Source organism: Sus scrofa, chromosome 12, assembly GCF_000003025.6.
Source record: "Sus scrofa isolate TJ Tabasco breed Duroc chromosome 12, Sscrofa11.1, whole genome shotgun sequence".
Classification (NCBI taxonomy): Eukaryota; Metazoa; Chordata; class Mammalia; order Artiodactyla; family Suidae; genus Sus; species Sus scrofa.
Window position 1 is genome coordinate 51,417,878 of NC_010454.4, and position 471,989 is coordinate 51,889,866.

General features: G+C 45.7%; 12 protein-coding genes and 1 long non-coding RNA gene across 40 annotated transcripts; 9 read left to right on the forward strand and 4 right to left on the reverse strand.

Moving 5' to 3' along the window:
* Positions 9,840-13,043, reverse strand: LOC110256097. Its single transcript, XR_002337333.1, has 2 exons — positions 12,590-13,043; positions 9,840-11,860 (listed from the first exon to the last, which is right to left on the reverse strand). It is a non-coding gene; the product is annotated as an uncharacterized LOC110256097 (long non-coding RNA).
* On the forward strand, positions 62,091-77,663 carry NLRP1 (NLR family pyrin domain containing 1). 3 transcript variants are annotated; one of them, XM_021067720.1, is made up of 8 exons: positions 62,091-62,709; positions 63,581-63,743; positions 65,974-66,197; positions 71,118-71,401; positions 71,942-72,067; positions 73,624-73,765; positions 76,075-76,119; positions 76,662-77,663. In XM_021067720.1, the coding sequence occupies exons 1-8, from the start codon at positions 62,664-62,666 to the stop codon at positions 77,009-77,011; spliced, it is 1,380 nt and encodes a 459-aa protein (XP_020923379.1). In that variant the 5' UTR covers positions 62,091-62,663; the 3' UTR covers positions 77,012-77,663. The 3 variants fall into 3 exon arrangements, with proteins under 3 accessions (XP_020923379.1, XP_020923380.1, XP_020923381.1); XM_021067721.1 differs by having other exon boundaries at positions 62,092-62,709; positions 71,118-71,380; XM_021067722.1 differs by lacking the exons at positions 62,091-62,709; positions 63,581-63,743 and adding an exon at positions 64,230-64,286.
* LOC110256101 lies at positions 83,295-85,706 on the forward strand. The gene is made up of 2 exons (XM_021067728.1): positions 83,295-84,892; positions 84,974-85,706. The coding sequence occupies exon 1, from the start codon at positions 83,940-83,942 to the stop codon at positions 84,306-84,308; it is 369 nt and encodes a 122-aa protein (XP_020923387.1). The 5' UTR covers positions 83,295-83,939; the 3' UTR covers positions 84,309-84,892; positions 84,974-85,706.
* On the reverse strand, positions 87,499-90,460 carry MIS12 (MIS12, kinetochore complex component). 3 transcript variants are annotated; one of them, XM_021067725.1, is made up of 2 exons: positions 90,261-90,460; positions 87,499-89,470 (listed from the first exon to the last, which is right to left on the reverse strand). In XM_021067725.1, the coding sequence occupies exon 2, from the start codon at positions 89,429-89,431 to the stop codon at positions 88,811-88,813; it is 621 nt and encodes a 206-aa protein (XP_020923384.1). In that variant the 5' UTR covers positions 89,432-89,470; positions 90,261-90,460; the 3' UTR covers positions 87,499-88,810. The 3 variants fall into 3 exon arrangements, with proteins under 3 accessions (XP_020923384.1, XP_020923386.1, XP_020923385.1); XM_021067727.1 differs by lacking the exon at positions 90,261-90,460 and adding an exon at positions 89,915-90,071; XM_021067726.1 differs by lacking the exon at positions 90,261-90,460 and adding an exon at positions 89,887-90,071.
* Positions 90,261-106,922, forward strand: DERL2 (derlin 2). The gene is made up of 7 exons (XM_021067723.1): positions 90,261-90,847; positions 91,672-91,737; positions 94,088-94,161; positions 95,255-95,348; positions 96,117-96,312; positions 96,576-96,666; positions 103,718-106,922. Exons 1-7 carry the CDS (start codon positions 90,755-90,757, stop codon positions 103,821-103,823), a joined length of 720 nt encoding a protein of 239 aa, XP_020923382.1. The 5' UTR covers positions 90,261-90,754; the 3' UTR covers positions 103,824-106,922.
* DHX33 (DEAH-box helicase 33) lies at positions 109,194-129,457 on the forward strand. Its single transcript, XM_021067729.1, is given in 13 exon segments — positions 109,194-109,625; positions 112,359-112,385; positions 112,388-112,518; positions 113,138-113,365; positions 113,496-113,666; positions 115,354-115,539; positions 116,560-116,671; positions 117,749-117,908; positions 118,065-118,153; positions 120,210-120,337; positions 120,972-121,175; positions 123,231-123,317; positions 126,532-129,457. Coding segments are annotated over 13 exon segments (2,109 nt in total). The 5' UTR covers positions 109,194-109,348; the 3' UTR covers positions 126,841-129,457.
* Positions 130,484-135,199, forward strand: C1QBP (complement C1q binding protein). Its single transcript, XM_021067745.1, has 6 exons — positions 130,484-130,820; positions 131,386-131,536; positions 133,042-133,135; positions 134,253-134,348; positions 134,580-134,702; positions 134,814-135,199. The coding sequence occupies exons 1-6, from the start codon at positions 130,589-130,591 to the stop codon at positions 134,961-134,963; spliced, it is 846 nt and encodes a 281-aa protein (XP_020923404.1). The 5' UTR covers positions 130,484-130,588; the 3' UTR covers positions 134,964-135,199.
* On the reverse strand, positions 135,253-144,542 carry RPAIN (RPA interacting protein). 3 transcript variants are annotated; one of them, XM_021067747.1, is made up of 7 exons: positions 144,381-144,541; positions 142,788-142,958; positions 141,444-141,504; positions 138,940-139,051; positions 138,726-138,789; positions 136,944-137,084; positions 135,253-135,388 (listed from the first exon to the last, which is right to left on the reverse strand). In XM_021067747.1, exons 1-7 carry the CDS (start codon positions 144,459-144,461, stop codon positions 135,359-135,361), a joined length of 660 nt encoding a protein of 219 aa, XP_020923406.1. In that variant the 5' UTR covers positions 144,462-144,541; the 3' UTR covers positions 135,253-135,358. The 3 variants fall into 3 exon arrangements, 1 of the variants encoding a protein (XP_020923406.1); XR_002337336.1 differs by having other exon boundaries at positions 138,886-141,504; positions 144,381-144,537; XR_002337335.1 differs by lacking the exons at positions 135,253-135,388; positions 136,944-137,084 and having other exon boundaries at positions 138,728-138,789; positions 138,886-139,051; positions 144,381-144,542.
* NUP88 (nucleoporin 88) lies at positions 144,578-185,218 on the forward strand. Of its 3 annotated transcripts, none has more exons than XM_021067743.1 (17): positions 144,578-145,357; positions 149,069-149,238; positions 150,273-150,398; positions 154,071-154,157; positions 164,839-165,015; positions 167,617-167,803; positions 168,840-168,987; positions 170,544-170,642; positions 177,113-177,203; positions 180,419-180,520; positions 181,857-182,015; positions 182,283-182,408; positions 182,512-182,577; positions 182,690-182,770; positions 183,021-183,147; positions 183,310-183,428; positions 183,857-185,218. In XM_021067743.1, exons 1-17 carry the CDS (start codon positions 145,067-145,069, stop codon positions 183,918-183,920), a joined length of 2,220 nt encoding a protein of 739 aa, XP_020923402.1. In that variant the 5' UTR covers positions 144,578-145,066; the 3' UTR covers positions 183,921-185,218. The 3 variants fall into 3 exon arrangements, 2 of the variants coding, with proteins under 2 accessions (XP_020923402.1, XP_020923403.1); XM_021067744.1 differs by having other exon boundaries at positions 145,017-145,357; positions 164,842-165,015; XR_002337334.1 differs by lacking the exon at positions 183,857-185,218 and having other exon boundaries at positions 145,015-145,357; positions 182,690-182,816.
* Positions 184,351-450,303, reverse strand: RABEP1 (rabaptin, RAB GTPase binding effector protein 1). 12 transcript variants are annotated; one of them, XM_021067733.1, is made up of 21 exons: positions 426,497-426,618; positions 426,107-426,202; positions 312,773-312,869; positions 262,591-262,719; positions 243,891-243,989; positions 240,066-240,269; positions 236,925-237,085; positions 233,568-233,687; positions 224,674-224,809; positions 222,894-223,072; positions 218,836-218,967; positions 211,544-212,011; positions 210,183-210,287; positions 208,053-208,169; positions 201,242-201,340; positions 196,401-196,541; positions 192,718-192,907; positions 192,130-192,185; positions 188,925-189,023; positions 187,913-188,029; positions 184,351-187,195 (listed from the first exon to the last, which is right to left on the reverse strand). In XM_021067733.1, exons 3-21 carry the CDS (start codon positions 312,828-312,830, stop codon positions 187,094-187,096), a joined length of 2,712 nt encoding a protein of 903 aa, XP_020923392.1. In that variant the 5' UTR covers positions 312,831-312,869; positions 426,107-426,202; positions 426,497-426,618; the 3' UTR covers positions 184,351-187,093. The 12 variants fall into 12 exon arrangements, with proteins under 12 accessions (XP_020923392.1, XP_020923391.1, XP_020923389.1 ...); XM_021067732.1 differs by lacking the exons at positions 312,773-312,869; positions 426,497-426,618 and adding an exon at positions 440,224-440,371 and having other exon boundaries at positions 224,674-224,710; XM_021067730.1 differs by lacking the exons at positions 312,773-312,869; positions 426,497-426,618 and adding an exon at positions 440,224-440,371.
* Positions 354,758-376,230, forward strand: SCIMP (SLP adaptor and CSK interacting membrane protein). Its single transcript, XM_003358218.4, has 5 exons — positions 354,758-355,846; positions 365,919-366,042; positions 368,193-368,256; positions 371,823-371,896; positions 374,460-376,230. The coding sequence occupies exons 2-5, from the start codon at positions 365,925-365,927 to the stop codon at positions 374,666-374,668; spliced, it is 465 nt and encodes a 154-aa protein (XP_003358266.1). The 5' UTR covers positions 354,758-355,846; positions 365,919-365,924; the 3' UTR covers positions 374,669-376,230.
* On the forward strand, positions 387,746-401,738 carry ZNF594 (zinc finger protein 594). The gene is given in 4 exon segments (XM_021067742.1): positions 387,746-389,433; positions 392,154-392,280; positions 397,013-397,159; positions 397,162-401,738. Coding segments are annotated over 4 exon segments (2,496 nt in total). The 5' UTR covers positions 387,746-389,091; the 3' UTR covers positions 399,042-401,738.
* On the forward strand, positions 414,147-419,967 carry ZNF232 (zinc finger protein 232). 9 transcript variants are annotated; one of them, XM_021066110.1, is made up of 4 exons: positions 414,147-414,868; positions 415,938-416,423; positions 416,587-416,713; positions 419,165-419,967. In XM_021066110.1, the coding sequence occupies exons 1-4, from the start codon at positions 414,512-414,514 to the stop codon at positions 419,932-419,934; spliced, it is 1,740 nt and encodes a 579-aa protein (XP_020921769.1). In that variant the 5' UTR covers positions 414,147-414,511; the 3' UTR covers positions 419,935-419,967.

Sequence of the window (471,989 nt, forward strand, 5' to 3'; positions counted from 1 at the left end):
GTCAGAGAAGAGAATACGTGTGTATTTATTCTGAAATAGGAACAGACTTCATCGAAGAGTCCACCAGAGCCAGTAAAGAAGAGCGATGTGTTTGGTATTTGGAAGAAGAGAAGAAAGGAAGCCAGAGATTAAATGCAGCAAGAGGCGTTTTAATGTTCCTGGTAACTGATTTATAAATTCCGTGGAAGGCTCTGCACATTTGATTCTTTGCCGTGAATGCAGCCTCTCCATTTTTTTAGTTTATAGTCTTGGCGGGAAATGGCCTTTTTCAGAGCTGCCACTTAAAGCACTTAACTGGGCCGTGGGGCAGCTTGGGAGGAGGCGGTGAGCAGAGTTGGAACTCTGATTTCATCCCCAAATCCTGCACACAAACCAGGACACTGTCAGAAAGTTTGCTGGTGATGGAGAGCTTTGGTGTTCCTGAAGCCACGTAGTATCAATGCTGTGCCTCCCCTTGTCATTGGCAATGGGAACATGAAATGCCCAGCTACTGTACGAACAGTATGACAGACAGGGCCTCTAAGAATTAAAATAGAATTACCAGTGTTCCATGGTGGTGCAATGGGGTAAGGATCCGGCATTGTCACTGCAGTGGCCCAGGTCACTGCTGTGGTATGGGTTTGATCCCTGGCCCCAGGAATGTCCACATGCTGTGGGCATGGCCAACAACAAAAAAAATGGAGTGACCAAATTATCCAGCAATTCCACTTCTGTTATACACCCGAGTATGAAAAAAAAAAAAAAAAAGTCTCCTATATCTGTTTCTCCTTTTCAATCACACAACTACCACACTCATAGCATTTTTTTTTTTTTGCTTTCTCTGAAAAATATTTTAATAAAACAAGATTCAACTGCTTTGATGGGTTAAGTATAATCCTCTATTACTGTAGGAGAATTCATAAAATATCTTGTCCAAGACACTGTTATCTGTCTCAGAAAGTGTGGGCTTTTTTCTCTCCGCAGCACACCAGCTGGGGTCCTACAATTCAGTTAGATTCTGACACTATTATCGCAGACCCCACAGGTTAAGGACTCAGTCCCAGGAGACTGTCCCCCACTTCAGATGCCAACCACAGGGAGTACGTCCCCCCGGGCCACCCACAACTTCTGTCCAGCTTGGCTACAAACCAGAGGTTCCCATGATACCACCCCACCTTGGATTCAATGGTTTGCTTAAACAGCTTACGGAACTCGGGGAAACACATTTTACTAGTTTATAATAAATGATGTGATAGAGGATGTGGATGAAGATAAACATAAGGTGAGGTCTGGAAGATTCTGGATCACATGCATTTCTATCCTTGTGGAGTTGGGGTGCACAACCCTCCTATTCACCAATCCAGAAGCTCTCTGAACCCCGTACTATTGGGAATTTTATGGAGCTTTATTACATAGATACCACCAATGAGGATCTCTGTTTCCAGCCTCTCCCTTCTCTGGAGAATGAGAGGGTAGAGCTGAAAATTCTAAGGTTCTAATCATGGCTTGGTCTTTCTGGTGACCAGCCCCCATCCAGGAACCCACCAAGCATCATCTCAATAGAACAAGAGACACTGCTGTCATTCAGGAAGTTCCCAGGGTTTTAGGAGCTCAGGAACTGGCTCAAAATAGAACAAAAGATTCTCCTAGTGTTCTTATCACTTAAGAAATTTCAAGAATTTGAGTAGCTGTGGACTAGGGACCAGGACAGAGACCAATGTATGCATTTTCTATACTTCATGATACCCAAAAGAATTGACAGCAGAGACACAAAGAGGTATTCCTACACCCAATGTTTATAGCAGCATTATTTGCAACCGCCAAAAGAGAGAAGGAACCCATCAACAGATGAATGGATGACTAAAGCATGGAATATGCATACAATGGAATGTTATTCGGTCTTAAAGAAGGAAAGGCTGACACAAGCTACAACATGCATAAAACTTGTAGGACATGACGCTAAAGAAGTCAAACACAAAAGGACAAATACTGTACGATTCCACTTACATATAAAAGGTCCCTAGAAGAGTCAAATCCACAGAGACAGGAAGTAGAAGTGTGGTTGTCAGCAGCTGGGGGAGGGGAGGACAGGGAGTTACTGTTTAATGGGTGCTGAGTTTCCATTTTACAAGATGCAGAGAGTCCTGGAAATGGGCTATACACCAGTGTGAATGAATTTGACACCACTGACCTGGACACTTAAAGATGGCTACGCGGTACATGTTAGATGATGTGTATTTTATCACAATTTTTAAAAATGTCATCATTGCCCTCTGCAGCCTGTGGTTAGCCTTCTCCCCCTGAACCCCCGACTCAGCAAACCTCTTCTCTCCTCGGGTTATGCAGGGCATCCAGCCCCATCCCCATCTGGATCCTGACCCTGACCTCCAGTCCAAAGTCCAAAAGCGGGTTCTGTGGGTGTCCTCTGCTAACACAAGGCCCAGAAGAGACCTTGATATCTCACTCTTCTCCTCCCGGACCATCTCTCTAAAGGGAAGCCCCAGGATTTATTTTCCTGCTGACATTGACTGGGCCAAGCCCCGTTCCATGGTCCTGGGGGACCATCTCTCCTGGACCATCCAATCAGGGGCTCCTCCCAGAGTCAGGTCATATCCTGGAAACTCACACATCCATTGCACCCCACACTCAGTGAGTGGGGCTCAGAGCATCAAGTGCTTACCCTGACATTTGGGCCCTTGATTGCCTTTTGCCAACTCCTCTTCCTCTATCCACTCGAGCTCCTTATAGCAGGAATAACGGGTCATGGCTGTGAACATTTCCTGCAAACCAGGCACTGCTCCAGCTCCTTACATGAACCAGCACTTTGAATCTTCACTGCACGCCAGTGTGGGACTTCGAGACCTCTCCAAAAAGATTAAACTCAAAGCCTCTGGCCAAGACAAGAATTACCAGACCCTTATTGAAATTGTCAGCACTAACAGCTTGAACCCAGCCAAAACCCAAACTGGGACTTGAACCCACGTGCTGGGACTCAAACCCAGCCTAAATCCAGATTGGGACTTGAACCCTGCCTGGCAGGACTCGAACTCACCCAAAACCCAGCCTGGGACTTGAACGCATAGTTTTCACTTTTTAAATTTGTCTTTTTAGAGCCGTACCCACGGCATATGGAGGTTCCCAGGATAGGGGTTCAATCGGAGCTGTAGCTGCTGCCCTACGCCACAGCCATAACAACACCAGATTTGAGTCACATCTGCAACCTACACCATAGCTCACAGCAACGCCAGATCCTTAACCCACTGAGCAAGGACAAGGATCAAACCTGGGTCCTCATGGATGCTAGGCAGATTCTTGGCTGAGCCATGATGGGAACTCCAACCCACAGTTTTCGAATTAGAGTCACTCACCTGCTGTCTGGACTTATCAAGGTTCAGGTTCTTTTTGCCTCAGCCCAGAAGGAATTCAGTTAGAGACAAGGGGATAGGCAAGAAATAGGTTTATTAAAATCAGATGCTTGTGAGAGCCAGCAGGCAAGGAGGTTCTGTCCTGAGGATTAGGTGCGCTACAGTTTTATTATCCAAGGGGAGCGGGGGTGGGAAAAGACCACCTCTTCCTCTTTCTTAGAGTAGTAGCTCCTCCTTGGTGTCTGGTAAGAGTATTTGACCCTGTCAGGTCAAACTAGGAAGGTCATGGCACTTATTCACATCAGCAGAAGTGTGGTCCTCAAACTCCTGCCTTTAGTCTGAACCTGAATGCAGGCCTCGCCCCCTCCCCCACCTGATGACCTGAGGCATATCTTGCACCTCCACTGACAGCACTTCTGACCTGAACACAGTCAGAAGCCAGATTGGGACTTGAATCCATGGGGTTTTTTTGTGTTTTTTTTTTTTTTTTTTTTTTTTGGTCTTTTTGTCTTTTGTTGTTGTTGTTGTTGCTATTTCTTGGGCCGCTCCCGCGGCATATGGAGGTTCCCAGGCTAGGGGTTGAATCGGAGCTGTAGCCACCGGCCTACGCCAGAGCCACAGCAAGGCAGGATCCGAGCCGCATCTGCAACCTACACCACAGCTCATGGCAACGCCGGATCGTTAACCCACTGAGCAAGGGCAGGGACCGAACCTGCAACCTCCTGATTCCTAGTCGGATTCGTTAACCACTGCGCCACGACGGGAACTCCCCCATGGGTTTTTTTTATTTAGAATCACTCACCTGGTGTCTGGACTCACTGAGGTTCAGGGTCTTTGTGTCTCAGTGCAGAAGGAATTCAGCAAGAGACAGAGTGATAGGCAAGAAAGAGATTTATTAACATAGGACACTTGTGAGAGATGCAACCAGGCAGGCAAGGAAGCTCTGCCCTGAGGATCAGGTGGGCTACAGCTTTATCATCCAAGAGGAGTGCGGGTCGGAAAAGACCACCTCTTCCTTTCCGGGGTAGCAGTTCCTCCTTGGTATCTGGTAAGGTGTGTATTCAGATCAGCAGAACTCCTGCCCTAGGTCTGAACCTGAATGCAGGTCTCACCCCATCCCCCACCCAATGACCTGAGGCAATTCTCACGCCTCCACTAATCAAGCAAGCCTGCCTTGTGCTGATGGCTTTCTTGAGCAGTTATTAATTTACAGTGATCTCCCCATGTCCCCTAAGTTTCCCTCTTTATCTATGATCCTTTATTGGGACTTCTACAACTACCTGTGCCTACTCCGTCCTTATCCGTTTTATAGTTAGGCAAGCCTGCTTCATTCCATGGATGTTCTGATGGCTTTCTTAAGCAATTAACAACTTACAGTGGCCTCCCAAAGTCCCCTAGGTTTCCCTATCTCTGGACCCCTACTGGGACTTCTACAACTTCCTGTGTAACTATCTTGCTCTATCCCTATCAATTTGAACCCAGAGACAAGGCATTTTACCCTCCAAAGTGAAATCAAGCAGGACCTTCTGGGGCTCCTGGGCACAAGACTTCCTGTGTCCTCCATTTCTTGTTTTTAGGAAATAAGCTTCAGCCTCCCTGACCTTCCCGAGGTCCCAAAAGGCAGGTTCAAATAGTTGCTAATCCAGGAAGGGAGGGGATGCAGCAGTCAAGAGACAATAGTGCAGCCTTGGGGCAGGATCCCGGTTCCTGCTCAAGGAATATACACAACAATGCCTTTGCATTCTTCCGCAGAACTAAAGCCCCCTACAAAAGAAAGTCAAAGAGAAGGACCACCTGAACCAGTCCTGACGCACTAAACACCAGCTTTGAAGAAAGAATACGAGCTTGCCTCTACCCTGATCCTTCTCTGTGGCCCTATTTTCTACTCCCAAACTATAAAACCACCTCCTAATCTTTCCCCAGGGAGGGCACAGTCTTCAGAGCATTCGCCTGCCATGGCCTTCTTTGCCTGGCAAAGCAATAAAGCAGTTTTTTTCCTCCTTCATCCAAAACCCTGTCTCTGCATTTCTATCATTTCTATTCAGCACCGGGGGACAGAGTATCAGCAGCAACAACCGGGGGACAGAGTATCAGCAGCAACACTGCCTACCTGGTGGAGTCCTCGCCTACCTCCTCCCCTCTCCCCACTCTGCTCCTTCTGCCAAGATCGCCCTTCTCCACCCTCCCACCATCCTCCTTGATGAAGCCTCCCCCACCTTCCTGCTGGGTTTGGCAACCCCACACCCTGTATATTTGGCACCTGCCCTGTGGATTGCAAACCTGGCCAGAGTGGCCAGAGCAGGCACCTCATCCTCTTAACATGTGCTCTGAGCCCCCAGCCCCTGAGCCCAGACCCAGGGCAATAGGTGCTCAGTAACCCTTTTATTTTTTGTCTTTTTACCATTTCTAGGACCGCTCCGGCAGCATATGGAGGTTCCCAGGCTATGGGGGTCTAATTGGAGCTGTAGCCACCGGCCTACACCACAGCCACAGCAACTCGGGATCCGAGCCACATCTGCAACCTACACCACAGCTCACGGCAACACCAGATCCTTAACCCACTGAGCAAGGGCAGGGATCGAACCTGCAACCTCATGGTTCCTAGTCAGATTCGTTAACCACTGAGCCACGACAGGGAACTCCCTCAGTAACCCTTTAATGAATTAGCCGCTAAGTGCATGTGCGAAAGGGCCCGACTCTTTCCTGATCTGGAAGCCGTCTCCCCTCCCCAAGACAAAGACTCCCACATGATTCATGGGTATCAGTCAACAGTTTCAAAGGCTTAATCCTTCCACACTTACTGCAAAGCCATACACACACAGAAATAAATAAGTTTCTTTTTTTAGAGGGAAAAAGAGGGATTTTCACAGCATCATAAAAACAACGCTGTGCTTTTCATCTCACAGAGCTTGTCTGGGCTTAGTTATGCTTGGGAGCCAGAGAAAGACTCCAAGCTAACACTCACATGAAAAATTGCCATCTCCACAGCTGCCTGAGGCTCGTGGAAGAAGTAGAAATTTCTTTTTGTGTCTGTGTGTGTCCAGCAGTCATCCATCACCCCCCGGAATGGGGCCTGTGTGGGGAGGGTGGGTGCACGGGCCATGGTCAATGGCAAAGAGATTTGGTGAAGGAAAGAACATGCAGCATGGAGGCCTATAAACAAGGGAGAGGGACAGAAAAATAGCACATTTTTAAGCCTATTATTTGGACCAAAAGAGCCCCAGTGCCCCTATGCTGGGCTAGTTTCAAGTATATATTTGTTCTTTCCCAGGCCCATCAATAGCCACCAACCTTAGATGGGGTTTCTAATTGCATGTGTGCCTTCATTCATTCATGCATTCATTCTGTGCTGTATGTATCCCCTCTCTGTCTTCTGGGCTCAAGTAGGATGAACGCCTTGGCTTTGCACTTGGTTGGGCCTACGTGGCTACTTTTGGCCAAGGAGTCTGAGCAGAAATGACGAAGGTTGCTTTGAGACTGGAGCATTTAATTGCTGGTGTGAGACCCTCCAGAATTCCAGCAATATTGGAGACTAGTGGCTGCTCTGCCCGCCTGGATTCAGAGTGAAGGGGCAGGACCAGCATTGCTGGGCAGCCATGAGGAACACATAGGGTGAGCAAGAAAAACACTCCTGTTGCTGCGGGCCACTGAGATCTGGCTTTCATGTATTCCCACAGCCCAACCTGGCCCATCCAGACTGACACAATATGGTCAACAGAGCCCAGGCCAGAGGCCTTCTGTTTTAGTTCTGGGTCCTACAACTTGCTGGTTAAGCAACTCTGGGCATGTCTCTGAGCTTGAGTTTCCTGCCCCTCTGAGCATCTTCATAAAATGGAAAAAGTTTTGCTGTCCCTCTCCTTCACCCATAGCCCTGTCTTTCCTTACCTTTCTTTTCTTGACTCTCTAGGACAAGAGTGGCCCACAGTCCTGGGTCGTGAGACAAATGAGGAAAAGAAACTCTGGCCTCCTCTCAAGCGCCAGCCCCAAAGCATACACACTGGTACTCCACACTTTCCACTGGAGGAGGCTGCCACCTAGCCTAGCCTGGGAACTTGAGCTTGCCAAGGAGTGAGTCTTCTAGGAATTACCTTTAGAGGGTGGGAGTGGATAGGGATCAAAAAGGGACAATGTAGGGGGGCTTCCAGGTGCTAGAAATGTTCCACATCTTGATCTGGGGGCTGGCTATACCTACATGCTGTGCATTAAATTGTGTAACCCCTCCCCATCCCACATTCATATGTTGAAGGCCTAACCCCCCAGTGTGATGATATTTGGAGATGCAGCCTTTGGGAGGTAATTAGGTTTAGGTGAGGTCCTAGGGGTGGGGCCCTCATAATGGAATTAGTGCTGTTATAAGAAGACATAGTCGGTCTCTCTCTGCCACGTAAGGACTCGGTGAGAAGGTGGCCATCTCCAAGCCAGGAAGACGTCCTCACCAGCTTCTGACAATGCAACACGGCCCCCCAGCTCAGATTTCCAGGCTGTAAGTCACCCAGTCAGGGGTATTTTGTTACAGCAGCCTGAGCTGGCTAAGGCATTGTGCAGATTCTGTGGAGCACTACACTAATGGTTTGTGCAACTCTCTAGAAGTTACACTGCAGTTAAAAGTTTTCAGGGAGTGAGAGGGAGGAAAGTAATTCCTTCTGGAGGAAAAATGTCTTCTTCAACCAACCTACAGAAAATCAGTGGCTCTTGCCCTCTGCTTTCTGACAGCCCCGCCCCAGCTTCGGCTCTGCCTCCCCTCCACCCCCAGCAGGGCTGCCCTCAGCCCCCACCACGGAGCAACCTCCGCTGCCCCCGGTTTGCAAACACCCTGGCTCCCGGCTCAGCCCTCTCACCTGTTCTCAATAAGAGTTCACCTGCTTGACCTGCACAGGTTCTGAACAGGAGGTCTTTTCAGCCCTAAGCCAGGAGGCAGATGGTGTGTCTCGGCCCTTCCTGACCTCCTTTCTAATTTGCCAGCCTGACACCTGCTCCTTGACCCTACTCCTTGGGAACAAAAGCACAGTTTCTGCTGACCCAGATTCTGTGCCTTTGATGGTGAATAAGAAGTTTGACTTTACCCCCAGAGATTGAAACTCTGCAAAAGGCTCGCTCAGATCCAATGAGAAAAAGAAAACAGGTCATCTCAGGGTCTGGGGCCTCTCTTTGTGGGAAGAACACTGACCAGGGAGTCTGAAGGGACAGGGGAAACTCAGCCAGTGGGAACTGGAAGGGCCCGTGAGCTCACCTTGTCCAGAAGTTTCAAAGTATTTTTCTCTTTCGTTTTTTAAGCTTTATGGAGGTATAACTTACAGCAAAATTCACCTTTCTAAGGGTACAATTCAATGACCATTAGTTTATTTAGAGTTTTGCAGCCATTGCCAAAATCTCATTTTTTTTTTTTCTTTTCAGGGCTGCACCTGCCGCACATGGCAGCTCCCAGGGTAAGGGTCCGATCAGAGCTGCAACAGCCAGCCTGTGACACAATCATGGCAATACTGGATCCGAGGGACATCTGTGACCTAAGCTGCAGATTGTAGCAATGCCTGATCCTTAACCCCACTGAGCAAGACCAGGAATTGAACCTGCTTCCTCACAGAGGCAACATCAGGTCTTTAACCTGCTGAGCCATAATGGGAACTCCCCAAGTTCAAATCCTTGCTCTGCTGCTCACTGGTCTTTTGATTTTGACCCAGTTGCTAATTTATCCAGCCTCCATTTCCTCATCTGCAAAATATTGATAGTAATGATGTCAAGATTAAGAGAGATTTTGTCTAAGTGTCCAGCAAGAAGTTCTGTACACACTGGTAGGAGAGGGTGGGGCAAGAGCTGGCTCCTCAGGCATCCCATTGCACCCACATCCCCAAAGGTCTGTGAGGGTCATCTGGTATTTCTGCAGCAGCAGTGGCCTGCCACGTGGCCACTGGGACAGGACAGGGCAGGTATGCCCTTCCCTGAGCCACATGCTGGGCAGACATCACAGTTTTCTCCGCTGTCCTCTCATGGTGACTAAGCCAGAGCTTCTGGGTCTTCCCTCCATCTTCAACCAATATGGCAGCACAGCCCATATGGATATAATGTGCCCAGCTGGCACCAGGCTGATAGGTCCATAGGAGGGGTGTAAAGCCAGGCTTGAGACTCTCAATGGCCTGTTGCTCTTGGCATAATGTGCCCCTAAGGGAAAAAAAGCTATACGGCCCATTACACCAATCCCCAAGAATAGGTTAGGTCTGCCTATGGTGAAAGATGGTGGTTATAAGCAGTGACCTTGAACCAACTGTAGAATTCGCCAAGGTTTAATTTTCTCATCTATATGAATGACAGAGGGCAACTATTGAAACCAACGACACTTCTGACTTGAACACAGCCAGAAGCCAGATTGGGACTTGAACCCACGTTTTTTTTTCTTTTTTTTTTTTTTAATTAGAATCATTCACCTGGTGTCTGGACTCATTGAGGTTCAGGGTCTTTGTGTCTCAGAGCAGAAGGAATTCAGCAAGAGACAAAGTGATAGGCAAGAAGGATTTATTAAGATAGGATACTTGTGAGAGATACAAGTGAGCAGGCAAAGATGCTCAGCCTCGAACATTAGGTGGGCTACATTTTTATAATCCAAGGAAAGTGGAAGGGGAATATACCACCTTCCTCCTCTTTCGTCTAGTAGACGTCAGGCTTACAGCATTAGCTCCTCCTTCAAGTCCAATAAGAGAGTATTTGACCCTCTGAGGTCAAACTAAGACCTTCATGGTTGTTATTCAAATCAGCAAAGGGGTGGTAACCTATGCTAAAATATGTTGGATCATCTCAGCTTTCCCTATCATGAGGGTCTCCGCCTTTGGAAGGTCATCTGTCCCTTAAATGCCTGTCCTTGGTCCCAAGGATCATTATCTTGCTGAACTTGAATGCAGGCTTCATTTCATCTTTCACTTAATGACCTGAGGCATATCTTGTGCTTTTATTTATGGTTTTACAGGTGAGCAAGCCTGCTTCATTCCATGGATGTTCTGATGGCTTTTCTTGAGCAATTAACAACTTACAGTGGTCTCCCAAAGTTCCCTAGGTTTCCTTCTCTAGCTGTGGTCCCCTACTGGGACTCCTACAACTACCTGTGTAAGGCTCCTACTCCTTCCCTATCACTATGGTTAAACAAATGGACTTATTTAAAAGCATGCAGCACAGAGCTTGGTCCAGAGGAGGAGCCGAGTAAATGCCACCTAAAGATTCCATTGTCCCCTTTTGGACTGCAGCCTCCATGAAAGCAGCGTCTGTAGCAGCTTTGCTGACCCTGGCATCCTAGTACCCGGCAAAGCCCGGCACATATAGGCACTCAAATAAATGCGAGCGAGTGAATGAAGGTGATCCCAGAGCCCTCTGCCCCTGCTCAGAGAACAAATCACCTTGGGCTAAAACTGAACATTGAGATCTCAGCCCCAAGAAAGCCAAGACCAGCTGTGATGCTCAAAGCATATCTGAGGGCTACAGTTCAAGACTAGACCCAACACTAATCATTCAGGGGTTGGCTGAATGAACAGGCTTGGGGTCAGATATGGGGGTTTTGGTAGGGGACCTTAGGCAAGTTATTTCTTCTCCCTGAGCCCCAGTTTCTCACGCCATGGGGAGTGATGGACTAAATGAGACTGCAGGTGTAAAATCCTTAACACAATGCCAGGCACAAAGTAATTGCTCCGCAGATAGCTAGTTCTTATTATTAGGATCATTAAGAATCATCAAGAGAGTTCTCCTGTGGCGCAGTGGGTTAAGGATCTGGCATCGTCACTGCAAAGCTTAGGTTGCTGCAGTGGCGCAGGTTCTATCCCTGGCCCACAACTTTCACATGCCACAGGTGCGGCCAAAAAAAGAAAGAAAAAAAAGAATCACCAAAAACAGGTGCTCAGGACGGGTTTGCATCCCGTTAAGCCATGAGGAGCATTGGCCTCTTGTCTCCATTCCCATGGGAGCACAAGACTGCCTTCCTGCCCTTTATGCAAAAAGACAAAGGCACGTATGAGGCAGGCTGGAGCAAAGAGCTCTGTAGGAGACAGGGAAGGTGAAAGCGACTTCATTTTCATTCATCTTCCTTGGGCTCTTTCATCTGACACTGGCAACAGAGCTTTAAGCATTTGATATTGGCTTGTCCTGATTCATTACCCAGCCTCTCCCCATACACCCACCTCTGCTGGCTGACTGGCAACGCTTGGCTCCAGATGGACCTGATCAGAACTTAAGGGCTCAGCGCCGCCTGGAAAGCACCTGGGTTGCCGCTCTGCCGCTGCGTGCCTCGCCTTGCCGAGCTGTTTCCTCCCCTGATTCCCTCTTTCCTCCCAACCCTCCAGCCCTTCACTGTCCTGTGGCAAGGACCGACGGGTAATGGCTTTTAAAACACCAAACTGCATCAAGTACAAGGGCTGCTGCTGCGAGTCCCATCTTCAGCAAGGAATTTTCCCCTGTTTGGTTTGGATGTCCAGTGGAGCATTAGACAGCAGTTTAATCATTATTACCGGTGCTGCACTGCGACTCTCAGGAGAAGCACTAAACTAGAATGAAAAGGAACTGACATAATTAGTCTGACACAGTTCAATAGGGAACTATTACACCAAAGGTAATGAGCTCCAATGATATGTTAATGTTATTGTAAGAAATTATGCCCGTGCAACAAAGTGGCTTTCAGGTGGGGGGGGGGGCGGAGGGGGGAGAATTTTCCCAGGCAATAGGCTAAGGGACAAAGAAAGGAAAAGGCTCACAAAAGCCCCTTTTCTTTCTCCCCGACTTTTCTCTGGTCCCTGGGGACAGAGGATCCGTTATGGGCCCTGCAGGATGCGGCAGGGGCCACAGAGGCAGTGCTGCTGGTGCTGTCGATATGCACAAGTGGCTGGATATTTGTGCAACTAGGAAAATAAAAAGCTCAAGAAAATTACTCTGAGCACTAAAAATCGATGGCGGGATAATGTAAGAACAGTCCCTTAGAGTTGTTCAACGCTACACGGTTTACCACGTAGTTTCACGGCCCTCAGGAGAAGTAAGGGTACAGTCAGAAGACAAGGACTCTGCCATGTACTAAATCACAGCCCTTGTCAATTAACTTAGCATCTGTGGGCCTCAGTCTCCTCGCCTCCAACATGGGAACAAGGATGCCTACATTCCAAGTTCCCTGGTGGCCTAGTGGTTAAGGATCCAGCATCGTCCCTGATGTGGCTCAGGTTTGATCCCTGGCCGGGGAATTTCCACATGCCACGGGCACAGCCAAAAAAAAAAAGGATACCTACCTTCAAAGTTGAAATACTGGCATTCCTGTTGAGGTTCAGTGTGTTAAGAACCCGACTAGTATCCGTGAGGGTGCAGGTTCAATCCCTGGCCTTGCTCCGTGGGTTAAGGATCCAGCGTTGCCACAAGCTGTAGTGTAGGTTGCAGATGCAGTTCAAATCCTGTATTGCTGTGGCTGCGATATAGGCCATCAGCTGCTCCAATTCAACCCCTAATCTGGCAATTTCCATATGCCGCAGGTGTGGCCCTAAAAAGAAAAAAAAGAAAAAAAGTTGAAATCCTGCTTGTGAAGCTCCCATTACACAGCAGGCACATGATAAAATGAAGTTAATACTGTGCCCATGAGTTGTCTGTATATCTGGGCAAGGTTTACAAAGCCCAACTCTTGATGAGTATAAAACATTCACTAGAAATTACGGATTAACATTCAGCCTCAGAAGAGGGAACATAAACAGCCTTGTCCCAAACCAGCAAATGCCGACATTTCCAAAACCTAAAATAGTGAATTAACCCCCATCTTTCGTGTTGACTGGCATCTTGGCTAAAGTTGGTGTGACACCTGTTAGGATGGCTCTTATCCTAAAGACAAAAGAAGCAAGCGTTGGCCAGGATGTGGAAGAGGGACTCCTTATGCACTGTGGGAGGGAATGTAAATTGGTACAGTCTTTATGGAAAACAGCATGGGGACTCCTCAAAAAATTAAAAATAGAACTATCGTATGATCCAGAAATTCCACATCTGAGTATAGAACCAAAGGAAATAAAACCCCTATCTCAAAAAAGATAACTGTACTCCCACGTTCACTACAGTATTACTCATAATAGCCAAAACATAGAGACAACCTGTGTCCATCAACAGATAAAGAAAATGTGGGAGTTCCCTCTGTGGTTGAGCGGCTTAAGAACCCTACACAGTTTCTAAGAGGATTCGAGTTCCATGCCTGGCCTCACTCAGTGGGTTGCCACAAACTGCAGTGCAGGTCACAGATGCAGCTTGGATCTGGCAATGCTGTGGCTGTGGGAGAGGCTGGCAGCTGCAGTTCTGGTTTGACCCCTGGCCAGAGACGGAACCCGCAACGTCACGGACACTAGTTGGATTCTTAACCCGCTGAGCCACAGTGGAAACTCCCAGGGCACCTGCTATTAAGTTTCCTCTTTGCCCCTCAACTACCTGGGGGTCCCTACAGATGCCTTCCCTTCTCTGGGCCTCAGTCTCTGCACCTGTAGTGAGGGTGCTGAACTGTGCACACACTGAGATCCCTTCCAGCTCTGACACTCGGAGACCCTAAGGAGCTGGGAGGACAGGGAGAAGGGACAACAGAGGCCCAGGGTATGTGGCCTTTGTCCATCCTGCCTTCCCTCCTCTCTGGCTCTGGCTGGGGAGGTGGAGCCCCAGCTGCTCCAGGGAGACCAGCGTCCATTTGTTCCCTGCAGATCCCCCAGCCAGGTCGAGCTGCTGATAGAATTTCAGATGCTTAGTCATACTTTTTTGAGTAAATATCATGGTAAAAAGACATGACATTTCCGGGGCCGGTCTTCGGCATTAATAAAAGATTCCAAGAACAGGGTGACCTTTTCACAAAGGATTTGTAAATGCCAAAAACTACATAAAACCTCTCTTTCTGAAGCAGACAGGATTGTCACAGCTCAGCATTTATTCCTCACATGTGAGGCCAGCTCCTTTTTTCTCCCAGATCCGTGTGCTGGCTGATGAGAAGCTGTGAGAGGAGGGGAGGGGGGGGGGAGGAGGAGGAGGGAGGAGAGGACAAAGAGGTGAGAATGGAAAAGGAGAAGAGAGAAGAGGAAGAGCAGAGAGCAGGGCAGGACCCACCCTGGATCAGTGTGGGCCCTTGTGGGACCTCTAGGACACTTTGTCCCATTGGGAGGGAAGCACCTAAACTGCCATCCTGGGAGTTCCCTGGTGGCCAAGTGGTTAAGGGTCTGGTGTGGTCACTGCAGTGGCGCAGGTTCAGACCCTGGCCCAGGAATTTCCGCATGCCCTGGGTGTGGCCAAAAATAAAAATAAATACAAATTTTAAAAACAAAATAAACTGCTGGAATTCCCATAGGGGTGCAGCAGAAACGAATCCTTCTAGGAACCAAGAGGTTGTGGGTTCAATCCCTGGACTTGCTCAGTGGGCTAAGGATCTGGCATTGCTGTGAGCTGTGGTGTAGGTTGCATACATGGCTCGGATCCCGTGTTGCTGTGGCTGTGGTGTAGGCCAGCAGCTGTAACTCTGATTTGACCCCTAGCCTGGGAATCTCCATATGCTTTGGGTACAGCCCTAAAAAAACAAAAAGACAAAAAAAAAAAAAAAAAAAAAAGAAAAGAAATAAACTGCCATTCTTTATCCACCACCAGAGGACTGTCCTATGTCACATCCATTCAGGCCAAGGAAAGGGTGGCTCCTGCCAGCCACCAGCCAGCACCATGAGAAATCAAACATGTGTCTGAGTGGCTGGCCAATCCCAGGGGAGTCCTAGGCCAATCTCCACCCAATGTAGATAAAAGCCCAAATACCCTCTGGGTCACTGTCCTTCCCCACCCATATTTCCCAGACCCTCAAAAGGCAGGCAGGCAACACGACCTATGAAGCTTTGAGGTCAGACTCACCAGTTCCAGGCTGGACTCTTTCCAAGCCTCAGTGTCTTCATCTCGGAAAGGGGCTTCCCTCTTAAAGGTCAAGGGCAGAGGTCATAACATCACCGGGCACAAAACCACAGGACCACTAGAAGGAGCCATTCCCAGCACAGTCGGTGCCCACCTGTTCTCCCATCTTTCTCATCTGCTGTTGTTCCTGCAGCTGTGGGGCAGGCAGGGGCTTCTGAGCTCTTGCAGAAGTGGATCTGGCTGAGTGTTGTCTCAACTCCTTCCCACGCCACAGACTGGGACAGCTGCCAGCCCCACCCTCCCGCTGTGGGGGGAGGGAGACACCCCAGAGAGAGGGAACCTCGGCTTGGGGCTGCCCCCCAGAGCATCTGTGATGACCTGCCCACTGCTGCCTCTGCTGGGACCAATGCTTGATGTGCGGCTATTGGCTGCCCCTTTGCCGGGTTCACTGTGTAATGAGGCTTGACAGATCCTAATTTTCTTTTTAAAAAGACATGCATGATAGCAGAGGAAATAATAATACACATCGGTGACATGAGGCAATTGTCCAGTTAGTGAGGATAAAGTGGATTCCACTGCCCTGCTCAAGGGTTTTAGAAGGTCTGGAGTCTGGGAGGGTCTGCAAAGATCTTTTCAATTCAATGATCACACTTTTAGGGCTATTAGGGCCAGGCCAGGCCAGCACTGAGCAGCCGCAACCCCCGTGGAGGAGGCAGGCCCCTGACCCCTACAAGCCTCAAAGAAATGAGAGATGTGTCCTTACAATAGCCCTGGGGATTAGGTAACATGAAAGGAAAGATCAGAGAGGGTCAGAAATGTGCGCCAAGTCACACAGCTGAATGTGGTAGAGCTCAGATCTTGCCTATTCCTACACTGCTCTTTGGCCCATCCTGCAGGAAGTGAGCCCCAGCCTGATTTTTTTTTTTAATTTTTTAAAATTTATTTTTCTTTTCTTTTTTCTTTTTTATGGCGTCAGCCACAGCATATGGAATTTCCTAGGCCATGGACTGAATCTGAGCCACAGCTGTGGCTCAGATCCTTTGACAAGGACAGATCCTTTGACCCACTGTACCCCGGCAGGGGATCCAACTCAAACATCCGCAGCCACCTGAGCTGCTATAGTCCGATTCTTAACCCACTCCACCCCAGCAGGATCTCCCCAGCCTGATTTCGGGTAGGGTGGCACAGTGATTAAGGAAGCTGAGCTCTGGGAGTTCCCATTGTGGCGTAGTGGAAATGAATCCAACTAGGAACCATGAGGTTGTGGGTTCGATCCCTGGCCTTGCTCAGTGGGCTAAGGATCCGGCGTTGCCATGAGCTGTGGTGTAGTTTGCACACGTGGCTCGGATGTGGTGTTGCTGTGGCTCTGGCATAGGACTATAGCTGTAGCTCTAATTAGATCCCTAGCCTGGGAACCTCCATTCTCCATGGGTGCAGCCCCCCAAAAAGGGGAAAAAAACAAAAAGAAAGAAAGTTGAGCTCTGGAGTTTCTGTTGTGGCCCATCGGGTTCGATCCCTGGCCTCACTCAGTGGGTTAAGAATCCAGCATTGCTGCAAGGAGGAAGGTCTCCATTCACCCACATGGCTTTTCCCTGCTCTTGGCTTTGTCCTCATGATCATCCATTCATTCCTTCATTCAACATACACACGTCAAGCATCTGCCGTGCCTCTTGCCTATGTAACATGCTGGAAATATCATGGGGGCCACGGCAGATGTGGCCCCAACTTGATGGAGTTCACAGCCTGGTGGGAGAGGCAGACAACTTGGGAAGCAATAACCATTGAGGGTGGCATGTGCCATCAGGGGAAGGTAAGATTTCATAACAGCACTGGGTTGAGGAGGCAAGGAGCATTGGTAGGGGTGAAACGTGAGGAACCCAGGTGAATGGGTGGGGTAGAAGCAGGTTCCAGCCCAAAAAGCATAACACGCATAAGAGCCCAAATTTCAGAGAGAGAAGATGGGATCCTGCAAATAGACCATTTTACCTAGAACATGGACTGTGGGGAGGGGGCGAGTGGTGCTGCTGAACCACAAGACTGGCAGAGGGGACAGCCACCAAATTGTGAAGTGCCTGGTACCCAGGCTTTAATCCTGAAATCAGGGTGATGCATTGAAGAATTCTGAACAGTCACTATGGTCTATTCACTTAAAGAAGGTCTCTAGTTGCTGTTGGAGAACGGGTTGAAAGAGCAAAGCCTGGAAGCAGAGAGCCCAGGTAAGGGGCTCAGGTTAACTTTCCAGGTGAGAGAAGGTGATGGTTTGGACCAGAGTAGTGATACTGGGATGAGAGAAATAAACAAACTCAAGAGATATCAGGGAAGCAGAACAGACAGACCTTGGTGATGAGGGAGGGTACTAGTGGGGCTGGGGAGGAGTCGGACCCCATATAATGCAAGAACAAAGGGGTGGCTTTTAGCTCCAGTCTAGGTGCATAGATCCAAATGTTAGAACCAAAATCAAGTCCATTTGAGTGAGTCTGAGGAGGGCAAATCAGGAAGACATCCAAACTGCATCATGGTGGGGGCCCAGCGTTTGCGGTCCCCAGAAGGGTCAGGAAACCAGTGGAGTGAGCGTGGGTGGGGAGGTGGTGGTGGTGGCAGGTGGGCGGGGTGCCGGCAGGTAGCAGGCTCTCAGCCCACGTCCTGGGGTCCTGCCGCCCTTTGCTGTGGGAGTTTAGTCCAGTGCAGGGGCGACAGCAGGCAGCTCATGTGACAGCCTGCACTGACAGGGTCAGCTGCAAAGCCAGCTGGAAGGTTTAACACCCAGGCAGGGGGGTCCCTGGTTCACAGCTGCTCATGCAGGCGGCCGTGTGTCTCCGCCTGACTCTAAGGTCTGTGGGAGCCGTCAGCCGAGTGTGGCTGCCAAGAAAGCAATTGCCTTCTCTGACTACATTAATAGGAGTTTAGTGTCCAGATCGATGCGGCTAAGAGTCCCCCTGCAGTCGGCACTTGTCAAGCTGGATCTGGAGCCCCGGTGCTGTGAGGAGCTGACTCAGGCACTTCCCTGGGGGCTCCCCTCAGCCTGGGTTGGAAAAGCCTCTGCTCCCTTTTTGGATGACTGTGGCCCCGCCTCCACAGCGGTAAGCCCCGCCTCTCCAGGAATGTCCCACAGCCAGCCACAAATGGCTGGGAGACTCTGCAGGGGCAGGGGTGCAGGTCTAATGTCAGATCACCTCAGATATTCAGAGAATTCAGAACTTCAGATTTATAGGTGAAATCTAATGATTTTTAAATATTGGTCCCAGAGTTCCCCTCTGGCACAGCGGGTTAAGGATCCAGGATTGTCACTTCAGCAGCTTGGGTCTGTTGCTATGGTGCCGGTTCCATCCCTGACCTGGGAACTTCCACATGCCAAGGGCACAGCCAAAAGAAAGAATTAATTAATTAACACAGTTAATACCTGCCCAGTTTTGTAAATAAATAAATATTAGCCCAAATGTTCTTAAAAACCCAGTCTAGGAGTTCCCACCGTGGTGCAGTGGTTAACGAATCTGATTAGGAACCATAAGGTCTCGATCAGTCGGTTAAGGATCTGGCGTTGCCATGAGCTGTGGTGTAGGTCGCAGACGCGGCTTGGATCTGGTGTTGCTGTGGCTCTGGTGTAGGCCGGCAGCTGCAGCTCTGATTAGACCTCTAGCCTGGGAACCTCCATATGCTGCGGGTGGGGCCCTAGAAAAGAAAAAAGGACAAAAACAAAACAAAACAAAACAATAGCAACAAAAACCCAGTCTAGGTTGAATGCGTCTACGGGCTGATCAAGCCTGCAGCCCCACTCTGTGATTTCTATCTAAGCAAGACCTCTGTGAAGGTCAATGTCATGTGTCACCTTGACTGGCCACAGTCACCCAGATTAAACATTATTTCTGAGGGTGTCTGTGAGGGGGTTTCCGGATGAGATCAGCATTTGAATCCATGGACTGGGTAATGCAGATGCCGCCACCCCCTACCCCTGGCCCAGTGTGGGTGGGCCTTGTCTAATCTGTTGAAGGCCTGAAAAAAAGAAAAAGGCAGAGGAAGGAGGAAATTGCCCTTTTTCCTGACTCCCTTGCTTGAGCTGGGACGTCTCATCCCGTCCTCCCCTCCCTTGGACCGGGATTTATACACAGGCTCCCCTGGTTCTCAGCCCTCATTCTCAGACTGAACTACACCTGTCTACATGCCTGTACACTTGTGGGTACGTGTGTGTGTACGTGTGTGGTCCAGGGTCTCCAGCTTAAAGACAGCAGATCGTGGGACTTAGCCTCCAAAACCACATGAACCATTTCCTCTATTCTAAATAGACTGATAGATAAATAGATCAATTGATGAATTGATCATCTGTTTCTCTGGAAAACGCTGTTTTGCAGGTGAGGAGTGGCAGTTAGAGCACACAGCTCAGGACCAAGGTAACCTTGTCGGTACTGGTCCATCCTTTGTTCCTTTGTCCAGCCACACGCTGTGCCCAGCCCCCAAGTGTCTATCTTGATCCCTAGCACTGGAAGCCCTATCTCTGTGCCGAGGGTGTTAGCACCTCCAAATGCTATTGAGCTCTGTCTTCCAAGGATGCCCAGCCTGGCCCTGACCCCAGTCCCATGGGAGGCCTTTTCCCACTGCTGGATCTGCCTCCTCATTCTGCTGCTACGTGGGCCTGTCAGTAACCCTGGAGCGCCCAGGTGTCCACCTGCCCCCAGAGTGGGCATCCCTGACTCCTTGGGCTATTTCTCTCTCCATTGCTGCTGTAACAAGTTATCCTGAACTTAGTGGCTTAAAACCACACAAATATATTATCTTTCAGTGCCAAGGTCATTAGATCCATTAACGGATCTTAATGGGCTGATATCAGAATGTCTGCAGAGCTGCATTCTGTCTGAAGGTTCTGGAGGAGAACCTTCCTTGACTTGACCATCTTCCAGAGGCTGCCTGCTTATCTTGGTTCCTGGCCGCCTCCCTGCATCTTCAAAGCCACTCACTTAGCCACTTCCTCCCACATGATCTCCTTTCTCACCCTTACCCTCCTGTCTCCTTCTTATAGCAACACTTGTGATTACATTGGGCCCATCTGGATAACCTCATGTGGAGATCCTTAACTCAATCACACTGAAAAAATTTCCTTTGGAGTTCCTGCCATGGCTCAGCAGAAACAAATCTGACTAGTATCCATGAGGACGCAGGTTCAATTCCTGGCCTCGCTCAGTGGGTTAAGGATCTGATGTTGCTGTGAGCTGTGGTGTAGGCCGGCAGCTGCAGCTCCAATTCACCCCATAGCCTGAGAATCTCCAATGGTAAAAAAAAGAAAAGAAAAGAAAAGAAAAGAAAAGAAAAGGAAAGAAAGAGAGAGAGAGAGAGAGAGAAAGAAAGAAAGAAAGAAAAAGCTTCCTTTGTCCCATCCCCAGGTCCCAGATTTAGGAGATAGACATTTGCTGGGGGGAGCCATTATTCTGGCTACCACACTCAGCATCCTTCAATCTGATTGCCCACCTCTCCCAACCTTCTCCTAATTTATCCACCATGGCATGTAGGTCTGGCCTCTGCATCCACTACAGCTGTGGTTCCAGCAGGCTGATGGACAGGTGGAAAGACCTGGAAGAGAAATTCAGATCAAAAGCCCGAAGGGAAAGACAGCATGGCACTAACACCTCAAGTGTGTGTTGTATGTGTGTGTGTGTGCTCACCCCACATGTAGGTCTCCGCCCCTTCTCTTGCTTCCAGTCCCCTGGGCATTGCTGCCTAAGCCTCTTACTCTGAGTCCACTCTCTGAAGTGTCAGGTCAGCATCTTTCCCCACCCCGGAGTCACTTACCAAATTGGATTAGCTGTGGACAGAGCACATTAAACAAATGCACCTCCCAGCCTTGATTTACTGGAAGAAAACAAGAGCTGTTTTCCCTTCTGGGAAGGTATCGTTCTTAATGTGCTAACACGCAGAGACTCCCCTCCAGCAAGCTCTCTGTGTAACCCGTCTAGTTGGGCCAGGGCACTCGGCTACTCTGAACCTTCAAGTCAGAGCATGAGTGCTGAGAAGGGGCCGGGAGTTCATTCAACCCGCGGAGGACCAAGGATTTGAACAGGCAATATCATCTTTCAGGAGACAAATTGGTACCAAAACCCTGGATCCCAACTCCAGGGAACAAAGAGTCAGGGGATGCTTGGAGGTTGAGATTGTTGGGAGCATGAAAATTGCATCAACAGGTGACATCCCATCCCCCATGGGACCAGTAGCTCCAGGTGGGGCCGTTTTGGCCAAGGAGCTGCCACAGAGCTGCAGCTGAGGAAGTGAACGGAACCCAGTGAATAAGGCAGCATGTGCCTGGTTCCGAGAACAGGTTCTATTTCAGACCAACCAGCCTCAATTCCCGGCTTCAAAAACGTGCACCAGTTTGGGGTCTCAAGCAGGCCGTTTGGCCTCTCTGTCCCTCAGTTTACTCATCCGTAAAATAAAACCTATTTCTTATAGTTAGTAGAGAAATGAACGTGACATTGCATACAAAGCAGTGAGCACAATGCTTGGTCTATGCTTGTTCTCGTTAATAGTTGTCACATTTAGGACATGAGGGCAGGACCAGAGAACTGACCTGGAAGATTTACCACGGATTCCTCAGCCTCAACCCCTCCTGCCTGTGTTGGGGGCGGGGGGTGCCTGAGACCTGGGCTGGGACTGAACCTGAGCTGGGGCTCAAAAAGCCCTACCTGTGGGGAGCTGAGCCCAAGCGGGAATCCAGCATATCACTCTCATGGCAAAATGAAGGTCTAGGTCAGCCAGGACCAAGAGGTCCTGTCCAAAATATCAGCAGGGCCTCTGTCTCTAAGCAAGAGCTGTGTCCAGGCTAGAACACCTCAGCTTAGTCCCCAGCCTCCTTCAGGCCTGAGTGGACACGGGACACTGGACCCCAGACCGCAAGGCGCAGGGAGGTCAGTGTGGCCTTGTGCACATGCCAGCCTCCCCTCTGGGCCACTGCTTCCTCATCTGTAAAGGGAGGGTTGGACCCACTGATCCTTTGGGCTTCTTCAGTCGGTCGCAAACAATGGAATCTGCTGTCTAGATAGTTTAAGCCGAGAAGGGATTTAATAGCATGGAGAAAAATCTCCCCCTTGTTCCTGCCACCATATTGAATAAGTGAGCTTACCATGTCTCCCAACCAGGAAAAAAAAAACCCAAAATAAGGGGAGCACCCCCTCTAGTTCTGGCCCCCCCAAACAAACAGAATCTCAAGCCTTTCCCATAATTGGCTAACCCCATAACGAAAAACTTTATCCCTGACTTTTGCAAAGCCGACATCTGAACACTGGTCACCATCTTTGAGGTTACTGTGGGCATGGCTGCTTCCACCACAGACTCACCCTGATTCAGCAGCCTTGGTAGGTTTGCCCTGGGTTTCTTCCTTCAGTTCCTGTTGTGTTTTTCCCTTGATGAAGTCTGACTCCCTTGAACTTCTTTACAAGGCAGCTTTTCCTTTTCTCACTGCTTTGTCTTGGAATTTTCCTTTCATGCTAAGACTGCACAGAATGACTGAGCAGGACAGAGAAACAGATTCAAGGTTAAGCTTCAATAAGAAACATATAAAACTTGGTCACAGAGCTGGCCTGAAGTGGATGCACGTGGCTGATGCTGCTGTGCATACGTGTCAGGATCTCAGGGAGACGGCGTGAATGGGAGATGGGCAGGATCAGACCACCCCCGGGCGATGAGGGCAGGTTGGTGAATCCACGAAGACACAGCCTGGCCTTTGGAGCCCTCTGATGTGAATTGGAATCTTGTCTCCAGAGGGGACATTCACGTCATTCTGGATAATCACTTAAACTTTCAGAGCCTCATTTTCCTCTTCTGTAAAATGGGGATAATTAGAACCCACTTCATCGATGTGTTGTGAGGTTTAAAGGGTCAGGAGCAAAACAGGCCCTCAATGCCCGTGACTTTGTGTCCTGTCTCTAGGCCTATAGGCACCAACAAGGATGGAGGCAGCCAGCAAGGGCAAGGGGCTTGGTTTCAGACCGCAGAGGGAAACAGGCCTAGATTGGCCAAAGAGGAAGAGATGGAAATGGCCCCAGGTGTTAGAAATGGGAACAATGGGAGTTGTCTTGTGACACAGTGGATTAAGGATCCAGTGATGGCACGGCTGCACTTGGGGTGCAGATTCAATCCCTGGCCCAGGACATTCCCTATGCCTCAGGTGCAGCCAAAAAGGAAAAAAAAAAAAAAAAAAGGAAAAGAAAGAAATAAGAAGAATGGCAGCTAGGGGGAGGGAGGGGGTTTTGGATGGAGGCCGAGGTCTGGTTAGCATAACTCAGCCCCAGCTTCAGGGTCTGATAAGTGGATGGCAAGATCAATTCTGAGCCCACAGTAGGAGGCTGGAACTTTAGGAGTCAGGTTTGATCCTCACACCTGGCCTCCAGCCAAGCTTACTGCTGAGTCTAAAGGCCCCAGTGAGGGGAGAAGAGGGTTGAGCAGGGAGGGGAACGGGGTAAGCATGGGGTCCTACTCCCCGTTCCCACTTTTTTTCTTTTTCTTTTTAAGAGCAGCACCTGCAGCATATGGAAGTTCCCAGACTGAGGGTCAAATCAGAGCTGCAGCCAGCCTATGCCATAGCCATGGCAACACCAAATCCAAGCCACATCTGCAACCTATGTCGCAGCTTGTGGCAGCGCCAGAACCTTAATCCACTGAATGAGACCAGGGATCAAACCCACATCCTCAAGTAGACAATGTCAGATCCTTAACCCTCTGAACCACAGTGGGCACTTCCCTGGTTCCCACTTCTGCCCATGATAGATGGGGCTGTGACTCTCCAAACTCGGTCACCTTTGTCACCACCTAGTCCTGCTCACCAAGCAGCTATCACCCGGAGGTCCTACCCAATTCTGAAAGCACACAAGCTCAGCCGTGGCCAAAGAGAGAAGTCAAGATGCATTTTAGCTACAGCTGCAGTGAGCATCTTTGTCCCCTCCCTTGGTGCCCACACCCTGTGGGTCTACTGTGTCACAGCGGCTCATATCCCCTGCCATTCGGCAGACAGCAGGTCTGATGGCTGAGAGACATCAGCAGCCACAAAGCCCTAATCCCTGACTGACCCCATGGACCAGTGGCCTCCCTAAAGGAAGCATAACCAGCATGGCTTCTGAATGGCCGCAGACCCTGAGGCTGCACCCTCTCCCCAGTCCCAAGACCCTGGCCTTGAGGGAGCCTTGTCTCTGGGCCTGGAACTGGAGAACCTCAGAGCCTCGTTGCTCTCATATAGACCCTTGTGTAGCCCTAGAGGCTTCCAAAGCACACCCATGTTTCCCACCCTGTTAAAGCTTCCCAACAGCCGTGATGAGCAGGCAGAGTGACAGCGATCCTCTGCGTTGCACAAACAGGGCAGCTCAAGTTCAGAGAGGCTTGGCAACACAGCAGAAGGTCACACAGCAGGAAGTGACAGAGTGAGACAGGAACCTGAGCTTCCCAGCCTCGGGGAACGTGCCCTCGCCTCTCAGCCTCAGCTGCACTGTTCAAGGAGTGAGCTCCCCGTCAGTCAGGTGAGCAAGCTGAATCTGTGGGGGGGCCTTCTCGGGAGGCTGCATACGGGGAGGGCCCAAAGTCCTGGGTGGAGTCATATGCAGACTTGTCATGGGTTCTCTTGAGGAAAAAAAAATCCCACTTGGTTCTTTGGGCAACATCAGCTGCAGACCTGCGACATTAGCTGCTTTTCCTTCCCCACTGCAACAAGAGAAAAAACACCCCAAACTGGGCAAAGGCTACTTTCATTTCTCCCTTGACCTAAGCAGCAGAAAGAAGCACCGTGCTCAAATCCAAGCCTTCAAACAGTGTCCTGGTTCTGCCACTTAAGTTGTGTGGCTTTGGGCAAAGCAGCTCAGCACCCTGACCTCTGCGACTCAGCTGTAAAATTGGGGTGATGCCACCACCCGCCCCTCCTTCTCAGCATACCTCAAACTCCCCACTTCAGACCTGGGAGGTCAGATTCTCACCTTTTCTTCTCAGCCCCTCCTAGAAAAGAGAAGGCCCACTGGGGAGCCCCTCCCTGGCCTTCCTGATCCCCCAACCTCCAGCTCCCAGCCCTAGCCCAAACCCAGGTTGCCAGGAGCCCATGTAAGGAGCTCTGCTCAACAGGAAAACATCCCAGCAACTGTCTGACCGAATTGACTTGTCAGTCACCCTGCCAGACAGGGCCCAGGAGAATCACCTGATCTGCGCACAGGATAGAATGATTTGTAAGCTTTGAGGCCAGGAGGGAAAACATCCAGGGAAGGCTGAACACGGAGACATCGGCTCGGTCCAGGTTTCCATAGCAATCCCGGGAGAAGCAGGAGGAGCGTGTGCAGCAGAATTCAAGGATGGCAGCCGGCAATCACCTCCCTCCCTAGGGCCATGGGCCCCCCCATCACTGAGGGAAACCAACTCCCGGTCCAAAGCCACCCATCCCCAGACCCTGAATCCAAGCAAACATCCCTCACAGATTCTCTCGAATCCTTTCTCAGGGTCTGTGATGGTTTGGGAGAGGAATGCTAAAATCTTGTTTACACACTACATCAAAAAACTATATCTATATAAATGTATATATAAAGTGTGTGTATATACATATATAAATATAATTGTCTCATTGAGCCACCATTTTTTCCTAAGACTCTTGTGAAGAAAAAAGAATAAGTAGAGTTCTATGGTGCAATGTAGTGAGAGTTAAATAATGTGATGCAATGTTTAATAAATGTGAACATAATTCTTTTTCCTCAAATTTGCACAGCATTTCACAGTTTGCAAAGAGCTTCACCTCCATTATCTCAGGGAAATCTCACACTGAACCGTAATCACCCCCATTTGGCTGTGAGGGAACTGGGTCTTAGAGATGAGCCATTTCCTCCAAGATCCTGCCACTAATGGCCTGGGTGGGACTTAAACCAGTGACTTGGGAGGCTTAGTAGTTTTTCCAAACTGTCGTTTAGAAATTGGGGGAGATTTTAATTTTGAAGGAGCAAACATGAAATATCTTAAAAGAAAATATATATATATTATTGGACATATCTTATTGGTGTTCCAGTTGTGGTACAGCAGATTAAGGATCTGGAATTGTCTGCAGCAGTGCAGGTTTGATCCCCAGCCCCGGGCAGTGAGTTGAGGATCTGCTTTGCCACAGCCATGGTATAGGTCACAGGTGCAGCTCAGATTCTATCTCTGGCCCAGGAATTTCCATATGCCACAGGGGTGGCCCTCAAAATAAATAAATAAAATATAATGTCTTATTAAGGAGAATGGAAGAGATAGCAAGAAAACAAGGTTGGTTTTGGTTTTGATTTTTTGTTTTTTTTGTTTTTGTCTTTTTGTCTTTTAGGGCCACACTCACAGCATATGGAGCTTCCCAGGCTAGGGGTCTAATCGGAGCTACAGCTGCTGGCCTACACCACAGCCACAGCAACACAGAATCTGAGCCACATCTGTGACCTACACCACAGCTCAGGGCAATGCCAGATCCTAACCTATTGATCCAGGCCAGCGATCGAACCTGCGTCCTCATGGATGCTAGTTGGGTTCATTAACTGCTGAGTCACAATGGGAACTCTGAAAACCAGTTATGTTTGATGGAGGAAGAGTATACTTACGACCAAGGGTGGATACGGCCCAGCAGACACCCTCCTTCCTGACAAGCTCTGTTGGGCTGAACCCAGAGTGAGCAGAAACATTGGGGGAAAGGCAGACAATAAAACAATAAAAGTAATAGCTAATTTTTATTGAGCTCTTCTCTATGTTGGACACTGTATAGAGGGTTTATATTGGAAAATCTCATGCAACCTTCAAAACAATCTTACAAGATAGGTGCTTCTATCAGTTAGGAAATTTTAGGTTGCAAGTAATAACATTTTGTTAAAAACAACAACAACAACAAACTAAAAGTGGTTTCATTTTTTTCAACACTAAAGGAGCCTGAAAACCAAGATGGCACTCAAAGTTCATGCTGTGAGATCTCCTTCTGATCCCAACACATGGCACTCATAGATAAAATAGAAATAGTGAGAACTAAAGAGCCATAGCCACTTTCAAAAGCAAGATAAATATCTTTCTGGACTAGATATGGTAGAAAAGAACAAAGAGGAAAGCTGGGTAAGTTGCAGATCCGCTGCGACTGGGGCCAAGAGGCAGGCAGAGGCAGCTGGGAGCCACATCTTTTTGGGTATAAGAGACTAAAAATGCTGCACAGGAGGTAGGGATTCTGATCCAGACTCACTGGCCTGGCATGGGGTTTTCCTACCAGAGAAAGGAGTTAAGAACAAGCTGCAATGTGCTCCAGCCCAGGGTTGGGGTTGGTAGGAAGCACTGTGATTAAGAAGATGGGAGTACGGAGGTGCAGCCTTCTAGCCAGGACCTGGGCAAACCAGCCAGACTCTTTGATCTGCAGCCTCCCCCATTTCCTCAAAGACCTGGAGCCTCAACTACCCAAATGGGACCAGGCTCTTGGATGGGGACCTCAGTGATTGTGTTAGAGATAAAAGATGAATGTGGCATTGGAGGAGGGGAGAGGATTCCCATTCAAGATATTCCTACAAACCTAATGTTCCAAAACACTTGAGGAAGTCTAGCACTAAGAAAGACAGTAAAACAAACATACAAGAGGCTAATTTGCCCCAGATCAAAGTAGAATAAAAGAGCAACCAGAATATCATTGTTCTGATTATTCAGGACCCACAATGGCTAAAGGAAGAAATAGCATGAATCATAGCTTTAAGGAATTGTGAAACAAGGAAAAGCAGAAATGTAACAAGATCAGAGGTTTTTTGGTTTTTTTTTTTTTTTTTGTCTTTTGTCTTTTTTTAGGGCCACACCCATGGCATATAAAGGTTCCCAGGCTAGGGGTCTAGTCAGAGCTGTATGCAGGGCTACACCAGAGCCACAGCAATGCCAGATCCAAGCCACATCTGTGACCTACACCACAGCTCACAGCCATGCTGGATCCTTAATCCTTACTGAGCAAGGTCAGGGATCTAACCTGCAACCTCATGGTTCCTAGTTGGATTCATTTCCACTGTGCCATGACGGGAACTCCAGAGGCATTTTAAAAAGAAGAAGAATCTGTTAGAAGTTCTGGACACAAAATAGATAGGTGCTGAAATTTTTTTCAGTAGAAGTGATCAATACTAGAGGATAAAGTTTAAGAGAGAATGAATACATTGGATGATGGTGCTGTTATAATAACTCAGGACACAACTCAGAGAAATAAAGACATAGAAATATTAAAGAGCTATTTTTTAAAAACTCTGGCTAAAACATGTGTCTAATGGGAGTTCCAGTAGAAAACAGAGGGGATAGTGAGAGAGTAATTTTCAAAGAAATATGGGTTAAGGATTTTTCAGAATTAAAGAAAAATGGCTCCTCAAAGTGATCATATATAGCGAAGGTTAAATAGAATAAATATTTTAGACCTATTTAATAATATATGATTGTGAAACTAAAGAACATCAAGGAGAAAGAAAAAGTTATTTTTAAAAAATTATCAGATGGAAAAAAGCAGATAGTTAATCTATAAAAATGAAACAATATAAAGACTTCAGGCTTCTCATCACAAGAGAGAACAGAAGGCAATGGAGTTAAATCTTCAAAGAGCTGAGCAAAAATAAGAGGTAGTCTAGAATTATATCCCCAGCTAAAAACTATCAGTAGAGACCAAAAATGAAATCAAGACATTTTCATACATAAAAGACTAAATGTTTGTCACCCAAGGAAACTAACTGAATAAAGTAACAGGAGTTCCCGTCGTGGCGCAGTGGTTAACGAATCCGACTAGGAACCATGAAGTTGCAGGTTCGGTCCCTGCCCTTGCTCAGTGGGTTAACGATCTGGCGTTGCCGTGAGCTGTGGTGTAGGTTGCAGACGCGGCTCGGATCCCGTGTTGCTGTGGCTCTGGCGTAGGCTGGCAGCTACAGCTCCGATTGGACCCCTAACCTGGGAACCTCCATATGCCGCGGGAGCAGCCCAAGAAATAGCAACAGCAACAACAACAACAACAAAAGACAAAAAGACAAAAATAAATAAATAAATAAATAAATACATAAATAAATAAATAAAGTAACAAACACCGTACTTCTTTTCAAGAAGAGAAATAAAAGGTGAAGCATGTCATGCAAGAAACAAAGATGGGGAGTTCCCTGGTGGTCTAGTGGTTAGGACCCAATGCTTTAACCTCTGAGGCCTGGATTTAATTTCTGGTCTGGGAACTGAGATCCCACATCAACCTGCTGCATGCTGTGACCAAAGAAAGAAACAAAGGTGAACTTGAAAATTGGTAAAATATGTTCACCAATTTAACTAATTGCTAAATAATGCTGTTTAACTACAGCATAATTACTGAATATTAATAACATCTAGATCAAAAGATTTAGAGGTTCCGTGGGTAAAGAATGCTAAGGTCTTATCTCAAGGAGCATAGAGATAATCAACAACTGACTTTGTTAGAAAAATTAATAGCAAAAGAGAAATGCTAAAATATATAAAGATCATTGCTAAAAGAGAATTTACAGTTTCCAGGTCAAGAGGAGAAGGAAAAAAGAAAACTTTGTCAATCCAATAATTGCTTAAAAGTAAAATAGACATAAAGAAAAATATAAAACATGGCATTTTCCGTCATGGCTCAGTGGTTAACGAATCCAACTAGAAACCATGAGGTTGTGGGTTCGATCCCTAGCCTCATTCAGCGGTTAATGATCCGGTGTTGCCATGAGCTCTGGTGTAGGTTGCAGACGTGGCTCAGATCTGGTGTTGCTGTATGGCTCTCGTGCAGGCTGGCGGCTACAGCTCTGCTTAGACCCTTAGCCTGGGAACCTCCATATGCCGCAGGTGCAGCCCTAGAAAAGGCAAAAAGACAAAAATAAATAAATGAATATAAAATAAAAAATAAAGGACTGATGGCACCATTTAAAAAAAAGAAAGAAAGAAAAATATAAAATAGGATGGTAGGCATAATAAACAAGTAATCACCAAAAAAAGTTAATAGCTCAAACTCATCTTTTAAAGAACAGACCATCAGATTGAATTTTTAAAAATCTAACTACACGATGCATACCAGTGACAGAGAAAATTTGAAATAAAGGGAAAAAATATGCCAAGCAACAAGTAAAAGAAAGCTAATACAGCAATACTAACATGGGATAAAATTTGAAGCAAAAAGCCGTAAGAGGAATGAAGAAGGCCAATACATAAGGATAAAAGAGAACACACTTCATCAAAGAGATATAGCTAACAACAATGAACTTCTATGCAGCTAAGCATCCTGTCTCAAATACATAAAGTAGAAACTCAAAGAGTTTCTAGGTGACATTGACCCAGTCACAAAAGCAGAGTTTAGTGACCCTCCCCAGAAAAAAAATAGGTCGCACAGTAAGGATATCGATTATTTGAACCACATAATGAAAAGAATGATCCAATAGATAAATCTGGAAATCTGCTCTTACTAAACATGGAATATTAATTCTTTTCAGGGGCACAAAGCACGTTGTAAGAATGGACTATGCATTAGGTGACAAAGACAGTAATGACAAATTGGAGAGAATCCATGTCACACAGACTGTGTTCTCCAACCAATCCAATTATATTAGAATTTAACTATGGAGTATTTTTTTTTACAATTTTTCTTGGGGGGTTGTTTGTTTGTTTTTTATTTGTCTTTTCTAGGGCTGCTCCCACGGCACATGGAGGTTCCCAGAATAGGGGTCTAATCGGAGCCGGATCTGGAGCCACCAGCCTACTTCAGAGCCACAGCAACGTGGGATCTGAGCCACGTCTGTGACCTACATCACAGCTCATGGCAACACCGGATCCTTAACCCACTGAGAAAGGCCAGGGATCGAACCCACAACCTCATGGTTCCCAGTCAGATTCGTTAACCACTGAGCCACGACGGGAACTCCAACAGTGGAGTAGTTTTAAAATGTATTGAGAACAGAAAAAAAAAAAAAAAATCCTGAATGACACAGATTAAAAAGAAATTCACAATAGAAACTTATGAAATATTTAGAAGCAAATGACAATGATTATACTTCATGTAAAATTTGTGGGACATGATTAAAGTCATATCAAGAGGAAAAATGTAGGCTTCAATGTATTTATTAAAAACCAAGAAACAGTAAATGAGTTCCTTGTCTAACGGAAGATGCTGGGAAAGGAAAACCAGGCTAGAATAAAGGAAATAATAAAGATGACAGCAGAGACTAATGAAATGGAAAAAGTATAGGGATGATCAAACCAAAACTTGAACCTTTCAAATGTTAACAAAACAGACAAACCTCAAAGTAAAAAGGATGCAATCAAGATTTGAATGAGGAAGTTCCCTTCATGGCTCAGTGGTTAGCAAACCAGACTAGGAACCATGAGGTTGCAGCTTCAATCCCAGGCCTCGATCAGCGGGTTAAGGATCTGGCATTGCCATGAGCTGTGGTTTAGGTCATAGACCTGGCTCGGATCCCGCATTGCTGGCTGTGGCATAGGCCAGCAGCTACAGCTCCGATTCAACCCCTAGCCTGGGAACCTCCATATGTGTTGGTTTTCGCCCTAAAAAGACAAAAAAAAAAAAAAAAAAAAAAGATTTGAAATCATAAAAAAAGAAAATGTACTACTTCAAGACAATGATGATATGGATAATTTTTTATAAAAACACATCATGAAAAAGGACTGTAAAAGAAATAGAAAAAATTGAATAAATGAATAACATTATATATATATAGTCAAAAACTATATACCTATATATAATACATGTACACACACACACACACACACACACACACCTATATATAACAAGTAATCAAAAACTTCTCTCTCTTCCCAGACACCAAGCTCAGTTACAGAAGTAAATTTTGGAAAACCCTCTAGAGACAGGAAACTCCCATTTTGCACAAACCATTTCAGACAATTGGGGGAGGGGTTGGGACTGACATTTTTATTTCATGAGGCTTTTGTGATCTTACTACCAAAACCAAACAAGAAAAATCACACTTCAAATGTAGTTGCTATTTGTTTGTTTTCTTTGTTGTTGTTTGTTTTGCTTTTTAGGGTTGCACCCACTGCGTGTGGAAGTTCCCAGGCTAGGGGTCAAATTGGAGCTGCACCTGCCAGCCTACACCACAGCCACAGCAACGTGGGATCCCCAACTCACTGAAGGAGGCCAGGGATCAAACCTGTATCCTCATGGATACTAGTCAGATTCATTTCTACTGTGCCACAGCGGGAACTCCCTCAAATGTAGTTGTTAATATAGGTTTTAAAAATCCTAAATGAAGCAGTGACAAATCCATTCCAGCAGCATATAAAATATAATGTGACACAAGGGAGCTATCCCAGGAAGACAAAGGCAGCTCAATATTAGGAAATCTGTTGATATAACTCAACATATTAGCAGATTAAAGAGAAAATATTATGTGATCATATCACAAGATACACAAAAAGCATTCAATAACATTCAACACCCCCATGTGATTTTTTAAAAAAAGAAAACCCTTGGCAAAATTCAAACTGAATATAATTTCCACCACCTAATAAAACGTACAATTCAGAAACTTCCAGTAAACGTTAGCTTTCGTGATGAAATTTTAGGTTCTTTCCCAATGAAATCAGGAAAAAGACAAGAGTGCTTGCTACTGGCAGCACTGTTCAAAATTGTGCTGGAATGGAGTTCCCGTGGGGGCTCAGTGGGTTAAGAACCCAACGTAATGTCCATGAGGATCCAGGTTTGATCCCGGGACTTGCTCAGTGGGTTAAGGATCCACCATTGCCACGAGCTGCTGCACAGGTTGCAGAGGCAGCTCAGATCCCAAGTTGCTGTGTCTTATGGCTGTGATATGGGCCAGGAGCTTCAGCTCCGACTTGACCCCTAGCCTGGGAACTTCCATATGCCTTGGGTGCAGCCCTAAAAAGGAAAAAAAGAAAGAAAATTAAAAAAAAAATTGTACTGGAAGTCTAGCTAATACTAGAGAGATAGAGATAAATAGACAGAGATAGATAGAACTAGAAAGGAAGCTACAAACATAAATTTGTCATTATTTGCAAATGACATGCTTATCTGCATAGCAAAATACTCCATAGATGCTCACTGAGTGAGGGAGTGAAAGAATGAATGCAATTTGGTTCCACTGGAGCAGAAACAGCCCAACTTCAGATCCCTGGAAACTCAGAGCCGGGGGAGGCCAGCTGGCCTGCTCATTAGACCACACAGCTGTGCCTCTTAGAAGTCAGGAAAAGCCTCTCCCTCACAGATATTTTGCATTAATTTTGGTTTCCAAATTTTGCATTGAAATATCATTTATCTTGGTGACCGATTTTTTGGTGCCTCCCTTAAATTCTGGGAGCGCCTCCCTCTCTTCCCCCTGATCCAGGCAGAGGCTGAGGGGCCCTCCTGCCTTAGCGCTGCCCCATCCCACCGCCACCCCGGTCCCCTCCCCAGGTGGTGGATGTCAAGCCTTGGGGCTGAGAAGCACCAGATCTATTAAGGGATCCCCTGCTTCAGTGCCTCCCACACACGTGTCACTGCTGTCATTCAGTCAGTCAGACGTGACAAGAAGAGGCTGACAGCCTTCCTGTCTGAGTCTGAGGAGGTGGGAGGCGGAGTTGTGCCTGGGAGCCATTTTCACACCCAATGCGAGGGGGCTGGTGTCTTTCACCAGCTGGGCAGGTGCATCTTGCTGTTCTCAGAAGCACCCAGCTCCCTCCAGGGGGTGGCCAGAGGTGGCCACAGCCCACAGGGCTCCCATCCCACCACCTTCTGAAAAACAGCCATCCTCACACAGACCCAGAGTCCCCTAAGCTCCTACCTCCTCTCAGTCTTACCGCTGGGAACTGACATTCAGGGAGCCCTCACTTATGCTAAAGAGGCAGGCAGTATATCTTAGGTGACAAGCAGCCGCCTTCGAATTCCAGCTCTGCCACTTACTAGCTGTGTGACCCTGGGAACATTCTGCTGAACTTTTCTGAGCTTCCGTTTCCTCATTTGGGAAAAAGAGATCAGAACACCTGCTTCCAAGGTTCATGAAAGGATTAAATTAAATGGAGATAATACCCACAGAGTGCCTGGCGCGGCGCCAGCCCCATGCTGCGCTCTCTCCAACCGGTGGCTATTGCCATCCACAAACATGTCATTAACAGTATTAGATAAAGATCCAAGCCACCAGATGGGGGAGGGAAATAAAAGGGACCATTATTTTGGTACCAGGGGTTTCTATGGAGGAGGCGGTACTGGAATGGGGTCTGGGAAATGAGGGGACCTCAATAGGCAGAGAGGGGCTGAAAGGACATTCCGGGCTGAGGGAGCATGGAGACTGATGGCCCTCAGAGAGCAGACCTGGGCTAGGGGAGCCCAGGAAAGTGGAGGGACACTGGTGAGTGTCTAGACAAGTGGCCGGGGTCGAGTGAGGGGCTCATGATGCCATACCAAGGAGCTGGATGTGCAGTGGGCAGCCACAGCCATGCTAGAGGGATTTCCTTCCTTCAGACCCAAACTGAAATGCTGGCTCTTCCCGAGTCTCAGGCCTTCATACCCAAACAAGGACTAAACCATCAGGCTCCCAGGGGGTCTTTGGCTTCCTGACCCACCCTCAGACTTTGGGACTGTGTCAGCCTCCAGGATCACATGACTTCAGGAGTCCCCTGGTGGCTCAAAGGGTTAAGGATCCAGCATTGCCACTGTTGTGGCTCGGGTTCAACTTGAGGCCACAGAACTTCCACATGCCACAGACACAGCCAAAATAACAACAAAAAAAGCAATGTGACTTCAACAGTCTTCCTGCTGACAGGAGGGATCTCTGTTCCCTATCCTTGAAACTGGTCAGGCTTGGGAACAGCTCCAACTAAGAGGTCAGAGGAAGTGATGCTGCGTGACTTCTGAGGCTGGGTCACAGGGAGGATAGACCTACCACCACGCTGGCGTTCTCTTGGGACCACTGGCTCTGGAGAAGCCAGCTGCCATTCTATGAGGAAGCTCAAACTAGCCCAGAGAGAGAGACCCCATAGAGAGGGACTGAGTCCCCTAGCCAACAGCCAGTGCCAACCATCTGACATGTGGCTGAATGAGCCTTTGGATGACCTTGGGAATCTTAAGGACAGGATGGAGTCCCTGGGTCCTCTGATCATCGTCCCATCTTGTGGCATTCCCATCTCAGCATCTTTGCATCAGGAGGAGAGGAGAGGTGACAGGAGGAAGGAAGGGAGCAGACAGGATTGCAGCCCAAAGCAGCGGTGGATAAAAGAGACTGTTCTCTGGAGTTCCCTTGTGGTGCAGTGGGTTAAGGATCTGGCATTGTCACTGCAGCAGCTCAGGTCACTGCTGTGGTGAGGGTTCCATCCCTAGTCTGGGAACTTCCACATGCCACGAATGCAGCCAAAAAAATAAAAAGAGTGAGACCGTTCTTTGCCTTCCTAAAGAGAACTTACCCCATCCTAGTGTCACAAATGGTCTCCACCTGCCCTAAGGACAAGGTCAGCTTGGTCTAACAGCAGCACCGGAATGGTCAAGAAAGTCTGTGTGTTCTAATGACCGTCCTCCAGCGGCAAAGCCAAACAGGCCTGAGTGTGCTGGCAGCCTGGTCCACAGTGCTCAGCTGGGGTTCTGTGCCCAGAGAGAGCATCACACACCCAGGGCCCATGTGGGAAAGAAAATGATTGCTGGAGCCCTGAAGCAAGGGGCAGGACAAGAGGATTACAATGGGTTGGACGCCAAGCCATGCAGAGACGTGGGTTGTGAGCAGGTGGCAGGGGCAGGAGTGCTGGGTCTGAGAGGAGCGGGCTTGGAGGGCGGCAGGCAGTGCCTCTGCTCTCTCCCACCCAGCAGCCCTGCTTTGACTGGCTCACATGGCCGTGGTGGTGAAGAATCCCCGGACATGGGGCAAGTGGCAAGGGCCCCGTGTTACCCACATCACCACCAGGTGTGACTCAGGGGTTTCAGGAAGCTCCAGGGGTGAGTTCCAGTTCAACTCAACGAGGAAAAAAGTGGCATGATCATGGTCATTGGCTGAACCAACCCTTCCTGTCCCCTTCTCAGCCCTTTTTGGGGCCCCTCCCCCTAGGAAGTATGTTACCCACCCATGACTTGGCACCTGCAAGGAGACCAGCTGGCTGAGGTCATGCTTCACTGAAGCCTCCCAGTTCCGCCCCCGACTCAGATGCCAGAGCCGACATTGGCCCATCTGACTGCGCTTGCAGCCAAGCAAATGAAGGCCTGGCCCTTGACAGCCCTGAATTAGACACTCTCCTGCTTTTGGCAAAGCAGGCGGGGCCGAGGAAGCCTTGGCAGATGCTGACGGGCAGCCTGGAAGCCAGCATGGAGAGGATTCAGGGCATCTGCTCACAAGGCCAGGGTGTAGGTGAACTGCCGTGAGCCCCGCCCCTCCTCTGATGAATGGTACGCAGCTGGCCCGAGGGGGCAGGGGGCGCCTCCCTCATCACAGCACTCTCCACTAAAGGAAGTTCTTCGTGGTGTCTCCTTCCTACCCCCAAGCTTTGTCATACCTACCACGATCATTAACACAGGTGCCCCCCCACCCAAGACTGTTTAGATGCCCTTTAATAGGGGTCATTCCATTTGTTCCTACAGAAGCCTGATTCCCAGAATAGCCCAGCCCCAGGTTCTGGATTGAGGATAAAGGCAGAGAGTTGGCACAGCTGGTCCATTCCCTACAGCCCTGATCCCGGTGTTGGATGTGTGCAGGCACCCTCATGCATGCCAACAACAGCCACACTGGAACCCGCCAGGCCCAGGACATCTGTGTCACCCAGTGAAGTCCCCACCCCAGCCTCATATCATGTCTCGGAGACAGGGAAGATGTGGAGCTCCATCAGCTTAGTGGACCCGGGACTGCAGTTTTCAGAGTTCCCTTTCCTGCGTGCTTCCAAGTTCAGGGTGGCCTCTCAAGAAGTATGCATAAGATTTGGAGAGAAAGACTCCAGGCAGTTTGCCACTCACACACAACATCTCTCAGCTGCTGGCTCACTTGCTGATGGGGCGGGGGAACACCTGCTTACCTCCTCCAGCTCCTACTGGGTCTCTTCCTTCCATTTTTCCATGTCTTGGGCCAGGTGTACATTCAACTCAGCAACAAAAGGATGCCAGCTTCTCCTCCCAGGCACCTGTGTCATCAAGATTGGAGGCCGTGAGAAACAGACACAGTCAACACTGTGCTGGTAAGTGCCTGACAACCAGCTCCTCAGGTGCAAGTCCAATGTGAATCTTCATTGATATTCTTGTTTATGATAACAAGTCAGACAAAAGTGAGACAAGGAAGATGTGTGGAAGATTTCACCTGGTCATCAATGCTGTAAGCTACCTCTTTGCTAAGGTGGAAAGTAGGTTTGACTACCAAAAGAGTATTTCCTTTATCCTCAGTGGTAAAAGCGTCAAGGCCTAACCATGAGGCCACCAGGGAACTCCCTAGACATTTTTCTGTTTAAGTTGCTTTACGAACGTTCTGTCCATCACTTTCTTAAGTCTAGATAACGAACAACATAAATTAATCCAGGCCTGATTTGAGCATTTGCCAATTTCAATGGTGAAAATACTCCCACAGGGGCTAATTGCAAGCTACCAGCATGACATCACTCAACATGGAGTTGGGAAGAGGGGTGGGTAGCATACTACTATGTGGTATTTCCAACACACAGATAAAGTCCATATTAATAACCCCAAGAGTTTAGGTAACAAGGACATGGCAGAATGATTAGAAAGTAATGAGTCTTTTTTTTTAATGCAATATGTTTAATTATAAGTTTATATATATATATATTTGGCAGCACTCTTGGCATATGGAAGCTCTCAGGCAAAGAATTGAATCCAAGCTGCAACTGCGACCTACACCACAGCTGCAGCAACACCAGATCCTTAACCCGTTGTGCCAAGCCAGGGATTGAACCCACATCACCACAGAGACAATGCCAGATCCTGAACCTGCTGTGCCACAGCAGGAATTCCTATACAATTTAATTTTTTATAATGACGGTGTTTAACAACAGGATAACAGAATTCCAAAAAAAAAAATTAATAACCACAAGACAGTCTCAGCCAGCTATAACACATCATTGATTCTTGTCATCTTCGTGGTTTCCAGCTTGTCTTTGTTTTCCCCAAATTCACATCCAGCTTTCCTTTCCGCCAATCAGCTCTGCTGAATTCAAGTGACTCTGGACCCAACACCAGACACAGAAGCACCAGTCATGAGTGGAGGCCTTAACTAGTTCCCACCATTGCATAAAGCCCGCTTCCTATCATATATTCCTTATTCTAGAAAACTCAACATGTTTCTGCTTCTGTGATTGAACCTTTATTGATACAGAAATAAGGGGAATTCATGAGGCCAAAGAGGATGCTAGCCACCCCTGTAGCAAGCTCCTGGGGTCTGTGACTATTTCTCAACACTGCAAGGATGCACACATCCTCCAAGCAGCTCCTATACCAGACACACCCACACAGCCACAAGAATGCACATACTCTCCCTGCAGGCAACAGATGGAAAGATGCAGAATCAGAGCTTGGACCATTATTCTCAGCCTGGCGGAGCAGCCAGAGCAATGGGGACAAGATGATCTAAGACAAGCCCTGAGCAGCAGAGTTGATCAGGCCTCCAGTGGCTGGGCCTCAGGGAACCAGTGGGGTCTCCCAGGATGTATGGTAACAACTAATCAGGGTGGAAGGGCTGTCCCTTGGTTAGCACTTGTTTGCTCATTCATTCATTTGCATGCTGCCCATTTGATGCCAAGCCTTGGGCTGGATGGACGCTGGCGACACAGTGATAAAAAACAGATGCTTTTTCTAAATACAATGTGGTACCCTGAAAAGGATTCTGGAACAGAAAAACAGCATTAGGAGAAAAGCTGGTGAAATCCGAATAAAGTCTATTGTTCAATTAATAGCATTGTACCAACAGTAATGTCTTAGTTTTGACAAAAAGTACCTAGTTAGGTAACATACTAGCATGAGAAGAAGTAGGTAAAGAAGATGCAGAAACTCTGTACTCTCTTTGCAACTTTTACGTAAACTTAGAATTACTCCAAAATAAAAGTTTTATTTTAAAAGGTGAGGAGGAGTTCCCATTGTGGCTCAGTGGGTTAACTAGTATCCATGAGGATGCGGGTTTGATCCTTGGCCTCACTCAGTGGGTTAAGGATCAAGCGTTGCTGCAAGCTGCAGTGGAGGTTGCAGATGCAGCTTGGATTCTATGTTGCTGTGGCTGTGTTGTAGGCTGACAGCTGTAGCTCTGATTCTACCCCTAGCCTGGGAACTTCCATATGCTGTGGGTGTAGCCCTAAAAAGAAAAAAACAAAAAACAAAAAACCAAACCAAAAAAATTAAAATGTGAGGAGTTCTCTGGTGGCTCAGTGGGTTAAGGATCTGGCATTGCCATTGCTGTGACATGGGTTCGATCCCTGGCCCAGGAATTTCTGCATGCAGTGGGTTCAGCCAAATAAATTAAATAAATAAGTAAATAAGTAAATACCTAAATAAAAACATGGGGAAAAAATGGACACTCACCCACGAAGGCCGGAGACAATCAGATGGAAAATGGGCCGGAGCAAGTTGAGGCTCCCCTTCTAGGAAGTGGGCGGAGAACGAGGCTAACCATAACTTGGAGCAGGAACAAAGCCCAAAGCTTGAACAAAGGCTCAAGCACCAGGCTCAGGAACCTGTCAGAGCAGGAAAATGGAGACTTGCAGGGTGGGAGCCTCTTCTTGGTTTCTCATAAGTGCAATAGGATACCTGGTTATGCAGAATTGAAACATTGCTAGTGAGTGAAATTTAAACATCGCAGCTACTTCTCTATGTAGGTGAATTGTTCTGGGAAACTCCCCTGGCCCCTGTATAAAACCCATTGCCTTTCAAGGAAGGGATGCAACTGGACATTTTTCTGGCTAAAGAGTTAGCAGCTCCTGCCAACACGCCTTGGCAAGCGGAAGGGGTCTTGGAGATGGACTCCTCGGGTAGCGTCTCAGGAAATATGCCAATGTTACCCTCTTCCATTGTGAAGTTCAAACCTTTTGGCATCTCTGAGGGACTTTGATGATTCTAACTGAGATCAATCAGCAGGAAATGACACTGTGGGGCTGAGAGCCACCCTGAGGGAATGGGGCAGCCCAGAGAGGCGACCCAGGCTAATGTAAGAGAGTATTGGTCTTGGCACCATGCTTGGCTGGGGCTGCCAGAACCCCCATTGCTGGCTTTCAATGTGACAAGGATGTGGCTGAGAACACAAGGGTGAACCGGAGAACTATTGGCCCAGGAGTCCTAGCGTGGAGCGCCTTGTACCATGAGAAACATAAAGGAAAGAGGGCACCATCCCTAAGAAGGGCCTGATCAGTGCTGGGATCCAGACCAGGAAGTGCAGCATCACAAGTGTGGATGGGAGAACACTGCATTATGCTGGACCAGTTTCCAACAGCCACTCTGTGTTGCAGCAGCATCGATGGCAGCTGAAACCAGCCTGTCTGCTGGTGGACAGGTCATATTCCCCAGTGCTACCCGCACAAGCATATGGAAGCTGGACTGACCATGTTGGACAGAGCGTACTCTGAGATTTCTATTATAACCCCAAAGCCCTGAGAGACTTGCTATATGTTTCTTTAAAATATGGCAAGCAGTGGGCTCAACTCATTTTTAGTTAAAAATATGAAATGTGACCAAATTCACACCCACACTTATGAAGCTGAGCATCTCAATTGTAGAAACTCATCTCAACTCACTTCAGAATCCTTCCTTTCCTAGCCTTCCCTCGGTCCAACATATTTGTCTATCCCAGAAGGGCTTGATTGGAGTTCTGAACCCAAGGCTTTAAAAGCATATTTGGTTTCTTCAAAATAGAAACAAGGGCCATCAGATGATGACTGTGGCTTGGAGTGAGAAGGTGAGAAAATGGAAAAAGAGCTCCAGCCATTTGTAGAATCCTCAGGCTGGATCTTTGTTGCCACAGAGAGGTTTCTCCTGAACTTTCAGAAATTTTTTTTTCAGGCACAGCTCTGTTCTTTCTCTGCAAATAAGGCAGCAGACACCTGGTCTCCTTAACCTCTGTTGCCCAAAACTGTTGGAGAAAGTCACAGATTCTGAAGGAAATTGGTCTGGAAGAGGACAGAGCAGATGGTGGCCTCCCTGAGGCAAGGAACTCCAAACCCTCTTCCTCCAAGTGCCCTCTGGTGCATTCAAGGTCAGCCTCTTGGACATCCCAGAATGGATCTGCCAGCTCAAGCCCTGCCATCTGCCTGGGTCTCAGTTAATCCATCAGGACCACGGGACTGCAGGGACATCAGCCACAGCTTATCCTCTAAGACAGGGACAGGGAAGGACACAAGAAAAGAGGCAAGAACTTTGGAGTCAAACAGACCTGAATTCATTTCCCAACTCTCTCTCTCTAGTTCAGTGCCTTTGGGCAGGACACATAATTCCTCGGGGGCCTCAGGTTCCTCATCCACTAAATGGGACCATAATAATAACTATCTCATTAGAGTGTGAAGGATTACACATGATAATGCACGTAAAAGTGTTTAGCAGAGTGTGACCTCAGAAAGGTCAAAAATGGTGAGCTACTGGAATGGGCACAATGCTTAGCTTCTGAATTCTCTCATCCCATTTTCTGTTTGATCCTCATAATTATTCTACAGGGAAGCTGAAATATATGTGCGTGTGTGTATTTGTGGGTATGTATAAATATATGTGTATATATATATATAGTATATATATGTGTGTGTGTGGATATATACATATATATCCCAGTTTCAGATGGGGAAACTGATCAATTCTGTGCCCGAGATCACACAGAGTTAGTGATGGAACCAGGACTGAAATCTACCCGTGGCTGCTTTAACTTCTGTGATTATATTTCCCCTCTCAAAGCACTCCCTCCATCCCTCCAAGCCCTGAGCCCTCCCTCCACCCATCACCTGATGAAAGGGATCGGGAGAGATGAAATCCCAAGGCTCTCATCATTTAATTCACATTAGGTGCTATGAAAGAAAGCTTTGAGGAATAGTGGCACAGCTTGTTACCACCATTTTCCTTGAGAAGGGTTTCCATGGAGAAAGCGCCTATGTTTCCGTAGGGCTGGCCCCCAGCTCCCTCACCAGGGAGCTGCTATGCGCCACTAGAGCAAGAGAAATAAATCCGCTTCCAATCTGCTTCACTGCAGTCCAGAGACCAGGAAGGACCTGCTGTTCCAGCCCCCCGTGGAGGCTGTATGAGCATGTACAAGGCAGGATTAAACATGTTTGTGGGAAGGAGGCAGAAAGGCAGCTACTCTTATGAACAAAGGGGGTCTTGTGTGTGCTCTAGGGAAGCTGGTGCCATTAAAGGAAGCTCCTCTACCTGCACCAGCAGCTGGAGAGTCCCTGCTGAGTGACTGCTCAAGGAAAACCACTGCCATCCATCTCTGTTCCCAAGTGAGGGATGGAGACCTGAACCTACCATTCTGGTCAGCACCATGGAGAGCTGCTACTCCTGGGTCTGTAGGAGAGCTGCTGGGCTCTTGTTCTGGCAGAAGGAAGGCAAGAGACAGAGAGATAGAGAAAGAAAGAAAAAAGAGCGAAAGACAGAGAAAGAGAGCTAGAAAGGAAAACTGAAAGACAGAGTGAGGGACAGAGACAGACAGACAAGCAGCAGAGATGGAGTACAAGAGTCATAAAGACAAACCAAGAGACATACACAGAGACAGAGATAGAGACCAAGAGAGACAAAAATTAAGACTGGTTGAGAGGGAAAGGGATAGAGATGAAGATGGAGATGGAGGGTGGTCATGCGGAGAAAGGACTTGGATAGAATTTTAAATCTTAGGTTTAAGCCTCAGCTCTTAATTAAACAGCACAAATAAGAGCTAACATTTATTGATGATAACTTACTGTGAGCCAGGCACTAAGTTAAGCACTTCCATGCATTGCAGCCATTGATCCTCACCACAACCCTGCAAAGTGAGTACTGCAATTATCCCAACTTTTCAGATGAGGAAACAAACCATGCCAACTGGGATTCCACTTGCAAGGTATCCCGTGTCAACACTCTGCAACAGAACTGAGGTCTTCTCTCATGAGGGTCATGTATGGTGTTTGACAACTACCTCACTGAAAACGCCTTCTACGTCCTTAAACGCGTCTGTGAAGCAGCTGGCTCGCAGAAAACTCAGATTCATCCTCCCCTACTCTACTTGGCTAAACAAGTCTTGAAAACTACCGAAGTTGTTCCCGCCTCAGGACATTTTCACTTGCTATTCTTCCTGCCTAGAGCTTTGTTCCCCAGCTCTTCACAAAAATAAAAAAATAACGTAAAATAACCCCCCCCCATAGCTTTCAGATTGTTCCACTATCACTACTCAAAGTTCCAGCATCATCACTTCACTCTTTGAGCACCTGTACACAGTTATTCCATATCCCTCGCCAGGATTATTTCACTGGTTTGTTGTTTTCTGTCTTTCCCATGTAATCCCATTAGGGGAGGGTCTCTTCAGACTTGTGTTTCTAGCTCCTAGAGGAAGATACTCAATTAATACTGTTTTAATGAAAGTTGAATGAATGAACTGTTCTTTCTGGAACCAAAGACTACCAATCAGATGCTGCCTAGGAGCTGGCAGCTGCCTGTGAGTGCATAGGAGCTGAGAGTTTTAAGCCAGAAGCTAAGCAAGTGGTACTTCTGATTTCATCCAGGACTCACCCTTGTGGCCACACAGGGAACAAATGGGATCTTCTACAGATCTTATACTATTTTGTTACAGAATGTGAATATTGAAAAGATCTTTAGAAGTCACATGCTGGAGAAATCACAGCATCTCCATCAAGTGGCCATCTCTAGTGGATGGCATGGTAAATCCATTATATCTCCCTAGTGGTTGCCACTGGGCATTGCCCAGATCCCCCTTCAAGCCCAAGGCATTCATTTCCTCAGCTTCCAGGAATATTGGTGGTTGATGACTCTCAGAAGAGTTGTTCTGGAATTTCCCTTGGCTGAAGAGAGCAGCCTTGTACAAGGTCACCCCTGCCTCTCCAGGGAATACATGCATCCAATGATGGGTCAGTGTAAGCTCCCTTGCCTCAATCCAGGACAGTGCTAAAGGGCCATCCCCACGCCAAGACTCCCTATGGGATCAGCTGAAACCTCATCACGGCTCATCACATTTCAACTCTCTCTGCCCAGACAGGCTTCCTTTGCCCCTCGCCCTCTGACAGCAATTACAAGAACACTCCCTTATAAACATCCAACATTGGTGAATATGCCTCAGAGCCATGACCCAGGGAGTCCACCTCAAGGTGCCACAGCTGCTCACACATCCATGCCCTCTCTCGGCAACAACAGGGAGAAAGCTCTTCCTCAGACCAACCAATCTTCCCTTTGGTGTCGTCTCACCCCGAGGCACCATGTCCTTCTCTCAGGGCCACACAGAACAAGTTAAATCCCTCTTCCCCCAAATAGCCACTCAGGTATTTGAAACTGGACGTCTTCATTGACTCACTTGATGGGAGGAAGCTTTCACAGTGTATACATGTATTGAACCATCACAGCACACATTTTAATTTTTTTTTTTTGTCTTTTTGCTTTTTCTAGGGCTGCTCCTGCAGCATATGGAGGTTCCCATGCTAGGGGTCTAATCAGAGCTGTAGCCACCGGCCTACACCAGAGCCACAGTAATGCGGGATCCGAGCCGCATCTGCAACCTACACCATAGCTCATGGCAACGCCAGATCCTCAACCCACCGAGCAAGGCCAGGGATCGAACCTGCAACCTCATGGTTCCTAGTCGGATTCGTTAACCACTGCGCCACGATGGGAACTCCATACATTTTAAATATCTTACCTACATTGCTGTGGCTCTGGCGTAGGCCGGGAGCTACAGCTCCGATTGGACCCCTAGCCTGGGAACCTCCATATGCTGTGGAAGCGGCCCAAGAAATAGCAAAAAGACAAAATAAATAAATAAATAAATATCTTACCATTTTAATCATCAATTGCATCTCAATAAAGCTGATGAAATGGAAGCAATTGCCCATCCTTCCCCTGAAAGTCTCCAGCTGCCCTCTCCAGGCTCATCGACCCCACTTCCTTCAACAGTCCCGACCTAGAGGAACCACAGCTTCCTGCCTGCTCTTACAGACTCCCCATCCCCCAGTGGAGGAGTGTCAACTACACAAAGAGAAACCCTGCTCCCAGAACCCCCCTTTCCTCCCTCCACTATCACACAGCAGGGCCACCTTGCTCCTAGAAGCAAGGACAACCTGCAGCTTGGATACCCATGGAGTTTCTCCTCCATTTTGGTCCCTTCTCCTAAAACCGACTTATTCCCTTGGGAAAATGACCAGGGTAGGCAGACCGCCCCTCCCAAGTTGTATACAAACACTGTGGAGTCTTTCCATCAGAGACTTTTGTCTTTTATTCTAAACTACAAATTTTAGCCAAAAAGAATCTGGTTTGTATGTCACCCTACAGGGGTAAGAGCCAAGAATCTCACCAGTAGCAAAGACAATCTTTTTTTTTTTCTTCTATCTTGACCTCAGTTGAGACACAAACCTAATGGGTATTGCACTATTGGGGGCATAAGACCACACAGTAAAACAGGCTATTGTCTTTCCGAGGGGGAAAAAACAGCTCATATTAACAGGCAAAACACATGTTACTATGACTACAGTTTTTAAAAGATTATGAGCAAGCCAAACGTCTTCTATTATTCATAAAGAAAAGATAACGTTTAGCCATCACTGCATGATGTGCCCCGCACCAAGACACGGTGCTTTTTATCTGGATGTGTGAAAGGGATGCAGCTCGATGTATCTTGTCAGCATCGTTAGCTCCTCTGGAGAGAATATTGAAACACTGTTGATTATGGAGCATCCATAATGCTGCAGACAACTTCTTCCGAAGCGCTAATTTTCTCAGTGTTGTGCCATCTAACTCAGGGATCCGTGCTGTACATCAGCACCACGGTAATGCGGTAATCAGCTCTAAGTGTCCTGCTTCAGCTAAGACAACAGGCTTGGAGAGGCACCCGTCTCCAAGAAGATTTGCACACTGAAGCCTTAAGGGCTTTTGACTATCTTGGGCTCAAGATACCAAACAGGAGTGTGTGTGTGGGGGGGGGGGCGCAGTGAAGGGGAAGAAAGGGAGCTTTCAGAGTATTGGAGAGCTGCTTCAGAGGAGTGTGGCCTGCGAAGGAAATGAGAGGAGGGACGTAATCAAAAAGGACTCAGGGAGTTCCCGTCGTGGCGCAGTGGTTAACGAATCCGACTAGGAACCATGAGGTTGTGGGTTCGGTCCCTGCCCTTGCTCAGTGGGTTAATGATCCGGCGTTGCCGTGAGCTGTGGTGTAGGTTGCAGATGCGGCTCGGATCCTGTGTTGCTGTGGCTCTGGTGTAGGCCAGTGCTACAGCTCCGATTCGACCCCTAGCCTGGGAACCTCCATATGCCACAGGAGTGGCCCAAAGAAATAGCAAAAAGACAAAAAAAAAAAAAAAAAAAAAAAAAAAAAGGACTCAGGGAGTTCCCATCGTGGTACAGCGGAAAAAAATCCAACTAGGAACCATGAGGTTGCAGGTTCGATCCCTGGCCTCTCACTCAGTGGGTTAAGGATCTGGCATTGCCGTGAGCTGTGGTGTAGTTTGCAAATGTGGCTTGGATCTGGCGTTGCTGTGGCTGTGGTGTAGGCTGGCAACTGTAGCTCCGATTAGACTCCTAGCCTGGGACTGTCCATGTGCCATGGGTGTGGCCCTAAAAAGCAAAAAAAAAAAAAAAAAAAAGGGACTCAGGACTCAGAGCCTGTTGGGGCTGCCGCCATGTGGGAAGGCCGTAGAGATCAGCATCCAAACCCTCGTTTCAGAAAGCAGGGCTGCAAGACCAAGGTGCCGACAAACAAATAGCCTCTAATCCTGCTATGCATCAGGTCCTGGGCTAAGCATTGGGGTTGCAGAGGTGATGACCACAGGGTCAATATTGCCCACAGGAAGTTCACAGCTACCTGGTCATTATTCTAAAACGTTCTCTGCAGAGGAGTTCCTGCTTCGGCACAACAGGATCGGCTACATGTCTGCAGCAGAACATGGGTTGGATCCTCAGCCCCGGGCAGTGGGTTAAGAGAACTCCACATGCCACGGGATGGCCAAAAAAAAAAGTGAAGAGAAGGAGGAGGGTGAGGGAGTGGGATGACTGGGAGTTTGAGGCTGGTAGATGCAAACTATTGCCTTTGGAATGGATAAGCAATAAGATCCTGCTGTATGGCCCTGGGAACTGTATCTAGTCACTTATGAGGGAGCACAATAGTGTAAGAAGAGAATGTATACATGTATGTGTGACTAAGTCACCTTGCTATACAGTAGAAAATTGACAGAACACAGTAAACTAGCTATGATGGAAAAAATAAAATCTTTTTTTTTTAAAAAAAAAAGAAAATAAGTAAAGAAAAAATAAATTAAAAAAATAAAATTTTCTCTGCAGAGTCCAGAAAGCTCTCTAAAAACACTATGTGGAATGTAACCCAGGCAGGAGGGAGCTAATCTTTTAGGGCAAAGATTGCAAACCTGTGGCCCCCAGGCCAGAGGCCATTCAGCTTGTTTGGTCTGTTCAAAGATTTTAAAATCAGGAGACTGTATGTAAAAATTCAGATTTGTCTTGGAAAATCAGAAGGTCTAGTCCGACTGAGTCCACAGTCCAAGGAGCAAAAATTACCTGACACCAGACAGACATGGGGTCTCCAGCACCCACCACACCCCAGCTTGATTTCCCTGCATGGAGTCCTGAACCCGGAGTCTTCTTTTTTTCTTTCTTTTTTCTTTTTTTAGCCACCCCATGGCATATGGAGTTCCCAGGCCAGGGAAATAGTAGGGATTGAGTAACCCACACACCATTGCTGTGGACATAGTGACATCATATACGCACTTCCTAATGAGTAACCCTAGGAGGATGCTGGAGGTACAAAGCACTGTTTAATAAATAAAAACAGTTTTTTAAAAGGGCCCTGGCAACTTCTTTACTGCCTCTATTTGGCCCCAATTTATTCTTGATAAGGATTCTCAGCACTACTTTGTATATTTGTCAAAAGCCTTTTAAAAAATAATAAATGGTAGACCCAGCACTCCCACTCCTGGGCATCTATCCAGAGAAAACCATGACTCGAAAAGACACATGTACTCCAATGTTCATTGCAGCACTATTTGCAACAGCCAAGACATGGAAACGACCTAAATGTCCATCGACAGAAGAGTAGATCAAGAAGATGTGGTACATATACACAGTGGAATATTACTCAGTCATTAAAAGGAATGAAATAATGGCATTTTTAGCACATGGATGGACCTAGAAATTATCATGCTAAGTGAAGTCAGTCAGACAATGAGACACCAACATCAAATGCTATCACTGACATGTGGAATCTGAAAAAAGGACAGAATGAACTTCTTTGCAGAACAGATACTAACTTGGGACTTTGAAAAACTTACGGCTTCCAAAGGAGAGAGGTTCAGGGGTGGGGGGATGCGCTGGGGACGTGGGATGGAGATCCTATAAAACTGGACTGTGATGATAAGTGTACAACTGTAAATGTAATAAAATCATCGAGTAATTAAATAATAATAATAATAATAAATGGTAAAGCCTATGGGCTGGCTTCTGTGCTGAATCCCCTGAAAGAAGAGTTCGATGTTCCGAGACCTCTGAGGGGTGTTTTCTTGGCTCCTCCAGCTTGGCTTTTGTACAGTGCTCCCTGCAAGGCCCTGCTCCATTTTTGCTCCCTTCTCTTACTTCTTGTAACTGGTCTAGTTCTCGCAGTGTCTGCTCTGTGACCTGTGAGGCAAACATGGTCTCCTGAACAGACAAGCTGGGGATTTCACTGCTGCGTGTCCCTTGGAAATGTAGTTTTAAGGCATTTGTTCAAGCACCCGCCAGGGGGACATCCGTGTCCAGGCGTAGTGCAGGTGCAGTCTACTGGTTGCATTGGCTGATGTCCAAACCTTCATCTGGGAGTTTGCACTGCAATGGACTGAACCTGTGTCCACTCCAAATTCACTAGTTAACATCCTAATCCCCAGTGTGAAGCACTAAGGAGCGGGCCCTTTGGGGCGTGATTAGGTAGAAGCTTCATGAATGGGATTCAGGCCCATAGAAAAGGGGCTCCAAAGAGCCCTCTCATCCTCTTTCTACCTTGTGAGGTTACAAGAAGCTGCAGTCTGAAATCAGAAAAGGGTCTTTGCCAAGTTGGCCTCCTGACTTCTCACTTTCAGCCTCCAGAACAGAAAGAAGTAAATTTCCAGAGTTCCCGTTGTGGCTCAGCGGATTAAGAACCTGCCTAGTATCCAGGAGGATGCAGGTGTGATCCCTGGCCTTGCTCAGTGGGTTAAGGATCCGGTGTTGCTGTTGCTGTGGGGTAGGCCAGCACAGCAGCTGCAGCTCCGATTCGACCCCTAGCCTGGGAAATTTCATATACTGCAGGTGTGGCACTAAAAAGACATAAAGAAAGGAATTTCTATCGTTTATAATCCACCCAGTCTATGGGACCTCGTTATAACAGGACAAACGGACTAACACAGGCATCATAGAGATCATCGGGGTGGTTTAGACACTGAGGATTCAGTGTTTCCAATGTTGAGCGGTGAGTCCTGATTGAATCAGCTTCTTGGCAGCCTACTTGTGCATCTACATGTGTGACTAACACACACGTTGCTCTTTCTCTGCGAGGGCTCTTCTCTCTCAGCCTGTGACACAGGATGGCCTTGGGACCAGGGCTCTGCCACTGACTAGCCCCCAGGAGCCCATCTGTCAGATGAGAGCAATTGTCATTACATCTTTTTAGAGAGAATGGAACTAAGAACCAGAGAAGTTAGGCAAGCTGCCCCAAATCACATAGATAGGAAGTGGTGGTACAAGGATATGGAACTGAGGTAGCCTGGAGTTCCCTGGTGGCTCAAGGGGTTAAGGATCTGATGTTGTCACTGCTGTGGCTTGGGTTACTGCTATTTCGCAGGTTCAATCCCTGGCCCAGGAACTTTCATCTGCCAAAGGCGCAGCCAAGGACAAAGAAAAGAACTGAGGTAGCCCTGTTTCAAGGCCTTGCTCTTAACCACCTAGACAGGAGAAGGGGGTCAGTCAGATAAAGAGAACAAACATCTTCCTGTCAGTGTGGAGCCGCAGTGGAGCCCGATGCAAACCATCTACTCTTTTCCATGACCACCTCTTGAAAATAGTACTGATGTATTTGCTTCTGTGAAAGCCCAAAAAGTGAAACTATAATACATTCTGGTTTGAGCAAAAATAAAATATTTAAACTTATAACAGTGTTGTCAGTGTTAATACACCTACTTCTCTATTTTTCGATATTTAAATGAACCCTTTAAAAGCACACATAAAAACACACAGATCAGAATGCACACTTCTGCGTTGCCTTGGTTCCAGGATGGCACAGCACCAGGCTGCCAGTGCCTGTCTCTATGTAAAATGCTGATATTTTGTTCATCCTGGATCCTTTTTTTGCCTTAACTTTGATTTTTTTTTAATGTTATTTATCTTGGTTCCTGGGTTTGGGGGCACCCCTTAAATTCTGCCCCTCTGGCAAGTGCATGACCTGCCTTGTCCTGGTGCTGGCCCTGTGTTTCATAAGCAAAGAGCCAGAAGAGCCCTCTGGGGTGTGGGTGGGTGTGGATGAGTCAGAAGAAAGGGCGCTGGAAAAATCAGAGGGCTTGCTAGGCAGCGACTAGGAGTTTAGACTTATCCTGTGGGCAACAGGGAGCCAACCAAGTGTTTTAAAGACAAAAGGGACAGGGCCAGGCTTGTGTCTCAGAAAGATCACTCTGTCTGCCAACCTGGAGGCAAGAAGAGCTCCGAGCAGACTCATGCTTGGGTAAGAAGGGCCAGACCTGGCTTAGGGCAGGGGCCTGAGGGCTGGGCTCACGGGATGAGTGGCCCGTACCTGGCACCATCAGAAGCTGGGTGCCCCTGGGGAGACAGGGGTCATGACGGCAGCTGAGTTAACCTGCACAGAAAAAAAAAATGCTCATACCATGAAGTCATGACACCGTCTTCCTCACGCCCTGTCACCCAGAGTGGCGTTCAGCAGCTGCGATAGAGAGCAGCACCTGAGAACAAACAGGAAGTCTTCCGCACTGGGTGGGTCCCCTGACATCAGTGGGGGCTGATGAGGGCCAGAGGGCATCAGGGGCAAGTATACAGCAGACCCTTCACGTTCTGTCTCCTGTCACTGGCATCCAGAGACACATGCTTCACCCCCAAGGACCTCGAGGGCCCTGAGGCTCCCCCGCCCTCTGCCTGGCTCTTATGAAAGCCCATGATTCCACAGTGAAACCCTAATAAATAAATCATGTCGCCAAAGGCAACACCCAAGGCGTCGACCCATCTTTCAGCCTTGGATGAATCTGCTCCAAATGCCTTTCTTTGTCTTCCTCTTGGCTAAATATTATACCTGCCATCCTCCTTCCTCATCCTGGAAGACAGAGGTGTGGCTAAGATTTTCCTTCCTGTGGTGGCTCAGCGGTTATTGAACTGCTAATATCCATGAGGACGTAGGTTCGAGCCCTGGCCTTGCTCAGTGGGGTTAAGGAGCCAGCGTTGCTGTGAGCTGTGGTGTAGGTCGAAAATGCAGCTTGGATCCCGCATTGCTGTGACTGTGGCGTCGGCCCGCAGCAACAGCTCTGATTTGACCCCTAGCCTGGGAACTTCTATATGCCTTGGGTGCAGCCTTAAAAAGACAAAAAAAAAAAAAATAAAATAAATAAATAAATAAATAAATAAAATTGCAATTCCTCAACCTCTGCAATCTCTAGCCCTTCCCCACTTTTAAACATAAATAAAAAATAAAAATAGAAATTCTGACCTGGGAAACTCCAGCCCAGGTCAGTTCTGCAGTCATGGGATGATGCCGGTGAAAATCCGAGCTAGAAAATTCCTGAAGATCCTCTTAGAGGGGGAGCTCTATACCCCAAAAAGTGGAGAACAAATGTTCATAGGATCTTCATTTTTACAGTCAAAACCTGGAAACAATCCAAATGCCTATCAATAGGTGGACAGATAAATGAACCGTGGTCTGTCTATATAGCGGAGCGTGATTCAGCAACAAAATAGGAAAAACTACCAATATGTGCACAACGTGAAGGAGTCTCAAAAACATCATCTTGCCAAAGACCGCACGTTGTATGAGCCCATTTTCTGAGTTCGAGATCAGGCAACACTGATCTATGGCAGAAGATTTCAGAGCAGTAGTTACCTGGGAAAGCAGTAAGGAGGTAAGACAGGGTCTTGATTGTGAAGGGGCGTGAAGGAACCTTCCGGAGTGAAGGAAACATTGCACACATTGAAGTGGTAGCTCACAGTAGTATATGTATATTAACAATTCATCAAGCTGTGGAGTTAAGATTTGTGCATGTTACTGTGCATAAATTACACCTCGAATTTAAAATATATAAAAATAAATAATTTAAAAAGGAAATGACTGATGTGTGTCTGTGCGCATGCATGTGAATCTGTGTAATGATACTAAAATGCAAGCTTCAGCTGAAGCCTAATGTTATGGATCAACTCTGTCCAATGGACTTTTCCTCGTTTGGAGAATGACCCATAACCTGCACTGTCCAATATGGCAGTCGCTCGCCACACGCGGCTATTGGGCCCTGGAAGTGTGGCTAGTTCAACCGAGGGCTGAATTTTTAATTTTGCTTGGTTTTCCTTTAAATTTAAGTGTAAATAGGAGTTCCCGTCGTGGCTCAGCAGAAAGGAAGCTGACTAGCAACCATGAGGATGCAGGTTTGATCCCTGGCCTTGCTCAATGGTTTAAGGATCCAGCATTGCTGTGAGCTGTGGTGTAGGTCGCAAACGCAGCTCAGATCTGGCGTTGCGATTCGACCCCCAGCCCAGGAACTTCCATATGCCGTGGGAGAGGCCCTAAAAAGACAAAAAATGAAAATTTTAAGTGTAAATAGACACATGTGGCAAACGGCTACCATTTTGGAATTGCAACATAGATTTCAGACACCCAAAGGACATGTCAAGCCAAGGCGTATAGATTTCTTACACGAAGCCACGAGAGAATTTTTTCGGCAGGGCCACTCAGGGAGTCTGACAAGTCTAAGGTGAATGGTGGGGTGGGGAGGTGGGTTGTCAGTTGAGTTCTCTTCAATTCCCTAATCACCTCTGCTCCTCTGAACTCAGCTTCTCTGTGACCCTCCCTCCAATTCCTGATTAATGCAGATTCTCCTCAAATGTTTGGGGATCCTTGGTCATCCATTCACTATTACAAATGAAAGGATGAAAAGCCTGACCGGGAGCTCTGTACCCCAGGGCAGGGCCACCACTCAATAGGCTTCGTGCCACGTGAATGATCAAGAAGCTGCAATTGTCCCAAGTGCCCCCGCCCTCCCCCACCACAAATGCCAGTAGGACCTTCCTTTGGGGCCCCAGCTCACACTCACTGCCCTAATGCTTCCTAGACACATCAAGAAATTTCTTAAGAAATAATTCCTGTTTTGTCCTGGAAGTAAATTCCAGATTGTCATCTAGTGTCCATACAGGGGGACTGAGAAAGGGTGGTGAGCGTTAACTCCTTCTGCACCAATCTTCAAGTATTCCTGTTTACAGCCTCACTCTATCATGTCTTGGATGGCCTTAAGTGCCGCTTGTCATCTCTAAGTCTGAGGCCTTCTCTGGGTTCCATTAAGCACGTCCCTCTGTCCCCTCTGACCCCTCTTTACATGTGTTCTGAGATGGGAGGTAGCAGTCTGACAAAGGCCCAGGGGCTGACAATTGCACATGCTGAGTGGATGTCTATTTCAGAAGGCAGAACACTGTCTGAAGGACCTGCCACCGTACGATAGATGGCTGTCTCTGTTTGAAGGGAAAGAGCTCACCATTTTTGCAGAGGAAAAAGATGGAGGTATAGGTGGGATATCATTAATGCCCAACCAAAGCGTAGCTGTAACTGATCAAAAGATAGCCAACTAGGGAATTAAAGACACCAACAGAAAGCGAGAAAGATACACGTGGAGCAAGGGCCTCTGTGGCTCTTTAATATACCACCTGAGCCATAACCCTCCTCTCAATACTGTGCAGAGAGGCACAAGTATAGAATAAATCAGGAACATAAGGTTTGAACTCTGGTGGATGCCATGGTTCAGGATGGACATGGGGCTAGAGCCGGCAGGCTCAAACGCCTTGTGCTATGCTGGCGTGATGTTCAAAATAGCTAACTAGCATGGCACAGGCACCGTGCCAGTGCTGGCCTAAATAACCCATCCAGGGCAACAGGTGCTGATTGTCAGCCCTGTACACATTCAGGGACGGCCTGGGCTCCACTGCACCCAACCTGGCCCCTTGGCACTCCTGGCACCTTTAGCCCATGTGAGTTGCTACTTTACTCTGAAGACCCCTAATCCCCTCGGGGTCTTGGTTCCCCTGCATCTGCCAGTTTTATAACAACCCTTTCTCTCTTTGGGCTCCTGACTCTCCCCAAGGTAGTGAGATGCCTGTAGACCTTACATTAAGAGCAGACAGTTGCAACATCATTGCAATGCACCAGTCTAAATTGAGACCCCATGCTTTGCAGGAAATGAAAGAGCATGTTTGGGTTTTAGTAATAGAATTTTAAAAGATTGGTCAATTACACATGCATGGCCACCCAGCCCCTGAATACCTGGCTCTTCCCAATAAGAGCTACCACGGTATATAGCCTCGTACATCAGGAGCTGCATTCAGAAACTAGCAACAGAAACTGGAAATAACCATTTATTTTCCTCTCATAGAAAAGAAGCCCCAAGGGAGTTCCCATGGTGGCTCAGCAGTGACAAACCCAACTAGTATCCATGAGGACACAGGTTCAATCCCTGGCTTTGCTCAGTGGCTTAAGGATCTGGCATTGCTGTGGCTGTAGTGTAGGCTGACAGCTACAGCTCCAAACAGACCCCTAGCCTGGAAACTTCCATATGCTGAGGCTGTGGCCCCGAAAAGCAATGAATGAATGAATGAATGAATCAATCAATCAATCAATAAGTAAATAAAGCCCCAAGACAGACAGTAGAAAGTTCTCCATAGTAATTAGGAGTCAAGATCTTCAATTTCTCTGCTCCATCATCCTTAGAACGTGACTTCTATCCTCAAGGCCCCTGATGATCCAAGATGTGTGCTGGAGCTTTAGCCATATAGAGTTGCAGGCAGAAGTCGGGAGAGTTCCCTGGTGGCACAGTGAGTTAAGGATCTGGCATTGTCACTGTTGTGTCTCAGGTCGCTGTTGTAGCAGGGGTTTAATCTCTGGCCTGGGAACTTCTGCCTGCCTCAGGTGCAGCCAGAAAGAAAAGAAGAAAAAAGAAATCAGGAAGAAGGAGAGGAAAAAGGAAAGAGTCACATGCTCCAGTCTTTCCTTCTTTTAAAGCACTTTCTCAGAAGCCCCACTCGCCCACTTCTGTTCCCAAAAACCTGGCCACTTCTAGCTGCACGAAAACTGAGTCCTTTAGTTAGGCACATTGCATGTGGAATAGAATTAGGGTTCTGCTTTGAAGGACAAAGAGGGGAATGGATATTGGGGAGGCAACAAGCATTCCTTGCTTTGCCCCATATAAGAAACTTCCATGAGGAGTTCCCGTCGTGGCACAGTGGAAAAAAAATTCAACTAGGAACCATGAGGTTGCGGGTTCGGTCCTGGCCTCACTCAGTGGGTTAAGGATCTGGTATTGCCATGAGCTGTAGTGTAGGTCGAAGATGCAGCTCGGATCCTGCATTGCTGTGGCTGTGGTGGAGGCCAACAGGTGTAGCTCCAATTTGACCCCTAGCCTGGGAACCTCCATATGCCATGGGTGCAGCCCTAAAAAAAAAAAAGAAAGTTCCACGACTCCCTCCCTGCAGCCATCTGAGATGACAGGAAATGCACCCTCCCCACCCCAACTCCTCCCACTACTGTGCAGGGCTGAGGTTTTTCCAATCCTCCCCTGAGGACACCAGGGCCCCCAGTTCCTCCAGGGCCCACAGGCTGTCAGAAAGAGGCCTGCCACTCTGGGGGGTGGTGAAAAGCTCTAATCCTTTATTGCCTTTGAACCTCATCTGCCCTTCTCCCTGTTATCTCCTCGGTGGGGTGGGGGAGGACCAGCGCTAGGTGACTACTCAAACATCAGCATCATCTGGAAGTGGCAGCTGCCATTTTCCACCTCAGGTAGCTCCCAGGAGTTACACAAAGAATGAGGGTGGACCCAGCTCACGGATGGTGGCGTTAGGAGTCTCTCTTAGGGAAGCTGGAGACAAAGAATCACGGGCGGTTCCTGCCATCAAAGAAATTATATCACAAGGGATTTTTTAAAATCATCCAGTAATTAAATAATAATAATAATAATAAATGGTAAAGCCTATGGGCTGGCTTCTGTGCTGAATCCCCTGAAAGAAGAGTTCGATGTTCCGAGACCTCTGAGGGTGTTTTCTTGGCTCCTCCAGCTTGGCTTTTGTACAGTGCTCCCTGCAAGGCCCTGCTCCATTTTTGCCTCCTTCTCTTACTTCTTGTAACTGGTCTAGTTCTCGCAGTGTCTGCTCTGTGACCTGTGAGGCAAACATGGTCTCCTGAACAGACAAGCTGGGGATTTCACTGCTGCGTGTCCCTTGGAAATGTAGTTTTAAGGCATTTGTTCAAGCACCGCCGGGGGACATCCGTGTCCAGGCGTAGTGCAGGTGCAGTCTACTGGTTGCATTGGCTGATGTCCAAACCTTCATCTGGGAGTTTGCACTGCAATGGACTGAACCTGTGTCCACTCCAAATTCACTAGTTAACATCCTAATCCCCAGTGTGAAGCACTAAGGAGCGGGCCCTTTGGGGCGTGATTAGGTAGAAGCTTCATGAATGGGATTCAGGCCCATAGAAAAGGGGCTCCAAAGAGCCCTCTCATCCTCTTTCTACCTTGTGAGGTTACAAGAAGCTGCAGTCTGAAATCAGAAAAGGGTCTTTGCCAAGTTGGCCTCCTGACTTCTCACTTTCAGCCTCCAGAACGAAAAGAAGTAAATTTCCAGAGTTCCCGTTGTGGCTCAGCGGATTAAGAACCTGCCTAGTATCCAGGAGGATGCAGGTGTGATCCCTGGCCTTGCTCAGTGGGTTAAGGATCCGGTGTTGCTGTTGCTGTGGGGTAGGCCAGCACAGCAGCTGCAGCTCCGATTCGACCCTAGCCTGGGAAATTTCATATACTGCAGGTGTGGCACTAAAAAGACATAAAGAAAGGAATTTCTATCGTTTATAATCCACCCAGTCTATGGGACCTCGTTATAACAGGACAAACGGACTAACACAGGCATCATAGAGATCATCGGGGTGGTTTAGACACTGAGGATTCAGTGTTTCCAATGTTGAGCGGTGAGTCCTGATTGAATCAGCTTCTTGGCACCTACTTGTGCATCTACATGTGTGACTAACACACACGTTGCTCTTCTCTGCGAGGCTCTTCCTCTCAGCCTGTGACACAGGATGGCTCTGAGCTTGCACGAGCCCGCCCTCGACAGAGCCTGCCACGACAGCCAGCATCATGTGAGAGCAATTGTATAATTTTTAGAGAGAATGGAACTAAGAACCAGAGAAGTTAGGCAAGCTGCCCCAAATCACATAGATAGGAAGTGGTGGTACAAGGATATGGAACTGAGGTAGCCTGGAGTTCCCTGGTGGCTCAAGGGGTTAAGGATCTATGTTGTCACTGTGTGGCTTGGGTTACTGCTATTCGCAGGTCATCCTGGCCCAGGAACTTTCATCTGCCAAAGGCGCAGCCAAGGACAAAAAAAGAACTGAGGTAGCCCTGTTTCAAGGCCTTGCCCTAACCACCTATAGACAGGGAAGGGGTCAGTCAGATAAGAGAACAAACATCTTCCTGTCAGTGTGGAGCCGCAGTGAGCCGATGCAAACATCTACTACTCTTTCATGACCACCTCTTGAAAATAGTATGATGTATTTGCTTCTGTGAAAGGCCAAAAAGTGAAACTATAATACATTCTGGTTTGAGCAAAAATAAAATATTTAAACTTATAACAGTGTTGTCAGTGTTAATACACCTACTTCTCTATTTTCGATATTTAAATGAACCCTTAAAAGCACACATAAAAACACACAGATCAGAATGCACACTTCTGCGTTGCGTTGGTTCCAGGATTGGCACAGCACCAGGCTGCCAGTGCCTTGTCTCTATGTATATGCTGATATTTTGTTCATCCTGGATCCTTTTTTTGCCTTAACTTTGATTTTTTTTATGTTATTTATCTTGGTTCCTGGGTTTGGGGGCACCCCTTAATCTGCCCCTCTGGCGTAGTGCATGACCTGCCTGTCCTGGTGCTGGCCTGTGTTTCATAGCAAAGAGCCAGAAGAGCCCTCTGGGGTGTGGTGGTGGGTGGATGGATCAGAGAGAAGGCGCTGGAAAAATCAGAGGGCTTGCTAGGCAGCGACTAGGAGTTTAGACTTATCCTGTGGGCAACAGGGAGCCAACCAAGTGTTTTAAAGACAAAAGGGACAGGGCCAGGCTTGTGTCTCAGAAAGATCACTCTGTCTGCCAACCTGGAGGCAAGAAGAGCTCCGAGCAGACTCATGCTTGGGTAAGAAGGGCCAGACCTGGCTTAGGGCAGGGCCTGGGGCTGGGCTCACGGGATGAGTGCCCGTACCTGGCACCTCAGAGAGGGTCCCCTGGGGAGACAGGGGTCATGACGGCAGCTGAGTAACCTGCACAGAAAAAAAAATGCTCATACCAGTCATGACACCGTCTTCCTCACGCCCTGTCACCCAGAGTGGCGTTCAGCAGCTGCGATAGAGAGCAGCACCTGAGAACAAACAGGAAGTCTTCCGCACTGGTGGGTCCCCCATGCATCAGTGGGGGCTGATGAGGGCCAGAGGCATCAGGGGCAAGTATACAGCAGACCCTTCACGTTCTGTCTCCTGTCACTGGCATCCAGAGACACATGCTTCACCCCCAGAACCTCGAGGGCCCTGAGGCTCCCCCGCCCTCTGCCTGGCTCTTATGAAAGCCCATGATTCCACAGTGAAACCCTAATAAATAAATCATGTCGCCAAAGGCAACACCCAAGGCGTCGACCCATCTTTCAGCCTTGGATGAATCTGCTCCAAATGCCTTTCTTTGTCTTCCTCTTGGCTAAATATTATACCTGCCATCCTCCTTCCTCATCCTGGAAGACAGAGGTGTGGCTAAGATTTTCCTTCCTGTGGTGGCTCAGCGGTTATGAACTGCTAATATCCATGAGGACGTAGGTTCGAGCCCTGGCCTTGCTCAGTGGGGTTAAGGAGCCAGCGTTGCTGTGAGCTGTGTGTAGGTCGAAAATGCAGCTTGGATCCCGCATTGCTGTGACTGTGGCGTCGGCCCGCAGCACAGCTCTGATTTGACCCCTAGCCTGGGAACTTCTATATGCCTTGGGTGCAGCCTTAAAAAAAGACAAAAAAAAAAAAAAAATAAAATAAATAAATAAATAATAAATAAAATTGCAATTCCTCAACCTCTGCAATCTCTAGCCCTTCCCCACTTTTAAACATAAATAAAAATAAAAATAGAAATTCTGACCTGGGAAACTCCAGCCCAGGTCAGTTCTGCAGTCATGGGATGATGCCGGTGAAAATCCGAGCTAGAAAATTCCTGAAGATCCTCTTAGAGGGGGAGCTCTATACCAAAAAGTGGAGAAACAATGTTCATAGGATCTTCATTTTTACAGTCAAAACCTGGAAACAATCCAAATGCCTATCAATAGGTGGACAGATAAATGAACCGTGGTCTGTCTATATAGCGGAGCGTGATTCAGCAACAAAATAGGAAAAACTACCAATATGTGCACAACGTGAAGGAGTCTCAAAAACATCATCTTGCCAAAGACCGCACGTTGTATGAGCCCATTTTCTGAGTTCGAGATCAGGCAACACTGATCTATGGCAGAAGATTTCAGAGCAGTAGTTACCTGGGAAAGCAGTAAGGAGGTAAGACAGGGTCTTGATTGTGAAGGGGCGTGAAGGAACCTTCCGGAGTGAAGGAAACATTGCACACATTGAAGTGGTAGCTCACAGTAGTATATGTATATTAACAATTCATCAAGCTGTGGAGTTAAGATTTGTGCATGTTACTGTGCATAAATTACACCTCGAATTTAAAATATATAAAAATAAATAATTTAAAAAGGAAATGACTGATGTGTGTCTGTGCGCATGCATGTGAATCTGTGTAATGATACTAAAATGCAAGCTTCAGCTGAAGCCTAATGTTATGGATCAACTCTGTCCAATGGACTTTTCCTCGTTTGGAGAATGACCCATAACCTGCACTGTCCAATATGGCAGTCGCTCGCCACACGCGGCTATTGGGCCCTGGAAGTGTGGCTAGTTCAACCGAGGGCTGAATTTTTAATTTTGCTTGGTTTTCCTTTAAATTTAAGTGTAAATAGGAGTTCCCGTCGTGGCTCAGCAGAAAGGAAGCTGACTAGCAACCATGAGGATGCAGGTTTGATCCCTGGCCTTGCTCAATGGTTTAAGGATCCAGCATTGCTGTGAGCTGTGGTGTAGGTCGCAAACGCAGCTCAGATCTGGCGTTGCGATTCGACCCCCAGCCCAGGAACTTCCATATGCCGTGGGAGAGGCCCTAAAAAGACAAAAAATGAAAATTTTAAGTGTAAATAGACACATGTGGCAAACGGCTACCATTTTGGAATTGCAACATAGATTTCAGACACCCAAAGGACATGTCAAGCCAAGGCGTATAGATTTCTTACACGAAGCCACGAGAGAATTTTTTCGGCAGGGCCACTCAGGGAGTCTGACAAGTCTAAGGTGAATGGTGGGGTGGGGAGGTGGGTTGTCAGTTGAGTTCTCTTCAATTCCCTAATCACCTCTGCTCCTCTGAACTCAGCTTCTCTGTGACCCTCTCTCCAATTCCTGATTAATGCAGATTCTCCTCAAATGTTTGGGGATCCTTGGTCATCCATTCACTATTACAAATGAAAGGATGAAAAGCCTGACCGGGAGCTCTGTACCCAGGCGCGGCCACCACTCAATAGGCTTCGTGCCACGTGAATGATCAAGAAGCTGCAATTGTTCCAAGTGCCCCCGCCCTCCCCCACCACAAATGCCAGTAGGACCTTCCTTTGGGGCCCCAGCTCACACTCACTGCCCTAATGCTTCCTAGACACATCAAGAAATTTCTTAAGAAATAATTCCTGTTTTGTCCTGGAAGTAAATTCCAGATTGTCATCTAGTGTCCATACAGGGGGACTGAGAAAGGGTGGTGAGCGTTAACTCCTTCTGCACCAATCTTCAAGTATTCCTGTTTACAGCCTCACTCTATCATGTCTTGGATGGCCTTAAGTGCCGCTTGTCATCTCTAAGTCTGAGGCCTTCTCTGGGTTCCATTAAGCACGTCCCTCTGTCCCCTCTGACCCCTCTTTACATGTGTTCTGAGATGGGAGGTAGCAGTCTGACAAAGGCCCAGGGGCTGACAATTGCACATGCTGAGTGGAGTCTATTTCAGAAGGCAGAACACTGTCATTTTAGCAACATGGTTGGACCTAGAAATTATCACGCTGAGTAAAGTCAGTCAGACAGTGAGACACCAACATCAAATGCTTTCACTGACATGTGGAATCTGAAAAAAGGATACAATGAACTTTGCAGAGCAGATACTGACTCACAGACTTTGAAAAACATGGTTTCCAAAGGAGACAGTTCGGGGGGTGGGGGGATGCGCTGCGGGTGTGGGATGGAAATCCTATAAAATTGGATCGTGATGATCACTGTACAACTATAAATGTAACGAATTCATTGAGTAACCACAACAACAACAACAAAACTTTCCATTTTAGGAGTACTCTTTGGGGCTCAGTGGGTTAAAAACCTGACATAGTGTCCATAAGGATGAGGGTTCGATTCCCAGCCTCACTCACTGGGTTAAGGATCTGTGGAATGAGCCAGCAGCTGCAGCTCCAATTCAATCCCTAGGAAGTTCCATATGCTGCAGGTGCAGTCGTAAAAAGAAAGAAATAACTTTCCATTTCACCCTTTCAAAAAGCAACTGAGAAAAAAAAAAAAAAGCAACTGAGAGATATTTCAGGGCTTCAACAGCAAAGTGCTGCACCAGACTCATACTTTCAGAGCAGCTGCTGTGGGAGAAATGGTCCAAAGAAGGTCAAGAGCAAAAGCAGGGAAACCTTAGGATGATGCAGTGGTTCTAGGTACAGATGCCAAGGCCTGGGATGAGGATGGAGGCTGTGGAGGAGGTGGGTGAAAGAAAACAGAAAAGAAAGCTGTTTGGGAGGTCGTGTCAAGATAATTAAGGTGATCCGTCAGCTCTCAGTGGGGGAGGGAGAAGTCAGGATGATGCCCCAGTTCTGGCAGAAATGCCAAGATGGATGGGGGCCATTCTCGGAGACAGGGACTACGTTCGGGGAAGGCCTGATGGGGACCGCAAGTTCAAATTCAGATGAGTTGAATTCAAGTGGGGATGTCATGTACACCACCCCCAGCATTCTCCAAGATTCAAGGAAATTGAACTCTGTCTAGGAAGCCAAGTCTGACCATCTCCAATGAGGGCCCAGACGGAGAAAAGATGAGTGGTGACGGATCTTCACCTAAGCAGCAGAGACAAGAATCAGGTAATTTGAAGGGGCCGGGCTGGGAGTATTATGATGCAGGGTTGGGGGTCTGGGAGCAGCTGTGAAAAGTCATTCCCTGCATCCCTCTGCCTCTGGAGTGAAACAGGGTGAGGTGCGCCCATAGGAGAGCCCCCACCCCTTGAGCTATCTTCCACTCCCAGAACCTTGCAGGATTTCTGCTTCCCTCCCTCCCAGCCTTGGGGGCTGGGGCTGCCCCTCTCCCAAATATCTACCCCTGTCTCAGACTCTGAACCAGAGTCCAGTCTCCCAAGGCCCACCCTGGGCCTCTGAGGCCTGGGAAGCACCAACGCATCCCTGCCCATCCTTTTTTTTTTTTTTTTTTCTTTTTCTTTTTCTTTTTTTTTTGGGCCGTGCGTGCAACACATGTAAGTTCCCGGGGTAGGGGTCAAATCAGAGCTGTAGCCGTGGGCCTACACCACAGTCACAGCAATGCGGGATCGGAGCCGCGTCTGTGACCTACACCACAGCTCAGGGCAACGCAGGATCCTTAGGCCACCGAGCGCGGCCACAGAACGAACCCGCGTCCTCATGGATGCTGGGCGGGTTGTTAACCGCGGAACCCCAACGAGAACCCCGCTGGCCATTTTGGGGGGCGTGTCCCTCCGCAAGCTGCGCCCCGGGGCATGCTGGGAAGAGCGGCACTTCCGGGAAGTGGGAAAAGGGAGGAAGGAGGCTTTGCGTCACGGGGCAGCAGGGGTGAGCCGCCTCTGGGGGCAGGCACGCGGCGCGGGGAGCGGGGCTAGAGGCGGCCCCAGCCTCGGGAAGCGCCCCTCCGTGGTCCAGCCCCAGGGGGCTGGGGAAGCCAAGCGGGAGAACCTCAAGCTGGTTCTCTTCTCCCTGTCCGTTCCAGAGGGAAGCTCCCCTCAGGTAGCACAGGAGAAACCCCTCTGCCTGTCTTCTCCGGCCGCTCCCGACGACCTGCACGCGGAATCTCTGAGGCCCGAAGATGACTTCTGGGGCCCCACAGGGCCTGTGGCTATCAAGGTGGTTGACCAAGAGAGGAGCCTTTACCGGTTTGTGAGCGGAGTCTGCCTGTATCCCTCCACCCCCCGACCCCCCGACCCCCATCCCACACCGGTCTCTGCAGACAGTTGCACCCCATTCGAGGCCTCCTGGGTCTCCCTCTTGCCAATCCACCAGGCAGGGAGAGGGCTGAGACACCAAGTCAGTGCTTTCATTAGGGAAAAGGAGGTTTCACTATGAAATTTTTCAAATATACTCAAACGTAGAGTCCAGGAAACCTCCAGGTTCCTGTCACCCATCCTCAACAACCATGTTGCCAAATTTGTTTCAACTATTCACTTTCCTCCTCTTTTGTTGTTACATTATTTTATTTTATTTATTTTAGTCTTTAGGGCCACACCCATGGCACACGGAAGTTTCCAGGCTAGGGGTTGAATCGGAGCTACAGCTGCCAGCCTACACCACAGCCACAAGAAATGCCAGATCTGAGCCACACCTGAAACCTACACCACAGCTCGTGGCAACGCTGGATCCTTAACCTACTGAGCGAGGGCCAGGGATATTACTCACGCATCCTCATGGATACGAGTCAGGTTTGTTACTGCTGAGCGACAGTGGGAACTCCTGTTGTTACAGTATTTTATTTTATTATTATTTTTTTTTTTTTGTCTTTTGTTGTTGTTGTTGTTGTTGCCATTTCTTGGGCCGCTCCCATGGCATATGGAGGTTCCCAGGCCAGGGGTCCAATCGGAGCTGTAGCCACCAGCATATGCCAGAGCCACAGCAACGCGGGATCCGAGCCGCGTCTGCAACCTACACCACAGCTCACGGCAACGCCGGATCGTTAACCCACTGAGCAAGGGCAGGGACCGAACCCGCAACCTCATGGTTCCTAGTCGGATTCGTTAACCACTGCGCCACGACGGGAACTCCCCTGTTACAGTATTTTAAATCCAAGGTATTGGGTGATTTTATCTATAAATATTTTGTGTTACATTTCAAAAAGTACACATACCTCTTCTTCCATAACCACAGTGGCACTTTCACATCTGACAATGTCTTTCATATCATCTAATATCCAATCCATACTAAAATGTACTTAAGTTGTCTGAAGTGTATCCTGAGAGATGGTTTGTTCTAATCAGAATCTGAAATCCACTCATTGTATTTGGCTTATTATGTCTCTTAAATCTTAGCAACATCTCTTTTTATCTATATGCTCCTCTTTAATTAGTATCTACTATGTATTGAGTACTAGTGACAGGAGACCCTGAGATGAATATGGCAGCCCTGCCACCCAAGTGTTTATAGTCATAAATAGTAAATATATATAACTATAATCCTGATCTCTCACACAACACATTGCAATTAACTGTCACAGACATTATCTCAGCTGAAAGATAACATCCTCCCAACCCAACACCTACAGAGGCTGATCTCCAGGACCCCACCATTTACTTGATGGGGAACCTTGGGAAAGTCACTTAAGAACTCTGTAGTGTTGTTTTCAGCTTCAAGTGTTTATCACTAACGTTACCATGTAGATTGACATTCCTGTTGTGACGCAGTGGGTTAAGAATCCAACTGCAGCAGCTTGGGTTCATGCAGAGATGTGGGTTTGATCCACAGCCCGGTGCAGCCGGTGTTGCTGCAGCTTCAGTGTAGGTCACAGCTGCAGTTCAAATTCAATACCTGTCCTGGGAACTTCCATGTGCTGTGGATCTTGATATATATATATGTGTATATATATATATATATATCCATGTACATTGTTATTGCTTATTGGCAAATAGGCCCTTTAAAAACAAGAATACTTGGAGTTCCTGTCATGGCTCAGCAGAAATGAATCGGACTAGCATCCGTGAGGACACAGGTTCGATCCCTGGCCTCACTCAGTGGGTTAAGGATCTGGCATTGCGTGACCTCTGGTGTAGGTCGCAGAAATAGATCCTGCATTGCTGTGGCTGCAGCATAGGCCAGCGGCTACGTCTCCGACTGGACCTCTAGCCTGGGAACCTCCATATGCCACAGGCACGGCCCTAGAAAAGGCAAAAGAGAGAGAGAGAGAGAGTAAAAACAAAGACACTCTCCTATTTCATCATCATCATTGTAGAAACAGCCAACTGTATTCGCTATATTAGGCTATCAGGGATGTGCTCCAGTGTCTGGGTTTATAGCCAGTCTGCTGGATCCAGAGTGCCCAGCATAGCATCTGGCATCCAATGGGTGCTCAGTGAGTTGGAGTAGCATCACTCAGTGTCTACTTGTTGTTTTCGCCAGAGTTCACTTCCCCATGGCCGGCTCCTACCACTGGCCCCACACAGGTCTCCACTTTGTGGTGAGAGGGCCCGTGACCATTGAAATTGAATTCTGTGCCTGGGACCAGTTCCTGAACAAGACCATCCCACGTCCCAACTGGAGAGTTGCAGGACCTCTCTTTGACATCAAGGCCGAGCCAGGAGTCGTGGCAGCTGTGTACCTCCCCTACTTTGTGGCCCTCCAAGGTAAGCAAGAGGGGGAGTGGTAAGCATGGGCCTGAAAGGGGCTTCAGATGGTGTTAAGATGTGTAATTAGAGCTGGGATTCTAACCCAGGTCCAGTTAACCCACGATAAGAGCTGCACTCCCACCCAGGCCTGCCCAAGCCCTTGTCCCACCAGCCTTCTCAAGACTACATTTTCGACCTTGCCCTCTGGCCAGACAGGATTTCTTCCCTTTGGGTTCTGCATACAGAGCCAGAAGCAAAACGCACAAAGGCCGCATGTAGTTTGCCTCTGCTCATGCTGGGCCAGGAAACCAAGCCCCTTCCCAGAATCCCTGCTGCCTGTTATCTGCACTGCAGCTGTTTGTTGTCCTGGTAACGATGACCTCACTGCCTGATGCAGGCCTAATTTAGGACTTGGGCACTAGCTGTTTCTTCAGCATCATTGGTGAGGTCCTGCATCAAGTGATTGACTTTCCATGGTGACTTTTCTCCTACTGTTACCCCGAAACCGGGTTTGCCTCTTGGTGGGTGTTGAGCCAAATGACACAACCAAGCCAAAGCACTGAAGAAGGATGTGTTAATTCGCAGCAAGTAAGGAGAACACTGGAGATCTTTCCCAAAGCAGTGTCTCCCCAAACAGCAACACTGGGGAAGTTTTAAGCTACAGGTACATTCATGATTATGAGGGGCTTTAGTTGATTGAAGTCACAAGGGTCAGAAAATGTCAACATGGTCACCCCTTAGGTTCCAGTTGATCTGGTGATTGATGGGGGTTTAAATTCTGCAAAACAGCTTGAGAAAGTGCTTCAGGATAGTCTTTACCACTGAAATAGAACTGGGAGGCTTTACAACTGATTTGTCGTTTTTGCTACTGGGTTTTTTTGTTTTTGTTTTTGTCTTTTTAGGGCTGCACCAATGGCATACAGAGGTTCCCAGGCTCAGGGTCAAATCAGAGCTACCACTGCCAGCCTAAACCACAGCCACAGCAATGTGATATCTGAGCCATGTCTGTGACCTACACCACAGCTCAGGGTAACACCAGATCCTTAACCCACTGAGCAAGGTCAGGGACTGAACCTGTGTCCTCATGGATACTAGTCAGGTTCGTTAACCACTGAGCCATGATGGGAACTACTATTGTTACCTCTCTTGTTTGATGACAGTTTGTTTTTTTGTTCCCTTAAGATCATTATTACAAGGCCTGTTCAAGGGTAAGCTTTGCAGCCAGGCTTAGATCATAAAGTGGCTTCAGCCAAAAATGGCTTCTCTTGTGTCAAGAAGGCCATACCTGGTTCTCTTTTTCTGGGGACCCCCATCCTATCTGCTTACACCCCATCTCCTCCCACCACCCATCCCAGGAATACACCTCTTCTGGTTTGCTAGGTACCACCGTGATACTCCATATGCCTCAAAACTGTAGCTTCCAGATTGACCATTGTGGCTCAGCGGATTAAGAACCTAACTAAGAGTTCCCGTCATGGCACAGTGGTTGACGAATCTGACTAGAACCCATGAGGTTGCAGGTTCGATCCCTGGCCTTGCTCAGTGGGTTGGGGATCCCGCGTTGCCGTGGCCCTGGCATAGGCCGGCAGCTACAGCTCTGATTCGACCCCTAGCCTGGGAACCTCCATATGCCACGGGAGTGGCCTTAGAAAAGGCAAAAAGCCAAAAAAAAAAAAAAAAAAAAAGAACCTAACTAATATTCATGAGGGTGTGGGTTTGATCCCTGGCCTCACTCTGTGGGTTAAGGATCCAGCACTGTAGAAAACTGTAGTATAGGTCACAGGTGTGGCTCAGAGTGAGCATTGCCATGGCTGTGGTGTAGACCTGCAGCTGCAGTTCTGATTCCACCCTCGTCCCGGAACTTCCATATGCCACGGGTTCGGCCCTAAAAAGACCAAAAACAAAAAAATTGCTACTTCTCTGAAACCAGTGCCTTCTGAATTATACAGCAATACAGTCAAAAGTACTTGGGCTCAGCAACACGCATCTTCAGAAGATCTTAGCACCTTTTCCTTCCCAGAGCCTAAGTTGTTTTTTTTTTTATGATTTTTATTTTTTCCATTATGGCTGGTTTACAGTGCTCTGTCAGTTTTCTACTGTACAGCAAGGTGACCCAGTCACACATACATAGATATATTCTTTTTTCTCACATTATCATGCTCCATCATAAGTGACTAGATATAGTTCCCCATGCTATATAGTAGGATCTCATTGCTTATCCATTCCAAAGGCAATGGTTTGCAAGACCCCAAGTTGTTGGAGGAAGAAACATAAAGAACCATGACAGCCAGGCTATGTGATTATTTTGCCCATGATCATGGCAGATGGTCATGTGCTTTATAGACACAAACTCATTTCATCATCACACTCCCACTAGGGGGGCCCTGTTGTCGGCTGCACTTTGCAGATGATGCACCAAGAGGTTAGGTAGCATGCTTGGCCTCTCAGAGCTGGTTAGGTGCTTTTGCAGCCCACAACATTGAGACTCTGCCAGACAGCTCTCTACACCCCAACTTTTGCTTGATGCCAATTGAGCATCCTTCCTTGAGCAGGAAAGTCTCAGTCTTGACCCCTCAGCATCTCACCTGGAACTGGAAGGCAGTGATGACACAGTCATCAGGGAGGACAGGCTGTGGAATCAGGCTACAAGGCCAAAGGCAAAGTCTAAAGGAGAGGAAGCCCTGGCCATGGCCTGAGGCCAGGAAAAGGAGGAGGGCAGCGTTGTGATGCCTTGGCAGTATTGACAGTAGCAGTGTCGTTGTTCTGTTTGTCTTCCCTGTTGGGCCATGAGTAATGGGATTGCAGGGCTTGTGTTTCCCCTGTTCACAGCTGTACACACAAGATCTGGATTTACTGAGCACAAATAAACAGAAGTTCACAGAGCACTTTTGTTTAATAAAGGGATATGAGGCCCTAGTCCCCAGACTCTGACACAGAACCACTCCTACTGTAAGCAGATGGAGTAGGGTGGGGTAGGGGGGGTCCCTGGAGCAAGAGAACCAGGCATGGCTTTCTTTTTTTGCCTTTTTTTTTTTTTTTTTTTTTTTGGTTTTTTTAGGGCACACCTGCCAGGCTAGGGGTCAAATCGGAGCTACAGCTGCCGGCCTACTGTAACTATAGATCCGAGCCGTGTCTGCCACCCACACCACAGCTCATGGCAACGCTGGATCCTTAACCCACTGAGCGAGGCCAGGTATCGAACCCAAATCCTCATGGATTCTAGTCGAGTTTGTTACCACTAAGCTGCAATAGGAATTCCCCAGGCATGGCCTTCTGGACATAAGAGAAGCCATTTTTGGCCCAAGTCCTTTTGTGAGCAAACCCTAGCCACAATGATTGTCCTTGAACAGGTCTTAGTAATTAATGATCTTAAGGGAACAAAAGAATGCAGAAATAAAGGATTGTTATCAGACCAGAGAAGTAACAATAGCAAAGATAACTTATAAAATTGTAAAGGCTCCCAGTTCTCTTTCAGTGGTAAAGAGTAGGAGTTCCTGCTCTGGCACAGAGGGTTAGTGATCCTGCTTGTCTCTGTAGGGGTGGACTGGTTCAATCCCTGGCCCTGGTGCAGTGGGTTGGGAATCCAGCATTGGGAGTTCCCATCGTGGCTCAGGGAAAACAAAGCTGACTGGTATCCGTGAGGACACAGGTTCAGTCCCTGGCCTCAGTGGGTTAAGGATCCAGCTTTGCCATGAGCTGTGGTATAGGTCATAGACGTGGCTCAGATCCTGAATTATTGTGGCTGTGGCGTAGGCCGACAGCTATAGCTCCGATTTGACCCTTCACCTGAGAACTTCCATATACCACAAGTATGGCCGTAAAAAGAGGGGCAGGGGTGGAGTCCAGCATTGCTACAGCTGTGGTGTAGGTCACAGCTCCAGCCCACATTCAATATCTGGTCCGGGACCTTCCATATGCCTCAGGGGGCAGCAGGAAAAAAAAAAAATCAATGGTAAAGAGTAGCCTGAAGAGCTCAACCACCATATCAACTGGAATCTAAGGGATGATAACCTTTTCTGGCCCTCACGAGGGTCAGAAACTAAACTAAAATCCAAAACTAAAGCTTGGACTCTGTCAACAGCCCCAGCCCCTTCATGAATATGCCTGTACCCTTACCTTAAAACGTTAAGTTTGGGGTTGCCGTGAGCTGTGGTGTAGGTTGCAGACGCGGCTCGGATCCCGCATTACTGTGGCTCTGGCGTAGGCAGGTGGCTACAGCTCCGATTCAACCCCTAGCCTGGGAACCTCCATATGCCGCGGGAGCAGCCCAAGAAATGGCAAAAAGACAAAAAAAAAAAAAAACAAAAAACAAAAAACAAAAACTTTGTTAAGTTTAATTGTTTAAAGTTTAAACTTTGTTCATTTAAATTGTCAGTATTAACAATATGTTAGAATTTATATCCCTTGAATCTTTTTAAATTTAAAATTAAAACCTTGTAGGAGTTCTCTTGTGGCACAGCAACTGAGACCCACACGGCAGTGGGGGGGGATTCTTCCCCCAAAGAAAATTAGGAATGGTGGGTGAACAAATACTTGACAGGTGTGTTCTACACTCGGTCACTCCACTTCCTCACTGCCCCTTCCTCCTCCTTGTCCTCCACCTGCCAGCCTCACTCAACGTCCTCCATAGTTACAGAATCCACATCAGCATGGGTATCCATGGGGTCAGTAAGTTTCCCAGCTCCAGGGCCTGAGGCAGGGCCCATGTATGGATTTGGTGCCCACCCTAGAGACAGTATTGCCCACAACCCCCAAAAGGCCCCAGGCCCAGGCATGCCGCCTTCCCTGGCTGGGTCCCCAGGAAGGCCCCTGACCCAGGCCCATGCATGCCGCCTTCCCTTGCTCCCCTGACCCTGCACCCAGGGGCGTCACTCCCCCAGCCAAGCCTGACTTGGTGAGGGCACCGAGTCTTTGACTCCCAAATCCATTCTTTTACAGAGAGCTGTGTGGACATCTCCTGGTTCCAAGTTGCCCACTTCAAAGAGGAGGGGATGGTCTTGGAGAAGCCAGCCATGGTGGCGCCATCTTACGCCGTCCTGGAGAACCCCAGCTTCTCCCCCATGGGAGTGCTGCTGAGAATGGTCCACACTGCCCTGCGCTTCATTCCCGTCATCTCCACAGTGATGCTCTACCATCACCCCCATCCTGAGGAGGTCACCTTCCACCTCTACCTGGTCCCCAGCGACTGCTCCATTCAGAAGGTGCCCCTGAGAGCCAGAAAGGTCAGGCCAGGGTGGGCTGGCAGCAAGCAGGAAGTGCCACCAGAGAGTGCCCCAAAAGGGTCAGCTTGGAATAAAGGTGGGCCTCTGCTAAGCAGGAGCCTTGAAGTGGGTGAATGAATAATCCTGCCCCTGCTCAGCCAGGGTCTGCTCTGGCTCCCTGAGGTCTCCCCCCCCCCCCCCCCGCCCAGGGGCTTTGCTGCTCCATCACTCATCTCTGGACAAACCTCTTCCCGGAAGTCACAAAGAGGGGCAGTCTCCATGCTCAGAACTGTCTCCTTTCCCCCATTCCCTGTCTTCTCCATCTCATTGTCAACGATCCACTTTCCTCCCCAAATATACCAGAGGCCAAGTGTGGGGCTGTCTCTGGAGCAGGGTGGGGGTGCGGTGGTGAGAGGCCATCGGGGCCCATATTGCCCTCTCCACCCACCCAAAGGCACAGAAGCGCCACCCCTTTTGTTTAGACCAGATGCCATGGGCGGAATCTCTGAGCAGACGCCAGATACACTTCCTCCCCTGATCGTTGCTCTGTGCACTCCTCAGGCCATAGATGATGAAGAAAGGAAGTTCCAATTTGTGCGAATTCACAAGCCACCCCCACTGAACCCGCTGTACTTGGGCAGCCGCTACATTGTGTCTGGTTCCGAGAATCTGGAAATTATTCCAGAGGTGAGCAGCCCAGATGTTTGGTCCTCACAGGGTCAGAGGTCATGCCTGGGGTGACCCATGGGCAGGTCTCAGAGCTTTCCCAGGGTTGGAGTGAATTGGGGTTGGGCAGGCAGGGAGTGTGATCTAGGGCAAGCAGGATGCTTCAGAGATGGAGAGGAAGGAGGTTGCAGGGGAGGGTCGCAGGATGGGGGTGACACTCGATTTGACCTGGGGACACTGAGAAGAGTTGGACTATAAAGTGTCAATGCCTTCCAGTCACAACCATCATGAGGAGTTCCCGCCGTGGCTCAGTGGGTTAAGAATCCAACTACAGCAGCTTGGGTCAGTGCAGAGGCATGGGTTCAGTCCCTGGCTCAGTGCAGTGTGTTAAAGGATCCAGTGTTGTAGCAGCTGTGGCGTAGGTTGCAGCTGTGGCTCAGATTCAATCCCCAGCCTGGAACTTTCATGTGCCACAGGTACAGCCATTTGAAAAAAAAAAAAAAATGTGTTCCCATTGTGGCTCAGTGAGTTAAGAACCAATTAGTATCCATGAGGATGTGAGTTCAAGTCCTGGCCTCACTCAGTGGGTTAAGGAGCACTGCTGCCATCTTCAGTGTAGGTTGCAGATGCAACTTGGATCCTGCGTTACTATGGCTATGGCATAGGCTGGCAGCTGCAGCTCCAATTCAAACCCTAGCCTGGGAACTTCCATACTGCAGATGTGTCCTTAAGAAGAAAAAAAAAAAAAAAACCACCATGAACACACCCGTAGCTGAACACACTAGGTTTGGTGCTCATCACAGCAGGAGATGACACACCGTGCAGGAACCAGAGGGCCTCTCAGTGCAAAGGAGTTGGGAAGAATCTAGTATAGGATAGGGGCATTGGTTGGGTGATTTGGGGGAAGGTCTAAGGAAATGGAGATTTGCCTTCGAATGGCTGTTGTCAGAAGGTTGGGGCAACTCTATGACTGGGAACCTCAACAAATCTTATCTCGAGGCAGGGCAGACTGACAAGGATAAAGCTGTAATTGCTTAAATAGCACTCCCTCGTTTAGGCAGAGAGGAGGGGAGCTAGGGGAAGAAGGATCTGGGTGGGTTAGGATGTCTGAACACTATGTTTAAGGATAAGTCCTCTTGGAGTTCCCATCATGGCTCAGCAGAAACGAATCCAGCTGGTATCTATGAGGACACAGGTTCAATCCCTGGCCTTGCTCAGTGGGTTAAGGATCCAGCATTGCCGTGAGCTATGGTGTAGACCAGCGGCTATGGCTCTGATTTGACCCCTAGCCTGGGAACCTCCATATGTTGCGGGTGTGGCCCTAAAAAGATTTAAAAACAAACAAACAAACAAACAAAAACTACGAGCCTCTTTCACTGGGCACCCAGTCGTGCTCATCCTTCCGAGTCACGATTTGTGGAAAATTCCGAAAAGAGCAGTGTCTAAAGGTGACGATTGATTTCAGTACAGGAGATGGTCAGAGTGTGCCTGTGAGGTTGAGCAGAGCCAAGAAGGTGCCAGACCTTACATGTAGGATGCATGGGGACTTCTCTCGCAGCGATTCTTTCTACCTGCAGGAGCTGGAACTCTGCTATCGGAGTCCCAGAGAACCCCAGCTATTCTCTGAATTCTACGTTGGTCATTGGAGGTCAGGGATCAAGCTGCAAGTGACCAACAAGAAAGATGGGATTGTGGTATGGGAAGCCTTGGTGAAACCAGGTAAAGTCAAGTCCAGGGAGCACAGGGGTGGGAGAAAGTTAACGTGTGTTTGTGTGTGCGCTCATGTGCCCCTGTATGTGTGTGGCAGTTTGTATTATCACAACTTGCTTCTGAGAAAACATAGTCCAGGGGAGTTCTGTGGCTTTTCCTAGTTACCTAAGAGTTGATATGACCAGAATTTGAAGTCAAGTTAATCTCACTCTAAGGCCCCCTGCTCGCACTCTTGCACTGAGGGGTCTCCATGCTGCCCTTGAATTCGTAGACTTTGACACTCACAAGGTTTTGGGCAAAGTTTCTCATCATAGCCCGGACATTAGATGAAAGGGTAAGGGCAGATGTGCCCCTTAAAAAAAAAAAAAAAAAAAAAAAAAAAGATGGCTGTATGATTGTGTGGATGACGTCAGTTTGGCCAATACCAGATATTCCAGCCTGGGTCATTCAGATATTTTCAAGGTGGTCAAGAGGGCGTCAACGAATGAACTTGCAGGAAGGGAAGGAACTTTGCAGTCTCTAATGCCAACACCCCCAAGAACCAAAATCTCCTGGACAGCCCTTCCTGGGACCACCAGTCCTCGGCAGTTGTTGAAATGTGGTCACACTGCCTCCTGAGCTGCGACAAACAGGCATCAGCATGCGCTAGAAAGAGAAGTTTTAGTCAGTCGATTTGGGTACAGAGGCAGAGGGAGAACTCAGCAGCCCCACCTGGGCCCTTCCTTGCTGGTTGATCTCGAGAAAATTACTTAACTCATTTGAACCTCAGTTTCCTCGTCTGTGAAAGGAGGACACAACACCAAACTTGTGGGGTTGGTGGAGAGATTAAACAATGTTCATTTCTCGTGCAGGGGTCCCGGATAAATACTAGCAACATAATCCTTTTTTCTCATAGAAAGCCAACCTCTTCCTTGCCTCGTCTTAATTTCGTCCCTTGGAGCTGATGGAGCCTCTGTCTCCTTCCCCACAGGAGAGCCCTTCGGACGCTCCAAGACTGTGATCAAGACCTCCCTTAAGTCTCTCTTCCACTTTTTTTTTTCTTTTAATTTTTTGAGCTTTTTAAAAAAAAATTACAGTTAAGCATCTGTACTTTTTCCCCATCATTCCTCATATATTTGGGCTTCCAACTTCTTTGCATTCTGGTAACCTTCCTCGGTAGATGCCCCCATTCACAGATGAGCCAGGGTGGACTCCCAGACTGTCCAGTCAGCATGGAGGACATGGAACACCTTCCTCCCTCCGTCCAAGTGAACCCTGCGCCCCCAGTACCACAGTCGGAGCTCCCCTCTCCCATGCCCACCTCCCCAAACTGTTGGGTCATGCTGAACTAGAGTCGGCTCACACTCCAGTCCCCAGGAGCTGCTGTGACAGCCCCTTCCTCTCCTTTGGTAACTAATTGTTCCAGCTCTTTCATTCATCACTGTTGTTTTCCTATTGAAATGCACCTAATACTCCCAAGGGCTAGGATTTTCTTGATCTTGATTCTTTTAGGGCCGCACCCTTGGCATATGTAAGTTCCCAGGCTAGGGGTCAAATCCAAGCTGCACCTGCCAGCCGCCCCGTAGCCACAACAATGCCAGATCCTTAACTCACTGAGTGAGGCCAGGGATCAGAACCCACATCCTCATGGATACTAGTTGGGTTTGTTACCACTGAGCCACAATGGAACTCCTTGATCTTGATTCTGACACCAAAATCCAGAATAGACTTGATCTGTGTGAATACAGAAGGTCAAATAAGGACAAAGAGATAGTTTTTTTTTTTTTTTTTTGGAAGTTGTGGGTTGGCGGGGAGGGCCCGAGACTGGGCATGTGGAAGTTCCCGGGCCAAGGATCAAAGTCGCAGCACAGTGATCTGAGCTGCTGCAGTGACAATGCCAGATCCTTAACAAGATAGATGTCTGCTCAGAATAAGGACATCTTAAATAATTTAAGATATCTAAACCATGGTTAGTTCTCCACCAGGATTCCTTTCAGGCCATGACTGGATTCAGCCATGCTTGGGATGTTGAAGGAGAAACCAATCATTTGGATGTTCTCATTCTCCTTCTTCCTCCCTCTCCCTCTCTCTCTCTCTTCCCCCCGACCCTGCCCCTGTCTATGATCATGGCCTCTGGGCCTCAGTTTCCCCATATGCATAAGGAAGGGACTCCCAATTTCTAAAGGCCCTTCCAGGCCTTACTCCAAATTTTATCAGAATTTATCCATAGCTTGTTCTCAGAATCAAAGAATCTCCAAAGTGGGTAGGCGTTTCGAGGACGATCATATGTGTTACAGCCAGCATGTTATAGATGCTTCTTCATCTCTGTTTTCCTCCAGGAGACCTCAGACGTGCAGCTGCTCAAGTCCCTACAGGCCCCATAGGTCAGTAACTGCTGGTAGAGAGCACAGGAGCTAGTGGCAGTGCTGGGGTGTTCTGTCTGGTCCAGGAGGGGAGGGGAGAGAGAAAGGAAGGGACTCACTCATTGCCACCCTCCCAGGGGATCAGGCCCTCCCCGTGCCCCTTACTCCTGTCCATTGGGGCCCTGACAACTCCGACTGGACCACCTCAGATGCCTCCAACAAGAACCCCATGCCCTGGGGGTTCCCACTGTGGCAGAATGGGTTAAGAATCCAACTGCAACAACTCAGGTCACTGCAGAGGCGCAGGTTCAGCCCCTGGCCCAGGAACTTCCATGTGCCATGGGTGCGGGGGCAGGGAGGAAGAACCCGACCCTACTGCCAGCTCAAGCAGAATGTGAGGCTGGGTGCTGTGGTGAGGGAGGGCAGAGGTGTCTTCCTGGTGGTCAGTCACCTCTCCAGGAGGAGAAGGAAGCCAAGGATACAGACAAGGTAAGTAAAGAGCAGCAGAGATGGGATATCAGAGGTAGAGGCTGTGATGGGAGCCCTCCTTTGTTTGTTTCCAGCCTCACCTTCACCCTCAAAAGCCCCGGGCTCACTTCACTTCGTGGACCGGTACCGGGAGCAGCTGGTGGCTCGAGTGACATCAGTGGACCCCATCCTGGACAAGCTGCATGGACAGGTACTGAGTGAGGAGCAGTATGAGGGGGTGCGGGCTGAGGTCACCAAGCCAGACCAGATGCGGAAGCTGTTCGGCTTCAGCCGGTCCTGGGACTGGGCCTGTAAGGACCGCCTCTATCAAGCCCTGAAGGAGACCCACCCTCACCTCATTGTGGAGCTCTGGGAGAGGTGGGGGTTGGAGAAGACCACTGGGGCTTCCTGCCAAACTCAGAAGCTGTCTGAACACCTGCTCTGATCCCGGCTGGCTCATGGGCCTGTTTCTTTATCTGTGAACAATTGCCACCTGAGTTGCCTTCTCAGCCTAAAGTTATGAAACTTTGACGATGGCTTTGCCAGGTGTATGTCCATGCCCGGGGATGCCACCCAGGCCCCTAGACTGCCTTCCATGGCTTTCATGGGCCAGCCATCCAGGTAGGATGATAGCATCTCAGGGAGTGTCCACTGGGAGCTGGAAGGACTTCTGCAGGCTTATAGAAGCCTAATCCAAGAACCTGGTTTGGGGGCCACTGCAGCCAAGCTTAGAGCCCCCTCTGGACCATCCTCGTGACGAGGAGTAAGGAAGACATGGGACCAGCCACCCCTGGCTGGAGACAGACAATGGAAATGGACACCTGGTTGGGGGGGTTGTTGACTGGCTTGTGAACAGGGGCAAAGGCAGATTGGCTTTTCACTTGCCCACACTGAGCTTGGTTTTTGTATTAGTCCCAACTGTGCTTCATTGTTTCTGAAGTCGAGATGGATCCCGAGAGCCAGGAGACGGTGAAGAAGGAGGGGGGATGAAGGCCTAGTGGCAGCCCAGATGTCCCCTCCTGTGGTGCCAACCCTAGAGAAATAAAAGCAGAGGTCCATATAGTTTTATACACTAAATAAATTTTTTAAAAGATTTATATGCAGATGTTCACAGAAGGTTTATGTGTAATAGCCCAAAGCTGGAATAAACCCAAATACTCATTATCAGATACATGGATACAGAACCTGTACTACATCAGTATGATGAAATAATACCCAACAATAAAAGAACTGGAGTTCTCTTGTGGCGCAGCCAGTTCAGGATCTTGTCTTGTCACTGCAGCAGCTTGGGTTGCTCCTGTGGCGCAGGTTCGATCCCTGGCCTGGGAACTTCCACGTGCGGCAGGCGAGACCAAAAAATTAAAAAATAAAAGGAACTAACTAATACACACAACAATGTGGAAGAGTCTCCAAATAATGATGGACAGTGAATGAAACCAGACAAAATAGAGTACCCACTGCGATTCCATTTCTGTAAAACTGTAGCAAGAGAAAGCAGTTGCTGGGGGGTGGGGGCTGAGGAGAGATAGAAGAAGGGATTCCCAAGAGACACAGAAATCTTGGAAGAATGATGGGCGTGTTCTCCATCAGGATACGCCTATGGCCAGTTCATACATTAAATATGTATAGTTTGGGAGTTCCCTTGTGGCTCAGTGGATTAAGGATCCAGTGTAGTCACTGCTGTGATGTGGGTTCAGTCCCTGGACTGGGAACTTCTTCATGCCCCAGGATAGTTCATTGTATGTCAATTACGCTTTAGTAAAGCTATAAAATGCTACCACATATAGGCACCGTCTCCCATCCTTCAACATTTCAAATGATGGGGGTTTACTACCTCTGAGGCAGCTCCTCCCACTTCTGGGCAGCTTTGACTTTGAATGTTCTCTCTAGGCGGAGCTCTGTCCCCTTTTTGTGGGCAGGATAGTTTTGAGCCACATACACAATGATACCTTTTTGCCGGCTCAGCCAAGCCCTGGGTATTATGAAGAAGGAACACCAAATGTGGTGACTCACATGTTCTCAGAAGTCAGACTCAGCATCAACAGACAGAGCTTCCTTGGAGCCAAAAACCAGTCTACAGGGGACAGGAGAGCCTCAAGTGCACTGGAGGGCTTTGTCCTTTAGTTGGGGTGGCCATCCTGCCAAACTTCCCTGGGCTCAGGTCGCCTCCCATAGTGACTCGTCTCCATTTCCAACTGTCTCCTGCCTAGTTAGCCATGTAACCATGCTCTGTCTTTGTTTTAGCTGCCCACTTATTAGGGCTGCCTAACAAACCATCCTAATCCTCAGTGGCTTAAATATTAAAAAAAATTAATTTTGTTCAAGATATTAAAATTGGGAAGGGCTTGTCTCTGTTCTACTCAGCATCATTTGGAAGGGCTTGAAAGCCAAGGACTGGCATTATCCAAAGCCTTGCTCACTTGCATGTCTAGTGGTTGGTGCCGGCTGGCAGCCGAGACCTTACCTGGGACTGAACATCTGGATGGCTTCCTCAGGGCATGCGGGATAGATTCCAAGAGGGGGTGTTGAGAGAGAGAAAGCAAAAGCTGTGTCTTTTTTTTTTTTTTTTTTTCTTCCCCATTTTCGGCCACACGCCCAGCATATGGAAGTTCCTGGCCAGGGATCGAACCTGAGCAGCATCTGCAACCCACGCCACAGCTACGGCAAAGTCAGATCCTTAACCCACTGCACCAGGCTGGGGATCAAACCAGCAATGCCACAGAGAGAAGCTGGATCAATGACCCACTGAGCCACTGTAGGAACTCCAGAAGTTGTATCCTTTTATGACCTAGCCTTGGAAGTCACATAGCATTGCTTCCACCAGAGTCTGATGGTCAGAACAACCATGACCCCTGCACCCAGATTCAAGGGAGGGAACTAGACTTCACCTCTCAGTCAGTGACATGTTAAGAAGGCACATGAAATGGGAGATTATATATATAAACCATCTTCAAGCCACTCACTCTTTTTTCCCCCCCTTTTCAGCCACAGCCACAGCATATGGAAGTTCCCAAGCCGGGGATCGAACCGGGCATGCCACATGACAAGCTGGATTATTAACCCATTGCGCCACAGTGGGAACTCCAAGCCTCTTACTCTTGCACATCAGACACCCTTTACTTTAGGGTTTTTTTGGCCAAAAATCAGGTGTGCCATCATCCCAACCTGGAAGAGAGGGCCTGACCTTTCTCTAGTTGTCTCCTCAACTTTGTTGGTTCTCAGCAAACATGTACAATGCTTCAGAATCTCAGATCACAGACACAGGAAATATCACTGATCCTTTTGGTTTGTGGTTAGGTCAGCAAAATGTAATCTAGGCCCCGGTGATGAAGCCAGGACCCATCCCCAGAAGGCCTCTGTGAGCCCAGGAACTGTCCACTGCTGAGCACAGGGAAGGTACACTGTCACACCAACATTCCCACTTATAAGAGGCCCATCCAGAGTATGGCGGTGGCCTAGTGGTTAAAGATCCAGTGTTGTCCCTGCTGTGGTGCAGGTTTGGTCGCTGGCCTGGACCGTCCACATGACAAAAAAATAAATAAATAATAAGATGAACTCCAACATCTCTTAAATTAAGATGCATTTTTCAATTGGGACAAAAAAGAGGCCCATCCCTCTGGGTGAATTTCATGTCTGTCATCAGCTCACCCTGGACCGGCTTCCTATTGGAGCAGTCTCTGGGGATTGGGTGGAGGGGAAAGTGGCTTCCTCAGGATGGAGGGGATGGAACGAAGCACAGAGCAGCCTGAATCGTTCTCAATGATGATAGAAGATTGAGGGGTTTGCAGGATCATTGTGTTGAGATGAATCCACTCTAGATGAGGGTTTTTTTTTTTTTTTTTTTTTGTCTTTTTAGAGCCCCAACTGGGCGGCATATGGAGGTTCCCAGGCTAGGGTCGGTCGAATCAGAGCTACAGCTGCCAGCCTACACCACAACCACAGCAACGCAGGATCCAAGCCGCATCTGTGACCAACACCACAGCTCACGGCAACACCAGATTCTTAACCCACTGGGCGAGGCCAGGGATGGAACCCGCAATCTCATGGTTCCTAGTCGGATTCGTTAACCACTGAGCCATGATGGGAACTCCTAGATGAGTTTCCTTTTTCTTTAAAGTCGACTACTTAGAATGAGGAAATGTTCACGTGACCCACATCAAAGGATCTGGTCAAAGGTCATTAATGTACAGCTTCCCTTCTGTCAGACACTTGGCTGGAGTGGTGGAGCCCTAGGCTGGTCTCAGTGCCCCTCCCGAGAGAATCACTCCCCGTGGGCAGAAGGGTTTGCTAGGGCTAGGGCCCCAGAGAGGCTGCAGGCAATACCTGTCTCAGTGATGAGGTAACCACAGACTTCAGCTTCAAGCCAGGCACATAGACTCTGGTCCAGGCCCTCATCTGTCTGTATCCTGTAATCACCCGTGCTGGGGTGGGCTCCGTAATTATGGAGACCCATTGAGTGCTGGTGACCCATTAGCCCCAGGGAGATAGGGAACCTGGAGGGGAAAGCAAGAGAGGAAGAGGAATGGCTAGACGGGAGCATGGCACCGTGAGTGAACTTGAGGGGAAGACTGACAGTAGCATGGACTCTGGATATTAGTCAGGAGTCCTGGCTCTCTGTCCCTGGTTTCCTAGCAACCACTGTTGAGCAGGTGGTTGCTAGGCAATGAGGGACCATGAAGACATTTGGGTAAGGTCCTTAGCCTGCGTGGGCAGCAATCAGAACATTGCAGGGTATTGTTAATCCTGCAAGTGGCCACTGGGTCCATTACTTATAATTTCTCATCTATTAATTGATTTTGTTGCACAAAAAAAGATAACAATGGTACACAAAATCTGGAAAAATGAGAAGTTGCCCCATGATCTCACCATCCAAACAATGCAAAATGACCATCTTTACTCTTCCCACTCCATCCTTTACCTGCAGGAATACAGTTTCATCTCCTTGTCATCTCAACACATGTGGTTTTAAATCTTGTTTTTTGTCTTTGATTCAGATTGTCAAAAGCATCCCTCAAGCTACTTGAGAGTTTTCAGAATAATCTTTCTTTTCTTTTTTTTTTTTTTTTGTCTTTTTGCTATTTCTTGGGCCGCTCCCGCAGCATATGGAGGTTCCCAGGCTAGGGGTCTAATCGGAGCTGTAGCCACAGGCCTACGCCAGAGCCACAGCAACGCAGGATCCGACCTACAACGCGTCTGCAACCTACACCACAGCTCACGGCAACGCCGGATCGTTAACCCACTGAGCAAGGGCAAGGACCGAACCCGCAACCTCATGGTTCCTAGTCGGATTCGTTAACCACTGCGCCACAACAGAAACCCCTATTTGTAGACTTTTTGATGATAGCCATTCTGACAGGTGTGAGGTGATAGAGTGCATTGTTTTTTCTGGACATTTCATTTAAATGGAATCATACAATCTGTGTCTATGTTCATCTTGCTTTTCTGCTTTCGTATGATTTTCTGAGGTTCATCCATGTCATAGCAGGTTTCAGTAGTTCACTCCTCTTTATTGCTGAATATCATCCGAGTGCATGGATAAGCCACATTTTGTTTATTCATTCACTATTTGGTGGACTTTTGAATTATTTCCAGTTTCTGGCTATTACCAATAACACTGCTATGGACATTTGTGTACAAGTCTCTAGGTAGACATATGTTTTCATTTCTCTTGGATAGAAACTCCAGGAGGGTGGAATTCCTGGGTCATAGGGTAAGTGCATGTTTAACTTTGTGAAGTTGACCAGACCTTGTCAAAGTAGCTGCACCATTTTACATTCCCAACAACAGTGTATGTGGGTTCCATATTCTCCACCTCTAGCCAGCTAGGAGCTTTCATATAAATCTGCTGCTGTCAACAGCCATTCATTCATTATGATTCATTCAACAGATTTTATGTGAGTACCCACCACTAAGTGTAGGCTCTGGCCCTGCAAGAAGTCCCTGACAACTCTGTAAGATGGAGAAAGACAGCACCCTGGTGACATTCTTTCAGTAAGCTGGTCCTGGTAACCCCTGGGCCTTTCAGTTGTAGGAGGGGGTGAGTGCCCTGATGACAGTTTGAGTTGGGTCCGCTGTAACCAGCAGGGCCTGGCAGTGTACCCACCCCCAAACCCCTGAGACCCAAATAAGCCCCACATTTCAGAGTGGCTCCTCCCCCCACATTTCACAAAAGAACACCAACCAGCCTTGGCTCAGGTCAGGTGCCTTTGAAAGTGCTTGTTCCTATTCTTCAAATCCTACCTGAGACAGCCGAAAGCTGGGGATACTATGTTTATTTGGGAGGAGCAGGAAGAGAAAACCCAGGATCTGTATATAGAGATGCAGATGTAGGGTGAAAGGAAAAAAGAGGAAGGGAAGAAAAGCATCAACGATTAACCTAACCGAACTACCTCTGGCCTTGGGATTGTGGGAGCCTTTGTTACTCCTTTTGCTTATGGTGCTTTCTAACTTTCACGTTTTCTACAAACATTATGTATTAGTTTTTTTCGTGTATTAAATTTTAAAATTAAAAAGATCCCACATGGAGTTCCCACTGTGGCAAGGTGGGTTAAAAATTTGACTTGAGTCGCTGTGGAGGCTCGGGCTCAAGCCCCAGCCTGGCACAGTGGGTTGAGGATCCTGTGTTGCCACAGCTGTGACCTAGGTCGCAGCTGCGTCTTGGATTCAACCCCTGGCCTGGGGACTGCCTTATGCTGGGAATGTGGCTATTAAAAAAAAAAAAAAAAAAAAAAAAAAGACGCCACAGGAGTTCCCTGGTGGTGCAGTCAGTTAAGGATCCTCTTCTCACTGCTGTGGCTCCGGTTACTGTGGTGGCGCAGATTGTATTCCTGGCTCCGGAACTTCGGGCATGCCACCAACGTGGCAAAAAAAAAAAAAAAAAAAAAAAAAAAAAAACCACAATATTTCTTTTAAAAGGAGAAATAAATCCCTGGGGAAGCTCCGCACATAGCTTGGATCTCGGTCACCTGCATTTCCACTTCTTTCGCCCCAAGCCCCTTTTCGGGCCCCTGGGTCCCAGCGAGCCTCTTGCATCCCGTCCTTCCCGCGCTCCTCCACCCACAGGTTGCCTTGGAAACAAGCCAGGTTGCGCAGAGACTCCTGTGACGCGGGCCCCGGAGCGTCCCGGAGATCAAACCTGGACAGCCAACCTCAGCAACAGGCTGGGGGTCCGAAGGAGGGGCCGGGAGCAAGAGGCGCCAATACTGTGACGCCCAGCAGATCCCGCAGACCCTGGCCCCGCCCGCTGGCTCCGCCCCCCGCCGCCCCCTCCCAGGTGGTAGATATAAAGTCACAGCCCCGACCGCGGCTCACTACGCCCTGACCCGGCCCGACTACCTGGAGTCGGGAGACCCTGCTCCTCGTGCCTCTCCCCAATGGCTGACCAGCTCTTTCAGCGCAAACCCTGGGACCCCGAGCAGCTTCGCCCGGACCCCGACGCTGACTCCGAGGAAGGCCTGTTTGACAAACCTCCCCCGGAAGAGCCCCCAGCTGTCCGCGGGCCCAAGTCGGCATGGGCTGCGGGCCGGAAGGCCAGTCGTCGTAGCGGCTGGAGGGCGCAGGGGGCCCGCTCCGGGCAGCACCCCAAGGCCGCAGCGCGTCCCCCGCCCCAAGAGGAGGCGTCTCCACTGGACGAGGGCTGCTATCTCGACCATTTTCCGCATCTCTCCATCTTTATTTACGCGGCCATTGCCTTCTCCATCACCTCCTGCATTTTTACCTATATCCATTTACAGCTTGTCTGAGTTGCCAGGGCAGGACGGGGTGGGCGCAAGGCCGAGAGAGGAAGCAAGGGGAAAAAGGGGGCTCAGCGTTTTGTGCCTGGAGACGCGCTGCACGCACTCCATCTAGCTTTTGATGCTTGTTTTTTCTCTGCTTGTTACCGCCTTTGTCTAACTACCCATCAGTAGGAACGTCCAAAGCAGCTGCTGCTAACGAAATAAGCGCCTGGGGACCAGGGGAGGAGACACAGACCCCAACATTTAGAATCTTTGGTTGCGATATAATTCCGCTTATAATGAGGATAATATCCCTGGAATCTACCGCTTTGTGAAATGGGGGTGGGGGGGACGCACAGAGAGCATCATTTTGTGTCTGAGGCGGGCACAGCCAGCACAACCTACTGTTCTTTAAGGGATAATGAGCCAGACCTGGGCCCGTGGAGGAGGGTTGGCGCACTGGCCCGGGCTGGATCCTTGTGATGCAGCACCGCCCCCGAGAGGAGCCAGCTGTGCCCCCACCTCCCCCCGAACTGGCACAGACAAGAGCCCTAAGCGCGGGAGCCGGTGGACATGAACGCGCAGCAGACGCCGCAGGAGCGCAGGACACGGTGAGTGGCGCTTGTCGGGGTAGCCCGCCACCTTCCTAGGCGCTTGAACTGACCCAGACTGTGCGTTTTCCCTATCCTTAGGCTTTGATGCCGCTACCGATGTCGCGGCGGAACGGAGACACATAGCCGAAAGAGCTGTTCTGCCAGGAAGCCATGCTCTGGTCGTGTCCTGGACGGCGTGGGACCAGCGGCTGCAAACATTAAAGGGAAGCAGGCCCGCACGCTGCTGGGATGAGGCTCTAGGGCCCAGGCTGGGGTCCATGGGAGGGCTGTCATTGAGTCTTTGGGGACTTGGGGGAGGCAAATCCTTGGCTATGGGACCCAAGACGAATCGGGTGAGGGGATCTCTCATTGATAAGAATTCGTGCTGGGAAGCTACAGGACCTTTAGAGGTTTGTCCTCTAAGATCCAGAAGACCAAATACCAAAATCCAGCTTGGCAGGTTACCCACCCACCATGTTTACTCATGAATGTCAAATGTCATAATGTGTGGCTCTAATATTGCATATACTTGACTTGGAAATGTCTGTAACTATGGTAATTAGTCCAATGTAATAAATCCTTTTTCAGTCAAATTCTTAAAAAATACTATAGTCATCTTAGTGAATGTTAATTCATATCTCATTGTGGTTTTGATTTGCATTTCCCTGATGGTTAATGATGTTGAGTATCTTTTCATGTGCTTTAGCCAAGCGTCTGTCTGTCTCTGAAGAAATACCTATTCAGATCGTTTATCCCCTTTAAAACTGGGCTGTTTGTCTTGAATTCTATGGATTCTTTATGTATTCTAAATATAAGTCAATGATCAGATATGATTTGTCAAGTTCTCCAATTCTGTGGTTTGTCTTTGCAGTTTCATGACTTTTTTTTTTTTTTTTTTTTTTTTTTTAATTTTTGGCTGTGGAGTTCCCAGGCCAGGGATTGAATCCAGACCACAGCTGTGACCCACGCCGTAGCTGCAGCAACACCAGATCCTCTAACCCACCGCGCCAGGCCAGGGATCAAATCCGCACCTGGACGGCACCCTGAGCCACTGCAAGTTAAGATTCTTCACCCACCACGCTAGGAACTCCGTAATTCTTTTTATATCTGTAAGGTTGGTAGTAACATCCACTTTATTTCCTACTACTACTATCCCAAATTGTCTCCCTAATTGGCTGCCTGTCACTGCAGTAGAAGGATGAGAAAACTGAGAGTATACAGTGGGGTATAGGCAGGACAATAATGGAGAATGGAGAAATACAAGAGAAAGATTGGGAGCTGCCATCTGAGAAACTGAAGGTTTGATATTACAAAATCATAGGATCTAACATAGAGGGAATTAAGAAACTGGGTGGGATGATGCAAGATGGGAGATGAGGCAATGAAGCAAAGTGGGTAACCAAATTCTTGTTATCCTGATTTCTAAATTTCTGAGGGAAGAATTTAATAATAGAGGACAATAGGGCTAAGTATATTAATTTGTTCTGCAGAGACACTATAACAGTTACAGTATTAATATCCAATTATTAAAAGTATTTACTCAACATGAAATACACCTGTTTTTTGGCCACACGCACAGCACTTGGCAGTTCCTGGGCCAGGGAGCAAACCCGTGCCACAGCAGTGACAGAGCCACTACAGTGACAATTCCTGATCCTGAACCTGCTGTGCCACAAGGGGATCTGACTCAAGTTCTAACTACTGTGGATTCACGTTTTTATCCATCCAAGTCATTTCCTTAATAAGGTATAAGGATGTTGGCTGCTTAATATTCTCATTTCACTAGGTATATTAGTTTCCTGCAGCTACTGTAACAAACTCAGTAACTTAAAACAGCAGAAACAGGAGTTCCTGTTGTGGTGCAGCAGCAACAAATCCGACTAGGAGCCATGAGGTTGTGGGTTCGATCCCTGGCCTCCCTCAGTGGGTTAAGGACCCGGAATTGTCGTGAGCTGTGGTGTAGGTCACAGACGAGGCTCGGATCTGGCATTGTTGTGACTCTGGCGTAGGCCAGCAGCTACAGCTCCGATTAGATCCCTAGCCTGGAACCTCCATATGCCATGGGTGCAGCCCTAAAGTGACAGACAAAAAAAAAAAAAAACCAAAAGACAAAAACAGCAGAAACAGGGAGTTCCCATTGTGACTGTGGTGCAGTGGAAATGAATCCGACTAGGAACCATGAGGTTGTGGGTTCGATCCCTGCCCTCGATCAGTGGGTTAAGGATCCAGCGTTGCCATGAGCTGTGGTGTAGGTCGCAGACGTGGCTCAGGTCCCATGTTGCTGTGGCTGTGGTGTAGGCCACAAGACCTCCTCCTCATCTGTCTCAAATAATCCCTCTATAAAGTCACTTGTTATTGGATTTAGGGCCTACCCAGATAATTCAGGATGATCTCCTTATCTCGAGATCCTTACGTTAATTATAACTGAAAAGACCATTTTCTGAATAAGACACAATCACAGGTTCCAGGCATCGGGACATGGATATACCTGTTGGGGGATCACCATTCAATCCACTAAGAGATTTTAAATAAGCTCCAAATGTATTATCGTTTGAGTAAAAAGTCATACTGAAAAAGGAAGCATAATGTGACATTACATATAGCAGAAAATCACAAATCAAAGCTTTAAATATATACACATTTAATGTAGAAGGCTAGAAAAAAAAGGACTCTTTCATAATAAACATATTCCAGGTAAACACAGGTTTCCTAAACTGATATTTAATTGAAAAAAAAAATTTTTTTTGCTTTTTACGGCTGCACTTGAGACATACAGAGGTTCCCAGGATAGAGGTCAAATCGGAGCTGTAGCCACCAGCCTACACGACAGCCACAGCAACACCAGATTGTTAACCTACTGAGCGAGGCCAGGGATCAAACCTGCGTCCTCATGGATCCTAGTCAGGTCTGTTTCCGCTGTGCCACAAAGGGAACTCCACAAATATTAATGCCTGAAGTTACACTTCTACATAAAGGAGAAACTCCAAATTCTGTTCTTTAGGAAGATGTGGAAGGCAACCATTGCTATTTTTCCCTCTTCCTTGAAGGATCTAACATTTTACATGGATTAGCTACAAAAGGAAATATTAGACTCCACTGAATTTAAGCAAAAGACACAGCTAAAATTTATCACTGAGTATTAAATACTTGACGCTTATGAGTGTGAATAAATAAGTTCATTAAATATTAGGTACAGGACAGATTCCAAAACTAACTGAAGTATGAAAAAAAAATGGTATAAATAACTAATAGTTAATATAAACTTTGCTACTGGGTGTGTTCAAGGCTTTTTCCATGCCAGTGAGACTGCTTCCTTTCTGTTCAGTGTCTTCCACAGCTGGGCTCCAATACAGTAAGCTACCATCACCAAGGCCTTGGTCATGGAAAGAATTTATTTTAGAAACAAAGCAACTTTTTTCTTCTTTCTAAAGGTCATGGTTGTTTTTTTTCTGCTACTTGCTTCAACTAGTGAGAAGAGTTATTGGGCAGGAATAAGCAGTCCATGTTGGCTGTACCAAGTATAGTGGCTGGCTAATAAGGTACCCACTTAACCTTTTTTCATTTGGTCTCATCCAAAGAATAAGTCAAAAAGATCAAGATTATAAAGACTCATGACCAAGGCACAACTTTTACAAGTGTCTCTGAATGGCCAGGGATGGCTTTGCTTCTTCGATCATGCCACCAAATGAGTTTTTTATTGAACTAAGAATCCCTTCCCACCATTTAGAGGCCTCTCTGCACAGATGCTTCAAAGATTAGTTCAGGGTGGTGCACAGATGCCTCAGGAGAGTGAACCAAAAAAGAGGAGGATGTGAAATACAAGAAAGAGTGAAGGAAAATCCCCCCCAAATAAACAGTTCACTATGATAAGAATAGTTATTGATATAAATCCCTTAACATTCCACTTTCTGACAAGCTCCTTTTACTATTGAGAAATTAAGTTATTTTCAGTCTTTTGCCTTCCTTTTCCACATTGTCTCTAATATTCTGTAGTTTTCTGGAGTTCTGGACCAGGAATACCAAGCTTTCCCTAAAATCACTAGTCCCATGGTCTCTGCCAATATTTTCAAGCTCATCAAACAAAGACAATGTTTGTTTGAGTTTGGCCTGAACAATTTTTTGCTCTTCTAGTTCTGCAAGAAGGGCCTGCTTGGTGCATAATTCAGTCTTATACTTCTCCTGTAACTGTTCAATTTCTTTTTGGAGAAGGTGGAATTCTTCCTCACTACAAGGATGCAGCTCCTGAGATTTATCTTCCGGAAGCAAGATGTTTGGGGGAATACGCAAAATCAACTGTAAAAACAGCTGCTCCATCTTGCCAAAAAGGTTATCAAAACGTCCTTTCATGAAGCAAAGAAACTTTTCCGTGCACTTACGAATCTGGACTGGGCTAACTGCACAGTCTGGGATGCCATCCAGCTTCTTCAGAACAACCTGTTCAACAGCCTGCATCACTTCAAACAGGTAGTCTTGAAATGCAATGTAGATCCTAAGCATGCAAGTTTGCGGTGTGAAGCCAAAGAACTGGGCCTCATAGGTCATTGGATCAACAGACATCTTGGCTTATTCTGCTGGTTAATTTTGATTGTGAAAAACCTACAAATGTAAAAAGGAAAAATTTCATTTGTGTTAAAAAAAAAATCATCTGATGAAAGAACAAACCACAGGAGTTCCCGCTGAGCTTTTTTTTTTTTTTTTTCCCCTGCACCGGTGGCTTGCGGAAGTTCCCTAGTTCCCTGGCCAGGAATCGAATCTGCACCACAGCAAAAACCTGAGCCACAGTAGTGACAGGGCCGGATTCTTAACCCGCTAGGCCACCAGAAGTTCCTAAAGTATAATATTCTTATATTTGCCCGCCATCTGACAGTAGCCAGTCTGACTACTATTTGTTCCAACCAAGCCCAGCTTTATCCTTTCCCTCAAGAAAAGATGCCTGGCCAAATATCTTTCGAGGGTCTTTTTAAAGACACTTCCCTGGGGACCCACCCCCTCCACTGAATTCCCATCAGAACCTCTCTTTGGGCACTGAGCAAGTCCTACTCTAGGATATTATTATCACGGCCTATCTTCTCTGCAAGCCTGAGATTTCCTGAGGACCGCATGCGTGGGGCTTAACATCTGCAGGCGAACTCAGAAGGTGTCTAGGACACCTCCGTGAGCAGTTGACGGAACTCCAGAAACTGCGGGGCAGGAACTACTTCCGGCCGGAAGACGGGCTCCCGGCAGGCCCCGCGTCCCCGATGCATGCCGGAACCTTCAGGGTGGAGGTTCGCGGCCCGTGGCGACGCTGCTCCATCAGGCCGCTCTAGCGCCTGGCGATGAGGCCCTACTCAGGGCCGCGCCTTGCCGTTCCTCCTCAGAGAAAACGCAGCTCCCCGGCACTTACCTAGCGACCATGAGGGTGACGACTTCGACCAAATACCGGCTTCCCGCCACCTCCCTTAATCCACCATTTGCTTCCAGAGACAGGTGGTACCGCTAGCTTCCCCAAATTCCGACCGCCGTCTGTCTTGGCGAACCAGAGCAAGGGCAGGATGCCACTTCGGCCTGATTGGCTGGCTGTCGGAGGGGGCCACCTAGACGGGTGACGGAAGAGGGCGGGGCGGGAAAGCTAGCTGTGGCCTGCGGGGATTGGCGGAAGGAACCAATACTCGCTCTCTGCCCCGCGACGTTGATGGGTGGAGAAGCGAGGCGGGGCCGCCGCGGAGATGCAACTCGTGGTTGGCGAATGTGCTGTCCTTCAGGCTCTTGCGATTGGTGACTGGCCGACTGAGTGGCGCTGATTGGACAGCAGTTTAACGGGGCGGGCCCCCCATCCCACCCCGCGGCTGGGACTGACTGGCGGAAGGGGAAGTGGGGGGGCAGGCGGCGGTGGGGAAGATGGCGTACCAGAGCCTCCGGCTGGAGTACCTGCAGATCCCACCGGTCAGCCGCGCCTACACCACCGCCTGTGTTCTCACCACCGCCGCCGTGGTGAGCAGCTGCAGCGCCAGTTTCTCATATTCTGGGCTGGGTGTAACAGGGTCCTTGGGAAACTGGGGTTTGGGCCTCGGGAAAGCTTAGAGGGGCTGGGCTCAAGGGTGGGTGGGAGCTTACAGGGCTCACTCTGGGGCTCGGAATTAGCTTATCCGGGTGCTTATCCAGAGACCCGAGAAGAGTGCTGGTCCATGAGAGGTGAAGGAACAGGACTGCGGATCAGTATCTGAGAGAAAAAGACAGGACCTATAGCAAGTCAGGACTGCGGGAGCCGCCCACCCAGGAAACGTGTCTGAGCACTCTGGCGGTGGCCAGGTAATATTGTGGTGACCAAAGGGAGGAAGGTCCGTTTAGTGGAGAAACATAGACATTGAGAATAGAAAGGTAGAAGTCACTGAGCGGGAAAAGTCTTGAAATAAAGAGAATCTGTAACAGAGGTTGGCTGGAAGCACCCAGCCCTGATGGTGGCAGGGTATTGGTTCTTTTGAGTGAATTTTGTTGCTTCACACAGCTGTTTCAGTTGGTGCCCCTGTGTTGGGCAGATTCGTAGCACCTGGTCTTTCTTGCTCTCAATCTAAGATATCACCACCTACCTCCCATAATTGAAACATCAAACTTTTGTTTTGTGTTAGGTATCGGGGAATTGAAAGAATTGTACCAGTTGTAGAGAATTCTATACCAACTTTGTCCTCCAGCCTCAAATGATTCAGTCTAAGTGACTGAGAGTGGGAAATTGCTAGGCCTACTAAGCTTTTGCTGTAAATGATATTATATGTTGTTTCTGGATTGACTTGCTTGAAGAAGCTCTTTTTCTATTTCAGCAGTTGGAATTGATCACACCTTTTCAGTTGTACTTCAATCCTGAATTAATCTTTAAACACTTTCAGGTATGTAGTTCACTACAACCGTCATTAATATTTCAGTTTTTAAGCTTATTTTCCTTACTTTTTAGTAGTAAATCCTGCTGTACACTTTCTCAAAAAAGAATTCAGTGGAATATTCGATTATAAGTATTGGGTGGGGGAGGCAGCGTTACAAAAAGCAGTGATTCTGCAGCCTGGAACTTTTAATAAAGTCTCAAGCCTCTCATCATGTACCAAATCAGAATCACTAAGGGTAAGAATTAAGAATCTATGTAAGTTCCATGCATGTTTTTTTTTATTTGTTTGTTTGTTTTTGTCTTTTGTCGTTTTAGGGCTGCACCCGTGGCATATGAAGGTTCCCAGGCTAGGGGTCCAGTCGGAGCTGTTGCTGCCAGCCTATACCAGAGCCACAGCAACGCCAGATCTGAGCCGCGTCTGTGACCCACACCACAGGTCACGGCAATTCCGGACCCTTAACCCACTGAGTGAGGCCAGGGATCAAACCCATAACCTCATGGTTCCTTTTGGATTCGTTTCTGCTGCGGCACGACGGGAATTCCCTGTGCATGATTTTGATTTGATGTGTCTAGTCCTTGTATTCAGGAATCACTGATTCGCAGTTAATATTATAGATTGAGAGGAGACTGTCCAGGGCGAGTCTCAGGATGCCTTTACTCATCCACTCACCTGCATGTGGCACACCAATTCAGAAACTCAGTTTTTTTAGTGCCCTGATCCATCTTCCAGGGGTCAGACCATCCTAGCAGAACTCCAGAAGGCCGACATCTAAAACAACATAGCAGTGTATTAGATTACAGTGAGAGAGAGTCCTTTCAAATAATTAGAATGCGGAAAGATGTTTTCCTGTTCGAGGGTGATCGTGTAGGCTAGAGTTGGAGTAAGAGAGACCCAGGCTTAGTAGTTCTGCTTCTATACCTGCTATTGCCTGTCTCACATGAGTTTTGTTCACTTTATACCTGTTGAACTCTAGCTGCCTTTTAAGATGGGCAGCTCTTGTGTAGCCTTCTCAAATGTGTCCTCTCCTTTGTGTCTCTGGAGTATCTATAAATACATTTTTGTATCTCTCCTCTCTTGCACTTACTTATATGCTTGCTTCCTCATTAGGTTAGTATGTAGTCAACAGTCCTGAATTCTTTCAATATTAATAGTTACTAATCCTTGAGAATTTAATGACGCATAAAGCAGTCCTGTGGGGCCTCATCACTGCCTTCTTCCTTCTTTACTCACATGGCCTTCGCTGGGAGCTCTAGCTCCCTCCAGGCATCCAGGGCTCAGTGTTTGCCTGAGGTTAAACTCTTTGTGACAGCATGCATCTGCATTTGGAATGAAGAGTTGTAGGTATGTGTTTCGGCATCTCCCTGTACAAGCTGTGTGTCCTTGGGCAAGTCATTTTAAAATCATCCAGGTCTCTTAGTTTCTGCTTATATGACATGGAGATGGTGGTGCCAGCCTGCTCAGCTCACAGGATAATTAAGATCACGTGAGGTAACAGACTATGGTGAAACACTTTAAACGTTGTGTTCCACCATTGTGAGGAGTATTAGAGTATTCTGTCTTGTTGGGACTTGGCTCTTTGTTCAGACTAGAACTTGAGTATTTGCTTTAGAATTCCTCTTTACTCGGGATGTTTCTGATGGCTAACATAAAAGCATTTCTTAGCAATTGATGTTAGATCCTGCAGCTTTTCTCTGGTATCTTGAGACTACTCATTAAACTGTGATACTGCATACATGAAAGCACTGTTTCCTGTTCTGCAAGTTAACCTAGTCTTTCCATCAAACTCTTTCCATAATTTGTCTTGACCTTATGGTATGGTTTAAAAAAAAAAAAAATTAGGAGTTCCCCTTGTGACTCAGTGGAAACGAATCTGACTAGCATCAGTGAGGATGCTGGTTCGATCCCTGGCCTCACTCAATAAGTTAAGGATCCAGTGTGGCCATGAGCTGTGGTGTAGGTCACAGACACAGCTGGGATCTGATGTTGCTGTGGCTGTGGCGTAGGTCAGCAGCTATAGCTCCAGTTCGACCCCTAGCCTGGGAGCCTCCATATGCTGCAGGTAGCCCTAAAAAGCAAAAAAATAAAAAATAAAATTAAAAATCACAATTTTAAGTTTTCTGTCCTTTTATCCTTTGAAATATCCGAGGGGGTGGTAAAATCCTTCAGATTTTACCTAGAAGCAGCATAAAAATCCACTGTTAGATTGTTCACCTCACTTTTGAGTTCAGAACATAGTATCAGCTACCCATGGCCTTTCAACCATTGTAGTCCTTAGGATGTTTCTGTGTCTTGATATGGAAATGTTTCGTAGTATATTTTACTTATTCTTTCTCTTGACTTTTTTTTCTCTTAACAGATATGGAGGCTAATCACCAATTTTTTATTTTTTGGGCCAGTTGGATTCAATTTTTTATTTAATATGATTTTTCTGTATCCTTTTCTAAGTGGGCTTAGCATAAAAACTTTAGGTTTACTTAGGAAATACAATATTAATTTGAAGCTATAACCCTGTTAATTTTGTTACCATCTTAGTTATAACTTCCTGGGGGTACTGGCTCAGTGATCCACAGAATAATTGGCCAGATAGTAATGTTTTGAGGGTGTTTGTAGGTCACTATTTATTCAAGTGGGAGGTATTTAACCATAAAACATTTACGTTTCTGCCCATAAGCCACTTGCAAATCTGATCAGGGGAGAGCAGAAGTGATTTGAGCCGTACTTAAAAAGTAACACCAGCAGGTACCAAGTGATAAAACACAGCCTGGGAATGGGTTCATGGGGGATGGAGAACATGAGATCTCCTTGGATCTCGGTTGCTGGTTCTACTGGCTGAAAAGGCAGTGTCTGTTGGGCTCGCCATGTTCCAGTTTGTTGCAAGAAGGGAAGAGTTGTGCTCTGGTCAGATGTGATTGGGGCCGCTGAGCAGTGCATTTCTCCTGTACCCTGACCCTCCAGATTAAGAGGGGAGTTGGAGCTCAGCTCATTGGCAGTAGACAGAGGGCCTTGTAGGGTGACAGGCTTCCTGGCCTAGGATGGATTCCTGTGTCTTCTCTATGGTATATCGTTCTGGTAAGTTTCTTATTAAATGTTTTCATTGTCATGCCACCTTATTGACTGAGGTATGGAAATGCTTATCCACTTGGCCTGAAAAAGGGGATTATTACATGAGCCTCCTTGATGGGCATTTCCTCCCAGTTAGGTTGTGGAAAAGCAAGGATGCTGTGGATTATGCTATGGCTGAACATGGGAAGGACAGTACAGCCATGAGAAGGTGTCGTAGGTCATGGGAAGCATGTCTCTGTGGTGCCTGGCTCAGGTCCCCAACCAGGAAGAGTTTCTATAAAATAAGGAGGTAGTCTCCTCTTCACCGTGCCTAAAGCGCCCGGCCAAAGAGAAGGAGCCGTACCACCACTCATGAAGATTCTTACAGACAACGCGGAGTCCAAGTGCATTTGAGGGATCCCTTAAATTTTACTTTCTTCCTATTTGTGTGCTTAAACATTTTCTTAACTTGGAACTTAAGGTATCGGTACTGTCGAATGCTAGAAGAAGGCTCTTTCCGAGGTCGGACAGCAGACTTTGTATTTATGTTCCTTTTTGGTGGATTCTTAATGACTGTATCCTTCAACAAATAGAACAAATGCAGGAAAAGATTAAAGAATACCCTCTCTCTTCCTAGAGCTTTTCATCTGTCTCCCGGAACTCACTAGATACTCGGAATGAAGAGATAAAAGTAGACACCCCAGAGTTTAGCTTCAGGCTCCTACCGTTTATTTTGCAGCACACTTTATGTGACAGCTTTCTAAGCCTAGAGGTTGGACAGGGAAACTTTTCTACTGTGAGCAAGTCAGAGAACATTTAACCCAGGTGGGTTACTCTTAAGTATCTTAGATGTATTCTGGTCAATGGGTGTACATCATTTATTTTTAAACTCGAGTTGGTCAGACATTTATGTGGTCATTCATCAAAACAGGTAAATTATTTTTTAAAAAAAAAAAAAAGAATTATCATCTAAGCACGAGACTTGACTGTAGCACTACCTGACAAGATGGTTTTGCTCCAGCTGGCTTTATTCAGCTCTGGAAAGGTCCTCGTGGTGAAAGTATTACTGACCAAGGAATTAACACATGTTCCAAAGAGGCAAGGGCTTCATGAAGGCAGACACTTAATTTGAAGTAGCAACAGTCCCAGTGATGTGACCTAAACAGGTTTTTGCCTGACGGCTCTGGGTAATTACTTTCGGGCTTTTTTTTCTCTCCTAAATTTGTAACCACTGCTCGCCTTTCCCAATTCAGACTTCTGTTAGAACACAATCCTTAGTTCTCTTGCCCAGTCTTCCCTATTATCCTTTTAATATTGCTGTTTTCCTTAATGCCAACTGCTAGCTTTTTGGTTTGTTTGTGAGCTTAGTGTTCTTGGGCCAGGCCTTTACAATCATGCTTGTCTACGTGTGGAGCCGAAGGAACCCATATGTCCGCATGAACTTCTTCGGCCTTCTCAATTTCCAGGCCCCCTTTCTACCCTGGGTGCTCATGGGCTTTTCCTTGTTGTTGGGGAACTCAATCATTGTGGACCTCTTGGGTAAGAGTCTTAGCACTACTTTTCCTATTATTTATTTGGCAAATGTATTATGTCACTATTTTTCATGTTTATTCTGTCTGGCCTTCCTACATAGCCATTATAGGATTATTTGCTAGTTATAATCAAGACTATAATATTTGTTTTCAAACTTTTAATAAGTATATTGACATTTCTTCCTAAATAGAGGCTATTTATGTTCGTAGAGCCACCTGCAATCGAACTTCTAATCCTCTCCATCATCCTTTATTTCTGGTTGACCGTAGGTATTGCAGTTGGACACATATATTTTTTCTTGGAAGATGTATTTCCCAATCAGCCTGGCGGAATACGAATTCTGAAAACACCATCTATTCTGTGAGTAGTTAACACCAGGTCACGTGTTCCTTAACAGATTAAACCGGGGCAGGGTCCATGATATGTTTTCTCGGGGCTCCCACAGCTGCTGGCACACATAGTTCAGGCCGGTAAATATTTGCAGATTGAGCAGTCTGGAGGAGCTTTTGGATTGTGTGGGAGCACAGGGTGCCAGAGTTGTGGCAGGAGGCCCAGGGTGTCCTGAGGGTGACTTGTAATTGCCGTCCCAGGTGGCCACCAGCCCCTCCTGTCCACGGAGGATCCTGCTGGCTTCATGAAGGCTGCTGTCTGAGCTTGGAGAGGAGGCTTTCTGCAGGTGGCAGGTCTCGGCTTCCCAGCAGGTGGTAGAGATAAGCCGTGGAGTGGAGTGGCAATACTTCGGGGCTGGAAACCAGACCTAGGCTGTGTGTTCTGTCAACCGGCCACGTGATTTTAAGCAAGGCCCTTCTCCTTTTTCTGCACCTCAGTTTCCTGAGGGACAGTACCCGGACTTAGATGACCTCCTTCTATGCCAGGATTTTGTGTCCGTGGGATATACTACATTAAAAAGGGCTCACGTGAGGAATAAAATGTGAGTTTTTGTTCTAAAATGTTGGTTGCAGTGTAGCAAAGCCAACAGGTGAAAGTAAAATCCTCCGTAATCCCACCCCTTAGATATAACACGGCTGCCATTGTTAGGTCTTTTATGCGTATTTGTCAGTCTTTCACTGTCTGTGTACTTCTTCTCCCCCCTTTTTGGCGGTCTCGCGGCATGTGGAGCTCCCGGCCAGCGATCAGATCCCAGCCACAGTTGTGATCTAGGTCACAGCTGCGGCATTGCTGGATCCTTAACACCTGGCACTGGGCTGGGGGTCAAACCTGCATCCCGGTGGTCCAGAGACACTGCCTGCTTCTCGAGTCCCTTCCTGATGGACATGGTCAGCCTTCTTGCTCTTCCTCCCGTGATTGGAGTGGTGAACATCGTGTAGTTGTGAACCTCCTTGTCGTTACACATTTGTACAGCACGTGTAACACGTCCTTCGCACACAGCTGTGATGTTTTTTCAAAGGACAAATACCTACAAGTGAAATTGCCATTGGGTTTATTACCACATAGCCATTCGGCATGGGTGTGGAGCTTTTCATTTCCACCAGCAACGTCTGAGTGTCCGTTTCCCCACATCTTTGTCAAGTGTGGGAGGTGAAGCATTTAACCTTTCCTGGTTTGATAAATGTAAGGTGATGTCCCATTGTTCTCTATGAATTTTCTTTTTCTAAGATTCTGAAACAGTTTCACATTTGCAGAAAATTACAAATCAGTTCAAAGGACTTTTTTTCCCCTTAACTATGCAAAAGTGAATTTTCATTCTAATGCCCCATGACCCTCTGTAATGTGTATTTTTTATAAATAAGGACATTCTTCTACATAGTCAATAAACTGGAAATAAACATGAATCCTCAGACCCAATTCCCCTGATAATGTTCTTTTTATTTTTTTAATTGTGTGGCCAGACTTGCAACATATGACAGTTCCCAGGCCAAGCCGAATCCATGCCACAGCTGCGACCTATATCGCTGCTGTGGCGACACCGGATTCTTTAACCCACTGCACTGGGCGGGGATTGAACCCGCACCTCTGCAGCAACCCGAGCTGCTGAAGTCAGAGTCTTAACCTACTGTGCCATGGTGGGAACTCCTGATAATGTTCTTTATGTGGAAGAATCCGCTCCGATTCCGGTGTTGCTCTTTGTTTTTTTTTGTTGTTGTTGTTGTTTTTTTTTTTTTTGTCTTTTTTTTTTTGCCTTTTCTAAGGCTGCTCCTGTGACATATGGAGGTTCCCAGGTTAGGGGTTGAATCTGAGCTATGGCCGCTGGCCTACGCCAGAGCCAGAGCAACGCAGGATCCGAGCTACGTCTGCAGCCTACACCACAGCTCACAGCAACACCAGATCCTTAACCCACCGAGCAAGGCCAGGGATGGAACCCACAACCTCATGGTTCCTAGTCAGATTCATTAACCACTGCGCCACGACGGGAACTCCCGGTGTTGCTCTTTGTTATCACATCTCTTTAGCCTCCTTCAGTTTGGAGCAGCTCCTCAGCTTTACCTTGACTTTGGTGACATTGACGTTTTTGAAGATTATGAGTCCATTTTGTAGAATCCCTCTCAGTTTGGGTTTGCCTAGTGTTCCCTCACATTTAGGTGGCAGGTTTTGCATCTGTGGCCGGACCAGCAGAAGTGTACTGTGCTCTTCCAATTGCAGCTTACCAGCACAGGATTTCAATTTGCCGAATTTGCCAAAGTGGTGGTAATCACCTTGATTACTGGATTAAGTTCTCCACGGGCCTTCTCCACCATTTACATTTTTCCATGTGTAATTGTTTTGTGGGGAGGTACTTTGAGACGACGTAAAAACATCCTTTTTCTTATCAAATTTGAATTCATTTATATCTGCATAAATCCGTGCTTTCGTATTTTATTCGTAGACTATAATCTCTTCTTATCATTACATAGTTTGATGTCTGTATTGTCCCAGATTTGGCCAAGGGGAACCCCATCAAACTAGCCTCAAGGTACTTTTTGTTTCTTTTTCTTTTTTTTTTTTTTTTTTTGTCTTTTTGCCATTTCTTGGGCCGCTCCCTCGGCATATGGAGGCTCCCAGGCTAGGGATTGAATCAGAGCTGTACGCCAGAGCCACAGCAACACTGGATCTGAGCTGCATCTGCAACCTACACCACAGCTCACGGCAACGCCGGATCCTTAACCCACTGAACAAGGCCAGGGATTGAACCCGCAACCTCATGGTTCTTAGTCGGATTCGTTAACCACTGAGCCATGATGGGAACTCCTCAAAGTACTTTTCAACATATGCCCACTTTGTTTGTTTTTAAACTAATATATTACTCTTTGGCCCAACAAGATATTCCAGGCCTACCTTGTGCTCTCCTTGACCCAGTCCTAGAATCAGCTATTTCTTCAAGGAACTGTAGTTCATTTTTAGTGGAGAATGGTATTTGGAAGCCAAGGTTTGGGTGCCCGATGAGCTCCTTGCTTTTGGAGTTTTACCACTCCCAGCTCCAGAGCCATGGGAGTTTTATGTACATACATGAGTGTGTACACATCTATGTTTTCAGATCTTTGTAGTTTTATTTTTTTATTTTTTCATTTTTTGATGCAAGAAGTAACTATTTTTTTTTCTTTTTCTAGGACCGCTTCTGGCGGCATATGGAGGTTCCCAGGCTAGGGGTCTAATCAGAGCTGTAGCCAGAGCCGTAGCAATGCGGGATCCAAGCTGCAACCTATACCACAGCTCATGGCAATGTCAGATCCTTAACCCACTGAGCAAGGTCAGGGATCGAACCTGCAACCTCATGGTTCCTAGTCGGATTCATTAACCACTGAGCCACTACGGGAACTCCTATTTTTTATTTTTTTATTACTCAGTGAATTTATTAAATTTATAGTTGTACAGTGATCATCACAATCCAATTTCACAGGATTTCCATCCCACACCCCCAGCGCATCCCCCCACCCCCCAAACTGTCTCCTTTGGAGACCATAAGTTTTTCAAAGTCTGTGAGTCAGTATCTATTCTGCTAAGAAGTTCATTCTGTCCTTTTTTCAGATTCCACATGTCAGTGATAGCATTTGATGTTGGTGTCTCATTGTCTGACTGACTTCACTTAACATGGTAATTTCTAGGTCCATCCATGTTGCTAAAAATGCCAGTATTTCATTCCTTTTAGTGGCTGAGTAATATTCCACTGTGTATATGTACCACATCTTCTTGATCCATTCTTCTGTCAATGGACATTTAGGTTGTTTCCATGTCTTGGCTATTGTAAATAGTGCTACAATGAACATTGGAGTACATGTGTCTTTGCGAGTCATGGTTTTCTCTGGAGAGATGCCCAGGAGTGGGATTGCTGGATCAAATGGGAGTTCTATTTTCAGTTTTCTGAGGCATCTCCATACTGCTTTCCACAGTGGTTGCACCAATTTACAATCCCACCAACAGTGTAATAGGGTTCCTTTTCCTCCACACCCTCTCCAGCACTTACTGTTGGTAGACTTTTGGATGATGGCCCTTCTGGCTGGTGTAAGGTGGTACCTCAGAGTGGTTTTGATTTGCATCTCTCTAATAATGAGTGATGTTGAACATCTTTTCACGTGTTTTTTGGCCATCTGTATGTCTTCTCTGGAGCATTGTCTGTTTAGATAGATCTTTGTAGTTTTAAAACATGGGTTTACACTGATATTTCCACCTCTTTTATAACTCCACATGACTCATTCTAGTTTTTTTCCTTTCTGTATTTTTCCTCCGATATTTAATTATGAAAATTTCCAGGAGTTCCCCCTGTGGCTCAGAGGGTTACTAGCCCAACTAGTATCCGTGAGGACTCGGGTTCAATCCCCATCCCCTGCTCAGTAGGTTAAGGATCTGGCGTTGCTGTGAGCTGTGGTGTAGGCCGACAGCTGTAGCTCCAATTTGACCCCTAGCCTGGGAACTTCCCTGTGCTGCAGGTGTGGCCCTAAAAGGCCAAAAAAAAAAAAAAAAAAAAATTCCAAACTTACAGAAAAGTAGAAAAAATTATGCAGTCACAATTACCCACTACATTTTACAATTAATATTTTACTCTGCTTGCTTTTTGTATGTCCATCTTTCCCTCCATCCATCTTTCCATTCCAGTATACTCAATTCTCGTAACTATTTTAGAATGTGTATCACTAACTAGAGCTCTTTGTATGCAACAAAATACACAGATCTCAAGTGTGTCAACTAACAGGTGTTCATAAGTGCACGTCTCTGTAAGCCAAACCCTGTGGAGATGAGGAAATTGCCGTTAGCCAGACAGTTCCCTCAAGTCCCTTCCCTGTCAGTCTTGCCCCCATCCCCCAGGAAACAGTCACTACCCGACTTTGTCCCTCCGCAGAGTAGCTCCACGCGTTCTACAGCTTCACAAGTGGAATCGTACGGGGTGTATGTGTACTCCTCTGGATAAGGCCTCTTTCATTCAACATTATGTATTTCTGAAACTCATCTACATTGTGGCACGTGTCAGGAATTTTTTCCCTTTTTTTGTTTGTTTCGGGTTTTTTTGTTCTCGTTGGCTGCCCTGCACATACGGAGTTCTTGGACCAGGGATCAGATCTGAGCCGCAGTTGTGTTAACCCCTTGTGCCGGGCCAGGGATTGAGAGGACACTTCTTCAATGGTTAATTCTTTAAGGAGATGTTGAGTGACCATATAGTGGTATTTTAAAAGTCTTCCGGACATTGCTGTCCCTTCCTATGCTCTGCCTAATTTTTCTTGGAATAACTCGTTGATTTTTTTAAAATTTTAATTGTAGTAAGATACACATAAAATGTATCATCTTAGACATTTTGAGCATACCTTTCAGTGGCGGTCAGTCCATTCACATTGTGCTTCTCTCACCACCGTCCATCCGTAGAACGCTGCGTATTACAAAACCCAAAGTCCATACCCATTAAATGATGACTTCCTATTCCTTCCCACCCCCCGCACCCCAGCCCCTGTCGACCCCCATTTCTACCACCGTTCTTCTTTCTTTCTCCATGAAGTCTGGGTATCTCAAATAATTGGACACATGCAGTACTTGCCCTTTTCTGACTGGCTGATTTCACTAAGCACAGTGTCTTCAAGTTTCATCCATGTATGTATATGTAATATACAGGATTTACTTACTTTTTTTGTAATATGTGTCAGGATTTACTTACTTTTTTTCTTTTTGTCTTTTTAGGGCTGCACCTGCAGCATATGCAAGTTCCCAGGCTAGGGGTCAAATCGGAGCTGCAGCTGCCGGCCTACACCACAGGCACAGCAACACCAGATCCAAGCCGTGTCTGCGACCTACACCACAGCTCACGGCAACACCGGATCCTTAACCCACTGAGGGAAGCCAGGGATTGAGCCTGAATCCTCATGGATACTAGTCGGGTTTGTTACTGCTGAGCCACCACAGTAACTCCAGGATTTACTTTGTTTTTAAGGCTGAATAATCCTCCATTGTATATATATACCATTTTACTTATCCATTCATCTCTCCGTGGCTGTTTGGGTGGAACTTGTTTGCAGAGAGACATTCTTGATAGAGTTAATGGAAGTCAGGTTACAAAACAGGTGGTGTGAGCTCACTGTATAAAAGGTCTGGAAGAATATTGAAAATATCAACATAATTATCTTGGATTTAGCATGTTTTACTCATATATATTTTCTGTTTTCTCTACAATTAATGTGTATTGCCTTTTTTTTTTTTTTTTTTTGCCTTTTCTTGAGCCACTCCAGCGGCGTATGGAGGTTCCCAGGCTAGGGGTCTAATCAGAGCTGAAGCCACTAGCCTATGCCAGAGCCACAGCGACATGGGATCATACGCAAGTTCCCAGGCTAGGGGTCAAATCGGAGCTGCAGCTGCCGGCCTACACCACAGCCACAGCAACACCAGATCCAAGCCGTGTCTGTGACCCACACCACAGCTCACAGCAACACTGGATCCTTAACCCACTGAGCAAGGCCAGGGATTGAACCCGAAACCTCATGGTTCCTAGTCGGATTCATTAACCACTGTGCCACAATAGGAACTCCAGATGTGTGTTGCTTTTATAGGAAAAATTAGTAAAGGAGGTAAATGTGAAATAATTACAGAGACATTAAAGATATGATAACTGGGAGTTCCCCTTGTGGTGCAGCAGAAACGAATACGACTAGGAACCATGAGATTGTGGGTTCTACCCCTGGCCTCGCTCAGCAGGGTAAGGATCCGGCATTGCCGTGAGCTGCAGTATAGGTTGCAGACGCAGCTTGGATCTGGCATTGCTGTGGCTGTGGTGTAGGCCAGCAGCTGTAGCTCCAATTCGACCCCTAGCCTGGGAATCTCCATGTGCCTCGAGTGCGGCCCTAAAAAGCAAAAAAAAAGACAAAATATGATAACTGTTTCATTGGTAGGCAGGTAATGCTTGTGCATTGGTGGAAACCCCAGGGCCTCTTTTTGATCTTAGGGTATTTGGGGCCTAAGATGTCTCCGGGTGTAAATTTATCTGTCGCCTGTCTTTTAGGAAGGCTATTTTTGATACACCAGATGAAGATCCAAATTACAATCCACTACCTGAAGAGCGGCCGGGAGGCTTCGCCTGGGGCGAGGGCCAGCGCCTCGGCGGTTAAAGTGGCAGTGCCAATGACGAGACCCAGCTGGGAAGGACTCAGAGACGTACCCACTGGGATTCTTTTATCCTTTGTGTTGCAAAAGCGTGGACATTTTTGACAGCTTGACAAGATTTTAACTCCAGAAGCACTTTATGAAATGACACACTGATTCATCCAGAAGACATTTCCAGCATTTTGCCAGTGGTTCCTCACTACCCTGGCCCTGAAAGTGTAATCTCTTGGAGCCAAAAAACTGGAGAAACAAATACCCTGCCGCCTCTAAGGAACAGGTACTCGAGTCCTTGAGTTCAGCGGTAATGGGCAGAGGTCTTTTCTTCCTCCTCCTCCTCGTTGATAGACGAGGCCATGGTGTAAATGGAAGTTTCAGAGAGGACAAAATAAAACTGAATTCCATCTCTCTCTCACTGAATTAAAGCTTTTGTGTGTGATCTTTTAAATTACCACCGTGTCTTCTAGCTCTCCTGCGTAGGTCTGAGCTGAGAGCAGTTTCCATGTCCACTCCTCCGGTGGCTTCACAGCTTACGACTGGATTTCAAGATCAGAAGCACGTGGCTGAGACGCTGTGGCTACAGACACCTCTTACCAACTCAGAATGCCAGCTCCAGTAGGAAGAAGATTGGTTATGGTGGTCCAGATAGTTTGCTCTCCGGCTGGGCTTTACAAAAACTTCAAGTTGTCAGACAACGTGAGAAAAAAAGGGTCGGGTGGCTCTCAGAGCAGGAATTGAGCTGTAGGAGAGTCAGGTGGGCGTGAAGCAAAGGCAGCGTCTCATTTATTGACCCTGCTTGAATTTCTCCACTCGAAAGTATCGAGGGAAAGGCAGGTCGTTTCGGAAAACAGAAAGATCTTTATACCTGGAGACAAGTTAGCATGTTGACTTTGGAGCCAGATGAACAGGCACCATCAGGCAGGCATACATTTCTCCTGGGTCTCTGGCTGATAAACATTTGTCATGCGCTTCGTGAAAAGCCAAGAAGCTTTCAGAGTCCAGCACGTGGTTCACCTTCCCAATCAAGTAGTAACCAAACAGGGTCCACAGACGTTTGCACTTAGTGCCAGTGGCTCAGTCAATACTTACCCAGAATTCACTTCCCTGGGACCTAGCATGTTTTCCATCACACTGCCTACGTAATTCAGAGGAATAGAGCAGACACCCCCAGGAAAGAGGTGAATTCCGATGGTTTTTTTATAGACATTTCCCACATAGTTCCAGCTTGATTAAGTGGTTGTTCTCTAGAGTGTAAGATTTTCCTCAGAAAGATGAACGTGTGATTTAGAGTAAATGTGATAAAGATCCTAAATGGGAGTTTTCAGATTGTAAAGTGAGAAATATTTTAATATCTTTACATGAAATACATACAAGTAATAGAATTTAATGTAAGTACATGCTGCTAGTCAGTAACTTTGAATATCACTGTTGCGGTTTTATGGTACATGGGTTAATGGGACTGCTTTTTTTTCTAAGTGGTTTAAAAAAAAAATCTTTAAATGCCAATCTTAGAATGTATAATCCTTATGGGATTCTTCAGTTTTGTCTTTAAGAAAGCTTGAGTTTAATTAGGTTTTTTAAAACTGTTTGGGAGCTAGAAATAGGTTTCTATTTGTTCTATTTGTTTTCCCTTAGTTAACTTGGAGTTAACCAATTCATGGAATTTTTGTGGTCAGATTTTAATCCTAAAATCTCTTCACTGGCTGTTCATTTAAGTAGGGAATGTCTGAACATATTAATGACTGGGTAGAACAGGAAACACATTTGGAACTTATGGTCCGAACACAGGGGATTTGGGTCTCTGATTTTACGGGATGAGATTTGCTGGTGGCAGGATGCCAGGCTGTGCTACTACACTGTGTCCCAGGCAGTGGTCACTGGCCTCCTGATCTGTGTGGCCAGTCCCTCTACCACCCTCCCTGGCCTTGTGTTGCTCAGGAGGCCACCTAGGCTCGCCTGGGCATAGGGGAAAGTTCTCACTTCTTCCCTGGCGTACCTCTCAATCTTGTTCTTCCAAAATACTCTTCCTTTTCTTAATGCAAGTCACCTGAAAAGTGGTATTTGCTACCTGGAATTTTTTGACCAATTTACATGACATACATAGAATTTAAGGGTCTCCCGGATTCTACCAATAATACTGAAAAGCACACCTGCCTAAGGCAAAGCTTTTGTTGTTGTTGTAGAAATATATACGTTCATTTAAAAAAAAATTAAAAATGGACGTGCAAATTTCATCTCCATAGGAGATACACTTTATACATTTTGGTATGTGTGTGGTTTTTTTCCCACTATGGATTTCTCTTTGTTTCTCTCTTCCATTTGTTCTTTTCCTGGGTTACTCCTATATGTCCTAATAATCTTTCATGCCTCTTGTGTAGTTTCTCTAAGCAGAGAGCACCCAAGTCCTGGATATGGGTAATACAATGTTCACTCTGTCTCTGGGGCCTACCTATGAAAAGTAGGAACTATTGGCATGTTGGGTAAGGGCTTGCTAGAATTGTCATCTATCCTTGATAGTCTGCGTTTTATGTCATGGCTGTGTTTTCCCTTGACAGGTAAGTGCCATTTGTGTTGTTAGCCGCAATACTGCCATCATTTTCCATGATCTGTGGGGTGTCCCCTAAACTACTTACATATTTCATTAAGTCTGCATTAACTGTGTTGAACTTTGTGTAGTCAAGTCACTTCTCTGCTCAGAAATCCACACTAACTTCTTAGTAAGCCCCCATATCAAATGCGTACTTTTGGTCTTTCTCTGAATGTTGCTTCCTCTTCCACCTAACGAAGACCTCAGTTTAATTCTCTTCAGTCCTTCAAGACCTGGCCCCATTCCTGGCTTCTCAAGAAACCTGGACTCTAGGGCCTGCTTCATTGTCTATCTTCTTCGAGTCCTATTACAATTTTGAGTCTGTACAACATACTCTTACACCAAATGACACGTTGTATTGTTCGGAGCTGGTACCTGTATGTTAGTCTTGTCTCCTTCATGAGAATGTAAGCTCCTTACGGGCAGGGACCATGTCTTAAATTTTTGTATCCACCACAGTGCCTAGCACAGTGCTTGGCACATGGGTGCTGAATAAATACTTTGTTTATTGATCAGCAAACTATTATCTGGTATGTTTAATTGTAGAAGGATGAATGTGTGTGCACACAAGCTTGTATCTTGTTGCTGAGGCTTTTTGCTGTCTCAAAGTTGGACGAAGCAAAACTGAACTTGAACCAGGATGGGGGTTTGGTGGTCAGACAAACCAGCCAACCATGACCACCAGCTAGTACGGTCATGGTAAGAACAGATAGTTAAGTCCTCAGACCATTGCAGAGCAGGTAAGAATGAGGTGTGTCTGACAGCTCACCTTTTGGAATAAGAGCCCAGATACTCCTTGTACAGCTATTGACTTATGACCATCTGCATGTGAAAGCCCCTTAACCACAAGAGATTTTTTTGGAGGGAACAGAGGCTGTCGGATCAAGAATATAAGCAAATGGGGGGAGGGGGTGATATCTTTTAACACGGATGCCAATATAGGATTTTGTTTTTCAACTCGTTCTTCCACTTAGTTTTGAGGCTGCAGGATCGCTGGGTCATTAGGCCAGCGATTACAAATGAATTACCTATACATGTGGTTTATTTTGCCTGCACCATGTTTTTGTTTTTTTAAATTAGAGTGAGCCAATATTTAAAACAGATTTCACATGAAAATCTTCATTTGGGGTTTTTCTGTAACAAAAAACCTGGAGACCTGGCAATATCAGGCCTGAGTAGCAGCTGTTGCCTAGAGATGACTCATGGCTGTTTCTAGAGACAGGACCTGTACTCTATCAAGACTATTTAATGAATTTATATTACCTACTTGGTACTCTCATAATCACTGGAAGCATATGTCTCTTCCATCAAGTTACTCTAAAAGCACCCTGAGAAAAAAAAAGACTGAGTCTGTCTTTTATAAACTCAAGGTCTATAACTTGAGAGTTAACATTTTAGACATTGAAATGGTCTGAATGTTTGTGCCTCCCTCCCCGCAAGTTCATGCTGAAATCCGAATGCCTGATGGGAGGGTATTAGGAAGTGAGGCCTTTGGGAGGTCCTTGAGTCATGAGCTGGAACCCTCGTGAATGGGATTACTGCCTTATAAAAAACCTCCAGAGAGAGTCCTAGCCCCTTTCATCACGTGAAGACACAACAAGAAGTAGCAGCAATGAACCAGGAAGAGGGCCCTCACCAGAAGTCAACCATGCTGGCACCTTCAGAACTATAAGCAATCCACTTTTGATAAGCCACCCAGTATGTGGTATGCTGCAATAGCAGCCTGAAAAGACAAACCGATAGTGTCCTTTTTAATTTCGAATTGACTTTCTAAATTAATATTTAGGGGAAGTAAGTGGAATTTTGTCAACTTATTCTTAAATATGTATCTGCTAGTTCAACACATACATTTCCAGTAACCCCTGATCACTAGAGGAAAATAACCTCTGATCTGGAAGAGAGAGGGAGGATTTTTAACAGTTTCACAAATAGGGCAAGCCTCGTGGAAATAAACTGCAGAAGTTGGTGTCCTTCACATGGGTTGAAGCTTTCGATGAATTATCTGGAAATCCCTTTTCCTGTATGTAGAGCAAACAGCTGCTTGCCAGTCTTTCCACTGGCAAATCATCAAATCCTCTAAGAAATTTGAAAGAGGAACTAATTATATCCTGTTTTCCCAACTGGGGTTCTGAATCTTTTCACTGATTTCTGTGTCTGTGATGGGACTGGGAGCCCTGTAAAGGACTTGAGAGTCTGGCAGCAATAGTTGGGGAAAGAAAGAGTAAAGGAAAATGTTTAGTTTCGTCAGACTCCCCTTTTCCCTGCTTGTATTACAGGAACAGACCACTTCCATTGGAATAGTCACTTTCTAAGGAGAATGTATGATTGTCATAGAATATGTCATATTTCTTTTTTTCTTCTGTAACACGAGATGACCACCAATGTCTCTTTCAAAATTCAGATTTTGTGACACCTGAATGACTGATCTTGGAGACTCAGTTTCTTCATCTGTAAACTGGGGAGAGCAACTGTTGGGAAGATTAATGCAAATGTTTGTGTGTTCCTCACTAATTTTACCAAATTAAATATGTTCCTTGAAGAGCCAGTACTATCGTGGCAGAGAGAGGGAAACGTGCATTTACTGGGGGGAAAAATAGTGTTAGCAGGACACTAAAACAGTGAAGAAAACCGTGGTGGCTATCCAAAGTTAAGGTCTCTCGGAACCACATATCTTATCTTTCTTCGTTGTCGCTCCGGGCCTTTTTCCCCGGTCGTACCCCGGGCCTGCTCTGCCCTCTCTCAGGAAGTGAAAGCCTGGCTCCCCTGCCAGTGCATGCTGGGACTTGGAGTCTCCTTACTAAAGACTCCGGGTGGCGGCGCTGAGATCAGCTGGGTGGCTGGAACCGCCAGCACGTGGCGGGAAGGGGCGGCGCGCGCTAGCTGTCTGCTCCCGGGAGCGGCAGGGGCTGCCCGCCCTCGCGTCTCCCGTCCGGGTGCCCTCCCGACATGCCCGAGGAGGCGGATTGCCCCCCGGCCAAGAGATTCCGGCCGGGCGCTGGGCCTCCGAGCCGCGCCCGGCCCTGCCCTCCCGGGCGGCGAGTAGTGATGCTGCTGAATGCGGGCGGCAGCGGAGGAGGCAGGAGGCAGCAGCCGGCCCTGGCCCACCCCTCGACCAGCCCCTACCCTGAGGCCGTGGAGCAGCAGCGCCGGAGTCTGCCCATCTTCCAGGCGCGGGGGCAGCTGTTGGCCCAGCTCCGAAACCTGGACAGCGCTATCCTCATCGGTGAGTGACCGCGCCGGCGGGTCCTTCCTCGTTACCTGTTCCGGCTTCTCGAAAACAGCTTTTCTTAGATGCCTATCGCCGTCTTTCATTAGTTTCTACAACAAACTTGACGGCCTTTTCTGTGCGGGGGCCAGGCGAGGGCCTCGGAGGAGAGTCGGACAGCCCCTCTCTGGAGGCTCTCACAGCCAGGGCAAGTGACCCACCCGTTAGGCAAAGACTCACCTTCCCTGTGAAAGGGTACAGGGGCGCAGCGGACACTTCGAGAGCTGAGAGGAGTGGATTACTCAGGGAGGGATGGCTGGGGAGGTGGTCCCCAGAAGGCGATGGACACAGGGGAGAGGGCCTGCAGCATGAGAGACTTAAGTGGAGGTGAGAAAGGGCCCTATCTAACGCAAGCAGTTGTTTCTGGTGCACAAAGTAAGAGGCAGAGTTGAGGGCAGGGGACTTCGTAAGGAGCTTCGATCCCAACATTTAAGTAAGAGGAGCTCCTGAAAGACCGAGAGGATGAGTTTTCGAAGAGGGGAAGGAGACCCAGGAGAGGTGATAGTCTAAGGATGGAGTTGTAAGAAGGGAGGAAACAGACGCACCAATGAGGTCCAGTAAATACGGAACCAGAAAGATGCCTGCTGGATTGGATGCAACGTATGGTTCAGGGGTCCATTTGAGCTCTATTTCAGCAGAGCTGTCAGGGTGGGAGCTGATTTCTTACTGGGCTGAGGAGTAAGTAAGGGGTGAGGATCTGAAGATAGTGGGAGCCGACATCTGTTTGGAGAAAAAAGAGGGGGACCTAGAGGAGCTTGCAAGTATTCACAGGTTGAGGGGAAGAACTCAGTAGAGACGGAGGCCAAGGATGGAAGGTGGGCACTATTAGAGCAGGGGGTGGGGGCAGGAAGAGGAGCACTTGGCCACAAGGCCGGGTGCAGAGCTGGCCTGGACTAGGAGGAGGGATGCCCAAGAGGATGAGGGAGCTGAAGAAGGGAGGTCAGAATGGGGGTGGCTGCAGAAAGGCTTGGGGGAGGTGGAAGGAGATCGCATTTGAGGGCTTAACTTTTTCTGTGAAATAGGCGAGGGGGATGTGTTGAGAATGGGAGTCATAGGGGCCTTGGGGAGGATGGGGACAGAAAAAGGGCTGCAAAAACAAGCAAAAAGATTGACAGCAGTGCTGGTGCCCAGGTGCCTTTGGGTCCCTGCAAACTCGGGTCGTTGTCGGCAGTGTTGGGTTATTTTACTGTAGCCATGCTCGGTTTCTTGCGGTAGGAAGAGAAAAGATGGGCAAGGAGACGTTGATCCAAGTTTGGGTTTTTCCTGGTGGACTCAGGAGGAGGAGTGCATAAAAATCTGTTGGTCCAAAGATTCTTGTTCTGGTCAGGAAGCTTGAGCAATCAGAGGGGAAGAAAGATGGGCCCGTAGGGCTCTCAGGGCAGAGACAGGGCAGTGGGAGCTGTTGGCAAGGAACACAGGTTCACCAAGTTCTTCACCCTGAATGGGCGCTGGGAGGGTAGGAAATAAAGCTGCCCTTAAGGGCCTTCTTTGCCCTCCAGGGGCTTTTATTTTCTTTTTAGGGCTGCACCTGTGGCATATGGAAGTTCCCAGGCTAGGGGTCAAGCTGGAGCTGCAGCTGCCGGCCTACACCACAGCCACAGCAACGCTAGATCCTTAACCCACTGAGCGAGGCCAGGATCGAACCCACATCCTCATGGATACCAGTCAGGTTCATTACCGCTGAGCCACAACGGGAACTCCTCCAGGGGCTTCTGATATTGTTAAGGGGCAGAAAAGTTTCATAGACTGCAGGGGGATCAGTGACGGGAGAGAGGTGAATGAGACACTACAAATACAGAGGAGGCAGGTGCAGCCCCTGGGGAGAGAGTTTGAGGTCTAATTCATCTTGTAGAGCTTGTCAGGCAGGAGTGTGGGAGCAGGTGTCTCATCACAGTGTGGACAAAGGCTGAGGGTCTGAAGGCAGGCTGGGGGTGGTGAGGAGTTAGCTGTGGCTGCAGCGAGGGAGCTGGAGTCTCTTGACATCAGTACACGGACATCTCACTTATCCTTTTAAAAAGTAGGACATCTCTGTATAACAGTTATGTTTCATCGTATGATTTTACGGTTCCGGCTTATCGCTGACCTTGTACATTGTTTTCAGCTTTTGGCTGTCAGGAGCAAAGGTGACAAAAACATCATTGAAGCTGTATCTTTATTTCCTTAGAATCAATTCCTACAAGTAGAATCGTGGGTCAAAGGGTAGAAACATTTTAAAGATGTTCCTAATATAATTTGGCCTTTCAAGAAACAACTCCAGTTCACACTCTGCTAGCAGCATGCATGGGTATCCATTTTCCTGTGGTTTTATCATTTCAGAGTATTTTATCTTTTCCTTCTGACTTTGATCTGTTTGTTGCCTGAAATATGTTTCAGTTTGCATTCGTTTTTTGTTGTTGTTGTTGTTGTTTTGTCTTTTCTAGGGCCGCACCTCTGGCATCTGGAGGTTCCCAGACTAGGGGTCCAATCGGAGCTGTGGCTACCGGCCTGCGCCACGCCACAGCAACTCGGGATCCAAGCTGCATCTGCAACCTACGCCACAGCTCATGGCAATACTGGATCCTTAACCCACTGAGAAAGGCCAGGGATCAAACCGCCACTTCATGGTTCCTATTCAGGTTCATTAACCACTGCCCCACAACAGGAACTCCCTGTTTCAGTTTGCATTTCAGTGAGACTTTTTTTCTTTCCTAGGGGAGACCGGCTCTGGGAAGACGACACAGATCCCCAGTACCTGTATGAAGGGGGGATCGGGCGCCAGGCTGTCATTGCTGTGACCCAGCCTCGGCGAGTGGCTGCCATCTCTCTGGCTACCAGAGTCTCAGACGAGAAGAGAACTGAACTCGGGAAGCTGGTACCTCACTTCCTTCTTTACTGACAGTTCTCGGTCCCCTACCCTCCAGCCCCTGTCCCATGACTTTTGTTTTTCTGAGCAAGGTCACTTATATATCTCAGGCTTCTTTCTTGCCATGATTGTTTCAACCTCTCAGTTCTTTGCTAGGTCCTACGAGTTCAGAGGGTCTGACAGTCCAATTTGCTTTGTTTTCAAACTCTGTTAGCAAGATTGATAAATTAGTTGTTTTCCTAGAGCACTTTTAAGGCTTTGGTAAAGTCTGCTAAGTCTCATTTCTATGTATCTTTCTATAAACTTGTAAGCGTTTTGCTAACATATAGGCGGGTGTTGGGACTAAGTCCCAGAACTGCATCTACATCAGATTCATTTGTGTTTGTGTTTATGCATTTGACTTAAAAACATCTTGGACATCTCTTCATATGTATGTAGCTTACTTGCAACTATGAAGTAGCTGGAGGGACCGAGGCCAGTTCTCAATTCTGCCTAATGTTTGCATCATTGCAGCTGAGGGCGCGTGTCCATCGCCCCAGAGAGTGGGGCCGGGTGGGACCTGTGCACCGCGGGACACGTTGGTGCTCAGCCTGCGTCTGCTGAGTGCATGAGCGCTGTCTCCGCGCAGGTTGGCTATACGGTGCGCTTCGATGACGTCACCTCGGACAACACCAAGATCAAGTTCCTGACGGACGGCATGCTTCTGCGCGAGGCCATCTCCGACTCCCTGCTTCGGAAGTACAGCTGCGTCATCTTGGACGAAGCCCACGAACGGACTATCCACACGGATGTGCTCTTCGGGGTGGTGAAAGCCGCGCAGCGGCGGCGGAAGGAGCTGGGGAAGCTGCCCCTCAAAGTAGGTGCAGCCGGTTGTGCTGCGGAGGCCGGGAAGCCGCGTGGGGGGCGCGACGCAGGGCTGGGGGCTCGGGGAGGCAGGGCTCGTCTCCCATCCCGCTACCCCCGCCCCTGCTCCGTCCCGCATGCAGGTGATTGTGATGTCGGCCACCATGGACGTGGACCTGTTCTCTCAGTATTTCAATGGAGCCCCCGTCCTCTACCTGGAGGGCCGGCAGCACCCGATCCAGATTTTCTACACCAAGCAGCCTCAGCAGGATTACCTGCACGCCGCCCTGGTCTCGGTCTTCCAGATCCACCAGGTAGGCTGCGAGTGCAGATTCCTGGAAAGGTCTGTTTGATCTTGAGCATTCAGCCTTGGAAAGAAAAACTGCCAAACGAAACCACGCTGTGAGCTGTGTCCTTAAGTTGAATAAGGAGTTTGCTCACCATCTCCACATTTGTAATCTTTACTATGCTCTTTTTTTCCTAAAAAAAAAAAAAAAAAAAAAACCTCAGGAGTTCCCATTGTGGCTCAGGTTAAGAACCCAAAATAGTCTCTGTGAGGATCTGGGTTCAATCCCTGGCCTTACTCAGTGGGTTAAGGATCTGCCATTGCCCCATCACAGATGGTGGCTTGGATCCGGCATTGCTGTGGCTATGGCGTAGCCCTCAGCTGCAGCTCTCATTTGACCCCTAGACCAGGAATTTCCATATGCTGCAGGGGCAGCCCTAAAAAAAAGAGAAAAGACAAGAATTTAACTGTGACCAGCATCTTTCCTCATCTGCACCAGAAAGCATCCATACATTAGAGCTGTGGCTTGTGAGCATATTTTGATCAGAACCCCCAGTAAGAAGCACATTTTATGTTGCAACTCAGGACACGATATGTAGAACTGAAGTAAATCTTAGGAAACACTGCTTCCTTTTACTATGTGTGATGTCCTCTGGTATTTTCTGTCATTTAAAAAAAAGAAAAAAGGTGTATTAACCAGTAATGAACTGCAATTTAGAGTTTGTCTTTTTCTTTCCTTTTTTTTTTTTGATTTTTTAGAGCTGAACCTGTGGTATATGGAAGTTCCCAGGCTAGGGGTCAAATCCAAGCCTCGTCTGTGACCTACACCACAACTCACGGCCAGGCTGGATCCTTAACCCACCGAGCAAGGCCGGGGATCTATCCTGCATCTGCATGGAAACTAGTTGGGTTCATTACCGCTGAGCCACGATGGGAACTCCTAGAGTTTTCTTTTTTTTAAAAAACAAACAAACAAACCTGTATTAGTAGTCCCCTGTTGGCCTAGCAGTTAAGGATTTGGCTTTGTCACTGCTGTGGCTTGGGTTTGATCCCTGGCCTGGGAACTTCGACATGCCATGGGTGAGGCCAGAAATAAAGAGGAGAGTGTATTTGATGGCATGACTCCTTCTGGCCGTTTCCATGGATCAGGATTTCCCCAAATTGCATCTCTATTGTCAGATGATTTTGAAAGGAAGGAAGCTTCATGCAGATTTTATTTGCTCTCCTGATTGTGCAGTTATAGGCATTGTTCTTGTTGCACAAGCAGTCTGGAGGTTTTCCTTCAAAATCTCCTGAGTTTTTTTTTGGTTTGTTTTTTTGTTTTTTTCCTCTTTTTAGGGCTGCACCTGCATATGGAAGTTCCCTGGCTAGGGGTCGAATCATATCTGCAGCTGGGGTCTATGCCACAGCCATGGTGACACCAGATCCTTAACCCACTGAGCGAGACCAAGGATCAAACCTGTATCCTCACAGAAACAACGTCAGGTGTTTAACCCATGCGTCACAACAGGAACTCCCTTAATTAGTCTTTCAACATAGCCGGCTGTCCGTTGTAAGCTGCAGCTTGCGCTCCCAGGGGAGCTCCCCCAGGGGAGACATGTTTAGGCTCGTTTAGGTCTCCCAAGCTAAGAACAATAACTAGGAAAGTTCACCAGTGCCCACTGCCCTGCTGGGTGCACCCTGCACCTCATGACCCCTCTCCGCCTTTTCGGTAGGAGGCCCCGTGCTCCCAGGACATCCTGGTGTTCCTCACCGGGCAGGAGGAGATCGAAGCCATGAGCAGGACCTGCCGGGACATCGCCAAGCACCTCCCTGACGGCTGCCCCTCCATGCTGGTCCTTCCCCTCTACGCCTCCCTGCCCTATGCCCAGCAGCTGCGCGTCTTCCAGGGGGCTCCGAAGGTGAGTCACCCCACTTCTGCCCGGCCCCTCCCAGGCACCACCCTAGGGGCCCCTGCTCCCGTCGTCAGGCTCCAGACAAGGCGTGTGGGACAGGAGGCCTGGGGACAATTTACAGGGCTGGAAAGGCGCAGGCGTGGTAGGCAGAGCTGTGGTGGGACTGGGGACTAGGGGACAGGAGGACAGGGGATGAGGGGGGGATGAGGGGACAGGAGGATGGTTGTCAGGGCATGAGGGGCAGGGGGCAAATGTAGCAGCCAGAAGATGGGTGAGTGACTCCTCCGAGGTCGACCAGAAAACAAGCCTGTTGTCCAGGATGCATTTCTTGGGCACCCATGCTGTGCCAGGCACTCTGCCTGCTCTGCCACACGCTGTTTCTCAGCCTCTTGAGAACTGCAAGGTAGGTCTCTTCCAACCCAGGGGCCCTGAGGGCTGAAGTGACCGTTAACTGGCAAGGCCAGGATTCCAGCCCACGTTTACCTGCCTCTCAATCTTGTACTGGTTCCACCACATCTCAGTGCCTCAGAAGAAGCTTTGGAGACTGGAACACTCCCCCCACGCCTGCCCGCCTCGCCAGCCCAATTCAGTGACTGGCCGTCAATATTAGTCAATATTAGTAACTGTCATTAAGAACGAAGTCATCTTGGAGTTCCCGTCATGGCGCAGTGGTTAACGAATCCGACTAGGAACCATGAGGTTGTAGGTTCGATCCCTGGCCTTGCTCAGTGGGTTAAGGATCTGGCGTTGCCTTGAGCTGTGGTGTAGGTCGAAGACGCGGCTCAGATCCCACGTTGCTGTGGCTCCGGCGTAGGCTGGTGACTACAGCTCTGATTTGACCCCTAGCCTGGGAACCTCCATATGCCCGAGAAATGGCAAAAAGACAAAAAAAAAAAAAGAAGAAAGAACAAAGTCACCTTTCACTGATCGCAAGTGAACTGTGAAAATGAACGGTGAGGAATATGTTTTGAAACTTGTGAATCCTGTGTGTGTCATGCGGCTTTTTGGTTTTCTTCCTCCTCTCAGGGCTGCCGCAAAGTGATCATTGCAACCAACATCGCTGAAACCTCCATAACCATTACAGGAATAAAATATGTAGTTGACACGGGCATGGTTAAAGCAAAGAAGTATAACCCTGGTGAGAATCTGTAGCTCCTGAACGCCTCTGCTCTGTATAGTGAGCCCCCTGCGGTCCCACAGTTCCCCCCAAAGGAGCGATTCATGTCTGTGAGCACCTGAGAGCTGAGGGGCAGGCCCCACGCCTGAGTCAGGCCCACAAAGGCGCCTGCGCAGGAAAGAGGAGCCCCGGGTGGCAGACCTGGGGACAGGAGTCAGGGACCTGGGCAGAAGGGCTGCAACCCCGTCAGAAGGTGGGCGAGAACAGTGGCTCTCAGGCCAGGGACAGCCTGACATAGGAGGCTTCCTGGGAGATGACATCCCAGCGTGGCCGGTTCGAGCTCCAGTCCTCCAGGAAGGAAGCGGAGCCCCCAGGCTGGGGCAGGGCATGGGCTGTTTCCTGAGTGTGTGCCGTGGGCAGCTTGTTCGAAGTCATTTTTATTTGGGTCTGTGTTCCTCGCTTTATTCCAGAGGTTTTGAGGCAGCTGAAGTGCTGCGCTGCTGAGCATTCAAGGTGCTGACTTTCAGGCGTGTGTCTCAGGGACCACGTGTGTGAAAGGGCTTGGTTCTCCACCGCCTGGCACAGAACACACCTTTATGGAGAAAGCTAGTCTCGTCACTCCCGGGCACATCAGTACCCTGTGGTCCCTCATAGGGGGAGGGAGGGGGAAGGCAGCGTACAGGGCGCTGGAGGCGTTTCATGTCCAAGCCATTGATTGATGGGGGACCGGCCATCCTGGGTTTCTAGAAACTGCCTCGGTTTTAGCACTGAAAGTCCCAAGTCCTGGGAGACCCCTCTGTCCTGGGCAGACCAGGTTGTTGTCACCTGTGATCTAAGCCAAGGCCTCTGAACTCTGCTCTCCTGCCTCCTCCCCCCACCCCCCGCTCTGCCCCCAGCTGCTAGCACGAGGTCTTCTGAGGCTTTGGTCTCAGATTTCACAGCAAGGTCTCGTTGCACCACAGACCAGTGTGGTTTTGTGCTTGGACTCTGGTGTCACAGGAGGCACCCCTGGGGCTCTGAGGAAGGCCGCTCTTTGTCCTCATGTAGCAGCGGTTCCTGTGAGGAGCACAGCACTAACGTGGGCCCCTCTCCAACCAGACAGTGGCCTGGAGGTGTTAGCGGTGCAGCGGGTGTCAAAGACTCAGGCCTGGCAACGCACAGGACGGGCTGGCAGAGAGGACAGTGGTGTCTGCTACCGACTCTACACGGAGGATGAGTTTGAGAAGTTTGACAAGATGACTGTGCCAGAGATCCAAAGGTAGGCCCGAGGGGCCCCCACCCGCTGTCCCCATCTGTCCCTCGGCTCCAGCAGTGGCTTCCCGGAGCTGCTGTCTTCACCGACGCTCCTCGGGGGGTGGTTCTGGCCCGCTGGCCGAAGGGACACCTGTGTGAAGCACCTGCATGTCTCTGGCAGGTGTAACCTGGCGAGCGTGATGCTGCAGCTCCTCGCGATGAGGGTCCCGGACGTGCTGACCTTTGACTTCATGTCCAAACCGTCTCCAGGTAAGTGGAGGCTTCAAGGAGGCGGATGGCACACGAGGCAGCGAGAGCAACCAGGGGACTCTTCTGGCGGCCTCCTTTGTTTAATTTGGTGGATCACAACCTTAACTCTTGGAGAAGAATCTCCCAATTATGAAAGGAGAGATGCTGGTGCAGAAGCAGTGGCTTCACGCAGGCACCACGGGCAGGTTCTGTGTCCACAGGAACCAGGGAAGTTGCTCTAGGAGTCCATGGGATACTGCAGACCTAAGGGAATTGCAGTCTTTTTTTTTGCCGGGGGATCGCCGCATGGTACATCGAGCTCCCCAGCCAGGGATCAGATCCGAGCTGCAGCCAAGAGCTAAGTGGAAGCTGTGGCAGCACCAGATCTTCAACCTCTTGGGCCGGGAATCGAACCCATGTCCCAGCACTCCCAAGATGCTGCCAATCCCTTTGTGCCACAGCAGGAGCTCTGGGAATTGCACCATTATCAGCAAGAGCCTTAGGTTTCCTTGCTGTTGACTGGAAGTTGATCAGCACTGCCCTCCACTGATAATCTCTCTCTTGGGGGAAGAAAAATAAATAAATAAATAGGCTTCTTAATAATGGTAGCTTTAGCACTTGGCATCTCTTCAGTACACTATTTTCCTTCCTGTTTTTTTTAGGGGCACACCCGAGGCATATGGAGTTCCCCAGGCTGGGGGTTGAATCAGAGCTGCAGCTGCTGGCCTACACCACAGCCACAGCAACGCCAGATCCGAGCCAAGTCTGCGACCTACACCATAGCTTCTGACAATGGCAGATCCTTAACCCACTGAGCAAGGCCAGGGATCGAACCCACATCCTCAGAGAGGCTGTGTTGGGTTCTTAACCCTCTGAGTCACAATGGGAACTCCTCCCTCCTTTTCCTGACAGTTTTATTCCATGCACACACATTATATCCCTAAGCACTGTGCTGTTTCAGTTGTGTTTACATATCCATTTCCCAGTAACCTTCCCTTTTCATTGATTCATGTTTTTTTTTGTTTGTTTGTTTGTTTGTTTTTGTCTTTTGTTGTTGTTGTTGTTGCTATTTCTTGGGCCGCTCCCGTGGCATATGGAGTTTCCCAGGCTAGGGGTCCAATCGGAGCTGTAGCCACCGGCCCACGCCAGAGCCACAGCAACGCGGGATCCGAGCTGCGTCTGCAACCTACACCACAGCTCACGGCAACGCCGGATCGTTAACCCACTGAGCAAGGGCAGGGACCGAACCCGCAACCTCATGGTTCCTAGTCGGATTCGTTAACCACTGCGCCACGATGGGAACTCCTGATTCATGTTTTGTAAGGTTTATGTTTGATGCATTCTAGGTAGTAAATATCATTCCATTCTATGAATAAACAAACATGTATTTCTCCTACTGATAGATAGTGCCACTCTGCTTTTTGCACTTAATATATTTTACAGATCACTTTCCCGTATGTATGTATGTATTACATCCTTAGAAATGTACTTTTAGGACTTCCCATCGTGGCTCAGTGGTTAACGAATCCGACTAGGAACCATGAGGTTGTGGGTTCGATCCCTGGCCTTACTCAGTGGGTTAAGGATCTGGCGTTGCTGTGGCTGTGGCATAAGCCGGTGGCTACAGCTCCAATTCGACCCCTAGCCTGGGAACCTCCATATGCCGCGGGAACAGCTCAAGAAAAGGCAAAAAAAAAAAAAAGAAAGAAAGAAATGCATTTTTATTTTTTAATAGGTAATGTATCTACATGATTCACATGCAAAAAGAACAAGAGTATCTAGTTAATACTGTCCTTCTCACCAGGGGCCTGTGAGGCACTGCACAGTGTTTGAGGCTCTCTGGGGGTGAGGTTCATCCATGTAGCTTGGCAGCATCGCAGATTTACCTGCTGGATTGCAGGCCATTGTTTCAAAAGAGAAGTGAACTGAAGACGGTAAAAAGCACCTGCTGGGGGCAGCGAGGTTGTATCCTTGCTATGGCTTGACGTAGGCTAATCAGAAGCTCCCCGAAGTACTGAACGAGCTGTGGCTTGGTCCTCTTTTGAACACTTGCCCCCTTTTGTGCCCCTCTCTCTAGAGCACATCCAGGCAGCCATCGCCCAGCTGGAGCTCCTGGGCGCTCTTGATCGCAAGGATGACCAGCTCACCCTGACTCCGATGGGAAGAAAGATGGCAGCGTTTCCGTTAGAACCCAGATTTGCAAAAGTAAATGATTCCCTCTCCTCCGTCCCCCTTTCCTGTCCGTTACAGGTCAGCCATCCCAGAGGAGTGGCCCCAACTGTGCTTCTAGATTAATCTGCACGTCTTCTCTTAAATAATCAGCCCTGACGTGTCTGACACTGCCTGACCCTCTGTGTGGGGAAGTCACGAGTCCCACGTGTATGGGGTCCTGCAGGGGGGAGCAGCCGTCTGTTTTACAAAAAGTAAAAGAGCATAACATACCTAGCCGTGGATCTAGAAACACCTGCTCCTAAACGCCTTAGAAGGGAAGCTGCGAAAGCCATGAATGGAAATGTTACATCCAGAAGCCAGGAAAAAACTGCAATGACACAGTCTTCGTTTTCCTTTTTTTGCTTTTTTAGGGGCCGCACCCTTGGCATATGGAGGTTCCCAGGCCAAGGGTCCAATCTGAGATACACCTGCCAGCCTCCGCCACAGCCACAGCTACACAGGATCCAAGCCATGTCTGCAACCCACACCACAGCCACGGCAACGCCGGATCCTTAACCGGCTGAGCGAGGCCAGGGATCCAACCCGCAACCTCATGGTTCGTAGTTGGATTCGTTCCCGCTGCGCCACGACGGGAACTCCTGACGCGGTTTTTAATGTGGACTTGCAGGCCATCCTCCTGTCCCCCACATTCCACTGCACGGAGGAGATGCTGACCATCGTCTCCCTGCTGTCCGTGGACAGTGTCCTCTACAGCCCTCCCTCCCGGCGGGACGAGGTGCAGAGCGCGCGGAAGAAGTTCATGGCCAGTGAGGGTGACCACGTCACCCTGCTCAACATCTACCGGGCCTTCAGGAACACAGGCGGGAACAAGGCAGGTCTTGTCTTTCGTTTTTTGTTTGTGTGTTTGACTTTTAGGGCCACATATGCAGCTCACACATGGAGGTTCCCAGGCTTGGGGTCGAATCAGAGCTGCAGCTGCCGGCCTCATGTGGGATCTGAGCCACATCTGCAACCTACACCACAGCTCGCGGCAACACTGGATCCTTAACCTCCTGAGCAAGGCCAGGGATCGAACCCACATTCTCATGGGTACTAGTTGGGTTCCTAACCATCTGAGCCACCATGGGAACTCCCTTGACTTTTTTTTTTGGCCACCCCTGAGGCATGCAGAAGTTCCCTGGCTAGGGATTGTGAGCCATGGCTATAACCAGAGCCACAGCAGTGACAATGCCAGACCCTTAACTCCAAGGCAGGCCTTGTCTTGTTCCTCCTCTCAAGCGGTGTATCCCTTTGGGCCCGTGATTTAAGTGAACTTTCCCTTTCCGGCTGCACCTTCTAAAGAGCCACAGAAAGAGTGCCAGCTGTCATTTCGGAAATGTCCACAATGCTGGGAGGAGGATGTGATGCCGGCCTTTGGCTGTGCTCCTGTTCAACTCATATTTAACGTGTGCAAATTCTGTAAGTACTCAGGGACCCAGTTTCCTAGGCACCCAGTGATTGGTTCCCCCACCCACCCTGAGCTCTCTTCACAGCAATTTTGCTTGTGCGATATTTCAGTTCCCTGGACCAAGATGGAAAATGGCCGTATCTTCTTTCCTGTGTCAGTAAGATCAGTAATTGTGCCAGAGCACACATGCTTTATTTATTTATTATTTTGGCCACACCTGAAATGTGGGCGTTCTCAGGCCAGGAGTCTAACCTACCTCACAGCAAGGCCCTGAGTAGCAACGCCGATCCTTAGCCCTCTGTGCCACAAGAGAAGTCCTGCAGTCAGTTCTTTATTTAATTAATTAATTTATTTATTTTTTGTCTTTCTGCCTTTTCTAGGGCCACTCCCACAGCATATGGAGGTTCCCAGGCTAGGGGTCCAATTAGAGCTGTAGCTGCTCGCCTATGCCACAGCCACAGCAACGCCGGATCCTTAACCCACTGAGCGAGGCCAGGGATCGAACCCGCAACCTCATGGTTCCTAGTTGGATTCGTTAACCACTGAGCCATGACGGGAACTCCCAGTCAGTTGTAGTTGTTGTAAAGACTTTGCTCTATTTGCCACAACTTATTTTTAAGGAAATGAAATGCTGCAGACCCAGCAAGAGCCCTGAGCTGCTGCTCTTGTAGTCCTTCCTCCTGTAACCACGACCCTCAAGTGGGTCGGTGTCCCCGCTGGTGGCAGTATGTTTTGACTTCATGAAGTGCTCGGTCATCGTGGGCTGTAAATGTTTCCTGCCCTTTCGCAGCCTGTTTCTGCTCTGGCCCCCCCAGGTCTCCTCTGCACGAGGGGGCGACACCCAGGAGGGGACCTGCTGGTCTTGGCGCAGCTGCAGCCAGCTTCCCCTGCTGGGTGGCTCCCCACGCTATCAACACCTCCTTCTCCTCCCCAGTGCAGTGTACTGGCCTCTCCATCTCTTCATTGACGTGACTTTCACTTTTGCCACGTTGCTGGATGTGAGCGAGAACTCAGTTATTTGGAACTGCACTGCCCTGAGTCCTCAAGGGGCCAAGAACCTGTGCTTAAGTTTATTGTCCTTGTGTAGTTCATTGTCTGTGAGTTGTCTGTCCATTTCCTTTGTCCATTTTCCTACTGGATTATGGGGCATTTTCTTACTGATTTATGGGAGGGTTTTTTGGGGTTTGTTTGTTTGGTTGGTGATTAACCTTGAATGGGTCTAGTGATGCACATAGCCCAGGCTGCAGTAGCTTTTTTCATGGCAACTTAACAAAGGAACTTTTTTTTTAGTTTACTCTAGAGTTTTAGTGTTTTCCCTTATAGTTCACGCTTTTTGATGTAAAGATATTTCCCTGTATTTATTTTTGGCACCTGAAGTTTTCCCTCTGAATTCAACCATGTTCTAAAAAGTATGTGTGCTGTGCGTGTTTTCTGTGGAAATGAGAGGACTGTGTTGTGTCTTTTTTTTCTCCTATTCAGGATTGGTGCAAAGAGAATTTTGTCAACAGTAAGAACATGATGCTAGTAGCTGAAGTCAGAGCACAGCTGAGGGATATCTGCTTAAAGGTATTTTTCTTCCTGGTGTTCTTGGGGTCGCTTTGGGTTCTAGGCTGTCACTCTTTCTAGGTGAAAATTTTCAAATTGCTTTTTGCTCATGATTACCAAAAAAACCTCTTATTGTAGGGAAATTTGGAAATAATGCTTTTTTTTTTTTTTTTTTTCTTTTTTTAATGTCTTTTCCAGGGCCGCACTCATGGCATATGGAAGTTCCCAGGCTAGGGGTCTAATCAGAGCTGTAGCTGCCGGCCTACACCACAGCTCACGGCAATGCTGGAACCTTAACCCACTGAGTGAGGCCAGAACCCCCAACCTCATGGTTCCTAGTTGGATTCGTTAATCACTGAGCCACGATGGGAACTCCAAGATATAACGCATTTTTACATAGTGACATTGCATGTATACATTATAAACTTTAGAAGCATTTTCTAATGTTATTAGAATTATCCCTAAGTTTTTTTTTAGGGGAAATATCTGACTTTTTTCAGATTATGAAAACAGTGCATAACTGCTACACATTGATACAATGACAAAAAACATCGTGATAAATAATACAGAAAATATAAAAGACCCATCCATACTCCTGCCCTCCAAAGATAAACAATAGCCTAGTGTAGATCCTTCTGGAATTTTTATCGTGTGTATATATGTTTTTGTGTGTATGTGTGTGTGTACACAAACCAACATGGTTACATATATAAAATTTTATTTTAAAAGCAAATATATACATTTTGTTTTGCAACTTGCTTTTTTCCATGTGGCGTATTTCTTGAATACCTTGTGTCTGGGCTCTCAGTGCCTGTGTCTCCCTCGCTCTTTTTTAGTGACTTCATAGTATTTCACTGTATTCACTACATTTTATTTAACTAAGCCCCTAATTGTGGTCATTTAGCTTGGGCTCAGTAACCATCCATATATATATATATATATATATATATACATATATGTGTGTGTGTGTGTGTGTGTGTTCTGGTGCACATAGCATGATCTTCTAGATGGGGAGATGGGGGAGTTTTTTGTTTGGGTGTTTTTGTGTCTGTTTTTTTGTTTTTTTTTTTTTTGCTTTTCAGGGCCACCCCCGAGGCATATGGAGGTTCCCAGGCCAGGGGTCAAATTGGAGCTGCAGCTGCTGGCCTGCAGCACAGCCACAGCAATGCTGGATCCGAGCCATGTCTGCGACCTACACCACACTCACAGCAACACCAGATCTTTAACCCACTGAGCGAAGCCAGAGATCAAACCTGCATCTTCATGGATACTAGTCGGGTTCCTAACCAGCTGAGCCACAAGGAGGATTCCTGGATGGGGAATTTAGATTTTGACAGACCTTGCCAAATCACCAACCAACAAGTTTTCTATCAGGTTATGTTCGCTCTTAGAGGACATGCTGTTTAAGGTTCTGTTGTGTCTTTTCAGTGGCTGTGGGATGCTCCACGTTTTCCCTCGGAGGCGGGGTGTTTCTGGAAGCAGTCTGCTCTGTTGAGCATTCTGAGTGTCACTTTTTGTTGTCGTGAACAACTCTGTGGTGATGGTGTGTGTAAAGGCTCTTCTGAGATGGCCCCCAGCATGGGCCATCCACATGTCCCCGGGAGACAGTTGTCACCTGTACCCGGGCCTGTGTCTGATGCCAGCGGCCCTATTGTTAGCACTAAAGGGCTTCCTCTTCACAGTAGCCTGTTGTGTTCTGCATTATACATGGTGTTCCGACCCTTCTTATCCTAGAACAGCTTTCCTGCCAGGCCATCCCTTGGCTCCATGAGTGCTCTTTCTCTCTCTCTCTTTTATTTAATGGCCGTATCCGTGGCACATGGAAGTTGCCAGACCAGGAACTGAATGTGAGCCAAAACTGCAGTAATGCCAGATCCCTTCAACCCACTGCGCCAGGCTGGGCATCACACCTGTGTCTTCCCGGTGACTTGAGACACTGCAGTCAGATTCCTAACTTACTGTGCCACAGTGGGACCTCCAGTTTTCTCGTTTTTTGATTGACAGATACAGTGTCCCTTGCTAGTTCTGAATTTAGGAACTGGTGATGGCTTCTCTTTATTTGCCAGGCCCTATGATTCCTATCTTCAGGAACAATCTAGAGGGGAGATCTGCCATATCTTCACATGAAAAACTCATGTGTGTGAAAAGAGAAGAAAAAGAAAAAAAAAAAAAACTCATGTGTGGAGTCAGTAATTTTCATAATCACGGTCACGTGTAAAGCAGTTACTCAGGCACCGTCTTCACTCTTTGTGTGGTTGCCTCGTTTGAAAACCTCGTCTCACTCCTATGAGGTCGATTCTGTTACTGTTTCCATTTTACAAATGATGAAGAGCCTAAGGAAGTTCAGTCCTTTGCCCCAAATCAGTGAGTGGCAGAGCGGGCAGCCTGAACGTTAGCCGTGGGGCCCTGGGGCTTCCTGGAGGTGGTGACAGCTGAGCTCCTTCGTGACAGATGAGATTAAGAAGGTCTTCATCAGGTCAGGTCCAGCTCATTGCAAAAAACAAAACCTATTGAGCTGTCCTGAAGGGCAAAGGGGGAAAAGAGCTGTGTCTTCTCTGGGCAGGAAATAGGGAAGCCCACAGGGCAGGAATAAGGGACAGAAGCAGGTTGGGAGCCAGGACCACAGTCTGCCTAAGGAGCTGCCCCAGCTCCACTCAGCTCACAGGGGATGCTCAGCTTTCCCTTCAGACTCCACACGCTGAGAAGGGAGAAGCTGGCCCAGCAGAGGTCAGCCAAGTGTCCTCGGGGCTGCTCGGCTGTGGCCTGGGGTCAGGGGACGCGACTTCTCAGCCAGGGGACCTGCGAGGGGATGGAGGAGTGACCCTTCCCTGTGGAGCTGAGGCTGCGTCTCCTCCGAGCACCCACGGGAGGGCGTCAAGGGGGTGGAGGGGATCGGAGGCTGGGCGCGGGGAGGGGAGTGTGGGGGGGTGTCCACCCTTCCCGGACGTCGGGGGACATTTCCGCAAGGGGTCGGGAGGTGGGGTCCCCAGCCTGTCTGCGGTTTGGCGGCTTGTACTACGGTCTACTCGGGGCCTCTCTTTCCGGACTGCGGTTTCCCTGTCGTCCTTCTGTGTCTTCCCGCTGGTTTCTTGCTGATCCCAGGCCTCCGAGGCAGCCCCCGGGTGTGGGCTCAGCCTCACCCGAGCTGCGCTGTGAGCGCCCAGGCTCCCTACGCTGTGGACGCGGCGCGGTCCTCACGGCCGGTTCTTTTCTGTCTCGCTTCCTGCCGAGGCAGATGTCCATGCCGATCCTGTCGTCGCGAGGGGACACGGAGCGCATCCGCCGCTGCCTGGCACACAGCCTCTTCATGAACAGCGCCGAGCTGCAGCCCGACGGGTCCTACGCCACCACGGACACCCACCAGCCGGTGGCCATCCACCCGTCGTCAGCCCTCTTCCACTGCAAGCCGGCCTGCGTCGTGTACACGGAGCTGCTCTTCACCAACAAGTGCTACATGCGCGACCTGTGTGTCGTGGACGCCGAGTGGCTGTACGAGGCTGCCCCCGACTTCTTCAGAAGGAAAATGAAGGCCGCCAGGAACTGAGCCGCCCACACCCGCGCCGCCAGAGGCCGCAGGTGGCCCAGAGCGGATCCTGCTGCCTTCTAGGAGCTTGAAAGCCTTTTGGTTTAAACCCCTCAGGCTGAACCACCCAGACCTGTCCATACCTTGGAAACTTCACAGTGATGCTTTGGGTTCTTGCTGGGCAACTTTGGGTGACTTTGTCAATTTCCGAGCATCAGTGACCCCACCTGCCAGATGAGGGTGATAATAATACTTAGGGGGTTGGGGTCCGGAGGCTTAGAGCAAATGAGAGGAAGGTACCCAGAGTTGTGTCTGCCCATGATGAACACGCGGCAGGTCCAGAGCCCTGGTGCTTGGCTGGTGTTACTGCTGTTCTGTGCACAGTCAGTCGGGTACAACATGACCCCCTGAGTTCCTGGGACTGAGGGAACTGTCTGGAAGGGGGACTGCAAGAGCTGCTGACCTCGGGTCTATTTCAGTGTCTATTTGCATGATAACTCGAGAAATTGGCTTCTGTAGACCTTCCAGAGGGAGGTGCTGTTGAGCCCCACACCCGACCTCACTCCCCACAGTGCCATCCTTACACTGTAAAGGCGCATATCCCCACCTGTGCTTTCAGGAGACCTGGAGGTTGTGGGGTGAAGGTTGATTTGTAGCTTCTGAATCATGTCAAGTGTGGCTTGTAGCCTGATGGCCTCCAGCACAGCCATCTCTCTTACAGGGTGTGTAAACACCCACGTCTAAGGAGTGACTCTGAGCTGAGCATAAGGCTCTTGTCCTCAGGCCCAGCCCCTGGGGTCGGGGCGGAGGCAGAAGGGCAGCCTTAGCTCATCCCATCACCAGCTGGTGTTTATGTTCTTTTATTTATTTCCTCGGCTCTTTGTTCCTTTGAGGACAGCCTGGCTTTGCTGCTCGCTCGTCCCTAGTCCTGTTTCCACATTTGTAAGGGGATTATTGGGCCTCCATATTCTGAAAAGGGAAAAGACATTAGAAGTCCTTCTTAGCTATTTAATTATCAAAAGCAAATAACCTTTTAGCAGAGAATGCTTTGCCTTAGAAGATGGCAAGATTGAGCCCTTTTATTGCACTGAGTTGGTCTAAACGCACATGCGCAGTATTTTGGTCATTACAAAGGGAATCATGCAGCTTCCGAGCCAGGGCCCAAGCGGCCTGAGAGACCCTTCAGAGACAGTGGATGGTGTCTTCATGCTGGTCCAGTGAGACCACGGTGGGCAGAAGCACCCCTTTCTGGGTCTGATCTTCCCGTGCTGGTGCTATTGTGTGAGTCTGCCTCAGCACCAGCCATGTCTGGGCACGTGACTTCTTTCTGTTAAAAATAGTAGCTGCATGAAGCCAAATAGGATTTGATAGACCCTACATACCCTGTCTTATTGAATTCTTAGAATTCTCTTGTAGTTACTATTGCTGACTTTCTGAAAAGTTCTTTAGAAAATTTTCAAGTGTATTTTTCTCATTTATTTCATAGAGGCCTAGGATGTTTAGCCTGACTTGGTAAAAGAAAATATTATATTTTTGATAAAACATTCATCATGCTGATAAAAAATATTGGAGGTGGAGGGATTTATTATGTTCCTCAGCAAACTATGTAGAGGTGTTCTCTGGGGCAAGTAAAACTTAGCTCAAAATAATTTATGTCCAGCTTAAGTACCTGAACTGTTTCTGGAAATGTGTATGTGTATATATGTATTTTTTTATTTGAGCAGGAGTAAATTCCTATGAGCTTCTGAGCTTCTACGTTTCTGTACAGAACAATGTTTATCACTGCAGCATTCTGGTAGAGTTTTTACCGTAGTTTATATTGGGCTTTTTAAAATGTTGACTTTTAGCACAGCTGCTCAGGGAATAAATCAGATTGGAAAAGCCAGTCCAACTCTCCATATTACTACAAAGACATACACGTTTGTGTATATGGAGCTGCAGGGGACATATAAATACCTTTTAAACTTTCTTACGAAAGTGCAATGTTTCCCAATGATGTCGCACATCTAATCTTGAACTATGCTTTTCAATCAATAAGCTCTCCAATGGTGTGCTTTCTACCTTTTTTCAAACCTGTGAAATCCACATCTGGGTGAATCCCTAGCTCCCTGGAGCAGCGTCATGTCAGTAGATGCACAGCAAGCAGGTGTTTGTCCTCCTGCGTCTAGTAATCATGGCGCTTGGAGCCTTCAAGGCAGCACAGATTTCATTACAAGGGGAAAAAGCGCCAACACCCAGTTCTTGGTAAAAATCCTAACTTAATGTTGCCTCTCTGTTGTAAAGAGATGCCAGAATGAGGACAAGTTTTTCCTTTGTGGATCCAACTGATTATGTACTGTGATGTCTGAATCCATTGAATCCAGCTCTCCAGAAATGAGTAGAACTATGACCAGGCATCTGAGGTACCACCCCTTGAACATATAAGGAAACAGTGCATCTATGGGGAAGCAAGAATTGTATTTGATCAGAATATTACAACTTATAGAAAAAAGCCCCCAAAAATCTAGTTCGGGTTTGTGCTGTATTTTGAGAGTCTGTTCTTGATCAGACATAACTATAGAAACATCAGCTCTTGCATATAATGCTCAAATTTGCACACAGCTATTAAATCCATTAAAAGTGAACCTTAAAAAAAAAAGCATACCATAAGTGAATCTTGTACGTGATGTGTGTGACGTGATGTGTGTGGCTTCTTTCTTGGGTGTCCTTTCCTTTATTCACAAAATGTTGTTTAGAATATATTGTTTTAGGAGTTCCCGTCGTGGCCCAGTGGTTAACGAATCCGACTAGGAACCATGAGGTTGCGGGTTCGATCCCTGGCCTTGCTCAGTGGGTTAAGGATCCGGCGTTGCCGTGAGCTGTTGTGTAGGCTGCAGACGTGGCTTGGATCCCGCATTGCTGTGGTTCTGGCGTAGGCTGGAGGCTCCAGCTCCGATTGGACCCCTGGCCTGGGAACCTCCATATGCCGCGGGAGCAGCCCTAGGAAAAAAAAAAGGAATATATTGTTTTATTTTCACCACTGATTTGGGAAGACTTACTTTCTTGATGACCCTGTGTATTTTACGTGCCCTGGTAAGGTAGGAAGATTAGTTTTCTTAATCTAAATCTAATGTAAGCTGTGAGGTTTTTGCCCCCAGAAAAATAATGTCCTGTTGGAACATTAAGGTGTAAAGTTGGAGAGAGCTGGGGAGTCACAGGAATTGATCAGGGACCTTGCCCTTAGGAGCGCCAGGCCTGGTGGGAGTGAGGGGTGGCTTCCAGGTAAACCAGTATTGCCAGGTTTCTGCCAAGAAAAGAATGAAACCCAGGGGCCGAGTCACACAGGCATGAGTCCCTGTGTCTCAAGGAAGAGGAGGAAGCTCCAGGAAGGCTTCCTAAGGGAGATGGCCTCGGAGGCTGGTCTTTGGGAGTTGTGGGTGGCAAGAATGCATTCCACGAAGTCATAGAAAACCTGGCTGTGCTTGAGAAGAGTAGATGGAAGTTTAGAGGGTGTGTCAGCAGCCACTGGAGAGAACTGATGCTGGACAATTGAACTCAGCCGACTCCGGAAAGAAAATTTAGTTACGCGAGTCCAGCACCGGAGGCCGCCAGCAGAGGGCGCCATCCCGCCCACGGTGTCTTCGGTCTGCAAAGAGGCAGCGCGGAAGCGCTTCCCTGGCAGGGGCGGGACTTCCGGCGGCGGTCCTATCACTAGGGGGCGCGGTGAGAAGGAGTCGTCCTTCTTGGAGTGAGTCGTCTTTCGCATCCACACGTGTCCTCCGCTGCCAAAATGCTGCAACTGCTACGCTGCGTGCCCCGCGCCCTGGGCACCGCCGTCGCCGGCCTTTGCGTCGCCGCGCCCTCCCAGCCGCTCCCGCGGCTGCTGCAGCCCGCGTCCCGGCTGTGCGCCCGGCCCTTCGGGCTCCTGAGCGTGCGTGCCGGGTCGGTGCAGCCGCCCAGCCTCCTACGGCCTCGGGGGCCCTGCGCCTGCGGCTGCGGCTGCGGCGGGCTGCACACCGAAGGTGAGACTCGAGCACGTGGGCCGGGAGCTTAACGGACCGGGTTCTGGGTGGAGCAGGGGGACCCGGGACGGGGAAGTTTAGATCTCAAGTGGACAGACCGGAGCCGCGCCCGAGGTCGGGAACAATCTCCCACTGATCGGCGAAAGGCGGGGTAAACCCACGCGAGATTGCCCGTGAGGGGAGAGATACTTAAGCTTAGTCTCTCGAAAATGGATTTTTGTGAAAGCCAAAGGTCGCGGGTAGAAGTAGCGGTGATGGTAGTTAGCAAGAGAAGTAGGGTAGTTACGAATTCTTTTGCTTTGTTTTGAAAAGTGGTAAGAAGTTTATTGTTGAGAATCACTTTTACAGAATCGAGCTCAACTTCTTACTGATAACTTAACGGCATTTTTACAGATGGGGAAACTGAGTCCTAATGGATATGGGTTGGTCTAAGTTCCTAGAGCCACTAATAGTACAAGTATTAGAAATAGCTCAAGTCCAGATCTCTGCCTACAGGAACCTGGGTCATTTTTCTCTTTTAGATTGATTGGTTCTTTTTTCTGTAACTAAGTGATTTCTATTGCAGGGGACAAAGCTTTTGTTGAATTTCTTAATGATGAGATTAAGGAAGAGAAGAAGATACAGAAGCATAAGTCTCTCCCCAAGATGTCTGGAGGTTGGGAGCTGGAAGTGAATGGGACAGAAGCCAAATTAGTGAGGAAAGTTGCTGGAGAAAAGTAAGTACTGGGGCCTGTGGACTCCATGACCCTGCAAGAGCTGCCCTGAGTCATCCCCAAACAGCCTTTAGTTGGTTGCTGCGGTGTAGGTCACAACTGCAGCCCAGATCTGATCCCTGACCTGGAAACTCCATATGCCAAGGGGTGGCCAGAAAGGAAAAACAAAACCAAAAACCAGCCTTTAGTTAAGGCAGGTACTTTGACACTTTCTGAGAGCTGAGAGGCCTTGTTTTGGTAACTTCACAAGCTCCAGGCCGTTCATCCGCTGCACACTGATGTGCTGTGGTGGTTAATGAGAAGGTAGTAAGAAAGTAGAAAGAAGCCAAGTAGCTGGGAGTCTGTTGGACCAGTAGAGGCATCATTCACTAAACCCTTACTGGTGAGGGAGGCCACGCCTTTCCTAAATCTAGGCATGCAAATTCAGAAATTCTGACAGTAGGAGAGAATCTCTGAGTTACAGGCTAGGAAAACAAAGCCCCTACTGTGTTTACAGTGGAGAAAAGAAGATAAGTGGCAGGATGGGGTATGGCAAGGGTTATCATTAGAGAGGTGGGAAGCCTTCCACTTGGTTAAGCTAAGTCCGCGATCCACTCTGGGTGAACAAAGGTTTCTGTTTGTGCTGTGAAGTAGGATTCTGGTTCTTTTTCACCTGGTGGTGTAGTTAGTGTGTTTCCCCTTCATAAATCCATCGTGTTATTCTGGAACTTTGCCTAAACCACTTGACTAGGGTAAGTCATAGGCAGTTTAAGGCCAGTGTAAAAATAATGTTCTAATGAACGTAACTGCAATTTGGTGCCCAGGAGCTCAGCTTAGTCAGCACTGTTGCAGATTAGACAAATTTTATGGCTGAACCTCAAACCTCAAACTGACAAGGCGGCTGGTTAGCACAGCCCGGAGAAGAACTACAGCGCACTGCGGCACACCACCCAGCACTGCTCATTCCAAATCTGTTTATCATTCAAACTTTGAAACGAGGTACCATGAGGTGGCGAGTCTTTTAACTTAAAATTGTCACTACTTGATGTTTGCAGTCTGCTTTGTGATTGTAACACTTCGCGCAACTGCCCTGAGGAATGAGCCTGTCCTGCAGCCTGTTCTCTGGGAGCTCTCCCCTCACTGGCTGCTCCTCATGCTCAGCTCATGCCACCACCCTCCAGGACGCCTTCTTCCTTCCTCCCAGGGGCAGATTTTCTGATGGAGGACAGCTTTTTAAAGGCTTTGCCCCCAGCTTCTCAGCTGTTCACCACCACCAGAGGGTGTCCTGGGAAGACTGGGACAGCAGTGTTAGCTGGCTGTGGACACATGTTGGCACTGAGCCCCGGATGCTGACCTGATGGAAGGGGCCCAACCATGACTGTCTTAGGAGCTAGGGTCTATTTGACGGCCGTCTGGCAGCACATAGTAGGCCCACCTCAGACCTGCTGAATCCAGCTGTGGGTAGGATGCAGGCACCCGCCTTAACTACTCTGTTGAAAGTACATTCTGTGTTTCTTTGGCTTTTCTAGGATCACTGTCACCTTCAACATCAACAACAGCATCCCACCCCCCTATGGGGAGGAGGAGCAGCCGTCGGAAGGGCAGAAGGTTGAGGAACAGGAGGTAGGTTTGTAGCACAGGAACCAGCTTGTGCCACCTTGTTCTGACAGGCCATTCTGGAGGCTTAGAGAAGGAGCCCTGGTTTTTGCTGTTTCCCGTCCTCTAATGCTAGGGGAGAGAAGGCAAAATACAGTCATCCTTGGGCCTTTTCTTATAAAGCACTAGTTTCTAGCCAGCTTTAAGCCGGGGACTCTGTGGCCCCTTTTCTTTCCCAGGGCCCAAGTAAATTGTAGGCTGCAGACTTTGGCTCTGTAGTTTCAAAGGTACTGAAATTGTCTCGCCTTTCTCATGATCAGGAGGCGTTTGGTACCCGAGATCACCATTTGGAGGGTTTCCACGCAAGGAATGTCCTGAGACACTCCAGGCTGACAGTTCACACCAGCCAGAGGCAGCACAGACTTTGGCACGGTTTCTCCTTAGATTGTCGACCCCCTTGGTTGGACCTGGATGGTGCTCAGTCTTCACACATTTAGGAAGCGGTGTACCTGGCCTAGAAACCAGCCAGTGTGAGGGCTACAGGGTCCCCAGATTTTCTGGCTGGGTGGGCATGGTACTGTCTCATGATCCAGCAGTTCCGCTCCCTGGAAGACCCCGCCTGCCCCCATTGCACTCACCTTCAAAGGAAGGCTTGCTGTGATTATTCAGCCATTGGGATGACCAGTTAACTAGAGGTGATTAAGCAGCCTTTGGTCCCTGGCTGTAAGAAAGGAAGAGCCCCCAAAGGATCTTGGAGCTTTAGGCCAGCTTTGCATTGTATGGATATAGAAACGGGCCCAGAAAGATTTAGTTGGCAGAGCTGGGGCTAGAGTTCAGATTTTCTAATTCCAAACCTCCCGTGTTCTTTAAACAAGTAGGGCGCTAATAGAAGTAAAATGCTGTACCAAAGATACGATACACTGCCCTCCAAAAGAGAGTCTGTAACTCTAGAAAGGTCGGCTGCAGTCCCCTCTCCCTGACCAGCTGGTATGTGGCTTTAGTGTTAGAGATTCTCCGCGCCTATTTGGGAACACTCTAGCGTACCGCAAGACTTAAAAATCGGCTAAATAATATCCTAAACTGAGATCTCTGGTCTAGACCCGTGCCGACAAAGGCATTCACTAACTTGGTCTTATTTCCCCAGCCTGAACTGACGTCCACTCCCAACTTCGTGGTTGAAGTGACAAAGGATGGTAGCAAGAAGGCCCTCGTGCTGGATTGTCACTATCCAGAAGATGAGGTAGGCAGAGTGGAGTGCCAGAGCCCCTTGGCATCCCTGGGGGCCTCCGGGGACCTTCCTGGTCCCATTTGTAGCTGACACTGACATTTCTAGGTTAGACCAGCGCAAGACCGGCTGGGCTGAGGGAGCAAGGTTAAGTCAGTTTCAAGCTGTCAGCAGTCCCTTTTCTTTGCATGAGTCTGGCTTGTCCTGGTAAACTTTTCAGCTTCCCCAAATACTGTCTCTTCCCAGATTGGACAAGAGGACGAGGCGCAGAGTGACATTTTCTCTATCAAGGAAGTGAGTTTTCAGTCCACAGACGATTCTGACTGGAAGGACACAAATTACACACTCAACACAGACTCGCTGGACTGGGTGAGTGCTGGATAGGGCGGGGTGCTCCTGGGCCTTGCAGGGAGTCCCAGTCAGGAGAGACAGGGAAGGATCTGAGTGTCTCAGGTAAGGAAGAGCTCTTTCTCCTTTCAGGGCTTATATGACCACCTAATGGATTTCCTTGCGGACCGAGGGGTGGACAACACTTTTGCCGACGAGTTGGTGGAGCTCAGCACAGCCCTGGAGCACCAGGAGTACATTACTTTTCTCGAGGACCTCAAAGGTTTCGTCAAAAGCCAGTAGGCAGACAAGGCACTAGACACCTTGACTTTGTGGCAGGCTTTGGCCGGCAAACAAAAACCTACTCTGAGGCCAGACCCACGTGCTTTGAAATGGTATTCATCCCACTATCATGGAAAATAATTCAATTTTAACTTATTTCTGTTGCCTCATATTTGCCATTCATTTATTCTCTACAAACCTGTTATTTCTAGATTTTTGTATAACATGATGATGGACAATAAAATCTCCAAGGTGGTTTCGGTTTCTCTTCCTTCCCCTTCAACCTGCTTTATAAAATGGAAAGAGCAGAGACACTTGAAAAGCTTTAATACAAAATAAAGGATAAATAATAAAAGGTTTGTATTTATAAGGCCCCTTCTCAAGATGGAACTTTCCAACCCAGTAGACTGCTGGCTCTAGAGGATCACGGCCCAAGTATCACAAGCCTGGATTTAAATAGAAAAGAATTTAAGTTGTATTTCACAAAAAATAATCTCAATATACAGTTAAAGTCATAACCAGCAATGACATTTATGCTGCACTTAGAATTCCTACATATGAGAGGATGCTGGGTTCACTTACAACTATGCAGCAGTTCAGTGGCGTGGAAGAGGAGGCGGCCCTGGGGAGCCTGGTCTCGACTTTGCTGGCACTGTGTCCTGCAGCCTCAGAACAACTGCCTTCTAACACCAACACCAACCCGGGGATGGACTGGTCAAAATCCTCACCCTCAGAAAACTAGGGACCAGAGAGATGCTTTTTTTTTTTTTTTTTTTTGCCTTTTTTAGGACTGCACACATGGCATATGGAGGTTCCAATCAGAGCTGTAGTTGCCAGCCTACACCACAGCCACAGCAACTCTCGGGATCTGAGCTGCATCTGAGACCTACACCATGGCTCACAGCAATGCCAGATCCTTAACCCACAGAGCAAGGCCAGGGATCGAACCCACAACCTCATGATTCCTAGTTGGATTTGTTGACCACTGAGCCATGATGGGAACTCCAGAGATTCTTTGACAGCTGGCAGTGATAGAGCCCAGCAGGGAGGGGAGGTTTGCAGGCACGTGTCATGGCAGGTACAGCCTAAGCCTGCTCACTCCAGCAAGTGGAGGCCCCGTCACGGAATCCTATCTCCACCTAGGTCCTCTAGGTCCTAGAGTTGGTCTGGCACATCTTGGTGGCTCAACGGTACCATCTTCTTTCTCTGCCTTATGCTCCACATCCCTGCTGAGTCACGCCATAGCTGGACCCTGCTTGCTGGGTCTTGAGCCCAATGGTCCTTGCTCCCCGCTTAAGAGGTTAGAGACATGGAGCTCCAGAGCATTCCAAATGATGGACCTTCCAAAATGGAGATCTCTGGGGTGGCCTATGGTACAGGCCTTCCCCTCATCTTTACTGTAACTCTGGAGCCAGCATTGCCAACCATGCTATCCTACAACCGCTGGCGCTGCCCACAGCCCTCGCCTTCCCAGCCTCAACCTGCATGTGGGTTCGAGGCTGCTCTGAACTGCAGGGGAGCAGACAACTGGGGCCCATGACGCCTGTGCTGTGACTGGCTGGACACTCGGCAGCTAAGCCTCCTCTGCTTCCTCTGCTCATTCCCGCCAGCACCTGGTCAGAACATCCCCGCTCCAGCTCTGCTCCACCTCGCCTGAGGACGGCTCACCGAGAAGGCTCGACTCTCCTGCCTCAGTTCATTTCTACAGATATACTGGGCACCTATCTATGTGCCAAGGACAAGAAGGCCATTGCCCTCAGACAAGAGATGGCAGTGCCACCAGGCTCCTACTTCCTGACTGAACTGCCTCTGTCCCTTCTCCCTTCAGGGTATGACGGGCCTTCAACTGAAGTGACCCTCTCTTTCCTATGCAGGGAACTTCCTCAGAGAATAAGCTGTATTTTGAACCATTTACCTGTTTGTAAGCTATTCTTTCTACCAGGGTAGGAATAAAATCACCCACGGACCTGCTCCTACCACTGGGTCGTGTGGGAGGCTTACCAGACAGCTCATGAGAAGACTGGACTTTTCCTCTGTCCCTTCCGTGACGGAGAATTCTGGCGTGTGGGAACAATGTGCACTGTGCTCGTTGACACTGTCTTCTAAACAGGCACGGAGCTTCTGTTCTGTCAAGTCTGGAGACTAAAAAATTGAAGAGTTACACTACCGCCTGATCCTAGCTACCGTGCGGTCAGTAGGCTGCAAACCCCAGTGCCTTGCACCAGCCTAGGTAACGGTGGCTTGCTCAACCTGCACCTTTGAAAACGCTCTTGGGCTCATGATTTGCTAAGAGGACCCTTAAACAGCAACCATGGAACCACCCCTCCAGATGGACCAGGGCTCTGCACTCCTTCTGTAACACACGGACCGCCGTGCACCACACCAGCAACACTCAGAGCTGGGAGGCTTTCTAGACTTTCTCTGTTTCTGCCTCCACCAGTGAGTGTGTCCTTAGCACTCACCAAGCGCTGCCTGGTCGCAGATCTGCCTGTGTGAACTGAACTTGCTACTGTAAGCAAGTGACTTAATTACATACTATGTAAATCAAAGAAGAGAATGAAACAAAGTTTTATTTTTATGACAGTAAGTGGAATGTTTAGGAAACACTCAAAAAGATGAGTTGCTGGAGTTCCCATCGTGGACAGTGGTTAACGAATCCAACTAGGAACCATGAGGTTGCAGGTTTGATCCCTGCCCTTGCTCAGTGGGTTAAGGATCCGGCGTTGCCGTGAGCTGTGGTGTAGGTCGCAGACGTGGCTCAGATCCCACGTTGCTGTGACTATGGTGTAGGCCAGGGGCTACAGCTCGGATTTGACCCCTAGCCTGGGAACCTCCATATGCCGCAGGAGCGGCCCAAGAAATTGCAAAAAAGATTTAAAAAAAAAAAAAAAAAGATGAGTTGCTAATGACAACAAAAAAAGTGTTGAATTAGGTAAAAGACGTAGAGGAAAAAATCCTAAAGTCGTGCATTCAGCTTCTTGAAGCACTTTACCAAAACAAAACTGGAAACTCTAGACTATGTATTACAAGACTGGTTTACGTGAAAAAGAAAACCTCAGCTCTCCAATCAGTAGAAACCTGACAAGTACTGGCCAACAAATGTATGTTTGAAACTTACTGAAAAATGTTTCATTTGTTTAATTCACCACTTCAACCAACTGGCAAGCTTTCAGATGAGTGATCTCCTGTATCTTAAGATCACTGACAAATTCTGAATACAGTTGTGTCTTTAAAAATGGAAACGCTCTATGGAAGAGCAGATGCAGGTGTTCCCAGTTCTAAGCTGGGCTCTCTAAAGATCTTAAGCAGCAGTACTTTAGGGACAGGAGTAAGTGCCTCAGGGGAAGGGCGGGAAGCCCGTCTCTGTGCTGCCTATATTCTCACGGTGGCCGATCTCAAGCTCCCAGCATGACCCAAACGTGCAGCAGGGAGAGACTGCATAGCACTGGAGGTTCTGTGTGGGAAGAGGTGACCCAAGATCTGCGTGAGGGGAGTTCCTGTCGTGGCTCAGTGGTTAACGAATCTAAGAACTATGAGGTTGCGGGTTCGATCCCTGGCCTTGCTCAGTGGGTTAAGGATCCAGCGGTGCCGTGAGCTGTGGTGTAGGTCACAGACGAGGCTCAGAGCCCACGTTGCTGTGGCTCTGGTGTAGGTCGGCGGCTACAGCTCCGATTATACCCCTACCTGGGAACCTCCATATGCCGTGGGAGCAGCCCTAGAAAAGGCAAAAAGACAAAAAAAAAAAAGAAAAAAAAAAAAAAGATCTGCGTGAGGGACACTCACATGAGACTGGATGTAGAGGCCACACTGACACAGGACCACACCGCTCGCTATTCTCAGGTTGTACCTGGAAGCAGAATTGGGATCCCGGAGCGTTACGGCCAGCAGACCTGGATCTCCCAACACATCCCAGACAACATATTTGGAGGGAAGGTCCACTCACCTTGGAGTAGGGGGTGGGGACGAACAATGCTGAAAAGGTTATGAAAACTCTTACTTTGTACACACAGGACAGATGAGAGGGTTTGCTTCCCACTCGGCCAGCATGACGCTGAGACACTTTTCATCAAACTGCAAGCTCTTCTCATACTCGCTGATGATGGATAGTTCTGCAAAAGGCGAAGCTCAGCTGGGGTGTTTCTGCCGCCCACCATCTGGGCAACCCTGTCTTGAATGTAAAACCTCACCTTCAAAGGCTCCCCCACACAAGAGGCAAATTCGGGAAGAATCACGCTACCAATCATTAGATATTTACTGCTCGTCAGGCTTCATCTTCTTGGATCCCTCCCTGCCTGTCTCCTTGTGAAGCAAGAGGCTGAGACACAAAGGGCGACTTTCCCCCACAGCTCCGGGGGCTACAGGAGCAGAGATGGAGGGTGTCAGGGTGCCAGTGGCAGCTGGAGACAGCTGACACTGACACGGTTACTCCTGATGCCAGGCCCACCCTGCTGAATCCAAGGTGATCTGTTCCTTAGTGTTCACATTCGGAGTCTGTGCTGCTCAGAATGTGTGTGTTCCTTCATTCAACCAACACAGGACAAACCTCGTACTTGGGAGGCGTGGGTACAAAGATGAAAAAGGCCGGTTCTGGCTCTTGACGAGTTCACTGTCTACACGTCAGAGCCAGGGTCAGCAAAGCACAGGCTACAGGCCATACCCAGGTCACCTTCCATTTTTTTAATTTTTAATTTAAAAAAAAAATTTTTTTTTACACCTTTCATTTTTTTAAACCAAGCTGTAATGGAACAGCCATGTTCATTTGGTTTGCATGTGGTCTATGGCTGTTCTCACACTACATGGGCAGAAGTGAGTAGCTGCAGCAGCCCAAACACTTACTCTCCCTCACGGAACCCCCATTCTAGAGGGTTCCCTATGACTGAGTATGGCAGAACATAACAAATTTTCATCACTTCAGATTTTTATACCCTAAGAGAAATATTTAGCGAGTCCCATGTTTCACCACTAAGGTTTTGCAGGTGAGGGTGAAGAGAACATCAATCAAAAAAAAAAAAAAAAAATTAAAATCAGGGATTCTTCAGTTTAAGTGGAATCAATGCACCAATCACAACAACAGCACACACTTACATAGCACTTAATATGTGTGAAATGCTATTTTGAGTCCTTTCCATATATTAACTTCTTCCTTACTATTATCCTTATTTTAAAGATGAAGAAACTGGAGTTCTCGTCGTGGCGCAGTGGTTAACGAATCTGACTAGGAACCATGAGGTTGCAGGTTCGATCCCTGGCCTTGCTCAGTGGGTTAACGATTCGGCATTGCCTTGAGCTGTGGTGTAGGCCACAGCCACGGCTTGGATCCTGCATTGCTGTGACTGTGGTGTAGACCGGCGACTACAGCTCTGATTGGACCCCTAGCCTGGGAATCTCCATACGCTGCGGGAGCAGCCCTAGAAAAGACAAAAAAAAAAAGAAGAAACAGGCACAGGGAGGTTAAGTACTTTGTCCAGCAGCACACAAGTTAAAACGGTAAAGTGGAGAAGTGAATCTTAGCAGTCTAGCCCAAGAGTTCATGCTCTGGCATCCTCATGATAATAGCTCTTGTTTATTGGAAGCTCTATAGGAGTTCCCTCGTGGCTCAGTGGTAACTCGTATCCATGAGGACTCAGGTTCGATCCCTGGCCTCACTCCGTGGGTTAAGGATCTGGCTTTGCCATGAGCTGTGGTATAGGTCGCAGACGTGGCTTGGACCTGTGCTGTGGCTGCGGCATAGGCCAGCAGGCACCCCTACCCTGTTAACTTCCATATGCCATGGATGCGGCACTAAAAAGACAAAAAAAAAAAAAAAGAGAGAGAGAGAGAGAAAGAGAAAGCTCTATATGGCAGGCACTGCTCTAATCTCTTATACATATCAGCTTAGCCTACAAACTTATAGGGCAGGTCTATCAGCTCTGTTTAACAGATGAAGAAAACTAAGCCTAATTAAGCTAGGGCTATGTGCAACAAATGACTTGGTTACACAAGGCACTAAATTATGAGTCTTATGGTGCTGTGATGCTGCGGGAAGGGGACGCTCACAAGACCCTGGGGCATCAGTAGAGAACAGACGAGAGAAGGTACTTGAACCAGGCAGTGCAGGAGATCTCACCATGCCAGACCCTGTAAGGTGACAGGATTACCAAAAATCTACTAACAGAGAGGTACTGTCCATAGAATAAACACAGGAACTGGATTCACAGAATTGATTTTGCTCCACAACTCCACCACCAGCTGTGCAACCTGTCTAAGAGACGACTCCCCTCTGTCTCACACTACCCAGTAGGGTCGTCATAAGGAGAGAACAACAGTGTGAAAGGAGCTCAAAGCCTGGCAACACTGAAGACTCTTAGTAATGGGAAGACAGACAGCCAAGACTTTAGAGTAAAAACACAGACTTCTAGACACTCAACTGAAGATAAAAATCTTAAAACATTCTGTTTAGAAAGAAGGTCCGCATTAGAGCAGCTAGACATATAGGCAGGAAGGACTATTCCCAAAGGTCACCTTGATCAATCAGCTCCTGTTGGATTTCCTCCAACACAGCCAGATCCATGGGCTCCTCCAACTGCAAGAGAATGCGGGGTCATCAGAGGTGTGCAGTTATATTCAGCTGACAAGACCCACAATGGTTCACACATGGAGGCCTGCTCGAAGAACCCAGATTTAACTGAGGAAATCAGTCCAGTCCTTCTGTAGAATGTGCTGGCAAAGTGGTAATGTGCCCATGCTGAGAGGGCATCAACAAATGAGCAAACCACTAAGTGACAAAATAATGGCACTAAATGTGGGGGAGACAGTGTAGGGCAGCAGCTAAGTATATGGTTCCACCAAAGCTACGTGACCACCAGAAAGTCACTAACCTCTATCCACCTCCTTTTGGGCCTCTGTAAGTGAAAATAAAACCCACTGGAGAGGGCTATTGTGATCATTAATTGAGATTATGTTAACTCAAACATTTTGCATGATGAGGGGCACATAGAAAGCACAAAATAATGCATTTTCATAGCAGCCCTTGATGTTTTCAAAGCAGTTTCCCACATGCTTTTTATGTTGTCCTACAATAATGACAACACTATCTTCTTCATCTTACAAACTTGAAAACTAAAGCTTAAAGAGGCAGAGTTAGCGTCAATAGTGAGGAGTTCCCATCATGGTGAAGCAGAAACGAACACGACTAGTATCCATGAGGATGTGGGTTCAATCCCCGGCCTCGCTCAGTGGGTTAAGGATCTGGTGATGAGCCATGAATTGTGGCGTAGGTCGCAGACGTGGCTCAGGTCTGGCATTGCTATAGCTGTGGTGCAGGCTGGCGGCTGCAGTTCCGATTAGACCCTTATCCTGGGAATTTCCATATGCCACTTTTTAGTCCAAAAAAAAAAAGAGTCAATAACAAAACAAGAATCAAAATTCCAGAACTGCTGACTTCCAATCCAATAGTCTTCCTGACACATGGTAAACGCTTCCTCTCTACACCTAGCTCCCAGCTGTGGCTGAGATTAGAATCAGAAAGTTCCTGGAGATCCTTTACAAAGAGATTCCTACCCCCACCTACTGAATCAAAATTTCCAGGGGTGGAGCTAAAGAGTAAAACTTCCTTCCTTTTAGTTTCATGAGTGATTATGATGCAACAACGCAGCAGATTGACAGTCTGGTGTTTATGAGCCATTAATTAATCTAGAAGAGTCTAACATTAAAGGTAGAAGAGCCTGGGTCAAAGGCCATTAGAAACTTGATTGGGGGCCAGAAGGTGGATGGGGTTTAGAGGACTTGGGGACATAGGCAGAGAGAGGAGACTAGGCAATCCTGGTGCTAGAACACCTTCCCTAAGAACACATAACCCAGCCTGACCTGTGCCAAGGCTCCTGGCCAGCTCTTCGCCGACTGCAAAGCATTCCACTCTTCTTCCATCACCTCCTGCACCAGAAGGCTATTTCGAGCTCCCCCTGACATACTGCTTCCAGTCTGGCGATATCTGTTCAGGAGCCTGTCCCGGCTGTTTCTCATTCTCTCCAGGCATCCCTTGGAGAAGAATAAAGAAGGGATGGGGGGGGCAATTCCATTAAAAAACAACCTCTTAGATAAGTTATTAAAACATTAAAGGAAATTTCTAGACACAAAATTTCAACTATAATTCTGACTACTGTTATTTTGGTACCGTCCTCCAGATCCACATATAGTGGGTGAAATTACAATGCTTGGTAATGTATTTCTAGACCAACATATTTCATAGTCTATCTTCAGTTCCAGCTTCCTTACTGGCTGGGTGATAACAGCTCAGTATCCACTGTGCCATTAGAAAAGTTAGGCTGCTTCCAAATTCCTGCTCCTCTAGATATGGCTCTGGTGGTCGCCTCCGTTTTTCACCTTTGAGCAATCTTGTCTCCTAGGGGACATACGGCAACACCTGGAGCCATTTTTGGTTGTCACAGGGCTAGTTGTAGGGCTATTGATATCTAGTAGGAAGAGGCCAGGAAGGCTGCTAATCATTCTACAATCCTGAAACAGCCTCCCATAACAAAGCGCCAATTTCTTCAAAACGTCAAGAGCCAAGGGTGAGAAATGCTGCTGTCAACAGTCATTTCTAGGAGTTCCCATCCTGGCGCAGTGGTTAATGAATCCGACTAGGAACCATGAGGTTGCAGGTTTGATCCCTGGCCTTGCTCAGTGGGTTAAGGATCCGGTGTTGCCGTGAGCTGTGGTGTAGGTCACAGACACGGCTCGGATCCTGCGTTGCTGTGGCTCTGGTGTAGGCTGGTGGCTACAGCTGCGATTAGACCCCTAGCCTGGGAACCTCCAAATGCCACGGGAGCGGCCCTAGAAAAGGCAAAAAGACAAACAAACAAACAAACAAAACCAGGCAATTCTAGCATCAGATTATTTCTCTGGAACATATCCATTATTTCAGAGATTCTGGAAAGACAGGCCATAGTACTTACAAGAACCAGGCTGAGTTCAGAATAGGTCAGGACTGACTGCAGGCTACAGCTCTACAAAGCCTTAGTCATGGAGGCTCAAAAAGTTTGAAATAGAGAAATAATTTCCGGAATTGGAAATAATATCTAATTATTCTCTTCCTCTCTGGCATAGACATAAGGTCTCGCATGCGGTGAGTATACAAGGTGCCTCTCTGGTGTCCTCCCACCCGACAACAGCGGTGGTGTCACTGAAGAGGTGTAGAGGTGGACCACAGCTCACACTGAAAACAAACCCGAATCCAAAAGGAAGGCTTCTTGGGACTAGACCAGTCCAGGCTAATCCCACACCGAGGGGTCCAGAAACTCTAGGAAGTGACTGGACTACAGGTAGGAGGCCCAAGTGCCAGGTCCACCCCCCAAGACACCTGCCTCATCTGCTGAGAGAAGTCACGGAGGAGACCGGTTCCCGGGACGGACTAAGGAGGTGACAACGGCTCGGCCAAGGCTTCCCATATCCCACACTCACCTGCCTAAAAGCCGCCTTCCAAGGCGGCGAGCCCACCAGTTTATACAGAGAGCGGTGCCGAGACCCTGACGCCTCTGCCATTTGCTTTTCCCGGGAGTCGCCGCCAGAAAGCCCAGCCGCGGAGAGCGCGCAGAATCCTGGGAGTTGCAGTTTCCGGGTGCCCGCCGCACCAGGTCGCGGGGAATTCTGGGAGGCATTGTCCTTCGGGCCAGCCCCATTCCTTTACAGATTTAGGCAAACCCAAGATGGGTGACGGAAGTAGTGACATTTGTGAGGGCTACCCAATCTGGACTACTTTAGGAGAGGTAAGCCTTGAGGGGAGGTTTTGGATGTCTAGGTTTATCCTGGTGGGGGTGTCCAATAAGCAATAAGATACACATGTCTCAGGCTCCACCCCCGGCTCTAGACTGCCACACCCCCAAAGCTTGCTTTATGCCCGCAAGGTTCAGTTGACCTCATCCCGCCTCCTTTGGCTTCAGAAGAAATGCTGAACTGGCGATTGGCTTTCCTTTGGCCAATGCTGCCGCCTGATGGGCTGGCCTCGCCTTCGCCCCACCCCCTAGCTCTGTTTCCAGCTTCCGGGATGCCTGCTCGATGATTGGCTGAAGCGGTAGGCAGCTAGGCGCGGATTGGCTGCTCTCAGCGGCGGCCTGACCAACTGAGCAGAGGCGAGCTGTTGGGCTGAGATGGCGGCGGTCGAAGGAGCTACGGGCGACGGCGAGGTGTGGCAGACCTGGCTTCCTAATCACGCCGTGTTCTTGCGGCTCCGGGAGGGACTGAAAAACCAGAGCCCAGCCGAAGTGGAGAAGCCGGCTTCTTCATCATTGTCCTCGTCGCCGCCATTGCTGACAAGAAACCTGGTCTTAGGCCTCGGCGGAGAGCTCTTCCTGTGGGACGGAGAAGGCAGCTGTTTCTTAGTCGTTCGCCTTCGGAGCCTCAGCGGCGCGGGCGAGGAGCCCTCCCTTTCTCAGTACCAGGTACGACCAGGCTGATCTTGGAAAAGAACCTCAGCTGGGCTCCGAACTAGCTTTTTCGTTCTTTTCCTATCCTGGCTGTTTTTTATCTGCTGGGAGGGGTGCTACAGACGTCCTTTTGGGGGGCGTCCAGCAACGAGTGGGAAAGTCTTTTATTTTCATTCGCCTCAGTGTGGCCACAGAATCTTTTGGAGACTCTCGTCCCGTATTTCACTCCTTTGACAAGTATTCATTGACAATGTGCGGGACACTTACAAGAACTTATGCGCTCAAGAGGTCTGGGAGGAAGGGAAGGACGGTGGATTAACAATAAAATGTAGATGCAGGATGTCTGAAGAAAAACAAAGCAGGGTTAAGTGGGTGCACGTGCTATTTTTAGTGGCTCCTGAGAACCTATTTCCTGACGTCACACTCCTAATAGGGCAGGGACGTCCTGTCTTTCTCTTGGGGTTGTTGTGAGCATCAAGTTTGGCGCCTGAGGTGGAGGAGGAAAACCCTCTTAATTCTTTCAAGAAATTAGGCCAACCCTAGAGATGAAGAGGATTTTTTGCTTGTTTTTGAGAAGCCAACAGCATGTGAAAGTAGCTGTGATCAGAAAATCTCCCAGGGCTCTTGTGATCATCAAACATTGCTTTATGGGAGTGTTTATTTATAATAAACTGATTCTTGTCTTTTAACAGTTGAAAAAATAAACAGGAGTTCCTGTGGTGGCTCAGCAGGTTAAGGACCCCTGGTTGTCTCTGTAAGGATGCAGGTTCGATCCCTGGCCTTGCTCAGTGGGTTAAGGATTCAGCATTGCCGCAAGTTTTGGCCTCAGTTGCAGATGGGGCTCCGCTCTGGTGTTGCCAAGGCTATGGCACAGGCTGCAGCTGCAGCTCTGATTGACCCCTGGCCCAGGAACTTCGATATGCCGCAGGTGCAGCAGTAAAAAGAAAAAAAAAAAAAAAACAAGAAAAACCTGGCATCCATTTTAACACATGGCATCTATTGTGTGCTGTTGTTTGATTCTTATGATGAGAAATGATTTGAATAAGGTGCTAACAGTGTTTCTGCAGTTTTGAAAATAGATCACAAGCCTACAATCTACTTATTCTAAAATTTCAGTTTATTTTTATTTATTTATTTATTGTTTTTTTAGGGCCACACCTGAGTCATATGGAAGTTCCCAGGTTAGGGGTCCAATCGGAGCTGTAGCTGCTGGCCTATGCCACAGCCGTGCCAAATCTGAGCCGTGTCTGTTGACCTACACCACAGTTCACGGCAACACCGGATCCTTAGCCCGCTGAGCAAGGCCAGGGATCAAACTTGAGTCCTCATGGATACTAGTCATATTGGTTTCTGCTGAGCCACAACAGGAACGCCCTAAAATTTCAGTTTATAAGTGTAATTGTTAGATGCTCAGCACACAGTATCAAAATAGCACCCTTGGGAGTTCTCTGGTGGTCTGGTGGGTAGGATTTGGCACTTTCACCACGTGGTCAGTCCCTGGTCTGGGAACTGACATCCCACCTCAAACTGCTGCATGCTGTGGCCAAAAATAGATAGATAGATAAAATGTACACACTTAAAACACACACACACACACACACAAAATAGCACCTTATATTGCTGTGCAGAATTTAGCACTGTCATGATTAAATTATATATACTTGTTCATTGTATGAATTCTTTTCTAGATTGTAAGCACGAAGGCAAGGACAATGTCTGCCTTACTTATTTTTGTGTCCCCAGTACTTCAGTGTACCTGGAACATACAAGCTCTCAGTACATATTGATGACTATCTGAATAACTTTCAGTCCTCTAGAATCTCAGAAACTCAGAGATAGGCAAGAAAGCAACTTAACATGAGTTGCAGCTGTAAATGAAACAAAAACATGGGTGATGACTTTTAAAATCAAACCAAATCAGGAGTTCCTGGTGTGATGCAGTGGGTTAATGATCCGGCATTGTCTCTGTTGCAACACAGGTTTGATCCCTGGCCCAGGAACTTCCATATGCCGCAGGTGTGGCTGAAAAAAAAAAAAAGACCTCAAAAACCACCAAATACTATGATTATCACAAGTGACCTATGGTGGTTAGATTTGTTTAGCTGAGGAAAGGTGTTCTTTGTTTTGAGGTAGATTGTGAGACTCAAGTAGAAAGAAGATTGAAAAGATAGGGAAGAGGAACTAACCACTGATGAGGGTGGGGGGGGAACCTATTTGATTAGAATCAGCAAAGAGCAGCTAACCGCCCCCCCCCCCAAAAAAAACCCCAGACTTACAGACATCAGTATTTTTTGTCTTTTTTTTTTTTTTTTTTAGGGCCGAGCCCACTGCACATGAAGATTCCCAGGCTAGGAGTCTAATCAGCTGCAGCTGCTGGGCTACACCATAGCCACAGCAATACTGGATCCATAACCCACTGTAAGAGGCCAAGGATTAAACCAGCATCCCCGTGGATGCTAGTCAGATTCATTTCCTCTGAGCCACAGTGGGAACTCCTCAGACATCAGTATGAATTGAAATCACATTATATTCAACTTTTTTTGTCTAAAAGTATTTGGGCTTAGGGTAACTCACTATACTTAAGGATAAGCAATACATTGGTAACCATGATTTATTCCTGAATGTGAAAAGAAAATGGAAATTTTGAGATGTTTATGAGAAAAGAGCGCTTTTTTTTTTTTTGAGGACATATGATACCAAGACAAACAGCTTAACAGAACCCCCGAAAATATCACCATTCTGGAGTTCCCGCCATGTTGCAATAGGATCCGAGTTGTTTTGGGTGTGCTGGGAGGCAGATTCGAGTCCCCTGGCCTGGCACAGTGGCTTAGGTCACAACTACAGCAGTGATCTGACCCCTGGCCCAGGGACCTCCAAATGCTGTGGGGTGGCCAAAAAGGAAAAAAAAAAGAAAATACCACTGTTCCACATTAAATCTGCTTTGGTAAAGCAGCATGCTACTTGCTGGAGAAGCTCTTGAAGCCATTCTCTTACTGTACTGTTTATAATGTAATTATCACTTCTGAGTTCTTCATTTTTCTGTTCACTTAACATATATCGAGAGTCATTCAGCAGTGTTGCCGTATACTTTGCCAAGGATACTGAGCGGAAAGACATAGAGCTCAAGTAATTCATAGTTGTGTGGGATGAGCAAATAAAATAATATTTAGAATGCAAGGTGATAAGAACTATAATAGAATAGTCCAGCGTGTGCTGTAGGAGTACTGAAAAGATGCATTAATTCCTGGCAGATCAGATATTTTCTTGGGAGGGAAGTGCATAGAAGCTGAGTCTCCAAGAATGTGTTAGCCAGCTGAGAAAGGAAAATGAAGACATTGCAGGAAAAATAGTGGTGCAAAGACAGATCATAACAAAGCATGATGATTTCCCAGAAATACAAGTTAATTGTTAATCTGATTGGAGTATAAGATGCAAGCGGGGAATGGTGGAGAATTGAGACTGAAGTGGTAGTCTAGAGTTTAATCAGAAAAAAGGAAATTATGTGTAGTATTTATTTATCAAAGTATGGAAATCTGATGCAGTTTATATAACATTCCAATCTAAACAGTTAAGGAACATTTCTTCAGTTAATAGTTGAGGCGTTAATACTTATCCAGAATGCTTCCTTATCCTACAGTTATAAAAAACTAAAGCAGTATTGTGCTTTGAGGTAACTGCCATATATTTTTACATTAACGATTTTAACCACTTTGCTTTAATTTCCAGAGATTGCTTTGCATAAATCCACCTCTGTTTGAAATCTATCAAGTCTTGTTAAGTCCAACACAACAGCATGTAGCGCTTATAGGAATAAAAGGACTTATGATATTAGAATTACCCAAAAGATGGGGGAAGAATTCTGAATTTGAAGGTGGAAAATCAACAGTGAATTGTAGGTAAGTTGTTTTTCCGTTTAGTGTTTATAATTTGTAATACATGCAGAAAATTGCTTAAGACCAGTGGTTCTTAAGGCGCGTTTAACTCTGCTGCTGTTAAAACAGCAGAGTACTCCAGAAGGTCTGCACTTTGGCGTCTTGTGATAATAGTGTTTATAGTACATGTGGGATTGTACTTTTATTTTGCCTAGATTATCACATTGCTGTCTCATTGGAATTTAGGCTGTTTTTTCCAAATAGTTTGAAGTAAGACATTTTAAAAGCAATTATTATCTTTGAGCCAGACTTTGCTCATAGTATTGCTAAGTTTCATTTTTGCATTTTTTCTTTCATCAAATCCTGAAGAATGAGAGTCTGAAAGATCTCCTGAAAAGAATATAAGGTAGAAACCTACCTTTAGCTCCACAACTTGTACGATGGACCTCTTTAAAATGTTTCCTTTCTAAATCTGTTTCCTCATTTCCACAATAGGAATGATAATAGCTGCCCTAGTAGTTTCCTTAACAAGGTTACTAAAAGGATCAAATAAGATACTTTATCCAAAATCACATGTACAGTATAAAATACAATTTAGAAAATATTTTAATTTTGATTCTTTGATATTGATTGATAAATGCTTTGAATAGTTTCTTAGCAAGATTTAAGAAAAGGAAGTTTGGGAGTTCCCCTTGTGGCTCAGTGGTTAACGAATCCGACTAGGAACCATGAGCTTGCGGGTTCGATCCCTGGCCTTGCTCAGTGGGTTAGGGATCTGGCATTGCTATGAGCTATGGTGTGTGTAGGTTGCAGATGCAGCTCGGATCCCTGAGTGGCTGTGGCTGTGGCGTAGGCTGGTGGCTACAGCTCCGATTGGACCCCTAGCCTGGGAACCTCCATATGCCGTGGGAGCGGCCCAAGAAGTGGCAAAAAGCCAAAAAAAAAAAAAAAAAAAAAAAAAAAAGGAAGTTTGAAGGAAAAAAGACCAAAGGGTGTTGATAGATTGTCCTTTAGAAGTTTTCTCATCCAAGTTTTGGGAATTGTTGTCTTTATTTTAGTACCACTCCAATTGCTGAGAGATTTTTCACCAGTTCTACCTCCCTGACTCTAAAGCATGCTGCCTGGTATCCGAGTGAAATGATGGATCCCCACATAGTGCTGCTCACATCAGACAATGTAATAAGGTAAATTTTATTTGTCTCAAAGCTTTGTGTGTGGGAAGATTCCATTTCTGGCTGCCAGTTAATAGCTCAAGGCACCACTAAATGGATCCGTAGATGCTGGAAAGCTGTATCTGATGGCTGTTGTAACCCCTTCTCAATCATATCAAAATCAACTGCCCAAACTTACCTGCGTTAATTACTGCTTTTCCCTTCCTGCCTCTAGTCTCTCCTTTCCCAGTCTGACCTATTAAAATTATCTACCTAAAACTGTTTTCACTATCTTTCTTTTGGAGGCAGTGTAGTATAGGGGAAAGAGATTTTTAATTAGGAATTGAGAGGTTTGAATTCTTGTCCCAAGTCACTTTGGGATATTAAAAACTTGGGCACCTCAGTTTCCAGTTTGTCAGATGAGCAGGTTTGGTTTGATCATTTCTGAAGCCCTTTCCAGGTTTTGCGGTCTATGATTAAGTGCCCTAATCCTACAGAGATTTCTCTTATATTAGCAATTAACTTTCCGGCTCTGCTTTATGTGAAACAGTTTTTGAGGGGACTCAACTAACTGATGTACAATGACCTCCAGTTTTATTTTTTCTAATCACTGCTTTTAACTTTGATCTACCAAATTTTTCTTCACTGCTGAATTGTTGATCCCTTAATGGCTTCTTAATACAGACCTAATAGATTTCCGGTTACTCTTAGTTATTAAAACTTAGTATATCCCATTTAAAATTCTGATTTTTAATCCATTTCAATACTATATCCTGACCCTGTCACAGGTCAGACCTTGAGGGATCTGAAATGAGTGGAGAGGGTGTAATCTACTCTCTTAGACTCCTTCTTTCCACTTCAGTGCCTTGCAGTAGGGGATGCAGTGTAAGGAGGATAGCTGTTTCCTGCTCCCTCTGGACCTGACTCCTCCTTAGTGGGTAGGGAGAGTGTGATAGCTGAGGCTCACATCTTGCCTAACTGGTTGTCCATCAGTGGTGGGCAGGGCCCTTATCCCCCATCCTGGTTTAATCTAGTTCCCGCTGCTGCTAGTGGCCTCTGTTGATGTAAGAGTCTCTGCACAGATGGTGTGTGGTTTTTTCAGGGGTAGTGTTTGGCCTTCGCTTGCTCCATCACTCAGCAGCTCGCTTCCCATTGGCTCTATCAGCTGTCCATGCCCTGAACCCTTGCTCAAGATGGAATATCCCCAAACGTGGTGTATTCTGCCTTCTCAATCTGACAGTTGTGGTTTTTCATATGGAGCCATGGGAACTCCAAGGTCCTCCTCCCTGCCCTCTGCAGGCCACAGGGAACTGGGCACACTACATGTAGTCCTTTCCTATGCTGCCAGCCCACCTCCTTCAGACATATATTAGAAGTCAATGCCGGAGTTTCCATTGTGGCTTAGTGGTTAACAAACCCAACTAGTATCCATAAGGACGCGGGTTCGATCCCTGGCCTAGCTCAGTGGGTTAAGGATCTGGTGTTGCCGTGAGCTGTAGGTCACACATGTGGCTAGGATCCCACATTGCTGTGGCTGTGCCGTAGGATGGTAGGTACAGCTCTGATGTGACCCTTAGCCTGGGAACCTCCATATGCCATGGGTGTGGCCCTAAAAAGACAACAGACAAAAAAAAAAAAAAAAAAAAAAGTCAGTACCATGGAGTGTTCACATGCCCCCAACCCTGGAATATAACTGTCAGGTTCACTCAGGAATTCCCTTCCCTTAGTGGCCTGCAGTTTTTGGCAACACATCTGGCATTCAGCTAGGAAATGGGGTACCCTTTTCCCCTTATTATAGATACCCCTAAATCTGGCTGTTTCTCTTAGAGCCATCCTGCCACTCATTGGCCTTGGAGTTGGGGTTAAACCAGGATGGAGGAGTTCCCTGATGGCCTAGCAGTTAAAGGATCCATTGTTGTCACTGCCGTGGTGTGGGTTCGAACCCTGGCCCGGGAACTTTTGAATGCTGTGAGCAAGGCTAAAGGAAAACGAAGAGGAGGAGGAGGGAGTAGCCGCCTCTTAAAAACATTGTACTATGATCTGCAGGATTCTTTTTTTTTTTTTTTTTTTTGTCTTTTTTGTTGTTGTTGTTGTTGCTATTTCTTGGGCCGCTCCCGCGGCATATGAAGGTTCCCAGGCTAGGGGTTGAATCGGAGCTATAGCCACCGGCCTACGCCAGAGCCACAGCAACGCGGGATCCGAGCCGCGTCTGCAACCTACACCACAGCTCACGGCAACGCCGGATCGTTAACCCACTGAGCAAGGGCAGGGACCGAACCCGCAAGCTCATGGTTCCTAGTCGGATTCGTTAACCACTGCGCCACGACGGGAACTCCCAGGATTCTTAATACCTTCTGCCTGATAGAAGCTGGAAAAGGAGATTGTGAGGAGACGCTGTAGGTCTAGGTCTTCCTCACATTAAGCCGTAAAGGAGGTATCTGGCCTCAGTTATTAAAAATTCCTTTCATTTTATTTATTTATTTTTGTATTTTTGGTTTTTGGGGCCGTACCCGCGGCATATGTGGTTCTGGAACAGGCTAGGGGTCCAATTGGAACTGTAGCCACCCACCTATACTGCAGCCATAGCAACTCTGGATCCAAGCCGCATCTGTGACCTACACCATAGCTCATGGCAACACCAGATCCTTAACCCACCAAGTGAGGCCAGGGATCGAACCCACGTCCTCATGTATGCTAGTCAGGTTCCCTAACTGCTGAGCCACGACGGGAACTCCCTAAAAATTTCTTTTAAAACAAGGAGCATTTAATCCTTCTCTTATCTTCAGCCTTGGACCCTATTGTCAGTTTCAGAGTAACAAGAAATTCCCACTCAGAGCCATGCTGCATTTACTTTTCCTTGCACTGTTCCCCACTACAGTACACACTGCCTAGGACCTTTGTGTATTTTGAAGTCAGTAATGCTTGTAGGCAGCTGGAAAGTCCACAATGAAAGTGTGTTCAGATGGATCCACTTTTCATTAACCCTGTTAAATGGCACTTTATTGATAATGGAACAAACTAAGTTTAAAAATTCTTAGTAAGGTCATACAAAATAAATGATTTACTTGATAAAGACTTTAAAAGGTACATTGAATTTCTAATAATGACATTGACTTTTGACAATTCTTTCTCCTTTTAACAATAGCTGTATATGCTGTGAAAATTGAATTTATTTTTAATTAAAATGATGGGTAAAATTTTTTTTAGTTTTATACTAACTGCTTGAGAAAACAGAAATGCCATTGTGTCTTTATGTAACACAAATATGTATCGATTGGAGGCTCAGTGTCCCTCACTCTGCTGGCCGGTTAGTACGTAAAGAAGAGTGAGATATGGTTTCTTCCCTGAGGAGATTTGCTGTCTGATAGGCAGAGGCAGATGGATATGCTTGAAGGGAAGCCGGCTGACTTCAGGGCAGTAGTGAGACAACCAGACAAGGTTGAAACGTGGTGCGGTGCCATGGGGAAGGCTGGTACAGAGTTGTGGTAAGAGAGAGAATATTTCTTCATGTCTGAGGAAACCTTAGGTTGTTACAGAACAAATGAACTAGGCCACCTTGTCAGTAACAGCAAGATCTTTGGCAAAGAAATGATTATGATAATCGGTAGGAAAATTCTCAAAAGCTGACTGGAGGGAAAGAGAGGAGCAACTTTGGGAAGTGAAAGAGAATTTTAAATGCTGGCTTTCTTCTCCTTTGATTGCTAGAATTTACTCTCTACGTGAGCCCCAGACACCCACTAAGGTCATTGTACTTTCAGAAGCAGAAGAGGAAAGTCTAATACTCAACAAAGGGTAAGTTTTTACTTGTGTCATGAAATTTTTTTTAATTAGTTCAAAGGGATTATAAATGCAATTTTAGCAGAGATTGCAAGGTTTTCCAGAGGTGACTTTAGCATGCTTTTGGTGATGTGAGAAATAACAGAGCTAGGCGATGTGAATAGGTGATCTGAATGTCACTAAAACTTTAGCTTGATCTTTTTTCAAGACAGTTGGAAAATGTGAATAGCTGAAACGCATCCTTCTTGGATCATGAGTAAAGGAACGTATTATAACACCGTACAGTAATAGAAGGCTGAGGGAGAGATGTTGGGCTGGAGGCCTGGCAGCTCTTCACTTAGTGTGGACCAGCAGATGGCTGAACCCCTGACCAGCACCTAGAGCCCCAGAAGCGGCAGTGGAACACAGAGCGCCCTTCACGTTCTCCTATGACCCTGGCTTCTTTTATCTTTTCTTACCCACAACAGGGGCAACTTTCTGGCTACTTTGACCGCTAACGGAATCACCCCCTTGAACTCACAAACCCCATTCCTCTGGCCTCCTAATGAGTCTTTCTGGTGATAACCACTCATGATCACCCACACTGTGCACATGTGGAGTGAAGCCTTTAGTAGTAATCCTTGTGGAACTTCTGTTTAGTTATTTTCATGTTCCGTGGTGGTCACATCTAATAGACTTGTTTATTTTTGTTTTCCTAACCCTTATTGCTTTAAATATTTTGTATGTGGCTATTCTGTATGTGACAGTTTCAGTATCTGAAGTCCTGGAGTGGCAAGGATCGAAATCTGTGTTAATTCTTTTCTGTAACTATGGTCACGTCCTCCTGTGATTGCTCATCTCTCATTATGAACTTAGGTTTACTTGAATTTTTTTCTGTGACTTCTGTTTTTTTCAGTGAATTTTATTTATGTTTATATTTGTGCAACCATCATCACAACCCAGTTTTGCGACAGTTCCATCCCAAACCCCCAGCCCATCCCTCCCCAGCACACCTGTCTCCTTTGGTAACCCTAAGTTTGTCAAAATCTGTGAGTCAGTTTCTGTTTTGCAAAGAAGTTCATTGTATCCTTTTTTTAGATTCCACATGTAAGTGATAGCATTTGATGTTTGTGTCTGTCTAACTTCACTTAGCATGATAATTTCTTGGGTCCATCCATGTTGCTGCAAATGCCATTATTTCATTCCTTTTTATGGCTGAGTAATATTCCACTGTGTATATGTACCACATCTTCTTGATCCACTCCTCTGCCGATGGATATTTAGGTTGCTTCCATGTCTTGGCTATTGTATGTAGTGCTGCTATGCACATTGAGGTACATGTACAAAGTCATGGTTTTCCCCGCAAGGTACCCAGGAGTGGGAGTGCTGGATCAAATGGTGATTCTATTGTTAGTTTTGTGAGGGATCTCCATAGTGTTTTCCATAGTGGTTACACCAATTTACATTCCCACCAACAGTGTAAGAGGGTTCCCTTTTCTCCATGCCCTCTCAGGATTTATTGTTTGTAGACTTTTTATTTTTTATTTTATTTTTTTTTATTTTCCCACTGTACAGCAAGGGGATGAGGTTATCCTTACATGTATACATTACAATTACATTTTTTTCCCCACCCTTTGTTCTGTTGCAACATGAGTATCTAGACAAAGTTCTCAATGCTATTCAGCAGGATCTCCTTGTAAATCTATTCTAAGTTGTGTCTGATAAGCCCAAGCTCCCGATCCCTCCCACTCCTTCCCCCTCCCATCAGGCAGCCACAAGTCTCTTCTCCAAGTCCATGATTTTCTTTTCTGAGGAGATGTTCATTTGTGCTGGATATTAGATTCCAGTTATAAGTGATATCATATGGTATTTATCTTTGTCTTTCTGGCTCATTTCACTCAGTATGAGAGTCTCTAGTTCCATCCATGTTGCTGCAAATGGCATTATGTCATTCTTTTATGGCTGAGTAGTATTCCATTGTGTGTATATACCACATCTTCCGAATCCAATCATCTGTCAATGGACATTTGTGTTCTTTCCATGTCCTGGCTATTGTGAATAGTGCTGCAGTGAACATGCGGGTGCATGTGTCTCTTTTAAGGAGAGTTTTGTCCGGATAGATGCCCAAGAGTGGGATTGTGGGGTCATATGGAAGTTCTATGTATAGATTTCTAAGGTATCTCCAAACTGTTCTCCATAGTGGCTGTACCAGTTTACATTCCCACCAACAGTGTAGGAGGGTTCCCTTTTCTCCACAGCCCTTCCAGCACTTGTTCTTTGTGGATTTATTAATGATGGCCATTCTGACTGGTGTGAGGTGGTATCTCATGGTAGTTTTGATTTGCATTTCTCTTATAATCAGCGATGTTGAGCATTTTTTCATGTGTTTGTTGGCCATCTGTATATCTTCTTTGGAGAAATGTCTATTCAGGTCTTTTGCCCATTTTTCCATTGATTGATTGGCTTTTTTGCTGTTGGGTTGTATAAGTTGCTTATATATTCTAGAGATTAAGCCCTTGTTGGTTGCATCATTTGAAACTATTTTCTCCCATTCTGTAAGTTGTCTTTTTGTTTTCTTTTTGGTTTCCTTTGCTGTGCAAAAGCTTTTCAGTTTGATTAGGTCCCATGCGTTTATTTTTGCTCTAATTTCTATTGCTTTGGGAGACTGACCTGAGAAAATATTCATGATGTTGATGTCAGAGAGTGTTTTGCCTATGTTTTCTTCTAGGAGTTTGATGGTGTCCTGTCGTATATTTAAGTCTTTCAGCCATTTTGAGTTTATTTTTGTGCATGGTGTGAGGGTGTGTTCTAGTCTCATTGCTTTGCATGCAGCTGTCCAGGTTTCCCAGCAATGCTTGCTGAATAGACTTTCTTTTTCCCATTTTATGTTCTTGCCTCCCTTGTCAAAGATTAATTGACCACAGGTGTCAGGGTTTATTTCCGGATTCTCTATTCTGTTCCATTGGTCTGTCTGTCTGTTTTGATACCAGTACCACACTGTTTTGATGACTGTGGCTTTGTAGTATTTCTTGAAGTCTGGGAGAGTTATGCCTCCTGCTTGGTTTTTGTTTCTCAGGATTGCTTTGGCGATTCTGGGTCTTTTGTTGTTCCATATAAATGTTTGGATTGTTTGTTCTAGTTCTGTGAAAAATGTCATGGGTAATTTGATAGGAATTGCATTGAATCTGTAGATTGCTTTGGGTAGTATGGCCATTTTTACAATATTGATTTTCCCAATCCAGGAACATGGAATATCTTTCCATTTCTTTACATCTTCTTTGATTTCTTTGATTAAAGTTTTATAGTTCTCGGCATATAGGTCCTTTACCTCCTTGGTCAGGTGTATTCCGAGGTATTTGATTTTGTGAGGTGCAATTTTAAAAGGTATCGTATTTTTGTATTCCTCTTCTAATGTTTCATTGCTGGTATACAGAAATGCAACTGACTTCTGAATGTTAATCTTATATCCTGCCACTTTGCTGAATTTATTAATCAGTTCAAGTAGTTTTGGGGTTGAGTCCTTAGGGTTTTCTATGTATAGTATCATGTCATCTGCATACAGTGACAGTTTTATCTCTTCTCTTCCTATATGGATGCCTTTTATTTCTTTTGTTTGTCTAATTGCTGTGGCTAGGACTTCCAAAACTATGTTGAAGAGCAGTGGTGAGAGTGGGCATCCCTGTCTTGTTCCAGATTTGAGTGAGAAGGCTTTCAGTTTTTCCCCATTGAGTATTATATTTGCTGTGGGTTTCTCATAAATGGCTTTGATTATATTCAGGAATGTTCCCTCTATACCCACTTTGGTGAGGGTATTGATCATGAATGGATGTTGGACTTTGTCAAATGCTTTTTCTGTGTCTATTGAGATGATCATATGATTTTTGACTTTTTTTTTTTGTTAATGTGGTGTATGATGCTGATTGATTTGCGTATGTTGAACCATCCTTGTGAACCTGGGATGAACCCAACCTGGTCATGGTGTATAATTTTTTTGATATGTTGTTGGATTCGGTTGGCTAAGATTTTGTTGAGGATTTTTGCATCTATATTCATCAATGATATTGGCCGATAGTTTTCTTTTTTGGTGGTATCTCTGTCTGGTTTTGGAATGAGGGTGATGGTGGCCTCATAGAATGTCTTTGGGAGTATTCCTTCTTCAACCTTTTGAAAGACTTTAAGGAGGATGGGCACAATTCCTCTTTATATGTTTGATAGAATTCACCTGTGAAGCCATCTGGTCCTGGACTTTTATTTGTAGGGAGTGATTTTATGACCTCTTCAATTTCATTTCTAGTGATCAGTCTGTTCAGTTGGTCTGTTTCTACTTGATTCAGTTTTGGCAGGCTGTAAGATTCTAGAAAATTGTCCATTTCTTCCAGATTGTCAAACTTGTTGCCATATAATTGTTCATAGTATTCTCTTATGGTTTTTTGTATTTCTGCAGTATCTGTTGTGATTTCTCCTTTTTCATTTATAATTTTGGTTATTTGGGTTCTTTCTCTCCTCTTTTTAGTGAGTCTGGCCAGGGGTTTGTCAATTTTGTTCACCTTTTCAAAGAACCAGCTCTTGGTTTTATTAATTTTCTCTATTGTTTTTTGAGTCTCTATTTTATTGATTTCTTCTTTGATCTTTATAATTTCCTTCCTTCTGCTGACTTTAGGTCTTTTTTGTTCTTCTTTTTTTAATTCATTTAGGTGGAGGATTAAGTTATCAATTTGTGATCTTTCTTCTTTTTTGAGAAAGGCCTGGATTGCTATAAATTTCCCTCTGAGCACTGCTTTCGAGCATCCCATAGATTTTGAGAGGTTGTGTCTTCATTATCATTTGTTTCAAGGTAGTTTTTAATTTCCTTCTTGATTTCCTCATTGAACCATTGGTTTTTTAGTAGCATGTTGTTTAGTCTCCATGTAGTAGGTTTTTTTCTCTTTCCTTTTCCCATGGTTGATTTCTAATTTCATGGCATTGTGGTCAGAGAAGATACTTGAGATAATTTCTATGCTCCTAAATTTATTGAGATTCGCTTTGTGTCCCAATATGTGGTCGATTCTTGAGAATGTTCCATGAGCATTTGAGAAGAATGTGTATTCTGATTTTTTTGGATGTAGTGTCCTGAAGATATCAATTAAGTCTAACTTTTCTGTTGTTTCCTTTAGGATCTCTGTTGCTTTATTGGTTTTCTGTCAAGAGGATCTGTCCATTGATGTGAGGGGCGTATTAAGGTCTCCTACTATGATTGTATTCTCATCAATATCTCCCTTTGGTCTCCTACTATGATTGTATTCTCATCAGTATCTCCCTTTATGTCTGTTAATATTTGATGTATGTATCTGGGTGCTCCTATATTTGGGGCATATATGTTGATGATAGTAACATCCTCTCCTTGGATGGATCCCTTAATCATTAAGTAGTGTCCTTCTTTGTCTTTCTTTATGACTTTTGTTTTAAAGTCTATTTTGTCTGATATGAGCGTTGCGACTCCTGCTTTTCTGTCATGTCTATTGGCGTGAAATATTTTTCCCCACCCTTTCACTTTCAATCTATATGTATCTTTTGTCCTAAGGTGAGTTTCTTGTAGGCAACATATTGAAGGTTTTTGGCTTTTTATCCACTCAGCCACTCTGTGTCTTTTGATTGGGGCATTCAGTCCATTGACATTTAAGGTGATAATTGATAGATGATTATTTATTGCCATTTTGAACCTCGTGTTCCAGTTGATTCTATGGTTCTCCATTCTTCCTTTCTTTTTTTTTTTTGGTTGGATGGTCTCCTGTTATTATCTGCTTGAGTGTTTTTTTTTTTTTGTTTTTTTTTTTCATTTTTTGCAAATGCAATATTTGGTTTTGGCTTGTGGTTGCCCTGTTTTTTAAGTATGCTAACCCCTTCCCATAATTGTGTGTTTTAGCCTGATGGTCCTGTAAATTCAAACACTTCATTACTATATTAAAATTAAGAAGAGAAACATACAAACAAACAAACAAAAAGGGTTATTTATTTCCTAACATCCCTTGCCCACATTTTATGGTTTTGATGACTCTTTATTTTTTTCTTTTTAATTTTATTTTGTTTGAAGCATGTTCATGATTAAATCGGTATGCTGGCTTATTTGAGTGACTGCTCTCTGATTGTGGTTTCCTCAGTCCTAGTTCTTCCTCTTCTTTTTTTTTTTTTTCTTTTCTTTTTTCTTCCCTTTCCTTCCTTTCTTTTTGGTTTAGAGAAGCCGTTTCATTATTTCCTTTAACCTGGGTTTTGTGTTGCTGTATTCTTTCTAAGTTTTTGTTTGTTGGAAAAAATTTTTATTTCCCCTTCTATTTTAAATGATATTCTTGCTGGATAGAGTATTCTAGGTTGCATATTTTTTCCTTTTAGCACTTTAAATATCTCTTGCCATTCCCTCCTGGCCTGTAGTGTTTCTGTAGAGAAATCAGCTGATAATCTTATGGGGGTTCCCTTGTAGGTAACATTCTGCTTTTCTCTTGCTGCCTTTAGGATCCTCTCTTTATCACTAACTTTTGCCATTTTTATTATGATGTGTCTTGGTGTGGGTCTGTTTGGGTTCAGTTTGTTTGGGGCCCTCTGTGCTTCTTGTATCTTGAACCCAGTATCCTTTAGATTTGGGAAGTTTCCAGCGATAATTTCTTCAAATATATTTTCCATCCCCTTATCTTTTTCTACTCCTTCTGGAATTCCTCTTATGCGTAGATTGGCCCACTTTATATTATCCCATAGGTCTCTTATATTGCTTTCCTGTTTTTTGATTCGGTTTTCTGTCTGCTGACCTGATTGGGTGATTTCCATTATTCTATCTTCCATATCACTGATTCATTCTTCTGCATTATTCATTCTGGTTTTTACTGCCCTTAGTTCAGTTTGCATCTCTGCAAATGAATGTTCTAGTTTTTCTTGGCTCCTCCTTATATTTTCTAGTTCCTTTCTGAGGGTATCTGCATTACTGTTCATACCTTCTCTTAATTCCTTCAGTGTTTTCACTATTTCTCTTTTGGACTCCAGGTCTGTCAGACTGCAGAGATCTGTTTCATTGTTGACTGTTTTAGGTGAGTTCTCCTGTTGGTTTGACTGGGGGTGGTTTCTCAGCTTCTTCATCTTGCTTGTTGTTTTCTTTCTCCTGAGGGAGTTGTACTCTCCATGATTGGGCAGTGTTTGCCTTGTCACTGCCGTGGAATATTTCCTGAGGGCTGGCGTTGTTGGTGAATCTTTTTTGAGGCAGTGTGGCTTTTCTGGAGTGTTGATGGGGCTAACAGTGTTTCTTTGAAGCAAAGGAGGACTTCCTGAGGGCAGACAGGACTGGGAGGTCCACACCACGATGGTAGCAGATTTCACTTGGTCGGGCAGAGCTTGCTTTGTTTTCTTTAGGCTGTGGGGTTCTTGCAGGGGGTTGGCGGTGTTGGGCAGCTGTTCCTCAGGAGTGCAGCACCCCCTGGGGGCTGGAGCAGCTATCTGGGTCACTGAGAACCTAAGAGGCTCTTCCCTAGGGCAGCCCAACTCAGAAGGATGGCCTGCGAATGTAGGCAGATCTTTTCACAGTCTGGCCAAGCTTGTTGCAGCTTTTCTGGGCTGCAGGGGCTCCTCCAGGGGGCTGGTGGTGCTGAGCAGCTCTTCCGCGGGAGTGGGGCACCCCCTGAGGGCTTGGGTGGCTAGCAGGGCCGCTGAAAACCCAAGAGGCTTCTCCCCAGGTCAGCCCGACTCAGAAAGACCGTCTGAGATCTTTTCCTGGCTCGGCCAGGCTTGTTGCAGCTTTTCTGGGCTGCAGGGTATCCTGCCTGGAGCTGGCAGTCCTATGCAGCTGATCCACTAGGGCTCGGCACCCCCTGGGGGCTTGGGCGGGTAGCAGGGCCGCTGAAAACCCAAGAGGCTCCTCCCCGGGGCAGCCCGACTCAGAAAAACCGTCCGAGAACTAGGCAGATCTATTCACGGCCTGGCTAGGCTTGTTCTAGCTTTTCTGGGCTGCAGGCCTTTTCTCGGGCGCTGGTGGTGTTTGGTGCTGCTCTGAGGAAGTGTAGCCCCTCCAAAGGGCAAGCAGGCCTGTGCAGGGACAGCCCCTGTGGTGGTAGGCTTCAGGCAATTGTGGAGGCCAGCCCTCCTGGATGGCAGGCAGCCCCAGGTCCGTTGAGGGCATAGCAGGTGGCAGGGGTGGACGGAGGGGATGCACTGGGAAGCACAGCTTTCTGCTAGTTATCGGGCCTGTAAGCTTGCAGTGACGTGGGGAGTATTCTGTGGGGACCCACCCCTTCTTCTCTCCCCTCCCCAGCACGGGCGCAGACCAGGCTCTTCTCCCAGGTTCCCTCTGATGTGGCTTTCCACTTCCCCGCCCCTATAGTATTGCTCCCTTCCTCTGCGACAGCTTTGTTTTCTAGTCTCCCAGGCAGTCTCTGCCCCGTCAAACTTGACAGACTGGTTTCTAGACCTCCCAAGCAGTCTCCGCTCCGCCCTGCGCCCCCAGCCCTTTCCAGGGGACTAACCTCTGGAGCTGAGGACTTGGTGCCCAGCCCCCACCCAGGCGTCTCAATTTTTGGTGACTGTGCCCGTAGTTCAGATGGTCCGTTCGGTTCTTGATCGGCTTTTCCGTACTCCAGCTTACTGCTATACTCTTCTCTGCATCTGGAGATTCCTCCAGTTCGTTTGATCTTTCCCCTGAGTAGGTGACTTTCCAGGGTGCGGGATCCCTTTCTCCTCCTCAGTTCTCTTTCGGGAGCGCCCGTCCCGCTCGGATTCACCTCTTACTCTCCTCTTTTCTCCCGTTCTGCCCAGTAATGTCACGAACTTCTTGCCGTTATTGGAGTTTAGGTTCCTCTGCCAGTGATTGGTTGCCGTTCTGTGTGAGTCATTTATTCTGTAGATGTGCTTTTTTTGTTGTGTTTGTGGGAGAGGGCGAGCGTGTCCCCCTACTCCTCTGCCATCTTGTGTTGTTTGTAGACTTTTTGATGATGGCCATTCTGGCTGGTTTAAGGTGGTACCTCCTTGTAGGGGTTTTTTTTGGTGTTCGTTCGTTCTTTCTTTCTTTCTTTCTTTCTTTTTTGTCTTTTTAGAGACCATCCTGAGGCATATGGAGGTTCCCAGGCTAGGGGTCAAATCAGAGCTGTAGCTGCTGGCCTAAACCATAGCCACGGCAACCGGGGATCCAAGCCACATTTGCGACCTACAGCACAGCTCACAGCAATGCCGGATCTTTGACCAGGGATTGAGGCCACATCCTCATGGATACTAGTCATTTGTTTCCACAGTGGGAACTCCTTTTTAAGTCTTTTTAAAATAACTTCTGTGTCTGTTTCCATTCATTGTCTTAATTTTTTAGTTTGACTCAGGCTGTTCTTTTATTCTGGATTTTGGGATTCCTCATTTTTTGCCTCCTGATACTATGTACTTTCCAGGTGATGAAGAAATTAAGATATGGCACTTACAACACTTTGGAATGGTGTTGACTCTCTCAACTGTTAAATTGTGGTTTTGGAGTTCCCATCGTGGTGCAGCGGAAATGAACCATGAGGTTGCAGGTTCGATCCCTGGCCTCACTCAGTGGGTTAAGGATCCAGTGTTGCTGTGAGCTGTGATGTAGGTCGCAGACGTGGCTCAAATCTGGTGTTGCTGTGGCGTAGGCTGGCAGCTACAGCTCCGATTAGACCCCTAGCCTGGAAACCTCCATATGCCACAAGTGTGGCCCTAAAAAGATGAAAAAAAAATGTGGTTTTATTTTGACCTTATTCATTAACCTTTTATTAAACTGGAATCTTTTTGGATAACCAATTACACCAAATTTTAAAATACAAAACATTATTTTTTATCATTTGTCTTTCCTGATTATAAAGGTTAATGTGTATGTGTTGTAGAAAATTGGAAAAACAACAGGAAAGTATTAAGAAAATCAAATATTAAAAAATTTCCTGTAGTCTCTCCCCGTACAGCACCCAGAGTGCTACTTTTCAGTATAAATCAACTCACTCTACTTCCCTGCTCTCACTCCATTGATTGCCCGGGCTGCCCACTGAGGGCACCCGTCCAGTCCAGCCCCTCTCCACCCTTGGCTCTGAGCTCTCGCCACCTCCCCTCCTTAGATTCTCTGCATGTGTCCTTCCCTCCACCTGAACTACTCCCTCTCTGCACAGCTGTGGACTCGATGCCTTCCGGCCTTCAAATCTTTGCTCAAAATCACCCTATCAGAGTCTTTCCCAATAGCCCCTCTATCAGTACTCTCTTCCCCCTACTTTGTTCTTCTTGATAACGTCATTTTCTGACTTGGTGTTATGTGTTGATTTTTTTCTCTGTTGGACATCTCTCCCATTAGAGAGCAGGGCCTTTGTTTAATTCGCAGACATATCCCCAGAACCTTCAGCCATGCTGGCACAGAGTAAGTACTTAGTAAATATTGTGGACTGAATGCATCTATTGCTTAGAGATAACTTTCGATGTCTTCATGTGTTTTCTTCTGTTTCTCCTTTGTGTTTATGCATATCTATATGTGTATTTTTACTCTTTGTATGTCTGTATCACACCTATTTAAAATTAAAGTAGCACTATAGAATTTTACGGCCTGCTTCTCTGATTTAAGTTTATGAGAATTTTCCAATGTTGTTTAACATTTGTCATAACCATAATTTTTTGTTTTCTTACTCCTTTGAATATAAATTCCATCCCCACCTATTATTGGACTTTTTTTTTTTCGTTTATTTGTTTTCAACCAGTTGGTTTTTAAATCTCTTTTCAGAAGGGCCTACACCGCATCTCTAGGAGAGACAGCAGTTGCATTTGACTTTGGGCCATTGTCAGCAGTGCCGAAGAACGTATTTGGCCAAAAAGGCAAAGATGAAGTAGTGGCATACCCCCTATACATCTTACGTGAGAACGGGGAGACTTTCCTTATGTATGTGAGTCTGGTGCACAGGTAAGCTGAGGAGGTGGCCTGCCTGAAATGAAAGCCCAGCTTGTGCTCCAGAATAGACTGTCATGGTTGGACTTAGGATCCATGGTCTTGGGTTTGTGGACGTATTGCAGTCTTTGGACGCTGGTTGGAGTATTTTGAAGAGAAAATTGGTGCAGATCATTTGACCTTTCATTTCCTCATATTGTTTGGGTACATCCTATAGAATTCTTGGATAATCACTTGAGACAAGACTGGATTTGTGTTCACAAAGTCTAGTCAACCAAAAAAATATTTGCAGATAGTCCCCAACGTGGATTTAATGATTTTACAAAGTGCAAAAATAGTATATGTTCACTAGAAACTCTACTTGATTTTTTTTTTTTTTTTAAGGCCCCATATGCCTGCAGCATATGGAGGTTCCCAGGCTGGGGGTTGGATCAGAGCTGCTGCTGCTGGCTTACACCACAGCCACAGCAACGCGGGATCCGAGCCATGTCTGCAACCTACACCACAGCTCAGGGCAATGCCAGATCCTTAACTTAGAGATCAAGGCCGGGGATCAAACCTGAATCCTCATGGATACTAGTCTGGTCCGTAACCCACTGAGCCACAACAAGAACTCCCTCTCCGTTAAATTTTGACTTTTGATCTTTTCCTGGCCAGTGATATTTGGTAGTTACTCTCTTAAGATGCTCAGCAGTGAGGGCAGCTCCCAGGCGGCCACGTGATCATGAAGAGTAAACAGTGATACACTTACAGCCAGTCGGTTTTTCACTTTCAGTACAGTATTTACATTACATGAGATAGTGCCCTGAATCCTGTTTTGTCATCTTCCTCACTGCTATCAGATTAATCTTAGTAAAGTGAAGCTCTGTAGTCTTGATTTAAACTTTTAGTGACACACTGTCACCTGGCAGGTAGACTCTGAGCATTTGAACCTGGCATGAGACTGTCTGCTTCCTTAGCCAGTCATGAGTATCTGCCCAGCTACCTTTGCTGCCTTAGACTTTGTACTTTGCCTCCCATCATATCAAGCCAAGTTTCCTTCCGTTAATTCTTTCTTTCATTCCTCTAGGTCTTGGTAGATCTCTAGCTTGGAATTTGCAGCTTCTCAGAATGTGCTTTTTGGCCATGGATCTTATTTATTTTTGGTACCTTTCCTACACACCCTACTTTCTGTGTACCTTTTGCTGTTCCTTTGTACCCTGTAAATCCCTGCATTTTTTCACATGGTATAGTAATTCTAGTTAAATATGTGCATTCCCAGCTAAACCCTCAGTTCCTTAGGGGTGTCATCTAGCATTCAGTAAATGTATTTTTCAAGTCCAGTTAAATAGTGGGTCTGAAATAAGCTACCCTTCAGAGTAAAAGATTGGAGAGTCATCAAAATACCAGTAGTAGTTAAAACCAGACATAATTAGGAGTTCCTGTTGTGCCGCAGCATGAACAAATCTCACTAGGAATCATGAGGTTGTGGGTTTGATCCCTGGCCTTGCTCAGTGGGTGAAGGATCTGGCATTGCTGTGAGCTGTGGTGTAGTTGCAGGTGTGGCTCAGATCTGGTGTTGCTGTGGTATAGGCTGGTAGCTGTAGCTCCAATTTGACCCCTAACCTGGGAACCCTCCATATGCCACAGGTGTGGCCCTAAAAAGCCCCCCCCCAAAAAAACCCCAAAAAACCCAGACATATTTAATATGCTCTAATGTAAGTGTGTATTTTGCAAGGAGATGAGAGCTTACAGTGGAATCCTAGAGAGCACAGATATTTCAGAAGTTAGTAAAGGGCATTGAAAGATGTGCTCAGAAAGGAAGAAAACTAGGAGGATGTTACAGATGTTAAGGGTATTACTGAAGCAGTGATAAGCAGCCGAAGGTCAAGTTAAGGGCCTGGTGCATTTAGCACTTGGAGTCTCAGTGTTGACTTTTCCTGGAGAATAGCTTCAGTGGAATGGTGAAGGCATAAGCCACAGTAAATTTAGGGCACAGTCTTTCAGCCTCCACACTATTGACATTTTGAGTCAAATAATTCTTTGTTGTAGGGAGCTGTCCTGTGGGCAGTGATTGGCAGCAGCATCTTTGGCCTCTAGACATCAGTAACTGCTCCCCTGTCCTCCCAGTTGTAGCACCCAAAAGTATCTTCAGATATTACTGGTATCCCCTTGGGAGCAAAATAATCTTCAGTTGAGAAGCACCAGAAAGGTGGAAATTGAGTGGGAAATTGAGTGGAAAAGTGGAGACATTGGGAATACACTATATTTTTACTTAGGGTATGATAGCTGGAGCAAGACAAAGTCAAAAAGGGTTTTAAGGAGTTCCCATTGAGGTTCAGGGGTAATGAACCCAACTAGTATCCATGAGGACCTGGGCTTGATCCCTGGCCTCACTCAGTAGGTTAAGGATCTGGTATTGCCATGAATTTCAGTGTAGGTCGCAGACGCGGCTCAAATCTGGTGGTGTTGTGGCTGTGGTGTAGGCCGGCATTTGGAGCTCTGATTTGACTCCTAGCCTGGCAAATTCCATGTGCCTCGGGTGTGGCCCTAAAAAGACAAAAAGTGGGGGGAGGTTAGGTGAGGGCCTGGGTGTCCTCTGTCAACATTTCCCAAGTGTTTTCACTCTTTCTTTAGCCCTGGGAGTGTGGGGAAGCTGTTAGGCCCATTGCCAATGCATCCTGCAGCTGAAGATAACTATGGTTATGATGCTTGTGCCATACTCTGCTTGCCATGTGTCCCCAACATCTTGGTGATCGCTACTGAATCGGGAATGCTGTATCACTGCGTTGTGCTGGAAGGGGAAGAAGAAGATGACCAAACCGTAAGTCAGGCCAGTGTGGCCATATTTGTATCTCCAACACCTGGTATAGTTCCTGGACCAGTATGAATGTTTCATATATGCAAAATTTTGGATTATATCTGGCACTTATGTGTATTTTGGAAACTAAATACTTATAATTAATTGAAGCCCACTTTAAAAACTTAAATTGAGGAGTTCCCATTGTGGCTCAGTGGGTTAAGAACCATACAAGTACCCATGAGGATGTGGGTTTGATTCCTGGCCTCGCTTGGTGGTTTAGGGATCCAGCGTTATTGCAAGCTGCGGTGTAGGGCACAGATGTGGCTTGAATCTGGAGTGGCTGTGGCTGTGGTGTAGGCCTGCAGCTGCGGCTCTGATTTGGTCCCTAGCCCAGGAACTTCCCCATATGCTGTAGGTGCTGCTGTAAAAGGAAAAAAAAAAAAAAAAAATTGAACGAAGTTAGAAAATCCCCAGCTTATTTGGTCCAGCAACTTAGGTATTTCTTTCTGAATTCTAAATTCCAATCTTTGGTGACAAGTATAAAGAACCTTTGAATCACTGAATTGGCTCTTCTCTAAACTTGTTTATTTGCATCTTCCTAGAAGAAGACAGGCCTTATTTCTTTTGCTCTTTTAAGAATGACAAGACACTGTTAGAGTAAGAGGTAGAATTATTTGAAAGCATTGTTTGATCCACCTTTTTGCTTTTTTTTTTTTTTTTTTTTTTTGTCTTTTTGCCATTTCTTAGGCTGCTCCCGAGGCATATGGGAGGTTCCCAGGCTAGGGGTCCAGTCGGAGCTGGAGCCACTGGCCTACGCCAGAGCCACAGCAACTTGGGATCCGAGCCATGTCTGCAACCTACACCACAGCTCACGGCAACGCCGGATCCTCAACCCACTGAGCAAGGCCAGGGATCAAACCCGCAACCTCATGGTTCCTGGTCGGATTCATTAACCACTGAGCCACGATGGGAACTCCTTTGCTTCTATTTTTAATTGTTACAATTTCAAATGAACATGAAAGACTAAAATTAAAGTGTTGTTTGTTTTTTTTTACAGTCAGAAAAGTCCTGGGATTCCAAGGCAGACCTCATTCCTTCTCTATATGTGTTCGAGTGTGTGGAGCTGGAGCTCGCCCTGAAACTGGCATCCGGAGAGGATGACCCCTTTGATTCCGACTTTTCTTGTCCAATCAAACTTCACAGAGGTAAAGTATTCACTAAATTTAATTCTTTTATCCCATTGTTTTTATGCTAAGACTATATCACAGACTAGTCCCATGTAGTTTATTTTTTCTGTGGTTCCAGCCTTTAAAAAGTTGAGTTGTTTTTTTTTTTTTTTTGGTCTTTTTAGGGGCACACCCACAGCATATGGAGATTTCCCAGGCTAGGGGTCGAATTGGAGCTGTAGCTGCCGGCTTGCGCCACAGCCACAGCAACATGGGATCAGAGTCTCTGCTGCGACCTACACCACGGCTCACGACAACGCCGGATCCTTAACCCACTGAGCAAGGCCAGGGATCAAAGCTGCATCCTAGTTGGGTTCTTAGCCCGCTGAGCCACGATAGGAACTCTGTACGCCAGACTTTTAATGACAGACGTGAATGACTACCATATAACTTCTCGGGGGTATCTAGCAAATTCCTGAAGTTACTAATGTTGCTTCCTTTTTTATAACAGATTTCTGTCACTTCCCAATGTTAAGGTTTTCCTGTTGACATTAGCACTGGAGATGCATTTTGAAAAGCCATTTTAAACAGTGGGAGACCTAATGATCTCCCACTGATTGATGATTTGAGCCTTAAATAAACCTCAGGTATGGGTAAATGAAGAGAAACTTTTCAGTCCTTTATTATTCAGAGAGAGGATTGTCAAGTTTTTTTGAACTTTTTATAGCATAATTGTATATTCAGAGCTGTTATGTAGAACCCCAACATATAAAACATAAAAATATCAGCATTCCCATTGTGGCCCAGTGGTAACGAACCTGACTAGGATCCATGAGGACTGGAGTTCGATCTCTGGCCTTGCTCAGTAGGTTAAGAGTTCAGCGTTGCTCCAAGCTGTGGTATGGGTTGCAGGTGCGGCTCAGATCTGGCTTTGTTGTGGCTGTGGTGTAGGCTGGCAGCTACAGCTTCGATTCAACCCCTAGCCTGGGAATTTCCATATGCTGCGGGTGTGGCCTTAAATGTGTGTGTGTGTGTGTGTGTGTATATATATATATATATATTTTATATAAAAACATAAATATATATTATATAGATATCATTTGCTTCAAAACATTTCCTTACTATAAAGTCAGTAAGAAGGTGAGGCTGTTAGATAAGAGAAAAATTTGGTTTATGGATGACAGTTGCCGCCTTTTTTTTTTTTTTTTTGTCTTTTTAGGGCTGCACCCGTGGCATATGGAGGTTCCAGCTAGGGGTATAATCGGAGCTGTAGCCACCGGTCTAAATCAGAGCCACAGCAACGTGGGCTCCGAGCCGAGTCCGTGACCTACACCACAGCTCACGGCAACTCCGGATCCTTAACCTGCTGAGCAAGGCCAGGGATCGAACCTGCAGCCTCATGGTTCCTAGTCAGATTCGTTAACCACTGAGCCAAGATGGGAACTCCTCTTTCAGTTTTCTAATGGTTACTTTTGTATTAGACCCCTAGCCTGGGAACCTCCATATGCTGCGGGTGCTGCCCTAAAAAGACAAAAGACGAAAAAAAAACCAAAAACTAATGGCTACCTTTGTATCATTAACGATTCCATTTGCAGATCCCAAGTGTCCCTCAAGATATCACTGTACTCATGAAGCTGGTGTACATAGTGTTGGGCTAACCTGGATTCATAAACTTCACAAATTTCTTGGATCAGGTGAGTTATTTGTGCTTTTCAGTATGTTTCAGATTCTATCAAAAAGTAGTTGAGAATGCAAAAATAATAGAAAAAATAAATGACACCAAGAGATAGTTCTTTGAAAAGATCAACAAAATTGACAGATACTATAGGTAGACTGACCAAGAAATAAGACTCCCGTTACTACAACTGGAATTGAAAGAGTAGATATTCCTGCTGACCTTACGGAAATGGAAAAGGTTATGAGGGTATATACCATGAACACCTGGATGCCAGTTAGATAATGTAGATGAAATGAACAGATTCTTAGAAAGACACAAGTTATCAAAACTGACTCAGAGAAAATTTGAGTAGACCTATATATAACATGTAAAGAGACTGAATCAGCAATCAAAAACTTCCCCAAAAGAAAAGTTCGGGACAATGTGGCTTTACATTTAAAGAAATAATACCAATTCTCTACAAACTTATAAAAAAAATAGAAGAAACACGTCCCTGCTCGATCTGTGTCGTGGTTAGTATTACCCTGATACCAAAACCAGACAAAGACATCCAAAAAAAGAAAACTAGAGACAAGTATTTATGACTATAGGTGCCAAAAATCCTCAATAGAATGCTAGCAAACCAAATCCAGCAACATATAAAAAGGATAATACACCATGACTAAGTGGAATTCATCTGAGGGATGCGAGGGAGAAATCAATTGATGTATTACACCAGATCAATAGAGGAAAGGAAAAAAACCATATGGTTTTTGTGTCATCTCAGTAGACACACAAAAAACATTTAAGAAAATCCAATAGGCTTTCATGTTAAAAACATTCCAACAAACTAATAATAGAAAAGAAATGCCTCAAACTGAAAAAGGGCATTTGTGCAAAACTTACAGCTAATACCACACTTAATGGGGAATGCCCAAGTGCTTTCTGTACTGGAATATTGCTGCTGTAGTCAATTACTACAAACTTAGTGTCTTTAAACAATACAAATCATCATGTTCTGTAGATGAGAAGTCCTAGATGATCTCACTGGACAAAATAGTGCTCCCTTCTGGAAGCTCTAAGGGAAAATCCATTTCCTGGCCTTTCCAGCTTCTACTGCCTTCCTTTGCTTCTAGTCCTCTTCCTCTGTCTTCAGAGCCAGCAGTGGGGGGACAGAGTTGAGCCTTTCTCACCTCTATCACTCTGACCTTCTTCTCTGCTTGCTTCTTTCACTTTTAAGGAACTTTGTGATAACCAGGGTAATCTCCTTATTTCAAAGACATCTGATAGGCAATTTTAATTCCATGTAGAATCTTTTTTCCCCTTTGCCATGTAACCTAACTAGTCACAGATCCTGGGGATCAGAACACAGACTCTTTAGGGAATGTCCATTGTTCTGCCTGCTCCATTCCACCGGGGCCCCTAAAGATTCACATCTGACCTTCACTGACCCTATAGCAACACAAAGTTCATTATCTCATATAAAGGTCCTGGGCTTAAAAGTCCCCAATCTCATCACCTAGATCACTTAAATCAATTACAGTTAGACTCTAAGTATAATCTACTCTGGGGCACAGTTCTTCTCTGTGGGCCTATAAAGCTAGAAAATAGTTGTCTGCTCACAGAACAGTGTGGGGCAGGCACAGTATCAGTTATAATAAGATGCCCTAATTCAAAGGGGGAGAAAGTGGTAAGAGAAGAGGAAGCACAGGTCCAAGAACTTTTACAAATCCAAATTCCATTATGTTTCAAGGCCTGAGGATAATCCTCTGGGCCTTCAGCTCTGCCCTCTGAGGAATCTTTCATTTTACAGGAAAGGTAGTATTTGTTGGTAGTTGTTTTATTAGCCTGTTTCCTGCCTGTAGAATTTTGAGGGTGGAATTGCCTTCCCTCATCCTCACTCTGACCATTTCAGTGCCAGCCAGTAGTGTTTCTGTGGGTGTAAAATTCTCAAGACCTTTCGGGGTCTCCTGTGTCTGTCACAGGAGTCATTATAGTGCAGGCTGTCCACACATCTTTGCTAGATAATCTCGTCTCCAGTTTTGGCTTCAGCTATGACTGAAGAATCTAAGCCATACTCTTATTAATCTCTTCAAAGAGCCTTTCCTGTGGCTGAATATTCTGACCCTTTGATCTTTCTGAGGTATTAGCAAAAGATAAAATAGCCACACTAGCAGCTTTTTCTCTAACACTGTTTCCTGTAGGTGAATCTCTTAATTTTAGTTCCTTTTTGCCATCCAGACAGGCAGAGGATTTCCTAGAGCATCAAGTCCTGTTCCTTTTTAACAGTTCTGAAATCAGATCACATCTTCAACACTTTGTTAGAAATATCTTCAGCTAAATGTCCAGTTTGATTTTTTACAGTTCTGCCTTCCACACTTTCCCTGTAGATCTGGACAAAAGGATGTGTGCTCTTGCCACATTATAGTGGAGTTCTAGACAGGGCAATTAGCCAAGAAAATGAAACAAAAGTTATTTACATTTGAAAGAAAGAAGTAAAACTATTTTTTCCAAGTTTAAATATTTTATTCATTTGCTGAACTGGACACCAGCCTTGCAATTATTAGACTAGACTGGAACTTTGACAAAACATTACCTAAGACTGAGTATAAAAGCTATGGACCTACTAAAGTTTTATCTCTAACAGTGAGAAATTATATTTCTTTTTTCAGTCATTCTTTTTCCTTTTTTTCTGATTTTCTTTTTTTTTTCAAACTCATGAATTTTATTATACGTACAGTTGTACAACTATCATCACAACCCAGTTTTACAGCATTTCCATCCCAAACCCCCAGCTCACATCCCTCCCCACCGCAACCTGTCTCCTTTGGTAACCATAAGTTTTTCAAAGTCTGTGAGTCAGCTTCTCTTCTGCAAAGAAGTTCATTGAGTTCATTGTATCCTTTTTTTATTTTATTTTATTTATTTTATTTTTTTGGTGTTTTTGCCATTTTCTTGGGCTGCTTCTTCTGCGGCATATGGAGGTTCCCAGGCTAGGGGTCTAATCGGAGCTGTAGCCACCGGCCTACGCCACAGCCACAGCAACAACACGGGATCCGAGCCACGTCTGCAACCTACACCACAGCTCATGGCAACGCTGAATCCTTAACCCACTGAGCAAGGCTAGGGATCGAACTGCAACCTCATGGTTCCTAGTCAGATTTGTTAACCACTGAGCCACGGGAACTCCATTGTGTCCTTTTTTTAGATTCCACATATAAGTGATAGCCTGTGAGTTTGTGTCTCATTGTCTGACTTCACTTAGCATGATGATTTCTATGTTTTCCTCTAAGAGTTTTATAGTATCCATTCTTCTATTTAGGTCTTTAATCCATTTGGAGTTTATTTTTGTGTATAGTGTTAGGGAGTGTTCTAATCTCATTCTTTTGTTGCCTAGCTGTCCAATTTTTCCCAGGTCCACTTATTGAAGGGACTGTTTTTTCTCCATTGTATATTTTTGCCTCCTTTGTCATAGATTAGTTGACCATAGGTGTGTGGGTTTAATTCTGGGCTTTCTATCCTGTTCCACGGATCTATATTTCTTTTTTGTGCCAGTGTCATACTGTTTTGATGACTGTAGCTTTGTAGTCTGAAGTCAGGGAGCCTGATTCCTCCAGCTCCATTTTTCTTCTTCAGAATGTCTTTGGCTGTTCTAGGTCTTTTTGCTTCCAAACAAACTTTAAAATACTTTGTTCTAATTCTGTGAAAAACGTCCTTGGTAATTTGATAGGGATTGCATTGAATCTGTAGATTGCCTTTGGGTAGTATAGTCGTTTTGATAATACTGATTCTTCCAATCCAAGAGCATGGTGTGTCTTAATCCATCTGTGTCGTCTTTGATTTCTTTCAAAACCATATTCTCTGATGACATGATCTCCTACATAGTTAGTCATAGGGACCCATTGGAAAACTATTTAAGCTGGTAAATGAGTTCAGAGAGGTTGCAGGATATGAGATCAGTAAACAAGTATCAGGCCTAATGAAATTAACAAAGCCAGTGTTTGTGTGAACAAACAACACACTTGTTCCAGAGTGTTCCAAACACACTCTGGAAACTAGAAAGCCTTCTTGAAAGAAAGAAGACCCTAAATAAATGAAAAACTTCCCAGGTGCATGAATCTGAAAACTTAATGTTGTTAGATGGCAGCAGTCCCCCAGTTGACATATAAATTTGGTACAATCCCTATCAGAATTCCAGCTGCTTTGCAGAAATTGGCAAGCTGATCCTAAAATTCATATGGAATTGCAAGTGACCTAGAACAGCCAAAACAATCTTGTAAAGCAGGATCAAAGTTGGAGGACCCACATTTCCCAATTTCAAAACTTAGGAAGATCCAGTAATCAAGACATACCAAGTTTATATTGACATAAGGATACGCATACAGGTAAATGAATAGAATTGAGGGTCCAGAAATATGCCTTTACGTTTTCAGTAAGTTGGGTTAAAGAGGGTGCAGAACAATTAGAGAAAAGAATAGTCTTCAACAAATGGTGCTGGGACAAGTGTACATCCACATGCAAAAGAATGAAATTGGACCATTACCTCACACCATACACAAAAATGAACTCAAAATGGGTCAGACTTAAATATAAGAACTAAAACTTTAGAAGCTTAGAGGGAAACACTATCACGAAAGTGAAAAGACAACCCACAGAATGGAAGTAAATATTTGCAAATCACATGTATCTCACAATGGACTTGTATCTAGAATATGTAAAGAATTCTTAGAACTCAATAAAAAGATAAGCCAATTTTTAAAACAGATTTTTAACAGATACTGGCCCATTAAATTATATACAAATAGCCAAGAAGCACATAAAAACATGCTTAGCCATAGAAATGAGATGCCCCAAAGCCACAAGATCGCCCTTCACACCCACTAAAATAACTAAAATAAAAAAGACAGTTCTTGTGGCTCAGGGGATTAAGGACATGGCGTTGTCACTGCTATGGCTGGGGTCACTGCTGAGGCTCGGGTTTGATCCCTGGCCCTGGAACTTTTGCATGTCTTAGTCATGGCCAAAAAGAAATAAAAAGAAAAGAAAAAAAAAGGCAGTTACAGGTGTTGACAAGGGTGTGGAAAAATAAGGACCCCCTCACACTGCTTATGGAAACGAGAAATGGTGTGGCCGCTTTGGGAAAACAGTCTGGCAGTTCCTCAGTTGACTAAACATAGAGTTACTGTTTGCTCTAGGGCTCCTCCAGAGTGTATACCCAGAGAAATAAACACAAATGGTTATACTTGGATTACACTTAATACACATGAACGCTCATAGCAGCAGCATTCACAATAGCCAAATAGCCAGGCGTCCATCAGCTAATGAGTAATTAAATAAAATGTGGTCCCTCCAGGCAATGGACTCTGACTCAGCAAGAGAAAGGAGGGACTGAGAGCTGCCCCAACGTGGATGAACCCTGAGAACGTTATGTGAAGTGAAAGCAGCCAGTCACAGACAACTAACCACATGTTCTGTGATTCCGTCTATATAAAATGTCCAGAATGGGCAAGTCCACAGAAACAAAGTGGATTAGTGGTTGTTGCTTAGGGATGGGGTGATTGGCAGAAACTAGGAGGTGATTGCTAGTGGGTATGGGGTTTCTTTGTGGCTAATGAAAACACTCTAAATTTTTCATGGTGAGGGTTTTAGAGTTCTTTTAGTAATATACTAAATATTCTAAAACCCCATTGTATTGTACAATATAAATGGGTGAGTTGTGTGGCATCGTGAATTACATTTCAAAAAGCTATCATAAAAACAGAATGGGTAGGAGTTCCCTTTGTGGCTCAGTGGTTAACGAATCCGACTAGGAATGATGAAGTTGCGGGTTCCATCCCTGGCCTCGCTCAGTAGGTTAAGGATCCCATGTTGCCATGTGCTGTGGTGCAGGTCACAGACACGGCTCGGATCCTGTGTGCTGTGGCGTAGGCTGGTGGCTACAGCTCCGATTAGACCCCTAGCCTAGGAACCTCTGCCGCGGGTGCGGCCCTAGAAAAGAGAAAAAGAAAAAAGAAAGAAAAGAAAAAAAGAATGAGTGGCTCAGCGGAAACGAATGTGACTAGTATCCATGAAGATTCAGGTTCAATTCCTGGCCTTGCTGATCTGGTGTTGCTGCGAGCTGCGTTGTAGGTCGTAGGGGCAGTTTGGATCCCATGTGGCCGTGGCCAGCAGCTGTAGCTCCGATGGGACCCCTAGCCTGGGAACTTCCATTTGCTGCAAAAAATAATGGAATTGTTGTGGGCGAAGAAGAGACCCGAGGGATTGATTTGTGGATGGTTCTCCTCAGTGACACATTTCTGCATTTATAAACTTGCCCAAGGATGATCCACTTTCCTTCTTTAAGTTGAAATCTAGACCCCTGTGGCAAGAGGATTTCTATGTCAGAGGCATAGCCTTAAGAAGCAATGGTCCGAGACAAGAACTTAATTGCATTTAGCTCATACTGTCAGCGTTTTAATTTGGAGACTTTTGTTTGTCAGTTAACTTCTATGATGTGCTCTCTGGCAGATGAAGAAGATAAGGACAGCTTGCAGGAACTAGCTACCGAACAGAAGTGCTTTGTAGAGCATATCCTCTGTACGAAGCCATTGCCATGCAGGTAAGGACCTTCTCTCCCTTCCAGACACAGATCACAGGTATTTGTTTCAGCAATTTGGGTGCCCCCCGCCTGTGTATAGGGCACATTCGCATGCAGATGTGGTGCTTGACCCCTAAGAGTGGGTTCATCAGAAGCTCTCCGTGCTCAAGGCCACTCCACAGCCACTGTCCCATCTGGGAGATTGTTCCTGTCAGAGCCCCAGTCTTTACTTGGCTCTTTTTTTTTTTTTTTTTTAAATGGCAGCAGCCACAGCATATGGAGGGTCCCAGGTCAGGGGTCGAATGCTGTAGCTGTGGCAATGCCCAGATCCTTTATAACCCACTACAGCACAGCAGGAACTCTACTTGGCTAACTCGGATCCTTCTTTTTTTTTTTTTCCTTTTTCTTTTACGGCCGCATCCATGACAGTTGGAGGTTCCCAGGCTAGTGGTCTAATCGGAGCTGTAGCTGCCAACCTGCGCCAGAGCCACAGCAACACCAAGTCTGAGCTGCATCTGTGACCTACACCACAGCTCACGGCAATACCAGATCCTTAACCCACTGAGCGAGGCCAGGGATCGAACCCACAACCTCATGGTTCCTAGTCGGATTCATTTCTGCTGCGCCACAAAGGGAACTCCTGATCCTTCTTTCTGATCTTTACTTAAGGTCAGTTCATAGAGGGTTTCCTTGGTTCCCCAGAATCTCTTATTCTCTTATTATTTTCTTTTCTTCATAGCACATACTTAAATTAATGTTGGTGTTCGGTGTCTGTCACCACTACTAGAATACATGTGTTTCACGAGGGCAGAGACCATGGCTGTCTCTTGGCTGCTTTGCATGTCTGTATACTCAGTGTCCAGCAGGGTGCTTACGAGTCACTCGGTAAATATTTGATGAATAAGATAAAGGGAAGTATCTAGACTGATTCTCAGGTTTCTACCTGGGATGACAGTAGATGTGGTGCCTTTCAGAAAAATGGGTCAGAGGAGGAAGAGACATGTTAAAGGGGGCACCTGGAAGCTTCTGTTCCAAAGCACTTCCACGTGGAGAAGCCCAGGAGGTAGCTGGACATGTGGGTCCGAGCTGGGAGTGGTCTGGGCTAGGACAGCCGGGATGTGGCAGTTGTCAGCACTGCAGCCAGGACTCTGCTGGAGGCTCCCCGGGAAAGGCCTGAGTGAGCAGAGGTGACCTGAGCAGAGAGTGGAGGATGAGGAGCCCAGCCCAGAAGGAAACTTGAGTCAAGGCTGCCAGAGAACCTGAGGAATCTGCGGGGGAGATGCCAGGGAGGGCCTTTCAAAGAGGAGGCAGCGGGCAGCAGCAGAGCAGCGCAGAGCAGTAGAGTCCGGATCCGGCACACAGGGTTCACTGAGAACCAGGGGGGAGCGGTTTTAGGGGAGAGGATAGCCTGGGTTGAAGATGAATGGGGAAGAAGGCAATAAAATCTCATTTAGATCTATTTCAAAGACAGATGCACAGCATTGCTTAGGAGTGAATACGTGTATAGATGGGAAAGCTATAAAATGGAGCGAGAATGTATCATAAACACTACAATTGTCATTATTTCTCTGGCAAGTGGGAGCTTTTCTTCTTTCTTGTCTTTTCTAAGGCTGCACCCACGGCATATAGAGGTTCCCAGGCTAGGGGTCTAATTGGAGCTGTAGCGGGGGGCCTACACCACAGCCACAGCAGTGCGGGATCCGGACGGTGTATGCGACCTACACCACAGTTCATGGCAATGTTGGATCCTTAACCCACTGAGTGAGGCCAGAGGATCGAACCTGCAACCTCATTGTTCCAGTCATGATTCATTAACCACTGAGCCACGAGGGGAACTCCTGGAAGCTTTGATCAGGGGGGTCACAAGCGAGATCTTAGGTCCCCGCACTGTTCTCATTCTCCACCTGGACAGTGGTGACAGGATGTGTATGGGAACCCCCCTGTAGGTAGATCTCACACCAAAAATATAAAAAATGTAACCTCCTGGGAGTTCCCAATGTGGCCCAGCAGTAATGAACCCAGCTAGTATCAATGAGGATATGGGTTCTATCCCCGGGTTAAGGATCCTGCGTTGCTATGGCTGTGGGGTAAGCCGGCAGCTTACAGGTCTGATTCAGCCCCTAGCCTGAGAGCCTCCATATGCCATGGGTGCGGCCCTAAAAAGCCAAAAAAAAAAAAAAAAAAACCACCCTCCCCTCTGTAAATAAAAGTGAATGAGAGACGTGGAGGGACCGTGCTGCAGGCTACTGTTGACAGACTGCTGGTTCTAAAGGGAAGGGAGAAGGACTAGGTCGGGGAGAGCTTGAAATGTCTGGTAGGGAGGCTTTGGGATGGAAGAGATGCGGGCTTGTTTATAAGCCCAGGGAAACTAGACAGTGGCGGGATCTCTTGGAGGAGGTGAGAGAGGGCATCGTCCTGGGGCAGAAAGGAGCTTGCGGGGAGGCGCGGGTGGGTGGGCTGGCCGGCCGGAAAGAGTTCTTGTCTGGGGCCCTCGGTTTTCAGTCTCTTCAGTGACCTGAGAACCAAGACGAGGAGGAGCAAGCTGTGCAGTAAGTCCTGTGACGTAGGGGTTGGCTCTGTTGAATTTCCTTTTTCTCATTTATTTTTCATCTTTGGCTTTGTTAAAATTTTTTTTTTAATGATTTATTTATTTATTTTGTCTTTTTGCCGATTCTTGGGCTGCTCCCTCGGCATATGGAGTTTCCCAGGCTAGGGGTTGAATTGGAGCTATAGCTGCCAGCCTACGCCAGAGCCACAGCAACGCTGGATCTGAGCGGCGTCTGCAACCTACACCACAGCTCACGGCAATGCCAGAACCTTGACCCACTGAGCAAGGGCAGGGATCGAACCTGCAACCTCATGGTTCCTAGTTGGATTTGTTAACCACTGCGCCACGACGGGAACTCCTCTGTTAAATTTTGAATGTGAGAAAGACACTAACGTCCCCTCGCCAGTTTCTGAGCCCTCAGTCTGGGTCGGGTGCTTGGCTCAGTGTACAGTGGCTTCATCATGTCCCTGTAACTGCTGAGGTGACAGCGAGCACCGTGAAGCTGTGGGTCCTTGGTGACACAAGTCACGTGACAGCTTTTTTCAGGTTTCCAAGTCAATGCCGTGAGGTGGCTGCACTCATCTTGTTTCCGAGGCAACAGTGAGCCTAGGCCTGAGGCCACAGCTTTGCTGTTGGAGCCACTGCTTTCACTACTTCCTGGTTTAACTGTGCCTGTGTGTTCTTCCAGGGAGCCAGCTCCGATTCGAGGATTCTGGATTGTTCCCGACATTCTGGGGCCGACGATGATCTGCATCACCAGTAACTACGAGTGCCTCACAAGGCCCCTGCTGTATGTCCCCCTTGTAACACTTGTTGACTCTGCCCAGTTTGGGCCGGGAAGATGCCCTCCGCAACTGACCTAAAGATACATGGTTCACACTGGCTTCTGATTGGAGGGTTGGAAGGGTGGTTATTTCTGTTGCTCCTGCCACCTCTGGAAGGGTTTATTTTAGGCCGAATTTCCAGCATCTCCTCTGGGAAGCCGAGAGTCAAGGCCTTTACTTCCAAGTGCAGAAAGAATACTAAAATTGAATACTGAACTCCGTTATCAATGAGTTAGAGTTAATTATTTCAAAATTTAACTATGTGCCAGGCTCAGAAGTAAGCCTGCATTGCCTCCTGTAATCAGAGCAACCCTTGTAAGGACAGCACTTGTCACCCTCATTTTGTAGAAGAGGCAACAGGCGAGAGGGAGGTGCCGAGGCCCCAGGTAACACGTGGACCTGGGCTGCAAATACAGGGCTTCCGACGTGAGAGTCCGTACTCTGACTCTCCGCTTCTCCATCTCTGCCAGCCTCTTGGGGCTGTCATAGACTGTGTTAACTCTGGAAGAAGGTGGAATAAACCGAACCCATAGGCCTTGTTCCTCTTGAGGAACCGTATTAAGCTATAAGACCATTTTTCAGCAGTCCTGGAAGGTCATCCTCTGGGTTTTATAAATGAAGAAATAGGAGTCTAACAAACCCCTGGAGTACTTACTGGAACACTCCCGCCGCTGTGTCTCGGTGTCAGCTGAAAGCATGTGCTTCTAGATATTAACATTGTTCCAAATTCTGGCATTAATTCACCCTCCTTAAAATTTCCAAACTCTTTGAAAAGTGACAAGTTATACAATTTGGAAAGGAAAATAATTATCAATTCTGTGCTATTTATGCTACAAGAAACTCAAAACCAGCAAGACTAAATGAAAGTATTAAAATCACTACAAAAAACTGCCTTTTGCCTCAACATGGTTTTTTAAAACTTCTCCTAACTCTTATAAAATAAGACCTAGTCATCCTAGGATACTTGAGGATAAAAACATAAATCCCAAAGGGGGGGAAAAACGTTTAAATATTCGTTATCTAGAAGTCATGTTTCTGCCAACTCCCTGAAATACAATTTGTCTATAAAGTAATGTTGCTGTTTTAACAAACTCCCAGATTTGAATTATTGCCCAGTCACCGACTTAGCATTCTGTTGAAGTTTGCAGTCTTTGATTCAAGCTTTCTGAAATTGCCAGTGAGTTTATTTGTAACACTTTGTAGTTTCTTATAGTCTCAGAATTCTGGATAAATGTAACTTATGCTCTTCTCTAATGCTGACAGCAAGTAACTCCATGGTAATAAACTTTATTTATTTTGCAGAAGCACAGTCCATTCAGCGTCTCCTCCCCTGCTTTGTACCCGAGATGATGTGGAGGTTGCAGAGTCTCCCCTCCGCATTCTGGCTGAAACCCCGGATTCTTTTGAAAAACATATTAGAAGCATTTTGCAACGTAGTGTTGCAAATCCAGCATTTCTGAAGTACGGGATTTGGGGCATTTAGGTGTTTAAAACTGGCTCCCTTCTGTTTTCATATACTGTTCATCCTCTCTGTCCTCAGCTTTTTCATTTCGTATACTTTTTACTGTGTTGAAGTTGGGAGAAAGGGCGTATGTAATTAGGAAGGGAGACTAGAGGTGTGGAGGCGCTGGAGAAGGATAATCAGGACAGGTTAAAAAGTGGCAATGTCTGAGTTTTCAGTTGTTTGACTCAGCTAAGGAAATGATGGTAGGATTTTTTTTTTAAAAGATCGTCTGAGAAAGATACGGCTCCTCCTCCTGAAGAATGTCTTCAGCTCATCAGCAGAGCCACCCAGGTGTTCAGGGAACAGTACATTCTTAAGCAGGACCTGGCGAAGGAGGAGATTCAGCGGAGGTAGGACGGCCTTTGTTCACTCACCGGTCAGGCTCTGGCTGGTGACTGACGCTGTATCACGGCCAAGACCGGCTTCTGATTAAATTGCCTTTTGTTCTTCAAGGGTCAAACTGTTATGTGACCAAAAAAGGAAACAACTCGAAGATCTCAGTTATTGTCGAGAGGAGAGGTACGTGCCAGAGCTCGGGGTGGGGAACAGCTGAGTCAGACTGGAACCGTATCTTGCTCTGAGATACAGAACCAGCTTAGTTGGCGTCACCATCCATTTTTTATGCCACTAGGAAAAGTCTACGGGAAATGGCTGAGCGCTTAGCTGACAAATACGAGGAAGCCAAAGAGAAACAAGAAGATATCATGAACAGGTCAGTGGGCTTGCCACGCTGAGTTCCCGAGCAGGCACCACGAGTGGTAAGTGCTCGGGTCCTGAGAGCGTGCGGTCCTCCCTCTGAAGTATCCTTGCGGGGGGTGGCGCGGTGGTGCTTCCCCCACACCCGTCCTATGGGGGCCTCCTTCAGAGACACCACGGTCCCGAATGAGGAGCTTTGGTCAGCATCATGTTCCTGCTAAGGAGCCACGATCTGAAGCCGAGATGTTTGCTCACCTTTTCTAAAGGATGAAGAAAGTACTTCACAGTTTTCACTCTCAGCTCCCAGTTCTCTCTGACAGTGAGAGAGACATGAAGAAAGAATTACAGCTGATACCTGATCAACTTCGGCATTTGGGCAATGCCATCCGACAGGTAGGGATGGACCCAAGGTGGCTACCTTTGGCACTTTTTAAATTGAAGTGTTCCTTTTACAGAAAACAATTTTATAAAATGTAAAAAGAATAGGCTCAAGTAGATACTATGAACATGTATGGCAAACCCTAGCTAAAGTATCTGTTCTCTTTAATACTTAAGGTTACCATGAAAAAAGACTATCAACAACGAAAGATGGAAAAGGTACTAAGTCCTCAAAAGCCCACCATCACTCTCAGTGCCTACCAGCGGAAGTGCATCCAGTCCATCCTAAAGGAGGAGTAAGTAGCACTACCGGCCAGCTGTCACTGCCGGGTACTTTTTCCCTTGCGACCTGCCAGAATCAGCCTTTCTTTTTGCCCAGTTCAGATCACTTGATATGTGCATGTCAAGTAAGTACGGGGACGGGAAGCATAAGATGGATAAGGACTTAGGAGAGGATGGTGGAAGGGTCAGAAAGGATGTCTGTCTTGTAGTAGAATTTGGGTGTGTGGTCCAGGCGTTCCCCAGTGAATGGGCTCCAAACTGCTTCTAGCAGCTGCACGACCGTACTTGCTGCTGCTGGCCTTCCGTGAATTACGTCCCTACCCGTCGGAAACCTTAAGCCAGTCATTTTAGCAGAGCACTTCTAAGCTATCTCAACATAAGAATCAATATTAATGGCTTATTCAGTGCTTTCCCCAAAGCGAGTAACGTTATGATTTTACAGGGGTGAGCACATAAGAGAAATGGTGAAGCAAATCAACGACATCCGAAATCATGTAAACTTCTGATGCCACCAGGAACAGGTTCATCCCTGCAGTTAACACAAGTGAAGGCTTAAACTCAGTGTAAGATGAAAAGCAGCATTATCTAATTTATAAAGACACATTTTGGATGAGCTTTGGTGTGGGTGTTCATCACTTTTTATACTCATTTTATAATTATTGAATAAATGCTTTTATTTAAAAATTGGAATGTGATTTATGCATGGTCAGGTCTAGGACTGTATTCAGCAAGGGCCTAGTAGTAGGAGGGGAAGAAGGCCTGAGACTTTCAGCTGCACACTGCCAGCCCTCCGTGAACCCTCCTGAGTTTTCTCCACATTGGAGCAAGAATAAAAACTGCACTCATTTTTAAGTAGCAGCACCAGAAATTTTACTAATATGACTCTGTCCTAGGGACAAAGCCACAGGATTCAAAGGAAAAGGCCACACAGTACACTAGAGGCAGCAGCTTTTTTAATTTGAACACTTTCTTAAGGACACGCCTTCAGTACAGTTAACAAATGGTTATACCTGAAATCTGCTCAGAGCAGCACTCAGGATCCACAGTTGCAAGGCCACTGCTGGCTCACTTCCTCGACAGGCAGTATTACCTTTCAGAGCTGAGTCTGAAACCTTAAGCCAGCGCTGTGTCCCAGTATACGCCATGGAGGGTACGAGGTGCACGTGGAGGCCCTCAAAGGGAGGAACTAATAGCCTGGTGTACGGTGGATGGTTCTGTCCTTCAGCTGTAGGTCATGTTTCTGTACCTGTCACTGAGTTCTGAAAGGTAATACCGTATCTGCCTAGAAATGGCTTGAGCGACTGCCAATTAAAAGCCACATGGAAGCAAGGTAGGTTACAGGTAAGAGGTCAATCAGGTTAGACATGCGCAAGAACACGTGTACACAGACGGAATACAAGCACAGGAGCACTCGTGAGACCCAGCTCATCTTTTTTCTTGAAGGGCTAAACCCTGCCTTCTAAATACGTTTCCCGCTGATACAGAAAATCCAGTTTAGAGAAGTGTTTCATACAAAAGAAATGGATTGTTAACAAAACCTAGAGTCTCAGTTTGGGTTTTTCTAGGATATTTTTCCAACAGTGGCATCTGCCACTGTAGAGACTGCTGACAGTTCCGTAATTGTGATTTAATTGATCTGCTACCATCTCATGGAGAAAATCATCAGCACGGAGCTCAGTCTCCACCAGGCAGTTCCCTGGAAGCTGTAGTTCAGTTCATTCAGGAAAATTATGACTTATCCATCTGGATTTACAGTGCCAGATTTTTTTCTTTTTTGGCTATGCCTGTGGCATGTGGAAGTTCCCGGGCCAGGGATTGAACCCATGCCACGGCAGCAACCAGAGCCACAGCAGTGACAATGCGGATCCTTCATCTGCTGAGCCACCTGGGATCTCCTACAGTGCCAAAATTTTAATAATATGAAACAAATTAGCTTGGCATTTATCCAAGGGACTAATCTTATACTTACATAATTTAAAGTGATTGCGTTTTTTGGAATTAATAAAATGTCCTATAACTCAAGGAACATGTATGTTTTCCTTTAAAGGAAATCAAGGAGCACTTGATACGAAGGGACTTTAAACCAATTAAAATCGTGTTTCATGCATGGCAAACCTATAGCACTATTTCCATAATTAGTATTTACTTTCAAATTCATAATCATGAATGTGTGACTACAGCAATAGCCCAAGGAATGAGGTATGTCGTCCTTATCTTGTCCTATGGAAGACAGAACTAAAGCTCTTTAGGGCTAGTCCATTACGACTTCATTGATAACAAAGACAGTTCACTGTGAAGCCACAGAATCTACTCAGTCCACTTAATTCCCATCTGGTTCCTTCACATCCTCTGCTGTCACACAACACCAATCACAAAAACTATTTGAAAACAACAATTTTACTTCTGAGCCATCTGTATGATGAGTTAAACAGTGTAGCCTTCCACGGCCGCCAGCACTGCAGGTAGAGTGCACGTGACTCCGTCCCCGTGCCTCTGCAACACTTCACCAGGCTACGCGAAGACCACCTGTCCACTGACACCTTCCCCACGCCCGAGAGGAATCGAACTGCACAGAAATGACAAAGCAGGTTTCCAAACTGATGAACTAACTGCGTTTTCCCCAACTTCACCATAAGCATCATCATACTCCAGGTCTAAATGAGGAAAGGAAAATACAAAATCGGTATCTGCCAAACCAAGTGATCACCATGTCTGTATTTGACACTTCTTGAAACAAACAGTACTAAGGCCCACTGATTCAAATTGAAAACAAGCAGCAGACTTACAAACTTATACTAGATGTCGTCAGACAGCTGTTTTTATTAGTATTTTTTCCACTGATCCGATAGCTAAACTAAAACAGTTCTCAAAAAAGTAGACGGTGCCAGTTCCGCTTGACCCTGGTACCTGTGGGCCCACGAAATTTACCCAGAATTTACCCAGGTAGCAGAAAAAGTGCTTCCCAACAGTCTCTTGTGCTTTCCTTTAACCTCGACTTCCAATATATACAGCCCCAGCCAAGTTTTCAAATTCTCATAATTAAGCTCCAATCCAAAGGAACTGGGTTTTTTGTTTTTTGTTTTTTTTGCCAGCATCTTGTTACGGTTCTCAGGCAGGTTTCAATAGCATTTAAGGTCCTCCAACACAAGATAAAATGGTTTTTTAAAAAACACACTGAGCTAGGAAGCACAGTCACTCCAATGACCTGCGCTCAACCTTCATATTTTAATATAAAATATTCATACGGCATACTATACCTCTCGCCTGCTAGCTGAATACTGTTACTGATGAACTCTAGACAACAGAAAAAAAATCTCTCTTCCAACAGCTATGAACATGAAATGTCATTCCAAACACTACTGGGATGGTGCTTTAGGGTAGGGAAATGTTGGATAAAGCAGGCAAGGAAACAGCACTTTCTCCATCACCAAATCTGACCCCACACCTGCTGGAATCCAGTCTGGAGTCTGGTCAGTGTTCCCATTTGGAAGGTCTTTTTGCCGCAGATTACCCCGGCTGTTTGCTGTTCCTGTGCTGCAGTCTTCGCCCACTAGAATCAAGCATTTCTCCAGTCTTCCTTGAGTGTGACTTCTTCAGTTAAGAGTTAAATAATAATTAATGTTGCTCTAAAGATGAGTTAAAAACCCAAAGTGCAGGCTAGAGTCCTGCCATGAGGGTGTCATGTCTCAGGGAGCTGGTTAATGTCTGTCAGTTTGGTATCATTCAGAATGGCCCGGATTCTCTCCAAGGAGTCTGCTTGCCGGATCCGCTCTAATTGCACCTAGAAAAATACGGCAGTGAGGTAAGTGCAGGTGCTTCCTTTCTAGATTTTCTGGTTTAGGTGAAATGGAGATTAACTCACCAGAGAAGAGTCCCTTCAAAGAAAGGAGGCAGCCAGAACAACTGAATTGAAAAAAGAACTCCCACAAGGTGCCGTGTAACAGACCCAGTGTAAGTAAGGTGCTGGGACTGTGGAGGTCAATGAGACTCAGATTCCTGACCTCGGGAGAATCCACAGTTCAGCGGGGGAAAAGCACGCTTATACAGAGCTGGAAAGGGCTGCACGGGGAGGGCAAAGCTAAGCAGGGCCTTGAAGGAAAGGAGCAAAGGGGTGATGAGACAAGGGTGCTTCCAGAGGGAGCACCATGCTGTGGGCAAGGAAGCACAAGTAGTTTAAAAAAAAAAAAAAAAAAATCACACATAAAACAAAATGTAAGGCAGAGGGATGAACCACACGTGCATGGTCATGTGGGCAAGGAAACCAAAGGCCTGGCTGGGAAGGGTCTTACATGGTGAGTGTGCTAAGGACTAGACCCCTAAGGACCAGCAAGAAAGAGCCACAGCCAAGCAGGTATCTGGGGCTGGGGCACGGCCGGCAGCCACAGTCTAAACCTCCAGCTACTGCAGTGGTCCAGCCAGGGACTGGCAAACTCTGTGTACCAAGAACCCCTAGAGCGCCTCCCTAGTGCTCTGTCGAGGGGGTCCCCAAATGCCTCACCTGAAGGGTCTGGGAAAGCTTCACAAAGTCTCTCTGGACTTGTTCACTGACATCTAGTTCTGTCTGCAACCTCTGAGCTTTGTTCTTCTCTTCAAACATTAGCTGTTCAACAGTAACCTGAAAAACACAAGCCCTGAGTGAGGATTGATGCTGCAGAGCCACGGGTCAGAATCACTCGGGAAATCTGGGCACTGTCATTCCCTACAGCTGCAGGGGAAAGGCGGTGCCCAGCACTGTCCCTGGTCCCCTTGGTCTCCCTTCATCCTCACAGGGCAAGGGTGCCAGCCACCTAAGCTATGCACCCAAGGTCCTAAAATGAATAGAGGATTAGAGCCAAAATAAGAATACGTGAAAGTGCTGCACGCTGCCCCTCGCCCCCAGCAGCCCGGGGGCAGTGATTATTCAACAAGCCGCTGCTCTAAGATCAGCAGCGATCACAGCAACAAGGGGAGAAGCTTTAGGGGTTTCCTCTGACAACCACAACCAGAAAACTCTTCAGCAGGACCCCCTGGAAGCCTTTCTAAAAACAAGGAGCTATCAGACAGCAGGCACACAACACCTCTGCACTTAAAGGTCTGGACCACACAGCCCACTGGGACCATTTCTAGGAAACGTCCCCCAGTTAGTCCCACACAATTCATGCTAACAGGACTCAGGACTTATCAAAATTTAGGCAGCAAGGATGGTTCAATGCAATATATGATAAATCAGTCAAACGGGATGACACTTCCAAAGCTGTGCCTCTGGCTATGGCAGTGCCAAGTGTGCTTCATGGCCTTTAGCTCACTCCCTAAAAAGCCAGACAGGCCTATGACACCTCCAGAGCTGAGAAAGAGTGCAGACCGGACCCAGCTCTACAGAGATCAACTCATTCCATTTAGTTTGCCAACACTCAGAAGGTGGCGCTATTCAAAGCAGCACTGCTTTAAAAAAACAAAAACAAAAAACAGGGAAGATGGGATCACGCATTTCTTGCACCGCTTCTTTATTAAACTACCACTAAAAATATCACCTTAGCAGCAGTTTCTTTCTTTAACTGTTCTTCCAAAGTGATTTTCATTTCCTGAAGGCTCTCAAGATGTTGAGACTTCTCTCTTAAAGTGGACTCCAGCTGTGAAATTAAGAAGGAAAAAGCTGAACTCCTGCCTGGAGGAGCCTGAAGCCTGGAGTTATACCCAAGCTCTCATCCTCCTAGGCCTTGGATACTGGCTATGCTTGGACTCCTCTTCTTACCTTTGATACCTGGGGATTTTCTATTTGTTTTTCAAGACCTATTCTTTCTTTTATTAAACACTGAGCACCTTGTATAACTGGGTCCCTTTGCTATACAGCAAAAATATGGCAGAACATTGTAAATCAACTATAATAAAAAATTTTAGAAACAATTCAAAAAAAGAAAAACAGCAAACAAAATAAGATGAAAGAAATAAAATTAAATATATCCAGTGTTCAAAAAAAAAAAAAAAACAATAAGCACCTGCTATATTCTAAGGCCTGGGGATGTAAAACTCAGGAGGCAGGCGTATAAGTAACCATGGAACATGAACATGGATGAAGAAGCATTTGATTCTGCCTGAAAAGCTGGGAAGGGCTTCCTTGAAGAGATGACGTCTGACCTTTAAAAGACAGAGAATTTAACAGGGGAAGGAAGAGTGGTAGGCAGAAGGTGGAGAGAACTATTCCAAAAAGAGGGAGTTAATGACGTGTAAAAAAATGCATTAAGGAACTGTGCTGGGTTCTTGCTACATTACAGCACAGACTGCTGGGCCCTGGAGGCTGAGCCCAGAGGGGCAGGGATGAGGCAGGAGACCCTAGCGGGCTCAGGAATACAGATAAAGGGACCTACTGAAGGGTCTTAAACCAGACTGGCTCATAGTCGAGTCCGTAATTTTTTTGTCTTTTTTAGGGCGCACCCGCGGCATATGGATGTTCCCAGGCTAGGGGTCTAATTGAAGCTGTAGCCTCCGGCCTATGCCAGAGCCACAGCAACTCAGGATCCGAGCCGTGTCTGTGACCTACACCACAGCTCACGGCAATGCCGGATCCTTAACCCCTGAGCGAGGCCACAGCTCACGGCAATGCCGGATCCTTAACCCCTGAGCGAGGCCACAGCTCACGGCAATGCCGGATCCTTAACCCCTGAGCGAGGCCAGGGATCGAACCCGCAACCTCATGGTTCCTAGTCGGATGCGTTAACCACTGAGCCACGACAGGAACTCCAAGTTTGTAATTTTTAAAGATCACCCTGGCTGCAGTGTGAAGATGAATTGGAAGGGGATTCATTTTGGAGGCAGGAGGAGAAGTCGCTGTTACAACAAGCAGGTGAGCAAGTGAAGTCTGAACTCGAACGGGGACAGTGGGAGGGGAAAGACAGGACACCTCAGAACACTGGCAGCTTCTGCCACTGCAGCCCTGATAGCGCCGTGGAGACAGCAGGGGGCTGAGGAGTGACTGGGAGGTCACAGTGACTGGGAGAGGACTCTTTCAAGGACCTTGGGTATTAAAAAGAAGAAGGAGGAATTTGCGTCATGGTGCAGCAGAAACGAATCTGACTAGGAACCATGAGGTTGCAGGTTTGATCCCTGGCCGCTCAGTGGGTTAAGGATCCTGCAATGCCGTGAGCTGTGGTGTAGGCTGGCGGTTATAGCTACAATTAAACCCCTAGCCTGGGAACTGCCATATGCCGAGGGAGCAGCCCTAAAAAGGACAAAAAGGGAGTTCCAGTCGTGGCATAGTGGTTAATGAATCCGACTAGGAACCATGAGGTTGCTGGTTTGATCCCTGGCCTTGCTCAGTGGGTTAAGGATCCGGCGTTGCCGTGAGCTGTGGTGTAGGTTGCAGATGCAGCTTGGATCCCCCGTTGCTGTGGCTGTGGTGTAGGCCGGCGGCTACAGCTCCGATTGGACCCCTAGCCTGAGAACCTCCATATGCCGCAGGAGCAGCCCTAGAAAAAGGCAAAAAGACACCAAAAAAAAAAAAAAAAAGACAGACAAAAAAGAAAAAAGAATAAAGATCGGTAGCTGTAAAGACAAGTGCAATCCAAAGAGAAACTTTCGCCCTCCTACCAGACCTCTGGGCATGTTTCTGCACAATGGAAAAGACCAATGAAAAGGTCAAAGTTCAAGGCCTGCACTGGAGGGGAAGACAGAGAGGATGCCAGGGAGAGACAGGAGGGATTCAAGTCAAAGCACGAGTGCGGCGTCCAAAGCCAGAAAGAACGTTGGAAGAAAAGAGAAAATGTAAATAAGGAGCCAAGAAGCTGAAGGTGGTCCAGCTGCGACAGGGGCGCAAAGCCATCACGTGCCACCAGGGGGCGGTGCGGTGAGTGGTGACTGAATCTTCGCTGAGAGGAATAGGAATGGGAGGGAGCAACTGAGGACAAAGGAAGGAGCCGGTGACAGTGAGAGCGTCAGGGCTCCTCATTCCAGGGGCCCCAGCAGCCTGGGGCAGAGGCAGAGGAGGACACCGGGGTTAATCCAAGGTCGGGTGGTCTCCACTGAGGGCAGCACATGGACAAGGAATCAGAGGACTTAGAGGTGTTGGGAGACTGGCCGAAGAGGCAGGCCGGGCCGGAGGAGCGCAGAAGCCAAGAAAGCAAAGCCCAGAGGAAACTGATAAAACCAGGCGAAAAGGAACCGTTCAGGGAACTGAAGGTCCAAATGAGGTTCTGAGATGAACGCAGGGAGTTAAGGGCTGGAGAGATGGCACATCGGGACGTGAGGCTGGAGGGAGAGGTCAGAAGTGCAGGCAGGCGTGTGGGAGGGACGCAGGGTGGGGGCAAAGGTCCCTGAGGCCTGAACAACAAGGCCTGGCGCCGAAGGGCTCCTCCACCCAAAGGTGTTCGTGTTGTCTAAGAAAAGACGACTAAGGCAGCGCGAAAACAGCACCTCCGGTTTGTAAGCGGGTCTGTTCTGTCCACTGTCGCGTTAAGTACGTATCCCGTCACCACCACGCCTTGCCTGTCTTCCTACCGCAGCCGAAGCTCCAGGCCAAGCGACCTCTTAGATGTCCCTGTATCTCCCCCAGGAAACACAGAACAGACTCTCACGGAGGGCGCCACCGTCACGGTGTCCATACACCACTGTATCTTCCCCAGCAGTTCCTTAAAGGTGGGTCTAGTCCTCACTATCTTTTTCACACCTTGAGTCTGGCACAGCAGGATTCAGTAAATAACCACTGGCTGCTGACAGAACCAGTTGGAAACTCATGCAACTCACCTGTCCTTTTTCTACTTTTATTCTTTCTAATTCAGCTTTTAAGCTGGAAATGGAAGCTAGAAGGAAAAAAGGAGACAACACGTTAGCGTTTAAATTTTTTTCTTAAGACGTGTCTTCTACCCTAACTTCATCTCACACAATGAGGGGCGTCACGTGGTGCGTGGGGTGAGGGAGGGGGAACCAACACCCCTTTCTCAAAATGAGCTGCGGCGGTAAAGCCAGAGTTCACAGGAACAAACACCACGTCTGCATCAGAACCTACACCTAACTCTGGGGGGTGGGGACGGGGGACTTGGTCAATACTTCCAAGGCCTCCAAGGAAACGCCCCCTGTCTGCTCCTACTCCCTCCCCAGGGGTCTGGCTTCAGGCACCGAGTGTCCTATTAAAAGCAACTGACCACAAAGTCAGGCTTTGGTTTTGTTGTTGTTACTCCTAATCACTGGATGTATTAAAACATTTGGAAAAAGATGAGGCCTTACTTAGTCCTGTCCTTTCTGTTTTCCATATTCCATGACTGTATTTCTTACAACCAGAAAAAAGTCTTATTTAGTGCTTCCAATTCTAAACTACATCACTTTTATTTTCACCTATTTCTTCCTTGCAGTTTTCTATTTCTAGCTGCAGAGTTTCTTCGAGGTTCTCTTTTAAACATTGTTCGGCTTGAATCTGCTCTTTCAGGAAAAGTATTTCAGCCTTCAGCTTCTCCTCCATGTGATCGGCTGCTGTCCGCACGTGAACAATGTTCTCTCGGTATTTTAATACCAACTCCCGGAGCGCCTGAATTCAAGGAACAAATGGTTACTGGGCTTAAAAGGATGAAAGAACATAAACAAGAAAAACTAAAGATTTTCTGTAACCAGAATTTCAGATTTTTTTTTTAGACAGTTCAAAACTTAAGACTTTGAACTCCAACCCACTCTTAGCTTCAAGGGGCAGGTGCCAGGCCAAGTTAATACTCAGTATGCTACAGAAATAAAATATTGCCAACCAAAACATGTGTATTGAGAAATACATGTTTTTCCTCAAAACTCTTCAGAAACAGAAAAACTAAAATGTTAATTGACTTGCAATGTGGGATTCACTATGAACGGCCTAGACACTTGCATGATTACTTGAGAGGAGTTAGTGAATGAGGACCACAAAGACTGAGACGCAGAAGCAAGTGCGAACTCCAAGAGGACAAAAATTTCCTTACTTTCTCATTCAAATACTTATTGAACATCTGCCACAAGCAAAGTACTCTTGGGCCAGGGGCAATTATGGTAAAGAATGGCTTTTCTAAGGTGATGGCTGTTTTGCTAGAATAAATTCAATTTAAATCTGTTTTATTTTTTTCCTAAATTGTAGTTGTCTTCTTTTAAAAATCCTCCCAATTACAAACTAAAGCAGCTCTCAAGTAAAAACCGAGACTCTTAAATAACCACCAAATGCATATAGATTAAAGAACAGAATTTTAAAATAGGAACTGAAAAACTGTAACAAAAAACATTTCATAAGATTTATTACTGAAGCAGCTCTCAGAATCAAGGATTATGGGCTGGACTGGTTATAACCCTCAAATAATACTGGGTTGTTTTTGTTTTTGTTTTTGCTGTTTTGGGCCGCGCCCAGGCTAGGGGTCAAATTGGAGCTACAGTTGCCGGCCTACACCACGGACACAGCAACTTCAGATCCAAGCTGCATCTGTGACCTACACCCACTGAGCGAGGCCAGCAATCAAACCTGCAACCCCATGGTCCCTAGTCAGGTTCTCTTCCACTGCGCCACGACGGGGAACTCTGGGTTTTTTAATTTTAATCTAAGTGTAAAAAGTCTCCTGGACATGGAAGAGAGGATTATTTCCTGCCGAAAGAGATGACGTTTAACAGAGGTGGAAAATGGCATGCTGACGGCCAGAGACAGGCCCTCCAAACGTTCTCTTTGCCCAGATCAGCCACCAGTTCAGAAGGAGAGAGCTCCCCTGAGTGTCGGTATAACCTGAGCTCAGACCACACGATGAGGGAGGGCGGGGAGCTAAAAAGCAACGAAGACTGTGTAAACCAGTAAATGAAAACGAAGGGCATGTCAATTATCCATATAGGAAAAAAGAATGACGAGCAAACTGCAGAGGTTGAATCTGCAGGGTGAGATCTGGGAAAACTGTGACTCAGAGGAACAGGACACTCTTAATGTGCGACTTCTTTAACAATTACAATTTTCTTTTAAAAGAAGATCTTTCGAGAAATATTTTTCTATTTTGTTCTGAAAACTGCTCTAAAATTAAAGGAAAAAAAAAATTGCTCTAAGAAATCTCATCTTTCCTTCTACTATTTAGAGTATTTCTTTGGATTTAGCCTAGGGTGATATTTTTTTCTACGTTGAAAGGTTTTAAAATGCATGACTACAAAAGCTGGAGAAAGCTGAGACAATTACGAATACCTCAGGGACACTTCTGGTTTTGCAGCCAGATTTACCCAAGCACAAAAAAAGGAAGTGACCAACTGCCATAAAAGTTACTTGCAGAGAGAAGGAGGCCAAGTGTGGCAGACCCCGTGCGCGCTACACAGAAAAACAAACCTCACAAGGAGCCAGCATGGCGGCCCCTGCAAATGTGTAATTTCTGGCACATTCTCAATCTGGTCCTGCAAGAATAATACCTTCGATTTGGCAAAGGATTCTTAGATATGACACTGAGAGCATGAGCAACAGAAGAAAAAAATAAAAATTTTCTTTTCTTTATCAAAATAAAGACCTTTGTGCTTCAAAGGACACCATCAAGAAAAAGAAAAACATAATCTGGGAGTTCCCGTCGTGGCACAGCGGAAACGAATCCGACCAGGAACTGTGAGGTTTCGGGTTCGGTCCCCGGCCTTGCTCAGTGGGTTAAGGATCCGGAGTTGCTGTGAGCTGTGGTGTAGGTTGCAGATGCAGCTCGGATCTGGGGTTGCTGTGGCTGTGGTGTAGGCCGGCAGCTGTAGCTCTGATTAGACCCCTAGCCTAGGAAACTCCATATGCCGTAAGAGAGGCCCTAAAAAGCAAAAAAAAAAAAAGAAAGAAAAAGACAATCTACAGAATAGGAAGAAATATCTATAAATCATTTACCTGACACAAGGACTTGTATCTAGAATATATAAAGAACTCGTAACTCAAAGAGTTTCCGTTGTGGCTCAGCGGTAACAAAACTCACTAGTACTCATAAGGATGCAGGTTTGATCCCTGGCCTCGATCAAGGGGTTACGTATCCAGCATTGCTCTGGCTGTGGCAGAGGCTGGCAGCTGTAGCTCCCATTCCACACTTAGCCTGGGAACTTACATATGCTGCAGATGTGGCCCTAAAAAAAGCAAAAAGCAGGGAGTTCCCGTCGTGGCGCAGTGGTTAACGAATCCGACTAGGAACCATGAGGTTGTGGGTTCGGTCCCTGCCCTTGCTCAGTGGGTTAACGATCCGGCGTTGCCGTGAGCTGTGGTGTAGGTTGCAGACACGGCTCGGATCCCGCGTTGCTGTGGCTCTGGCGTAGGCCGGTGGCTACAGCTCCGATTAGACCCCTAGCCTGGGAAACTCCATATGCCGCGGGAGCGGCCCAAGAAATAGCAACAACAACAACAACAAAAAGACAAAAAAAAAAAAAAAAAAAAAAAAAAAAGCAAAAAGCAAAAAACAAAACAAAACAAAAAAACCTCATAACTCAAAAAATAAAAAATAAAAAGCAAAGAACACAATTTAAAAGTGAGAAAACATTCCCATTGTGGGGAACAGCAGTAACAAACCTGACTAGTAATCATGAGGACACAGGTTCGATCCCTGGCCTCGCTCAGCAGGCTATATATCTGGCTTTGCCGTGGGCTGTGCTACAGGAGTGTTAGATAAAGGGTAAGAGGTTCCATTACCTCTTCGGGGTGATGAAAATGTACTAAAATTGTGATGGCTACACATCTGAGACTATGTTAACAACCACTGAATTGTATACTTTTTTTTTTCTTTTTAGGGCTGAGGGGGTGGCATATGGAAGTTCCCAGGCTGGGGGTCAAATCGGAGCTACAGCTGCTGGCCTACACCACAGCTCACAGCAATGCCGGACCCTTTAACTCACTGAGAGAGGCCGGGGATCAAACAGGCATCCTCATGGATCCTAGTCGGATTCGTTACCGCAACGGGAACTCCTGAATTACACCTCAGTAAAGCCTGTTTTAAAAAATAATTTTGCAGCTATTTCAGAAAATGTACTTACCTACAAAATTATTTCAGCGAATGTCCCTGTTTACATTTTTCATCACATAGAAAGTGAGTTACCTCTATGGTGTCCGGGAGAATGAAGTCTTCCGCCTGCTGTAATGACACATGCAAGCTGTGCTTTCCCTGAAGACTGTCATTATCTTTCTGTAACCTCACCAGCTCTTCCGAAACCTGCTCCCGGGACTGCATCAGCACTGCCTAAAATGGAAACAGATACGAATCACAGCCAGGAAGGCAAATCTTATCTGCCGAAAAGTGCACCAGAAAAAAAACAAAGGCCTAACCAAATGAGGACGAGGATGAAGGGTAGGTAATAAAGCTCTGTAAGACTTCAAAAGCAGCTCGAGATTTTTTCTGATTCACAGCCCTTACCTACGTTCGAGGGGACAGGAAATGAGGCAAGTATCTGACTCATTCTCCACAGTTTCTACCAACAGCTCAAAAGTGCTTGGTTCCCCACATCCCTAGGACCAGCATCTCTAGCTCAATGGAAGAGGCCGACACAATCAAGACCCATCGAACAAAGAGTGTACCCCAAGACAACTCCCAGTTCCTCACGGCACAGTCCACAGGAAGTAGGGAGAAACACAAAGGCAGTGTCTTCATCTTCCCCTACATCTACCTACGTTCAAGCTCAGGATCACTGTGAATGGCCCAAGGACCCCAAATATTAGAAGCCCTCAAGAGGCTCTCTGCTTAGGAAACACAGAGATATGAGTTGCTCAGGGTTTTTTGGGGTTTTCAGGGCCACACCTGTGGCATATGCATGTTCCCAGGCAAAGGGTAGAACTGGAGCCACAGCTGCCCACTTAATGACACAGCAACACCAGATCCATGCCACGTCTTGGACCTACATCACAGCTCATGGCAACGCTTGATCCTTAACCCACTGAGCAGGGCCAGGGATCAAATCTGAGTCCTCATGGATACTGCTCAGCCACAATGGGACCACCTCACCTTTTTTTTTTTTTTTTTTAAATGGCCACACCCACAGCAAATGGAAGTTTCCAGGCCAGGGACTGAATCTAAGCTGCAGCTGTGACTTACACTGCAGCTGCAGCAATGCCAGCTCCTTTAACCCAACGCACCAGGCCAGGATCAAACCCACACCTCTACAGCGATCCAAGCGCTGTGGTCAGATTCTTAACCCACTGCACCACAGCAGGAACCCCACTTGCTCATTATTAAAATGGAATATGCTCCTATTCTGCTTACTGATGTATAAAGCAATTTTTGGTATTTCATATGAATTTATATCAATATAAAAGTCGAGCTAATTTGAGTATAAGATAAAATTCTACAAAAGTATTTCTAGTAAGTCACTGAACTTAGATATATACGTAAATGGAGATTCCGCACACACCCAACATTTATTTAGCAGCTACTACTTTACACTAGGCATTTTGCTGCCTGTGGGGATATAGAGGGTTGAAAAACAAACTTTTGCCCTGGAGAAGCTCATGGTGCAATGGAGGGAATAAGAAGTCAACCAAAAGTTACCCAACCATACAAGTGCTCTAACAGAGAATGGGTACGGCAGTGATGAAAGGACAAAGGGTGCCTCATGAGGGAAGAGGGTTCGAGAACATTTCCCAGAGAAGGTGTTCACTGTATCCTGAAAGACAAATAGGCTGCTGGTAGGTAGCGAAGGTCACGCTTAAATTCTGGTTAATTCTCCTGGCTCTCAGACCAGAATCAAATGTGCTTTATGCTCACTTTTCAACCCATTTACAACAAAATACTAGCATCCCACTTCCTACGGAATATGAAAGACGGGTTTATATTTGCTAATTTTGTAAAGAGAAAAACAGAAGGATAAACCACAAGTAAATGTAAACGATCATGTGCGGAAGGGGTGGGGACACGGGGACAGGAGCAGGGAGTGAAAGTGCAACGTGTGAGTGCTGATACACGCTTCCGGTTCTGACCCGAGAACCACGCTCCATGCTCAGAAAACAAAAAAGTAAATCAAAGAAGAAGAAAATCCAAAAATGGAATACACGGTTTGCTCCATTTTGTTTCTGCGTGTAATTAAATTGCTACCACAACCGCAGAGAGAAAAATCAATGCAAGTAATTTTGCACACAGCACCCAGACGGTAAACCCTTATCTGGGATATATTCTAAGGGTAAAAACATCTACAGCTGTCCCGTGGTGCCTGCAGGCAATTGGTTCCAGGACACCGTCCCATCTAAACCCCGGGATGCTCCAGTCAAGGTCAGTCGCCCTCTGTGCCCGTATGTGCGGAACCCACGGATACGGAGAACCAACAAAGAAATGCTGAACTTCGCCTAGCAGGTCTGCTGTTGGTCGCAGTATTAATGCAGGAGTCATTCTGAAACTATCCTGCCCCCGCTTTCACCGAGCGATCAAACAGCATCACCACCCACGGAACCACCGTCACAACATGCCTCTTGTTACGAACCTTCCACTGAATCATTTCATCCACGTGGTATTCCGGCCAAGATGTCTAACTTGAGTCGAGCCATGTGGAAATAATCAGACAAATTCCTTCCACAAGGCAAATGGTCTGGACTCTTCAAAAATGCTAATGTCATGAGAGTCCAAAAAAAAAAGTAGGTAACCATTCTGGATTAAAGGAGACTACAGTGACAGGACACCAAAACATCATGAGCGATCTCTGACTGGTTCCTCAATAAAAAAAAAAATTAAAATAATAAAGTTAAAGCCACCACTAAAAAAGAATCAAGTGTTTATTTTTAAAAATAAACACTTAGGGGGAAATATTAAGATCCTAACCACTACCACAGCTACTCCTCTCTGAAAGGGGATAAGAAATAGAGTTTCTTTCTTTCTCAGCATAAATACCCTTCAAGGTAATTTCAAGAAAATGGTGAGTAAGGTTTCAGAATTCCTAAGACCTCAGCCTTAATTTCAGTGGTTCTTCAATGTCACCTGCAATGCATTCATTTTAAGTGGAATCAATTTGAAGAATGTTTACAAAGGCAGATAGGTTTTAAAAGATGAAAAGGAGGAGTTCCCATTGTGGTGCAGTGGAAACGAACCCAACTAGGAACCGTGAGGTTGCAGGTTAGATCCTTGGCCTTGATCAGTGGGTTAAGGATCCAGCATTGTGGTGAGCTGTGGTGTAGGTCGAAGACACGGCTTGGATCTGGCATTGCTGTGGCTGTGGTGTAGGCTGACATCTACACCTCTGATTCGACTCCTAGCCTGGGAAACTCCATATGCTGCCAGTGTGGCACTAAAAAGCAAAAAAATTAAAAATAATAGAAGAAAAGGAAAAAGATCAGGGGGGACTGAGGCATGTAAGGAGCCTAAGCACTCTGAAACTTTGTTAGTATTTAACAGTGTTTTTGAGATCAACAGCTATTTCATATTCTCTAATTTATGAAAATATATGAACCTCTCTCTGGTCAATGATTTCTCAACAGACTAGGACTAGTATTTAGAAATCAGCTCACAGGCCATTCAGATGCCGACCCAACGCCAATCAAAAACAGATATCATACAGCTTGGGGTTTGTTTGTTTTTCTGTCAACCCTAGAAGAGCTGGACAAGAGGCAACTCTGTAGGATTATCTCAGCAAGACCAACTCTGAAAGAATTTACAAAGGGTCATCCGATGCAGGTTCCAACTTTGATAAAAAGGAAGAACCAGGCAAGTGGAGCCTGGCGGTGAGGAGGAGGCCTGAAGCTGGGGACAGTACTCCAGGGGTTCCAGCCAGTTCCTCTTCGAGGCACTCTCTGCTCCGATTCCTCTCAAAATTGACAGCCTTTTGGAAGTTCCCCAGCACCACAACAATCATGGTGCACACTTTATTTTAACTCCTGTGAAATTAATGAGGGTTTTTTGTTGTTGTTGTCTTTTGTCTTTTTAGGGCTGCACCTGCAGCACATGAGGCCCCCAGGCCAGGGGTTAAACTGGAGCTGCAGCTGCAGGCCCACGCCACAGCCACAGCAACACAGGATCTGAGCCGCGTCTGTGACCCCCACCACAGCTCACGGCAATGCCAGATCCTCAACACACTGAGCGAGGCCAGGAATTGAACCCGAGTCCCTGTGGATGCCAGCAGGGCTCGTTAACAATGAGCCACGATGGGAACTCCTAATGAGGTTGTTTTAAATAAATTAGCTGTCCAGGAAAAGCATAGTGACTGCTCAAAAACTGCAACACTAGGGCATTGAGAGATTTCAACTTTAAGCTTATATTTAGAACTGAAAATTAAATGTTAGTCTGCAGTTTATTCTGCTTAGTTTTCTCAAATCCAAAAAAACAAATTAAGGGTGATAATTTTTGTTTGGATCAGGAAGTACATTTAGGGAGTTCCCATTGTGGCTCAGTGATACGAACCCGACTGGTCTCTGTGAGGATGAGGTTCGACTCCTGGCCTTACTCAGTAGGTTAATGATCTGGCATTGCTGCAAACTGCCGCGCAGGTCGCAGAGGTGGCTCGGATCCCATGTTGTTGTGGTGTAGGCTGGCAGCTGCAGCTCTAATTCAACCCTTAGCCCGGAAACTTCCATATGCCACTGGTGCAGCCATTTATTAAAAAAAGAAGAGCTAATACTTACCTCAATAAGGATAAAATGAGATAAAATATATAAAGCATTTAAAATAGGGTTCCAACACATGGAGTTCTTGCGTTAAGGCCCTGGCGTTGCTGCAGCTGTGTTGTAGGGTGTAGCTGTGGCTTGGATTCAGTCTCTGGCCCAGGAACTTCCACAGGCCACAGGTGTGGCCAAAAAGGAAAAAAAAAAGAGAAGTAGGTTTAAAAAAGAATGTCTTTAGATAAGCTTGTCCATTCCTAATGTTAGAATATAACAGTAACCACTCTGGCCAGGGAGATCAAGTCACATCAAATTATCTGCAGGTGGAATATATTAATACAGGGAATGTTTATTTAAATGTGAACTTACCATCTGTTCCTGAACATCCCTCTTTGCCTGGGAGAAGCCCCGTTGTAACTCTTCAAGTAAGATCTCAGATGCTTGGGCTCTTAGCACAAGTGCAGAGATCTTGAAAGAAAAAAAAAAACACACACACACAAAAAAAATACAGTTAGGAATCTGGTTATTTTGAAATCATTCCTTTCATTTCCTGCTTATTTAATGTCCAGAACAGAAACCCACTCACCACTCATTCAAAAGAGATGGGTCACCTGCTGCCAAACATGAACAACTGGCATTATATGGGTCTCCAGACATAGATATTCATCCATGTGACCTAGTTTTAAATATTATTCTTAAAGGAGCTAATTAAAAATCAACAAAAATTGTGAAACTCTGTCCACCAACCCCCCCCACACACAGTTTAAAGTATAAAAGAATCTCCTCTGAACAGCTGCAATCAGCTAAGACGGTTTACTTAAGAGCAACAGACACAAGAAAACTCCTTTGAAGTAGCTTTCATGTTCCTGAGGGGTTTATGTGAAAGTTGAGGACTCATACACAAGAGCTATAAAATAAATCAAAATAGGAGTTCCCATCGTGGCACAGTGGAAACGAATCCAACTAGGAACCATGAGGTTGTGGGTTCCATCCCTGGCCTCGCTCAGTGGGTTAAGGATCTGGCGTTGCCATGCGCTGTGGTGTAGGCCGGTGGCTAACAGCTCTGATTAGACCCCTAGCCTGGGAACCTCCATATGCTGTGGGTGTGACCTAAAAAGACAAAAAGACAAAAAAAGAAAAAGAAAAAAAAGAAATCAAAATAAATTTATATAGACATTTAAAAAATGATGATGTCAGAATTCTGCTTCCAGTAGAAGCAAAGTAGGTAATGTGAACCAATCTTCTGATGGAAAATTAAGAAGATTAGACAAATTATAAAAGATACCTACAGGAAGACATGGGAGAAGAAGCCAAAAAAGAATCATAGAGCCAAGGACCGGAATGAGGACACGTGGGGATCTGGGTGTAGCATCTGGAACAGCTCTTCCTAGAAGTATGTGCCGATTCCAAAAGAAACAGATGCAACACCAAGAAGCTGGGCAGTGCATCTGAGAGCCCCATGATGGACGGCAAAGGTTTAGAGTCGAAGACCCACTGTGCAAAGGGACCCCTGGTAAACACATGGACTTTGGATTAACACGCCCTAGAGTAAGGGAAGAATTAAAAATAATCCAACCTCCACAAATTCATTTAATCTCAATTCCTGTAAATGGATTAAGGTGACCCAGGATTGTTAGTACAACTAGCTGACTGCCTCTGACTGCCTAAAGAAAAATGGCTTTAGACTACTTCAATAATTTTCATATGTAATCTAGGGCACTCAAGTAAAAAGGCACAAGGGAGGACTGCAATAAAAAACAAACCAGGAGTTCCTGCTGTGGCACACTGGAAACGAATCTGACTTGGAACCGTGAGGTTGCAGGTTTGATCCCTGGCCTCACTCAGTGGTTAAGGATCCGGCATTGCCGTGAGCTGTGGTGTAGGTCACAGATGTGGCTTGGATCTGATGTTGCTGTGGCTGTGGTATAGGCTGGCAGCTGAAGCTCCAATTGGACTCCTAGCCTGGGAACCTCCATATGCTGTGGGTGTGGCCCTAGAAAAGACCCAAAAAAAAAAAAAAAAAAAAAAATCCAAAAAACCACACCTGCAATGAATCCAGATACGTTAATTATTAGAAACAGATTTTAAAATAACTGTATTTGATCTGTTCAGAATTTATAATATCCAGAGCAATAGAAATAATGAAAAACAACCAAAAGGAAATAATAAACTAAAAAAAAAAAAAAGTCAAGTATCCAAATAAAAAATTCAATGGATGAGTTTAAGAGATTAGACCTATTTGAAGAGAAAAGATGTGAATTAGAAAACAAATCTGAAGGAAATAAAGACACAACTGATGGGAAATAAAGAGATTAAAGAAGCCATGTAGATGCAATGTAACGTCTAACATACACAACTATTTAAAGAAATAATGGCCAATGGAAATAGCTAGTAGAGCTAAAAATAAACTATGCTAAAACTCCATAATTTCACTCCTACATACACTGTGGAGAAATTAACCCACGTCTACCAAAAGACCTGTACAAAAATGCCAGAAAATGTGTTCATTCACAACCAAATCCAAGAAACAATCCACATGCCCCTCGACTGTGGAATGGACACATGAACTGTGGCACATTCGTGGAGACCACACACTGCCTTCAAATCTAACTCCTGATACACAGAACAACAGGGATGAGTCTCACAGACATAAGGATTAAACAGACCAGATACAAAAGGCTACGTACTGTATGATTCCATTTATATGAAGTTCATGAACAAGCAATACTAAAACACAGCATTAAAAGTTAGCACTGGCTGCCTCTATGCACAGGCAGAAGGGGTATTTGTTTACTAGTAAGAACAAGAGTGTATTAGAAATGCTCTCTATCTTCATGCAGGTGATGATTAATTACCCTGGCAAAAATCTTCACATGTCTAAATTCATCAAATTGTACTCTTTACTGCATGTATATCTCAATAAAAACAAATGTTTCAAGAGACATAAGGCTGAGAATGTTTTAATTATGCTATAAGACATCAACTCAGAGATCTGAGAAACCTGTGACCTTCAAACAGCAGAAATACAAAGAAAAATAGAACCAGATATACATCACAGTAAAAATGTTAACAACAACAGCCAAAAAGAACATTTTAAAAATAGCCAGGGAAAAAAACAACATTTTACCTTCAAAGGAGCAACAATAAGACTGATAGCTGACTTCTCATCAGAAACATGGAAGCTAGCAGTGATGGAGTAACAACTTCAAAGTGCTCAGTGAAAATAACCTAAGTACCGAGAATTCTATACTTGGTCAGACTCCTCTTCTTGAATGAAGGTGGAAAGAAAAAGATATATCCAGTAAACAAAATATAAAATAACGGAGACTTCTGACACTGTTCAAGATGTACTGAACCCACCAAGGCTTCTCTCTCCCCTGAGTATAACTAAAAACACTGGATAAAATACAAAAAGCAACTATTTGAGGATTCTAAAAAATATGCAAAAACAGACAGTTCAGGGAGGGAAATCAAAATGGGAAGAAACAATTCATATGGTAGTTTCCTGCTTATTTGGCTTTTTTCCCTTACTTTCCTGCTATATTAATCTGATGCTGCCCCAGCTTGTGAAGCTGCAGTAGTTGCAGCAGCACGGGACAAACAATTGACTTCCTGATCACAGGGCCAGGACAGGGTCCCTTCGAGGTGAGGAGCAAAGTAGCAGAGAAGTAAAAAATGGATCCCCCAATTCTAATCCCCTAACTCCTCTGCACAAGTTTCATACTCACTCTTGAGCTACATACACACATGTGGACAGATCCAAAGGAGCACTGCAAAGGCTTTTAAAGATGAACTGACACTAAAACTATCACTCACAGAAGGCAAGACAGAATTTATGAATTGAACCTAATCAGACTAACAGAACCTAGAATCTCACAATAAAATATGCATAATTTCCAAGATCAAACATAGAAAAAGAATCAGGAAAAATGTAGCTAATTCTCGAGAGGAAAGAAAGTCAACATACACCAATCCCATGATGACCTAGATTGGAATTATCTGATCTTACAGTAGCTACTGTTAACTATACTGCCTGAAGTAATGGAAAATACTCTTGAAATGAATGAAAACATAGTTCTTGGCGGAGAAATAAAAACTGTAAAAAAGAAACAAAACTTTACTATAAATCACAGCACAGAATCTGCCACAAAAATAGACAAACAGACCGATTAAACAGAAGAGAATTCTGAAAGTGACCCACACGTGCATGTCCACCTGATGGTTAACAAAGACGATCTTGGGGAGCAATGAGAAAAGACGAGCTTTTCACTAAACGGTAACAGCAACTCACTATCCCTGTGAGAAAAATAAAATCTTACCCTTCTTTACAGCTTACACACACACAAAAAAATCAGTTCTAGATGGATTTTATTTTTATTTATTTTTTATTTTTTTGTCTTTTGTCTTTTTTAGGGCCACACCCATGGCATATGGAGGTTCCCAGGATAGGGGTCTAATCGGAGCTGTTGCCACCGGCCTACACTGGCCTACACAGATACAAGCCATGTCTGCGACCTACACCACAGCTCATGCCAATGCCGGATCCTTAACCCACTGAGCTAGGCCAGGGATGGAACCTACAACCTCATGGTTCCTAGTTGGATTCATTTCCGCCGCACCACCACGGGAACTCCAGTTCTAGATGGATTTTAGATATAAATGTGAGAGGCTATAAATAATGAAGCTTCTACAAAATATATGAAAATATCTTTATAACCCCAGGGTAAGAAAATATTCTTTTAGAAATCAGGATAAAAACCACTAATCAGGAGTTCCCTTCATGGCTAACAAATCCGACTAGGAACCATGAGGTTGCGTGTTCGATCCCTGGCCCTGCTCAGTGGGTTAAGGATCTGGCGTTGCCGTGAGCTATGGTGTAGGTTGCAGATGCAGCTCGGATCCCTGCGTGGCTGTGGTGTAGGCTGGTGGCTATGGCTCCGATTGGACCCCTAGCCTGGGAATCTCCATATGCCATGGGAGCGGCCCTAGAAAAGGCAAAAAGACAAAAAAAAAACCCAAAAAAACCCCACTAATCATAGGAGTTCCCTCGTGGTCCAGTAGTTAAGGATCTGCTGTTGTCGCTGCTATGGCTTGGGTTCTATCCCTAGCCCAGAAACTTCTGCAAGCTGTGGTCCCCGAAAAAAAAAAAAAAAATCACTAAGTACAAAGAAAAGATCTGGAGTTCTCATTATGGCTCAGAGGAAACGAATCTGACTAGCATCCATGAGGACGTAGGTTCAATCCCTGACCTCGCTCAGTGGGTTAAGGATTCAGTGTTGCCATGAGCTGTGGTGTAGGTCACAGACGAGGCTTGGATCCCGCGTTGCTGGCTGTGGTGTAGGCCATTGACTACAGCTCCTATTCAACCCCAGCTTGGGAACCTCCATATGGCCACAGATGCGGCCCTGAAAAGTCAAAAAAAAAAAAAAAAAAAAGAAAAAAAATTCAACAAATTTGACTGTATTAGAATTAAGAACTTCTGTTCATCAAAAGACACCATTAAAGGAGTTCCTGTTGTGATAGAGCAGAAACGAATCCAACCAGGAAGCATGAGGTTGGGGGTTTGATCCCTGGCCTTGCTCGTGGGTTAAGGATCCGGTGTTGCCATGAGCTATGGTGTAGGTCGAAGACGGGGCTCAGATCTGGCGTTGCTGTGGCTCTGGTGTAGGCTGGCAGCTGTAGCTCTGATTAGACCCTTAGCCTGGGAACCTCCATATGCAGCAGGTGCAGCCATAAAAAAATGGCAAAAAAAAAGACATCATTAAGATACTGAAAATGATTAGAAGACATTTGGGACACATCACCTAAAGGCTCTAATAAGATTTTAACAACTATCAAAAAACTCATCAAAAAAAGAGACAACTCCATAGAAAAATAAGCATGAAGACCTGAGAAGTAATTACACACACAGACACACAAAGATATCACAACAGCCAAAAGACATGAAAAATTCTAAATGACCTAAATGGTCCTAAGAGAAATACAAACTCATCCACAATGAAATACCATTACACACCCACCAAAAAGGCTATAATTAAAATAACACAAAACAAAGTTTGTCAAGACTGTGGACCCACATGAATTCTTCTCATGCCTTGCTAGTGAGAGCATAAATTCATAAAACCCCTGTGGAAAACTGTTTGGCATTATTATCTACAAAACTGACATATATTTGGAATCTTCTAACCCAGGCATTCCACTCCGAGACATATACCCAGCCACAAGCCCTATACAGAAATTCTGAAGTAGAATTACTCCAGAACTAGACACAACCCAAACATTCATCAACATTAATTAAGACAGATAAATTATGATTCATCTACACAATGGTGCAACTATAAAACAATGAAAGTAACAACTGCCACGCACACCGTGAGTAGGAGCCTCATAATGTTGAACGGGAAGAAAAAGACACAAAAGAAAACAGACTAGATGATTCATTTGTTATGATAAAAAAAGCAGACAAAACTAATCTAATGGTGTTAAAAGTGAGAACTGCAGTTACCTCTAAGGAGGAAGGAGCAATTTAGGGCTTCGAGTACTAGCTAATGTTCTGTTACTTGATCTTTTTTTTCCTTTTTTTTTTTTTTTTGTTGCCCCACAGCATATGGCATTCTGGGGCCAGGGATCAGATCCAAGCCGCAGTTACTAAGTGATTCGTAACTCACTGTGCCGGTCGCAGATGAGGCCTGCATCCCATCTCTCCAGAGACACTGCAGAGCCCGCTGGCTGCACCACAGTGGGAACTCATTACTTAATCTTGATGTGGTTACACAGATGTCAGTTCATATAGGTATGGTAAATCTGTCAATGTTGGGGTTTTTTCCTATGCATGCTACGTTTTTTTAAAAGTCAAAAAAAAGGAGATAACTAGTACCTTTCTTGTCAACAAGTTTCTCGTACAGAAGAAAAACCTAATAAAAATCAAAGGAGAAAGGAAAACCAGAGCCTCCTAATAATTAAAATCAGTTATTTCAAAAGTTGCTTTTTTTTTTTTTTTCAATCTGTAGAACAGACACCAGAGAAAGATCAGTTTGAGATATTTTTATCTGAGGAAAGAAAGAACTGCCAAATCTTCACGGCAAGAAAAAAAAAAAAAAAATCACTATGTTTTCAGAACTCCTTTTTTTAAACAACCCAGTTCATCTCCCACAGGTCACATTCTAAAACCCTCATTTACCTGATGACTTGCATCTTCAGTGCTCTGCTTTATGAAGTCTTCCAGTTCCTGTTTATCTTTCATTGTCTTCTCTAACTGGTCATTTGCTTGCCTTAGCATCACCTGTAATTTTTTCACCTGTGCAATTTTAAAAGTCAGAAGGAAATATCAGAACTTTCATAAATTAAAAATCCTTAACTCCAGAAAATTTTAAGTCTAATCTTTTTCCCTGATTTGCCAATTGGGGCGGGAGGGAGTGAAATGAGTTATCACATTTGAGGACTGTACTGTGCTTTACACTTAAATTGTTTTTCACGTTTTTCTCATTTAAAAATATCTGCTTTTCCCCCTGGGTCCTCTGGGCTAGGGCACTGGCCTCTCTGACTCCAGTCTATCTTCTGCCTCTAATCGACAATCTAATAAAATAAATATTTCTAAAACAAAAGTGGAATCACATTATTTCCCTACTTAAAAATCCCTAAATGCTTCCCAATGTCTTCAGCATAAAAGTTAGGTCCTTTCTGTCAGCATGCCCCTCCCTCAATGATCTCATCATGACGTTCCTCTGTAGCTCCTTCTACTATTTTCTCACTTTTTCACACACACACACACACCCTACGCCCAGCCACATGACCTATTCACACCTCCTAGAACAGTAACCTTCCTTGCAGCTGGTCCTTTGTACATCTTTCCTCTCTTTGAACACCTTCCCCACTTCTTTTCCTAATTAATTTTTATTCCAGCTCTAAAGAAACTTAGCTCACTGTTACTTTCCCTAGTTAACAGCTAATAGTTAAGTCAGATCCCTCCGCCCCTCCTCCAGTTCTATTTTTACATCTCCAGCAACAAACTATACTGAACTGATGGCTTGGCTTGCAACAGGGAAAGCTCCCTGTGGGCAGCACTGCATCCTCGCTGTATCTGACTACCCAGAACCCAGCAAAGTGCCTGCACAGATGAAGCAGGAGTGAAATGGCTACTGAAGTGACTACTGAATCCGAGCTAGCCCATTCCCACACCACATGAGAACTACATTAGCACCACAAACAGCTTTAGAAATTTACCTTTGTGTCATCTACAAAAAAAAGCATACACGGAGGAAAATAATGCCGAAACCATTAAAATATATTTAGCAAACTACTGAACTACCATTAAACTAAGATTTATTTATTCTGCTTAAGCTTATTTTGAAGACTACGGTAACAATCTTCATAACAGTCAAGGAACAATTTGGAAATATAAGGAAAAAATTATATTTTCCTTACATACACTTTCACAAGCCTACTCTCAGGAAATTCTACATTATCTCCTAAATGTTATCAAGGAACCCAATATTAGGCACTGTATTTGTTTTTTGGGTTTTTTTTTTTTTTTTTCGTCTTTTGTCTTTTTAGGGCCACACCTGTGGCATATGGAAGTTCCCAGGCTAGGGGTCGAATCGGAGCTGTTGCTGCCGGCCTACGCCAGAGCCACAGCAATGCCAGATCTGGGCTGCTTCTGCGACCTATACTACAGCTCATGGCAATGCTGCATCCTTAACCCACTGAGCAAGGCCAGGGATCGAACCCACAACCTCATGGTTCTTAGTCAGAAGGCACTGTATTGAGAAAGGCGCTTGTCAATTTCAGCGTAATCTACCAAATCTTAATTTCTGTAACCCTATAAACTGTAATCAATTCAACACGTACATAAGCAGTAGGCAAAAAGCAATGAAGATTCCAAATACTGATTGATATAATATCCAATTGATTTTACTCAATTAAAGGCAATAGTCAGCCTCTATCTCCCCAAATCTTCATATCATAAAGCACTTCAATGTGTATACGTTCATGACAGTAACACTTTTAGGCCTTGGGGCAGGAAGAACAGGTTGGGACCGGAGATGGGCCAGGTGAGCTGACCTGTGTGGCGCTGGGCAAGCTAATGAAGCAAGGACACACAAAAGCAAAAGCTGTATCGTGTGTTCCCACTGGAGATGTAACTGACACTGCATGTACCTGATTATTTCAGAGTTAACAAGATGCGTACACTCCATAAAGCAACGGGAGGGGGAGAAGGCAACCTGGGCCAGCACCGCCAATGAAAACTATAACAGCTCACCAGGTTGGCAACAGCTCACCAGGTTGGCACCCCCCCCCAAAGGAAACTCACCTGGTCTCTTGTTTCAGCCTCCTGAATCTGAATTCCTTGCAACTGTTTTTCATAATTGGAACACATATCACAACGTCTCCCAAGTTTATTTCCAGCATTATGTACCTGCAGCACACCAAAATCACCTCTTAGTAACAGAGCGAAATGAGTCTACATCATATACTTGAGGGACATACGCAGTCTTACCTACGTTACTTGGAGTAGGACATGGAGTAATTTATTCAGGGACTTAAGCCAAGAAGTTACGATACAGAGTTGGATTCTGAAAAATCCTAAGTTCCAATACAAGGATGATGGAAAACCAGGGACCCAACTTTGCAACCAAGAGGCTAACGGCCATAAAACATGACGTTTGAAGGAAACACAAGGAGAGCAAAGGGTACTAAACCATGGCACTCACAATTTAAATCACTACTACCCAACCCAGAGAGGGGATGGGGAAGGGAGGAGTGCCAATTAACTATTTCACCAGCTCCAATCACAACGTAGGTATGAAACTATTAAGCAGCACCTGCTCACATGTTTTCCATGAGACCAAGGAGAGCGGTTTCTTTCAGGCTTAATAAGCTATTCCACTTACTCATCAACAACGTCTTTAAAGAGAAGTAGCCCCGAGTAAAGGAAAGCACTAGAAGTCATAAAACCTGGATTTTAACCCAGGTTTTAATACTAAGTCACAGGGGAGACTTGAATGACTAAACTCATTTGACCTTTCAGAGCCAGTTTCCTCATCTGTAAACTGGAGAAAATCAAACCCTGATTGTCTCAATATTACCACAAGGCTCCAAAAGAAGAGGTATGTGAAAGGGCCTGTAATCTGGAAAGCACGATGCAAATATATATTTTTTAATCTCCTGATCTTACTTCTGAGCTTACAAATACTATCAGCAGGAAAATTAACCTCATTAAAGGCTGCCTTCTCTTCTCACCTGTATTTTCCACCCTCTCCTTAAAGTCATTTTCAGCATCAACTGCTGAAAAGCATTTGTACTTTAGACCTCAAGGAAAGCTGAAAGACTATGAATCTTGGAATACATTGAGATTACAGAAAACTGCAAAGGAAACTAAATTCAGGCTATCCAAACTTAGCTATGCAATTCAGGCAGATCACTCCAACTTCAGAGGTTGTGACTTCAAGTGAAGAAGTTCAAACTCAACACAATCAGCTAGTGAGTTTCCTTCTGTCATAATCAACTGGATCAGCCCGAGCCAAAAACAACAAGGGTCAGACAATAAGCGTTAACGTCCACCTGCTGGCAACAAGTGCACACACTGACTCCATCTCTTGAATGAACAATAAATCCAGGGCTACCCAGCATCCCTGAAAGTGAGCAAGAGGAAAACTCGGGAAGATAACTTACCTCTTTCTGCAGGAGATTCCATTCCGTCTCACTGACTAAGCGGTAACCACTGGGGGACACGTAGGCACTTTCCACGCCCTGCGTGACACTAGAGAGGAGAGATGCCGTCTCTTCTTGTTCTGGGGTCATCGCCTTGATTGCTCGTTCCTGATCTTTGGTTAACATAAACCCACTTGGCATTTGCAATGACCCAAGGGAGGCCGTATCAAAGTTCTCAGACACCGAATCTGCTCCTACTAACGGTCCAAAATCTGATTCGTCCAGGTTTCCAGCAGATTTTGCTTTGTAGTTATAGCCTAAAGCTTTGGATTGCAGCGAGCCTGAGGTTCCCAAGCTGTCTGTAGACTGTGCTCTCCTGAGTCCTTCTTTAAACATGTCATTGTCTGATTTACTGAATGGATCCCCAGATGGCAACAGTAAGTCTGCATCTAAAGAATGGACTGAACCATGGGTGCTATCTAAATGCTCCTGAAACGTGAAAAGATATTGCCGAGTCAGACAATTCTTGATACTTTCAAGGAGAAAAACTACCATATTTTATAAAGTATTTTGCCATACATTACATGTGATAATGATTAATATGCTGCTTTCACATGTTCACTGAACATTTACTGAGTGTCTTCTATATCCTGGGCCCTAAACCCATACTGAGGATACAACTGTGAGCCATCTCTGACCTCAAGATGTTTACAGTTGCATGAAGACAGGTAAGCCGAGTAAACAGGCTACAGCTATGTACTGAATCCTCTGGGAGCTCAAGGAGAAGAATTCAGTCCAGACAAAGGAATCAGGGAAGGTCTCCTGAAATTCAGTGTTGGGTATATTGAACATGAGCTGCCTGCTCTGTACCCAAGCAGAGATGTGCTTCCTTTTTTTTTTTTTTTTTTTTTTTTTTTGCTTTTTAGGGCTGCACTTGCAGCATATGGAGGTTCCCAGGCTAGGGGTCAAATCGGAGCTGTGGCTTCCAGCCTATGCCATAGCAATGCAGGATCCGAGCCGCATCTGCAACCTACACCACAGCTCACTGTAACACCGGATCCTTAACCTACTGAGAGAGGCCAGGGATCGAACCCACAATCTCATCGTTACAAATCAGATTCATTTCCACTGTGCCACAATGGGAATTCCCAGAGACGTCTTTAGACAGAGACTTGGGAGCAACCACCATATAGTAATAATTAAGACCACAGCAACTAAATCAGAACACCTAGGATGAGAAGACGGCTATCAGCAAGACCTAAGAAATGTCAATTTTATCCACTTTAGGTGTGGCCAGAGGAAAAAGTAGCCAGAATAGAAAGGAAATGAGGATATGTGGTGTGCCGGAAACCAAGTTTCAAGCGTGATATAATCAACACGTTAAATAAGGGGTACATTAAGTGAAAGAAGCCGGATGCAGAAGATGACATTATTGTATGATTCCATCTATATGAGATATCCAGAACACGTAAATCCACAGAGACCTAAAACAGGTTAGTAGTTGCCACAGGCTGAAGGGAAAAAAGAGTGTATGACATGTGGGGGGTCTCCTTTGGAGGGTGATGAAAATGTTTTGAACCTAGACAGAGGTAATGGTTACATAACATTGTAAATTTACAGAGCCTATTGAACTGTACATTTTCTTGGCCACGTCCACAGCATATGGAGGTTCCCAGGCCAGGGACTGAACCCATGCCACAGCAGTGACCTAAGGCAATGCGGTGACAATGCCAGATCCTTAACCCACCGAGCCACACAGGAACTCCTGAACTGCACATTTCAAATGGTTAACTTTTATGTTACGAATTCTGTTTCAATTTTTTAAAATGTGGTGCAGAACATTCCCAGAGTCAAAAAGCACACCAGTACCATCCCAGTACAATTAGTGGGAAAATTAGAAAACAAAGAAAACGTCGCAAGCTTTTTTTTTTTTTTTTTTTTTGTCTTTTTTTTTTTGCCTTATCTAGGGCGCTGCTGCAGCGGCACATGGAGATTCTCAGGCTAGGGGTCGAATCAGAGCTGTAGCTGCCGGCCTATGCCAGAGCCTCAGCCACGTCTGCGACCTACACCACAGCTCAAGGCAACGCCGGATCCTTACCCCACTGAGCAAGGCCAGGGATCGAACCAGCAACCTCATGGTTCCTAATCGGTTTCATTGACCACTGCACCATGACGGGAACTCCACAAGTTTTTTTTTTAAATGAAATTCATGCAATTTAAAGAACTGGCCTTTTGTTTAAAATAATATCCTTCTACCTTTTGTGGTTAAATGCCCTTCCTTTTATGAGCTGGAAAAGACTGAAATACAGATTTTTTGTTTTGTTTTGACTGTTTACAAATCTAGTATATACTGAGCTAACTATGGCAAAGGTCTCCAGTAAGCACCCTAATAAAAACTGGAATGAGAACACATTCTGTTAGCTTATAAAGGAACCTGGACATCGAAAGCTGTCATATACAATGCTACTGTGACACCAAAGAGGGAAGAGGACGGGGCAAAAAGTTGTGAGGACCATTTAAATCACACCAGATTATCGTCTGATAGCAGTACTTATAAGGAACATACACCTGAAAGTACAAACCGTTACAGTGTTTCTAAGTTGATTCCACAATATGCTCTATTAACCTTAAAACGCTTAGGCCCTTAACTGCAGTGGTTCTTTGAGGAAGAAATCAGATTAAGTCCATAATGAGCTTTATACACGGAAGAATTGCATTACGCATATATATATATATATACATATGAGTATATATACATGCGCATTATGGCATTACTCATAATAATGGAAAGTTTTTACTAGTAAAAAATGGAACAACCTGACTATCTGTTGATAATGTTAACTGTGTTCATTTTCCATATTCTACAATGTTTTTGACTTTTTTTTTTTTTTTTTTTTGTCTTTTTGCCTTTTCTAGGGCCACTCCCACGGCATATGGAGATTCCAAGGCTAGGGGTCGAATCGGAGCTGTAGCCACCGGCCTACGCCACAGCCACAGCAAGACGGGATCCGAGCCTTGTCTGAGAACTACATCACAGCTCACGGCAATGCTGGATCCTTAGCCAGGGATCGAACCTGCAACCTCACGGTTCCTAGTCAGATTTGTTAACCACTGAGCCACGATGGGAACTCTGTTTTTGACATTTTGAAGGCCTTGCTTGCTAGCTGGAGAGAGACTGCCTCCTCCAAGCTAGCTACTTCCTGGAAATACTAAACAGCTTGCCTATGAAATTTATCTTTCAAATCCAAAACAAGCAATCCCAAGTCCACACCCCCCAACCAACTCCTTTATCTAACTCTTACACACCAAACCAGTTATTTCCCCTACTCCAAATCAAGCCAGGGCCAGGTATGACAATGCTCCTAAGCCCACTGGAGTTACTCAAACTAGCCTGTCCTATGCTGTTTACCCTGCCTGATCCTTCTCTAAAAGAACCCAACAATGGTTATCGGCCATGCTTTCCTCTTGCTCTTGCTTCTGCCTCATGACCAACTCTGGGGCTTCTCCATGTGGTCTGCACCGTGTGCCATGACTCTCATCTCTAGAGAGACCGTGACATTAAACTTTTCCCTCAGTGGCATTCATCTCTCTGTGTCATCACTCCGTCATCTTAGAAATTAAAACCTAGGCACAAATCAATTTGTCGGAGATTAAGGAACTATGATACATTCACATGCAGAGGTACTGTCAGCCATTAACTACTATTTTGGGGGGAAACATCTGATGTACCAAAACCTTTAAAGCTAGATTTAAGCGGGGAAATAAAAGTACATAAAACATTTTGTAAGAGTTACAATCTGGATTACATTTAAAAAGTACAACTAGAAACCCATACATGCTACTCTGGGAAATGAAAAAAGAAAAAGAGGGAAAGGACAGGTACATACCAAAATGTTAGTGGTGGTATCTCCAGGGAGTAAAATCATCAGTTACTTTTATTATTAAAGTCTTTGTTTTTTGTTTTTTTGCTTTTTAGGGCCACACCTGTGGCATATGGAGGTTCCCAGGCTAGGGGTGGAATTGGAGCTACAGCTGCCAGCCTACACCACAGCCACAGCAATACCAGATCCAAGCCGCATCTGCAACCTACACCACAGCTCACGGCAACACTGGATCCTGAACCCACTGAGGGAGGCCAGGGATGGAACCCGCAACCTCATGGTTCCTAGTCGGATTCGTTTCCGCTGTGCCACAACAGGAACTCCTAAGGTATTACATTACTAAATTATTATTCTGTACTTTCCAAAGTTTCCACAATGAACACATATTATTTTTGTAGTAAGAAAAGCATATTCTAAGCATCAGGTTTAAGAAGATTTTAGGTCCTACAAATTTTATTATTTTATCTTATTTTATTTTATTTTGTCTTTTTAGGGTTGCACCTGTGGCTTATGGAAGTTCCCAGGTTAGGGGGCAAATCAGAGCCGTAGCTGCCAGCCTACACCACAGCCACAGCAACGCCAGATCCTTAACCCACTTGAGCAAGGCCAGGGATCGAACCCACGTCTTCATGGATACTAGTCAGGTTCGTTACCACTGTGCCACCACAGAACTCCGATAAGGTCCTACAAATTTGAATAGCTTTAGCAATAAATCTAAGTCACCAAAGCATTCCATATTAACTTTAACTCAACAGACTAAAGTAAACTGTCATGACTCTCAATATAAAACAAGTACGCTCCACATTCAAACTGTAAAACACTGGATCTGAAAGTCTGGAACATACGTCAACGTCAGAAAATGTTATGCACAATATATAATACACATCTGTTAAGAGAGAATACAACATTTTTAAGTGCTTCATTGTAACACAACAAATCTCCCCTTCCTGCTTTCCTGCTAAAATACTTTTTGCAAAGTTTAAAACTTTTCCAAACATTCCTGGACACAGGACTGCATGATGCAGAAACCACATATTTGGCAGTACCCAAAAATTGAGACAGACTCTCGGAAGTCTAACATTTAAAAAAAAATGTGAAACAGAAAAAGGCCAAAGTTCTAAGTGTATGATCCAAAAGGAAGAATGTACAAAAACAATTACATCATACTTTTCTTTTTTTGCTTTTTAAGACCATACCTGCAGCATATGGAGGTTCCCAGCCTGGGGATCAAATCGGAGCTGTAGCCACTGGCTTACAGCACAGCCGCAGCAACGCCAGACCCTTGACCCACTGAGAGAGGCCAGGGATCGAACCTGAGGCCTCATGGATACTAGTCAGGTTTGTTAACCACAGAGCCACGACGGGAGCTCCTTACATCCTACTTTTCAGTGTCCACTAGTATTCTTTAAAGCCTTTTTTTCAATGTCCACTAATCCATAAACATGGGTATGTGAGCCACCAGGAAGTAGATTATCCACGGCTCAATGCTCATCTAAAAACTAAATAGAAACAGGATACCTCAGAAAGTGAGAAAAGATCCTTATGCAATTTAACTAAAACTGGTTCATCAGGCAGGGAAAGGAGATAGGGGTGAGGGAGTGGGGGAGTGAGTACGAAATTCTAAACAGCAGGGACAGTATAAACAACACGTATGAGCATGGACAGGAGTGGAAAGGTCTGGCTGTGATGAAGGGGAAAGCATGGCAGGGCTCGAAAGGTCATTCGACGCTGAAGGTTCCTGGACAGCAGCTGGGGACCCTAGCTTTTACCCTGAGGACAATTAACAGAGGCATTTCCTTCCCTGAAGAGGAAATATCAGCCTGAGTCTTGAAGGATGAATAGAAGGATTCTGGAACTCTGAAAGGCAGAGGGGAGGTAAAAGCATTCCCAGTGAAAGAACCAACACGCAAGGCAGAGTACAGCACAAGACGACGACCAATGTGGCTAAAACAGAGCGCAGATTATGAAGGGTCTTGACTGAATGAGGAATCTGCGCTTAATTATGCAGGTGATGGGAACCACAGTGGTGGTTTTGAGTAGTGGGGTAGCCTGACAACAGCTGCAGTTAAGAAAAATGAATCTGGAGTTCCCGTTGTGGCTCAGTGATCAACGAATCTGACTAGGAACCATGAGGTTGCGGGTTCGAGCCCTGGCCTTGCTCAGTGGGTTAAGGATCGGGCATTGCCGTGAGCTGTGGTGTAGGTCGAAGACGTGGCTCAGATCCTGCGTTGCTGTGGCTCTGGTGTAGGCTGGCGGCTACAGCTCTGATTCGACCCCTAGCCTGGGAAACTCCATATGCCGCAGGAGTGGCCCAAGAAATGGCAAAAAGACTAAATAAATAAATAAATAAATAAATAAATAAATAAAATAAATAAATGAAAAGAAAAATAAAAGAAAAATTAATCCGACAGTAATGCTGGCAGCGCAGTAGAATGGGCGGGACAGCTGAAGGAGGAAACGTACTGAGGAGGGGCTGGCCACATTGTGGGTGACAGGGGATGAGGCCAGAGAAACACCACTTACCACCTCCAGGTCCCCCTACTTTACCCATCCTCACTACCTGAGATGTTCTACTCTCCACAACCTGCCCAAGCCCCACACTGTTCACAGAGCTTAAGACCTAATACTTGCTAATATTCAAAAATATGCTAGAGTGGAGTTCCCAGTGTGGTGCAGTGGGTTAAGGATCTAGCACTGCCACAGCTGTGGCAGAGGCCGAAGAGGCAGCTCAGATTCCATCCCTGGCCTGGGAACTTCCATATGCTGTGGGTTTTTTTCCGAAAAAGGAAACGAAACAAAAACGCTAGAGAATTATTTCACTTCTTTAGATAATCTCTTTTAAACAAAAGCACAAAGTATTAGCAACATTTATTCATAACCAAAAAGAATTTGCAAATATTACTTAATTTTCTTCTACAGGAGTTCTCGTCATGCCACAGTGGAAATGAGTACGACTAGGGACTATGGGGTTTTGGGTTCCATCCCTGGCCTCGCTCAGTGGGTTGAGGATCCCGCTGTGAGCTGTGAGGTGGGTCAGAGATGCCGCTTGGATCCTGCGTTGCTGTGGCTGTGGTGCAGGCTGGCAGCTACAGCTCCGACTGGACCCTTAGCCTGGGAACCTCCATATGCCGCGGGTGTGGCCCTAAAAAGACAAAAATAAATAAATAAATAAATTTTCTTCTACAGTTTTAATTTTGGAACCACTAGTAAGAAGAACATCTAACTGTTTCACAGACCATGAGATAAAATGAATGTTTCAAATGGTACCACGTATAATACTGTAAAAACATTAGAAAATATTATTTTACCTAATTTTCAGGTAGCAGCTATTATGCACCTTCCATATGAACAACGTAACTGACTGATATATGAGAAGCTAAAAAATGGTAACACTGTGTATACAATGATTTTAATTTTATAGATTCATTATACCTCCTCATTTGATAATTGCGCTGAAGATTCTTCATGAGTTAAAGCACACACTACTGGTATTTTTACTTCTTCCTCAACATCTGTTTTGTTGTGATCTTTCCTCTTATTAAGTCTTTGTTGCTCATCTTCCTCCTAAAAGTTAGGAATAAAAAAAATATATATTATCCAGGTAATCCATATTTAATAATTCACATAATTCTTTAACCACTCAAAATAAAAAGAACAGAGCTTTATGATAAGCAAAAAGTGGACACATGATTATTTGTTTCATAATCACATCTAAAGACAACTAATTATAATAAAATGTTTTAATACTATAGAAAAAAGTATGAATCCTGGTGTAGAAAAAAATCAGAAAAAGTTTCCAATAAAAGTATTATCATGTGAAGGCAAAACAAGAAAGCAAATCATCTCCCCTTTAAATCACCTTTCCTTCTTCAAGTGATCCGAGAAAGAAAATTTACATAGAATGTTCCTTCAGGTTATTGTCAAAAACAAACAGGAAAGGAGTTCCCGTCGTGGTGCAGTGGTTAACGAATCCGACTAGGAACCATGAGGTTGCGGGTTCAGTCCCTGCCCTTGCTCAGTGGGTTGACGATCCGGCGGTGTTGCCATGAGCTGTGGTGTAGGTTGCAGACGCGGCTCGGATCCCGTGTTGCTGTGGCTCTGGCGTAGGCCGGTGGCTACAGCTCCGATTCAACCCCTGGCCTGGGAACCTCCATATGCCGCGGGAGCGGCCCAGGAGATAGCAACAACAACAACAACAATAACAACAACAACAAAAGACAAAAAAAAAAAAAAAAAAAAAAAAAACCAGGAAAAAGTTAGGGCATTACACATCCATTTGAAACATGTACAGATATGAAATACAAAGGAATGATTGAAGCTGATGTAATAATTCACTCAACAGGAGTTCCCATCGTGGCTCAGCAGAAACGAATCTGACTAGTATGCATAAGGATGCGTGTTCAATCCCTGACCTTGCTGAGTGGGTTTAGGATCTGGTATTGCCGTGAGCAGTAGTGTAGGTCACACACGCGTTTCTGATCCTGAGTTGCTGTGGCTGTGGTGGAGGCTGGCAGCTACAGCTCCGATTCAACCCCTAGCCTCCATATGCCACAGGTGAGGCCCTAAAAAGACAATAAACAAACAAACAAACAAAAATAATTCACTCAACAACAGTGAAAGATACCTTCCATGCTCATGCCCCCAAATCAGTCCAGGGGAAGAGACAAAAACACAATCACACTACTACACAAGCATAAACAAGGTTCTACAGGAGGAAGAAGATTTCATCTGAGGGAGCTAGAAAGGAGGCTCCCAAAGAAGATAACACTTCGGCTGGATCTCTAAGAATCAATAAGATGAATCTGCCAACTGCATGAGAGGAGACAAGCAATGGTCCCGGAGGGAGAAAGGAAGCACGTACCAAGGGACAGGGGCCCAGAAGAGCAGGCATATCAGGAAATACTGAATCATCTCATGTGACTAAAAAGAGGGCAGGCACATGAGCAGTGAGGAACATGGAGCAGGAGGTGGTGGTTCAGTGTCAGCATCTGCAATCAGAGACTGGTCAACCCTCAGATACGCCCAGCTCATTTGGAAAGTCTTCTCGTGTGGTTCTCTTTTTTGAGAAACACATGAGATAAAGCTTTACATATAAAGCCTTAGCACAATGCTGGCACACAGGCCTTAAATGACCAGTTTTGCAGTTTAAACTGTTTTAAATGGGCAGCAGGAAGAGGATGGTTCTATCTTACTTTAGAATCAGCCTGACTGTGTCTGTACAAGATGAATGAGGCAAAACTAAGAGACAGAAAGGAAATTTGAAAAGGAAGAAACTTCTGAAAAACAAAGGCCCTCATTACTTATCCATTCTTTCTTTTTTTTTGGTCTTTTTAGGGCCACAGGTGCAGCAAATGGAAGTTCCCAGGCTAGGGGTCAAATCACAGCTGCAGGTGCCAGCCTACACGACAGCCACAGCAACAGGGGATCCGAGCTGTGTCTGCGACCTACACCACAGCTCACGGCAACACTGGATCCTTAACCCACTGAGCAAGGCCAGGGATCGAACCTGCAACCTCATGGATACTAGTCAGGTTCGTTTCCACTGCGCCACAATGGGAACTCCTGAAAAACAAAATCGAATGTAAGTTATACAAGGTAATCTAAAATACTTCTTGTAATACCTGCATAGCTATTCTAAGGAAATATTTGCACACATAACATAGTATAGGATGTTAACTGCAACACTGTTAGAAATGACAAAAAGAAAGAAACCATCTGGATGCCCACTAGAAGGAGAAGAATTAATTATCGTACATTCATGCTACCAGTTAACAAGAATGAGACAGATCTCTGATGTGAAAACAGAGCCAAGATGATGCTTATGAGAAAAATAAGTTATAGAATAAATACTTATACTCTGATACCAGTTGTTTGAAACAAACAAACAAACAAAAAACCCCCCACCAAATATACACTTAAAAACACACAGAAATGGTCTGGAAGACCACCTTCTGAACTAATTATTTCTGATTACAATAAGAGGTTACTTCTGAAGAGTTCCTGCTGGGGTGCAGTGGGTTGAGTCCAACTGCAGGAGTTCCAGTTGTGGTTCACTGGGTTAAGAACCCGATTAGTATCCATGAGGATACGGGTTCAATCCCTGGCCTGGATCAGTGGGTTAAGGATCCAGTGTTGCCTCGAGCCATGGTGTAGGTCACAGATGCAGCTCAGATCCAGGGCTGCTGTGGCATAGGCCAGCAGCTATAGCTCTGATTCAACCCCTAGCTTGGGAACTTCCATATGTGGCAGGAATGGCCCTAAACAGACAGGGAAGAAAAAAAAAAGAAAGAAAGAAAGAAAAAAGAATGTAACTGCAGCAGCTCAGGTCACTGTGGAGGTGCAGGTTCAATCCCCACCCCAGCACAGTGGGTTAAACAGTGTTGCCACAGCTGTGGCACAGGTGGCAGCTGCAGCTTGGATTTGGTCCCTGGCCTGGGAACTTCCATATGCTGTGGGTTCAGCCGTAAGAAAAAAAAAACTGGTTACTTCTGTGAAGGGAGATATATGAGATGATGTCAAGGGAGATTTTTCACATTATCACTTCATTTCTTTTACTTTGGGTTTTTGTTACTTCGTGGCCATGCCCACAACATGTGGAAGTTCCTGGGCCAAGGATCAAACATGCACCACAGCAGCAACTGGAGCCATGGCAGTGACAATGCCAGACCCTTAACCCACCTAGCCATCAGGGAATACCTTTCACTTTGTATTCAAAACAGAATATCATAAACATGAGAATGTACTTACATGTTACTCGTGTAGTGAATAGTTTTTTATAGATAAGGAGAAAACAGGATCCTAGATACAGGGCACCCTAGACATCTGCCTTTTCTTATCACTCAGCCTCTTCACCCCCACCCATCACCTTTTTTTTTTTTTTTTTTTTGCTTTTTAGGGCCGCACCTGCAGCATATGGAGGTTCCCAGGCTAGGGGTCCAATTGGAGCTGTAGCTGCCAGCCTACGCCACAGCCACAGCCACAGCAGATCCAAGCCGTGTCTGCAACCTACACCCCAGCTCACAGCAACACTGGATCCTTAACCCATGGTGCGAGGCTAGGGATCGAATCCGCAACCTCAAGGTTCCTAGTCAGAATCATTTCCGCTGCGCCACAACAGAAAATCCCCCACTCATCACCTTCTAATGAGGCTTTTAGAGCAAAGTCATGAAAGATGAAGCCTGGATAAACACAATTCAGGAGCCCTAGGAGAACTGGACAGAACTGCAGAGAAAGATTTTCTCGGGAATATGCACTGTTACACCCTGCAGACCAAACGGGATCGTTTCTAAATCAGTCCCCCACCCCCACCCCCAGACAAGGCCATTTCTAAAATTCAAAAACAAAATCCCTCAAATGCAGTTATTGTTTTTTGAAATGAAGTATATCACTTTGTTTCAGACTGAAGTCAATCTGTAATATACATAAAGCAATGCAATCATGGAGGGGGTGGGTTTTAACAAAGCAAATAATCCTACAGGACTGCCAGTCACCTGATCTTTTTTCTTCAGTTCTTCAACTTGTCGGAGCTGTTCTGAAGTGAGCACAATTTCCATTCGCTGCATGTCCCTCATCAGCAAACGCTGAGATTCCAGGAACTGGTCATTGGCCTTCTGCCACGTGTGTTTCAACTGGTTGTGTTGTTGTCGCTCTTGCTCCAAGAGATGGCAAACTGTTTAGGAGTCCCCCAGTCAAAAACACTGAATTTTAATGGTAGGCAATTTCTTTAACATAGAACTATTAGGCCAGGCCTGGCCAATGTCCATCAGTCTGGGATTCTGCCTCTAACAAGAACCCAGGGGCAACCTGCCGAACAACAAGGCAACTGTCTCCTCACCACCTCTCTAAAGAGAGTCTCTCAAAGCATGCTTGTAGGAAGGGGAACGAGCGGGGAAAAAACATTTCTGCGCTCAGTACATTTTAGAAATCTTGGGCTAAAAACTTTTCTTTTTGAAAGATTTCTTTACTGCTGGACTTTGAACTCAGGGTCTTAAGTATGTCTATGTTCTCTTTTAAGCTGATATGTAACACAATATACCTCCCAAATTTATTTGACAAAAAAATCCTTTCTGCAGCATTACTCACATAACAGATGACCTAGGGAATACACCTTAGGAAATGCTGCTCTAAAGGCCAAAAGTATAGTAACCATTCCTAATTGTCTTCAATACATTCTCATCAGTCTGTTACCCAGGAATCCTTCTTGAGCCCATGTAGTTTTGATCTCAGGATGGGTCAAAGAATCTTTGTAAACACTTGTGTTGCTGATACCCATCGGCTCAGCCACCTTCTTTGGAAAAAACAGAGTAGATGGTACCATCTATCTGCTCATCTACCCAGTCACCCAAGTCAGAAACCTGCGAGACAACTCCTACTTCTGACTCGTCCTCCCCCACAGATTCCACTGTGACAGAGGCCACTAATGCTACCTCCTCATGACATGACCCACCACCATCTGCCTCTTGCCTTAGACGTAGGACTTAGACAACTACAAGGAGTCCCCCATTACTCTTGCCGCCATTCATCGGCCCCCTTTATTCTATCCTCCACACTACTGGGAAACAGAACTCTCTACAAGGTAAAATATTGCCTCCTTCTACAATTCTATGTATTTTATATATGAAAAATATTATTCCAAGAGGGCTTCATAAGCCTTCATAAGACTGACAAAGGAGTCTGTGACACAAAAAGGTTAAAGAATCCCAGTATATAAGATTCACTAGAAGAATTAAAGACCAAAGTATATTTTTATTTTAATGGGAAAGGATAAGCCTTCCTCCTCTATTCTAAGAAAATACAGTCAATTTCTGCATCACTCTGCTACCAGGCTAGTGAAATCAAAATTCTCTCTTCTAAACAGGAGTGCTACTGAAGAATACCAGAACATGCCATCTGCCCTTTCTGGGCCATTTTCACTTGTGCTAATTCACCTCCATCAAACTAGGTCTAGGGACAAAAGCAGTTTTAAGCAGGAATTCCATATTATCTTTCTGCCCAGAGCTTGTACATTGTGAAGTACAAGCTATTACTTGGGAAGTACAGTTATTACTGGGGTCTTGGAGGAAAGAGCTGCCAGTGGCAATCCGAATGTCATGTGTAGACCTCACAACTCCAGCTTTTCATGAGAAATTCAAACCAATCGCAAAGCTTAAACTGAATCGCTAACATGTTGGAATGGCATTTCAGAATTTGTCATTCTTATAAATCAATACCTATTTTACTTACTAGTTCTCTTAGAGACTAAGATGAAAAATATACAGAATATATATTTACCTTCATGCAATTCTTTCCGAAGTTTCTCAGCATCTTCCTGTAAAACAGATTTCTGAGTATTCAAAACAGCTACGTACATCTCTAGATCAGTCCTACAAGATTTCTCAGCTTCCAGATAATGATTCAGTTCTTTTACCTGTAAAAGACGCAATTCTATTAAATGAAAACTTCCCACAGTTTCTACCTTAGGTATAATGGTAAGTTCTGGATGTGTCTTGAAAAAAATTACATTTATATTTATATACAAAATTGTTTTGGCCACACCCACAACATGTGAAAGTTTCCGGGTCAGGGATGGAACATGTGCCACAGCAGCAACCCAAGTCATTGCGGTGACAATACTGCCCACTGTGCCACAAGAGAACTCCTATCTTTACATAAATTTAAACTTACCATAAAAATTAACATTTATTTATTTATTTTTGTCTTTTGTCCTTTTAGGGCCGCACTCGTGGCACATGGAGGTTCCCAGCCTAGGGGTCCAATCAGAACTACAGCTGCTGGCACACAAGCACAGCAAGGCAGGATCCGAGCTGCATCTGCAACCTACACTACAGCTCACAGCAATGCCGGATCCCCAACCCACTGAGCAAAGGCAGGGATCGAACCTGAGCCCTCATGGTTCCTAGCTGGATTCGTTTCCACTGTGCCACAATGGGAACTCCTAGGTTACTGGTTGTTTTTTAAATAGTATTTTCTGGAGTTCCCGTCGTGGCGCAGTGGTTAACGAATCCGACTAGGAACCATGAGGTTGCGGGTTCGATCCCTGGCCTTGCTCAGTGGGTTGGCGATCCGGCGTTGCCGTGAGCTGTGGTGTAGTTTGCAGACGCGGCTCGGATCTGGTGTTGCTGTGGCTCTGGCTTAGGCTGGCAGCTACAGCTCCAATTAGACCCCTAGCCTGGGAACCTCCATATGCCGCGGGAGCGGCCCAAGAGATGGCAAAAAGACAAAAAAAAATAAAATAAAATAAATAGTATTTTCTAAAGATAAAAATTGTATCATACTCTTGTAAATTTGCTTTTCTCTGATTTCTATGGAGGTAATTCCAAATGCCTTAAATTTAAAAAAAGGAGATATTTCCATAGATATGAATTTATGAAGGAAAAAGGAGGAATTCATGATGGGAAAAAAAATCACTTGATTAATACTGTAATGAACACAAACTTGAAGGAAAGTGGAGAATACTTTTTAAAATCACATCTTTTTTAAAATGCCTTATTTCTGTTAAACAATTAACATCCAAATACATACAATGTAGTCTAATAGGTGAAATAGTTATGACCAAAATAAAAGTCAATCTTGCCCCAGAAAGTGATTACAAAATCACTTGCTCTACCTTTTCTCACAAGTTGTCCAACCTAAATTTTGGCCATGTGAGCTAGTTTCAACTTTTTCAAACGGTTATGTCTAATTTCACTTTCAAGGTCATATTTATGCCTTTTATCTTCCCACTTCAAAGAGAAATAGCTGGCTGATCTATTTTCAGTTATCTTTATTCCTAGACCATTAATACAGTAGCAGTGGTCACAGGCTAAATCGATTATTTAAGCTCCCATGTGATGCTTCACTAGAGACTGTCAGCCGACCAGAAACACACTGATCAAGCACAAAACGCCAACTGCTGCGAGGCACTTCCCCTATCACCTGGAGAGGGCGAGAACTCAGGTGATGGTAAAGCAAAGTCAGCATGACAGATATGAAATGGCAGTATATAACTACTAATTCTATCAGCTATTACTTCTTAGAATAAATAAATATTTGACTCTATTAATAAATAATTAATTCCTAACATTTGAAAACTGAGGGAGTTCCTGTCACGGTGCAGCGGAAATGAATCCGACTAGGAACCATGAGGTTGAAGGTTCGATCCCTGGCCTCCTTCAGTGGGTTAAGAATCCGGCGTTGTCATGAGCTGTGATGTAGGTCACAGACGCAGCTTGGATCTGGCGTGGCTGTGGCTGTGGTGCAGGCTGGCAACTGTAGCTCTGATTGGACCCCTAGGCTGGGAACCTCCATATGCCACGAGTGTGGCCCTAAAAAGCAAAAAAAAAAAAAAAAAAAGCAAACCCACAAACCACGGAGTAGAACTCTGGGAAAATGGTGGCAGTGAATATGCTGTATGGAAATGTCTTTGAATTCCCCATACCCTGACAAGGGATACTAAAAAAACAAAACTCAAAACACATGCACATCTACAAAAAAATAAAAATAAAACGGACAATGATAATTAGAGGGTGTGGACAAGCCACTGAAAGCTACCTGTATGGACTCACATGGTAACAGCATCTACGGAGGAGAAAAGTAAAGAGACACAACAAGGGCCCAAGAACCCCCAAATTTTCAACTGGGATTCCCCCTTGACAATGGTAGCTGAGAGTGGGAAGAGGGTCACACACTACATTAGTAGGTAAACACAAGAAATTTCCTTGACTTCTAGTGAGACTGAATATCTTTCACACTTCCTTAGGTACTCTGGTTTCCTCTTTTGTGAACTGCTTGTTCGTATTCCTTACATGTTTCTCTGCTGGGCCATTTATCACCTATGGACATGGCAATTTTTATTAATTTCGGACACTAATTTTTTGTCAGGTATATAAGGTATAGATAACATCTAATGGCCTGTAGTTTTGCTTTCAACTTTTGTGGTATCTTTTAATAAGGAAGTTTTATACTCTAATGTAGGCAAATTTGTTAATCTCTTCTTTCATAGTCAAAATTATTTGTATCTCATGTAACATATTCTCTTATTTTAACATCTAAAAGTTTTAAAGATCTACTTTAACTCTTGTTTTTAATTCACTGAAATTAATTTTTGAAAAGTGTGAAGTAGAAAGCCAACTTCACTTAAATCCACAATGATAACTAATTACCTGACATCAGCCTATTTTTTTTTCTTCTTTTTCAGCCACCCCCCAGAAGCATATGGAAGTTCCCAGGCCAGGGATCGAATGTGAGCCACAGCTTCGACCTACGCCACAGCTTTGGAAATGCCAGATCCTTAACCTGTTGCAACCAGTTGGGGATAGAACCAGCACCTCCACAGAGACAAGCCAGATCATTAATCCACTTTGCCACAGCAGGAAATCCCAAAAGCCTATTTTTAACAATCCATTCTTTTCCCATTGATGCCACCTGTCATATATCAAGTTTCCATAAACATCTGGGTTTATTTCTGGGCTCTCTATTCTGTTCCATTGGTCCTTTTGTTTATCCCTAAACCAGCAACAAACTACCTTCATTACAATAGCTAGAGGAGCAGTAAAGCTACTACAAGCCTTAACAGTGGTACATAGGGCATGTTTCCTTACCCTGCCTTCTTCAAAATTCCGTTGGGTGTATTTCTGATCCTGTGCTTGCCCATATGAATTCTAGGATCTACTTATCTACCCTGCCAGATTTTGAGGGGAATTTTGAATTTATAGTTTAACTTGGGGATATACTGCCTACTTTGTAATGAAGTATCTTCTCAATCAGGAGCCCACATGTATTCAAATCTTCATTTATAATATATTCCATAAAAATCTTACCCATATTTCCCAGGTAACACATATAGGGTTTGGGCGGGGGTGTTTTTCGTTTCGCTATTATGACTAGGAATTTTTCCCCACTGCATTCTTAAATTGGATATTACTGGGGTACACAAACACTATTATTTCTGTACGTTGACTTTGCTGGAAACAACTCTTCGGAACTCTTATTAGGTCTAATGAATGATCTGTTTGTACATTCTCTTGCTTTCCTATATAAAAAAATCATGTCCACTCCTTTCTTTCCAGTTATTACACCTCATTTCTTTATCTCGTCTTGCTGTCATCATCTAGGACCACGTAAACAATCTGAATAAAATCACTGAGCACGGGTCTCCGTAGCGTTCCTGTCATTAATGGTGAGATTGCTAAACATTCATCATCAAATACAATGTTTGTTAAAGGTATGATAAATAATCCTTTATTAAGTGTTTAAACTTAACGAATGTTTTCCTGAATCTAAGATGAATTTATTACTCTTCTTCTAGAATCTTTTCATGCGGTACATAACAATAGGTTTTCTGGTGATATACCAGCCTAAATTCCTAAGAATATCTATTTGATCATGATGTCTTTTTTATAAACTACACTGCTGAAAATTTTTGTTTATGTATTTCTAAATGACATAGATGCATAATTTTCTTATAATGCCTTTCTGTGAGTTTCCAAGTTTATTTGTAATACAGTTATTTAATTCTCGTAAAATGAGTTGGAGAGCTTTCCCTCTTCCTGTTCTCTAACACCATTTGTAAAATACAAGGATTATCTCCTAGTTTCTAGTTTGGAAAAACTTGCCTGCAAAACGGAAGAGTCTAATGTCCTCTGGAGCAAGGGAAATAGGAGAAAGGAGGATTTTAAGTATAAATTCCCCTTTAATGGCCGAAGTTTTCCTATTTTATCTTGAGACAATTTGGGCTAATTTTTTTGGCCACACCCACAGGATGCAGACATTCTTGGGCCAGGGATCAAACCCATGCCACAGCTGTGACCTGAGCCACAGCAGTGACAATGCTGGATCCTTAACCCACTAGCCACCAGGGAACTGCTAATTGTTTTTTTCTTTTTAGGGTCCCACCTATGGCATGTGGAAGTATCCAGGCTAGGGGTCAGATTGGAGCTGCAGCTGATGGCCCACACCACAGCCACAGCAATGCCAGATCCAAGCTGCATCTGCGACCTATGCTGCAGCTTGCGGCAATGCCAGATCCTTAACCCACTGAGCAAGGCCAGGGATCGAACCCACATCCTCATGGATGTTAGTCAGGTTCTTAAGGCACTGAGCCACAATAGGAATTCCAAGGAAGTCCTAATTATTTTTTTATTGGAAATTTTCTCATTTCATCAAACTTATTTCATTTCAAATTTACTGCTTTGATACTGTTTGTAGTATTTATTTATTTATTTTATTTTTTTACAGCCACACCTGTGGTATATGGAAATTCCTGGGCCAGGGGTCAAATCAGAGCTGTACCTGGGGGATCAAACCTGCACCCTCACAGAGACAATTTTAGGTTTCCAGCCCACTAAGCCACAACGGGAACTCCAGTATTTATTATTTTTAAGTCTCTGCTGATTTATAGTTATTTCCCTCTTTCATTTCTTTTTCTTTTTTATTTTTTTTATTATTTTTATTTTTTTGCTTTTGAAAAAGGGCTGCACCTGCGACATATGGAAGTTCCCAGGCTAGGGGTCTGAGACGCAGGATCTGAGACACATCTGCAACCACCTATACCACAGCTCACAGCAATGCTGGATCCTTAACCCATGAGAGAGGCCAGGGATCGAACCCGCAACCTCATGGTTCCTAGTCAGATTCGTTTCTGCTGCACCACAACGGGGAACTCCTTCCTCTTTCATCTCTAATAGTTTTTAAGCCTTTTTCTTTTTTTCTGATTAGTCTTATCAGGATTGTCTATCTTACTAGTTTTTCCTTTTTTTTTTGTTATATTGACACTCTCAATTTTTATTTATTTATTTATGTATTTATTTATTTATTTTGCCGCAGCATATGGAGGTTCCCAAGCTAGGCGTCAAATCGGAGCTATAGCCGACAGCTTACCACAGCCACAGCAAGGCAGGATCTGAGCCGCGTCTGGGACCTACACCACAGCTCACAGCAATGCCAGATCCTTAACCCACTGAGCAAGGCCGGGGATCAAACCTGAAACCTCATGGGTCCTAGTCGGATTGTTTCTGCTGTGCCACAAAGGGAACTCCCAACACAGTCAATTTTCCTTTTGCTTTTCTATTTCACTCATTTCTGTTTTTATCTGATTTCCCTCCATTCATATTGTTTGTACTATTCTTTTTTTTTTTTTTTGCCTTTTTGCCATTTCTTGGGCCGCTCTGGAGGCATATGGGAGGTTCCCAGGCTAGGGGTCGAATCGGAACTGTAGTCACCAGCCTATGCCAGAGCCACAGCAACAAGGGATCCGAGCCACATCTTCGACCTACACCACAGCTCACGGCAACGCCAGATCATTAACCCACTGAGCAAGGCCAGGGATCGAACCCGCAACCTCATGGTTCCTAGTCGGATTCGTTAACCACTGCGCCATGACAGGAACTCCCCCCCCCCTTTTTTTTTGGTTCTTCAGTGAAAGATTCAAATCACTCTAAATACTTTACAATTCCAGAGTTCTGGTTGTGGTCGAGCAGAAATGAATCCGACTAGTATCCATGAGGATGCGGGTTCAATCCCCGGCCTCACTCAGTGGATTGGGGATCCGGCATTGCCATGAGCTGTGGTGCAGGTTGACAGCTGTATCTCTGATTCCGCCCCCTAGCCTGGGAACATCCATATGCCACGGTGCGGCCCTACAAAGCAAAAATAAATAAATAAACAAATATTTTACAATTCTTTTCTCCATATGAGTTATTTTTTTTCATTTCCTGACACTTTATCTTAGCTATTTTATTGTAAATAATTTAATAATCTGTGGTCAGAGATTTGGATCTGTAAACCATCCAATCTTTGAAATCTGATGACGCTCTCTTTATGGCATTATAAAATGTGTATGTACCTAAAAATAACAATACTTTATTCCATGTACTATTCTAGGTGCTTTATATGTGTTAACTTATATAATCTTCTTATTAGTCTTATGAGGGGGTAGTATTATTAACCCCATTTTACAGTTGAGCAAACCAAGGCACAGTAAGATTAAGTAATTTGCCCAAGGTCATCCAGCTAGTAAGTGTTAAGCTCCTAAGTGCTAAGCTCCACTACTGTATAAAATATAGTCTCTCTCTCAGGAACAGGATTCTGTGTCTATTACATCTAAATTATTACTCAAGTTACTCAAAATTCCTACATTCCTACTAATATTTTCTATTCTGCTTGCACTATCACTTGCTACAGGACAATTTAAATCTTCTACTATAATTGTGTCTATTTCCCCTCATAAATTGTCACTTTTTAGTTCACATATTTCGAGGCTATGTAAAGTGCCTTCAAGTTCATGACTGTCATATCTTATTGATGGATTATAAATTAGAAGGGCTCCTTCTTTGCCTCTATTCTTTTTTCCTTTCATCCTATTTGTTTCATATTACACTTGCTATGTCAACTTTCTTTTGTTTAGAATTAACGTGGCATATCTTTAAATCTCTCTCTCTCTCTTTTTTTTTTTTTTTTGTCTTTTTGTCATTTTCTTGGGCTGCTCTCACGGCATATGGAGGTTCCCAGGCTAGGGGTCGAATTGGAGCTGTAGCCACTGGTCTACACCAGAGCCACAGCAACGCGGGATCTGAGCCTCGTCTGCAACCTACACCACAGCTCAAAGCAACGCCGGATCCTGAACCCACTGAGCAAGGCCAGGGATCGAACCTGCAACCTCGTGGTTCCTAGTTAGATTCGTTAACCACTGAGCCACAACGGGAACTCCTAAATATCTTTTTTTCCCCTAATTTTACATTGTAGTTTTATTTTAGGTATATCTCTTATAAGTAATTATATATTTAGGGGTTTTTGGGGGGTTTTTTGTGGGGTTTTTTTGGGTCTTTTTAGGGCCACACTCACAGCACATGGAGGGTCCCAGGCTAGGGATCGAATCAGAGCTGTAGCTGCTGGCCTACAACACAGCCACAGCAATGCCATATCCAAGCTGCGTCTGCGACCTACACCACAGCTCAAGGCAACACCATAGCCTTAAACCACTGAATGAGGCCAGGGATCCAACCTGTGTCCTCATGGGCGCTAAGCAGATTCATTTCCGATAAGTCAAGATGAGAACTCCTAAATTTAGATTTTTTAAATCCAGTCTCTTTTAGGAAGTAATTATCAGTTTATACTTACTAGGATTATTGATACACCCCCATTTCTACATCCCTACATTTATTTTTATATTCTTATTCTGTTCTTTTGTTTACTACCTTTAAATTTTTCTTTCTTCCCTACTTTTTCAATTAAATATTACAACGTTTGATAATCTCCTGTACTTTTTCTGTTGTGTTTTTATGGCCAACAAATCCAGTCATACTATAGCTACATCATTTCTAAAAGATGTCAGAAAACAAAGTCAACTTTAAACCACTTGTTTTTCCCTCATAAGAAAACAAATGAGATCAGGTTTTGATAAGAAAATAAACACTGACTTTGTAACAAAACAGCACAAATATCACAATCATGATTATTTAAAATATCCATAAGGACAAAATCATCTCCAAGCATTTTCTTGCATTTTAAAGAAAGCAAGTTTTTTTGTTTTTTTTTTTTTTTTTTTTTTTTTTTGTCTTTTTGCTATTTCTTGCGCTACTCCCACGGCATATGGAGGTTACCAAGCTAGAGGTCGAATCGGAGCTGTAGCCACCGGCCTACGCCAGAGCCACAGCAACATGGGATCCGAGCTGCGTCTGCAACCTATACCACAGCTCACGGCAATGCCAGATCGTTAACCCACTGAGCAAGGCCAGGGACCGAACCCGCAACCTCATGGTTCCTAGTCGGATTCGTTAACCACTGCGCCACGACGGGAACTCCAAGATTTTTTTTTTTTTTTTTTTTCTTTTTAGGGCCACACCTGCAGGCAGCATATGGAAGTTCCCAGGCTAGAGGTGGGATCAGAGCTACAGCTGCCAGCCTAGCCACAGCCACAGCAACGCCAGATCCGAGCCACGCCTGTGACCTACACCACAGCTCCTGGCAACATCAGATCCTTAACCCACTGAGAGAGGCCAGGGAGAGAACCCAAGTCCTCATGGATGCTAGCAGGGTTTATTACCCCTGAGCCACAGTGGGAACTCCAAGAAAGCAAGATTCTTAAGATGCATAATCTTAGAGTTTTTCCCCCCTTATTATTCTAATTTTGCTCATAGCATTAGGACAGAACCTTGGTTTCAAGCAAATGGATTACAACGTTTCACAACCTTTGAGGCCTCCAGCTCTTTAATCTTGTCTTCAGCCTCTGTCAGTTTATCTTTCAAAGCTGCAATTTCCTTCTCCATAGGCATCACAACAGACCGAAGTTTTTCAGCATCCTCTTGGGCCTATAGTTAAAAAGAATTAAATGCTACAACTTACTGATTTATTGCTTTTCTAAGAAACTCAGACCTCTCATTTATTAAAATTAGTAAAATAAATAAGTCCAGCAGGCACTGTATTAACACTCACAAAACTGAACCACACCTAACTTTTAAATGTTGTATTACTCTGAATGTCAAGTCATAAGCATAGCTTTCCCAAATACTCCATTGAGAATTTGGGAGTAAGTAGGAAAATGGATTCACTAGGACAAATCTGACTTTTTAATGAATCCGGTAATTAATTGAGTTGGCAAATATCCTACATATAAAAGGAAAGGCATAATAAATATTGTGATTTTTTTGTAAATTGGTTACTAAGTTAATGAAACCATAATTTCTTATAAATACTGAAAGGACAAACTTTTTAACATAAAAAACAGACTACTTATTTTCTCAAATATTAGAAAATTGTGTTTCTATAAAAAAGCTTCCATGTAATTGTTTTAAACAAAAGTATTTACCATTGATATCTAAACGAAACAAACCCAAAGAAGGGTTCCTAAAGCCATCCTGCTTTCCATCTTTCATTCTCAAAAACATGGATTAAAAGGAAACATCTGTAAACGAGTAAACTGGTAAGACAATTTTCACTTTACACACACATGCCCACACATATATACAGAAACAAGGACAGACTCAAAAAAGTTAGCTTTTTCCCTTCTAGTGAAAATGAAAATTAATCTTATTCACTGAATTTAAAGAGAGCCCACTTATGCTAAATTGTTCATGATAGGGAAAATATCATGTATGCCCAAATGTGAGTGGAGACGTTTTTTATTAAAAGATATCTCTTAGAAAAGAGGGACGGACGCACATTGTTTTCCAGTGCTTGCAAAGTCACTTCATCATTTATTTTATTTTGAACTATGTCCTGTTTGGAAAAGACATATGAGCTTAAAATATCTTCAGTCAAGACTAATTTGGGATGCTTATAGAGGTCTGCTGATGAAAATCAGCAGGGAAAAAAAAGGAGAAGCAAAGAATTTAATACAGGTTGAGTTATTTATTAATATAAAGATGACCTCACAATTCCAAGTGATGCATACCATAATAAACAAAAACTTTTAAAGATAACTTTTAAAAATGTCATTAAAAACAAGGAAAATCTGAGAAACAATCACAGTCAAGAGAAGCCTAAGAGACATGACTAAATGTAATGTGATGGAATATTAGAACAGAAAAAAGGACTTGGGTGAAAATTAATGAAATCTGGGAGTTCCTGTCGTGGCTCAGTGGAAACGAATCCCACTAGGAACCATGAGGTTGCGGTTCGATCCCTGGCCTTGATCAGTGGGTTAAAGATCCGGCATTGCCGTGAGCTGTGGTGTAGGTCGCAGACACAGCTCAGATCTGGCGTTGCTGTGGCTGTGGCATAGGCCAGTGACTACAGCTCTGATTCGACCCCTAGCCTGGGAACCTCCATATACTGTGGGTGCGGCCCTCAAAAAAACAAAAGAAAATTAATGAAATCTGAATACAAAAAGAGGATGTTAATGATCAGTGTTGATTTACTAATGTTACAAATGTACCATACTAACAACATGTTAATAGGGGAAGCTAGGAGTGCAGTACATGGGAACTCTGTAGCATCTTTGCAACATTTCCGTAAATCGAAAACTGTTCTAAAAAAGAAAGTTTATTTTTAAAAATGTAAGTAGGGAGTTCCTGTTGTGGCTCAGTGGTTAACGAATCCAACTAGGAACCTTGAGATTGTGGGTTCGATCCCTGGCCTCACTCAGTGGGTTAAAGATCCAGTGTTGCTGTGAGCTGTAGTGTAGGTTGCAGACAAGGCTCGGATCCCACACTGCTGTGGCTGTGGTATAGGCCGGCAGCTGTCGCTGTGATTCGATGCCTAGTCTGGGAACCTCCATATGCGACAGGTGCGGCCCTAGAAAAAGACAAAAAATAATAAATAAAAATAAATAAAAAATAAAAATATAAGTAAAATTTTTAAATGAAAAAAGTGGCAGATTGTGGAAATCATGATTATGAATAAATTAGAAGAACGAAAAAACCAATCATCCTCATGTGAATGGTTCTTACGGCTTGGAATAAAATGTCTAATGACAGCATCAACTACGAATTCATCTCAAACAACAAGAGAAAATGAAAGCCCGTCTACTTTGGATAACTGTGGTAGAGGACTAAGTGACCAGAGATCAAGAAGACGCTGTCAGATCCTCATGAAGAAGCTGAACTACAATCTTTTCCAAAAATAAGTCAGTGTAAATAAGCAGTCCTCAAACTTCAAGCTTTTGTTTTGTTTCAGATGATTTTGACATTACATATAAAAAATTAAACGACCTTCTAAATACATAAAACTAGTCCTTGTATGAACCAAGGATTAAGAATCAAAGATTACGATTAACTAAACCTCAAATAAAAATCAAATTTGAATTATTTTATATATGATTTCAAATATACATATGAATATAAATGAATAATGTTTATAAAATTTAGTTTTTTGCCCTGTTTGATTTTTTTATTAGTGTTTTCTATTAAAGTATAGCTGATTTCAGTTTGATTTTCTCAATGATAAATGTTTCACTTTATGTTTAGTTGCTCTATGTTCAGGCATCTTAGGGCAAAATGTTCAAGCATAATGTGTGTAGTATGTTCATCACACAGGAACCAAGGTTTGTTGAGAAAGGAAAACTGACACCTGTTCTAAAGCTTCGGTTTAGACACAATCACCAAGCAACAACATTCATCCAACAAATGTTCACTAAGCATCTATGTGTGAGATCCTACTCTAGGCGTTTAGGAGACACAATAAACAAGACTCCTGCCCTCATGGAGCTTCTAGTAAGGAAGAAAAGGCGGCAAACAGTAAACATGACAAATAGGTGAACTGAATGTACATCACAAGGAAATATGAGCTGTGGAAAAAGGAAAATTAGAACAGGATAAGAGCCAGGTGTGGGAGGGAAGGAAGTGGGCCAGGTGCAGTGTTAATGGGGTGCTCAGGAGAGGCCTCCTGAGGCAGAGGCATTTGATCAGAGATTTGAAGATGAGGGACTTAGCCCTACACACAACCAGGGGAAGGGCATCAAATTATTTAGTATTATACTTAGGTCTGTTCCAAATAATTCCTCTATCAGAAAACAAAATTATAACTTCTATCACCATAAAAATATTAAAGCATTACCACAAACATATTTGGATTCAAATATTTCTACAGATGAATACATTTCTTCATACCTTTTTCATTTCATTTTCTAAATTTTCCTCCTCTTGACCTTCAGACAGCCTTCTCCTTAAATCAGCTATTTCCCTCTCTGCAGATTCTCGATACTGTGCCCACTGTGTTCGCTCCTGCTCCAGCCTAAGGTGGAACTGGTGCTCATAGTCACGAACTGTTTCTACAAAACATCACCAAATATTTCACGACTAAGCATTCTGGAAAAATGTTCTGGCACACTAAAATTTTAAAAATAGTTATATAAAGAATTTAAGCCCAGTTTCTGGAAATCTTTTAACTCACTAAAAACAAACAAAAAAGCACTAAACTAACATTTCTAGTTCTTACTACATCTAGAAATTTTGCTAAGGACTTTTAATCTCTCAATCGTCACAATAAACCTGTGCCATGATATTTAACAGATGAAGAAAGCTTCACAAAGGTTAAATACTCCGGCCAATGTTTCATAACCAGAAAGAAGCAGAGCGAGAATTCAAATCTAAGGCCAACTCTGAAACCTATGTTCTCAGATGCTATGCTGTGACTCCCAAGACAAATACAAGATGCCACCCCACTCCAACTCTATACCTGAAAGTGTGAGAAAGGGGCATACTTCCAGAATGTTTTACTATAACCCAAGATTCTAACTTGAAATAGATTCTTTTTTTTTTTTTTTTTTTTTGGAGCCGTACCTGTGGCATACGGAAGTTCCCAGGCTAGGGGTCCAATCGGAGCCGTACTGCTGGCCTACACCACAGCCACAGCGACACGGGATCCAAGCCTCATCTTCGACCTACGCCACAGCTCACAGCAACGCCAGGATCCTTAACCCACTGAGCAAGGCCAGGGATCAAACCCTCATCCTCATGGATAGTAGTCAGATCTGTTACCACTGAGCCACAATGGGAACTCCCAAGACAAATTCATTCTTTATAAAATGACTTTACCTTTAATATAATCCTAAAACATTATGTGATAAACACTGCTTGCTGTCCATTAATTTCCACCCTCTCTTCTTTCTAACAAAGCCTCAATTCTGCTTAGAAAGTCAATGGCCCAATTTAAAAACCAGAGTTTCTAGATGCCTTGGTAGTTAAGTGTAACCATACACCTCAATAAAGTGTGTGTGTGTGTGGGGGGGGGTAATACACTTGAGATTTCTAGAAAATTTTTCCTTTGCTGAGGCAGACTGGAGGGAGAGCAGCCATTCTTTTTCTTTTTTTTTTTTGTCTTTGTTGTTGTTGTTGCTATTTCTTGGGCCGCTTCCGCGGCATATGGAAGTTCCCAGGCTAGGGGTCGAATTGGAGCTGTGCCACCGGCCTACGCCAGAGCCACAGCAACGCGGGATCCGAGCCGCGTCTGCAACCTACACCACAGCTCACGGCAACGCCAGATCATTAACCCACTGAGCAAGGGCAGGGACCAAACCCGCAACCTCATGGTTCCTAGTCGGATTCGTTAACCACTGCGCCACAACAGGAACTCCCAGCCATTCTTTTTCAACCACGAGGCAAAATGAAGTTGAAAATCACATGCTAAGAATGAAGGACAGAAGGACTGAAGGAGGGAGTTCCCATTGCGGCTCAGTGGGTTAAGAGCCGGACTAGCATCCATAAGGGTTCGATCCATGGCCTCGTTAAGTGGGTTAAGGATCTGTCATTGCTGTGAGCTGTGGTGTAGGTCAAAGACCTGGCTTGGATCTGGTATTGCTGTGGCTGTGGCAAAGGCCATAGGTGCGGCCCTAAAAAGAAAAAACAACCAAAAAAAGAAGGACTAAAGGAGCGTAGGACACTGATGATATTAGGAACCGCTGTACCCAGCTCTAGATTGCCTTACCTCTGGGGGGTTTTTTTGTTCTTTCTTTAGGGCCGTACCTGTGGCATATGGAAGCTCCTAGGGTAGGGGTGGAATCAGAGCTACAGCTGCCAGCCGACGCCAGAGCCACAGCAACGCTAGAACCAAGCCACGTCTGCGACCTACACCACAGCTCACAGCAACACCAGATCCTTAATTCACTGAGTGAGGCCAGGGATCAAATCCGAATCCTCATGGATGCTGGTCAGATCTGTTACTGCTGAGTCACAATGGGAATTCCCCTCTGGATTTTTATGTGAGAAATATGAACATTTATTTGGGTAAGCTGCCACAGCCAGCAGTGTAACGCAAGGCTTAGAGTAATCACTAGGGAACAGCCACAAACTCAGACAGAAATAATGCTCGTCTTGGAGTTCCCACAGAGGTGCAGTGGGTAAAGGATCTGGCGTTGTCACTTTGGCGGCTCGGGTTGCTGCTGTGACACAGGTTTGACCCCTGACCTGGGAACTTCCACATGTGGTGGGTGCAGGCCCACCCCCAAAAGTAATGCTAGTTTAACCTCACTTCTTATAAAGAGTACTAAGGCAAAAATGACACATGACCAGAAGATGGGGAAAAAAGTCTTCACTATTTCACATTTATATTATTAACTAAACTAACTCCAGGAAACCAAAGATTGAGGGGCAGCTTACTTTATTTCATCATCATTTTCTCAGAAATGCAAGATGTAACTAAGCATGAGTGCTAACAGCAGACAGAGACTAAACTACCACTCTTCCTTTAGACCACGACTCACCAGCTGGCGGTTCAAAAACCAGTTCTCACCCCTAGGCCATTCACCCTCACAGACTGAGGGAAAATTCCACATAAAAATCCAAAGTTTCTTTAAAATGTAACAATGTGGCAACTGGATGAGCAATAATTAGGTGGAACACCTAAGTGTAAACAGTAACTTCAGTCTTTGGCTGGGAGGCCTCTCCAGTTGAGCATGCTCCCTGTGCCCACACGGCTCCATCCACTGACATGACTGGCCTGTCTCCTAGAAGACAATCCATTTTGAGGCCCTGCTTTAAACCTTACGATAAACCATAGTTCTCATTTAACACAGCATCTCTGTAACACCCTCATTATAATTCTCCATTATTAAATCTGTTAAAGATACGGATGATATTGTAACATTATCGGCTTTCCTTTTATTTTGAAGATGAGAGTACAACTTGAAGATGGTAATACAAGGAGCCACAAATGAAACTCAGGATATATTTTAAGATCCTCTGAAAAGGTTCTCAATCATCAGAATCGGTTTTCATAAAAAAATCATAAAACAGATCTGCCTTCGTCTTTACCTTTCATGACAGCCTGAAGGGAAGCAACTTCTTCTCTCCACTGTCTTTTCACTTCATCTATAGCTTCTTGCTTGGTATTCTCAGAGACTGTGGCAATGGCCTTGATGTTTTCCATCTCTGCTTGGGCTTCCCACAGCTGTGTCCGAAGATGTCCCAAATCATCTTGTGCAGCTTGTAAAACTGCATTTTGCCTCTTCAGATCCTCTAGGAAAAAAATACGACTTTCCATTAATGAAGGGTTCACTTCGATCAGGCTAACATTCCAATGAAGACATAAAGCATTAATTTATAATGTTAACATTCTTTTTTTTTCATCCCCTGGCTGTGCCTGTTCCACCCCAGGCCAGGGATCAAACTCACGCCACAGGAGTAACCCAAGCCAGATCCTTAACTCGCTGATCATTAACCTGCTGAGCCACCAGGCATCTATGGACCAGGCCTTTTTTTTTTTTTTTTTTTTTTTTTTTAATGCTTTTTAGGGCCACTCCCATGGCATATGGAGGTTCCCAGGCTAGGGGTCCAATCGGAGCTACAGCTGCCAGCCTACACGACAGCCACAGCAACCTACAACACAGTTCATGGCAATGCCAGATCCTTAAGCTACGGAACAAGGTCAGGGATCAAACCCACAACCCCATGGTTCCACTAGGATTTGTTTCCGCTGCACCACAATGGGAACTCCAGGACTAGGCTTTTTTGAAGTTGGGGTTGGAGTTCCCATCGTGGCTCAGTGGTTAACGAATCCACCTACGAACCATGAGGTTGTGGGTTCGATCCCTGGCCTTGCTCAGTGGGTTAAGGATCTGGCGTTGCCGTGAGCTGTGGTGTAGGTCGCAGACACGGCTCGGATTCTGAGTTGCTGTGGCTCTGGCGTTGGCCAGTGGCTACAGCTCCGATTGGACCCCTAGCCTGGGAACCTCCATATGCTGCGGGAGCAGCCCAAGAAATGGCAAAAAGACAAAAAATAAAAAAAATAAATAAATAAATAAAGTTGGGGTTAATTTCTCAGCACACCTTTACTATCTCTTAAATATTAAGTCAATATGATATGTCTACTACAAGATTTAAGCTTAAGTAGGATATCTGTTTGGCTAAACCTACTTCCAAAAAAGATGAACCTACCAACAGTATATGGGAGTGTATCTCTTTTCCCACATTCTGACCAACAGCCACTATTTTCCATGTTGGAAAAAAAAAATAATAATAATAATAGGAAGAAAGAAATACTAGCCCAGGGAGAGTTACAAGAACATTAGTTGCAAAAAGTAGTTACCTAAAGTATTTTTTTCCCACTTTTTACCACTCCACCTACATACGCAAGTTCCCAAGTTAGGGGTTCAATCGGAACCGCAGCTGAAGGCCTGTGCCACAGCCACAGCGACGCTGGATCCAAGCCGCATCTGAAACCTATGCCACAATGCGGGATCCTTAAACCACTGAGCGAGGACAGGAATTGAACCTGCATTCTCATGGATACTAACCAGCTGAGCCACAACAGGAACTCCTCAAGTACCCTGAAGGCAAGATCTTTCTTTTATCAGCTGATGGATTATCTGGGCTGATCCTCACTTTCTGACTACTGTGAATAATGCTGCTATGGAAATTCACATAGAACTTTACATACGGATTTTATTTTCCTCTTGGAAATCTAGGGGTGGAATTACTGGGTCAAACGGTAACTATGTTTAACTATTTGAGGAGCTGAAAGACTATTTTACAAAGCCGCTAGACCATTTCACATTCTTGCCCGCAGTGTATGAGGGTCTTGATTTCTCCACATTCTTGTCAACTCTTGCTCTTAACTGACTTCTGGATATAGCCATCCTAGTGGGTGTGAAGTGGCATCTCGTAATTTTGTGTTTCCCAGATAGCTAATGACACTGAGAATCTTAACATGTGCTTATGTCTCTTCTTTGGGTAAATGTCTATTCAGATATGTTGACTATTTCTAATTGGGCTGTCTTCTTATTACTGAATTATAAGGGTTCTTTATATAACCTAGATAAAAGTCACATATCTGATAAAGTATCTGCAAACTTTTCTCCCATTGGTGGATTATCTTTTCACTTTTTGGATAATATACTTGGGAGCACAAAAAATTTTAATTTTTCATTGTTTGTTTCTACTTAAAGCGTTATATCTAAGAAATCACTGCCTAATCCAAAGTCACAAATTTACCCCTACATTTTCTCTTAAGAGTTTTATAGATTACTTTTTATAAACTCCCCCCTTCCCCTCCACCTCCCACATGGAAGTTCCTGGGGCAGGGGTAGAATCCGAGCCACAGCTGCAAACTATACTGCAGCTGCCACAACACCAGATCCTTTAACTCACTGTACCAAGCATGGGATTGAACCCGTGCCTCCACAATGACTGAGCTGCTATAGTCTCATCCTTTTTTTTTTTCCCCCACTTTTTTAGGGCCATACTTGCATCATATGGAAGTTTCCAGGCTAAGGGTCAAATCAGAGCTGCAGATGCCAGACACAGCCACAGCAACACAGGATCCAAGCCACATCTACAACCTACACCACAGCTGAGTGAGGCCAGGGATCAAACCTGTATTCTCGCGGATACTAGTTGGATCTGTAACCCGATGAGCCACAACGGGAACTCCCTGTAGTTGGATTCTTCTTTTTTTTTTTTTTTTTTTCTTTTCTAGGCCACACCAGAGGCATACGGAGGTTCCCAGGATAGGGGTTGAATCAGAGCGACAACTGCCAGCCTATGCCAGAGCCACAGCAACACAGGATCCGAGTTGCATCTGCAACCTACACCATAGCTCATGGCAACTCCAGATCCTTAATCCACTGAGCAAGGCCAGGGATTGAACCTGCAACTTCATGGTTCCTAGTCGGATTAGTTTCAGCTGCACCACAATGGGAACTCCTATAGTTAGATTCTTAACCCACTGTGCCACGGTGGTAACTCCTATATTTTACTTTTTAAACCTAGTTTCTTGACACATTCTGAATTAACTTTTGTAGATGCTACGGGTCCAACATCATTCTTTAGCATATAGACATGCAGACGTCTCAGCATAATTCACTGAAAAGATGATTTCTTCCCTGCTGAACTGTTCTGGCACCAAGCAGGAAATCGACTGATCAAATATATTTCCAGAGTTTCAATTCTATTCCATTGAATTACTCTCTTCTTTACACCAGAACCACACTATCTTTTCATTTTTGCTTTGTAGTTAAGTTTTAATATCAAGAAGTGTGATTTCCCCCAACTGTTTTCCAAAAATGTTTACTTATTCTAGATCCTTCACGTTTTCATATAGATGTTAGGATCTTGTTTTATTACCCAAACTGAAACTCTCTGCCTTTTGTTTGCACTGTTTAATCCATTCAGATTTAATATTATTGATATCACAATACTGGATTTAAGCTTGCAACTTTCGCTTACTGTATCTTACATCCTTTTGTTCCTCTATTCTTCTTTCGCTGCTTTCTTTTAAGGGAATAACTTCTAGTGTGATATACTAATTTCTTTCATAATTGTTTCACTATTTTTCCTGTATTATTTCCATAGTGGTTGTTATAAGCCTTACCATATACATCTTAACAGAATCTATTTCAGCTTTGTACCACTTTTATTCCAATGAAATATAGAAATGTTACTCTTCTATAGTTCCCTTCCCTTTTCCCATGTCTACACTATATTATTATCATATCCACTGCCACCCAGACCTGTCATAAATCCAGTGATACATTGCTGTACTTACTGCTTAATATAAGTGTCTTTTAAAGAAGCTGAGAAGCTGAGAAAAGAAAGGAGACCAAGTATATACTTATAGCATGTATTAACTTCCTTATTTACCATGTCTGGCTTTCTTCACTTGATCCTGTGGGTTGGAATTACCATCTGGTGTCATGTCCTTAGTCCAATATAGCTTTCCTCCCATCCAACTCCTTTGTGCTGATTTTGACAAATATGTTACATTTCCATATGTTATAAGTTCAATAAAGCAAATATAAATATACGAATATATAAACATTTATAGATATAAATATTTATGTGTATAATATATACATTTTACATATATATTTAAAACTGCTTTTTAAAACTCATTAAAATATTCAGGTATACTCTGTTATAATTACATAATTACCTTTACAGAGGACTGTGTTTTTCTCAAATGACTTCAAATTTCTGTCTGTAATCACCTGCTTTCAGCTGAAGAACTTCCTTTAGTATTGCTTATAAGGCAGTCTGCTAAGGAAAAAATTCTCCATTTTTGTTTATCTGAGAATGTCTTCATTTCATCTTCATCTTAGAAAGAGGCTTTTGCTGTACGAGATTCTTGGTCAACAGGCGCTCTCCCAACTCACCGAGCATTTAAAATGTCATCCCACTGCCTTCTTGCTTCTATTTTCCCTAATGACAAGTCAGCTGTCAATCTTATGATGTGTCTGTATGTGGATCTCGCTGCACATCTCTATCCTACTTGGAGTTTAATGAGCTTCTTAGATGTGCAGATTACTGGTTCTCATCAAATATGGGGATTTTCAGCCATTACCTCTTCAAATATATACATATTTTTTTGTCTTTTTGCCTTTTCTAGGGCTGCTTCCCGTGGCTTATGGAGGTTCCCAGGCTAGGGGTCTAATCAGAGCTGTAGCCTCTGGCCTCTGCCACAGCCACACAGGATCAAAGCCACGTCTGTGACCTACACAGCTCATGGCAATGCCAGATCCTTAACCCACTGAGCAAGGCCAGGGATGGAACCTGAAACCTCATGGTTCCTAGTCGGATTTGTTAACCACTGAGCCACGACGGGAACTCCTTCAAATATTTTCTTTTCCTCTTTCTCTCAACTCCTTCAAGCACACCCACTACATGTTTGTTAGCATAGTTAATTGTCTATGAGGCTTTGTTTTCTTTCTTCTCTTCAGACTGGATGATCACAACTGATCTATCTTCAAGTTAATAAATTCTTTCTTAACTTCTGCTAATTCAGAACTATTGTTGCACTCCTATAGTGATTTTTTCATTTTAGTTACTGTACTTTTCAACCCCAGAATTTCCATTTTTTGTTAGTTTCTCCTTATTGATATTCTCTATTTGATGAAACAGTATCACTTTTTTTTTCTTTTAAACTTCTTTAAGCAGTTTTTTTCAGCTCTTTAAACTTAGACTACCTTGAAGTCTCAGTTAAATCTGACATCTGGTCATCCTCATAAGCATTGCATGCCTTTTTTCTTTGGGTCACAGTTTCTCCTAAACTTAAAAAAAAAAATTGATAATACATTGCAGTAGTATTAGCAACTCATTATTGTTGTCTGCTCTTTGTTTGGTGGTTGGCTGGATTTTAGTAAAATCTATTTCTTCTCTTCCACTTCCTTCAGCTTCTGCAATGTGAAATCTTTGATGTTGCTCCTCAGAAGGTACAGCTTTGACCATGGGAAGAGTCACTCTGGGATGACAACATTTTTTAGCAGGGTTCCCTTTTGAGTGTCTATTTCCCCGACCACATCCATCTGTCAAACTCCACCTAACCGTTGGTGCTCTTATCTCTGAGTGATATATCTGCTTTAGGAAGAAGGCACTGAGGGGCGGGAGATGACATGGTAGCCTCTGACCTCCCTGGTTTGCTTCTCCCAGCCTGGAACCTCCATCCAACAAACAAGTTATGCAAGGGCCATCAGGGCCCCAGTATTCTCAATCTGCAGCATCCAAGTTAGAGCCTCCATCCTAAGTAGTAGGAGCCAGACAGAAGAAAGGCGCTCCAGACCTCATGGCCACACTCAGCTGAAACTTGGCCTCTACAACACATAGCTGGGGTTGGGAGAGTTCTACAGTCCTCAGGCGAGAGGGAGACTTGTGCTTTTAGTATCACCTGCCTGATGTACGGTTTCTGTCTCACCAGGTTGGGAGGGACAAGAAAGGGAATGGTTCATGGATCAAATGCCACAGACTCTATTTTTACAAAGATTTAACAGATTTTCTTGAAAAAAAAAAAAAAAAAGCTGCATTTCCTGAATGCCTTAGACTACTTCTAGAGATTTAAACAGCTGGGTTTTGCGTGTGTGTGTGTCAGTTTTTAATCACTGCACTGGTGGCATATGGAAGTTTCAGGACCAGGGACTGAACTGCTGCAACCTACACCACAGCTGCAGCAATGCTGGATCCTTTAACCCACTGCACTGAGCCAGGGATCAAACCTGCATCTCCAAAACAATATGAGCTACTTCAGTCAGCTTCTTAACCCACTTGCCACAGTGGGAACTCCCTAAACAGCTGTTCTTTAAAATAACGTTCACACAGTTTTGCTGGCCACTGGGTCTGTGGTGATCCTCACAGTGCTGCACTAGAAGTGGCACTCTCAAACTTATCATTTACCCATAAATATTTCAAGACATTGCCCTAAAAGATAAAGACCATTTTTCATCTTTTTTTTTTTTTTGCCTTTTCTATGGCCGCACCCACAGCATATGGGGGTTCCCAGGCTAAGGATCTAATTGGAGCTGTAGCCGCCAGCCTACACCACAGCTCACGGCAACGCCAGATCCTTAACCCACTGAGCAAGGCCAGGGATCAAACCCATAACCTCATGGTTCCTAGTCAGATTCATTAACCACTGAGCCACGATGAGAACGCCTAAAGACCATTTTTTAAAAAACACATAACATAAAATTTACCATCTTAACCATTTTCAGTGGTATTAAGTTATTCACACTGTGCAACCAATCTCCGAAACTTTCCATCTTACGAAGCTAAAACTACACCCGCTAAGCAGCAGCTCGCTATTTTCTCTTCCTCCAAGCCCTGGGCAACCACACTCTACTTTGCTTCTCTGAGTTTAATTTTTCTAGACACTTCACATAAGTGAAATCATACTGTCTTTTTCTGACTGGTTTACTTCACTTTATAAGGACCATTTTCACATCTGAAAAATATTAACAATACCTGTCTATCTCAATCAGTGTTGAAATTTCCACTTCATTGTTTAAAATAGTCCAGCTCTTTGATTCAGAATCCAAATAATGTTTATATACTACATGTATACTAGTTACATGTATCTTAAGTCTCTTTTAATCTATAGGTTTCTCCTCTATCTCTTTTTTCCTTGTACTGTATTTATTGAGGGAACCAAGTTGTTTTGTACAACTTCTCACAGTCTGGGTTTTGCTAACTGCACACCTACAATACAGCTGAACTTGTTCCTTTGTTCTTTGTGTTTCCTATAAACAGGTGGTTCAATGGAGTGGGTCACCATCTACCTGAGCCCATTCTTCCTCGTAAATCTTAAGACAGTCTGGAAGATCCATGAGGAAAAAAACTAGTTTTAATTGGAACTGCTGTGAAGTAAGAGTGAGCATCTTTACCAACACTGAGTCTTTTCCACCTATGACCACGGTACTTCATTTCACTTATTTAGGTTTTCTTGTAAACACTGTTTTCCAACTCTGCTCCATAAACGTTGTATACATCTTTGGTTAGACTTACTCCCAAGTGATGAAGGATTATGATTTTTTTTTTCTTTCTGTTTTTTATTTGCTTCAGGGCTGCTGCTTCTTCTTTTACTTCTCTGGTTGTTACTGCCACAGACACATTACTGATTTTTCTATACTGATGTTCATTTCAACAGTCTTGATAACTCTCTTTTAGTTCTAATGCTGTGGACTTTCCTGGTTCTTCCATGTTGTTAATCATACAGATTCCACAAAGACAAAACTATCTGTAACTTCCCAAACTTTATAACTAATTTCTTTATGTTTTATCATATAAAGAATAATTACAATAATATACTTTATATTGTATATTACATTATATTTTATTACTGTGTATTGTATAATAAAATTATATTATTATTGTAAATTATTATTGTATATTTTACTATAGGAGGCCCTATACTACCAAAATGAATTAAAGTCCTGACATTAGGCCTTCTTGTCTTGTTTTATAATTAGTATAATATATGCTATCAGTTTCTAATAGAATCAGAAAAGCCCCTTCAATTCTTTGCTTGCTAGGAACTACCATGAACTCATATCACTAAAGTGTATTAAATTTTATTGAATGCCCTTTCTTGTTTTTCTTTCAATTTGTTAATGTAGTGAGTTACATCAACAGATGTTGTAATGTTAAACTATCCCTGTGTTCCTGGTATGCATGGTTTTGGTATAACAATATATTTTTTTTTTTTTGTCTTTTGTCTTTTGTTGTTGTTGCTATCTCTTGGGCCGCTTCCGCGGCATATGGAGGTTCCCAGGCTAGGGGTTGAATCGGAGCTGTAGCCACCGGCCTACACCAGAGCCACAGCAACGCGGGATCCGAGCCGCGTCTGCAACCTACACCACAGCTCACGGCAACGCCGGATCGTTAACCCACTGGGCAAGGGCAGGGACCGAACCCGCGACCTCATGGTTCCTAGTCGGATTCGTTAACCACTGCGCCACGACGGGAACTCCTGGTATAACAATTTTAACACATGCTGAGGTTAATTTCACTTAGGATTTTAAAGTTATGGTCATAAATGAGACTGGTTTATTGGTACACTAATATTACTACTTCTTATTTAAATAACAAGGTTACACGAATCCCACAAAATAAGCTGGATAGCTCTCTTTTATTCTTGTTTCTAACACAGTATATGAAATATAGGAACAAATTTTCCTTGAAGATTTAACAAAATTTGCCGATAAAACCTAAGCCTGTGGCACCCTTTTGTAAATAAGAATTCAGCTTATTAATTCAGTTTGTCCTATGGTTATGGTTTATTTAGTTTCTATTTGAGGGAGCTTTGGTAATTTATATTTCCTAGAAAATTATTCATAAAAATTTACACTATTTTGGCATAGACATACATACACTGTACTTTTATATTTTCACATCTCTACAGTGTAATTGTCCCATCTGTATTTTTTATTAGTTTTTTCCAAAAGATGTTTTTTATTATTATAGTTGATTTATCATATTGTGTTAGTTTCAAGCATAGAGCAAATTAATTCAGTTATATAGTTTTTCAGATTCTTTTTCCATTATACGTTATTACAAGATGTTGAAGGAGTTCCTGTTGTGGCTCAGGGGAAACAAATTTGACTGGTATCTATGAGGATGCAGGTTTGATCCTTGGCCTCGCTCAGTGGGTTAAGGATCCAGCATTGCCATGAGCCATGTTGTAACAGGTCACTGACACGGCTCAGATCTGGCATTGCTGTGACTGTGGCATAAGCCAACGGCTACAGCTCCAATTCAACCCCTAGCCTGGGAACCTCCATATGCTGTGAGTTTGGCCATAAAAATACAAAAAAAAAAAAAAAAAAAAAAAAAAAAAAAGATATTGCATATAGTCAGTCTCCTGTCCTATACAGTAAATCCTTGTTGTTAATCTACTTTAGGTATAGTGGTTAGTTTTCTGTTAATCTCACTACCCTAAATTAGCCCTCGCCACCTCCCCTTCCCCTTTGGTAACCGTAAGTGTGCTTTCTATGTGTATGAGTCTGTTTCAGTTTTTTTGTTTTTTGGGTTTTTGACTTTTCTCCTTTTCTAGGGCCGCTCCTGCAGCACATGGAGGTTCCCAGGCTAGAGGTCTAATCAGAGCTATAGCTGCCAGCCTACACCAGAACCACAGCAACACCAGATCCGAACCGCGTCTGTGACCTACACCACAGCTCACGGCAACACTGGATCCTTTAACCCACTGAACGAGGCCAGGGATCGAACCTGAAACCTCATGGTTCCTAGTCGGATTCGTTAACCACTGAGCCACAACAGGAATTCCTGTTTCAGTTTTGTATACAGATTCATTTGCGTTATTTTTTAGATTCCACATATAAGTGATAGCATATTAATATCTGTCGTTCTCTGCCTGACTTACTTTACTTAGTGTGATATTCTCTAGGTCCATCCATGTTGCTGCAAATGGCAGCATTTCGTCTTCTTTTTTTTTTTTTTTTTGGTCTTTTTAGGGCCACACCCATGGCATATGGAGATTCCCAGGCTAGGAGTCAAATCAGAGCTGCAGCCACTGGCCTACACTACAGCCACAACAACAAGGGATCCAAGCCGAGTCTGCAACCTACACCACAGCTCATGGCAACACCAGATCCTTAACCCACTGAGCAAGGCCAGGGATCGAACCTGAAACCTCATGGACACTAGTAAATTCATTTCCACTGAGCAACAAGAGGAACTCCAGTATCTCATTTTTTTTTAAGGCTGAGTAATATTACACACACACACATCTTCTTAAACCAACTATCTGGTTTTTGTTTGTTTGTTTGTTTTTGTCTTTTTGCCTTTTCTTGGGCAGCTCCCTCAGCATATGGAGGTTCCCAGGCTATGGGTCCAATTGGAGCTGTAGCTGCCAGCCTACACCAGAGCCACAGAAACTTGGGATCTGAGCCTCGTCTGCAACCTACACCACGGCTCACGGCAACGCTGGATCCTTAACTCACTGAGCAAGGCCAGGGATCAAACCTGCAACCTCATGGTTCCTAGTCAGATTTGTTAACCACTGAGCCATGATGGGAACTCCCCAACTATCTGTTAATGGGCACTTTGGTTGTTTCCATGTCTTGGCTATTGTGAACAGTGCTGCCATGGAAGACCTAAATAGACATTTCTCCAAAGAAGACATACAGATTCATGGCCAATAGGGAAATTAAAAGATACTCAACATCGCCAATTATTAGAGAAATGCAAAACAAAACTATAATGAGGTATCACTTCACACCAGTCAGAGTAACTATCACTAAAACATCTACAAATAACAAATTCTAGAGAGTGTGTGGAGAAAAGGGAATCAACCTACAGTGAGGATGTAACTGGTGCAGCCACTATGGAAAGCAGTAGGGAGGTTCCTTAAAAACTAAAATTAGAATAAAACTCTTAGGGGAAAACATAGGCCAAACACTCTCTGACATAAAAGACAGCAACATCTTCTCAGATCCACCTCTTAGAGTAATGACAGTAAGAACAAAAGTAAATAAATGGGTCTTAATGAAACTTAAAAAGTTTCTGCACAGCAAAGGAAACCCTAAACAAAACAAAAAGACAACCCACAGAATGGGAGAACATATTTGCAAATGAATTGACTGACAAGGGATTAATCTCCAAAATTTATAAACACCTTCTGCAGCTCCATACCAAAAAAAATAAACGACCCCATCAAAAAATGGACAGAAGATCTCAACAGACAATTCTCCCAGGAAGACATACCGATGGCCAAAAAACACATAAAAAGATGTTCAACGTCACTCATTATCAGAGAGATGCAAATCAAAACCACTATGAGGTACCACCTTACACCAGCCAGAATGGCCATCATCCAAAAGTCTACAAACAATAAGTGCTGGAAGAGTGTGTGGAGAAAAAAGAACCTTATTACATTGTTGGCGGGAATGTAAATTGGTGCAACCACTGTGGAAAGCAGTATGGAGATGCCTCAGAAAACTAAACATAGAACTCCCATTTGATCCAGCAAGCCCACTCCTGGGCATCTCTCCAGAGAAAGCCATGGCTCGAAAGGACACATGTACTCCAGTGTTCACTGCAGCACTATCTGCAACAGCCAAGACATGGAAACATCCTAAATGTCCATCGACAGAGGAGTGGATCAAGAAGATGTGGTACATATACACAATGGAATATTACTCAGGCATTAAAAGGAACAAAATAATGGCACTTTTAGCACATGGATGGACCTAGAAATTATCACGCTAAGTGAAGTCAGTCAGACAATGAGACACCAACATCAAATGCTATCACTTACATGTGGAATCCAAAAAAAGGACACAATGAACTTCTTTGCAGAATAGATGCTGACTCACAGACACTGAAAAACTTATGGTCTCCAAAGGAGACAGCTTGGGGGGTGGGGGGATGTGCTTGGGCTGTGGGATGGAAATCCTGTGAAATTAGATTGTTATGATCATTATACACTACAGATGTGATAAATTCGAGGAATAAAAAAATAACAAAGTATAAAAAAAAAGATGTGGTACATATTCATAACGAAATATTACTCAGCCATTAAAAGGAAAGAAATGGGAGTTCCCGTCGTGGCGCAGTGGTTAAAGAATCCAACTAAGAACCATGAGGTTGCAGGTTCGGTCCCTGCCCTTGCTCAGCGGGTTAACGATCTGGCGTTACCGTGAGCTGTGGTGTAGGTCGCAGACGCGGCTCGGATCCCGCGTTGCTGTGGCTCTGGCGTAGGCTGGCGGCTATAGCTCCGATTCGACCCCTAGCCTGGGAACCTCCATATGCCTCGGGAGAGGCCCTAGAAATGGCAAAAAAAAAAAAAAAAAAAAAAAAAAAAAAAAAGGAAAGAAATGACAGCATTTTTAGCAACATGGATGGACCTAGAAATGATCATGCTAAGTGAACTCAGTCAGACAATGAGACACCAACATCAAATGCTATCACTGATATGTGGAATCCAAAAAAAGGACACAATGAACTTCTTTGCAGAACAGATACTGACTCAGATTTGAAAAAGTTATGGTTTCCAAATGAGACAGGATGGGGGCGGGGGGATGCACTGAGGGTTTGGGATGGAAACGCTATAAAATTTGGTTGTGAGGACTGTTGTACAACTATAAATGTAATAAAATTCATTCTTTAAAAAACAAAATCTAAAAGATTTAAAAAATAAAACTAAAATTAGAGTTGCCATATCATCCAGCAATCCCACTCCTGGGAAAAAAACTCCAGTTCAAAAAGATACATGTACCCCAATGTTCACAGCAGCACTATTTACAAGAGCCAAGACATAGAAGAAAGCTACATGTCCATCAGCAGGTGAATGGATAAAGAAGATGTGGTGTGTGTGTGCGCAGGATCTAAAATACGATACAGATAAACTTGTTTACAAAATAGAAACAGAGTCGCAGATACAGAAAACAAATTCATGGTTACCAAAGGAGAAAGGAGGTGGTGGAGGGGTAAATTAGGAGTGTGGGATTAGCAGATACAAAACATTATACACAAAATAGATAATAAACAAGGTCCTACCGTACAGCACAGGGAACTCTATTCAAAATCCTGCAGAGGAGTTCCCATTGTAACTCAGCGGTAATCAACCTACTAGTAGCCATGAGGATGTGGGTTTGATCCCTGGCCCCTGCTCAGTGGGTTAAGGATCCGGTGTTGCCAAGAGCTGCAATGCAGGTCGCAGATGTGGCTCAGATCTGATGTTGCTGTGACTGTGGTATAGGCCATTGGCTACAATTCTGACTTGACTCCTAGCCTGGGAACTTCCATATGACACAGGTGCAGCCCTAAAAAAACTTTTTAAGTTTTAATTTATTTTAAATCCTGTAATAAACCATAATGGAAAAGAATTTGAAAAAACACATATGTATAACTGATCACTCTGCTGTACACCAGAAACACTATAAATCAACTATATCTCAATTTTTAAAAATTTAAATTTTTTGTTTTGTTTTTTTGCCTTCTCTTGGGCCGCTCCCAAGGCATATGGAGATTCCCAGGGGTCTAATCGGAGCCGTAGCCACCGGCCTACACTAGAGCTACAGCAACTCAGGATCTGAGCCGCGCCTGTAACCTACACCACGGCTCACAGCAACGCTGGATCCTTAACCCACTGAGCAAGGCCAGGGATCGAACCTGCAACCTCATGTTCTAGTCGGATTCTTTAACCACCGAGCCACGACGGGAACTCCAAAATTTTAAATTTTTTAACTACTGCTGCTATAAACACATATTTCTTTCTTCTTTTTTTTTTTTTAGGGCCGCATCAGAGGCATATGGAAATTCCTGGGATAAGGGTCGAATCAGAGCTATAGCTGCCGGCCTGCACCACAGCCACACCAGCTCAGGATCCAAGCCACATCTGTGACCTACACCAGGGCTCATGACAGTGCCGGATCCTTAACCCACTGGTCAAAGCCAGGGATCGAACCCGCAACCTTATGGTTAGTGGTCAGATTTGTTTCCAATGCACCACAATGGGAACTCCCACATGTATCTTTTCAAGTTAGAGTTTATGATTTCTATTTCATCCCCCACCCCCCCCTTTTTTTTTTTTTTTTTTTTTTGCTTTTTAGGCCCATACTCATGGCATATGGAAGTTCCCAGGCTAGAGATCCAATCAGAGCTTAGCTGCCGGCCTACACCACAGCCACAGCAACGTGAGATCCCAGCCACATCTGTGACCTACACCACGGCTCAAGGCAACACTGGGTCCCCCACCCACTGAGTGAGGCCCGGGATGGAACCCATATCCTCATGGATACAAGGCGGATTGTTTCTGCCACGCCACAATAGGAACTCCTATTTCATTAATTTCTACTGTTATTTTATTTCTCCTATTTCCTTTTGGTGACTCTTTTTCTAGCTTCTGGAGATGAACACAAGTCATTTAGTTTCAATTTCTTATGTCTTTTAATATGTTAATAAATGCTTTTAAAGTCATCAGCTTACTTTCAAAGTATTGTTTTAGCTGCATCCTACAAGTATCTTCATTGTATTCTAAGCATTCTGCAATCTCCTTTATGATTTCCGCTTTAACTCATGAGTAATAGGAATGTATTCTTAGTTTCCAAACTTCTAAAAAATACTTACATTGTTTAAAATCTTTCAAAATGCATTAGGTAATCAGCTTGACTTTTTAAATATGTTGAGTCTTCCTTTGAGATACATGCAATTTTTTTTTTTTTTGGTCTTTTTAGAGCCACACCCGCAGCAAGTGGAAGCTCTCAGCTCCCACTGGAGCTGCAGCTGCCAGACTACAACACAGCCACAGCCACACAGGATCTGAGCGGCATTTGTGACCTACACCACAGCTTACAACACTAGATCTTTAAGCCACTGAGTGAGGCCAGGGAATGAATTCGTATCCTCATGGATACTGGTCAGGTTTATAACCCACTGAGCCACAATGGGAACTCCAAGGTGTGCTTTTTAAAAGATTTCCTGGTTTTCATGGTTGGTGGTGTTTCTTACACCCTACATAATTCCTCTATGTTTACTTTTCTTCTTGTGAATGTTATCTTTACTAGTTCTTCTGGTGATTTATGTTGAGTGATAAATGCTCTCAGTTTTTGAATGCCTGAAATATCTATTTTGTTCTCACTCATTAATAATTCAGCTACACATAAAATTTTAGGTTGACAACTGCTTTTTCTCTGCACTTTGAAGAGATGTCTCCTGGCATCTCTTCTGCTTATGTGGTATCTCCTATCAGCATAACTGCTGCTTCCCTCCGGCAGCTTTCAATATTTTCTTTTCATTCTTAATATTCCACAGTTTAAGACACATCAGAGTATGAATTTACTTTTTAAAAATTTTTTAATTGAAATGTAGTTGATTTACAATGTTGTGTCAGGTGTACAGAAAGGTGATTCAGTTATACATATATGTAGATGTATGTATTCTTTTTATATTACCTTCCAATATAGGTTATGAAGTTACTATTATTTATCCTACTTGGTACTCCGTGTTTACGTTGAGGACTCATTTCTGTTTCTTTGTTTTTTTGTGTTTTTCTTTTTCCCAGGGCAGCTACAGCGGCATATGGAGGTTCCCAGGCTAGGGGTCCAAACGGAGCTATAGCCGCAGGCCTATGCCAGAGCCACAGCAACTCGGGATCCAAGCCTCATCTGCGACCTACACCACAGCTCACGGCAATGCTGGATCCTTAACCCACTGAGCAAGGCAAGGGATTGAACCTGCAACCTCATGGTTCCTAGTCGGATTCACTAACCACCGAGCCACGATGGGAACTCCTCATTTCTGTTTCTTAATACCTGAAAAGTCTTTTATTACCTCCTCAGATATTCTCTACTAATGCCTCCATTCCTTCTCCTGGAATCCTTTTTAGATGTTTGCTGGAGACAATTCATCTTCCATGTCACCTGCTTATTGATATTTCTCTCTTTGTCTCACTGGGAAGGAGAACTTCTCAATATGGTTTTTAATTTACTAAAATCTCTTTGTCTATAGTTTCGACTATCTATTTACATTATTTCTCTTTATTTACTGTGTTTCCAAGATTTCTAATGTGTTTAATTTTTTAAATATATTCTAGTTTTATTTCCACATCTAAGCACAAACTTATGGCATCTGAACCACAAATTACTCCCTTTTTTTGTCTTTTTGTGTGTGTGTGTGTGTGTGTGTGTGTGTGTGTGCATCTTTTTAAGGCCTCACCCACAGCGTATGGAAGTTCCCAGACTAGGGATTTAATCGGAGTTGTAGCCACCAGCCTACATCACAGCCACAGCAATGCAGAATCCAAGCCTCGTCTGAGACCTACACCACAGCTCACAGCAACGCCAGATCCTTAACCCAATGATCGAGGTCAGGGATCGAACCAGTGTCCTCATGGATGCTAGTGGGGTTCATTAACTGCTGAGCCACAACAGGAACTCCCACAAATACCTTCTTAAATCCAGCTTTTAACTATTGAGGCCCTGGTTAGTGAGCATCAGAGCCTTACCTAAGTTATGACCATGTACAAAATCCTTTTGAGCACCACTAAAAAGGGTCTCTGTCTTCTGATGATTAACATGAGCTCAATTTCTACTATGCTTCAAACCGAAAACTCTGTGGCCTTTTGTTTGCTGCCTTGTGGAACAGGCTCTTACTCATTGCCCAAGACTGAGGATTTCCAAAACACTAACACTGACTCAGTGCCAAGTTGTACTGAAGTTGGTTAAAGGAGAAAGCTAAATCAAATACTTTTGTTAAAAGTTTAATCTCTTTTTCAAGTTCAACAGAAAAGCAACAAAACTTTTAAAAATATGTATAACATTCCCCGTTGAAGTTAGCTAGGAAAAGCATGACAGACACAGACAGCAGGAGGAGTCAACAGGTAATGATCTCTTTTGTTAGCACTCATTACTGTCTGCGCTTACAGTCCAGCTATTCTCCAAATACATGAAAACACAGCTATCACAACACCCAAGCAAAAGCTAGTCCTTCTGGGAAAAATACCGATGTTTAGACTTCTGGGGTTACTTTGACCTGCTTTGCTGAAAGATAAAACAAAGACTGCTGAACACATCAAAATTATGACTTTCTACTGTTATCACCTGTGACACTCACAGAAGGCTATATTTATCCTTCACGTAGTAATATAAGCTGTTTCTTTGAATCTGTTTCTTATTATGATATAGGCAAAAAGCCAAGCCAGAAATTAAATCAACATTTACCTTTTACACACTGCGCAATTTCTTTAGAAATGACACCAAAAGCTCTCCAAAAGGATCACATTATTCCTCTTGAAATTATGTAAAAAGTTGCCTCATCTGTTCTCAATGGCCAGCTTAGCTTCCCTGAGAACTTCAGATCTGTGTCTTTCCTAGTACACATACAGATTATTTACTGAGTCTAGATGTATTCAAGGCAACTTCAACATAACAAGTATGTTTCTGAACAAATCCACATTACAAGCTGCAATGAATAAGATATTTCAGAATGAGAGGTTCTTAGTCATTTTCATTTTTTCAGGATTTTACAGAAAAGTCGGTTTTATAATTTAAAAAACAAAGATATGGACAAAGAAAACCCTAATGGCTTTATTTGGGGATAGAGAAATCAGAAAGCAAATGAACAAATAAATTTTGGATAAGATAAACCTGAATTTATCATATAAGCAAAGACGAAAAGACTATCGAGAAGATGATCAGGTGACAGAATTACGAGTGTGAGAAGTGAAAAGAGGATGCCACCAGCCAGTATCGCAGTGAGCTGGTCATCAGAGGAAATACTGCCCTGATCTCTCTCTCTCACACACACACACACACACATAAAAGGTATTACAATCGTGCTTTCTGTAGTATAGCAGCACATATACTAACAACCACAAAAAATGGAATAATACAGAGAATTTTAGCACGGCCCCTGTGCAAGGATGACACGCAAATTCATGAAGCACTCCATAACTTTAAAAAAAAAAAGGTATTACACCCATTGTGACAAGAATATACACTGTACAGAGTTTAAAGTAGTATCTCCTCAATTCAAGGTGAAATTTTAAATGGGAGATGTTAACACATTCACAGGAACATATTAAGAACTGGACAGAACTTATTTCTCATGATACTTTCATCATACATTCGAATAACTGTGCAAAATGTATAATTATCTACTCCAGCAGACTATGCTTTCTTGAAGATAAAAAATTTAGCTCTTTCACCCCAACCTCCACATTGTCTTACAGAGTGCCACCATGCCTAGAGAGAACACCAGCCTTCCCATCTCCTAGTCAGCCTATGAAGGAACAAAATTAACAGGGAACAGCCCTCCGGCAACCCAGGAGAAAACAGAATCCCATCCCACACATGCTACAGTCAGTAAACCCTTCCAAGCCAAAAGCTGAGTTCTATGAGGCCTAGGAATCTTCCATCCTATAAAACAGTGGCTTTCAAACTGCTTTTACTACAGTTCACAGCAAAAAATATATTTTATCACACAATTCTGTACGTTCATATTCAACTATATTTACTTAATCTTATCAAGTGAATATTGTACTGTTATTTTACTCTTTTTTGGCGCGCCCCACCATGAGAAGTTCCCAGGCCAAGAACTGAACTGTGCCACAGCAATGACAAAGCCATATCTTTAACTGCTGAGCCCCGAAGGAACACTCTTCCATTTTATTTCTTTTTAAAAAACTTGATACAGCCCACTCAATTTTCTTATCCATCAACGGGTTACAACCTGTCATGTGAATAACACCACTTCAGGGTCTTCAAGCAGCAGGTGTGCAGATTTTCCAAGAGAGTCATTGGCACATGCTATTTTAAAAGAATCAAATCCTAGACCCCAACTTTCATTATGGTGTTTAAGCATAGATTCGGTTTACCCACCTCCCTTTTCTTTTCTTTCTTTTTTTTTTTTTTTTGGCTGCACCAGCAACATATGGAAGTTCCCAGGCCAGGGATCAAATCCAAGCCACAGCTGCAGACCGCTGAATCCTTTAACCCACTGTGCCACATCGGGAACTCCCACTCCCTTTTAACACTCTTCTCCCACTTAACAAATGAAAGGCTTTCACCCATTCTGAGTTCACTGCCTTACTGTATAAAAACTCCTCTGTAATGTGAAGCCAGAGGGACAATTTAACATATAAAAGTCAGTAACAAAAAAGTGGATGACTAAGAATTGGGTAACAAATCTTTTGGCAGGTCATACAGATTGCCACTATTTTCAACAAAAGTGAAAGAAGATCTAATTGAGTTGTTAGCCTATAGAATAAAAGTGTTTTTGAAGCTAGAGCACTATGTGATTTAACATATAATTCGGAAAGAGTTAAGAGATAAAACAACAATTATTATTTAAAAAAAAAAACTATTTCCTTCTACTTATTTAGGAGATCAAGGGCTTAACATAATCTATTTTTTAAAAAACTAAAACCTATCTTTTTCTAGACATTAATAATATTCACCAGAGGCTAAGGGCTTAATTCGGAGGGAGAAACAATTTATCTCATAAGAACTGCATTCCCAATAATCTTTACAACTTAATAATTATTTTTTAAATGTGTACAATATTTATGATGAAATTGTGTATTTTAAAAACTTTAATTCACTACAAACAAAATTTGCATGCATATTTTTATTGCAGAGAAGTCTTATCAATTTTTTTAATGGCTTTCAAGCACAAAATATTACTCTAGGCCAGTGGTTCTCAAAGTATGGTCCCTGAACCAACAACATCGGCATTAGTACCTGGCAGCTTTCTAGAAATACAGATTCCAGGATCCCATGGACTAAGTGAATCAGAAACTCTGGGAGTGGGACCCAGCAATCTTTGTTTTAACAAACCCTAGAGGTAAAATTCTGATCAGATCTGTGTTCTAAAAGAAACACTTTTTAGGAGTTCCCTTCGGGTGGCTCAGTGGTTAATGAACCTGACTAGGATCCACGAGGATGCGGTTCCATCCCTGGCCTCGCTCACTGAGTTAAGCATCCAGTGTTGCCGTGAGCTGTGGTGTAGGTCGCAGACACGGCTTGGATCTGGTGTGGCTGTGGCTGTGGTGTAGGCCGGCAGCTACAGCTCCGAATGGACCCCTAGCCTGGGAACTTCCATATGCCTCAGGTGTGGCCCTGAAATAGCAAAACAAATAAAAAAACAATTTTTAGAATAAAATTCTGAGGGAGATATTTAAAAAAAAATTAACCTGAGGGAAAAAAATGTAAAATTTCTGCTGAAGAGTTCATTCATGTATTTTTTTATTGAATGGATGGTGATGTATATTAAATCACTATGCTTGATTCCACTGGATATGTTTACAGGCATTAAAGTTTTAATTTAAATTGTCAGTATTAATCATATACTAGAATTTACATCCTTTGAATCTTTTTAAATTTAAAATTTAAAAATTTTAGGAGTTCTCTTATGGTGGAGCAGATTAAGGATCCACTGTTTTCAGTGTAGCAGCTTGGGTCACTGCTGTGACACAGGTTTGATTCTTGGCCCAGGAACTTTCACATGCTATGGGTGCAGTTTTTCAAGGTGTGAAGGGCTGGAGTTTCTGCCATGGCACAACAGGATCAGCAGTGTCTTGGGAGTTCAGGGACACAAGTTTGACCCCCAGCCCAGCACAGTGGGTTAAGGATCTGGCATTGCTGCAGCTGTGGTCTAGGTGGCAACTGTGGGTCAGATTTGATCCCTAGCCTGGGAACTCCATATGCTGTGGAGTGGCCAAATAAATTAAAAAAATAAACAAATAAAATTGTGAACTGTGTATATAAACATTTTGCATAGTATATAAATTTAAAAGTTGGAGAATCACCACTCTAGAGTAATAGTTCTCAAACTGTGGTCCCTTGGACTGGCAGCATTGCAATTACCCACAAGCTTATTAGAAATGCAAATTCTCAGGCTCCCGCCCAACATAATGTGTTCTAACAAGCTCTCCAAGTAATCTGTATCCACTTTAAAGACTGAGAGCTGCTAATCTAGACTAGAGGGCAGCGGCTCTCAAAATCTAAGTATGAATCTGAATTACCTGGAGAGCTTCTTAAAATTGCCAGACCCTAATCCCAGAGTGTCTGGTCAGTAAATCTGGGTTAGGACCCAAATTTTTGCATTTCTGGAGTTTCCTACCGGCCTAGTGGGTTAAGGATCTGCTGTTGTCACTGCTGTGACTCTGGTTGCTGCTGTGTCACGGGTTCAATCCCTGCCCAAGAAACTTCCACGTGCCATGGAAGAAGCAAAAAAAAAAAAAAAACAAACCTGTATTTCTAACAAGTTTCCCAGGTGACAGTAATGCTGATGCTGCAAGTCCATAATCACACTTTGAGAATCACCCACTGATCTAGAGGGCTGTGAAAACCCTGTCTATATTCTCCTATGTCGATACTCAAATACAAACCCTTCTCCTCATCCTTCAGAGTAGTCTCCCTCATGACACCCTCTCATATATTTGCCCCACACACTCTGCTTTTTTTTTAAAACAACCCACAATTACCTAATTATCTGTTTTCTTCACTAGAATTCAAGTTCTATGAGTTAAAGAACCACATGACTCTTTGTCCTTCTATATATATCCAGCAACTAGGCACAATGCCCACCTCAGAGTATTAAACATATTTACAGGTAATTAACATTTGTTGGATAAGTTACATGAAATGTCAGTTTTAATATCAGAATGTCCATTTGCAGTAACATGGATGGAGCTAGAGATTATCATACTAAGCAAAGTAAGTCATAAAGAGAAAGACAAATACCATGTAATATCATTTATATGTGGAATCTAAAATACAACATAAAGAGCTCCCCCTGTGGCACAACGGGATCTATAGCATCTCTGCAGTGCCAGGATGCAGGTTCAAGCCCCAGCCCAGCAAAGAGGGTTAAAGGATCTGGTGTTGCTACAGCTGCAACACAGGTCACAACTGTGGCTCTGATCTGATCCCTGGCCTGGGAACTCCATATGCTGCAGGACAGCCAGAAAGTAAAAATAAAATAAAATACAACATAAATCAACACATAGACAAAACAGAAACAGACTCACGGATCTAGAGAACAGATCTGTGGTTGCCAAGTGGGGAGGGAGGGTGGGGGAAGGAAGGACTGGGAGTTTGGGATTAGGAGGTGCAAACTATTATACAGAGGACGGATAAACAACCAAGCTCCACAGAACAGCACAGGGGAACTACGTTCAATATCTTGGGATAAACCACAGTGGAAAAGAAGACGAAAAAATATATAACTGAATTACTTTGCTGTACATCAGAAATTAACACAACATTATAAACCAACTGTACTTTAACTTTAAAAAAAAAAAAATGTCAACAGTCCTGATTTTGCCCAAGGCACTCTCCCAAGTGCCAAGAGTACAGAAAGTCCTCTGAATATAATGTAGCCTCTCATATTAAATATTATCATCATCAAGAAAAATCTGAATAGTACATTTTTCAACCTGTTTTTCAAATTCATTCTTAACCCTAGCCTAGCCTCTAAATAGGCTTCTATTATACAATGCAAGTGGAAATAAAATCGAGATTTAGTCAATGATAAAATTAACATGTACTACCAAAAAACTTGACATTTTAAGGCAGTTTTAGCATGGAGGTTAGGGGGAGACTGATAAACTTACCCTCTTTAGCCAAATATAACTCTTTAAATTTTGCTCTCTTTTGATTAAATTCTTGCTCAAGCTGCTGCTGTGCACGTAAAAATTCTGCATTAATTTTTTCCAATTCTGCTACCCGTTGCTGAAGAGAAACTGGAAAGAAAAATACTAGTTAACAAGTAATAACTTTTATTTATAAATTAAGTTACAAGAATAAATTAGTATTGGAGCTGCGCATTTTTTTTTTTTTTTTGTCTTTTTGTCTTTTGTTGTTGTTGCTATTTCTTGGGCCGCTCCCGCGGCATATGGAGGTTCCCAGGCTAGGGGTTGAATCGGAGCTGTAGCCACCGGCCTACGCCAGAGCCACAGCAACGCAGGATCCGAGCCGCGTCTGCAACCTACACCACAGCTCACGGCAACACCGGATCGTTAACTCACTGAGCAAGGGCAGGGACCGAACCCGCAACCTCATGGTTCCTAGTCGGATTCGTTAACTACTGCGCCACGACGGGAACTCTGGAGCTGCGCATTTCTATAATGAAACAAATGGTCAAGCTTCTTCCAGGGATCCAATATATTCCAGGAAATTCTTTTTATTTATTAATTTTTTGTCTTTTTTGTCTTTTCAGGGCCGCACCCACGGCACATGGAAGTTCCTAGGCTAGGGGTCCAATCCGAGCTGTAGCCGCCAGCCTAGGCCACAGCCACAGCAACTCGGGATCCGAGCCGCGTCTGCGACCTACACCACAGCTCACCGCAACGCCGGATCCTTAACCCACTAAGTGAGGCCAAGGCCTAACCTGAAACCTCATGGTTCCTAGTCAGATTCATTTCCGCTGCACCACGACAGGAACTCCTCCAGGAAATTATAATTAAAAAAAAAAAAAAGACAATTCTACTAGACTTAATAACCATTGTGATTGGGTCATGTAAAAAACAGCATGTATACAAATAACATAAAGCAAATTTCCTAAAAGAAAGCTTCTATTTTGTTTTCTTTTGGCCTTAGCAAGCAGCAGCTTGATGTGAGATTCCAATTCCCAGACCAGGAACTGAACCAGGGCTGCAGCAGTAAAAGCGCTGAGTCCTAATCACTAGACCACCAGGGAACTCCCAAAAGAGAGCTTCTAAAGTTCCTTTGTATCACTGACAGAATGTCAATCCACTTCTGGAACTAAGTATTGGATTATTTGGGCTATTTACTCCACAAATGAACCCACTGCCAATCCTGCTAGCTCCTGTTTTTCTGGTATTATGTGCAAAATATAGAAAGTACCCTGCTGGGGAGTTCCCTGGTGGCCTAGTGGTTAAGAACTCAGCATTGTCACTACTGTGGCTCAGGTTCAATCCCTGGCCTGGGAACTTCTGCATCACTCGGGCATGTCAATACATAAATAAATAAATAAATAACACCCTGATTAGGACAGCCATACCACACTAAACTACACTCCTGTTTTCAAGATGATTCATTATCATTACCCTGAAATCCTAATAAAAAAAAACTTTCATATAGGAGTTCCTGCTGTAGTGCAAGAGGGTGAAAGATTTGGCATTGTTTCTGCAGCAGCTCAGGTCAATGCTGAGGTGTGGGTTCGATCCCTGGCCCAGTGCAATAGGCTAAGGAGCAGTGTTGCTGCTGTGGCTGCGGTTTGGTCCCTGGCCCAGGAATCGGGTGGGGTGGGGGGGCAGCAGATACAGAATTATATATTCTGTATGAACTCTCAATTACTGAGAGATTAGGTAGTTTTTAGATTGATTAATGTATGGCAGGGGCTAGGACACATTTTTACTTTAGAGGTGCTATAACTTGGCCATCGCTGATTTATATAAATGCCTATCCTGAACAAACCCAAAGGGTCTTCTGGTTCAAGCAAGGAGAAGGGAATCCAGGGGTCCAAACCTTTGACCTCCACCTCTTCCCCAACAGCAGCCCAACCACAAAACTATGACTCTAATCACTCCAGGGGATACTATGAGTACTAACACCACTGCCTAATTAATTACCTAGGTCAGCAGAGGTCTCAGTTCCCTACAAGCCACTACAAATAATGATGATTTACTAAAATCTTAACCATGATCTGTGATGATCTCCAAAGGCTCTACCCTCCCTGACCCATTACTCAATTTAATTGAGCTTATAATTTTACAGCACATAGAAAAGACTGGAAAACTTCACCAACGATTTGTCTATACGAGTAACAGAATTATGGCTCATTAATTTCTTCCATGTGCTTTTCAAAGGTCTGTACAACTCCTTTGATAATAATTAACTAAAACCAGTATTTCTTTGTTCCCATGACATCTTCAGACCAGCCTCATTACAAATCTAACAGCACTGATGCAATCCATGTCAGACGGCAGCTTTTGAGTTGCATGTCATTAAAGCTAAGGAGTCGTTCTGAGGAGCAAATATCTAGGATCTTTAGGTCAAAGCAAAGAATGACATCTGATCATTCGAACACATGATAACCTTTGGAAAAAAAGATGGAGAATCCACGGGAAGGATGAAATGTGTAGTTATTTCATATTTACTGTTTGAAATCATGAAGGAAATGTGTTCTCTATTTACTTGTCTTAGTATTTTTATTGTCCAAATCCAATTGTTAAATAAATTAAGCAAATTTTCTGCTTAACACTTTAAAATTACCAGTAGCGGAGTTCCCACTGTGGTTCATGGTTGACGAATCCAACTAGGAACCATGAGGTTGCGGGTTAGGTCCCTGGCCTTGCTCAGTGAGTTAAGGATCCGGCGTTGCCATGAGCTTCGGTGTAGGTCCCAGACATGGCTCGGATCCCACCAGCGTCTGCAGCTCCGATTGGATCCCTAGCCTGGGAACCTCCATATGCCACGGGAGCAGCCCTAGAAAAGGCAAAAAGACAAAAAAATTAAAAAATAAATAATAAATAAATAAAATAAAATGAAATAAAATTACCAGTAGCTACTGATTAGTGCATGAGTTAGGGAGGGGCACTTCTAGAAAAAACACAAGATGCTGTTTTTACTTTTCCCTAACAGTTACACTCCCACCCACTACTACCTTCCACTAACACACACACAAAATGTCCATACCTTTCAACATTATATTTATATTTAGGAACTGAGGCTAAGGAATCAATAAAAAATAAAATGCAGCCTTTAAAATCATAGCCAAGTAGTTCCTGTGGTGGCTCCGCAGGAATAAACCCAACTAGCATCCATGAGGATACAGGTTCGACCCCTGGCCCTACTCAGTGAGTTAAGGATTCAGTGTTGCTGTGAACTGTGGCTGTGGCCAGCAGATGCAGCTCCAACTTGACCCTTAGTCTGGGAACTTCCATAGGCCGAGGGTGTGGCCCTTGAAAGAAAGAAAGAAAGAAAGAGAAAGGAAGGAAGGAAGGAAGGAAGATATTACAGCCAAGATTAAATGTGTTTCCACTACTACCAACCCCATCCTGGCTCTGACCCACAGTTCAGGCGCAGTCCACACCCACAGGTCTGGCTGCCTCTCCAGGATTCAGGACAAATTTCAATTCCATGAGTCATGATGCCACTGAGGATATACCAATTAACTCTCTTATAACTCACTTTTTTTAATTAAAATATTTAAAACCCAACTCAAGTACTTCTAACATACTGTAATTCTGCACCACAAAAAAGGCCAAACAACTGCTTTTTACAGGAATGCCTCTACTACCATACCAAGAAAAAATGAATTCACCTTGCATAAGACAGAAAGAAAGTTTACAAAGACATATCCTGATACATTAGCAAACCACCACAAGTCAAACTGAAAACAGATCTCATCACACAAAATACTTGATTATTTTTCTAATATGGTGACTAGCAGTCCACAATAATTAACTAACAGTTCAAGTAAAAAGCACTTAGCCTGGGAGTTCCCACTGTGGCTCAGCAATAACAAACCCAACTAGTATCCATGAGGCACATTCGATCCCTGTGAGTTAAGGATCTGGCATTGCCATGAGCTACGGTGTAGGTTGCAGACATGGCTAGGATCCTGAGTTGCTGAGGCTGTGGCATAGGCTGCAGCTGATTCGACCTCTAGCCTGGGAACTTCCACAGGCCACAGGAGTGGCCCTAAAAAGCAAAAAATAAAAAATAAAAATAAAATTTAAAAAAGAACTTAGCCGGGCATATAGGGGGAAAAAAAAAACTGATAAATGTCAGCTGTAAACTAGTGATGTTCATTTAGTGAACAAGGGAAAATAACACAGTGATCAACCGACTGTGGCAAAAGACCAGACGTCACTTCCAACCTCATGATTCTGATTCAGTTCCATGTCAGACTTCCAGCTCATATCCTTCCCTGTTACCATGTATCATCTTCGCATCATGGACAAGTTAATTAGTGTTAACACAACTTCAGCAATATTAAGTCTGCTGTAACTCACAGCTAAGAGCTATTAGCGTATCAGCCATTGGTAAAAATTCCACACATTCTGTATATTGCTACAGAATTCCGTATATTCATTTGAGTAATTTTTAAAAAAGGAATTAAAAAGGGGGGGAACACTATCTTATGCAATGGCTTTTTTTTCCTTTTTGGCCACCCTGTGTCATATAAAGTTTCTGGGCCAGAATTCAGATCTGAGATGCAGCTGCAACCTACACTGGACCCTTAACCCACTACACCAGGCCAGGTGTAAAACCTGCGTCCCAGTGCTCCAGAGACCCCACCAACCCTGTGTGCCACAGCAGGAACTCTTGCAAAAGCTTCTTTTAATGCTTGACATCTAAAGGGGAAAAATTAATACACCATTTATTCAAGATATCTGAATTAAGCAGCAATAAATAAGAATGGGGATTTCAGTGAAAGTTCAGTAGACAAACAACACAGTATAAACTATATTCCAGGCTCTATTCCTGTATTTTATAAAACTATAAAGCTACATTCCACCATGTATTCCGACTGGAATATTTATTGACAATATGAACCATAAAGAGTCTCAAACAGGAGTTCCCATCGTGGCTCAGTGGTTAACGAATCCAACTAGGAACCAAAACTGGGGTTGCAGGTTTGATCCCTGGCCTTGGTCAGTGGTTGACGATCTGGCGTTGCCATGAGCTGTAGTGTAGGTCGCAGACGTGGCTCAGATCCCACACTGCTGTGGCTCTGGCGAAGGCAGGCAGCTGCAGCTCCGACTGGACCCCTAGCCTGGGAACCTCCACATGGCGTGGGATCGGCCCAAGAAATGGCAAAAAAAAAAAAAAAAAAAAAAGAGTCTCAAATAATTGCCAAATAAAGATAACTTCAAAAATATACTAACTACACTGTTGTGGTACAGTGGAAATGAATCCAACTAGGAACCATCAGGTTGCGGGTTTGATCCCTGGCCTCACTCAGTAGTTTAAGGATCCAGCATTGCCGTCAGCTGTGGTATAGGTGGCAGACACAGCTCGGATCTGGTGTTGCTGTGGCATATGCCAGCATCTATAACTCCGATTTGACTTCTAGCCTGGGAACTTCCATACACTGAGGGTGCAGCCCTAAAAAGCAAAAAAAAGAAAAAAAGAAAAACAACAACAACAAAAAAGTATATACTAATTATATAGTTGGAATAAATTATGGACTTTTTAAATAGTGGTCAAGATATGCAATACAGTTCGACCACTATTACATGCATTTTACAGATAATTTTGACTTATTCATTTATATTTTTTTTTTTGCATTTTATGGCCACACTTGTGGCATATGGAAGTTCCCAGGCTAGGGTTTGAATTGAAGCTGCAGCTGCTGGCCTACACCACAGCCACAGCAACATGGGATCCAAGCCACATCTGCAACCTACATCACAGTTCACAGCAACATCAGATCCTTAACCCAATGAGCAGAGCCAGGGATCAAACCAGCATCCTCATGGGTACTAGTCAAGTTCATTACCACTGAGCCACAATGGGAACGTCCTTGCCATATAATTTTTAAATCACCTTAATTTCTGATTGCACTTAGTTCAATTACCATAATTGTCAAAAGCTTGTGTTCAACAGCTGATACAAATATGCGTGGATAAAAATGGATACTTACCTACTCAGTTTGTACAAACTGGTATTATTCTACTTCTCAAGTATTTCGAAATGCCAAGCAAAATGAAAAAGATGACTCTCACTGGACTGATAAGCAAGACCTATTTTCTAATTACTGGATTTTTCAATATTTGGATTTTTAGATTTATTTATTTTATTTATTTATTTATTTATTGTCTGTTAGGGCCACACCTGAAGCATATGGAGGTTCCCAGGCTAGGCATAAAATCAGAGCTGTAGCCGCCAGCTTACACCATAGCCACAGAAACTCAGGATCCAAGTCGTGTCTGACCTACAGCACAGCTCACGACAATGCCAGATCCTTAACCCACTAAGTGAGGCCAGGGATTGAACCCACATCCTCATGGATGCTAGTCGGGTTCGTTAACTGCTGAGCCATGACAGGAACTCCTGGATTTTTAAAATATTTTTCATCTCCACTTACAAGACAAAGAAGAAAACTTTTGAAATATTTTTCAATTGTTTTGAGAAGTTAAATATCTTAAGTTTAAAACTTAAAGAAACCTTACTTAAGGAACTAGCCAAAAGAATTCAGTTTTCTGCCTGTAATTCTACTAGCATTCACAAGTAAAACTGTATCAAGCCACTTCAGAAGCTGGCTTGGAACTCTGAGAATTCACTATCAGTTAAATTAAGTTTAATCCTTATTTTGTGCTTGAATTAACCAAATATTGTTAAGGTTGCTGGTGGGAATGCAAAACAGCACAACCACTAAGGAAAACAGTTTGGCTGTTCATTACAAACACACCTATCATATGATACAGCAATCCTACAAATGAAAACATATTATCGTGCAAATATCTGTACACAAATGCTCACAGAAGCTTTACTTATAACAGCCAAAAAATGGACATTAAAAAAATGGCTGCTATAAAAGAACCAGTAAGTGTATCCACACAATGGAAAGTTACACAGCAACAAAAAGGAGTGAATTACTAATACACACAACAACATGGATAAATCTAAAGAGATAAAAATGAAGACAAATCAAAGACAGCAGACACAAAAAGTATGATCCTACTTATATGAAATTCTAAAAAAGGCAAAACTATAATGACAAAAAGCAGGTCAGCACCTACCCAGAAGTGAGGAAAGTTTAACCACAAAGCATCTTGGAAAAACTTCTGGGGGTAAAACATTCTATAACACAATTATGGTGATGGTTACAAATTATACGTGTTTGTAAAAACTCATGTATCTATATACCTGAAATTAGTAAATTTTAGCATAAATCATTTCTCATCGGCTTTATGGTACTATGAATTAAAAATTACAAGAAAAAATTAGTGCTTGGTAACACGATATCCTCTTCAGGCCAATTTTATTGTCCTCATAGTACTTATCGCTATCTGAAATTATTGCTCTGAATATTTGAATGTTTAAATATTGTTTCACTGGACCACACCCTCAGTGAAAACAGAGACTACTTATCCACTCATTGCTACACTTCCAACACCTAGAACTATCATCTAGCACATGGAAGGTATTCCATAAACATATACTAAGTAAGTAAAAAAGTTAGCTGGAAATAACTAAAACCCACCGATGCAGAGGGATATACCTTAGGGTTTCAAAGACAGCAAGGATCTGAAGATGCAAAGGAGAGAAGAGTATTCCACTGGGAACAATCAAAGGCAAAGGGAGCAAGAGAGTAACGCTTATTTGCCTAGGAGCCAGCAAGCAAACGTCCCTGATGTGGGGAAAACTGCAACGGTCTCCACTTTGCAAAGACATCTCCATGTAACTATATCTGGTCACTTATGATGGAGCATGATAATGTGAGAAAAAAGAATGTGTATGTGTGACTGGGTCACCCTGCTGTACAGCAGAAAACTGACAGAACACTGTAAACCAGCTATAATGGAAAAAAAAAATCAATTTAAAAAAAAAAAGTCCCCATAAGTTACTTCTTGCCTTGTGCTTTCCTATGGCAGCTATTAGTCACATAAGGCCAGTGAACAAGTGAAATGTGCCTGTCTGAATTGAGATATGTATTAGGTATGAAATACATACATGAAATGTTGAAGACTTTAGTACAAAAAAATTTAAATATCTCAATACTTTCTATAGTGATCACATGTAGAAATTATAACATCTGAAATATACTGCAGTAAATTAAATACATTATACATTATTAACTTCCACAGAAAGTTATACACAAATGTTCTGAGAAGTATTATTCATAATAGCTTAAAAAAAAGAAACCCAAACATCCATCAACTGATGAATGGATAGACAAAATGTGCTATTTTCATACAACAGAATATTATATTCCATAAAAAGGAATGAAATACTGACAAGTCACATGATGGAAGACCCTTGCAAACATTACCCGAAGTGAAAGAAGTCAGACACTAAAGGTGACATATTGTATGATTCCATTTATAGGCAATGTCCAAAACAGGAAAATTCAGAGACTAAGAGATTTGGAGGTTTTAGCTTTGGTTCGATTTTTCCCTTTTTTAATGTGGCTGCTAGAAAAATGTTTAATTGCCCTCTTTGACTCACACTACATTTCTGTGGAAGAGCACCATTTTGGAGAGTTTATGGGCAGCCGGGCACCCTGGACAGTTTGAGTGCTCGTTTTTACCTCTAATTCTCTCACACTCTATTTTTCCCAATTTGCCAGCCTGCTTCAAGTATCACCATACTCTGCAGCCAACGTGGACCTGAACGTAGTCATCCTCAAACCTAGATTCCCTTCGCCCTCTCGCTTTCGCAGTAGCAGTGTTACCCTACTCCGGCACACAGAGAACGTTTGTGACTGGTCTGATGAGATAAGGACTGCGTGAGAATGTAAAATCAACTAAGGCACCACACATGTTGTCTGGGTCAGCGGACAATTTTTTTTTCACCATGCTCGCGGCCAGCAGAAGTTCCTGAGGGCCAGAGATCAAACCTGAGCCACAGCAGTGAAAATACTGAATCCTAAACCACTAGGCCATTAGAGAACTCCCTCAGTGGACAATTTTTGATGAAGGAATCAGTATGATAATTTACATCCTGGTGAAACCTCCTGGCAGACCACTGCTATAGTAGACAACCCCATATCCATGCCTGCCCGTCATTTTTTAAATAGTCTTTCCACATTTAAAGACATTTCTTTTTCTTAGGGCCACACCTGTGGCATAGGGAAGTTCCCAGGGTGGGGGTTGAATTGGAGTTACAGCTGCTGGCCTACACCACAGCCAAAGCAACGGAGATCTGAGCCACAGGGCAGCTCAAAGCAATGCTGGATCCTTACTTAACCGACTGAGCAGGGCCAGTGATCAAATCCACATCCTCATGGATATTAGTCAGGTTCATTTCCACTGAGCCGCAACGGGAACTCCAAGACATTTCCATTTCGAGTTTCAGCTTCCCAAAACAGAAGTCAAACACAAATTCTCAATCTCCCTTGAAACCAGAATGCAGGTATGCCACCTAAGCCTCTCCAATCAGACAGACACAAATGCAATGTCAATTCAGAATGAAGCAGTGCTGCTACTAGGCTTTCAGTACACCCCCGGTGGTTACAGGTCCAGTTCCTGAAGCAGCAACAGCATCAGTGAAAGCAGCAATAGCAACTGTATTGAAGTGGAGCTCCATGTGCTCATCAGCACCAGAGAAACAGTCTTTCCTGTCAATCAGGCTAGTTCTGTGGTAGCTTTTGACCACAGAGAGCAGTGATTCTCAAAGTGTGGTTCTGAGACTATAGTACCACTATCACCAGGAAACCTGTTGGAAGTGCAAATTTTCAGACCCAGATCTTTTTTTAAGGGCTGCACCCATGGCACATGGACATTCCCAGACTAGGGGTCGAATTGGAGCTACAGTTGCTGGCCTATGCCACAGCCACAGCAACTCGGGATCCGAGCTACATCTGTGACGTACACCATAGCTCACAGCAATGCCAGATCCCCAACCCACTGATCAAAGCCAGGGATCAAATCTGCATCCTCACAGATACTAGTCAGATTCATTTCCACTGTGCCAGGATGGGAACTCATATCCCAGATCTTCCTGAGTCAACAACTCTGGGTATGAGGTCCAGAAATGCATTTTAATAAGCTCTTTAGATGCATGGTAACATTTGAGATCCAACGGCCTAGAACCTATTTCTCCTTGTCTTCCCAATGACTGTAAACCAACTCACACCTTCTCACCTCTTTGCTTAAACCAGACAAAATAAACTGTTTTGTTTGTAGCAAAGAACACTGAGTAAAACATACTATACTGTCACTCCCATAACTATTCTCATAAAGACTGTTCATAGGAGTTCCCACTGTGGTGCAATGGAATCTACAGCATCCTGGGAGCACTGGGGCACAGGTTCAATCCCTGGTGAGGTACAGTGGGTTGAGGATTCGGCTCTGCCGCAGCTGAGGCTTAGGTTGTGACTGTGGCTCGGATCTGATCCCTGGCCCAGGGGCGACCAAGAATGGGGATTGGGGAGGCTGCTCATAGGATGCTAGACACTTATTATAAGAGGGAAAAAATCCACAAAGGGGAGTTCCCGTTGTGGCGCAGTGGAAATGAATCCCACTAGGAACCAAGACGTTTCAGGTCCAATCCCTGGCCTCACTCAGTGGATTAAGGATCCGGCGTTGCCATGAGCTGTGGTGTAGGTTGCAGACGCGGCTCAGATCTGGTGTTGCTGTGGCTGTGGCATAGGCCTGCAGCTATAGCTCTGATTACACCTCTAGCCTGGGAACCTCCATATGCCGTGGGCACAGTCCTGAAAAGACAAAAGACACACACACACACAAAATCCCACAAAGGATTAACATCAGTTAGAACATAGGAAACACGCTTGGAAAATTCTTCTTACAATCAACCTGGTTTATTTATTTCATAACACAATGTGGGGGCACAGAGACTTCCTTCCAAAGGGCACATGAGTACATTACGGAAAGGCAAGGAAGGGAGGGGGAAAGAGAAAGAAAGAAAAAGAAACTATGCCACCAAATACTATACCAGCAGGTGTGATCAAGGCTGGCTTCAATGTTGTTAACACTGATAAGCCAATCTGATAGTATGTATCCTTGACATGATGCAAAGAAGATGGCACTTTACCTGTGTGGAGTCTTCTCCCAAAACCCACAATCCCAGTCTATTCATTAAGAAAAATATCAAACAGATTCCAAATGAGGGACAGGACAAAATACTGGATCAAAGCTTCTTAAAACTGGCTAAGTCATCAAAAAGTGAGAGAAACTGTCACGGTCCAGGAGAGCCTAAGGACACACAGTAACCAAATGTAATGTGATGTCTAGATAGGATCTGGGAATAGGAAAAGTTTATAAAGAAAAAGTTGGAGATCCCATCGTGGCTCAGTGGTTAATGAACCTGACCAGTATCCATGAGGACGAGGGTTTGATCCCTGGCCTTGCTCAGTGGGTTAAGGATCCAGCATTGCCGTGAGTTGTGGTGTAGGCCGGCAGCTACAGCTCTGATTCCACCCCTGGCCTGGGAACCTCCAAATGCACAGGTGCGGCCCTAAAAAGACAAAAGACAAAAAAAAGAAGAAGAAGAAGAAGAAGAAAAGCTACGGAAATCTGAACAAGCCATGGATTTTAGTTAGGAATAAAGTATCAATAATAGTTCATTAATTTTGACAAATTAAACAAAGGAACCTGGATGCACAGTATATGAAAACTCCATACTAGCTTTCCAACTTTTCCATAAGTTTAAAACTATTTTAACATAAAGGGTTTGGGTTTTTTTTAAATTTTGGTTCAATTCTGGTTTTCAAATTCAAATAAAAAAATATCTTTATTAAAGCTGTTACCAGAGGTGTGGCAGTGCTGACCACACACCAAAGAGCAAATACCCCTCCACACACCATCACAACACTCTACCTCCAGAAAAATATTCCAGCTTATGGGAAATGAAGACCTCATGCATTCCAATGCTTGGCTGAGGAGCAGGCTTCCCTTCCCATTTGATTTACTATTATACACTATAAGACCCAATTTTACCTCCTAACAACCCTTAGTTTTGCTTAAAGTCGAACAGAGAACAAAGAATATAGAAAAAGCAGTTTGGAGACTAATACAATTAGTTGAAAAACCCCATAGGTGAGAAACGTATCCCACTGACAGTATGACTGGAGACTGGGTCACAGAAAAACAAAAATAAAACAATGACGAAAACTGAACTGGAATTAGGAACCATTTAACATAAAAGCAAGCAAACTTAATGTTTAAAAATTCAGCAGCACTGGGGAAGTCACCAGTATACAGCTCAGTCCCAAAACCAACGTTAAAAATAAGTGTTGACAAGAGTCCATGATGTCCAATGCACTCTATTTAAGGAAACAGGGTAAAAATAGAATTTATTTTAGAAAAGTTACCCTCATAGCACACAGAATGTGGTCTCTGAATGCTATATCCCAGAGCTCCCCAGGTGGCCTAGCAGTTAAGGATCCGGCGTTGTCACTGCTATGGCTTGGGTCACTGCTGCGGCAATCTCTAGCCCAGGAACCTCCACATGCCACAGGCGCAGCCAAATAATTGAAAAAATAAATACTCTTTCCCACCAAAAGGAACCAGGGTTCCTTGAAAAAAAAAAAAAAAAGACTGATTTCAGGCCTAGGGCAGGAAGTACAGATACAAAACAAAGCTGGAACATCTTGGCCCTACTGGAGTTGTATCAAAGGACTTAAACTTTACAACAAAGGAGTCAAAGGATTCAATGGCCAAAGATGAGATAATATGAACATCAGTGTGGTAGGCTGAACCAACCCTCCTCCTCAGATATTTTAATTTCCTAACCACCAAATCTGTAAACATTACATGATAAAAATGTAATTAAGTTAAGGATCTTGAGAAAAGGAGTTTATCCTGGATTATCCAGTGGGCCCTAAACACTATCACATGTACCTTTATAAGAAACAGGAGGGGTTTTTGTTTTTATTTTTTGTTTTTTATTTTATTTTATTTTATTTTATTTTTTATTTTGTTGTTGTTGTTGTTGCTATTTCTTGGGCCGCTCCCGCGGCATATGGAGGTTCCCAGGCTAGGGGTTGAATCGGAGCTGTAGCCACCGGCCTACACCAGAGCCACAGCAACACGGGATCCGAGCCGCGTCTGCAACCTACACCACAGCTCACGGCAACGCCGGATCGTTAACCCACTGAGCAAGGGCAGGGACCGAGCCCGCAACCTCATGGTTCCTAGTCGGATTCGTTAACCACTGCGCCACGACGGGAACTCCAGTTTTTTATTTTTTTAACAGCTGCACCTGCAGCATATGGAAGTTCCCAGGATAGGGTTCGAATCAGAGATGCCGGCCTACACCACAACCACAGCAACACCAGATCCGAGCCTCATCTGCAACCTACGCTACAGTTTGTGGCAATGCCTGATCCTTAACCCACTGAACCGGGCCAGGGATCGAACCTGCATCCTCATGAATACTAGTCAGGTTTATTACCACTGAGTCATGACGGGAACTCCAGAAACAGGAATTTTAACATAGACACAGAGAGGACCATGCAATGTGTCAACAGAGGCAGAACATGGAATGAGGCAGCCAACAAATGCCAAAACCACCAGAAGCTGGAAGAGGCAAGGAATGGATACACCCCTAGGACCTCTGGAAGGGGTACAGACCTACTGACACCTGATTTCAGCTCAGTGATACTGATTCTGGACATCTGGCCTCCTCAACTATGAGAGAATAAACTTCTTATTCTAAGCCATTGGGTGGTAATTTATTGGAACAGCCACAGTAAACTAAAACAATCAGTAACAATAACAATGAAATAAAACACATATATTACTTAAATATGAGTTGTTTTTTACAGCTGCAACTGTGGCATATGGAAGTTCCCAGGCTAGGGGCAGAACTGGAGCTGCAGCCCTATGCCACAGCCACAGTGGATCCTTAACCCACTGAGCAAGGCCAGGGATCAAATCTGCATCCTCGGGGACACTATGTTGGGTTCTTAACCTGTTGAGCCACAACAGGAAGTCTAGCTAGGTGTAGCTCCATTTAGACCCCTAGCCTAGGAACTTCCATAGGCCACAGGTACGGCCCTAAAAAGCAATTAATTAACTTTACTGAAGCATAGTTTATTTACAATGTTGTGTTAATTTCTGCCATAGAGCAAAGTGATTCAGTTATACATACATATGTATTTTGTTTATATTCTTTTCCATTATAGTTTATCACAGGATATTGAACAGAGTTCCCCTGCCATAGAGTAAGATCTTGTTTATCCTTTTTTTTTTTTTTTTTTTACTTTTTAGGGCCTCACTCTCGGCATATGGAAGTTCCCAGGATAGGGGTCGAATCAGAGACACAACTGGTGGCCTATGCCACAGCAACTCCGGATCCGAGCCGCGTCTGCAACCTAACCACAGTTCACACTGGATCCATGACCCACTGAGAAAGGCCAGCGATCAAACCCACATCCTCACGGATACTACTCAGATTCAATTTTCGCTGTGCCACAATGAGAACTCCTACCAATCTTATATATAATAGTTTGCACTTACTAATCCCAAAGTCTCAATCCTTCCTATCCCCCCTACTCCTCCACCACTGGGCAACCACAAGTTTCTTCTCTGTATCTATGAGTCTGTTTCATCAACATCTTCATTTGTGTCTCTTTTTTTGCCACACTTGCAGCACACACACAAGTCCCCAGATCAAACCTGAGCCACAGCAGTGACAATGCCAAATCCTTGACCTCTAGGCCACAAGGGAACTCCCATTTATGTCATATTTTAGACCCCACATATAAAGTGATATTATATGCTATTTGTTTTTCTCCTTCTGACTTACTTCCTCAGTATGATAACCCCTAGGTCCAGCCATGTTGCTACAAATGGCCTTATTTAATTTTTTATGGCTAATATTCCATTGTATATGTACCAGATCTTCTTTATCCATTCATCTGTCAATGGACATTTAGGTTGTTTTCATGTCTTAGTTACTGTAAACAGGGGTGCATGTGCATGTATCTTTTTGAATTACAGTTTTGTCTGCGTATATGCCCAGGAACGAGATTGCTGTATCAGATGGAAAACCTCCATATTGTTTTCAAGAGTAGCTGCACCAACTTACATTCCCACCAGCAGTGTAGGAGGGTTTCCTTTTCCGTACACCCTCTCCAACACTGGTTATTTTCAGACTTTTTAACGATAGCCATTCTGACCAATGTGAGGTGGTACCTCATTGTAGTTTTGATTTACATTTCTCTAATAATTAGCAACACTGAGCATCTTTTAATGTGCCTACTGGCCATCTGTATGGGCTTTTTTTTTTCTTTTTATGGCCCACCTGAAGCATATGGAAGTTCCCAAAATGGAGCTGCAGTCATGGCAATGCCAGATCCTTAACCCGCTGAGCAAGGCCAAGGATCAAACTTGCATCCTCACAAAGACAGCGCTGGGTCCTTAACCTGCTGAGCCACAATGGGAACTCCCTGTATTTTTTTTAAGTCTTACCACTTCAGTGCTTAAGAGCTTAAGTCTAAATTAGCTGAAAAATAATGCACCCATAAAACGATTCCTCCACCATCTCAGATGAAGGGGCATGATACATATTCACACATACAATTCACAGCAGAAAACCATTAATAAAAAAGTTAATTATATTTTGTTATTACCAACTCCTTTTTTTTCCTCTTTCCTTTTATAGCCACACCTGCAGCAGATGAAAGTTACCAGGCTAGGGGGAGAATCAGAGCTGCAGCCACCGGCCTTTGCCACAGCCACAGCAATGCCAGATCCAAGCCACATCTGTGACCTATACCACAGCTCAGGGCAACACTGGATTCTTAACCCACTGAGAGAGGCCAGGGAGCAAACCCACATTCTCAAGGATACTAGTCAAATTCTTAACCAACTGAACGGCAATAACACCACTAACTCCTTAATATAAGATGAAAATTGGTTTAGAATATTCTAAATATATTTTAATCATTTACAGGGGGAAATGTCAGGCCTAACACAACATATGGTACTTTTTAGAACCACATTTGATTACACTGTAAAATAAATCAAAGTCCCTATATACACACTACCCTTCATTGTAACAGGGTAACAATGTAAAAACTTAAATGTATCTAATTTCTTTTCTCCCCTACACTTGTGTTAAAAAAAGGCTACAATATAACTATACAGCTGACATAAGGAATTACTTAACAGCAGAAAACTTCTTCAAAAATAAATAATAAAAACATAAGTGTCATATTTTATTTATAAGGAAAGCTGAATGTATTATTTATGAGCTTTTCAGAAATATCAAGGTCATACACAGGGATCAGAATTCTAATAAATAGCTATCCTAAGTGTGGATAAAGAAGATTAATTATATGTCCCTGGAAGGGGACATAAGAAACCAACAGGTAAAAAAATTTCAAGGAGAGAATGCTGATGTTCTTATGTGAGGGAGAGGTCTCAAAGCTAGAGAAAATTAAGTACCAGGAGCTAACAATTAAGTACCTTCTATTTATCAGGTATCATATGGAAAGCAGTACACCACAATAACTGAAAACACAGGTTCTGGAATTAATGTTTGAATGCCAGCTCTGCCACTTGCTGGTTCCTTTTCTCCACAAATGGTGACTGGAAGAGTCTACCTTCTAGGGTTGTAGCAAGGATTAAATTATGTATAACCTAATCTATATAAGAACATTAAGTAAATTATTTCATACATTGGCTCATTAAATTTTCAAAACAAACCATAAAGCAGGCATACCATCTCCAGTTATAGATGAAACATTCTGAGAAATTAAGTAATCTACCTTTTGTTTCACAGTTAAGTGGCAGAGCTGGATGCAAACACTGACTTGTCAAGGCCTAGAAAGATCTCCCTGTGATTATAAGTATTTAATAGAGGATATTAATATAGCAGATTCATGCATCACAGGAGCAGGAGTTATAAATAAATGTAATACCACCTCCCAGGGATGGCCCTTTCATTTAGTCACACTGTTAATTTACATGTTGAAATATATTAATTATAAATTATTTTCCTTCACATTGGCATTATACTGTTAAGTTTTTTTAAGTCATGTGTATAATTTTATATCAGAATGGTAAAGGCACGTTCTAAAGCATTTTGTTATAAACCAGTTTTTATAAATGAACTGACAGTAATTGTGCTCCCCAGGGGACAGTTTCGACTGTCACAACTAGAGGGCAGGGGTACTGGCATCTAGTGAGTAGAGGCCAAAGATGCTGCTTAACATTCTACAAAGGTACAGGACAGGTGTCCACAGCAAACAATAACCTCACCCAAAATGTCAAAAGCAATAAAGGTAAGGAATCCATTATAAATCGAGAGTTGAGAACTTCAGATACAAAGTGAAGAAAGATTAAAAAGTCCCTTCCAATCCTAAAATTCTGTCACCTTTCCACATGGGATTAAAACAAATCCAGGGTATATTTTAAGACAGATGACTATGTAGTAGTCAACAGCAAAAGTCTTAAAATTTTGTATACTCTTCAACCAAGCAATTTCACCGCCAAGAATACATCTTAAAGAAGTAATGATGATGGACATGCATAAAGATTTAAATGCAAAAATGTTGTCTTCTTTAAAGCATTAGTTATTCCAAAACATTAGAATTCCAAAATGTTAGAAACCAGCAAATATCTAACAATAGAAAAGTGAGCAGCCCCAAATTATGAAATATCAATACCAGTTCCAAGATGAAACCTGAAAGAGACCATAATAAACTCTACCAAATCTATGGAGAATAAATATGTCCCATGATATATAAACTGTCTTCCGGAATTGCCACTGTGGCACAGCGGTAACAAACGCAATTAGTATCCATAAGATGTGGGTTCGAGCCCTAGCCTCACTTAGTGGGTTAAGAATCTGGTGTTGCCCTCAGCTGGGGTGTAAGTCGCAGACTTGGCTCGGATCCTGCCTTCCTGTGGCTGTGGCGTAGGCTGGCCGGTGAAGCTCCGATTAGACCCCTAGCCTAGGAAATCCCATATGCCATATAAGTGGCCCTAAAAAGCAAAACAAAACAAAACAAAACTGTCTTCAGCATAGTAAAAGATCGAATTTTCCTAATTAGTTTACTAGGCTAGTATAATCCCAAAGTAGCATCAAAAAGGAAGACTATAGGCCTATATCTCTATGAAAATTACCTTGGGAAAAAAAAAAAGTTGTAACATCAGCAAACTTAATCTAGATATATACTAGGAAAATCCATCACAACCAAGCTGAGTTTATCTCAAGTATACAAAATCTATCCAATATGAGATTGACGCGCTACCTACTGCGCTCACAAGGCACCTAAAATCTATCCAATATTAAGAAATCCATTAATCAATTTTGTTAGAGATCAAAAAGACCTGAAATAATCTCAATGAACTACAAAGAAAAGGAAAAAACTAAAGCAATGAAAGAAACAGCTATGAGAAACAAAGAATGTCCAATATAAGGATGATACACGTGCCTAAAATAGAGAACAAAAAAAAATTTAACTAAAAAATACTAAAAGAAAAGAAAAAGAAAGAAAATACTATAATATTTAAAGGATCCCTAGCCTGGGAACTTCCATATACTGCAGGTGCGGCCCTATAAAGCAAAAATAAATTATACATATACATATATATATATATATATATATATACACACACACATATATATGAGTAAATATTTCCAAATGGAAATCAGAGCTGAATCTATAAGAAAAAAAGAAGAAAAGAAAAAAAAATGTGGGCAAGTTCACACAGGAGGAAAACAGAAAATAGAAGGAACCTGAGTCCTGGACATCCTTGAGCAGTTCAACCAGCCTTGGACTGCTTTACTTCTGAACTTGTTACACACAAAAAACTGAACCCTTTACTTGTTTAAGACAATAGTAATTGGTTTTCCAATTGCTCTGAGACAAATATTCCCAATACAAAAATATATATATAAAATGCATATGTATCAAAAGTATCAAAATTTAAATGCACATAACCTTTGAAATAACTAATGATTTATTAAGCTAAGTATTTGCACAAATATTTAGAGATAGTGTATGAGAATGTTTACTAGTGTTAAATGTAACAGGAAAAAATTTAACTAAATATGTACCAAGAGAGATCCAATTAATCATATTACATGGAATCCATACAATGGAATACCATGAACTCATTAAAAATAACATTAATGATACATCATGAACATTTCTTCATTTAAGTGAGAACAACATCCTATAAAAGTATGATAATTTTCATTGAATTTTTAATAATTTTTTCATATATTTTCATATACATATAAAACTCTGAAATGATAATATGCCAATAAGTGAATGGATATTATCTCTGGGTAGTCACTGCTTTTATACTTTTAATGCTTTTTTACATTTTCTGAATCGTTTGCAACAGGTAATATAAATTTTATATAAATTTATAAAATAACGGCTTACAAAAAGAAAATAAAGTAAACATAAGATGTAGAATTCATAACTTGACAAATTGCTCATACAGAAAATTTTTAAGTTAAAATGATACTGAAAAAAGAAAAGGCAAACAATTTAGGGAAAAAACACAAAACAAAAAAAGTATAAATATGTATCTAAATGATACTGAGATAAGAGTTCCCCTTGTGGCTCAGTGGAAATGAAACCGACTAGCATCCATGAGGACACAGATTCAATCCCTGGCCTCGATCAGTGGGTTAGGGATCTGGCGTTGCCGTAAGATGTGGTGTAGGTTGCAGATGCAACTCAGATCTAGCATTGCTGTGGCTGTGGCATAGGCTGGTGGCTATAGCTCTGATTCGACCCCTGGTCCAGGAACTTCATATGCTGAAAGTGCAAGCCCTAAAAAGCAAAAAAAAAAAAAAAAAAAAAAAAAAACTGGGATAGAGTACAGCTTTGAAAGTTTGTTCCAAAGAATTCTTAGACTTCTCTATGCCATAGATTACCGACAATATAAAGGGTAAACCTAGAAAATACCTAACAAATAAAAGACAAAGGCCAATGTCTATGAAATAAAGATATTTATAAATTACTAAGAAAATGGCAAAGGACATGAAGAGACAATGCATAAAGAAAACAGTCAATATATTTTTTAAAGTCTAATCATACTAAAAATGCAACTTAAAAAGGCAGTAAGACACCAATTTGCCTATGCAATTGGTAAGAAAAATTTAAGTCTATACTTAACATTAACAAGGATGAGGTGACACTAAAAGACATCAGCACTAACAGTAGAAATGTAAACTAGAATGAGCTAGCTGGAAAGCAAATTTGGCTACATACAGATATACATATCTATACATAGAATCATACTTTTTGATCCAGAATTCTCTGGAAAATAATCAATGGTGACATCAAAGATTAATTCCAATGATGTCTCCTGTAGAATTATTTACTAATAGCAAGAGCTTACAAGTAATTAAATAGGCAATAATAGGAAAAAAATTAAGTTATGATACACTTATATGATAAATTAGACTTTAAATCCAATGTTTGTGTTTTTTTTGTTTTGTTTTGTTTTGTCTTTTTGCCTTTTCTAGGGCTGCTCCCTAGGGCATACAGAGGTTCCCAGGCTAAGGGTCTGATCGGAGCTGTAGCCGCCGGCCTACACCAGAGCCACAGCAATGCGGGATCCAAGCCGCATCTGCAACCTACACCACAGCTCATGGCAACGCCAGATCCTTAACCCACTGAGCAAGGCCAGGGATCGAACCCGCAACCTCATGGTTCCTAGTCAGATTCGTTAACCATTTAAGCTACAACGGGAACTCCTAAATCCAATGTTTTTTGAAAAATACCTTACAACACAGAGAAACTTCACATCATTATTAAAATAAAAATAGCAGAATACAAAATCACATGTGCACTATGATCAACTGTTTAAACTTTTTATTTGTTGTTATAAAACATGACCAGAAATACATTAAAATGACAAAGTAGTCAAAGGATGGAATTATGGGTAAGTCTAGCTTTCTTTACATTTTCTTTGTACTTTATAATAACAGTAATAAAAAAACTCGGGAGTTTTCATTTTTAATGATCTAAGAGTTTACTTAACAAAAACTAACCTGAGAGATAATGGGTGGAATGAGAAGAGTCATGGGAACCTGGATCCTGAGCAACTTACTAAACTTCCTTGTCCTCAATTGTGAAACAGGGATAATACCAACCTTAAAGAAGTCAGAAGATTAAATAATTAATGCATTTAAAGTACCTTAAGGCACTTAGATGTTAAACAGTCCCCTTAGTTTATAACTAAGTCAATGAGGGTTTCTTTTTTTTTGGAGAGGGGTCAGGGGAGGGGGACATGGTAGGCAGATTTTTTTTTTGGTCTCTTTGCCATTTCTGGGCCACTCCCGCAGCATATGGAGGTTCCCAGGCTAGGGGTCGAGTCGGAGCTGTAGCCACCAGCCTACACCAAAGCCACAGCAACTCGGGATCCGAGCTGCATCTGCGACCTACACCACAGCTCATGGCAACGCCGGATCCTTAACTCACTGAGCAAGGCCAGGGATTGAACCCGCAACCTCATGGTTCCTAGTCGGATTCACTAACCACTGCGCCACGACGGGAACTCCAGTAGGCAGATTTTTAAGGTGATAATTTCAAATATTATCTAAATGAATAAATACCTAGGAATAGCTGAGGAAAATTCTAGAAAATGAATAATGATGGGCTCCTGGCTCTTTAAAATATTAAAATATTAGAGTGCAAGAAAAAAAACCCAGACACTGTATTCTACATGTAGGATGACAACAGAATAGATATATTAATCAAACACAATACAGTTCAGAAATGGACTTAACGTATTCCTTGATATCTGGCATTTCAAAATCAACGGAGAAAAACAGATTAATCACTACATGGGACAAGAACATCTGGCTAGCCATTTGAAAATAAACAGCAAAAGCTAGAGTCCTATCTCAGTCCGTATAGCAAAATAAATTCCAAAGTGGAATTCCCACTGTGGCAGAGGGTTAAAAATCTGACTGCAGCAGCTTGGGTCACTACAGTGCATGGATTCGATCCCCAGCCCCATGCATTGGATTAAAGGATCCAGCATTGCCACAGGGGCAGCGGAGGTCACACCTGTGGCTTGGATTCATTCCCTGGCCCAGGAATTTCCATATGCTGTGGGTGCAGCCATAATAAATAAATAAATTTCAAAGTGATACAATATTTAAAGCAAACACTAGGAGATAATAGAAACAAAGAGGTAGAAGGAAATCTAGACACTATTAAGGAAAAAACTGATAAGTCACCTAAAAGTTAAAATATTTCCCTATACCAAAACATCTCAAGATTAACAAAATGGGGGAAATTTTTCCTACATACGTAACAAAGAGGTCAACCTCCCCCCATGCAAAGGATTTGTTAAATTAAGGAGATGTAAGTCCTGTTATATCCCGATGGTGGGCCTGTAAACTGTCAAAACTTTTTGAAAGAGAATTTGACATACACCATTAAATTTTCAAATGTGCGTATTCTTTTACCCAGTAATTCTGGTTCAAATAATTTATAGCACAAAAACACTCACATGAGTGTGCAAAGACAGGTACAAGGATATTCACTGCAGGATTATTGTAATGGCACAAACATTCATCCTTGGGGGCTTTCTTTTAAAAATTATAGTGCACCTACAAGGTGCAGCCACAAAAATATCAAGTGATCTATTTCAAAAATGATGACATAACCTATGTATCAAAGACAAAAGAAAAAGGAAGCTTGAGAAGAACATATATAGCATGACTCCACTTTTAAAACATCAGAATACACTTAAAAAAAAAAAAACTAGAAAAACATATACCAGATCTTTTTTTTTTTTTTTTTTTTTTTTTTGTCTTTTGTCTTTTTGTCTGTTGTTGTTGTTGTTGTTGCTGTTGTTGCTATTTCTTGGGCCGCTCCCGCGGCATATGGAGGTTCCCAGGCTAGGGGTTGAATCGGAGCTGTAGCCACCGGCCTACGCCAGAGCCACAGCAACGCGGGATCCGAGCCGCGTCTGCAACCTACACCACAGCTCACGGCAACGCCGGATCGTTAACCCACTGAGCAAGGGCAGGGACCGAACCCGCAACCTCATGGTTCCTAGTCGGATTCGTTAACCACTGCGCCACGACGGGAACTCCGAAAAACATATACCAGATCTTTAACAGTGTTTACCTCTGAGCAGTGAGTTCAAATTATATATTTACAAACTTTTGCAAGCATTTATTTTTGATGCAAAAAATTTTTAATTAAGAGATTTAAAATTATACAGCACAAAAGAATAAACATATACATAAACGAAAAAGGACAGGGAGCCTAGAAACAGGTCCACAGAAATACAGTCAACTAATCTGTGACAAAAAAGGAAAGGCAATTCAATGAAGAACAGTCTTCAGCAAATGATGGTGCTAGACCACCTTGATGTTCACATGCAAAAATGAAAGAAAGAAGAATCCAGACACAGACCTTATACCCTTCACAAAAAAATAACTCAAAATGAGGCACAGGAAGTTCCCATCGTGGCACTGTGGAAACCAATCTGACTAGGAACCGTGAAGTTTCAGGTTCAATCCCTGGCCTCGTTCAGTGGGTTAAAGGATCCAGTGTTGCCGTGAGCTGTGGTGTAGGTTGTAGACGCGGCTCAGATCTGGGATTGCTGTGGCTGTGGCATAGGCCAGCAGCAACAGCTCCAATTAGACCCCTAGCCTGGGAACCTCCATATGCCGAGGGTGCAGCCCTAAAAGGTCAAAAGACAAAAAAAAAAAAAAAAAAAAATGAGACACAGACCTAAATGTAAAAAACTATAAAACTCCTAGAGCAAGGAGTTTCTACTGTGGCACAGTGGGTTAAGAACCTGACTTCAGTGGCTCTGGTTGCTGCGGAGGCCCAGGTCTGATCCCTGGCCCAGGCCCGTGGGTTAAAGGATCCAGCATTGACACAGCTGTGGTGTAGGTTGCAGCTGTGGCTGGGATCCAATCCCTGGCCTAGGAACTTCCATATGCCAAAGATGCAGCCATTAAAACAACAACAACAACAACAACAAAAAGTCCTAGAGCAAAACATAGGAGAAATCTAGATGACCTTAGGTTATGGCAAGGACTTCTTAGATACAGCACCAAAGGTACAACCCATGAAAGAATTATAAGTTGGATTCCATTAAATTTAAAACTTCTGTTTGTGAAAGACACTGTCAAGGGAATAAAACAAGACACAGAAGTTCCCGTCGTGGTGCAGTGGTTAACGAATCCGACTAGGAACCATGAGGTTTCCGGTTCGATCCCTGGCCTTGCTCAGTGGTTAATGATCCAGCGTTGCTGTGAGCTGTGATGTAGGTTGCAGACGCGGCTCGGATCCCGCGTTGCTGTGGCTCTGGTGTAGGCCGGCGGCTATGGCTCCGATTCAACCCCTAGCCTGGGAACTTCCATATGCCGAGGGAACGGCCCTAGAAACGGCAAAAAATAAAAAATAAAAAAATAAAACAAGACAGATTTGGAAAAAAATATTCACAAAATACATATCTGAGCAAGTGCTGTTATCTAAAATATACCAAGAACTTAAAACTAAACTATAAGAAAATGAACAACCTGATCAAAGGATCAGCAAAAACTCTGGACACCTCACAAAGGATATACAGACAACAAATAAGCTCAATATCATTTGAAAAGATGCTCAACTTCGTCTGTCATTAGAGAATTGCAAATTAAAACAATGAGATACCACTACACACATACTGGAATGGTTGAAGCTTCCAAAACACAGACAACACCAAATGCTGGCAAGTAAGCCGGAATTCTCATTAATTGCTGGTGGGAATGCAAAATGGTACAACCACTTCAACATACTCTTACCATATGATACAGCCATCACACACCTTAGTATTTAGCCATGAGTGGATATTTACATCCACATAAAAATCTGTTTATTTTTAACTGCACAGGTTTATTCATAACTGCCACAACTTGGAAGCAATTATGATGTCCTTTAAAAACTGAATGAATAAACTGATATATACAGACAACAGATTATTAATCAGCACCAAAAAAGAAAATGGCTACCAAGCCACAAAAAAAAGACATGAAGGAACCTGAAATGCATATTACTAAGTGAAAGAAGCCAATCTGAAAAGATTGCATAATTATGATTCCACCTCTATGACATTGTGGAAAAAGCAAAAACCATGGAGACAGTAAAAAGATCAGTGGCTACCAAGGATTTAGAGGGTAAGAGGGCTGAGTAGGTAGAACACAGGGGATTTTTAAGGCAATGAAACTATTATGTATGAAACTACAATGGTCATTGGATTCAAGTCATCATACATTTGTCCAAACCCACTGTGAACCCTGGGAGTTCCCACTGTGGCACAGTAGGTTAAAGATATAGCTTGCCTCTGTGGTGGCACAGGTTCAATCCCCAGCCCAGCACAGCGGGCTAAAGGATCCAGCGTAGGTCAAATCTGTGTCTTGGATTCAACCCCCAACCCAGGAACTTCCACAAGGCCGCAGTCTTGGTTGGGGGAGGGGGGTGAACCCTAATGTAAACAATGGACTTTAGGTGATAATGATGTGCAGGTTCACTGATTGTTAACAATGAAATACTGGGGGCAGGTGGGGGGCATAAGGAAACTCTGTACTTCCTGTTCAATTTTGCTGTGAAACTAAAACTACTCTAAAAAATAAAATGAAGATTATTGATTTCTTTTTTTTTTTTTTTTTTTTTTTGGTCTTTTTGCCATTTCTTGGGCCGCTCCCGCGGCATATGGAGGTTCCCAGGCTAGGGGTCGAATCAGAGCTGTAGCCACCAGCCTATGCCAGAGCCACAGCAACTCGGGATCCAAGCAGGGTCTGCAACCTACACCACAGCTCACAGCAACTCCGGATCCTTAACCCACTGAGCAAGGCCAGGGATCGAACCCGGAATCTCATGTTTCCTAGTCGGATTCGTTAACCACTGCGCCACGATGGGAACTCCTGATTTTTTTTTTTTTTTTAACTGTAACTATATCTGTATCCCCAGTGCCCAGCACAGTTCATGGCCTAAAGTAAATCCTCAAAAAATAGTAACAGTAAACACACAGCACAATGCAAGGCATATAGTACTTCAATAAATTATAGCTGGTCTTTTATTATGATACAGTGAATATGATATAGTGAACTGAAACAAATTTGAGGGAATGTTAGCATACATTAAAAAGAGTTGGGAGTTTTGATCAAAAAAGAGCATTTTTGCTATTTTTTGCACAAGTCACATAGATTCTATGTCTGGAATATTTTTGCCAATTTTAGGTACACCATTTTAAGAAGAGCACTAGCCAACTACATGGTATTCTGGCTACAAGCAGAGGAAACTACAAAGAATGGGGAGGATATAGAATCCTCACATAAGGAAATGCCAAGATGGAAGCAAGCTCTTTATGTATCTGCAGGTCTTTTGTGTGTAAGAGAAAATAGACTAATTTTGACTTGTTCATGAGGAATGTCCCTTTTGTAACTGTCTACATAGGGTTACTAGGGCCACAATAAAATGAAAGTCAGCAGCAGTGTCAGGCAGACTCTACTGCAGACTAGCTTAAGAAAGCTGGAGATACAAGGCCCAGATAGGGGAAATCTAGCAGCAACAGTTTATTTATAAATAATAAACGCAGCAAGAGCTTAGAGAAAGCAGTTAAGTAGATATCAACTGGGGATTAAGTGGTAACTATCAAGTTTGTCTTGATTTGTAATACCTTAACCAAAAGAAGGGTAACCTACAGCATGGTCCCCCTACCCCAGGCATCAGATTTCCCACAATAATGACCTAATCACATCCTGGGCTTATTTTTCTACCAGACTTTCTCAACCCAGTTTCTGCGACAGAATTAAACCCTGATGCCCAAGGTATTCAATGTATGTAATGAACTATTTTCTCTCCTGTGCGTCTAGAATGGTACTAGTTCTATCACTTGTAGGATAACTGGGAAAACAGCCACATCCTTTTGTGTTCTGTGGTTACGGTAAGGAGCCCAGGCAAGTATAAACAACTTAATCTACTGGATGTAGTAAAGGTCACAAACCTACAGCCTCCATGAGGGCAGGCACCCTGTCTACCTTGCTCATAGTTAATACTCAAATCACACACGTTGGATAAATGAATAAAAGAACAAAGACTACATTTATACTTAATTTCTCTTCTACCTCAGAGTTTTCAAACCTTTCTTTCTCAATCATCCTTTCCTTTTTCCCTTCTGTTTTGGAGGATGAGATCCCTGTTGCTCCCCCAACACTCAAGCTCTTGGTGCATCTTATTTGCTAATTCCTGAGAGACCATATATAGTATTTTCTTCTTTATATCTTCCGGTTCTCCCTTTCCACTCGCAGTTCCTCCAGTATCTACAATTATTTAAATCTCTATTTTTAAAACAACACAGGAGTTCCCATCGTGGCACAGCGGAAATGAACCCCACTAGGAACCATGAGGTTGCAGGTTCGATTGCTGGCCTTGCTCTGTGGGTTAAGGATCTGGTGTTGCCACCAGCTATGGTGAAGGTCGAAGATGTGGCTCAGATCTGGTGTTGCTGTGGCTGTGGCATAGGCCAGAAGCTGTAGCTCTGATTCGACCCCTAGGCTGGGAACCTCCATGTGCCACGGGGGCGGCCTCTCAAATACCTGCCCCACTTGTATGTGTATCACCCTAATTTTAACGTGTAGGCTACACATGCTGCCTCTACCTCCTTACTTCTTTCTGAAACTCTTCTTTCAGAGGGCCTGATGATGACCGAAGGGCCGGTTTCAATGACCACTTCTGTCTTCATCTGCCTTCTCGGTTGCATTAATACTGGAGACTATCCTACAAACTTTGTCTAACACTAACTTCTAACACTAATCCTCCTAACTATCCTTTTGCACACTGGTTTCCTCTTCCTTATTCAAACATTAGTTTTATCTGTGGCCTTCCTCACATACTTTTGTTGTAATACAATCAGCACAATGCCCATCATGCAATAGGCATAAACAATGAATATTTGTTCAAAGAATAAAAGTATTAAAGAAAAGTAAATAATTATCAAGAAAGTCTTGTGCATTCTGACTGACTCTAATCAAGCTATATCCTGATTCTTTTCAGGCAATTAATAATGATGCATCTAGACAAAGTTCATTCTACATATACAGAAGCAGTAACCAGAAGACAGGTTACAACTGTGCCTAAGTTCTAGTGTTTGCTCTGATATAATGCAAATCACTTCACCTTCTTTAGTACTTAATTTCCTGATTTATAAAATGAGGGAAGATAGTCTTTAGGATTCTTTTCTATACCTACTACTCTCTACAGGTTATATACATCTAGACAACAGGTACTACCAGAAGCCATTAGCTGTAATCTATCTCAAAGAGAATCCCAAGAATGTCACATATATTGAAAACTATCCAATAGGAGAAATAAAAAGAATATATTAGAAGGACATATCATCAATTTTCTTCACACTAACACAGAGAGGAATCTGTGTGGTCCTAGAGAACTACAAGCAGTGGGTAGAGGCAGCGGGGAGGCAAATTTCTGCTTAATTAAATAAACAAAATATAAGAACTAATCAAAGCTAGGAGATAGTGAGTTCCTTCTCTCTCCAGAGGCATTCAAATAGAAATCACTCTACCACTTGAAAGAGACTCAAGTATCTAATGAGAAAACTGAACAAAGGCACCGTCCTTCATAGCTTTTCCTGTTCTTTTACTTGCAGTAACAGTTTCCCCTGCCCTCTAACAGAGGCGGACTATCTTCTATCACTAGGCACCTCCTCATTCCACGGCAGTGTGCCTAAGGCCCATTCTTCCACTAGATCATAAAATTCCTAAAATCAGAACATCTTGTTCCTCCCCTTCTAAGGCCTCTCCACATTACCTGGCACAACCTTACAATACAAAAATAAACAAAATAAATGTTTACTGAATACTCCTATGAAGACTAAATTCAATCTAATGATTGATTATATACAAAGAGCCCATCAAATTTCACTGAATAAAAAACTACTGTATGATGTAGTCAAGATACTTCAGAAATCAGAGCACTTAAGATTCAAATGCAGTTCCATCCACAGGTAATCAGGTAAGATATACAAATTAAAGGATATTACACAATCCCAGCTACTCTATGTCAGAACACTGAAGTAGGTGGACAGTGGAGTAAGTAAGCTCAGGGTTTTTGTGCTTCGGATTAAGTTTAGTGGTTGGGAGATTTATCAAGTAATAATAAACAAACCAGGAGTTCCCGCTGTGGCGCAGCGGAAATGAACCTGACTAGTATCCATGAGGATATAGGTCAATCCCTGGCCCTGCTCAGTGGGTTAGGGATAGGGCATTGCCATGAGCTGTGGTGTAGGTCGCAGATGAGGCTCAGGTCCTGAGATGCTCTGGCTGCGATGTAGGCCGGCAGCTGTAGCTCCGATTCAACCCCTAGCCTGGGAACTTCCATATGCCCCAGGTGCGCCCCTAAAAAAATAATAATAAACTAAATATATAGCTTAATGAATAAACTGAAACAATTGACTTTATCCATTCAGAAGAAAAATAAAGTTAGAGCCTATGTCACATCAAAAATACATTCCAGGTGCAGGCAGCTTCCCCCAGCAAGCCAGAGAACAGCTTTCCAGGAAGTTCTGCAGATGTGGTTCCTCAATGAACTCTGCCCTTCATAGGGCCACAGCTGCACCTTCTCCAACAAAGTTTGGATCCCAGTTCCAGGGGCGGCCTCTTGAAGATCTGTTCCTTCCTTGGGTGTTCTTCCTTAGCCCTAGAGGCAGTAGCTGCTCCCTGTATCTCCTATTCCAGCATTCTTTAAAGTTTTCTTTTTTCTTACATAATCTCCTTTTTAGTTAATTCTTTAAACTTCACCTGTTAAATTTAAAAATAAATAAATTGCAGATGGTCTAAAGTACTAAATATAACAGACTTGTGGCTGCCAAGGGGGAGGAAGGAGGGAGTGGGATAGACTGGGGGTTTGTGGTTAGTAGATACAAACTATCACATTTAGAATGGATAAACCTCAAGGTCCCACTGTACAGCACAGGGAACTATACATCCAATCTCTTGTTACAGACCATGATGGAAAAGAATACAAAAAAAAGGAGTTCCTGTTGTGGTTCAGTGGGTTAAGGACCCAACCACTACCCATGAAGATATGGGTTCAATCTCTGGCCTTGCTCAGTGAGTTAAGGATCCAGCATTGTTACAAAATGTGGTATAGGTCATAGACGAGGCTCAGATCCTGCTTTGGCTGTGACACAGGCAGCTGCAGCTCCAATTCAACCCCTAGCCTGGGAACTTCCATATGCTACAGGTTCAGCCCTAAAAAGAAAAAAAAAAAAAAGAAGAAAAATATTTTAAAAAAAGAATGCATATGTGGGTATAACTGAGTCACTTTGCTGTACAGCAGAAACTGGCACAACATTGTAAATCAACTATACTTTAATAAAAATAAAAAACAGGAGTTCCCATAATGGCGCAGCGGAAACAATCCCATTAGGAACCATGAGGTTTCAGGTTCGATCCCTGGCCTTGCTCAGTGAGTTGCCGTCAGCGCTGCCGTCAGCTATGGTGTAGGTCGCAGACAAGGCTCAGATCCTGCGTTGCTGTAGCTGTGGGGCAGGCCAGCAGCTGTCGCTCTGATCAGACCCCTAGCCTGGGAACCTCTACATGCCACTAGTACAGCCCTAAAAAGCAAAAAAAAAAAAAAAAAAAAAGTAAAAAAATAAAGAATAATAAAGTACTAAATATAAAAGACAAAACTATAAAAGTGATAAAAACGAGATGTACTGGTTGTGTTTTTGTTTTTTTTAATAAAGATGGGTGTCAGGAGAGTTCCCTGGTAGCCCAGCAGGTTAAGGATCCCGCATTGTTACTGTTGTGGCTCAGGTTCAATCCCTGCCCAGGAACTCTGGCATGCTATAGACACAGCCAAAAAAAAAACCCAAAAACAAAAACCAACCAACCAACAAAACACATGGGCACTGAACGGGGAGATCTTCCTAAAAACAAGAAACTCAGAAACCATAAATTTTTTTATGAGTTTTGTTTTGTTTTTTGCTTTTTAAGCCTAAACCTGCAACATATGGAAGTTCCTAGGTTAGGGGTCAAATCGGAGAACCACGACTGACAACCTACACCACAGCCACAGCAACGTGGGATCCGAGCCACGTCCGCCACCTATGTCATAGCTCACAGCAACATGAGATCCTTAACCCACTGAAAGAGGCCAAGGATCAAACCCACATCCTCATGGACACTAGTCAGGTTTGTGAACTGCTGAGCCACAATGGAAACTCCCTATAATATTTTTAAATGGTTGGGTCTATATTAAAATTAAAGCTTTCTGCACAACAAAAGAAAAAAATAAATATAATCACTATCAGAAAAGTATAAATTAAAAAGCTATCATTTTACCTACTTGCTTAAAACCCTTCAATGGCTTCCCCTAGAGCTCTAAAGCTAACGCTCACTTAGACCAGCCCAGACCTATCTGACCCTCTCATTTCCCTCTACCAGGCACACTGACCTCTCTTACTCATCGTGCTTCTTTCAAAAAAGGAACTCCTGCTCATCCACTGGATCTCAGCTCTAGGGCCACTTCCTCAGAAACCTTTCCTGTACTCACTAAATGGGCCAAATTTCTCAATTATAATGTTGTGTACCTTTCACAGGTGCTCAGCTCAAAAACCTTTGAGTGATCTTTGACTCGCCTCTTTCTTGCATTCTACACCTAATCCAAATCCTGTTGGCCATGTCTTCAAAACAGAACCTCCAGCGTAGACCCCAGCCCAAGTTTCATCATCTTTTTTCAGGATTTATGCCTCCCTTGCCTTCCTTACTCTGCTGCCAATCTAGCAGCCAGAATGGAGGTGGTTGTGGTTTTTTTTTTTTTTTTTTTTTTTTTTTAACATAAGTCAGATCACATCACTCCTCTGCTCAAAACTTTCTCAATGATTCCCCATAGCAAAAGCCAATCTTTACAATGCTTCTAGGGCCCTACAAGACCTGCCCCCAGCCCCTTACTTATATTCTACTACACTCCTCTCTCTTCTTCTCCCACCTCCTCCCACCCACTACCCCAATAATTTTTCATTCTAGCCACACTGACCTCCATGCCATCCCTCAAACTTGGCAGACATGTTCCTTTCCTAAGGCATTTGCAAAAATCGACCCTCTCTCTCTGGAACACTCTTCCTCCAGATGACCTCCTATTAGTTCTATCTCCAAGTCTTTGGTCAAATGTCATCTTCTCAATAAGGCTGATCTGGTCACCCTGTTTAAAACCAGTCTATCCAAAGACAAAAAAAAAAAAAAAAAAAAAGGGAGTTCCCGTCGTGGCGCAGTGGTTAACGAATCCGACTAGGAACCATGAGGTTGCGGGTTCGGTCCCTGCCCTTGCTCAGTGGGTTAACGATCCGGCGTTGCCGTGAGCTGTGGTGTAGGTCACAGACGCGGCTCGGATCCCGAGTTGCTGTGCCTCTGGCGTAGGCCGGTGGCTACAGCTCCGATTCAACCCCTAGCCTGGGAACCTCCATGTGCTGCGGGAGCGGCCCAAGAAATAGCAACAACAACAGACAAAAAGACAAAAGACAAAAAAAAAAACAAAAAAAAACAAAAAACAACAGTCTATCCCCCTTTCTTTTACCCTGCTTTATTTCTTCCATAGCACTTATAACCAAACAATCCATGTGTTTTGCTGTATTTGTTTAATATCTGTTTCTGGGAGTTCCCGTCGTGGCGCAGTGGTTAACGAATCCAACTAGGAACCATGAGGTTGCGGGTTCGGTCCCTGTCCTTGCTCAGTGGGTTAATGATCCGGCGTTGCCATGAGCTGTGGTGTAGCTCGCAGATGTGGCTCAGATCCCGCGTTGCTGTGGCTCTGGCATAGGCCAGTGGCTACAGCTCCGATTCGCCCCCTAGCCTGGGAACCTCCATATGCCGCGGGAGCGGCCCAAAGAAATAGCAAAAAGACAAAAATAATAAAAATTAAAAAAAAAAAAATCTGTTTCTCCCACACTAGGGCAGAGTTATTTACCATCTGTGTTGCCCACTGACATATTCCAAATATCTAGAATTGTGCCTGGCAAATAGTACACATTCATATTTGTTAAACAAATAGTTCTATACTTGTCTGTGGGATCATCTAATTCATGGCCTTCTGATTCACTACCTAGGAACAGGGACTGGGTTTCGTTTTCTTCGTCATTTTATTTCCTAGAGCCTACCATAGAGCTTGGCACAGCCTAGACATGCAAATATTTGTTAACTGAAGAATATCTTTTTTTTTGTCTGTCAGAAGACACAAATTCAAAATAACTGACATTATCCAAGGCTTTTAAGAGTGTAGGGGAAATCCACCCTCTCATATACTGTTGGCAAGTATGTAAATTGATACTTTTTGAGAGTAGTCTAGCAATAGCTATTAAAATTTAAATCACTCAGAGCTCAAGCCCTTTTAATTCAGAAGTCTTAAAGAAGCAAAAGCAAGAGTAGCTGAAAAATATGTACAAGAATATCTAATACAGAACTGCTTATGAAATGAAAAAAGTGAGAGCAATCTACTTGTCCATCAACAAAGACAGAGGCAAACAGATCATGTGCGGTACATGCATGTGACAGAACATTAACAAGAAAGAGGTACAACTGTAACACTGAACTTGAAAGGAGTCCATGATTTAGTAAACAGACCAGAAGGCTCTGATCACCTGGATTTGAATCCTGGCTCCCCTCACTTTTTAGCTGTATAACTCGAGGCACTTTTAACTTCCCTGTGCTTTAGTTTCCTCAGCAATAAAATAGAAATAATATTATACTCCTACTCACCTCAGTGATATAAAGATTTGAGATATGCATATAGTGCCCATAGCAACATTACATGGCCACATGACCATTTTCAAGTAGTCAATAATTATAGATAACTTTTATAAGTGAAATAGGCAAGCTGAAGACCCATGTGTGTAAATCATGTCCATTTCAGGGGGAAAAGATCTGTGTAACCACAGAAAAAAGTAAAAAATGGAAATACTATAAGATCTAGTAATCCCACTCCTGGGCATATATCTAGAGAAAAACATAATTTGAAAAGATACATGCACCCTGATGTTTGCTGCAGCGCTATTTACAACAGCCAAGATGGGGAAGCAACCTAAATGTCCACTGATAGAGGAATGGATAACGAAGATGTGGTACATATATACAATGGAATATTACTCAATCATAAAAAAGAATAAAATAATGTCACTCGCTGCAACCTAGATGGGCCTAGAGATTATCGTACTAAGTGAAGTAAGTCAACCAAAAAAGACAAATATCGTATATCACTTATCTGTGGAATCTAAAAAAATGATACAAATGAACTTATTTACAAAACAGAAACATATTCACACACCTCGAAGATAAACCTATGGTACCACAGAGGAAAGACTAGGAGGAGGGATGGATTAGGGATTTAGAATTGGCAGATGCACACTGCTGTCATATATGGAATGGATGATCAACAGGGACTTACTAAATATATAGCATAGGCGACTCTACTCAATACTCTGTGATAACCTATATTGGAAAAGAATCTGAAAAAGAATGGATGTAGATGTGTGTATGTGAGTATACAACTGAATCTCTTTGCTGTACAGCACAAATTAACAAGAAAGAGGTAGATCTGTAACATTTTGAAACTTTGTAAATCAACTACATGCCAATAAAATTTTTAAAAATGAAAAAAAAAGGACGGAAAACTTATTGGTTTCCTCTGGGAGATGGGAGAAAACATACTTCTTTATATCCATACTTTAATGGAAGAATCTTATTTTATTTTATTTTTTTGTCTTTTTGCTATTTCTTTGGGCCGCTCCTGCGGCATATGGAGGTTCCCAGGCTAGGAGTCAAATAGGAGCTGTAGCCCCTGGCCTATGCCAGAGCCACAGCAATGCAGGATCTGAGCCGCATCTGTAACCTACACCACAGCTCACGGCAATGCCGGATCGTTAACCCACTGAGCAAGGGCAGGGACCGAACCCGCAACTTCATGGTTACTAGTTGGATTCGTTAACCACTGCGCCACGATGGGAACTCCCTAATGGAAGTATTTTAGAAGAGTGTTTTTAAAATTAAAAAAAAAAAAAGTGAAATAGGAGCAAATGCTTCTAAGAGTACAACTTAGATTTTAAAATACTGAAATTTCAAAGTTTTTACATTATAGTCTGAATTCTCAAGATACAAATGAAATTATCATCTGAAATTTGCTTGACTATTAAAGTTACTTTTGTTCTAAATGAGTAAACTAAAAAGTATCTTTAAAAAAAAGTTTTCAAAAAACTTACAAAACAGTGGGGGAGGATAAATTAGAAATTTGGGATCAACATATACACACTACTACATATAAAAGAACATATATGTATGTATAACAATCACTTTGCTATACATTTGAAACTAACACATCGTAATTTTACTATATTTACAACAAAAAAACTTTTTTTAAAGTTACAAAAGAAAGAATTAAAGAGAATTAAAAGAAAATTACATTTTATCCTGTTGTTTTACACACAAATCAACATCCATGAAAAATAAATATATGTCAAAGAAAAAAAAAAAAAAAACAGGAGTTCCCGTTGTGTCTCAGCAAAAACGAATAGGACTAGAATCCATGAGAATGCAGGTTAGATCCCTGGCCTTGCTCAGTGGGTTAAGGATCTGGCATTGCCTCGAGCTATGGTGCAGGTCGCAGATGCAGCTCAGATCCTGCATTGCTGTGGCTGTGGTACAGGCCAGAAGCTGCAGCTCCGAGTCGACCCCTAGCCTGGGAACTTACATATGTGGCAGGTGCAGCCTTTTAGGAAAGAAAAGAAAAAACAATGCCAATATAAAAGACAACTGCTTCTAAAATGGGATATAAGCAAGACTAAAGTCAAAAACTAAGTTATCTTTCACTGCCAGTTTGACTCAAAAGAATTCTGCAACCACTTTCTTTCAGGACTGCACCCAGGCATATGGAGGTTCCCAGGCTAGGGGTCGAATAAGAAGGTGCAGCTGCCAGCCTACACCACAGCCACAGCAACTGAGGATCCGAGCTCTGTCTTCGACCTACACCACAGATAACGGCTACACCATATCCTTAACCCACTGATCCAGGTCAGGGATCTAACCCAAGCCTTCATGGATACTAGCTGGGTTCATTACAGCTGAGCCACGACAGGAAATCCCTGCAATCTTTTTTTTTTTTTTAAATATCAGCAAGCCTAGGAAATTCAAGTGTGCCCAAAGCTAAAGTGTTAAGAAGTGATCTATTTTAAGTTCAGCCAAAGAGAAAAATTAAATCCCCAAGATGAACTTCTAAGAAGACACTGACACGAAGCACTCCAACACATGGAATATTCTCTCCTTTTATAAACAGTAGCTGTGGCTGCTTATTAGCACCCTAATTGAAAATAAGGACTGCAATCTATGCAAACTAAATCTTATCTGACAGGTACAGAATTTGAAAAATAGAGAATAAGCCAGTACTAAGAATAGCAAGAATAAAAGATTTCCTAACACTAATTTTTCCTAGCCTCTTTCAAGTGCTTAGTCACTTATGCCTATTTACAAGGAAGACCATTCACATCTAGAAAGAGGCAGGGAATTTTTATTCCAGACTGTCATGTCACCTGAGCCACCCTAGCCCTAGACGTTTGTTTCCATGCAACTCAAGAGAAGGCAGCAGCCAGCTAAGTATACCTACCACTCCAGATCAGAACCAGAAGCCACCGGGGTTCTCTCTATTCTGCCACTGTCTGCAATAACAAAGACGTTTTTGTAGAAAAGCACAGTTTCCTTCCCTGACACCAAATGCAAAAGGTGAGAATTAAAATGTAGCCTGAAAACATCCCCATTTCCTAACAGCCCACCAGAAATGCCTCCCTTCTCTTCTTCTGAAACATAAATAGCACACAGATTCTTACACAACTCCAGATGTGGGTACTAGACATCTCTCCTTAGGCAACTAACAAAACCTAAAACCAGGAGTTCCAGTCGTGGCGCAGAGGAAACGAATCCGACTAAGAACCATGAGGTTGCCGGTTCCATTCCTGGCCTCACTCAGTGGGTTAAGGATTGGATCTGGCATGGCTGTGGCTGTGCCGTAGGCTGGCGGCTACAGCTCCGATTGGACCCCAAGCCTAGGAACCTCCATATGCGGTCCTAAAAAAGACAAAAGACCAAAACAAAAAAACAAAACCTAAAACCAGAGACTAACAGGCTTTGATGCACACTTCCAAGAAAGCAGTTAGCAATAAAATCTGATAACAGTTCCAGGTTCCCCAAAGGCAAGGAGAGAGAGTAAGGTTTCCATGAAAGACTATTTTAAGAGACAACCTTAAAGGCACGTTTTAAAGCACCTACTAAGTTCACAGCACCAACTCCCAACATTCCACTCACACTTAAAAATGCTAGGCACACACGCTGATCATAAAAAGCCACCTGAAAGAATTCTCTCACCCCTTGCTAAAGACCAAGTACATTCTTTCCAAAACTAACTGCAGGTAATAAAACCTGCAACCATGTGGTCAATCTCTGAAGATCTTAGTCCACTTCCCAGAAGGTCATGAAGGACTCTGACAACCAACCTGGACCATTTAGGATGAGGTTCTTTTTCCTTCCTTGGGTATAAGTGCTCTAAAAGACACGTTTCCTCCACTTCAGCATCCTCAAACACCATTCTCCTCATTATTCCCAAACATCGCCTTAATGCTAATCACTTAACAGAAAACATGTGGTCTCCTTCACAGATAAAATATAAAGGCACGAATTAACCTCTTTGGAGAACACTGAAGTTCAAAGAGGCTAAGACATTTGCATAGTGCCTGTTAGAGAAGGTCCTTTAGACTCCCAGGCCCCAGCACTTACCATTAGGCCACTCTGCCTCAAGGCGACTAAATCCTGTTACTGATCCCAGCTAGTTTTATGAAACAAAATTGTGTACAAAGCGCTCTGAGACCGGGATAGGGGGGCGGGGCGTGGGGAGGGCACACCACCACTACCTAAGCAATTTCTTTTCCCTTTAACGAATATAGCACATGTTCCTGATTTCCATCCTCCACAAGCAGAACCCACGTGCCGGTCGCGCCGCCAGCCACAGCAGCTCCCTCCCTACGCTCCCCAGCTTCGGCCGGGTCCCCCGCAGCGCCGCCCCCCACCCCGTCCCCACCCCGCCCCCAGCCAGTGCTGCCGCTGGCGCCTCCCGCCCCCTCCCCAGCGACGGCCGCCCAGGCCCCCGCACCGCGCTCTCGCGCAGCCGGCGTCGCAGCCCGCGCGCTCCCGCCTCCGCCCGGCAGGGTCACGCCCGGGGCCTGCGCGCGCCCTTCCCGCCGCCCCGAGGTCCCCCCGCGACGCCGGCGCCGGGCAGGCCGCGCCCGCCGCGCCTGCCATGGTGGGCGCCTCACCGTCAGGCTGGGGAGCCGGGCCCGGCTGCGCCATGGCCGGGCGGCCGGCCTCGGGGAGCGGGGATGGGCGGGGAAGCGGCGTTCCGGGCTCCCGCGGGCTCAGCTGGCGGAGGAGGCGTCGACCGAGCCGCCGCCGCCGCCGCCCAGGGAGGAACCGCTAAGGCTGGAGCCGCCGGCGCCGCCACAGCCGCGGGCAGAGACGGACCCGAACGCCGACCTCCGCCTCCTCATCCTGACAGCGGGAAATAAGCTGTGCGCAGGCGCGGGGGGATGGGGCGGCACGTGACGTCGCCCGGAGGGGAGGGGCGGGGCTTCGCAAAGGGTGGGGGAGCGCGGCGCCAGAGGAGGCTAGAGGAGGAGCGGAGAGGGCTGCCAGAGCTCCGGAGCAAAACTGAGAAGTTGTGCAAAGAGGGGACAGGAGGAGGGCGGGAAAGGCCCGGCTAGTAGAGGCGCACCAGCACAGAGGCAAAGAAAGAATAATAAAAGAAGGGCAAGAGAGGAGGTGGAGTGACTGCAAATCCAGCCTCTACCTCTTCTAGCTGTGTGACCTTGGGCAAGTCACTCAAGCCTCTTTAGACCTCACAGCCTTCGTGTGTGTAATGGCTAAGAAAAGTTTAAATGAAGTGTGTGGAACGGTTTCTGATGTACTTTCCATTAAGCACCTATGTTCGATGTGACTTTTAAGTGCCACGAACCGTGATAGATGCTGGGGATGCAGCAAAAGTTCTTGCACCTGTGAAGGGAGAGGAAAGATGATGGGCAGGCAATACCACCCTTGGACCGGCGCATAGGCACCACACATTAGAAGCGCAGCTCTACCCCAGCTCTGGCCATATTGCTTCCACGGGGTCCAGCGGACATGCCTACCTGGTGTCCGTACCCCTCCTTCAGAACCAAGTTCTGGAAACTTGTGACGCCAGAATTCCCTCCCGAAATGGCTGGAGGCTGTGGCCTCTTCCCAGGTCCATCCTCTCTAGGACATAGTCTGGGGATCCATACAAATGGGTAAGAGGCAGTGGTGTTTGGGAGAGGTGGCATATAACTTAAGAGAATCCTAGTGCAGGACAGAGATGGGAAAAGAGGGTGGGTTGGGAGTTCCCCCTGTGGCTCAGTGAATTAAGAATCCCACCGAGGAGTTCCCGTCGTGGCGCAGTGGTTAACGAATCTGACTAGGAACCATGAGGTTGCAGGTTCGGTCCTTGCCCTTGCTCAGTGGGTTAAGGATCCGGCGTTGCCGTGAGCTGTGGTGTAGGTTGCAGACGCGGCTCGGATCCTGCGTTGCTGTGGCTCTGGCGTAGGCTGTTGGCTATGGCTCCGATTAGACCCCTAGCCTGGGAACCTCCATATGCCACGGGAGCGGCCCAAGAAATAGCAAAAAAAAAGACAAAAAAAAAAAAAAAAAAGAATCCCACCGAAGTAGCTGGGGGTGGCGGGAGAGGGGAGCTTCAGAAGCATGGTTCCATCCTAGGCAGGGGCGCAGTGGGTTAAAGGATCTAACATTGCTCCAGATGCAGCTTGGATTCAGTCCCTGCCTGGGAACTTCCATATGCCATAGGTGTGGCCATAAAAAAAAGAAAGAGAGAGAGAGAGGGAGAGAGGGAGGGAGGGAGAGAGAGAGAAAGAAAGAAAGAAAGAAAAAGAAAGAGTTCCCGTTGAGGCTCAGGAGGTTTAAGAACTGGACTAGTATCCATGAGGATGCCTCACTCAGTGGGTTAAGGCTCCAGTGTTGCCGCAAGCTGCAGCGTAGTCTGTGCAGTGGCTTGGATCCTGTGTTCCCATGGCTGTGGTGTAGGCCCAAAGATGCAGCTTCAGTCGACCCCTAGCTCTGGGAACTTCCATATTTTGCACCTACTGCCTTAAAAAAGAAAAAGCAAGGAGTTCCCATCATGGCTCAGTGGTTAGCGAATCCAACTAAGAACCATGAGGTTGCGGGTTTGATCCCTGGCCTCGCTCAGTGGGTTAAGGATCCGGCATTGCCATAAGCTGTGGTGTAGATTGCAGATATGGCTCGGATCTGGCGTTGCTGTGACTGTGGCATAGGCTGGCGGCTACAGCTCAGTTTTGACCCCTAGCCTGGGAATCTCCATATGCCACAGGAGCGGCCCTAGAAATGGCAAAAAAAGACAGGGGGAAAAAAAAAAAAGGAAAAAGCAAAACTAAAAAAAGAAAACAAGAAAGAAAAAGAGGGCAGGTGGGCCAGAGCCAGTGCACCTCCACCACCTCATTCTGGTATATAAATCTGAGGACGCCAGGAATTCTAAATTTGAACCTGACCTTCCATGTCCATAAAGATGTATATTTGTTAAGGTAGAGTAGAATATGTTAAAGTTAACAGTTGGAATGACTTATAATTTTAAGTAATTTAGGTAGATATCTATTTTCAGTTTTGTCCCAAATCTTGTTAACTTTGGAGAAGGACCTATGCACAGACTTGAGCTGTATGACCAGTTATTATCTTTGAATGGCTAGTGTGCCTTTGAGAGAGCGAGCAGGGTAGCTTCCCCAATCTCTCATTAAATGACTTTTTCTGGATGAGCAGCTGTGTGCTGGATGTGGAGACCTTTGTCCTGGATTGGGCAGTCTGCTGCACCCTCTGTCTGGTGATGACTAACATGAGGCAGGGACCATAAAGATAGCAGATGCTGATGCCCTCTAGGGAAGGGGCTCCTTCTAGTGAGTGAGAGGCATAGTTTACTGCCATTGATAATCCTGGGCTTGAAGCCAGGCCATGTGGATCAAGGTCACTCAGAAAAGTTCAGGCTGTTGATCTAAACACATAGAGCTCCCCATGCAAAGGAGGGGTTTAGGAGTTCCTTGGTGGCCTAGTGGTTAAGAACTGGGCATTGGCACTGCTGTGGCTCAGGTTCGATCCCTGGTCCAGGAACTTCCACATGAGAAAAGACAGTCAGACAGAAGAGGAAAGAAAGAAGAAGGGAAGAAGGAAGGCGTTTCCATCATGGCTCAGCAGTAATGAACCCAACTAGTATCCATGAGGATGAGGGTTCGATGCCTGGCCTCGCTCACTGGGTTAAGGAGCCAGCATTGCCATGAGCTGTGATGTAGGTCACAGATGCAGCTTGGATCTGTTGTGGCTGTAGCTGTGGCTGTGGCTGGCAGCAGCAGCTGCGATTCAACAACAACAGAAAAAAGGCACAAAGTAATGTTTGGTAGATTTTGCCATGGGTCGGGGGGGAATAAGAGTCACAGTGTGTGAATTACAGAAGGTGAGATTTGTCCTGCACTTTGCCCTGACCAGTTCACATCAGCAGTGAGTGCTAACTGTGTTTGTTCCGGGCACCATTATTTGCAAGGGAACACTGACCAGCTTGGAGTGGGTGGAGTCTCAGGGAATGAAGAATGTGAAAATTATTTTCTGATGTAAATATCAGGCAACAATACTCTGGGGGGAAAAAAGATGTCTTGGGCTGTGAAGACTGTCCTCAAACCCTGGAGGTCAGTGGGTACAAATGTGCTGTATGCCCAGAGCTTGCAGAAAGACAGACTTCAATACAGTGGAGAAAAAACAGCTGTTCGATAAGAGGTGCTGGGAAAACTGGACAGCCACATGGAAAAGAATGAAATTAGAACACTCCCTAACACCATACACAAAAATAAACTCAAAATGGATTAAAGACCTAGATATAAAACCAGATACTATAAAACTCTTGGAGGAAAGCAAAGGCCAAACACTCTCTGACATAAACGACAGCAACATCTTCTCAGATCCACCTCTTAGTAAAAACAAAAATAAACAAATGGGACTTAATGAAACTTAAAATTTCTGCACAGCAAAGGAAACCCTAAACAAAACAAAAAGACAACCCACAGAATGAGAGAACATATTTGCAAATGAATCGACTGACAAGGGATTAATCTCCAAAATTTATAAACACTTCCTATCACTCAATACCAAAAAAACAAACAACCTCATCAAAAAATGGGCAGAGGAGTTCCCGTCGTGGTGCAGTGGTTAACGAATCCGACTAGGAACCATGAGGTTGCGGGTTCGGTCCCTGCCCTTGCTCAGTGGGTTAACGATCCGGCGTTGCCGTGAGCTGTGGTGTAGGTTCCAGGATCCCGTGTTGCTGTGGCTCTGGCGTAGGCTGGCGGCTACAGCTCCAATTCAACCCCTAGCCTCCATATGCCGCGGGAGCAGCCCAAGAAATAGCTAAAAAGACAAAAAAAAAAAAAAAAAAAAAAGGGCAGAGATCTAAACAGACAATTCTCCAAAAAAGGCATACAGATGGCCAAAAAACACGTGAAAAGATGTTCAACATCACTCATTATTAGAGAAATGCAAATCAAAACCACGATGAGGTGCCACCTTACACCAGCCAGAATGGCCATCATCCAAAAGTCTACAAACAGTAAGTGCTGGAGAGGGTGTGGAAGAAAAGGAACCCTATTACACTGTTGGTGGGATTGTAAATTGGTGCAACCACTGTGGAAAGAAGTATGGAGATTCCTCAGAAAACTAAACATAGAACTCCCATTTGATCCAGCAAGCCCACTCCTGGGCATCTCTCCAGAGAAAGCCATGGCTCAAAAAGACACATGTACTCCAGTGTTCATTGCAGTACTATTTGCAACAGCCAAGACATGGAAACATCCTAAATGTCCATCGACAGAGGAGTGGATCCAGAAGATGTGGTACATATACACAGTGGAATATTACTCAGCCATTAAAAGGAAAGAAATGACAGCATTTTTAGCAACATGGATGGACCTAGAAATTTCATGCTAAGTGAAGTCAGCCATACAGTGAGACACTAACATCAAATACTTACATGTGGAATCTTAAAAAAGGACACAATGAACTTCTTCTTTGTAGAACAGATACTGACTCATAGACTTTGGAAAACTTATGGTTTCCAAGTGAGACAAGTTGGGGGGTGGGGGATGTACTAAGGGTTTGGGATGGACATGCTGTAGGGTTTGATTGTGATGATTGTTGTATACCAGTAAATGTAATAAAATTCATTAAGTAAAAAAAAAAAAAAAAAAAAAAAGAAAGAAAGACTTCGACTCAACCTAAAGAACAGCACAAATTATCACAACATTGTAAACCAACTATACTTCAATAAAGCTTTAAAAAAAATGGGGAGTTCCCGTCGTGGCGCAGTGGTTAACGAATCCGACTAGGAACCATGAGGTTGCGGGTTCGGTCCCTGCCCTTGCTCAGTGGGTTAACGGTCCGGCGTTGCCGTGAGCTGTGGTGTAGGTTGCAGACGCGGCTCGGATCCCGAGTTGCTGTGGCTCTGGTGTAGGCCGGTGGCTACAGCTCTGATTCTACCCCTAGCCTGGGAACCTCCATATGCCGCGGGAGCGGCCCAAGAAATAGCAACAACAACAAAAAGACAAAAAGACACATACACACACACACACACACACACACACACACACACACACACACAAAAAAAAAAGAATCCAGCATTGCTATGGCTGTGGTGTAGGCTGGTGGCTACAGCTCTGATTCGACCCTACCCTGGGAACCTCCACATACCGAGGGTTCGGCCCTCAAAAAAAAGGGAGTTCCTGTTTTGGTGCAGTGGAAACAAATCCGACTAGTATCCATGAGGATGTGGGTTTGATCCCTGGCCTCGATCAGTGGGTTAAGGGTAGGGCGTTGCTGTGAGCTGTGGTGTAGGTCGAAGACTAGCTCTGATTTGACCCCCTTGCCTGGGAACTTCCATATGCTGAGGATGTGGCCCTAAAAACCTTAAAAAAAAAAAAAAATGGAGTTCCCGTCGTGGTACAGTGGTTAACAAATCCAACTAAGAACCGTGAGGTTGCGGGTTTGATCCCTGGCCTTGCTCAGGGGTTAAGGATCTGGCGTTGCCGAGCGCTGTGGTGTAGGTTGCAGACACAGCTTGGATCCCGTGTTGCTGTGGCTGTGGTGTAGGCCGGCGGCTACAGCTCCAATTAGACCCCTAGCCTGGGAACCTCCATATGCCGCAGAAGTGGCCATAGAAAAGGCAAAAAGACAAAAAAAAAAAAAAAAAAAAATTTCTCAGCGCTGACCAGAAAAGGGGGCTACTTTTCAGGGAATGACCTCCCTGTCACTGCAAGTATGCTAGTAGATTCTGGCTAGCAACTGGTCCGAAGCACTACAGAAAGCTTCCTGCTACACTTAGGGGATTAGACTAGACCATCCTTACCATCCGTTCCAGCCTCAAGATCCTGTAATACTAATGACAGTAAGTTTGCTGCATTTTTTAAAACAGAATCACTGTCTGTACACCTGAAACTAACAAGACTGCAAATCAGCTATACTTCAATTAAAAAAGAAAAAGTTTGCTGCATTTTAAAGTTGACTAGGTACTTCCTCATTTGGTATTTCATTTTATTCTTCACAACAACCCAGAAGGTGGACAACAGGCGTGGAGTAGATAAACCAAATTTTCCTGGATAAATTCCATCTCAAAATTCTTTTTTTTTTTAATTTTCCCACTGTACAGCAAGGGGATCAGGTTATCCTTACATGTATACATTACAATTACATTTTTCTCCCACCCTTTGTTCTGTTGCAACATGAGTATCTAGACAAAGTTCTCAATGCTATTCAGCAGGATCTCCTTGTAAATCTATTCTAAGTTGTGTCTGATAAGCCCAAGCTCCCGATCCCTCCCACTCCCATCAGGCAGCCACAAGTCTTTTCTCCAAGTCCATGATTTTCTTTTCTGAGGAGATGTTCATTTGTGCTGGATATTAGATTCCAGTTATAAGCGATATCATATGGTATTTGTCTTTGTCTTTCTGGCTCATTTCACTCAGGATGAGATTCTCTAGTTCCATCCATGTTGCTGCAAATGGCATTATGTCATTCTTTTTTATGGCTGAGTAGTATTCCATTGTGTATATATACCACATCTTCCGAATCCAGTCATCTGTCGATGGACATTGGGGTTGTTTACATGTCCTGGCTATTGTGAATAGTGCTGCAATGAACATGCGGGTACATGTGTCTCTTTTAAGTAGAGTTATGTCCGGATAGATGCCCAAGAGCCATCTCAAAATTCTATCCTGTGGTTCTTATAAGTGCAGACATGGCTGTCAGACCATGTATCCCAACTTGAAAATCAGCTGACAGTACTCAGGAGTGTTAGGGTTCTCTCTCTCTTTCTCTCTGGAGCCAGATTCTCAAGGGGGAGAAGGGACCAAGGAGTAGGGTCATGGCTTCGTACTTCTCTGTCCTTCAATAAGGGACAGCTTCAGTGCAGGTTATGGGGGAAGGACAAGAATCAAGGGACCTCTCCCCCCACCAGGGCCTGATCATCGGCTTCCAGGCACTTGGAGACATGGAAAAGTCCCAACCTGGGTGCTGGCTTCCTTGCTAAGAGTCCTTGGGAAGACTCCACCAAGAACAGACACCCTTATGTCCTCAGCCATAATCCCCCAGCTTAGTCCCTCTCTCACTAACTATCCCCTTTTAATAATAGCTTTTAATACAAGAATAGGACCCTCATCAATAGAGACATACAGGAACAATCATACTACGTCCACGAAACGTCAGTGTCAGGCAGTAGCTTGAACCCAAGTGGCGGTTAGATGTAAGATGAAATTTTAGCTGACACAGAAAGCAGACAATGAGAGGTGCAGAGCTGACGAGCAGCTACCTTCCCCTCCTGGGACCTGGGAAGATGGGGATCAGGGATCATTGCTCCAATGGGTCCTTGCCCTGATCCCTCTCCTGGCTAAGAAATATACAGGAGGGTACTATAAACAGAAGTTTGACTCCTGTCTCAGACTCTCATGAGATGCAGGTTGACGTCCAGGCAAGAGGTCCAGGCAGAGAATCAGACGACCTGGAATTCTGGCTCAGATGAGCTCTAGACCCAGAACACATTATTTAACCTCTTTGAGCTCCTGTTCACTTATCTCTAAAACGAAGATAGTAGACCAGCCTCATGGCACTTCAGAAGGACTGTAGCGATAAAGCACCTAATCCCTAACATTTGTAGTTGCTCTAAACTGTCTGCTTCCTCCTCTCCTTCTCTCCTTTCCTTCTTTTTTCCCTAGATCAGTAGTTTCCATCCTGGGGAAGAGGGGTCCCTGGGCCTTAGAATGGGTTAAGAATCCAACTGCAGCAGCTTGGGTGGCTGCGGAGGGGCAGGTCCTATTCCCAGCCCAGCACAGTGGGTCAAAGTTTCCAGCATTGCAGCAGGGGCAGCGTAGCTCTCAGCCGTGGCTCAGATTCAGTCCCTGGCCTGGAAACTTGCATGTGCTGCAGGTGGGGCCCCAAAATAAAATAAAAATAAATAAAAGGGAAAAGTAACAGAAGGATTCATTATCACTGACTGTGTGTAATTTGCTAGATAGTCAAGTACGTTTAGATCTGGTGGACACGCCCTTCTCTGGGAAGTCCCCTTCGGGGACACTGACTGCACAATGTCGTCATTGCCTGGAAATAGAAATGCCTGACACTGGCGTTCCCTAGGGGCGCAGCGGGTTAAGGATCCAGTGTTTCCTGCTATGGTTTGGGTTGCTGCTGTGGCATGGGTTTGATCCCTAGCCTGGGAACTTCCGCGTTCCCTGGGCACGCCTAAAACATTTACTAGTGTTGCCATGTGCCAGGTACTGGACAAAATACTTTATCTCTGTATCCTCTAAACTAGTAGGAACTATTGTCAAGTCATTTTATAGATGATGGGACCAAAGAGGTTAAATAATTCATCTAAGGTCACAGAGCTAGTAAGTCATAGAGATGGAAATCAGACCCAGATTGTCTGGTCCAATGCCCAGATGGGTAACTTCCAGGCTCTGTTGTCAGCTAGCTATGTGTTTCTTCTTCCCATTGGGGGAAGATGTCAGCTCCCGAAAAATAGGGACAGTTGTCTATTTCTAACGTTACAGGTTTAGAGCCTAACATAAGAAATGCCCAATAAATACCTATTGAATGAGGAGTCCCCTGGTGACCTAAGGATTGTGTTGTCACTGCTGTGGATCGGGTTCAATTCCTGGCCTGGAAACTTGTGCATGCTGTGGGCAGGCTCCTCCTTCCCCCCAAAATTACTGAATGAATGAGTGAATGGATGGATTAACAAATGAAGAAGAGTAGGAATAACTGCTGCAAGTAATGAAGAATTCTTGATGATGAGAAGATCTAGTCTGCAGATTACATCTGGGTGATTCAGTACTATGTGGCCACCATTCATCTGCTTCTCACTCCTTTTGGATTACAGACCCTAATTTTAACCACCGCTAATAATAATAATAATAATAATACTCCTCACCACTTAACTGAGCACCTACTATGTGCTAGAGATTTTTACCTGTGTTCTCTCCTCGATCCTCATAACAGCCCTCTGAGGTAAGTTCCATTTATTATCACAGAGCTCAGAGAGGTTAAATGACTTGCCCACGTTCACACAGTAAGAGGAAGAACTAGAATTCAAATCCAAGCCCATCTTACTCCAAAGCATATGTTTTTTTGCTATCAGTGCTGGCTAACCATGTCTATAAGACATTAGCAAATGCCCCTACACTTCTATGCCATTATCAACTGAATTCATTTTTAGAATTTTCAATGCTATCTCCAAACATTACCCTTCTTTTTATTTCTTGCTTATTTTTTCAAACCACTCCAATAAAATTCTGGCTATAAGAGTTCTTGTTGTGGTGCAGCAGAAACAAATCTGACTACGAACCATGAGGTTACGGGTTCGATCCCTGACCTCGCTCAGTGCATTAAGGATGTGGCATTGCCACGAGCTGTGATACAGGTCACAGACGCGGCTCAGATCCTATGTTGCTGTGGCTGTGGTGTAAGCCAGCAGCTGTAGCTCCGATTCAACCCGTAGCCTGGGAACCTCCATATGCCAAGGGTGTGGCCCTAAAAAGCAAAAAAAAAAAAAAAATTCTGGTTATAATTTTTTTAAAGATACAGATAAAAGTAACCCCTCAGCTTCTCCTCCCTCCAACACACACACACGATCCTACACCTCTCCAGGACAAACTATTGTTACCAGCTTTGTATGAATCCTTTCAGACATTTTTCTATGCATCTACGAACATGCAGAAAGATGTGCCTCTGTTATATCGTCCTCACACGGATAAAATCATTTGGTACATTTATTCTGAACTTGCCCTTTTCCTTAATAGTATAGTCAACACATATGGCTTTACCTCATTCTTTTTTACTTCCACATAGTGCTCCATTTTGGTAGATGGTTAGGTTGTTTGTTTGTTTGTTTGTTTGTTTGTTTTGTTTAGCCTTAACAGGATCATGTGGAAGTTCCTGGGCCAGGGATCCAACTCTAGCTACAGCTATAACCAGAGCCGCAGCAGTGACAACACCTGATCCTTAACCTGCTGAGCCATGAGGGAACTCCAGTAAATGTTCAGATTATTAAAGTTTTTCATTATTTACAAGCAACATGCAACATTGCAAGGAACATGCATATCTATCTATTTAGACACGTATATGAGTGATTTTTCAGACTTACCTATCCCCTTACAATTATTAGATCAACAGTCACCAACACTTATTCATTGTAATAGATATTGACAAACTACTCTCAAAAAGTAACACCCAATGATACACCAACAGTGTATGTACATACTCATTTCTGTCCCTCCTTGCCAATGCTGACTTTTATCAATCTTCTTTATGTCTGCCAGTCTGATGGACAAAAGATTATCATATATAAATGTCATTTTTTTGGCCGCATCTGCAGTATGTGGAAGTTTCCCAGGCCAGAGATCGAACCTATGCCATAGCAGTTACCAGAGCCACAGCAGTGACAACACTAGATCCTTAACCCACTGAGCCACCAGAGAACTCCTATTAATGTCATCTTTTTTTTTTTTTTTTCTTTTTGCCATTTCTTAGGCCGCTCCCACGGCATATGGAGATTCCCAGGCTAGGGGTCGAATCGGAGCTGTAGCCGCCAGCCTACGCCAGAGCCACAGCAACGTAGGATCCGAGCCACATCTGCGACCTACACCACAGCTCACGGCAACGCCAGATCCTTAACCCACTGAGCGAGGCCAGGGATTGAACCCGCAACCTCATGGTTCCTAGTCGGATTCGTTAACCACTGTGCCACGACCGGAACTCCAATGTCATCTTAATAAGCATTTCCCTGAATGTTAGTGAGGTTAGGAATCTTTTCATATTTTTCTTAGCTGTTCGTATTTCATCTTCTGTGAATTTTATACATCTTTTGCCAATTTGTCATTGGTTGTCTTCTATTATGGATTTGGAGGTGCTCTTAAGTATTCTGGATATAATCTTCTGTATGTTATGTATGGTGTAATTTCTTCCAATTTACTATTTGGCATTTAATTTTAATAATATTAATAATGTTATTTACTTACAGAAGTATTACATTATAATTGTCAACTTACCTATCTTTTCATAGCTTCTGGACTTTTCATCTTGTCCAAGAAGGCCTTTCTCACCTCCAAATTCATAAATATATTCTCAACATAGTTTTCCCAGTATTTTTATAGTTTGGGTTTTTCATGTTCAGCTTTCTAATCTACTAATCTTTTATATGTCATAAGGTAGGAATAACTTTTTATATAGTATGAAGTAGGGAATCTAACTTAATTTTTTCAGATAAATCGGCAATTGCTCCCAAATCATTATTTCCCCATTTTTTTTATCCCCAGTGGCTGCACCTGTGGCATATGTAAGTTTCCAGGCTAGGAGTCAAATCAGAGCTGCAGCCGCTTGCCTACACCACAGCCACAGCAACACTAGATCTGAGCTGCATCTGCAACCTACACCACAACTCATGGCAAAGCCCTATCCCCAACCCACTGAGCAAGGCCAGGGATCGAACAACTCGTGGCGACAATGGATCCTTAACCCTTTGATCGAGGCCAGGGATCAAACCTGCATCTTCATGGATACCAGCCGGGTTCATTACTGCTGAGCCACAGGGGAACTCCATCAGTTATCTCTTTTAAAAGAGGTTACTCTGGGGATACATCTGTAAAAAATAAAACAACAAACGCACAGAGTTATTAATTGCGGCATTGTTTTTAATATCAAAATATTTAAAACTACCCAAATGCCACCTACATAGGAAACTTGTTGAATTAAAAAGAGTACAGTTACACAACTGAGTACTACAGGGGCATAAAAGATAACGAAGAGGAGTTCAATGTACTAATATGGAAAGAATGCCAAGATATATTACGGGGAAAAAAAAGCAGAGTTCAAAATTATGTGTAGTGTGCTACATTTTGTTAAGAAAACAGTAAGGGAATAAGCCTATGTTTTCTATATTTCTTTAATTATAGCCTTATTGAAATATAATTCATATAACATAAAATTCACCCTCTTAAAGTATACATTTCATGGTTTTAGTATGTTCATGAAGATAGGCAACTATCACCACAATCAATTTTAGATCATTTTTAAAAATTTTTTATTTTTTTGACCTACACCACAGCTCACGGCAATACTGGATCCTTAACCCACTGAGCAAGGCCAGGGATCAAACTCGCAACCTCATGGTTCCTAGTGTGGATTCGTTAACCACTGAGCCACGACGGGAACTCCACCACAATCAATTTTAGATCATTTTCATTAGCACCAAAAGAAACACTTTAGGAGTTCCAGTCATGGCTCAGTGCAAACGAATCCGACTAGGATCTGTGAGGACATGGGTTCGATCCCTGACCTCGCTCAGTGGGTTAAGGATCCATCGTTGCCATGAGCTCTGGTGTCGGTTACAGATATGGCTCCGATCTGGCATTGCCGTGGTGTAAGCCAGCAGCTGTAGCTCGGATTTCATCCCTAGCCTAGAAACTTCCATATGCTGTGGGGAAAAAAAAAAAAAAAAAAAAGAGGGAGAGAAAGAAAAAAAAGAAAGAAATCCTTTACTCATTATAGTCACTTCATATCCCCTTTTTCCTTCATCTCCTGGCAACCACTTATCTATTGTCCATAAATATGGATTTATGGACATTTCATATAAATGGAATCATGCAACATGTTATCTTTTGTTTCTGGCTTCATTCATTAAGCATAACATCCCCAAGATTCATCCATGTTGTAACAGTATCAATATTTGGTTTCCTTTTGTGGCCAAATAATATTCCATCATATGAACACACTACATCTGGTTTAGCCTTTCATCTGCTGTGAATACACGTGTCCAAGTAGCATGGACACATGTTTGCACTTCACTTGGATGTGTAACTACGAATTGCTGGCCCACATGGTCACCCTATCTCTAAAATTTTGAGGACCCGCCAAACTCTTTTCCAAAGTGGCCTCACCATTTTACAGTTCTACCAGCACCGTACAAGGGTTCCAAATTCCCTACATCTTTCCCAAAGTTGGTTGTTTCTGGTTTTTTGTTTGTTTGTTTGTCTTTTTGCCTTTTCTAGGGCCACACCCAGGGCATATGGAGGTTCCCAGGCTAGGGGTCCAATTGGAGCTGTAGCCGCCGGACTACACCACAGTCACAACAACGCCAGATCCTTAACCCACTGAGCGAGGCCATGGTTCCGAGTAGGATTTGTTAACCACTGAGCCACGACGGGAACTCGTTGGCTGCTTCTGGACTCTGTTTTTTATTTTCACTATCCTAGTGAGTGTGAAATAGTATCTGCTGAGGTTGGGAGTTGCATTTCCCTGATGGCTAATGATGTTGAACAGCTTTTCATGGGCTTACTGCTGTTCTTTATTTCTTTGTGTCGATTTGAATTACTGTCTAGGGTCCTTTCATTTCAGCCTGAACGATGCTTTTTAGGATTGTGTGCTAGCAATGAATTCTCTTGGTTTTTGTTTATATGGGAATGTCTTATTTTGCTGGATATGGACTGCTTGTTGACAACTTTTTCCTTCAGCACTTTGGATACATCATCCTAATGCTTTCTGGTCTCCAGAGTTTCTGATGAGAAATTCAGCTGTTAACATTACTATTTTCTTTTTTTTTCGGGCCGCACATGTGGCATATGGGAGGTCCTAGGCCAGAGGTCAAATCAGAGCTACAGGTGATGGCCTATGCCACAGCCACAGCAATACCAGATCCGAGCTGCATCTGCAACCTACACCACAGCACATGGCAACACCAGATCCTTAACCCACTGAGCAAGGCCAGGGATCGAACCCACATTCTCATGGATACCGGTCATATTTGTTTCCACTGAGCCACAATAGGAACTCCCACTATTTTCTTTTAAATGATGAGTCACTTTCTTCTTGCCACTTTCAAGATTTGCTCTTTGGGTTTTTTTGTTTGGTTGGTTGGTTTTGGTTTTTTGGCCGCACCCTCGGCACATGGTTCCTAGGCCAGGAATCAAACCAATGCCACAGCAGCCACCTGAGCCGCTGAGGTGACAACACTGAATCCTTTACCTGCTGTACCACAAAGGTTCTTGGGTTTTGTTTTCAATAGTTTGATACAGCTAGGTATGAATCATTTGAGCTTATGATACTTGGCATTAGTTGCGTTTCCCGAATGTGCAAATAAATGTTTTTCATCAGTTTTGGGTAGTTTTCTGCTATTACTTCTTTTTTTTCTTTTTTTTTTATGGCCGCACCTGCAGCATATGGAAGTTCCTGGCCTAGGGGTTGAATCTGAGCTACAGCTGGGGCCTACACCACAGCCATGGCAACACCAGATCCTTAACCCACTGAGTAAGGCCAGGGATTGAACCTACATCCTCACAGAGACAATGTCAGGTCTTTAAGCTGCTGACCTACAATGAGAACTCCGGCTATTACTTCTTTAAATATCTTTTTCTCTCTCCTCTCCTTTTGGGACCCCTGTTACTCACTACGTTAGCGTGCTTGAGGATGTGTGTCCTACAGGTCTCTTAGGCTCCCTTCATTTTTCTTCATTCTTTTTTCCTTCTATTTCCCAGACTGGATGATCTTTCTTTCTTGTCTTTTTTTTTCTTTTTAGGGCCACATCCATGGCATATGATATTCCCGGGGCCAGGGGTCAAATCGGAGCTGCAGTTGCCAGCCTACACCACAGCCACAGCAACACCAGATCCAAGCCTTGTCTATGACCTACACCACAACTCACGGCAACAATGGATCCTTAACCCACTGAGTGGGGCCAGGGATGGAACCCACAACCTCATGGATACTAGTCAGGTTCACTACCATTGAGCCAGCCACAGCAGGAAGCCCTGGATGATCTCACATGACCTATTTTCAAGTTTGCTAATTCTTTCTTGTGCCAGTTCGTATCTTCTGTTTAGTACCTCTAGTGAACTTTTCATTTCAGTTATGATATATACAACTCCTGAGTTTCTACTTGGTTCATTTTAATAATTTCCATCTCTTTATTGATATGCTCTATTTGTTGGAGCATCATTCTCATACTTTAATTTAGTTCTTTAGATATGGTTTCCTTTAGTTCTTTGAATATATTTATAATAGCTGATTAGTTCTTTGAATATATTTATAATAGCTGATTTAAAATCTTTATTAGTAAGTCCAATGTCCAGACTTCTACAGGGACAGCTTCTATTGACTTTTTTTTTTCCCTCTGTATGGACCATTCTTTTATGTCCAGATGTGAATAATGCCTCATTATGAGTCATAATTTTTTCTTGAAAATTGAACTCATTAAATAATACAATGTGCCAACTCTAGGAATCAGATTCCCAATTCCCTGGGATTTGTTGGGGTTTTGGGGGTTTTTTGTTTGTTTTTGGTTTTTTCTTTTTTTTATTACTCAAATAAATTTATCACATCTGTAGTTGTATAATGATCATAACAATCTAATTTCACAGGATTTCCATCCCACAGCCCAAGCACATCCCCCCACCTCCCAAACTGTCTCCTCCGGAGACCAAAAGTTTTTCAATGTCTATGAATCAGTATCTGTTCTGCAAAGAAGTTCTTTGTGTTCTATTTTCAGATTCCACATGTCAGCTAAAGCATTTGATGTTGGTGTCTCATTGTCTGACTGAGTTCACTTAGCATGATCATTTCTAGGTCCATCCATGTTGCTAAAAATGCTGTCATTTCTTTTCTTTTAATGGCTGAGTAATATTCCACTGTGTATATGTACCACATCTTCTGGATCCACTCCTCTGTCGATGGACATTTAGGTTGTTTCCATGTCTTGGCTGTTGCAAATAGTGCTGCAATGAACATCGGAGTACATGTGTCTTTTTGAGCCATGGCTTTCTCTGGAGAGATGCCCAGGAGTGGGCTTGCTGGATCAAATGGGAGTTCTATTTTTAGTTTTCTGAGGAATCTCCATACTGCTTTCCACAGTGGTTGCACCAATTTACAATCCCACCAACAGTGTAATAGGGTTCCTTTTCTTCCACACCCTCTCCAGCACTTACTGTTTGTAGACTTCTGGATGATGGCCATTCTGGCTGGTGTGAGGTGGTGGGATTTGCTGTTTTTTTCCAGTTTGCTGTTATTACTATTGCTGTTTGCTTGTTTAATGATTCTCCTGGATTAATTCTATAAAGTCTGTATTTCTGGTCGATGCAGCCACTGCAGTCTCTACTCAATTAGTTGAACAATCAGCTAATAATTGGACAGAGATTCCCTTAAACGCCTTGAACCAACAAGTCTCACAGCCTTTGTCAAGGGCTTCTGTGTGTATGCTTGGTCATGACTCCAGTGCTCCAGCAGGCAGTTTACAACTCTGCCTTATCCTTCATTTCCTGCTTGTGCAAAGCCTCAGGGTTTGCCAGAAGTGAACAACTGAGACCTCTCAGGTCTTTCTTGGACATGTGCACAGCTCCGCATGTGCATGTGTCCTTCTAGAGTTCTAAGAATAAGTCAGATGTTATCAAAGCCTTCTAAGGACATCTCATTCCCCAGCTTTTTCTTTCAAGTTCTTTGGTCAGCACCTTGTTAGCCCCAACTGGAATTACCACTTCTGGCAGCCGTGATGTTAAACAATTACAGCTGACTTTTTTTCAACAAATGCCCTGGGGACAGGGCTGTTTGCACAGAGTGAGCGCTGAGTCAATTCAAATAAAAACAAGCCCTCAGAGTGTAGATTCTTAGGAAGCTACCAGACAGATCAAATAGTGACAGTTCTCTTAGCTGGGGATTTTGGGAGGAGGTTTAATCCTACTCTGTCCCCGCCAGGGGCTTCTAGGCTGCTTGTTTTCATAGCTATTAATTTCGGGTCTACTGCAAAGCTAAGAAGAAGGGGATAGGAATAGAGTATGTTAAAACGCCAGAAAGCTTTCTATTCTTATCTAGTCTCAGCTGCTTTTCTTGAATAAATCCTTCTTAACTTTCAGCACACCTTTGATTAATTTCCATAGTTCTGAAAAAGTTGAGTTTGAACTTTTTCCCTTTTGTTTTTTTTGCTTTTTGTCTTTTTTAGGGCCACACCCATGGCATTTGGAAGTTCCCAGGCTAGGGGTCGAATCAGAGCTGCAGCTGCTGGCCACAGACACAGCCACAATAGACACAGCAAAACCAGATCTGAGCTGTATCTGCGACCTACACCACAGCTCATGGCAATGCCAGATCCTTAACCCACTGAGCAGAGCCAGGGATTGAATCCACATCCTATTGGATACTAGTCAGGTTCTTACTGCTGAGCCACAACAGGCACTCCTGTCTGTGTTTTTGTTGCTTTTATGGAGGAGTAGATTTTTTCAGAGACCTTTATTATGCCATTCTGGAAGTGCTTCTATCTGTATTCATTTTTTTTTTCCACAGAAGGAAAGGATAAACCACAGACTAATAAAAATGACTATATAGGGAGTAATCCTCAGACGACTTTGGATATATTATAAGATAGAACAAATGCACAAATACATTGACTTTCTTTTTCTCTTTTGGCTGCCCCAAAGCACATAGAGTTCCCTGGCCAGGGACTGAATCCAAGCAGGAGTTGCAGCCAAGACCACAGGTGCGGCAGTGCCCAGATCCTTAACCCACTGCACTGGGCCGGGGATCGAACCCACATCCCTGCTGCTGCAGAGACACTATCAATCCCATTGTGCCACAGCAGAAACTCGAAATGCATATATATTTTTAAAAGTTCATGACTTGTGCTGTGTCAACTGAAAGGGCTTGGAAACAATGATACTCTAGCAGCAATAAACACCAAGTTCTTGTTTCTAAACATTAGGCCCTATTTAAAAACAAAAACAAAAACAAAACATGGAATTCTTGGAGAAATGGATGATTCCCGGGCAAGGACAGGGAAAGAAGAAGGTGAGCCTGTGATATATTTTGTGCCAGGAAGGAAAGAAAACTAAGAGGGCTAAAGACAGGGTGAGGGGAGGAAAGAAACAGGGGAGGGAGATTAAGAGGTACAAACTTCCAGTTACAAAGTAAATGAGTCATGGGTATGAAATGTACAGTGTGGGGAATGTAGAAAACAACTATGAAAAATAAAAAAGCAATTTTTAAAAGAATACTAGGGAGTCCCCTTCTTGGCTCATCGGTTAACGAACACGACTAGGGGATTTCCCGTTGTGGCCCAGTGGTTAACGGATCCGACTAGGAACCATGAGGTTGCGGGTTCGATCCCTGGCCTTGCTCAGTGGGTTAAGGATCTGGTGTTGCTGTGAGCTGTGGTATAGGTCACAGACAAGGCTCGGATCTGGCATTGCTGTGGCTCTGGCGTAGGCCGGCGGCTACAGCTCCAATTGGACCCCTAGCCTGGGAACCTCCATATGCCGCAGGAACAGCCGTAGCACAGGCAAAAAGACAAAAAAAAAAAAAAAGAACACGACTAGGATGTGTGAGGACGCAGGTTCGATCCCTGGCCTCGCTCAGTGGGTTGAGGATCTGGCATTGCTGTGGCTGTGGTGTAGGCTGGCAGCTGTAGCTCTGATTCGACCCCTAGCCTGGGAAATCCCATATACCGCAGGTGCAGCCCTAAAAAGACCAAAAAAAATTTTTTTTCCATTATCCCATAGTGATAGTAAAATTAAAAAAAAAAGAAAAATGAAAATCCCTTCTTTATAGAGGAACCCCAGCTAATAATCATAGAAAGGATAAAAGAAAGCAACTATTCTGCAACTCCTAGTGTAATAGTTGGTTCTAGCAAGTATTATCAATGGATGCTAAACTGTTGTGCAAAATATTTATAGGCAATAGAATATTCACAAGATCTCCAAGCATCACCCCAGAGATTACTTATTAATTACGAAGCAGGAAGTGTAGTTCTTTTTTTGTTGTTGTTGTTTTGTTTTTGTTTTTTGTCCTTTTAGGGCTACACCTACAGCATATGGGAGTTCTCAATCTAGGGGTTGAATAGGAGCTGCGGCTGCCAGCCTATGTCACAGCCACTGCAACGCTAGATCCGAGCCACATCTTCGACCTACACCACAGCTCACGGCAATGCTGGATCCTTAACCCACTGAGTGACGCCGGGGATTGAACCCACATCCTTGAGGATACTAGTTAGGTTCATTACCACCGAGCCACGACCGGAACTCCAGGAAATATAGCTTTTCAGGGAAGAGATCCAGCAATCTCCACTCTAACCAAGTGATCAGCATGAGGAATCTCCTGATGAGATTGTGTAAAAAGCCACAATATCACCTGTGTAGGTTTCTCACCAAAAAACATTGGGAGTTCCCATTGTGGCTCAGCAGATTAAGAAACCGATGTTATCTCCACGAGGATGCAGTTTGATCTCTGGCCTTGATCAGTGGGTTAAGGATCCAGTGTTGCTGCAAGCTGCCATGTAAGTCATGGATGCATCTGGGATCCAGTCTTGCTGTGGCTGTGGTGAAGGCTGGCAGCTGTAGTTCTGATTCAACCAGCCCAGGAACTTCCATATGCCTCAGGTGCGCCCATAAAAGGAAAACATTTTCTTTTCTTTTCTTTTTCCTTTTTTTTTTTGGTCCATGCACCCATGGTCAACTAATCTATGACAAAGGAGGCAAAAATATGCAATGGAGCTGTGGCTGTGGGGTAGGCTGGTAGCTGCAGCTCCAATTCAACCTGGGAACTTCCATATGCCGCAGGTGCGGCCATAAAAAAAAAAAATGCAATGGCAAAAAGACTGTCTCTTCAATAAATGGTGCTGGGAAAATTGGACAGCTACATGCAAAAGAAAGGAATTAGAATATTCTCTAACACCAAACACAAAAAATAAACTCAAAATGGATTTAAGACCTAAATGTAAGACCCGATATTATTAAAACCCTTAGCGGAAAACCCAGGCTGAACAGTCTCTAACAAAAGCCACAGCAATATCTTCTCAGATCCACCTCCTAGAGTAATAAAAATAAAAGCAAAAATAAACCAATGGGACCTAATTCAACTTAAAAGTCTTTACATAGCAAAGGAAACCATAAACAAAACGAAAAGATAACCCACAGAATGGAAGAAAATGCTTGCCAATGAAGGGGCTGGCAGAGGATTAATCTCCAAAATATATAAACACCAAAGTCTATCTTCTGTGTCTCATCTGGATTGGTTTTGATTAGCTGATGATTTTTCTCCTTTTTTTATGGATTATAGTATCTTGCTTCTTTGCATGCTGATAATTTTTATTGGAAATTATTAATTGTATCTTGATGGATACTGTGTTTTGGGGTGGGTTTTTTTGCTTTTTTTTAGGGCTGCAACCGTGGAATATGGAGGTTCCCAGGCTAGGGGTCCAATTGGAGCTGTAGCTGCTGGCCTACAGCAACGCCAGATCCGAGCCATGTCTGCAACCTACACCACAGCTCACAGCAACACCGGATCCTTAACCCACTGAGCAAGGCCAGGGATCAAACCCGCCACCTCTCGGTTCCTGGTCAGATTCGTTTCTGCTGCGCCACGATGGAAACCCAGTGCAGTGGAAACTCCAGATGCTATGAATTTTTGAATTCCTATAATATTCTTGAGCTTTAAAAAAAAATAGGAAAAGAGACAGGAAATCACTGAGGAAGAAAATTAGGTGAAGGAAAGGAGGTGATAAGGAGGAGTGTCCTGGGTAAACAAAGCAGGTGGAGAAGAAGAAGAAAAAGCAGGGTGAAGTCCTGGAAGCTCAAATAAGAAGCAATTGTCTCAAAAAGGACAGTGTTCAACAGTCTCATATGCTGCTGGGTTCCATAAGATGCCAACAGAAAAACCCAGCAAACAAACACAGACTTTGGCAAGATGTGGGTCATTGGTGACCCTGATGAAATAAACAGTGAGGACAAGCGTCTGATCGAAGTGGTTTGGGAAAAAGTTGGATTCGAGGAAGAGTGACATGAGGGCCAGAGGACAGAGGTGTGGGGCAAGAGCTGGACAGGGACGTGGGCTTGGAGCAGGTTTCTGTTTTGCTTAGATAGCATGAAGATAGTGGATGTGAATAGGTTTCCATGCCAGTGGAATGATCCAGTAGAACATGAAAAAGGGGAGATTGCAGGAGCAAAGGTGTTGAGAAGGTGAAAGGGGGTGGGACCCAGAGGACCAATGGAAGGACTGCCTCATCACTGACAGCAGTAGAGATGGTGGCAGCAACATTCAGCTTCTGGCATCAGGGGTGGCAACACTACCAGGGGTGATCTCCAGTTCCCAGGGCCCTCAGCAATGTCACTGCACACGTACCCCTCTGATGGCAGCAGAGGTGTCCTCTTCAGATTAGTTCTATGCCATAATTTTTTTTTTTCATTTATAGCCTCCCCAAGGCATATGAAGTTCTGGGGTCAGGATCAGATCCGAGCCCCAGTCATCGCACAAGCCACAGCTGCAGCAACGCTGGATCCCCAACCCACTGTGCTGGGCTGGGGATCGAACCTGCAATCTAGTGCTCCCAAGAGGCCACCGACCCCCTTGTACCACAGCAGGAACTCCGTGCTGTGCCTTAATTTTGATTGTGGTTCTCAACACATTACCTCACACCTGGTTCTCCAGCTCTCACAGCAACTCTTCTTTTCTTTTTTAAATGGCTGCACCTGCAGCATATGGACGTTCCCAGGCCAGGGTTTGAATCCAAGCTGCAGCTGCACCCTATGCCACGGCTGTGGCAATGCCAGATCCTTAACCCACAGTGCCAGGCTGGGGATCAAACTCACACTGCCACAGAGACTACGCAGAATCCTTAATCCACTGCACCACAGCTGGAATTCCTCTCCCAGCAACTCTTCGACCCAAGCAATGTCGCTGCAATGCAAATTATTTCATTTATAAAATAGTACACTAATTATCGCAAAACCATTGAGTTCATTTACAAATTAAGTGAACTAATTCGGTTTCCTATAACAAGGGGATTTTGTGGTCTAAATGGACAAATACAATCTGTCATAATAAATACATTTTACAACTTTTATGGTTACCCCAAGCCTTGTGGTTAAAGGTTACATTCCTATGAGATTAAACCGAAACAAAAATCTCTTGTGCTCTAATAGATGATTATCTCATGGAACATTTTTAGTTCCTTCTTTCTGAATACCAGTAAACACACTGAAAAAAACTGACATGACGATGACAAGGAAGCAGGCATGTATAGTTTAATCATCTTTGGTGACACCTGGCTAGTCCCTAAGAGTGTTTTTTCCTCCTTCTCTTGCTAAGACAGCAATAACCAGCACAACACCTGCATTCTCATATAATTTTAGCAAAAATATATTTCCTTTCTAGCCTCCTCTCAAATACCCTTGTGACCAACAGTTTCTTTTGATTTTTAACTAAGATTCAAGATTTGAGTCCTACAATAGAGTCTATGTTTCTAGCAATTGTACCTTTTGTATCTTTTTTTTTTGGTCTCATTGGATTGGTTAAAACCCTCAGATCATTATTAAGTGCAGAGGTGACATGATTTCGGTTGTTTTTTCAGTCGAATAGGTGACTAGTGTAAATTAATTCTCCAGCATAGCAAACTCTGGGAGGGAGTCAGATGAGAATCTGATGTATATACCTCAGTCTAATCTCTCATTTTACTTAACTTCAGGGGCCAGGGATCAAACCTGAACCATAGCTACAACCTGAGCCACGGCAGTGGCAATGCTGGAGCCTTAACCCATTGAGCCACCAGGGAACTCCTTATCTTTGCTGTTTATTTTTCCTTTTGCCTGTGGTAATCCCACTTTTGCTTCTCAGACCTCTTACATCAGTTTTTTTGTTAATTCTCATTTTGCAAATGAGGAATGGGAGCCTCTGAGAGTCTGAGTCTGTAGACACACAGCAAATTAGTGACTGCCAAGTTTACACTCAGATTTTTGCGGCAGCACATCCAAACCCTTTTCAGTATATTCCACAGCTGCTGGATTCTGTGAGTTTGGTTTCTATTCTAAATTAAGTTCCTAGAAGATAGTAATGTTATTTTTCCATGTTTATATAATGTAAATTACTTAGCCAATGAGGACAGACCTTCAATAAAATTCAATAATAAAATTAGTTAGGAAAAAGTTGGGTTTTGTTTTTGGTTTTTTTTTGGGGGGGTTTTGGTCTTTTGTCTTTATGGCCACACCTGAGGCATATGGAGGTTCCCAGGCTGGGGGTCTACTAGGAGCTGAAGCCGCTGGCCTATGCCACAGCCATAGCAACGAAAGATCCGAGTTGAGTCTTTGATCTACACCACAGCTCGTGGCAACGCTGGATCCTTAACCCACTGGGCGAAGCCAGGGATGGAATTCACATCCTCAAGGGTACTTGTGGTGTTCATCACTGCTGGGCCATGATGGGAACTCCCTTTTTTCACTCTTTTTTTGGTCAGCCTGTGGCATATGGAGTTCTCCATTCCCCAGCCTGGGATCAAATCTGAGCCACAGTTGAGACCTGTACCACTCACAGCTGCAGAAATGCTGGATTTTTAACCCACTGTGCCAGGCAGGGGAGCAAATCTTTGTCCCAGTGCTGCAGAGATGCCACAAACCCCATTGTGCCACCGTGGAAACTCCATCAGCAAATTTAATTTAACAGCTACAATGGACATTTTCTCATTTCAGTACTTAGGGGTCTAACTCATTTTTGTTATCTTTTAATATATTTATAATTATGCTTTTATTATCCATTACCCTATTGATTAATATTTGACTTGTTTCCAGTTTAAACTAATACCACTGTAATGAATAGTTGCTTCATAAATAGAGCTTTGGCCAGTGAATTTCAATAAACTAGATCCCTGTAAGTGAGTTGTCCTTAAAAAGTGGTGGTGTATTTTTAAATATTTTTGGTACAGCAGTTCCCGTTGTGGCTCAGCGGAAATGAATATGACCGGTATCCATGAGGACGCAGGTTCGATCCCTGGCCTTGATCAGTGGGTTAAGGATCCAGTGTTGCCGTGAGCTGTGATGTAGGTCACAGATGCAGCTCGGATCTGGTGTTGCTGTGGCTGTGGTGTAGTCCAGCAGCTACAGCTCTGATTTGACCCCTAGCTTGGGAATCTCCATATACGACGGGTGCAGCCCTAAAAAAAAAAAAAAAAAAAAAAAAAAAGATAAAATATTTTTGGTGCAAATTGCCAATTTGTTTTTCCAAAAAGATTTTACCAACTTATTTTAACATGTATAAAGGACTTAGACGAATGCCTGACACATAGCAAATGCTCAAAATAATCAGTTGGGCTTATTATTGTAAACTCAGTTCTTCACTTTCTACTGATGTATAAATTATTTAACATCTCTGAGCCTTACTTTTCTCATCTGAAAATGAGATAAACACCTCGTGAAACTATTAAGTGTGATAATACACATAAAATGTCATAGAATAGTGCCTGGCTTAATAAACGTTAAAAAATAAACCTTGAAAAAAGAAGATTTTACCAACTTACATTCCCACCAACAGTGTGTACTCATCTCCCCACACCCTCAACAGCACCGTCTGTTATCAGTCTTTTAATTTCTTGGCAATCTGACAGGTGAAAAATGATACGAAATTTTGTGTTGCATTTCTCTGACTACTGGCTTATCCAGAAGGTAATCTATTTACTTACTTGATTAATTATGTATTTATTTATCTTGGTTTGTTTTAAGGGCTGCACCTGCAGCATATGGAAGTTCCCGGGACAGGGGTCAAATCAGAGCTGCGGAAGTTCTCGTCGTGGCCCAGTGGAAATGAACCTGACTCGTATCCATGAGGACACTGGTTCCATCCCTGGCCTTGTTCAGTGGGTTAAGGATCCGACATTGTCATGAGCTGTGGTGTAGGCTGAAGACATGGCTTGGATCCTGTGCTGCTGTGGCTGTGGTGTAGGCTGGCAGCTGCAGTTCCGACTTGACTCCAAGCCTGGAAACTTCCATATGCTGAGGGTGTGGGCCTAAAAAGACAAAAAAAAAAAAAAAAATAGAGCTGCAGCTGTGACCTACACCACAGCTCACAGCAATGCCAGATCCTTTAACCTACTGAGTGAGGCCAGGGATCAAACCTACATCCTCATGGATACTATTCAGTTTCTTAACCCACTGAGCCACAATGGGAACTCCCAACTACACATTTTATTATTTTGTTTTATTTTGCTTTTTAGGGCCACACACAAGGCATATGGAAGTTCCCAGGCTAGGGGTTGAATCAGAGCTATAGCTGCTGGCCTATGCCACAGCCACAGCAATAGCAGATCCAGGTTGCACCTGCAACCTACACCACAACTCACAGCAATGCTGGATCCTTAACCCACTGAAGAGGACCAGGGATTGAACCCTCATTCTCATGCATTCTAGTTGGGTTCATTACCACCAAGCCACAATGGGAACTCCCAACTGCCCGTTTTAATTTTTATTCTGGAATTGCCTGTTCATATCGCTCCACCTGTCTTTATGACTGAATAATATTTCATTGAAAGAAGATACCACGATACCACACTTTATCTACTCTGCCTGAGTTTTTTCTTCTTCTTCTGGTTTTTTTTTTTTTTTTTTTTTTTTTGGTCAAACCTATGGTATGTGCAGGTTCCTGGGCCAGGGATGCAGCCTGAGTCGCAGCAATGACAACACCAGATCCTTAATCCACTGTGCCATAGGGAGCTCCTCAAATTTCTTTAAATTGTTTTTCTTTATTTTCACAGGAATACTCTACATATTACAGATAGGAATTCTTGGATTTTTTTTTTTTTTTTTTTTTTGGTCTTTTAGGCCGCACCACCCAGCTGTGGTCAGCAGACCCCTTCCACAAGGGAGAAACAAGAAGCAGACATGCAGGATTTTCTTTTTTTTTTTTTTTAGGGCCACACCCGCGGCATATGGAAATTCCCAGGCTAGGGGTTGAATCAGAGCTGTAGCTGCTGGCCTACACCACAGCCACAGCAACTCAGGATCCGAGCCACATCGGCCACCTACAACGCAGCTCACGGCAATGCCAGATTCTTTTTTTTTTGTCTTTTGTCTTTTTGTTGTTGTTGTTGTTGTTGTTGTTGTTGCTATTTCTTGGGCCGCTCCCGCGGCATATGGAGGTTCCCAGGCTAGGGGTTGAATCGGAGCTGTAGCCACCGGCCTATGCCAGAGCCACAGCAACGCGGGATCCGAGCCGTGTCTGCAACCTACACCACAGCTCACGGCAACGCCGGATCGTTAACCCACTGAGCAAGGGCAGGGACCGAACCCGCAACCTCATGGTTCCTAGTCGGATTCTTAACCACTGCGCCACGACGGGAACTCCAATGCCAGATTCTTAACCCACTGAGCGAGTCCAGGGATCGAACCCGCATTCTCATGGATACAAGTCAGGCTCAGTAGTGCTGAGCCTTGACCGGAACTCATCTGTGTCTGTTTTCTGTGCTACAAATTCTTTCTCCGAGATGCCTGCTTTCCTTTTTTTTTTTTTTTTTTGTCTTTTTGCTATTTCTTTGGGCCACTCCCGCGGCATATGGAGGTTCCCAGGCTAGGGGTCGAATCGGAGCTGGAGCCACTGGCCTACACCAGAGCCACAGCAACGTGGGATCCGAGCCGCGTCTGCAACCTACACCACAGCTCACGGCAACACCGGATCGTTAACCCACTGAGCAAGGGCAGGGACCGATCCCGCAACCTCATGGTTCCTAGTCGGATTCGTTAACCACTGCGCCACGACGGGAACTCCCTGCTTTTCTTTTAATGTCGTAAAGTCTATCCCAGTATGGAAGATTTTGTTTTTTAGTATTTTGTTTTTCAGTAATTGTTATTTAGTCAAGCTGGTCAATATTTTCCATATGGCTTCCAGTCTTTATAAATTTGTGTTGTAGTCTGCAGTTCAACTAAATTGAGCTCCATCTTAAAAGGTGAGTAGAAGTTAGGCAGGTGAAGGCAAGGAAGAGTGTTCCAAACGCCAAGACCAGAAAGGCAAGTCTGCAGAAATGAGCAAGTGGCTCACTTCCCCAGACCGGCTTCCTTCCCAATTGCTTCATTTCTGTTCCAGGGCCGTGTGTCTGTCCGTGCTGGGCTCCAAGTACCCTGCGGTGGAACGGCAGGGCAGAGTAACAGAAGGAAAATGGCTTAGCATGAGCCTTAGATCTGCCCTCACTGGGTAGGTGTTACCTTGGCCAAGTCACCGAAGCCCCATGGATGTTTTGGTTTGGTTTGGTTTTGGCCAGGCCTGCTGGTATGCAGAAGTTCCCAGACCAGGGATCACCCCACCCCCAGCAGTGACTCGAGCCACAGCTGTGACAACACCAGATCCTTAACCCACCGCACCACCACGGAACCCTCCAGGAATGTTTTTATGTCACATATCCATTCATTCATCCATCAATCCAATATTTAAAGAGTGACTACTGCCCACCAAGCTCTGTTTGGGTACGAAGGATACTCCCACGAAAGAGACAATGTTCGGGCTCTCGTGGAGCCTGCTGCTTATGGGAGAAGATGCGATATACAAGCAAATAAACAACTTAAAAGGCAATTTCACACAATGACAAGAGCATTTTTTTTTTTTGGTCACGCCCATCTGGGCCAGAGATGCAACCCATGCCACAGAAGTGACAATGCTGGGTCTTCACCCATAGGCCACCAGGGAGCTCCTCCTCATGATGTTTTTTTTAAAAAATAGCACTTGTTGGAGGTGTTCCTTAGTGACCTAGCAGTTAAGGATCTGGCATTGTCACTGTTATGGCGTGGATCACTGCTGCGACATGGGTTCCACCCTTGGTCAAAGAACTTCCACATGCCCCAGGTGCAGCCAAAACAGCAGCATGATACCGTGGGAGCCTGGAGAGGGGTGTGGATGCTACTTAGATAGGGTGCTGGGGAAATTTTCCCTGAGGAGGTGATATTTGAACTGAGAATGGAATGAGGAGGAGGACTCAGCCCTGTGAAAAGCTGGAGGGACCAACAAGTGTGAAGACCCTGAAAAGAAGACAGGACCAGAAAGAAGACATGTGTGACTGGAGCTTTGCAAAGGAGGGGGAAGCTGGGGCCATGAGACTGGAGAGCTTGGCATCACGCTACAGAGTGGCCCTTCATCTCAGTTTTCCAGGCACTTGACCGGTTTATTCCTATTGCCTGGCCCTTTTAAAGTTTGTTCTGCCTTTTTCACTTTGAACAGTATTTGGGTGGGTTGGTTTGTTTGCTTTTTTTTTTAGGGCTGCACCCATAGCATATGGAGGTTCCCAGGTGAGGGGTCTAATCAGAGAGTTGTAGCTGCCAGCCTACACCACAGCCACAGCCACAGCAACACGGGACGCGAGCTGCGTCTGTGACCTACACCAGAGCTCATGGCAATGCCATATCCTTAACCTACTGATCGAGGCCAGGGATTGAACCTGCGTCCTCATGGATGCCAGTCAGATTTGCTAACCACTGAGCCATGATAGGAACTCCCCCCCCCCTTTTTTTTTTGAGGCATGCAGAAGTTCCCAGGCCAGGAATCGAACCCGTGCCACTGCAGTGACAAATGCTGGGTCCCCAACCTGCTGAGCCGCCAGGGACCTCCCAGTGTTTGGGTCTGAACAACCAATGATACAGTTCCTCTTACTTGAGGGCCACAGTGAGGGATGTGGGTATTTTCTCAATGCAGTGAGAAGCCACTGGAGGGTTGTAGGCAGGAGAATCAAGGATCCCTGGAGGGACTGGATGCTTCCTGTGGGCTCATCAGAGCTTTCTCCGCTTCTGAAATAAGACAGAGCAGTTGCCATGGACCTGGCTTCCCTCTCCAGGGATCTCCAAGCTGATCTGCCCGAATGTATCTTTGAATCAAACCTAAAAAGTTTGAAATACATCACACGTGGCCAACATACCACGCAGCCTGGCACTGGCCTCCTGGTGTGTAGATTTCCGACCCCACAAGTCGGGCAGGATGTACCAGGTGTCCTGATAGAATCGGGGAGGCCCACCTGCAGCTGCTGGGGGGTGAGGGGGCGGGGGCACAGTGGCAACTGCAATCCTTGCTTTTAGCCTGTTGCGATGTGTTCCAGTTTAAGAGGGCCCAGAGAAACATCTTTTCTGAGTCTACTATCCAGTTTACTCTTAACCAGCCCTCCATGACTGGACACGTGCCTTGCAAAGATACACAGATTGAAGAAAAATTATTAAAGCCACTTCAAGCCCCAAACAAGGAAGTAGTAAAGCCGGAGCCTCTCCTGGTGGAAGTCCTTCTACAGCCAGGTTATGATAAGAAGACATTGACGCACTAATTAGATCTGACAAATCAGCAAGAGAACAAGAGAGAGAAATGATCAAAAAGAATGTTTGAACTACATGCTTTTTTTGTTTGTTTTTTGGTCTTTTTAGGGCCGCTCCCGTGGCACATGGAGGTTCCCAGGCTAGGGGTCGAATCGGAGCTGTAGCCGCCAGCCTACACCACAGCCACAGCAACGCGGGATCGGAGCCACATCTGCGATCTACATCACAGCCCACAGCAACGCCGGATCCTTAACCCACTGAGCAAGGCCAGGGATCGAACCTGCAACCTCAGGGTTCCTAGTCGGCTTGGTTTCTACTGCGCCACGACGGGAACTCCTGAAATACATGCTTCTACCCATGATCATTCATGTTGCCTTTGACCCTGAGTCTGTTCTGAGAAAATAATGGTAAGTGAGTAATTACGAGCCATAGTAATAATAGGAATAACTGGTAGCGTGTGCTCAAAAGCGTGTTGTTGTCAATAGTAGAATCACCTAAGTCTGGAGATCATTTGCTGAGAGCAAATCTCCCAGTGGATCCTACTCCGCCAGCACACCATCGAACCCAGGGCAGGTGCTCAAAAACTATGTGTGCAAAAATATCTGATGGTGGAGCATCAAACTCCCCCCCACCCCCACCCTCGCCTGCGACACTGAACCTGGGCTGCAGTAGTGAAGGCGCCAAGTTCCCACCGGGGAACTCCCTCAGGCTGTCTCCTCTTCCTCTCGCGCCAAGTGCCCAGCTCAGGCCTGGCCTCTGACCCCCTGGGATGCCTGCCTCCCCTCCTTGCTGATTTCCCCACATCCCACCCTGCTTACCTCCATCCCCCTCTGCCGCTGAGTGATCTTCCAACAGGCCTAAGACCGTCAGTGGCCCCCCGCTGCGAGCTGGATACAACCCCCGTTTCTCAGCCAGATGTACAAGGCCTTCAAGAACAGTGTCCAGCCTTGCCTCACCTCGTCCCCATCCTCTAGCCCATCTCACCAAGTGCCCAGGAGCCAAACTACTTCGAGTTCCTTGAAAGTATCTTCAAGGCCATTGGTCTCACCTGCCGGTCTGTCTAGATTTATTCCTTCTAACCCTTTCAACTTGAGTCTAGACAGGATCTCTTCCAGCAAACCTTCCCTGACTCATCACCTCCCTGGTCTGAGCTGAAGACCAGCTCCTTAGGGCCCCTATCAGAGCGTCAGCAACTTCTGGCTCTGTGTTTTGCTCTCCACTCCTTGAAAGTAGGAAGTGGGTCTATAGCCAGGGCTTCCATGTAGAGGCTGCAGGGATGACTGGAAGAAAGAATGAAACTCTTGGTTTGGGCAGGGCGTTCAGGCACAGGTTTCTCATTAGGATGTCAAGCAAAGGCTCCCTGCAGATTCCTTCTGGGGAGGGCGAAACTTGCAGGAATCCATCCCTAAGGGATGTGAGTCACTCTGCAAGGCTCTTAATCTTGCCTGTCGCTTTGGGTTTGGCCCTCCTCTTTTCGCTGGACCATGCTGTCTTCTACACACACTCATGCGCTCTCTCTCCCTGTCATCAGATTGCAAACTTGGGCTCCAAGCGCCCTCTGTGCAGCTAGGGTCTGGATCTGCACGCGTGGGGAAGGCGCATGTCCTGGTCTTTTGCCCTGAACACACACAGGAAGTCAGCCAGCCAGGCAGCCAGCCACAGTTATATTTAGATGTCTGTCACCTGATGGGGTCCTCCATTAATCAGGGCACAGTGGCAGCTGTGGTATTTCGGGAGTAAACTGAGGTGGGACCAGGGGTAGTGAGGAACGGGGCAGGAAGCCTGGGCATTGACTCCAGGCTCATTTAGGCAAGACCAAGGGCAGGGGTGAAAACGCACAGCTTACAGGAAAGCTGGAGAGATGGAGGTCAGACTCAAGGAGATCTGGGACTTGAGGGGAATCAGTGCCTGGCTTGGGGCTGGGGGAGGTGGTGCCTGGGAGATTAGAAGGAAGAATGGCTCAGCTCTTCTGGCCCCTTCCCTGCCCCGGAGGCTGGTCGGGGGCAGGATCTTGGGCCCCTTCCTGCCGGGTGAGCTGTGGCTGAGTGAGTAGCTCTCTGACAGGCAGTAACGCCCAGCCGCAGTCAGCAGTGAAAGCTGCGGTCAGCTGATCCCATCCACAAGGGAGAAATGAGAAAGAAGCACACATGCAGGATTTTTTTTTTTTTTTTAGGGCTGCACCTGTGGCATATGGACGTTCCCAGGCTAGGGGTCAAATCAGAGCTACAACTGCCAGCCTACACCACAGCCACAGCCACACAAGATCTGAGCCATGTCTGCGACCTACACTTCAGCTCTTCACAATGCCAGATTCTTAACCCACTGAGCCGAGGCCAGGGATCGAACCCGCATCCTCATGGATACTACTCAGATTCGTTACCGCTGAGTCATAGCGGGAACTCCCATGAAGGATTTTTTTTTTTTTTTCCAATCCCCAAAGGCCTTTCTTGCCTCAGATTTGGTTTATTAAATGACTGCCCTGGGAGCCAGGGATGGGCCCTAAATCACCATTGAGCCGGTTGCTTTTCCTTCCTTTCATCTCTAGAATCCATCCCCACCCCCCTGGAGGGCGTGTTGCAAGGATCTCTTGCTCTGGCCTTGCCCCTCCAGGCTATTCCAGACGCTGCCCAAAACAGTTGGCTTCCCACAGCCAAATAAATACAAGGAAAACATAGCAGAGGGATCCATTGTCACTGAAAATATGTAGTTTTCTAGATAGTCAAGTACGTTTAGATCTGGTGGACACACCGTTCTCTGGGAAGTCCCCTTTGGTGACACTGACTGCACAATGTCGTCATTGCCTGGAAATAAAAATGGTTGACACTGGAGTTCCCTGGTGGCTCAGTGGGTTAAGGATCTGGTGTTTTCTGCCATGGTTCGGGTTGCTGCTGTGGCATGGGTTCGATCCCTGGCCTGGGAACTTCCACATTCCCTGGGCACAGCTAAAACATGTACTAGTGTTGCCACAAGCACCCAGTGCTGCCCCTCACATCAGGGTCACCCATGCCCCTCAGTCTGGCTTTCAAAGTCATAGGGAGCTCCCTGGTGGTCTAGTGGTTAGGACTCGGCACTTTCACACCACAGCCCGGGTTCAATCTCTGGTCTGGGAACTGAGATCCCACATCAAGCAGCTGCTTGCAGTGGCAAGAAAAAGAACAAAATAAAAAAATAAATAAAAAGCCCCAAAGTCCTCCATGTCTGACATCTAGGCTTCCCACCAGACTTTTTTTTACCAACAGCTTTCCTGAGGTATTAGTGACATAAAATAAAAGAAACTGTACATATTTAGTGTGTCCCACGCGGTAAGTGCTGACACGTACTCAAATACACACATACCCCGGAAACCAACGCCACCAAGTTGTGCCCCTGTTTATCACCCCCCAAATTTCCCCATGGCCTCTCGTCATCCCTTCTTCCCAGTTCTCCCCTTCCCACTCCCTCAAAACTTCCAGTACTCGCTCTGGCGCTGTGGAGCAGTTTGCAAAGGCTGGGGCCGGGGCGGAGGGGACGTGTCTCGTGCAGAAACAGACTCACAGAGGACACGCTCCTTTCCGTCGGGCTCCTTCCACTGGGCACAACTAGCTGAGCGCGAGTCAACAGTGCACTTCTCTTTGGTGCTGTGTTTAACATTTTCCATTGTATGAACGTACTGCAATTTGTTTCTTCATTTACCTGTGGACAAACATACATTTAGATGGCCCCCAGTTTGGGGTGCTTTGGGTTTTTGGTCTTTTTTTTTTTTTTTTTTTTTTTGCTTTTTATGGCTGCGCCTGTGGCATACAGAAGTTCCTCGGCTAGGGGTTGCTCCACCAGAGCTGCAGCTATTGGCCTACACCACAGCCACAGCAACAGTGGTTGCAGTCAGCATCTGTGACCTACACCACAGCCACAGCAACACCAGATCCTTTAACCCACTGAGCGAGGCTGGGGATCGAACCGGAGTCCTCATGGATAAAGTCGGGTTCATTACTGCAGAGCCACAGCGGGAACTCCAGGGGTTGCTCCATTTTACACTCCCACCGGCAGTGTACAGAAGTTCCAGTTCGGCCACACGCCCGAGGAGTCTTTTTCATTGCTGCCGTTCTAACAGGTGTGTAGATATCTCACCGAGATTTTAAATTGCACTTCCCTAACCACTAATGGTGCAGATGTTTTCGATGGCTTAGTTGCCATGTGCATATCTTCTTTGGAGAAGTGTCTGTGCAAATATTTTTCCCATTTTTCAGTCGGATAGTTTTCTCACCATTAAGTTTTAAGAGTCCTTTATACATTCTGCATTCAAGCTTTTGTCAGATAAATGATCCTCAAATATTGCCTTCCAGTCTCTGGCTTGTCTTTTCATTCTCTTAACAGGGTCCTTGGAAGAGAAGTTCCTAATTTTGATCAAGTCCAAGTCATTGGTTTTTCTTTCCTTTTATGGACAGTGTTTTTGACGTAGTGGTCAAGGAATCTTTGCTAAACCTCAGGTCAGGGAGATTTTTCTCCCATGTTCTCTTCTAGAACTTGTTTAATTTTAAGTTTTGCATTTAGTTCTGTGATTTGTTTGGCGCGTTGTGGTTTTAGGTTGTTTTGTTTGCCTATGGATGTTCCATGGTTTCAGCACACTTTTTCGAAAAGACTATTCTTTCTGCATTGAATTGCCTTTGCACCTTTGTTGAAACTCAGTTGACCGTATGTGTACATCTATTTCTGAACACGCTATTCTGTTCCATTGACCTATTTGAGGAATTCAAAAACTACCCTTTTTCCACTGAATTGCCTTTGCATCTTTGTTAAAAACCAACTGACCATATACATGCAAGTCTATTTCTTGACTCTATTCTGCTCCACAGATCTATTTGTGTATATGATATATTTGCACTGATAATACATTGTTTTTAATCTCCCAAGCTTTGTAATAAGTCTTGAATCAGGTAGTTTTAAGTCCTCCAACTTTCTTCATTGTCCATGCTATTTTGGCCATTCTTGGTCCTTTGCATTTCCATATAAATTTTATTTATTTATTTACTCATTTTTCTTTCTTTCTTTTCTTTTCTTTTCTCTTTCTTTCTTTCTGTCTGTCTGTCTGTCTTTTGGAGCCACACCTGAGGCATATGGAGGTTCCCAGGCTAGGGGTCGAATCAGAGCTGTAGCTGCCGGCCCACATGACAGCCACAGCCACAGCAACACAGGATCTGAGCCTCATCTGTGACCTACACCACAGCTCACGGCAACGCTGGATCCTCAACCCCCTGAGCGAGGCCAGGGATCGAACCTGCATCCTCATGGATCCTAGTTGGGTTCCTTAGCCGCTGAGCCATGAAGGGAACTCCTATTTTATTTTTTAAAATATGTGTGGCTGTGTTTTTATCTTTTTGGCTTCACCCAAAGTATGCAGAAGTTCCCAGGCTGGGAACCCGAGCCAGAGCAGCGACAACTCCAGATCCTTAACACACGTGAGGGTGCGGGAGGTGGCCTTCGGCAATCTCACATTTGCGAGGCCAGGATAAACCTTGAGAACCTACACCACAGCTCATGGTAACACCAGATCCCCAACCCACTGAGTGAGGCCAGGGATCAAACCGCATCCTCATGGATTCTAGCTGGGTTCGTTTCCACTGCACCACAATGGGAATGCCTGCAAAGAACTCTTTTCTGGTCAGGTATTTTTCACAGTTTGTTTTTTGTCTTTCTAATTTAAACTTTCTCGTCCCTATGCCTGAACAGAACTCACTCTTACTGGCTATTATTCCAATCTCCCTGAACCTGCTCCATTATCTCCAAAATCTTTGTTACCACCTACTAAACTATAGATTTATTTTTGTAATGTTTCCTTTGGTGATTGTCTCCTATCTAGAAATAAACTATGAGAGCAGAGAAATATCTGTTTTATATATTCCTGCATCCTCCAAGCATCAAGAACAGAGCACATGATAAGTGCTTATTAAGAATATTTTTGAGGGAAAAAGGGTTAATCCTGTTTTAATTTTTAGATGAAAACTGATCATCTTTCCCATTATGATTTCTGACTCTAAGACTTTGTTCCCATTTCAAGAATATGCGTTTTATTTTTACATTTAAATTTGAAACCTGGGAGTTCCTGCTGTGGCTGAGTGGGTTAAGAACCCGTCTAGTATCCATGAGGATGCAGGTTGGATCTCTGGCCTCACTCAGTGGGTTAAGGATCCAGCGTTGCCCTGAGCTGTGGCATAGGTCACAGACTGCGGCTCAGACCTGGCATTGCTGTGGCTGTGGCTGGCGGCTACAGCTCCAATTCAGCCCCTAGCCTGGGAACTTCCATACGCCACAGGTAGCATCTAAGAAGAAGATAAATAAGAAGAAGAAATAAAATTTGAAATCTGTTTTTTGGGGGGTTTTGTTGTTGTTGTTTTGCCACACCTGAGGCATGTGGAAGTTCCTGGGCCAGGGATCGAACCTGTGCCACAGCAGTGATGAGCGCAGCAGTGACAACACTGGATCCTTAACCCACTTCGCCGAAAGAGAGCTCCAAAGTCTGTTTCATTTTGATGTGCGAAGTATAATTTCAATTGTACTGATGAATTTCCTCCCCTCCCTTAAGCTCCTGGTAACCGCCATTCTACTTTCTGTTTCTAGGAATTTGACTGCTCTGGATTCCTCATATAAGTAGAATCACACACCATTTGGCTTTTGATGACTGTCTTATCTCACTTAGCATCTGTCCTCAAGGTTCATCCATGTTGTAGCAGGTGTCAGGTTTCCTTCCTTTTTAAATCTGAATTCCATTGTATGCGTAGACCACACTTTGTTTATCCGTGGTTGGACACTTGGCTTCTTTCCACTTTTGAGCTACTGTGAATAAGGATGCCATGAATATGGGTGTGTAAATATTCCTTCAAGATCCTGCTTTTAATTCTTTGGGGTATATATCTAAAAGTGTAATTGGCACTAGATCATATGGCAGTTCTATTTAAATTTTTTTCTTTTTAGGGCCGCACCTGCAGCATTTGGAAGTTCCCAGGCTAGGGGTTGAATCGGAGCTGCAGCTGTCAGCCTACACCACAGCCACAGCAACACGGGATCCGTGATGCCAGATCCTTAGTCCACTGAGCGAAGCCAGGGATGGAATCTACATCCTTGTGGATACTAGTCAGGTTCTTAACCTGCTAAGCCACAACAGGAACTCTTATTTTTCATTTGTTGAAGGGCTGCCGTGCTGTTTTCCATAGCAGCATATGGAGGTTCCCAGGCTAGGGGTTGAACTGGTGCTGCAGTTGCCGGCCTACACCACAGCAAGAGCAGTGTGGGATCTGAGCTGCGTCTGCGACCTACACCACAGCTCCTGGCAATGCCGGATCCTTAACCCACTGAAAGAGGCCAGGGATCGAACCAGCAACCTCATGGTTACTAGTCAGATTCATTTCTGCTGCACCACAATGGGAACTCCCTGGTGGTGGTATCTTCTTTCCAAAGGTAGCCATCCTAATGGGTGTGAGATTTTTGATTTGCAAAAATGATTAATGATGTTGAGCATCCTTTCATGTGCTTGTTGGTCATTTGTGTATCTTCTTGGGTGAAATATCTATTCAAGTTCTTTTTTTCGGTCTTTTTTTTTTTTTTTTTTTTTTTGCTATTTCTGGAGCTCTCCCGCGGCATATGGAGGTTCCCAGGCTAGGGGTTGAATCGGAGCTGTAGCCACCCGCCTACGCCAGAGCCACAGCAATGCGGGATCCAAGCCGCGTCTGCAACCTACACCACAGCTCACGGCAATGCCAGATCCTTAACCCACTGAGCGAGGCCAGGGATCGAATCCACAACCTCATGGTTTCTAGTCGGATTCGTTAACCACTGAGCCACGATAGGAACTCTGTCTTTTTCCACTTTTTAATCGCGATTTTAGATTTTCGTTGTCGAACCAATGAAATTTTTTTTTTTTTTTTGGTCTTTTTGCTTTTTAGGGCCACATCCGAGGCATATGGAGGTTCCCAGGCTAGGGGTCAAATCGGAGCTACAGTTGCCAGCCTACACCACAGCCACAGCAACGTCAGATTCCAGCCCCGTCTGAGACCTACACGGCAGCTCACCACAACGCCTGACCCTCAATCCACCGAGAGAGGTTAGGGATCAAACCCGCAAGCTAATGGTTCCCAGTCAGATTCATCTCCGCTGCGCCACGACGGGAGCTCCAAACCAATGAATTTTTAAATGGTTGGAATTTCAAATTTAGTACCAAGTGAACTGAAACAATAAAAGGAATAAGAGCGGTGTGTGGTGAGGTGGGTTGGAGAGAGATTTCTGATCAGGATCTTTTTTCCTTGTCTGGGTTCTCAGCTCTGCTCCTCTTCCCAATCCAGAGACTAGAAATTCCCATGGGTTCTGCGGTTTCTGCGCTGGGAGAGCAGGCTGGGTTGAGCTCTGCGAGGCTCCTTTGCTGCCGGGAACCTCTTGTCAGTGCGGTGGGTGCGTGGCGCCACCTGGTGGTAGACGTGAGAATGTTTCCAGACTAGAGTAATTCATCATCTCCCTTGAGAATCCCAGGACCAGGCTGGAGGGACAGAGGTGAAGGCAGGGTTTAGTTGCATCAGCCAGGCTTTACCTTTTTGAGAATCTCTTCGGCTCAGTGGGCCCTGAAGCGGTTCCTTCCCCCACTCAGCTTTGAGGGTTCCAGGGCAGACTGACAGGTAGAGCTCCCCATGGTGTGTTCACAGGGACTTCTGTGAATTCCCTCAGAGGCTCAAAATTCCTCTAGAATGCCCATCCCTCCTTTCAGGCTGGGCCCTCAGGGCCTCTCTGGGGTGGAGAACTCCCGAGGCAGCACCTGATCTGAGTGGTCCAGGCTTGGTCAGTCTGCCTGGGTGGCCCAAGTGCCACTTCCCTGTGCTTTGCCTTCATCTCAACCCTGGGTCTCCTGCTCATGAAGGCTCTGGGTCCAGCCTTGCTTGGTGGCTGTCCCTGAAGCAAACCCCCAGCGCTCTCGCCTCAGAGTTGCACTGCAAAATTCAGCACTGTCCCAGGAAATGGGTAACAACAACTGAAGCTCTAGAATCTTCCAGAAATATGTGGACCCTTGTCTCTACTCCTGAGGCCCTTCCTCTCTCAGAAGCTCCACTGATCTGCTTTTTTTTTTTTTTTACAATTTCTTCACCTCAGCCCTGCTGTCTCTCCTGTAGGGGAAAAAAAAGTTTCAGTGGGAAACTGTGCATTGCCTAAACTCTAAAGGTCATCCCTCAGTTTTTTGTTTGTTTGTTTGTTTGTTTTTTGTCTTTTTGCCTTTTCTAGAGCAGCTTCCCGCGCATATGGAGGTTCCCAGGCTAGGGGTCGAATCGGAGCTTCACACCACAGCCACAGCAACGTGGGATGTGAGCCACATCTGCAACCTACACCACAGCTCACGGCAGCGCTGGATCCTTAACCCACTGAGCAAGGCCAGGGATCGAACCCGAAACCTCATGGTTCCTAGTCAGATTCGTTAACCACTGCGCCACGACCGGAACTCCATCCCTCAGTTTTTTGATACCAGTTCCCAGTAAAGTGTAGAGATAATTGATAGCAAGACAAAAATAATTCTTATCTATCTATTCTGTCACTCCCCTGTAGAGGCTGCATTGACTTTCCTCCCACCCCACCCTCTTTGTGGAAGAACTGGTTTGGCTCACATTTGCACATCTGTTTCAATACGCAGATCTATAAATCTGTCTGTTCTTTGAATTTTCTTTTAACTTCCTGTAACGTCTGCCAGGTTGCCTCACTGATTAATTAGTAGAGTAAAATCTTCAACGGGGGCTTATTTTTACATCTGCATGCGATTCATAATCTTATCTTTTATTGAAAATAATCTTTTAAGGAGTTCCCACTGTGGCACAGTGGGTTAAGCATCAGACCGCAGCAGCTTGGGTCTCTGCAGAGGTATGGGTTTGCTCCCTGGCCCAGCGCAGTGGGTTACATCTGCAGCTCAAATTCAATTCCTGCCCAGAAACTTCCATATGCGAGGATGTGGTCATTAAAAAAAAAAAAAATCTTTTAACACTAAACTAGGTAGGTCTTACCCAGAAAAGCCCAGCTCTCTGGCATCGAGACCCCCACAGGGTCCCTTTTCAAGGGGAACAACCAGGGAGATATGGTTCCCCTTCAGTCGCCCTCTGGTCTCTGGGGGAGACGTCACCTCTGCATCCTGGTCCCCACAGGGAGCCCCACAAGTGGTTGGTGATCTGGTCATGAAGGCAAAGCTGAGATTTTTCTGGAAGGGAGGGAGGAAGCTTGCGTTGAAGGTCTCTGTATTGTTTTGCCCTTAAACAGTTCAAAGATAGCTCCAGCCTGGCTATCCAGGCAGTTGCCAGGAGTTTAAAGCTTGGCCTTTTGAAGGCTTTAAAAACACTTTAGCCTTTTTCAAGAAAAAAGTTGCTACCAGGAGCTGGGGGGGAGTGGGAATGAGGAATTTGTGTTGACAGGGACAGAGTTTCAACTTGGGACAATGACAAAGCTCTGGAAATGGAAGCTGGTGATGGTTGCACCACAGTATGAATGTACTTAAAGTCACAGAACTGTACACTTAACATGGTTAAAATGGTAGATTTTATGTTACGCACTTTTTTTTTTTTTTGGCTTTTTTGAGGGCCGAACGTGTGGCTTATGGAATTTCCCAGACTAGGAGGGAATCAGAGCTGAAGCTGTGGGCCTACACCACAGCCACAGCCACAGCCACAGCTACATGAGATCCGAGCCACGTCTGGGATCTACACTTACGGCAACACCAGATCCTTAACCCACTGAGCGAGGCCAGGCATTGAACCTGTATCCTCATGGATACTAGTTGGGTTCGTAACCCATTTGAGCCACCACGGGAACTCCCCGCTATGTACCTTTTATCAAAAATTTAAAAAAGAAAAAAAGAAGTTACTAATTTGAGTCCTTTTCTGGGTGGGTTCCTGTGGGGACAGCTGACGTTGGACAAGATTTCACAGCTTCTAAAAGACTGAACTTGTGTGCGTAGTGTGAGTTTTAAAAATAAGCCTTCCTCCTCCCACCCAACCCCCTTGGTTCTCAACCAAACAACAAACAACGACCGCAACCCACGACTGAAAAGGTTCCACGGGACAGAACGGAGGAGTCAAAACGAAGGAGCTGACAGTGTGAAGTGGAGACAGATCTGTCAGTGTGATACTTGCTTCTGTTCTGAAATGACCTTGAAACCATCCTTGAACTGGCTTAGATATAAACAAGAAGCTTTGGTAGGATTCTGGAGATGCTGGAGGGGTATCAGTTTCTTTTTGCTGCTGTACAAGCTTTGCCACAAATTTAGTGACTTAAAACAACACACATTTAATCTCTTACGGTTCTGGACATCAGGCGTCTCAAATGAGTTGGCAGGGCTGGTTCCTTGGGGAGGCTCTCGGGGTGGGGGTGGGGGGCGAGGCGGAAATCTCTTTTTTTGCCTTTTTTCAGCCCCCTAGAGGCCACCTGCCTTTCTCGAGGTTCAGGCCCTTCCTCTATTGCTCCAGCCTCCTGTCTCCAGGGTCACATCCAGCATTGACTTCCTGCCTCCCTTTGGGGACCCTTATAATTGCATTGGGCCCCCCCCTGGAACCCAGGATTCTCTCTCAATCTGAAAATCCGTAACTCAACCATTTTACCGTGCAAATGGTAAAGCTGTGACCAAAGTCTTTCTTGTGGTTTTGCACTTTCTGGGCCCTTTTGGTGCATCTCTGTCCACATGCTTGAAACTAAGTTAATTCTTCTTCATGTGCTGATGCGTTCGTTACCCAAGAACCTGGGATGTGGAGGATCTTATGCAATTAGATCTTTTTTTTTTTTTTTTTTGCTTTTTAGGCCTGCACCCTCGGCATATGGAGGTTCCCAGGCTAGGGGTTGAATCAGAGCTGTAGCCACTGGCCTACGCCACAGACACAGCAATGCTGGATCCTTAACCCACTGAGCGAGGCCAGAGATGGAACCTGTGTCCTCATGGATGCTAGTCAGATTCGTTAACCACCGAGCCATGACAGGAACTCCTGCAGTCAGATCTTGGAAAAGCTAAAGGACCAATCCTTGGGACAGGAAGGAAGGACACTGGGCCTTAGGGACAGCTGAGCCAGGGCCATATAAATGCAACCAAGCCATAATCCAACGGGTAGGTGGATAGATGAAGAGATGGAAAGACAGACGTGTGGCAGCCTCCTCTCTGCTTCTCCGGGTGCACACCCACCTCTTCCTCATGGCTGGGAACGCATCCACTCCCAGCTCCTGAGCCTCACAGTCCAGGGGAGCAAGGACTCTCCACTCTGGTCTCTCTCTGCTCTAGTTTGCAACGTCCAGGGAAGGACCGTGACTGGCGGGCCCCTACGGCAGAGGCTGTTGGTGCTCCGCCCCCCCCCCCCGCCCCTGACTCTGTTTCCCCTGCAGCTCCACCAGGCTTCCTGCCCACAGCCCTGTGATGCTTGGCCTGGCTTTGCTTTGGCCACCAGTGTGAGCTCTGCCCCAGGCCATAAAGGTTGGGAAGTGAAGCTTGGATAGTGGAAGCCCAGGAGATCAGTTCTCAACCAATGGCTGATGGGAGCTGGTAGACAGACACCCCCTGGGTGGGAAAAGTGTCAAGAGTTCTAGCCACACGGTGCCCAGCAGGACTGGGTCCCAGTTTCTCACCGTGGGAATCTGCTCAGGGCTGCTTCCTGTGTTGACTTCCTTCCCCACCCATCTCACTTTCCCACGCCCCTGCTGGTGCCACCGACTAAACTACTTGCACTCAAATCCTTACACAGGGTCTGCTTTGGGGGCATCTTTGGGGTTTTTGTTTGTTTGTTTGTTTGGTTTTTTTTTTTGGCTGCAGCCACAGCATGAGGAAATTCCCAGGCCAGGGATCAAACCCGCGCCACAGAAGCAACAAAGTTGCAGTAGTGACAATGCTGGACCCTTAACCCACTGCACCACAAGAAAACTCCCAGGGATAGCTTCATCGAAGACCCCTTGAGGCAGGTGCTCATCCCCGGACCAAACAATCATAGCAACGCGCAGCGGTAAACAGGAGCATAGCAGCGCCGACAGAAAAAAAAACATGGTTGTGGGCAGGAGAAAGGAACACTTTCCAAAAGAAAGGGGTGTTATTCACAAAAGAAGGGGCAAAGGCCTGGGAAGATAAACTAACAGGTGTCCAGGATAGCTGTGATAGAGAGATGAACGGGTACCAGCTTTGCAGACAGGGGGAAGTGTCCTTTCCCCGAGGCATGGCCGGGCTGGGGTCGGGGGTGGGAAGCCGGCTTTCCCCAGCGTGAGTGTCCAGAGATGACTGGGCAGAAACTGCAGAGCTGTTCGGACCTGGCCTCCTAAGTGACGAAGCCTCACTTTCACTGTAGGCTGTGGGTGATGAATGAGTCATTGAGGTCACCCAGTTTCGAGGAGAAGGGACAGAGACCCCTCCTCGATGGAGGGGTGTCAAAGAATCTGTGGTCACGTTTGTTTTTTGTGTTTTGTTTTTCTTTTTTAGGGCCGCACTTGCGGCATATGCAAGTTCCCAGGCTAGGGGTCAAATCGGAGCTACAGCTGCCAGCCTACACCACAGCCACGCCGGATCTGAGCCACCTCTGCGACCCATGCCACAGCTCACGGCAATGCTGGATCCTTAACCCACTGAGCGAGGCCAGGGATCGAACCTGTGTCTTCATGGATACTAGCTGGATTCATTTCCGCTGCCTCACAACAGGAACTCCCACCCAGGATAATTTAAAAAAGAAAGTGATCCATGTTTTTGTCTGGTACTTCCATGTTTTAAAGTTAAATCTTTGCTCTACCTGGAGTGGGTTTTCCTGGGAGACGTGAGATTGGAACCTAGCTAACCAGAACCATGAAATGAATAACCATCTTTTCCATGCTGATTTGAAATGCCACCATTGTACCCTAAATTCCCAAGCACGAGGACTCTCTGCTGTGAGAGTGTGCATCGCAGTTACCCAGGCTGTAATAATCTACTCACTTGTCTTTATCCCCACTGACTGTGAGTCACCTGAAGATGGGACGAGGTCCTGTCCATGCTGGCACTCAATGCCTGGCACATAGGAAACACCCCATGTACATTTGGTCAGGGGGAGGGAGTGGGGTGGATTGGGAGTCTGGGGTTCACAGATGCCAACACTTGCCTTGGGAATGGATAAGCAATGAGATCCTGCCGTATAGCACTGGGAACTATATCTAGTCGCTTATGATGGAGAACGATGGAGGACCATGGGAGAAAAAGAATGTATATATGCATATGTGACTGGTCACTTTGCTGGACAGTAGAAAATTGACTGAACACTGTAAACCAACTATAACGGAAAAAATAAAAATCATTTTTAAAAAGTAAAACAACAACAACAACAACAACAACCCATTTGGTCAATGAATGAGCATAAGTGATGGTGTCAGGCAGCATCTTTGCTGTTTTTCCCCAGAGGTCCTCCCCCTACCTCGGCGCAGGTGCACAACCTCTTCCCAGGACGTGCACACCAAGAGGCAGCTTCAGAAGCACTTGGACAATTCAAGGGAGCCTCCCACTCCAGGTGCCAACCCTTGTTTGCATTTCGGGTTGGGTGAGCTCCCAAGAAATCTACCTTAGTGGCAGGGCACATGCACCAAGACCCCGGGCAGACTGTCTCGTTAGTCATTTCATGGACTGGATGATGATTCTAAGTCTTCGTAGAAAAACACTAGCATCTAGTCCAAAATAAAAACCGTTGTCTCCGCCCTTCAGTGACCACTCCCCCCAGGTGCCAGCTGTCACATGAGGGCTTTTTTTCACACTGGGAGCTTCCACCCCCTGGTTCTGATTCTATATTTTGAAGCCACACAATACAAGTGGAACATTCTTCTGTGTATCAACAGTTTCATGATCAGAAGGCAGAAATCTCCAAAGTAGACATACAGATGGCCAACAGGCACATTAAAAGATGCTCATCATTACTAATTACTAGAGAAATGCAAATTAAAACTACACTGAGGCACCGCCTAACACTGGTCAGAAATGACCATCAACAAAAAGTCTACAGGCGTTCCCATCGTGGCGCAGCAGAAACGAATCTGACTGGTATCCATGAGGACGTGGGTTCAACCCCTGGCCTTGCTCAGTGGGTTAAGGATCCGGCGTTGCCATAAGCTGTGGTGTAGTTTGCAGACATGGCTCAGATCTGGCATTGCTGTGGCTATGGTTGCGGCATAGGATGGTGGCTACAGCTCTGATTCGATCCCTAGCCTGGGAACCTCCATATGCTGCAGGTACATCCCTAAAAAGACAAAAAAAAAAAAAAAAAAAAAAGGAGTTCCCGTCGTGGCTCTGTGGTTAACCAATCTAAGAACCATGAGGTTGCGGATTCGATTCCTGGCCTCGCTCAGTGGGTTAAGAATCCAGTGTTGCCATGAGCTGTGGTGTAGGTTGCAGATATGGCTCAGATCTGGCGTTGCTGTGGCTCTGGTGTAGGCCGGTGGCTACAGCTCCGATTAGACCCCTAGCCTAGGAACCTCCATATGCCACAGGAGCGGCCCAAGAAATGGCAAAAAGACAAAAAACAAAACAAAACAAAAAAACCCTAAAAATAGACTTGCCAAATGAATCCAGTGTATATATCCAGAAAAGATGAAAATTCTAATTTGAAAAGATATGTGCACCCTAATGTTCAGAGCAGCACTATTTACAATAGCCAAGACACAGAAGCAACCTAAATGTCCATCAACAAACAGAGGAGTGGATAAAGAAGATGTGGGGTGTGTGTGAGCGTGTGTGCGTGTGTGTATGTATATGATGGAAATATATATATATATGATGGAATACTATTTAGCCATAAAAAAGAATAATGCCATCTGCAATAACATGGACGGATCTAGAGATTATCATACTAAGTGAAGTCCAGACAAAGAAAGACAAAAATCATATGCTATCACTTATATGTCGAATTTTTAAAAATGATAAAACAAAGGACCCATTGTGTACCTATTTTAAAAACATGATACAAATGAACTTACTTAAAAGAAACAGATTCACTGACATAGAAAACAAACTTGTGGTTACCAAAGGGGACTGTGGGGGGAGGGGGAGGGATAGACTAGGAGTTTGGGATTAGCAGATACACACTGTATATATAAAAGAAACAAGGACCTACTATATAGCACAGGAAAGTATAGTCAATATCTTTTAATAACCTATAATGAGAAGAATCCGAAAAAGAATATATACATGTATATATAAATATTATGTATATATATGTATGTATTTGAATCACTTTGCTATACACCTGAAACGAATACAACATTGTAATCAACTATACCACAATAAAAATACATTAAAAATAAAGAAGGCAGGAATCACATCCCCTGGAAATGTTATTTCTGTACGTATGGCCCCATCCATCACTGTCTTCAGTGGTTGCTCCCAGCAGAGATTAATTGACATTTGTGAAGTGGCACAAGGGGTAAGACCTTCATTTTATGGATTGGATGCTTTGGGGAGAAGAAAAAACACAGCATATGTTATGTGCCACCTGGCAGGATGATGACAAGGACCATGAATCATGAGGTGAGAAATGGACTAGATTCCTATCCAAGTCTCTTCTAGTCTGAAGTCCCTGGTTCCGTGGCTTTAAGAGGTAAACACATGTCCAGCCATCCTGAGGAAGAGAGGAAAGCTCCACAGATGACCACCAGAGGGCGCCCTCCACTTCCCGGATCCCCACAGGGTCCTCTAGCTGCCCAGATCAAACAGGCAGCATTTCAAACGTGCAGGAAGAAGGCTAAACAGACCAGACCAACTTTCTATCCTCCTCCTGTGGTGCAAACACAGTGGTGGAGTCAGGGGAAGGGTGTGGGTGGCAAGGAAGTGGGCAGGTTCAAATGCCCTGATGGGGGCCCTAAACTTTGCTGTCAGCCTCCATCTGCCAACACCTTAACACCCCATCAGCCACACAACCATCTGCTGTTCTCCAAATACTCTGGGCTGTTCTATCCACAGTTCTCTCCACTTGGTGAGCTCCTACACATCCTTCAAAGCCCAGTTCAAATGCCCTCTCCGTGCTCCCATTCTGTGCTCCCACGGCACAGCATCCATTGCTTTCAGTAGTAATTACTGATGTACCTTTCTGCCTGGAGAACATGTTCCCCCAGGGACAACTTGCTCAGCTCCTAGCAGAGACTTGCAAGCCTAGGGCCTGACATAAAGCAGAGGGCACTGAACCTTGCCTGCATTATGTTATGGTTCCACCTTCCTCCTACACCTTGAGAGGCTTCCCTGAAGGCAGGGGCTGCATCTGATTCTTCTCTCTGGCCCTGATACCACCCAGGGCCTGGCAAAATAGGCCCTCAAGTTGGCTAGAAAGAAGTTGCCTCCTTTGGAGTATGTAACTCACTTCTCCCTCTAGATGACTTGGCTTCTTTTTTCAGTCGACATCTATCAGGCATTTTTGGCTGTGCCCAGGACCATGCTGGGTGCCAGAGTGGGGGCAGGGAGTTGAGCAGATGTCTCGTCCTAGCTGCAGAGGGCAGTAACAGAAGAGAGATTCATGGCACAATCCCTGGACCACTTTACTGTTCATCAAATGGTCTCTCTCTCTCTCTCTCTCTTTTTTTTTTTTTTTTTTTGTCTTTTTGTCTTTTTAGGGCTGCACCCATGGGGTACAGAGGCTCCCAGGCTAGGGGTCCAATTGGAGCTGTAGCCACTGGCCTATGCCACAGCCACAGCCACAGCAACGTGGGATCTGAGCCGAGTCTGGGACCTACAGCACAGCTTACAACGACGCCAGATCCTTAACCCACTGAATGAGGCCAGGGATTGAACCTGCGTCCTCATGGATGCTAGTCGGGCTCATCAACTGCTAAGCCACAGCAGGAACTCCCCAAATTCTTTCATTTTATGAATGAAGAAACTGAGGCTCAGGGAGGGGAGGGGCCATGTAGGAAGTTGTTGGCAGACTGAGCCCAGCATTTGGATCTCTTGACACTCCAACTTGGACTTGCTGTAGCAAGTGCATAGTGGGAAGCGGCAGGTTTATCAAGTTCACTGCATCACAGCTGAACCCGGCCATCCCAGAGGCTTAGCAAAATCATTTATTGGACGAATCCATGAAACACAAACCAAGGAGTCACTGCTTTGGTAGCAGAAGATGAGTTTTACCTACAGAAGGATTTATTCACTTCTCAAAAGATAAAGAATTCCCTAGTGGGTCAAGATCTGGCACTGTCGCTGCAGCAGCTCAGGTTGCTGCTGTGGCATGGGTTTGATCCCTGACCCAGGAAATTTCACATGCTGCAGACGTGGCCAAAAAAACCTTTCTTGCTTTTAGGGAAGTTTTTGAGCAGATAAGCTATGGATCAACCCTAATAAGAAAGAACTTAGGGAATTCCTGCTGTAGTGCAGCAGAGTAAGAATCCAGCTTGGTCTCTGAGGTGGCTTGGGTTCAATCCCCAGCCCAGCACAGTGGGTTGAGGTTCCAGCACTGCCGCAGCTGTGGCTTGAATGTGATCCCTGCCCTGGGAACTTCCATATGCCACAAGTGTGGCCGGAAAAAAAAAAGAAAAAAAAAAAAAAAAAAAACAACAACCTCGACTTTGCAAATGGATAGACCTGGCTTGAAGGTTCTTCCTGGACTATGCATGATGGAACCTCCCAGAGCCTCGTTGCTCCCACCTGTCAGATGGAGACGATAATCTCCCAGGTAAGTGAAGACGAGGTGAGACAAGAGCTCCGGTCGGGCCTGGTTCCCAGCTGGTGCTCACCGACAGGACTTAGCAATTCCTGGTAAGCTGCCAGTTGTGTGCATCCCCCACCCCTCCGATGCCAAGTCCAGCGACGTCCTGTGGGTAGCTTGAAATCAGCCGGGCTGGGAATGTTTAGGTCATGGAAATCAGCAAACACTACACACCAGAAACCCTTTGGTCCCCCAAGAGCTGGTTGTTAAATGTGTACCAGACAGGCCAGGGTATCATCATGATCGCTGAGAACAGTCACAACTTGTTCGCTCCAGGCAGACACAGTGCACACCAGCTTGGCTATTTTTACTGACAAGACCGCTCGTTTGAGTCAGAACAGTCAATTCCACAAAATGGTTGGTTGGTTTCCCCACCCCTGGGCCCCATTTCAGAGGCGCCGGTGTTGTGGGGAGACGGCTCAGTCCAGCGGTCATCTGGACCCAAGTCCAGAGGTAGCCTGTCACTCACCCTCAGCAACAGGAGGCTCCCCCCACCCCCCAGAAAAGGCTGGGTCGGCGGTGCCAGGGCTCCCCCAGGGTTTGTGAGAACCACTCTCTTTGTGGGGCAGTATTTCTCACCCAGGTCTGTCTCCGAGTCTGGGTGGGAGTCAGGCTTCTGGAGCTCCAGGGTGCTCCGGGCAGGCCCGTCTCTGGGGACCCTCCCCCACCCAACCCCCACGCACTGCCAAGTCCCCACCTGCGGCCTGATCCCTCCACCCAGGAGGGTCTGAGGTGGGCCTTGCAGGAGCACAGGGACAGTGAGAAGATTCTGGCTCCTGGAAGGCCCCAGGTGTCAGCTTTCTTGGAAGAGGGCCTGGTTGCTGGGTGATGGCCTCTCCCTGGCCGGCTGAGCAGAAAGGGGAAGTGGGGTCACCAGGCGTGGAGGCCTGTGGGCGAGGAGCCGCCTCTCCCCAGCTGCGCCCAGGCCACAGCACCCGGGACACTGCTGACTCGTCAGCTGCTCACATCTGGACACCCCTGCAGCTCGGGGAAGCACCTGGGCATGTGTCCTGGGCCTGGCCCTGGGGACTGGAGCCTGGGGCCTTGGCACCACCACTGGGTGGGGTCGGAGAAACAGGGGCCTTGAAGAGCCGGCCCTGCTGGCAGTGGGGCTGGCGAGCTCGGGATCACCACGTCTCCTCGGGCCTCCATCCCCTTGCGCGTACGGTGGGGCCCGTGAGGAGGCCACTGCTCAGGCTGACATGACGGAGTGACTGGGAGTGAGATGTGTGTACTGCGAGCGGCTTGTTATCATTCTCTGGATCACGATGGCGAGTCTGGGGGACTGACCTGCGTGAGGACCCTAACTGGCCTGTGCTGAAGCTGGGGTGAACTTGGGGCTACATTTTGAAGCCTTTGGATGAAAAGGCTGGAACGCCACCGGCTAGGTGTCTGCCCCTGTGTCTCTGGTATTCAGGGATTTATTTATTTATTTATTGGGTCTTTTTGTCCTTTTAGGCACATGGAGGTTCCCAGGCTAGGGGTCCGATCGGAGCTGTAGCCGCCAGCCTACGCCAGAGCCACAGCAACACCAGATCTGAGATGCATCTGCGACCTACACCACAGCTCACGGCAACGCCGGATCCTTAACCCACTGAGCAAGGCCAGGAATCGAACCCGCAATCTCATGGTTCTTAGTCGGATTCGTTAACCACTGGGCCATGATGGGAACTCCTCAAGGATGTGTTTGCAAGGCCTCCTGCCTTCCAGAGGCCTCGGGGTCAGGGAGTGTTAGGCTGAGGTCCGATCTCAGTGGGGCCGTCTGCCCTCATTCCCTGGAAACAATCGCTGTGCAGGAGACCTGAGTTGAGCTTTGTCCTTTTCACTTCCACCTTCTCAAAAAGCGCCTGTCCCTAAAGTCACTCCCTTTCCCGGTCCCTTTGCATGTGTGGCCCTCTGAGGAAGCATCCAAAGGGGATTGTTGAGCCCAGAGAAGACAAGGCCTGGGAGCATATCTTTTATTGTTTTAGCATCTTGTTTTACTTTCAGAAAATTGGGAAACGGCAGAGCTAATAGGGGACACAATGACCCCAAATCCCACCACCTCACAGCACTCTTGGCGAAGAGCTGGCTGTCTCGGAGTTCCCGTTGTGGTGCAGCGGAAACGAATCCGACTAGGAACCATGAAGTTGTGGGTTCCGTCCCTGGCCTCGCTCAGTGGGTTAAGGATCTGGTATTGCCATGAGCTGTGGTGCAGGCTGCAGACCAGCCCAGATCCTGTGTGGCTGTGGCTGTGGTGCAGGCTGCAGACACAGCCCAGATCCTGTGTGGCTGTGGCTGTGGTGTAGGCCAGCAGCCGCAGCTCTGATTCGACCCCTAGCCTGGGAAGCTGCGAGTCGCTAAAAAGTAAAAAGAAAAAAACGAAAAAAAAAAAAGAGTTTGCTGTCTTGCCTCCCAGCCTTTTTTCCCAGATAGAGGTGTTTTGGAAAGTCGCCTATGTTTTATTTTGGTGTAAGTACCTCCTAGACATAGAAACACAGACGCCATCGCTGTCATCGGCACGTCACCACCCCTGGTCCCCTCCACCCACTTAACGGGACACCAGCATACCTGCCAGGAGCCCCTGAGGGACAGGTTCAAGTTTCCCTCCACATTCTTAGAGCCAAACACATACAAAAAAGTACGAAAGAGCAAGAGGCAATTTGGTTGGACCCAAGGAAGGACGAGTGGGTTCTAGAAATCCTGAGTTAAACTTGCTAGGAAGCTGGAATGATCCGAGGCCTTGGAAGCTGTGCTAACACCCCACCCCGAACCTCTCGGGGACACTAGAAAAGTGGCCTGTTTGAGAACAGGGAGCAGAAACTCTTGTAAAATGCGATCCCGCGGTTTTGAGAATGTTGTTTGCGGTTCCCGTTGTGGCGCAGCATAAAGGAATCCAACTAGTATCCATGAGGATGCGGGTTCAATCCCTGGCCTTGCTCAGTGGGTTAAGGATCCGGCATGAGCTGCGGTGTAGGTCGCAGACTCGGCTGGGATCCTGCGTTATTGTAGCTGTGGCATAGGCCAGCAGCTATAACTCAGATTCGACCCCTAGCCTGGGAACTTCCATATGCTGCAGGTGCGGCCCTGAAGAGAAAAAAAAATTTTTTTTTAAAGAGAAGAAAGCATGTTCGCTTTATGTCGCACAGCAAGGCCAGGCAGGAGGGAAAGGAAGAAGGGTCCTAACCCCCCCGCCACTAAACAATCAGGATCCCTTTTCCATGCTTTCCTGCAGACGTCTGGTCACACCCTCAAGTAATATCACCGGACATGGCTGCCGCATCGACACAAGTCAGTATTCTGCTTTCTTCATTTTATGTGGTTTCCCAACAATTCATATTGTTTTCTTCCTTATGATCCCTTGATTGCAGCATCCCATCCCATCCGGTGGCCCTTATGCAATTTTCTTCCCCAAGTGCCTTGCTGTTTGACTGCTGGACAGCCCCCTGTTTATCTCGCCTTAGGAGTTTACTTCTTTCAGATTATTTCTTCGGCTGGATTTCTAAAAAATGATGCTATGGAATCAAACAGTGTGATCACTTTTTTAAAGTATCACTCTTTTCTTTCCCAAAGGATTTTGTAATCCACATATGCGACCACTGGCTCCATGGGAGGATCTGTTTCACCACAACTTTGCCACGTTAAGATTTTAGGATTATTTTTCCGTTTTGCTAGCAAATAAATTCAGTTTCTAGCTGTGGCCAGAGAAGCCATAAACTCGGATGGGCGAGCAGGTATGATCAGAGTCAAGCGCTGTAAGGAAACAAATCAGACGCCAAGATTCATCTGAGAGCAGGTATGATAAGCTGTCACTGAAGGATGCACGTGCAGAAAAAGGTGTTTGGCTCGCCTTCTTCTTAGTTCTCTTGGACTTACGGTCAAGCTTTCACAGAAAGGGGAGGATACAGACAAGGAGAAGAGGGATGGACTCCTTGTAAGACACTGCCCTGCCCTTCTTCAGGCACCCGTGGACTGTAAGAGGCCACCTACTCTCCACGCGGCCATTGCTGGTGCTGACATCAGCGAGGAGGGCAGGCGGGAACTTTGAGCATAAGCAGTGATCATCTGGGAACTGACGGTGAATTCAGCCAAGTGCTGCTTATGTTGACTCACCTGATTTGCAGGTGTAGCGTCAAGATCACCTACATCATGCAGATGCTGGAGATCTAGTAGAGAGCTGCTCAAACCCTCCTTCCACACCTTGCAAAGTCCAAAGCCCTCCTCTGTGGCTTCTGTGGGTGCCCGGGGAGACTGCCTCATTCCGTGGCCAGGCTCCAAGTTCCTGTGAGTGAGCCTGTGCACTGACCCAGGGGTGAAACGTGGCCGATTCCACCACCTAAACAAAGCTGCTCACCAACGCACTGACAGGTGCAGTAGATTTTAGGAATGATAGGAGAAGTTTCTCACGCAAGAATGCAAACCACTGCAAACTAACAGAGGACAGCCCTCTTCTTTTTTTTTTTTTTTGTCTTTTGTTGTTGTTGTTGCTATTTCTTGGGCCGCTCCCGCGGCATATGGAGGTTCCCAGGCTAGGGGTTGAATCAGAGCTGTAGCCACCGGCCTACGCCAGAGCCACAACGCAGGATCCGAGCCGAGTCTGCAACCTACACCACAGCTCACGGCAACGCCAGATCGTTAACCCACTGAGCAAGGGCAGGGACCGAACCCGCAACCTCATGGTTCCTAGTCGGATTCGTTAACCACTGCGCCACGACGGGAACTCCACAGCCCTCTTCTTAAAATGCCACTGGCCCTTTGGCCACTCCATCCCTAACCATCTTCCACCAGATGCTTCTCCCCCTTTGAACCATCCAGCTGGCTCCCCTTCTCCTCTTCCCATTCTCCTGTGAAACTCCACCTCCTTCTTGCCCAGAACCCCAAATCTCCTCCCTCCAGAACCCAGAGGAATTCAACAGTCTCCAGCTCCTACCAGCAAAGTTCATTCCCCGCCCAGCCTGTCATTAACTTGAAAGGCAGTTCATTCTATTTTTTATTTTTAGTTTTTAAATGAAGTATAATAATCCGTCAAGTGCCTTTTGGGGCGCATCAGGATATGGGATCTCAGTTCCTAGACCGAGGCATGAACTCGGGCCGCAGCAGTGAGAGCACTGAATCCTCACCACTAGACCCTCTGGGAGCTCCCAGAAGCGCCTCGGCTAAATCTGACAACTTCTTAACAAGATGTAAAGATTTCCATCACCCCCAAAGTTCCCCTGTGCCCTTTGCAGTCAGGCCCTTTCTGCCCCCACTGAAACCACAAGTCTGATTTCTATCGGGATCGTTTTCTTGAACTTAACATGAAGAGACTCATACAGGCTGTGCTCTTTTATATTTGACTTCTGTCACCTAATGTAATGTTGTCAGGATTCTCTATACTGTTGTGTGTCAGGATTTCATTTTAAAAAATTTCTGGGTAGTCTTTCATTGTCTGCCTATTCCCTCCTATTTATCCATTCTTCTGTTGTGACACAGTGTTACAATTTTTGAGCTGACATCGGCAAGTACGACCTGCCTGGATGGTAATCCTGAGAATCTGAAGGTGAACAAGGCAAGAGTGGGCGGGGGGGGGGTGGGGGGGTTTCCAACTGAGGAGGGGAAAGAAATACAGGGGGAGTGGCATAGACCAGCAGCTACAGCTCCAATTTGGCCCCTAGCCTGGGAACCTCCATATGCCATGGGGGCAGCCCTAAAAAGACAAAAACAAAACAAAACAAAACAAAACAAAAGGTTCTATAAACCAACTATAATGGAAAAAATAAAAATCATTAACAAAAAAATAGGGAAAAGCAGCTGAAATTAATTTTAAATACATTTTAATTAACCCACTATATCCAACATATTATCCTTTTAACAGCTCATCAAGATAAACATCTCTTCGTGAGACCTTTTACGTTCATTCTGTACCAAGTCTCTGAAATCCAGTGTGTATCTCACGCTTACAGCACATCTTGGCTCTAGCAAGCCACTTAGCTAACATCTAGTGCCCAGTTGGTTAGCCTCATGGGGCTAGTGGCTGCTGTCCTGGACAGTGCAGGCCTCGGGGAGGTGGCCTGGGACTCAGACCACGAAGCCCTCAATGGCTGAGAGCAAGGAGCTGGATTCCCATTCCGACCTCCCGTCTGCCCGCTGCGTGTGTGCCAGCCCTCCTCAGAGACTGTCTCCAGGCCTCTGCCAGCTGCAACTTTCTGCAACTAACTTCCCACAACACCTCCCTTCGACCCACGCCTTCTGAACTCATGACTATTCCAGATCATTTCTTTTTCCTGCGAAAAACTCAGATGTGCCAATATACAGGCATGACCATTGGTGGGTTTTGAAGTAAACTAAGGGGCTGGCACTCAGGACTGCTTCTCCCGAAAGAGGCTAGAAGAGATGAGGAAATGCTGGCGGGAGGGCGCCATGTGCCATAAAGTGCTTGGGGAAACTTGTTTCATTTATGTGAATGTATGTGTAGCTGTCACCCTGTAAACTGGTGTCTTACTCTGAGGATCTTGGTTGAAGGGGGGAAAAAAAGCCAATTCTGAATAAAGCCACAGTCCCCGGAATTCCCAGTGACAGACAGTAAATGTGATTTCTGTCACCGACTCCCCGGAAACACCTTTTGGGGAAGTGAGATTGGGGCTGGGGTGGTGGTTGCTTTTAGCAGCTCTCTTGGCCTGACACCACGCAGAACTGAGTGCCTTAGTTTACTGGAAGGAAGAGCAGAAACAAGAGGGAAGGGGCCACTCCATCCCACCACACCTGCCGGGCCTCTGCTTCCCAGCCAGCTGCTTGACACCCTGGGGCGAAGGCAGGAGAGGAGCGGGGAGCCTGCCCAAGGTTGCGTGTCCAGGAGAGGTGCTTTAGGATTAGAACACCCAGCGCCTGAAGTTCAGACCCTGAAACTGCCTCCTGATCTGTATCATTAGAAGGTAAGTCGGCAGAGGAAAGAGGGAAAGAGGCCGGGGCATCATTCATAAATTGGCAGATGCATGTAGAGCCCCCGCCCCCTGCGTGCCAGGTGTTGTTCTAGGCACTAGAAACAGTGGTAAAGGGAGCAGCCGTGCCCTTGCCCTCCTGAAGCCTACAGGCTGGGGTGGGAGACAAACAGTGAACCAGTGAACCGATGCGGTAACAGACAGCTGTCACAGACGAGTCCATGGACTCAGGTGGAGGAAAAATGCAGTTCTCAGATCGATCATAACATACTGTCTGCCTCCCACCCACCCTACCCAGCGCCCGGGCGGTGGACCCTGCCTAATTCCGAGAGAATGGGTGCTTCAGGGTGTGAGCTCTGAACTTCCTGCCCCCACACACCGGTCTGCTTCTGGGGAACAGCCCACCCCCAATGCCTCGTAAAAGCTGATTTTTCCCTCTGCGCCCAAGAAGGGAGCACCTGCTCTCTCTCCTATCCCTTATTTTACCTATCCCTTATTTTATTTTGTCCTCTTTCCTGACACCTGCGCCGTTTATAAACACACTGACTCTCAGTATTTTAAACTAACAATCTGTCCTCAATCTTAGTCCGTGAGGTCCGGAGAGGACCACCAGCAGGGAGGACGAAGCCCAAGAGTCTTCCCGGGGCTTTGCAGTCCTGCAGGAACTTCATCCTGGTATCATCTCCAGTTATGACTCCCCTCTGAGGTCTCTGGACAAGCTTCTAGGATGCCCCTGTGCCTGCCAGCGCCCAGGGAAGCAATCCTGAGGCTCCATTGAGGTCATTCACACCCTAGTAAAAATCAGTTCTTCTTCCTTGGACACCCAGGCCAATGAGTTTAATGGAGGAGAAGTGGGCAGAGGAGGGAGCAGAGAATTTTGCTATGACGGGAAGTGACTTGATGGATTTCCAGGCAATGTGGCAGGAAAACAGGAGAGATCTTTGGGTTCAAGGAGCCCTTTATACTGCCTTCATGCTTCCTGACTGCTGCTGCTACTGCCTATGAAGGTTGCAGGGAACAAGTCCCTGGCTTCCTCACCTGCCCCAGCCGGGGGCAGGGGCGGGGGCGGGGTGGGGGAGGCTCTGCAGGCTGGAGGGATGTGGTGTTCCTCCCCAAGGCCGGAGAACCAACTGGAGTGCTTGTTAACAATGCCGATTCCCTGCACTGTGGCAGGGTGGGTTAAGAGTCTGACCATAGTGCCTGGGTTGCTGCAGGGGTGTGGGTTTGATCCTTGTCCCCGGGCAGTGTGTTAAGGATCTGGCATTGCTGCAGCTGTGGCACAGGTCTCGACTGCAGCTTACTTTCATTCCCAGCCCTGGGAACTTCCACATGCCATGGGTGTGGCCGTGAAAAAATTATTTTTTAAAAATGCTGATACCAGGAGTTTCCGTTATGGCTCAGTGGAAACAGACCCAACTAGTATTCATGAGGACTTGGGTTTGATCCTTGGCCTCACTCAGTGGGTTAAGGATCTGGCATTGCTGCAAGCTGTGACATAGGTCACCGACGTGGCTCGGATCCTGAGTGGCTAGGGCTGTGGCATAAGCAGGCAGCTGCAGGTCCGATTCTACCCCTACCCTATGCCTACTTCCATATGCCTTGGGTGCAGCCTTAAAAAGCAAAAAAAAAAAGCTAATTCTTGAGTCCCACACCAGACCTACAAATCAGAATTGGGAGTACAGGAAGGACCTAGGGCTCTGGTATCTGCATCTTAGCAGACTTCCCAAAGCCCTGTCTTGGTGCTCACAATTTAGAGCCTTAGTGTCAGAAAGACCTGGGTTTGGCTTCTGATGTTTCCGCTTACTAGCTCTGTGACCTTGAGCAAGTTAGTTGAGCTTTACTTTTTTCTTTTTCTTTTCTTTTTTCGGGGCACATTCGAGGCATGTGGAAGTGCCCAGGTCAGGGATGGAACCTACGCCATAGCAGCGACCCAAGCTGCTGCAGTGACACCACCAGGTCCTTAACCTGCTGCGCCACAAGGGAACTCCTAACTGAGCTTTTCTAAGCCTCTATCCTTTTATCTATAAAATGGGATTATAAGTATGATCTGCCTCTTAGAGTGGTTATGAGGACCGAAGGACCCCTGACACATCAAGTACTTGTAACTCATGGTAAAGTAGCACCAGATGTGTGTTACTTTTTGAAAGTGCATTTCCATGTTGAGGTTCTTATTTTTTGGAAGAAGCTAAAGACGGAGGTTTTGCCGCTATTGGAAGTCCTTGACCAAGGATTCTGCTTTCAGTTCTGTTATGAAAAGAAATGCTTATCGGCTTGGTGTCAGCAGGGCAGAATAAAAAAGAGCACGAACTTCATTTAGCACCAGACTGGGCTGAGCTGCAATCTCAGTCAACTACTAGCTGTGTGGCCTTTAGCGGATTGTTTAATCTCGCTGAGTTCTATCTTTTTATCTGCAAAATGGGGGTGATCATAATAATACCCCCCAACACCAGGTTATACTAAGGATTAAGTGACAAATGTAAATCACTGGTTCTCAACACTGGCCTCCCATTAGAATCTTCTGGAGAACCTTAGGAAAGCAAAAGCAGCCAGGTCCCCGGTTGGGAACTTCTCATATTCCTCAAGGTCTCGTCCTGGGCCTGACACCCCGAGGTCCTCAGTAACTAACAACTAAAGGCAGCTCCCAATGTTCCTCTTCCGCTTCCTTCTTCCATCCATGGTGCCAGCAAATGCCCTCCAGCTGACAGGAGCCGAGGTCAGGCCCTGCAGCTCCCGACAGCCGGCCCCTCAGCTGCATCTGAGGACTCAGCCCCTCATACTCCCATACCCTGGCCCTGCTGTGGTTTGGGGTTGGACCAGCTCTGGGGCCACGCTGGCCCCTACCTTCTTCTGGTCTACACTGGGCCAAGGGCCCCCACTCTGCCTTATCTCTGAGTCCAAGTCCTGCCTTGAGACCCTTCCTCTGACCTCAGACTCTTGGAAATGAAGCTTTCCCCTCCCATGTGGCCGTCACCTCCCAGAAGTAGAGGCCCCTGTCTGTCCCCAGCTTTGTGGGACAGATCCTGGCTGCTTCCTCACTGGGTCATCACGTGGGGCACTGTGTGACAGACTTCTTGTCAAAGGTGGAAGAATCACCACTGATATTTTTCCCTTTCTTTCTGGAGACAGCAATACAAGGCAAAAAGAAAGGTTTTGTTTGTTTGTCTTTTTGCCTTTTCTAGGGCTGCTCCCATGGGCATATGGAGGTTCCCAGGCTAGGGGTCTAATCAGAGCTGTAGCTGCCAGCTTACACCACAGCCACAGCAACGCCAGATCCTTAACCCAATGAGCAAGGCCAGGGATCGAACCCACAACCTCATGGTTCCTAGTCAGATTCGTTAACCACGGAGTCACGGCGGGAACTCCAAGAAAGTTTTTTCTTAATGTATAAACACATGGAACCACTTTAGCTACAGTCATCTTGATGGCAGTATGAGTATGGAGAGGCTTGTGTGGTGGCCCCACTCACCCCAAGATGTGCCCATCCCCATCCCCAGAACCTGTGAATATGTCAGATTCCGGCGCAAAGGGGCAGTAAGGTCCCAGGTGGAGGTGAGTCGCTGATCAGCTGACCTGGCCATGGGGCAATGATCCTAGAGTATCCAGTGAGGCCAGTGTAATCACAGGAGTCCTCATAAGCGGGAGGAGGAGGCCCACGGGGAGGTCAGTTGTGACCAGGGATGAACTGTCAGAGTGAGGCCACACTGCTGGCTTTGAAGGTGGAGGAAGGGGCCAGGAGCCAAGGAAAAGAGCGACCTCCAGAGGCTGGGAAGAGCAAGGCATGTGGCTTCTCCAGCAGAGTCCCCTGCCTGCGCTTGGATTTGGCCAAGAGCCATCGTGTTGGCCTTCTGAGCTCCAGAACTGTAAGATAACACCTCTGTGTTGTTTTAAGCCAGTACATCCGTGGTCAGTTGTTAGAACGGCCAGAGCAAACAGATAGAATTTGCTTCTAATAACCACGGCTGCCCGGGCTCCAGCCTTGTTCCAGTGGGGAGTGGCCTCCCTCGGTGATATTTCAGTCCAATTCCAAGGCTTTTTCAGTTACTTTTGATTACTAAGCAGACTCGTTTCAGTTTTAAAAACTCAGCCATGGTCATTTTCACATTTCCGTCTTACCTTTGACTCAAAGCTTCCCTCCTCGTCCCATGAAGGGAGCAGAAGGGCCACCCACCCCGTGCCCTACGCGGCGCTCCCCCACCCTTGCTTCTCTGGTATGGGGTTGAGGAGAAGGACAAGGACAGACGGTTTCTCAAAGGAAGTCTCCCCTCAGGGGGCCAGTCCTGCCGACCAAGTTTGTGGGGTTGGGTGAGGACTTAAGCCCTGGCCCAACAGGTCCAGGGAGGTCCCCTGAGAGACTCGGCTGCATCTTTGGGCTGACTGCCAGCATCCTGTCATGCAAACGTCCCTTGGCCCCCATGCTCCAGTAGCTCTCAGGATGCCTGTGGCCCACGACCGTATCTACCCCAGGCCTGCCGACAACACAGGTGGCATTCAGCTTCCATAACTTTCCAGGGCCCGAACTTGACCGTGCAGCCTTGAGACACTCCCCACTGGCTGTACTCCCTGCCATCTCTCCCCAGAGCCCCTGACCCCTCTCTGGGGGCACCTTGTCATTAAACTACCTTGGTAGCCCCGAGAACATCCAACTGGGAATGGGATGCGGTTCTCGTGGGGCCTCTTCTCTCAGCTGCTTTCTTCCCCAAAGACAAGCTCTTCTTGGTTCTGTTGAAAAGGCAGCTCTCAGCAGTCGGTGGGGACAAGCGATATTTCTCTGATCTTCGAATGTGGGGAACTTGGGACTTTCATGCTCCACCGTGGGCCCTGATCTTTCATTCTGGGGACCCCCTTGGCCCCCTCACACCACCATATCACCACCACAGCAACATACTCCTTTATGCTTTTTAGGGCTGCACCCGCTGCATATGGAGGTTCCCAGGCTAGGTGTCCAATTGGGGCTAAAGCTGCCGGCTGACACCACAGCCACAGCCACACAGGATCTGAGCCGCATCTGCGACCTACACCACAGCTCACGGCAACACCGGATCCTTAACCCACTGAGCGAAGTCAGGGATCGAACCCACGGCCTCATGGCTCCTAGTCGGATTCATTTCCGCTGCGCCATGGCAGGAACTCCCAACACTCCTTTTATAGTAAGATATCCTGATGTCCATTTGGCCTTTCCTGATGACTTGAGGGCCGCCATGACTAACATCAAGAGAGGAAGGCCTATGACCCAGAGGGAAAGTGTCTGCCTTCCCTCCTGCCTGGGTGACCTGTTCCAGGCCACCTGCGCTCCGTCTCAGCCCCCATCTAGAAAAGGCTGTGATGATGAGGACGAGAAAGCACTTGCAGGCTGCTTGGCACACTGAACGTACACAAACCATCTGATGGCAAATCAAACCTACTCCATTCGTAAGAACAAAACTGCAGAATACCTACCGCTCTGCATAGTTCTGAAAAGTGACCCAGAGTTTCGCTTTCTGACGTCGTCCTACTTCCTCTTTCCTCCCCAAGAATCTGATGAAAATCAAATTTCTTTGAACTTGAAGTCTGAACAGTGGTAAGCTACGCTATAAGGTTGATTGACTCTTTTTTCAGTGTTATCAACGTAAATGCAAAAGTTTTAGAAAATCAAGGAATTCAGAGGCTTTCTAGTGGAAAGTTAGAGCTGCCTGCCTCCCACTTTCTTCCTCCCACCCAGTCATGCTCCTCAGATGCAATAGCTTTCTCCTCTGACCTAGTTGGTGTTTCTACAGCTCTAAAGAGTATGTTTATGTTTCCTGTTGGAGCAATCCTTCAAGAATAAAAGAAAAAGAGATAGAAAATATGAGAGGAAAATTAGACTAAGAATCAGGAGACATTTAAATAAGAGAAAAGACAATGAGAGCCCCCCAACAGATGAATGGAGAAAGAAGATGTGATAAATACACACACACACACACCACACACACACACACACACACAATGGAATATTACTCAGCCACTATAAAGAATGAAATAATGCCATTTGCGGCAACATGGATGGACCTAGAGATTATCATACTAAGTGAAGTAAATCAGACAGAAAAAGACATATTTATATCACTTATACATGGAATCTTAAAAAAAAATGATACAGGGAGTTCCCATTGTGGTGCAGTGGAAACTAATCTGACTAGTAATCACGCAGAGGCAGGTTCAGTTCCTGGCCTCATTCAGTGGGTCGGGGATCCCGAATTGCCAAGATCTGTGGTATAGGTTGCAGATGTGGCTTGGATCCCGAGTCGCTGTGGCTGTGGCGTGGACCAGCAGCTGCAGCTCCGATTCGACCCCTAGCCTGGGAACTTCCATATGCTATGGATGCGGCCCTAAAAAAAAAAATGATACAAATAAACTTATTTACTAAACAGAAACAGACTCACGTAGAAAACAAACTTATGGTTACCAAAGGAGAATGGCGGGAGGGATAAATGAGGAGTTTGGGATTAATATACATACACTACTACATGTAAAATAGATAAGCAAGGACCTACTGTATAGTACAGGGAACTATATTCAATATCCTATAATAACCCATAAAGGAAAAGAATTGGAATAAGAATATATATATATTTTGAATTGAATCAATTCAATTGAATCACGTTGCTGTACACCTGAAACTAACACAATATTGTAAATTAACTACAGTTCGATGCTAATAAATAAATAAATAAAAGAATGAGAAAATGGAAGAAAAGTCTATCCATCCATCTCTCATTCCATCTATCCATGTATCTATGTAAGCATCAATGTTTGTATGTGTGTATGTATCTAACTGGTTCCCCAAAAGTAAAGAAGGTGAGATTTCAGTTTAGATTTGTTGAACAGAGATGCTGTCTTCTGATACGTAGAATCTTTTTTTTTTTTTCTTTTTAGGGCCCAACCCGTGGCATATGGAGGTTCCCAGGCTAGGAGTCCATTCAGAGCTGCAGCTGCCAGCCTACACCACAGCCACAGCAACACAGGATCTGAGACGCATCTGTGACCCCCACCACAGCTCACAGCAACGCCGGATCCTTAACCCACTGAGTGAAGCCAGGGATCGAACCTGGGTCTTCACAGATACTAGTCAGATTCATTTCCACTGAGCCATGATGGGAACTCCTGTGGCATCTTCTTAATTCCAGTGCCCTTTGACCTCATTGAGCCCTGCAAACTAAATTTCACAGGCCCCTACTGAGAGCCAAGTTTCTATTCTCCACGGGTTTCCGATTTCCCTTTGGCCTCCTTCCTCTCTCACTTTATTCTGTGCACCCTGGAAAAGTGATCAGCCACAAAACTTCTGCTCCGTGTTCACCTGGGGAGGGGGACCTCCCTGGTAGCCGACACTTCATTCTCTTAAGGGTAAATCCCCAGCACACCTACCGACATCAACACACGACAAAAACACAATGCTGAACGCAAAAGGGAGCTGCAGAACCATGTTTATGGAAGAGTACTCGTTACACACGGCGGGATTCGCCACATGTAACTTTCTGAATAGCCAAAGAACATTACATTGATTGAACCAAACCTTTACAGAAGAAATGAAGTTTGGAACTAAAAATGCAAATCATTACGCAACAACCTAATAAATGAAGACACCATGCCAGGAATCCAAACACATGTTTAAATAGTAAGCCAAGTCAGAAGGTCTTTGCGGTAATCATGGCTTTAGCAGCAGCCTCATTTGGCCCCAGTTCCTCGGCCGCCTGCCTGGATCCCCACTGATACTGTTAATATCGCTCAAAAGCATGAGTCAGAAGCGGCCTCCATCAACACGCATGGCTGAGTTTCCATTGGCTGAAAGGTGACAGAGGAAGGTGATTCTCACATAACCAGGACATGTCAGGATATTGCCCAGGCTGGCTTGCTTGCTTGCTTGCTTGCTTGCTTTGTCTTTTTTTAGGGCAGCACCCCAGGGCATATGGAAATTCCCAGGCTAGGGGTGGAATCAGAGCTGTAGCCACCAGCCCATACCACAGTCACAGCAATGTGGGATCCGAACCACGTCTGCCACCTAAACCACAGCTCATGGCAACACCGGATCCTTAACCCACTGAGTGAGGCCAGGGAGTAAACCCATGTCCTCATGGTTTTTAGTCGGGTTCGTTACCGCTGCACCACCATGGGAACTCCAAGAATCTTTTTTTTTTTTTTCCTCTCTCTCTTTTTGCCTTTTCTAGGGCCACTCCCATGGCATATGGAGGTTCCCAGGCTAGGGGTCTAATCGGAGTTGTGGCTGCCGGCCTACGCCAGAGCCACAGCAACAAGGGATCCAAGCCATGTCTGCGACCTACACCACAGCTCATGGCAACGCCGGATCCTTAACCCACTGAGTGAGGCCATGGATCGAACCTGCAACCTCATGGTTCCTAGTTGGATTCATTAACCACTGAGCCGTGACGGGAACTCCTATGTTTTATTTTAATATCCAAATGGACTAGCAAAGTGCCAGTTCCACAGAGCGGGGGAGCCCAGCCCCTCCCCAAGACCTCCCTGAATCCCCAGAGGCTACTTCTATGGGTCTGTCCTGCAACCTGCTCCCCACTGCTGCTTGCAGCCTGGCAGCGGCTGTCCTACATGCCCATGTGTCACGCCAGCTGGGAAAACCACTGCACACCTGTCATCTCTCTCCAGGCTTTGCCCATGCAAGCTTTTGCTGTACAATTTTATTGAAGATTTGATGGGAACAGAAGATCACAACACAACACTATTCAGGCAACAACTGGAAAGCGACTATTAGACATGAGTTGCCTATAAATCATCATTTTCCACTGGGGGATTTTCTACTGATGTTTCAACTTTCTGCTCTCTTCTTCCCTGCCACCCTCCATCCCCGCTTTATTGAGATATAATTGACATATAACACTGCATACCTCGAAGGCGTTCTGTGTGGCGATTTGCTACGGCGAGGTGATCACTGCGTAATGATCCCTCCCATAGTGTTAGCCAACACCTCCATCGCATAACTGACCATTTCTTTCTTGGGGGGAGAACATGTGAGGTCTACTGTCTGCGTGACCCTCCCTCATTATGACCCCCTTCCCAGATGCTCCTCCTCCCTGTCAGCCCTCAGCTTCCTGTTACTTTTCAGTTTGCTTTGTACCTACCTGTTCCTTCTCCCTCTGACCACGCCTCTCTCAAAGAGACTCGCCGAGGTGTTTTTCTAACCCCTACCTCAAAAAACAAACAAGTCCTGAAAATTCTGTCTCCCTGTGATGAATTAAGTCTACGTTGCTCCTTTCATATAAAAACAACTGCAATCAATTATTGTCTTAAATGGCATTTCTGGCATTCCTGTTGTGGCTCAGCGGGTTAAGAACCCGACATCGTGTCCATGATGATGTTGGTTCGATCCCTGGCCTTGCTCGATGGGTTAAGGACCCAGTGTTGCTGTGGCTGCAGCTCCAGTGATGACCCCTAGCCTGGGAGCTTCCATATGCTGCACGTATGGCCATAAAAAGAAAAGAAAAAAATGGCATTTCGGAGTTCCCCTCGTGGCTCAGCAGAAATGAATCTGACTAGCATCCATGAGGACGCAGGTTTGATCCTTGGCCTTGCTCAGTGGGTTAAGGATCCAGCATTGCCATGAGCTGTGGTGTAGGTCACAGATGCGGCTTGGATCCTGCATTGCTGTGACTGTGACGGAGGCCAGCAGCTACAGCTCTGATTGGACCCCTACCCTGGGAACCTTCATATGTCACAGGTGTGGCCATAAAAAGACCAAAAAAAAAAAAAAAAAAAAGAAAGGCTTATCCCCCTCCTGCTGCACATTTGACAGTTTAAAAAAGAGCAGGGATTATGTCTACAGCTTCTAGAGGACCTAATAAGTACATGTCTTACCGCTGATCCTCATAAATCCCCTATGAGGTAGTGGTTGGTGTCACTCCCATATTGCAGAGGAGGTCAGTGGGCCTGAGGTCTCTCAGCTACTAACCTGCAGGGTTTGACTGAACCCATGCTACCTGGTCCCTAAACGGATGGAGCTGCACCACGTGGTAGTGACTGGCCCGGCCACCCCAGGGAGCCTCTCACTCATGCCTCATCCCTCTCTCTCCCTTCTTCTCAGGACCCCATGGCAATGGATTGGTGGAGGGACAATTTTTGGCTCATCTTGGCTGTGGCCATCATCTTTGTCTCCGCGGGCTTGGGCATCATCCTGTTCTGTGTCTGTAGGCGTCTGCTTAGACAAGGTATGACCGTCTCGAGAGGGCAGGTGGAGGGAGGTGGGAGTGGTTATCAGTGTATTCAGGCTCCTTTAGGGCACAAAGCTTCCTTCTGGGCCGGCAGAGGCTGAACTCTGGATTGAGCATCATGCACTCTGGGTTTGAGTCCTAGCCCCGCCACTATTGTGTGTCTCCGGGCCTGAATGTCCCCCTCAGCATAGTGAAGGGAGGGAGGTGACCTGATCTCCAAGACCTGTTCTAGCCCCACGGGTCCGAAGGAAAGCAGCATCTGTTTCAAGGCATACAATGATCTAGTCCTGTCTCTCTTGAGTGTGGCCGCTGGTCATAGCATCTTACCTCTGGGACTTGAAGTCCATGGAATGTTAGAAATTGTCTAGATTCCAACATGCAACTTATATACATGTTGTAATGTGAAATATACACAGCTTTTCATATGTCGATCATTCACCAATAAAGCAGTTTTTAAAAAATGTCTTGAGGCATGAAAAATGGACTCATTCCATGATCCATATGTTTAAGCATTGTGAATGCTTATTCTAAAACCATACTCTGAATTTTCTGGCATTGTATCTGCCTTGGCCAGAGGTTCTTAGCATCCTCAGAAATAAATAAGCAATGTCCTGGAGGATGAATATAGTTTTAGATTATCTACAAGTGGGCGTCTACTATTCATCTCTGAAAACATGAAATCCTTGATGCAGTGTTTTCTTAAGATTCTAGCCCTGCAGATGATGACCTAAGCCTGGAGTATACCTGGGGATGGTAAACATACTGGGAGGTCTAGCCGTCTGCCCCTGGGCAAACCTGGGCAGGCAACCCTTCACCATCAGGAAGCTGTACCCCCATTGCGTCTGGACACAGCCTCAGAGTCCTGCTGAACTAGTGAGGAAAGATCAAAGCTGCTTAAGAAGCGAAAACTTTTCGGTATTCTTTTCTATCTCTTTTTAGGGATAAAATTAAACTTCAGAGAGAGGCAGATCCTTGGCTGAGGGCTCCTAGGAATTGGTGGCAGAGCTGGATCCAGAACTCAGCTCCCCTGGACTCCCAGTTCAGTGGTTTTTCTCCTCCACCCCTTGATGGAATTAATTTCTTCTTTTTTTTTTTACATACAAAAAGTGTATTCTGGCTCCTATAGTCCTCTATCCATTTGACTTTTTATTTATTTTTATTTTTATGTTATGTATTTATTTATTTTGGTCTTTTTAGAGATGCACCTGCAGCATATGGAGGCTCCCAGGCTAGGGGTCGAACGGGAGCTGTAGCCACTAGCCTACACCACAGCCACAGTAACGCCAGACTCTTCACCCACTAGTGAGGCTAGGGACCAAACCCATGTCCTCATGGATGCTAGTCAGATTCGTTTCCACTGAGCCATGACGGGAACTCCTCATATGCCTTTTCAAAACATTTCACTTTTTAAATTTTTTTGTTTGTTTGTTTACTTTTTGGCCACACCTGTGGCATGCAAAAGTTCCAGAGCCAAAGACTGAACCCATGCCATAGTTTCGACCCACAGCAGTGACGACACCAGGGCCTTAACCCACCATGCACCAGGGAACTCCAACATTCATTTTTCTTTTTGTATTTTTGGCTGCGCCCGCGGCTTATGGAAATTCCTGAGCCAGGGATCAAACCCGTACTGGTGACAATGCTGGGTCCTTAACCCTCTGCACCACAAGGGAAGCCCAATATTTCATTTTTAAGATACAGGCAAAAGTATGACCCTGAACAAAAACTACCTATTCTCTTTTGCCTTGACCCCCTCCTATGGACAAGCAAATTATAATGAATAATAACTTATATGTCCAGGATATCACAATTCACAAACTGCCTTTCCCATGCTTTGTCCCATCGCCTTCCACCCACACATCAGGCCACCCATTCGACCAATATTTCTGAGTGCCAACTGCGTGCTAGGTAGGCACAGTACGAAGCAGTGAGGAAACAGACACAGCCCACTGTGGCTTAGTGCCCAGGCTCTGTAGTCAGACGGCTCTACCACTTATTAGCTCTGTGTCCCAGCCTGAGTCTGTTTCCTCTGGCTGGTTCTTCTTCCAAGTGTCCTGAGCCCACCTAGTCTCTGATCCCTTCCAAACTCTAAAAATCACATCTTTTGCTAATTCTCCCTAAACGAATATGTTTATTGGTTTCCTTAGGCAACAAATGGGCAGTTGCCAAGCCCTTGAAGCAACAGCAGAGGGATGAAGAAAAGACATATGAGTAAGTGTGTGGGGGGAATCCTTCTGCTTTTTGATGATGAGAACTGCCCTTCTACTTCCATCCTTGCGCCTACGCCGCGGTGCTAGTGTGACTTAAGCTCCAGGGAGATGTCCTGCCTGGCAACCCTCTCCACTGTGAGGGGAGAGGCCTCAGGGCTGTGGGGGTACAGGGCGCCATCTGGCTCACTCTGCTTCCAGGCACCCCCTTGTCTCATCTAGTTTGATAGAGGTCACAGGTCTGGTGCTGTGTTCTTGGCCCACCGCTTGCGGCTAAGTTTGCTCATCTTTTCTTTAGGTGGATGACACGTATAGTCCTCCAAAAGCCATGGTGCTAAACAAAAACATGCTATTTACTTTTGTATTTCATGATACCTTTGAGGCTCTAGGATTGCTATCTGTGTCGGGGGTTCCCAAGACCGCCTTTAGGCTGGATTATTTGCTAGAAGGACTCACAGGACCCAGAAAAGGGGATGGGTTATTATCGCAAAAGGATACTGATTAAACTCAGCAAAGGGAAACGGCATATAGGGTGGGGTCCAGGAGGGGCCAGGTGCAAGCCTGCAGCTGTCCTAACCCTGGGGAATCACACAGACAGCGCTTAATTCCCCCACGTTGATGGGTGACACATTACCAACCACGTTCCAAACCACACAAGCCTTGGTTTCTAGGGTTTTTACTGGCGGGAGTCACACAGCAAAGAGCATCTGCGTGACCTACTTGAGCTACCCTGGAGGAGTCTCCAGCCCCTCCAGAGGCCACACTGATACAGCATGACCCAGGGTCCCAGGCAAACGCCGTGGGTATTCACCATCAGTCACACTGTTAGCCTAAGCTATCTGGCTGGCCCAAGGCCCCGGTATACACATGCAGCACAGTCCAAGGGTTTACAGATTAGCTCCCAGAAGGTGGTCAAGGGATGGAGGCACCATCTAAGTACTTGCTTTGGCAGGATAGATACTAAAGCTGGAATGATACAGAGAAAATGGACGCGGTCCCTGTTCAAGGATGACATGCAAATTTGTGACACGGTCCATATTTTTTTGCAACTAGAGATTATCATATGAAGGGAGGTAAATCAGAAAGAGAAGGAAATACCATATGATATCACCTATATGTGGAATCTCAAATATGTCACAAATGAACCTGTCTACAAAAGAGAAACAGGCTCACAGACATGGAGTACAGACTCGTGGTTGCCAAGAGGGAGGGAGTAGGATGGACCGGGAGTTTAGGGTTAATAGATGCAAAGTATTACATTTAGAATAGACAAACGCCAGGGTCCTACTGTACAGCACAGGGAACTATTTCCAACCTCCTGGGATAGACCACAATGGAAAATAATATATATTGAAAAAAATGTATATATAAAAATAAAAAATAAATAAAATGTATGCACTGTCTAAAACAACATCTATGCCTTTTTAAAAAATGAATTTGCTGGGGCTCCAGGGATCCAGCAAATGACAGACCTCTTCCTCACCAATTCTGATCCCCTTGAGGAGTAAGACAAACGTGCCATGGAGTTAGATAACCAGAATATTGCCTCTCTTGAGAATAAAAGTGGCATTGCAGAATGGAGCTCTTCTCCATGGCCAAGTGCATTTCCTAATGCAAAACCGGACCAACTTTCCCCCACAGACAGCCCTGGACAGCTTCAGGTGTCCCCCACAGGGCAGGGCTCTTTCTCTGAATGGCAAAGACAAGCAGAATATATGCCTTCTGCAGTCGGGTAGGTTCTGCAGGAGAAAGTGGGAGAAGCTAGATTTTTCCCAAAGTCAGCGAAATGTCTCTCCTCTCCTGAGAAGAGCCACAGAGGGGTGGAGAGAGGCCACTCATGGAGCTCTTGCCACGTGTCCCCTCTTCCACTCACCCCAACAACCTAAAAATGCCTATGCATTCCCAGGGGACTTAACCACACATGGGAGGCCGGAACTGGGCTCAGAAGAATCGAGTCCCAGTGTGGAAATCAGGGTACCTGGGGGGATGGGGAGTCTGGGTAAGGAGTATTCGTAGAGTCTATCTTTTTGCTAGAATTTCTTACTGAAGTATAACATGACTACAGAAAAATGCACAGCTTCAGCGTCCCACTCGATGAATTTCCACAAACTGAAGAGACCTGGTAGCTGGCACCCAGATCAAGAAACAAAATTACCATCACCTCAACCCCACATGTTCTCATTCAGCCACTGCATCCAAAGGATAACCACTATCTGACATAATCTAGGCTCATTTTCCTTGTTTTTATGTTTTACATACATGGAACTGTTCAGTCTATTTTGTTTGGTGTTTGGCTTCTTCTGTCCACCATTTTTTGTGAGATTCATCATGGGTAGTTGTAGATTGATCGGGGTTTTTTTTGTTTGTTTGTTCATTTGGTTTTGTTTTTGTTTTTAGGGCCGAACCCTCAGCATATGAAAGTTCCCAGGCTAGGGGCGAACTCAGAGCTGTAGCTGCCGGCCTACACCACAGCCACAGCAACGCCAGATCCAAGCCGTGTCTTCGACCTACACCCCACACCTCGTGGCAACAATGGATCCTTAACCCACTGAGCAGGGCCATGGATACTAATCCTCATGGATACTAGTCGGGTTCATTACGGCTGAGCCACAACAGGAACTCTGATTGTTCATTCTTGTTGCCATGGGGCATCCCATTGGGGGCGAGAACCATGATGAAGGGGTCCATTCTACTGCTGATGGGTGTTCGTGAAGTATCCGGTTTGGGGCTGTTATGAATAGTGCTGCCGTAACATTCTAGGAATGTGTCTTTTGGTGATGACCAGAACATATATACCCAGTACTGCTGTCATATAGTGTATGTACATTTAGCATGAGGAGAACATCTTTTTACAAATCCAACTACATCGGCTTTAGGGAGTTCTCTGGTGGCTCAGTGAGTTAAGGATCCTGCGTTGTCACTGCTGTGGCTCGGGTTCAATCCCTGGCTGAGGAACTTCTGCATGTTTTGGGCTCAACCAAAAACAAACAAACAAACCAACAAACCAAAATACACCTGCTGCTTACCTGCCCCTCCTGACCCACTCAGGTGAGCAAGGATGATGAGCTTCATGCTCTAAATGCTTTAACTTCCTTCCCTCAAATCCATTGTTCCCTGGGCTCAAGGAAATGGTTTCTTTCTTTCTTTTTTTTGGTCTTTTTGCCATTTCTTGGGCCACTCCCACGGCATATGGAGGTTCCCAGGCTAGGGGTAGAATCGAAGCCATAGCTGCCCGCCTACGCCAGAGCCATAGCAACACGGGATCCGAGCCGCATCTGCAACCTACACCACAGCTCACGGCAATGCCAGATCCTTAACCCACTGAGCAAGGCCAGGGATTGAACCCACAACCTCATGGTTCCTAGTTGGATTCATTAACCACTGAGCCATGACGGGAACTCCAAGGAAATGGTTTCTTTAGAGTGCCACTTAGAAAGGGAAGGAAATGCTTCCAGTTTTTAGGGATCAAGATTTGAGTGTTCAACTCTGTCCACGTTCCTTGATGTTTTCCTTTATTTGGTAGGCACGATCAAAACCAAACACTAACTCCTCTTCTTCCTCTCTCTCCAGGAATGTTACCGACCAGTTCTCAGTTCAGTTACCCCCTCTGCCACCCAGGGGTATGCTTTCTCCAGAAAAAACCTGTGAGTATATTTTGCGGATAACCATCTCATTCAGGACAGGATGACAAATTTATCTAGGTGTCTTGGTCAGCTCAGGCTGCCCACAAAACAAGAGCATAGACAATATGGCTTAAAGAACAGCGATTTTTCTCACAGTTCCGGAAGCTAGAAACCCAAGTGCAGGAGTTCCTGTTGTGGCTCAGTGGGTTAAGAACCAGACATAGTGTCTATGAGGATGTGGGTTCTATCCCTGGCCTCACTCGGTGGGTGAAGGATCCAGTGTTGCCCCAAGCTGTGGTGTAGGTGGCAGATGCAGCTCTGATTCAACCCCTAGCCAGGGAACTTCCATATGCCGTGGGTTCAGCCCTAAAAGAGGAAGAAGAAGAAGAAGTCCAAGGTCAAGGTGCCAGCCGATCTGATTTGGTTTCTGGTGAGGACTCTTCCCGGCTTGCAGAGGACCAGACCCTTCTCTCCATGACCTCACGTGAAAAGGCGAGAGCTCTCTGGGGTCTTTTTTTGTTTGTTTTTTTGTCTTTTTAGGGCCACACCCATGGCATAAGAAAGCTCCCAGGCTAGGGGACGAATCAGAGCTGCAGCTGCCAGCCTAAACCACAGCCACAGAAATGTGGGATCCGAGCCACATCTGCAACCTATACCACAGCCCATGGCAATGCTGGATCCTTAACCCACTGAGCAAGGCCAGGGATCGAACCTCACGGAGACTAGTCGGGTTCCTAACCCTCTGAGCCACAGTGGGAACTCCTTGTGTCTCTTCTTATAAGAGCACTAATCCTATTGGATCAGGGCCATACTCTTATGACTGTATTTAACCTCAGCCCCTTCCCTGAAGGCCCCATCTCTAAATACGACCACACTGGTGGTTAGAGCTTCACCATGTGAGTTCCGTGAGGACGCAAACACCCAGTCTGTAACACTGGAATCTGCGGATGGTAGCAACCTGTTTTTAAAGAGATGGATTAAGAAAAGGGGGAAGAAAAAGTCCCGATGCTCCCAATGTTCAATGTGTGAATTCATATTCCAATTCCTTGCAGCGTGGGTATAAAGGACCTTGGGGGTGTCAAGGACCTTGGGCCTCTCATATTTCCTTTTTTTTTTTTTTTTGTCTTTTTGCCATTTCTTGGGCCGCACCTATGGCATATGACAGTTCCCAGGCTAGGGGTCGAATTGGAGCTGTAGCCACCGGCCTACGCCACAGCCACAGCAACACGGGATCCAAGCCGCATCTGCAACCTACACCACAACTCATGGCAACGCCGGATCCTGAACCCACTGAGCAAGGGCAGGGATCGAACCCGCAACCTCATGGTTCCTAGTCGGATTCATTAACCACTGTGCCATGACAGGAACGCCTCTCGTTATTTCTTATCAGAAAAATTCTGACGGGTCCCTTTGACTGGAATCTTCTTCCTCTGGTTCTACACAGACTGGCTTGACCTCACCCTTTAGGGGTCAGCTCTAATGTCACCACGTCAGAGAGGCCACTCCTGACCATCCTATCTAAGGAAATGCTGCTAATTTTCTTTATGAAGCTTGTGGAAATTACCCCCCATGGTCTTCTTGAGTTATCCTTCATTTGTTCATTATCTAGTTCCTCCAGGAAACAGGCACCTCTCGTGTCTTGTTCACCACTGTTTATCCATCCCTAAGAACAGTGCCTTCCACTTAGTAGGGAATGAATGAAAAGGTTTTGATCGAAGGGATAATTAATAATGTTAGCGAACACGTACTGAGCAGGTGCTGTGTGTCAGGCCCCATGGTAGGCACCTCATAGGCACCATCTCTATCCTCGTGACAACTCTATGAGGCAGCTACGTTGCTGGAGCCCTCAGACAGAGGAGGACAGGGAGGCACAGAGAAGCTAAGTGACTTACCCATGGTCACACAACTAGTGATGGCCTGAACATGAACTTGGATCTAACTGTAGGACTTGGCAGGAGATGAAATGGTGGGTCATTTTCCAGGTTCTCTTACGAAAAGATAAGACAGTGGTGCAGAAGTTCCAGGCCCCATCAAAGGAGGAGCTGAGCTGTTTCATTATCCTCTTCCCACCACGTTCATCTCTTGGCTCTGTTGCCATCCTCCACCAGTTCCACCTTTTGGAAACATCACTGCCCCCTTCCTCCTTAGGAGAGCGATTTCGGACCTGAGCAATTGGATAGTTCTGGAAAGCAGGGTTAGTCATTGTGAGGGATGTGCCCACAAGGACATAGGGTTTGTATCACTTCCTTAGGAGAATTAGGATCTGAAGACACAACGCTACTCATTTGACTGTCAGCTCTGGTCAGCCTCGTGTCTAAGCTTCTGCTTCCTGGGTCCCACTGCAGGGCAGTCTTAGGAAGGGACATGGGAGTCAAGACGTCTGACCAATATTGGCCACTTACTCACTTGGGTGAGCTTGAGGCCATCAGGACTGGGCCTCTGGTGAGTTTCCTCTGTAAGAGGGGGAGCTGGTCCACCAAGAAGTGAAACAATCACTGAAACCCATGAAAATCAGGCAGAGCCACTTGGTCAAAAATATACAAACACGATAGCTTTGCATCTAATACCTTTTTGTGTATTCTAGCCCCACAGGAAACCCCAAGTCTACCACCAGCCGCCTACTCATCGGTAAATAAAGTTCGAAATAAGAAGATAGTTGCCGTCCCAAGCTACGTGGAGCCTGAGAATGACTATGATGACGTCGATGTCCCTGCCAGGATGGAAAATCATCATCTTGAAACAGCCATTTCTTCTTTTTGGCAAGCGGAAGAGGGTTCCCACAACTTGTTTTAAAACCAAGAATGGTTGACCATCAGTAGGTATCTGGGTCCCTGGTTGACCATCAGTACGTATCTGGGTCCCGAAAGCCCGGGGTCATGTCCTGGAGCTCTGTAACATAAGCACTCTGGACTCTGAAGAAGCATCTGCAATGAGATGACTGCAGCCCGAGGAAAGACGCCCAGGCTCAGCCCCTGAGGATGGAGCTGAGACAGGCCTTGAGCGTCTGCGGAGCGAGGTTCCAAGCGGGGGACCCCTGAGTTGCGCGGCCCCCACCGGGAAGAAAGCCCCTCAGCGCCCGGCTCTCTGATCCCTTTCTTTCCCCTTTCGTGTGGTTCTAAGAGGTCTGGGCGTTGACTGTGCAGAGTCTCGGAGCTCCCATCCCCAGCACAGCCCCCATCAAACAGGTGTCTTGCCCACACCATCCCCACCCACCTGACCCAGAGGGGGACCGTGGGTGGTCGTTACAGCCGAGCGCTCTCGGGTGCGTCATGCCTTGTGCATTCTTCAAGGGCAGAGGGATCTTTCCGTTCTTGAGAACCCTCCCCACCCACACCCCAACCCCGCCCAAAGCCCAGGACCTCTCTGTGATGGCAGCCAAGCTGACCACAGAGATCCGAGTTCTCATCTGGGGTTTTTCCTGTGCTTCCTGGCTGCAGCCGTCACAATCAGCAAAAGACAGAGGTCACCTTCTGGACCAAAGGACAGAACTTATCCGTAAAGGTGTTATTTTGCAATATGTGTATTGGAGGAGCAACAGGGAAATTGGGTTTCCCTGGAAAAAATCATGGGGAACAGGAAGGAAGCGGGTGATTAAATGGCAGAGTCCAGATGAGAGTTGGGGGGAATGATACCCTCCTCATAATTTTCATTACTGCTTCTTCCTTGGGTAGAGTTCTAAGCAAACAGCCGCAGGCCCCTCCCTGCCAGCTCCCTGTCCCTGAGCCACGGCTCTGAGTGCCAAGGGCTGCAGCTAAGGAGATGGGGGTGGGGGCTGCTCTTCTGATAAATAAGTACCCCGGTGGGTTCAACGAGGCCCGAGTCAGCTTTTTGCCTCCAGAACCTCATCAGCCCCTTCAAGTTGGTCGGCTAGAGCCCAAGGAGGACTTCGCACGTGCTAAGGAGACTCAGAAGATGCTGACGTCTAATCCCCAGGAAGTCCTTGTGGGGAGAGCACCACGACCTGTGAGAGAGCCCAGCAGTGATGCTTGGCCTGAGCTCCTCCTCAAGGGATGGACAGTGTGTTCCTGCCACAGTCAAGCTTCCTCCCTCAGCCACTGCTGGACCCATGGGGACACGTGCTTCCTCCCCCACGCTCTCTTTCTAGACTCCTGGAGACTTCCAGCTTCCCAGCATACTGCCTTCTTTCGGGCCAGTGGTTCTCCAGCTATGGCCTTAGGGAACTTTGGTATTTGGTGAGGCAAAGAGAGGACTCATTTCTTAAATTGTAGAGAGAGAGGGAAAAAAAAAAAAAAGAAGGCTAAAGGAGAGAAGTGTTTCTCACACGTGTGCTTTCCTCTTTTACATTTTCTGTGAACCACCCGCATCTATGACAATAAAAGCAAAGACCAGGGCCACGTGAACGTCTCCTTGGTTTCTGGGCCATCTCCTGGTTCTCCTCCTGTCTCTGTCTTTCATGTGAGCCCACCAGTCTTCAAGGCCAGTCTTTCTCTGGGTTCTGTCTCTGTCCCTGCCCTCATCTCGCTCCAAACACTCATGAATGACCTCACCGATGGCTCAGGGCTAAATTCCCAGTGTCCAGCTCAGACACATGGTACGCACTTAATATAGCTTCATTGATTGCTGAACATTTATGGAGGATCTACCAGTCTGACAAAACAAGCAAATTGTTTTTCTCTATGTTAACTTGGTTGAGATGTTCTATCGGGCACCTGTAATAAAACCATGTGTTCTGCCAACAAAGTTGTTTCCAGTTTGGATGAGAGAAGTAAATATATCGAGATTTCACAGGACTTTTTTTTTTTTTTTTGGACTGTGCTTGTAGCATATGGAAGTTCCTGGCCCAGGGATGGAACCCAAGCCACTGCAGCTGGATCCTTAACCCTCTGCACCACAAGGGAACTCCTTGCCAGACCTTTGTGTGTATTTGAGCCCCACGGGAAACCCCAAGTTAGCCACCAGCTTCGTACTCATAGATAAAGTTACAAATAAGAAGACAGTTTCTATCCTAAGCTATTTCAAGCCTGAAGATGATGATGATGTTAAAATCCCTACAAATATGGAAAACTATCATTTTAAAACACCTCCTGTCCTTCCACCTTAACTGATTTGAGAAAGGAGAGTTGACCCAAGCCACGAATCAGTGGATCACAGTTTCCTTTGACACAGTCAATGGCCTGATCTTCTTTGTGATACAAGTAAGTTTTGTGGTGGTGGTGTTGGTGTTGTTTTTTCAGGAAATCCTCTGGTACTACCAGGGAGAAATGTTACAAATCCCATGTATGGCTCTGTATGCTTTAGGGAAACACTATGAGCTAAGAGTAACGTAACAATGAGGAATTTCCGACTTCACAAAAAAAGGGTCTGGCAGTAAGCACCCCAGAATCCAGCAGCTCTAAGACTCAGGAGTATTCGCTGACTTTTCTTTGATTGTCTTAGCTTTCCCCTCCTGGTGGCCAGGTAGCTGCCGTGGCTCTAAGCCTCACATCTTCACGTGACAACACTGACGTTAGGAGGGCAAGTGGGCACTGCGTCCCATGGAATTCTTTTTATCAGGGAGGAAAAGCTCGCAGTAACCTTGCCGGAAGTCTCACTGGCCTGGATTGGTTCACACGGCCAGCTATGGGAAAGGCCAGGGAGAGGGTATTGGGCCTTTTCAGCCTTTCTGGCTTCATGGGCTTTGCCATCAAGGAAAATGGAGGAAGAGCTGCTAAATAGGTGACCAGGGCCACCACCGCCCTGCGTCAGTTCACTTTCACAAATTCCACTGTTATTTGCCCTTTTTCAGTTAAAATCTCAGCGTTGATAAGGAGTTCACTATAAGGTGTGGTGTCCAGTTTATACTATTCACTCTTATTCTTCTTCTTCTTCTTTTTTTTTTTTTTTTTTTGTCTGCCCATGGCATGTGGAAGTTCCTGAGCCAGGGGTTGAACCCGCACCACTACAGAGGTAATGCCATATCCTTAATCACTAAGCCATCAGGGAACTTCGCACCCTTTTTTCCTTTCTTTCTTTTTCTTTTTCCTTTCTGCTTTACAGGGCTGCACCCACGGCCCATGGAAGTTCCCAGGCCAGGGGTCAAATCGGAGCTACAGCTGCCGGCCTACATCACAGCCAGAGCATCTCAGGACCTGAGCCACATCTGCGACCTACACCACAGCTCGCGTCAGTGCTGGATCCTTAACCCACTGAACGAGGCCAGGGATGGAAACCACGTCCTCATGGATGCTAATTGGGTTTGTAACCTGATGAGCCACAGTGGGAACTCCTCATCCTTCTTTTCTGACAGGGTCTTGACCAATAAGAACTGACAAAGGATTGCCAATCGGATGAGGATAAGAACAGGAACAGCAATAGCAACATTAACAGGGGCCCAGAGTGACCAAAGACCGTGTGGTTCCAGGGGTCAATATATAGTGAATCTACCCCTTTGAACAGAAGGTGGGATGTAACCGGAGAAGAGCTGTATCCACCCCCCACCCACTCGGGCTTGCTCTTCCTTGAAACCCACTCGGATAGGCTAGTTCTTCCCTGCCCCTGGATAAAATCTCAAGGCAGGTGCCGGTGGATTTTCTGGTCACTCTACTGTAATAAAAAGGCCTCCAGGTGTGGGTTACACAGGTGCATGCATTTGTCAAAACTCAGTGAATAGGAGTTCCCATCATGACTCAGTGATAGTGAACCCCACTAGTATCCATGAGGATGCGGGTTCAGTCCCTGGCCTCACTCAGTGGGTTAAGGATCTGGCATGGCCATGAGCTGTGGTGTAGCTCGCAGATGCAGCTCAAATCTGGCGTTGATGTGGCTGTGGTGTAGGTTGGCAGCTGCAGCTCCAATTCCACTCCTAGCCTGGGAACTTCCATATGCTGAGAGGGCGGCCCCCAAAAAGCAACAAACAAACAAACAAACAAAAAAACTCAGTGAATACACTTTTAAGGTTTCTGCATTTCAACCTAAGTAAATTTTACCTTAAAAGGAAACCCGTATACAAATAATGAACTCTGGTTAGGGAGATGCACGCTAAAGTGTTTGGGGAAGGATACTCATGGCTGCAATTTACCTTGAAATGATCCCAAAGACCTGATTGCTATAGAGCCCGCCCACTAGGCCTGAGAAAAAGAGGTTCTTTGCACCACCCTACATACTGGCAGACCTGGGGCTGCAGGGTGGGCTCCACCCCCGACTTACCCACTTTCTGGGAAGAGAAAATAGAGGAGCAGCTGCATATGGGTCAGAGAGAGGGGCTGGAGCCATTTCTCCCTTTTGAGGTAAAATAATTCCCTCCATATTCCAGCAAATGTCTTTTTTTTTTGTCTTTTAGCCTTTTCTGGGGCTGCTCCTGCAGTATATGGAGGTTCCCAGGCTAGGGGTCTAATCACAGCTGTAGCTGCCAGCCTACACCACAGCCACAGCAATGCCAGATCAGAGCTGCATCTGCGACCCACACCACAGCTCACGGCAACACCGGATCCTTAACCCACTGAGCAAGGCCAGGGATTGAACCCCCAACCTCATGGTTCCTAGTCGGATTCGTTAACCACTGCGCCACGACGGGAACGCCCAGCAAATGTCTTAGATACAATTCAGTTAAGTTGTTCCCCCCACATGCCCCACTTCAGTGGGGAGAAAAAGAGATTCTCCTCCTTTGTGGAAACTGAGAGAAAGAGGCTGACTCCTTCCTGACTAAGGATATCTTTTCCTGACTTTGTCTGTGGCCAAGGGGCAGGGGTCAGAGCAGTGTCCTGGGGGCGGCCCAGCTCTGCCTCCCTGGCAGGTGCTCATCATCTGCCCAGTGTGGACTCCACTCTTTCCAGCAAAAGCCCCAGGTTTTCCTGCTGGATCCACTTCTTCCTCTTCTCTCCGTTGGTGCAGTCTGTGAAGAGCCTCATCCCCAGCTCAGGCCAGAGCATGTGAGCCAGCCTGGCCCATCAGAGACTCTCATTCCCTTGGCCACAGCGACCGATTGGCTGATGCTCTGATATCCAGGCAGGGGTCTTCTTGCACTGAAGTTTTCAGAACTTATCCCAGAGGATGCTGAGCTGAGCTAAGAAGAGAGCCCACTTCCTAATGGCATGTTTGAGCTCCTGTAAGCTGCCATGCTTAAAACAGGCAGACCCTCTGTATATTTTAGTTATTACTTGAGCCAATATTCTCTCTTTCTTTCTTTCTTTTTTTTCTTTTTTTTTCCGCCTTTTCTAGGGCCACTCCCATGGCATATGGAGGTTCCCAGGCTAGGGGTCGAATCGGAGCTGTAGCCGCTGGCCTACACCAGAGCCACAGCAACCCGGGATCCGAGCCACATCCACGACCTACACCACAGCTCACGGCAACACCAGATCCTTAACCCACTGAGCAAGGCCAGGGATCGAACCCACAACCTCATGGTTCCTAGTCGGATTCGTTAACTACTGAGCCACGACGGGAACTCCTGAGCCAATACTCTTTAAAGGCCTTCCCCTCTGCCCCTTAAGGCTTATCCTCGCCATCGCCGCCTAATTTAGATCTTATCATCGTTCATCTGGCTTAATGTAAAAGCTACCTGACCATTCTCCCCTCTCCCAGTGCATCTCCTACTTGCTGTCAGAGGGAACTTTTTAAAACACACATCTGATTAGGTCATGGCCCTGCTTCACATCCTTCCAGGGCACACTCCACACACCATGCAAAGCCCCGATAACTGGTTCCCGCGGGCTTTGTTTCAGCATCTCCTGTCCTCCCACCACAAGAGACCATTGGCAGGTACCCCAAAGCATCAAAATGATACTAAGGCTTTGTATAGTCTTTTCCTTCTGCTGGGAACATCCCTTCCCTCCTCCTCCACCCAGTAAACTGATCCCTCAGTACCCAGCTGGGGCGTCACTTCTTCTGAGGTCTTTCCTTGTGGGGTCAGGCACTTGCCCCCAGCATTCCTCTTGTACTTATCTCTGTGCATAATTGTCCCCATCTTCTGCTTACAAGTCTCTCTTTCCCATTGGATACTGGGCTCCCCTTGAGGACTGTCTTAGGGTGACTCTACCTTCAAGTTTACCCAGGAGAATTTTGGCTTTTGTTTAATGTCTCACTGTAATTATTAATAGCACCCTGTTTCACTCTCAGAAGTGTCCGGGTTTGGATGCTAAATTATGTTTGCCCTACGTATTTTTGAACAGAATCAGTGTTTTTCTTTTTGTTTTGCTTTTTAGGGCTGCACCCACGCGGCATAAGGAGATTCCCAGGCTAGGGCTCCAATTGGAGCTACAGTTGCCGGCCTACGCCACAGCCACAGCAACACCAGATCCAGGCCGTGTCTGTGACCCACACCACAGCTCACGGCAATGTTGGATCCTTAACCCACTGAGTGAGGCCAGGGATTGAACCCCCAACCTCATGGTTCCTAATCGGATTCATTTCCACTGTGCCACAGTGGGAACTCCCAGAATGTGTGTTAAAAATATATCTTTCAGGAGTTCCTGCTGTGGCACAATGGGATAGGCAGTGCCTCTGGAGCCCTGGGACAAAAGTTCGATCCCTAGCCTGGCACAGAGGGTTAGGGATCCAGTGTTGCCACAGTTGTAGCATGGGCTGCAGCTGTGGCTTGGACCTAATCCCTGGCTCAGGAAACTCCATGTGCCTCAGGGGAGCCAAAAAAGAAAGAAAAAAAAAAGATATCTTTCAAATGAGTGCATATATAAGTAAACCTCCCTAAGGTCTCATTTCCTGCTCTCAGAAAAATAACTGAATTAGATGATTTCCAAGGTCTAGACTTCTTGAAGTCATTCAAATAGTCAGTAATCAAAAGCTAAAACCAGAAGATTTAGTTTCTTCCCTTAGAGAGGGCCCACCATATAGAATCACACTTTCAAACATATTCACACCTGAAGCAACAACTTTGCAGACCACTACCTGCTGGGAGTCTGGCTATTGACACATAAAATACCGCAGACCTTCTCATCTACTGAAGACACAACCCTCAGAGAGCCCTAGTGAGAGCTGGACAATCTCCTAACAACAGACAATAAAACCAACTTCCATCTGTTCCTTTTCTTTTATTTTTTTTGTCTTTTTAGGGCTGCACCCATGGGTATGGAGTTTCTGAGGCTAGGAGTCAAATCGGAGCTGTAGCCGCTGGCCTACACCACAGCCACAGCAACACCAGATCCGAGCCATGTCTGCAACCTACACCACAGCTCATGGCAACACCAGATCCTTAACCCACTGAGGGAAGCCAGGGATCTAACCTGTGTCCTCCTGGTTACCAGTGAGATTCGTTTCCACTGAGCCACAACAGGCTCAGCCATGTCTCCTGAACTGTGGTATGCTTCAGTTTCTAACCTAGCCCACCTGCCTTCTCTGTATGCTCTCTGGTGGCCGGGAAGCAGAATGATATCCCACCTAAGTTATCACTTGGTTGTCAAAAGTCCTCCACCATAAATAGACAGGTAGCAGCTGACTACGGCCACATAGCATTTTACCCGAGTGGAGTGTGCAAATTATTATGGGCAGAACCACTGTGAGAAACAGCCAATTAATATTGCGTCCAGGTCCTTCAACTAAAAAAAAAAGTATTTTATTTACCTACCTCTCGTTGCCAAAATTTAATGCAAAGTATTAGATCAGCTATACTTGCACAATGTAAATATGCTAGAATCAAAAGCAACCCTCCAAATCGCTTAAAATAAACTCTCATTTATAAAGCGACCTGTGGACTAACAGCTTTTGAATTATTTTTAATATTAGATGTCTTGGCATTTATTTTTAAACAAATTGGGTGTCAGGGAACATGGCTTAGGTTTTAACCAAAATTGCAGGAGGTAGTATTTAAGAAAAACCAAGTTCCCCTGATGATTAAAAAAAAAAAGTTTATTTGCATAACTTGTACACATCTACGCCCCATAAGACATCAAACGAAAATAAATTTTCCGATACATTTAATGTTGACAGTCTACAACGCCATTTTTAGTGGCCAAGAATAACTCCTTCCTCTGAGTATGCTAAAAACTACTCTGAATGTCTCACTATTGCTTAGAAAAGATATGCAGTATTGCATAGATCAAATCTCTGTTATATCACTAGCCTAGTTTAATAACAATTCCATAATACTTTATAGTTTCAAATTTGCCTGAAAAAGAAAACAACCATATAGTTTTTTGTTTTTTGGTTTTTGGTTTTTTTTTTTTTTTTTGCTTTGCTTTGTTTTTTAGGGTCACACCTGAGGATATGGAAATTCCCAGGTTAGGGGCTGAATTAGAGCTGCAGCTGCTGGCCTCTGCCACAGCCACAGCAACAATGGATCCTTAACTCACTGAGCAAGGCCAGAGATTGAACCTGAATCCTCATGGATACTAGTCAGATTCATTTCTGCTGCACCACAATGGGAACTCCAGATTTTTTTCTTTTAATGTCAGCTTTAGCCACTTTGCACAGCAATTTGGAAACATCTAGTAAAACTGAAAATGTGGATACCCTATATGACCCAGCAACCCTACTTGAGAATACACACCCTAGAACAGTGGCTTTCAAAATTTTGGTACCAGGTATCCAATACATTCTTTTTTTTTTTTTTTTTTTTTTTTGTCTTTTGTCTTTTGTCTTTTTGTTGTTGTTGTTGTTGCTATTTCTTGGGCCGCTCCTGCGGCATATGGAGGTTCCCAGGCTAGGGGTTGAATCGGAGCTGTAGCCACCGGCCTACACCAGAGCCACAGCAACCCGGGATCCGAGCCGCGACTGCAACCTACACCACAGCTCACGGCAACGCTGGATCGTTAACCCACTGAGCAAGGGCAGGGACCGAACCCGCAACCTCATGGTTCCTAGTCGGATTCGTTAACCACTGCGCCACGACGGGAACTCCCTTTTTTTTTTTTTTTTGACTGTGCTCCCATTACATAAGGAAGCTCCTGGGCCAGGGATGGGACCCATGTCACAGCAGCAGCAACACTGGATCTTTAACCCACTGAGCTAACAGGAAGCTCCTAATATTGTTTGTTTTAATAAGAAAGTGGTACTTACATACCTTTCCATCTATAGTGGACTACAAGGTCCATGGGGGCTGCACTATTGCTGCTTTGCTCACCCTTGCCTTTCTAGTGATCCACCTGGTGGGTGCTCAGTAAGTGTTTGTGGAAGGAGGGGAAGATGTGTGAGATAGTAGGGGAGAAAATATGAATATTGTTCTGCAATTTGCTTTGAAATTTAACTATATTTAGGGGCCATCTTTTGACAGATGTAGACTTTTTTTGGAGTTCCTGGGCCAGTAACGACCCAAGCCGCTGCCTGGCAGCGCAAGATACTTAACCCAATCGAACCTGTGACCCAGTGCTCCCAAGATGCCCCCGATCCCGTTGCACCACAGCGGGAACTCTCACAGATGTAGTCTTTAACTTAGAGGCATGGTCAAAATATTTGTGATTTTTGTATAACTAATAAGCTTATTTTTCTACTGTCTAAAAATAAGACTGAGGAGTTCCCTGGTGGCTCAGCAGGTTAAGGACCTGTAATTGTCACTGCTGTGGCTGGGGAGTAGGTTTGATCCCTGACCCAAGAACTTCCACATGCTGTAGGTGAAGCCTAAATAAATAAATTAAAATAAGGAAGTATTGAAGGTGTTCAATCTGTTAATCACCATGGGCTGCACACTACTTCCACCTACTGGTGCATTAAGAAATCCACATATTATGGGCAAAATGGCCTTTGCTGTTAAGAAAAAACCAACTGCATATTTTGCCCTTATTTTGTTTAGGGTTATTCTGTAATTCAGACAGGAAATTGAACTATTTACTTGAAGACCTTTCCAGAAATGAGATAATTAATGTTGAACTCTTTCTTACCCCTGCAATTTGCATGTACATTGGAGGATTTTCTTAAGATAATATATGTAAATGCATTAACATTTCTCAGACCAAACAGCAAAACCAATGGTTAAAACAAGTTAATAGATTATTTTATTCATTTAAAGACATTTTTATTTCTCTCTCTTTTTTTTTTTTTTTAATTTGTCTTTTCTAGGGCCACACCCATAGCATATGGAGGTTCCCAGGCTAGGGGTCTAATCAGAGCTGTAGCTGCTGGCTTATGCCACAGCCCCAGCAATGCCAGATCTGAGCCTCATCCTCAACCTACAACACAGCTCACGGCAATGCCGGATCCTTAACCCACTGAGCAAGGCCAGGGATTGAAGCCGAAACCTCATGGTTCCTAGTCGGATTTGTTAACCACTGCGCCACGATGGAACTCCTCTCTTTTCCTTTCTTGCTTTTATTTGGCCTCTGGTTTACATGGTGAGAGAGTCTTTAAAACTGCATGCAGGAGTTCCTGTCATGGCTCAGCAGAAATGAATCTTACTAGCATCCATGAGGCTTCAGGTTCGATCCCTGACCTCGCTCAGGGGGTTAAGGATCTGGCATTTCCGTGAGCTGTGGTGTAGGTCACATAGGTGGCTCGGATCTGGTGTTGCTGTGGCTGTGGTGTAGGCCAGCAGCTACAACTCTGATTCGACCCCTAACCTGGGAACATCCATATGCCACCAGTGGGCCCTAAAAAGCAAAACAAACAAACAAACAATCAAACAAACAAAAAAACAACCCAAAACCCAAAAAATTGCATGCAGGAAAAAAAATACCAATACATAATAAATGCTCAATAAAAGTTTGTTGCTGATAAAGAAAACACAAACATCCGCGGCCTTTTTTTCAATATCTCAGTTTGTTGTTGTTGTTGTTTGGCGGCACCCCTGGTATGCGGAAGTTCTGGGCCAGGGATCGAACCTGCACCACAGCTGTTACCCAAGCCACAGCAGTGACAACGCCAGTTCCTTAACCCACTAGGCCACCAGGGAACTCCTTTAATACCTCTTTTTTGGTCACTTTTGTATCCTTGATGCCTGGCACATAAGGGATCCCAATAAATATTGGGGAGGGAAGGAGAGAAGATGAAGAGAAGGAAGGTTGATTATGCTCAAAAAAAGAGGTAGAAGGCTATTATAGTTCACAACGCCTTCCATCTCGATGATTCTAGAATATTAGCAACCATGACAAAGAAGCCATGGTGAATTACAAAGATTTAAGAAGCAACCAAAAATCTTTCCAAAGCAGGGATTCAGGGCTCCCTACCCTTCATTACCAATGAAACAGCCTTGTCCTAAATACAGCTGCCAAGGAGTCCTCATTTGTCAAATATTCATATCTAAGTCTCCAAGGTTAGGAATCTGGGAGGGGAAAATTCACCAAAACCTGAAACTAGTCACCCATCAACTTCCAACTAGTCCTCTTGCAAAAACCCTTTCCCACTTAATATCCCTGTCTCTTCCCACTTATCTAATTAACGTCTTGTCCCTCAAGTGATGTAAACATTGCATAACAAAAATAAAATACAGCACAACGAAAATGCATGACAAAGCAACATGACAAATCTTCCAACAAAAGAAGCAGTATTTCACAAAATACATAAAGGTGACGGGGGGAAGGACTTGAATCACAAGCAAAGCCACTGACATGAGAATGCTGAAAAGAAGATTGATACAAAGAAGCCTCCATGAGGATCCATGAGGATGCGGGTTGGATCCCTGGCCTCACTCAGTGGGTTAAAGATCTGGGAGTGCCATGAGGTGTGGTGTAGGTCACAGACGCAGCTTGGATCTGGCGTTGCTGTGGCTGTGGCGTAGGCCGGCAGCTGCAGCTCTGATTCGACCCCTAGCCTGGGAACCTCTATATGCTGCGGATGCAGCTCTAAAAACCAAAAAAAAAAAAAAAAAGAAGAAGCAGCAGAAGCATCCATGATAGTGATAGACACTTCACGTTCTGGTTATCTCTTGCTGCTTAACAAATCACCCCAAATTTACTGACGAAAACAACAGCGTCTCATTATCACTCACAGTTTCCATGGTCAGGAATTCACGGCGGGGGCGGGGGGGGGAGGCAGTTTGCCACTTGGGTGGTTCTGGCTTCAGTCTCTCATGCACGTGCACTGGATGGTGGTGCCCCCTCCTCACTCCCAGTTTCTTTGCCCATTTGAAGCCCAAAGAGGTCTCTGCTGCCCTTGGGATAAAGCCACAAAGCCTACCTATGGCTTTCCAGGCATTCTGTGGCAGGCCCAAGCTTTCCCAGCTCATTCACTCTTGCTGTTCACTCACACTGGCCCTGGGAGAAACAGGAGTACACAGTTTCTGCTGCCTGTTCCTTGCCCCCTACATCTACTACTTTGTCTGTCCTAAGAGCTGTCTCGTTTTTCTAGCAAAAGCAAAAAAAAAAAAAAAACCCAAACCGACTTTTCTTTCCATCTCCTGATGGGTCTGGCCATGACATCTGTGACATCTGGCTCCCTTTTCCTACAGGTCATTCTAGCTGGTCCATCAAGGTACCTCATCTACTGGATACAGTGATGGGTCTAGGGTTGGACATGTGATCCAAGCAGAACCAGAGTCCTTGTTCTGTATTTGCTGTAATCCTGCTCACTGGAACATACCTCCATGTGGGGAAGAAAAAAAAATTTTATGAAGTTAACACAGAGAAAAGCAAAATGAAGAGACAGAGAGAGAGAGAGAAAAGAGTCCTGGTGTCCATGCTTAAATCCCTGAACGCTGGTCTTTCTGGAAGCCAGTCAAGCCCCTGGACTTTGCAGTTACATGAGCCAGGTTATGTTCCAGCAGATGTGGGTTTCTATCGCTTCACTGCCCTTCATCTGCCTAACCCTTCAGGGAGAGCGTGATGGCAGAGAGGCCTTCCCAGGCTCTACCCTGCAGTCACATCTTTTTTTTTTTTTTTTTTTGTCTTTTTTGCTATTTCTTGGGCCGCTGCCGCGGCATATGGAGGTTCCCAGGCTAGCGGTCTAATCGGAGCTGTAGCTGCCATCCTATGCCAGAGCCACAGCAACGCAGGATCCGAGCCACGTCTGCAACCTACACCACAGCTCACAGCAATGCTGGATCCTTAACCCACTGAGCAAGGCCAGGGACCGAACCCGCAACCTCATGGTTCCTAGTCGGATTCGTTAACCACTATGCCACGACGGGAACTCCTGCAGTCACATCTTCTATGATAAACTCCTAGGGCATCATGTCCTCTCCAGCATAGTGTGCACGGCTATAATCACTTCATGTTTATTCAAGGAATGCTTTAAATATCTCCTCCTCCTGACTCTAAGTTCCATCAGAGGACCCTGGGTTTTGCTCAATATTCACTGCATTCCCAATGCGTGGCAGAGAGCCCTACATATTTGTAGAGCAAATGAATTACATAATGAATCCCCACGGCTGCGGGGGCAGCACGTGAAACCCAGATGAGATCAGAAAGTTTTGGGTTCTTTAAGAAAAAAAAAAAAAAAAAGGTCTAAAAAAAACCAAAATAAACTACCCTCAAGATGACTTTATATTTCTCAACAAAACTGAAGTTACTGTTCGTCCCTCAGCTCTCCATTTTCATTCTTCTGATGTTGGCAGATCTTAGTTCTTAAAACAAACAAACAAAAAAACCCAAAAAATCTTTTGTTACGTCTAAAGTAATATAAGACATGCAAGAAAATATCCATGGCCACAATTTTTCTGAAAACAACAGAGTAAATGGAGAGAGGACTAACCCTGTGAGATTTTAAAACATATTAAGAAGGGACAAAAAGTACCCAAAATACATAACCAAATACAAATGTAATCTTAGTTAAGGACAGACAGCATTTAAAATCAGTGAGGGAAGGGAAGTTCCCATTGTGGCTCTCTGGTTTCAAACAGACTAGTATCAATGAGGATGCGGTTTGATCCCTGGCCTTCCTCAGTGGGTTAAGGATCCAGCGTTGCTGCAAGCTGCGGTATAGGTCACAGACGTGGTTCACATCTGGTGTTGCTGTGGCTGTGGCATACACCAGCAGCTGCAACTCTGATTCTACCCCTAGCCTGGGAACCTCCATATGCTGCAGGTGCAGCCCTAAAAAGCAATGATAAAAATAATAATAATATAAAATTAGTAAAGGAAAAAAGACAAAACAAAACAAAATAAAAGCAGTGAGGAAAGAAAGGATAATCCATTAAATAGGACTCAGAGAGGACAAGTAACTTGCCCAAAGTAACACAGCCCATAAATAGTGGGCTCACCCATACTGTCTTTCTGAGCGTCTCTTTGCAGAACTTCCCCTTGAAATATTTCGCTATCCTTGTTTATTTCCGTACTGCTAAGCCTTTGACAGCGCATTGCGAACGGAAGGCAGCAACGAATGAGACCACAAAGGCACGCACGGGGAAAAAAATTTTTAAGTTAGAACAAAAATGGGTTTATTTGGTGGGGCCGCCTACCCAGATGCACGGCCCCAGGCCGGCCCTGGGCGCGTCTAGGACTCCGGGAGGACTCGTCGTCTCTTCGTCTCGCTGGTGGCCTCGCTCACGTGGCGCAGCGCCCGCAGGTGCACCAACCTGCGCCGCGCAGGACCCTCAGGACTCGGCTCACGCGAGCCCCAGCGGACGACGCCCAGCCCTCCGAGTCTGCGGAGGGAGACCCGCGGCCGGGCCGGGGACGGCCGCCTGGGGGAGCCCGCCGGAAGTGGCCGGCCGCCGGGGCCGCGGTGTGCGTAACGGTGGCATCGCGCCCGACGCGCTGGCCGTGGATGGGGTCCCGGTCGAGCGGGAGGCTAGTGGCCTGGAGGTGAGACCCCGCTGAGTTCGCAGAGCTGGGGGCCCCCGCGCCTGGGTGCCCCCGGGAAGCGGGGTGGAGAACAGATCTTCGGGTGGGCGCCGACCCCTCCTGTCTCCGAGTGGGTAGAGGCTAGAGCCTCAGGAAGCTTGGGACGGTGCGCACGCGGCCGGGCCTTCTATGCCCTGGGCCCTCTTCTGGGTATGGACGCCCCCCGCTGCGTCCCCCTTCTCCAGCCTGTTTCAGTTCCCTAACAGCATATTGCATCCTTCGCCCGCCCCCTGATCCCTGTCCGGAATCAACCGCCAGGCATGAATTGACCCTGTTCCTTGCCCAGCTGTGCCAGGCGCGTTTGTAGATCTAACTACAAGATCTGGTTTCTACGCTCCAGGAATAACTGACAACCCGGTTGGGAAGCCTAGACTGAACCACAGGAATGAACTGTATGGTTCAGACATGCCCTAACACCCCAGCTAAAATATTGGTACTGTTGGGAGTTCAGAAGAGAGAGGGATTTGGCTAGTCTCGTCTTTGTAAAGGTCTGCATATTCTTTGAAGTGTAGCTTCAGAAGTCATTTTCTTTGGGAAGCCTTCCAGGATTGCCACCTCCCTCATTAAGCTTTTCATCTTTTTTAGTTTATTCAACTAGGGCTTATTTAGTGTCTAATTCATAAGCACTTACTATCTGGTTTCATGCGTGTGTGTATCTGAGACTCAAGTTGCTGGTGTGTGGATCACACTTTATGTGGCAGCAAACTCGTTTTTGGCTTAGAAACCCCTAGAATACAATCCCCATTAGGGCAGGGGCTGTGTCTTCTTCACCAGAGTGTAGAACAGTGCCCAGACACTGTAGGCTTGCATTAAATATTTGTTCAATGAAAACTGGTCATTTGGCCAGAAATAGTAAGAAGAGGGTATATGTTTAGAAGCAAATGATGAGTTTTTAGGCATTTGATTCGTCTTGGCTGTCAGTAAGACACTGGACTGAAGACGCTTTTTTTTTTTGGCCATTTCTTGGGCCGCTCCCGCAGCACATGGAGGTTCCCAGGCTAGGGGTCGAATCGGAGCTGTAGCCACCCGCCTACTCCAGAGCCACAGCAACTAGGGATCCGAGCCGCGTCTGCAACCTACACCACAGCTCACCGCCATGCCGGATCCTTAACCCACTGAGCAAGGCCAGCCAGGGATCGAACCGCAACGTCATGGTTCCTAGTCGGATTCGTTAACCACTGAGCCACGACGGGAACTCCCTGGAGATGCATTTTGGACACAGACTGAAATGTAGGTGATGAAAAGGAGTTGTAGATTTATGATTCATTCTGGACAAAGGTGATCACTGAAGCCAGAGGTGATATGGTCAGTGAGACGCTGACTGTAAAAGGAGAGGACTTGGCTGAGCCTTAGTACCACCAGCATTTAATGGAAGGAAAAGCTGAAAGGGTAAATACAACAACAAAGTAGAGTGGGTGGAGTACCATGCAGTATGGAAGCTAATCGAGAAGAGAATTTCTGGGATTATTTAGACAAGGGGAAGAGGGAAGAGAGTTAACCTACAATTCGTTTATTCAGGGGTTTTTAATTGAGCAATCATGATGGTCCAGGTGCTGTTCCAACACTGCACAAAACAAAGACTCCCACCCCCATGGAGCTTACACTCCAGAGGCTTATTCAGTAGTCGCGTGTTCCCTTCTGTACTTTGGGGTGGGTTTTTCTCTGTGTGCACAGTAACACTTTGGAATAAGTGGTATTATGTCTGTTTTCCCCTTGCAGAAATGATGGTTGAGGGAGATGAAGAAGCCAGGATTCTAACTTGGTTCTGCTTGCTTCCAAAGCCTGTTGTTCAGAATTCCAGCTGCCTCCAAGCTATAACCTCCAGTGGGACTTTTCTGCTTTAGATACTGCTCATATACACAGTCCAAAGTCTGTGTGTCCATTCTAGATTTTCCTCCTGAGTTTCTCACTCCCTGATCCGTCGGCTTGCTGGACATTTCCTCTTGGATGCTCCCCAGGTCCGTCAACTACAACAAGTGGAATTCACCAGCTCCTCCCCCTCCCCAACTCTTTCACTCCCACTTCCAACTCAGGCACTTGTCAGAGTTAGGAACTTGGGTGTCATTCTTAACACGTGCTCTGTTCGCTTACACTTCCATTCAGGACAGCACCTGTTCTGCCTTTTTTTTTTTTTTTTCTTCTTCTTTAATACACTCCCTCAGTTCACTCCTCGCTGTCCCCAGTGCCAGGAGCTCACTTAGGCCCTAACAGTCTCCATCATAGGTACTGCTCTTGTGTCCTAATTGTATCCCAGCTTTCAGCCTGGCACCCTCCAATCTTGCACAAAACAAAGACTCTGTAAAGCTGTCAGAGCAGTCTTTTAAAAAGATTGAAGTTCCTGTTGTAGCTCAGTGGAAACAAACCCGACTAGTATCCATGAGGATCCGGCTGTGGCTTAGGCTGGCACCTCTAGATCTGATCTGACCCCTAGACTGGGAACTTCCATATGCCAAGGATGTGGCTCTAAAAAGCCCCTGCTCCCCCAAAAAAAGAAGAAGAGAGAGTAACGAGAGGTGATTTTTACCCCTGAGTCTCACACATTTTTAAAGCGGGGCAAGATTATCTACTGAGACCAAGGGGTTGCGTAAAGTCGTAGAGATTTTAAAAGAAAAGAGAAGGTATGGAGTAGCTGCTGCTGCCAACTCCCCACTGGGGGTTACAGAGGAGGAACTTCTGTTTAGGAATTCAGGATGTGGCAGGAAGTGGCTGTGAATGAATCACGAAGGGGTGCTGGGCTCCAGGTCCACACTCAGTGGGATTCCTGCGCAGAAGAGATGCTGGAAGAGGAGACAGAGCTGGTCTCACTAGGTAAGGCCTGTGTCCTCTCACATAGACTCCAAACACCCCGAGTTCTCTGGGTTTTGGTTGAAAAACAAAAAAGCAAGAAAAGGTTTGAAAGACCTCAGTAGAATGGGAGGATTAAGGATTCTCAATGGCTTTGACTCTTGGCGGCAAGATGCTTCTGCTCTTTGTGGAAAGCCATCTAGCCTGGTCTGTGGAGTTGGAAATTGACAGCTCCTTGGCTTTCCCTGAGCTTGCCCTGTCTCTTCTTTCCAGTCCTGTGAGAAACCACTCGATGACCAAAACGCAACTCATCTTCAGATCCTCACACTTACTCTTCCCACCTTGAAAACCTACTCTTCCTTCTCTGACCCCTGTCTTCATAAAGAGCACCATGTCCCACCCATTTCCTAAGTCAGAAAACTGAAGGTCATTCTTGACTTCTTTGTCTTTTTTTTTTTTTTTTTTTTTTTTTTTGCCTTTTCTAGGGCCGCACCTGTGGCATATGGAGGTTCCCAGGCTAGGGGTCCAATCGGAGCTGTAGCCGCCAGCCTACGCCAGAGCCACAGCAACACCAGATCTGAGATGCATCTTCGACCTACACCACAGCTCACGGCAACGCGGATCCTTAACCCACTGAGCAAAGCCAGGATCGAACCCGCAACCTCATGGTTCCTAGTCAGATTCGTTAACCACTGCGCCACGACGGGAACTCCACTCCTTTCTTTCTCCACATGCAATTACCATGTTCTGTTGATTCAGGTTCTCCCACAGTGGACAGGGCTCGCCTTATTCCAGCACTGGCACACCGTCCTGTTATCCGTTTACACACATATCTCCCTTTACTGAACTGTAAGTTCCTTGAGGGCAGGGATGTTCGCCTTTGTATTGCCAACACTGAATGCAGCAGGAATAAGGGGCGTGTGCTTAGTTAATGGAAGTTAGGTGAACAGATCAGTGAACCACATGAAATACTGATGCCCTTTCCCGGAATCTCCAAGTTCAGCTTCATTGGATTGGAGAGGAGGACTCACCTCTGGTCATGCCTGTGTTTGAGATACTGCACCTTCTCTCCACGTCCTCTTGGGAAGATTTCCTTCAGTGACTCCCTTTTCCTTTGACCCATGGAACTGGATGGAAATTTTGAGCAGAGACTGGTACCATCTCTGCAGGCAGTGTTGTGTGGGAGTAAGGACTGGCTGCTTGCCATCCCCCTGTCTGTGGCAAAGGCTGGTCCTGGTGATTCGTTTGGACAGGAGTCCTTTTAACCCTACTGCTAAACACATTTTTGTTTCTCCTCTCTGAGCCCCTCGCTATTCTCATATCATCTTCACTTTGCTCTAAAGTGAAATGATAATGTGTATCTGCATCAGTCAGGATCCAGTCAGGAGACAAAAACGCTACCAGGAGTTTAAACAAAGGACATTTAGAATAAGGAACATTTAACTAGTACAGCTAGTTAACTACTAAAAGGGTTCAAGGAAGACTAAGGAATATAGTCTGTATTCTAAGGAACATAGAAACAGGTAACACAGGAAGCAGTCTTACTTCTAGGACTAAGGAAGAGTAAATAAGAAAGGAACCATGAATTTAGAAGAGGACTCCCCACCCTTCAAGCTGGGATTCAGATTTTTTGGGATAGGTTGTGGCCGCAAAGAAGCACAACCTGTGGGTGTAAAGAAACTTATCCGAGGGCTTAGGCCAGAGCTGGTCTGTAGGTGTGGCCTGCCAGATGGCACAGAAATTCACTGAAGGGTGCAGGCAGGCTGGAGGTAATCTATCGGCAAAGCCTGCTGGGTGGCAGAAAAACTCATTGGAGGGTACGGGCAGGCCAGAGCTGGTCCACGCCATCAAGTCTCCCTTATGCTGATTTGACAGCCCCACCAGAAAACAGATCAGCTCACAGGTACCGGGAAGAGAAAGCCCTTTCTCTTCCTGTGGCTGCCGGTGTTCCTCCAGCACCCTGTTGACTAAGCCAGCGGACAAAGTGGGACTGTTTACGGGATCCAGCTCCAGTGTCACAAGACAGACATAAGGGCATGGGTAATGGGATCCCATTTTTATGTCAGAAAAAGATGTATGCCCAGAAATAAGATTGGGAGCATACACAATAAGATGTTGGCAGTGGTCATCTCTGGGTGGCAAGATCATGGGATTAGAGGTGCTTACTAGCTTCTCCTCTGTGCTCTTCTCTGTTTTTGGTTTTTCCTATAATGAGCTTGTAGTATTTTTATGATCAGAAGTAGAACAAAAAGAGTGTTTCTCCATAACTTTAAAAGATTATTTCTCAAAATTAGGGGGGGAAAACTGACCATGAAGCATGTTAAGCTATGGGTCTTCTGTTAAAACTGCCTGGGTCTGCTCCAGATGCTGTCGCTCCCTGTCATGACAGACAGATTGGCACAATTTCTACTTTCTCCCACTGCCTCTCCTCCTTACAGTGCAATTTGTAGAACATAATTATTTTTACATTGTCGTGGTTTAAAGCATTTATTTTTCTCTTCTACAAAATCAATTTCCCGTTGTTTAATGTTCACTTGAAGATGGAGTTCACCTCACTTGTCATTGTTTTCGCTGAGTTTTGAGAAATACCTTTACTATCTTTTAATAATGTGTTTCTAAATTTTGAACATGATATAGCAAAACAAAACCCCAAAAAGACCACTTTGAAAGATAATTACAACAAAGCCAATTCTTTTTTTTTTTTTTTTTTTTGTCTTTTTGCCATTTTCTGGGCCACTCCCGCAGCATATGGAGGTTCCCAGGCTAGGGGTTGAATCAGAGCTGTAGCCACCAGCCTACACCGGAGCCACAGCAACGCGGGATCCAAGCCGCGTCTGCAACCTACACCACAGCTCACGGCAACGCTGGATCGTTAACCCACTGAGCAAGGCCAGGGATCGAACCGCAACCTCATGGTTCCTAGTCGGATTCATTAACCACTAAGCCATGACGGGAACTCCAACAAAGCCAATTCTTTGCAGTATTTTATTTGAATGTTATATAAATAAAATCCAGCCTAGATATGGCAGTTTGTGCTAGATACACATTAATTAATAACTCTCAGGCATAAAGGGTAATGATTTTGGGGGGGCACACCTGTGGCATGAGAAAATTCCGAGGTTAGAGATCAAACCTGTGCCACAGCAGGGAACTGAGCCACTGCAGTGACAATGCCAGATCCTTAACCCACTGAGCCACATGGGAACGCCAAAGGATAATGATTATTAAGAGTAATAGTAACAGCTTTGACACTGACATAGAGCTTTCTATATGCCAAGCATGGTTCTAAATGTTTTACATATATTTACATGCATTCAATCCTCATAACAACTCTATGAGGTAAGAGTTGCTGAGTCTTGCCTGAGGTCACACAGTCAGTAAGTGATGGAGCCAGGATTCAAACCCAGGCATTGTGCCCTACAGTTGGTTGAGAGTCCATGCTCTTAATCTCTATGCTGTGTTACCTCTTATCCATTACAAAAAGACGACTGTCTAGAGAGTTCCAGTCCCAGGGCCAAGGTGAAATGGCTTTTCAAGCTCAGAAATGTATTTTAGCACCTGGGCAAGGTCAGGGACTTGATGATATGGACACTCAAAAGCAATAAGCCCATCTGTCTTTCAATCATAGTAGGACACAAAATTGCCATACATAGGAGACAATCCACCAGAATACCATACAGAAAAATGCCAGGTCTGAGAAAGGGAGAACTGATTTCTATTAAAATAGCAGCCACTTTTTGTTTGTTCGTTTGTTTGTTTGTTTTGGCTGTGCTCATGGCATGTGGAAGTTCTTGGGCCAGGGACTGAACTGAAGCCACAGCCATGGCAACACTGAATCCTTAACCGCTAGGCTACCAAGGAACTCTAGCATTTTTTGGGGGGGGGGTCTTTTTGGGGCCGTACCCACGGCATATGGAGGTTCCCAGGCTAGGGGTCAAATTGGAGCTGTAGCCGCTGACCTACACCACAGCCACAGCAATGACAGATCGGAGCCGCGTCTGTGACCTACACCACAGCTCAAGGCAACGCTGGATCCTTAACCACTGAGCGGCCAGGGATCAAACCCGCCTCATGGTTCCTAGTCGGATTTGTTTCCACTGCGCCATGATGAGAACTCCAACTCTAGCGTTTTTATTCTGAGGCATAGTTTCAGATGTTTAACTGTCCTGGTGTATTGGGAGGAATGGTTAGTGGGCCAGTTAGTCACTTAGCACATCTCAGCTCCACTCCAAATCTACCCTTCTTTGCTTTGCTTATGTTACTGGAGCTGGACCATCTCTCTGTTGCCAGCTGGTACAAGATCTAGATTTTGTCAACAGAGGATACTGAAGGGAAATGCAAGGCCATAGGAAAAGGAAGGAACTTCTCTTCCTGGTGCTGATGTACTATTTTATTTTTTATTTATTGGTGTAGCTGCCAGCAGATCAACTTGTGGGAGGCCTGGTGGCACTTGCCCCAGTGGGTTGCTTCCTATGAACCCATTCTGGGCTGGCCACAGGGCCCAGCACGTTCCTACCCATCAAATAGGCTGCTCCCACACACCAGCTCCAGCCTGCCCCCTGGCAAATTTCTTCTCCACCAAGAGGGTGCATGTTCCTGTGGTGGTCTCAATCCCTCTGAAAAGGTCTGAATCTCAGGCCCATGGAGAAAGAGTCCTTTTCTAAGTTCCTTGTTTCTCTGTCTGAGACTTTTCAGTATAGGAAAGTGGTGAAATTTGTATTTTAGGAATTATAGGATGGTCTACTTATCATTTCAGATTCTGAAACCTGGAATAAGATGAAAGATTGGAAGTCAAAGATGGAAATTTCTGAAGAAAAAGATTCAGCAAGTGCTGTATCAGAAAGACTCCAAAGAGAGATCTTCCAGGAATGTCAGTTAGTGGAAAGCAGTGATCCTGAGGACAGATACTGAAGAACTGGGTAAGCCCCTTAGAGGATGCAATGGGACAACCCCCTTTCCGAGAGAGAGGCATAAGGGATGTGAATGTGATCCCCAAGGAAGCTGTTTCAGGAAAGAGAGGCCATGGATGTAAGGAAAGAGGAAAAATACTTTCTACAGGAGAAAGCGCCCACACATATGAAGTCTGTGCCCAGAGCTTCAAACAGGAGTCACAAGTAACTGAACATCAGAAAACTGATAATATGAAGAAAACTTATGAATGTAAGCAATGTGGGAAAACTTTCAATCGGAGCTCAAATCTGATTATACATCAGAGAATTCATACAGGAAAGAAACCCTATGTATGCAGTGAATGTGGAAAAGACTTTAATCAAAGTTCAAATCTTATTATACATCAGAGAATTCATACAGGAAAGAAACCTTATGTATGTCATGAATGTGGCAAAGACTTCAATCAGAGCTCTAACCTGGTTCGACATAAGAGAGTTCATAACCATGAGACTCCCTATGAATGTAAAGAGTGTGGGAAGGCCTTCAAGGGAAACTCGAACCTTGTCCTGCACCAAAGAATTCACCGTGGAGGGAAGCCATATGTATGTAATGAATGTGGGAAGGCCTTCAATCAAAGCTCAGATCTTATAATACATCATAGAATTCACACTGGAGAGAAACCCTTTGAATGTTATGAATGTGGACAAACCTTCAGTCAGAGTTCACACCTTGTCACACATCAGAGAATACATACTGGAGAAAAACCCTTCAAGTGCAATAACTGTGAAAAGGCCTTCAGGCAGCATTCACGCCTCACTGAACACCAGAGACTCCACAGCGGGGAGAGACCCTATGAATGTCACGAATGTGGGAAATCCTTCACTGGGCGCACAGCCTTTAGTAAACATCAGAGACTACATACTGGAAAGCATGTTGAATGTGAACAAGCCTGCACTTCTGACTTGGACCTTATCCAACACCAGAGAGTTCACAGGGAAGAAAAACCTTATGAATGTACAGAGTGCGGAAAAACCTTCCGGGGAAGTTCAGATCTAATTCGGCATTGGATAACTCACACTGGAGAGAAACCCTATGAATGTAGTAAATGTGGGAAAGCCTTTAGCCAGAGGTCACACCTTGTTACACATCAGAAAATCCACACTGGAGAGAAACCCCATCAGTGCAATGAATGTGGGAAAGCCTTCCGACAGCGTTCACTCCTTATCCAGCATCATAGAATCCACAGTGGTGAGAAACCCTATGAGTGTAAGGAATGTGCAAAAGCATTCATCTGGCACACAGCTTTTCTCAAACATCAAAGACTTCATCATGGAGAGAAACTTGAGGAATGTGAGGAAACATTCAGCCAGGAAGAGTTGCTTAGAAAAGAGCAGAGAATTCGCCAAGAAGAGAAAGCTTATCAGTGCAGTCAGTGTGGTAGAATTTTCCAAAGCAGCTCAGACCTCATCCGACATCAGGTAACTCATTCAGAAGAGAAACCCTTTGAATGTAAAGAATGTGGGAAGACTTTTAATCAGAGCTCAGACCTTATAAGACATCATAGAATTCATAGTGGAGAAAAACCTTATATATGCAATAAATGTGGGAAGTCTTTCAGGGGCAGCTCAGATCTCATTAAACACCACCGTGTTCACACTGGAGAGAAACCCTATGGATGCCCTAAATGTGGGAAGGCCTTCAGCCAGAACTCACACCTTGTTACTCACCAGAGAATTCACACTGGAGAGAAACCCGTTGAATGTAGCAACTGTCAGAAGGCCTTCAGTGGGCACACAGCTTTCCTTAAACATCAGGAATGTCATACTGGAAGGGAGCTTGGGGAACACAAGAGAGTCCTCCAACAGGACTTATTTTCATCGGTAACACAGGCCTGATGAAAGGAGTAGAAGCCTGCTGGAGACAACTTTTGCATTATAGAAGATTTGTATTGCTGAAAACCTTTCAAAGGAATGAAAACAGAAGAGCCCTACTGGATGGGAAACATAAAAGTGTAATCAGGTGGAAAAGCTCTTGGACATAATAGCTTTTTTCTGCCTCAGAGTTGACACTGGACTATGGCCCCCAGAATATGATTACTTGAGAATGTTTTAGAGGACTTCCATCATTATTAAAACCATTAGAAAGCACTTTGCCAACAAACTAAACTCCTCATGGAAAGAGCCATTTCAAGTGACAAATATAAACCTGCTTTAAGTACTTTAGGGTGATTAAATATTTCTCTGGAATGAATTCTTCCCCTTAGATACGTACTTTATACATATTCCCCTTTATCTTCTTTAAAAAATATGCTTATGCATATGTGATAATACTAATTAAAATGATCCACTAATGCAGTTCCCATTGTGGTTCAGTGGGTTAAGGACCCAACATAGCATCCATGAGGATGCAGGTTCAATCCCTGGCCTTGCTCAGTGGGTTAAGGATCTGGCATTGACGCAAGCTGCAGCATAGGACACAGATGCAGCATAGATCTGGCATAGCTGTGGCTGTGGCATTAGACAGCAGCTGCAGCTCTGATTCAGCCCCTAGCCACAAGCCCATATACTGCAAGTATGGCCATTAAAAGAAAAACGAAAATGATCCACTACTGATAGAAAATAGGAAATAACAGAAATGACTTGACAGCAGGAGAGCTGAAGGCCAGGACCCAAGAACCAAGTGAAGTGTTCCCTAGAGAAAGAGTGGTGGCTCCTAGTAGTATCAGGAAATGAAGAACGAGGATAGAACAGTGGGTGTTGGGAATGGGATCAGACCAAGTGCCAGGTCAGAGCATTTAGGTGACATGAGTTGGTGGGAATTAGAAGAAAGCGACTGTGGAAGGTCAGGTGATTAGAGGAGAGTGGTTTTGTCTTTTGTCTTTTTTTTTTTTTTTTCTTTTTTAGGGCCGCACATGAGACATATGGAAGTTCTCAGGATAGGGGTCGAATTGAAGCTACAGCTGCCACCCTGTACCACAGCTCATGGCAACACTGGATACTTAACCCACTGAGCAAGTCCAGGGATTGAACCCACATCCTCATGGATACTAATTGGGTTCATTACTGCTGAGCCACAACAGGAATTCCCGAGAGTGGTTTTGTCTTGAACCAGGGCTTTGTTATTATTTGAGAACTGGAGCGTCTAAGGAGAACTCGAGAGAGATCAGTCATTTAACCTAATAACTGATATTGGTAATTAGGCCCTACCTATCTGTACAGTCTCTGAATCATCACATATTTCTTATACCCTGAACAAGAAATTATGAATTTACAGGAGTCGTCAGATTAGGAAGTTACTGAATGGGACAATGTAAGGCAAGAATTTCAACCTCATATCTTTCCCCAGTGGGAGTAGCTTGTGAGATGCACAGAGAGGATCATTTTTCTCAGTGGGATGATTTTGCTCCCTAGGGGACATATGACAATATCCGGAGACTTTTTTTTTTTTTTTTTTTTTCCTTTTAGGGCCACACCTGCAGCATATAGAGGGAGGTTCCCAGGTTAGGGGCTGAATTGGAGCTGTAGCTGCCAGCCTACACCACAGCCACAATGCCAGATCCCAGCCGCATCTGCAACTTGCACCACAGCTCACATCAACGCTGGATCCTTAACCCACTGAGTGAAGCCAGGGAGCAAATCTGTGTCCTCATGGAGCCTAGTCTCATTCGTTTCTACTGAGCCATAACGGGAACTCCTCCGGAGACATACTGATTGTCACAACTAGGAAGAAAACATTGGCACCTGAAGACCAGGGATGCTGCTAAATATCTTACAATATATAGCTTCCCCATAACAAAGAATTACCTGGCCCCAAGTGGCAGCAATGCCATTGCTGAGAAACCCAGCCCATGGATATTTAGAACACCAGTCAGCTGAGACCATTTAAGCAAGCATTTCAGTGTGGCGTGGGCAATGCATCCCAAGGGGATCCCAGATTCTGACTTAAAAAAAAAAAAAAAAAAAAACTTTAATTTGATGAACTATTTCAGGAAAGGCAACGTGGTGTAGTGGAGGGAGCACAGACGTGGGTTTGAATCCAGTGTGACAAACTGGCTTCAGGACCTGGAACAAACTCTGTAATTCCTCTGATCTTCATTTTCCTTATTAGTAACGGTGATAAAATAATGTGCCTCATGGTGTAGTTGTGAGGTTTACATGAAAAAACTGACATGTTCTGTTGACACACAGAAGGGAATCTGGCACTTTGATCATTTTTAAACAGAAGATGAAATATCTACAAGGAAAGCCTGAGATATGTAAGATAGAGTGGTGTCTTGTGGTTGGTGTAAAGAATATGACACGTTAAAGTTCAAAGTGTTGGGGGCTGTGACTTCCCCAGAGGGGCGTCCTGAACAGCGGAGGATGTCTTGAAGTGGAGAAGCCCAGCCACACCACCCCTGAAAACTGGCTCCTTGTGGACGACGTGTGGCACACACTCTGGAAGCCTGCCTGTCCCCAGCACCTGCCTCAAAGGTTTAAGCTCTGGCAGTCTCAGGTAAGCTAATAATATTTTTACATGAGAGTATCTTTTTTTTTTTTTTTTTGTCTTTTTGCCATTTCTAGGGCTGTTCTCATGGCATATGGAGGTTCCCAGGCTAGGGGTCCAATTGGAGCTGTAGCCGCCGGCCTGCGTCAGAGCCACAGCAACATGGGATCCAAGCCGCGTCTGTGACCTATACCACAGCTCACGGCAACGCCGGATCCTTAACCCACTGAGCAAGGCCAGGGATCGAACTCGCAACTTCATGGTTCCTAGTTGGATTCCTTAACCACTGAGCCACGACGGGAACTCTTTACATGCGAGTATCTTTAAATATACTTGAGATGCAAAAGGAATTCAAAATAGCTATCATCAGTGACACACTTGGATTAAAGATTAAAGATACTTAAAATTTTTGAGTCATCTTAGCGTCTAATCAAATCCTTTAGTTAGCCAGAACATATCTGCATTCTATTTTATAAAAGAAGGGAAGTGAGAGTTTATTCCAAAAACCTGTGCCCCATCTACTTTACCTGTGTTTATAGTGCTGCACAATGAATGATGTTTTGCAGGATAAGCACAATATTGAAAAGGGACTTGAAGGTAATTTAATGCAGTGGTTTCCAATTTTTTAAACATCAAGTCCCTCTTTTTTAATCCCCTGTGCCCACTGTTTGAAAAGCATTTGTTTGCCAAACCACATTTATTAAAGAATTCAGTTTTGCTATTCAAATGCATGTATAGCTACTAATCAGACTCCTGATTGACATGAAATAACCAGACTTAGGTATTAAAATTCCTGTCCAGTTGGTAAATCTGAATGCCACAGAATAAGATCTACCTGTTAGGGAGGCAGCTTGTGAAGGATGAAAGTTTGCCTTCATGGGAACTTAAAAAAAAGAAAGAACTAAACTCAGGACCAGAGTCAACAGACTGTGAAATCTCTGAGGAACAGGGGTGACTGGAACGTGGGTTAAGAGAGGTTTCTCCCTAGAAGCAGTTCATAGGAAGTGAGACTGCCACCACCTGGGGAGAGAGTGTGTGAAAATAGTAGAGGAATGATACCCAATAATCTGCCAGTTTAGCCCACCTTTCTTAATTTTTGATGCCCTTAGAGAGGCCACCATCATCTCTGACTTGTATTATAACCACAGCCTCCCTCCTTCCATTTCTGTACAGAGCAACCTGAGTGACCTTTCTTTCTTTTTTTCTTTTCTCCTCCCTGTGGCATATAGAGTTCCTGGGCCAGGGATCAGATCAAAGCTGCAGTTATCACCTAGGCCACAGTTGCAGCAATGCCAGATCTGTAACCCAATATGACTGGCTGGGGATTGAGCCTGTGTCCCAGCACTCTCAAGATGCTGCCAATCCCATCACGCCACACCAGGAACTCCCCTAGTGACCCTTTTTTTTCTTTTTAGGGCCGCACCTGCAGCATATGTAAGTTCCCAGGCTAGAGGTCGAATCAGAGCTACAGCTGCCGGCCTACGCCATAGCCACAGCAACTCGGGATCTGAGCCGTGTCTGCAGCCTACACCACAGCTCACAGCAATGCTGGATCCTTAACCCACCGAGCGAGGCCAGGGATTGAACCTGCATCCTCATGGATACTAACTGGATTTGTTTCCACTGTGCCACACCAGGAACTCCACTGAGTGACCTTTCTTTAGAACAAATCTGATAGTGCCGCCCCTCTCCAACCTTCTGCAGTGGTTTCCCACTAAGCTGAGCCTGAAGTGGGTGGGGCACGTGTTCTGATCTGGCCCTATTCATCTACTCTTTTGATAAATATTTACTGAACTTCTAGTATGCCACAGGCACTGGGGGGGGGGTACAAAGAGGGGTGAGCAGAAATAGACACTAGTCTCTGCCCGGGAGTTTATAATAGCAGAGGAGAGACTGATGAGAGTCATAAGTAAAATTTAACTGTGGCAAGTGGCACAAGGGACAGGCTTGACACTGCAATGGGGACCTTTCTGCCAAGTGCTCCCCTTTTTTTTTTTTTGTTTGTTTGTTTTTTTGCCATTTCTTGGGCCACTCCTGCAGCATATGGAGGTTCCCAGGCTAGGGGTCGAATTGGAGCTGTAGCCACCAGCCTACACTAGAGCCACAGCAACGCGGGATCCAAGCCGCGTCTGTGACCTACACCACAGCTCACGGCAACGCCGGATCGTTAACCCACTGAGCAAGGGCAGGGATCGAACCTGCAACCTCATGGTTCCTAGTCGAATTCATTAACCACTGCGCCGCGATGGGAACTCCTAGTGCTCCCTTTTCTAAACTGAGCATTTACCCCTGAACTAGCAGCAGTTCCCCCAAGAACCTAAGCACCACTGTCTCACCTTTCCACGAGCTCTTCTCTCTGCCAGGAGGGCTCTCTTCCTCCTTACCCAGCCCCATTATTATTTGTTGGCACTGCCCATGTGTTGGGTACCATGACAAGGACTAATCGCTAATTTCCTCCTGCACTCTTTGCCTCAGCGGGTACAACTGTTATCCCTGTTTTCTAAACAGGAAACTAAGGTCAAGAAGGCAAAGTCATTTGCCCAGAGACCAGCAAATATTAAGTTAAGAAACTGGCATTCAATCCAGGTCTGCCTCACTCCAAAGCCCATTTTCTTTTTTTTTTTATTCTTCTTTTTTTTTTTTTTTGGCCACACCCGTGGCATATGGAGGTTCCCAGGCTAGGGGTCGAATGGGAGCTGCCTACACCACAGCCACAGCAATGCCAGATCCAAGCCCCATACACAACCTACACCACAGCTCAGGGCAACACCAGATCATTAACCCCTGAGCAAGGCCAGGGATCGAACCTGCATCCTCATGGATATGGGTCAGGTTCATTTCCACTGTGCAAGGAGGGGAACTCCCAAAGCCCATTTTCTTAGGCCCTGCAGCACATGGTCTCCCAATACCCTCACCTTCGCCTCACTTCTTCCAGTCGCCTTCCCTGAAACACACTCACAGGCTGAGCGCGTCCACTGAGCTCCCACAGGCACAGCCGCCGTAGCGCATTCATTGCAATTTTCTCCTTGCCCCACTAGCGCCAGCCCACCCTGGATGGGAACGTGGTCCTCCCCTTTGCAGGCTCAGAGCCTCGGGAAAACAAGCGCACACGTGGGCCCAAGCGGGCGCCTGGGGCCTGGGGCTGATCTAGGAAGACGGAGAGTACTCGCTGGATCTGGCGCCTGTCGGGGGCAGGGGGCGGCCTGGCTACAGCTTCCCTCGGAAGGGCCCCACACCCCCGTGACCAGTTGCTGGGCTTCCTTCAAGGCGGCGGAGGAAGCGTCGAGTGACAGGGACAGTGATGGGGGCTCGGCGACGCGGCCCCACAGTGGCCATGCGTGCAGCCCGGGGCTCCTGGGCTCAGGTCTCAGTCTCCCCTTATCTGGCCTCATCGCCAGGGCCTCGCTAGTGCCTGGTGCCTCCCCTGGACTCCCACTCGCAGCCCCATCCCGCGGCTTTGAGGTCCTCCTGGCGGCGCGGCCAGGCCCTGCGCCTCCAGGACTGTTACCTCTGGGCACAGAGGTCGCGCGGGAGGTGGCTGGGCTGGGAGAGCTGCCCGTTCACGCACCCTGCCGTCTCCAGGAGGACGGAGTGCAGGAGAGTGAGGGGGACCGGGTGATGCTGGGTAAGGACCTTCTTTGGTGACTCCAAAAGTTATTCATGGGGACCTTGAACCTTAGCAAAACGAAGTTTCTTCTGGGTTGGATGAGGGTCAGGGCAGTGGGTTCCTGGATTTGGAACAAGAATCAGAGTTCTCTGAATCCCTCCGGGATACAGAACTGTCTCTGTTCCCTGTGTTGAGCTATTCTCTAAAACGTCAGGGTCACTACATGAATCCTCGTCCCTCCCACCCCCAAACTCTGCCTCTAGCAAATGAAATGAGACCTCCTGTTGCCTTGCAGTTACTTCTGCATTTAACTGGAGAAAGTCGGCTTTGGTACAGTGGTGAACAGGGAGAGTTAAAGGGTTTTGAACAGTGATGAACATGATGACAGCAATGGATAACTAACAGCAGTGCCCAGTCTGAATTGGTTACTTATTAACCAAGTAACAAAATTTAAACTCTCCATTATTTATTGAGCACGAACTCTGCCAGGTGTCATTTTTTTTATGTCCCCAATACATTTTTTTTTCTACTGTACAGCATGGTGACCCAGTTACACATACATGTATACATTCTTTTTTCTCACATTATCATGTTCCATCATAGATGACTCGATATAGTTCCCAGGGCTATACAGCAGGATCTCATTGCCAGGTGTCATTTTAAGCACTTTATATGTATTGACTCATTTAATCCTCACAAAACCTCTTTGAATTACTGCTACTCTCCCTATTTGACTGGTGAGCAAACAGAGGCACAGAAAGTTTAAGTAACTGAAGATTACACAGCAAGTAAATGGTAGAGGCAGGCCAGGCGGCCTATGTCCGGAGCCCACTCTCTTAGGATAATCTAGTGAAATCTGGAAAGCCACAAGTGATGCAGTGAAAAAGGACAGGAATGGAAAGACTGGCGCCTTTTTTTCTGAAAAATTAACTGGACTTCATAGTAAGCATATTAGATTTCCAGGGCTGCTGTAACAAATTGCCACAAACTGAGTGGCTTAAAACAACAGAAATTTATTCCCTCATGGTTTTGGAAAGTATAAGCCCCAAATCAAGCAGTTGGCAGGGCCACGATCTCTCTGAAGCTTCTAGGGAGGGATCCTTTCTTGCCTCTTCCAACTTCTGGTAACCCCAGGGGTTCCTTGGTTTGTGGCAGCAGAATTCCAGTATCTGCTTTCATCTCCATATGGTCATCTTTCCTCTGTGTCCAAATTTCCCTCTTATAATGACACCTGTCATATTGGATTTAGGGCCCATTCTAATGACCTTATCTTAATATAACTACATCTGCAAAGACCCTATTTCCAAATACGGTCACATTCACAAGTTCCGGGGAGACACGAATATGGGGGACACCATTCAATCTAGTACAGTAGGAAAAAAATATTTAGGAAAAATTTAAGACTAGGAGCTTGGGGCAGGGCATAATCAGAGACAAGAATATAAGAAAAGCATGCCAATTTGAGAAGTGTAAATTTAGAAATAATCTAGTTTCTAGGAGAAAATATTCACCATTTCACTTGGTGGTGAGATACAGATTTTGTTCAGGAAGGCCGGCTGGGCCTTATGATCTGATCGCCAGATTTCGGGGTCTGGTCCTACACTTTCCAGATGCAGAAATTTCATGTTGTCAGTACATCTATCCAGAATTGTTCAGACCAGGGAAATGAACTTAATGCTATCCAAATCACAGGAGAGTGGTATAAAAAACAGGGAAAAGGGAGTTCCCACTGTGGCACAACAGGACTAGCATTGTCTCTGGAGCGCCAGGACACAGGTTTGATCCCTGGCTGGCGCTGCAGATCAAAGGATCCAATATTGCCACAGCTGCAGTGTAGCCCTCAGCTGCGGCTTGGATCTGATCCCTGGTCTGAGAACTCCTTATGCCATGGGGTGGCCAAAAACAAAACAAACAAACAAAAAAAAACCCCAAGGGAGGAGTTCCTGTTGTGGCTTAGTGGAAACGAATCTGACTAGTATCCATGAGGACGCAGCTTCAATCCCTGGCCTCGATCAGTGGGTTAAGGATCCCGTGTTATGGTGAGCTGTGGTGTAGGCCGGAGGCTATAGTTCTGATTCAATCCCTAGCCTGGGAACCTCCACGTGCCATGGGTGTGGCCCTAAAAAGACAAAAACAAAAAAACAAAACTAAAACATCTTGTTGTTGTTTTGGTGCTGAACCTGAGGCATATGGAAGTTCCCAGGCCAGGGGGTGGAATCAGAGCTGCAGCTGTCAGCCTGTGCCACAGCCACAGCAAGGCAGGACCCGAGCCATGTCTTCGACCTACACCACAGCTCACAGCAATGCTGGATCCTTAACCCAGGGATCGAACCCATCCTCATGGATAATAGTCGGGTTCCTTGCTGCTGAGCCATGACAGAAATTCCATTGCATGTCTTTTAATCAGAGCTCAGAGCTTACACAACATCACAGATTTCATAGTGGAGAAAAGCCCTATGGATGAAATGAATGTGGAAAAACTTTCATATGGGCCTCAGACCTTGTTAGGCATTAGAAAATGCACACTGCAGAGAAAGTTCATGAATGTGATAAGTATGGAAAAACTTTTGGGCAGAGTTCACGTCTTATTCAGCATCAGAGACAACACACAGGATCATAACCCTAGGAACACAGTAATGATAAAATATGTATACATTTGTTTCTAAATATCATTGTGTCTACCTTTAGCCATCATAACTACTTGGAAAATTCTAAGCTTCCTAAGAGCAGTTTTTTTTTTTTTTTTTTTTTTTTTTTTTGTCTTTTTGCCATTTCTTGGGCCGCTCCTGCGGCATATGGGAGGTTCCCAGACCAGGGGTCCAATCGGAGCTGTAGCCGCCAGCCTACACCAGAGCCACAGCAACACTGGATCCGAGCCGCGTCTGCAACCTACACCACAGCTCACGGCAACGCCGGATCGTTAACCCACTGAGCAAGGGCAGGGAACGAACCTGCAACCTCCCGGTTCCTAGTCGGATTCGTCAACTACTGCGCCACGATGGGAACTCCTAAGAGCAGTTTTCATCTGATTCACTTTAGAGTGTGCAGCATCAGGCTGTGTGCGGACATGGCCTTCCTAAACCGGCAACTGACCGGGTGAGCCTTTAATTACTCTTCCACCCCTGCTTTTATCTCAGAGTCCACACCATAGGGACACCTTTCAAATGGAGGAACTTGCTTATAAAGCACCTGCATCGTCATAAAAGGGTATCCTTGTGTATCTTCTTCAGCAGCACCAGGAATTTAGTAACTTTTTTCATCTTTTGATCCATAATGTGAACCGTACCAAGGGAATATAAGATGGGTATGATATCCTGAACTCCAGAATGGATGGTTCTTCCTGCCACAGAGTCTAATCCAAAAGTCTGAAAATGGCCTTGAAGTTTTCTCATTAGAATAAATGTCAATATATAGATTAGGCGTTTGACTTGATCTTCTACGCTTAGTATAATCAGATAAAGAGGGAGCTAATTTTATTAGGAAAAGGAAAGGACTAGTGATAAGACAGTTGATGTAAGAGAAGTTGTGATGACATCTCTTCTGTAGGATCTTAAAGAACAATGACACTTTGAGGTCTGACATACCGAAATCTAGGTTCTGTCACTTTTAATCTATGTAATCTTTTTTTTTTTTTTTTGTCTTTTTGCCTTTTCTCGGGCCACTCCCGCGGCATATGGAGGTTCCCAGGCTAGGGGTCGAATCGGAGCTGTAGCCACCGGCCTACGCCAGAGCCACAGCAACGTGGGATCCGAGCCGCATCTGCAACCTACACCACAGCTCATGGCAATGCCAGATCCTTAACCCACTGAGCGAGGCCAGGGATCGAACCTGCAGCCTCATGGCTCCTAGTCGGATTTGTTAACCACTGAGCCACAACATGAACTCCTAATCTATGTAATCTTAAGCAAACTTTTTTTTTTTTTTTTTTTACATTTTGGAGCCTTGGTTCCCTCTTCTGTAAAATCAAAATAATGCTACCTCCCTTGGGTTATCATGAAGATTACATGAGACAATGTGGTTAAGCAGAGTTCTAGGCACATAGTAGACAGCAAATGATGGCTGTTTTTTTATCAATAGCTCCGTGGACAGTGACTACCTAAGGCACTTTGAAACCTTCTGGAAGATTATGATTCTACATTTCCTTCTTGAGGTCAGGGGTTGGGGGCGGGTGGCTTGGCTTAGTGGAAGTGAAAGGCAAGGACTGGGGAGGGGGTTGGGGGGATATATACAAATTTCAAGGGAGCTATAATTCTTTCCTTTCCTTTTTTTTTTTTTTTTTGGTGGTAAGAATACTTAACATGGGATTTACCCTCCTAACAAACTTCCAAGTGCATGATACAGTCTTGTTAGCTATAGGCACAGTGTTACACAGCAGATCTCTGGAACTTATCCATCTTCCATAACTGAAACTATACCTGTTGAAGACGTCTCCCTAATTCTGCCTCCCCCCAGCCTTGGCAACCACCATCATACTCTCTGCTTCTATGCGTTTGACTGTTTTAGAAACTTCATATAAATGGAATCATGCAGTATTGGTCCCTCTGTAGGATGCTACATCTTGGAACAATAAGTCTAGCAGTTAATCTGAGAAATGTTACTATAGCACTGGAGAGCTGAATTAAGATTTTTCTTGGAGAGGTTAGGATTAAGTTTTTGTATGAAAGCATTGAGAGAGATCAAATACATAAGTACCCCACAGGGGATCTGGCATTGCTGTGAGCTGTGGTGTAGGTCGCAGATGCAGCTGGGATCCCAACTTGCTGTGGCTCTGGGGTAGGCCAGCAGCTGTAGCTCTGATTCAGCCCCTAGCCTGGGAATTTCCATATGCCAAGGGCGTGACCCTAAAAAGCAAAATTAAAAAAGTACCCTGCAAATATGATAGTGAGAGGACTATCACTGTCATGTGATAGTGGCCTGTAGGCGGCTTAACTGGTTTTGAGATGGTAATAATCAGAGAGAATGAGGAAGTCTTAACTTTTCCACATCAAATTTTAATGAGTTAGAAAGGTCCTCTGGACCACCTGAACTACTTCAAAGGAGCCAAGCCACTGTGGTCTGGTTTAATCCTTGCAGTCTTTTTTTTTTTTTTTTTTTTTTGTCTTTTCTAGGGCCGCACCCGCGGCACATGGAGGTTCCCAGGCTAGGGGTCTAATCGGAGCTATAGCTGCCAGCCTACACCACGTGGGATCCGAGCTGCATCTCCGACCTACACCACAGCTCATGCAGCAATGCCAGATCCTTAAGCCACTAAGGGAGGTTAGGGATTGAACCCAAGTCCTCATGGATCCTAGTCGGGTTCATTAACCACTGAGCCACAAAGGGAATTCCTCCTACCGCCCCTTTTTAATAGGTGATCTCTTCACAGAGAAAGTGGAGACCTTCGTACAGAAACACTTTCAACTTTCTGCTCCCATCCTCTTCCCTCACACATTTCTCGGACACTATATCCACCTCCACCTTCTCTTCCTTCCCAACAGAACTGCCCTGTCTCATATTTAGGCATCATCTTTCTGCCTGTGCTTCTTATCCCACTTCCTCTGGGATCTCACTCCATCCCACTATCCCATCGCCTTCCTGTTAGGGTTTTCTTTTCTTTTTTTCCCTTTTCAGCCACATGGAAGTTCCTGCAACACACTGTGCCAGGCCAGGGATCAAACAAGCACAGAGACAAATTGGATGATCAACCCACTGTGCCACAGAGGGAACTCCTCTCTGCTGGATCTTCAACTGTCTTCTCTGCTGCCCCTTACCCAATACGTAAAAATATATTCAAGTGTCTTCTATCCTAAAAAAGTTGAACCCCACCTCTCTAGATCCCATTTGTTTTCTCTAGCATCCCCCTTCGTGGCCAATTTTTTTACCTAAAGAATTGTCGCACTCATTGTCTCTAATTCTTTTTTTGTTTTTGCTTTTTTATGGCTGCACCCGAGGCATATGGAAGTTACCAGCCAAGGACTGCATCTGAGCCACACCTGCGACCGACACCACAGCTGTAGCAATGCCATATCCTTTTAACCCACTGTGCCAGGCCAGGGATCGAACCCCTTTGTGGCAACCCAAGCCGCTGTGGTCGAATTCTTAACCCACTGTGCCACAGCAGGAACTCCTCGTTTTCTCCAATTCTTAACTCTGTTCCTCAACCCACCGAGGTCCCCCTCTCAACACACCATCAAATCTAGTTTTACCAAGCATACCAGCGACACTGGTTACTAAATCTACTTTCCACCCAGCTCCTTTCTTCCAAACCATTTCTTTCCTAATGCAGGATGGGTCTGAAGGTAGCAGCTGAGGATGTTGAAAATAGAGCAGGTAAATATGTTGATGTCCCTTGGCTGCAGCTAGAGTGCAAATCATTTCTCCTTTCAACTTCTGAATCTATAAGGAAATAAAGACTTAGAGGAACTTTTTCCCTACCTTTGAAGTTGTTGAGATCATAAGACCTAAAATTTTGGACAATCGTGTGACACTATGGCCATGCGTTCTGCGGTTGGGCATAAGTTAAACCTGTGGTGAAAGGGCCTTGAACAGCTGGGGACAAGTCTGGTTTCTCTGTCTCTGAGTTTTATTAGAATCTTGGGTAAAATGATTTAATTCTGATTACCTCTGAAGGGTATCTGTGGCAATTTTTAGATGTGTGATCAAGGACTGTCCTCTCAGGTGCTTTTTCCTCTGAGCATAAAGAATCTCGGATCAGGAGTTCCCGTGGCGGCTCAGTGGTTAACGAATCCAACTAGGAACCATAAGGTTGCGGGTTTGATCCCTGGCTTCCCTCAGTGGGTTAAGGATCCGGCGTTGCCGTGAGCTGTGGTGTAGGTCACAGACGCGGCTCGGATCCCACATTGCTGTGGCTCTGGTGTAGGCCGGTGGCTACAGCTCCGATTGGACCCCTAGCCTGGGAACCTCCATATGCCATGGGAGTGGCCCTAGAAAAGGCAAAAAGACAAAAAAAAAAAAAAAAAAAAAATCTCAGATCAGACGTGGCAGCACCTTGAGATCCTGAGAGTGAAAGTGACTAAGGTTTCTCTGAGTCCTGGTTTTCCATTGCTCTTCTGGTTGCCTCGGAATTGTGCACCTTTTTAATCCATCGAATACACCACTACTTGATTTTCTTGAAACATTGCTTTTTTGGGGGGCGGGGGGCAAGCCCACAGCAAGTGGAAGTTCCAGGGCCAGGACTGAACCTGAGCCACAGCAGTGACAACTCGGGATCCGTAACTGCTAGACCACCAGGGAACTCCATTGAAAAGCCGTTTTTATCATTTTACACACAAACATATACAAACTCACGTTAAAATATGTGAATTTTTGAATTCCCACCACAGCCCAATGGGTTAAGAATTGGACTGCAGCAGCTGAGGTCATTGCAGAGGCACAGGTTCCATCCCCGCCTGGTGCAGTGGGTTAAAATAAAGGATCTGATATTGCCACAGCTTTGTCATTGGTCGAAGGTATGGCTCCAATTCAGCCCCTGGCCTAGGAATTTCCATATGCTATCAAAAAAAAAAAAAGTATCACTTATTTCAAATTAAACTTGGTGGCTGGCTTCTAGTTCAATATTTTAATTATTCCCATTTGAAATGTTGTTTGCCAGAAAGTAGTGCTTCACATTATACCTAAATGTAATTGTTCTGTAGTGCTAGCACGTTCTTGAGATCTTCCACCCTGAGTCAGGGTTTTTTTAGTTTTTTAATTTTTTTTTTCTTTTTTGGCCACCCAGAGGCATATGGAGTTCTGGGCCAGGGATCGGATCCCAGCTGCAGTTGCAGCCTACACCGGATCCTTAACCCACCGTGCTGGTGGGAATCCAACCTGCAACCTGGAGCTGCAGATTTGCCAATGATCCCACTGTGCCACAGCAAGAACTCCAGGTTTTCTTTTTCTATATACACATTTAGCTGGTGCACACAATTTTGGTAATTCATATTTTGCTAGAAGAGCACCCATTTCATCTAGGTTTTCCAATATGCTACCCTAAAGTTGACTCTAATGGAATCCATTTTTTTGGGGGGATCGCCCCTTCAGCATATGGAAGTTCCCAGGACCAGGGATCGATGGAACCCATGCCACAGCAGCAACCCCAGCCGCTGCAGTGACAATGCTTGATCCTTAACCTGCTGCACCACAAGGGAACTCCTCTTTTCATCTCTTTTGATTCTGTGGTTATGTGTTATTTCTCATTCCCATTCTTATTAATTTTTCTTTTTTTAAAATCAGGCTCTACACAAGTTTATCTATTTTATTGCTCTTTTCAAAAGAATCAGCATTTGAATTTATCCCTTCTACTTTTTTCTTTTCTTTTTTCTTTTTTTTTTTTTTTTTTTTTTGTCTTTTGTCTTTTTAGGGCCATATGGAGGGGGGCATATGGAGGTTCCCAGGCTAGGGGTCTAATTGGAGCTGTAGCTGCTGGCCTACACCACAGCGGCAGCAATGCCAGATCCGAGCCTGTCTTCGACCTACACTGCAGTTCACGGCAACACCGGATCCTTAACCCACTGAGTGAGGCCAGGGATGAAACCCAAAACCTCATGGTTCCTAGTCAGATTCGTTTCCACTGCACCATGACTGGAACTCCCCCTTCTACTATTTTTAATTTTTCCATGTCATTAATTACAGTTTTTCTCTTTTCTGATTCACTCTTCCTTGCTTCTCTGGGTTTATTTTACGATGCTTTTAAGGTCTTCAAGTTGATTTTAAGTTGTTTAATACCTGCTTTGATTAACAAGAGAGGTAGTTAGGGTTAGATATTTTCAAGTATGTTTGTTGCTAGGTCCAACGGATTTTACCATGAAGTGTTCGTTTTATTGCCTTCTAGACAGTTGGTAACTTTGCATTTGATTTCCTCTTTTGAAGCAGCAGGATTCTTTTCGTTCTGATTTTTACTGGTTTGCTCACGTTCTGGTGCATTCTGTTTTTTTCTCTTGTTAATTTGGACGCTCTATTGTACTTTTCCATTCTCATAATGGTTACCTTACCTTCTCGAGAACTCATAATCAGATGCGTGTTTCTCTGTTATGAATGGGAAAGAAGACAGCAGTGATTTCCTCTCTCCACAAGTCCTTTGTCCCCTGCCCCAATAAACTAAAACCTTAGATTTCTTTTCTCTCCTCCCTACGAATTGCTTTTTATTTACTACCGGACACGAATAGGTCAGTGGTTAGGACTATACGCTCCTTGGGGGTAACTTCTTCCTCGGCTGCGACCTTCTAATCAGGTCTGGGAAGATGTAACTGGACAACCAAACACAGAAGAGCAAATGCTGCAGAGAGGCCACGTATGGGCTCGAATTTCCCTGCCCTTTCCATCGCCTTGAACAGCCCCTGGATGTACAACCGAACAGAGAAGCGAGACCCGCCAAGTCCGGCGCCACCTGCCCCAAAACCGCGATTCCTAGAGGCCTCCCGGCGCGCTGGGCGGCCGAATCGCTGTGCGTCGTGGAGCGCTCGCCTCGCCCCCTGCGGCCCCGGCCTGGGCCACACCGGGCCGGTGGTGCCGCGGGAAGCCGGCGCGGGGCGGGCTCGGCGCGGAGGGGGAGGCCGCGGCCCCGGTTGCGCAGGCGCACACCTGTCCTTGAGGGAGGGTGGGCAGCGCGGGGCGCAGAAACGGCCGGAGGGAAGCTCCGGGTCCAGCGAGGTGAGTCCTTGCTCCCCGGCGCGCGCTGCCGTAGGGATCCCAGAAGGCAGCGGCGGTTTCCGCAGTGAGCACACCCTCCGGCAGCCCTGCGAGGAGCGGAGACCCGACTGCGCGCGTTTGCGCGGAGAGGGGTCTGGGTCCCCCGGGGTCCCGCCCCGTGGGGATGGGGCTGGCCCGGCCCCCCTTACCTCTTCTCCGGATCCCAGGGCAAAGGGAAGCGTGGGGAATTGTAACCGGCCTGGAGAACAGCCTCCTCCCCAAGCTCCCCAAGAGTGGGCCTCTGCCCAGGGCCGTGCGCAGTTCAGCTGGAGGTGGCGCCGGCGGGGCATCACCCTGGGATACAGGCTTCTGCGCTCGTCTTCTTCGGCGCCTCCTTTGTCCTCGGCCAGCGGGCTCTGTGTGCCATTAATTGCCTCTAGGTGCGTCCCACTTCTTTTCCTTAGATTTTCCTGATGCTGGACAGGTTACCCGAGACTAAGTCTTGTCTATAGCAGCCCTGTAACGGACCCCTGCTATAGATCCTGGGCGATTGCCTTGGAGGAAATTTAAATTTTTCTTTTGTTGTGTGGCCGCCATGGAAATTTGAGAAAGAGTGAGGGGGCCTTCTGGGAGGAGGCGGCCTCTCCAGGGCCTCTGAAAGTCACCTTGCTCTGAAAGCTGCTCTGCTCTGAGCTTTTGGAAACTTGGATTTTGCTTCAAACTTGTTTCTTTCCATGGGACCCTGGAACACTTCCTTTTCCCCTGCTGTTTTTCCTGCTATAGCAGTTATCGAGTTGTATGATCTAGCATAGGAAACTCTACATTTCTGTCTACCAGAGTGTAAATTTCTCAAAGATAGTGACTCTTCCTGGAATGGGAACCTGGGGTGGGATGGAAAAGAAAGGATTGAAGGGTGTTCGGCTCCTGGTAGATGCTGAGTGTGCACTTATCACGTGGGGGGAAAAGGATGATCTGTGCTTATGTTACAGTGGTGCCCCTGAAAGACTCCCGCTGGTATGGGCCTTCTCCAGAGCCAGTCCAGGCCAACACGGCTGCATCACTAACAGCAGCTAAAATGCTGGCCCTTCAGGGTACAGGGGATCAAGAGAAGATTATGATGATGGAGACAAGGGAAGAGAAACAGGCCTGGAAGCGTGAGACCGGGCTACGTGGGAACTACTCTCCCAGCCAGGAGATCTTCCGCCAGCGCTTCAGGCAGCTCTGCTACCAGGAGGCTCCTGGTCCCCGAGAGGCCCTGCGCCGACTAAGGGCACTCTGCTGCGAGTGGCTGAGGCCTGAGAGGCACACCAAGGAGCAGATCCTGGAGTTCCTGGTGCTGGAGCAATTCCTGACCATCCTGCCCGAGGAGCTTCAGTCCCGGGTGCGGGGACATCACCCTCAGAGTGCAGAGGAGGCTGTGACAGTGCTGGAGGATTTAGAGAAGGGACATGATGAACCAGGACCACAGGTGGGAAGGGGAACACAGTCCGTTGTGGGAGCCAGCTCAATGACCTGCAGGCTGGACAGAGGGGCAGCAGGAGGGGGACTTGCCAAGTTCAAGCCTCTCGCAGGCCAGGTAGAGCAGTTAATGTGCGTTTCTGTCTGTCTTTTCTACCCTCAAGCCCTGAAGGAGACTCTAGCTCCTCTTCCTTCCCCTGTGCTGACTCTGAGGAGGCTCCCTGAAGTCTCCTTGGAAGCTTTGGTCCCACAGAAACCGAGTGGTGCCTGATCACCTCCAGGTCCCAGGCCCTGCACGTGGACCTGCACAGCAAGAGCCGAGGGAGGAGAAGGCCCCTCTCGGAGCAGCCCAGGAGAAAGCAGGCATCCAGCTCCAGCCTCGGGACACCCGGCCTTTCCCAGAGAGTGGTGAGGAGCAGGACTCTGTGGGGAGGGGGCGTGTGTGTGTCAAAGGGCACAGGATAGGTGCTCAAAAGTTGGCTGAGCTCATCCTGGCCTTACTGTTCTTACCTCTCAGGTGAGAGAGAGCCTTAGCCTGTTTCATTACCCACAAAACTGGGAATAATGAGAGAACCTGCCTTATAAGGAAGCTCTAAGGATTAAATTTCTGTAATATCTGCCTGTAAAGCCTCACCAGCATCTCCTGGCTTTAGAGAGCCCTAAAACAGTTCCAGGAAATAGTTGGTTCACTTCCTGCCTCATCATCTCCACGGCCCCGGACCCCTAGTCCATGATACCTCTGCCCTGGAAATCTTTTTCTCTTTTAACTTTCTCATGGCTCCCCAACCATACTTTTCAGGCTGTAAAAGAGTCCTGAGTGAGACGCAGCCTGTCATCACCTTTATCCACCATCTACTCCCCCATCGGAAAGACCTCTTCAGACTCTCTTATGTCTGTACTTCTACCCTTCAGATTTGCCACAAAAACTTCCTCCCCAGCCTGCATCCATCCTCATCAGCATCCTCTCCTCTAGCCCTGAGGCGACTCTAGACTGAGAGCCTCAGGACCACACACTGTCCTCACTTTGTCCTTGCTGGGCGCCGTAACCTCATGAACCATTGGATATGTGACATGAAATATGTTCCTAATCGAGAAGATTCTATTCAATACTTGGTTTGGCACCACAACACCACCACCACCACCAGACAGAAGCATCTGAAAATTCAAATTCCTATTAGCAGCAAAATGGGAAAAACTTGAACTGGAGATTAATCTTAGAGTTTGTTTCAAAAGTATCTTTTTACTTCCCAGCACTTCCTTGCCTTTCATGCAGACTTTTGCCTGCCTCCTTTATTTTTGTTTTCTACGTCTCTCTTCAAAGCTAACTATTGTTTGATGTTTTTTTAAGCGAGCATATTTCAGATTTCTTTAACCACAAGCATTCAACCTGGGGAAAAAATGTATTTTTTAAAGTCTTGAGTTATCTTACAGCAATTGCTCTTTGTCTTCTTTAGACTATAGATAGTGTTACAGTTAAAACACAAAAGGCAACTATAGCCACTTGTGATGGAGCATGATAATGTGAGAAAAAAGAATGTATGCATGTATGTGTAACTGGGTCACCTTGTTGGATAGCAGAAAATTGACAGGACACTGTAAACCAGCTATAATAGAAAAAATAAAAATCATTATTAAAAAAAAAAAACACACAAAAAGCATCATAGGTGTTTTAGGAACGAAAAGGCAAAGCACTGGGTGTTTCTGTCGTGGCGCAGTGGTTAAAAAATCCAACTAGGAACCATGAGGTTGTGGGTTCGATCCCTGGCCTTGCTCAGTGGGTTAAGGATCCGGTGTTGCCGTGAGCTGTGGTGAGGGTCACAGACTTGGCTCAGATCTGGTGTTGCTGTGGCTCTGGTGTAGGCTGGTGGCTATGGCTCCGACTCGACCCCTAGCCTGGGAACCTCCATATGCCACGGGAGTGGCCCTAGAAAAGGCAAAAAAAAAAAAAAGAAAGAAAAGTCAAAGCACTTTTTTCTTCCTCTTTTAAGGAGCAGGTCAAAGTGAAAGGCAGAGAGCACAGGGCAGGCAGGAGGCCCAGGACAGGCAGTCATCCCTCAAATAAAAGAGCCAGCTGCTTAGGGACCCTTTTCTGTGGCTACAGATTTGCAGGACATGGAATGACTGGGAAGAGGTGAAGGTTTCAGAGTCAGGAGGAGAAGGTGCCTTAGGAGCCCTTGTGCCTTTTCCCTCACTGCCGCGCTTTCTCATTTTCCTTTTCCTGCACGATGTTGGTGGATCACTCCACAGTTTCTTGATGATACTATTTTTTCCTATATTTTTAAAGAGTAAATCCTAAAAAGAAGGCCATGCCTTGAAATTTCTTTTCTTTTCTTTTTCCTTTTTTTTTTTTTTTTTTTTTTTTGGTCTTTTTGCCTTTTCTAGGGCTGCTTCCTGCGGCATATGGAGATTCCCAGGCTCTGGGTCTAAACGGAGCTGTAGCTGCCAGCCTACACCAGAGCCACAGCAATGCAGGATCCAAGCCACATCTGCAACCTACACCACAGCTCACAGCAACACCAGATCCTTACCCCACTGAGCGAGGCCAGGGATCAAACCCTCAACCCCATGGTTCCTAGTCGGAGTCGTTAACCACTGAGCCATGACAGGAACTCCTGAAATTTCAAATGACAATTTTGTAATGTTCCAATAAGGAACTATTAGAAAAAACAGATAAGTGGCAGGAGGGAAGAAAAAAGGAAGCAAACTTTTCCACTGTACAGCCCCATCACCAAGAGACAGCCATTGTTCATATTTAAACAAATAGCCTTCCGACTTTTGTCATGTTTAGATTGAATATTTTTAAGCTTTTATTTTCATGCCATAAATCCTAATCTAAGTGTCATTTCTCCATATATCCAGAACAGGTATATTTACATTTTCAATCAGTTATTGCAGAAGATGATGCAGAGCCCGAGGACAAAGGGTCATTGCCACAGCCGCCCATTGCTGAGGTGGAAGCACAGGTGCTCAGGGAAAAACTCACCTCCAGCACCTCTACGTTTGAAGGTGCCTCGGAAGCTGAGGCCCCTTTCGAGGAGCAGCAGAGAAATCTCAGAGGGGAGAGACCGCGGCGGCCCCCCGCCCGGGGGAAGAGCTTCGGGCAGATGGTCGTCACCCATAAGACACCTCCCCCAGGGAAGAAAGATCACGAATGCCTTGAATGTGGTAAAGCCTTCATTTACAACTCACACCTTATAATCCACCAGAGAATTCATTCCGGAGAGAAACCCTATAAATGCAGTGACTGTGGGAAAACCTTCAACCAGAGCTCAAACCTCATTCAGCATCAGAGAATTCACACAGGAGAGAAGCCCTACGAATGTCGTGAATGTGGGAAGGCCTTCAGGTGGAGCGCTCACCTCGTTCAGCATCAGAGGATTCATTCGGGGGAGAAGCCCTTCGAGTGTAATGAGTGTGGGAAGGCCTTCAGTCAGAGCTCCTATCTAAGTCAGCACCTGCGAATCCACAGCGGAGAGAAGCCTTTCCTATGCAGAGAATGTGGGAAGGCCTACAGGTGGAGTTCAGAGCTTGTGAGGCATCAGAGAGTTCATGCTGGGAAAGAGCCCTTCGCGGGGACCCAGGGGAGAAAGCCTCCAGACAGAACTGGGCTTTTGTCTAATCAGTTTTAGGACTAGAGTCCATAAACGTTTAGGCACCTTAAGATTTTTCCTGTGTCTTTCTTGATTTAGGAAAAACTCTTTATCTAGTCCCACGTGCAGGTCATCACTCCCTCTGTTTGAGATGCATGTGCCAACCAGCACGCCTTTGGCTGTGAGTAACGGCCAAGATGCCAACTTCGGCAGGGTTCCGGGCCTGGCACAGGGCAGCCGCGCAGGCAGTGGCCGCTCTATGTTAGTATTTTTTTTTTTTTTTTTTTTTTTGTCTTTTTGCTATTTCTTTGGGCCGCTCCCGCGGCATATGGAGGTTCCCAGGCTAGGGGTCGAATTGGAGCTGTAGCCACCGGCCTACGCCAGAGCCACAGCAACGCGGGATCCGAGCCGCATCTGCAACCTACACCACAGCTCACGGCAACGCCGGATCGTTAACCCACTGAGCAGGGGCAGGGACCGAACCTGCAACCTCACGGTTCCTAGTCGGATTCGTTAACCACTGCGCCACGACGGGAACTCCTATGTTAGTATTATTATGAATGGATCTTTGCTCCTGGTCCTTCCTCAGCCCCGTACTGATCTGCCTCTTGGGGCATGAGACAGAAACCACACTAGTTATTTGAACAGGGAAAGTTTAATATAAAGACATGCTAACTAGCAAAAGGATGACCTGTCAAAGGAGATTCAGAGGTCGTAAATGATAGGGGAATAGCCGCATGGGAAGCAGCTTTCCCACGGGCTGAGGAAAAGTACCCAAGGAAGAAGCAAACTTAGGAGACACGCTCCCCCACTCCCCCCGCCGCCCCCCCCACACACACACGGGGCCCAAGACGCACGGACAGGCATGGCTACTGGTCCGTACAGGTTTGCACCAGCCACGTGTACACACCTTTTCACCAGCCTGTGCTGAAACTGGCAATGGGGAGAGTGTTCACGCCATGAAAGTCAGTGAACACTACAAAGCAGGGCTTTTTTTAAAAAAACAACTTGTTAAATATTGACCAACATGACACTGGCTGGTGAAGTTCAAGGCGCTGCAGGCCAGAGCAGGAAGCCCCTGGTCGAGGTGCCCGTGAACTCAGCAGAGGACGGGTGCCAAACCATAAGAACAAAAAGGGAAAACTGCCAGAACCAGGAGAGGCCCCTTCCTCCTTGCCTTGTCCCTCTGGTGTCCTTTACTGGCAAAGCCTGACACTGTGCCAGCTGGCAGAGGGGAGAGGAGGACGGGCCCAGCTTGGTGGCAGAGAGCAGGGCAGACGTACCGGCTTGGCGTCAGGAGGCAGTTCCCTGCGAACAGGCCGCCGTGGTACAAGCTCCTTCCCCCTCAGGACCTCTGTCCTCATTCTCTGCTCCCTAACCCCCCACTCCTCCCAGATAGGACGGAAGTCAGCCTTTACTTTTTCTAGATCCCCACTTAAATGTCACCTCTCTGGGAGAGGCGTTTCCTGAGTCTCACATACGCGTTTTCTTTCTCTCTCACACAGATGTCCAAACACGAGCAGGTGATCAGCAAACTAAGCCCACAGGCCAAATCCAAGGCCAGCCGTGCCTGTTTTTTTATACTCCACAGCTAAGAATGGTTTTAACAGGGTTTTTTGTTTGTTTGTTTGTTTTGTCTTTTTTTGCCATTTTTAGGGCCGTTTCCATGGCATATGGAGGTTCCCAGGTTAGGGGTCAAATCAGAGCTGTAGCCACCAGCCTACGCCAGAGCCACAGCAAAGCGGGATCGGAGCCATGTCTGCAACCTACACCACAACTCACGGCAACGCCAGATCCTTAACCCACTGAGCAAGGCCAGGGATCAAACCCAAAACCTCGTGGTTCCTAGTCAGATTCATTAACCACTGAGCCACAACGGGAACTCCTTAACAGTCTTTTAAATGTAAAATGCATGTGGCCCACAAAGCCTGAAACACTTACTTCGGGCCCCTTACGCAAAGTTTGCCACGTCCTGGTCTAAGGGTCAGCTCAGTTTAGTTTCACCCGCTACTTCAGGGACCCACCTCACTCCGTCCCCTGGCCTAGGATGTACTTGCAGGGCTAAAGCTGGATCATCACCGTATTCCTGTTCCAGCTGCCAGCAAGAGTGAAGGAACGGTCTCAAGGACAGTTTCCTTTTCAGCAGCTGTCACAGAAGGTGCCCCAGTCTTTTGGTGAGGATTCAGTTACACAGCCACATCGAGCAACCAGGGAAGCTGGCAAACACCTCCGGCAGGATGGCAGTTGGCCCAGTTAGCACCGTGGAGAAGGAGGAACAAATTGGGGAGGACGATGAGCCCTGCTCCACCCCCAGGAATGTTCTACCAATGGACAGGGGAAGAAGAGTCCTGTCTCAGAAAGAGAGCAGAGCAGGAGCTGGGATGGGACGAGGGGTCAGGGTACAGATTAGAGCTTGGGCCTTGGTGGGCTACTCCAGAAATAGCCTTCATTCTGGCTGTAGCTACCCCCCCCGCCCGCCCCCCCCCCACGTATTTGTCACTCTAAGAAAAGCTGAAGCCAGAAAAAATATTTTGTAGGCAAAACGTTGACCCGAAGGCATCTCTTTTGACTTTGTTAGTACAAAAGAAGCTATTCCAACAACAGAGGTTCTGTACACTTAGTCTGATGGTGTTACAGGAACTAGTTCCTTATCCAGGAGGGGTTCCCAGGAGTTAAAGGTGCCATGCTTGGCCAATCATTATCTGTTCTTTCTGTGTGTGCATGCCCGGCTCACAGGTGCATTCTGGAATTCACTGACAGCAGGAAGTTCTCCCAAATGGGCAGCTGAATAGAGAAAAGAACTTGTACCTGCTATGTGGTCTTTTGTCCACAGGAGCAGACAGAGGAAGAAACAGACGTTTCCTGTTCTTGGGAAGCGGACAGGCAACCTGAGGAAGCCATGTTAACCCTTTTGATAGAGATTTCAGAGCAGATACAGTACTGGGTACTGGTGACGTGGTCTGGAGAAGTGGGTACTTAGGTACTTGAGGGCAGAGACCACGGGGGTTGGTAAGAAATAGACCAAAGAGTGTCCCCTGCCTACCAGGTCCAGAGCTGCTTGTTTATTCCATGCACATCTAGGGAAAGCTCTCCCATCAGAAGGAAATGCAAGGTGCACGTGTGAGCAAGTACTTTTATACCCACAGAAAGAGAACAGGTTATGCTTTTGCAAACTGCAATTCCTGGACCACGAGCAGTGGCTTCTAATATAGTGAAACCAAGGTCATGGAATAATTGCAGTTAGAACAGTTTCATTTACAGGAGCTTACAGTTTCAGGGGAGTTCTTGTCTGTGTTATCTCTTTCTTTGGCTCCACCAGGAAAATCTTGGAAGCGGAGAGAGGCACAAGCAAGAGAGCCCCGGCAGGAATGAAGATGTGGACTATTCAGGAAGCTGCTGCTGCAGGGACTTGCAGGCCAAGGCAAGGAGTTTGAGCATCTGATAGAGCAGGAGGCTCTCCTTGGCCCATCTTCCTGCTGCCAGCTTACCCTTGCACCCTGGTCTTCTGGGGTGTGGCCACTGAGCAGGGCAGGCCCCTCAGACGTTGCTCCTGGCCTGGGGGCGGGAGCGGTCAGTGGAGGGAGAGTGCAGCACTTCTCTCCGGGAGCATCTTGAAGGGTTAGCGCATTTTCTGTCCTGGTCAGCAGATGTGTATTGAGCAGGATGATGGCACCGCCCCCTCCTTGCCAGCACCACGTGCTGCGCTGTAGTTGGGAGAACCTGTCTCAGCAGCAATGGCCAGTTCAACAATGCAGGGGCTGGGGAGGGGGGGTGTGCTGTCTGGAGGCAGGAAGCGGATACAGATCCCGAAGCTCAGTACTCACTGACGCCTGTGTGTGGGAGTCCACTAGGGCTGCCCTAACAAAGTGGATGGACTGGGTGGTTTAAACAATAGAAGTTTATTTTCTTAAGATTCTGGAAGCTAGAAGTCCAAGATCAAAGTGTCGATAGGGTGGGTTCTTCTGAGGCCTCTCTCCTTGGCTTGCAGATGTCCACTGTCGCCCTGTGTCTTCACTGGTCTTCCCTCTCTGCCCATCTGTGGCCTGATTTCCTACGACGGGGGCACCAGTCATGTTGGGTTAGGGAGCACCCTAATAACTTCATCTTTAACTTCATTACCTCTTTTCAGATGCCATCGCCAAACGCAGTCATTCTGAGGTGCTAGAGGTGGGGACTTCAGCATGAATTTTGTGGGGGGACACAACTCAGCCTCGAGTAAATCATTTGATCTCTCCTAGTCTCAGCTTTCTCCTCTGTGAAAAGGGGGGGAATAATGGTACCGGTCCATGAGTGGTGATGGTGGGGATTAAATGTGATAACGCTTTGCCCAGGGACAAGAACAGGTAGATTCTTAATAGAAATTATCTTATATTAGTGGTATGAAATTGTTGAAGGGCAACAGTGTCCTGAGTTATGTGTGGATATTCCAGAATCTAAAAAACCAGCCAGGGAGTAAGTTAAGCAGAGAAGGGGAAAAAAATGTGATAAACACTTCTTATGCACCTTGATATCCCCAATCCATAAAAAAGCAGTGAGAAGAGAAAGAGACGTGTCAGTTAGTGACTGTGGTGGATGCCAAAGTGTGCCCCCCCCATTCCCCTTCACAGCAGGCACAAGTGCTGTCTGCTGACAGCTGTCCCTCACCAGGAACTGCCCTAGGCTAAAGCTGCCTCACCTGAGTTTCTAAGCCCTCCCAGGAGCAGCCCACATCCAATCCATGGGGCTTGGGCTTGAGGGTTGGAGAAAAGGAGAGAGCTTCAGAGACCTGGCCACCCTTCTCGACGGGAGACTTCTCTGAAAGGTCCTCCCAAACTTCCCTCAGGTTGATGAAGGCTTTGGCGGCAGCTGCATCACCATTTAACTTCTCTCTCGGCCCAGCCCGTGGCCCCTTTTCTCTCACAGGCGCTCCCAAGAGCATTCCCCAGCACACTTCCCGCGCCTGCACCCTTTCAAAGTCTGCTTCCCAGGGATCTCAACCTCTGAAAATTAGAAGCACCAAATAAATAAACAGAGTAAAGAGATGTGGGGGGAGTGAAAATTGCCTGGATTTTTAAGTCATTAATTCTTTTTTTTTTTTTGCAAGTCATGAATTCTTAGAGAAGCCACAGGTCTCTGCCTGTCCTGCTCTTTTGTCTGTCATGCATCAAAGCATCCGTTTATTTAGGTATCGATTCATCGCATCCCGAGTGCCTTACCAGGAAGAGGTTTACAACCGAGGGGGGGGGGAAACAGGTAGACAGGGAGTTGCCTATGTTGGGGTGCGAATCCCCCCCCCAAGCTGCTATGGGAGCACACGGGAGAGAGTGTGCATCGGAGCACAGTGCTGCAGGCATGATACGGATACCGAGGATGAGCAAGGACCAAGGACGAGGGGGAGAGAGGACAGAAGGGGAGAGAGTTCCGGACAGAAGGTACACCGCGGCGAAAGGCCAACAAGAGTGAGGGAACGTTGTTTTGCTGTGCCTTTAAGCTCCTCTCCGTCCCCACCACAGTCCAGCCCAGAGGAGGAGGGCACCACCAGCTGATCGAGGACACAGAAGCATTTCTCTCCTTTCCTGATGATATTTTGGGTCATCTGTGACCCAGACCTCTGCCCACTTCAACCCACAGCGGCCCCCTTAGCAGAAGGCTGATCAACTCTGCCGACCCCGAGCTCATGCTCCACACCTATCTTCTTAGTCCCTCTGCCAGCCTGGGAGGACAGGGCTTCTTCCTTCCTTCTGAAGCTACACCTGCCTTCTGGACCTTGCGTCTGTCTCTTCCCACTGCCACTAAGTTAAATTATAATGATTCGTTGTTAGATAATGATCGTAATAGGCCTGGTTGAAGTCCGAAACAGCCTGGGCCGCGGCAAATCCTCCATAGACATCTAGGACCGGCGGACTAGGTCCCACCCGGGGACGTAGAATGTCCTCAGAAACGACAGATAGCGGCGGCCTGAGAGACACCGGCCCCGGTCCCGACCCCAGGACTTGACACTGGACCCGCCGGCCGCGCGCTCAAGGCGAAGAGCCCACCCCAGGGCCGCTCCGACCTCAGCCCTCGGCCCCGCCTGGGCCCTGGCAGGAAGGCCCCCGGGGGCCTCGACCAAGCAGCGCGGCGCCCCACCCCGGGCCCCCCGCCCGCCGGCTCGCGCACACACTCGGGGCTCCCGGCTTCCGAGAGCGGCCGCAAGGTCAAGGCCCGGCGCCCGGCTCGGTGCGGCTCCTACCTCTTGTCCCCGAGGCAGTGGCAGCCAAGCGCTTTCGGCGACTTCTTGGAGATTCGGCGGCGCGGGCAAAGTTGGGTCCCCCGGTGAAAACACTGCCTGCAAAGCGTGGTACAAGTCAGTCAACACCAGCGTTCTCGTCGGCGGCACCGCAGGAGTGATGGGAGTCGCAGCCGAGTCCCGGTGCGACGCCCGGGGCTGGAGACAAAGACGTGGCAGGGAGTGGAGAGGGTGAGCTGGGGTCCTGGGGCTCGTGGAGAGGGCTGCGCCTGCCCGGTCGGCCGCTGCTCCCCAGCTCCCAGCCGGCCGTCCTCCTTCCCTTCCGTGCATCCTTCCCAGCTCTCGCGGAGGATGCAGCCACCCCGCTTCGTGGGAGAACCGAAGCCTTCTCACCTACTCTGCTTCCTACTCCGCAGCGCCGACAGCTACTCGATAGCCCAAGTCCCCACCAGCCTCGTAGCGCTCAGCCCCGTGCCTCGCACAAGTCCCTTTGAGTCGCCGGCGCTCAGCAAGTGGTGGATGAATGCGCAGGGACCCGTGTTATTGAGGCCCTCGCCCTCACCAGAATCGCCCCCCACCCCCACCCCAACGCCCCGCCTCCCACTGGATTTTACTGAGGCTCTGGCTCTCGTCCATTTTCAGGGGTTTACTCAGGCGGGTAGTCTTGGCATCGCTTCTTTCCCAAAGTGAGAGTTGTGATGAGGGAGAGGTGATGGGGTCCAAGGATGGGGTTCACATGGCCCGTGAACTCCCTGAATTTAGGTTCACGTGAGTTTTTCTTTTTCTTTTTCCCTCCCCCATCGGCTGCATGCACATTTTTCTAGGCAGAGCTTTCCTGAGTTTCAAAGAAGATCCCAGACCTAACAACCTTAGGAACCTGCCTTGGACCAGGAGTCACTTAGAAGAACATGAAAAAAAACAAAAACCTTAGACAGCAATAATAAACACCAGCTCAGAAATCTCTGCAATAAGGTGATAAAAAAAAAAAAACCAATCCAACGAAGATCCAGACTCTTACATTGTTAATCATGAAAAGCTAGATAAACGTAACACTTGCCCTGTTATGAAAGATAAAGGATCTCACCAAGCAAAGCAGATCGACAGAGTGAACAGCTTATGCAAAACGAGAAGCTAACAAGTGCATGTTGGGGTACAAGCTAACGGGGAAATGGAGATGGCAGGAAACTGGCACACAAAGTCATAGTAAGACCACAATGCAACTGTACTTTGGAATATAAACATTAGAAAGGCATCAAATCAGTAAAATTACAAAGAAATCTTTATTTACCTGAAGTGTTAGTACACCAATAAAACCGTTTAACTAGGGAGGATGAAAATGTACATGAACATTGCTGCAAAAATTCTGAAGAGTATTGCTGGGTATCGTGCTAGGTCTTGGAGATTGTGAGGCCTGGTGTTTTTACCAGGTCTAAAATTAAGAAAACTCACCTCTTTTCTCTCCTTGATAGAATTCCACTTGTACAAAATTATGACTACCAGTCATAACTATAAAATGGTTTGATTCTGGCTCCCAAGTAAATTTAGGGGGAGGAGCAAACAAGGAAAAGTCATCTTCCTGAGATAGCGGGTGGGGTGGGCAAGGGCAGGGAAGGAGGTTACAGGATGTGTGTGTTGTGTATGTGACAAGGTGGAAGGTAACTTCACTCATCAGAACTCCTCTTGAGAAAGCACTCGTGTAGGGTGGAAGATTGTTCTTACAATGTGAGATGAGACTTCCCTCCCCTAAGAATATGATCAGGCACAACAAAAGCTGATCACTAAATTGCCTTCTAGTGTTCCAATGAGTGGTTTGTTAACTGAAAGGCCTTTTGCTGAGCAGTGGGTTTCAGTAGGCAATGGAGCTGGGGGGTGGAGGAGGGTGGACTGAGTATCTGGCAAAAAAAAAAAAAAGAGCCAAGGTGACAGCCCTGAGAAGGGAAGACGAAGAGACAACTCTTCAGTGGCTGTTTGGCCAAGAAGGGACTTCTGAGAACAAAATGCCTGCTAGGATATGAACCCCCTTCTCCACCTGTTATACACCAGCGTCTTCAGGAAAGTCCACATGACTCAGGGATATGCTTGTGTGAGGGGAAGCATCCTTGCTGGAAGGCGAGCTCCCCATCATGGGCTGGCAAGGGATGAGTATGCAAATAAAACATTCAAACCCAGGAATTGGCAGGCGATAGGTGACATTCAGGTTTCATGTGAGAAAGGTATGTTTGGCTGTAATTCCACTTGAGCTTGCACAGTGAACAAAGGAATGAGAGCACACTGAACTTGTAATCACTCTACGGAAAGAGGTAAGTTAAAGAACTTCTGCTAAAGTCTGACTACTAGAGGCAGAGGTACCTAGAAGGATGTGGAAACTGTGTAATCAACTGTTTTATTTGTACAGCCCTTAGGCATGAACCTGGGGGGACAAATATCGGGGTACAGAATAAACCTACTTGTGACGAAGGACATGATTTAAATCCATTCTATTCAAATTCAGGTAGTAATTCATAACAGAAAGAAAACGTCAAAGGATTTCCAATAAGGCAGTAACACACACACCCGTCCCCAGCACAGCCCAGCAGTCAGGAGCACTGCTGTTGGTCAGGCACCAACCAGCTGTGTGACTGCAGGCAAGTTACCTGACACCTCCCCTGCCCCTCACCTTTCAAACTGGGGACAACTACCCACATCCCTGATGGCTGTGTGGCTCTGTAAATTAACTAAAAAGCATTCAACTGAACACTTAAAATAGACGAATTTTAGGGCGTATAAATGATAGCTCAATGTAGTTTTTTTTTTTTTTATTTAAAGAGAGTACCCACATTATAGAGAGGATATGAAAGTAAAACATAAAGAGTCTGGCACTGTGACTGGCACAGGTAAAAATTCAATAAATACTAGTAATTAGTAGTAGCAGAATAAAGAGATTAAAGAATAGAACACTGATACGTAAATTTTTTAAAAAAGAAGGAATCATTTGGGCTGGTTGATACTTGATTGTTCAGTTCAACTGCCCTCATTTTACAGATAAGAACATTAGGGACCAGCAGCTGAAGGCCTCATTAGATCTAGTTGTAAGACCAGACCCCAAGCCTACTGGATCCCCACCAATGCGATCCCCACCCAGCACCCACTGCCTCAGAAACTGTGACAAGTAAAAATTTGAGAGTGTGTTTCCTTAAAGAAAAAAAAAAAAAAAACCATAGGAGAACACAGAAAACTCATGGAGAGGGGTTAAAGAAAGAGAATTCCAAGATCCAGGGCCAAATGAGAAGAGGCTGTCGCATCCTGGCCTATCAGCCAGGGCCCCCGGCAGGGGTGCCCACGTCATCAGAGCTTAAGTGCTTTGTCATGGCAGGGTCCTGGCCAGTCATCACTGTGGGCAGGTGCCTGGTCACAATGGAGCTACGCAATCCTCTTTGCTACTTCCTGACACAGGATCTGTCAGCAGCAGCAGGAGCTGGGGCCAAAAGCAAATGCAGCAGTGTTCTTGGGAGCAGTTAGTCTGAGCGGCCCTGAAGTGGCGAATAGCTTGGAGAGAGCCAGAAGGGCTGCTGCCCAGGCGGAGTCGTCGGGCCCCCTTGTTTCTCCCCCAGCCTTGCTAGTCAGCCCCTCTGGATTCTGGAGGCCTTGGCTTACCAGCCTGTAAATTACCTGTCAGTTTCCTTCATCAAGGCACCCTCTTCAGATGAGGGGGAAGCCTAGCAGATGTGAGATGACCCCAGCTTCCTGCTTCTTCATGCATGCTGCCATCTCCTAAGGGCATGTCTGGCAGGTTTTTCAGCTAATAAAACTTAATAAATTATTTCAGTGCTAAATAGTGGACAAGAGCGAGGGGTATCTTCGAGGCCATGATTTTAATGTTTCAGGGGATAATAGTCAAGGAGTCGACTCTGTCTTTCTTAGGAGGTAGTACAAGCACACTCCATTTTTCCTAAACAGCAACCGTTTGGGCTGGGCGGCTGGTACAGAGCCCGAATATTACGTGATCCGCGAGGGGAGGGGGGAAGAAGAGAAGGAAAAAGGGACAGAGGAGAATGAAGGCCTGAAAGAGCTCTTATGACTTAGCTCAGTACACGGAAACGTCCTGAATGGTTCCTAAAAGTGCCTCATCCTTTTCGACCAACTGGTTGAATAAAAATCAGTAAAAGGGCAGAGGAGGTTCTGTCCAGTCATTGGATCTAAGAACCTGGGGTGCAGATTAAGAACGAGAAGTCTGACTTCCGCTTTCCTGGTCTGCACATCATTCCACACAGTGAACACTCTGATGTCGGAGGAGGTGAGAGCTCCGGCTAAAGGTCTTCTGACATTCCTGGCACTCGTAAGGCTTCTCTCCGGTGTGAATTCTCTGGTGTATGATCAGCTGGGAATGCTGGCTGAATGTCTTCTCACACGCCTTACATTCATAAGGTTTCTCTCCAATGTGAATTTTCTGGTGGAGAAGCAGCTCAGAGTTATCCCAAAAGGTTCTGGCACATTCATTGCACTGATGAGGTTTCTCTCCCGTATGAATTCGCTGGTGGACAATAAGGTGCGAGGTCCGCCTAAAAGCCTTTCCACACTCGAAGCATTCGTAGGGTTTCTCTCCCGTGTGAATTCGCTCGTGTCTAAGAAGTTCGGAGTTGCCCCTAAAGGCCTTTCCGCATTCCTTACACACGTAGGGCTTCTCACCAGTATGAATTCTAATATGCCTAATAATCTCTGAGTTCTGGCCAAACGTTTTCCCGCATTCGTTGCATTCATATGGTTTGTCTCCTGTATGAGTTCTTTGATGCCGGATGAGCTCAGAGCTCTGGCCAAAGCCTTTCCCACATTCATTACAGAGATAGGGTTTTTCTCCAGTGTGAATCTTCTGGTGTCTAATGAGGCCTGAGCTATGCTTGAAGGCTTTGCCGCACTCATTGCATTCATGGTATCTTTCTTCGGTGTGGATGCGCTGATGCTGAATAAGCTGTGAGCTGACCCTGAAGGTCTTCCCACATTCGTTGCACTCATACGGTTTCTCCCCAGTGTGGATCCGCTGATGCAGAATGAGGGCCGAATTCTGACTGAAGGCCTTACCGCATTCCTCACATTTGTAAGGTCTCTCTCCAGTGTGAATTCTATGATGGTGGATGAGGTGTGAGCTCTGAATGAAGGCCTTTCCGCACTCATTACAAGCAAAGGGTTTCTCTCCAGCATGAATTCTCAGATGCCTTCGAAGGCTTGAGTTAGTTCCGAATGTTTTTCCACATTCTTTGCATTCAAAGGGTTTCTCTCCACTGTGAACTCGCATATGTTGAATGAGATGTGAGTTCTGATTAAAAGCTTTCCCACATTCTTTACACGAATGAGGCTTTTCTCCCCCAGAACTTCTATGCGTTTTGTTAGGTCCTAAATGCTGCATGAAGTTTTGGCCAGAAGCAGCCAATGTGCCAGCTGCCTCTGCGGCCGCGTCTCCCTGCGGTAGAGCTGGGCTTGGGCTGAGGCTGCACGCTTGCTCGCCCTCATCATCCTCCTGGTCTTCCTCGCTTGAGGGTGACTTCTTAAAGATGATCAACCCTGAGGCCAAGTGCCTCTCCTCAGGAGCCACCTGCTCCATAGCCTCTTCTGCGGGTGCTCTGGAAGGCCCCTCCAATGTGGCTTCTTCACACGCTGCTCCAAACTTGTGACCCTGGAAAACCACCTTTGGAAATGTGTCTAAAATTGCCCCACGTGGCTCAGATTCTTCAGAAATTTCTTCCTTGGGAATTACCTCCTTGGTCTCAGTCCCCATCTGACAATCTGAAATGAGAGAGGGGAAGTCTGTGAAGTGGCTGAATCACAGCTAAACGAAGCTCATGCTCGGGAGTATGGAGCTTGACAGGGTCCTGACAGCACTCAAAACACTCCTAGTAGCTGGTGAGATTAGAGGATGCTGCTGAAGAGAAGAAAAAGATGCAGGACCATGGTGGACACGCTCAGCAAAGAGCAGACGCTGACTGAAGAGTGAGAGACATCATCAGAGGAAGGGATTTAAGGAGAGAAACAGGAAATGGATGGGAAGACAATGCTGGTAAAAGTTCCATAATATTAACAGCGAGTTGAGACAGAACCTGAGGTCCGTAAGGAAGACACTGAAGGAGAATGGTGACCATACTGACAGATGGTATTTGGAAAAGAAGGGGCAAAAATGACTAATAACTTTCGGTTTATACAGGAAGTAACCAGAAATGAGGAGCAAGACAAACTATCTTTTTCTGTATGTCTGTTTATTCTTGTTTGTTTTTTCCTTTTTAGCTAAGCCCACAGCATGCAGAAGTTCCCGGGCCAGGGATCGAACCCAAACCTCAGCAGCAACCCAAGCCTCAGCAGGGACAACGCCAGGTCCTTAACCCTCTGAGCCACAGAGGAACTCCAAGAAGAACCGTCTTTAGCCCCGTCCTGCGGCGGTCGCCAGCTCTACAGAACAGGGGACTATGTATTACCCATTCCAAAGGTTAACGTGACTTAGCTACGCTGGCACAGAAGTAACCACCCCGGGCTCCCTTACATCTGGATGAACGTTACAGCTTCATTTTCTCCGGATGATTATTAAATTGTATCAATACCTAATTTTCCCTATTAATTTGAAATGCCTCCTATACCACAGTCTAAAATTCCATATATATCTGGGTCAATGTCCTAACTCATTCGGTTTTATTGAGCTATTCCCTCTCTAACACCAAACTGCTCAACCTACTATAGCTTTAAATTTTTTTAATATGTTAAGAGATAATTTTCTCTCATTAGTCTTTTTCAAATATTTCCTGTCTATTCACATATTTTTCCAAATAAAATTTAGTATAATTTTGGAAAATTTCCAAATTTACCCGGATGTTTTTATATCCACCATGTCTCTGCAGTCAAATGCTCTAACACTGAGCTATACCCTCATCATGTCTCTGTATGTCTTCTCTTTTAGTGAGTTTTTCTTAAATTCTCCAACGTGTGTGTGTAGAAAGAGAGAGAGTGCAATGCTGTTGATTTTTACATACTAACGATTGGTCCCTTTATACAATTTTCTCAGCATTTTTTTCAATCTTAAAGCCTATACTTTTTTATTTTTTCTTTTTAGGGCCACACCTGCAGCATATGCAAGTTCCCCGACCAGGGGTCAAATCAAAGCTGTAGCTGTCAGCCTATGCCACAGCCACGGCAATGCCAGATCCAAGCCGCATCTGCAACCTACTCCACAGCTCACAGCCACGCCAGATACTTTAACCACTAAGCAAGGCCAGGAATCAAACCCACATCCTCACAGATACTAGTCAAGTTCGTAACCCACTGAACCACAACAGGAACTCCTTAGAGCCTACACTTTTAAAAAAAAGTTCTAAAAGGCTGTGATAAAGATGTTTAGCTCTCTATCCTAATTTCCATTCTTCCTCACCTCTTCAGCAACAGTAATGAATTTATTTTTGTAGCAATAAGTCTACCTGAAGAAACACATTCTCAGCCTTCTTTGCAGCTACATTGGGCCAATGAGGCAACTTCTGGCCAATGAGACAGTAAAATGCATGTGAGAGCAGGAGGGCCTTCTGGGAAATCTCCCTGGGGTGAGGGGATACACTTCTTCACCCTCTTTCTGTGCTGTGCCTGGGGCGCGAGGTGACAGCTAGAGTGCCATCTTGGACCGTGAGGACACCAATATACCCTACAATGGGACCAGAACAGGAAAGAATCTGGGTCCCTGATGACTCTCTGGAGCTGCCATACCAGCCCGCAAGGCCTGCCTCTGGACTTCTATTACCTAAGAAAGAAATAAGCTTTCTCCTTGCTTAAGCCATTATGGTTTTGTTTTGTTTTTTTAATTTATGAAGCCAAACTTGCTCTTAATTGGTACGATGGCCTCAGGGATTTCACTGCCCCCTTAGAGAAGTACAGTCCCAATGCTGTGGGAATGAGCCTGGCTTCTGATCGGGGAGTAGGCAACCTGGAGCTGACGTTGAAGAGGCCCTTGGCTGAGGGCAGTGCGCCTGGGCAGCACAGCAAGGCTGAGGAGTGTTAACTGTGGAAGAGGATTCTCAAGCGGGCGTGGGCAGCCATGGGACTGCCTTCTTACAATGCAGAGTCATGGAAGAGCTTTTAAGCCACGGAGTAACACAGCTCATGGTCAGATCAGCATTTTGGGTAGAGGCACACTAGTGGCCGTTTAGTTCTTTGTGCTACTCCTCAAAATGACCTGGAATCTTCAAATTTCCCCCATTCAGGGCCTTCTCTAATTTTCCTGTGGAATAAGAGTAGACACCCCAAAATCGGATTTCTCCTTTCTGTTGAAATTTTTGAAAATTATAGATAATGTGTACCTATATAGCTCCAGGGGTTCACTGTAGAGAATGTGAGTTGGGAAGCACTGTCTTAAGTAAATTTGTCTAATCTTAGCCAAGTTCCACAAGCTGGCATTTCAGTCCCTATCAGCTTCTGACCCCTCTCTGGCCTTTCCTCTTCACCCTCATCTCTCCTATCCTAACTTCTTTTCCATCATCTAATTCCATACAAAGTTGGCATTCATAGAACCTATACCTGTCCCACACCATATGACAAAATCACTGGTCCACAGTAAAACAAGATGCAAGACATAGAAGTTAAGTATGTATCTATCGATCCCCAACTTCAAGACCTGGTTCAAAATTCTAATCCAGAAAGTCCTCCCCAATTAAATCAGCCCCTCTGATTATTCTCTCTCTCTCTCTCTTTTTTTTTTTTTTTTTTGTATTCTTATGGCTACACCCATGGCATATGGAAGTTCCCAGGCTAAGGGCTGAATCAGAGCTGCAGTTGCCAGCCTACGCCATAGCCACAGCAATGCCGGATCCAAGCTGTGTCTGCAATCTACACTGTAACTCACAGCAATGCCGGATCCTTAATCCACTGAGTGAGGCCAGGGATCAAACCCATGTCCTCATGGATACCAGTTGGGTTCATTACCCCTGAGCCACAATAGGAACTCCCTATCCTTTTACTTGGCATTCCATTAGTCATACAATATGAAGGCCACTTGCTAAATATTGTTTTATAGCCACTTTCTCATATACAAATCAAAGCCACCTTCCATTTGGTTAATTTTGCCAGAGGCCTGGCCACACATCAGCCCTCAAACTCATACGGAAATACTTCACTACTCATAGCCCAAATTCAAATTTTCAAGCATCATTTCCTATATGCATGTTTCTCTCATCCTCATTTTTCTAAGTCTGAAGTTAGTTGTTTCTGGAAAGTGATAAGACAGATGCACCATCTGAGAAGGAGGCTGACCAACTCTTGGTCCCTGGTCTGGGAGATGACAAGCATCCACTGGGTCCCCATAGTTCAGAACAGGGTCTTCAACTCTGCAGACTTGGATTTGTTTTTTTTCTAATGCACCTGAGGAGAACAGACTCAGAAGTCCTCATTCTCAAAATAATAATGTATAAACCAAATATCCACCTATTAATTAAACACTAGAAATAAAACATCAAAAGAGCCAAACTGCCTACAGGAGAAGGCACACAGAACCCTAAAAATTGCTTAGCAGACTTGCAATCATAGCAGGAAAAAAAAATTTTCTTTTAATAAACAATCCTTAAATGATGATTCTTGCTCTGGACTTAGGTTAGATGCATAAGAGTCAACTGGAAAATCTTTAAAAATACTAACTTCCAGGTCCCATCTCAGACCTCTCAGAGTCAGAGATCTCCACGGGTAGGCCAAGGGATGTGTATTTGGGTGGGAGGGTGCACAGCCACGGCATACAGACGTTCCCAGGTTAAGGGTCAAATCAGAGCTGCAGCTGCCAGCCTACACCACAGCCACAGCAACACCAGGTCCAAGCCGCATCTGCGACCCATGCTATGCTGCAGCTTGTAGCAATGCTAGATCCTTCACCCACGGAGCGAGGCCAGGGAACCCACATCCTCATGGATACTAGCCAGGTTTGTTACTGCAAAGCCACAACGGGAACTCCAGGATGTGTATTTTTAACAGGTGATTGTGAGAGCCTACGAGGTTTGGAAACCACTGTGTAAGACAGTGTGAATGACTGGAGTCGCCCCATTCTCAGCCTGGTGCATCTACCTCTTCCAAGATCTGGTCCACCACGGAGATCAACACAGGTGAAGCAGCAGGATTACAGACGCACTGCCAGTTCTTGCTCTGACTTCTTTTTTCCTACCCGCCGTCTTGACACCCGCTCCTACCCACCCCTACCTTAAACTTCCGGAGCAGACAGGGAATATATAACACAACTGACTAAATAACATTTCCGCTTATCAGACTGACCCTAATTCCTGCGCCTAGACCTGAGTCAGCCCAAACTGCCTAAAGCAGAGTTTACAACAATATCTTGGGGTAACGATATGACTTAATCTTCTGAACTTATCTGCCAAAAATCATACGGTGATTTGTTAGTAAAAAATAATCATTAAATAATCTATCCGCTGACGGTCTGATCAGGTCTTTTTAAAGTTTTGTTGAAAGCAAAGATTGGGACTTGAGTTATAAAAGACACAGAAATCATTTACTTCCTTAACAAAGTGTCCCTCTGTGTGGTGCTCCGGAGGTTTTTCCACCCCAGAGTGATACACCACAGGGAAATTACAGAAGGCGTGGGTAGAGATGTATCTTTCTTTGGTCAAGGAGGAAAAGAGCAATTGTGAAAGAAGAGCTGAGAAAAGAAAAGTCAACAGGCCACAGGCCCATTCTCAAGCAGATGGCTGGTAGGAAAAGGTACAAACTGAAGTCAAGATTCCAGAGACTGATTTGCATTTGAAAAGCACTACACTCTCGGGTGTTACAGGAAATGTTTGTGGACCCACACCCTTCGTTTGAGGACCACTGCACCACAGCATTCCGGGCAGAACACGGGGTGAGCAAAGCCTGAGAGGCTGGCAAGTCCGAGAGAACAGAAAGAACATTCTGACCTCAGTGCAGCATGCGCAGAGGTAGGGTAGACCGGGAAGGAGAGAAGGCAGGTGAAGGTGTACCGACGTTCTGGAGAATGAAGATGGGCAAGTACTAGGAGCTAAACAACATAACAGATGTGATCCTGTGACACCTGCCTGACGGTGCTGACTTTCTCCAGCAACACTTCTGACAGCCCCAGAGCAGCCTGGGAATCTGGGGACACATGTGTAGAAGAAGGAGGGAGTGAGGGACTTGAGGATATTAGCCAGCACACAGCTGAGATGACTCTTACAGAGAGGGTGAAGGTCATGGGGAGCTCACGGAACCAAGGGCGGGAATGCTGCAAACTGCATGAGGCTCGGTTCTGAAATGCTACAGTTTATAATATACCAAAAGGAATACCCTTTGAAATGATTCAAATTCATGATGAAAAACCTGATGAAACATTTTGGATGTCAACTCAGAACCACTTCAGGGGACAGAAAAACTTTTCAGATTACTTTAAGAGGTATTTAAGCAAAAAAGTCTGCAGTGGCCTTGCTCTTTGCAGGAGAACAACAGCTCCAGTTGGGAGCCGCGAGAGAGTGTCCCTAGTCAAATTCATATGATCCCCTTTGCCAAGCGACCATTCCATACAGCAGAAATAATTGGTTCAGGAATGGACAAATGCCTTCATCTGGGTCAATTTTTTTTTTTTTTTTTTTTTTTTTTTGGTCTTTTTGCCTTTTCTTGAGCCGCTCCCGCGGCATATGGAGGTTCCCAGGCTAGGGGTTGAACTGGAGCTGTAGCCACCGGCCTATGCCACAGCCACAGCAACGCAGGATCCGAGCTGTGTCTTCGACCCACACCACGCTCACGACAACGCTGGCTGGATCCTTAACCGAGCGAGGCCAGGGATCGAACCCGCAACCTCATGGTTCCTAGTCGGATTCGTTAACCACTGCGCCACGATGGGAACTCCTGTGTCAATAATCTGAGGAGATGTGCTAAGAGCGTCTGGGACTCGTTGTCTGCCATCCTGCGTGAACCACGGGGAAAGATTTCTATCGAGTGTTGCCCCAAACCACTGTTGCCATTTCACGGGCAGCCGTGGATGAAGGCAAGCATAGCTGAGAAAATTGTGAAGCCAAGACCACTAGATTCAGTCAATCCTGAAACCATTTTACCTCTTGACTTCCAATTAAGAGAGCTTATATACTTGTTTTTTTTTTTAAAAAACTCTTTTTTTTTTTTGGTCTTGTTGCTATTTCTTGGGCCGCTCCCACGGCATATGGAGGTTCCCAGGCTAGGGGTCCAATCGGAGCTGTAGCCCCCAGCCTAAGCCAGAGCCACAGTAATGCGGGATCCGAGCAGCGTCTGCAACCTACACCACAGCTCTCGGCAGCGCCGGATCATTAACCCACTGAGCAAGGCCAGGGACCGAACCCACAACCTCATGGTTCCTAGTCAGATTCGTTAACCACTGCGCCACAACGGGAACTCCGAGCTTATATACTTGTATTTTGTAAGCCAGCCTGAGTTGTATTCCGTTACTTACAGACAAGAGCATCTTAAAAAAAAAAAAAAAAAAAAAACCTTCCTTAACTTCTGAAAGGTCAGACCCTACCAAGCACTCAACATTTGTAACAACATTTGTAACACTCCTCACCAAAGTCTTCAGCAACAACAGCAGGAAAGAGGCTCTTCCCTGGTCCTCTGAACCAGCACTTCATTCACCTCTTTCTTTGTGCTACAGTTATCATGTCACATCCTGTTCATTGCTCTCCTCGGGCTACAGGATAGAAACCTCACAGGGCTAATTGCCACCCACCCCACCCCCGTCAGGCCCCCAGTCTCCCCATCTTCTGTCCTACCCTCGCCAGTGACTGCTGGAAGCTGCAGTCATGTTTAGGGTCCTGCAGCTCAAATACTTCTCTTTTTTTGCTTTTTAGCGCCCCACTTGAGGCTTATGGAAGTTCCCAGGCTAGGGGTCTAATCGGAGCTGCAGCTGCTGGCCTATGTCAGAGTTACAGCAATACCAGATCCAAGTCGAGTCTGTGACCTACACCACACCCCACTAAGCAAAGTCAGGGATCAAACTTCCGTCCTCATGGGTTTGCTACCACTGAGCCACAACAGGAATTCCCTTATTCTTTTTTTCTGACTGCACCTGCAGCATGCAGAAGTTCCCAGGGTCAGGGATGGAAACTGCACCACATCAGGGACCCAAGCCCCAGCAGTGCCAACACGGGATCCTTAACCTGCTGAGCCACCAGGGAACTCCCAAACACATCTTACTCTTTAAAGCTTCTTTGCCTTTGAGAACAGGTTCCTGCAATACTATTGCCCACCTTGTGCACTTAACAAACATCTACAAGACTCAGCTCAAACATGAAGTGTCTTCCATTCTCCTTCCCTGTCCCCAAGAGTCCAATTTGCAGTAGTTACTTCAATGTACTGTTAGCCTATTTTCATCTCTGCTTCTCCTTCTTTAGACCTTGAGTAAAGATGGTGGTCTATTCACCTTGATAGAATCCCAGTGCCTAGCACATTTTGGATACCTGGTAAATAACTGTTAAATAAGTTGGTGTAAATGTCTTATCTACATAAATCTGTGACATCCTTGAGGACTAACTGGATATTTCATTCATTTTTGTATCTAAAGAGCCTAGAACAGGATCTGACACAGCTGATGTCAATAACTATCTGTAGAAATAAGTTCCTGCTCCCAATCTGGATGACATTTAATTAAAGCACCAGTACCCTCCTTTCGTCTGTCCTCCTCTCCTGGTTCCCACAATCAAGAAGGCTCTATTAACTCTACGCTCAAACCTGTCTCCTTTCTACAGCTAAACCCTCATAGGCCAATATCCCGCATGCCTGCCTTGGCCACAGTCTACCAAGAGGCCTGAAGTTTTTGACACCGCCCGCCATTTCGTCGCTGAAGTTTACTTGGGAATGGACTGTGAAGAAACCACAGCTCCCACGGCCCCCCACGTCGGGACCGAGGAAGGGGGTGTCCCTGCTGCTCCCGCGTCCGCGGCTGACAGGCAGGGAACCAGGGCGGGGACGGGCCCGGGCCCTGCCCAGGGCGTCTGCAGGTGGGGAAATGGAGGGGAGGGGGAGGGGGGACCATAAAGTCCAAGGTCAGAGAGCGAACCGGGTCTGACACCGGCCTAAACGTAGGGTTTTCACGCGGCGCGCGGGCCAGGGGGGTCGGGAGCCCAGTGCCCTCCGGCCCCTGTAGGGACGGAATGAGGTCTCACCGCAGACAGCTACGGCCCCACGCTCGCTCCGCTCGGGCTCCCCGCGCCGCTCTGCCCGCCGGCGCAGAACCACAGCTGTTGTCTTGGTTTCACGGGCGACGGGCATCGGCCACTTCCGGTCCCCGGGCGACATTCCAGCCAATCAGCGCGCGCCGCACTCCAGGGAGGAACAGGTGGTCGGCACGCCCGCTCCTCCTCGCCCTTTTCCAGGCTTCTTTTGCGCCGGTTCTCGCCCTCACTCAAGCCCCGTTTCGCCGCTGCCTGCCACACCAGCTCCCTGGAGTGGCCGTGTGTGCTGGGCGATGACCAGTTAGCCCCAGGATCACTGACGAGCTAGGTCCTCCGAGTTTCCTAGAACGGCTCCAGGGATGCACTTCCGTCCTAAGACTGGCCCCTCTGCGCGCTGCTATCGCTCCCCGAAGCATTGATCTGAGCTTGAGAAACTGGAGGTGGGCTTCGCTTTCTCGCCCGCCGGGCAGAGATCGCGCGACACCCCCTAAACCACCACCTGTAGCCCTTATTTCGTCACTCCCTTCCCTGCGCACCAAGAGCCTGATAAACAGATCCCTACGTCCTAGGACAGGCCCGTCATCTACTGGGGGCGAAGGGAGACCCGCTCTTGAGGTCGGGCAGGACTTTCTGGAGGGAGTGAAGTTTGGGCTGATATCTGAAGGTTGAGCAGAAATTAAGAGTTTAGGCACTGGGAACGGCCTTCCATTCTAGTCTCCGTATTTCTTGAATTTTGAACCTTCGTACTTGTTACTTCCTCTGCCACTCCTGTGCACCGCAAACTTTGTTATTCAGGTCTCGGTTCAAAGGTGACTACGTGGAAGAGGCATTCTATCCTATCTAAAGCCGCCGCAAATTCGGCCGCCCACCCCAAATATCAGGGAAGGCCTGCGATTGGCCTTGTTTAGGTCTGGTGCTCACCCCTGGACCAATCATGGTATTCAGGGTAAAAGGATAGTAGCATTAACCAAATCTGGGTTACCCATCTTCGCCCTTTGTGGGAGGAGGCTTCTGTGTTTGCCTCCCCATAATCCCTGTGGAATAGAGAAGAGAGTGACTGATCACAGAAAGTAATATTACATATATATCCAGTACACAACCTATCAGAAAAGGAAAAAAAGCTTTCACTTGCGTTCACTGGGATGAGGCCCTAGACTATAAGGTCCATCATTGTGGCCATTCTCACACCAATATCCTTAACCCTTTTGCTCTACTGTCTGCAAGTGCGCGGGAAATTTATTAATCCGGATCAGTTAAAATGTTCGGTTTCTTTGCCCAGGCTGCTGACAGCTAGTGGGGAAAATCATGCATTTTGGAAAAGAGCCCCAAAAGAAATTTATGGCCTCCACTTCCCCAGAGGTCTTTCACTTCTGCCCAGAAATCATCTTCTGTTGCCTTAGTCAGCGTTTCTATCATTGCCATGATTGCTTTTTTTTTTTTTTTTTTTAATGGCCACACCTGCAGCATATGGAAGTTCCCAGGCTAGGGGTCAAATCAGAGCTACAGCTGCAGGCCTATGCCACAGCCACTGCACCACCAGATCCAAGCCGCAACCGCAGGTTTCTGCAATGCTAGATCCTGAGCAAGGCCTGGGATCTAACCCACATCCTCTCAGAGACTATGTCAGGTCCTTAACCCACTGAGCCACAATGGGAGTTCCCATGATTGCTACTTCAACCCTATTCATTCGGCTCAAACTTTTGTCCAGGCTATGATCCATCATCACCATCACTGCCAGCTGCATTCACCCCAAGGAAAGATGTCCATACTAAAAAGCCTCCTGCCTCAGACCAAGACTGGGAGACATTTGGTTCTACTGACTTTTATCTAGTGCACCTACATTTAACGGTTGTCTGTCTTAGGGACGGGAGGGGTCTTTAAAAATATTGCTGTCTGGCGCCACCCACATAGATTTTGTTGAAACTGATCTGAGGTATGGTCTGGACTTTATTGTTTCGTTTGTTTTCCAAGCAGTTCTAACATACACCCAGCAAAGTTGAAAACCAATAGCTTAGGTCAATGATTCAAAAAGTGTGGTGTCTGAGAGTCTCCCTGGTGGTCTAGTGGTTAGGATTTGGCACTTTCACCACCGCCGCCCAGTTCAGTCTTTGGTCTGAGAACTGAGATCCCACATCAAGCTGCTGCAGGCCGCTGTGGCCAGAAAAAGAGAAAAAGTGAGGTGTCTGAGTCAGCAGCAAGAGCAGCATGTGGGACGAGGGTTAGAAAGGCAAAGTCTCAGGCTCCCCTCGCAGACCTCCTGAATAAGAAACTCTAGAGTTGGGCTCAGAAATCTGTGTTTTAACAAGCCATTCAGGAGTTCTGATGCACACTAAACTCTGGTCATCACTGGCCCAGGCAGTAACAGTGCTTCATTTAATCAGCCCTTGTACGTGGGTTAAGCAGAAAAAGGCTAAGTCGTACTCTGGGTACTGCCCTGCCCACCACTGCATGGCCAATGTAGGGGCCATTTGCAGCAGTGGGGATTTACTGAGGGAAGGAGACTGAGGCGTACGGCCCCCAAATAGCATTCTCGTGCCCAGTGTGTGTACGGATGTGTATGCCTGGGCAGGGGCTGATGTTTCACGATCTCCCAACATGCCTGGGACTTCCGTCTTGAGTTTTATAGGTAGGTATGAGCAGTTTTGCTGCTCTTGCAAAAAAGAGAGGCTATGACAGATAGGACCATTGGCCACTCCCTTGAATTCACACAGAGACAGGTATGTGGAAAATAAGAGACACACTGCTCCTGTTCACCCTCGTCCCTTCTCTCCATCTGTGGAAGATGTGGGAAGGAGGGCTACACCCCCTCTTATCCTTCACAACCATGTCATCTTTCGGAATAGCTTACAACTCTGCTTTGGACCCAGGGCGGATCATAATGACATTTTCAACTGTCTATAAACCACATTCCAAGCTATTACCAAACTATTAGGAACAGCACTCAGTGTCCCCTCAGACTTAAATAGCTTTGTACGTGTAAGGCATTGTGGGGATTCTGGAAGAAATCACCAAAAGCAGCCACCTTGCACACTGGCCTGTCTTTCAAAAGCCCTAGTCCCTCCGGCGAGTAACCCTGGCCCGGGGTGTGACCTGACACAAGGTCACCAGCTTGGACAGCATTCTCTGTCTGTACATTTCTCTCCCCTTCCCGACTCCCCGCATCTCCTTCGGGATCCTCGGTACCACCTCCCGCCTTGATCCTGCCTCCTCTCCTTTCGACAACGCCAACCTCACCCCCTCCAGACCAAAGTTCCCCCCTCCCCCGCCAGTATACCAAAACACGGGCTGCCTTCATGACTTAACCAGTTCCTATGAACATACCGTTTCCCCCAGATGGACAGTGTTCCTTGAGAGCCAGGACTGCATGACACGACTGAGAGGCACTGGCCATGCCGGGCTCATGACCTGAAATATTCATATGCACATGAAATACTCATATAAAGCACCCAGAGGAACCTGCGTCAGAGCCCAACTAGGCCGTGTTCCCTTGCACCTCCAGCTCTGAAGATGCAGGGAAGTAAAGCAAAAGGGCAACTTCTCTAGAGTTAACAGGTACACCAGGGAGCCCAGAGCAGCCGGTTCTGAGCCCAATCCAGCCAGGTCATGTTATCACTGTGCCAGGACAACAGAGCCTTCTTGGGCAAGTTCCAAACCTAAGAAAGGCCTTCAGGGTCCAGGAAGGACCACTCAGGGTCTCCCTCAGGGGAAACCACAGCCCCTTTCACGTGGGATAAAATGCATCAACAGGAGTTCCCTTTGTGACTGAGCAGGTTAAGAACCCAACTAGTATCCAGTGAGGATGCAGGTTCCATCCCTGGACTTGCTCTGTGGATTAAGGATCTGGCACTGCCGCAAACTGTGGTATAGGTTGCAGATGTGGCTCAGATCTGGCATTGCTGTGGCTGTGGCATAGGCTCGGCAGCTGCAGCTCCAATTCGACCCCTAGCCTGGGAACTTGCACGTGCCGAGGGTGCAGCCCTAGGGGGAAAAAATGCAGCAACACCTGGAAACCTCACTCTCTCTGCTCCATGGTTTGGTGCCAGGCAGAGAGACGGGGAAGAGAAGGCTGCCCTGGCAGGGGAGTCGGGGCTGAGCTTTGAGGAAGGAGAGCAGGAGGTGGGATGCCCTGGAAATAGACGCCACAGAATGTGCAAGGGAGCAAGTGATCAGAGGACAAAGCACAAGAAAGCTGTACCCCAGGGTATGAGGCAGCCCTCCAAGGCTCTGGAGTCTCCATGAAGCAGCAAAGTAATGAGCCCACTTGGCACCAGGGTTAAGACACCACCCAGCCTCGACAGTGCCCCTGCCCACTGAACCCCAAGTCTGCCTTAGAGCCCCTTCGTCATAAGACTCCAGGAAACCGCTACTAATTAGTCCGAATTCCCATGTAAGTAGAACTTATTTGGGATTGGCTCAGTGGTTAACGAATCCAATTAAGAACCATGAGGTTGCGGGTTTGACCCCTGGTCTTGCCCGGTGGGTTAAGGATCTGGCGTTGCTGTGGCTGTGGTGTAGGTCCTAGCCTGGGAACCTCTATATGCCGAGGGAGCGGCGCTAGAAAAGGCAAAAAAAAGAACTTATTTGTTATCCAGATCAAAGTAGTCCTACATGAATACTTCTTTTTTCTTTTTTTCTTTTGGTTTTTAGGGCTGCACCTGTGGCATATGGAAGTTCCCAGGCTAGGGGTCAAATTGGAGCTGTAGGAGTTCCCGTCGTGGCGCAGTGGTTAACGAATCCGACTAGGAACCATGAGGTTGCAGGTTCGGTCCCTGCCCTTGCTCAGTGGGTTAACGATCCGGCGTTGCCGTGAGCTGTGGTGTAGGTTGCAGACGCAGCTCGGATCCGGTGTTGCTGTGGCTCTGGCGTAGGCTGGCGGCTACAACTCTGATTAGACCTCTAGCCTGGGAACCTCCATATGCCGTGGGAGCGGCCCAAAGAAATAGCAAAAAGACAAAAAAAAAAAAAAATTGGAGCTGTAGCTGCCGGCCAGAGCCACAGCCACAGCCACAGCAATGCGGGATCCAAGTCGTACCTGCAACCTACACCACAGCTCACAGCAATGCAGATCCCCGACCCACTGCGCAAGGCCAGGGATGGAACTCACATCCTCATGGATACCAGTCGGATTCATTTCTGCTGAGCCCGGATGGGAACTCCCCGTACCTGAATATTTCTGAGGCTCTCTTTTCAGAATATAACACGGGAGGAAAAATCCAGTCCAAGGGTCTCCCACCATCATAGGGACATAAAACCTCCCAATGTGACAAGAAAACCTGAAGGCGACAGAATGACTCTTCATTCTGTCTTCATGGTGCCATTTTCTCAGCTCAAGATATGGCACCTAAAAATTGTGGATGATATTTGGAAACGATAAAAACTCTAATGTGAAAAAAACCCATGCACCTCAACATTACAATAGCCAAGACATTGACACAACGTAAATGTCCATCAACAGAGGAATGAATAAAGAAGATGTGTGTGTGTGTGTATATACACACACACACACACACACACACACACACACCACACAATGGAATACTACTCAGCCATACAAAAGTGAAATATGCCATTTGCAGTAACGTGCAGTAATCTAGAGATTATCATACTAAGGGAAGTAAGGCCGACAAAGACAAATATCATATGATATCACTTTTATGCAGAATCTAAAAAATAATACAAATAAACTTATTTACAGAAAAGAAGCAGACTCACAGACATAGAAAACAAAAGTATCACGGTTACCAAAGGAGAAAGGGTGAGGAGGGATAAGTTAGAAGCTTAACAGATACACACACTATATATAAAATAGATAAACAATAAGGTCCTGCTGTATATACAGGGAGCTACATTCAATATCTTGTAATAACCTAGAATGGAAAAGAATATGAAAATATATATACATATCCTCCGAATATATGCATCAGAATCACTTTGCTGTACACCTGAAACCAACGCAACATTGTAGATCAATTATATTTCAATTAAAAAAAAATCTTGGGCGTTCCCGCTGTGGTGCAGTGGCTGAGGAATCTGACTGCAGCACTGAGTCGCTGCAGAGGTGCGAGTTAGCTCTCCAGTCCAGTGCAGTGGGTGAAAGGATCCAGTGTTGCCGAATCTGAAGAATCACAGGGCAAGCTGTGGCTCGGATTCAGTCCCTGACCCAGGAACTTCCATGTGCCAAGGGTGTGGCCATTAAAAACATAAAAATCCTGGAGGAACTATTCAGCCCTCCAACAAGAGCCCTTCTCTGTGACACAAACTTTCTCTCAGGCTAATGGCATCCATTCGCCATCGCCACACTCTGTTTCCTTGTTCTTCATGCTCTGTGTTCTTATGCCCCAGCCCTGCCCACGATGCTGTCCTTGGGTCCAGTGCCACTGAAATCCATAGCTGTGATGACCCTTTAAGGTCTCTCTCAAGCAAAAGGATCCCTTTGTCTCTGAAGCTTGATTCTGATGCCAACACCCACACGTCCCCTCTCTAGGCCCATCTTGGGCTCACTGCCTCTCTCTCTCATTCAGATGCTCTCACCCCTGCAGGAGCGAATCATTCAAACCATCCTAAACCTCGCTACACTAAGGCAGTGATGTAATCATCTTATGCAGGTGGGCAAAATATGGGCTTTAAGGCATGGGTTTTTTTTGTTGTTTTGGGGTTTGTTTTTTGTTTTTTGTCTTTTTAGGGCTGCACCCATGGCATATGGAGGTTCCCAGGCTAGGTGTTGAATTGGGGCTGTAGCTGCCGGCCTACACCACAGCCACAGCCACAGCCACGCAGGATCCAAGCCGCATCCACAACCTACGCCAGAGCTCACGGCAACGCCAGATCCTTAACCCACTGATCGAGGCCAGGGATGGAACCTGTGTCCTCATGGATACTAGTCAGATTCGTTTCCACTGAGCCACGACGGGAACTCCTGAGGCATGGTTTAAAAGAACAATAACACAAACCCAAACCTTAGAAACACCTAACGTAGTTTACAAAGCCCTCTCATATACACGAGCCACGGTCAGAGTCTCTGGAAGCTTTGGGTCTACGGCAACTAGAGAAAAGTCCTTCACAGATGAGGGCAGAGCAGAGGGTTCCGTGACTTGCCCAGGTTTACTCAGTTCAGAAGGTGGCAGGCCAGATCAGCAGCCACATCTTCAGACTCCTCCCCAGGCTCTCCCCACTCCAAACTGGCTGCCTTCCTAAAGTCCCACTGAATACACACCTGCCTCCACCCCTCCATGGGGCTCTGTTTTGTCCACACCTGTTTGGCCACTATTTTGACCGTGAGCCAGCTCCAGAGAGGAAATGTAAAATCTACATCCAGAAAATCCACATCTGCCTTATGTGTGCACAAAGCATCTCCCATCTACCGGAACACTACCCTGCATGACGACAGTGCGTGGGTTACCCATCTGGCTTCCCTTCTTCAAGACTTGGTTCAGGAGTTCCCACTGTGGCTCAGCAGAAAGGAATCTGACTAGCATCTATGAGGACGCAGGTTCATTCCTGGTCTCGCTCAGTGGGTTGAGGATCCGGCATTGCCATGAGTTGTGCTGTAAGCTGCAGATAGGGCTCGGCTCTGGTTTTGCTGTGGTTGTGGTGTAGGCCAGCAGCAACAGCTCCGATTTGACCCCTAGCCTGGGAACCCTAAAAAGACAAAAAAAAAAAAATACACATCTTGAAGTTCCCTTGTAGCATAGGTTAAGGATCTGGCTTTGTCACTGTAGTGGCTCAGGTCGCTGCTGTGGCATGGGTTCAATCCTTGGCCCAGGAACTTTCACACACTGTGGGTACAGCCAAAAAAAAAAAAAAAAAAAAAACACATCCACTGAGGTAAGGATGAGAAAGACAAATATCATATGATATTGCTTCTATATAGAATCTAAAAAAAGATATTATATATTGAATCTAAAAAAAGATACAGATTAATCTATTTACAAAACAGAAAGAGACCCACAGACACAGAAAACATACATGGTTACCAAAGGGGAAGGGAAAGGATAAGTCAGCATTTCCCGATTGAGACACACAGTACTGTGTATAACACAGCTAAGCAAAAAGGACCTACTGCATAGCACAAGGAACTATATCCAATATCTGGTAATAACCTATAATGGAAAAGAATCTGAAAAAGAATATATATATATACATATGCAACAGAATCATTTTTGCTGTGTACCAAACACAACACTGTAAAGCAGTGACTATACTTGAAGACAAAAAGAAATATCCTTAAATGCATATTTTTGAGACCATGTTAAAAAAAAAAAATCACCAACACAAGGCCTCCTCTGATTCCTCTCTTCTCATTCCAATCCCTCCTCCACTGGCCTTCCTGACCCCTGGTGTTGGGCTAATTTGACATCCTGTAGCTTGTATTTTCTTGTAAGAATATTTGTCATCTCCCCACCTGCTGATAAGAATCCAACCTGCCCTCAGGGACTGTGCCTGGAGCACAGCACTGACCAGAGATGGTCTGTACATGTTGGCTGAGAAATGATTACCTGGAAAAATCGTCTGCGATTAAACGAATGTTAACAACGGCCTGAAGGAAGAGCCCCTTAACCCAGAGGTCTAAGAGTAACGGCAGGAATGTGGGGCCCAGGGTAAAGCTGGTAAAAAGAGCACACGTAGCCAGCGGGCTGCGCAAAGCTCCTTAGATCCCATTAGACCAGTAGTTACCGTGGAGTTGGAAAGTTTTTCACGGGATGGATAAGGATCAGCAGCTGACACTAGAGTCTGCAAGCTCCATGCAACATCAGAGCGTCTGTGAACCAAAACGTAGCAACCAGAAGGATCAAGCACCAACCTTGGTTGATTTTGTTCCTTATTTTTGGATAGAGCCGCCCTTGGATAAGCAATAATCCATCTGAGTGAAAGTGACGTTCTGACAGGAAGGAGGAAGAGGGGCTGGCGTACCCGTTAAAGGGTGAGGGCCTGGCTCCTGCTGCTCCAGAGAAGTGATAAGATCGAGCATCACAAGACCTGGCTTCTGGTCCTGCCTCTGCCATTACTGTTTCCGGGACCTTAAAAAAAGAGCTTAACCTCTTGGTTCTCTTATCTGAAAAGAGGCAGAATCAGGCATGCCATTAGTTTCTGCAGACATCACATAATTTAAAGCAATTTCGCCAACAGGAATAACAATAAAGTGAGCTGGTATCATTATGTGGCTCATAAACCCACAATCAGTACCTGTGTTTTGTTTTAAGGCTATGTTTATTATCTCTATGATTTCATGAGATACTCTATCCTAAATGCACAGGACCGAGTGCCATAGCAGTTGCTGAAACTTTTCTAGGGAGTTTTATTACAGCTCACTTTCATTTTTCAGTGCTAACATTAGCACCATTACGCAATAAATACCAGCGTGAGGTTACAGAGGATGAAACATTTAAAATGATAACAGTACATTTCTGCCATCTTTGTAATTCTTTGTTTTACTTATTTTAAGCGAACTTTTAACTCTTTCGTTCTAGAGCTGCAGAAAAACCGCGGAGGTAGTGCAGAGCCCCGTATACCTCACACCAATTTCTCGTGTGAACATCTTACCTGAGAATGGTCCGTTTGGTGCAATTAAGAAATCAACTGGGGAGTTCCCGTCATGGCGCAGTGGTTAACGAATCCGACTAGGAACCATGAGGTTGCGGGTTCGGTCCCTGCCCTTGCTCAGTGGGTTAATGATCCGGCGTTGCCGTGAGCTGTGGTGTAGGTTGCAGACGCGGCTCGGATCCCGCGTTGCTGTGGCTCTGGCATAGGCCGGTGGCTACAGCTCCGATTCAACCCCTAGCCTGGGAACCTCCATATGCCGCGGGAGCGGCCCAAGAAATAGCAGCAACAACAACAACAACAACAAAAGACAAAAAAAAAAAAAAAATCAACTGACATGCTATTATTAACTAACATCCACGACCGATTCAGATTTTCCTTTCACCTCACGTCCCTTCTCCATGCCAGGATCCCATCCAGAACACCACACTGCTTTTCGATGTCATGCCTCTTTAGGCTCCTCTTGGCTGTGACTTAACAGTACATTTAAAAATAACAGCTCAATCCACAACATCACCACAGGAGGAGCAGAAGCAAATCAAAACAACTGCCAAGTTCTCAGGAGACTCACAAAGGAGGCAGGCATTTGTTTACCAGTTCATGAGCGTGAACAGTGTCCAGTTCCCTCCGTGAGATTTCCAACTGCAATTCTTGAAATTTTAATTGGAGGGGATTGGTTTTATTTTGCGCTCGGTGTATTAAATCAATTTTTTATCACGTGCTTCCAAATGACTCAGCCTCTCATAAAATGCATCCAGTAATGCCACACGAATATAAGGCAGTTCCTTGGTGAGCAAGAGACAGTGTCCAGATTAGGGGGCCCATCTCAGGAGCCTGTGCTTTAGAAGGTCCAGAAGAGGGGCAGGGTTAGCTATATTTCACTCCCAGGTGATTCTGATGTCTTGGGCATTTGCTAAATCTAAAAGCCACCTCAACTCTGAGGAACAAGCCTATCAATTTAAGTTCAGTATCCAAGTAACACAGCCAGCCTGGGTGCTAAATTCGCACGCAAGGAGTCCCTTGCTGGCCTAGCGATGAAGGAACCGGCGTGGTCACTGCTGTGGCTCGGGTCACTGTTGTGGCCCAGGAACTTCTGCATGTTATGGGCCTGGCCAAAAATAAAATTAAATTAAATTCACACTCAAGAGAATGAAGGATGAATATTTCAGTGACCATGTGCCAAGACACCTAAGATACAGACATCCTTACACCTATACACAGGAGGTGCTTCTAAATTTTTTTTAATTAATTAATTAATTAATTTATTTATTTATTTATTTTTTGCCACTTCTTGGGCCGCTTCCGCGGCATATGGAGGTTCCCAGGCTAGGGGTCGAATAGGAGCTGTAGCCACCGGCCTACGCCAGAGCCACAGCAACGCAGGATCCGAGCCGCGTCTGCAACCTACACCACAGCTCACGGCAACGCCGGATCGTTAACCCACTAGGGCAGGGATCGAACCCGCAACCTCGTGGTTCCTAGTCGGATTCGTTAACCACTGCACCATGACGGGAACTCCTAAATTTTATTTTTAAATTAGTTATTGAAACCAGAAATACATTTATTTACCCTTGGGACATTGTCATGATTATTAGATAAGCTTTCCCAACAACTCACAAAGATGTATTTATCCGGGAACACATGGATACAGTGAGAAGTGTTTTTCAGGGCTAAGGACCACGGGAAAAGCACGGGCTGCAGACAGCCCTGCCCTCCACTTACTAGCTCTGCATGCCTGTGAAAATGACCGGAGCTTTGCGCCTCAGTGTCCTCACCTGCAAAATGAGGTAATATTAGTAGATAGGGTTCTTGTGGGAATTAAATGAGACAATGCACAAAAGGCACTTAGAACGTGTGCCTTGGCAACTACAACTGCAGCAACTGCTGGTGCAAATCAGGAGAGGAGAGATTTTTCTGGCCTGGTAGGTAAGAGTTGGAAGAAAGGGGTAGAAGGAAAGAAATGCGTGAGAAAAGTTCTCTGAAGTGGAATTTAGTAGCTGGGGAACCTTGAAAGGCACGGGAGCAGGAGATGTCTTTACACATGCAGGCATCCTCTCCCCGCTCTGGGGTGAAGAGGCAGTGTCCTCCATGGGCGGCAGGTGGCGCCACATGCCTACAAACCAGAGTCTGGCTCTGTCTGGGAACGTAGATGAGACGGCAGGAAAAAATTGAATCTCAGAGCACTTGACAACCAGACAGAGCTGCCACTCTGAACAGATGGGGTGTCCTAAGTCAGGCATTTACATTTCAAGGAACCTGTAGAATTCAATATACAGACCGATCCTCCTCATCTAGATCTTCCTAATTATTTCTATACCAAGGGATATGTTGAAATATGCATACTGTATGTGTCCCACTTAATATAAAAATAATATCATGAAGTTCCCTGGTGGCTCAGTGGGTTAAGGATCTGGCATTGTCACTGCTGTGGCTTGGATCACGGGTTTGGCAAGGGTTTGATCCTTGGCCTGGGAAGTTCTGCATGCCACAGGCATGGCAAAATAATGGTAATAAAAATATCATCACCGGCATCTCAAACCAGACAAGCCATTTCTGTTGGCAAATACAGCAGTGAAACATGGACCCTGGTGGAGAAAGAGTATAGGATTTTCAAGACTGAGAAGTAGCACAGGTCGAAGAAGAAGGGGGAAATGTGAACAATCATACAATAAAAATGCCCCTATTTGAGGCCGCTTTCAGTGCCATCTGAGAAGGAGACCGGACAGTGCTGAGCGGGAGGACTAAGCCAAGACCTGCAGAGCTCCTGCTGTGGAAACAAGCTGGGTGCTCCCACCAGCTCTGTTTGAATTCGGCACCAAACTAGTAACCAGTGGGGTTTAATCAAGGTCATCGGTTTCTGAGATGAAAGAGGTGAAGTTTAAGGTATTAGTCATTCCATAAATCCTTAATGAGTCACCCTGGACAGGCACTTTTCCAACAAATAGCTCACGTTTATATTTACTGAGGTTTCCGGGATGGGAGAAGGACTATTAGATAATACACTGTATTTAGTGCTCGGCTTCTCCCCCTGGGAAAGGGATGCTTTGATAGTAAGACCAGAGGCCCATTAAAGGGGAAACTCACACATGGGTTCCTCCCAGACAGCCGGCAGCAAACAAGGCCCTTTGCCCCGCCTCGGGTCCAGAGACGTCTTTGTTTGACAATTGGTAGAATTCTTGGGCTGCTAGATTTAGCAACCTACAGACAGTTTTAGCTGTTTGTGTTCTCTCTTTGCTTTGCTTTTGAACGTTTATCTTTGGGTTCTTTTAATTGGTTTACAAATAAAGGTCTGTGGAGTTCCCTGGTGGCTCAGAAGGTTAAGGATCCAGTGTTGTCACTGCAGCAGCTTGAGTCACCAGCCCAGGAGCTTCTGCATGTCATGGGTGTGGCCAAAAAAATAACACAAGTTCTGTGACTGAAAATTAATATTATCACTATTCTGTCTTTTTAGTGCCGCACCTGCGGCACATGGAGGTTCCCGGGCTAGGGGTCGAATCGGAGCTGTAGCCGCCAGCCTACGCCACAGCTACAGCATCAGCAGATGTGAGCTGCTTCTGCGACCTACACCACAGCTCATGGCAATGCCAGATCCTTAACCCACTTAGTGAGGCCAGGGACAGATCCTGCATCCTCATGGATACTGGTCAGATTTGTTTCCGCTGAGCCACGACGGGTACACCTGTGACTGAAAATTATTATTAAAAAAACCAGAAGTTCTGGAGTTCCCATCCTGGCTCAGCAGAGACAAATCTGACAGGTATCTGTGAAGACGTGGGTTTGATCCCTGGCCTCCCTCAGTGGGTTAAGGATCTGGCATTGCTGTGAGCTCTGGTGTGGGTCACAGACGAGGCTCGGATCTGGCCTTGCTGTGGCTGTGACCTAGGATGGTGGCTACAGCTCCGATTCAACCCCTAGCCTGGGAACCTCCACATGCCATGGGTGCAGCCCTAAAAAGACAAAAAAAAAAAAAAAAAAAAAAAAAAAGTCCTTAGACCTGCCATGGATCCAAAACAATCTGAAGACTGCTCTCCTTTTCCTGGCTTTTCCTGCAAGCCTATCTATGTCGGGGTCCCCAGGGAGGCTCACCTGAGCCTTGGAGGTGAGGATGTCGGTTGGGGGTCAGTCACGTAGGCATGGAGTGTCTGTGTGACTGACCTTAGCCATTCAGTCTCCAGCCCAGAGGCAGTGTGGCCCAAAGCCCCGGTGGCACACAAAAACTGGTGTTCCCCACTTATCACCTTGTTAGCACCAACTATCTGGTTTGGCCCGAGGCTCAGGTACAAAGATACTCTCAGCAGGTACTCCTGAGGGCTCAAAGGTTATCCCCCAGGAGCTGGTCAAGGGCCAGTCTTGAAAATCTTGGGAAAGTGCAGGGTTTGTGTTGTCTGGGAATGTCCAGACCTGCCACATTATCCCTTTACCTTTATTTAAAAAAGCCATAAAAAATAACGTAACAATAAAAATAAAAATAAACCCAGCACCTTTATAATAAAGCACCACTACCTGAGCCAGCTTCCGAAGACCTCCTTGGAAAGGGTCCAACCCAAGCTTTCCTCTAAAAGCAATGCGTCTAGCAGGGCAGCACGCAGTGAACGGACCAGGGAGCATAGAAAGGGCCACTGCTGGTGCCTCTGAAGGTGGCAAGGGTGTGTCTTAGAGCTGCCCAGTCTTGCCGCTGTGGCTCTGTGACTAAGCCCACTCCTACAGCCCTGTCCCACGACCAGCTTCCTCCCAAGCGCGTCTTTCATTCTTCCTTCCATCCCTTTCTGCTCCAGCTCTTTCCAAGACCCCCGAGATGCAGGTTTCCACTTAGTCCCCTCCAAACAAGCCATCTCGGCTTGAGGGCTTCCCTCCAGGGCCAGGACTAGGGCGACGCGAGTGAGGCACAAGGCCACTATATTTAAGGGAGCATCACTCTCAGGGTCAGGCAAGAGAGTCGGTGCCTCCGTCAACTCTGCACCCTGGGCACTCACTTTCGTCCTGGCCCCAAACTCTATCTCGGGAGAGTTTCCACGGGAACCTATATGCCTCCGTCTTGCCTGTGTTGACAGAGAATGGGCAGGAATGAGAAGAAACACAGGGGCCGAGTCCTGGGAAACAGGCAGGCATTAGTCCCCATGAGCGTGAATGCATCTTCACCTCCTCCTACTAGGCAACACCCTAAAGGGTAATCAACATTAAGTACCAGAAAATAACTGCGACGCCAGCATCTTCTTCCCTCATTTTTACCGGGGTCCCTCCACCCTTTAGCCCTTCAAAGGCATGAGGGTTCTTTTACCACAGCCCCCTGGGATCTTTCTTCCCAATATTAACTTCTTCTCAGTGGAAGACATGTGCCAGGACCCTCCATGCCAGGGCTGCCCTGCATGTCCCTGATTCTGGGTGGGAAGTGACTCCAAGAGACATCAGAAGCTCTGATCCTTCTCCACAAGGACATTCGAGCTATTTACACGGCATGACAAGTCAGAATGCATCTGATTTTTTCCAAGAATTGAATCTAGTGCTTTTCCAACTGGTGTGGCACTTCTGATGATATAGAAAGAGGAACTGTAGACAAACGTTCCTCCAGGTTTACCATCTGATCAGCTATTCACGTAAGAAACGTAGGAGCCGGTGTTCCCGCTTTGGTGCAACAGGATCAAAAGCCTTCTGCAGTGCCAGGACACGGGGCACAGTGGGTTAAGGATCCCGCGTTACCTGCAGCTGTGGCATAGGTTGCACCTGTGGCTCACATCTGATCCCTGGCCCAGGAACTCCAAAAGCTGAGGGGTGGCCAAAAAAGAAAAAAAAAAAAAAAATAGGGATTTAGGAACCAAGGCAGTGCATGCAGGGATCCGATGGCAGCTTCACCTCAAACACTAAATACACAGAGACACTCAAACTGCACAAGTTTGTAGCACCTCTTTTTTCACAGGTAGATTCTCAGGCACAAGTCTGGCTGGGGGTATCGTCACGTTCACTACCTTCACAGGCGTCTTCCCTGAAATGAATTCTTTGATGCTGTTGTAAAGCCCGACCCAGGTCTGAGAGCACGTGCACATTTAGCACAGCCAGTTGCTCTCCTGTAGGAATCTTCTGGGTTTCAAACATAACTGAAGGCCTTCCAACACCTACGATGTTATTCACAGGGTCTCTCTCTGGAATGTATTCTTTGATGTTGAAAAAGACTCGAGCTCTGATGAAAGGTTTTACCACATTCAATAAACGACAGGGTTTCTCTTACAAGCAGACTCAGGGATGGAGAATAAGATGCGGACTCTGCGGACAGGCTTTCCTGTGGTCACTACCCTGAAAAGGTTTCTGGAGTTCCCGTCGTGGCGCAGTGGTTAACGAATCCGACTAGGAACCATGAGGTTGCGGGTTCGATCCCTGCCCTTGCTCAGTGGGTTAACAATCCGGCGTTGCTGTGAGCTGTGGTGTAGGTTGCAGACGCGGCTCGGATCCCGCGTTGCTGTGGCTCTGGCGTAGGCCGGTGGCTACAGCTCCGATTGGACCCCTAGCCTGGGAACCTCCATATGCCGCGGGAGCGGCCCAAAGAAACAGCAAAAAGACAAAAAGACCAAAAAAAAAGAAAAAAAAAGGTTTCTAACGTGACGCCTCGGAACCAGTAAGGCTGAAGCATGTCTGCACGTCTCCCCACACGCCTGACTTTCCTAAGGTTTCTGCCAGTGTGAAGTCACTGGTGTTCAGTGAGACCCAAGCTGCGGCTGAGGGCTCGTGCACAGTCAGAGTCCTCACAGCGGCTTCCCTCCCAAATGGATTTTCTCATGTTGAACAATGTATGAACCCTTCCAGAAACTTTCCACAAACCATTACATTCCTATAGCATTTTTCCACTGTGAATTCTGATGTTGAGGCAAGCTGAGATCGCCCCCTAAAAAAGTTTCCCCGCATTCCTGACATTCATAAGGTTTTTTCCACTATGAATTCCGTAATTCCTAACAAATTGCAACTTGCCGTTGAAGATTCCCTGGTATGTGCTACGTTTACATGATTTTTCTCCACTATGAATTATCCTAAGTGGAGTATGCTGTACATTTTTTGGCCACACATGTCACATTTTTCAGCTCATTGGTAAAGATTTAAAAAAAAAAAAACAACATAAAACTTTACTGGTGAGAGGGGCGGGGACATGAGCTGGAGGAAGGCAAATTGGCGCAAATTCCAGGGAGAGCAAGTTTCCCCAGATGAAAAATGCATGCCCCCCTTTTTTTAGTTTTACTGAAGATGCATGCACCTTTGAGCAATTCCACTCCTAAGAATGCGTTCAACAGAGAGACTTAATTGTGTGTAAAATCACAATTGTACAAGTGATTTAGTGTAACATTGTTCATAACAGCAAATGGTTTGGAACAGTCTAAATGGATCCATAGGGAAGAGGTTAGCTAAATTATGATACATGCATACAATGGAATACTTTGTAGCCATGACTAAGAAGGAAGAAGCTCTTTAAAAACCAGTATCAAACCATCTTAAAAATAAAAACAAGATTCAGAACAGTCTTTACTGAACATTAGCAACTGTGTGTAACAAAAAACAAAAACAGAGGGAGGAAAAACCCTACTATATAAATTTGATTGTATATGTACAGCCTGTCTCTAGAAGGATAAAGATCCTTACTCTTAAGGAGGAAAACTGGGTAGTGGTGCCCTTTTGTTTCCTGTACCACATAAATGGTACCAATTATTTCAAAAATTACTTTTTTTTGGCTACACCTGGGCATGCAGAATTTCCCCGGGGCAGGGATCGAATTCAAGCCACAGTAGTAACCAGAACCATAGCAGTGACAATGCCAGACGCTCAACCCACTGCACCGCCAGGGAACTCAAAGAATGCATTATTTTAAACTGTAATCTGGGAGTTCCCTGGTGGCTCAGCAGGTTAAGGATCCAACACTCACTACTAGGCTCTGGTTACTGCTCTGGCGTGGGTTCCATCCCTGGCCCATGAACTTCCGCATGCCTCAGGCACAGTCAAAACAAAACAAAACAAAACAGCAACAACAAGAACATATCACACTGTAATCTGTTCCAGTTTTTGGTTCCACATGTACAAAGCCTGGAAATTGCCCCTCCATCCTAACAAGTGACAAGCTAAACAAGCCGAAAAATCAAATACTCTTCTGAGATCCATCAATGACATGAAGTGAGGTCAAAGGGCAAATTACTGCCCGCCAAAACCGGAGCAAAAGGCAAATATAGAGAATCACAACAGAAGAGAAAACTCCAGCAGAACCAGTGCTGGGCTAAGGAAGTCTGAACTGAAACTGATGAACTGCTGGAGGCAATTCTGAGAGTGCGAACAAGTCTAAGAGTTAAAAACTCCAGGGGGACCCAGTTACAGGGGTGGGACGGGCACGCTTTTGTGAATTTTACCTTCAAGAACTTCATCAAGTTCTCACACTAAATACTGGAGATATATCTCCTTGTGCTTTTAGCTGGGGAAGGAGAAAGGGAACGATTTTGAAATATGCCAGCGCATTCTGTTCTTAACAAGGGCTGTCCTCAGGAAACCAGCTAACCAGAACCTAACCTGCTGGGGTCTTATCAAGGCCAACAGACCTGGAGAAAGGGCAATACCCAACTCCAGCCTACTCTAACCATCCTGTTTCATCCAAATGGGATAGAAAAAAAGGTGGGGAGAAAACAAACCTGAGAAACATTTACAAAGCTCACAATCCAGAGGCACAGGCTCCCTAAAAGACTGAGACCTCATCACTGGACCGTAAAACACTCTCTGCCCCGCCACACGACCACGACATCGCTAGAGGCCTATTAAGAGCAGTTCCCTTACCTAGTGCATCACGTCTAGCTATCAAGAAAAGACTACTAAGCACACTAAAGGGCAAAAAACGCAGTTTCAAGAGACAGAGCAAGCATCAGAACCAGACATGGCAGGGATGTTGGAATTATCATACAGGTAATTTGTTTTGTTGTTTTTTGTTTTGTTTTGTTTTTGCTTTTTAGGGCCGCACTCGAGGCATATGGAGGTTCCCAGCTAAGGGTTGAATCAAAGGTACAGCTGTGGGCCTGCAGCACAGCCACAGCCATGCCAGATCTGAGACACATCTGCGACCTACACCGCAGCTCACGGCAACACTGGATCTTTAACCCCCTGAGCGAGGCCAGGGATCGAACCGGTCAGATTCATTTCCCCTGCGCCACGACAGGAACTCCCCCAGACAGGTAATTTGAAACAACATGATTCATATACTAATGACCCTCATAATGGGTGAAACAGTGTGCATGAACAGATGGGCACTGTAAACAAAAGAGATGCAAATTCTAAGAAATAACCAAAAGGAAATCAAAGATCAAAAACACTATAACAGCAGAGATCCCACTGTGGTGAAGTGAGTTAAGGTCAGGTCACGGCTGCAGCTCAGATTTGATCCCTGGCCCAGCAGCTTCCATATGCCATGGGTGTGGCCAAAAAAGAAAAAAATTAAAACACTGTAAACAAAATGAAGATTTCAGGGAGTTCCCGTCGTGGCACAGTGGTTAACGGATCCGACTAGGAACCATGAGGTTGCGGTTTCGGTCCCTGCCCTTGCTCAGTGGGTTAACGATCTGGCGTTGCCGTGAGCTGTAGTGTAGGTTGCAGACGTGGCTCGGATCCTGCGTTGCTGTGGCTCTGGCATAGGCCAGTGGCTACAGCTCCGATTGGACCCCTAGCCTGGGAACCTCCATATGCCGCGGGAGCGGCCCAAGAAATAGCAACAACAACAACAACAACAACAAAAAGACAAAAGACAAAAGACAAAAAAAAAAAAAAAAATGAAGATTTCAGAGCTCCAGTCAGAGGTTAACAAACCCGACTAGGATCCATGAGGATGCAGGTTCGATCCCTGGCCTCGCTCAGTGGGTTAAGGATCCGGTGTTGCCATGAGCTGTGGTGTAGGTCTCAGACACAGCTCAGATCCTGTGTTGCTGTAGCTGTGGGGTAGGCCGGCAGCTACAGCTCCAATTCAACCCCTAGCCTGGGAACATCCACATGCTGCAGGTGCAGCGCTGAAAAAAAAGAAAAAAGAAAAAAATGAAGATTTCTTTGTAAAGAGGCCTGTTTCTATTAAAGAAATCCAATCATGTTGTACAACAGACATTATCACAATATTGCGAATCAACTATGCTTCAATAAAAGTTTTTTCAAAAATAAAACAAAAAAAGAAGTTGAATCAATAATTAATAACCTTCTGAGTTCATCGACCAGGTGGAGGCTGGAGAAGATGCATCCCACTGGAAAATGTTTATTCTTTCAGATGGAAAAGGAAAAAGTGTAACCACTGAATTGGTGCAGCCTCTTGATGAAGAAATCTCTGGAATCGTGGAAGTGGTTGGAAGAGTCACAACCAAGGCAACCATTATGTGTGCCTCCTACATCCAGTGTAAAGAAGATAACCATCCTTTTGATCTTGGACTTTAATATAACGAAGCTGTGGAAATTACCCATGAGTTCCCTCAGTGTTTTCCTTTGGGCGTTGTGCAGCATAGTGGAATCTGACAAATTTTATGACTGCAAATGAACTACACTGAAGCCTATTAATGGAGGCCCCTGATATTTGAGGAAGAGATTCTTGTGATTTTTTTTTATGTTTAAAGCACTTCTTTAAATATTTAAAGAAGACGTTCATTTTAATTGCATTGACCTAACTTCATTCGATCTTCCAGTATGTCATTTTTGATGGCACTGGATTATTGACAGTTCTCACCTAGTCTTTGTAAAGAATCACTTCTCTGGCATATGGTCAGATTAGATGCAAGAACGAAGCAGTTGGCTGAGTTTAGTTTTCTGTTATTAATAAAAGTGTAAATGGTAAAATAATAATAATAATAATTAATCACCTTCCAAAACATAAAGTAGGTTGAGTTCACTGGTGAATTTTGCTAAATATTTCAGCAAGAAATTAAACAATTCTCTACAATTTCCTTCAAAAGATAAAAGCAGAAGGAATACTTCCTAACTCATGCCATGAGACTGGAATCACCCCAATACCAAAACCAGATAAAAACATTACAAGAAAAGAGAACGACAGACCAATTTATCTCATAAACACAGATACAAAAATCCTCAGATAATATTAGCAAATAGAATCCAACAATGTATAAAAAGAATCGTATGCTACAACTCAGTGGGATTTATCCCAGGTATGCAAATCTGCTTCAACATTCATTGAAAATCAATGAATAGAATCCATCACATCAACAGGTTAAAGAAGAAAAATCACGTGATCATAGTAATACTGACAAAATCCAACATGCATTCGTGATAAAACCCCTCAACAAACTGGGAATAGAGGGAACTTCCTCTACTTGACAAAGAATACCTTAAAAAACAAGCAGACAAAACAAACAAAAAACACCAAAAAACCAACGCAGCAGAGAACATCACACTTAATGGTGAGAAACCTGAAATTTTCCCACTAAGACAGGAACAAGGCAAAGATGTCCTCTTCCAGGACTCCTTTGCAACACTGTAACGGAAATCTAAAGCAATAAGACCACAAGAGGAAATAAACAACATACCCTTTGGGAAGGAAGAAATAAAACTGTCCTTATATGTGGATGACATGTACTGTAGAAAATTATGTCCATGAATTTATTTAAATTATAAATGTATTTAAATTACAAATAATGCTATTATTTATTAATTAATTTCTAAATTAATGTACAGAAATCTGAAAGAATTGACAAAAACCACTCCTGGAACTAATAAGCTATTACTGTAGGGTTGCAGAATACAAGGTTAACATACAAAAGTCAATCACATTCCCATATACCTGCAACGAACAAGTGAAAGTTGAAATAAAAAGCACAATACCGTTTACCTTAGCACTCCAAAATTAAATACGTGGGAGAGGCACGGTTTTAGAGGCATTAGCCTGCTGTGACCCCCCCCCTTTGCCTGGCAAAGCAATAAAGTTATCTTTTTCTCCTTCGGAAAAAAATTCAATACTCCGGTATAAATCTAAAAATACAGGAGTTCCCGTCGTGGCACAGTGGTTAATGAATCCGACTAGGAACCATGAGGTTGCGGGTTCAGTCCCTGCCCTTGCTCAGTGGGTTAACGATCCGGTGTTGCCATGAGCTGTGGTGTAGGTTGCAGACGTGGCTCGGATCCTGCGTTGCTGTGGCTCTGGTGTAGGCTGGTGGCTACAGCTCCGATTCGACCCCTAGCATGGGAACGTCCACATGCCGTGGGAGTGGCCCAAAGAAATAGCAAAAAGACAAAATAAATAATAAATAAATAAATCTAAAAATACAATAATAATAATCTAAAAATACATACACAAGATCTGTGTGAGGAAACTTAAATCCATACTATTGAAAGAAATGAAGGAAGAGCTAAGTGCTCAGAGAGAGTCCATGAACGCGGATAGGAGGCCTCAGTATAGTAGAGACGTCAGTTCTTCTCCACCTGAGCTATAGATTCCATACGATCCCAATCAAAATCCTGGCAAATTATTTTATAAAGATTAACAAGCTGATTCTAAAGAGGCAAAGGTTCAGATTAGCCAATACAATACGGAAGGAGGAAAAAAAAGGGGGGCTGACACTACCTAACCTCAAAGAGTCGTTACAAAGCTACAGTGATCAAGAGACAGGGGCACTGGTGAACCGACAGACAGATCAATGGAATGGAGTGGATACCGTTCAGTGGAGAAAATACAGTTTCTTCAACAATTTGCGGTGGAACAACTGGATAGCCACATGTTTAAAAAAAAAAAAAGTCGACGCAGTTAAAATCGACTAGAACATGAGGCGGTTGATCCTTGTCAGTGGTTAATATCGCGTTGCGTGAGCTGGTGTAGGGAGACGGGGATGGGTGGCTGGCGTAGGGGGCTACAGCCGATTGATACTGGAACTCCATATGCAGAGCAAAAATACAAAAAAACAAAAAAAAAAAAAAAAAAAAAAAAAAAAAAAAAAAAAAAAAAAAAAAAGATCTAGAATCTACAGACCTTACACTCTTTTTTTTTTTTTTTTTTTTTTTTTTGTCTTTTTGCCATTTCTTGGGCTGCTCCTGCAGCATATGGAGGTTCCTGGGCTAGGGGTGGAATCAGAGCTGTAGCTGCCAGCCTATGCCAGAGCCACAGCAATGCAGGATCCAAGCCGCATCTGCAACCTACACCACAGCTCACGGCAACGCCGGAACCTTGACCCACTGAGCAAGGGCAGGGATCGAACCTGCAACCTCATGGTTCCTAGTCGGATTCGTTAACCACTGCGCCACGACGGGAACTCCAGACCTTACACTCTTAACAAAAATTAACTCAAAATGGATCACAGACCTAAGTATAAAATGCAATACTATAATATTTCTGGACGATAGTGGGAAAAAAATCTGGATGACCTTGGCTTTGGTGATGACTTTAAAGATACGACACTGAAAGCATGAGCCATGAAAGAAAGTACTGATTAGCTAGACGTTACTAAATAAAGATTTTCTCGAGTTCCGGTCCTGTCTCAGTGGCTAACGAATCCGACTAGGAACCACAAGGTTGCAGGTTTGATCTCTGGCCTGATTCAGTGAGTGGGTTAAGGATGAGGCGTTGCCATGAACCGTGGTATAGGTCGAAGACACGGCTCAGATGTGGCATTGCTGTGGCTGTGGCGTAGGCTGACGGCTACAGCTCCGATTAGACCCCTAGCCTGGAAAACTCCATATGCCATGGGTGGGGCCCTAGAAAAGACAAAAAAAAAAAAAAAAGAGAGAGAAGATTTTCTGCTCTGTGAAAGGTACTGTCAAGAGAACGAAAAGCCAAGGGACAGACTGTGAGAAAATATTTGCAAAAGAGATATGTGACAAAGGACTGTTAAAATATGCAAAGAACTCTTAAAACTTAACAATAAGACAACAAACCACTTGATTAAAAAAACAGGTCAAAGGAGTTCCCGCTGTGGAGGTGTGGGTTTGATCCCCAGCCTGGCACGGTGGGTTAAAGGATCCAGCGTTGCCACAGCTGTGACTCGGATTCAGTCCCTGGCCTGGGAACTTCCATAGGCCATGGTTGTAGCCATAAAATAAAATAAAATTTTTTTAATTTTTAAAAATGGGCCAAAGAGCTTGGCAGACACCTCACCAAAGAAGGTGACAAATAAGCATATGAAAACATCATCCACACCATCTGTCATCGGGGAAATGCAAATCAAAGCAACAAACCACTAACACATCTGTTAAAACACCCCCAAAACAGACAACCCCCAATGCTGACAAGAACGTGGAGCGAAAGCAACTCTCCTTCGTTGCTGACAGGAATGCAACACGTGCTGCCGCTTCAGAAGACATTTTGGCAATTTCTTAACAAAACTAAATTTACCCTTCCCATTGTCCGTCAGTCGTGTTCTTGCTATTTACCCAAAGGAGCTGAAGACCTATGTCCACACGAAAACGTGCATGCGGGTGTTTACGGCGACTTTATCAACCACTGCCAAAACGTGGACGCAACCAAGGTGTCCTTCAGTAGGTGAATGGATAAACTGTGGCACATCCAGACAATGGAATATTATTATTTTGTCTTTTTAGGACCACATCCGAGGCACATGGAAGTTCCCAGGCTAGGGGTCTAATTGGAGCTGTAGCCACCTGCCTACACCACAGCCACAGCCACATGAGACCTGAGCCACATCTGCAACCTACACCACAGCTTGTGGCAACACCAGATCCCTAACCCACTGAGCAAGGGACTGAACATGTGTCCTCATGGATACTAGTCAGGTTCATTAACCACTGAGCCATGACAGGAACTCCTACTGATTTTTTTTTTTTTTTTTTTTGCCTTTTTTTGTGTGTGTGTCTTTTTGCCTTTTCTAGGGTCGCTCCCTCGGCATATGGAGGTTTCCAAGCTAGGGGTTTAGTCAGAGCTGTAGCCACGAGCCTACACCAGCAACTCGGGATCCGAGCCGTCTGCAACCTACACCACAGCTCATGGCAATGCCGGATCCTTAACCCCCTGAGCGAGACCAGGGATCGAACCCACAACCTCATGGTTCCTAGTCAGATTCGTTAGCCACTGAGCCATGACAGGAACTTCTTTTTTTGTCTTTTTATATGGAATATTACTTATTGCCAGAAAGAAATGAGCTATCAGCCATGAAAAGACATGAAGAAAACTTAAATGCATGTCACCAAGTGAAAGAAACCAATCTGAAAAGGCCGCATACTGTACAGTTCCAACTCTATGACATGCTGGAAAAGGCAAAATTATGCAGACGATAAAAATATCAGGGGTTGCCAGGGGTTGAGGGAAGGGCGGGATGAACAGGCAGAGCTCAGAGGACTTTCAGGCGGTGAAAGCATTCGTGTGTGGCTAAACCACACTGACACCGTTCTGCCAGCTCCACCTTAGGCCCACAGTCCTACCCGCTCCCCTTTCTGTGTTGCTGAACTTTAGCCTGTTCACAGAGAATGCACCCAACCAGATAAGCCCCCTATCAGCGTTTACCCTTCCTTTCATCTGATAGGAACGCTGGAAGAATGCCCTTTGCTCCTGCAGATGGTGAACAGTCGTGACAACCCTCGGGGGAAGGAAAAAAACCCCAGATTCCAGTCGGTGCAGCCAAGCTTCTCACTTGGTGGTGAGATTCTATTTTTAGCTTTGACCTCTTTACATCTCCCTGTGCCGTAGGGGTTGTCCATCTGCCTGAGACTTCCTTCCTGTAAGTTTCCCACAATAAACTTCACGATTGCACTTTATGGAGTTGCCTACTTCAGTTTTTCTGTCTCGAAGTTCCTTCTCAGTTCGGAGAATGTGATTCAACACTTCTGCCTCCCCTGTAACAGCTCTGATGATACTATGGCGGATGCATGGTATACATTTTCCCACCCACAACCCCAAGAGTGAACCCTCAGGTACACTAGGGACTTCGGATGATGCTGACGATGTGTCTTGTAGGTTCACCAACTGGAACCGTCGTCCACGCTGGTGGAGGATGCTGATCACGCGGGAAGATGTGCGTGTGTGCGGACAGCAGTTATGTGGCTTATCTCTGTTTCTTCTCAACTTTGCTGTTAACCTATAACTTCCCCAAAAAAATTCAAAAACTGTGATCTTCCCAACAATTCCCTCTAGTCTCTTCCTTTATTTTTCTCCACAGAACTCATCACCATCGGCCATACTATACCTTTCACTTATTTGTTTATTCATTTTTTTCCTTCCATTAGAATATACATCGAGGCATTCCCTGGTGGCCTAGAGGCTAAGTCTTCGATGTTGTCATTGCTGTGGCACAGCCTCAAAACCTGGCCTGGGAACTTCCACATACCGTGGGTACAACCAAATAAATAAATAAAAGAATGCTGGAGTTCCCGTCGTGGCGCAACCGAAACGAATCCGACTAGGAACCATGAGGTTGCAGGTTCGATCCCTGCCCTTGCTCAGTGGGTTGAGGATCCAGCATCGCCGTGAGCTGTGGTGTAGGTTCCAGACGCGGCTCGGATCTGGTGTTGCTATAGCGCTGGTATAGGCCGGCAGCTGTGGCTCTGATTGGACCCCTGGCCTGGGAACCTCCATAGGCCATGGGTGTGGCCATAAAAAGGAAAAAATACAAATAAAAAATAAAAGAATGTTAATTGAGGCAAAGGATTTTTTTTTTTTTCTCTTACCGCTATGTATTTAGAGCCAAGAACAGGGCCTGGCACAGAACAAGTGTTCCACAAATAACTGCTGACTAAAAGTCCAGTTAGGATGCACCGAATCAACATAAGCTTGCACTTCTGTCTTCAGTAACCGGTCTTGCCTCACCCTGAAATGCAGACTCACAAATCCAGGCAAAGTGCTCCCCATGTAATTGTGGTCCCCAAGGGAGGTCTTACATGTACCAATGAACAAAGCTGGTCACCTGTGGACTGACACCTGACACTTGACGCATTGCTTCAAGCAAGACGACTGGCACCACTTTCCAAGGGCATCTGCTTGCTCTGTGTCTCTGAGTCACATTTGGTAATTCTACCGATATATTTACACCCTCCACCAGCAAAAAGACTGTGACTCACTGAAGGCTCAGACAATGGTTAGTGTTTTTTAGCAATAAAGTATTTTTTTAATTAAGATATGTACATTCTTTTTTTTAGACATAATGCTATTGCTCATTAAATAAACTACAGTGTAGTGTAAACACAACTTTTATATGCACGGGGAAACCAGAAAAATTGTGTGACCTACTTATTGTGATATTTCTTTATCGCCATGTTCTGGAACCCACGATAGGGCCAAGGTGTGCTTATAAATACATACAACTATATATACATAAGAAAAAAAGGTCAGTGTGTACATGTATACCTGTATATGCATGCACACATGCACACACACATGCACACACATTCTGCATTGATAAAAACTGCTGGTAGCGATGGTAATTGTCTCTGGGGAATAGAACTCGAGGTCCACTCTAGGAAGGAGACCTACTTTTCCTTATACATATCCGTTCAGATGCACATGAATTTTTTTTTTTTTTTGGCCACACCTGTGCCATATGGTAGTTCCTGGGCCAGGGAGCGAGTCCAAGCAGCAGAGACAATGCTGGATCCTTAACCCACTTTGCCACAGTGGGAACTCCTCACATGAATTTTTTTTATGTTGTTTTCAGAGTAATTATTTTAAAATCTCTATTTTGTTTCAAAAAAGATAATAGAGACCATTCTCACTTCACCATTCTCTAACCCAATTATTGGTATCTATAAAATAATGCTATAAAATAAAGGAAAGAAAAACCAGTGATGATGGGAATCCTCAGCTATGGACACTTGGACTAACCCTTCTTTCCACGATATCGGTGAGATTCAGCTTTTTTTTTTTTTTTTTTTTGCTTTTTAGGCCACACCTGCAGCATATGGAAGTCTCCAGGTGAGGGGTTGAATCAGAGCTGCAGCTGCCAGCCTACACCACAGCCACAGCAACTTGGGATCTGAGCCGCATCTTCAACCTACACCACGGTTCTCAGCAACACTAGATCCTTAACCCAATGAGTAAGGCCAGGGATCGAACCCGCATCCCCATGATTCCTAGTCAGGTTAACTGCTGCGCCATGAAGGGAACGCCAGATTCAGTTTTCACTATCATCCATTTTCTACCCTTTCATCATTTCTCTCAGCATTTTTGGGTGGTTTGTATGTGCGTTAGTTTTTTAAAATCCATTTGACCTCTTACGGAAATTTCCAAACACGTACCGAGGTCGAGAGAATAACGTAGCTCCGATACTCATCACCCTCATTCAACAACGATCAGCTCACACTCAGTCCTATTTCTTCTATAACCCCATCCTGGGTGGGGACAGCTTCCTCCCTAACTAGATTTAGAGTTGGAATGTGCTTTTCTTGGGGCACAAGGTGGGGGAAGCTTTTATTTACTAGCGCTAACAAAATATACTTCACATGTCAATTTCATTCCTTAAAGGGTGCAATTCCATGGTTTTACAGAGTTGTGCGATCACCACCATAATCTAGCTTTAGAACATTTCTGTCGGCCCCAAAGGAAACTTTGTATGTATCCATTAGCAGTCACTCTCCACTCTATGCCTCAGGGCAGCCCCAGGTATCCACTGGTCCACTTTGTCTCTAGAAATGTACCTGTTCTGAATATTTCATACAAATGGAACCAGAGAATCTGTTGGGATTGCTTCTTTATTTCTTTCTTTTTTTTTTTTAAGGGCTGCACCCATGGCATATGGAGGTTCCCAGGCTGGGTGTCGAATCAGAGCTACAGCTGCCTAGACCACAGCCACAGCGACGCCAGATCCAAGCCGCGTCTGCGACCTACACCAGAGCTCAAGGCAACGCCGGATCCTTAACCCAATGAGCAAGGCCAGCGATCGAACCCACAACCTCATGGTTCCCAGTCGGATTCGTTTCCACTGCACCACGAGGGGAACTCCAGGATGGCTTCTTTACGTCTCTCATAAACTCAGCAACTCAACAATTTAGTCCAATGTCTAGAGCTCAATAAATCTAACCTCCAAACCTCAGGCTGTTTGTCTGTCTTCTTCCCGTCTGCCCTCAGCATTCCAGCAACACAATGCTGCTTTCGGGGGTGCCCTGTCTCCATGGCTACTGTCCTGAACTCCCCCTCGGGCACAGGGGAGCACTCCAGGCGTTGCTGATGGCAAACTGTGGTGTTCTTTTCACGGAAACATAAAACCTGCCGAGGATGCGCAGTGAAGCTTTCCAAGTGCCTCGCCCCCTCCCCTGAGCCTTCCTTCCCCCCTTGCAAAGCTGTAGAGAAGCAGGAACAGACCCCCCCCACCTTGCGGTTCCTCTGATTGTCCAGCCCTCCATAGAAAATCTTATTATTTGTTTGTCAGAACGGAAACAAAATAAATGTCCTTAAAAGGAGACAAGCAGCTGCAGAGGAGGACGAGGCTCGCCCACGCAGCCTCCTCCCGACCCCAATCCCTGTACCAAGCAAAGCACCAACAGACGAGCTCAGCCTGTGCCCGGGGAGCACCCCAAAGAAGGGTGTCTGCAGTCTGTCCCCTCCCTGAAAGAAGGCACGGCTGGGAAAAGCTCCCTTTCCCTGCAGGCGTCCCTCTGGTGCCACATGCAGGTGCTGTGAAAAGGAAAAGGTACTGTGACACAGGAAACAAGAGTTACTTGGGACACAGGGTGGCGAAACAGGCCGAGGGCCAGCAGCTCTCGGCTGCACCGGGCTCAGCAGAGCATCACAATCAGAGCCGCAGGCGTCTTTCCCCTTTCACTCTGCTACCTACCATATCTCACCTGTCTCCCTGTAACATCTCAACCACTTTCACCTGATGACCAGCCTCACCCGATGGAATTTAAAAACCTATACACCAAAGACCTTCGGTGTAGATAGAAGTGCTTAGGAAAGGCAAGCCCGGAGAGAGTCACTAGCCGTGGTTTTCCAAAAAGACAAACAAGTAAGGAAATATTTACATACAGGGGCCATAAAATATAAGTTCAATCTTCACGTATTCTGTATCCGCTCCTCCCAAAACTGGGCCTCAGGGTCTTTCGGGTTTTCTAAAAGGCTCGAAGAGCTTTTCTCACTGATATTAGCAGGCTATTTTCATAATTCTAAGAATCGTTTGTCTGTAACCTCCAGCCCGTGACTGTTGCAGAAACCTACATTGGTTTGAGTGTTTGGTACAGAAAACTGTCTTCAACATAGACAAACAGAATTGTGGTTGCCAAGGGGAGGGGGGTGGAGGTGGAAGAGAGACGCTGTGGGAGGCTGGGGTTAGCAGATGCAAACTGCTATATGTGGGTAAACAAGGTTGCTCAGTATAGCACAGGGAACTCTATGCAATGTCCTGTGATGAACTTAATGGAAAAGAGAATAAAAAGAATGCGTGTTTAACCGAATCGCTTTGCTGTGCGGACAAAATTAACACAACACTGCACATCAACTATACCTGAACAAAAAAAAAAACTCTGTTGTTCACTTAAATTGGAAACCATTAATCATCACAGCACGTTGACTTTACTCAAGGCCCTGCTCATTATTAACCCTCTGTGACATCACTGCTCTCGCTCCAATAATTCCACCTACAGAGAAACCTCTGTCGGCTCCCAGGAACCTACCCAGAGACATTCCTTCTTGTAAAAACCAATCAGGGGCAAATTAACAACTAAATCTCTGTGATAACGTGGAAAGCGCAATGCAGAATCTTCCTTTTCCAAACTCATCTGCACACCCAAACCAGGGAATCTGTGCAAATATCTAGGACAATAGAAAGCTCTCTGGGAGGAGTTTATGATGCACCCATGGTTTGATCACAGCAGATGTGGGGATGGGGGAAGGAGCCACTAAGTCAGGGAGAGAAAAATTCATATTACGTGTTAGTGTTTGGATACTGGTGACAGCATCCTGCCCCGACCCTTTCTGAAGAAGTGGACTAGTCATTAACGCCGACAGTGTGCCAGGCTAAGTGCTCACTGACTCCTCAACATAACCTTGGGAAGTAGGTACTATTATTCCCATTTACTGTTGGGGAAACTGATGCACAGAAAGCTTAAGGAACTTGCTCAGAGTCCCACTGGCTCAGAGTCCATGTCATCGGCCATGACCCTTTACTGAATAAAAGGGAAGCTTTCAGTCAACAAATATTGTGCATCTACCATAAATGAGGTAATAAGGGAGTGCCACAAATAAATATGACCTTTGGGAGTTCCCTGATGGCTCAGCAGGTTAAGGCTCTGGTGTTGACACGCTGTGGCGGGGGTCATTGCTATGGTGTGGGTTCCCTGGCCCAGGGAAATTCCATATGCCATGGGTGAGGCCAAAAAAATGAACTTTGGTCTCAAGGAGGGGAAAGTTAACGGGCATAGTTTATAGGAGAAATAAGAGAAGCACATACGTAAACAGTGAAGCAGAAGAAGACTAAGTTTCCTAAGAAGGTATAAGCATTTTCCCGTGGGTTCAGAGCAAAGACGAGATACCCCACATCTGGTTTGGAAGATGAAGGCTTCACTCAGGAGATGGGATCTGAGCTGGATGGCAAAGGAGAGCAGTGTTTTGACCAGGAGATAGTTGCGGAAGGACAGACATGGTTCTAGGCCAGGCGGGGAAAAGACATAATGTGTCAGGGAGTCTCGTTTGGCCTGTGGGTCCTCCTGCAGGCCCATGTGGATCAGAGGAGCGAGGCAGGACCAGGGCTCCTGACGTGCGTCCTGGCCCCTTCCACCACTCTTCACCGCCTTGTCAATCACAACATCCACTTGTTGGGAGTTCCCTTTGTGGCTCAGTGGTTAACAAATCTGACTAGGAACCATGAGGTTGCGGGTTCCATCCCTGGCCTTGATCAGTGAGTTAAGGATCCAATGTTGCCGTGAGCAGTGGTATAGGTCGCAGACGCGGCTTGGATCCCGCGTTGCTGTGACTCTGGCGTAGGCCGGTGGCTACAGCGCCGACTGGACCCCTAGCCTGGGAACCTCCATATGTCGTGGCAGCAGCCCAAGAAACGGCAAAAAGACAAAAAAAAAAAAAAAAAAAAAATCCACTTGTTAATGACTCCGGCTTCTGCGGTTCATAGAACCTGCCTGGGCCTCAAGGCCTTTGGTTTGGAAGGAAGCAACTCCTTCCCGGGCCCCTCCCTTCGGCTGGAGGTGGACTTCCAGCTCTGGCCCGTTGCCAAGAAACCAAGAGTAACCTGATGCTACCCTTATGCTGCCCTTGTAGTATCTGCCACACCCGCCTTGATAGAATCCTTTTATAAGCCTCATGATGGCTTCTCCCTCCTGCTCATCTTTGTCAGAGGAGACTCTGG

Excerpts from the sequence above, each read along its gene's own strand:
- SCIMP (XM_003358218.4), top strand. The coding sequence starts at position 365,925 with ATGGCAATGGATTGGTGGAGGGACAATTTTTGGCTCATCTTGGCTGTG. Across the intron at positions 366,043-368,192 it reads TAGGCGTCTGCTTAGACAAG|GCAACAAATGGGCAGTTGCC; the intron begins GTATGACCGTCT and ends TGGTTTCCTTAG. Across the intron at positions 368,257-371,822 it reads GATGAAGAAAAGACATATGA|GAATGTTACCGACCAGTTCT; the intron begins GTAAGTGTGTGG and ends CTCTCTCTCCAG.
- NLRP1 (XM_021067720.1), top strand. The coding sequence starts at position 62,664 with ATGAGTGGTGACGGATCTTCACCTAAGCAGCAGAGACAAGAATCAG. Across the intron at positions 73,766-76,074 it reads GGAAGCCTTGGTGAAACCAG|GAGACCTCAGACGTGCAGCT; the intron begins GTAAAGTCAAGT and ends GTTTTCCTCCAG. Across the intron at positions 76,120-76,661 it reads AGTCCCTACAGGCCCCATAG|CCTCACCTTCACCCTCAAAA; the intron begins GTCAGTAACTGC and ends GTTTGTTTCCAG.
- NUP88 (XM_021067743.1), top strand. The coding sequence starts at position 145,067 with ATGGCGGCGGTCGAAGGAGCTACGGGCGACGGCGAGGTGTGGCAGACC. Across the intron at positions 154,158-164,838 it reads AGTCTAATACTCAACAAAGG|AAGGGCCTACACCGCATCTC; the intron begins GTAAGTTTTTAC and ends ATCTCTTTTCAG. Across the intron at positions 167,804-168,839 it reads AAGAAGAAGATGACCAAACC|TCAGAAAAGTCCTGGGATTC; the intron begins GTAAGTCAGGCC and ends TTTTTTTTACAG.
- MIS12 (XM_021067725.1), bottom strand. The coding sequence starts at position 89,431 with ATGTCTGTTGATCCAATGACCTATGAGGCCCAGTTCTTTGGCTTCACA.
- DERL2 (XM_021067723.1), top strand. The coding sequence starts at position 90,755 with ATGGCGTACCAGAGCCTCCGGCTGGAGTACCTGCAGATCCCACCGGTC. Across the intron at positions 94,162-95,254 it reads TTATTTAATATGATTTTTCT|GTATCGGTACTGTCGAATGC; the intron begins GTATCCTTTTCT and ends TTGGAACTTAAG. Across the intron at positions 96,667-103,717 it reads CTGAAAACACCATCTATTCT|GAAGGCTATTTTTGATACAC; the intron begins GTGAGTAGTTAA and ends CCTGTCTTTTAG.
- RABEP1 (XM_021067730.1), bottom strand. The coding sequence starts at position 440,356 with ATGTCGCCCGGGGACCGGAAGTGGCCGATGCCCGTCGCCCGTGAAACC. Across the intron at positions 243,990-262,590 it reads GTTATATTTGGCTAAAGAGG|CACAAAGGAGTTGGATGGGA; the intron begins GTAAGTTTATCA and ends TGTCAAAATCAG. Across the intron at positions 224,810-233,567 it reads AAGAGCTGGAGGCCTCAAAG|GTAAAAGAACTGAATCATTA; the intron begins GTTGTGAAACGT and ends CGTCTTTTACAG.
- RPAIN (XM_021067747.1), bottom strand. The coding sequence starts at position 144,461 with ATGGCAGAGGCGTCAGGGTCTCGGCACCGCTCTCTGTATAAACTGGTG. Across the intron at positions 142,959-144,380 it reads GGAAGGCGGCTTTTAGGCAG|GGATGCCTGGAGAGAATGAG; the intron begins GTGAGTGTGGGA and ends TTCTTCTCCAAG. Across the intron at positions 139,052-141,443 it reads ACAGGAGCTGATTGATCAAG|AACTATCCATCATCAGCGAG; the intron begins GTGACCTTTGGG and ends CGCCTTTTGCAG.
- ZNF232 (XM_021066110.1), top strand. The coding sequence starts at position 414,512 with ATGGGCTCGAATTTCCCTGCCCTTTCCATCGCCTTGAACAGCCCCTGG. Across the intron at positions 414,869-415,937 it reads GAAGCTCCGGGTCCAGCGAG|GGTACAGGGGATCAAGAGAA; the intron begins GTGAGTCCTTGC and ends CTGGCCCTTCAG. Across the intron at positions 416,424-416,586 it reads TCAAGCCTCTCGCAGGCCAG|GTCCCAGGCCCTGCACGTGG; the intron begins GTAGAGCAGTTA and ends GATCACCTCCAG.
- LOC110256101 (XM_021067728.1), top strand. The coding sequence starts at position 83,940 with ATGGCTGACCAGCTCTTTCAGCGCAAACCCTGGGACCCCGAGCAGCTT.
- C1QBP (XM_021067745.1), top strand. The coding sequence starts at position 130,589 with ATGCTGCAACTGCTACGCTGCGTGCCCCGCGCCCTGGGCACCGCCGTC. Across the intron at positions 130,821-131,385 it reads CGGCGGGCTGCACACCGAAG|GGGACAAAGCTTTTGTTGAA; the intron begins GTGAGACTCGAG and ends TTTCTATTGCAG. Across the intron at positions 133,136-134,252 it reads AGAAGGTTGAGGAACAGGAG|CCTGAACTGACGTCCACTCC; the intron begins GTAGGTTTGTAG and ends TTATTTCCCCAG.